At 43.7% G+C, this 512,579-nt stretch overlaps 6 protein-coding genes across 7 annotated transcripts; 4 read left to right on the top strand and 2 right to left on the bottom strand.

Moving 5' to 3' along the window:
• Positions 1-78,667: 78,667 nt before the first annotated feature.
• ECT2 (epithelial cell transforming 2) lies at positions 78,668-106,892 on the bottom strand. The gene is made up of 25 exons (XM_058030980.1): positions 106,819-106,892; positions 103,108-103,265; positions 102,044-102,123; positions 101,857-101,949; positions 100,766-100,948; positions 100,129-100,218; positions 99,100-99,207; positions 97,917-97,990; positions 97,662-97,792; positions 97,407-97,522; positions 96,760-96,822; positions 96,172-96,394; positions 94,535-94,671; positions 93,744-93,863; positions 92,653-92,721; positions 91,628-91,738; positions 90,613-90,709; positions 89,830-89,911; positions 88,819-88,897; positions 88,513-88,632; positions 87,123-87,261; positions 86,063-86,217; positions 84,053-84,160; positions 83,299-83,442; positions 78,668-80,104 (listed from the first exon to the last, which is right to left on the bottom strand). The coding sequence occupies exons 2-25, from the start codon at positions 103,235-103,237 to the stop codon at positions 80,015-80,017; spliced, it is 2,742 nt and encodes a 913-aa protein (XP_057886963.1). The 5' UTR covers positions 103,238-103,265; positions 106,819-106,892; the 3' UTR covers positions 78,668-80,014.
• Positions 106,893-110,298: 3,406 nt separating this feature from the next.
• Positions 110,299-129,498, top strand: NCEH1 (neutral cholesterol ester hydrolase 1). The gene is made up of 5 exons (XM_058031304.1): positions 110,299-110,464; positions 119,065-119,293; positions 121,189-121,258; positions 123,197-123,368; positions 124,747-129,498. The coding sequence occupies exons 1-5, from the start codon at positions 110,327-110,329 to the stop codon at positions 125,362-125,364; spliced, it is 1,227 nt and encodes a 408-aa protein (XP_057887287.1). The 5' UTR covers positions 110,299-110,326; the 3' UTR covers positions 125,365-129,498.
• Positions 129,499-152,088: 22,590 nt separating this feature from the next.
• On the top strand, positions 152,089-161,653 carry TNFSF10 (TNF superfamily member 10). Its single transcript, XM_058031105.1, has 5 exons — positions 152,089-152,211; positions 155,696-155,848; positions 157,335-157,377; positions 158,046-158,162; positions 158,882-161,653. Exons 1-5 carry the CDS (start codon positions 152,089-152,091, stop codon positions 159,328-159,330), a joined length of 885 nt encoding a protein of 294 aa, XP_057887088.1. The 3' UTR covers positions 159,331-161,653.
• Positions 161,654-165,807: 4,154 nt separating this feature from the next.
• Positions 165,808-170,085, top strand: GHSR (growth hormone secretagogue receptor). The gene is made up of 2 exons (XM_058031334.1): positions 165,808-166,561; positions 169,697-170,085. Exons 1-2 carry the CDS (start codon positions 165,808-165,810, stop codon positions 169,999-170,001), a joined length of 1,059 nt encoding a protein of 352 aa, XP_057887317.1. The 3' UTR covers positions 170,002-170,085.
• A 9,463-nt stretch (positions 170,086-179,548) lies between these two features.
• FNDC3B (fibronectin type III domain containing 3B) lies at positions 179,549-362,744 on the bottom strand. The gene is made up of 26 exons (XM_058031468.1): positions 362,671-362,744; positions 325,128-325,266; positions 317,383-317,458; positions 271,677-271,753; positions 264,099-264,342; positions 262,899-263,183; positions 244,145-244,203; positions 238,447-238,604; positions 236,241-236,300; positions 233,388-233,526; positions 233,011-233,064; positions 225,615-225,739; positions 222,630-222,804; positions 221,870-221,956; positions 220,099-220,237; positions 219,486-219,557; positions 218,900-219,018; positions 217,134-217,239; positions 216,159-216,331; positions 213,985-214,098; positions 213,063-213,212; positions 208,991-209,271; positions 202,188-202,400; positions 192,225-192,391; positions 189,302-189,429; positions 179,549-182,334 (listed from the first exon to the last, which is right to left on the bottom strand). Exons 2-26 carry the CDS (start codon positions 325,236-325,238, stop codon positions 182,029-182,031), a joined length of 3,618 nt encoding a protein of 1,205 aa, XP_057887451.1. The 5' UTR covers positions 325,239-325,266; positions 362,671-362,744; the 3' UTR covers positions 179,549-182,028.
• A 74,798-nt stretch (positions 362,745-437,542) lies between these two features.
• On the top strand, positions 437,543-498,475 carry PLD1 (phospholipase D1). Of its 2 annotated transcripts, XM_058030919.1 has the most exons (27): positions 437,543-437,681; positions 454,538-454,723; positions 455,046-455,173; positions 455,464-455,609; positions 456,340-456,448; positions 457,875-457,940; positions 463,479-463,537; positions 463,999-464,091; positions 466,464-466,616; positions 467,312-467,461; positions 468,246-468,329; positions 470,005-470,086; positions 472,067-472,177; positions 473,401-473,613; positions 475,066-475,282; positions 476,204-476,317; positions 478,288-478,416; positions 478,696-478,814; positions 478,980-479,093; positions 484,965-485,075; positions 485,736-485,824; positions 488,542-488,655; positions 490,091-490,140; positions 491,024-491,158; positions 493,382-493,535; positions 494,165-494,279; positions 494,847-498,475. In XM_058030919.1, exons 2-27 carry the CDS (start codon positions 454,570-454,572, stop codon positions 495,069-495,071), a joined length of 3,234 nt encoding a protein of 1,077 aa, XP_057886902.1. In that variant the 5' UTR covers positions 437,543-437,681; positions 454,538-454,569; the 3' UTR covers positions 495,072-498,475. The 2 variants fall into 2 exon arrangements, with proteins under 2 accessions (XP_057886902.1, XP_057886903.1); XM_058030920.1 differs by lacking the exon at positions 476,204-476,317.
• The last annotated feature ends 14,104 nt before the right edge of the window (positions 498,476-512,579 follow it).

Below are 512,579 nucleotides of genomic sequence, written 5' to 3'. Positions count from 1 at the left end.
TCAATTTCATGGCCTCCATAAACTTTAAGATTTTGGCAAGATTTCTGCAGACCAAAACTCCAAAGCAAGACATACCTGCAAATGTCCCAGTTTGGAATTAAAATAAATGTTGTAACATAGCTCTGGGGAAAGAAACCCTCAATGGCACAAAATCTCCAAGCCCACACCTAAATTGTGACAAGACCTTAAGGTGTTCAGAGGAGTGTGATGGAGATGATTTTACCTCCTGCTCAAAGCACTCCAAAACACCAACAGCACTTTTAAACCTCAAAGTTAGTGCTGCTGGACAGCAGACTACAGCAGGATAAAGAAAGGTTGGTTCTGCCAGGTGAAACGTGGAAATTGCAGCCAAATCTCATCCCTGCTCATTATGTCTGTGCATGGCACAGCCTTTCCTCCTCCCTTGCTCTCAGTCCAGTGAGGTTTCCCAGGGTTACAATCTGTAGCTACAGAAGATCCTTTGGATCCTTAGGAAATTTCCCTTTTTATCTACCCCTTTGAAATTCAGATTTGAGTCCTTCCACAGTTCTTCTCCACACCCCCCATGCTGCCAAACCCACCTTGCTCTCGCCTTCCTAATTCCTAATTCCTGCCCTGGGAACTTCCCCAGATGAGTTTCCTCAGGTGCTTTATGGCCTCACCCACCAGAAACACTCATGCAAACTCAATATTCAGTGTCACACTGGACAATGCCAGGGAAGAATTCTCCTTTCCCTGCTGCATAGCAAAGTCCTTTTATCAGAAAGGCCAGGGAAATGAAGTGTTGGGTGGTGAAACACAAACGCACAAAGCATCCCCTCCATCAGACCTTGGGAAATGGAGCTGTGCAGAGGTGGCTCACCCCACAGAAGCCTTTTCCAGTGCTGTCTGCATTGCTACCAAAAAAACTCCTTGCAGCAGTGAGCAGAATTGTGGATCTCACACCAGGCACCACGGCTACTTTGTATGTTCATGAATTTTCTGCTTACTGCAGAAAGAACCATTGCAACAAAACTAAGCTGAATTTTACTTTTGGTGCATATTGCTACTGTCTGTGTGGAACAAGTGTGGAGTGATATCTCTCAAATGCATTGGATTGCTGTGGAAATGCTACACAGAAACCAGGAGAGGGATTGGGATATGAGAAGTACAGAGCTGAGATGGTTGCAAACACGGGTGCATCCCTGTAAAAATATTACTCTGATTTTGGGAGATTAAAGATTGAGTTATTATTAGTTTCTTTGAACTCTTACTCTGAGATGTCTCAGAGAAGGCTTGACAGAGCCCAATCTCCACTGTATTTATACATATTTTCTGAAACCTTATCTGTCCAGATATGGTTCAGAGAGACTCATGTCTTGGTTTTTGTCAGAGATAACTGAAGGGTTACCCAGGTCTAAACATAACTCTTCATATCAGCACCAAGGCTTGAGGAAACTCTGAATTGCAGCGCTTTGTACTGAAGGGATCCCTAAATGATTCTTTTCTTCTCACAATCATTCAGGAACTTGAAAGTCCGGGGAGAAGCCTCAAATCTCTCATTCCCATAAATTTAACAGAGGTCACAGCATGGCCAATTCAGCTGAAAAGTGTTATTACAGAAAAACTTGATGATACTTTTATGTTCACTGATGTGAACATAATTCTCTGGGTCTTTTAGCTGCATATAGCCTGCCTTATCCACAGAGACACTTCAGCAGATATATATGGTACCATGAGCAGAGTTAAAAGTGATGAATATTCTGATTTATAACTTCTACTGATAACAAGATGATAGAAAATCTCAAAAATATGGGTGTTATTATATACACTGTGTAACTTCACTCAGCAGATAAGGGATGGGAAATCAAAAACATTTCTCACACCTGAGCTGAGGGGACACTTCCTCGAATGACCCTTGTTGCCTGTAAAGGATTGAGCTGACCAATGGACAAAAATCTTAAATACAGGGTTAGCTCTGTAGGTGCCAAGTGTGGGTATGAATCTCCCACCCTTCTCAGTTTATAAGGACCACACACAAGGAGGAAAATGCATATATTGAAGAGCTTTTTCTTCCTGACAGATTTAATCATCTAAAGAGATCTCAACCTGCTGAGCTGATATTGCACCCCCTAAAGATCAACCACTGGATTCCAGCTAGAGAGGCACAAGAAAGTAGTTATTATAAATAAATTTGTTGGGGATGAGGAGCTGGACAAACAGGCCAGATGCTCCTCCTCCCACTTTCAGCACTTCAAAGCTGTGGTGAGGAGCAAAGCAGACCCAAGAGAGACCCCTTGGCAATAATTCTAAAGGAGAGGCTGCCTTCACCCACCCCAGGCTCCAGGTCCTCAGCAGGATCCAGGAGTTTAAGCACACAGCCCAGATGAATATTACTTTGTTAATCTTCATTAGAAATCTACTTTTAAAGCTGATTTGCAGTGAAGTCACTTAGTCAGACGAAATCATTGCACACTAAACAATCCTGTTAGGGATGCTTACCCAAGCAAAGGGCCTTCAATTGCATTTCCATTAGCAGCACTGTATGGTTATTGTCCTTAAAGACAGGGCTCTTAGACTTAATCTATTTTCTTAGGGCTGAATTCTCTCAAGAACTAAAAGTTAATTTTTACTACTTTCTGGCAATACGAAATCAGGTCGCCTGCAGATCGATAAAACAGATTTGAGGACTGAAAGTGGCCCTGCCCACTCTGCCAGGGCTGAGAGCTCCCTGAAATTTTAAGAAGTTCTGGATTATCTAAGTCTAATGATGCACTTTATTAAATAGAACATTATTTAATGAGAAAGTCACCAGCTGTGGTGAACAGCAGGTGATTTATCTATCAGGAAAAGAGTATTTTTTTCAACAGAAAAAGAGTATTTTTTTCAACAGAAAATATGATGTTTCTCTCTGTTAAATTCTACAGCTTAAGAAGGAAGAAAGATGTTTGATCTCATCCTTTTTATTTCTGCAGCAGTTTGCTGGAAGGACAAGTCCTCCCATTAAATGAGGAGGAGATTTTCTGCTTTCCTTCCCTTGTTCCATTCTCTGCCTTCCCGCCTGTGGGACCAAGGCAGGGTTCACCAGTGCTTTACTGAAGTAAGGACACAGCTCTGACTTCCCCCTCAACCTTGACCTGGAGACAGACAGATTTGGGGAGCCTGAAGTTCAGCCTGAATTTTTGAAAATAGGAAAAAAAGTATTTCTTCCCCCAACAGTTCTTTGTAGGTTTTAGTTTATTCTCTTCTTTCTTGTCTGTCTCTCCTGGGAAGATCGCACCATGTTTTGTATTATGTTCCAATATATTTGCACTGATTTCTGTAGTTAACTTTAGTTAAAGCCAGGGTATATTTTACTTCAGTTTTCTCCATTTATCAGTTACAAAAAGTGCTTCTAGCTAAGAAATGGTGCCTTATAATATCAATTTATAGTGGCTTTGTTTCTTGTACAGCCTTGCTCTAAAGGCATTGCAGTAGATGATCCCTTGAAGACATCTCCAGATGATGTTTCTACTATTGCCCCTGATATTGAGGCAGAGCTTCTAATCTGCTTCTGGGAACCTGGGGAAGCCTGGTAGTGCTAGGAATCATTCACACAGGTGAAAATAAATATTGATTTGACACACTGTTAGGCTGAAAGCAAAAATTAAGCAAAGCCTATGAATAAATCTTGTGCAGGAGGAATCAGTCTAATAATGAGAAAAGAGGGATCAATAAAACACAACTTTCCCATGGCACTGGTGCTTAGTTTGGACTGATTCTCAGAATTTGAGACGCTCAGCCACAACAGCCATTTATACATCACTGCTCTGACAATGCAGAGGGGAAGGATATTGCAGGGAAGGCACATCCATAGTTCATGGCACACTTAAGACTGAAGTTAGGCACATACAAACATGCCCAGCCTCATATGACAGCAACGATATTATGAGCACTTGATCTCCTTCAAGCCAGATTAGGTCAGGGATGGCTTCAAATTATTTCCACTGCATAATCCCTCATGGGCTCACTCGTGCTCCACACCAAAGACCAGCACTACCAGCAGTGCATAGAGAAGCCAGAAACAAAACTTGCACATGGTGGAGATAAAAATCCCATTAGTTTCAGATGAGTTGGGATTTCGCTGGGTTTGTGCTGCCTTTAATTAGCAATCAGGCACAACAATCATTTCTGTGTGCATGTCGTGCCAGCAAACACTTCATTACTGAGGCCTCTGCTCGTTTTTTCCCCACGTTTGAGGTGGATTAAGGTGGACACTGCAGTTAGTGCAGGGTGAGGGTTCCTTCATGCAGACATCTCAGATGAGTGCAGCCACAGCAGAAGAGGGGGCACAGGAGGCTCTGGCAGAGGGGAGGGATAACGTGTGGGGTGGAAATGTAAACCATGCAGGTTCATTTACCTACACACGGCATGTCTGAGCATCCTGACAGGATGGCTGAGCATCCTGACTCAATGCCAAGGCCCTCAGCTCCCATCCCATCCCTTTCCCAACAGTTCTGCCTTGGAAAGCCATTCCTACCTGCACATGTTGTGGGTGAGCATCCTTCAGACCACTCCCGAGTACCATTCTGGGCTGGCAGCATCAATGCCCAGGAGAAGTTAGATAGCAACAAAAACTTTAAAAGAATTGCACGCCTTGTGCAAATTAAAAGCTAACCGTGCTTTTTCGTGGTTTCCAAAGAAAAGGGAAAAAAAAAACCATATAAAGTTTGAGTGGACTCCCAATTTTGGAGAAAATTGTTATTGCTTTCTTATTCTAATTGTGACTTCCAAGAACACTAAAATGCAAAAGACATTTGGACAGGTAAAATAGAACAGGAAACACCTTTTTAAACTCATTTAATTTATCTTGATTTCAAAATGGTAAGATAAGATGACCCAGTGCTACAGCAACTAAAGCCTATTCAGACCTGCTTTGGTTTCTATTGTCTTGAAACAGAAACCCCTGACACAGTGAGAAAATAAATGCAGTCAGATGGAGATCACTGGAAAACTGAAGGAGGGAAACATTTTTCACTCTTTTCTTTATCTGTAATTCTTAGATATAATCATAGCAATTTGTTCTTAACTCCTTTAGTTACACAGCACAAGGACAAATGGCAATCACTAATGCCTATTTTCAATAAAATTAATTTAAAAACTTGAAGAATGGGAAGAAATCTATTGATCATAGTAGGGAGCATTTTATAATGAAGGAACCGATACAATACTATACCAGCAAAAAATATTCTGAGACATAATTAGCATAGACAAAACCTGAAATACAATCAATTGCTATGCTTTTTTTAAAAAAAAGAAAATATTAAATTACTCTGAGCTGTCCTGCTAAAAATAGCTTCCTGCCATCAGTTAACTAGTGCATATAGAATTTTTATTCCCATTGAGTTTTTATGTCATCACCACATTGTAATGGTTTGCTGGTAATCCTTTGGCGTTAATCATGAATCCAAATTAAAATATTTGTTCCTGCATTTATTTGCATTTACTGAGCTATTCTTTCTTTAATTTCATGTAAATTTCACAGCTCCTGCATTCATTTTGGAGGCCCTATTAACAAAAAATCAGCTTTAATATGCTCCCCAACAGTTGTATCAAATACACAGTAGTGGGTTTTGTTAGAGAGAAATCTTGTGAAATATCACATCTACAGAAACAGAAAATAGAACAAAAATTTAAGGAACTCAGTTTTAAAGTGTTCATAAACAGGCATCTGTAGGGGAACAGCTTTCCTATTCTTAAGAGAGGGAGTCCAAACTATATCATCAGTTTTAGGTCCTAGATGGGAGGCCAAGCCTGGGTCCTCCTAAAAAGTGAAAATTGTCTTCTCTGATTTCTTAATATTCAAGGCTGCCTTTAGCATCACCGATACAATTGAGGACACTGGCTGATCATTTGTCAGGCTGATGCAAAAGATTTACCCTTTGTGATCAAAAACTATTGAAACCACTTCTCATCCATCACAGCCCTGAGCAAACCTGCCATGGATTGACCTCACCAAGCAACATTTGCTGCAGCCTACCTGACCGGCACTTTTTATCATAACACAGCCATCAAAATAATTCCTAACTCGCAGTCTGAAGGTATAAAATGAATCACACGATATTTACGCGCCCTGTGGTCCTTTTGGCCCAGGCATTATGGCATACCAGGGTTTAATGATCTTAATAACCCCATATGGCTTGCTGAGAAATTAGATTTTCCCTTTGGTTGCAGAAGGCAATTTTCAATTATAGCAGATGGCAAAACAGTGAAGGTCTGAGAAGTCAAGAACTGACTAAGAAACCTCAGATTAGTGCTCAGGCCTTATGTTGCTCAGCCTAATAATGTCAGTGGTTGAAACTTCTGCCCCAGATGAAAACAGCCTTGAAGCAGAGCAGCGCCCAGCTCCAGAGCAGTCCCTTGCAGCATTTCAGCAGAACAGTCCCCAGTTCCACCTGTGCTCTGCAGAGGCCAGGCACAGAGACACCCAGAGAGCCACAGGAAATGCAAAAACAGGCCTGGGTGCCTCACATGCACAGCTCAGCAATCATCAACACTCAATTTTACTGGAGATTGGAGAGAGCCATGATGAACTCTGGGACAAATGGAGATGGAGATTCTTCAAAACATATGAAAATTTTAAATGAGATTTTATATCTCCTTATAGTTTTGGGGTTTTTTTGGTTTTTTTTTTTCGTTTATCTCACTTTTTCACCCTCCAAGCAAGACTTCTGCCCCAGATGAAAACAGCCTTGAAGCAGAGCACAGCATTTCAGCAGAACAGTCCCCAGTTCCACCTGCTCTTCAGAGGCCAGGCACAGAGACACCCAGAGAGCCACAGGACAGCACATGGGAAAACAAAAACATTGGTTTTGGTGCCTCACGTGCACAGCTCAGCAATCACCAACACTCAATTTTACTGGAGATTGGAGAGAGCCACGCTGAACTCTGGGACAACTGGAGATGGAGATTCTTCAAAACATAAGAAATTTTTTCAACTTTCTTCAATCTCAAAAGTAGTATAAACAAAAAAAAAAAAAACCTATAAGGGAATATAAAATCCCCTGATAGGGGATATAATAAGGGTATATAAAATCCCCTGATAGGTTTGTTTTTTTTTTATCTCACTTTTTCACCCTCTAAGCAAGATAAAATAAATCTGCGTTGAGAGCCTTGCTGTCTGCACCTGGGAAAACCAAACAGAACCTTTCTATTGGAAAGATGCTTTTTCCCTCTGCACCTGATGCCCGTGGCACACTCGGGACTCCTCTGGGAATCAGCAGGAGAGAGAGGCTGCTCACCATGGGCTGGAAAGTGACACCTCCATCCCATGGGATTGCTCTCCTGCCATGGGAAGCCCAGAGCAGGTGGTGGAGGTGCACTGGGAAGTGCCACCTGCAAGGATGTTTGTGCCCTGCCTCCTACCCTGGACCTCACTCCCTGTCCTCCTTCCCTTGATCTGGAAATTGTGGATGTAAGGGTTGAGGGGAGGAAGAAGCAGATTTTATGACATGTTCCTTCGGTATTACCTCTGGAAAGTTTGCCTGGGAAATTTGTTCATGGTAATGAGGAGTGTTTTAAGGAGTTATTTAAGATCTTTGGGGGTTAGCAAAGATTTCCCTGCGTCCTTGCAGACTCTGCTCCACAGCACGCCAATTCCCTCCCTCCCTGTGCACAGAGAATGCCATAAATCTGCAAAGCTTTTTCCTGCTCTGCCTTTTCATGTGTTCGGTGGAAGGCAGGGCTCTCTAATGCCTCCTGCACAATTCATAGGGAGACACATGAAGTAGAAAATAGCACCTCTGTTAAGGAGTACACGATTGCTTTGGTGATGAGTTAACAGAGGGAATCTCTTATGGAGGCACAGTGGGGGGGAAAAGCCTAAAACAGCTGAAGGTTCACAGATTTACTTCTAAATCCTCTGCATTTTTCCCAGTGACTTTTCAAACACTTACAAAAGGTCTAAAATAATTAACAGTGATCAAGCTTTGTGCACAATCTGTCAGAACAAAAGACATCTCAAAAGACATCTGAGCTTGGTCAGTGTATTATAGACTGGATCAGCCAGGACCCTTTAACCCAGATTATTCAAAATTCCAGACTGAAAATTCAATAGTCAGCTACTTCTGCATTCCCTAGCTTCCTCATTTTGCACCTTTAAAATAGGACTATATTAAAGTAACTTGGGAATGGAATTCTAGTGAAATATTAAATAATCAAAAATAAATAATGCAATGATGTGATGATACAGTGCAGTCAGTGGGCATTAAAATGGAGGCAGAATAGAAGAGCTCTAGAAAAACAGAGATTTTTAGGCTGAAATATAAAAACAAGAAATGTAATGACTGATATTCCTAATCTGTGGGAAGTCTGTAGTGCAGTGTATACCTTGCTCTCAATGACTCTCCTCATCTTTTTACCCCTTCAGAAAAGGGAATAAAAGGAAAGAGAAGAATTAGCAGCACCAAATTACTTCAGCAATTGTATCAGGCATATTGCAATATACATAATAGATGAGATATTATTAATATAGAGCTATTCCATTGAGATGCTCTGGACAATATAAACTAGAAATGCTCTTAAAAAAATAATTTCTTCTCATGCAGCATTTCAAATATTTCTATGTACTTCAATTTTTTATTACTTTTTAAATGAGCATCATTGGATGCTCTGGATTCTGATTCTCAGCCCTGACTTGTGTTATTTCCAGGCTGACATACCACTGACATGGTTCTTATTTTATAGGCTGAGATTTTCCCCTTTGTGGTAAAATGCTACATTCCCCTTGACTTTGATGATGCTCCTCTGCAAAAACTTTTAAATGCACAATTTGTGGTGGGATCCTATTAAGAAAATGCACATTTTGGGGGGAAAAATACCCTGGAAGACATACAGCTCCTTGTAGAAAGAAAAGTCTGACAACACTGAACATGACAGCCGTGCTAATGGTGTCGGGAAGTTTGGTGGCACAGCAGGAAAACAAGAGGGCAACACATTATGAGAACAAGACAGGAAATGCAGTGTATCTCCACTTGTGCTAAGATGTTTTGGGAGCTTTGAAGCAAGATATTTCTAAATATCTTTTTGTTCTGGACCAGAGAACATTCTCCTTTTTACCACCTTCACAGCTCAGGAATCGAGACCTGTATGGCACATTTATCTTATGCTTGCAATTCAAAGCAAATTGCTGCTGCAAAACCTTTTAGCATGGCAGTTATATTTCACTTTACTGACAGAGAAAAGGCGTTGTGAGAAACCTTTTTTGGGAGCCCACACTTCCTCCCTTCCTGTCTGTTTAAATATGAAAACATCATGAGATGGTTTTTTTCTGTGCACTGACAGTCCTTGCCCATAGATGTCATAACTGCATTCATTTCTGATGGCTTGTGCAAAAAGAAAAAAAAAAAAATTCCAACTGCACAAAGACAATTCAAGCATCCTTCTTCAGTGTGAGAGGATTTGGTCCTCTTCCTTCATCCACCCAGGTCTGGTAGAAGCTTTTCTGTTTTGTTCAGTGATGATGATTATATTAAAAGGGATTCCTAGTGATTTATCAGGTTACCAGACTCTCCATTCAGGACTCTGCCAAATTTGCCTGGATAAGCAGTGTTCCATGCAGCTCCTCTTGTAGATACATCTGCCAACCAATTCTGGCCTCTTTGTCCTCCAGCTTTTCTCTCTATAATCCAGATGTTATCTGGTTTTTCATATCACTCCTTTAAAAGCAGTGGCCAGGGCAGGGAGGGAAGGGCACTCCCTCCTTCAGGGACCAGGGGAAAACATCCCTACAAGTACAGAGCAGGATGGGCACAGTCCCAGAGAGGCATTTGGGGGCAACAGAAAGAAAACTCCCCATGGACCAATGGTCCTGACATTGTCCAGGCACCAAGAGGCTGAAATCAAGCTTGGGAGAAAGGCCCTGCCTCCCTCATGGGGTTCTCCTCATCCACTTCTCCCTTTAGCTGCTAATCCTCACCAGCACCAAAACCACCTCACTCTTGCCCTCTGGCAGAGACAGTTTCTGCTCTCACAAGTCAACAAAATATTTCCAGCACTTTCCAGCACTTACAGTTTTAACAGGGAGGGTTTCCTCTCTTCAAGACACCATCTTTGGTAAACACCCGCACAGAGGAAGGATGCTGAGAAGTTTTGTGTCTCCAAAACACATCCCTCTTAATTCCCCACAAAAGCACTGGGAAGAGAAATGGTTTAGGACACAAAGCTGGCTATGAACAAGTGTACAGCCATGAGACCCTCAAATGAAATTTAAAGGAAATCTCAGCATTGCTGCACATGCAAATTGCAGAAGAATACGATGAGGTTGATTCCTGACTGCTGTCTGTGGGGTTCAGGAATTTGGCTGTCTCTGGTTTGAGAGCTGAACTCTCAAACCTGCCCTTGGGATCAGAGCAGACTCCAGCAGATGTAAGACTAGAACTACACAGCACACAGTAATCTGCCTGCCATAGAGATGAAACAAGGAAAAAGAAGAAAGTTGAAGTTCAGTGTAATTACACAGGATTTGTCAGGTTCATCCACGAGAATACTGGGGCTGGATCTGCAGCTGTACTGATTGACAGTGCTCACTGGAGATAAGAGCACTGTGTTGGTGTAGAGCAGCTGCAGACAGGGCCCTGCTGAATGCTCCTGACTCGTTTCTTGCACCGACATTGTCTTTGGGGTGGTGAGGAAGAGCTCAGTGCCTGCATTTGTGCAGTCCCTCGTGCCAGCAACACGTGGATGTGCATCCTGAAACGCACACCCACCCCTGCAGCAGCACAGGCTGTGCTAGAAATGCAGTTTTATTCTGATAAATCCCCTAATTCCTCTCTAACAGTCAATTAGCCTTGACTATTAAACACCACAGCATCTCAGGAAACTAGGATAACTAGGAAAAAGAAAAGGCTGCTACTCTTATAACGAAATAACAACCACAAACCTTTTATTCACAGTTCTAATAAGAAAAATGAGTTTATCTGATCGAGTAGTGAAGTGCATTTTTTCACTTGTTTCATCTATAAAATCATCATTGACTTTTTCTTGGCCTGCAAAGGCCAAACACAAATGATGTGGTGGATCATAGCAGAGACAATTCTTTAGGTCAGCCAGATTAAACCCCAGCTGCATTAGGGGAGGAACGAGACAGAGACTGTGCACCTTAGAAAAAAGGCAGTGTGATTTCCAGCACCCAGTTTTGATGCAGCAATCCAGGTTTCTTGACTCACCAGTTCTCCTTACACTGGGCAGCGAGATTGAGAGGAAAACTTGGCAAGAAAGCTGCAGAGTGATGTTTCTTTGATTTGCATACTCCAACTGCTGTGCTGGGGAGGGAGTTGAAGCTTTCTTCCCCTCTCCTCACAGTGTGAGAAAAGATAACAGGACAAACCCTGTATTATTTTTAAGAGAAGCTGTCAGGATGAAAAAATGAAAACCTCAAAAAAAGGCTGATCTACAGCATTACTTAAAGACGGTTTTGTTGAGAAAAACTGACCAAATGATTTACGAAAGGCTTTTAACAGGGCAGTCTTTGGATTACAGTGAAGATGAAAAATAAATGAAAATCTATTTCAAGTTTACTTTAGCCCAGTCATTTGACAGATGAGGGCGAAACCTGGCAAGAACACAAGTTTTAATCTTCAGATGCAGTGACTTTATTTGCAGTTTTGCCGATTAAAGTTTTCTCAGGGCAAAAGAAGAGCTTTTCAGAGCATTTCCAGATGTTTTCTGTAGAAAATATATATTTTATTTTTTTACATGAAGCTCCCGTGAAAGGCACATGAGTAAAAAGAACAAAGATGTTCCTGCTCATGGCACAAAGCTCCTATAGACATTGTCCTGACTGTGCTGCAAATGGTGCATCCACCACCTTCTTCCTTTTGAGCCTCACTCTTGACACTCAGCCCTCCTAATTAATTACTGGATTAACCAGCCCAGTATCAAGATGCTCATGGCTGGAGGTGGATCTTGGAGCATGGGCCCATTCTCAGTGTGCCCAGCCTGGCATATTTCTGCCTGGCCAGATGGGTCCACCATCTGCTCCTGTTTGAAGGAAAACTTTCTGGAATTGGGGCTTTCCTCTTAACCTTTGTTTGTACAATCCTTTGCTTCCTCTTTCCATTCTTTTTTGGTTTTTTCTTTTATTGTCTTTTTACCAAAATCACCTGAAGCACATCAGAGTAGGATTTAAGAGCCAGAGTGGCAGCTCCTCACGGTTTTGGTGCACACCTGGCATGAGAAGAGCCCTGCTCTGCACAAAGGCCACTGGTCTGGAGCAGCCTCAGCACAGCAAAGGGCACTTTGTGGGAAAGCAGGAGCACAGCAGAAATTGTTTCTAGTCCATAGGCTTCAGAGAGTGTAGCAAAATCAATCCTAACACCAGGAGTCAAAGGTAGCCTTCTGCTGTTTGCTCAAGATGTTAGGGCATGCTATATTATTTTTGAGTATAGAAGTTATAGATTGAGACAAGCAGTTGAACTCTTTGAGACAAGAAAAAAAAAAAAGATAGAAAAATGGAGAGCTGATATCTAATCCTATGAAAATCTGCCACAATTCTATATTTATGATAAGCCTATCCCAGCACATCCTGCTCAAAGTCTTACAGAAAATGTGTTGCTAACTACCAGGGAATCATTGATTTTTTCATTTGTCCCCTCATAGTGCTATTGCTTATCTGTGGTAGAAGCCATAACTTGGAGAGGAGGGGTAAAATTTAAAAAAATAATAATAAAAAAATCAATATTATCATTATCAAGTGGTGACTAGAGTTTACAGCAGCAATAATCTCCTTTGAAACAGCTTGCAGAAGTACCAGTTGCCATCTACATAAAGTATTACTGGTTTGGCCAAGTTATTAAATGCAGATATTATTTCATGTTTTGGTCATTTAGATTTGGTGACCATCAATATTGCCCAAACCTCACATCTAAACCATTCTTGGCCGAGAGCTGCAGTATTTGCTGTTGGCATTCTCTTTTCATTACTGCTGAGAGTGATTCATTCCCTCATTAAGAGCAACTAATTTTTAACATCCTGTGCTGTTCCTTGCATTGTGTATTAGTGGAGTGCTCAGATGTGCCCCCAGTCAGTGAGTTCTGTGCTTCCTCCAGTAATGCCTGAAGTTATGAGTTCATTTGTCACTGGTTCTCCACACACACACACACACACACACACACACACGCCTTCTCCCCAGCAGGGTGATGCTTTCTCTCCATGCAGTCTTCTGAGCATCTTTTTCACATGTTGAAAGCACAATTCTGAGATGCCGCACCAGGTCAGGGTGGTCTTCAGCAGGACTGAATCTCCAAGGCACAGAGCAGCTCTGCCCAGACCAAGTTTACTGTGCCAAAACAGAAGTATCCTTATTTTTCCAATTACTGGCAAATGCAAATGTAACCATTCAGAGCTTCAGGCCTTCTCCTGTGTGCCTTGGAGAAAACCTGCACAGTTAATGTGATTCACAGGTCTGTGGCATCTTGGAGGTACTTTCAGGTTTTAACCTATTTTAAAAGCTCCATATGAAGGCTACAGGCATGCAGGTCACAAGTGTTGAATACACAGAGAAGAGGCAGGTGATGGTCTTCTAAAATGCTCTGTGTATTCTCATAAATGAGAATTCATAACTGAATGTGTTTGCATCTATATTTATATCCGAATTTCAAGAGCATGAATGATGATTTGGTTAGGAAAAGGATTAGGTCTGTGATTATTAATATACTGAAATCATAAAGGCAGTAGTTTTTTATGTCACCACGATATTCAAAACTCTCACTGAGGAAACAAGAGCTGGTTGGCAGGCTTTCATTGTATCAGAAGTGCTAATCTCTTTGCTGAAGTCCTAATCTATCATTAAGTACTTTTTAAAGCATATATGAAATGATAAACATTAAGCTTTGCATGTTAGAACACCATCTGTTTATCTTTTTTCCAGGGACCAGAAGTGCTGCTGACCTGAGAATGCAGTCCCTTCCTGGAGATCCCACAGGTGGAACTAATTGGATGTAGAAGGAGCTGTCACTCCTGCCCTCCCCTTGCTCCCATCAAAAGGCCACCCTGCCTGCCAATCTAACTGCTCAGCTTCTATTTTTACCCTTTCATCTTTCCTGATATTGACTTAAAGCCTGTAATTTGTTACACCTGGAGCTGCATCTATTAAAGTTAAGGTCTAAGAAACATGCCAAGGTCCACCCACGTAGAGCCTATCACTTGTGCAGAAAGTGCTTCAGAGTCTTCCAAGTTAACATTAAATACATTCCAGATGCACAGTTTCTCCAGGTAGATGGGTCAGGCACCTGCCACTCATGTTTGCAGAGGCAGGGCTCAACATCAAGTTGTGCTGCAGCAGTTTTGATTACTACAAGCTAAAAGCAATATAAAATATTACCACAGGATTTTTTTTCCCCTAGAGCAATACACAAAACCCTAATGAAATTGCATTTATAATATAACCTCAATAAAAATCTGAATAATGCTTGTTCCTATGTCACGGCTGTCAAGAGAAAGAGCACATATTGCATTTGAGACAGGAGGGAGCTGTATAGAATCAATACATACAGTATGTGTCTTGAACTGTGACTATCAGGAGCTTTTAATCATTTAAGAGTTGTATAGAATAAGTACATACAGTATGTCTTAAATAAGTACATACAGGATTTGTCTTGAACTGTGACAATTGGGAGATTTTAATGATTTAAGAAATAAAAATATGAACTTATTTGTTTCTTGCCCTTAAAAGGAGCATTATTCTGAACCCAGCCTCTCTCCAGAATCACCTACATCAAGCTGCTTGCTCTTGGTGCTTATAGAGAGATTCTGAAGCTGCAAATCACACTGCTGGTGGCTCCTGAATGGATTCTCTCCATCCCTTTCATTCCAGCTCTCAGTATGGAGGCTGTCATCCTAGATCCAGGCATTTCCAGAATCAGTGGGGGTTTTGGGCTGGCTTTGTGCACATGATCAAATCCTCCTGGTTGTCATAACATGAATAATCCTAATTACATCCCTAGTTGTGATCAGGCAAATGCTTGTAGGAGCATTCACTCGTTCTTGGGCACTGGTGTGAGTCCTGATCAGGTCCCAGAGCTGTGCTGCATAAAAGTTACACCCACACAAGCACCTTCCACTCCCTGGTTTCCCTGAAACCCTGGGCAGATGCTCAGATGTGCTCCAAATGGAGGGAGAGGGAAAAAAAAAAAAAGAAAGAGAGAAAGAAAAAAAATAATCAAGATCTCAGGGTACACTGTGTTATGCTGCAAAATTTAGCTGTGTGCAGCTGAAGAGATTGCTGGTGTGAATGGGAACTGCTGGCAGGAGGAAAGCCTGCAAGAGGAAGCTCTGCTTGTGTGCTTCCACTGCTGCTGCCAAAAAACCCTCAAAGTTTCGCCATGCAACAGAAGTTTTTAACCACCTCAGATGCTTAAATGAAAGAGGAATGCATGAGGAAAAGCAGCAGTGGCTTGCTATGAATCACCATTACTGCTAACGTTAGACACTTACAAGGGACTTTCAGCTGAAGACCACAAGGTATATCACAAAATGTTTCACAAATCATTAGGTAACTAATGGCAGAGCAGCCAGTGTGAATTGGACAGAGACTGAAGGGGTCACTTTGCTCATCCTCTAAGATGGATGCTGGTGGTGCAGCTCTGGAGCCACTAAAACAGCAGCAGAACAGCACAGGGAGGGGAAGGAGACTTGATCCAGGCAGACAAGCAGATTTGCAGAGAGGATTTGGTAAGATGAACTTCAATTTTCCACGTGGGACTTCAGCCAAAGACTCCAGGACAAGCACTTTTCCTTCAGCAGGACACACATGGAGATTATGTCAAAGCAATCTCCCCTGGCTCTCACTCCATAGTACAGGCAGAAGAAATCACCTCCCAAGCAAGAAACACAAAACACTTCTTCTAAATTTCTTAAGAAACGCAATTTCAGATACATCTGGAATATTTCCCCTGACCACAAACCCACCCAACCCTTGTTCTTTAATCTCAAATCACAGCTCACGATTCAGACAAAGCTGTTTCCAAGCCAAGGAAGAGAAACACTCTGTTGAAAGAGAATAAAGTGTTGTGACAGTGCTCACAGGGGTCTTAGGATGAGGGAACAGATGAGGATCTGACTCCATGTTTCAGAAGGCTTGATTTATTATTTTATGATATATATTACATTTAAACTATACTAAAAGAATAGAAGAAAGGATTTCATCAGAAGGCTGGCTAAGAATAGAATAGCAAAGAATGATAACAAAGGTTTGTGGCTCAGGCTGTCTGTCTGAGCCTGCTGACTGTGATTGGCCATTAATTAGAAACAACCAACATGGGTTAATCAAAGATTTAATTGTTGCATTCCACAGCAGCAGATAATCATTGTTTACCTTTTGTTCCTGAGGCCTCTCAGCTTCTCAGGTGGAAAAATCCTAAGGAAAGGATTTTTTATAAAAGATGTCTGTGACAAAGTGCTGTGATTTTTATCAGTGAGATGTAAAAGGAGATCTGGGAAGTGTCCCTTCTTCCTGAAATCTTGTTGGTGTGCTGATTCAGAGAGAAATTGTCATCTACTGAATTATCAACAGGTGAGGCTCACTGCCCAGCCAGGTGTTTGAGAGCTCTGTTAGGACCATGTGTTGCTTTGTGACAGGTGGGGAATCCTGCCTGGGATACTTCCAAACCCCCAAATTCACCTGTGTCCCAACAGATGAAGTGAAAAAGGGGATTTGTTTGGGGTGCTGGGAAGGAAAGCAGGGTTTTCCCTTTAAGTCAGGTTGATGATGTTTAAAAATAGTCACAATAATAAATGGGGTTTTTTTTCAAAATATGCTTTCAAAGACTGAGCTTTCTTGAGAAGTAATACAAATACATAGGCATATTTGAGAAGATGATAAGAACAGAGAAGCTGTTCATAAATATGATTTCAAAAATGAATAAAAATTTGTGGTTGGTGTCACTGCAGATAAGGAATCAGTAAATTTACTACATCAGCAGGCAGGAGGGAACACTGTCAGCCTTTTTTCCCCACATTGAGTAGCTTTCAGGAAACTAGATGATTTTCAAGGAGATGATGTATTTTGTGAAGGAGAGGAACACTCTGACAGACTGACTCCAGCGTGGTTCCAAAAGCAGTGACTGTAGCAGTACTCAGAGTTTAGCCTAGTTTAACATAGTGTTATAGCAACTGTGCAGAGCTGCTTCTGCAGATTGTGTTAAACTAAGCTTAGCACCACTTCTGTCATCTCTCTGGAGTCTCTGGGCTCAGTCAAACCCTGCTCATGGTGCAGAGTGTGCTCTGCTCATCACAGACAGCCCTTGCCATGGGGACACTGTCACACTGCCGGAAATACCAACCTGGGCATTGGTAGCATCAGCCATTATTTACAGAATTCACAGAATCACCAGGTTGGAAGAGATCTTCAAGATCATCAAGTCCAAACCATGCCCCAACACTTCAACTAAACCCTGACACCCAGTGTCACATCCAGGCTGTTTTAAACCCATCCAGGGATGGTGACTCCACCATCTCCCTGGGCAGCCATTCCAGAACTTTATCACTCTTTCTATAAAAATCTTTTTCCTAGTACCCAGCCTGTATTTCCCTTGATGCAGCTATTTCTGCCTGCCTTTTTTTCAATGACCAACTGGTCACTCTGTTCCTTTTCCTGCTGTTGGGCATCCCTTACCTTCTCACCCCCCATGTGGATTTTGAGTTCCTACAGGAGCACCCCAGGGCAGTGCAAGGGTGTCACAGACATCTTTTATGGAAAATCCTTTCCTTAGGATTTTTCCTCCTGAGAAGCTGGGAGGCCTCAGGAACAAAAGGTAAACATTGATTATCTGCTGCTGTGGAATGCAACAGGTGCATCTTTGATTAGCCCATGTTGGATGTTTGTAATTAATGGCCAATCACAGTCAGCTGGATCGGAGAGAGAGCCCGAGCCACAAACCTTTGTTATCATTCTTTGCTATTCTATTCTTAGCCAGCCTTCTGATGAAATCCTTTCTTCTATTCTTTTAGTATAGTTTTAATGTAATATATATCATAAAATAATAAATCAAGCCTTCTGAAACATGGAGTCAGATCCTCATCTCTTCCCTCATCCAAGAACCCCTGTGAACACCCTCACACAAAGGGGGTGAGCAGCAGTGGCTGGCTGGGGGCAGCTCAGCTTGGCACAAACACCACAGATAATCACATTTGACTCAGCCTACCCATCAAGCTGAGATCCCCTGAGATTTTGTCTCTGAAGACATGCCAGGCTGAAGTCTCTGGTTCAGAGAAAGTCAGAGGTTAGAGAGGGATCAGCTGTAATTTAAGCCTCTCTCAAAGCCCTCTGAGTGCAGTTTTCACTCACACAGCCCAGGACCAGGAGAACAAGCACAGGAAGGAGCCTAAACGCAAGGAGCCCTGAATTAATGCAAAGACTGATATCTGCATGTATTCTGAATTTTGTCAGCTGCTCAGGGATCCCTCTGGGATAGCACAGGGATGGGATGCCCCATGCAGAGTGTAGCCTAACACACTTTGGCACTGCAAGGCAGTCCCAAAACACAACTGTGGGCTCACAACATCTGCAAACAATTCCAAGGAGCTGCAACCACCTTACCCTAAGATGCCACTTGGTAAATATTTTTCCCCTCTTTTGGTATCTCTCATGTTGGAAGACTGCTCTGGACAAACACAGTGAAGATTTAAATCTCAGCAGGGAGAAAACCCATTTCAGTGGAAAGACCACCTTGGTCCTTGAACAAGTGGGCATAAATGTGTTGTGCATAAATTTGGACTGGAATTACCAGGAAATTTGAGGCATTAGGAGGCATTTAGCCATAGGATCAGCCTCCAACAGCAGCAACTGGGAGTGTCCTGCCAAGGGACATTCTCACAGCTGATCAAAAACCCCTCAGACACCAGAATGGAAGGTTCTGGAAAGGGTCCTGTACTCACTTCTGTCTTAAAACCAAGAAAATGCTCTTGGAGAAGGCCAAGGAGAAGCTGGCCTTCCTGGCAATGTAAGGACACCGTTCCTGGAGGTGTTCAATGGCTGGATGTGGCACTCGGTGCCATGGTCTGTGTGACAAGGTGGGAATCAGTCAAAGGCTGGTCTCAGTGATCTCAGAGGTTCCTTCCAACCTGAATGACTCTGTGACAGCTGCCCAGGGAAAGATGAGCTGAGGGACACGTCTGTGCCAGGGGATGTGCCTCAGAAGAGCCTCAGAGGTCCCTGCTGTCTCCAAGGACAGAACAGACACCACCCAACCCGACTTGCAAGGATGAGAGTCCTGGAAAAGAGCATGCACCACAAGGTGAGCCCCAAAGCTGCTGGAGGAGGAGTCAGCAGAGCCTGTGTGTCCTTCAGGTCCCCAAGCCCACGGGCTGTGCTCTCACAGCTGCTTGCTACACATCCACAAGGAAAGGTCTAACCAGATGAGCAGCAAGACATGGGAGCAATTTTTCTTCCTTACTCAAACAGTGCAGGCTATTGCTGACACTGAATAGCCCTGGATCAGCAGCAAGGTGAAAATGTGCAACTTACAGAAAAATACAGGCACCTATTTCCTTTAAAACTAGAGGTCTAAACCCCCAAGTACCAAAGGTATTTTGCCCCTTTTTCTCATTAAGCTGTATAGCTCTCATCTCTCTGCTAATCAAAATGCTGTGCTGATTTAACAGTGTCACTGTGTTCTGTGAAAAGCTTAAGATAGCTCTTTTATCACCAGTTGGAACACCAGTGACTTGAAATTAGTTGTATACATGTAGGGGAAAACAGACTGTCTGTCCCTCTGCCAGAACAAACAACTCATCTTCATCTGACTGCACAGAGTAGGGGTAAGCAATCCGTAAGGAGGAAGAAGTTTTAGGATCTTAATAGCTGTGGGATGGCTGATTCAGCTTTTTGACATTCTGGTTAGGAAAAAAAAGTTAAAAATCACGTAATCTATACAATTCCATCAGCTGAAAAGCAAACCAGCTCTGGAAGCAGTACACCTCATCCCTCTGTAAGAGCTCAGGCCTGTGTCCCCTTTTAGTCAGGCTTGAAAAAGGCAGTGTGAGGAAGCAAGGTGAATTATTTGGGCTGGTTTTCATGCCTGGGTTTGTTTTATGAGGCACACAGTTGTGCTAAGGGAAGATGTGTAAATCCTTGGGGTTGGGGATAGCAGCTGCCTGCCTCCTGCCCACACCTGCCACCCTGCTCCCTGCCTGTGCATCCTGCCTCCTCTTGGGAAAACAGCAAAGTTTATCTTCTGTCTCTGTCCTAACTGTTTCACTTTTTCTAAACTGAAAAAATAAAATTAAAAAAAAAAAATCCAGTTCTAGTTAGAAAACCAAACACATCTGTTGTCATAGCAACAGAACCCCCCTGTGATCCCAGAGAATCCCTCAGGGCTCACCCACAAGGACAGGCATGGGCAGGGGGTGCTCCCACAGCTGGGGAGGGCTCGTTTACACCATTATTCCAGGAGCTGCTGGCTCACAGAGAGCCCTGATCCCAAAACCCAGTGCCACGTGGACACAGGACCCAGGACTAGGAATGAAATGGGAAAATGAATGAAATTGGATCTGGTTTTTCTCATATGGAAAGGGTCCAAGAGCTTCTGATGGTTTGTGACTTCCATCCTCAGAAGGGCAGCACTTCTGAGAGCCCTTCATAAGCTGGGCCCAGGGAAGCAGCTCTGGGATCAGTCAAAGCAGAAAGGAAGCCCACATGGCCTATTATTTTTTGTGATACCAACATACAATGTTAGTCCACGTCTAAAATTTACCAAACATCATCTCTGTGCCACACATATTCTTCTTTACCACCTGAAACTGTCAAACAGCAGCTTGATCAGACAGGATCCCATCAGGGGCAAGAGGAAAATTTCAATTCTAGTGTTTCCACAATAAACCAGAACAAACCCAAGCTTTGGCAGGTCAAGGTCTGTCCCTAACTCAGGGGGCAGAGCAAGTCCAGAACAGGCATGGACCATGTATGGATGTTTCATGGACCCCTCTGGATGTTTCACTGCATCTCTGGCACCAGCAGCTCATGCCAGCAGCTCTCCCATGAGATGTTTTCCTGATCATTCCCTGTCATTTTAAAAGGCTCCTGATTTCCCTGTGCCTCTCCCAGCTCACGTTTGGAAAGCAGCTTCTGTGTCCTTAAGTGGCACTTGCCATTAAATGAGAAACGTTTTTTATCATTGCAGAGCAATCTCAATACCATGCAGAAAGTTGGGACGGAGAATAAAAAATACAATAAATCTATTCTAGATACAGGGGTCATTTTCCTCATATGAAACATTTCTGCTTTCTAGCAATGGGCTAACAACTCAAACTCCAGCACAGACAGCAAGGGTACCCATCACCAGCCTGGGAGGGCTTGGCAGGACAGAAGTGTTTTATAGCAGTTTCCCAATGCATTTAAGGCTCATAAGTGAAATGTTCGAAAGAAACTTCTAGTCAGTCCTCTGCAGGAATTAGCAACATCCAAATATTGAACACATATAATACCATTTTTGCCCATTTTGGGGCTAGTCTACACACAAGCCAAACCAGACAGTTGCAATTTCATACCTGCTCAGTATTCTATCTTTTCTCATGTAATGGTTTCCAAATGTCTCCATGCCATCAAAGTAATGAAGTTATATGTAATTAGAATATAAGAAGGTATTTTAAAATTAAGTGTTATTATTTTGTACACTTTTCAAACAGCATAATTGCATTAAAATTACTACTTTCTGCTTATCTCAGTAATAAACATCACTTTCTCTTTCTAATCTTAGAAGAAAATAAGCAAGGTCATCCAGAAGAGAGCTATAGCTTATTTTGCATCTTATATCTCAGGCTCAGTGCAGTTGTATTAGAGATCTCCAAATGCCCAGGTGTCTGCATCAAAGCTGAATATTAAAGTTGCTGTTAAACTGAAAAAACAGAGCTATACTCACCCTTTCCAAAGAGGAGGTCTGCACAGGACTAACCCCACAGTGCAGTGGCTGTGGCCCTCTGTTAGCACCACTGCCTGCAGGTCCAGGTGAGCTCACTTGAAGGAGGTGCTCAGGTAATTCTCAGCCATTTATCAGCCCCTTGGTTTTAGCAGCAATTAGGGCTGGGCAGCACAGGAGAGTGAAAGTTACTCTAATGTGCATAGGCTGTGATTATTCCTGAGGCTCTGCCATCTGCAGAGAAATCCTCCTCTCCCCTTCTGGGCTCCTCTCCTTTCTCTGCAGCTCGAGGGGAGCCGCCAAGGATTGAAGAGCTGACCTTGAGTGCTGCCCCCGTGAATTTCCCAGTGTTTACCACGGGAAATGAGCACACAAACATTTAGCAACAACAGCACTAACTCCTTGTCTTCTTTGGAAGGGGAACACTTTGGTGCATTCCAGAAAATTCTGCCTATTCCTACAGCCCCACCATCCATTTTCCTGTCACAGACCTGCGTGGCAAGGCTTTGGCTGGGCAGGGGCTGTGGGTGTCAGCAGCTGTCACGCACCAAGAGCTGCCTTGGACTCTGCTCTGGTCCTGTGCCTGCCTGGAGATGGGTGAGGGATGGTTCAGGATCCCTGCTCTGCTCCTCTCCAGCACTCGGAGAAATATCTCTTATTATTCTGCACCACCAAGTGGCCACATGGAGCAGAGATTGCAGAGCACCTTTGCATCCGGGCTTGCCACATCTACCTCCTTGGGTCTGGTGATGGTGTGGAAGATCACATTGCCCTGAACCAGCAAATAGTGGAAAAACCACAGAATATCAAGCCTCATATCTTGAAAGAAGAAAGTTCCCCTTTATTTTCTGACATCTCCTAAGGTGTTCCTAAAGTTGTGTTGTCAAAACTGCTTCGGTTCTTATTCAGTCACATTTTACGGATTTCAAATTTAGTGGTGGATGGCTCTGTAAATACGAGGCAAATATTTCTGAATATCAATGAAGTGCTTGGTCGGAAGTAGGAAGAAAGCTCATACCTTTGTTCTTTAGAGATTAATCCCTCTATCTTTAAAAGCTGGGGGAAAAAAGAAAAGAAATATGGCATTTAATGCAGAAAGATGCATTACATGGTCTAAATAGGAGCTATTTTCCCATTCTTTTGTACCTTATGCTCCTTGTGCTCCGTTGAGCTCTCATTTAGTCACTTTCGAGGTACAAAGAGTGAGGTCTGTTGCTGATCAACATTATTTGTCCAAAATCCCCACATGACAGAGCAGCTGATCCCACTGTATAACATAACACATCACATTTAATATATGATATTGATTTTTGACAAGGCAGGGTATGGTCCCTCATTCTGGTCTGGGAATATCATTCCATGTATTGGGAGATTTCTTTTTTCAAAATGTTCATGAGTTGGGTCACTGTTTGAGGATCTTAAATAATAATTTCATAAATAGTATTTCCTTAAGTAAAATCTGATTTCAGAGTGTCTCACAGGCTCATCAGTCTCTCAGTGGAAATCTTTGCTGCCTGGATTTCCATGCGCCATATGGAGAGGTGTTCAATTCGCCAGGAATCAGGACCCCAGCTCGGGGCTTTAAGCCTTTATGTATTTCAGTGGGAGACAGGCTTTTAACTTTCCTAAACATCTCAACTGGTCCTTTGGGTTTTGAGTGTTTAGGCCCCTAAGTATTTCTCAGTGCCCAGCCCTGTAATCATATTCAGACAGTGTAATTCCACCTGTGTCCCTGCCTCTGGAAATTCATAGTTCCCTGCCTCACAGTTCACTTTGGTTCTGTGCGCTGAGCCTTGGAGATCTTCAACAAAATTCTCTTACTCGGGTGCATTTGGGGATGGACACAGGCCATACACACAGAGCCTTAATCATTATGTTTCTTTTTTCAAAAGAAATTGAAATTTCTTTTTCTAAGAATTTAGAGTGGAATTTTTCTACATAGTGGAATTTTCCTTTACAAGCCCTGAAGTCATAGTAAGAAGCATTGGTCCTGACCTGTGTGTTGTGCTCCCTGTGACCAAGGAACTGAGAAGCAAGAGTGGGATGGGGGCACCGGGAGGCTCAGAGGGGTTTTGTGTGTGTGCCTCACCTCTCCTGATGCCAGGCAGGGCAGTACAGGGGGAACCTGCCAGGGACAACAGCAGGTGTTGGAAAACTAAACACGAACGCCAGGAATGTGAGCGTGCTTCTGATTGTTTAAATAAGGACAAATTAAGAAGGAAGAATAAAGAGAAAAGGCATTTGTCTGGAGTGCAGCAATGCCTGGAGACTTCTGCCATGATGAGTGACTTTGCGCTGTGCAGGCTGAGAAGGATTAGCAAACGATGGAGCCAAGGGGACTCACACACCAAATCAGTAAATCAGTCAAATATGAGCGTCTGCATTTCACAGCTGATGCTGAGAAACAGCAAAAGATGAAGCAACTTGTCCATGAATTGATGCCAGGTTTGTCCAGAGCTCTGTGCACCTCTGGAAGCAGTACCAGGCTCAGGGCAAAGGACCTGACAGTTTTAACCTTTGGAATGACAGCAGTCAAGGGGGCAACACAACTGTGGGATCCCAGATTGTGAATAACCACTTGCAAATGGCCTCTGACTGCAAAAAACCACAAGGTTTCAGTGCTGCAGACTGGCTTATATTCTGATTGGAACCCCCTTATTGCTGAGATTTATAAAGTTAGAGGGTTTTGAGAAAATGGTTAAAAAGGACAGGCTCCATCTCCGTTCGTTTGTAAATATCAGCCAACAGCACCTTATTTCTGTTGAGGTGACTGCAGGAGCATCCAACACTCATGTACAGAGCTGTGGATCAGCCACTGGCACAGCCATGGGAGCTGGAAGCTTTGCAGTGGATCAAAGGCACGGAATTACAGCACACATCCATTCAGTCTTCCCTCACACTGTGCTGCAGGGTTATTTCTTGTTTGCAGCTCAGGACACACTGAAGGTCTTTCCTCAAAACCATCACCAGCTCAAGCAGGCAACGCCGGGTGCTTTGCTCACCTCCTCTGCTTCATCCACAGGGTCCATATGTCATTCCTGAGATTAAACCCCTTGGAGCCCATGAGCAGTTTGCCAATTATTTCCAAGGCAATGAGGATTTTCTCCTTTGTTCACCCTGTGCCGGCTGGGCTGACGATGTTCAATTAGAAGCTGCTCTTTGTTCTAGCACAGTCAGGAGGATTCCTGCCAATGATTTGAATGAGCATTGGATAAAGCTTATGGCTAAATCCAGTCCTTATGCAAAAATCCATGGATTTCTACTGAATTGCTTTTCTCCCAGTGAAATTAGTGGGAGCTGTATGAGAACATCTAAGGGAAGATTTAGTTCCTGTTTGTAACAATATGTTACCCCCTGATACTGGGCCTGTTTTGAAATGTTTATTGTTAAATCCGTGTATTTTTGGTTATATCTCATTAAGAACATAATACAGCCTTGGAAAGTACATTCTGAAAGGGTATTACAACCGGATTGGGATTACTGTTTGTGAGAGACTTTTAACTAGGGGGAAATTTCAAATTCAATTTACAGTAATGTCAAACCACAATTAATATATAGGCAATGATAAGGGGAACATGCAGAAGTACACATTGATAGCACTACATCAACAAATAAACTTTTGGAGCTAGTAATTAGGTACACAAGATTATTATATGTTTAATTGACTAAAGCGACAATTTGGAATTACATCTAGTCACATTTAATTGGATTTGGAATCTCTAGAGGAAAGGAAAGAGAGGAGAAGAGAAAAGAGAGAGCAGTGTAGAGAGGCAGCCATAAAAGCAAACTGATTTTCTAAAGTCTGTTAAGACTCTGCATTAATATCCTTTGCACAATACTTTTTTAATATCCTTCAGCCTAGAAAGAGAAATGCAATGATTGTCACAGACAGTGGGAGTACTAAAGCACACTCAATTAGGTTATTACTTTTAGTTTGGGGTGGGTTTTAAGCTATAGTTTAATCAAAGGTGAGCTATGTCTGAGTTTGCCATAGACAAGTGGTATTCCAATGCTGCCAAGATACAGAGTACTGCACACATTAATGCTGTCCTAGAAAGAATGTACTTAAATATAAGATTTTTCATCCCAAAATACTTTAAAGAAAAAAAAAAAGAAAAGCCAGACTAAGATATTGTATAGTACTCATTAAATATTTCCTCAGAGCAAAATACTGAAAAGTTATTAAAATAAACTGTCGCTTTTTGGCAGACGGTTTAAAAAATTTACCAGCGTTTGTCTTAAGGCCGGACAAAGACTGAGAGTTATGTGTAATCTTTTGGTAAAAAAACTCATGTTGCACTCTTCTAACATCACCTGCATTAAATATTGCTATAAGCATCCTTCCCTCCCTGCACACTCGTTTATTCTGCTTTTGTCACGAGGAGGGCCCTGATTGCTGACTATACATTCATCACAACGGGAGGCACCGTGTGTGCAACAAGCCACCCCATCCATCTGTATTGGCAGCTAAAAATTGATAGCCCAATGAGGAAGGAGGTGCTTATCTCACTATTAAGATCAAAATGAAGGATTGCTGCTTAAAAGACTGCCGACAAAGGTAGCTCTTGGGCATATCAATCAACAGGACACGATACAGCACCGCCGTATCTATAACGAAGTAGATTTTCTTGGACTAATTTTAAGGGCAAAACTCAAGGTTGTTAACCCTTGACTCATACTTCAATTTTATGGAGTGCCATAAAATTTAATTCCAGATACTGTATAGCCCCCTAAGCTATTTTTTTGTGAAGTCTTCCTACCTTAGTGACACTTTCCTCTCACAATTTGCATGGTACTAATCCTCTGACACCTTTCCAAACTTCTCAACTGGAAGGGGAGCAAAAAAATGGCTGTAACAAATGGTCTCAGAGGAAACCTGCAGTGCTCTGTGAAGGATGAGTAGGCAAGACCCCACTCTACCAAGATTACTGATGTGAGGAGTAGACCATTGACTTTAATGCGACTCGTGTCTTGAGTGATACTTACTTAAAATGGCTGTTCAGCCCCATCAGCACAAACTCAAGTTGAAGGGTACTTCCTTCTACTTGAGTTTCCACTCCTCCTGAGGAAAAATTTTTTTGGTAATATTTTTTATTTGGAAAGGCTTATTTCTACAGGAGTTTGGCACCACCAGTGAAGACCCAGCCTCCATCCCCAGAGGGAATGCAGCATTTGGGCCTCAGGTGGTGGAAAACCCTCCTGCCTCCCAAAATGGACCTGGTCCTCAGGCTCTCCTTTTCCATACAAAGAATTTAAGGATTCTAGGAACAAAATTGCAGGGTTTGATTCTGATCCCATTTATTTTGGCTTATTCTGTGAGAACACCTGTTACATATCTACTTCATGTGAAGTGGTGCAAAATATGTCTGACATAAGCCAGAGTAATAAAGATCAGAATGTGATTTTTTTAAATCTTCCCTCACATGGCAACTTTTTCCTTTTTTAAACTATTATTAGTTACATTCTTATTGGTAAAAATGGAATAAATCTGAGTCTCAGGAGCTGCTGAATTTCAGTACTGCTGTGAGTGCAAAGTGCATCTCATTCAGAGAATTACCCACTGGGCTAGTGTTTGCAGTGCCTGTGAACTTTTGTATATACTTTCCAGCAGAGAATTTCTTCTGTACAGAACAGTTTGATTTTTTTTTCCCACTGGGTCAGACTCATTTAAAATCCTGAGTTCACAAACACATTTCGTGAAGGGGTCATTTCTTCAAATGGAATGTCTTTTTTTGTCTCTTTACAGCGGTATCCATTGACTTCCCTTCTTGATGTCATGGATATGAAGCTTCAAAGAATAACCCTTTAAAGGAGAAGCTGTCATAGCTGTCCTCTCCCCCAGGGGTTCAGGCCATCCTGCTATGCAGCAGGGCTGGAAAAGTGGTGTGAAGGACAAGATTCACCCCAGTGCCTCCGTGCAGAGTCTAAACCAGAAGCTGTGGTTGGGCTAAGGTGGGATTTAACCAGAAGTAAAGGGGGAGCTGAACTTCTTCCAGCCATTACCACACTCTGCTAAACAGCAAGGGCCAAAGGGCAGTGGTGGGACTCTGGCTCATGAACACTTTCCTCCAGAGTCACTGCTCATTTCTCCTCCTGGCAGAAAGCTCCTGTGTGGGCCTGGCCAGGCCCCTGAGGCACCAGAGGCACCACCTTGGTGTTCGTGCCCCGCTCCCACTCCTTGCCTTCCTCCCAAGCCGCTGCCATCGCCGACTGCAGAAGCTTTGAAATGTCAGCAGAGATCAAACCATTTGTTTGATCCCCTGCTGCACTGGGTTTTTTGCTCTGAGATTTTTGTGCCTTTTGTGCGCGTGGGCTCCGTGAGGGATTCACCGGGATGCTGACACACGCAGGAGAGGCAGCTGGGGGCCCAGTGCTGCTCCCACTCAGCAAACAGCTCCTGCAGACACATCCCCAGCACCTGCAGCAGCATTTCCCCTCCCAGCAGCAACCTTTCCCCTCTCAGTGCACTGAGCTCTGTGCACTCAGCACTGGGGCTGACTCCAATGTCATCAGAGCACACAGCAGCAATTATCAGGATGATGCAGCATGTGACACCACACTGGGACTTTCCACCACAGAGAGGCTGAGCAGAGGTAGCATAATCTTTTTTCTTTTTTTTTTTATTAATATTCTCTCTATTTCATGGTGTAAAAGCTGAAAATAACTTGTCACAACTATACATGCTCATGTGCCTTTGTAACCAAAGCAACAGCTATTGATGCACACGCTTCGTGCTAACTACTCCTCTGCCCCAGCACTGGCTCACAACCATGAGCAACATTTTCCAAGGAAAAGGGAATAGATGGGGGACAGAATGGTTTATTTTTTCCTTCTGTGAAGAAAGATTTGTAGATTAAATACGTCACTCTTTGCTTTGATCAGTGGGTCAGGTATAAAACCTTCTGGCATGGCATTGACTACTTTTGTTTCTTCATATCATGATTCTTTTAACTGCTGGAAAAGTCTTCTACTTCTGTCATGGCTTCAAAATATTGTACAGACCATTTGAATCCTTCAGTTGACAACTTTACTGCAAAAAATTCGAGACCTTAATTCTCAACTGCAAAGCTCTTTAATATTTATCCCACTTCTAAATCACTGTGTTTTCTCTCCTGATCTATTCCTCATGCTCAGAGCAGTCTTTATCTTGTATCTCCTCTGGTTTTCCTCTCCTGATACGGGGTTTATCCTTTCCTTTGAACTTCTATCCCTGCCATCAACTGCCAGGAGTCCTCTTTCTTTAAACCATTCCTAAAACATTCAAATTTCTCCTTTCATTATCAACTTTTATATATTTCTTCTTCTTTGGCACTAACCTGTTCTATGTGACTGCATAGCTCCTCTTAGGCACATTGCAAGGTTTGTTCTGCTAAATTTTTAAGGCCACATGGACTCATACTAATGAATTATCTGACTTTTTGCATAAAAACCCCACAGAATTGCACCCCTGCTTTCCTGCATTGGTGCCACAAAAGGAAAGCAGAGCCTGGTTTCGAGAAAGTCACCCAATGCCCATTTTAACAGTTTAGGAACAGAATATTTACCATTGACCACCTAATAGATTATTTGTTTCAGGTCTTTTACCCTGTGTTGCCCCAATTTATGAACTGGGACCTTACTCATTCCATTCAAATTTCCATCAACTTATATTATGCATTAATTTCTGAAAGCTTAAAGATCCTTTAGCACATCCTACCTTCTCCCTGTATATGTACCTATGGATCATGATCAAGGCAACTTTAAATATTCTTTCTGATTAGCTTTTTTATTAGCTTTCTTTGATTGTCCCCTTTAAAGTAAATCATCTATTTCTGGATCTTCTGTACAGTGATATGTAATACCCAATGCCCTGTGTTGGGTTTGAATATTAATACCCAACTTCCATTCTACTCTAAGACAAAGGTATAATGCCAATGAGTGGTGGAAAAGTAATTTGAAATGGATAATATTATTCAGTAAGTTGGGCCTTTTTCTCTGTTCAAATATTTTATTCTGTGGATTGAAAAATATACTTTCCAAGTTGACATATCATCAAATGAATGGGTTTCTTTTCATAACCCACTAGAGATATGCACTGGATGATTTGTCTATTGGCTGTTAGATTAAAAATAGATTAATTAAATAGAGTTCACAGCAATAAATAATAATGGAAAAACTAAATGTATTATAGCAAATATCCTCAGAGAGGTAGCAGCAAGACAAAGTTTAAACTTACTTATTACTATAGTCATGTAAGCGCCCCAGCAATTCCTGTCTGCAATGCAATTTCTCAGCTGGTAACAACAAAACAAACAGTAGGCTTGTGATGTTTCATCCCACAGAAAGAATCCCTCTCCAGACTGTCCAGTTTTACTCACACCTTGGCAAACAATCCCACTGGCTAAAAACTGTGCAATATAAGCTGGATGCTTCATTCTGTGGATGAAAATATACCACACCCATACGTTCTGACAATGTCAAAAAAGCCCAGTGTTGTCAAACAGGGCTGAAACCTTGAAAGTCACAGCCTGACCAACATCTGGCACTCCCATTTTAGTGTAAATTATTACCTCATTTATAAATATCTCAGTCTTAACTCATTAGCACATTACAAATCTAATTGTTTTCATTATTCCATTGTGAGAACCATGTGGCCTATTTTATGCTAAAAGCTGAGCTCTAGCATCCACTGTGCACTTATATCCAAAGTCAATCCCACCTAGCCAAAGCCTTACACTAAATGCCATTACACCAGCCAGGCATATGCTGCACAAACTAACAGAACCCCAGGAAAGCATTTCAAAGCTTGTGTGCTGATATCTGCATGCTTCCATAGCCATCTGTACTCAAAAAACTTAATTCCAGGATGTAGCCAGCAAGTATTTGCTGTAGCTCAAGTGGAGGCCTTTAACTTGCATTGGAGTAAACTGGGCTTTTAGCTTTAATTCCCGTTCAGCCCCAGTGTTCTGGGCAAGACTGCAACCACCACAGAGCTGCTCTTAGCACGCAGAAAGTGCAAGTTGAATATTTCTGTCAGCTAAAATCAGCACCACAGAGAAAGCTTCCAGCAGCACATGGAGGTCTGGGTACCTTCAGAGCTTTGCTTTGCACTCTGGTCACTGTTGTGAACACCAGGTGCTTCCACCTCAAAATCCTGGGCTGCTGCAAGCAGCCAAAAAAGCACCCAAAAAAGCAAAAAAAGCAAATAAAAAAGCAAAAAAGCACCCAAAAAAAACCAAACAAATAAAGCCCAGCCCTGAAGGCAGCCAAGCACCTGTCAGCTCCTGTAGAGCTCAGCCTCATTCACACCTTCAGGGTGAACATCCCAGGCAAGGAAGTGCAGAGGGAAAAGCTCCGGGTAGCCAGAGCCTCCTGTGCAGCCCCAGCTGGTGCCCAGGCCTGCCAGCAGCGCTGGGTGCTCACACCTGACCCTGCCCTGCCGTGCAGCAGGAGCTTTCCAAGCTGGCAGCAGCAGCAGCAGGGATGTTTTGGATGTTTTTGCAATCCTCCTGATGGAATGACTGATAGGAGCTGACAGGCAGCTTCTCTGGGCAGCCTGGCCATCATATCACTGAGAAAACCTATTTCTCATTAGTTCTTGAAGCTATTTTAGCAGCTCATGCTGTGCCACTCTTCACTGCAGCAAAGTCCCTTCTTTAATCAAATCAGGGGGAAAATCTGTGTAAGGTCAGTGGCTCTTGGGGGCACTGGCAGAGTTTGGTGTCTCTCTGGTGTGCCTGAGTCTGTATTGTCCCAGGGGTCTGTGGAGCTTGTTGCTGCTTTAAGAATTCATTTTGAATCTTCTCATACCAGAAAAGAGAGAACATTTCCCTTATAGCTCATCACAAACACCAACAGGTAAACCTCCCCCTTCAGTATCCAGGGTCATATTGAAGGCCAACTCTTGCCTTGAAGCACTGAGCTTTCAATTTCCTGGTGGAAAATTTGGACATAATTATATTCCTTTTCCTGGTCATTGGAACAAAAAGATTTGTTTTCCCTTAAGCAGGAAGATCAGTTTGTTCTTAAGAACATCTCACTGGCATCCAGATGATCTCAGTGCAGCTTCTGACCAGTTTGTGGATTCCCATTGCATCATGACTGAAGCAACTTGTTAAAATTAAAATTAATAACATTTTGTCAGGACAGAATGGGCCCCTTCCCATGTGTGGGAATTGCCATTTCAGGGATTCAGACGAGGCTGCCTTTGGAATTTACAGATTGTAAGACATAACTCTCAGCTGCAGGAAATCAGCATCATTCTGCTCTCAGGTACGGTAGTAAAAATATGGAGTAATTGAAAACTGGATTGAGAAGGCAAATAAAATAACATAACAGAGTTTCTATCATATTGATACTGATTTGGGAGCTTTTCACTGCTGCTGTTACTGCTGATATTTCCATTTCAGAAACAATTCTATATGTACAAAACCAAGGAATTTAACAGTTTCCTTGCATCCTTTCTTCTTTAATAACATCTACTTCCACATATTTTTCTCCCTACTTCCACTTTTCTGGTACTAAATCATTAATGATAGAATAAATACTGCTTGAATCATAATGCTAAGAGAAGGTATGAGTTTAAATGTCATAACTATTAGAGCAGATGGATTAATTGTCTCTGATTTGAGGAGAGATGGATTTATTTAACACTAGCTAAATGAAATAGGCAACACATATCTTGCTGTAGTTGCTAGCTGTTGAAATCCCAATATTAAACAAATTATCAACCCAATTAGGATTGTAATTGTTAACAGGGACCTATAAATCATGTCTTAAGGATGCTCAACAGGAACAACCTGGTCAGCAAAACTCTAGACCATTAAAAAAACCCACAGGGCAGCTCAAAAGTAATGCACATATTTCAAAAGCAGAATTTTCCATTAATTCTAGTTTTTACTGGCTGCAAAGCAGAGCTTTAAGATTTACAAAGGAAAGCTGAAAACCAGTGCAAAACCCCACCCATTTTGTGCTGTTCTCAGGCCCTCGTTGTTCCCTTGAATTGCAAAGGTCCTTCAGAAGTTGCACATCCATTATCCCCTTCCCTTTCTTTGTGTACCTGCCCCTTTCTCTGGGAAATGAAGCTTCTCTGGGAATGTGTGCTGCTCCTGGGATCATTACTGGTGCTGTGGCTCTGCCTGCACACCTGCTCTGAAGAACTGCAGAGCACACCGTGCAAAAACAGACAGAGCCACTTTTCAGAAACATCTCTATACAACTCGGCCTCTACTAAATTACCAGCCATTCAGGCACACCAAGTAGTTTGCTATTGCAATGACTCAGGCATGATTTCCCACTGACCCTCTGAGCAGTGCTGTCCATTTGACAGGCTAACCACATCAGTCACCATCTCAGGCTGCCTGATTCATCTCCTCACATTTAAGTTCCCAAAAGACATTGAGCTCTGTGCTGGGAAGCACTGACATCTCCTTCAGTTAGTTTCTGTATTCTAGCTTCCTTTTCTTCTTTTCTCTCTTTTTTTTCTCCTCCTCAGGCGAAAAGCCCTGAAAACCCCTTGCAGCAAATATCCCATCTTTCTCCCAGGAATATTCCCTCGCCAGGCTCACTCCTGTCTCTCCCTGAACCTCCAGATGGATGCAGCATCCAGATGTTGGCCAGGGGATGCTGACTGCATCTCCCTAAATCACTCAGTGGTGCTCAACCTTTGGCTCTGCCTGTCTGAGTTCAGATATCTGAGCCCAGGCTGCCAAAGCTGTTCAGCTGAGCACAGTTTATAATTTATTTCTTTTTCACAAAAACAGTGTGCTGTTTGAGCTGTGACCTCCCTAGCAGGAGCCCTGCAGAGCTGTCCCAACACCTGCTGAGGACTTGGGATGGCAAAAGGCTTCTTCCAGAGCAGCCACAGGGAATTACCTCACTGGAATTGGGGTATTCCTCACTACAAAAATATCTTTTAAAAGGGGACATTGTTAACAAAACTCTGGTTTTGGACACTGGCTTCATGTAGAGGATAATTGGCCTGCTCACAGACACCACAGGCAAGGAGTTTCCAGAGCAGCCTCCAGCCTTCCCATACGCTGCACATTCCAGGATTATTCTTTAATGGCTCTTTGAAAGGATATAAAACATGGATTTCCTTTCTTCCCAAACATAAAGAGATCCTTTATTAGAGCATCAAGCAGGCCTTGAAGCCTTAGGTAACCCATCTGCAGCACCTCTGCCTTTGGGAAGACACGGATCTGCTCCTCAAATCCCCTTTCAAAACACGCTGCATCCAAACTAACTCGCAGAGACTTAAATACCTTAATAACTTAAAACCCCAAATAAGCTGATATTTGATGTGACCTACATTAATGGGGAGGCATTACAAGGCAGATAAGCAGAAAGTTCTCTTCTATTGTGCAATACATGATTTATTAATACCATAAACATATTGAGAAAGGGATGTGCTCTGGCATTCTGTCTGCTTATTTTTTCCACACAGGAAAAAATAAAAAATAAAAATTATGTAAGAGGATCATGCTGTTGAGAAGATATTCGTATCACAACAGCCCCAGACTTAGTGGCAGGACTGCCAGAGACTTTTTTATGGTTGGAAAGATATAAAGAAAAGCACATAGGTTGCACTGCAGTGCACCCATAATTCTAACCACCAGCCTAGGAGTGGAAGCAGTTCATAGAAGAGGCTAATGGCTTTACCCTGTCTGATACCATTGCATTAATAAAAATCATCAATAAAAGCATCAGTTCCTGCTGTACTGTAAATGAGACAGGGACTGAGTGTGCACTGCAGCTGCAAGATAAGGCACTAGAAAGATATCTAAATTTTTGGCTAATTCTAGATGTCAAGATAATTGGATTTTCCAAATTAAACCTTTCTGTAGTTAAAGAGTATTAAGGTTAGGAACTGTGGCAGGGAAAGCTACTCTCACTGTTATGAAGATTTTTCACTACAGTGCCATTTTTCTTCTATGTCTGCTCTAATGCAAAATGGCAAGAGCTTCATAAAAATATTGAAGCAGTTACATCATTTGCCATCAGAAGCTGGCACAGGGAAGGTTCCTTTCTCGTGCATCCACCTATTCATTTTATGAGTTCTTAACAGAATTTTAGTGAGCGTTGAGTCACAGAATTATAGACTGGTTTGGGTTGGAAAGGAACTTAAATCCAATTTCATTCCACCCCCTTCCACTATCCCAGGCTGCTCCAAGCCCTGTCCAACCTGGCCTTGGACAATTCCAGGGATGGGGCAGCCACAGCTTCTCCGAGCAACCTGTGCCAGGACCTCACAACCCTCACAGGGAAGAAAACCTTGGATATTGTACAGCCAAGAGGCTCGGAGAAGAATATGAGAGAGTTCTGGGCCAAATATGGGTTTAAAACCTCGATGAAAACGAAGTTTGCTGTTTAAGAATATCTTATGGCTTTTTATTTTTCACTATAGCAAAGTACGTGCCTCAAACCTGTAACTGAGGCATCCCTCAAGCTTGTGCTTCGTGAAGGAATTAATTGGTATTTTAATAGAAGTGCTGACAATATAAATACCCCTTGAGACACTTTGTCTCCATATGGCTTCTCTGCAGAACTTCTCTGATTCCCCACACTTCCAAAACAGGGATATAAACCTCCTGACACAGGAGAGCATGAGTCAGTCCCATAACTACAAAAAGAAATCTTCCACATCACCAGGTTACTCTGCAGTTACTCTTTTAAAGCAACTTTTTGCATCTTTGCTGGAGAAATAGATTCTGTCCACTGCTGAAGTAAAGCACATTCAGTGACCTCGTGTCAGTCACAGCCCTTACATTCATTATTGTACCTTGCTAGAGGAGCTCTTCCTTATATTTTAAGATCACCTCAAGGATTTCACATTTTCTATTTCTTCTGGAATTAAGGGCTGGAGTGTAGCTCCATGTGATGAAACTTGCTGCAGAGCTCAGTTGCAAGATACGCAAAAAAATAAAAAAAAAAAATCATCTTTCTTTATCATTTTGTCAGCTTAGCAGCTGCCCCCACACTCACAAGAGCCTCACACTCCTTCACTCTGAGGCCAGAAAAGCAACATCCTCCTTCTTGCACCTGACAGGACATTGTAGAAAGGCCTGTTCTGATGCAAGGACACCAAAACACGTGAAAACAGGGAAAAACCAGCTGCCCAACCCTCTCTGTAAGGAATTCCTGGAAGTCCATTGAGCCCTTCCAATCCTCTCCTTGGCGTGTCTGTATCTTGAGTGACATGTGCACAGCACAGCAAATGTTCTGGAGGCATCTCTGCTTCCTGGACATGCTGCCAGATACTCATCCACAGTGACAGATTTCAGTACATAAAGGCGTGAGCAGAAAAATCCTCTGGGATTTCCTCATATAAAGTTTTCTCCTCCAAAGTTTTTAATGGGCTGAAGTTTTTTATATCTTTAAAGGCTTTACCCCCATAAAAATCCAAGAAGGTAGTAAAACAAATAGTGTCTATGTCCAGAGTCAGTAGCCTGGGGGGAAAATGCTCTTGGGTAATAATAATAAGAATGCCTTCAGTAACAGTATTGACCAGAAATGATCAATCCGTTCTTTTCTTCATTGGCTGACATTTCACCATTATTGCCCTCAGAGCTACTCACTATTTGCTGTGCAGAGCAGCCACAGGTACCAGGCAATGCAGAGGTCCCAAAGTGTGACCTTGAAGTGTTCTTGAGGATGGTAAACCCAAAAGTGAACTTTGCAGACTGCAGAGCTTGCCTGGTCCAGCCTCACTTCTCCACCTCACTCCCTCACTCCACCTATTTTAAACCTGAAATGTGTGCATACACCCAAACCCACACTCACATGCTCACATCAATCTGGATTAGGAGAGGGCTGCCAACCTACAGAGAATAAGCAGAATACCCAGCATCTCACACAAAATTAGGCTGACCTAATTCCATGTCTGTATTTACACGTGAAATTCAGAAAAACTTGGAAAAGTTCTTTTTAATATGTGTATTAGAAAGTTAGATTGGTAGCATTGTTTGCTGCATGATCCTCTAAAGGCCCTGAACAACAAGATAAATAAAACCCACAGAAATAAGAAAACTAAAATCACTTTCCTGTCAATCAGTGCAGACTGGTAAGTTAACTACAGGCAGGAAAGGAACAGATCCCCAAGCTCTTGGCAAGAGGACACACTTGTTATTTTCTGGTCTGATACCTCCAGATCTGTGGCATTAGCCATGGATAACATGGTTCTGCCCATGGAAAGCTGGATGTTCTCCTCACCTGGGTGGAATGTTATTATTGCCCCAGGTGGCCATGATACTATTACACACATTTGAGGCTTGTTAATTCTCCAGGGCTAAACTGGCCACTCTAGACTGCTGCCATTCCAATAAACGCAGGATAATGTGCTGGCTAAATATAGAAATCCAAAATATAAACAAATCCCCAGTGGTGCCCTCGAGATCCAGGCAGAGTAATCAGTGTAAGAGCACTCAGGGTGCACGTGTGGCAGCCTATCCTAAAATCTACTCAAACCAACTGTAACAGCACTTCTGCACGCCCCATACCAATCAACAGGATGGGAATAAACTGGCATCAATCCTTATCAGAGCCCTGTTGTCTAAAGCCATTAGAGAGAAGGACATGGAAACTTAACTAATTGGCACTCCCAGCCTCCCATCCTGGGGTGGTGGGAGCAGTCATCAGCTGAAGGGATGACTCATGGAGCCACACTGTGCCTTGGAAAATTTTACCCAGGTTGGGGATAGACTGGAGAGCAAAAACGAGGGCTTGTCAATAACACACAGAGCTGGTCCCACAGGGACACCCTCTGTGAATCACCCCAGGGGACATGGGAGAGCCATACCTCCCGTTGAAATGCAGATATTTGTTCCTCCCATGCCTGCCTGACCATCCCTCTTAACTCTGTGATGGTGCTGAGATATGGGAGCAGGAATAACAGTTCCTTACAAGGAAAATTAAAAACACAAATGCAATAGTACAGACAAGAAAAGAAACCACTGTCAGAACAGTCCCTGATCCCTGTGGGTCATGGTGGTGGCACAGTCCCATTCCCACTCCTGCAGTGCCAGCTGTGGCTCTGCTGCAGCAGGGATCCTGCACAAGGGGGGAGTTTTCCTCTGCAGCTCCAGGGCTGCTGCAGATGGGCCTGGGCTCCTCTGGCCATGCAGGGCAGCACAAAGCTGCTCCTCTGGGAGTGCAGGGCAGCACAAAGCTGCTCCTCTGGCAGTGCAGGGCAGCACAAAGCTGCTCCTCTGGGAGTGCAGGGGGCACAAAGCTGCTCCCCTGGGAGTGCAGGGCAGCACAAAGCTGCTCCTCTGGGAGTGCAGGGCAGCACAAAGCTGCTCCCCTGGGAGTGCAGGGCAGCACAAAGCTGCTCCTCTGGCAGTGCAGGGCAGCACAAAGCTGCTCCTCTGGGAATGCAGAGCAGCACAAAGCTGCTCCTCTGGGAATGCAGGGCAGCACAAAGCTGCTCCTCTGGGAGTGCACGGGGCAAAGGCTGCTGTGGTGTCCCAAAGCCCAGATTGTATCCAGGCAGGAATGCTTGGCTCCTCCCCTGGGCGGAGCATCTCCCCATGGGATGGTGGGATTTGGTCAGCCATGCAGGGACACTCACTGGCCATGGACAGAAGGTAATTAATAATTAATGGCCCATGAACAGAAGAGATCTCCTGGAGGGAGGGTTGGCTGTGGAAGAGATAAAGAAACTGCCCAATGAACAGCAGAGAACTGTCCCACCTCTGACAGATGGGAATTGAATACACACAATTTCCAACCTAAGACAGCAGGAGATGCAGCCAAGGCAGGGCTGGACGTGCTCTGACCCAAACCCCGGCCCAGGAGGAGCTGCCGCTCAGCCTCCCTTGCTCTGGTGGATAAAAATGCCAAGCAAGGCTGTTCCCAGGCTGGCAGCTCCTCCTGGCAGCTCCAGCACCACTGGGGCCCACCGAGTGTGAAATCCACCTCTCTGCACCAGCCCAGCACAATGCATCATCTGAGTCATTTCTCAGGGATGAGAAGGTTCATAAGCTCCGTGTTGCCCTCTGCACAGGAGTGAATTTTACTCTTAATGCAAACGGTGCTTAAATGCAATATTTTAAGACTAATATTCCGTATAGGCACAGTGTCTGATTCGTGCCAACCCAAGGGGTAATATGAATGCTTAGTGTTTTTTAACCAGCTCCCAAGGACTGAATAAAGCCCTCAGATGAAAGCTGTGACCTTCAAAGAGCATGGAATCACTCTTTCTTTTCATCTAGGAGATAATTTAGCTAATACTTTTCTCCTCATTGAAGACAGAGGCTCGCTGCACTGAAAACTGTTTACAAATGTTCTTTCCCCATTAAATTGATTTTCTGAGTATAGATAGACAGTGTTTTCTGGAACTAATTTAAATTCCTCTCTAATTAATATTCAGGACCAAAATATGTTATCTTTGCATGACTGTGCAATTATTAAAGGGAAAATATCATCAGAGAATGTAGGGGTTTTTTTGGTGTTTTTTTTTTTAACTAGCCATTACCCAATGAGAAATATATCATTTCTTTGCCTTTTTTAGGCTGCAGCTCAAGAAGCCTTCAAGAGAGAAGCATCTTTTTTGGTTCTGTACACACCATTTGAGAAAGGAGACAAGGCTGACAAAATAAAGGAGGCAAATAAAAACTTTGCTAAAGAGCACCCTGATTACATGCAGCACCTATTCACAGGTAACAGCAGATGTCTTGAGCACTGTGTGCTCTTTGTTTGTGATTGTGTCTTAAAAGGAGGCTGAGAGAGTCTGAAGCTTGAGCTTCAGACATTTCTACACTTCTGGGGGGAAAACTGTCATCTGAGATTTGCTCTGTGATTGTCCATGATTTTAGGTAATCAAATGAATTCTGAGGCAGAGCACAGACTTCACACTGCAAGTCCCCATAAACACATTTTTTACCCATGAGGCGCCACATTTGTGTTGCTTAATCTCATTATTGCGACCAGTCTTTTGCTCAAAGGCAGGTTTGCAGTGTGCTGTGGTGGCAGGGAGAGCCAAGCTCACTCCCCATGGATTACTGTGACCACTGATGGTCACCCTGCAGCAGGGCCTTCACCTTTCCCTTCTGAGAGCTCTGCTGGGCTGACCAGCACCTCTGAGACACCTCAGCTGCAGGGATGGGAGCAGAGAGCCAGGCTTCCTTCAGCCTGGAGAAGACAAGCAGGACCCAGATTGAGCTTTATCTTGCTGTCACCTCCCATCCCAGTGAACTCCAGCAGCCTCTCCTGGGCTAAAGAGATGCCCAGGTTCTGGTGACCGTGGCCTTGTTTCAAGAGGAATGGGCATGACATTTTGGCAGGGGGATAAAAGAGATTCCTCCTTGTCATTAACCTGCTGACCTGGAACAGAGCTGTCCCTGATAACGCTTGGCTCTGAGTTGGTGATTGAGAAACATGAAGGGAAAAGTACATTTTCCAGTTCAGATTGTGGAAAGCCTCTACAAAGTTTGCCAGACAAACTGAGTGTAGCTGACCCCTCACTGCCACCTCCAACACAATCATCCAAAAGGCTGAGGGGCTGCCCAATTCCTGCAAACCCCAGGTCAGATGGCCCTAACCCTGCCCAGCTTCCAAAAGGAGACAAGCTGCACCTTTGGAAAAAAGAAGAAAATAAAATCTCCTTCTAAAACACAAATAGGAATTAGGAAACCTAGTGTTCACCATTAAACTGTGCAAGTAGGTAACACAAGCATACCTGTTTTGGTCATTCTTGCTTAGCTTTAGAAAACCAGTCCAACTCTAAATCATGTTTTGCAAGTTGCAGGCCACCCATGTATTTCTGGCAGGAGCTTTGGGCTTGTTCAAAGAGAGAAAATGAGGACTTACCTACCATGAAAGTTGTAAAATCCCTGTCTTCCATTTACTTGCTGATGGGACTGTGGAGAATTTCCTGGGACAAAAGTACTGGCATTAAAAGGAGCATAAAATAAAACTCCCTCAATTTACAGCAAGGGTGAGACTTTCAGGAGAACATAAGCAGCAAAAGTGTGCAAAGTGTTGCACTGAAACTCAGTTTGTGTTCATAAATCACTGAATGATTCTGAAAGTGTCAACAGCTCCTTTCTTACTCCTCCTTTTCTAATAACAAAAAGGAAGAAGGTAAAAAAGAGGGGGGATAAAAGATCTGAGTCCTATAGATGTTTAGTCAATTCTAAAGCAGACGTTCTGCTTTCAGAAAAAATCTATCTGTTAAAAGAATTGCTTCAATTTTTTTCAGAGTGCAGGTTCTGGGATCACTGAAATTTCTGGGATTCAAATGGTACCAAAGGCAAATAAAAAAACATGTATATCAGGGCTGTCCTGAGAGCCCTCTCAGGCAGAGCAGATACAGCTCCTTGTCCTTCACTTGATGCTGAGGTAACTCAGAACAGCTTTAGGTGAATTCAGCCAAGTCTGTAGTGTTTACTCAACTTATCTATTCAGATCTAATAAAAATCTAAAATCTAAAATCAATGTGCCCACCAAAAAAAAAAAAAATCACAAGCCACACATTTAGTTCTTTGTCTGTGTGGTACTGAGAGCATTCAAACTGCAGGTCTGAATCTCTCATAGGTGAAATTAAAAATAGGAGTTAAATCCTATTCTATCAGTGGGTGTGAAATACCAGGCATCTCACGAACATGTTCTTTTAAATACCCTTCCTATTCTGCAACAAATATCTGTCCAATTTTAGTCCAAGTTCTGCTGGAGTGTAAGGTCTGAATTGGCTTCAAAGTTTTCGTATTGCCAAGGAGAAGGAGCAGATACACATCGAAATCCAAGTGTGCAATGCAGTTTGTCACGAAATTGGGAATCCATCAGCAGCAGAATATGCTGCAAGGGAAATATCAGGTCCACTTGCTTTGATTTATGTCAGGGTAAGTCTGGAGAGCGCTGAGTGGGGTTCTCCATTTGTCACTGTGACCACACAGCCTGGCATCTTAAAAGCAGAGCTCCCTGCAAACAGAGCACTCCTTTGTGAGAAGTGACACTGACATTCAATCTAGGTTTATTTTCTGCAGGGGAAGGGAAGGGAGGGCAGAGCTGGTCCAGCTCCCTACACAAAGGTGCTCTCTCTGTGCAAGTGCTCTGAGCATCTGTCCTTGCTGGGGTGGGGGCAGACCCAGCCAGGGACACACAGGGGTGACAGCAGCACTCACAGCTGGACACAGCTGGACACAGCTGGCACGTGCAGATCAGGCAGGACGTGCAGGAAACCTGGGGTTGTGCTGGTGCTGCTGATGGCAGAAGCACAAATCTGTAGGAAATTAAACCTCAGGAATCCAGGGAACAACACACCAGCTCCTTTTGCAGCTAAAAGATCTGGATGATGTGTTCTGAAGGGTGGAGTTCCTAATGCTTTGGATGATCAGCACTGAAAAGTGCATGGATGGGAAGAACATGCTTTATCCTATGCATCAGCAGAACTTAAGCTGTTGATGCAAAAGGTTGCAAAGTCTGGATTTTCAAAACTCTGTTAGAGCTGGGTGGGTTGGTTTGGTCTCTTTAGTTCTGGAACCCATTTCAGTCCCTTTTTTATCTCCCCCAAAACCAAGTAGCTTCTCTTCCAGCTGAAATGTGACACTGGAAATTATCTTCATTTTGCTATTCCAGATCCTCATGGAATCTACACATGGCCAGAGATGGTTGAATCTCTGCCTGCTGGCCCAGCAGTGCTCACTGACTGTGGGCTTCAGAAACAAAAACACTGGAAAGGTCTGTAACTAGAAAACTGCCAATATTTTCAGGTGCACCAACTTGCTTAGAGGCTGGGATGGCTCAAGGGTGATCTCCAGAATCCCTTCTGACTGAGGAGGGTTGGGGAGTTTCTCAGGGCCCTTCTCTCTTTGGCCAGAGATGTCTCCCCATCCTCCTCACTCCTCCAGTTTATCCTCACCTGACCTTCCTCTACAGAAAATGAATATGAAAAAAACCACAGTCTATGGTATTTTTATTTCATTTCCTAGACCAGAAGGCACCTTTCAGTCCTACCAAGGAAGAAGAAACAAAACAATCTGGGGGAAGAACTGGGGAATATTGTCATGGATTTTATAAGAAGCACCATTATAAAAATCTCTTTTTGGTGTGTGATATGTGGTGGCAGAATCCTCTATGTGGGAATGATGCTGTGCTTTTAGGTACTTCATACTGCTCCTCCCATGTCCAGAAACACCCCATGAACTGCACCAGGAGCTGAGATCAAATGGGGTTTAGATATCTTTTAAAAGTAGTCCTAATTATTTAACAGTACCCAGTTTATTTTAAATCATTTAACATGCAATTTTCTCAAATATTTATGGCCTAATGTATCATATCCCTTGTCCACATAACCACCAAAACTATCCACTATATTTAATACCCATAGTATACTACACATTCCACCAGGATCTCCATCAAGAGCTAATAATTCCTGCTTGAAGCATTTCTGATGATTCAGATCTTGATCCCTGTGTAGGGAAGTATGTGAAATAACCTTCAATTCTGCTACAGCCACATGCAATGTATATTAGTTAATTCCACTCCATACTTTCTGCAATAATGTACACAGCTTTTTAGCAGCATGGCTGTTGATTAGCACAAAAGGTCAAAAATCAAATTTGCATGTAGACTAGACTGTTTTAATGCAATTCCTAAATTATTCTCCTGAAAATATGAGGAAGAAGCCTCTCCTCCTGCCCAGATTGTGCATGCTAATGTTAATGCTTTCTCCCCAGCAATAACCGGGTTGGAGTTCTCCGTGCTCAGGGGATCGGAGCCATTTCCTCGTCAGGAGTGTCTTAGCAAATCACAGGATTTATATTCTTAGATTGGAGGTTGACAAAAACTGCTACTTAGCAACCCCTAGCAAGGAGGAAACATTAGCTGGGTATTTGAGGAAGCTCTTGTCTCCTTCAGCTCCAGAGAGCAGCTGCTGGAGCGGCGCTGAGCGCCCGAACCCACAGGGCTGTGGGAGGGGAAGGTGCTCAGTGCTTCCCCAAAATGGGAGCTCACCGAGTGTCTGCGTGGCTGGGAGGCAGGAGAAGGGTCAGACATCCCCAGGGAAGCACAGCTGCTTCTCTGCAGCTCTCTCCTGAGGCCCCGTGCTGTTGGCTTTGGATGACCAAGAGCCTGGGTTATTGATGTGTGGGCTGATAGAAGTGGCGTCTTTGGGAGGGTGAAATATCTGTTACTGCTGTGGGCACTGCACTTCAGGGCACTTCAGGGAGCTACAAGTGCAAACAGACAGTGGGTTGGGTGCTGGCTGCAGAATAAACCCCTGGCCTTTCTAAAAGCCCCAGTGAAACTGCAATTTGAAAAGAATAATGGAGTCCACAATTCTCTCTTTGGGTACGACACAGAGCTTTTAGAGGTAAGGTTCTTCTGTCACAGCTGTACATCTCTGAAGAGTATCAGGAAGAGAAGAAACTTTGAAATATGGTATCTTTTGTATTTTCCAAAACTGTCCTACTCTGTAAGTGAATTTGGAGGAGCAGGGCCACATGGTTGAAGCAGAACCAAAGAGCAAAAGACAAAGGGAATTACACAGAGCCAGAGCTGCTCTGCTGCTGAGGATAGCATCTCTATGGTGCTGACAGACTTGGCCAATTCTGCTTCTTTAAAAGTATTCCAAAATTTTCTTTAAACTAGAAATATGACTCCATCTTACTTCTGTCACATGCAAACTAAATTAAAAACTTCATCAAGAGAAACTTCAGCTACAGACTTAAGCTTTACAACTTTAAAAAGATAGAAGAATATGTTTGGGTTTTTTTTAATAGAACAACCTTCCTTTCTGTCTTCTTTTTCATTTGAAGATGCAAATGTGCAATCCAAATTCTTGTCCTGATCAGATTTTATTTGACAAAAACATTTCAGGGCTAAAGAAGATCTTACTAAGCCATGCAGCACTTAATATTCAAGGCAACTCTGCCACCTCAGTAGTGCAGCCACACAACCTGGAGTTAATTATGTGCTTTATACACACACACACCAGTGTTGGTATGATGTGAAGTCAGAGGTTTAAAAAGCAGAGAATTTTCTCTTGCCCCCCCCCCCTTTCTCAAAAAGAACAGCCAGTTCCATTTAAATCAAGGGGACATTTGGGTATTTTAAAGCAATTTGAGAAAGAATGTTGCAGTCTGCCCCTCATCTGGGAAATGCCAGAAACGTCATCCACCCTGGCACAAGGCTTATCTCATTTGCCATAAAAGATGTTTGCTGGTCAGACCTGCAGCTACTCATGCCCCAGCCAAGGCTGACAGCACTGACAAGCAGTTATTCTATTAAGTGATTTCACTGGGGTAATTTCTGCTGCTTTACACAAACCAAGTTTGCCTTTCTCTTGCTGTAGCCCCATGCTGATGGCACATGATGCTACTTAAGAGGAGAAAGTGTGGCCAGAGGGGTTTATTAGACTCCTCATACTATAAAGGTGAGCAAAACCCACCACATGATTCACAGCATGATGCTTGCATTTACAGATCTCACTCTTTTGTTGTCTACTTTTTAAGTGGAGGGAAAGCATTTACTACAGACAGGTTTCAGCACAAACTCTTCCTGAAGGATACCAGGGGCATTAAAGAAACATTTTGATGGGTTTTTCCTGCTTGTTACTGCAATGCACTACAGAGCTGCTTGCAAGGCATAACTTCATTGAGATTTTTGAGCTGAAAAACAGTTGAGGGGACTTTATAATAGACAAGAACTCCTGGGGGGCATTCCAGAGTTTTGCAAAGTGGTGCTCTTTAAGCTGATACTCAAATAATGCCCTGAGTGTTGGGTATGACACATCCTGCTTAAAATCCAGGCTGACCAAACTTTGCTTTCCTTTTAATTTTTTTATGTTTTTTTAGCACTCAGCAATTTAACTTTATTTATAAATAGAAGTGGCAGAAGGGATGACTCCTTTCCTGCATGCAGAGAAAAGGAAAAGGTGGGGGTATCACTCCGAAGTTCTCAATAGATGAAAGGACACATGATTCACTCCCTCACATGCTCTGCAGCTCCTTTCTGCAGGGAAAGCTTTGTTCTGGCTGTTAGTGCTGGGTGTTCAGCAGGAGCCAAGGCAAGCTCCATCCAGCAGAGCCTGATCTGCTTTGTGTGGGGGCTTTTCCATTCCCAAGGTCAGAGCAAGGAGGATGTCACAGGGCTGATCCTCGGCCAGCAGGACCTTATCCTCTCCTTTCTTCCCAGAGAGGAAGGTCTTCAAAGATGCCTCCAGGAATAAACACCTTTTTTAGGTTTTAGTTTAAAGGGAATTTGAGCAGCAAAAAGTTTTCCAGGGAATTCTCCCTCTTGTGAGGCTGCCCATCATGAGTTAAGTCCTCAACAGAAAATCCATCAATTGCTTATTTTTACTTTCTCTTTTCAATTCTCCTTGAAATACTAGTCAATAGGGATGAGATACATCCATAAAGTAACAGCATCATTATTCACCTGTTTCTTATCTGAATATGTTCCTGAATTCTGTTACTGAAGTCTGTATTCTAACCAGAACACAGCTCTTACTCTATGTACTGCATTTTGGGCTCCTTGGCTATATTCTAAACAGAATATAGCTACATTCTAAACAGAATACAGCTCTTACTCTAGGTACTGAATTTTGGGTTCCTTTGCTACCTAATTCCTCTGAGTTACTGCCTCTGAATTTTCCCCTGAGTCTCCATTTAAGTTTGCTGCTTGCTTGACCTTCACTGTGGCTACCTGGGCTGGTTTCACTTTCATCTGATTGCCAGGTCACTTTGTTATGTTTTTTACTGCAGCTTAGTAGCCCCTTGAATTCTGCTACAGTTCATGTAATTCTCATCATGCGGATCAGCTCCCTGTGGAAATTTTCTTCCTGCCAGCAGCAGTTATTTACTTTCTCTTTCTGCATTTCTCATTGTCACTGAAACACCACCTCTGACAATGTTCAACCTCCTCTAATCCCTTTAAAAAAACGAAAAAAAGCTCCACTTGTCAGTCATTTATTTATTTATTTCCAACCTACTCTAAATTTAAACAGCATTGCTGTGTCCACAGAGTGAGCGCTGGCTCAGATGCCAAATTTGTTTCCTGGAGCTACGTGACCTGCCCTTATATTTTTCTGAAGAGTCAAGCAGAGAAAAAATTGTTTTCTTTTAGCCTTTACTTTCTTAATCACCGGAGAAGCCCCCAACAGACTCAGCATGATGAGAGAAGATTGTTACCTGCTTTCTGAGCTGATGACTCAACACTCTCATTTCTTAGTGCTCGCACAAAAAGGGTTTGGGCGGATTTCAAGAATAGCAGGGAAAAACCATTTGCTGCATCTCAAATGTCGTGAGACTCTTTGGTGTTGATAAGAGCTCTCATTCTCCCTCATTAACTGATTGCTTCTCCTTCCTTTAATGCACACAGCTCTGCCTGGGGCTTCCAGAGACCCAGGATTGGGTGGAGACCGAGCTCCATTCTCTTCCTTGCTTCAGCACCATGTTAACTAGATAGGCTCAGAGTTATAATTTCACATATCAGAGAGCACAGAAAACTTTTTCCTTGCTGGGTATCTCTTAGTAATGCTAGGTCAGGTCCTGAGAAAAGGACTCTTCGAGTGATAAATGTAGTTTGTAAGGAGGTTGTGCCAGTCTCCCCTCCTAGAGTTGGGTTAACAGTTCAGGAGAAGATGAGTTAGGAAGGACTCCCCAGCATCCTCAAGTCATGTGCTGTTGTACACCTTTGTTTCACCAAATACCTCACTCACACATCCAGTAAAATCCATCTTAGAACTAGTCAGGCTTTCTGTCCTTTCTGCTCTGAGTGAAACACATTGCAGACCTTCCACCTGAATTATCACAAGCTTAACTATCTTGTTTGTACCTATTTTTACATAATGGTCCTTCTGCTATCATTGTCTTTTATCTCTCCTTTCCTTTTCAGTTGTTTGCTCACTCTGGAATTCAGCCCTGCATTATGTTTATTGAGAAGAATAATAAGCTCTTGGCATTTTCATTAATAGACTAATCAAAGCACACTTCTTTCAAAAGAGGTATCTCCTACCGTGCTGGCTTCTCTGCTCTGTGATGCTTGGGTTTCAATTAACCTCTCCAAACACAGCTGATGGAGCTATCAGCAATCCTCCAGAGAACTGCTGACCAGAGCTCCTTTTCCCTGTGCACTGCCTGATTCTCTCCTTCAGCTAATGGAAATACCAGTCCACTGCCTCAGCTCTTTCTTTTCCAGTTGCTCTCACATCTGGAGCTCCCAGATTACAGCTCCATTACTCTGCTGGTCTCCAGCACATGGTCTTTTACTTCACACTGTTTCACAATTATCTTAGGTGTTAGATTAAAAGGTGTAAAATTAACTGTACCAGGATTATTTGTGGGTTTTTTTAAGTTAAAGAAAATGGAGGGGGTTTTTTCCATTACTGTTCCTGTAAGAGGTATAGAAAGCAAGATCAGAGTTGTTATTAAATTCTTAGCCTTGATAAAAGAACCATGTTCACACTTGATAGTTGCCCAGTGCAAATTTCTGCAAAACCAAGATCAAGACTAAATCAAATGATGAAGATTCTTTGTGAAGAGAGGTTCAATTTAAAAACAGGACAGGAGTTTGTTGAAAAAATAAATGTCATTCCAAACTTTCCTTTCAGTGTGTTCAATTCTTGATTGGACCTAGAATCACCTACCTGAAGTGCATGGAAATGGCAGCATCAGGGTGCCACCATACGGAGCTGCCAGAACAAAGGTCTGCTAAAAATACTGGAAGTGGTTGTGAAAATGAATGCCAATTCTTGGAATTTCAGGCACTTAAGTGCATTCAAAACCCTGATTAGATGAATGGAAATTTCACTCTGAAGGGCTGAGCATTCAGATATGCAATGGCTCCATCTCGTCGGGAATCTAGGCCAAATTGCTTTTGAAAATCTCAGTAGGGTGCTTATTTGCATTTTTGGCACCAGAACACTTCTGAAAATATGGCGGCAAGGCTGCCATCCATCAAACACTTCAGCAGGTGCTGAGATTTTATGCAAGCACTTGGCTGAGTTTCTGTATTCACACACTTAAAATTTACCATGTGCCTGGCTGCCTGGAGGATCAGAGACCACCTCTGCAGGTTTTGGGCCCTCAAGGTTATATATTTGAAAACTCTGGATTTGCCTAGTCTGCAAACAAACCATAAGCTGACACACTGCACGCTTTCCTCCACCTCTTCACTGAAACTTTCAAAGCAATCCATAGAAGTTAGGTAATATTTAATAGAGGGGATTATGGAAAAGCCATTTCCAAATGAGAAAATTGCACTCAAGTTTGTTATCTGCTGTCCCCCCTTCACATATGTTATGACTGCATATTTATTTTTCTTCTACTACTACTACTAGAGAGAGTGTGGCAAGAAAATCCATCTTTTTTTGTCCCCCCCTTCAGTGATTGTCAGCAGCACTATCCTTAAGGTGCTGGATATAATATTGCTTGTAAAACAGCACAAATATTGGGGTTGATAAGCCTCCAGGTGCAGGACTTAAAGGACAAAAATTTTTTTCCTGTGAGTGTCCTCTAACCTTTCCCAGCTTTTGCTGGGATAACAGGGCCAGTACAGCTCGTGTCCAGTGTGATGGAGAGGTTCCATTTCACCAACCTCCTTGGCCTCTGGCAGAGGGAGGAGGAGCAGCCCCAGGTGATGAATCAAGCCATGGCTGAGCTTCCCTGCCTGCAGGAAGCCTCTTGGGGAGGGTGCAGAACTGCTCAGGTTTTATTTCTAACACCTATTTTGGCCTTTAGAAGAAGGGCTGGGCCAGAGCTCTGCACTGCAATGTGCTCTGTAACTCATTTTCCCAATGTGCAGCCCTGAAGTAGTTTTTAAATCGTCCTCCAGTGCTTTATCAGAGGAGGTGCTGATCACCTGCAAGGATGACTTTTATAGAACCAGCATGACTCATCTGTGGGCATATTTTTAAAACCTCTTCTTTTCCCCCAAACCTCCCCAAATCAGTCTGGGAAAATGATTGCAATTATTCAGATTGTGCTACTTTAAAGTTATCTAACCTCAGAAGCCACCTGCTGCAAAACAGGCCCAATCCAGCTACAGCTGGGCAGAGGAGGGAAGGAAAGGTTTCCTCTCCTGCTTCCATCCATGGCTTGCTCCTTGTCTCTGAATAACCCTGTGTGCCTGCCATGCTTTGCTTTCCCTTTGTGAGAGGAGGGCAGTGATGCCAGCAGGGCTGGGACTGCAGTCATTAAAGGCCTGATAGCACATCAATAAGCTGCAATCAGAAAGCACCATATGATTATTCTTCCTCGAGGCTCTCAGGTTTTGTGAAGGGGGGAAAGAGGGAGCTCAGGTACATGTAAATTTTAAGCATTTCATTCTAGGGGGGGAAAAAAAAAAAAAGTCCCTCCACAGCTCTTGCATTTAAATACAGTCTAATTCTGATGATCCAACTAAAAACTCTTGGTTTTCCCAAAGCCAGTCCCTTGCCATTTGTTTGCAGTCCTGCAAAGCTCCTAAGCTGTGCAGAATTAAAGCTTCACAGCAGCTTGCTTTAGGGAAGAGGAGCAGCAGCCTGCAACTGCAGGAGGTGGCTGCCAGGCTTTGAAGTCTGGGCTGGAGATAAGGGGAAACGACACTGCAAAGAAACTGTGTTATTAAAAGACATTCTCCTTTTGATTCAAGTTCTCTGGTATTAAACTTCAGCTGGCCCACATTTCAAGGCTGACTAAAGGGTCTTGAGTTATTGGTACATATTTCAGTGATGGGTTTTTCTCCAGGGCACAATATTTTCAGTACATCGCACGTCGGGCTCAGGCTCTCACTCTCTTGTCTGTATCTTGTCGTGTAGTAATCATAAACCTGACCTCCCTGGAAAGCTTTTTGGAGAGGCTTCAGGCCACCCAAGACAGGTTTTCAGTCTCTTAAGGGTAGAGCTGGGCAGAACAAAGGTCCGTGCTGGGGCATTTAAGTGACAAGCTTTAAATCTTTCAATGAAATACGGATTTTTTTGTTTACTGAGCGCAAGGTAAAAATGCTTTTTTACAAGCATAAAGACAGAAGATCTCTACGAGCTACACTGCATTAATTCAGAATTCATCTATTATTCTTTGTTCTGCCACCCAGCTGTAAATATATCTTTATTCCCTGTGTGCAAATGGAGGCTCGTTTGCCTTAAAACTGGAATACTTCAGTAAAGTTAAGGCACCACAGTGTGAAGGCACAAGACTGCAGGCAAGAACTTGCAGAATAACTTCACCAGGGAGTGATTAATGGGCTTTATCTTCCCTGGTGACACCAGCCCACATGGCACAGGCTTCTCCTATGCCAGTAGGGGCTGGTTCCTCTCACATCCCAGCTGCAGCGAGCACAGAGCATCGCTGCCCATGGCGGGGGCTGCACTCCTGAGTCATCCAGGGAAAGGGGCAGAGAGAGATCCTCCCCTCCTCATCCTCCTGTTCCCATCCTCACCTCACTGGGGTCCACAGAGGATGAACCCTCTGCAGGACTGGGCTGCCCTGGTGTGGTCCAGCATCTCTCAGGGGCCACTCCAGAGGCAGCCCTGTCACAAGTATGTTTTATGGAAAATCCTTTCTTTAAGATTTTTCCTCTTGAGAAGCTGAGAGGCCTCAGGAACAAAACGTAAACATTGATTATCCGCTGCTGTGCAATGCAACAAGCAAATCTTTGATTGGCCCATGTTGGATGTTTCTAATTAATGGCCAAACACAGTCAGCTGGCTCAGACAGACAGCTGAGCCACAAACCTTTGTTATCATTCCTTCCTATTCCATTCTTAGCTAACCATCTGAAGAAATCCTTTCTTCTATTCTTTTAGTATAGTTTTAATGTAATATATATCATAAAATAATAAATCAGCCTTCTGAAACATGGAGTCAGATCCTCATCTCTTCCCTCATCCTGAGACCCCTGTGAACACCCTCACACAGCCCCGTGTCCCTGGGGTCAGAGCACAGCACCCACGCTGGCCCCATGGGATTCTCACCCCTCACCAACATTTCTGAGAGAGATCTCGTTTCTTTTCCTTGAAGGAAACTGAGCTGGCCAAGCTCTAATCGAGCATTGGACTAATAAAAATTTAAAATAATTCCTCTGAGGTCATTCCGACTTTACACTGGAAAAACTGAGATAAGACTTTATGGGCAAGGGAGGCAGTTAAGTTGTGTGAGTTAGAAAGGGCTAAAGATGCCAAATGTTTATTATCACACACTGAATAAGTTGTATAAAGTTTAAAAGACACTGAATTTATAATAGTACAACTCACAAGGATCCCAAAGGCATTTCAGTTATAAACTCTTCTGTGTAAATGTCTTCCTGTAACTAAATAAATAAAGTCCTAAGATATGGCACAGGGAACCTCAACTGAGGTCTTTTTAAGTCAGTATTTTTTCACAGACCCTGGGAAAGCAAAGATGCTGTGATTTCACTTAGCCTGAACAATTAATATAAGTGGAGAAAAAACCCTGAAGAAAATCTTTCCAAGGTTTATGATTTCAGTGTCACCATATTTGTACATCATAAATCAAGATGAAAGGCTGTAAAAAAGAAAAAAATCTATTTTCATTTAAAATCAAATTAGAACCCTTTTTTTAAAGCCACATTTCTCTTTGGGGGGGAATTTCCACAAAAGATCAGTTTTGGGAGAATTACTATGGTTTGCCAACTGCCCTCTTTTGTAGCCGCACATTTTATCTGCCAGTAGAGCTGGGGAAACACTTTGGGTGATAAAAATTAAACCCACAGCACACACTGGGCACTTTTCACTGGCATGTACCAATATCAGTGAAACTAATTGGAAAGACTTCTTGTTTTAACTTGTAAAAACAGTGAAATTGGCAGGCTGGTTGGGCTGTCAGAGCAGCCCCTTGGGGTGACAGCCCAATGTCCTGGTCCCTGTCCCTGTGGGTGCTGCCCAGCCAGTTCTCCAGGGGAATTACTCCATGGAAGCACTGGGAACATCCTCCCCTTCCTGACCAGTCCCTCTGCTGCCTGGTGTGATGCAGGATCTCTGCTTTGCCCATTCTGCCCTTAATGCCCTTAATCTCTGGGCTCTGTCTATTTTGTATTCATAGAAGGATATTATATGTCATAAAACTATGGTGATTGAAAATTTCTGACAGGTTAACTCTTGAAGTCAGAGGCAGAAATTTATAGGATTCTTTTTCCATCAGTGCTGATGCACAACTTAAAAATACGCAAAAGATTTCATAAAAAGTTTGGACCAACAATATTCAACTTAATGGCGGCACAAGGACAGGGGAAACAGGCTGGGATTGAGCAGAACAAATTTCTTTAGAGATTCAAAAGAAGATTCCTGTATCCTTTATCTAGTGCTGGGATACAGATAAATAATTTTAACTTCAATTACCTGAATGTGTAGGGTTACTTGAGGAAATGCAGATCTGCTTCTTGAATCTCAAAGCAGCATTTAAGATGAGCTTAAATGCTGATGTTTTAAATTTTACCACCTATGTTCTCATATTAGACTGCTGCCTGTCTAGGTACAGATGGAAGAGACAATTTCTTGAGGTAAAAGACAACTGCTCCATAAATTCTAATGCTTATATTGTCCAATTCCTTGTAATGAGCAATGGATTTGGGAAAATATTCCAAAAACTGCGGTTTGCATTCTCTTTAAGCAACTAAACATTTTGGAATAGACACACTAGAGCACCACAGCAATGTGACAGGAATTAAACACCAGTTTCTCCCAGTTTGTCCCTAAATAGTGATGCTGATGGCTGCTCACAGGAGTCTGCTCAAGGATCTGAGCCTTGTGTGTCTCTTTCACAGAACTAAGAGTGCTGGAACATTTCCAGGTGTTTGGGGAAGGTGCAGGGTGAGGCAATGCTGTGACTAAGCTGGAAGGGTATTGGAGTGAAGCAGGGCTGCAGCTACCTGGAATTTTAGCATTTTAGCCTCCCTTCCAACACTAAGGAGAGATTACCAAGTATTTCCCCTCAGCTTCTTTTTATAGTTTACACTAGAAATTGTCAGCCTTGGTTTTATGCTCTGTTATGCTGAATGATGGGGGAAGGAAGGGTTTGCCAAAGGAAAAGGATAGTAAAAGCAGGGAAAATGAGCTAGATACTTCCAGCTACAGTAAAAGCATCTCAGCTTTATTGTTGTCCTCTTGTAAGGTTTTACATGCTGCTTTAAATGATGATACATTAGCCTTGGGAGAAAATACTAAAAAGCATTCATGTATGACACAGAATATCTCAGACAGCTAAAGAATAAAATATGGAGCCTTTATTCTTTACAACCCAAGCCTTCCTTTACTAAATATAAACATTTACTGCATTAAAATGTATAGGCTTAAGAACAAATTTTCCAGAGGATTTTTTCCCATTGTGAAGTATTTTATATCCACAGTAATACAGTGTAATGGCTGAAGCAAAGATGAGGTGGCAGTGCTCATTGTGTGAAAGATGAGTAATAAAATCATCAGCGTACAAATGATTTTTTAATTAGGTTTTAATCTGTGTATTTAGAGAAGTTATTTCTGTGTGAATTCCACACTGATAATTTTTATCTCGGTACCACAGCTGCAGTCACTAATGGCTGATGCCATGGACATCCTTGAAGGAAGAAGTGAAGAACATGTGTGGACTAAAATTGAGAGGGTAAAAAGCAGCAGCAAAGGGCAGGAGAGTATACTGCTCCTTGGGGAGTAAAATTCCACCTGAGTCAGATCTATTTGAAAGGTTAAAAAAAATCTGAGTGCTATTTGAAACCTGGCTGCACCCCCTGAACCCTGCTGGTGCTCAGGCACTGGCCACAAATACATGTTTATTGCTTGATTTAGCCCCTATGGTTGAACTTTGCCCATGCTAATAGTCTCATGGGATTGTCTAACTCATGAAAACAAAAAAGACAAAAAACCCAACCTGAATAGCTTCTTTTTGACTGATAATTAGAATTCCCTTCTATCTTTGTCACAAGTGGTACTGTGCTAATTGGATGTGGGGGGGAAGTTGTTAGGGAATGAAATTCAGCCCAACAAATTAGGTCTCTTAGTGGAGCTCAGATGAGGCTTTGGTGATGTGAGAGGTAAAAGACATGTAAATGCTTTTCTGGAGTCCCTGCACAGCCACTGGTCAATTTAATTCTGAAAGGATTTGTGAAATGCAGGGAGCCTTGTGCTGCCTCTCAGCACAGATGAGTCTGACCCAGCAGAATGAACAATAGGTCGGGCTGGGGTGTGAGAGGAGTGTTTTACATTTTCACAAAGTCTCTCAAGGCAGAGCAAATCACAGCTCTGGGCATTCAGCACCACAGACATCCAGCCCCTTGTGAGGAAAAGGACAGCAACGTGTCACCAGAGAGGGAAAATGTTATTAATGGTTCTTGCAGCTCCCCCAGGTCCCAAAGGGGTGCACTCTCAATGTGCAGTGTGGATGCAGAGAATGGAGGGTTTGGATTTCTGGACTTGGAATTGTCCTTCCTTGGGGCTTGGGGTTTGCAGGCAGAGCTCAGGTAAGGCACTGAAACCCCAAACCCTGCCAGGACAGACACTGAAACCCCAAACCCTGCCTGCACAGACATTGAAAACCCCAAACCCTGCCTGCACAGGCTGTACCCAGGTAAGGCACTGAAACCCCAAGCCCTGCCAGGACAGTCTGTACCCAGGACAGACACAGAAAACCCCAAACCCTGCCAGGACAGACACTGAAAACCCCAAACCCTGCCTGCACAGGCTGTACCCAGGACAAACAAGACAGAGATGTCTGAAAGACACCACAGGATGGAGCGTCAAGGTGTTTTCAATGTGATTATATTCCTTCTATCCCTAATTCATCTGAATTGCAATTTCAGAAGGCATCTATCTCTCCTTAGAGAAAGCCTGAGTAGGTGTGTATTGCCTCAGTCAGCTGTCAGATCAGTGGCTTTTAATAAAGTTTTACAGGAACAGAATGTTTTCAGAAACTAGTCAAATCTTAAATGCCCCAAATTATAGACAGACTGGGTTCCATCTCTTCCAAAAGCTTGTGAGGCAAAACAAAGGACAAACATTCCTATTTTTTATTTGACATTGCACCAGGATAGTCTCTAAATTTCTCCCACCTGCCCACAGATCATGAGAACATTTTGCAACACGAATGCGGCTTGACATAAATTATGGATACTTATACAATTACATATATTTTCCTGCCTTACATAATAAACATTGTTAGCTAGATAAGTGTAAATTACATAGCTACAAATAGCCTATTCCCTGTACTTCTCCAATACCTAACCTTCCCATTTTACACAGTAGACTTAAATATCAAAGATAGATTTCCAAAGTTTTCCCCAAAGTCAGCATTTTAACCCACAGCCAGGTGTTTAAATGACCAGCCTGATTTTCACAACTCTGAATGACCACAGGTTGTTGGGAATGGATTGAACAGAAATAGCTAAATATTTATTAAAGGTTCCTCAAAATTTTGTTTATTCCTATATTTTTTTAAGAGAGTGACTAATATCTCATTGCTAATTCAGTAAAACAAAGTATTTTCTTTGGTGTATTTGTCTGTAGGTACGTACATCCTTTATATATCTCTGGATACGTTTGCTTTCTGTACAATTTTAACAAAAATCAAGCTAACATCTACAAACGGACTGCTATCCCATATTATGCCACATAAATCTGTGCATAACTCAATATTTGGGACTAAAATTTACTGAATGCATTAAAACTTGCTCCCTGCCATTACAAAATTTTGTGCTTCAAAATTCGTTTGCATTCTGAGCATATGTTTGCATTTAATTTCTGACAACTCACATAACTATTTGACTTGAGGCATCTTGTTCCAGGCAGAACTCACTGTTTGTTTCATGACACTAAAATATTTTTCTGCATTATGTCAGAACAAAGAAATGAAAAGCATCATCAACTTTACTTTTTTCAAAAAAAATATGCATTTCAGCACATTCAGCATGTTCTTAGGAAAAAATTCTGTTTAAATAGAAGAGACAGGAGAACACAGAGAGCTCAGGGGAGAGGGGTTTGTTGGATTTTTTGGTGGTTTGTGGTTGTTGTTTTTTAAATCAGCTCTAATTAAGAATTTTACATGAGGTTAAAGGTCTCCAACACATTACCAAGGAGGAGGATTAAATCTGATTAAAATTTTCTTTGGTGTGGATTGCCACATCACTTGAGCTAGAACCATTTCCAAAAGTTCAGACTTTCTCAGCTCCCTCATCCCATGGCACTGATTGTAGGAGCCTACAAAGAACCTTCACACACATCTAGTTTCAAGGTAGTTATTTGTAATTTTTGCTATTGAATTAATTTACATATATTGGAAAGCAAAAAACAGAACATAAAGGAGTTTGTACAATCAGCTATAAATGCAAAGCTCTGGAAAGCTGACAGCTCTGCTCCCACCAGTGAAGTTTGGCTTTTGCAATAGAAACAGCTGTTGCACCTAATGAAAGCACTCAACAGTTTTCTCTAATGCAGCAGGGTTATAGCAGTGCCTATTTTCCAAATGGTTAAAGGGTCTGTCAGAATTGCCATCACAAACCATTGTTTTCAGGGTTTTATATTCCAGAGTCAGCCATAAAAAATTCATTCAGGCTGAAATCTGACATCAAAGGGCACAAAGCCTGACACCCAAACACTTTTCCCCTTGTCATAGTGGAGGGTTTATGAAATTAGTTAGGAATTAATCTGAACAATCTTGAATTTACAGGACTGACAGAGCAGCAATAGATCTGTAGCTTCAAGTGCTTTGGGTGCTGCACTGCTCATCCAGTTCACTGACAGATTTACGTTTTTAAGCCAACTAATTTATCAAATGGGCTAATTATTTTGTGAGCTTAAACACCAAGAAATGAAAAATCACTTCATAATTAGCTGGGAAAATACAGAACATCAGAGCACGGAAGGTGCTGGTCTCAGTCTCAGCAGGCTGTACTTGCAGCCGCGAGGGGAGCTGGCCCAGGAGAGCCCAGATTGCCCTGGCAGAGTGAGAAACATCCTCCACAGAGCCTTTACCACGTCCTGGGTGTCCCTGAGGGGCGCCTCAGAGGCAGGGAAGGTGGGTCTGGTCATTCTCCCAGCATCCCCATTCTGCAGGATTTTACCGACACTTTCGCTCACAGTCCCCTGGATAAAATTTCACCAGCAGCTGGGGGGGAAACACCCTCAAAACCTTTCCAGCAATTAATAGAGGGTCTAAGGCACTGTCTACTTCAGGAATATGGGCATTCCTAAGAAAAAATGTACCCACTTCCTTCTTTTTACAGTTGTCAGAAATTCCCAAACTCAACTTGCTTATGGCCAGACCACTGGGCTCACAGAGGATTTGAGGCAATACGCTAAAACTTAGAACTATTCTTTTGGCTACTGGTTCTGTCCAAAATGTGTTATAAATTGAGCCTTGAAGGTATTTAAATATCACAATTTCAGCACTGCATGAGAATGAACCTCTCTGAAGCCCTCCTTATGGATGAGAATCCCACCTAAAGTTGTCAATAGGAAACATTAAGGAAAAGAGAATCAAACCCCGTTCCTAAAAAGGGCTTAAGTCTTCACCAGTAGACAGGTAGAAATGTATTTTTGCTTACTGGATTTTAAAGTGTAAATTCTCTTTTTAATTCAAATGATATTTAAATTTATCGTTTTAGCAAGACTTATTTAGCCCAGTGGTTTAAGCAATGATCTCTGATGCACGGGGCTCAGCAGTAATGAACAGGAAACTCCAAGAGATTTTGAGGGAAATTAGGATGTTAACTGAGCTCTGTCCCACGAAACTCCAGAGAGAATTAAGCAGAGGGGGACACTCTGAAATAGCCAAATCTGGCTGTTCTTGGTGAATTTTTTGGTGACATCTGATGTGCACAACAGTGCTGCGACTGGCAGTAAAGCTTGGCCCTGAATAACTCAAGGAATCAGGACTCTGCATGGTCAATAAAGGACTTTACAGCAGCCACAGGCAGGCAGAGGGGGTTAGAGTATCTCAGATAAATAAAACAGCTCCCCTTTCCTCTACAAAGCCTTTGCCCCTCTGTATGAGAAAAAAAAAAAAAAAGAGAAAGAAAAAAGACATTGCTTTCCTATCTCGTAACCATAAATTCATTAATAAACCCTCACAATATTGTTACAGTGAGAGGCATTTCATTAAATAAATAGATGCTTCAGAGCCTGCCAAGCAGAAAGTTTTGACATCCAAAGAGGGAAGAGCTGTGTGAGTGGAAGTGCCAGGAAGGCTCTGCTTCCTCTACCAGGATAATAATGCAGCTCTACTTCTCCCCTCCATTTAGCCCCTAGGCTTTTGTAGCAGTTTCACAGGATCCTCTTAACATCATTTGAGCAGCCAAAGGAGAGACAGGAGTTGGCAAATAAACACTTTCCTCCACTTCCACATGTGAGACACTTCATAAAACCTTCACAACTGAGTTTACCTCAAGGGCATCACATACTTTGCAATTTAGATAAGTTATTATGCCCATCATTTGCTGAGCTCAGTGGAATGCCTGTTTCATAAATCTGAAAGCAGAGCAAACATGGGTGAGTGAATAAAAGAACAGATGTAACTTACATAAGGATAAGAATATAACAAAAGCTGCACTAATATATGTGAATATAAAATGAAGTAAAATTAGCCTAACATATCATACAATATTTTAGCCAGATTTTGAGCAGTTGACCTCTGCTCACCACATCTCTGCCTTCTGCCACAACAATGCCTGATGAACTGTGCTCTTCCACTGACATTATCTCTTAATTGAAAATCAAGCCACGGGAAAGGGCCCCAGCCTTGCTGGGCTCTCAGTCAGCCCAAGGAGCAAGGAGGGAGATTCAGGGGATGCTGAGGGCAGGTGGACATGCTGCTGAATAGGATTTGCTGCCTCCTCCAGCAGCTCTTGATGGATATGGCATTGCAACACCTGATGAAGACACCCAAGCCCACGCCACGGCCACTGGGAGCTGCACACAGGCTGCAAATTCACTGAGTTCTGGTGAAATCCCTGGGCTCAAGCTTGGCTGTTGTGTTGCACTAAATAGTTTACTTAGTTGTTGTTTTGCACTCAAACTTGGCTATTCCCAAATTCAGAGCCGGAAACCAGTTCCTGGTTTATTCCCTTTTCTGGGGCTGTGTGTTTTATGAATGTCTGAATTCGCGGTGAAAAGGGAAAGCAAAGGGTGGGAAAGGGTAGGAAAAGGGTATTTTATGAAACAGGAGTCTAATGTGCAATGAAGTCAGAAAAGTGCAAATGCAAAAGAAAAACAATGTTAGAGGCACCAGTTCAAGTAGATTAGGAGTGAAGGAAACCAAGAGCAAAGAAACCAGGTAAAAACTGCAAGAATTTTCCTTGGAGTTGACTGAAGAGTGGCTTCATATCAAGATTACAGGAAACATTGAGGCATTCTGGAAAGGATTAACTCTGAATCAGCAACAGCCTCAAGAGAGAAAAAAAAATAACAGTGGCAGAGGTTCCAACCTCATCGTGAGTGAAGTTTTTAGATCAAGCAGAGGGAGTGGGGAATTTGTTCTCATGAGTAGAAAATGAGATTTGCCCCACACAATCTCAGGTGATATAAAAGAATTGTAGGCAACCAATGAGTCCCATTAATAAATTCAGCCCCAGCACAGCACAGGACAATTAAAACACAAGAGCATTCACAGAACTTTTTGAGTAAGAGGGAGGTGACAGTGAGATTTCAGCTGCTACCCATACTCCTGTTCCCAAAATCAATTTCTGCCCCAGTGAGTCTCTGGTTCTTTATGCCTTGCATGCAAGAGAAGAAAAGAGGCCCCAGCAAGATGCCCACATGGCCCTTGGCTACTCTGGAAATAGCATCCTGCCCATTTCCCTCCTCCTGACACCAGCGTCCCATAAAGCTGAGCTAGACACCAAACATCTCTGCCTCATGACAGACCAGCACTGCCATGTAAGAACATCAGCTACTAACTTTGGAGCACACAAAGTTTTATCCAGGTCTGAAGGAGACATGGGAAGTTTTATGTTTTCTGCACCACACCAGAAAGAAATGAAATTTCTGTAGATAAAAGCATAGTTTTTTCCAGCTAAATCAATCAGTCTAATTACATATATCATCTGTATCCATAACAGGGCCATGACAGCTCATACAGAACACTGCTAATGCTGTCAGGAAGGAGTTTTGTGCTGAGAAGGCCTTTGGTCCATTCCACCAAGCCATCAGGTGTCATAAGTCACCAGAATAATTTTAAATAGCAGCAAATCTGGCAACAAAGCAGTAAGTGTCCTAAAATTGGAATAATGTAGGTGCTTGTGTCTGCCTGGCAGTTAAATCACAGGCAGTTCTGGGCATTGCCAGCCCCAACACGAGGATTTAGGTAAACATTTCCCCAGCCCTTGCTCATGGTGCTGTCAGATATAAACAGCAGCGTGCTCACCTGCTGCCCTCGACCGCAGAAGGTCTCAGCCCTATAAACCCTTGTTAGCAGGAATTGCTACTGCTCTGAAAAATGGTGTGAGTCAACAAGGCTGCTGATAGCAAACACTGTGCTGGACAGGGCGTTCAGAGAGCTTGAGAAGTACTAAAGGATTGTCGTTAGTTATTAAGCATAATTCATTAGCAGCATCAATGTTACTTTTTTCCCCTTTCCTCATCAACAAAGACTTTTCCACCATCTGCTTTCAGCACTGGGGCTTTGTGCTGTGCTGAGGAGCTCCAGGCAAACTCTGGTTTCCATGTTTGACTGCGCTCATCCCTGCTCAGAGGGAAGGGACACAGGAGCTGTCTGTCAGAATTCCCCCTTTACAGCAAGGCTGTGCATGCCAACGAGCAGTGGGGAAGGACAGGAAAGGAGCACCAGCAATGGAGGGATGTCACTTTGATTTTTTAAAGATTTTTCTAAGCTTTCTGATGTTTACATTCTTGTAGCAAACTTTCTCATACACTTTCTGTAAATAACGCATTGCTTTGCATTCTTTTATAGAGGAGGAGAAATTTGATAGACTGTTGGTTTGTCCAGTGTCATTGGAGAGGTGGCACTGTCACCCTCCAATCCAGTGCCACTTTTGGAAAACTATAAATGTTAGAGTCAGAAAATAAAGTTTCCTTTTTTCTCCACCTTGAGAGCAGCAGTGAGTGCTTGTGTTGTTTCATCTCCTACAGTGTCAGAGGGACAGCAGATGGATCCTTGGGATCTGCATCTGAGTGTCACAGACATCTTTTCATGTAAAATCCTTTCCTTAGGATTTTTTCCTCCTGAGAAGCTGAGAGGCCTCAGGAACAAAATGTAAACAATGGTTATCTGCTGCTGTGGAATGCAACAGGTGCATCTGGGATTGGCCATGTTGGTTTGTTTCTAATTAATAGCCAAGCACACTCAGCTGGCTCGGACTCTCTGTTCGAGACAGAAGCTTTTCTTATCATTCCTTTCTATTCTATTCTTAGCCAGCCTTCTGATGAAACCTTTTCTTCTATTCTTTTAGTACAGTTTTAATGTAATATATATATCATAAAATAATAAATCAAGCCTTCTGAAATATGGAGTCAGATCTCCATCTCTTCCCTGTGAACATGGTCGCACATCTGAGCTATGAACACTTCCAGCAGCAGCCCAAGGTGAGAGCTGGGTGCTCAAACAAAGGCAGGGAAGAGGCTTTGCCCTGCCCAGACCTCCTCCCTTGCAAAACAGACCAAATGTGCTTCACTTAGCACACAAACAGTAAAATCAGGAGTTTATTTCCCCCCCAACACCTAGCAACCTCTGTTCTAATTGACTTTAATGGAAGGTATAGAGTGGGATTTAATCTTTATTAAAAGATCAGTAGCTTTTCTCAAGCAGTCCCTCCACACCCTGTGCAGCCACCCCTGCTTACTCACAGACCCTTCAAGCACTGCTCCTTTGGTTAGAGCCACCCCAAGGAGTGCTCTGGCAAGTTCCTATGGGAGACAAAGGAAAACACTGAGGGGTGTTCCACATTTGGAGGCAGCTCATTTGCCTTCTATTACTTAAAGCTCCCAAGCAATAACACCAGAGTCTGTATGCCAGCAGATCCTTTTTGCCATTATCTGTTATTTATAGCTCCTGCAGACATCTCCAAAAACACCTGTCTCTTCCTTGAGCACGACTCCTCAGAGCTGCTGTGGGATTTGGGAAGTTTGTATGTGCAGGCCCCACACCACAGAGGAAGCATTCACACGCAGCCATGCGAGACACGCTTTAATGATATAACAATTTACAGGGTCTGCTTGCTGCTTATCCAAGTAAATTTTGCTCTAAATGAAGTTATTTCCCTAGAGGAGGTTTTCCTTATTGGATTCTGCCTCTTTCTCATTTTATTCCAAACTCTTTAGCAGACTCTATAACTGATATTATGCATTTGTACTCAAATAAACTCACGTTGCTCTGTTAAAAGTTGTATGTGCTTTCAAGCCAGCTTGTGAAGAGAGCAGCTTCCCCATTTTCGGATGAAAGCTTCCTTTGGACAGTCAGTAACACAGACATCTGTTCCTTGGAAGGGCCCCTCACAGCAAAGGTGGACGAGTTCTGAGACATCTGTGGCCCATCAGGACTTGGACAAAGGCAGTGGGATGATGGATGGTCTCGCAGCATTGCCCTGCTCAAGTCAGTGCCTGCCACGGGGTTAGGAACCATCTGTGGGATGATGCCTTATCCCAAGGAGTGCCCAGGAAGAGAGAAGGATGTTCTGGCACTGGGGTGTTTCAGGGCACAACCACGTGCACCCAGGAAATGTCAGATAGAGGCATCACCAGAAATGCAGTGAGTTTTTCAGAAATGGAGAATGAAGCCCTGCTTTGAAGAGGAGGCTGCTCCAGGTGACCTCCAGAGTCCCTTACAGGGAAACCTTGCCACGATTGTAATTCAGCTGCAGCCAGCAAGTGCAGCTCCCACCTCCCTGCACGGCACAAGCAAATCAATCAGGATGGCATCCAGAGAGCAGGGCTCAGCACTCACAGCAGCCAGGCACTCCCCTTTATCCATCACTGGCCAGCAGCTGCAAAAGGGCAGCATCAGAAAGATTTTCATGTGCTCCAAACAAGGCCTGTGTGATCCCTGTCTGGGTGTGAATCTATAGGATGTAGTTTTCAAGAACTCCTGCAGGTTTGAATCAAACCCCAAGCCAAAGGACACCACATTTTGTCTCACCTGATAAGACCCTCTGCAGTTCATCCCTCCAGCTAATCCTGTTGCAGGGCCTGTGTTTCCACTGCAGACAGAAACTGCATTAGACATCTACCAAAACCAGAAGTATTTAGAGATTGTGCCCAGCCTTAGAGACCAATGGAAAAGCATTTCAGCAAAGAATGAGCTGATCAGCTCAGTATTCATACAGATAATTTTCTCCTCTCAGCAAACTCAGAACTGAGATTCAGAGCAGATAATTGACTTATAGTCCATCCAGCTACTCCTGGTGCACTAATTATGCTTTTCACCTTCTCACTCCGTGTCAGAACAGAAACGCCTTGATGCGTGGCACTGAGGAGAGGCAGACACAACCTTGCTCATTCAGCTGATTTTCCCCAAGAATAAAAGAGCAGAAACACCTTTGAGACACGAATTGTCAGTGCTGCAGCTCTGTGCTGATGGCTATGCCAATGCTGGCATGTGTATGCCAAGGGCACACACTTGTCTTGTCCTTCCCATGCTTTCCCCTGGCATAAAAATGTTGTGTAATTTCCTTCAGGTGGGCCAGACAGGTTGGCTTTTCTTGTCCTGTTTCACATTTTCACTCAGCCACCAGCCTGGAGATCTGTCTCTCCTAATTCCCTAAGCCTTGGTGCCCTGGATTACTCATAGTTGTAAACTGAAGGCAGAGAGTTGAAAACACCAACACCACCTATCTGTGCTCTTGCAGAGGCCCAGGTGCTTTAATTTTTAATTCCCTTCCTTTTTGTTCTGCCTCTCCCCAAATCAACAATTTCCAATGTGGACATCTTCCATGCCACATGATTGGTGCAAGAATTTGAAACACAAATAATTTGGGGGTAAAGTAAAATAAAAACAATGTTAACATAAAGAGCATAAAATAAATTCTGAGGACCTGGTTCATTTTCAGATTTCTGTCCCCAAAACCCTACATTTCTCTGCTTGCCTTGATCCCAAAGCACCTACAGGATGTGCTGTGGACCAAGCATGTAATTAGCTTAAAAGACATCTTTTCTTTTTATTTCTTTATTCCCTTTTTCCATTTGATCATTCTGTTCATTTCCTTTTCCTGCTCCCTCCAGGTGATCACAGAGGCCAGACTAAAGACAGAGAGAAAAATCAAGTGAGACAAACAGGGTCAGGAGCAGCCTGAAATCAGGAGCTGGTGAGGAAGAAATGTGAGGAACTTGAGTGGATGGAGCAGTTGTGCACTGAGGAGCCTCCAGGCGGACCCCAGCTGCAGACACTGATCCAGAGCAGAAATACTCAGAGGGAATACTCAGAATGTCTTGAAATAAAGATGTTAACCCTCTGTAGCAGCAGAGGATTAAAAATGGCTGAAGCCCGGTTTGTTTTCAGAAGCTCTCAGGTCACCAGGCACTCGAGGGAAAGACCATAAAGCCATGGAAGAGCAGATTGGAAAAGTGTGGTTTTGTACATTCAGGAGAGGATTGAAGGGACTCCACTCTGAGGAAGTCAGGCAGCAAGTTCAGCTGCAGGGATCTGAGCACAGCTCTGCAATGGGCTCTGAAACCTCTGCCCACTGCCCAGCACTGCCTTGGCACACCTGGGCACTCCTGGGGATCGAGGCATGACAGGTGAGCACCAGAACCCAAACCCTGCAAAGGACTGACCTGGTGAGCACCAGAACCCAAACCCTGCAAAGGACTGACCTGGTGAGCACCAGAACCCAAACCCTGCAAAGGACTGACCTGGTGAGCACCATAACCCAAACCCTGCAAAGGGCTGACCTGGTGAGCACCATAACCCAAACCCAAACCCTGCAAAGGGCTGACCTGGTGCCATTGATCTCCCTATGGGCTGTGTAGCAGTGATTGCCATGAGCCCACAATGAGCCTCACGTGCATCACTGCTCACACCAGCAGTGAGGGCTGTGCTGTGAGCCAGGCCCAGCAGAGCTCCTCACCCGGGGTTCAGTGCTGCTTTGGCCCAAAGGCAGCTGCAGGATTCATCCAGAGATCCCTGGGATTCTGTCTCAGCACCAGCCTGTAGCCAGTTATTGCTCTGCTTGGGAATAAATCTTCTCCAAAATCCATTTTCCTTCAGCTGTTGTTCTAACACTCATCATGTTTGGGCTGGCTACAAACCGTGTCCTACCTACTCCCACCCACGTGTATTCTTATTTAAACTTCTACTGGGAGGGGGGAAGAAAAGAAAAAGAAAAAGAAAAAGAAAAAGAAAAAGAAAAAGAAAAAGAAAAAGAAAAAGAAAAAGAAAAAGAAAAAGAAAAAGAAAAAGAAAAAGAAAAAGAAAAAGAAAAAGAAAAAGAAAAAGAAAAAGAAAAAGAAAAAGAAAAAGAAAAAGAAAAAGAAAAAGAGTGAAGCTATTGATTGAAGAAATTTGCATTTCCCAGGGAGAGCCCCAAAGGTGCCTCACCACAGCCAGGCAGCAGAGGAGCAGGCACGGGCAGGTTTTAAATCAAGGCAAAAAGGCAGAACATAATGCTTCCAATTTACTTGCTTAAAATGAAATGTGCAAGGTAAAAAGCCATGAATTAGCACTAGCGAACGCCACAGCCACCAAAAAGAGATTTTTAAGCCATTCTCCACCGCTGCCCCCCCCTTTATCTTGTCAAGAGACTGTATTTTCATTGTGTTCCCCTGGTAATTTAAATCCTGCTCGGGCTCAGCACACACCGGGTAATTGTGAGTCGGCAAGGGTTTGAATGTCATCACTGCTGTGCAAATAACATCATCAGCTCATCAGCTGTGCCAGTAACATTGCAATTATGTAAGCCACTATTATTTCCACCCCTGATATGCCATAGTAGAACTTATTTTGGGGGCTGGAGCTGACAGGTATTCTATCACTATGAAAAGCACACAGCAGCAGCCGAGCTACAGCTCCAGGTTGGAGCATCATTCCCCTGGGACCTTCTGGTGACAGCACCAGCAGTGCCAGAGCTCATGGACGGTCCTAAACCTGTAAAGCCTGTTGCTGTTCTGGGGTACCATTGCCCTCACCCCATGCCCTGCCCATCACTAAGGCCCTGTTTTGTTTCCTCTCACTCTTTGTGTTCACCCAAACGCAGAAACTACCCCAAAACAGAAGCAGTGACTTTTAGCTGGAGAAGAAAGTTAGGTAGATATTTTCATTTGGTCTGTTGGAGAGGAGTCTTGGGGGCTTAGTGCTTGTTTATAATATGGCTGAGCCCCTGGACTGCAGCCCAGCACTAAGTGGTCAGTCTGTCTGAGCCTTCCCATGTGTTTTGGCCAGAGCAGTGATTTCCTAAGCTTTGATTTCCAGCTTCTTAAAAACGAGGCTGGCATAATGATGCCTTCCTCTAATCCTCCACATGATAATACAGTGAGCACACCCCATCAGAGCCAGACCTGAGGCTCCTCAGAGAGCCCCAACCTCCCTGTGCTCCAATGGATCTTGGATTGGCAACAAGGGAGCAGAAGCCCAGGCAGAAATGCCCAGCAAGGCTCACCAGCACAACAGAAGCTCTTTTCTTTGGCATCATGCTTGGTGCTGAGCACAGCTGGTGCCCTGCTCCATGGAGCAGGCAGAGCTCCTCTCCCAGAGCATTCCTTGTGCCCTCAGCAGCCCAGGGGGCAGGAGCAATGGTTCATGAACATTCCTGCTGGCCTTGACCTCTCTGTCACACACCCACAGCCCTCAGCAGCACCAAGCACGGCCAGAGCACTGGCACAGCCCCAAGGCCAGGCTGAGGAGCCCTTTGGTCACTGCTCAGTGTGAACAACCACAATGGGAATAACTCAACACATGGGCAACCACCATGGGAATAACTCAACACATGGGCAACCACCATGGGAATAACTCAACACATGGGCAACCACCATGGGAATAACTCAACATATGAAAAACCAGAATGGGAATAACTCAACATATGAAAAACCAGAATGGGAATGACTCAACACATGAACAACCACAATGGGAATAACTCAACACATGAACAACCACCATGGGAATAACTCAACACGTGAACAACCACAATGGGAACAACTCAACACATGAACAACCACCATGGGAATAACTCAACACATGGGCAACCACCATGGGAATAACTCAACATATGAAAAACCAGAATGGGAATGACTCAACACATGAACACAATGGGAATAACTCATCACATGAACACAATGGGAATAACTCAACACATGAACAACCACCATGGGGAGCCACACTTGGATTCATTCCCAGTCAGCTGCTCTGGGTTGTGCCTACAGAAACAATGCTCCACTGGTCCTCTGTCAGGATGATGGATTCAGACTTTTTTTCTTGTTTTTTAAGATTATTTCAGCTTAAAACGCAATTGGAAGATTGATTCTTTAGATCCTCATGTTATATAGGGTCTGGGTCTAGAGGATAACTCAGTGTGAAGGGAGATGATTCTCATCTTTGTCTTCCAGAAATACTGCATGTTGCCAAAGCTGGAAAAGGGAATGTATAAAGGTAGGGGAGGGGGAGAGACAGACAGAAAACTATGAATGCTTGCTATTTACAGAATATCTGTACACAGTACTATTATTCTTCTTTTTTCTGTTTGGAAGTCACCCCTGCAAGGAAGATGAATACCTGAATATGCTCTTTATTAGGTTAATTACTGTTTTATTTGGGGGGGATACTGAGGTCATTATTCTTTTACTGTATTCTCCAGTGAATTACATTCATGGGAAAACATATTTATTCAGAACTTCATTTTGATTTAATAGAAAAATGGTTCTTGCCACAGCAATGTGGAATACTCATTTTTCTCCATGTGTTGATTTTTGGCATATAAATGCCAGAAGCTTCTGTTCTCTTTCCTTATCAAGTAAAACTTGCCTGAGATTAATTCCCTCATCATCCTTTCCTTTTAAAGTGGCTGTTTTTCAATGCCATTTAAAGGCGGAGTTGTGATAAATTTCTGGTTTCAATGAACAGATTTCAATGAAAGAGTCTATTCCACAGCAGTAAAGTCATTGAATCCAAATAGAAAGAGAGAAAAAAAATAAAATATAAAATTTTGAAGTTGGGTACTGCTACAGCAGCCAAGTGTATGAGAGGTACCCTAATGTGTTTTGCTTTCTAATAACAATTAGTTTTGAAATAAACTCATCACAAAAGTTTTTAAGATTTTTTTATAGAGGGAAAGGGACATTCTTCTTTGTAATTATATATTGGACTAATGGAAAACTACTTAAACACAGCAGAAGATAATTTCTTCAGGAACAAAAGCAAGAGAACAGCTGAGATGGAAAACATGAATTTGACACCAAACCTGTCCATTTCTGACCCTAACATTTAGCCACAGATCCAAAGAGAAGATTTATAGATTTTATAAGTATTGAGTAGATAGGCCAGCAAAAGTCATCTTTCTACTTAATGATCCTTCCCCTTTCTATAGATTATCTTTAGCAAGACTTTATCCTGTACTTCATTAGTCTGAGCTGTCTGTGAAAGGCTTATTTTAAATTGAATTAACTTTAAGTTGTATTAATTAAAATTTAAATTGCATTAATTTTTATTAAATTTCAATTGTATTGCATTTTAAACTGTAAGTAACACCCAGGCACAAAAATTTCCTGCTGTCAGAATATTCTGCATCCAAACAATAAACCCCTGCTGGCTTCTCACCCAAGCAGCATGGAAAACAGAGATCCTCAACCAGCAACAGACCAGAGGTCACCTGAGCAGGTGATGCTTGCCCAGGTGAAGCTGACAGGCTCTGCTAAGGCTGGCAGTGCACTGTGTTTACTCTGTAGGAAAATAACCTCACCTTCATAAAACCAGCATTCAGTTCACTGCTTTTCCTTATTCAAGGGTGATTTTAAAACAAAAGCATAGAAAGAAGGGAAAAATCCAGCCCCCAGCCCTAAGATTTAATTAAAAATCCAGGACGTCAAAAGGTATTTAGCCATTTAATTCCCATTATATTTATCACAGACAGCAGTCTAAGGTCTACGAGTTTTTAGCTGCTAGAGACTGCCTTCCCAGGCTCTCAAAAAAGATTTCTGAAAAATAAGAAACACTGGCAAAAGCTTTGATGGTCCTTTGTTCATTGTTAACAGAATAAAGAAATCTTTTTGAGAAAAATCAGAGCTCCTTAAATATGTAGGACAGAGAAAGGAAGAGTTATTGCCCTTTGGAGATGGCATTATTTCGCCATGGAGTTGGTTTTGTCAGATGAAGTTTTATGACACACAGTGGCAATCATCCATCTTTGATGAGCAGACATGCACTAAATCAGAGAGACTGCTCTCCACGGATCACCGAGTCACAGCACACACTTTGCTAAATCATGACGCTCTTAAATAAATACTCTTAATGTGTTTCAAGCTGAATTCTGCAATATTTAATGAAAATCGGGTATTTTTACCTGGAATGTTGAAAAAAAAAAACAAAGTGCAAGGAAAGCAGGTGATCTTTGGGAAGAAAAAAGCAGCATTGGCAAGAAAAAACAGTTGTGTGATGGTGTTCACAGGGGTCTTAGGATGAGGGAAGAGACAAGCATCTGACTCTACATTTCAGAAGGCTTGATTTATTATTTTATGATATATATTACATTAAAACTATACCAAAAAGAATAGAAGAAAATGTTTCACTAGAAGGCTAGCTAAGCTAAGAACAGAAAGGAATGATAACAAAGGCTTGTGGCTCCGGCTGTGATTGGGATTAATTACAAACAACTCTATGAGACCAATCACAGATGCACCTGTTGCATTCCACAGCAGCAGATAACCAATGTTTACATTTTGTTCCAGAGGCCTCTCAGCTTCTCAGGAGGAAAAATCCTAAGAAAAGGATTTTTCATGGAAAGATGTCTGCGACACAGCTGTGTGTGCAACGTGACCAAGGGGACCCGAGCACAGCGAGAGAAACGCTCCGGTCTCGTGGCACAGCTCTGTGAGAGACCCAGATCCCAGGCAAGAGGTGACATTTCACTTTTCAGATATCAAGTAGGGCGGAAAACCTGTCCTACACAGCAGATCAATACATCACTTAGAGAGGGAGAGGGAGGCCATAGCCCAAATCAATCTGCAAGGTGTCACAAACATCTCGCCGACACCTGGCTGCTGTGCCCTTTAGCCCCCAGAGAGCCTCGGACAAAAGCAGCTGTCAGGAGACGAGGTCAGCCAGGAAACAACACCAAGCAAACATGAAAGAAGCCTCTTGACATGGAGAAGGGCAATGCTGTTTTCCAAAAACACCCATCTGTAATGCACAGATCATCCCCAGGCCCCAATGTGCATAGGATTTTACTCAGGACTATTCAAGTTGTTAAAAAAAAGAAAGGCAATTATTTATTCCATGGACATACTACATTTTGGTTGGACTATGAGGAAGTTGAAGGAGGGGGAAGTAGATAAACTTCCTTTTTAATAAACTGCAGACTGGGTTGTAACACTGCTCTGACCACTTAGGTGGCAATTTCTATGGGGTGAAGACATAAACCACAGTTTCTCTCATTCAGGAAATACTATTACAAGCTGGATTTGATTCCTCATCCTCATTTTTTTGCTAAGGGCACTTTAAAAAGCCTGGCCCATGGTTCCTGTGTCTATTTTAGTCCCATGCACAAGGACACATCTGAGACCACTCCCCACGAGCTCCACTTTCAGGTCACTTCTCTTTCAAAGACCTGTTCCCACATGAATGATGGGGGCTTGTTTCCCTCCATCACAGAAATTTTTTTGTCACAGAAATGATTTATCTGTTGACAGGCAGGTTCACTGCCCCCAGGCAACTGACGGCAGTTGAAACCACTCAATGAAAAGCAAAGAACACTATTACCAGTTTTAAGAAAGGGAAGGAAAAGAAAAGGAATAAGGTATATATCCTTTCCTCTAAGACTGCTTTGAAAGTCTTCCCTGCAAGAGACACAAGGAAAGTCAACTCCTCCAGGTGCTAAGTATGGTATAATCTTGGGTTACACACTAATTACAACTTGGAGAAGGTAGAGCAGGCAGTGGCTGCTCTTAAAAAAGATATTCTACTATTTGTGACATCTTTCCTGTCAAAGGGGTGTGGTAAAAACGCTTGAAAAATACAAGGTTATGGTTCAAAATGGGTCTACACCTAAAGTATTGCACGAAACACATCACCAGAGGAACAAGATGAGGTGAACTCATGATATCCAATTTTAGGGACTAAACAAGAACATGCAGTAAAGAGACCCACTGGCAGGGATTAAAGCAGTGCTCTGCTCGTGTCTGAGCTCTGGGGGGTCACTGAGAGGGACTGCACCCAATTTGAAGCACCTCAGGCACTCAATTTGAAGCACCTCAAGCACATCTCCTTCTGTTTCACATCCAAGATGAAGGAAAATATAATGGTTACACAAAGTTATGCTTCAAATTTGACTCTAGAGATGGCAAATTCTTGAGAATAAGGACTGGCCCACTCCTGAGGGCCTCTTGGGAGTTAGCATATCAATACTTCAAAACAAAATACTACATAACAGAAAAAGAGTCTGATATTAAGATATCTATAAGCTAGTCATGAGTTCATAGACACAGAAGATATAGGAGGGATATTAGGTGCCACACAGTATTTCTACAACAAAGTCCATGGCTGAAATGGGAAGAATCAGGATAGATGGTATTAAACTTACAACCCATCTGAGAGGCCATACAAATGTAACCTGCTGCTCACTCAGTGGCTAGATGGGATCACATCCCCTCAATCTCAAAAACCAGAACAGCAGCAGGCCACAGTTTTACATTTCTCCATTTGAACTACAATTACTGTCACAAGAGCCAATTTCACGTTGGGCCGTTTCTTGTTCTCCTTGTAATTCATCATGAGAAGACGTGAGATCTGAGATACCTCAGCAAGGCAGAGTCCATGAATAATACAGCACATGGCTTTGACCTTTTCAGTTTGCTTTGTGGTGCGATTGGCCAGCTGCTCCTGTCCTCCCCTGTTAACCACCCCATTAACCTGGGACGGAAAGGTGCAGCAGGCAGACAATTAGCCAGCAGAATGCTAAAAAGGTTAATGCAGGAGCTCACAGCCTTGGCTCTCTTGAGCTTCAATGGGAATTAGGATTCTGCAACTCTTTCCTCTTTCAAAGTCTGCAGGGAAGAAACAGGAATTCGCACAGGATGGACTTCATTCTCGTTTCAGATCATAATCATGCAGCTCCTCTCAGATACCACACTCGGATGATTCCAGTGTATGTGTGGATAAACCCAGAAGAATGTTTATTTTTACTCCTCTCAATATGGAGAGTATTCAATTATAGTGGTGAACCTTTTCTCTGCAGCTGGCCATTCCTGAGTAAAGGAAAGCTGGGGAGAGTAGTGGCAGAGCAGCTCCATATGACAGCCTTCTTCCAAAGGTCACTCTTGCTACGCTAACTACTCGAGCTGAGTCATTCCAGTGATTTCCTACTCAAAGAGAGCAAATGCTGGAATTTTTACATCCTGTGGGCTGTCAGCTGCAGAAAACTTCAGCTCAGTACTCACCAAGACTACGAGGACAGGCAGAGCTCACATGTCCAGGCACACGGAGAACGTGAGGCACAGAAGGTCTCAGTGAAAATGCCTGGTGAAAGCAACTGCCCCATTTCTCTGGATATCTACACGTTTTAAAATCTCCCAATATCTTTTTTTCTTTTGAAAGATAAAACCATTATGAACAACACAGAGTTACAGGTAAGTATCAGAAATTGTTTTCTGAAGCCTTGTAGTCAAAAGCCCTAATTTCACAATTTCACATGAGTTTCTTTTGCTCAAAAAGGTTTTCTAACCAGCACTCCAGTGGTTTGTTTATGATGACCTGGGATAGTTTGTTTTTCAGACGCTGCCATATTCTTGTCTTTGTAGCAATGCGTTGCTCTGAGTTACTATGGCTAGCAATGCTATGAAATACTTTAGATAGAAACAAAGAGAAAAGGACCTTCTTTGACACCCTTTGGAACAAAAAATTTTACATTTATTACGGGTAGTGACCGCAATAACACTGAGTCCTTTTTATTACCTTCCACTAATAATATATTCTCTATTTTGCTTAAGGTGAACAATGATATTCAGACAGGAAGAATTACTAACAAGGAAAAGATAAAGCTTTAAATTATAAAAATGACTTGATAGTTTCTCTCTGTAATACATTTTAAGTCCAGAAGGGACCATTAAGATCACCTATATGCCAAGGATTTTTACACTGTGCTTTTTGATATATGGAATCTCAAGTATCATACCATTTCTTTTGACCCTTGCTCTTGAGCACTATCTCTGATGGATTTTTATAAACTGCATATTGAAATATTCACATGCTTAGGGGCCTGCTCACAAACTGAAAGATATTAGAGAAGCATAATATCTTTTCAGAAGAGCAGTCATTTTTTTTTTATTTTTAGGATGAAAGTTTTGCTGTGTTTCTGTAAAAGGTGAAAGCAGCATAAAGAAAAGTTTATCTGGCTGCCATGTCTTTGATTTGAAAAGATTGGTGGCAATTTTGAAAAGACTGGTGGCAATTTTAATGAGTTCTAATTCTCTGGGATAAAATTGAATATTTCTACAGGTTCAATATTCTCTGCATTCAATGAGGGTTATAGCAATTATGCCTTTTACAGGCTCTACATTACCCTACCCACTGCCATTCAGCAGCAGACAGACATCATCATGAGAAGAACTGCCAACCTCAACAGCTGATCTCTACAGATCACTATCACAAATTAATCACAAATTAGGAGAGTACTGATCTTGTCAGGAATCAGATTAAATTCTGGGTATGTTGGATAGAAAAGGCAAATAAAGAGAAAGGAAGTCAATCCATTTGTTCTACTCTCTGGGTGACTGGGGGAGTCCCTGTGGCAGGGAATGAATTGTCTCCTCCTGTAGCTAAAGGATTAAAACTCGGTTCTGTGGGCTCATTTGAGGAGGGCTGAGGTGACCCATAAGGGATGGGAGAGGCAGGAACCACGGAGTCCTGGTGCTGCTGTCGTGGTTGAACTCAGCCCCACGCAGCCACTCGCTCTCCCAGGTGGGAGGGAGAGAGAATCAGGAGAGCAAAAGTGAGAAAACTTGTGGGCTGAGATGAAGACACTTTAATGAGGGAAGGAAAAGCCATGCACACAAGCAAAGCCAAACAAGGAATTCAATCCCCACTTCCCATGGGCGGGCAGGTGTTCAAAGCCATAACAGTGACCTCCCATCACACACACAGGGACTTGGGAAGACAAAAGCCGTTGCTCTGAACATTCCCACTTCCTTCTTCTTCCCCAGTTTTATGCTGAGCACATCATCACACAGTCTGGAATATCCCTTGGGTCACTGGGGTCAGCTAGCCTGGCTCTGTCTCCTCCCAAATCCTTGTGCATCCCCCTCACTGGTGGGGTTGAGGTGAGGAGCAGAAAAGGTCTCAGCTCTGTGGGCTCTGTGTAAGCCCTGCTCAGCCATACCCAAAACCTCCCTTAGTTATCCACAGTGCTCCCAGCACAAATCCACAGCCACACATCAGCTACAGTAAAAAGAATTACCTCTGCCCCAGCCAAAAACAGCACAGCCTTGAACACTTTTCCCCCAAAGCCTCGCTCATAGCAGTGTAGCAGCAACTTTACTTTTGAAATGTATTTATCAACTGCTATTGTTAAATGTGCCCAAAGAACTTTGCTTTTCCAAAGGGACAATAACATCAGCTTTTACACATCAACAAACAAGCAGAGGAAAAGCTTTTTTTGTTAGGATGCGGAATGTCACTTTTTGTGGGGGAAATAGCTGGAGGTGCATAAAACCAAATTCTGCCATTTAATTAGTAATCAGCAGTGATCTGTTAGTCAGAGTTACTGTAATTCATGAACTGTAAAGTCAAAGCAAAAATGGCAAGTAATTAGACTGTATCCATTAGAGCTTCCCTAGCACACACTCATACAGCCAGGGTTTCAATTGGAGGCAGAAGTGGAAGTGTGAAATTCCTTTAATATATTCCACTTTTTAATTAGCAATCAGTGCTGATTTGTCAGCCATACCAACTCTAATGCATGAGCCATTGAAACACAGAAAAAAGGCACACTTTCAAAAGCATTTATGCTTATATTTACATTCCCTCCAGGCTGAAACATTGGAGAAACCACTGAAAAGTGTGTAGGAGTTCACAATCCAACACAACCACCGCATCACTGATGGTTTGGGTGAAGACACAAGTTGAGTATTTACAAGAGGCAGTTGGCACATCCAGACACTGACAAATAAACATTAATAATCATTACCTTTGTCAACTGTACACAACTCAAAATCTCCAAGGGCTCAGGCAGTACTGTCTATATTCCACTCAACTCCATTTAAAAAAATCCATTAAAAATTGATAGTGTACTTACCAGGTTGTTGCATTTTGGATGAAGAACGAGGTGAGAGAAGTGTAAAAATCCTATTTTACTTGATCTTCAGAGCTGCCAGAGAAACCTGAGCAGGAGCAGCAGAACACGACCTGCTCCTGGGCTTCGGTAGGTGTAAGATTTTACTTTCCCTAAGCCAGGATGGGCTCTACAGCACTGCTGAGACTGGGCAGCAAAATTGGGCACTCCAGCATTATGCCAAGAGCCACTTCTTCTTCAGCCCTTAAAGAAATTGAGGAGCTGGGGGAAGAGGGGGAATGAGGTGTAGAGGTTCTCCTCTTTTTATCCATGTTAGTATAAATACCAGAACATTAATTCCTTAATTTCACTCATATAAAGTACGTGCACTAGGCCTCCCTACAGGGGGTAAAAATAAAAGGCTACTTCATAAATCTGTGTAAGAACATTTTATCTAAATACACAAACACATATATATTTTTTTTTATATATACTAACTTCCTAAACAGAGGGTAGCTCCCACAACAGTCAGGCTCTGCCTCGAAGCCAGTGTCAGTGTATGGATCAGCTGATAAAGGCATCAACACCAACACAGCTTAAACTAATTACAGTTTGCAGGTAGGGTGGTAATTGCACTTCTAACTGCCTAAATTAAGTAGACAAAGGCCTGGTTGCACTTGTATAGAGGCTGACAGGATACTCCGTGCCAGCTGAAAATTCTGCCCTAAGTAGCAGTAATGTTTTTAACAAAACATTGCTGTTGTTTGCCTAACATCTGACAGAGTGACATCTATTTCGCTGCATGTTTAATTAGTTTGTTTTCATGGTGTTCCCGTTTCCATTTCGGCTCTTCTCGCTGCTGGGAGCGGGCGGGTTTCTGGCTCTGCGCTTAAAACCGGTCCCAAGGCAAAGAACGTGGCACCAGCTTGCCTTCACCCCCAGCCAGCGTTTTCCGCTTTCAAAAGCTTTTGTGTTTTAAAGTACATTCTAGCTGCCCCTCTTTGTCTCTGAGGGCTGGCTTTCAGAGCTGTAAACATCCATCTCGCAGAGGAGTTTGCAGCTCTGCGTTTGAAACAGCAACTACGCCTCTGCAAAGCACAGGTCAAGCTGTCCTGTTGAATCTACAGCAAATCTGCAAACAGATGCTCTCGAGCAGCTGTGAGATCTCCACCTTTTGTCTCTGAACAAGAGCCTATAAAAAGATTAACCATTAATGCTTTAATAGTTTGTGAGTGTACATTTATGAATTCTAGGCTCCAGACTTCCTCCAGTCTCTTCTTGGGGCTCTTCTAATTTTTTTTAAGCAAGCAAACAAGCTCTTGCTTCCTTAAACACCACGCCACCAAACACCCACCCAAAAATGACCTTTTCCTTTGGCAGCTGTCCTTCAATTACCAATTTAGAGCAATGGTTAAGAGGATTCTTGTAGCATTGAGAGCAGCTCGTTAAACTGTTTTTGTACAGCCCACAAAAAATGTGCTTTAAACAAAAGCCATCTTTTGACCTTCTCTTCAGAATTCCAGTTTTTCTGAATGACAAAATTCTGTATGTTGAACATGTGTTGGCTGACGCTGTAGCACAGAGATATTAGAAAGAAATGTCCTTTTTATCCCAGTTTTTTTTTCCTTAAAAGAGTTGCAGAACAGATCTTATAGTCTTACAATTCAGAAATCTCAACAAAAAGACTTAGGAAATTGTACTGAATTCTATAAAACTGTCTGAATATGAAGTTTAAAAAATTATTCAGGAGATGTGAAGTGTCTGTATCATGACTGAAGCTAGGTGTTTTACAAATCCAGATGCTTACTGCTACCCAATAAGTCACATCCCATGGGGTGAGATGGTAAAAGTAATATTGTTTAAAATTCTGGTTTGGGGAAGCAGTCTCACTTCAGATTTCAAAGTATACCAGCCAAAATACCCTCCAAAATTATATACTTATTCCAATGCTACAAGTATCTCTAACATTGAAAATGGAAAAGGTGGAGCAAACTTCTCATTTGTAAAAGTTTCTTTTTTTGGCTTGTTTCTATTACTCTGGATCACCTTTTTAACTCAGCAAGGTTATTTCCACCTCCCAGCCTATTCTGTCATCTTACTCAAGATTTTGCTGCTGTTTCAGCTGCAAAACACTCTCCATCAAGAGAAATACTGAGCAGACCCCAACATTTGTTAACAGTGCACTTATTTTTTCATAAAAGTAGAAGCAGCTCTTGCTGAAACTTGACATAACAGGTTAAGATAATGCAGCCAGAATGTAGGAGTGGATAAAGTCACACCAAAAGCTGGTATAGCCCTCCTCCTTCTCCAGGAGTTAGCAAGTCTGGGCAGAGCTGGTCCCTCCATTATAAACTGTAACAACTGAAGAGCAGGACTAAACACTAAGTGAGAGGCTGAGAGTGCTGTGAGTTTGTACAGAAGTTACCAGGCTGAAGATGGCCTTCCAAAAATAACAAAAGAAACAGAAACCAAGAACTGTTGTTGGATTTTTAGCATAGTATTTATTGAATAGTTTATTTTCTAGAGCCACTTCATGATAGAAGTGTCTGTGCACAGTCAGCTCAGGTGCTTATTCTGAATGGACAAGGACCAAAAAAAAAAAAAAACCCAAACCATGGACTGGACACATAGATCCAGGGGAGATTCAAGAATATATTAAGATAAAACAAAAAAATATTCAGGCCTATCAAGTGGTATACTTTATTAGGAATAACTACATAGATAATCAGAGTACAGTTGTAGGTTGGAGCCCAAAAATGCCTTTTTTTTCCCATATAAAAAAGTAAACTTTCATAAAAGCTTGTTTAGCAAAGCCAGAAGCAGTGTTATTTTAAACAGTTTATTTACATTGCTCAGATTGACAAAGAGATATAAAAAACAGTGCAGTCTGACACATTCAAAAGCATCACTAGTTACATATAGATACAAGACAAAACACAGGTGGTTAAAAAGAAACCAGAAGTTGTGAACTCCTGCTAATACCAACAGTTGAACTGTTAATGAAATGCAGAAATTTACATATTCAGATAGTTTGTGAGAGTGCATAGCAGGGTACAAACTGTTCAGAGATGACAGAAGTGAACATAGTTTTAAAGGAAGACATAAATACATGAGGAAGCCTAAAAGCCTTTGGAGTTGTACACTGAAATTTGACATGCCAAAATTGGACCCTGAAGTTCCAATGTCACATCAAGAATCCTATGCATTAAATAATGATTTGTTAACCAAGTATGGGGAATGTGTGGGGGTTTGGTTTTTTAACAACCCTACTAAAGAGGAGTGTAATTCTTTTCCTCAGACTTCCACTTCAAAGCAAGACAAAGAATTCAATTGATCATTTCTGATGGTCAAAGCTCCTCATACCACTGTGTTTACAGTGAGGCTGCAGGAGATCATAATCACAAAACTCAATTCTATTTAATTATAAACAACTACACTTATAAAATATCTGGAATAAGCAGCTGTACAACAGGTTAACTGTCGTACTTGAAAGGTCAGGTACTTCATAATGTATCTCCATTTAAGAAATCCACAATTCAAACATTAGAGTGCTCTGCCAGTAGATGAAGTTAGGCAAGCATAAGAGTCATCCAAACTAGCAGTAAATTATGTGATCATCATCTTCATTTCAAGATCTGACAAACTAGTTTATTGCCTGGAGGGGACAATTTCCATAGAAGAAAACGTTTCAGTTATGCTGGTAAGGAAATAAATCTGTACAAGGGAATACTGTGTTGAAATGAAGGCCAAGTCACTTATTCCACTGATTGGCTGGTCTGCTTCACCACAACTAAACCCCCCTTGTGATTAACTTAGTGTCATCTAACATTTTGCTAATCATGGCTAAGTGCTAATGACTAAGGTACCAGAAATGTCAGTCACAGTCACTGCCACAGAGCAGAGCCTGCCCCAGCTGCCTCACACCAGGTGGGTTGTGGATCGGCTTAATGTGTGACTCCTCTTTTCAAAGATCGAGGGAAGGCTGACCAAGGATGGAGAATGAACACCCTGTTGGACAAAAAAAAATGTTATTGATCATATATGAGCCAATCTCAATAGTGCAGCAGTCATTTCTCAACCTTCACATCTCATACAAGGAATGTGTGAGTGCAGATCTCAAAGATTGGCAGCTTTTGAAATTACTGATTCAGCATTTCTAGAGTTTGAACTTAACACATTTTAAAAACTACAGAAGAGATTTTTTTCCTTGTTACCAGCCTTGAGAGATTTGGAATGCAAGAACATGTTTTTGAAGAGTGGCTGTTAACAAGTATTAGTATACATCTTGCATCACTTTTTGCAGTAATCTCCCTCCAAAATGAAGGCAAGATACACTATGATAATCTCTTAGAGAAACAGAGCTCCCACTCCAATCCTGCAACTTTCTGTATAATCATCAGCTCTGAGCCCCAAATGAGATGCTGAACACATGTCTCCTTGGCTGCAGGAGGCAACAGACATCCCAGTGATTTGTCAGAGCTTGCTTCATCTGTGCCTGGATGGGCACACACTAGGCAAGAAGCTGACTTTTCTGATGCTTGGGAGAATAAGCTGCTTCTGAGACTTAATTACTGTGAAACCAACACATCAATATGTAGCACTAAAAGTAAACCTCTTTGGATTAGCTGAGATTTTATATTCTTTTCACATTAGACCTCAAGATACTTGCACAAGCAATCCTCTGTTGCTCTTAAACAGCCAGCCAAGCTTCTCAGCACATCAACAGGTCACGGTAGCTGGGCAGCTTGTGCACCTGCATGCTCCAAGAATCTTTTAAACAGGGATATTTTGGGCAGGTAAGGGAATACACACTTCACTGTGAACAAGCCCTATGCCTGTTTATGGCATATCCTCCATTTGCAGTCATTGGCAATATCTGAACATTTAACCTTAAATTCCTCTTTACAGAGCAGCTCTTATTAGGCTTCAGTATTTTATACCCAATTTTTTTTTTATTTACAGATAGAGAATAAAAAACTAAAACCACAGGTAAAATGAGCTGCTCAAGACTTCCTTGCAACCAAGTTATTAAAGTTCTCAGAGCTCTGGCCAGTGAGTTACATGGCCTGAAACAGTGAGGAATTCAACTGTATATCAACTAAAAGAAAAACACATTTAAAAGTTTGTGAAAAAATGAGTTTGCACCCAGAACCACATGTGAGTGCTGTGCATTAGAGGATGTTAAAGAACAACCTTGTGCATTAGAGGATGTTAAGAAGAACCCAACACCACTTGAAGCCCTTTGTGCATTAGAGCTGTGCCATGCTCTCTTAGCTTACAGCACTCAGGATTCCTTGCTCACTTCAGTCAGGATCTGATGCACAGAATTTCCCAGCACCACACCGGTTATCACCTCCAGCATCAGCACAGGTGGCAGTAACCACAGGGAAAGCACATGGTCTGTCCAAGGCATGACCATTTAAGCTTTCCAAGTTGGAAGAGGCTTTTGCTTCTAGAGCATTTGGAAGATGAGTATTTGGAGAGCCAGGACACAGCACAGGTCGAGGCTTGGAGCTTTGAGAGCTCCAGTCAACAGAACTGGAGCGATGGACATTAACAGCACACTTGGCAGATCCACTTAGGCTGCACGTGGAAGAGGAACAAGCAATCTACAATTAGGAGGGATTTAAGAGTTAGTTCAAACAAGAAAAAAAACCCTCAAGTATCCAAGCTTTATTGATATTTTTACTCTATGTTTTCTTTCTGCACCAGAAAATTCCTACATAAGTGTAGGCTAAGATTTAATTTCAATAAAACCATATGTCTGAATAACAGCTTTGACTCTTAATGGACTCAGACAGGTTTCCTGCAGTTTTAGTTTCCTATCAACAACTGCACTGGTATTCCAACTTGAGGGGCTGGAATCCAAACCTCTTTTCCCCTCAACCTTATAATTGAACCAAAAAGGCTTTATGCAAGTTCAGTGGTGTGTGGCATTGGTTAAAAAATCACAACACATCATCTGCTGCCAAGCTGGAGCTTATTACCACAGGTGCAAGAGGTCTGGGAAGAATCTGAAACAGGAACATGGTTTTGCAAGTTTCTAAGATTTTGTGGAAAACAAGTATTTTTGTCTGGGGTAGATATGCACAAAATGAAAAGTACATAACTTGTAAGTTCATGAGAAATGAGATACAGTGCTGTATCAAAATGAAGACAATTAGAATGCAAAAACAATTGTTGCCATAATCATAAGAGAAGGAAGAAAGTCTCTCTGCAGGAAACTAGGCTATAGCCCCATTGGTAGATGATTTTTTTTATTTCCTCTAAATCAAGGGAGTCTGCTGTGATACTTCCTCCCTTACTGCTTCATATTTTCTCATGTGGGAGAGCAGGGCTATATCTTTATGTTGTACAATTTAATGGCCACTCAAACATACTGAATTACCTCAATATTGAAGTACTGACACATCAGGCAGTAATAGAAAGACGAAAAGGATTCCCTTTTTTTGGCCTTCTGTCCCACATACTACAGACTAGACAGTAGGTGTTTACTCATCAAATTTACTCAAACACTATAATAAAAAGCAAAGATGATAAAAATATTCCTCCAAATCTAGTCTGCTTTACTAGACTGTATTAGGAAATTGAGTTTGGCCTAATGTAGCAGGAGAAAGTGGTAACAGGCAGCCAAGGCATAGCAGAGGAGTTGCAATATGTAGAACAATATTTTATTTTACCAAGTTTTCTTAAACATTTACGAGGAGATAATTCCCTTGCAGTTTACAAACTTGCAGGCTGCAGCATCTATGTTTCTCTACCCTTCCTTCCCAGTTTGTTTCACAGGATGTCTGTCATCTCACTACTCTTACTGAAATATTCACCATACTATTCAGGGTTGTACACCAAGTTTCTACTTAGTGTTCAAAATCAAAAGCATGAACCAATATAAGACTTGTGTTGAAACTTTCTCACTCTCTCAGAAGAGGAAACATTCCATTCTGAGCAAAAAAGACTGGTGAGGTTTTTCAACTTAAATGTGTAAGGCAACCCCCAGTTTGTAGTGCATCAAGGTTTTTCTGCATTTTCAGGAAGCAAGGCTTCTCATTAAACAGCTCTTGAAAAGAATATCCCTATGAAAGCAGTTAAAAATATTTTTTTCCCCACTGTGGATGTTGGAATCGCTAAAGTGAGAGCGGCAGCAGCCACCAAAGGAGTGTGATGCCGAGAAGGTGCCTTCCCCCGGGGCACAGCTCACTCACCGCCAGGGAGGAGGTGCTGGTCAGGCGGCTGCCGATGTAACTCTCGCTGGAGCTGGGGCTCCGCCCTTCCGTGGCGCTGTGGGACATCAGAGCCCTGCGCAGCGCTCGCTTGGGCGTTTTGGAGAACGAAAAGGCTCTTGTGACCTGAGGAGGTTGGCAAGTGGTTAAACACTGACTAAAACCGGGCTGTAATCACTGCTATTATACAGGCTGCCATTCTGGAAATCTCTGGGATGTGTATCAAGTGTTGGTGGTTGGATCACAACCAGCCAAACACCCACACCTAAAGTGATCTGACTTTTAAAGGCTTCCCATCATCCTTGCTCTTCTCATGCTGTCCAAATAGGAGGACAACACAGGAGGGAGAGAGCAGGGCAGAGATTGACAGAGAAGTCAAAGCAAGGTTTGGTCACCAAGGCTCCCTTACATCCCTCAGCCCTGCAGAGTCAGGCCTCCCCTCCTTTTTTAAGTTGAGTCTTTTAAATATAATGCAAATTTGAGAAGCAAAGTATTAAACAGCCTTAAGTTCCATAGCAGACTGAAAAATGACTACATAATACTTATGACTGTAATACTTAAGACTATATATACAGATATTTCAAAACCTTAAACACCCCTCACCTTCTTTCTTTAAGGAGATTATATTTAAGAGTTTTAGTTCAGATTAAGTTTTTCCTGTCACTACTGTAAGTACTACAAACCACCTGAAAGAGAAATCCCAGCACAATTCTCTGGATAAAAAGTACCATCTTACCTTTTTTGATGTTTTCTTTATTGCTCTGGATGCTCTGCTTAAAGTACTGTCCATATCTTTAGTATTTACTTCAACTGAATCAGGATCAGCAACATAAATGAGATTTTCCTGTAGACAAAAATAGTCTTAATAATGGTCAAATATCAGCATTGGCAAAAATATAGTTTTCTAGTGCATTAGGTCAGATTTGGAGGGTTTAATAGGCATATTCCATATTTAACTCTTTATACAGTCCAGCAGCTATTTGTTTTCAAGCCATTCTGTCAGATCAACAGCTGGTGCAATCAGTTTGTGAAACCACTTCATCAGTAGTTTCACATTCAGTTTGTCTGATTCAGTTTCAAGTCCAGGGCTGACCAAATTAAAGGCAGTAGTTCTGAGGCATCCCCTGAGAGTTTCCAAGATAAACATTGCTTTATTCCACTGACACATCTAGCACATTTCTGAAGTGAAATCTTGAGAGCTCCAGCTGTCAAACATGAAAACTAAAGCCTTTCAGCTTCAGTGCAGTACATGTTGCAGAATAGCCACGAGTTTTTGGGGTTTTTTTCATGCCTCATTCTTAAACTTCAGCATTGCAAAGCAATCTCTGCCTACCTACTTACAAAACGTGGGGGGCAGAGGGGGCACACATGGGAGTGGGAAGCTGCTGGGATGATTCTTGCTGTTTGCTGTCTGCATTTTGAGAAAATACATTTTACACTTAAAAAAAAAAAATAGAAGGACCCCAGTCAGCAGCTTTATTGCCATTCCTAGGGCCTAAGGAAGAGTAGCTAAAGCCTTTGCTGCCACCAGGTGGCGAAGTCAATGTTATCTCCATTCACATGATGCTGTGGAAGTATAAAACCAGGCAAAAGTGCTTAAATTGAAGCTCAATTTGACATTTAAATAAGCAAGAAAGAAGTATTATATAGTAGGTACAGAAATTATAACTAATGGGATTCAGCAAAGTAGGTTACAATTTGTCAGTATGTGATTGAGTGTCTTGGGGCAAGAGGGAACTATACATTTATTACACAAAGGTGTAATTCCTGTTAAAAATCCAAGTTATATGTTACACAAAATACTGAAGATAGGCAATACACAGACTAAAGAAAATTAACACTTCCACATCAGCACTTTTCATACTCAGTACCTGGAAGGGAAACCACAAAGCCCAAGTCTCTTATCCCTAAGTCCCTAGACCCCAAGACACACAAAATAAAACTAAGATGCTGTTTTTATGACTTAATTACCTCTCCTGTAACAAGCATGCCTTTAAAAATCACAACAAATATTGTACTGTAAGAATACACTGCAGAACATAAAGCATTTCCAGTTTACACCAAGGAGCTTCAGCTGTATGTATTGCACATATTTTCAGCAAATTGAGATGACTGATATGCATAGACTTTTACATAATTAAAACATCAGCTGAAAGCCTCTTGCTGTAATTGGAGAGGATCTACTCCTCAGATTAGTGGTTTTCTGCCTATAGAAAGCCCACATGCTGAATTTCTACAAGTGTGACAAGGCCAGTGCCTCCTTCATTTCACTGGTTTTTCATTTCCTTGTTTTAAGGTTGTAGATTTCTGTCTCTGGGAGGAAGATGCTTCATGTCTCTTGCATTATAGTGGAGATAAGGTGTAGAGCAAAGAACTCTAACAGAGTTAATCCAACACAAATGATCAACAACACTGGGATTGTAAAATCAAAGATAGCTGTGAAAGAAGCAAGCTAAATACAATTCTTGTTAGAACTGCAGTGCAGAGTTGAACATACCCTTTTCACTATCACAAATTAATTATAAATAATTTTTGATTTTTAAGCACTGCTTAGCTTCTACACAAACAAAACTTCCAGCCTGTTTCCTTTTCTACCTTTTAACACTCACTTGCAGGCATGTTAGCACAAATGTTTTCTGCTCTACTTTACCTCAGGCATGTCCACTATTAACTTCTTTCACTTCAGATGCTTAAAGCCATAAAGAGGGAGAAGTCTCAGTCAGCAGCCTGGTTCCAGAGTACTTACTGCATCTGCTTTGCAAATCGTGTTGGCCACGTGCCGACACAGCATCTTCAGCCAGTCCTCCTTGCAAGGGTCTTCAGTTGTCATCTGGAAACTGAGCAGCTTGTTGTTGAGTTCTGTAGGTGGCCTCACCACTAAGGCAAAAGCTTTCTGGCAATCTACATTTTGTTAAAAGAAAAAAAAAAAAAAAGCAAGGAGTTAACAAAAAGAATAATAATTTTTTCATGTAAATCAGAGGGAACTAGAGACAACATGATTTGGTGTGATGGTTTTGTCTTTCTTTACACACTAGCTCTTGTGTCACTTGCAAGAGCAGAGTTGTGTCCACAGCCATCATCAAGAGGCTGCAATCAGCTGTTCAGGCAACAGCTGAACAACCAAATAATCTGCAGAGCAGTCAGCCTCACCCACCCTCTTTGCCATTTCTCTTCTTAATTGGGTTTCTATGTTCAGGTGCTTCAGAGTACATAAAGAAGAACACATGATGTGCATATCATCACTTACAGTGAAACACCAGATCTTGCCAGGATAGAAATCTGGAAACTGGTGTGACTAGATTCATTATAAGTCACTATCAATGCTGGAGCAGTATGGCAAAGCAGACAGAAATTAAGTCATCTTTTAAGATGCCAAGCACAGCTTCTCCTGAGCATTATCACCATCACCAGTTAGAAAAAAATTTGGTTTCACACCAACAGCACTTTTCTCTGGCCAGCCTAATGCTCTGGGCTGAAGTTTGAGGTTTGGTTTTTATTTTGTAAATCCAGAGCTGTCAAGTGTTAAACTGTTTATTTCACACTGCCAATTGGTTGGCTTATGCTAATGCCATCAGTTCTGCCAAATTCAGCATCCTGCAGCAATTCTCAAAAAGCCAAAAGGGCATCAGTACAAGGAATTCTTAAGCTCCTACAGAGATTCAAACAGAAGCTTTTACTAAAATCACATATCTAACATACCATACAATGAATACACCTTAGCATTCCATCCCACAAGAGCAGAGCTTCCTCCTTCACACCCTGAAACACAGTTTAATTAGCTACCAGAGCATTCAAAACACACACACCTTCTGTCTCCCTGATGTCCAAGACTTTCTTGATCTGGGAGAGAGGCATGAGAACAACATGCTTGAGAGATGCAGGAGGCCTTGTGTGGCCATGGGGACTCTTGAAAGCTCCAATAACTTTATGTCGTTTCCTCGCAATCTGTGGTTAAATAAAATAGAAAGGGTCAGTTGGAAGAGCTCTTGCCATTGTTTCCTTTCTTTTCTATATTTACCTTTTTTCCTTTTACACCAGGCACAGAAAATCTTGCTACTCTACCACATAAATCTTAATGGAATTCACTTATCTCTCTATTCACTGCCTACAGCCCAAGTGGCCCAACAATATTTGTTACTTGGCATCAAAACACTCAGCTGAAAAATACAATAATTTTTTTTTAAAATACCTAGAGAGGAAGTAATTTTGCATTATAGACCTCAATTCTACCCTGCATAACAAACAAGGGTCCTTTGAAATCTACCACAAGGTAGTCTAGATTTAAACAGAAAAGACAACATCTATATGCATGAACCAACATAAGGTGTGGTGTGTTATGTCCTAGAAATATCACTTGCTGTTGCTTATGCATGCAGCCATGGAGCAGACTCTGCATAAAAACATGTGAGGTACTTGTGTGCCAAAGTAATGCATCTTATTTGTCTCTTGTCCAAGAGACAAGCCAAGAAGCTTTATTAAAAGTGGTTTTATATGCCTTTCCTTCCTTTATGAGAAGTGATGAAACTGAGTCAACTCAAATCTCTAGTCACAAGAACAGGATTTTGTCTCTACATGCTGCTTAGGACAGCACTAATTTTGAATTATTTTAGAGTTGGTCTTCTATGAAGACAGTGTTCTTCACTGCTGGAGACAGCAACAATTACTGTATGAAAGTGTCCTTTATACATTCAGTTCTTCCATATTTGTCTCCCAGTCAGATTATTCTTCCCCTCTAGTTCTTCCTAACATATTTTTAGTTTAAGGCATATATTACAACTTTGTTTTTTGGTAGCCTAAGAACAGACAGATCTACCAAGGCCCACTATTCCCTCCCATTAAATACAACTGAACTTTAAGAGGAAAACAACCTGATGAGCCAAAGACTCCAGCACTTTTTCATCCATTGGTGCTACTCAAAGTGCTATTCAGATAAACATTTTTTAACATATTAATCTGCTTTTATGTTTTTACTCTGGCTGCAAGGCATAAAAGGCTACATTAACACCTCTCAGCCATGAGAGGCTTATACAGTAGTTAATGGAAAAGAAATATCAGCATGTGTTGACCTATCAGCAATCTGTGACTTAGAATTCTGCCTCAAAAGGTCTTAAATTCCACTTATTTATATTCATGTGCAGTGTAAAAGTGTAAAGCCTTTTACAATTCAGTTCATGAGATGTGCTGGTATCACCTTACCTCTAGGCAATCATTGAACAGAAAGAGTGTGACCTGCTCTCCCCTGTCACAGATGTCATCCCCAAGTGCCACAGTTTCCAGACGCTGCACCAAGCTGCGGTGGGAGGACAGGAGATTGGCCTAAATGACAACAGCAAAAAGCTCATTAAGCATTTAGTTCAAGGGCTGGATTACTGCTTGCTTACAGCTTAACACTGGCAATCTGTTTAAACCAGCACTGTTGCATTGTAGCCTCACACATTTTTGCAAAGGGAACAAAGTACTGCAGGCATTTAAGAGATCTGCAGCTTTGGAGAAATTACTTACTGGACATCCATCCACTTCATAGACAACATCAAAGAACTGCCTTTGTGCCTCTGTTTTTCTTTTGTCTTCATTAATGTGTCTAAGGAAAGCATATTATATTAACCTTCAATAGCAAGCAACAGTAAATGGATGCACTGCATTTTAGACATACAAAAACAATAAAGCTAAACATTCAGGGATAGAATTTCCACAGCAGCACTTGACACATTGGCCTGAAGAAGTAACCAAATACCACACAAAATCACATAGGAAACTTTAGCTCTAGAACACTATTCTTGTCATGTTACCAGCACTTGACACACCAATCAATTAAAAATAGAATTCCCCTCCTCTGCCTGCAACATTTTGAACCAGAGACTGACACAACTCAGTTCTTTACAGCCTGCATTTTGTCTCCCCCAAATCAGGACTGCAGCTCACCAAGGCACAGATCCAAGAATAATTACAATTTAAAAGTTGTTGTTAAAACTGGACAAACATTTACCCAATTAATGCAGGAGTTCTTGTTGCTGGAGACATACGCTACACTTCAAAAGAGGTGAGACTTACAATCTAAACAACTTCAGCTTTCAGCTAATTAACTCATGGAACAGTGCCAAGAAGAGCTAATACAGCACCAGAAGAAAAACTAGTCTCCCACCAAAAGTCTGTCCTTTCAGTAGATATAATGCATAGAAGTAAGATTTAAAGACAAAAACCTATCTCTTTCATTCCAGAGGGAAAATATAGAAATGAGAGTTGGAACAGAAGAGAGGACTGGGGACGGTCCCTGCTGAGGCAGGGGGTCAGCAGAAGTTCAGGTACAAGTGCTGGGGAATGTCACAGACTCCTTCAGAGCTCTGGCACAGAACACCAAAGTGACAAGAGCAGCCAAAAGGAGGCTGGAGAACACCTACAGTTATGTTTACTTACTGTTCCTTGTGGCAACATAACACTGACAATTTAGGAGGAACAGAGGGATGTAACTGCAGTATGTTTAACAGTATGTTCCATAGAACCAACATGACTTACGTCATCACCTCCTTTAATGATTCAATAGCTCTCTCCAGAGTTATTTTATCTGGGTTCTCTTCTGCTGTATGTTTCTTAATATCTGCAATTAAAAAAAAAATAAAGAAATAAAAACTCCATACATATTACAAGTGCCTGAAAAGAAACATGAAAAACTCAAACTTAAACTAAGTTAAGATAAGCTGACTGAAGACATCAGATCTACTCTGGGGTCCAAGTAGCACTGATTAAGTGGGGAACTAGGCTGAACAGAAGCTGTTCAGACATGTCATTAAGAAATAAAAACCACATACAATACAGAAACCAAACCCTTAAACTATTAAAAAAAATTAAATTGAGGTGCAGAGACAAGCACAGAAGTCTTTTTCCACCTGGAGCAAAGGGTGATGTGGATTTTTTATTATCTTTATTAACAAAAGCATTAAGTGGTTGATACCAGGTGGAACACATGAAATTGTGAGCCTTGTCAATATGAATTGCTCTCTAGTTTATGTTAGTTTCATTTGAATGTCAATTATATTCTTGTTTGAAGAGAGAATTATCAGTGCAAACTGTTCCTCTATCTGTATCCTGCATACAAATGTATGAACAAGAGGAATTTAGACAGAATTTATGCTTTCTTCAGTAGTGGGTCTCACTGACTGCAGGAGTCATGGTTAACTCACATAATCAGGCTTGTTTTAGCTGAGAAAAGCTGTTTCTAATGATGACAAAAGGTAGACATGATCTTGGGGTTTTAAGATTTTCACAGACAAACTAATAAAAATTATATCTCTGGGTTACCATTCAGTAGTAGGGCAACACTGGGCAGCCTTTGCACAGGACGGATAAGGAGCTCAGCGAGGCTTTGGCGGCCACATTCAGGTTTGGCTTGATTTATCTGGGGAAAAGAAAATAATGCTTACTTTTTTTTTTTTTTTTTTACACACATACACAAGATCAGAGAAAAATTCCCTTCCTTGAAATTATCATTGCTATACAAGTGTGAGAATTGTTTACCGCAGTCATTAACAGAGCATGTTAAAAACCACACTATTCAAAAGAGCACAGTGATTTATATTCTCAGAATGTCTACTTTTAAAGGGTCCATATCAACCCTTCAGCTCTTGTTCCAGCTGCTAATGTGGAGTGGGACTGAGGATGACCTGTTCTCTTATTTGTTCCCCATCTTTTAGATATCAATACTTGGATGTAATTCCTAGTTCCTCAGAAAACACAAGAAACTGTCAGTGTTTGACACATGACTGTTTTGATATAGGAGTTAAAGCAACACTGCACTATTAACAGTACACACATATCTGAAGAGATCAAGAGTCTTAAGGCTCATCTTCAGATAACTTTCTTTGAAGTTCATCTTCCTGTTAGATCTCCACTGTTGGGCTCCTATTCATTAGTCACAAGAATGCTGAGAAATCCTACCTCCCTGGAGCTTCACAGCTGCCCAAGCAAAGTTAAAAGCTGTTTCAGAAATACAAGTCTCACAGGGAGGGGACCAGCCAAAGCAGCAGCTCCAGGTGTCTTTACAGAAAAGAGAAGAGATGTATTTGGGAGGAACTTTTTTCCAGCAACAAATGCATATAATCAAACCACCTTGAAAGCTGTTTAACAGAGAAGGAACTCAGACTTTTTCTGAGAGGGCTTGAGGGATTGAAGTTCAAATCCTTCCTTTGTGTCTCACCAAGAGGTGTTTGCATTTCTTCAAGCTTTCAAAATTTCACATTCTTCCATCTACTGCATTCAGTAGAACATGGTAACAGTCCCCATGTTCTACTATAGAGTTAGTTCTGCAGACACTTACCTTTAGGAAGGCATGAAACCTTGGTTTCTGCTTTTCACATCTTGTAATCGTCTCCTTGCTCATTTCAAAGAAATTCACAAACGGAGGGTATGTTTTCAACAAGTCTTTTGACTGAAAGAAACAACTGTTAGGGCTCTGCTTTACATGTTATGTATCCTTGTACATATGTTCATATGCCCTGAGCCATACAAAGCTGCTCAAAGGCACATTGCAATAAAGAATAACAAAAAATGTGTTGTAAACCCATACGTGTTCTCAGAGCAAGTTAAGACATTTTTGCATGCCAGACGCCCCAGATTGATGCTGCTGATTAAACTCAGGCTGCTCTCACCAGCATCAAGCAGACAATCTTAAAAGCTGCTGAGCAGCTCGAGTGAGAGGCAGGTTGACACCTGGCAAGAAGCTTTTGGTGAGAATTTTGGAAATTTCAGACAAGTACTTTTGCCAGTGACTGCAATCACCTTTTAAACCACCAGAAGCAACACCTTAGACTGAAAACTTTTGAATGACAAGGACTATTTGTCTCAAAATCATCAGATCAGCAAAATAATCACAAGATACCTAGCACCTATTTATGTTAAAATTCTTTGCAGTCTCAGGCTTAGCCTTCCTGCTCTACACAGGACTCCTTATTCACTTACATGTTTCAAGTCTTGAAGAAAGAACATAAGTTTGTGAAAAGTTGTTTTCTTAGCTCTTTACTATTGATCAGAGGCAGCAGATGGCTAAGGGCCTGGGAAGTGGCTTTTAATGTCCGAGTAAAAAGTGTGTCTGTAGCATTGTAAATTAGTTCTCAAACTGTAGATATTTGTAGTTTTAATCCTTCATACCTGTGAATAGACATACACACTAAAACTTGACATGGATTGTATCATTTAACTCAACTAAAAAGTTTAAATAAAAAAGACAATGATACAAGTTGGAGCTCTCTCTCAGCAGTGCTTGGCTTGTGTTTGCTAGATCTTAGAAGTGGATTGTTCATAAGGCAAGATAATAGTTGTAAGCATAAAGAAAGAGGAACTTACATATTTGAGAATGATGTCACCAATACTTTTGCTTTCAGTCCAGTTTATCATAAGATCTTCCAGGTCTTCCTAGAATACATGCAGGGATGGTGGGAGAAAACAAGCTGAGCATAAAGTGCATAAAGCCATTAAATGGGATCACTATTTTCCTAAACACATCATTAGGTGTGGTTTTGTGCTGACAAAACAGGCAATCCTAAAAGCTGTACAATTTCACATTCAGCCTACTGAGGGCTGAAAATAAGAGATGTCTGGCTTCCTGAATATGTATATATAGCTGTAAATCAGTGCAAGTACAACTTGGCAGCATGTCAGGACTAGCCAGCTCTGCAGCAAGATGACACTGCTGCATCCAGCACAATACACAACACACCCCAAAGGAATACTGAGAAAGGATACACAGAAGACAGTTGAACCAATTCTAATTAAGACTGCACAACTTATCTAGGACTTAAGTCTATAAGACAGGATTGAAATAGAACTAGGATAGATTCCACTTACTTGCTACACCAGGGTGTCAAGGAAAGTGAGACCAAGCCTGTTAAGCCTTTATGAGCTTGATAAGGATCAAGCTCAATCACCATCAGATAATAAGAGGGAAAGGAGGGCACAGCTGAAGGTTCAGGATTCACCTTCAGTGAAAGGATTTATCACTAATATTGGTTTGTTGCTGCCACTGCTCATATCTTTATAACACCAAAGATGAAGGAAAACACAACAAGTACATCAAAGCAACTCTCTGCTGCAAATGACTTCAATTTGCCACATGGACACACAGCTCTACTTTCATCTCTGTCTCAGTGGGCACACATCAATAGCTGGTGTGATTAAACAGACTGGACCCCACTGGTTGGGAAAAAAAAACCAACAAAACCTGTACAAACAAATCACCAAGTTGCAGGTAGCCTGCAAGTCTCTCTACTTTAAAAGCCTACAGAGAAATGCTGCAGGAATAGGCAGATGCCACTATTTGAAAGAGTGTATCAGCACCAGGAAGAGTTTATACCTATACAACAGACAACTGAACACACACAGAAAAGATTCAAAGTGTCTATGGAAGCTTCCCCTGCAGGGGAGAAGGTGCAGCTTGCCTTGATTTTAGTGTGCACATCAAGAATATCTGGAATGCTGCCAAATATGGTCTTGATCTCTTCCTGTGCAAGGATTGGTCCCCCAAGTTGTCCTTCCTTCTCCAAAGGAACTTGAAACAACTGATGAATTAATAAAAAAATGTTAATGTCCTCCCAACTGCCAACATTGTGTTAGAAATAGCTATGAAAGCAACAGTATTTTCCTTTTGGATCATAATTTCCTGCAGTCACAATCTTGAGATGTCTCCATTCAGCAAGAGTGGGTTTTGGAGAATGGTTTGAAGATACAAACACTTAGTTTGATACATCTCTACAGCATAACTCCCTCTCAGCTCTTTCTACTCACACACATCTTGGCTCATTCTTTAAGTAGATAATCAGCTGCAATAGAAATAAACTTTCAAGAAATTAAGCTCTTTCTGTAAGTCGTTTGCTATTCTGCTCCTCTTGGGATAACTTAAAAAGATTTTTTTCCCTCTGCCATCTCTCTTTATTCACTAATATCTAAAATATTACTCAAGAAGATCTTATTTTCCTGACACTTCCAATTTCCATATATATTGCAATACCACTGCAGATCCCAGATTAGAAATTGTGTTTTCGAACCTGAACCTGAGTATTTTTATATGTCAGTAAAATTACATGAGACTGTTTATATTGTCATTTTCCTATGAAGCTCTGATGCACCCAAGCCCTCAAAAGCCTGCAGATCACAGATTGAAAATATTAATCAATATAAACATTGGCTATTTTATTACATTTGACCTGGACTGGCTTTAAAGCCATCTTACCTGAATAATTGTTGTCAGAATATCAACATAGTTACTTTCTGTCTGATACAATTCTTTTGCAACCTGCCATCTTGCAGACTGCTTGAGAGGAAGAGGAGTGGAGTTTTTGGAAGGTCTTGCACAGGACTTCGGTGTTTCTGATGAAGAGATATCCCCAAAAGAAAAGAGAGCTTTATTACAATAGAGTCCCTAAAAAAAGATCAGCCTCAAAGACAAAAACTTCAGAATTTTTAAGTGAAGGTAAGTTTGAGGTTTTTTTAAAGGTTATATTCTAGAGTTAGCAGGGCTCTTCCAAGAAAATGGCTCTCTTTATTGTAGCCTACTTATGGAACAACAGTAATACATTTTTCCTCAAAAATTAGACTGAAACTAATAAGCCATTTATGGACAGGTCAATGACTTGACCCTATTATTAGTTCCTTATTTTAGCAGGAAGCAAGGATTAGGTACTGAACATTACTTATTTATACACTAGTACAAAAGTGCTTTTCTACTTCCACTTTGCCATGCAAACAACTATCTCTCAGCTGCCTGCCATCCTTGCATTAAGTGTGTAGCTCAAAACCATTTACTAAAATCAGCCCTTGCACATACCACTTACATTTCTTCCCATTGAGGGAAGGAGAAAGGCTCAAGAAAGTAATTTCTCTTAAAGCTAAAGCCAAGGTGGATCTGGAACAATTCACGAGTTTTAAATATTTGCTCATGTCTTGGATGTCAGAGACCTATGTCTTTTTTTTATATCAAAGCTCACTACTGCCATAGCTAACAATGAAATAAGTACCTTAGCTGTTGTTTCCAAGCAGCAAGTTTTGAGACTGACTGCTGCTGTTGGATTAGAAGAAAATTCCCTACCATGGGTAACAAGAGCACTAGCATTACCTAAGAAGGCTGATCTTCCCTGAATTCCTTCTGAATTATCACTTACAGGCTGTGCCTCTTTGGAAGCTCTTATGTGATTTGAGTTTGCCTCTTTGAAGCAGTAGCAGCTCCAGATACCTCCTCTATGACCTGTTAAAAATCACTTGTGGTATCAGCTTTTAACTAACCCAAAATTTTGCAGTTCCTCTCTTCACAAGCACCACGTGCAGATATTTAAAACTCTGTCCATTCACTCAAAACCAATTGCTGATTTATATTCTTGTGAAGTTTTAGACATGACAGTTTGCTGGCACAAATAGTGTAGCCTCAACAGAACATTTCAAAGACCTTGGAGTGGGCCCTGCAGGAATTTTCCCTTTAACTCCTCTAGAAAAGAATCTTCATCCTCTTTCTTCCAAGTATCCTATGGAGAGTATTTTAGATGATTTACTGTTGACTATGCTGCTAATTTGCTACAGACTTCCAGCAGAGCATTTCAAGCATTGTGGATTAACACTCAATTGTATCCCTATTTATCACCTCCACATCTATTCCTTCAGATATGAACACGCTTACTGTGATGACAAGAGGCAGCTTGGGCTGTGTCTGAACTCTTCACTCCAACTTTTTCCTCCCCACTTTGAAAAGGGAAAAGCCTGGAGTTACATTGCAAATCTGTAGCAGAACCTGTAAGATTTCCCTACTACCACCATTTCCACTTGCATGCAGGAGCTGCTAACCACTAAGTGTGGCTGAATGGAAGGTTTCAGCTCTACCTCCATTGGCAGTGCTTGACTCTGGAGTGTTGGAAATATCCAGCAAGGAGCCAATGGAGAGGGAATGTTCAGCTGAGGGGCGTTTCCGAGGAGGGAAGGGGGACAGGTCTGTTTCCCTGGTCAGCTGGGCCAGAGTCTCTTTCAAGCGGCGCCGTTTGCGGTTGCTGTTGGGCGTGCTCAGGGACAGCAGCGACACCGACTTCTTGAAATCAGGACTCTCTGACTGCAGGGAAAGAAAACTTCATTTAGGGCTTTATCCTCTGTGTCCACTTCAACTCAGTGAATCACAGAAACCACACACAACACAGCAGGAAACTTCCTAGGGAAGCCGAGGCAAAACAGATGAAGTTTTTTGTTTCCCTTTCTAAAATAAAAACCACCAAGTTTTGTTTGACTAAAAGTAAAACTTTGGGAAGCAGAAAAAAAAGTTTCCATTCCAAATTAGTACTCTATGTATAAAATTTATAATGGATTACCTGGAACTTAAGTGCTGCTTTAAAACATCTGATCTCTAGCCCCACATACATTATGTTGCATGCTGATTTTACCACCAAAACATGCTGTGCATTGTGTGAGTGTTCAACATACCTTCTCAAATAAATACATGGACTCCCCAGCTCTGGCATCCATTTGAATGCTTCCCCAAAACCACTAGGAAAAGAAAAAAAACCCCACACATTATAAACACATTACAGAGATTCACCCAAAGTAAAAATGTTCAAAATAACCTATAATAGTTACACAGTTGGCAAGTGTGGTGGTGTTTTCAGGGGTTTTGGGATGAGGGAAGAGACAAGAATGTTGATTTTATGTTTCAGAAGGTCTGACTTATTATTTTATTATATATATTATATTAAAACTTGATATATATTTTATGATATATATATTATATTAAAAGAATAGAAGAAATTATTTTATTAGAAGGTTAGCTAAGAATAGAAAAGGAATGATAACAAAGGTTTGTGACTGAGACAGTCTGGGCAGCTGGACTGTGATTGGCCATTAATTAGAAACAACTACATGAGACCAATCACAGATCTACTTGTTGCATTCTACAGCAGCAGATAAACCATGATTACATTTTGTTCTTGAGGCTTCTCAGCTTCTCAGGAGAAAAAATCTTAAGGAAATGATTTTTCAGAAAATATCACTGCTACAGGCAAGGAAGATATTTTTGTCAGAATAAGAACACAGTTCTACATGGCAGCATTCTCTAAAGAATTTTCAGCACTAACCTCTTGCTTCACAACATAGAGTTTTTTTAAAGGTTCAAATGGAAGATCTTTTACTGTACTTTCTTCAACCACCAAGTGTGTACACCTTTCATCGCCAACTGGTAAATAATGTCCTCCTAGATAAAAAAAAAAAAAAAGGCAAATAAGCAGGAAAGAAGATTCTTGTTAGAAATTAGTATCTCACTTAACAGTTCTGTGGCACCCATCATCATAAACTCCATCCCATTCTTCCCAGAGGTTTTCATAAACAATCACCTTGCATTTCTGTCATTTCTTCCATGTTAGCTTTATCATCATCAGAGAATCCCAGGAAACTTAGCATGCAGTCCTGAAAGGGAGGAACCTTGAACTGGTTTCTAAAATCATCATCAGCTGCACAGAAATCACTGAAAGAAAGAAAATGCACAAAAAAGTCACTTAAGTGAATCAAGTCAATATTTAAGCAGAAGCTCACAACAATTTCAGGCAAACAGGATGCAAAGTGAAGGCTGAAGGAAAATGAACACCTACATTTCATTCCTCTTCTCCCATGCCTTATAAATCCACTCAGCTTTCACAATAGGAATACCAAGGCTTACAGCAATCTACAAAACAGGAAAAAGCATAAGTTGCACCAAATAGTTCCATTGAAATCTTTCTCACATCAAGAAAAATTTGTAACCTTCCTTTTACTTTTCAAGACAGATACTGCAAAAAGTGCATATATTCCTTCAAAAGCCATATTCAACTGCAGCTCCCCAGAGTCAGAACATATGAATTCAGTGACTAGGAAATCAGATCAATAGCTATTTTGACATTTCCTCAAAAGTGCACCATTTTGTTAGTCTGATATCCTTCATCACTCACAAAAACACAAAATCAAATCTCTGTTCCAGCAGAATATGGGATCTTTTTTCTGCTTTTGATACTTTGTATGAAGAAAAATACCCCATCCTGCTTTTATCAAAGAGAAAGTGACTATTTGAAAGGTAACTGCCATGACTGCTTGAGAGATTGTACAGTTTTCCTACATTTTCTCCTTTGATTTGGCAGAAAGGAGTGTTTGAACAGAAAGTAGGACTTCTCTTCCAACTGCAAGATTATAAAGACAAACAAGGAAAAAAAAAAAGCAACATCCTACCAACAATTCAAACCAGGGAGAGTCAAGAGGCATAGACATTGCTACATCATATTAAATAGTACAAAATTCTATAATCTGTTTACTTCTAAACTGAAGATAAGTGTCCCAAGTGATTCCCTTTTAGAATCAGAAAAGAAAAAGCACACTCATGTCTATTTATGCATAAAGGTATATTTGAATCCTCACCCATAACAAGTTTTAAATAATTTTTAGAAGATAGGCACCAACTAAGGAATGAAGTTTTCTACAAGTTACCTCAGAGTTTATTGTTTGGATAGACAGAAGCAGGCATTTTTTCATCATTGTCTTTACTACTGGTAGCATCACTACTTAACCATTTTGGATCTTGTTATTTACTATACTTGTCTGTTTCAAATTTATGTTATTTAGATCTCCCACAGAGACACAAACATGCCAAAGCTGAACACCAGACTGAGATGAATTCACTATTACAAGTTATTGCTTTTAGTACAGGAAAAAGCAGCAGCTTCTGAGCTGAAGTATAAAGAACAAACAGTCTACAAAAGCCAAAGTGCAAAGATTTCTATGAAACATCAACTCAAGCTTACATACTCTGAATTTGTCTCCATGTGTTGAATTTGCCACCAGATGAGTAACTTTTGAGCTGAAGTCCCTTCTAATAATTCCACCCATGTGATGAACCAAGGTCACAAGCTTAACCTGAAAAAGGAAAATGAAAAGTTTTCAGTACCTTTTGAAGAGCAAGTTCAGTACAAAGGTGGTTTACAAAGTTACAGAAGGTTACATTAAAGGTCTAGAAAGAGAAATACTCTGATCTGTTCTTAAAACAACTTGTTCACAATGACAGAAGATTCAGCTTATACATCAAAAGAGCTATTAAGATTTATTTTTATTTCAACATTTAATACAGCCTTGCTGTGTAGCCTGAAGACTATCCAAGCCACCAGTACTCTCATGATCATCACACATAATGCCTTCACCTTTTCCCACATGTTAGATTTGACATTTTCCTTGCTGATTTAGTCAATTTAGATCAAACCTAACTAACCCCAACACCAGGTAAAGGCTTTTGGCTTGGGTTTGGTTTTTTTCAGATGAAGATGTGGAGCCATATTGTTGATTCCCAGGTGTCCAGTAGGGAAATTAGATGGCAACTGCCTACTGAAATGGAAAAGCCATGTGCTAGAGTATCAAACACAGAGTAAGTCCTGATAGCACAATATCATGACAAGATCACATGCCAGCAAATGCTCTGAACAGAGCTACAAAGATTGTCTTGTTTATTCTACTACATGTACCAAAAAAAAAAGACACTGCTGGGTAAACATCTTATCTGAAGCCTCAACCTACAGACCCTTAAGCTCTATTGAATTAGAGCAGCTTAATGTCACTCAACAAAAAAGTGACCAAAAATGACAGACAAAATGACTTGAACACAGTTTTGTTCCCATCTTCAAATATCACTGCCTCTGGACTTGCAAAAAACCAAAAGAACAAACAATTCCCATACAAGCCTGAGTCATGGTTAAACCCTATCACCCTGGGTGATAGAACAGAAGAGTATCTTGAAAATATACTTAACATGGTTTTTACCAATCCAAAGAAGAATATGTTACTTACTAATTCATCTTTCTTTCTGAATCCTGTAAAGCACAGTACCAAGTTCAACATACTTGCACAGTACAGTGGACGGCAGGAGAAAGGTAAAGGCTGAAAACAAGAGGAAAGCTCATGAGTCAACAGCATGCTGCAGCCATTAAAGTTTTCACATCACCTTTAATACACTGCTGTTATTTCTAGTATTAAAAATGTGTCAGACATTAGTCCAGGTCTGTGTACTCAGTTATACCTTAGCTCCAGGCCTGCTGATAAAGTAACTAGAGCATCCTGAAGTTCTACAGGTAGCACTCCATCCTTTTTATTTCCTCCCCAGTCCATCTGCTCAACGTTACAACTTTGGACATATAAAGTGATTACTGGAGAATCATTTGTATGCTGCCTTTCCCAATGGCACAATCCCAAGTGATGCTCAACAACTCCCACAACTATAGCAGCAGTTGTAGCCTTACCCCTCTCTACCTGCACTCTCTCACTACATGGGATATTCTAACACAGCACCAGAAACTTGCTTGTCTCAAAATTCTCTTGCTAGGAATGTTTATAACTGATTGGAATAGCAAGAAATATTTTACTGTGAACTCTTAGAACTCAGTGCAGTGGGGAGCTAACTCATGTGATTTCAGCAGGAAGCACCCACCTCTCCTTTCTGTGCACAGTGCAGCACCACCGGCGGCCCGATGACTCTGCAGTCTGCCTTGCAGAGGTTGCTGAAGATGGGAGCTTGGAAGTCTGACACAACGAAGACCGTCTCAAATTCAGGGGAATCAGAATCTCCAAGCTCTTCTATTGTGTCTGTCTTTATGTAGGGCATTTTAATTTCCTTGATGCACAGGGGTGAAAGGGAAAGCATTACTCAGGTAACATACTTGCACAAGTGTAAAATTCAACTGATGTTTATTTTGGAGCATTAGGAAAATGTGTGAGTCATATTTCAGAGTTAGGATTTGTGAAAGCTGAATGCAATGCACTGTTCTCTAGCATAAGAATAGCTATGAACTGCTGCATGCTTTAAGACTGAATGTCAAATAATTCCTGCTTTTGAAGAATCAGAATTCTGGTTGCTTAAGCAGTTTATGTATCAGTTCACACTGATAATGTAGCACTGGAAGGAGCTAGATAGAAAAAGTACCCTAAGCTCAAAAGCTAAATGAAATTTCAGACTGTCAGAACAGCTTAGGGTACTGTGGGATGCTACTAAAAAGTAGCATCCAGTTTGCAACAGCAAGCTCCATGCTGCAAAATGCCTACAGAACAGAAATAGGTTTTGTTCATTGCTTGATATTTGTAAGTGGTCAAAAAAATTTGTCCATTCTATTTTCAAATACTAGTTCCAAACTTTATCTCTTATGCCTTTCACATCAAGAAATGGAAAAGCATTTCTTGCACTTCAGTTTGAATGCAGCTTTCAATTGAAAGAGAAGTCCATTGACAATTACAAAGCCAGTTCATAGCACAAACTTATGTGTGACTGAACACAAGCATGCAGTTGGATTATCCCCATGGATATTCTGATGCCCCTGTTAGAAAACACCACCAGAAAAGAGCTACAAGTGTTACTCCATATTTTAAAAGAAGTGCTAATTTGATGAGCTGTGACACCATCAGAACCATTAGCATATATTATGACCATTATGCCCAATTAATCCAAATTAAAGTGTGTGCACATTTCAGTCCCAGTGAAGTGTAACATGCTCCATGCAATTACACGTGCTGAATTGCATGACATACCATATGAATAATACTTTTTATTAGTTTTTCTTCTGATTTATCAGGGCTACTTTCCTTTATCTTTATAACAGGTACTTCCATTATCTTAATGGTCTGTGGAAGAGGAGAACTTTAGTACAGAAGCAAATTGGTTGCTGCAAGTCTGAAGGCATAACCTTCAGTGCTGTTTTATCTCAGGCCCACATACCTCCAAGGCTTTCTGAAGCTCCTCACGTTTCCCTGCTTCCTGAACCAAAACCACTCTTGTTTCTATTTGAGGCATTTCTTCTGCTCAGAGAGAAGCAAGGATAATATTTGTATTTTAGCAGAAAGATCTATGTTATGTCTAAATCAAGCAATAATATACACAAGAATACAGGCAGAGTAACCTTTCAAGATTCCTTATCAGGAGCAATCCTGAAAATAAATGTTACTTTAAGAAGAGTGTCCTTTAATTAAGGCATACCAAATTGACTTTGAGCCCAAACTTTCAAGTATGAAGTGAAACTAGAATCTGCAATTCATGACCAGTCAAAACAAAAACATAAATCAAGGAGGAGGAAAGACAACAAGCAAATGAAAACCCCCAAAAAGTACAGGCTTAATGCTTCTGGCAGAATTAGATACCAAGATCTGCTAGAAAATAGTCAGCTGCTATCTTTTCTAGTTTCTGTGTTCCTGCTAACAAGGTTCATTACTTTCTTGGTGACTGTGCAGTTCCCAGGAATATCAGAACTGAAACTAGATGCCTTGTTTTTTTCCTTGCATTAATAAGCCTTCAAAATATTAGGAGGAAAACCAAGTGTTGCCTCCATGTCATTTACATAACAGACCACGAGCAGATTTTGGCTACTACCTTGGAGGAAAACATTGGTGGTTGTTTTTTAATTTCAAGATTTGTTATTGAATTAATTTTGGTCTTAAGACTATTAATCTCTCCACGTCTCTACCTTATTCATCTGTCCACCTGTACATAACAGAGCAGCTGCAGTTTCCAAACACTGATGTCAAAATGTCACCTGCAGTGACATTCCACAGAAGAGACATCAAATGGAACTGACAGCTTTCTGTACAACAGCCACAAAATTCATTCAATTTGGGCTGTAACTCCAAATGTTCTTAATGAAAGGATTCCAGATCAACACCCTTTTCCCTACTCTTTGTACATTCTGGAGCTCAAAGTACTTCTGGTTTTTCAAAACTACTAAATACCAACAAAGTAATCAGTCATTGCACAAACCAAGCAGTCTTAAAATAAACTTCCCCCCTTACCTTCAACATCCAGAACAGCTGCACGGAATACATTCTCTTTGGAGGTTTCTATCATTTTTGACTCAAGAACAGAAGAATCAGCCAAGAGGCTCCTCCCAGTTTCAGACACCAGAGTACTGCTGTCAGCCATGATTATGCTTTGTTTCTTTCTTCAACAGCTGCAAGGTGCAGGGGGGAGATTCAGTTACAGGTGCAAAAAGCTCATTCATGAGTCCTATGACCAAGACTGTCAGAAGTGACTTCAGAAACAAAACATTTGGGCTCCTACTGAACTCCCACTCACACTGATAGAGCATCAAGAGTAACACAACTGATAGAAAAGACTGACAACAAAGCTGTTACAGAAATGGTTCTGTAATTCATCTGCACAGAGGGAACTGCAGCTCTGAGCACAGGCAAACATGAACTCAAGTGCTCATTTAAAAAAGCTTAACCACAAAGCAGGAAACTAAAAGCATTTTTTCTTTCAGTGACAAGCTATTTACAAGCTACAGCTGAGACTAAAATTAGCATTGTTGATTTGAAACATCAGCAGAAGAATTAGGGTAAGCATAGCATCTTGCTAAAATGTGATTTCTCAGGTGAACTGGCTAGAGATACTGTGGTTAGAAACGAGCACCCAGAGAGCAGAGCCAGGACTATTTATTTACTCTTAGAAAAATTAAAAAAGCTTGAGAGTCTCTGCAAAGCTGATGTGCACATACATGTCCAGCTGTAAGGTCCTGAATTAACTATGACAGAGTAGAAGCAGCCTTTCATCCTCAGACACAGAGGCCTTTTCTCCTCTCCTCTCCAACACCCTGGATCTGTGCTCTCTCTGCCCATCAGCCTTGTCACCTACTGCAAAGGCAGAACCTCAACCCTCTCATTTCCTGGGAGCCACCTCCCCAAATCCTGCAGCCCAAAGATTGCTCTCAGGCACGTGCCCAACACACAGGAGGCAGGCAGGGTGAGTTCCTGTGACTCATCACACACCCAGGTCCCAGTGTTTGCACAGTGAGATCAGGAGTTACCCACAGCAGCAGCTACAGCTGAGCTGCTGTTGGACAATAACCCTTTGTAGCACTTGAACTGGGATTGTTCTGTGACTGCATGTGCCCTTTGAAAACAGCAGCTACACAAATACTGCACTGGAGCATTGTCTGAAAGAGGACTCTTGAGGCAGTAAACCCCTAGAGAACAGCACATGCTATTTTCCAAATTGGGTAATGACCATCCCATTACACAGCAAAGTCAGAAGACAAAAAGCAATGGGCACTTGGTCATACCAGCAATACAGAAAGGACTGGGACTCGTGGAAGGGATTCACATCTTCATAATACACAAGTTCCTAATGCAGTGAGGAGCAATAATCAACACCACAAATCTATCATTATTCTAGACATATTCAACTCCCAGATTTACCAGCTGAGTTTCCAGGTCACGCACAGCTGTGCAGGTCCATGGAGCTGAGTTTCCTACACCTATGCCCCAGTCACCCTCCGCGTTTTTCTCAGAGTAAGAGGAGAGAGTGACCTCAATCATGAAGAGTCTTTGGGGAATCCCCTGACCAGAGAGTTACAATGTCACCACCAGGAGCTGTAACACAGTTACCAATTCCTTTGGCAGCGGTGGAGGGAAGTATAATCTTGGCAGATTCAAACCAGATCGCTAATAGTAATTACCACAAGAACAATTACAATGTAAATTCAGAGGAAAACAAGCCCTCCGGTTAGAGGCATAACTAAACTTAAATCCTAGAGATTATTTCCTAGAAGTCTGAGACATCAGTACAGTTATTATTACACCAAGTAAAATGTACATGAACTCACAAACAACTTCCTTGCATATTTGAAGAAGCCTAGACTTTGGTCTGGGCATTGATTTTCTTTATGGATTTTTATAATTTATTTATTTCTGAGGTTCCATCCTGGGTGTGTCTAAAAATATTCCTTGTTTCAATAACCTTATAATAATAATAACAATATTTGTCACTACACCTACAGACTGCAAGTGACAGGATGCAGAGGAGAACAAACAGCACGCACAGACAGTTTTCCCTCACATAAAGAGCAAAAAATCAGAACACCATCACTACAGGCTTCAGGCAGAGCCAATACCCCACAGCATCACACTCAAAAATGACCTCCCAATGATTTGTGGGAAGCCTGAAGGACACAAACCAGCCACAAACCAAAATAAGTTTGGTAAAGCACGGAAAGGACAGTAAACACCTCCCACGCTTCCATGTCCCTCCCGAGGAAGCACCCAGGAGGGTTCCCGAGCTCCGCAGGGAGGTGGCCCAGGCCAGGCCGAGGGGCCGCCGCCTCTCGAGGCAGCAGGTGCCGCCGGGCCCGGGGCTCCGCCCTGCCCAAGGAGCACGGCCGGCGGCCTGAGGAGCCCCGGGGCAGCGCCGGACCCGGAGCCCCCACAGGAGCCCGACACACTGGCCCCGCTCCGGGCGAGCCGCCCGCACCCCCAGCCCCGGTGCCCCCTCACCGCCGGCGCGACCCGCCGCCATCCGCGGCCGCCGCCAATTCAAAAAGCGAGCCGCCGCACTCACACCGCCGCCCATTGGCTGGCGGCCCCACCGCCCCGCTGTAAGCCGCCCCCTCATTCGCCACGGCCGCGAGATGCCCCGCCCACTTGCCCTTCCTTTTCGGCAGCACTGCGCCCATGTCCCTTTTGGATTGGTCGTTGCATCTGCCACTCAGGCGGAGCGCTCTGCCATTGGCTGTGAGATATTTCCTGGGCAGACGCACAGCGCTTGTTGCGGTAGAGCGCAGGTTGTTGAGTGGGCGGGGGGGACGAACTCTGCGCTGATTGGCTGCCGCGGGGTTTGAACGCTAGCAACGGCGGCGGCCGGAGACCCGGATGGAGCGGGCGGGGCGGGCGGGGCGCTGCCCTCACGGTCCCCTCACGGCCCCCTCACGGACTCCTCACGGACCAGGGTCCAGCCGCCCTCCATACCAACCCAGCGGACCTGGAGAAAGTCGCTGTGGTCACCGCAAAAATATTAATGCTGCTTATAAACATAAAAATAAAAATTAAAACGGTGTGCATCTCTTGTAGTGAGTTTCAGAATAATCCGTTCGTAGGAAACAGGAGCTACTGGGTAAATACGACTGGTCAAGGTGAAAATCAACCAGCTGACTCCACGGCAGCAGCCCCGAAATAAATTATGCCAAATGTTTAAATTGTCCTTTTGTTTTTAATTTTCCCTGATACTAAAGCTTACTGGTATGGAAAGGGATTCTTAGGGGCTCAGTATCCTGGAACCTAATTTAGCACAATGTTTCACTGCAAATGTCAACTAACTCCCAATGTAAATACAATGAAAGATACATTTTGTATTTCTAGAATGTTCTGTTATCTGCCAAACTGAGTTCTTAGATCATCCAAATTTTTTTCAGTTCAGGCTTTTTCATTATTGATCCAGCAGCTGCAAAAGCCCATTGACTTTTTATGGTTTGGAAGAAAAACAAACTAGGAAAAGCATAGGAAAATTATAATGGGTGTTATTTATATGGATATAGATTTGCTGATGAGGTACACAGAAATTAGGACTATTTTCCTGAGGAAAAGATTTCAGAATAACCGCCTGGAAAGCAAGGAGGTCACTTCAATGTTGACACTTGTGTCCAATTATTACACAATTGCACAAGCCCTACAATTACTTTATTTCACATTGGCTAATTTCAATGATAACTTACCATCAAAATCCACCCTTACATGAGGTCCTTTTGTCACCTTTGAGTACCCACTTGGGCCATCATTTTGCAGTTCCAGGCCAACTTTCATTGGATTTTCCACTGCACACTTTTATTTAAAAGTCCTTTTCAGCCAGGTTTCCCCCACCTGGAACCAGGGTTCTCCTAGGTTTGCAACAAGTTCTGCACTACAGGAGTCAATAGTACTTGTTTCTGGAAAAGATACTGGTGTTTGCACATTAATTTTCATTTAACATCAACATCTTAAAAAACATAAATAAAGTGTGTATAAAATGTTGTGCTTGCAAAGACAGGAGAACCATATTTACTTGGACAAGGGATTAAGAGGTAATAAGATGCATCACTTCTCAGATAAAGGTTTAAAAAATAATATAATCAATACCCAAATATTCTGTACATAAATAGAGGGTTCCCTGTGCATTTGGGAGTGACTTGTATTAGCCATTTTTACAATACACTTGAAAATCCAGAATTACAAACTGATAAAGCAGTTTGGTTATTCTGGTGAACCTGGATTCCCAGGAACAGAATGTAGACAAATTTTAGGTATAAATCACTTAAAAAACATGGCTAAGTTGTGGGATTTTTTAAAGAAGTGCTCTTATCCTCTCTAAAGATTAATACAGGACTGATGACAAAATAATTACTATTCTTCAACTGTCTGACATTTAAACATCGAAGTGCTTTTCTTATAAAAGGCTCTGAAATAGAAACACCCATTATTTTGTGTTCTGTAAAATGTAACATGCAGCTGAAACCTGCCCTTCCTTCCAGTTAAGTAGGCATCAGTAACCCAGGAGCATAACATTTATTTTATAGTTAAATACCTTCTTCAAGCAGTGACACCCACGGGGAGAAGGTTTCAGGAGATTAAATCATTAAATAAATCCTGACACGCTGCTTGGGTGAGAGCAGGGATCTCACAGCTGTGGCAGAGGACAAGGAGGCCACACTGGAAAAGCTGATGGGACCCCAGGAGGCACAAGGAGACCTCGGTACCCCCTTGGTGCTCTGTGTTTTCCCAGGAATTTGGGGTCCAGCTCCTCTTCCTTGGCTTCAGGGTGTGAGTTTACATAGGTAAACTGCTGGCCCTGAGATGTCCTGCGAGCATCCTGGGGTTTTATTTATCTCTTTTACATTTTTTAAACAAAGGGATCTTTCTCAAACCACAGTGGTTTATTGTTGGTTTATTGGTTTTTTTTTTCCAATCAACTGAAATTTTTTTTTCAATCAACTGAGCCATTGATTCAGTTTAGCCAGAGCAGCAGTTTTCAAAACATGAGGAAGGAGAGAGATCAAGCACCAGATGTATGTGGGGGGGCAGTGGGGGCATGAGAAGCCTCAGAAAAATCCCATCCAACCTTTTTTATCCCTACTTTGAGGAGATAAGTAGCTGAGAGAGGAGTGGGGCTCAGTTTTGATGGAGGTTTGTGAACAGTTAGTTTTGTTGTAGAGATGGGTACCAAGTATTACACTCAGGATGCTGGGTGTGGGATTTAGGGGCAGGGGCAAGGAAAGCAAAGGAACCAGGGTATGCAGAGCAAGGGAGGCAGGGGAGCAGGGCACAAGGTGAAGGAGAAGGTGTGAGCACAAAACAATACAGAAAGGCACAACTTTGTATAAAAACCTGGAGACCTCGGGGACTTACCCTGGTCTGCTTTCTTGGCAAGGCTTGTTTCTCCCCTTCTGTAGTCTACCCAAATGGACTGTGAAAACCACAGAAAATCCATCTGCTGCTGTTATTAGAAAAGGTTAAAGATGCTTGAGGGGCTCACTTTCTCGCTCATTCCAGAAACATTCTTCTGCAACCTTTAGAATCTGCAAGGTGGTACTTCAGTTCCAGGAAAGCTCCACTAAAAGCTGACCTTTTCATTTGTAGAAACATATTTTTCTTATATTACGTTTTCATGTCAACTTTTAAAGGAAAGCTGTGCTTTCCAGGACTCTATTTATATTTCTATGTGACTTTTTAGTATTATGAATTCATTTTTAATTATAGTCAGTGTTAAGTTTGGTGCTCATTCTTTTTTTTTTCTGCACTGGATTCATAATGTACGTGAATTTGGCTATTTAAATAAATATTTTAATTTGCTGACGACAGGACTGTGACTAAGTAATCGCTTCTGTAAAGGCTGAACTCTTTAGAGTCTGATTAAAAATATATTTAACTTTTTTTCCTGTCTTAGGTACAAGAAATATTTCTGTGTTGAACCAAAATCTGTTACTGACCCATGGTAAAAAAATGAAAACCCCAACAAACTCCCAGTCCAATACAAAATTACAAAACAAACATACCTTAAACAAATAATCTTTCTGGAATCTGTTGTGTGTTAAATGGGAAACAGGTTTCTCCAGGTAAAATAAGGGTGTCCCTGAGTTTCTGGAAACAGCTTGAACCTGAGATCCTGTCAAACTGATTTGAATTGTTCCATGTTGCAGCCTACATCTCACCTCCTCAGCCTCTGGGCTCAGTGGAGAAGGGCCAACCCTACCTGAACATTGCTATTCTTGTTCTCTGCTGGCAAAGAGCTGACACCGCACACATCCGCTGCTGCTGCAACCCTAAATAATGAAAATGTGAAAATCAAGGCCAGCTCTGACAGGGCCTGGAGCAGCTTGGTCTAGGGGAAGGTGTCCCTGTCCATGACAGGGACTTTGGAGTGAGATGGTCTTTAAGTCCTTGCAACCCAAACCATTCGGTGATTCTGTGAACTGGTGGGGTTTGCTTGTGGGTCGGGCTGGCTGCTGCCAGGTCAGCCCCACAGAACCACTCAGCCTGAGTGGGCAAAGCGTTTGGGTGTGGGTACAGGGGTCAGGTGTAGGCATGGGGTGCCAGCAGAGGGTACGGGGTGCCAGCAGCGGGTACGGGGTGCCAGCAGTGGGTACAGGGTGTCAGCAGTGGGTACAGTGTGCCAGCAGTGGGTACGGGATGCCAGCAGTGGGTACAGGGTGTCAGCAGTGAGTACAGCGTGTCAGCAGCGGGTACGGGGTGCCAGCAGCGGGTACAGGGTGTCAGCAGTGGGTATGGGGTGTCAGCAGCAGGTACAGGGTGCCAGCAGTGGGTACGGGGTGCCAGCAGTGGGTACGGGGTGTCAGCAGTGGGTACAGGGTGCCAGGAGGCAGCACCTGGCACCTAGAAAGTCTGAAGGTGCTTTCCAAGATGTGGATGCCTTTGTTGGCCGAGAGCGCGATGGAGGAGCTCCGTCCTCCCACGCCTCGTGTGTCCGCACAGCCCCTTCCCCCGCGGCCCCGCGGGCAGCCCCGGGCGGGTGCGATGCTCCGGGCCGGCGGTCCCCGAGCACGCCCGGCCGTGGGGCGCGGCGGCTCCGCGGGGCGGGCGGGCGCGGGCGGGGCGGCGCCGGGCGGGCCCGGGGCTCGGCTCGGGCCGGGCACACGGCCGGCGGCCCGGGAGGAAGCGCCGGGACTTCCTCCGGGGGAGGCCGGCCCGGGGGCGGTGCGCGCCCCGCGGGGAGCGCGGCGAGGCGGCCGCACACGGCGCGGAGGAGGCGATGCGGGCCGCCTGGCTGCTGCTGCCGGCGCTGGCCGCCCTGTCCGCCTACTATGTGTACCTGCCGCTGCCCGGCGCCGTGTCCGACCCCTGGAAGCTGATGCTGCTGGATGCCACCTTCCGGGCGGTGCAGCAGACGGTAAGGCAGCCCCGGCCCCGCGGCGCTGGGGAGGCGGGCGGCAGCCCCCGCTCCGGTACCGGAGGCGGTCGGAAGCGCGGTAGCGGTGCGGGTCCGGGGCATCCGCGCAGCGGGAGCGGCCCCCGCACAGCCCTCCCGGCCCGGCCCCGGGGCTGCCTTGTGGCTGGGGAGCGCCCGGGTCTGTGACATCGCGTGTGGCGGGCCGGAGCTGGGCCGGTCCCCCATGCAGGAGGAGAACGGGCTCGTGTCCCTCTGTGACTGCGACAGCGGCAGCGCCGCGCAGGACAGCCCCGGTGTCGCCCTTGTCCGTCCGTCCGTCCGGCGAGCGCCGCTCGGAACCGCCGGCTGCCAGCGCTGCCCGGGGCTCCTGGCACAGCCTCACCGCCTGCGGCTCGCTCTGGTGTGTGAATTGCCGGCGCTTGGTCAGGGAAAAAGAATTAGTTGCTTTAATCTGATCCCTGTGCCTTAGGGAAAGAGGACATACGAAGCTCTTTCAAATGTTAAACCGTCGTGATTTGGAATCCTGTTACTAAAGAAAACTCTCTGGATGCTTGCTTTTTGTCACAGAGCAGTTGTCACTTGATTTCTCCCTTATTTTCTGCCAGCGTTTTTATGCTGACATGAAACAGAAAAGAGATGGCAAATTTTCTGATAATGACTTCATCTCTGAAGTTTGTTTTCTTCTAATATTACCCAGTCTTTCACAAGGACTGATCAGTCATGGACAGGACTGATGTAAGGCAGAGTGTATGTGAAAATTGAAAGTTGTTTTGATTTAAATTTCAGTTTACTGGATTGTTTTGAAATGTGCAGAAGCTTGTATTTTGAGCAGATGATGATCCCTTCTGCAGATTAAGGGATTAAATGAGTTAGTGGACAGAGGGCTCATAAATGGACTAGGTGGGAATGTACCTGCTACATTCTTAATACAGTAATGGTGAGTAGTGGGAAGCATGAGGACAGTGAGCCCCATGCAGTGTCCAAACTTGTATATTCTGCCTGAATAGCTTCTCTAGTTGTCACCTTTGGAGACATAGGCTGGGACTAAATGGATCATTCATCTGATTCCCTGGGACATCTTATGGTCCAATTGTATAGCTGAATCAAAGTATGCCTCCTGATTGAACTGATAAAACCTGTTTGCTGTACAGATAACACCTGTTCACTTGTATGTCCTCCTGTATGAGAGGAAAATTATGCAATAGTTTAAATTCTGCAGGGAAATCTATGGCTTGACATTCACTTGCTCCATGTTTTAGCTCAAATGACTGAACTGCAGGTGGTCAGCTTGCCCAAATTCATTGCTAGGTAGGAACAGAAGGGCCATGGTGCCTGCACAGCATGCTGCCTGCAGAACACAGAGTCGTGGTTTGTCCAGGAACACCTGAATCAAGGCCAGAACCTCTGCCTCAGGGAGACCTGACTTTAGAAAATGGTATGACTGTGGCTGTGTATATGTATATTGCTGCTGCCTCAGCTGCACATTCAGTTTGTTTATGTGGTGTGTTGTGTTGTAGATGCATTCTGGTGCCTCTAGCTTGGAGGCTGAGGAGTCTCTTTTGAGATATTCTAGAGGTCATAATCCCAGGAGGAGCTGGCAGGACAAAGCCTGGCGGGTGCCAGCTGGAGCAGGCTGGTGGCAGGACTGAGGTTCCCACATCTGCCCACTCTCTTTGTTAGGCGAAGGTGGTAATTTCTTAGTTATTTACATCTCTTGCCTTAGAAATAAAAACTTCAATAGTGAGAAAAACTACTAAGCAAGTAACAGTTCTGTAACATCACTTGAAAAAGAAAGGGACAAGTGAGTTTAACCCAGAAGCATGAAGGAGGAGAGTTGTTAGAGGTGCCCCAGTCACACAACAGGGGAGCCTTGGGGCATTGGTTTCTGGAGAGAAAAAGAAGGTGCTTTCCAAGGGTTCAGAAGTCTTTCTAACACTGAGGCAGCAGAGTCGGGAATAAATGACTGTCATTAGGAAGGAACCCTTGTGAACCAAAGGTAGGATTGTAAAAGTTAAGCTTGTGTATTTACTTTGTTAGGCAGCTTGTGTGTATATATATATATATATATATATATATATATAAATAAATAAATAAATATATATATATATATATATATATATATAAAATAAAGTGTATGTCCTTTTCCAGAGGTCAGCTTCCTCTTTCTTTCTCTATCAGCTATTTCAAGGCCAAATGGTTTAACATTTCTTTCAGTGGGACTGCTGAACTTTCACCCACTTCTGAATGTATTTCAGCTTGCTGTTTATTACTTTGCTTTATAGATCTGATAGCTGACAGAAATACCTTTCTAATTTTAAAATCTCTGAAGTGTGTTTTTTCCCTACAAACTTCAAGTGCTTCAAATAAATTAATTGTCTTTTGCTTATTTTGAAATGGATTTGTCAATACTCTGATGATTAAGTGTGACCATCTTTTATTAGGGACAATGTGTTTATTTGCTCAGTGCATTAATAATCACTGTGAATAAAACACAATAGGGCTGTCACTGGCTTTCAGTGTACTAATGATAAGGTTTTTACATTTGCATGTAGAGTTTTGCCCCAGGCTGCTATAAATTTCTTTACAAGCTTGGGACTGAGTCAGTGTCCTGGCTCAGTGTGAGACTCCAACAAACTTTCAAGTATAATCAGGTGGTTTAAAACGGTGTAGTGTTTATAGGGCAGTTTCTTTAAGCAGGTTTCAAAACGTACTACAGAAGGGAACTGATACCTGCTGAAGTATCAGTTTAAGTCTTAAATTGCGGGGAACAGAGGTAGAAAGAGCTGGAGTGTTTATCTGAGGTCACAAAAATCCCAGTGAAGGAGCTGAAAACTGAGATGACTTTCCAGAGCCTTGTTCCTGTGCCCTCTCTAATACCCTGTGCTGCTCTGGAAAAAAAACAGAGAAACTGAAGCTTTAATGATAGTAATGAATTGATGTGAAAACACTTACCTAAGAAAGGGTAATTTGCTCATCACCAGTCTCAAAATGGGGCATGGTAACATTTGTACATATTTGTACATGAAACTGATATAACACAATTTGAGATTAGAAATTAAAAACTTGTATACATACATATATATATACAGGTACATCAGAACTCAGCTTCACTGAAATTTGGGAAGCCACAGAAAGTTAATTACAGGATTGAGCCAGAGATTTAGCGTCATTTTTTCAATGGGTGTCTGTTAACAAGTGTCTAGAGCAGCAATTTGAAATTCTGCTGTAACAGCAGTATTGATAACAGGCATTTTGACTTCTTCCTCTAACCACTCTCCCTTAGAAGAGGAAAGAGAGCAGCACATGTTTATTGCAGTCCTTTGAAATAAGTTATTTCTGAACACCACTGTCAAGACACTTGCTATTCTGGTGCATGCCAAGGAAAGAGGAATTTTTTTGGAATTGGGACAGCTGTTAGCAAAGGTTTGGAAGGATAAATAGGTTGGCATAGGGGCCATCAGATAGATGTATATGGAAGAAGGCAGGCAGCTGTACAGAGCAGAAAACTTCTCATCAGCCAAGTGTTTCCTTTGTGCTTCTTCTCCACTCTTGGAATAAAATCAGCCATGGGATATCAACATTCAGGAGTAAAGAAAACAGTTGTATTTCTTTCTAACATTTTAATTTCTCTCTACCCACATATTTCAGAGTGTGTAACTTCTGGACAGATGTAAGTCATAGTTGTAGGCAGTGCAGTAAAGTTGTTGATGGTTCTGGATGCAAGAACAGTCTTAGAATTGATTTACAGTAAAGCAGGATTTTAGTTATGGAAGGTAGGTCTCCCAGCACTGGCACCTTGGCAGAAACTGAACCACACTGTAAGTCCTGCTTGCAGGAACAGGTAACTTAGGTTGCTATAAAAGCAGATCATCATGATTGAATAGGTACATGAGCAAAATCTTACATCAAAACATAATTAGATTTTGTTTCTAATTAATAAACTGAAAAAACAGTCTTCCTGGTCTCTTTTTATTTCTAATGGAAATTCATAAAACTAAGAGCACTTGTCTTTGAAAATTGTCTTATCTAATAGTATTAAGAAGACAGGTTCTTTACTGGGCAACAAGACACTTGCATTGAGAAATCTTTTGGTAAAATCACCCTTAAACAGGGTAAATTGCCCAAGATGCACCCAAAATAATCTGTTCCACACACAGCTAAATGTGGAAATGATCATGTTTATTTTTCACTCATCTGTTACTGACTACAGACATTGTCGTTGGCATTTTGGCCTATAATGTTTATAGAAGTGTCCTTTTCAAAGCAATGCCAGAACTGACTGTAGTGTCTGTGTCTTTTAAGGTAGGAAGTTGAGTTTTAGACAGTTCAGCCTTGCAGTTCCAGCATCATTACTCAGTTGAGTCATGAGTGAGATTTGGCTGGCTCCCAAGCAGTGCTGGATGTGAAAACAGCCTTAGCTGTTTGCCCAGGTCCTGATTGCCCCCAGAGTCTGAAAGGTCGGTGCAGGACCTTGGCTCTGCCCTCTGGGAGGGCGCTGGGGGCAGCAGCTGATGCCTCTGGAGGGTGGTGCCACGGTGCCTTTGTGCCTTTGTGCCTCCTGACCTGTCGCAATCATTCCGTGCTAAAGGGCAGGGCCAGGGTTAGCCCAGGAAGTCGTCTGAGGACAGAGAGTCCCAGTGTGCTGAGTGGAGTTAGAGGGTACTGGACATTTGCAACAAAAACTTTTGGGTTACTTTTTTGCAATAGAGAACATATGATGAGAATGGAATTCAAGTCCTTGGGGGATGTGAGTTTCTTCATTAAATTATCAGCTGAGGAGCCAGTAGGAGAATCCATATAATTTAGGGACAGATATTGGTGGTTAAAGGTGAAGTAATGGTGCCTCACTGGTGCAGGACTTTGTTCACTCTGCCCTGACTCCTTTCTTCATTTGCTGAAAAACTTCTCCTACATCAGTTAAATCTTTCAGTACCTGGCACCCCATATCAAAGAGTTTGCCAGAATGAAAGTGTCAGTCTTGAACAGTTCAGTCCCTTGGGAGTGCCTGCCTAGTCCTTACCTTAAAATCTCAGTCATGGGAACGTCCTGGCAAAATAAAAGGAGATTTTGCTGTAGTGGAAAAAGAAAAAACTTGCAGCTGTGACCCAGAGCGAGCAACGTGCTATGCCTGTAGCTGGCATGGCAGTTCTGGGCCAGTTGCCCACAGGCTTTTTATTTTTATACTACCTCCTCTTTCTTTCCTGTAGTCTCTTTACTTCCCCCTTTTCCTTATGCTTTCTCTTCCTTTCCACTAGCTTTTAGTATTGCAGCACTGTCTGCTCTCCCTTTTAACCAGAGAATATTTCTCTTCTCTTCTCTTCTCTTCTCTTCTCTTCTCTTCTCTTCTCTTCTCTTCTCTTCTCTTCTCTTCTCTTCTCTTCTCTTCTCTTCTCTTCTCTTCTCTTCTCTTCTCTTCTCTTCTCTTCTCTTCTCTTCTCTTCTCTTCTCTTCTCTTCTCTTCTCTTCTCTTCTCTTCCTCATCCACACATACACATAATCCCCAAATATTTTGAAGTGTTACATTTGGTAACCTGCAGCAGCCCTGCAGGTTGTAACTGGGAGTGTGGTAAAAACCACAGCTACCAGCAAAGATCAAACTCAGTATTGCTCACATGAGACAAGCAGTTCCAGGTTTATCCAGATTCAAGGTGATCCAGCTGCTGCCAAAAGGGCTGGCATCCTTTCTCCTGCTCCTCTTTCCTGCCTTGGGCTATCTGTAAGGTGGTGACATGACTGAAGTTTGGTGTTCCTCTGGCTCTGCTGGGTTTGTATGTAACTGGTGCAGCAAGATCCTGCTCTGGAGGCTTCCAGGGGCACCACAAAAGAGGTGCCAGGGAAGAACAGGCATTAGGATGGGCAGGGCTGTCCTTTGAGTGGCAAGGTACTCCTGGAGGAGAGTTGGCCAACCAGCCACATGTTCTGCCAGGAGTATTAGTACAGATTGCTAAGATATGATAGGTATTTATTTTTAATATTTAGAGAGAAGATAAGAAGAAATTTATTTGTGAGAACTTTGGACAAGACTGGCTTTTTGCCAGCAAAAGTGCAATCCTGATGCCTTGTAAATTACAAGCCAATAGGCTGGTTAGGCAGATTGACTAACAAAGAATCTATCTGATAAATGCTTGGCAGAAAAACTGCCTTTGCCTGATAAATAATTAGGACTGTTGCCTTTGTGTGCTGATGTGGAAAGCATCTCTTCCAGGTTTCTGGATTCTCGGAAAGTATGGTCTATTCTAGGAGCAATAGGCATGAAAGGGCATGGTAGGCTGCAGATGGCCAGGGTGCTCTGTGGTTTGAAGAACAGGGCAAAACACTTCTTGGTAAATATCCCTAACTAGCCTTGAAAACAAAACATTCCTGACTCCAGAGAACATGTGGTAATTTTGTCCACAGAGAATGCAAACTAAAGTGGGAGAAAACAAAACCGAGATGTCTGTTGCAGCACAGTCAGGCTAAATAAAATCTACAAAAACATTCTTTTCTTGAGCAGTATTTCTAAGACTGCTTCACTGTGGTTACCTCCCCTGGGAGCTTCCATAGGGCACAGAGAGGATCAGACCTTCATGTGGTTACATCAGTGGCAGCCAAACAAGTTGTGTGCCAGATTATTAATAGATGTATTGCTCTTCAGATTTCAAACTAGTCCTGGGGTTTCCTGTGGGAATTTTAAGTAATGGTGAGAGAAAAACATGGGCTGAAACTCGGAGATGCAAATAGCCTTGAGAATTCAGCATTCTTCCTGCCAGGTGGATATTTTGTGTTTCTTCTCCCAGAGAAAAGACTTGCAGTATGAAGAAATTATGTCCCATCCAAAAAGCAGCAAACAGTTTAAAATTTGGATTCCTACCAAACAATCTCAGCAGGGTGATATTAGCATAAGTTATAGCAAGAAAAAAATGTAATTTTTTTTTTAATTCTTGTTTTGGGAATGGATTCCTCTCCCAAGTCACATAACAGCCCATTGTATTTGGTGTAAATTTTGGGGAGGTTTTTAAATATCAAACTTTTCTTTTTTTCTACAGCAGTCTGCAGTGAGAGCTGTGCAGGGCCTTTCCTGTACAGAACCTAGATGAAAGCAAATACTTCAATTTTTTTAACATTCAAACTAATTAGGACAGAGAAAAAAATTACATGTAAGAGATCGTGGCTGTAAGATCTTCTTTGGAAGAGAGAATGCTGAGTGCTTCAAAGCTTGCTTTTATTCTGCAGGGGGGTGTGAGCAGATTTTCTACAGATTAAACTGGCAGCTATCTGTTCTTCAGCAGGTGAATGTGCTTAGACCAGTACCTGGGTGATCCTGCTCACTCTGGGTCAGCATCTTGAATCCTTTGTAGCAGGTTACATTGCACTGCTGGGACTGGCAGAATTCACACTGCAAAGTGGGCATGTGTAGAAAAGCTCTATACAACAGGACACCTCTTCTTGTTCCAAGTATTTGGTACCTGGACATAAAATAAAAGGTCCCAGCTGACAGTTTTCCTGGTGGTAGTGTTCCTACAGGCATATGTTAAATATATGTGTTAATTTTATCTCCCAACACCACTGCCTTGCCTGAGAAAGTTGTACAAAAGGCCTTGCTGGTTATCCAGTTTCTGAGCTCCAAGGGGAAAGACCTCCACTACTTTTCCTTTTAAATGGTCACTCTGGACACTGTAGTCCCTGTGGTCCTTTGGCTGCCCTTTTGCCACCCCTGTGCACCATCCAGGGCATGGTGACAGGTATGCACTACAAATAGTGAGCAGGTCATGTGTGGGGAGCAGGTCATGACCATTTCAAAGGGGAGGAGTGCCTTGAATCCCAGTAGTGTTTGCTGAGAGAAACAGGTTTCTAATCGAGTCAGAGCAAAATTTTAAAAATAAACATTAAAAAAAAAAGTCCTTGATAGCTGAAGAGGATAAAATCTGCCTCCTTTTACCATAAGGAGACAGAAAGATCAGATCATTCTTCAATTTCACAGTGTTTTTATCACATAAAAAATAACACACTTGAGTCTCTGGGGTTGGAAAAAGGTGTCATTAACCTACTGTTGTTCTTGACTGGTGTTTCAGATCCTTCTCAGTTCTGCAGGAAAACACAATACAAGCCAAAAATCACCACTATATTCCTTTAAGACTACTCCTGGTTGCAAATTCCTTTACAGTCCTTGGGAACTTTTCTTAATTTGGAAGTAGAAAGACTTATGCTTTGCAGTGGACCAAGAGAAATAATCTGCATTTTTGATACTTTTCCACCAAAAAACATCGCCTGTGTAGTATTGCCCTCTGGTGGCACCAGTCTGAGGAGCTTCATGGGTCCCCTGGTGGAACGTGAGGGTTGTTCCCTTCCAAGGTATCTTTCAGAGGATCTGAGTGCTTGTTCATGGTTGTGATCCAGTTTAATTTTATTTTTCCACAGAAAATCTTCTATGGGCAGCGTTTTGTTTTAACCCAGCTTTAAAAACATTAGAGCTTCTTGATTAAATTTCATTTTCCCAGTGAATATTGTAAGAATCGTGTAGGACCTGCCCTTTGAATGCAGTTGTATTACACATCAGTGTGGGTAGAATATGATATGCTCTGAAGTAACAGAAATTTCCTTTCTTCTTTTCCCCCTACTAGTGTCACCTGATTCACTACCTGAGACTCAGCCATCACCTGATAGTTCTGAATTATTTGATTTGCACCTTTGACAAGCTGAAGTCTGTCTCCTCTGAAGACGTTAAAATCACGGATGCAGTTTTTGATGGCGTGGAAGTGAGAGTGTTTGAACCTCCTGCCAAGGGAGATGAAAGCCTCAAGCGCAGCGTTGTTTACATCCACGGAGGGGGCTGGGCCTTGGCAAGTGCAAGTAGGTGTCTGACAGTAATTAAATAGCATTTCAGTCTGCTTTTCTCCTAGCAGGAAAAGCCACAAGCTCGTTTTCCTGCCAGGAATGGCAGTTTTGCTAAGATGCACCTGAATTCAGTAGTGATCCACTCTGGTGGATCAAGCCTAAGGAGAGAGACAGAAAAATATCACGAACACACAGCAGAAGTGCATATCTTACCTGCATGAGAGCTGTAAAAGGACTAAAAGGTTAATTTTTTTACATCCTAAGAGGGAAAAATAGCTTATTGATTAAATCTCTGTGATGCCTGGGTGGGCTGCTTAGGCCAGTCCCTCACTTTCTGAGGTAATGTGCAAAAATCAGTTCTTGGTGATCAGGTTCCAGTGGCTGCATATAACGAAATTACGTGGGTTTGGCCCATTTTCAGAGAATAATTAGCAGAAGACTGAGCTGATCTACACTGCATGCAACAGCCTTGCTAATGTTTGGTTCTTAAATAACCCCTACCTGGGAATACACACTGCTGAGCACAGGCAGGAGGAGTGTGAGGGAAGCAGGTAGAGGTTGGTTCCTCTTTGGGTGGTTCCATAGGGACTACAACCACCAGTAGCATAATTACCTTGAAATGTAATGATGTTTACTCCATTAGCTTGGAAACCACAAACATGATCAGGGGAAGTGAGGTACAGCTATAGGCAGTGATAAGGTAACCACTGATTGCTTCCACATTGTACAGGAGGAAAACAGCCTTGGGAGACAAAGGGCTTGTGGCTCCTGTGGCTGCTCTGGGATCCAGATCTGAGAAAGTCTTCTCCCTTTTCCTTCCCCATTGTTCCCATGACATCCTGTAGTCCATAAAGCCCTGATTCTGCAGCTTCCTCCACAGACAAAGAACATGAGTGGATTTTTACAAAATGATACAAAACACAGACTGTGCTGATTGCATTTGGACTCTGGATGTACAAGTCATTTAGACCAGGATTTGAGTGAGATTTAAGTTCCTAAATAACTTTAAAATGTGGCCTTCACATGCCTTTGGAAATTCCAGTCTCTTTGTCCTGTAGCAGTTAAACATTTTTCTCCTCTTCCTACAGGGGAATTCTGCTTTGAGATGGATTTTCTTAGACCTGCCTAAAGGATATTTGTTAACCTCCTGCCTGCATCATTTGTTCTATAATAGTTTACATATGATTCTTGTTGTGCAAAAGTTTATATTAAACTGCTGCACTTTGTCAGGATGATTATAGCTTGGCTTGGTCAGATGTGTTCCTGAGTCCAAGGTGCAGAAGTAAATGACACAATTGCTACACCTAAATATTAATTTCTAAGATTGGATACTTAGAGAACATTTAATAGTCCTAGTATATTTTATAGTACTAGGAACCAACAATTAAGTAACTGGAAAGGAACAAAATTAAAGATAATCAGTCCTCTGATAAATAGGATAGCTGTGATTAATCCTCCCTTAAATGAGAAGCTCAGCTGACATTAATAGGGCAACTCATTTGAATTAAAGCCATGAATGCTATAATAAAATGAACCACAGGCAGTGACTCATACAGCAGTAACCCTCTCTGGATGTAAATGCCCCCAGACCACTGTGTGCCTTAGATTTTGGCCAACTGAGAAAACTGTGATAGGTGGGTGAAATGACATGTCTGAAGTCACCAACAAACAGATGAGGAAAGGCATTAGACTGCAGGATTCTGAAATTGTGATGAATTACCTTCCTTCTGCTGGAAGGAGTATGGATTTGGCACTTGAGCAGTTGTGGGCTGATCTCATTTATCATTTACTTTGGTGATAAAATCTGCTGGATTCTGTGTGTGTGATAGCTGTTTGTTTTCTGAGAAAGCTTAATGACACCTTTGTGACTATTGACTCACTGTCCCTACCACCATGTCCTTCTCTTCCAGGAACAAGCCTTTACAACAACCTCTGCAGAATCATGGCTGAATCTCTGAACGCTGTTGTTGTCTCTGTTGAGTGAGTAATCTAAAACTGATCAAGTGGTTTTAAGGTATTAGAAATCTGTATCATAGTTCTTTTACCTTCTCCTTCCATACTGGCTTCTCTATAAGGCTGTAACTTGGACAGTAATTTTCTATACTAGCCTGATACCTTTATCCTTTTAAAATTAAAACAAATTGGAGTGGTATCAGAAATTCATTTGGTTTTCTAATTATTTTAGAATACACTGTGAGGTCTGGCAGTTTCCTGCTGCTCTTGCAATCTCCCACTGTTCCAGTCCTCTCTTTTAAGCCTTGTGCTTCCTTCAAGAGCAGAAGACAGCCAGACAACAGAGAAGCAGGGCTGCTTTTTTAACATGTTGAACAATTCCAAGGCAAACAAACCTCTTGATTAGCTAAATACATTACCTAGATGACTCCAGCTTGATTGATACTGTTCCCATCTTTATTGTCAACTTCAATATTTTCTTTTTTAAACCCAACCACTTGATAAAATTACTCAAGTTTCCCACCTGCAGTTCATTACATACCAAGCTTTGGGATCTAATTGCAACTTAATTATATGGAGTTGATGTTACTCATTTAATGCTTATTATAGTGTATTTTAAAGGATTGGGGGGGTGGCTTTATTTTTTCTTACTGTTTTGGTTTTTTATTATTAGAAACAAGGAAAACTACAAAAGCAGCTGTTGGTTATTCCAGACAAGCAGCAATCACAATATTGAAAAGTTCCTTATTATTCCTTTTCTGATTTATGCTGGTGTCATTCTGTCTATTGCTCTGAGTCACTATTACCTCTTTTCCTTAATCATTACATCCTTCAATCAAGGGGTGTGTATTCAATTAGCCAAGTCTAATTGGATTCCTTGTTGATCTAATTGCATATCTCACTTTCACAATCTATGCACAGTTTACTGTTTTGCAAGGAGCTCCCAAAGGACACCCTCAGATTCCTGTATATACAAGATAGAGAATGCTTTCTCACAGCAGGTCACAATTGGAGTTTGAAAATTGGAATCTTAAATTTAAAATTTATTCTGCATATGAAACTTCTTTAGCTTACAATCTAAAGATGTTTTGAGTCAGAGAATTGAATTTTGGTTGGCTAGGCTCTGCTGAGAAAGGGTAAAATCTGTAGTTTGAAAAGCTGAAAACTTTGCTGTGTACCATGAGGCCCAGTAACAGCTCTTGGATATCAGATTATTCAGGAAATACAAACAGATTTCTCCTGCACTGTAGTTTAGAAGCTGAGGAAGCATCATGTGTGGGATTCAGCTGCTGCCTCTTCCTGGCAGCTGTTTGCTCTCTGTGCCTCCATCCCCCACCTGCCCAATGGGTGTATTTCTGCTCCTCTCCTTGCTACAGGAAAGGAATTATTGCATCTATGGCACTGGAGAAAATTGGCATTGCTTAATTTCTTGGCTATTGTTCATTTCATGGCACAGAGGGATAGCAAGGTTTATTCTCTCCTGACATCAGTAAAAATTTGGGAAGCAGAAGTGCTTAGGCATTTGGCTCAGCCAAACCAGGAGCATGTTGGGTGTGTGTGATTTACTCACCCTCATCCTTGTTAAGGCGGGAATTTGGATCAAAACCAGGCAGGGTGGAATGGCTCCCCTGCCAAGGGTGTCTTAACTATTGATTTTTATAATGCATTATGAAATCCTCCATTGTAAATTCTAGGAAAGTGCTGCACAATTTTATACTATCTTGGTATTATTCATGTTTAGTAGGTTCATTTTAATTATTCCAAATTAGAACATTAATTATAAGATTAAGTCTTACATACGTATTACACACCTCCTACTTCTTCTGTACTATTTGTCCTAATGAAGTACTTATTTCCAGCAAGGGTTATCTGATTTCACCTGTAAATCCTAGAGGAGAGGTACAATAACACCAGTACAATATATGACAGAGGTAAGAATTGTTTCTCATCCCTTACCTGTTGCAGATACAGGCTGGTGCCCGAGGTGTGCTTCCCTGAGCAGTACCACGATGCTCTTCGTGCAACAAAGCATTTCCTGCAGCCTGATGTCCTGGCTGAGTACTCAGTGGACCACAGTCGAATTGCAATCTCTGGGGACAGTGCAGGAGGGAATTTGGCAGCTGCTGTGTGCCAGCAGGTAACACCCACTGAGTGTTCTGTGTTGCACTACTGCAGTCCAGCCCAGGGACGCTGGCAGGGTCTCTGTGCTGCTCCATCACAAGGTGATGTGCCACGCCTGAAAACAGAATGGTAGAAAGCCAGAATCTGTTAATTTTCCTTCTGTAAAGTGGCTCAGTCACTATATGAATCACATAGGTTGTGATGTGTTGTTACAGTCACAAGTTTTTGTGGACCTGAGTTTAAGAGCAAGTAGCTAAATTACTTTTTTAAACCTATTTTGCTGGTGAAATCCTTGTTTTTCCAAGTGGGCATAATTTCCTAATATGATTGCCTATTTTTAGATAATTATCTCTGGAAATATACTTTTATTTCTTTCAAATACAAATGAAGGACAAAATATACAGTATGCGGAGCTTAATTCTTCTGTTAAATTGTTTTCCTGTAGCATTTTGCACTTTTAAGGAAATTTCTTTTGTGTATCTGCAGTTTAAATGTAATCTGAATTTGATCTAGTAAAGAGTTTAAAGGAGACCCGAGGCAAGTAATATTTTTCATGGTTGAATGAAATATTATTATTAACTTATTTCCATAACCATTAGTGATAAGAAAGCAGATACCATGTCCAGACAACTAATTATCATGACAACCTTCCAATATTGAATTAGGGTGGAAAAATTAATAAGAGACAATTACAATAAAAACTTCAATATTGAGGACTGATAAACATGATAGTGCCACATTTTGGAAGGAGCATTCCTAATTCAATTTTCTGATGCAAAATTCTTTTTAAACCAGATGAGACATGATGGGGCACTGGGTATCTTGTGTAGGAGATGAAACAAAGAGTTTGCTGACTATTCCAGTGAGGCAGTCAGAGGGCACAAAATTCGTAATTGGTAGACTTAAATGCAGGTCAAGTCAGACACCGGGAGGTGCTTCTGCACCAGGTAAGTCTTTGCTAGAAGAAATTGTGGATGCCAGCAATCTACATTGGCTGAAAAAAACCCAATTAGATCAATTCATGGAAGAAAAATCCATTAAAAGCTCTTAAAAGCAAAAGTAGCTCCTTTGAGTCAAGAAATCCTGCTGTTCAGCTGGGCACTGTGTTAGAGAAATGCCACTTTACACTTTTTTTTTTTTGTTCTTACTCCCTTCAATAAACTGATGTTACTGGTTTCTGTTGGGAATGGGATGCTGGATCTGCTTGAATGGCCGCCTTATGAGAGGAGAAAAAGATCAGGCTGCTAATAATTCAGACAAAACAGCCACATTACCTGTATGAGAGCAGAATTTACTCTGAAACTGTCAAACGAATGTCTGCTTTCCTAAAGTTCCACATTGATACATGTTTATCTTCTTCATAACCTTCATTCCATCCTGTGTTTTTTGCACAGCTTAGCAAAGATGAGGATTTGCCTGTCAGACCGAAACTGCAGGCCTTGATTTACCCAGTCCTCCAGGCCTTTGACTTCAACACCCCCTCCTACCAGCAGAACATGAACATGCCCGTGCTCCCTCGCTACGTCATGATCAACTACTGGATCGATTACATCAACGGCAACTACGACCTGGCTCACGAGCTGCTCGTCAACAACCACACCGCGCTCAACGTGGGCCGGGCCCTGTCCTTCCGCGCGCGCCTCAACTGGACCTCCCTGCTGCCCCCCTCCTTCAAGAAGAACTACGAGCCCGTGGTGCAGAGCACGGGCAGCGAGGCCATCGTGGAGCGGCTGCCGGCGCTGCTGGACGTGCGGGCGGTGCCGCTGCTGGCGGACGACGCCACGCTGGCGCGGCAGCCGCGCACCTACGTGCTGACCTGCGAGAACGACGTGCTGCGCGACGACGGCGCCATGTACGCCGCGCGCCTGGAGCGCGCCGGGGTGCCCGTCACCCTCGACCACTTCCACGACTGCTTCCACGGCTGCATGATCTTCACCGTGTGGCCCACGGATTTCTCGGCCGGCGTGAAGACCAGGAACAGCTACATCAAGTGGCTGGATGAGAACCTGTGAAGGGTGGGCTGCGGTGGCTGTTCTGGAGGAAGAGCAAACAATCAAAAAGTGCACTTTTTCTGAATTTTGACTTCACTGTTCGGCTGCAGACCACTAACTGCAGCATTTTCTAGCTCCATTGGCCTTGCCCAGTAAAGAATTTCGAGAAGTAATTTTTTTCCAAACCAATCTTTTTCCACTTTCTCCCAGATGACTACTGCCAAACGTAAACATGTGTTGAGCAGGGAGATCAGGATTCCTGCAGGATTCTTGCCTGGCTGCAACTTTCAAGCTTTGACTCATAATTAGGTACAAAGGCCCTGGCTTTGAAGTGCTGTGAGATAAATCCTAAGATCTACATCTACTTCTGAATATGTAAAAAACGTGAGCTAGTTTACAGCAGTGTTAAGCATCTGATGTCACAGTGAGAGCCCTGGGCAGCAGGGCCATGAATTTCAATGACAAGCACGGATTTAGGTGTTGGCTTTTTGCCATTGACAAACAGCTCATTTAAATTTTTAAAAATATGTTTTGAAAAAGCTCTTCTAGGCAGTTAAAACGATGCTAGATGAGTCTCTTAGCCAAACCTGTAATTCAGCTTTGGAATTTGGTTTTTACTACCTTTTAATAAATATATTTTTAAAAGGTACAGGACTAAATATATTTTCAATAAAAAGTATGATAGCATACACACAAATAGATAAGATAAAATATGACATGTAGCAGTAGAATCCAGGTTTCCTGTGTGAGTGACCTTCAAAGCTGACTACTTATTTGGCTAAAGAATGTGACTTCACCTGTGTTTAATGCCTCAGTTGTATGATCTACTTACAGAAAATACTGACCTTACTACAAATAGTCTGCTGTGTGGTTTGCACTAATGTTTGTAATTAATAGTAGAAGTTTTTATTCATTGACTTTTCTTTTGTGTTTATAGTTTTTATTGTATTTCCTGCTTCGTGAAAGGAGGAAGGCAAGCAAATACAAGTGGGCTCCAGTCTATACAGAAGATTTAATTCTGAGCTTTGCAGCTGAGCTTTGTCTGTCTTGTAGACTGCTCTAGGTAAGATGATCTCACTACTGGGCAGCAAATCTGTGCAGTTTGAGCCAGTCTGTAAAGTTCAAACAGGCAGGACAGGGGAGAGAAACTACTTTGTGACTGTCTCTTGTCCAGGCTGCTCACAGCTTGTGGAAATGAAGGTGGTGTCAAAAGCCCATAGGAACAGAGGAGACAGTGGGAGATTTAAATTCATCGTCATCTTTACCACAGACTTCCTGTGGGTCCCCAGGAGAACAAGGTCATCTCCTTAACACCCCACTTCTGCAAGGGAGGCAGTAATTTCCTACCTCACAACAGAGCTGTGAAGCTGAATTCTCAGGCGTGGGTGTAGCACACGGATGGGAATGTGACTGCAGGCACTCAGCAGCTCCCATGGCTTTTGACTTTCCATCCTTCTCCAAGAGCTGGCCCACAGCAGCCTGTCCCACATCAGGGATGCTGCTGGGCTTGAGTCCTGCTGAGCAGTTTGCTCCCCTCTGTCCTGGTTCAGGAACCCTAAGGTGAGGCCTCTTAGCCCTTGGAGATCATGGCAAAGGCTATTTCATTAAAGCATTCCTTCCAGCAGGATTCTGAAATGTTCTTCAAAAAACCCCATCAGGTTCTGGTAGATCAAACTGCCTTCTGACATTTAAAATACATACAGAGCAGTCCCCTTTCACTGGGATTTAAATTAAATAGGAGAATGGCTTTGCTGAATCACTGCTTCCTGGAAACACCAGGTTGTTAACATGGTTGTGTGTATTAAGAAAAACCATTAACGAGGCAAGGCCTGGATGTCAGCTCAGTCAGGCAGGCCAAAACTCATTCCCAGCATAGTTCACACGGAGATCACAAGGCAAAGCTTTTTCAGCAGTGGCCCAGATTCTTCTTCCATTTAGCATTTACAAAGACTTGGTGGAATTAGAGCAACCAAGTGACAATCTGAATCAGAATAAATTTGGATCAAGAAACCAAATTAACACTGCAGAGGAATTAAAACTTTTTATCTGGATTTAAACCCTTTCCTCCTTTTCCCCATAAATACAAATTCATACATTGTATTCTTTGAATCGACAGCAACCAAAATTATATCCATTCAAAAGACAAGTTACTAATCTGCTCCAGAGTCCTTTGCCTTTTTATGGAGACAGCAACATTTACCTGACTTTAAACTATAACTAAAATAGTAAAAAAAAAAAAAAAAAAAAAAAAAAATCACTGTACTGAGTTATAACAGGCTTCTTCCTGAATTTCCTGCTTCAAGAGTAAACCCATGTCAGAAGAGATAAAATTTATATCTACTCACTGTCATTAGTATAATATGTAGATATACTATGATTATATATCATAGTATAACTGTGGTACTGGAATAAAATGGTTAATATTCCTAAAAATCTTATAATATTTAGTTTTCCTGAGAGCTTTCTGCAAAGCTTTAGCTTAGCATTTGTTTATAGCTAAGTTATACATATCTGTTACGAATCTAAAATATAATTGCTGCTGGTTTGTTTTTTTTCACTGAATTGAAAGGGAGAGCTGGAATATATATACACATATATATATATATATATATATATATATATATATTCCTGGAGTGGGTTGTAAATTTCCTTCATGCACTGAAGCACATTGAAGTCTTGGCACAAGAAATAAGTAAGTTTATAACTGGAGTGAGCGTGTTTACGAAGCCGTCAGCAGCCTGGTGCGATGGCCGGGATCGCAGCACCACGTGGATGTGGTGCACACTGGTAACTGCTTCTGACAAAGCATCTGGACTACTTTGATCTTGCAGCCATGTGGTTTAATACCTGAGAGCTGCAGAGGTACCTGAGGGATCCTACAGCATGCAAAAAGGAGATGTCTGAGTTTCAGCTCTAAAAAGACAGAGCTGTCTTTTTAAATTCAGTGTGACCCTTGAACTGAGTTGGTCCCAGCCCAGCTTTCCTCCTCCTGTGCTTTGGTCTCCTTTGCAGTCCCCATGTCCCACATTGGAAGTTTAGGGTTGTTCCCAGCTGTGTTGCTACAAACTCCTAGGAACTGACTCAGGGTTACAGAAAGCAGATGCCTGGTAGCAAGGGATTAAGATTAATCCGTGTTACAACACCTGGATTTGTTCCTGTGTTTTTGTACATCCCCAGGTGTTTCCTTGGGTTCATCTTGCACCTTCATCCCTTGGTTATTTCACAAAGCAGTTTAGGACATGATGTAGGATCAGAGCAAGTGTTTGTAGCAATATTTCACCTGTGCATGGTAGAGTCTTTTCAGAGAAGATGTTCAATAAATTTGTTTCCTTATCATGATCTTGGTTTTTGTAGGTAGCTTTTCTTTCCCTTCTACAATTAGACTTTATCCCTCTATTGCAAAAATATCTTGTTCCTGATGGCTATCAAAGCATTCAGAAGACAGCTTTAAAAAAAAAAAAAGCAAAATCAACTTGCATAACAGAATCTATACTCATTCTTATCCTGCTTTCATAGACCTGAGAACTATATTGGTGAGTGCCCTGTATTTTGGCTAGTATTTGCAGGAATAGATGGAGATTCTGTCTCCTTGGCTGAGGACCTCTTAAAGGATGGGTGTTCAACATTTCTGGAAGCCCAAACCTCTTTCAAGAGGTTTCATGATGCATAAAACTGACAAATAAGTTGAATTTCATAACTTCATCTAAATAATTTCAGAACTGCATTCCCAGTCAAAGCAGAAAGGCCATTGTGAGTTTTAACACTTACAAACTAAATAGAAATACTTCATCTTTAAAAGATTATTTTGTAGTATTTGGGCCTCTATATTTTTTAATCTCTTACGAAATTGTAGTAGAAACTTTTAAAATAAAAATATTGGAAGCAGTTAAACTTGAGTTAAACCTTTTAAGCTGCTATGATCTGTAACAATGATATTGTTAAAAATTCCAATACCAGTTGGTTTAATGTTCTCATATTTATGATGCTCAAAAGCCCAACATACAACATACTTGATGTGAATGCATTCAATACCTTATGCATGAGTAGTTTTTGCTTTTTGTCCCAGAGCAGGGGAAAGATTTGTAAGATCTCATTACCAAGTGTAATTTGAGATGTGCTATCAAAATGAAGAACAAATAAATAAAGTGAAATATACCTGTGATTTATTTTATTTTTCCCGGGACCACTGGTTTTGTATTTCTGAGCATTTCCAGTCTGATTTTTGATTGTTTTCAAGGCAGGAGACTTCTGTGGTCTGTGAGGGTCACCTCCTTGTACTTCATTTCTGCCAAATGATTAAGGGTGACCACATCTGCTGGTGCTGAAGAGTGAGCAAAGCTGCACTGATGCTGTTGTTCTTCTTCAAGACAAACAGCAGAACTCACATTCTCCATTCTGATGTATAAACACATTTTTATGTGTATGCAGGTTATGTGTATGTTTGAAATTTGGTTTAGCCAGCAAAATTCCAGGTTCCATTTCTATTCCTGTTTGCCTTCCTTCACGTTCTTTTTTTTCTGACCTGCAATCCATTTTCTGCTCCTGTTCTCTCATTTATTGATCATTGCAGCATTGCTTTTGAAATATCCTAATGTGAGGAGTTTTCCATTTTGTCTAGCAGGCTCCTGTGCCTTTCACAGAATACAAAGCCTTTCTCCTGATGAAAAAAAAAAAAAAAAAAAGTGGTGGGGGAAAAAGCTTCAAAGGACTTACAACCCTATTTTTTAAGCTAGCAAGAGTCATACTCCTGCTTGCATGAAATTGAATGCATTAAAAACAGTCTGGGCCACATAAAACATTTTTTTTTTTTACAGCAATGTTTTCTCAGATGTCATAAAACATCTGGCTGTGCAAGGCAGGGCAAGGCAGTTCCTGTCTCAGCTGAGTGAGGCTGTGACCACATCCCCTGCTTGTCCCTCTGCCCTGTTTCCCACCTCCCACCCTCAGCTGGAGCAGCAGCGAGTGCCTCATGGGGCTGTGCCTGATCCAGGTGTGCCTGACACAGCTGGATCCCAAAATCCTTCTGCATCCTCCCTGCCTGGGTTCTGCTCCTTGCCTCACACTTAGAAAACTCTTTGGAGCTGGGCCATGTTTTATTTTGTTACTCCTCAGGGGAGACACAGGTTCCAGTTTTTCTGGCATTTACTTCTTTTATAAATGTCATCTGAATAGCTGGGAGCACATCATTAATATGAGACTAAATTCACACCTAATCTAATACTTTTTCCAAATTATTTTCTACATAATTCTAAAGTGTTTATCACCTATTCATCAGGAACACAGGCAAAATAAAACCAAGAAAAGGAACGCTGCAATGGCTACTTTGAAGCTGCTTTTACAGAAACAATATTTTAAATTACTTTTTCTGATTTTATAAAATGTAGAGAACAGTGAATACTTACAACAGCTGTTCATTTCTGAAGCAGAATCTCAAACCCCAACATTTCCCATCATAAGACAGTCTAGGGGTATAGGAGAGGCAAAATTTGTTAAAGGAGAGAATAAATTTTATATTAAGAGACCTAAATCAGCAATAATAATCAGTGTTAGAGAAAAATCCCTCTCCAACAGATGCTGGGCCAGTGTCAGGACACGTGTAGTACACTCAGTGTCATTGAGAGCTGGGATTTGGGGTGTGGTGAAGTAATAAAGGGAATTCTTCCTGTTGACATAGTAATTTCACCACAATCTAATTCCACTCTGAAGTTTTTAGTTCAAAGACAATCATTTGCAGTACAGCCAGCAGAGGGAGCGTTTAAGGCAAAGTCTGGTGCAGAAATTTCTAAAACCACACTGACAAAGGGGAAGTGTTATTGTGGGAACTGCCCCTGAACGTTTGGGGCAGCCCAGCCGTGACTTGTGAATTCATGCACAGATAAGGCAGGAGAGTCATGCCAAGGGTGAATTACTCAGAGTTCTTGCCAAAAAGAAAAAAAAACAATCTAATCAAAACACAAAATAAAAACAAAACACAAACAAGCACCTCATAACCATTCCATCCCAGGGACACCCCATCCCTGGAAGTGTCCCAGGCCAGGTTGGACATGGCTTTGAGAAACCTGATGCAGTGGAGGGTGGGAATGGCAGGGGGTGGAACGAGATGAGCTTTAACCCAAACACTCTGTGGTTCCTCAGCATGGCTCACTGAGCCCTTGGCAGGCTCTGAGGGTGTTTTTCAGGTGATCTGGCCGTTATTTCAGACCCTGGGACCCGCTGGGGTGTGTGCAGTGACCCGGGCTCGCAGCTGCCTGAGCATGTCTGCAGGGCCACAAGGTGAGGGAGTGCCCCCAGGGGAAAGCTCGGCTCTGTGCCCAGGGCCATGCCCATGGAGAGCTGGATTTTCAGGGCTGTCTCTAGGCTATGCCTGCTCAGCCATCTGTCTGTGCCAGTGAGGGTTGCACGGAGGCATAGACAGCATCTCCAAAAACCTACAGAGAGCTCTGAGTCCCCCTGGAAATGGTGCAGAGTAATACCTGAAGAAGTGGGGCTATTTCTGCCCTTGTGCTGTGGCATCTCTGCTCTTTTAACAGTGCAAAAGGCAACTCACTGTAAGAAAAAAGGCAATTGTTACAGCCCTGCTCCTGATGCTGGGAGGAGATGACCTTTCCAAGAGCCCCACTGGCAGCACTCTGCTCTGGGGCCTGTGGGAGGCAGGGTTCCATGGCACAGCCAGCAGCTGGGTGTGGGTTATTGGAGTTATTTGGGATTATTGGGCTATCAGGTGAGTTCCCTTTGGTGTTTCTCACACCCAGCCCGTGCACGTGCCCCATGCTGCCTCAGCAGCCATGGCCTCCTGTGCTACAAACGCGCTGTGGGTGAGGGAGCACTGCAGGGCCAGAACAGCTCAGCAAAGCAGCTGGGCACATTCAGTGTGGCTCTATCTATTTGTGAGGGGTTTTTCCCTCCCCAAAAAACCCTATGCTGAGGAGCATGCAGAGGCAGGAGTCAGACGTGCCTCCTCATCTCCCTGTGCAGCTGGAGAGGCTCAGCCTGAGGGGTCAGGGCCTGCACCCAGCTCTAGGGCTCCAAAAACCCCTGAAAAATAAAAACCTGCAAAAAACTCCTCCAAAACTCCCAATTTCCTTTTGCATTCCTATTTTTCATCACCAGTTCCCCTGCACAAGTGCAACAGAACTTCCCAGCCTTTCCAAATACCATACCATGGCAAATCCTGGTTCTGGTGGTCTGTGTGAGCAGTCAAGGGAGGGAAGATGCCCCTTGTTATTTCACAGTCTCAGCCTGGATTTGAGCACAAAGAACCAACTTAGTTTTAGTTGTTTAGTTCAGGACCTGTATGATCTGCTGAAATACCAGGTGATTAATCAGAGATCAGATGTTGTACATTTGTATTTCATGTTCAACCCCAGAGTGGTGGCCTACAGACAGGACATCTGTAATGTAAGGAGCCTCTTTGGACACAGATTTAACTGGGTGTTGGCCAACTCTACAGTAGAATAATGAAAAATCAAAGAGAGGGGTACCAATGTGAGAAAGAATTACATGTCTGTGGAATTACATGTCTCACCAGGAGTTAAGATGGTGAAACAGAGCTTTCAGCCTGAGCCAAGGTATATTTTTCAGCACATTCTCAGAAACTACTTGCTATAAATTATACTTGTGCATATATATACATACACACATATATGTTTAAATTGCCAGAGTACAAACCTAGAACCACTTCATTAAGGATTATAGGCTGGCTCTAGATTTACAATGGTCATTTTAGTCAGGGTAAAATGATGATATTGGCATTAATTTGGGTTCAGGCCTTTTATTTTTTTAAGTGTCATCATCCTGGCCTCTTGGGCTGGTGATTTTCTCGCTTGAGTTTCCAAGGGAGTATCCGAGTTTAAGCAAGATCTAAACAAGTTTGCTGAGCTGTCACCTTCAGATTCAAACATTTACTTCATCAGCCACTCATGCAATCTCTTTGGGCCTTCACTCCAAAATGCAAATCCCAATTCTAACTTACTCTTTAGAGTCGCTTTGAAATGCAACTTTAGCTTGAATAGCCTATCATGTCACCTCTCCTGCTCACACCAGTATCTCCTGAGCCAAAAGCCATTTGCTGTTTGCATGTTAATGCAACCCAGCTGGGTGCTCTGCCCCTTAAAACTTCCTCAACAGGCTTGTTTGCTAAGCTGCAGTGGGTTAAGGGCAGCAGGGTTAACTCAGCACCTCTTTGTCCCAGCTGACAGCAGTCACCACACTGTTCTTGTAAACATCCAATTCCCCTTGACCCAGACTCAGTTCCCAAAGCTGGAGCTGGGAGCAAAACCAAGTATCTTTCCCCTTCCAAATCAATCAGGGCACAGGAATCGTTAAAAGCTAATCTTTGCCAGGACCCATAATGAAATGCTGAAGTCATTTATTTTCCAGATGAATAACAAGTTAAAGCAGAAGGTAAATTTCCTGTTAATACTTCATCCTTGCCCAAAGGGCTCTCTCAAGAACCAGGGGATCTTCACTGGGTGGGAAGGAGGGCATCAAGCCTGAGGAGAGGAGAGTTTAAAAAGCAACCAAGCCAGCAAGGGCTGAAGATCAGCTGGGTTAAACTTCTGTGCCCCACCAGGCCTGGGAGCAGGAACTCCCATGGGCAGGGGTGGCTGTTGGATTCAGGTGGGGCAGGGAAATTCCACCCCTTGTGTCACTGTCACTTCCCCAATGCCTGGACATGGGCCAGCTCTAAAGAAACCATCCAGGCCAAACAACGGAGGCGTTTCCTAGTTAAGGCTTGCAGGAAGAGATTGTGAGTTTAGCAGAAATGGTTTGGCAGCCCAGGGAGCCCCTTTGGTGCTGGGATTCACTAGCCCAGCACTCAACCACAGGGGCTGCACACAATCCATAGGATCTCTGTCTCCTGTGCAAGGCATTGCAGAACACAGCAGTTCACCTCGGTGTCAGCAGTGTTTATTCAGGCCAGGATTTCAGGACACAAACACAGCAGCAGCCAGGGGGCTGGCACTTGCTCTAACTGAGCAGGTTTGCTCCTTTCTTCCCTGACAAGGCTCCTACAGCACCAAGCTGCTGAAGGCCTGGGAGCATGGAGACTCCTCTGAAAATATTACATTCCTCACAGCTGAGGAGACTTAGCTATTCATTAAGGAAGAAATTAAATGACTGACATATTGCCATTTTAGGACCTTAACAACAGTCTGCTGAGCCCAACACAGAGACTGACACTGTCCTGAGGAGCTCTGGGACCACAGCTGGCAGAGAGGGAACCCCAAGAGCCCAACAGCAGGAGCTGCTGCCCCAGCCAGAGGGGTCTGTGAGCATCTCTCAGGCTGTGTCTGTGAGGTTTGAATAGGGATACACCTAACTCAGATTAGAAACCTTTTGCCCACTTTATTTGCAGCAGCTTCATCTAATGTGCTGGTGAAGGAACCCCAGACACCAGAGCAAGGAGAGCAGTGACTGGCACAAACAAATGGGGTATAAGTGGGAATTTGCCTTATTTTCTGAACAGGCAAACTGCAACACACGAGATAAGGTCAAAACTTTTAGAGCCGGTGCTTTCCACATTATCAGTAAAATACTTAGCTAAGGAGGGAAAAACACTGCTGCTTATCTGCTCCACCCCTCCACTCAGATTGTTTCCCTTTCCCTGAAATGTTTGAAAATAAATGAGCCAGTGTGGTTCCAGTAGAGTGCTTCAGATATTAAACAATCTGCTGCTCACAGCTAATAAGGAAGAAGCCTGGCCAAAAACCCCTGTTTACTGACTGAGCCCTGCCCTCCTGGAGCCAGGAGGGAGCAGCACTGAACAGAAATCTTGAGAAATGTTGGGAAATGTTGGGAACTGTGCAAACCAGGACAGTTCTGCCCTTTAGCAAAACCCTGTTGCCCTTATAATTGAGGAAAAGCGTGCTTTGAAGTATCCCATGAATCTGAAGTTTTGTTTGCCCTGGGTGTAGAGAGTTTCAGTTCTGTTTTCTCTCTGGTCTACCTTGAGCAGTAATCATTAAATGAAACAAGTCCAGCTGGGCAAGGTTGCCTGGTTTATGCAGTCTTTTACAGCCTTTATCAGGACTAACAAGAAATGATAAAACCTTGCAAACAGCACACAGCCAGAGGTATCTTGCTCCTGGCACTATTATTCTTTAAAAAGCTGTTCTTCCACTAAATACCTGTAATTTCAGCTCTTTTTTTTTGTAGCTGGGACATAATGTCTCAGGTATTTAGCATGCTTGCATGCAGCACAGCATTCAGGGCTGGAAATGCAGACTCTGGGTAAAAGAAAATGTCTCCTTTCTCCAGCCTGGTCTGTTTTAACTCTGCAGAGGTGCCAGCCTGTCTGTGTTCCATCACCTCACTGGAGAGATGTCATGCAGACATGTCACCACTCAGTTGGACTTGTCCAGATTTGTCTTTCTTTCTTTCTTACTTTCTCACCCTGTTATTTTTCCTGCCCTTGTTTTTGAGAGGCACAAGTATTAGGCATTTGTGAATTCTCAATTTCACTGATAAAGCAAATAGCCTAGGTTTGCACTGTTAATACCATTTTGGGTCTTCTTATCAGAAACTTTTTTCCCCCAAAATATTTTCACAGGGACAGAACTACAGAAATTTCAGTGCTGTGCTCAGCAGCAGTGCTTTCCAACTTGCTCTAGCTACTTTCTGTGTAAGAATTTTGCTTTCCTTTGGTCATGTATTTTAATTTGGGAATGAAGAGTGAGGGACATTCATGCTCTCAGTACTTAGGTTTGCTCCTTGTAAGATGTCACCAGTGTGGCTCTCAAGCCCATGCTCCCTGCTGAGGTGTGTAGGGAGGAAGGATTCATATACCCAGATCCCATCTGAGCTGCCTCTCTGCTTTTCACCACAGACCAACCTTGTTTATGTGAAAGTTTATGTTTACATAACAATTTGAGTTTAAACACAAATATTTTCCATGGTGCAGCAAGCCAAATACATTACCTAACAATATTGTACAGCTATCTGCAAACATTTTGAAGCCTGAATAATATTTGCTCAGTTCAAGTTTAGACCATACTCACCAAGAAAAGTCAGGTGAGGCTTTCCAGCATGGTGACATCTTCCTTCTCTTCCCTTATAAAAACAGGAATGCTCATTCCAATTAAGGTAGTCTTCAGAGAAAAATAAAATCTGTATATGAAATCTAATAGCACAGGTAGATCTGCAGGGATTAACAGTATGAAGGAGAACACTGTCAAGCATGTAATGATATTTTTTTGTATGTCTGCTACAGCTAATGCTTTTAATTGTATTTTCCAGTTTAATTCTAGTAGCCAAAGGCACGATGCACAAGGCAAATAAATGACAGGATCATTGGCATGTCCAAGTGCCTCTTCTCCACATAAATAAGGCAGACAGCAAATATGAGTTGAGAAAGGACATTGCTGTGTTGCAGTTTAATTCACTCAAGATTTCATCAAAATTAATTTTACACTGCAGGATGGAAAAACAGGCCTAGGAAACGCATTGAAAATGTCAGGAGGGACAGGAGCCAGGGAATCCCCCTCCCATAGCACCATTTCACACAAGTGTGGGAAGGCTTTGTCAGCAGAGGGACTATGGAGAAACAGGGTCAGACAGAGCATCCTGCTGCGTGCACTTCTCCATTCCCTGCATGCCTGAGGTGCTTTACTGAGAGATTCTTCTGTGATTACAGGTGCAATTGGTGAAAGGCTTTTGAAACAGAAAGGCATTCCTACCAACCTGACAGCAGCAACAGATTTAATCATCCATGCCCAACTGGGTTTTTTAAGACATCAGCCCTGCAAATACAGTGAACTATCTCAGCACTTCCATCAGTGCTGCTCAGCTTGTTCTAATGTACCCAAGGAGCTGCAAAGAAATGATTTTGACTGTAAGCCCTTGAGGGCTGAGATTATCTTTATGGGCTTAGACAAATACACAAATACATTACCAGAGCTTTGTTTTTAAGTCCGTCAGAGCTGAAAGGTGAAATACGTCAAAAAACAAGTACTTATCCTTGACTTTTAAGTCAAGAAAGGTTTTCTCCTGTTTCATCTACAAATCTAGCCAGAGTAAATAACTTCTAAACTGCAAGTAGTCATTAAACTTAAAACTCAAGGAACCCTTGGCAACTCTTCACCTGTTTTTTTTAAAGCATTTTTTACTAACTACAAAGGAAAGCACGTCTGTATTTGGCTTCTTCACAGATTATTTGGCCATCTACCCTACCAAAACCCTGCAGTGATACCGTTGATCACATCCAGTTTTGGAAAGCCACGCTGTGTTGAGAAGAGTATTTCCAGGCTGTGAGCCATCAAATGAGCCTGTTCCTGCTGCAGTTCATGAGGCTTTTGCTGTGAATTGGAACCAGGGCAGGCCCACATCCAATGCAAGGTCCCAAAGACACTCACACACATTTCAAACCAAAAACCGTCAGCTGTGAAAACAAAACATTTGGGGGAACTCCAGTCAGGGAGCAAGCTGCCAAAAGAATAATTCTCTGTTTACGTGGAGCTGTTTGCATTTCTTGTTTTGCTCTGGGGCTGGCCAGGTGAATGCAGCTTCCTGGGAGGCAGTGGCAGCAAGCAGTGAGCAACAGAGCAGACCCCTGGCAGCATCCATGAGCCACCTCCTGGGCTTTGCTGCAGGGTAAGGCTGCACCCTAACATTGCACAGCTTGTTCCTATAGACCCCTCACTGTATTCCTGAAGGGCACTTTTCTCCCAATAATCCCATTAGCTGGGTGAGTCCCCAGAAAAAAATTGTGCCTCTGGGATTCCTGCAGGGATCACTCCTCTCCCTGATATCTCAGTGCAGAGCTCTGCGTGTGTCTCTGTCTGTCTTCATCACTTGCACACTTACAGTTTTCAGTTCAGGTCAGTGCCACATCAAGCACTTATTCACAGTCAAAAAGGAGGTGTTAGAAGGGAGGGAAGGCAAATGTGTTTATCCAGTACCAGTGATTTCATAACAAGAAAGTCACAGCAAGTCATGACTGGATTATCTCAGCTGCCAGCAGCACAGCCCAAGCTGAGTTCACTCAGCACACTCACAGCATTGAAGTGAGCCACAGCAGGGTTAAACTGCCATGACCAGGAATAAATGCTTCAGAAACATATATATATGTGTGTGTGTGTGTGTGTGTGTGTGTATGTGGGGGGTCTTTGTATTATTATATTTTTATATATATATATATGTTGGGGGTCTTTTGCCTTTGGAAAACTGGATTTCAAAAGTAGACACCACACCACATACTTTATAAACCTTTGTGCTCCTTGGGGCACAAAGTTTCAGTCTGTGAAAGCACTCAGCTCCATGATATGACCACTGGCTGACCTTTCTGCTGGAGCTGCCTGTGTCAGGATGAAGCACAAATCCTCCTGTTGCTACACAGCTCCGTCAGCATTGATACTGCTGGGTGAAGAAATAGTGTCTTAATCTGAGCACAGCCTAAAGCCTTTCTATTTACTTCAGCTAAAGCTTCCTGCACATGAACATTTCTGCTCAAAAGATGAATGTCTTGTTAGATAAATATCTAGGATTCCCCAACTCTTACACACTGCTCACTTTCTCTTACCCTTACAAGTCTTTTGCACTCAGCTGTAACAGCTGAGACTCCACCAAAATGCAGAAATTAGGTGAGAAACTTTGGAAGCCAGATTGGATATTACACCTTCTACTGACACAAAGCTGAGAAAAAGAAAGAGGTGAATACAAGATGTTTTACAAGAACTGCCAATTCTCCAGGTCAGTGTAAATACACATTAAACATATACCACACCTCTGCTCCAGGCTGTCAGAAACAGGAAAGTAACCTGACAAGAATTTTGGAGAGCTACATGAAAAGTATTTGCCTGAAAAATGAACATTCTCCACATTAAGAAAGTGTAATAGCAGGTGTCCTACAGGCAAAACACATATTTGTCTCAACTACAGCATGTGGGGATGAATGTCATCCAGAGTATTCAAAGCACAATAAATCAAAGTTTTGCTAAGTGCACCAAACCAGGATTACCATACACTGGGAGGAATTAGATCTGTAATATACACATATATTTAAATGTCTGTGTGCAGGTTTAGGTAGGAGTGTGCATTCATTCATGGAATAGTATAGACCTCTATGTCCATACAGACAGGGAGACTGCAGGTCTGGAGCAGCACCAAGTTCAAGGATTATCTGATTAGCAGTGTTTTTAAGCCGTCTGCTTCTCTTTACATTCCTTCCCTGTGAAAAGAAAGCAGAGGTTTGTCAATGCCTCAATAATTCAGTCTTAAAAGACAATTCCCACAAAATGCTCTTCAGGCATGAATTCTCCACAATCCTTCTGTGGGGGACTGGGTTATGGGATTTCTTCCACCTGGTGGTCTCCTTGAAGACAGGGACACAGCATGGAAGAAAAGCTGAATAATGTGGCTAAAGTCAGAGGAGAAACCTGACAAAGAGCCCAGCCTAGCTCCCAGGAGCTCTGAGCTGGCAGATCTCCCCTTGGTTCACATCTCCCCCTGATTGATGCAGTCCTCAGAAACACCTCCTCAGAAACAGGTGAATAATCAAGCACAGATTCACACACGTTTGCTCCTTAAAAAAACAAAGGTAAGTTTTCAACCCCAACAACTCCAATAAGAAGTTCAGAGCTCAGAAAAACCCAAAACCAAGGGCAAGGAACACAAGATGTTTTCTCTTCAGACCTGTGGGGACCTGTCAGCCTATTGCTCTGGGGAGGGTGCAGCCATCAGCCAGATTTACCAAGAAATCATGAGGTCACAGGGAATTTTCTTCTCTCTCCATGCACTCCATCATGAGCACTGACAAGAGAAGAGCTCTGGGCCCATGGAGGCTGTTACAGCAGGCCTGGCTCTAAGGAGGGCCATGAGTAGAGCAAATAACTCACAAATTTCTATCTAGTGGGAGGCAGGAGAGCAGCAGCAGCTGCAGGGTCACACTGCAGACACATTCCCCAGTTGTTGTGTGCTGGCAAGTCATGCCTAAACACAGAGCATCACTGAACTGCTTTGTTCACATGAAAATCTGCAGTTAAAACCACTATGTGACCTCAAGGATCAAACACAGCCTAAGTCAGACACACTGCAAGTCAGGATTGCAAGCAAGGAATGCAGCCTACCCTTCAGGCCCCTCCTTTGGTTTGCTAAGTGCAAATGAAGCAGAAGTTATTGGGTTTTTCCTACAAATCTTGCCTCTGGAACATTTTTTAAATTTGGGGAACTTCCTGTGTTGCATTTTAAGAACCATACTCTGGAGACCCTGGCAGTCAGCTGGCTGGCAATTCTGCCTCTCTCTGATTGAAGGGGAGACTTCAACAGGAGGAAAGATTTTATTAAACCTATTTTGATGTGCATCAGCTTCTTTTCTGAGTAAGGCAATGATGGCTCTGTGAATCACTGTCTCTAACCTTCAAAAAGATGCAGTGCTGAAGAAAACTGATTCACTTTTAACACAGGGAAACTTAAAATCTAAAGCAACTTGGTGAGTGGTTGCACCCAGCTTCTCCCAGCTGTTTTTCCTTGTGGCAGACTCAGCATTAAAATTCCCAAAGGCAACAGAATCAACCTGACTCCTGCAACTCTGGTGTTGCTCTTGTTCTTCCTGCAATGTTGTTTTTGATGCTGGGAATTAGAGACCAGCCCCAGGCACATATGAGCATATCCTATGTCATATCATGACATAGGATATGCTCATATCAGCCTCAGGGACATATGGTATGTCAGCAACACTCAGAGATGAGCATTGCTGATCCATACTCAGACTTGAATTTGGGTGGCATCAGCGCTGGTCCTGTTTGGGTGGGAGCCTGTTCCTGCACAGCACTCAGTGGGGCAGGAAAGCTGGCACTGGTTTGTGGAGAGAAGGGGACTCCTCTGCCAGCTTAGGCAGATGCAGCATCAAAACCCACCTCAGGAGCTTCAGTTCTGCAGTACTGGGGCTTGGCTCAGCTCTTTCAAAACAAAAACGTGCCTCCTCAGCAGGCTGGAAGCAGTGCTTGGAAAGGGAGTTTGGACAAACCTTGTGTTCACATCTGCTTTTCTTTGTGGACTATGAAAGAGAAAAACAGAACTGTGAAAGACACATTGTAGTAGGACCCACAAGAGGTAATTTTAGATTATTAGCTTTAAAGCATTTATAACATAGTGTAGCTAAAGCTGGTAGATTAAAAACACTTATAGTGTATTGTAATTAAGAAATAGCTTCTGATTGTGATAGTGTGAATTATAACATCTGTATTGTCTCACCCTTCTCATAAGACTAAAAATAGAATAAAAGTTTTTAAAATGCTTCTCAATTATCCATCTCTAAGTAAAAAAAAAATAAATATACATAAACCAACATTTCTGCATAGCAAAAAATCTCCTTTTGCCAGCTTCCATCTTCTGTTGCTGTAGCCCTCCCCCAGACCCTGCCCCCAGCCCTTCCCCTGCTTAACTCAGACATGCTGGATTCTTTGTGGGAATCTTCAAACGGCCTTAGTGCTTTGTCCTGCTAATGATTTGCAAGCATATTATCACAGCAATCTCTGCTATCCCCGTGCAGCTATTGTGCTCCGTGGAGAATAAAAGCCTGTGTAGCCATGCAGGCAAGCACAAGAAAACAAACAGATTACTACTGTAAATATTCAGGACATATCTGATTTGCCGTACCTGCACACAACCATTTCCAGGACTGTGTGTAATTATTTCTGAAAGAATTTGATTCACTCTCAATGTGGCCACAGGTGGCAAATCTGAGCCTGCAGGAGGCATGGCAGCCTGGGGAGAGCTGCTGTGCATCCCCAGTTACAGCCTGGAGTGTCCCTGAGACAATTTCCGAGCAAGGAAATAGGAAGTGAACAAAATAAATAGGCTATGTATAGGGTATTTTAAAAATATTTCTAGCTTCCTCCCTGTCAGTAACTTGCAAAGGCACTGAAGTTGCTGTTTCACAACCAGATGCTAAAAAAGAGTTCTCTAAAGAACCATCCCTTGCTTGTGGACACTTTAGAAGTTTTAAGTGATAGAAACTAAAGAGCACCTCTTCCACTGGTGGTAAATGTTTCTTAAGAATGCACATTGTAAAAAAGAAAATAAAGTTATGTACACAGCTGAGCACTCTTTGGGTATTCACTGCCAACAGCTCTTGGGCAATCCTAACAACCCTTCTGTCTGCACATCACCTCACTGTCTTCCCTACCCTGAATTTAAATAAAATCTGCATATCTATCAGCAATCAGCAGAACAGAAGCACTGGCAAACACGATGAGCTCTACAGCAGCCTCACTGCTCAAATAAAGATGGCAATTTCACTCTCCATTCTCCTGTTTCAGCTGATGACAGTGAGTTCAAAGGTCTGATGTTAAAAATGCACATCTACCTCATGGCGCTCACAGCCAAGCCAGAGGTGCTTCCCCAGGCCCCCTCTGAACCTCTGTGAAAGGTTTCACATGGGACAAGGATCTGTGCTCCCTGCAGATGTCCTTTGCACAGCTGGCTGCTGGCAGGGGTAACAGCAGCACATTTTTACACCTGTTTTTGGTGTGGGAAGCTGAGGTGGAAGGAAGTGTGTGAGGGGCTGACCCACGGTCCCAGCCTGTTCACCAAAGGGCAGCTCAGGCCACAGCTTTGGATGGGATTTCTCACCCTGCCCTGCACCCCCTCAGCTCTGGAGGAGGCCAGCAAAACCCTCTCTGTGACCACACTACAAACCTGTCTGCGAAACTGAATTTTTCTTTCAAACACAGTGAAAAGAAGTGGGAGCTGTAAATGGATATTGCCAGTGGGATGGTCAAACCACCAGTTCAGGGAAGCTGCTGGTGATTTCTCTCCCTGGCTCCAGGTGAGACCTCCCAGAGGCACAGGCTCTCCTGGTGCTTGGAAAACACTTCAAGACGTAGCAGAAACTGAAAGCAGGTTCAACTGAGGTTCTGGGGGCAACTCCCTTCAGAGAACCTTGAATCTAAACATTGGGCTTCTAGTAACAAAGAAAATGAAAACAAAAACAGTGAGAATCTCACAATAAGCATTGTGTTTCTCATCAAGAGTATTTTCCTCCCCAAAATGAGTGTTACACAACAGGTAGGATTTTCACCACTAATCTCTTTGACAGGAAAGTTTCAGCAGCCTGAAAAACACTCATTAAAAATTTATGGCAGGGGTCATGAGAAAGCCATTCATCGACTCTTTCCCTGCAAACTATCAACTTAAAAGAAGCCAGTGCCTGAAGATGAGCCAGATCCAACCTCTGCACTGACAAAAACACTATGGATGGGCAGCTGAGCCCTCCTCATGGAAGGGTCATCCTCACCCTGGCAATGGCTCCTACCCCTCCTTGCACTGCCCTGGGCTCTCTACTGAGCCAGTCCTTGCTGCCAGCCCAGAAGAGAACTTTCAGGTGTTTTGTGGGAATAATGAGCTGTACTGGCTCTGATGAGCACCAGAGCTGATCCAAGGTAAGCAGCAAGAGTTCCATGGAGTCAGGAACAACTTGGGAAGGAGGCAGAAGTGGAGCTTTTTTCCTTTGAGAAGGGGTGAGCACACCTAACACCTCACTGCATCTCCCAGTCATCTCTACCCATCTGTGCTTTGCCTGGACAGATGGGCATCAGATCCTACCCAATTATCACATCCTGCTTCTGCCACTGACACCAACAACACCAGCAGAGGGGGGAAAGTTATTTTTGTGAAGCCATATCATCATCTCCTGGTGTTCTCCTTTCACAAGTCTGCATCTGCATCATTAAGGTCCATTTTTTAAAATGAAGCCCTTGAGTCACACACCAGAACAACCTCTGTGCTGGGAATGGCTCTCTGCTGCCAGTGTGATATTTCTTCTTTAGGTGATTAAGGACCTAATTGTCCCAAATATGTTACTGGACAGGTGCCTCAGAGAAGACAAGGAGATAAAGTTCACCTGCCTCCACAAGTCATAAAAAAGGGCATATTATTTTAAGACAAGGCAAGTCCCATGGTAATTATTTTAATTAAGTCAGTTATGGAGGTATTTTTACAATCTAACTGTGCTGAAGAACTATTTTAGTGGCTGATTGCAGTCATCAATTATTTTTCAAGTGCCCTTTGGTGATAATTCTTCCTAGTTATACAGAAATTACTTTTGCATTAATTATTTTAATGTAAACATTCTGTTGCAATAGTTCCAATTTTTTCTTATCCCAAACCCCACAAATCCTTAACCAGTATATACCCAAATTCCAGATTTATCCAGGATATTACAGAAGTGCAAAATCTTACCCAGTCAGGTAATATTGGGATGAAACATAGACCACAAGTTGTACTCCTGCATATCTATTTATGTCCATGCAGCTTTAATAAGGGCCCAAACATCTTCCCCAGCCTTTTCCAAGGCAATCTCATGCGCTGATTCTGCCAAAACAAGTTTCCATCACTCATCATTTAAAAGTTTTGAAATTATTTTGCTATTGCAAAATACTTTACAGGCAAGTCTGGATTACTTTAATATCTGGGCTTATGTTTTGAACCCCCAGCACATACTTTTGATCTATTTCCAGTCTTTCCTCCTTCACCATAAAATCTGATATTTTTTTTTCTCTTTTTCTTATTACATCTACAAATCTTTATAAAATGAAAAAAGGTCACCTATATCAAGACGATGTCATCACATGGACATTTTCTTTGGCAGAAAAACTGGTCCAAGTGTTTCCTTCCATTCTTCTCTGCCCTTATGCAGTTTGTTGTGATTTTACCTGTGTCCCTGTGTTAGGTTTGCTGTTGCTGCTGTGAAAAAACTCCTAGAAAAGTCAGAATGAATACAAACCTTTTAAAAAGTGGGGTTGGGGGTTTTACCCTTCCTCTGTGACCTATCTGCACAACGGCCCCACTGATCACTGTCCTGATCCAGCACGGCACAGGAAGAGCAGGCCATGCTCTGCAAAGGACACCTTGGGACATGTGGCTGCAGGAGGCTCTGGGGGGCTCAAGGCTTGCCTGAATTTGGGGATTTGCAAAGCCTCAGACCCACTGCAGGAGCCTTGAGCTCACCCTTGGTGCCTCCTCTCCCTCCCTGCAAGGACCCGGTGTCTCCTTTCCCCAGTTCAGAAACTGCAGCTCCAACAAGGAGAGTGCACAATTTGAGGGGCTTGTGTTTCCAGCTGTAGGAGGATCCACCTGGAATCCCCATCCAAAGTGAAAGGGATTCCTGAATCCTGTGCACTCTGCTCTGAGGGGCCACCTGGAACAAAGAAGGATGATACTTTGCTAAGTTTCAAAGCACCCCTGTGCAATCTCATTCCTTCCAAGTGTTGACATCTTTTATTTTCAGATGGCCTTTGTTTGCATTGCCTGATTCCCCTTTCTGGTTAATGGATTACTTAAAAACTCTGTGACCAGAGCACCACCACCATTGTGACAGACAAACAAGAGTAATGACTGAACAAAGCTGGAAACAAATTGGGAATGTTTTGACTGCTAAGATATGAAAAAGTCTCCAGGGTTTGTTTGGTGGAGTACTCCTGGATTAAGTTACATCTCAGGGCTAGCTAAAAATTAATGGAAAAAGACAAGTGGTTACCCAGAATAAGCAAATTGATTGCTGTGTAGCAATCACTAACTCTTAAACCAGTGGGGTTTTTTTTAAAAAAATTGTTATGTTCTCTTCTTCAAGATTTTTTGCATTAGATATTTATTGTCAGGAGCTTTTTTCAACTTCCTTCCCAAGTAAATAAGGAAATCCTGCTTCAAAGAGCCCAGGGAAGTGTTTGTTATATGAGTTTTATTCCCAGACATTCAAGTTCTTGTTTTGCCAATCAATGTTAGCTTAAGTTGAAAATCACTGAGAAAAGGCAAAAAAATCTTGGTCCAAGAGTAAATATACTGCAGCTCGATGAAGTACACTGCCGTTTGCTTTTAGTTAAAGATTGTTATAGTTATAAATGTCTTTTTTCAGTTAAATATTACACAACTTTGGAGTAGGAATGATGAAACTGAAATGCTTACAGACCCAGGAGACTGCTTTGCTTTCAATTCTTCCTTGAGTTCTTTCTGTTTACTGAGTTTCAGTGCTGTAGAAGCACAAGAAAACATCTTGCATCTGGCAAAATTTGCCATCTGTTGTCAGCTCCAGATCAATTCAGTCTCTGTTCCTGTGGCAAATGGACCCAGAGCTGTTTCAATGCTCTCTCTGGCAGTAGCTATGGGGAATTTCTGCTCCCTGGCCTATAAGCACCCATTTTCAGGACAGAAGGCAAATGCCTTCACAGTTAGGTGTCACTGAAAATACCAGCTGCTCACCAAAGATGCACATACACAAAATTCTAATATAATGCCTGCAATTGACATTTATACAGTACTTTTTTAACATAAAGCTCATGGATTGTTTATCACCACCCTGGTGTGATTGGTATATTCACCACAGCCAAGGCTTCCTTCCAGCTTTGCTCCAACTGACTGATAACCCAGCAATCCACCAGTAATTCAAGTTTCCCCTGTCTTGCAGGGGCTCCACTGACTTGTGTTTCCCACTCACAAGCCTCTGGAGAGTCCAGCCTTGTAGCCTAGATGAAGATGTGTGACAGTTGTGTGACTAATGTTTTGCTGAGAAGAAGCCTCAAAAGAAGGCAATTTCTCTTCATACACTGAGATCTGGCACCCTAAAGAGAAATATTTGTCTTCCATTTTCAGTGGAGTTTAAAAGCACCTACCTATGGTAAAGAAAATCAAATTTCATGCTTCAAGGCTTAAGTTGATTGCATAGCAAGGCTTTGCTGCGTGCCAGGGACAATTCTTCCTCTCTGAAATGATGTGGAAGCAGATGGATGTGCTATGGATCTCCTCCCAGCTCCCTCCAGAGCTCAGACTGCATGCAATGAACCTATTTCAACATTATTACTTTGTTAGTGTAACACAGAAAAACACTTAAGAGCATCCATAAACATCCCCTTTGCTGCCCTGGCCAGGGAGCATCCTCTAGTGCTTCACACACGACTGGCTGTGTGAATAGGGAGCAGCCACAAGGCCAGGTCCAGCTTTGGAATCTGCAGTTGAAAGGAGTTGCTGCTACTTCAGGGATCTCTGGGGAATACAGGAAAGCAGAGCCATGTATCCCTTACAGTGAGCACATATATTACTGCAATTATAAAGTTGTTTCAATTATTCCAAAATGACGTATTTAGAAACTTTTCTTTAACCGAAATCTTTCACTCTAAGACAAACAGAAACGTTGAAATGTCAGACCTTTCTGTCAAACAGAAACTCTCTGTTGTGGCATTCCATATCATGGTTAAAGCAATGACACAGAAATGATTTGTGTTAAAAAATCCCCACTGTGAGAAGGAATCTTGAGTCAGGGCACCTTAATGAAACCAACTGTGTTCATTCAGTGAGTAACACATGGGTGATTTCCTGGCATGTGCCCTGTGACAATCCTGGTGCTTGAGAGCTAAAATACTAGTTTTAGGACAAGGGGGAATGGCTTTAAACTCAAAGAGGACAGAATTAGATGGGATATTGGGAAGAAATTATTCTCTGTGAGGGTGGAGAGGCCCTGGCACAGGGTGCCCAGAGAAGCTGAGCCTGCCCCATCCCTGGAAGTGTCCAAGGCCAGGTTGGATGGGGCTTGGAGTAACCTGGGCTAGTGGAAGGTGTCCCTGTCCATGGCAGGGGTTGGAATTGGATGAGGTTTATGGTCCTTTCCAACCCAAATCATTCAGTGATTTTATGATACAAAATCTCTCAAAGAGCAATTTCATAATGAGCACACTGAAAGGACAATGTATTTTGGAAGTGCCCCTATATAACTGACAAAAGTTAAGAACAAGCTTAAAATATATACAGTATATTAAGAGGCAAAAGGTATTTATTTCTAGTCAAGTATTTTCTTATCCAAATGGAGAGATCCAAAGCTAGATCTGGAGTGCTGTTTCTACAGCACTTTTGGACATGACTGTGGCATGTCCATGCAAGATATTGCCTGTTCTTTTAATCAAATCCACTGCTTGGGGCATTAAAAGAGAGATGTCAGGTCTGACTAATTTAATTCATAGGTGTGTTTTGGGCCAGCCAAACCACTGCAGTTGTTTGTGTAACACCACAGGCCAAAAGGGTATTGCAGTGATAAATAGATCCTGATCCCATGGCAGTACAAATCACAATGAACTCATGGATTTGAGATGGCTTACAACTGACAGTAAAAGATGAGGTTGGAATCTGGCACAGGGACCACAAAAGAATGAACAAACTACAGGAGCCAGATGTGATCTGTCTAGCACATGTGCAGGGCTCAGGAGCACACTGCAAGGTTAACCCTGTGCTGCCTGCTTGACTGGGGGGCTCGGCAGGCTGAGGATTTTCATGACCTGAAGCTGAGCTTTGCAGTGTCCCAGAGATGAACTGGGAGGCTGCAGAGGTGGGCAGGGACTTCCCCTTCCCTTCAGGAAGGAGAGGAGACAGGAATTTCCCACTGTGCTCTCAGAGCCAAACATTCAGCGGGAGCTGATAGCTGAAGTAACAAAGCCCATAACAAGAGCAGCATTCAGGTGGCTGCTGGGGAGGAACAGCTTAATTCCCCCTCTGCAGCTACAGCACTGTAATTACATGCTGTGGTGAAAAACACAGCCCCTTTGCTGCTCAGCAGAGAAATCAAAGTCCAGAACTGCTACGTACCAGAAAGTCAGCTCTGCTTTGTCTGCCTTGGAAAACATCCTCTCTGAAAACATCTTCATCACCCCCATCCCTGCAGTCACTGAGGAATGAGAACTGAAGGACTTTTCCAAGTCACTCTTCCTTCATTTTTGCACATTTCCAGAGGCATTTTACATTGCCACTGGTCACACTGCTGGGGACACGTGTGGCGGGTCCCCTGCCAGGCGTTTCCTTGGCATGCCAAGTGACACATCCTAAGTCCACAGAACAGATTAAGGTTTATCTCTAATTAAATGGCTCACCAAGTAAGCTTTAACAGGATGAAGGAGCCAGGAAATATCAGAGGTTTTGTTGGGGAGATGCCCTGGTCTAGCACTACACAAATACACATGACTTGGTTCTGTTGAAAAGCATGATAACATCCTTCCTTCCCACTGGAGTCAATGCCCCAGCTATACTGTGGCAAAATTTCATCAAAACACTCATTTTCAGCTCTTGGAGCCTTTAAAACAAATTATTTTCAGTATAAATTTAAAATTATTAGAGACAAAAATTAATTTTGGAAGTGAGCATTGAAAGTAGCAAAGATTTTCCAGTGCATTCAATGCTGGAAGTGGTTGGAGTTTCACTTTTGGAATGTCCTTTGTCAGTGTGGAAAAAAACCTGTTTGACATTGCATAATGAAATTTTCAGATCTTAAATCTTCAGAAAGATAGTGAACTCATAATTTTTTGAAGAGATGGATTTGAATGTGCTCTTCCCATTGCTCTTTTCAAATCATACTTCATTTATTTTGCCTTGCAAGATTGGCACTAATTAAATAAGTATTAAATCAGAAATACCCATGGAGGATTTAAAATGATAGGTCAGAGGGACACACACTATGCCTGATAGAGGGCAACAAAAGGAATATATGGGTCTTGAAAAAATCTTTCCTCAGTTGGTATGTTAACCTATAAAATATTTCTGTTAAAAAGAGAAAGCCATGAAGAGGCTGGAAAAATACAGAATTCAAACCAGCTCCTGATTGTGAACAAGAATGCCCTGTAGTGCCCTGGCTCTCTTTCACTTTTGTTTCTATTCTTTTTGAAAGGAAACTCCTTCAAATCAGATAGGACCTCCCTAAACAACTAGAATAAATAGGCACAAAAACTCCCTTCAGCAGGCAGGGGTCATCATCCAAGTTAGTTTGCCACTTTTAAACTGATTGTACTTACCTTGCCACTTTTGAACTGGTTCTAGTTAGCTTGACACTTTTGAACTGGTTCTTCACTCACGACTCTCAGGTGAAATTTCATTCTTAGGAATTTATGAACCCTGATAAAGCAGAAGGAGTCCAAAGTGTCACAATGACTTTCCTGAGAAGTCATAGGAGGGGACCATGAGCTCACTTTTGAAGGATGTTAATCTTCTCCATCTGACATGTGTGTTGGAATTACCCAGATCTGAACTGTTTTGGCACACAGTTTGAATGTCTCAAAGAGCCAGACAAATAAACTGTTTGCTGCCATGTCGAACAGGGATTGGAGGGTTATTTTGCTACATTATGATGGAAGAAAAAACAATTTTCCTCTAAATGCTTGAATACAATGCAGTTACACTCTCTAAAGATGATCTCAATAGTCAGGGGAGATTAGGAGATCTTTTAATTTTCCCCTGTAATTAATTATACTGGGATCTCCCACCTGCATCCTGGCATTCAGGTGTTGAACAGGAGCCAAAATTTCATCACATCCTGCAGCCAACAGCCTAGAAATTACTGACTCAAATATCTGCACTTGAATTTGAAATCCCAGTTTTCCATGGCTGCACAGCCAGCAGATTTATTTTTTAAATCTGCTGATTTTAAAGTGTCAGCAGATAATGATGGATTTGCTTACAACCCAGTCTGTGTGAGGTGAAGGTGTCAGAACTGCAGGGAAAGTTAATGGACACACTCTAAAGCAAGGACATGCCTTTGGAAAACATCTATCTGGGCACAACAGTTTGGAGAAAAGCCTGCTAAAAGGAGCCTCAGAGGTTTGAAAACCAACCATCCAAACCCCAAAGTACCATTAGGTAAAGAAAGCTCAGAATGTACCTGATGTCCATGTACTATGGCAATAATCATGCCATGACCAGGGTGTAGAAGCACTGGCAGCACTGGGAAGGAGTTCCTGGCACCAGTTATTGGTCACAAGCACCTTTCTGTGAGGTTCCAGCTCCACAGGATAGGAAACAAGGCAGCTCAGGAAGGACATGGAGCTATTGGAGTGAATCCAGATGATGCTCAGAGGGCTGGATCACCTCTTCCTGTAAAGAAAGGCTGAGAAAATTTGATTTGTTCAGCTAAAGAAGACTCCAGGGTGTCCTCAATGCAGCCTTTCAGTACTTGAAGGGGGCCTTATAAAAAAATATGAGGACAGACTTTTTATCAGGACTTTCTTCAATAGAACAAGGGGTAATGGTTTAAAACTGAATGAGCATTAATCCAGATTAGGTGTAAGAAAGAAGTTATTTTCAATGAAAAGAGTTTTACACTTAGGGTGGAGAAAAACTGGCACAGGTTGCCCAGAGAAGCTGTGGACGCTCCATCCCTGGAAGTGCCCAAAGCCAGGCTGGACAGGGTTTGGAGCAGCCTGGGACAGTGGAAGGTGTCCCTGCCCATGGTGAGGGGTTGGACGAGCTGAACTTTAAGGTCCCTTCCAATCCAAACCAATGTAAGACTCTATAACACAACGTGGACTCAGAAAACTCCGTGCCTCCCTGCGCACATAACCAGAGCCTTAATTTTAGAAAAAAACAGCTTCCACCGTTCTCAGGTGGCAAACTCTCAGAGAGTTTGCTCGGAGATGCTCCAGCAGTGCTGAGAGCGGTGACCGCCCATCCTCGCAGCGATCCCTTCGCACTGCGGGGAGGCGGCACCTGGGAGGACAGCCCGGGAATTCAGGGCGGGAAAGCAGGGAGAGCACGGAGCCAAGGAGGGCAGGGCTGGAATAGAGAGGAGGGAGGGCACGGAGGGAGCCGAGGAGGCGGAACGGAGCGGAGGAGGGCACGGCCGGGGAGGATCCCTCACGGTCCTTCCCGCCGCCCCGCCCGCTCCATGCCCCGGCGGGCGGGTTGAGTGCGGGGCTGCATTCGCCGCGGGACAGCGGCCCTGAGCCCCCGCAGCCCCGGAGCCCCCAGCCCGGCCCAGCCCGGCCCGGCCCTGCCAGCCCCAGGATGCTGCCGGCGGGCGGCCCCAGCCCCGCGCAGACCTGCGGGGCCGTGCTGGTGGCCGCCGTGCTGCTGCAGTCCTTGTGCGTGGCCGTCACCTTCCTGTACTTCACCAGCGAGCTGCGACAGGTCTGTGGGGGCTCGGCGGCGGGGGGAGCCCCGGGACAGGCCGGCTCGCTGGGCGGGGGGATCCCGCAGCACCCCCGGGCCCGGCCGGGCTGAGGCCCCGCGGACAAAGAGCTCCGCTCGCTGCTGCCCTTTGTCTGCAGCGGGGTGTGCGCGGGGAGAGAGCTCAGAGCCGGGGCTGATACGGAGTGCCAGAGTCGAGAAAACAAAGCTCGGCGCTTTGGTAGGAAATGTGTTTCCCATTAGAGCGCGAATTCGCCGCCTCATCACTTTTGCGGTGCGGGCGGGCTGAGTGGGACAGGCGCTGTCTGTCAGCTGCACCGCCGAGGAGGACTCGAGTGCCCCGTGGATGCTTCCCGTAGGATAATACAGGGTTTCAAGGTTGTGACTAATCCTAAAGGAACTGCACCAGACGGCGAACACCGCTGCATTCGCCAGAATAACTTCAAAGAATCCATTGTGTAGTCTAGATTCTTTGGTCTCCTTGCAGCCCCCCTTGAGGCCTGGCAGCTGCTGCTTAACTCTTCCCACTTCTTGGGAAAGATCATTTACACTCCAAGAATGTTGAATTTAGATGATAGTCCAGTGTGTGTGGTCCTGCTTTCAAGGACCCTTTTTACTCAGGGTTTCCTTGAGTGTCTTACCCAAAATTGACTGTCCTGCTGTGCCTGGATGTTGTTACTCCTGGCACACAGGTAAACCTTCCTGCAGGTAAGTGTTCTGTACATCTACAGCTTCAGAAAATATTGCATAAATGTAAGTTACTGTTGTTATAAGCACTCAGGAGTGCATAATTAATTACATTATTAATAATAATGTAGATATGTATATTATGCAATATATGTGTTTATTCCACATTAGCTTAAATAGGTGGAGTCTTCTGAGATGTCAGAATTCTCTGTGAGGCAAAGGGAGTGTTCTGCAATAGGAGCCAATGCTCATACTTTCAAAATGTATAAAACAGATTTTCCTGCTGAATTTGTAGCTGTGGCTGTCCAATGGGGGAGTCACAGAAATGTGCTCATTTTGTGAAATCAGGTTACATGATTGCTAATGAAGAAAAATATATAAAGGCATCCTTCTTTCCTTATGCACACAGTACAGAGTCCCTTGCTAATACACGTGCCGATGTAAGTAATTAGTAACCACACTTATCTTTTCCTTCCTTCTATTCAAACATGTACACCTGGGACACAACCACATCCCAGAGACTTGCCCAAAATACAGCTCACAGTTCCTGAAGAATGGCAAGCCTGCATTTGTTGTGAAGGAATAAACCAGAGATATGCTGGACTGCAAAAAAGGTTGTTGGCTCTGGAGGGGGTACCTTAACAACATATTTCTGCATCTGCTATCTGGTACACAATAAACAGGAAAAAACTCGTCTAGGCACAGCCTGCTACTCCACATCCACGTGGTACATGTGGAATAAATCTCTGTAGATAAACTGCGATTTTTATCTGCACATTTTTCTTCCCTTTTTTTTTTTTTTGTTCACAATACCTGCATTTCTACACCTTCACCAAATCGCTGTGGCTGCACAGACTGCAGGTGTTTCTATCTTTACAAAAAGCATGCTGGTAACTAGCAGGGTTTGTCCACTACAGCTGTAGTAACCTGATTAGGACTAGGAGTATGACATTTGTGTAACTGCTTTGCTTTAAGAGGAAGTACTAGGACAATAAAGTTCTTATGCTTCAGGATGCAGGGCTGCAAGGAAAACAACCTTAGGCTTCCTCCTATTTCAAGTCCAGTAACCACTCCTAACATAGGAGAGAGGCTCTACAAGATAAGATTCCTGCAGGAGTTGTGTCCTCAAAGGGTTCAGTGCTGCAGGTAAACCTCATTTGAGTAAATCTTACAAGAGAAATATCAGTCTCTCGGTTCCATCATGTGTTGCTGCAAGGTTGCATTCCCTGAGGTTTCAAACTGCACACAAAGAAAGGTTCCAGTGCCAGGAGAGTGAAGCTGTTTTGAGGAAAAGTGAGCAGGTGAGGTGGAGGCAGAGGCACAGGGCTGTTTGCTCCCAGATGGGAGGGCAGAGCTGGGAGCTGAGCTGTGTCAAGCCTGCAAGAGAATAAACAGTAACCTCACAACTTGCTTTTTATCTTAAACTCGTCAAACTACTTTTTTATAGAAGCTCATTGTGTAGTTAAATGGGTCAGAGCCAGTAGTTTTACCTTAATGAGCACGTATTATTAATGACTCGGAGTTCTTGAAACCTGATTTAGAAATACCACTGCACTCCTTGGCAAGGACACAGAAACCCTCACAAACACTTTTCCTTCTGCTGCCTCCAAAATACATCACTTCAAGTACTAGCTGAAGCTCAGTGGAATCTGCTGCTGCAAACTGAAGGTGGGACTTGAAGGGGGTGAAATCTCCTGCCCCTGTAGCAGGAAATCTGTCCTAAACACCTTTGTTTTCTAACAGCCAGGAAAGGCATGGAGAGTGAAGGAGAAAATTCACCTGTTGCTTTCAATGCCCCAGTCTCAAGGACAGCTAAAAACTGGTGCTTGTAGGAAAAAATGCATCTGTTTAGCAAAGCAAACCAAGCTTCTTTAGCACAACAAAAGAGTGAAATTTAAATGCTGCTGCCAGGATTCCATCTGAATGCTTTGCATGTTTCTTGCTGTTCCCTCCGGAGTGCTTTGCTGGCTGCACAAAGCTGCCCAGTGTGTGGCTGCTGCAGCAGGAGCCCAGGTCAGAGCAAACAAGGGCTGCTCTCAGGTCCTGTGCTCCCACACTAACCAACAGCGCCAGCTGGAGTCGCATCTGCACGGAGCTCTGAGAGATTTCCACCAGGAAAACCCTCCCAGTCACATTCCCTTGGAGCCAAAAGGAGTTTTGCCAGTCTCTTCAGTCTTGCAGAAAACAAAAATGTTTTCTCCATGACTAGAGGATACAGAAATTTGATATTTTCATGTCAAAAACATCTAGCATTATAATTTTATTTGGACTCAAATGTCATCTCAATTGTCTGGATTATCAGGATAAATGGTGTTAGGAGAGAGCCTAATCTGGATATGGGGAGGATAAGGTACAGATAAATATAACAGCAAAGGTCTGTATTATAAATGCAGTTGCCAGAAAATACTGGTTTAAGTTCTAGTATTTGATTTGATCATCAATAATCTGTCTAATATTGAATTTCATCCTCAATAATCTGTCTAAAGAAATGTTTCTAATGCAGAACTAGAGAATCTAAAGACTTTCCAACATCAAGGATTTGGGTGTTGAATTTTCACAAAACCTATTAAGTTGAATATTGGCTACTGCATTTATGTCCATGCAGATAATGCAGGCATATTTTTGCATGTGAGGTATGCTCTCATATTTAAATATGTCAGATCAGGATGAATTAAATCCTCTTGTTCATATACTTCAGAGAAAAGATAAGTGTGTTTCTTAGCAGTTAGTGAATGTAGTGACATACCAGAGCTGCAAACAGCTGGATGAACAGTGCTGGCTTTTCCCTGTGCTGCAGCTGCAGGACTCGTACTCGAGGAGCGGCATCGCCTGTCTCACCGAGGAGGAGATCAGCAACTCCCTCCAAAACCTGGAGCTCATCGAGGGGGAGGACAGAGAAGCTGATCCCTGCTGGAAAGTCAAGTGGCACCTGGGAAAGTTAATTAAAAAGGTATTTGGGAGCAGTGTGCTTGGTGTTGTTACAGCTGAAGGAACCCTAATAGCAGAATAAAGGAAGCTCAGATTGTTTTATTGCAAAGCAATGGTCAGGCCACAGCTCCAGCTGCAGTGCTTGCACTGAAGCAAAGGGAAAAACAACCCATAAAAACAACCCATAGCATTCAGGAAATACTAAAGCAAAGACTATCAGCTTTTACTAAGCAAATTCCAGTGATGGGTTGGCTTATCTGAAATACCTCAGGGTAAAGGGTTTCTGCCTGACCATACAGTCATGGTGCTATTAGAGCTGTCACTGCCTCTTTGAAAAAACAAGGAGGCTGGGGAGAGCAAATGAGGTTAAATGTAACACAGGGAGAGGTACAAAGGTGCCTAAGGAGTGTCCAGTCACAAGCTGTGTGATGCAGTGCTGGAGGAAAGAGCAAGTGGGCACACAGCATCAGGCACAGCACCTTCCCAAAGAGCACCTCCTGAGTGACTTACACACCATACACATCATTTTGGCTACAGAGGACAAAGTCAGTCTGGCTGAAAAATCACAGGGGCTAAAATCCTCTGGAATGGCTTTCAAAATCCCATCTCCAGCACATAAACAAGGCCATCCACAGAAATTATCTCCTGGCTGAAATTTCCTGGCAAAAACAGATCTTGCAGTCCAAACCAGATTGTCTATTTGTATGCAGAGATCTCAGCTCCTTTGGTGGAAGCTCTGCCAGTGAAGTCCCTAAACTCCTGCACAGAGAAAGCATTGTTTTAGTTGGTGGATGTTTACATATCTAGTATACCTACTAGCTCCCTGATTGCTTAGAAAAAAGTAGGCTGGGTGCCAGAAATAAGTTACAGAAATAAGTTACAGAAATAATTATGCTAATACTACTATTACTATCAGGATAGATGGATAAATAAAAATGTGGCAGGACAAAAGCCACCAACTATTGGCAATACAGGCTTTATTAGCCACCCAGGTAAGGCATCACCACACTTGCTGCTGCTCCATCACTGTCCATACCAAACTGGTTTGTTTCAGCAGTCAGCAAACAGTTATGAAGAAGGGGAATGCACAAAGTAAAATATGCTGGATTAAGATCTTAGATAGGTAGAAGTATAAAAATAAATTAAATTTAATTGCTGAGATCTAAGACCATATAGTTCACAGTGCCAAGTATTCTGCAAATGGAAACTGGTGCTTGGACACTTCTCTTATTTGAGAGAAGCATGAAATTCAGATTTTTCAATAGACTTATGCCTGAGCTCTTGAAAATGTTTTCCTACGCCTTTCATCACCTATTACAGCATTAATTATTATTAATATTATTATTATTAATTATTATTATTATTAATAGGTGTTTTTTCCCCCCCTGTTTTCTTGTTGATCAAATTCAGAATCCCCTTTATTCATGAGTAAAAAATGGTGTGTCTTTTTCCTGCCCCTGTCAGCCCCAGCTGACAAGCTAATTCATTTTTATTGTGTTTGTTGGCAGATGATGTCAAGAAGCTACGAGGAAAACATATCTGCAATCAACGGTATTGTAATAATTTTATTATCTGTGGTAAAAAGGAGCTGCTAGGGGCACTTGATGTGTAATGACTTGATGTTTTTAAAGTGCAGAAAACTGGCATCAAATCTTTGTATGATCTAAGATCTTGCACTGGCATCAAGTCATCAAAAAATGATTACTTATTACTAGAAGGTAAATTTTTTCAGGAGCCAGAATTACTGTCAAGTGGTTAGAGCAAGGTAACCAAGGTGAATGCAGAGGACTCAGCCTCTGGATCTCAGTCCCATGTGTATGGGGGATGTTTAAAAAGCCCTCCCCAGGAACATGCAGCACAGAACTGCAGAGATCAGTTAAGGGATGGCTCTGCTGAAGCTCACACTAAAGATGCTGAGTGAAAGCATTACAGCGTCCAAATGGAAATTCACAGGGAGATTGGGAATATTTAACCATAAAATTGAGTACTGTGGGTTATTTTGTCAGTAACTTGAAGGCAGAGGGAGGAGAAAAAGAATAAAGAGGCACGTGAAGACATTTTTATGAGCAAGTGTAAAAGTGTGACCCTTATTAGCCAACAATCAGATACGATTCAGTCAATTAAAAAGTGACATAGCTATTCCTAAAAATCAACTCAGGTGGAACAGATGTGCCTTGTAAAGTCATTGCTTCTGAGGTAGGGTTTCTTTTTCCCTTCAGTTGAGAAGACTCTGACCCTGCCCCACTCGGAGGGGCAGCAGCCGCGCGGTCCCGTCCGCCGCATCGCGGCGCACCTGACGGCCAGCAGCAGCAGGAGGAGCTCCCTGTCCCCACGCAGTAAGGAGAAGCCTTTAACCACAGTTAAAGACCACAAAATTAATTAAATTACTCTCCCATTGCTAGCCTCAAACCACCTTTTAATACTTGTATTGGGTTAGTAGTAGGAAAAAAATTGTCTTGTCCCAAACATTGGGTTTTTCCTGCTAATTCCCACCAAAGAGAGAGAAAGCCCATTTCCTCTGGGTACCTCCCTAGCTCTTCTTTTGGAACCCTCATTAGGAGGAAAAAGAACTTTAGATGTCCTTCCTAGTGTTATTTAGATGTCCTTCCTAGTGTTAAGTTTCCCTGTTTTCTTTCATTTCCTTCTGTTGGTTGTGCGAGTCCCAGCTGCTATGGTGACAGACCTATTAGAAATGTGAGACAGACAGGAGAGACTTGACATTCAGGCCATGCTAATTGAGGGGCTTGCTCAGCTTTCTGCAGCTTCAGAGGGTATCAGACACTAATGGATATTTTAACTTTGTTACTAAGTAAAAACATAATTTCCCCCCCTTATTTGGGAGCACAAATATTAAAAATAAAGGCAGTTCTTGTTAATTCCCACATTAAGCTTACTTATGGACCATCAGATTATTGTGAGAATGGACCTATGAACTGCTGGGAAGAGCAGGTTTCCTTATTTTGTTATTAAAAACCAGGCTCCTCAGCAGCAGACACTTGGCTTCACTACCCGTTTTTAAAGTTAACATTTCTTTCTCTCTTTTTTTTTTCCCAAGTAAATCCCTTGCCCAGAAGAGGAATTGGACACAAAATAAACAACTGGGAACCATCAAGAAAAGGCCACTCCTTCCTTTACAACGTGGAGCTGAGAAATGGGGAGTTAGTGATACCCCAGACAGGCTTTTACTACATCTACTCACAAATTTACTTTCGCTTCCGTGAAGACGAGAACGAGGACTCAGAATTGTTGGGACAAATCAGAAACCCCAAACAGCTTGTCCAGTATGTTTACAAACTGACTAATTACCCTGAGCCCATTTTGCTCATGAAGAGTGCAAGGACAAGCTGCTGGTCTAAAAAGGCAGAATATGGACTTTATTCCATCTATCAAGGTGGTGTGTTCCAGCTGAAGAGAGAGGACAGGATTTTTGTCTCTGTCAGCAACAGTGACATAGTTGACATGGACAAAGAAGCAAGTTTTTTTGGAGCCTTTATGATCAGTTAGAACATGAAAGTCATGATCCCAAATGGCCCAGTGTTTTCTAGTCAGGACAGCTTAAATTCCTATAAAATAAGGGATCACAAGCAAAAGCTGCATCAATACCACAAAGAGCAGACTGCCCTTTCTCAGCTCACTCACCGCGTGCCGAGTTCTGTCCCAGCAGCCCGGAAGAGCAGCAGCAGCTGGCTGTGAGTGGCAATGCTCTGTGCAGGCACAGGCAGCCAGGCTGGGAATGTGGCAGGGATTCACAGCCCTCAGGTGATTCCTTGGCCAGAGCCCTGGGCAGGTAAGGGCTCACCAGCAGCAGGGATGCTCCAGGCTGGCTCGGCTGTGGCACCAGGGATGGTGGATGCTCCACGTCTGGTTCCTCAAGGCTGAGACTGCACATCAAATTCTATTTGTGCTCTCCTTTGGACCCTGTCTTGAATATATCAGGAACCTTTGTACATACTGTACCCAAGTGCCTGTGGAATTTCTCCTGATTTTTTTTGAACAGGAGTTTTGCAGAAGCTGCACATCTTCATCTCTTCTAACAAAGCACTTAAGCACCTAATTAATTTTAAGCACACAAACAGTCTGACTACACCAGGGTATCCACATGCTTGAAATTAAGTATGTGCTTAAGCATTCTCCAGGATCATGTCTTGAGTAAACACATTTGTCTTGTGCAGGATATTGTACATAAGAACAGCTGCTGGAATGGCACTGAAGAGCTTTTGAAATCAATCTGTGTTTTGATCAACATTTTGTAACAGTGCCTATTTACTTAATTACTCTGCTGCAGACATCTCACCAGGCTCCCAATAAGTTCAGTAATGCAGTTGCTGTTACAGTTGTTGACAGCAAGAACTGGATCTAGAAAAAAAAAAAAGGTGGGTTTCTGTAAATACTGAATTCTGTGAGAAATTTGCAGCAATTTAGGCATGACAAGATTCTTCCATGTTTATTTGTACTGGTCTGTATTTGGTAGGATGTAATGTAGAATAACACGCCTCAATGACTAACATTTGGAGGAGAACGGGCACAACTATCTGTACTTACAAATATGCTGCTTCTTTAGATAATGCTGTAATTATTTGATTTTTTTTTTTTTAGGAATGGGAGGAAAATTCTCACAACGTTTTTTATAAAATACTTTTTTTTAAAAAAAATGAACAGTATATTTTTTAACTCAGTGAAAATGACTATTTTGTATTAAAAGGATTTGAAAGTTTAGACTGTTTGGGCTCAATGCACAGTAAAAGTCAGGTAGTGTAAATCAGCACATCTGTAGCATTGTCAGTGGAGGAATAGCAAATTGCACCATGAATGCATTTTGCCCAGATTTGCAGGAAACAGTGGGAAAGGTGGAAAAATAAAATTGGAGGGAAAGGAAGACAGTTCTGTCTGGCTGTCTTTTTTTTTTTTTGATACACTGGGGTTGCCGTGGGAACCCTCCCATTCACCTGCATGCTGTAATTAAAGCACAGCAGCCCCTGCACACGGGCCTCAGCAGTAAACAGGCATGGTTCATCCTCCTGCCCATCAGCAGCAGGGGATTAACAGACACAGCCCATCTTTATCTGGCCGTTCAGACAAGCACCTTGGCTCACTCAAACACTGTGTTGGAGCAGCAAGAGAGGAATTTCAGGAATACCTTTCTTTTGGCGGGTTAGAGCCAAGAAACACACCAGAGTAAGCTGAAAATGATGAGGTTTAACTTCTGCCTGCTGTTTGACAGTGTCACACGTGCTGGGTTCAGTGGCAATCAAATATGTGAAACTCTTCACCGTTTACTGGAACACTTTGGTTTTCTTCCTTCTCAAATCATCTGTTTTGACAGAGAACAGAAAACATTTCTACAGTTTTCTCTCTGATTTCAGTATTGAAATCAGAAATTCTCTCCCAGCCAGAAGGGCTGGAGAACAGAGCCATTCCCTGCATACCTGTATGTCTGTTACCTTGCAGAAATGACTTTTGTAGGTTCTCCTTGCAGATGGACTGGGCTTGGTGCTTTCAGCACAGGACTGACCCCTGCTATCAGATTTCATCACTGCATGCAGAGCACATTGCAACAGGAATCACACCAAATTGTAATTTTCTGAGTGATCTGAAGGCATGTTTGCCAGATGTTACCTTGGGGGAAGATTATCAAGGGACATCAGACAGGACACCTTTAAAGAAGAATGGAAAAATATAGCAAGTTCTGTTTGTGCTGTGTCCTGACTCACACTTTTCATCTCACTTTATGCTGAATGACATATGTAGCAAATTTTTATAGATTGCATTAATATGTGAATATTGTAATTTTTTCTACACGACTTTTATATAAAACGTTTTTACTAAATAGTTATTTAGTCTCACAGTGATTATTGGTGTCATCCTATGGCTTCCATGACAACCCTGTCTTAGATCATTTCCCTGACATTGATTGGTACCAGATATGATCCAGTAAGTGCCAGAGATGGTTGCAATGCAAAGAACAAAATGCAAACCATTGAGCAATGCCATGTTGTGCAATTCCATATGACTGGCTCCCAGGTCCCAGCTGGTGAGCAGCATCTGGAAGCAGTAAGCTGAAAAAATCCCTGAAAATGATCTTGTGACCAGAGGACAAAATTCTGAGTGTTTCCCTTGAGGTACTTCTCATGTTTCTGGACTTTAGCAATTATTTAAGCACTGGGAATTCTTATTTAGTAGCAAAACATCTGATCTTTACCCATTACCAAGCTACAGTAGAAGATGTTTGTTCAGCCTGAAGAAGAGAAGGCTCTGGGAGACCTTACAGCATCTTCCAGAGCCTCCAAGGGAGCTGGAAAGGGACTTTTCACCAGGGCAAAGGGCAATGGCTCCCACTGCCAGAGGGCAGGGCTGGATGGGATATTGGGAAGGAATTCCTCCCTGTGAGGGTGGGCAGGCCCTGGCACAGGGTGCCCAGAGCAGCTGTGGAGCCCCTGGATCCCTGGCAGTGCCCAAGCCATTCCAGGGCGGTGGAAGGTGGAACCACTGCACCCAGGTTCTCTCTGGAGCTGGGAGTGAGGCTGAGGAAAAAGAACACAATGCCCAGGTGGGATCCAGTGAGCTGAGTCTAAACCTCAGAATTAGTGACTGCAGAGCACAGCCTTGCTGATTAATAAACTAGCAGTGTTTTGAAGTCTGCTTGCAGATACTACTGCTATATAAACATCTGTAAAGTAATTTGAGCTCATTCTGTGTTTGACTTTATTAAGCTGGATTAGTGCTATTCCAACTGCACTCTTCAGTGATGAGAGTTGCTAAACCATAACCTTTGAAAGCATACACCAGGTGCTACCTCCTGATCTAAACCACATTTATAACAGCAGTCAAAACACCTTCTGTCCCTGGATATAATACAAAAAACCTGAATTTGCTTTTTTCTGTTTTGGAGATGCATCATTTTAAAATGAATCTCTACCTTACAATCTGTTTTCCAGTTTCTTCTTCTCTCTACAATAAACACATAATGATTGTAGGTTCAAAGCCTTCAGATATTTCCATGACAACAAAGACTGATATAAACAAGAATTAGAACTTTACTGGACAAGAAGAAAATGGAAAGAATGGAACATCGGAGAGAAATCTCAAAGAGCCACAAATAGAAACTCTTCTATTTCATCTCCAGTGCTCAATGCAGTTTTGAAGCTACTGAAGAGAAACACAAATAATTTAAGATTTCCATGAAAAGTAAATGTCTATTATAATGCATTTTCTAAATTATCTTTTTAATATCTGGTTTGCTCATACATGCAGCTAGTGGATAAATAGAATAAAAAGTCCTTAACTTCAGCCCCTTTCCCTCATTGCAGTAAGACCAATGCCTTCACTCTTGTCTTGTTGGCAACATGAAACTAATGTTCTTGCAGCTGGGGGCTGCTAGATAACTTTTGTGAGCCTAAAGCCATCCTCTCTCACAGTTCTTGCCTCTTCTGTCACCACTCTCTGCACCACTGTCTTTAAGCAAATGCAAAGCCCAAGCAGGAATCCATTATCATGCAGTGTTTGTGGATGACAAATCTATAAATTCCATCCAAATTTGGCCTGCAATCACCAAAGAAATTAAAAAGAAAACTAAAGCTGCCCTTCTTCTCTCTCAGCTGGCATTTTTTTCTGGCCCTGATCCAACCCCATGCAGGAAAAGCAGCCAGAGGAGCCCTTGACTCATGATACCCTTTCAAAAAGGAGATCAAGGAGATCAATGTTGCTGCATTTGAAGTGCAACTGCCAGTTCTGATCCAATTGGCTCAAAACACATCAAACTCCCAAGAAATTCAGGGTTAAATCATTACATTGCAAGCTCAGGCTGTCTGGAGCGTACAGATCTGGTGCTCACTCACTGCTGGTACTTGATTTTGGTATAGACACCACAATAAGTTATTATTCCAGAAAATAATTAATTATTTTCTTGGGGAAAAAAACCACCAAATAAACCAAACAAAAAAATCAAACAAACAAAAAAAACAAAAACAAAACCACAAAACTAAAAACCTCAACATTTTTCTCTCCCTGGAGAAAGATAAATTGTCGTTTTTGACAAGACACAGTTGAGCAAAACCAAAAATAATTTACATGAAGTATCCCCTCTACATAGAAAGTCACATTTATAGCTTTGGGGCATTTTCTCTGGTAAATATCAACATCCTGGAGCTAATATCACTGGCCTGGGAATGTATCAGGGAAAAGAAATTTTAAAAAGGAGTGAGATAATTCCTTGTAATAATGCAAAGTATTTGGCAGCCTAATCACATAAGCAGTTGCCATCTCCTCCATAATATAAAGCAATGTCATGTAAATTAGACTGGGGACACAGTTCTAATATGAAATAACTGTCTTTTAGTGGCACAAAGCCCATGATTTTTATTCAGAAACATATAACACAACTATATAGGCAGCTGGGTAGACAAAGTGAGAAGTACATTAGACTCTTTCTCCTTTTCAACTGCAATAATGTGCAGCCATCCCTCATAAAATTTAAACTGTTGAGTAACTTGCTGCAAAACTGTCTCACAGTTCATGAGCAGGAATGAGAATACTGATTCCAGTGAAACTGCAGAAATATATAATCCAAATTAGGATATGGACAAGGCACAAAGGCTAATGCTTGCACGATTACAGAAGGCACAAATTACAGAAAACTGGCACAGGCAGAGTAACTCAGCATTGTGTCACATCACACTCGTGCTGTCTACCCTCCAGCAAAGCCCTGCAGCCGTGGAAGGGGAATGGCATAAACCTGATGGGCTAATGGAGCTCAGAGCAGCCTGGGCTGGTGGAATGGGATCAGCTTTAAGATCCCTTCCTACCCAAACCATTCCATGATTCTATGGTTAAGGCAGATGCCAACACGGATTCAGAGCCCTGGCTGCCCCCCGAGAGATGGGACACAAGAGATCCAGCCCCTCTAGAACAGACAGGAGTGAAAAAGGAACTGTGCTGCAGCACACATACCCGTAGAGTTTGTGGGGACAAGCTGGAAAGCCGGAGAGATACACCCTATACAGATGTGTGGGAACTTACTTTACTGCCTCTGATCTCACCTTGTTCTGCTCAGATCTTATTTCTTGGGTCCAACATTCTCCTTCAGCAGTCTGCAGCTGGGGAAGCACGGTTCTGTCCGTGCCTGCAAAGGGCAGAGCAGAGGACAGCAGTAACACGCTGAATTGAAATTTAATTGCGGGTAAATCATGTAGAAGCGGGTGGCTGCTGCAGCTTCACCGAGCAGGAGCCTGAGCGGGCTCCTGCCAAGATCCAAGGGCACAGCAAAGATACGGAGCGACAAGGCGGCGATCGCACCCACGGCTGCGGGACCGGCCGCGAGTGCCGGGAGTGCGGGGCGAGGAGTGCGGGGACAGAGCGCTGAGAGCGCCCGCGGGAAGGGACCCGGGCTCGGGGGCACGGACGGGCGGCACCGGGGCACGGACAGGCAGCATCACACCGGGGCACGGCACCGGGGCACGGACAGGCGGCACCGCACCCGGGGACCTGGGCACGGCTCCAGGGGCACGGACGGGCAGCATCACACCTGGGCACGGCTCGGGGCTCCGGGAGCACCGACAGGCGGCACCGCACCGGGGCACAGTTCCGCGGGCACGGACAGACGGCACCGCACCTGGGCACGGCACCGGGGCATCGGGAGCACGGAGCAGCGATACCCGCACCTGCCCAAGCGGGCGGGCGGCGGGGCAGGCAGCGGGGGCGGACCCGAGCCGTGCCGCTCCCCTCGGGGCTCGGCAGCAAAGTTTGGCGGCTCGGGAGAGCAGCGGGGGTCGCAGCGGGGCCGCTCCGTGCCCACGTCTCCTGTGACGCGCGGCAGCGCCCGCCCGCCCCGGGCCGGGGGGAGCGGCGGAGCGCGGAGAGGCGGAGCGGGGCCGCCCGTCCGTCCCTGCCCGCCCCCGGCCCCGCACCTGCCCGGGCGCGCAGCGGGCACCGCGCGGGGCCGGGCCGCGCCGCGCCGGGCGGGGATGCGCAGCCCGCGGCGCCAGGATGCGGGAGGGGAGCGCGGGCGGCCGCGGCGCGGAGAACCGGACGGGCGCCGAGCCCCCGCTGCACCTGTTCCCCGTGCCCGTGCTCACCGGCATCACCGTCGCCTGCGTCCTGCTCTTCGTCATCGGGATCGTCGGCAACCTCATGACCATGCTGGTGGTGTCGCGGTTCCGGGACATGAGGACCACCACCAACTTCTACCTGTCCAGCATGGCCTTCTCCGACCTGCTCATCTTCCTCTGCATGCCCCTGGACCTCTTCCGCCTCTGGCAGTACCGGCCCTGGAACTTCGGGAACCTCCTGTGCAAGCTCTTCCAGTTCATCAGCGAGAGCTGCACCTACTCCACCATCCTCAACATCACGGCGCTCAGCGTGGAGCGGTACGTCGCCATCTGCTTCCCCCTGCGAGCTAAAGTCATCATCACCAAGGGGAAGGTCAAGCTGGTCATCCTCTTCCTCTGGGCCATCTCCTTCATCAGCGCCGGCCCCATCTTCATCCTGGTGGGGGTCGAGCACGAGAACGGCACGAACCCCCTGAGCACCAACGAGTGCCGAGCCACTGAGTACGCCATCCGCTCGGGGCTGCTCACCATCATGGTCTGGACCTCCAGCATCTTCTTCTTCCTGCCCGTGTTCTGCCTGACCGTGCTCTACAGCCTCATCGGGAGGAAGCTCTGGAGGAGGAAGAGGAAGAACATCGGTCCAAACACTGCCATCAGGGATAAGAACAACAAGCAAACTGTGAAAATGTTAGGTACGAGTCCTCTTGCTCTGTTTTTCCAAAAGGATGTGTGTGCTTGTGTGTGTGTGTGAGAGAGAGAAAAAGACAGGGAGCTCTCTGGTAGTTTGCTGTAGTTCCTTCCAAAGGAAAGAAAATGTTTCATACAAAAGGCTAAACCTCAGCTGTAGGATAACTCTCCTCCTCCCTTAGATTTATTTCTAACTGGTTTGAGCTGGGGACTCCCAAACAGTTAAACAAACATTAGTAAAAATCCCTGATAAGGAAAAATACTACAGTTATAATTAGCTTGTGCCCTCGAGATTTTTGAGCTTATTTGCTCTTTGGTTGTGGATACCAATGTTATTTACAGAGAACAGTTTATTTCATTTTTAAACAAAACTAAACCCTTCTCAAGCCATGAAGTTGAGCTGCAGACTAGAGCCAGGCAGGCAGGGCATGATGTGCACTAAGATTCATAGGAAAAGAGTAGCAAGGTTTTAGCAAACTGGGGTTATTTCCTACCATGGCTGTGTAAGCTTATGAAAATGTATCTGCATTTTCACATTGGCAAAACCAAAATGATATGCTGAACCAGGAGCACCGAGTCTCCTTTGTGGTCTGTGATGCTGTAAAATCTCACAGACTGTAAGAAAACAGGATCAGGACAACAGACACTGTCATTCCTAACTTTGTGTATCGACACTGCTGAATGCTTTAAACAGCACTTGTGGTTGGCACATGGAAACACAAGTTGTAACATACTAAGTCAGTGCACGTAGTTTGAAACACAAACCCAAAAAGTTGTCCTGCAGTTTAGTGTCTGAAAACTGCAGAATCCTGCTGCTGCTGCGTGCTTTTACCCAAGCCAAAAGTCCTCTGCAGTGCAAGTCATCCCGTGGATTTTGGGGGGACAAGATGCTCTGCAGGAAGGAGCTTTCACAGGCTCCTTTCAGCAAGGTTGAAGTGGTGGGCTAATGAGGCAGACAAGAGGTGGCAGTGAGTCCTAAGTACCTTAATTATCAGAGAGGAGCCTATCTGATCTTTTTGTTCATGTCCTAATTTATTACTATGCAACAGCAGGAGGAATAATAAAACCAGCAGCATTCTTTATGCCCTTTCAGCTACGTTTTATGATCAATAGAATTACTTCAGTCTGGTAAGCGTGACCTTGAAAGTAATTAATTGCTCACACTTCTAGAGGTCCAGGATTATGAACTTCCACTGACTATGAGTAAATTACTTATATTACTACCATGCTTATATTTCCATATACTTAACTGTAAAGAATTTTGAAATAAAAAATGCTTATTTCTGCTCTGAAGTGTTGCCACAAGCAGTGCTATATTTCAGGCACTCTTTCCTTTCCTTTTACAAGGTCTGAGAACAGGCAGGCAGTGGCAAGACTCTCCTCTGACAGAGAGCCAATATTCCCTAAATGATAACAGTCTGATGCCTGATAGAAGGATGGGAAGAAGTTAGTGAGGGCTCAGTGGCAGCAGATGCTCAATGCAGTCAGCTCTCACTGGTGTTAATGTTCTGCTCAAAATTTAAAAGGTGCTTTCTGAGGCTTTATCATGTCATGGAACATCAAGTAAATGGGATTAGCATCAGAAGTTCTTTTAACTGTAAAGACAGGTTATGCTTCTGGGACTGAAATTAAACACCTAAATGTACAGCCTGACTTGCAAAGGAGCTACCACATCCCATTCCTATTGAAATCCATGGGTTTCTGCATGCATGAAGATCAAACTGTCAAAAGCCTGACTTGGGATATTGCCTACGTGTGCTTAAAATTCTAGTCCTAATAGGCTGTGCTTTAAACTCTGCTCATTCATAATGGCCATCATGGTAATATTCATTACATGGATTCAAATCCCCATGTGAGCTAGGGAATCAAATTAATTTTGTAGCGGAGATAGTGAGGGAAAACTGGAAGTGATTGGCTCAAGAAGATGCAGAGCTGGAAAACCTAACCTGAACCTCAGGCTCTGGTGCTTTCCACTCCACCACAAATCCTGTGTAAGCATCCTTTTAAACCTGGGAATGCTGGTGCAGAATTTCTGGGGAAAGATACCTATAGCCATTCCTCTCGGTAATTTGAATTTTATTATCTTCTAAGACATGATATGAGCATAGCTAACACAAGCAGGTTGCTAACACAACCTGCCCACCAGCGCCAGGTTGGGCTGGACTTTGAACAACCTGGTCTCATGTAAGGTGTCTCTGCTTAAAGCAGAGGGCTTGGAAAAAGATTTTCTTTAAGTTCCTTTCCAACCCAAACAATTCTGTGATTCCATGAACAGGTTAACTGTAAAAATTGCTTAAGAATGTCAGAAACCCTTGCTCGAGTTTTCTGTTTTTTCTCCCTGTATTGCTCTCACTCAGAGCAATATGAAAAATTATAAAGGTCAAAGGCACACAGGAAATGAACAGAAACTGTTTCCCTTTCTCTCAGATGAAAATTCCAATGGGCCAGTGTTCAGGGATACACACATTCCCATTATTCTACAGACATGATATTTACATGCAAATGCCACCACTCTAGTAATATAGTATTACAGATATACTGCATAACTATAATTATGTAGTTATATACCACACATTTAGTTTTACTCTTCTTGGGAGTAACTCATCTTCCAAAAAATGGACAAAGTGGAGGGATGAACTACTTTCCTTATCTTGGCATATGTGCTCAACAAGTTCCCATTCTGTGTTTTATTCTGGGGCCTTTGCCTTTAACAATTTTGCTTTTTGTCTTAAATAATTTAGCTTCCCAGTGATTACATTCTTCATTATAAACCACAGTGTTGAGTCTATCACGTATAATTTGTTTTTCTTAAACACTGTAGATGATAGATAGTTATATTTTGTCACCATTTGGAATTCTTTAACAGTCTGTTGATGCAAACATAGGTTTTATAGGTCAGAAGTTTGCTACATCAGATTAGTTGGGCAATATTCAGGCAGGCTGTTTAGATATGATCCAAGTGTATCAAGTATCACCAATTTATATTTTCAGTGTACTGAGACACAAGTGAAAGCTTAGGGGAGGCATTTTCACACTTTGTAATTAATTGTTTAAAGGAACAGAGCTGCAGCACAGAATGTTAATCACCTGTATGTTGATACTCACACTTAACACGCTTTCTCCTGCTGTTTCTGTTTTAGTCGTGGTGGTATTTGCGTTCATACTCTGCTGGTTGCCTTTTCACGTAGGACGCTACTTATTTTCCAAATCCTTCGAAGCCGGCTCCCTGGAGATAGCAGTGATCAGCCAGTACTGCAACCTGGTGTCCTTTGTGCTCTTCTACCTTAGCGCAGCCATCAACCCCATCCTGTACAACATCATGTCGCGCAAGTACCGCGCGGCCGCCTGCCGCCTGCTGGGGCTGCGCGCCCTGCCCCAGCACAGCCTCTCCGGCAGCAAGCAGGGCAGCTCCCGCGGCTGGACAGAGCCCGCTGGCACCACATGACACGCGGGGCACCCCGCGCCACCCAGCCAGCCACGGCGGCAGGGGACAGGGCAAGGAACGGGAGCGCCAACGCTGGAAGCGCCACTTGGGTCATTGCGCGGATGGGATGAGAGGCGCGGTGCAAGCAGTTAAAGAGCTGAGGGGAAAAACCTGAAGTTTGGGACTCGGAGAGGAGAGAGGCGGTCACAGAACATGGCAGTGCTCCAGGTGTTATTTTTGTGCTGCTTTTGCCCGTTTGATTTTTTAATGCTGACTTTAGCCCAGACCCGTCCTGAGCAGGCAAACGTGGCCCACTTGATTTGAGAGTTTGTACGACTTCAGCAGCGCCAATTCCAGCTGAATTTTTCCAGAGTTAGCTTTAGTTTTGCTAAGAATTTTGCTAGCATCTAATCTGGATCTAGAGAGAGGATACTGAATTGCCTTTTTGGAGTAGTAAACAGGAAATTTGATACACTTTTCATAATATCAATTTTTAAGTAAGCTCATGTTTTTCTTGGAATGAGGAAAATTATTTCTAAAAAAAAAAAAAAAGAGATATAAAATGGATAATTTTTAAACATGCTAAAAAAGAATAACCTCCATGTCACATCCAAGTAGAAAGGAAACAAAACAAAAAGCTTTCACAGAAGTGGCTTAGAATGTGACTGTACTGAAATATTTTTTTAAAATATATATCAGCGGGACAAGGACAGTGCTGGCTTCAGGCCTGCAGTGATGCTATAAAAATGTGGAATGCAATCACCCACCAAAGTCTCTCTTTTTTTTTTTTTTTTTTACTAGCTAAATCATCTGTACTTGTTCTGTTCTGACTGTGAATGACTTGACGTGTTTGAATTTGGAAGCTTTTAATTGTTTCAATATTTGTAAAGAGTTTGTGGCTACCTGTCCCTAACTGCACCCCAAAGCTTGCTGAGGACAGGTATCCTGCCTGTAAACCCCCCATGTTTCTGTTTAAAGGCTGTCCCAGTGCCACATCCCCTGTAAAGCCTGGTGTGCATTTGTGCTCGTTTGCTGCAGTGTTGAATTGAGAACATTTTGCATTTTTTAACCACCGTGACCTGAGAAAATAATAGAAAAATCTGCATTAAAGGACACAGGCAGACACATTCTCATACTTGATTCATAAACCCCTTAAATTAGATTTTCATACCTCAAGAGTGCCATTTCAAGGCAAACCGGAAAACGTTCCATCTACTGTGCTAATGAATGTGGCTTATATTGTCTCACCAACATGTGGGTTTTGTGCCCCACAGAGCTGACAGAGCTTTGGAGCATGCATGTGTGATAGCAGCTTCCTTTGGTTCTAGTGTTCATCCCCAGCTGGCCCACAGCCCCCTGTCCCTGCTGATGAATTTTAATTGTCCCTGGTGAATTTTGTGTCAGCAGAACTCTCCTGCCTCCAACCCCCCGCTCACACCGATGGGCCACTTCCCCTGTTACACCTTCAGCTGCTCAGGTTGAACTCACCAGAGAAATTGGCCTCTTCTGTACATTCAGTGTCTTTTCTCTCACCTTGCTGGGGCCAGGGGCTGGTTGCTGCTCCTTGGTGGCACCTGAGCCTGTCCCCTCCCCACTCCAGGAGTGCAAACACCCACACCGAGGCACTGCAGCACTGCAGCATCACCTCCTGCTCCACCTCTGCCCACAGGCACCTGGCTGTCCCCGCTGCTCTCCCACTCACTGGCTGGCAAAGCAGCTCTGGTGGCAGAATTCATGCAACTCAGGGAAACAAGACATTTGGGAACCAAGGAAAGAGGGTGCAGATGTGAGCTCAGAATGTCTGTACAAACAAACCACACACACACACACCCGGCGTCACATCGGTGTTTCAAATCTCAGCTGTGTCTGTGCTGTTAAATGTGAACTGAAAAAGAAATAAAGTGATCAGACCCTTTATAACCCTGTGGCTCTGTCTTGGGGGAAGACCCAGTGTGATTCACACAACTAGATTTAATTTTTTTTTTTCATATTTTAATTTTAGCTTTGTTCCCCAAATCTGTGTAACTAACTTGATTAGGCTGTTTTGTTTAATCAGAGTATCTGCAACATTAAAGCTGTGTAGACACATTTGTGCATACAAACCACAAACATACTAATAATTTCATTTAGCCAAAACATTTCACCAGAAGAAAATATAAATTTTAGCTCTACCAACACTGTAAAATTTCCACAGTTTTGTGTACAGAATGAAATTTAAAACATTTGATTGGAGGTCATAAAAGTCAGAAAGGCATTGGTTGCTCCTTGGGAAGGAGGACAGGACTTCCTTCCTTCTAGCTGAGGAGATGGACCCATTTCTCCCAGTCTTTGGACAAATCTAGCAAAATACACACCTTATTATTAAAGAAATTAGCCAGTTTTTAGGACTCTTGCACAAGCAGGAAAAAACTTCATATCTAGCAGGGAACACAAACATTTAACACACTGAGGCTGTCACTACACCAGCCATTAGTGCTGCTGCCCTCAGTACCAAAACTTTTCTATATGGCTTCTCTAAAGCCACTGGGGTCACACCAGCATGTGCTGAGGAACTGCTGCTTCAAACTGGTACACAATTAACTGCTTTTATAGGGAAAGCAGGAAAAAAAAAAAACAACACCTCAAAACCTGGATAACTCTCACTTTGGCATCATAAATCAACTTTTGTCTGATGCCTTCAAAAAGATCTACCTGCACTGATGGATGAATCCAGCATTGCTTGTCTTGAGTGTTATCCAGAGAATCACAGAACATAAAAGGGACCTTAAAGACTCTCTAATAAAAGGGAACTTAAAGACTCTCTAGTGCCAACCCTCTGCCATGGGCAGGATGCCACACACTAGATCAGATTGCTCAGGGCTCCATCCAACCTGACCCTGCCCAAGGTGTAAGAAATAACTTCAAGGGGGAAAACAAAATGTGAGCAAGATTTGCAGGGTGTTTTTTACCTAAGAGCAGTGAGGTCAGTCCAAGGTTGGCATCATCAATCTGTGCCAGGTACCAACAAGGGGCAAGGCTCCTCCTGCCTCGTCTCTGCAGGATGAACAGGGGCAGAGGGCATGCTGCAGGTGCACAGGGCAGTGACCAAACAACCTGTGCTGGCACAGAGATGCTGGGCTGTCCTGGCAAACATTCCCAGCACACACAAAGCCTTTCTCCTTTGCTTCCCAGGGCATTCTGCAGCACCTCGTGTTCCTGGCAGCTTCTCCCCAAGGCCTTCCCCACAGCAAAGGGCAAAGCTGTGCCTCCCATCCAGTTTTGGGCCTGGATATGGTTTTTGAGATCCATTTTTCACGGGGGGCAGACAAGAGTGCCTTGCAGTTCATTGGTGTGGGAGACAGGGCAGCTCTGCAGGGAGGAGTTTTTTCAGTCTTGGACCTTTCCATTTCTGGAAACTCTTCTCTGAGGGAACAAACCTTGCCAGTTCCGACTGGAAAAAAAAGCATAGAGACTGTAAGAGTCAAAATTTTGCTGTATTCTTACTGACTTGAATGCAAGCAGCCCACAGGGAAAATAACTGAAAGTTCATTCATTAAACAGTCCCAGTTTTAAAAGCTTTTCCACCTCTACATTTTGTATCACAGCTCCACAAATAAACAAGAACAATTTGGCTGCATTTTCTTTCTTGGCAATGAGTTAAATTGGTGATGAAATAGGTCAAAAGGACTTTACCATTCATTTTACAAAAGTACCTTTGATGGAGGCACGCACAAGCAGAAAATCATGTCCCATTGTATTTCTTGCCAAAAATAAAATACACTGGAAAACCAGCACTTTCTGTCAAAATTTGAATTGATAGGTAGTCAGCAGTTATGTAAGCTTGTATCAAATTACATTTGCATAAGCCCATTAAAATCAGCAGTTTTTAGATATCTAAACACCCAAGGGAAACCCCTCTCTGTCATGGATCTGCTGGTTTTAGGGTGCTGCTACTCTGGGCCCAGTGGGTGTTTCTGGATGGGCTTCCATAGAGCTTGGATCTTTTGCATAAATCCCATGGTCTTGAAGAGGTAAATTACATCTTGAGAAGTAAATTCAAATTTGGAACAAAAAACAATCTAACTCATCTCCCAGGGATGGCCCTGCTGTAACATCCTGAACCACCCTCACTACAGGACATGAAACAACACAAGTGCACACACTGCTGCTCTCAGGGTGAAGGAAAAAGGGAAATTAATTATCTGACTCTAACATCTATAGATTTTTAAAAGTGGCAGTGGATTGGAGGGTGACAGTGCCACCTCTCCAATGACACTGAACAAACCAACAGTCTATCAAATTTTTCTTCTTCTATAAAAGAATGCAGAACAATGAGTTATTTACAGAAAGTGTGTGAGAAAGCTCGTTACAAGAATATAAGCATAAAAAAATCTTAAAAAAATCTTAAAAAATCAAACCAATAACCCCCCTCACCCCCAGCTGAAAGCACCATAACTACATTTTACCCCCACAACTCCTAATAAAAAGCACCAGCCCTATTTTACAGAAATTAAATCAAAGCCCTTGGCATTTTAAACCCTTGCTCAAACCCTACCACCCCAGAGTGATGGGATGTGGATCCGCTTGCACCCTCTGGATGTCATTCCTGGGTTTGGGCTGCGTCTGGCAGCTCCCAGCATCAGTTTTCTGTTTTCAATGCCCAGCTGCCAATCCCAGCTCTCATTTCTGTGTACAAATACATCCTGAGAGCCACAGGTTGCTCCTCCCGTTGTACCTGCAGATAAACCACTTTGTGTTTCTCCAAATAAAGGCATTTTACGGCTTCCCACACCTGCTCTGATTCTGCCACGGGCAGCAAAATAATGGTTTTGTGATGTGTGTGAGTCCATAAGGCAGAATTGCTCTCAGGAGTAAAGTACCCCACTCTCCCCTTCAAAGGCTGCTCTGAGGGCTCAGGAGATGCTCTCCCAGCACTTGCCCCCAATTTTGATGCTACTGGATCAAAAGGTCCTTTGCTTTTTTCTCATGTTCTGATTGATTTTCACATGATTGCAGCCCTGTCTGTGAGAAAGAAAAAGCATGGCTATTTCCAAACCCCTATCCACATTGCTCTCCCTGCACAGCCTCCTTTCACTAATGACCTGGGGCTGCAGATCATGGCAATTAATGTGGGCAGGCAGGGAACCTGACACCACGAGCCTGCTCTGCAGTGAGACAGCACCATGGGCTCTGAGGAGCAGGATTTCAACAGCTTTAACACAGCAGTCTGGCAGAAGACAGCAACAATGCATGCCACAAATTCTCACAAAATAAAGCCAAGATTCATGGTCACATCCTGCCCAGTCAACAGCACTTTGGTGTTTTTATCAAGCAGTGACAATGAGATTGATTTTTCTAAAATCTGCTGTGCCACACTGGTGGGGCTGTGAAAGGTGCAATCACCTGAGTTAGTTTTGATTGAATGGGGAGTTTTGAACCCACTGAACTATTGTTAGTTTGTGAGGAGGGAGGGGAGTGGGTGGCAGCACAAGGGTTTCTGTGTGCCCTGGCTCCAGGAGAGCAGTGCTGGTGCGGGGCTCGTCCCTCAGATGCCTGAGGATCCCTGGTCCCATGCTGGGGTGTGGGATCATGGGATGGTTTGGGTTGGAAGAGACCTTAAAGGCCATCCAGTCCCAACACCCTGACACGGGCAGGGACACCTTCCACTATCCCAGGCTGCTCAGAACCAACCCAACCTGGCCACGAGCACTTCCAGGGATGGGGCAGCCTCAGCTTCTGTGGGCAGCCTGTGCCAGGGGCACACAGGGAATCACCTCAGACCAGCTGTGCTGTCTAACCCCATCAGAGGTTTGTATTTACCTGCTTCCTCTCAGCCCTTGCTGTGGGCTCTGCCTGATTTCCCACACTGCAGTGGAACCTGCACTCAGCCAGGCAGGCAGAGCAGTGCCAGTGCCACAGGCTGTGCCAGAGCTGTGCCAGTGCCACAGGCTGTGCCAGAGCTGTGTCCAACATCCCCTCCCGTGAGCCTGCCTGAGGTGAGCCAGGGGAACCAGGAACCATCCCTGCCCAGACAAGGCTCATCCAGAGCATCACCAGGGGTTTGTGCAGCTGGGATGCTTCTGGTTTCAGAACACTGAAGTCAATCACCTGACACTTCAAGCAAGACCAGGACAGAGCCATAGAGAGCACAAGAACAAGGCACAGAGAACCCTAATCCAGAGCTCCATCCAGCCATACAAACTGCACACAGCAGCATCCCAGGGATATCTGGCCCTGCTGAGTGCCAAGACCTGATTTTCTCAGCAGACCCTGATGAGCTGCAGCCAGTGCATCCTGCCCAGTGCAGCCAGGGAACACCAACATCACCAGTGCTGCACACCCCCGAGCCCAGGACAGCACCACCAGCTCACAATTTAAGGAAAAGAAGGGCATTTGCACTAGAAATTAAAGAAGAAAATATTTGCATTGGATTAGGGTAAATTTCTCGACTCTATTCACAAGTTAATCCTCACAAGACTTCTGCATCCCTACTGTTTGCTCCATTTTATTTGTAGAGAGTAATAGCTTTCATATGACAGCAAGTGAGAGAGATGAGCTAATAAAATTACTAAGAAATGACATCCACTGAGCACACTGACCCAAGCAGTTATTTATTAACCATGTCAGGAGACCTAAAAATAGCTTTGATTGCATGCAAGACCATCTATGCCACCAATTAGTGCAGAAAATGTAACTACTCAAACCAATAACAGCACATTCACTTAGATAACAGCAGATCCCAGGCTAGTCCACTGTGTGAAGCTTCTTTTTATTTCACTGAGCCAAGAAACTGGGCATTGTAAAAGCAATTGTCAAGAGCAAAAATAGATGTAATTGTTCAGAAAGTACTACCAATAAAATAGCCCTTTCAGGGGATCTCAGCTGGCTTTTCTGCTCAGCCATAAAAACAGTGAAACAAAATGTCCATATTCATCTCTACTTACTTCTGAGAAAAATAAAGATAACATTTGCATCTTTACTCCAGGCCAGGTTAAGGACAGAGAATGTAATTCTACATCACATCAATAAATGACAATACATCATGAACTCTGCAATAATTCTAGAAAAGGATTTGCAGAGGAAATATAATTTATACTTCATACTACCACACAAATTTCTTCTTGTCTCTGACACCTTTGGCTGCCAGACAGGTCTAACAGAACCATCCTGTTGATGTAAATGTCATTAATGTGGAGAAGAACCACTCCATGTCCACAGGCCATAAATTCATAGCATGGAATCACAGAATGGTTTGGGTTGGAAGGGGCTTTAATGATCATCTGCTTCCAGCCCAAGTATTTAACTTTCAGGGGGATTTTAAATTCCTCATCTGTGCTTCAGGATGGGAGGGACAGGCAGGAGAGCCTTGATCCTCCGGCACAGCACTGGCACTATGACCCACCCCCTTCAGCTTTTTTTTAATATCACACTGGATTTGAGCATCTCCCAAAATTCAAAGACACAGTGAGTCTGTGGAGAAGCTCCACAGGAGGTGCACAGCAGGGGCTGGTGTCACTCCAGGTCCTGTTTGTCCCAACTCCTCTGGGGAGCGCGTGGCTCAGCTCGTGCCACACGTGGCTGCGACCCCCTGGTTCCTCAGAGGAACCCCCCCTTCCAACGGGGCCCAGCTCCCCTGCCCCACACCAAACGTGCTCTGAGCCGGCAGGAGAGCCTGAAGTGAGGAGCAAAACAAATTCCAGGCGTTGGTTTTTGAGCAGCTCTGTGATTACTGCGAGGAGAGAATCGCCGCTGCCATAGAAACGGCAGCGCCAGCCCGGGGACCGCGAGGTGCCGGGCACACCTGGCACTGCTCACACTGTGCCCCAGCCCGCTGCTGTGGGCCACCACTGAAACACCCAAAACACACAAATACCAGCCTCTGCTCTCTCACAGAACTTCTCAAAGTTGATACTTCTCCTGCCAGCAGCAAAGAGCTGCTGGTAAATACAGCATCAGCCAAGCCCGCGTATAACCCGCTCTGTGCTTCCTCACCAAACAAAATCCGTGGTAAATTCAGTGCTACTTACCCAGCTCTGCACAGCCCGGGTGTGGGAAAGGCACCCAGCACCTCTGCAAACACCTGTGGGTGATAACAGCACAAGGTAACATCCAGAACTCCAACAGCAAATGTTTAAATCCTGCTTCTCTCCCATGGGCTCCCACTGCCCTCCAGCATCTCTGCAGACACCCCTGGCAATCAACCAGGGAGCACTGAAAATAAAAGATCTCCTCAGATGTCAAAGTGCTGATTACTATTTTGTAGACATATTTAAAAGATTTTGTTAAAGAGACTGTCTTGGCAAGCACTGCTTAAATAAAAAAGCTGAGCAATCAAGTGAAGAAAGTATTCCCCTAGGAAAACCCCACTCTTGTTGTAAACTGCAGTAATTAAAAAAGCAAACAAATCAATTGTATTTATGCAGTGACTTGAAAAAAAATTAACAAATTAACATTAATGTGTTTGACAAGAAACATGTATGCATACTAGATTATCTCATCGTGACGAGGAATTGAATTCATTGCATGTAATTAGTAAGTTAAAAGTTCTAGTATTTCAAGAGTTTAATTACTCAGCAAGTACAAACCTAGGTATGATTCTATAAATATAAATCCTTACTTTTCCATGCAAGCTATTTAAAAGAAGTCATTAGAACACCTGACTTTCAGATTATTACTACCAACTTACCCTTCAAAAACCACAAAAATCACTCCAATTACAGATCAGAAACATGCTGAGGTAAATTCAGGGCTCCCACCCTTGATCCAGGATGCACAACAGCACTGACCTGCCAGAAGGGGCCACATCGACCCAAAGGGCTGTGTTCAATTAAAATAAACAATTAAAACAGAAAGAATTAAAACATTTATTGGGCATAAATATATTACATATACACTACAGATACAGTTAAGTCTTACATACATAGTGTAGTATTTGCAAAATCTATACATTAAAATTGATATGGCAGTTTTAATATAATGCATATGAAATAGTCTAAAATTTACAATACAAGAAAAACTTCTGATTATTTTTCTTTTTAAAGTTGAAAAGCTTGGAATGTATGTTCCCATAGTGAGGTAAAAACATTTTATTTTTCTTTTTCAATTTAAAGAACTGTGCAAGGATAAGGTTCATACACATTCAATTAGGGCACTTCTCAATCGTGACACTGAATACTGAGCTACTGGAGCCAACAAACAGGATTAGAAAACACTTCAAGTTCATAAAGAAAAAGGCAGAACGATATAAAAAGATCTCTCTCCTTCCTTAAGGGTATTAAATACTTAGTGTTCCATTCTACCTTTGTTGGTGGTGGTGATTTCTGTGAGAGCAGAGTGCCCTGGGGCTGGATCCAACCCCTGCCACTGCTGCACCAGGGGCACGAGGGGGTTTGGGAAGGGCCAAGGCATCATCAGCAGTGCTGGGTCAGGGACAACATCCCTCAGAGCAGGAGGGTGAGACACCAGTGACCTCTGTCACTGACACACAGGTGACATCAGATCACTAAGGCAGGAGATAGAGGCTGAAAATGCCAAATTCACCGGGCCTGTCCCAGCTGCTCCAGCAGCATCTCCCAAAAGCTCAGGCTTGGAGAGATCACAGGGGACCCAACAGATCAGCAGTGACAGAGATGCACTGAAAAGTGTGACTGACTGCTCTCCCCTCCGCTCTGCTCACTGCTTCTAGTAGCACTCGCATTTCAAACTCTCCAAATGGCTAATCTAGAGCACGTTGGGGTTTTGTTCCTTTTCTTTATTAAAGCAGTTTTTGTCTTTTTCTTAAAAAAAAGGTGTCAAGCTTGGATTTCATAGCAGCACTGCTCAAACAATATACCAAAAATAAAAAGAGGCAATCTATTCAAATTTCTGGGTTTTTCCAAACTAGCGGTCTTTTCATCTTTTTAAAAAATACACTCTTCTCCCCTCCAATGAAAACAGCTGTATACTTTTTGCTCACAAAATACAGATGCAAGGTCACAGAGTTTCATATCACAAATAAATTTAAATAAGATGTAAATAAATTTGACAAGCCATGACTTTGGCAAAAAACAAAAAAATATATATATTTAGCTCAATGCCATTAGTTTGCAAGGCTAAATCAAACTAATTATAGTCAATAACAAAATACAGAACATTTCTAATATTTGCTACATCTAGAGAGGCACACAGAATAATTCATTGATCTTAGCACTTTCTTTCCAGAGATGATTTTGTTTTTGGATACATGTAAACGTTTGAATCACTGATAATGGGGTTTTTTTGGCATTTAATGTACTAGATGCTCCCATCTTCAAAAACACAAGAAAATGCAAGAAGATTAATAATACTAGGAATGCTGCCAGGTAAAAAGTTGACCTAAAGTACAACAGTATAAAACAGACAAAATGTAACATGCTATGGGGAGGGTGGAGAGGGGGATTAGATTAGTACATAAGTACACTTTTTATTTTTTATTTTTTTACAATAAATAAAAAGATTGCACTGTAATTGGTATTTAAAGTACTGTATGCAGTATATAGTATAAATAAACCTAAAAACAAAAATAATGTTGTTTTTTTCCCCATTACTTTGGTTAAGGGAATATTATGCTAGTACAGGACACTGAATCTTAGACGATGGAGACAGAGCACAAAAAAAGATAGGACAAAAGCAAAATCAAGTAGCAAAAATATACAAAAACAAGAGGCAGGGAAATACACTGTGTCTGTTGCACCCTTTTGGAATCTATTTGCACCTCCAGCTCATTTATGTCCCTGAGGTACTTGCACAATGTTGTCTTAATATAAATAACCCCATGACTCAAGAGTTAAAAAACCTAGTGTCTCGATGGATTAAAATGTGTCTGGGAAGGGGCAGGCAGGAGGGGGACACTGCCACCAGAGCAGGGACCATTCCTCTGCAGGACTCTCATCTCACTTTTGCCAGGTACCAAGTTATTTCAGTCAGCCCCGTGGTAAGAACAGCATAGACACCCTTCCAAGGCATTTAAAACAAACAGATGTGATTTCTGATACCTCCAAAAAGTTCCATAAAATAGACACCCCTCCAAAAAATAACAATAATATTAATAATAAAAAAAAAGATCAACTGACAGTAAAGTTTGCTTCCATTGAGTGTAAATCTCACCTAATTCAGTAGAGGCAATAAGCTGTCACCAGCTTGAATCATATAAATCAGGCTGAACGTAATAGAATAATATCTAGTATTAGATTAGGAATAGTTATATACAGTGACAAACAGACAAGTTAAAGCAGCTTTTAAATAGCTGAACATGGGAATAACTAACTATTGCACAATGCCCTCTTACTTAAAATTACTGCTAGGAATCAGAATGGTAAAAAAAAAGATCTATAATGCTTCATAATTTATACGTAGTTTGGTTATTTGATTTCTTATACAGGCAGTTTATAGTGTTTGTAACTGTAAAAAAAACAGGCAACTAAAAACCTTTTTCAACTGCAGGATGTTGTTCCAATTTAAATGCACTAAACAGTTAAAATAAAAACTTAGGTTTTACCTTGAAAAACTGGGGCAAATGTAGTGAATAATTTGTAGGCAACATTGCTAATACTGTTCAAGGAAAAACTGGTACTTGACTAACACTGTATTCTAGTCTTACCACTATACATACTTGTGACTAAGGTTTAGAAGGAAAAAGAAGAGACAAAAAAAGTGACTCATTATTAAAATTTCCTAAATAGTAAGATAAAATAAGAGACTGCATGAACTTCAGTGAAAAAAGCCAAACCAACGTCGAAAAGGCAAATTGTTGACAATTTTGAAATCGCGAAGGAAAAACAAAAAGAAATCTTGCTTTTGGTATCTGGTTTGCTTGTTTCTCCAGTTTGACCACTTCCTAGTTCTGAATTTCAAAAAGGTGCATCAAAACACTGATTTATCTTTAACTGTATAAAACAAGAGCGGTATATAAAACGCATGGTAGAACGAAGGATTTCGAAACAAAAACAAAAAAGGAGGGAGAAAAAAAAAAAGGAGGAATATCTGAATAAATGTGTGGATTATAATGCGTAGCATTAGTTAAACCTGTACTTTAAACTCCGGTTGGATTGCCTACTTCATAAAGAAGTACTGTAATATACAGGCGAAGATGACGGAGAGGCTGGCGAAGCCGAGCACGATGAGGGCGGCGAACTGCTCGTCCGTGGGCACGGCGGCCTTGGCCTTGGCCTCGGCGCCCGGCCCGCCCGGCAGCTCCAGGGCCCCGCGCTGCAGCGCGAACGCCGCCGACGGGCTGAAGGGGCCGCTCAGCTCCTGCCACGGCTCCAGGCAGCGGCGGCAGGCGCACACGCGGAAACGATAGTCTGTGTTCACCTGAAGGCCTGAGATGTGGAATGTGGTTTCTTCTCCCTTGTACACCTGAAAAACAAAGCAGGCAGCGCCGTCAGACACAACGCCAGCCCACAGCAAACGGCGCGGCGACGCGCAGGCGTGCGAGGAGCTTGCCATGAAGGCCTCAGTGTGAGGCCTCAGTCTGAGGCCTTACAACTTCAGCTTTTACATTTTCCAGATCCTGTACTAGTGAATTGATTCCTGCATTAGTGAATAACTCTGAACTTCATATAGAGTATTAGTAAGCTCTCCCCACAGTTTGAGAAAACAAAACAATCCTTCCAGGCCTCAGAACCAAGGTTGTCATTGCAGCCTCAGGCCCCGAAAAATGAATATAATATATAATATAAACAAATATAACATAAATACAATATAAACTAATATAATATAAACTACTATAGATAATATAATAATATAATATAAATTTAATAATATAAACAAACACCAAATATAAAAACATATAATATATAATATAAACTAATATAAACTAATATAATATTAATATAATAGCATATCAATATAATAATATAACATAAACAAATGTAATATAAACAAATATAAACTAATATAATATAATCTAATAATAATAGAATATGAAATAATATAATAGGAAAATATAAATGTAGATTTAACAATATAAATAACCCCCCAAATATATACAATAGAATATAAACAAAAATGAATTCTGGGGGAGTAAACTGGGGAAATGTGACTTCATTACCTGAAGGACAATTAGCCTCTGATATGCAAAGAGATCAAACTTAGATCTGTCTGAGAAACTCATGACCATTGTCCATCTTGGGTGAGGCCTCCATGAGGCTTTTGCACTGCCCAAGGTCCATCTGCTGAAGGCCTTTAATAAATACCTCTTTAATTCTCTAACTCTGCCCGGCCTCCGTTCTAGGTAGCCTCTCCAGGCATCAAGTCTCTAAAGGAAACAATTCTCAAAGGAAGGAACTCACTGGGTCAACACAGACTTCAGAAAAATAGAGGCAGGTGGAGGACTTCTCAACAAGTCTCAACACAGGACAGACAACAAACACATCACTCAGCAGCAATGATAGCACACACTCATCTTCTGTGGGCGTGATAAAAGCTACAAACGTACTTCTGCACTCTGAAAGTGTGACTGGATGCCTAAAACATGTCTGGGACATAATCACCCTGTCTGGCCTCAAAAGGAAGAAAATCTGCAAACGAGGTTATTGGAAATCATTCAATGTGTAGTTGTAAAATTGCTTACAAATGTAATTTTTATGTATTTTCCCCTCACATTTCTCTCAAGGAACAGCAGTCTTACCAGAAATTGCACTTTCAGGACTGTGGAAATAATAAAATATTATTAAGGTGTGAAAAATTTCTTTTGATTGCATTCTATTTGGTTGTTTACTAATCCAAACCCATCACCTATTTATATTAATCAAATGTAGATACCACATGACTCAGAGCACAAGTCACAGTATCAGAAAGGAGAGAAAAAACTGAGTATCTGAGACAATTTTGTGACTTAAATGGAAAAAAACCCACTGGAAATATTCACAAACTCTGAAAACAAATAATTTATATAATGGAGGGTTGTTGAGACTGGTATTTTATGAAATGAGTGTCTCAGAGTGCCTGTGTCTGCTGGGAAAACATCCTGAACTTCAAATACTTCTTCCTCTGCTCATTTAGCATTTCCCTTCTCTTGGCTGTGGGAAGAGAAGGCTGAGAGCATCTCTGCTCTCCCAGAGGCAAGAATTCATCTTAGACAAGGGGAGCAAGTGGGAAACTAGTCCCAAGCCCTTAGAGGATTTCCTGTGTGTTACTGTGGAGTTAGAAATATGGAAGAAAGAGAAGAAACCTGCTCAGCTAAAGACCACTTAAAGAGCTCCCAAGCTTCCCAGCTTTCCTGCCCTGCTGGCCCCTGAGACTCATCCCCTGGTTAAACAGTCAGTTGCTGATTTTTTTGAGGTCTGTGACAAAAAGATTAAGGTGCTTCTTTTCTTTGTCTTCTCCTTCTCTTTTCAGCTTTCACAGCTTTTCCAAATGCAGTTTGAATGATGGCAAGTCTGGGTTTCCAGACTAAGTCCTCTAACTGGCTCATGTTTCTTGAACCTGAGGCACAGATCAAGAAATAACATTTAAATAAACGTTGCCTTGCTCAAGTATTGCTCAGCATTTGCAGGAAGTTCCCTCCAGGTCAAGTGACAGGACTACAGCAAATTCATCCCACAAACCCTGTGAATGGCCACCACAGCCATGCACAGCTGCCCTTCCTCCAGTGTTTGTCTTCCCAATGCCAATGAGGAGTGAGTCACTGGGTTACAGTAATTTCAGGGAAAACAAAACTGAAAGTGCTGTGGCAGGCCACAGAAGTGATGTGAGGGTTGAAACATCTGTTTGCAAAGCAGTCCCCATCCCAAGAACACCTCTGCCACCCTGCTCTCCAATGGCAATTCCATTTCTAATACCCACCTCGTGTGGGCAAATCTGTCGTCCCACAAGACTGTCCCACAAGGATTCTTCCACCTAGCTCCCATTTCTTTAGATTCTGAGTCAGGGCAACTCCAAGCCCTCACAAAATAACTGTCAGCAAGATTTGCTTTCTGGTGCTGCTGTGATTAATAATTTCATTTAAAACATATAGCCAGAAAAGCTCTACCTGCCTTTGCCACAAACCAACTTTTGCAACCAATATGACCACTTCTGAACCAAAATTAAAAATCCAAATAATGACATTTAATTTAAAAAATTTACAATCTAAACTTCATAAATTAAAATTAAGAGATACTAGCAATTCCATATATACAACCTGTCTTTGCACTGAAAAAAATCCTGTCCAGTTTAAAAAAACCCTGGGATTTTTACTTGTTTTGTTCTGTCAGGGTGGTGAATACCAGTGTAACTGGAGGCCAGGCTTGGCTAAATAAAGACCTCTATCTTCATTACAGTCTAACAAGTACAGATGGCCAAGTTCACTCAAGCCAGCTATTCAACAGCACTTCTCATAAAAAGCCAGACAGCCAAGTGAGAGAAGAGTGTATCTGTAAAGGAAGTTTGAAAAATTGTTGAAAGTAGATAAGAGTACATGCATTAATATTCACCAATGATAAAGACAAAACATCTCCTGTAGTAGCACTAGGATGGCTATGGAAATTGTTCTGCTTTCAGTGGTCTGGTATTTACCTGAGTGGACCTACCTATCAGTAACAGGTAAACAATTGTTAAATTGTCACCCACTCCTGAGAGCAGCCTCTGTACCCTCTGCAGCAGCACCTCAGAGCTGTGGCAGGATACCCCCAGCACAAACACATTTGGTTGTGAACACTGATATATGTGAGTGGATCTCACATACACAACAGAAAAAACCCTTGACAACTATGAATAAAGTCTTTAAATCCGCCAAACAAATGTGAAATCAAATATAACTCTATGAAGCAGCAATATTATTTTATATGTAGCACATTATGCTCTGGTGGCCAACAAGCCAAAGTGAAGTGCCCATCCAATTTATCCCTTTCAGTTCCTAGAACAGCTTTTTGGTTTGGACACTTCAGAATACAATAAAAATGTGATGAGCTTTTTGCTTGGCTCTCTCAATGGAAATATCATCACAAGTAATAAACTGCTGCTGAAGACTCTTATGGTATTTGATCCTACTGATGGAGCTAGAGAGACAGAGAATTCCTGCAGGCAAGGATTTCTCAATTTCACTGATCTCATTAAATAATTCCAACCCTATCTCCCTGTTTTCCAAACAATAACACTGACAGCCATAATTGCCCTATAAGAAAGACACTGGAAAGTGCAAGGTAACCTCACCTGGCTGCTGCACCCTGATGCAATGGCCAACGTCTTTAATAGTTAATAAAAGGCTATTTTGTATACTGATAAAAAGACAGAATCAGAGAATGGTTTGGGTTATAAAGCTAAATGCCAACAGGTCCTGTGTAATTCTGTCATATTCTGACACACAACCAGCATAAGTGCCTTTGACTTATTGGAAATAGAGAAGGAAACCAAATCTTTGGCTGACTAAGCTTTACAGAAATTATCAGTTCACTAAAGTGTTTCAGAATGTCTCTGTGTTTGTCTACACAATCGAATCAAAACAAAAAACCAATAATTAAAGTGAGAGCTTGATGAGGCCCCAGGCACCCACCTCTCAGTGCAGACCTGAGAATTGCTAGGGGATTTTCACACACCCAGTGTATCCTACCAACACTGTTTTTTCTTTTGGAAAGCATTTGGAGACAGCTTTTTTTTTCTCAGAGGAGACGTGGCAGAAGCTGATGAAACACTGCTGCCTGCAAATTCTTGGAAATTTCAAAGGTAGAACATTTTGCTTCAGCAACAAACAATTTAAGGATAAAGAAGCTTTAAAAAGTTCAGTTCTCCCTTCCCATCGTCAGCTCTTAAGAGGATTTGGTTCCTGGGTGATTCCATCCTCAGAGCAGCTCAACTGGGAACCAAACCTTAGGATGCTGGGCATTCCAGCTGTTATCCCAAACTGCAGCTCCTGCTCCAGCCCACTCCCCTAAATCCACATTAAAGCTATGCAAACACAGAGACAATTTAATACACTTTGGATATAAATTCTGCCTGAGTGAGCTGTGCTGGACAGAAGTGCAAGAAATAGAAAAACAAATCCAGGCCACTGATTCCTGGAATCTCCTGTGGCTTACATCCTGATTCATAAACAAGGAAGATTTAATTTCCTAAAAAGAACTGTCCCATGGCATTGCTTTTTAAAAATTATCTGTAAAGATAAAGCACACAAAGACACAAAAAGGAACACACTGTGTGAGAAACAAGGAAAGGAGTATGTAGCATTTTTTAAAATACATTCTCCAGGGAGCTAAAATGTTCTCTGTTTAGCTCCAGCAAATCCAGTTCTTCAGGCAATTCTCAGCAGAGAAATATTTACAAAATATTCTCCCAGAGGAGGGCAGGGATGGCTATACTCCCAGTCTGGAAAAAAGAGGTTTTGAGTACTTTCATATCACCTCTGCTAGATCAAATGGTGGAAAATCATCAGCTTTTGGGCTGTGGAGGGCTGCAAACACTGGGGTGCAGGGCAGGGAGACAGCTCAGTGTGACAGTCTAGAGAGAAAGGACAGATTTACCCAAAAGCATATCAGTGGCTGATGCTGCATTCCATGAATGCCTGAAAATCTAGAGTATATTTCATTGGTGCCACCCTTCAAAACAATTTGCAAAATGTTTCTAGATAATATACCCCTTTAGATGCACATGCAAAATATATTTGTCACTTGCAGGGAACTAAACATATTTAAAAATAAATTTAGGACTTGCACTTCAAAGGTAATAACATATCACTAACATTAATGAACATATTGGTGCCAGTACTTCGCAGTTAATTAATAACTGTAATGAAGGTGATCACAGGCACGTCAAAGCAGAGGTGAAATGTATTACCCAGAAAATCACTGAAACGTGTTTCTGTATTTTATCTTCTGTGCACATTACAGGAGCTCAGAGAATGCAGCCACTGCAGCTCAGGGACACCCAGTGCTGAGACACCACCCACAGTCCTGATGGAGGAAAAACACCTTGATGGGCAAAGGTGAAACGGTGGAAGTCTCCCTCTGTCCCATGGCTGGTTATCAGCCAAAAAGTCCCAGTGTCACCTGGAGCATCCTAGCCAGGAACCTCCTCCAGCAGTTACTGCTGACAACTCACACAAAAACCCCTCCTCAGGCTGTGCCTCATGAGAAATGAAGACCTTCAACATAAGAAGACTCTGAAAGTATTTTTTATTTCCTTCACAGATGTTTTTTTCACACCACAAGTTCTGAACTGTGCAGATGAAGCCATCACTTATGTGCCAGGAACATGAAGCTGTGCCCAGCTCTTCCCAAGGACTCCAGAACATTTTAAACACTGGGGATACATTCACTGAAGCTGTACCTGGAGGTGACACCAAAGCCTCTCTGTACATCAGGGAACAGCAAAATGGTTCCACTTTTCCACTTGCCACTGACATTGTGAGGCCAACACAACACAGTGCACAAGGGTTTCATTACCTACACCAGCACCAGAAATGTTTCCTGACAAAAACAATCATTAGTCTTCTCTTTACTGTCCTCATGAATTGTCCTGCATGCTTTGTGTTGTTTTTGATAATTCATTAGCTCACAGCAGCACCCAAGAACAGCCTGAAGAGGAACAGAGACACACCTGAAAAGAAAGCACTAACTTACACATATTTTTAAGAGTTTAATTAGCACAGCAAAAGAGTCTAATTAGCATAGTATATCTCATTTCCCTAATTTGGATTTATTTGGAATCTGCATGACAACGAAAGGAAACACAGGAAAAAGAGAGCACACAGATGAAGTGCACTGCAAATCACACAGCCAGAGGTGTGATAGATGAAATAAAAGATCCAACTGTGAATGAGCTGTCTGTTTCAGGGGCTCTGGGGAAGTATCCACTTGTGATGTCTAATCCAGACAGACAAAGGAAAGAAGGATCAGCTGTACTTCACTGCCTATATTTCCACAGTGACAGAAAGGATACACAGCAGTTACATGTGCATCAAAACCTCAGAGGGGAATGAGATAGATGAACAAATCACTTAAGGTGTACTTGACTGAAAACCTTGATGGACAGTCTTGGAACTGGCTTAGAAAGAGTCATCTTCTGACTTCATCTCATCTCCAGATAATGGTTAAGAGCAGCCAGCTCAGAAGCAAGCATGGGTGGACAGAATTGTAACTTTTTAAAGGTTAGTATGGTTAAAAATAGTGATTAACCACAGAAAGAACACAAATCACTCCAATAAAATAATGATGTTCTATATACTCCCTTAGGGGAGAAAACAGCCCATTACAGCTCTTAATTTTGACTCAGCCTTTACCAAAGTGCACCTGACACATCACCATAGGGTGTAATTCAATACACTACAAAGAAGCAGCACAGTGGATTTTCAAAACCATTTCCATTATGCCATCAATTTAACAATATTAAATCCAGACCATTTCCCTACCTGCTTGTATTCAGATTCTCTTCCAACCAGTACCTGCAGAACATAACCAACAGGATCTCCCTTCATGGGTGGGACCATTTCCCAGGTAACCTCACAGGAGTTTCCTCCCAGCTGTGTCACTCGAGGGGCTACAATAAAATGAAATGTGTTAATGTTTAATATAAAGACTGCACCAAAATCTTATTTTATGAGCACTGTAATATATACCAGAACATTTTAAAAAGGCTGGAGCACCTCTTACCAGTCAGCTCCGTGAGCTGCTACAAAGGAGGAGTGGATTTAGAGAAAACTTTAAAAACTTAATTGCAGTGCTGTGCACTGATCTTTTCAAAGCAGAAGCCAAGGCACAAACTGCACAGGTATTCATAAAAGCAGCAATTCTGTGAAGTTTTGAGCAAACACCTGTGCCAGTGGAGATGCCTGTGCATCCCTCCCTTGCTACATGCCATTGAAAGAGAGAAATAATATCAAATATTTCATTCAGGAAAAACAGGAGAAGGAATGTGAGAAGAGAAGCTAAAGAATCTTCTGTATTATGTATATGAAGTCCAGCCTGGGAAGCAAAAGGACAGGCATACTTTTCAAGACTTGGACTTGAATATAAATCTGAGCCTGACACCCACTTGATCAGAGCTGCTATTTCTAGCCAGACTTAAGACTAGTGCTCTCACTAGAACTCCAGAGAAATTCAATTTGTCAGCTGTTCCAAGGCTGCTGTCCTTGGCAGGGGCGCTCTCAGCAGCTGAAAGCCAAGGGATGCTGTGCCTTGACCCAGGGCAAGCTCACAGCTCAGTCTAGCAGAGCACAGACAGGGGCAGCACATTTTTATGTACAACAAAGCATCTGCCACTGGGAGGCACGAAGAAAACTGCAACAGCATCCAGGGTTCACCAACCTCTTGATCAGGCAGAGCCAGCAAGCACAATGCCAAAAAAAAAAAAAAAAAAAAAAAGAATAAAGCTGGGAGAAGCAAGTGCTGAGCACTTGTATGAGGTGGTTAACACGTGCACGTGCAAGGACATGAGCTTGTTAAAGGCAATCCAGATCCCCAACCCCACAAAAACAGACAACAGGAGGGTCTACCAAAGAAACAAATGCTGCTGCATACATTACACAAATTTTAGACTGATCTGTTACTTCCCAAGAGGAACACTTGAATCATGAAGGCCCAAATGTAATCAATATCCATTTACTTCTCTCTGCACATCTGCTAGTGTTGAGAGACTGATAATAAACGCCTTTATCTTAGCTGACAACAATCTCAATTATTTTTCCTTCTCCTTCCATCTCTCACTTCAATACATGAAGATTTTTGTCTGACACTTACAAAACACTGCCATTAACAACAAAGCTATTCTAGGGTTGGCATCACTAAGAGAGTAATTAGGAGACCTTACAGGAGAACACACACTTTCTTCTGCTAGATAAAAAGCCAAATTAAGTTTATCACATAAATTCCTTTGTATTTCTCTGAGCACAGAAGGGAATCAACACTGTCATGTGGCATCAGACCAGTCCTCCCCATGGCATCACCTCCCCTCAGCAGTGCTCACCAGCACAGCTTTGTCATGTCCTTTTCTCTGTCACAGCCAGTGCTCTGTCAGGTACCCGAGGTCCCAGCCCACACACGACCCTGGTATTTGCACCATTGATTCTCAGCTTGAAACTCAGCCCAGGGGATGAGTCACACTTAACAGGAACTCAACAGGCAGACTGGGAGGTCAAAACAAACACCTGGGTGAGGTGAACTGAATAAAATGGATTTATAGCCAACAAAATGCAAGTGTTGACTACAGTGACATCCTGGGTCATGCCACAGGAGCTCCCTTCCCTTGGCTGGGCAGCACAGCTCACACCTGTGTGAAGGTGTGCATCAGGATAAATCACCCCTGGCTAAGCATCCTCACCTCAATCACACAGGACTTTTTTGCTGGAGAGTGTTTTCTGCCTGGGGGGGACTGACTTAGCAGGGAAAGGCACCCCCAACAGTGTTCTCCCCTCTACAAATATTTGTTTACAAAAGGTGTCAAAATCACCAAAGCTGGATTTTAAATACAGAGAACAAAACAAAACCTCTCTGACAAACTGACAGCTGTCGTTTCTCTCCAAAAATCACAGGGCTTGACAGGGAAGCCTTCAGCACCCAGGAGAAAAGGTGCATTTGATTCCAGCTCAGCTGATCTGACAGCCCATAGAGCAAACCCACTGCCCTTGTAACACGCCAAAGAAGGACTAATTAGGCCTAGAACAAAAGGCCTAATTACGTGAAGTTTTATAATGAAACATCTTTCACTGTGGGCTTTACTTTTGCTCCTTCCCTCCTTCCTTCCTTCCTCCTCTTCCTCAGGAGCATAATTACTTAGGACAAAATTTACACACAGTAAGACATTTCATTATGAAACTTCATTTAATTAGGCCTTTAGCTCTCCTAGTGGAACACATGCTGAGTTCGAAGTCTAATGTTCTATATGTGAAATATCATAATTAATTTTATACATTAAAGGAAAAATAAACCCTGAAGGTCTACACTGGATATCAGATACATAACAAAAAAAATTGAACTTTACTAAAGCTTAAGTTGGTGGGTACACACACACACTACAGCTGTTAGATCCCTTGTATAAATGCTGTGGTAATCCAGGGCAATCCCCTGGTAAACATTATTGATAGCAGCAGCATTTGAACAGTTTTTTATTACAACAGGGACATAACCTTTATGTTGCTTGTGTGATTTTTTTGGGTGGTAATTTAGCTTCCCACCATTAAGTAACTTCACAACTCAAGAGAAACCTATAGTCAGCACAAACTGGTTCCTCACAAGTGTTATTACACACTTATGGTAACCCTTACAACCTCCCCTCATACTTACCAACTACATAAATAGTTACAAGTTACTTACACATTAAAAAACCATACTACATACCTTTGATTGCAGGTGGGAGTGACTTAGTTGTGCAGAAGGTACAGATTTCTGAGAAAGGTCCCTCCCCAGCATCATTGACTGCCTGTATTCTGAACGAGTAACAGGTGGACTCTGTCAGCCTCTGTATCTTGTACGTGTGACTTGGTCCCCTATAAATTGGGATAAACCTGAAACAATAAAAATGAGAGCATGTAATTACACTGGAGTGGCACTGACATCTCTGTTTATTGCACTTACCAGCTTGAAGTACCCACCTTGTGAAAACTGGCACCATGCGCCCTGCAGGGCTGTTAAACACACATATAAAAATGTCCCATTAATAACACACTGATGATGATGATGATGAGGAGGAGGAGGTCAGGGAAAGCAGAAGTTCATTGTCCCTTTTGAAACTACTACCACCTTGCAAAATGATTGCATGAATTATCAGGAAGAACATCTGTCAGTGGGCTCCCTACCACCATGGAATCCAAATGGATTCAGCCTGTGTCCTGCTACAATACACCATGTGTGCTGCTGGTTTACATGCATGGTGAAAACACAATTAATTTGTTGACTCTCTAATGGATTTTGCACATTAAGACACAAAGGCCGTGTCTTGCAGTCATCTGTCATCTTCCAAAATATTTCCATTGACAAGACTAAACAAGAGCACACACAAACTTGTCCAACAATGTAATACTGAACAAAATCAATGTCATTTAAGAATAAAGTATACAGCTGCTAAAAGAATCTGACTTCTATTTTCTATTGCTCTGCTCAGATAAATGCTTTTCACTAACAGTTTTATGCCAGCCAGCAATTTCTAGCTAAGCCCCTGACCCCCAGGAGCTGAGCACAGTGGGGATGAAAGCAAATAAAGAGGAAGCACCCAGACTGTGCATCCATCCATTCTGCCTCCACCAGGGAACATCCTGCATGAAATAGTCCTGGCCTTGGAGAACAGAAAATTTGCTGCGTAGGATCACATACCATTTTTTTATTATTTAGTACCTTAATTCAAGTATCTTAGCCATTTCAGAAGGTTTTAAATCACCAGGAAGCCGAGAGATATTTTCCTTTGACCTCCCTATCTAGGTGCTAGCTTTATCCTTTGGCTTTGCATGAGACACAGAGTACAACCAATTTGAGCATTTCAAAGAAACTGGGTCTGTCATTAGCTCCCAGGGACAGAAATCAATTTGCATTAAGTTATGATTGCAATCCACATAAGTACAAACAGAGATCAAGAACCATTTGTAATAAAAGGGAATATTCAGGTAATTCAAATTGCTGGAAATGCACTCTGAGGACTAATGTGACTTACTGAGTTTTAGTGAGACCCACACCTTGATAGGAAACTAAAGATCTGTCCACACACGTTTTTCAGAGGAGAATTTAGAGCCAATTTCCAAAGAATTGTTTTCCTAACCTTATGCTTACCCAGTTTAAGAGCTCCCTGCTATCTCATATTTCTGAGGCTTATGTAAGCAGCCACAGCACATTTCAAAGGACTGACACAAACCTGTGCTCAGGGAATAACGTTTGAGATTCACTGGGTGATGAGCAATGAACACATACTCAGGACAGCATTAAGACTCAAGAGACAAGATACTCTCCTTCTGCACTTCTTGCAGCTCAATCAGGCAGTTTCTGGCTCAAAAACCACTGCACTACTCACAGGAGTGTAGAGATTTGGCTCTGACCCTGATCCAAGGGCAGCAGAGAGCAAAAAAGATCCAATGCCTATTTTAGACTAATGATCTCTTTGCAATCATTTGTGGAGTAAGGTGAGCAAGAGAGGATAAATGTATCTTCCCAGCTAATAGACAAGCACACCCTCACCCCAGGCTGGGCCTAAGGTATATTTACACATTTACAGTCATTCATATGACCAATACCAATGACTCAAATGACATTTGAACCTTTTGGATATGACTAAGGTCACTAACACTTCCTAACACTGAGGAACTGATCTGGAAAAACATTTGAGCTCTTTCTGTCATTTGGGAACTGGACTAATACTCCCAGTTCAGTTAATACCAGTACTCCCATCCAGTTCCCATCTCCACTCATTTCTACTTCTCTGTCTCTAAAAACATCTGCCAGGAAAGCAAGAACTGTCACAGAGAAGTTTGCACCACAGGACTGGATTGGAATCACATTTAAAACTTCTGAGATTTGATCATCTCTGAAGAAAGAGGGCTTCAATTTTCCAAGAAGAAACACTGATGGCTAAGCCAAATTCAGTTGCTGTTGGGCTTTATTGTGACACTAATGCTTTGTAATTGTGTTTGAAGATGCAGATCATGATGTAAGTCATGTAATGAAGATGAAAGCCTAACTTCAAAATGCTTGTGATTTTTTGATATGGTAGTATATTTTCCTCATGTGTAAAGCAGGCATTTCATAATCCTCCAGGATTTTTTCTGTTATTTACAAAAATATTGTAGCTAATCAATGTAGGTGGCTAAAGGTATGGAGCAGTCTTTTTTCACTCTCCTGGACTTTCCTCTGGAGGACCACAATGAACTCAGAATTCAGTCAATCAGTGTAACTGCCCATTGCTACTGTGAGGCAGCAAGCATTAAAATTATCTTAACTAAGGTAACATTTTCATATGATTGCAATTTCATTTTTAAAATCTACATCTACTTATAAAAGCACATTTGAACATGAGCTCTATGTACCTTTGCCTCCTTGGCAAACCTGTTATTGCTCACTGTGCTTCATCCAGGCCTCATTCCATATATTGCCTCAAGAACAAGTCAGCTCTGAGCCTGTTTGCAAGGACTTAATCTCTTATGCATTGAAATGTTGACTTAATCTGTGTATGGAAACCTTCCCTGCGCTCCATCTCCTTCTCACCTTCTTCAAAACAAGACATTTTCAAATCTCAGTTGAATTCAAAAACAATAGCCTACATACTCAACAGGCACCCTGCCTTTGAAAACATTCAGCCTCTCTGGTTACTGGCATTCCCAGTACAGCTGAATTTTCTTTTTTAAAGTTTGCACATTCCACAATTAAACCTGATTTATTCTAATTTTCCAGGCTGTAGTGTTGCCTCTCCTCTCCACTAAATTAACAGCAGAGACCAAAAAGAAAGCAACTTTCTCCAGGGATGGGAGCAGTCCCCAGAGGTTACTTCTCCCTCATCTCACAGAGAGATTGTGTACTCCCTTCCCAGACATTCTCACTTTATTATTCATTTACCTGCACACAGCAGTGGAGAGAGAACATTGTGTCCTACAGCAATTGTTAGGGAGACACCACTGCTGTTAGTTTTTCATCAATACCCTTTTATTCCCAGTGAAGATCTTCTTGGAAGTATTTTGCATCTCGCAGCTATTTTGTTTCCTCCACTTCAGTCACTTCCAGTCAAGCAGAAGAATATCAGTGTACTTGCTCTACCTCTGCTCATTAATTCCCAGCACATTTTGAGCAGCAGGTTCCCTTTCAAACTCTTGGGTTTTGTTGATATTTTGGTAACCTGTTGGTTCTTGCAAAATTTAATTTGGAAGAAATTCTACTGTACAGCACTAAGGAAGATGGCAATCTTGGGGGAAGGCACAAAGGCTGAAAGAGCCTTGAATGATTCTGATATTGCCTCTCAAAATACGTGGTCAGATGTCAGGATTTTGGCTGGAGAGAAATCATTAACACAGCATCATTAACACACAGTCCAACCTGGTGACCTGAGGCTTCACAGCAGCACACAAAGGCAACTGCCTAATTAGAAACTAAATGACAAGAATTTCACAAACCAACAGCTCTTTTAATATTATTAATGCTGCATCACATTATCTACACATTTACTGCCCCCACCTACTTTCTTAGACTGTTCCTCTAATTTGGTTGCACAACATTATCAGACACTCACTGATTTATGTGATTTTCTCTCTCCACCAGCAGCTCTCTGTACTGTGGCAACAAGGAAAGCAAAGCTTCAAACCAAAAAACCACCTAATTCAGAGATGCAGAAGTAAAATTAACACAATTTTTTTTTTCATTTCTGCTGTATTTTAAAACATTCTGCTCAAAGGGAAAAGTTTCCTATCTGCAGCATCTCTCATCCCCACATCCATCACTGCTCCTACAACCAGTTCCAGGGTGACCCAACCTTTTCAGCTTTGGGACACTTTTCCAAGCCATTCTTTGGGATCTCCTTTTGCAGGCAGGTGCTGAGGGAAATTAAACATAAAACAAGAGCTCTCCAAAAGAGATTTGTGCTCCCACAGCCTCTCACAACTCTGTCTTCCAGTCCTAAAATGAGGTGTGGACCAAACAGGTGGGATGCATTGGCCCCTTCGTCCTGAAGATCTGTTTTCTGGAAGATTCCTTTTAGGAAAGTTTTATTTATAATACATATTATATATTTTAATTGTATTATAATGTATGCTCACTACTGATATGATTTTTGGTGTTTTTAATAATAATAGTAACATCAGGGCCCAGTGAAGGAAACATTTCCTTCCTTATACTTAGAAAAGCAAAACTAAGTGAAGAACAGATAAAGGCAGGAAGAGAAGTGATAACAGATGGGAAGAGTTTGGTTTTCTTCCCTGAGTTATCTACCACATCTGCAGGCTAGACAAAGAGTACTTGCTGCCAAAAATCGATTTTTAGCCTGTTTCTACTAGATTATCTTTCATCTGCTGCTGAATTTGAGTTTGTAACGCATATTCACAACAGACAGTCACTTGTGAGACGTCTGGAATTACTGAGAGTTGAAGTATTTCAGCCTACAGGAGCTCCTCCACAACAAGAAAAATTGATTTTTTTGCAAGAAGCATCTGGGCACATTCAACAGGAATGGAAGACAGAGCAGCCAAGTGCCTGACTGAAGATTGCTGTGTGCAGCCACATCTGGGGGGCAAGGAACAGGCAGGGAGGGCAATACTGAGCACAGCTCAAATGGGAATGAACAGCACTTGAATGGAAGATGTGGGAGAAATCACAGAGAGCACCCAATGGCCTCTTGAAATTACACAAGAAGAAGTAGATGATTTGACAACACCCTGTCAATAACCAACAATAATAAATAAGAGTGAACTTAAAGCTGAAACCAAAAGAGAGCAAAGTTCAGAGCAGCAAACCAATATTCTTACAGCCCTGCATGTGTTTATCTTCCCTGTGCAGCATCAGAGCCCCTTTCCCAGAGTTTTAACAGAGTTTATGGCCCTCAAATGATGCTCACTGAGCACATGGGGTCCAGGCTGCTGCTGTGACAGCCCCAGGAACCTGGGCAGAGCTGGAGAAGGGAGCCAAGCTCAGCCTCTGCTTCACCAACATCAGCAAAGCGAAGCTGGAACCTCAAAATGTGCCCTTGGAAAACTGGCCAATGTGATCCTGCTGCACTAAGCTGAGCCTCCACTGCACTTTAGAGATTAAATATGAGAGTCATGACTCCAATCAAGGTGTTGTTTTTCTTATAGGGTTGTTACAGATGTGCAGAAAATGGTTTTTATTACAGTGACAATCTTGGGTCTAGATGCTGCTCTTATTTATGATTTGCTGTCTGGAATATTGAGTTACCCATCAAGTCTGAAGGACCTGCAGATGTGCACAGATCAAAATAAAGGAGAAAATTTTACTTCTTACCAAAGCAGGGATTTTTTTAATATACTTATGGAGTAGCATCTTACTCTGTGTCTTGCCAGCTTCCTCACAGCTGAAGCACCTCATCTCACACATTTAACGTGGTTTTTTGAGGCTTCACTTTGTTCCAAATAATAACACACATACATTTAACTCACACCTATTACAAATGTTGGTTCACTCCTGCTTCCAGGAAGAAAGATGAAATGCATTAACAAGTTAACTCTCTCACGCTTGGGAACAGTTCTCCCTCTTCTTTTTCATTTGCAAAGCCCCAGGTATCTGATCAGAATGCTGCTAATATAAATATCACTATTTTTAATAGCAATAGTCACCTACAAAATGCAGCAATATGAACACAGGCTAGCTTGAAAACTTTCCTGAACATTAACTTTCTATCTAGCCAGGCCTGCAGTGCAAACTGTAGCATGCCATCTGTCTTGGAGCTCATGCCTAATTTCCTTTTATCACTGTTTTACCCAATATGAAAATGATTTTTTCCTGCAGGTTTTTGCAAGGATACGTTAACTTATCTGATTTTGTATTTTAATAGAATTTCGCAAGCCAGTAGGACTGATACATAGCAGTAATTGCTGTTAAAATGGGTGTAAATTGTCTGGATCAAATCAGGAGTGTAAACAATTTTTTAATTAGACTGCTTGAAACTTGCAGTAACCAGGGGATGATTATGCAAAAGTCATCAGGCAAGGGCAGCACATTCAGCAACTCATCCCTCTGTGCTTCTATTCTGCCTTCAAGTTACAGCAGAGCAAACACCCAGGTTGAGGCTCATATATTAAACCACTCCCTGCTCCCACCAACTAAGGCAACAGAAGTGTGGGACAATTGTAAATGATCTTTACATTATGGTTGTAAAGAATATGTTGAGGATGTTTCTTAGTCAGTCTTACCAATGGTCCTCCCTAAAAATGTAATTACATGTGTATATATTGATTGTGATTCTCTACACACACAAAAATCACACAATTTACCTCAGCTGCAACGTACAGTCATCTAAAATGAACACAAGCAACTGATAAATGACCCACTCCTAATTTACTTGTTAATTCTCCCTTTCAGACTGGATATTGTGAGCATTTTAAGACACTAAGAGGTGCAATTAGTTGTGGGAACAACTAAAGATTAATTACAGTACAGCAGGAAGAAAATAAAAAACATTAATTAAGTTCACTTGTTCCACAGAGGAAAAAATCCATAGTATTCTGGAAAGTAGTGCAATTTGATTAACATAAATTTCTTGACATTACCACAATTAGAAAATGAAGTCACCACTGCTAGTTTATTTTAAAAAGAAAGGAATTTCATAGTCCTCCTTACATAAAGGTCACTTACTCTCAACTAACGTTTCTATGTACTGAGCTTTCCAGAAACAGATTTTTCTTCATTTCCACTCAGTGCTACCCATAATTGAAAGGACAAGTGATGCTAATTTCATCTTCCTAAATGTCACACCCCGAAGAGCTAATGGGAGCTAACGCAGGTACATCTCTGATGTGCACACCTCCTCAAGCCCTTACACTAATCAGTGCCACAAGATTTCCAAGTATTTTGCTTCACAGGTCTTGCAATCAATGAAACATTTGGTCTCCAACAACTGGCCTGTTACACCTCATTACAGAAAGGGAAAGTTGAAAACACTCCTTAATGACCAGGACACACCGGAGAGCACTGGCTGTCATTACATAAAGCCAGAGCTGAGTCTTTACAAAAGGCCATTAAAGCTATTGGGTCAGGATGGGACTTACTGATTATTTTCTCATCTTAAAAGAACTCACTCATCTTTATATTTCTGCTTGTGAGAATGCTTCAACAGCATTTTAAAGGTAACTTCCATTTTAAACCAAAGAAGGGACAATCATAGTACTGAACGGAGGGATTTCAATATAAAGCTGTTATCAGTAATTTCAGGTGTCTCAGGGAATACAGTAACAATGTTCTCTGAAAGACCAGGGATACGACTGAGGTCACTTCTTAGTTACCCATATTTTAAACCACAGCCTCTTTCCCTGAATCAAGTACTATCTCTTCTCCCAACAGAGGGGACACCATGGCACCTTCCTACAACTCTTTCAAACCATAAAATACTCCAAAACATCCTTCCAGATCATTTATTCTGTGTCATTTTTTCACCAGAGGGCTGGTCAGTCCCAGGCCTGTCAGTGATTCAGAGGCATTTGGACAATGCCCTTTAACTTGGCCAGCACTGAACTGGCCAGGCACTCATACTGCAGGACTGCAGGTCCCTTCCAGCTAAAATATCCCATTTAATTGCTCCCTCACATGTGCACAGCTTACTGTGCCATTGGAGATGTGATGCTCAAAGAGCTGTATTCCAGCATTTTCCACAATCACACAGAGGGGTGAGCAACCCCTCAGTCCCAGCAGGGTTTGTTTAATGGGAATGATCTCAGAGAGGACTCCTACCTCTGTAAGCACCTGCTGCCCCTACCAGCTCCTGCTTGGGCTGTCCTTCCCTTCCCTGCCCAGCAGGGATGACAGCTCTCCTGGATGTACAGAACTGCACCTTGCAGGGCCATCTCTCACTGTGATCCATGCACACAATGGAAAGCAAAAAGAGACTGCCAGACAGGGATTAAATGCACAGATCTTATGGCCAGGACCTGCCAGCTCCAGCTGCTCTCTAACACAACAGTGCACCCATCCCACTCCTCTGCCATGCCCACGGCCCAGCCCTGGCTCATTTCAGGAATTATCTGGGCTAACTGCTCCAAACCCAACCACCAAAGGGAGCCTTTTCATGGAATGGCTCGGTTCAGGCAGGAGGAGACAGCACAATGTAGAGGAGTAGCTTCTCTGCATCTCTGGGAGCTCATGCGGACTCTAAGTCAAATTCACAGCTAGGAAGATCCAGCAGAGTATCAAGTCCAAATGGCTCCCAATTAAAAGCTCATAAGAGACCATTTGCAGTGGGAAAAGCTTGTGCAAAAGCAAAGGATCATGCTAAAGTTGTGTGCCAAAGCAAGGGAGAAAAATCCCTCCCTTGCCTGCTGCGAGGTAACACTTTATTCTTACAAGGCAACTTCCTATTTTCCTGGGTATAAAGACAGGTTAAAAACAATTTACAGCTCTTCACCCTCCTACCTGCAGTGCTACATGAAAGCAAAGCAAAGCAGCCTGCTGGATGTGTCTTCAGAGCTGCCTGAATCCCAGGGTGCTGCAGGTGATGGGCTCCTGCCAAGCATCACTGCACTCTGAGGGAGCTGCTTGCAGCAGGCAGACTTTCAAATGGGGATTTATATTCATTGGACACCTCTCAGGATTAATACAGTGTACCCTCTCTGCAGCAGTACAGTGGAGATACTGGGAGGTATTAAGGCATTATTCATGGTGGGTTTATTACTTAAAATTAGAGCTTTTGGGCCAGATCTTCAGCTGGCATAAACTCAGCACAGCTCCATTTAAATGAAAGGAATTGTGCTAATTTACAGCAAATTATGATCTGTGCTGGAGGTCTCTAGGGATTATCTACTCGATAAGTCACTTATTTTAGCTAATTGAAGTAGTTGAGAGTGTTTCTTAGTAAATTATGAACCATCTATGATATTTATTCATTGAAGAGCTCAGACTGTTAGGCATAACTTGCATATTGTCTTTCTTCCCTTCCCTTTTTTAAATGAATATATCTCATCACAACTTTGGATCTACATTAGCAAATCTTCCCATACAAAGCTCACATGGGAAGATAACTTTTTGCTTAGCACTGACTCTTTCATTTAAACACAGATATTTGTTTCTTGCACACCTTATTTCAAAATTATTGTGGAGCTACCAAGCTGATGCCAAGCTTGTATTTTCTAATGCTGTAAAACATTATAGCTATAAAATGAAGACCACCAGCTTGCCCAAAAAACATTGTTCTGCTCAGCTTTACCTTACCTAGACATCTGATTTGTAACTCTTGGCTTTATGAATACACACAGCAAGCTGGGTGTATCTTTACAGTAGTAAAGCAGTATCTTTATTTCATATACCCCAAAAGGTAAAGCACTGTGGCCCTGAAACTCGATTTTAAATTTACTGGCAGAGAGGCAAGGGTTTTGCTGAAATGTCACCAGCACAGGATTGATTTCTGTTAGACCTGCCAGTGTTAGGTTAATGGTTGGACCCAACAATTTAGAGGTTTTTTCCAACCTTAATGATTCCATGATTCTTTATCACTCTCAGCTTTACTGCATAACTTGCTCAGACTACAGGCACAGGAAGCCTATTAAAACAGTATTTTGTACAAACTGGTAGGCACAAAGCAATCAGGAAAACAGAGTTTTTCTTTCACTCACGACAGTGTTATGATGAACCAGAATTTTTTTTCATTGGCACAAGGCAAAGATTCATCTCTCTTACCTTTTATTTCTGTCCTCTATCTGCAAGATGTAGACCATGTCATCAGCAGAGTGGAGCTTGGAGCTGCTGTCTCCCCACTTCAGCTTCAGGCTCTGAGGCCCTGCTGCAGCACACTCCAGCCGTGGAGGTAAGGGTGGCAACGGCCTGGTTTTTGCTTTAATAAAGTGGCTAAAAGGTCCAGCTCCAATCTCATTGACAGCCTGGATCCTGATCCTAAAAACAAAGCAAGAAGATGAATGTTAAATGAAGTGTTTTCACGAGGCTCTTGATATGAACACAACCCAAGGAGCAAGAGAGCTTTTGGGGCTGCCTGCCCCATCCCTGCCCACCCAGCTGCCAGGGTTGTTTGTGGCACACTGGAAGGTTCTGCCAGCACAACAAAGATCACCATGTTTAGACTGTAAGAGTTGCAGATGTCAGAATTGCAGAGGGCAAGGTTTGGGTCTCAGGACCTGGTGACAGCTCCTTCAGCCACAGGGACAAGGGGCAGCAGCACAGGACAAGCACAGCCTGGAAAATGTGAAGTGCTCAACCATGAGTAAATAAAATGCAAAAGTGTGTTCTGGTTGTCTAACAGAGATCATGGACTAATTTAGGTGAAATCATTCAGGGAAAGCACTGGTGCCACTGTCATGAAACCCATCCCCATGCTGGCAAACACCCTGAAGCCCAGAGCAGTGCTCTCTCAGTCTCACAAAGCACACTACTTAAGCACAGGAAACTCTGCTGGGAGGAACTAATGAAGGAGGTTAAATCCACAAACCTCCTACACTCTGCCACAAAGTGCAGAAATGTTAACTGCCACTGAACCATCCATTAGATCAAATAAATGCTGGACCCAAGTCACCCTCCCAAGATGCACAAAGGCCCTCGAGCCATTTGAGGACATCAAGAAGAAAAGCAGAGCACTTGCCTGGTCACAGCAGCTTGAATTTGGAAATGTTCTTAAGACTGAACCAGTTATTATTTCTTATTTCTTTCTTAAGATAATGACTCCTGCTTTCTGCTTTGCTAATTTTCTCTTACCTGTCTGCACCTCAGTCTAACACTGAGATGAGTGAGGAGTAGCAGTCTCTGACTATGGTAACATCAACAGCACCGTAACAAAAGAGGAAATTTGTATTTCCAAACAGTTTTGAGGATTTGTAAATAGAAATATTGGTACAGATGAGCCTGAAAGGTTTCAGAAGTTTGTTAATCAAAGACTAAATATGAGAAATCAGGATGGAGAAAACTAATTAAGTTTGAGATAGTTCACCCTAATTTAGTTAGCTGGAGAGATGCCATTTACTTTGGAAATCCTGTGCACAGCAGCCTTGTATTTTCTCATGGGTACAGACTTTACAAGAACTGTCTTTTCTTGGCAAACATACTTATTTTGAATGAAGAACACAAAATTATGCAAGTTCACACAAACATATGAAAAATTACTTTGCTTTTAAGAGCAATTTTTCAGCTCTACCATCAGGAAAAGAGTATGTTAAAGGGATAGGGGAAAAACACTCTCCAGAGAGTATTCCTCATTCAAAAAAACCCCAAAACTAGTATTTTCTGCCTTTCAAGAACATAAAAGGTTACACTGTTAATAAACATATTGTAAAATAATGAAGTCTGATCTATTGGTTAGTCAGCTAAAGCCACTGCACACTGAGAATGCAGTGTGTATGCAGTCATATGCAAATGTATGCTTAAAACTCTGCTTATTGACCCAGCCACTAACAGGGGTAACACTGCTTGGTGTGGAGCTGCATTTTCCCTTTAACCTTCCTTCTGGCTTCAGGAAATGCATCCTGACCACCTTAAATCACCACATTGCTCCTCTTCCTCCCTAAAGGTGGATGGCACAGAGATCTACTGGGAGCCTCTCCTTCAACTGCTGCTTGCAAGCACAGGAAGAACAACAGGCTTTTCTAGTATCTGAAGAAGTGTAATTAATATAAGCATTGATCTTACTTCACATTATGCTACCATTTTGCTTTACATTTAAGAGTCACTACATCAATATCTAATGGTATTTCCAATAAAAAAAACAGAGCCTGCCTGTATTTTCACTGGATTCTAGCAAGCTCACATTAGCATGTGCATATAAACAGTAACAGCTATATCACACAAAATGGTAGTACTGCTTTTGTAGATTGATTACAGCAGCATGCTCTAGAGTATATATCCTTTTGTTTTGTTTGGTATTACTTAAAGTCCCAGTAACAACAAAGCTTCTCCTCTCCTCAAGCACTGTAATCTCAGCTGGTTTCCAACTGGCAGCTACCACACCTGAAAACACTCAGTGAGATGAATCTCTCTCTAATATCACACTTTTTAGATATATGCATGCACAGAAACCTGCACTTCCTTGTCTTGCTTTTGCCAGGTATTTGCACAAGGCAAAATTGTGTCTCCTCATTCATTTCTTTCCTTGCCTTCCTCTGCTGCACAGAGTTCTTGCTCCCCCCTTCTGACACACACAAATATGGACACACACACCCTCCCCTCCTGACTCTCATCACTGTAACACTGATGGAAACTCTTAAGCCTCAAAATAGAGACAGGCATCTTTAAAAATGAGTGATGACACTGGGAAAGCAGGAATTGATTTATTTGACTATCATGGCTGATGTGGCCACTCTTTGCTGCTGATTGCACCACCATAAAGCTCTGTAAATTGCCACTATCATTCCCAGGGCCTGAGCTTCATCAGACACACACAAACAACTCATTTTGTGTTTCCTGTGCACATGGCAGTGCAAACCCAAACCCTGGTGCCACCTCCCTCTGAACCCCAGCAGCGTCTGCTCCACGGTGATCAGAAAGTCCAAAGGGAAGGGGAGGAGGAAGAAGGGAAGCAGAAAAGGAGAAAGGACCACGTGGAGAAGGGGGAAGAGTAGATGTTGGTGGGAGAGCACCTGGTAATGCACCGTCTCTGCTCCTGCTCAGGTGCTTTTCAGTGTCCTGCCCCAGCCTGTGACAGTGAGCTTTGCCAGCTGGGTGGCACAGCCAGGGTGGGCAAGAGAACATCCAGAGTTAACTGGAAACCAATTCCTGTTTACAGAAGCCGTACTGGGAAAAATCAACTCTGTTTTCATGTAAAAGTATAGCATAGACAAGTAGAAATATTTGCAGCAAAAGCACTTCCTGAATTCCTTTCAACTCTTCCACTAATGGTTTCTAAGTGAAAATACCCCAAACATCCTCTTGGAAAGAAAGATTGTTAAACCATCTGACAATCACAATTTGACAACAGGTTTTTTGAAAATGTAAAGACTGTATTTAAGAATATGTCTAATTCTGCAGACCCTAGACCAATAATATTTGTATTCATTCTCACATTTTCCCACTACAACTTTGAAACGTTTAGAAAGAAAAATCATAAATCAGACTAGGCAAATTTAGAAACCATGAAATGATATTTAACAGACCATTCTCTCTTAAGAGATTCTTGACCCAGGAAAATAAACACACTAAACAGGATGCTATTTTCAGATTGGTCACAAAATCCTTTGTATAGTATTCCAACAAACTGGAAAATCAACTTTTGAATTAATTTTACAGTCTGACATGAGAAGACTTTGATTCCCTGGTTCCCATAAGAGGAATGCCACCAGTTGCAATACACTGGAAACCTGTGGGAGTTAAAAGGCCATGGACTTCCAAAGGGGAGGGGAAGCAGCATCCTCCACCACCAGCAGCAGCCTCGACATGATGAAGAGCAATCACACACTGCCCCACGAATCCCCACTCAAACTCCTGGAAGAAGACTTAGCTTGACACTCTGAAATATATTTTGTTTTACAGCCTGCTTAAACTTTGCTAATTTGAGCATCCACATGAATTTTTCCCTCCATCTTGGATGATCTTTCAGAATTCACAGAATGACTAAGTTGGAAGAGACCTTCAAGACTGAGTCCAACACAACTTTCACTTGATGCAGTTTAAAAATCTAAAATATTTACAGAATTTTTATTCCTAAACCAAATTAAGTGTTGCTATTGAAATTTAATAATGCTACTATATATTTCTGTACACTGTGTAACTTCACAGGAGAAACATTCTTAAAAATTGGAAGTTGTTTTGCAGTGAAGTATCTCAACAGCAGAACACAATTATCTATGGAATGTGTTAAGCGAAGCTTGGGAACAGACTGTAATAGAAAATTGGTGTTTCTGTGACTGTTGAATACTTATTTATTGTGGAATATTTATTAACTCACTCCTAGTTACATCAGCTCGCAGAAAACCAGGCCAAGTATATTACCCTATAATCTGAGTTTCCAGAGCTTTGTGGCTGTGTCAATAAAGCAGAGGGACTGCAGAACTCAGACATATTTCTGCAGCTGCTCCCCAGCCAGGATGTTTACACAGCGCTCTGGGGAGGCATCTGCTCTGTGCAGCAGCAGAGCTGGGCTGGGTCTGAGCAGGGATTCTCTGACTCAGCCCTACCATGGCCACTCGCAGCGTGGCAGAGGCATCTTCCACCTCCTCCTGCCTTAAATGCATTTTGGGATGGAAATCCTTCTCATGGGGTGCTGGCTGGATTTGCTGCTAGGACACAAAGCACCCAGCCTGCGAGCTTGGAGCCCAGCTCTGCCTGGAGCTCCCCTGTGTGCTCTTGGGCTGCTCCTGTTGTGGCCATCCCCACAGAGAACCTGGAGGCAAAGCAGTGCCAGACCCAAGCTAACAGGGTGGGCCCACATGGCCAGGCTTTCACAACCACCCCCTATCCAAAACAATTTAAATTCCCAATTTTGGACTTGCTGGATTCCTAATAACCAAGATTTGCTTTCAATTTTGGTTTCCCACAACCAAAAAACATTGATACTGGAATTCTAACTCAACTGAAACATATAAACCCTTTGCTGATTTACTTAAAATTCTGCTGAAATTTTGGCAAGGGAGTTCAGAGCCTCCAACCCAGTAGTACTTGGCTTGTTTAGTCTAGGAAAAATATGTTCACTGTGTTTTTAAACACAGCAGGGAATAAACACTTGAGAGGGAGAAGAGTAAGTTGTGTGACACAAAAAGAAGACTCATCAGTGGAGAAATGTAGAGAATGAGATCAGTGATGTTCTGAAACATTCTTCTGATTCAGCCAGGGAGGGTAGAAAATGCACCAACATTTAGCACAGAGCCTGATAATCCTTAAGGATTTATCAGGGCAGACAGTGCCTGATCAAAGACAGGTGTCAAGATATGCTTGAAGAAGAAATATCAGTGAACAAGTTAATGATCAAAACACTTTGACAAATCTATTTTTGATTAGCAAAATAATACTTCAAACTATTGATGAGGTGCATTTGCAATCCAACTGCAGTCACTTGTCTTCCCTTACAGGAATGAGATGTAAGATCTGGGGTTTTTTTCTCTGATCTTGTTCAACAAAAGAGCTTTCCTACATTCTTACTTCTGATCAGCCACCCACCGGTCTGTGTTCTTTAAGTGGGTTTTTTTTTTTAGTAGGAGCTTAGTCTTACAACAATATTTAGAACAGTTAATGCTTGTGGTTTTGGCTGTTTCATTTGGACCAGAGACAGGACAAATCCTTGACTAAAACTATGTGATTTAATATGGTGCTTTTTACAAAATAATGAAACAAGAATGCAAAAAGTATCATTCCAATCTTTGTTTCCAAGTCTAGAAGAAGACATTTCCCTTAAGGAAGCTGTAGACAATCAGAGAACCAGCTAAAAAAGAGACTGAAATAAGACTTTGGTGAAGAATTTAAATGCCACATTCTGTCTTGAGTGAGTTGCTCAAAGTTCCCTTTTCAGCTTTTTTGGGTCTTGGTTGAACAAACATTTCAGGAGAAGCCAGGGAATATGAGACTGCCCAAAGGTGATGCATTTCCACAGCTGGGTGACCAATCCATAAACAAACTCTTCAACTTTATATGAATGATCTGTGAGCAAGCAATGTGTGCTCCTCACTTTAAGTAACTTCTAGTGTATGTATTTGTATCCTTGGTATAACAAGTTCTTTCTTTGGTACAGGATAAAATGTGAATTATGAACTTATAATTTACAAGATCTGTAGAACTGTGACCTTGAATACAAAGTTAAAAGAAAGAAAAATGTTACAGGAAGTCTGTGACATCTAATTTTACAACTCTGTGATCAAATTTTGGTCTTTATTAGAACAGTACTTAGAATAGAATTTCTTTTGTCACATATTCTGTTGTATTGCTGTTCATTGCCTGCATGGAACCATTTTTCTTTCTTAATTAGCAATTAGGGAGAAAACATATAAGCCTGAACATTAAACTAATAAAATTTTGGCAATGCCACAGCAATTTAGACTCTGAAGCAATATAAATTGGTTTTAAATTCAGATCATGTTTTCATTAATCTCCATATAGCAGAGACAAAAAATAGCTGTAGCTCTACAAATAAAAGTTCATTGTGTGAAAATTGCTAACCCTGCTCAGGGATCAATAACTTAATAATTTAATCCCTTGGAACAGTACTTCAAAGGAGCTGAAAAAACATGAGATGTAACACTGTCATTTTAATTATTTCTTATTTTTAAAATGTATTCATTTTAATATTTATTATTACCAGTGTAAACTTACCTTAGCAGAGCAACTCAAAAAGGAGGAGAGGTTAGAGATAATATGAGGAAAGGAGAAAAGAGGAAAAATGGCGGGAGAAAACAGTATTTGAACATGAACTTGCAGTTCCACCAAGGAATGACTGCAGATTCCTGTGCTCCTAGGCTGTTTGTTTGGGTTGCTGGTTGGCATTTTCAGCCCCCCTCCACGGCAGGAGCATCTCCTGAGTGAAGCAGAGCTGTGCGATGCCCGTGCCCAGCACTCACCGGTACGAGGTCTCGGGCAGCAAGCCCTCGATGACGTGGCTGGTCACGTTGCCCACGGGGATGCTGACATCTCCCAGGTCGATGTTGTAGGATGTGATCTCAGCCCCATTGTTGCTGGGCTCCTCCCAGCCCAGCACAAGGCACACGGAGGGTGAGGGCTGGCAGGCAGCCCCGTGCTCGTCCTCCAGCACGGACAGCGCGGAGACGGCGCCGGGCACGGCCGCGGGGGTTCTGCAGGTCACCAGCTCGCTGCAGGGCCCAGCTCCAGCCTGGTTAATGGCCTGGGGGGAAACAAAGGACATTTACCAGTGCTCTCCTCCACATCTGGATCAGCTTCATCGTGATGAATGTGCTGGAAGAGCTGCATGAGTTCTTCAGAGGATGTGCGCTGCTGGCTTCCTCTGAAGCTGACTCATACCTCTGCTATCCTAGGGAATTAGTATCTTCCTTAGTCACTCAGGAATGTCTCAGAAAAACTGGAGAATACATCTCTTTTCCCTAACAGAATATTTCTCTTTCCCTTTTTATCAGTGGCAAACTTTGGTTGGTAAGGGAAAAAGTCACAGTCATGCTGCCAGTGACAGGTGACATCGAAACTACTGGCTATCCAAAATTACTGAGCCACCCAGTACAAAGTCCCCAGTATACTGCAGGATATCCCAAAAGATGTTTTATGCAAGCAAAATATCCCTAAAGACAGGGGATATTTGGCTTGTTAAAAACTACCCTGGTTCCTAATTTGGTTCCTAATTTTCCTTGGAAAATGTCACAGTCATGCTGCCAGTGACAGGTGACATCAGCAAACTGGCTACACAAAATTACTGAGACACCCAGCACAAAGTCCCCAGTATACTGCAGGGTGGCCCAACAGATGCTTTGTGCAAGCAAAGTATCTCTAAAGATAGGGGATATTTGGCTTGTTAAAAACTACCCTTGTTCCTGATTTGGAAAATGGATTACTAATTTAATGCCAAAAAGCTTCTGAAATAAGAATATAGGACCTCAGCACAGCATTAAGCCTATGACTCAACATTTCCCCAGAATCACAAAATCATTACAGTTGGAAAAGTCATAATTCACCACCAAACCACAACCAAAGCACACAGCTCAGTATCTCTCACCAAAGAGGAGAGCAGTAATTTATCAAGCTTCTCATCCTAAGCCATAGATCCTGAATCCCAGAGGAAACCAAGTTTCAAAACCTGGTCCCTTTCTGCTCATTAATTAGAGGCTGCCGTCCTAGCAAGCCCAAGAGTGCACAGCTGTACAGGCCTGGGGTTTTATCAGCCAGCTGATGCTCAGCCAGTGGCAAGAGCTGTACCCACTGCACTGGAATTGCCCAGGGAATGACTGATGTTACGTCCTCAGGGTTATCATAAACTCAATCACAGAACCACACAGGCTGGAAGGGACTGTGGGACTCATCTTGTCCAACCTGCCACTCCAGCCAGGGTCAGACAATGCAGACCAGGTTGCTCAGGCTTTTTTTCCAGTTGGGTGTTGAAAAATTCCAGGTATGTAGATTGCACAGCCCCTCTGGACCACTTAGATCCTTAATAGCCTGCACAGTGATTTTTTTTTTTTTTTTTTTATCTCATCTGAACATCCCTATTTCGACCTATTTCAGCTGGATGCACACTTCAGGTTATCAGGAATGGCATGAAATGGGCAACACCACCTACCCTGGATCTGCCTGCTGGGCTCCTTCTGACACAGCCCAGCATCCTGCCAGCACACAAGGTATGGGGAGAGCTTACAGAACATGCTACAGGAGAAACTACACGAGTCCACAAGGCACAGACCTCATAAAAAAGCTTCAGTGCTGCCCAGCACCCTCCACATTTCCTTTACATTTGGAAAAGTTCACCCAGACTCTCCCATCAGGTTACAATTAATTGAAAAAGCCTTACCATGTTACCAGCAGGACTCTGAGGGCAATGACAGGACACATCAAACAACTGTTTGATTTCCAATCTATGCTTAACTGCAGTGAATAACTTATTTCTGCTCTGCATAATACGAACACAAAGCCATGTTCTGTTTTTCCAGGAGACATTTTGTTCAATTGAAGAAAGAGATAATAAAGTTACATTTGTCAGCCTTTAAAAAGCCCTTCAAAACAAATCCTGCTCCAGGGAAATCTTCTATTTAATGCAGCACTCCTGGAGCTGTTAGAAGTGAGCCCTGTTTTGTGCTCTGCCAATGACATGATTTGTCTTGCCTCTAAATCAGTGTTTGGCCATTTGTTTCTTGCTCCAAGCAATTTATTGTCAGTGGTGTTTTTTAACTGTTTTATTGGACAATCTCATCACCATAACTGATGGGGCTTTGCAGCCTAGCTGCTCTCCCCTGCCACCTCCGAGTGACACAATATTTCCCTCTGCAGAAGCCACTATTGTTTTCAGGAATATTCATTACAGGAAAAAAGTTGAGCAACAGTTAAGACAATTGTCTGCCCTGCAGTTAGATATGCCTGATTCCTCAATTCTCCCCTTTATTGAATTACTGTAGATTGAGATAGCAATACTGTGTGTTTATTAGAAGGCTGAATAAATGTGGTTAGGGGAGCTTTTTATTTTTAAAAAGGAAATTTTTCTGTTAAATCTGGTAACAGATAAAATAAACATTTCTAACACTATTTAACTTTCTTTGCCTGTTACATCTACTTTGTGGGGAGATTTTTGTGCAATTGTTTGAAGATTACAGTGTATCTTGTAAGAAATTCTTCTTCACATAATACAAAGGATCAGATCCAGAGGATGAAGCTCTCTAGAAAGTAATACCTGAGTCACTGATGGACTTCAGTAAAATATCTTCTTGCTGTCGAGCCTTTCCTGTAACTTCTGCCTATGGATTAAATTATACTGGCTGTACTAAAAATTGAGTAGATCTGTGCAACATTTTTGTGGCAGGTAGTTTGAAATAAGCACCCACTGGAAATCAAAGATGTCATACAGCTGGCTGTTTCCATTTTTAACACAAAATTTTCCTTGGGCTTCCCACAGCAGTGGTCTCAGAGCCCCCTCCCTGCCCAGCAGATGCTGAATGCTCTCCCTCTTGCAGAAACAAGAGGCACTTTCTGGCTCACACCTCCCAGCCTCTCACACATTCCCTCATTCTCCTTCCCCAGAGTGCCAGAGCAAGGCACAGACCAGCTCTGGCCAAGACACAAAATACATTTGAGTTGTGGGGCCTGAGCTCTTGGGCTGCTGGCCAGCTCCTTCAAACCTTCTTCTCTAAAAAATGAAAAAAATTCAATATCCTGGTTAAAAAAACCCCAAAACTATAAGAGAACACTCAACAGAAGCATGTTGTCCTTGATCAAAGAAATTACCCTGGGTGGTCCACATGCTACCAGCTGGGTGGGTGTTTGGGTTGGATTAGTGGGGGTGTTCTGCCTTCACATACAAATATATCTTGTGGAAGACTATCTTAGGTAAAATATTTTTACTTCACTCCCAGTTGCTTTACCTTCCATTTATTTATCGGTAGACATAAAGGATGAAAAGTCCTGGTTTTTTAATTTCATACAGATACACAAAATGTTTTTTAACTGCTACTTTTTACTGAAAATACAGGAGATAAAGAGATCAAGCAAAAGAAATAATGTAAAGACTGAGATCCTGTCTCACAAATCTAAGAGACAAAATGGCAAAGATGGGAACTCCTCTACAAACAGGAATTTACTCAGGTGCTTTGCCTTACTGGATAAATTAAACAGATGCTGGAATTCATTATTTAAGCCAGGGAAATCATCAATATCCAGTTGGGAGGTGGATAATATTTACCTCTCCTTACCATGAAGAAAATTATTATTTTTTAAATTTTCTAAACCATTACCATTTTGTTTTGGTATCAGAGGGCAAGGTGGTCCTTACAAACATTAGTCACCAAAAATAACAAAACACAATTTTTAAGTAGCACATCAGTCTGTATTGCTTAAAATAAATGCGCATTCCTCCTGCCTTACAGAGTACATAACTTCAGAGGGGAGTAATGATAAAAATGAGAACAGCAGTGGAAGGAAACTCTGTTTGGCTTTCAGAGGGCAATGCATGCAGCCCTGCCTTACCTGTAGCCTGCAGCAGTAATGCGTTGCTGCTGACAAGTCACTGATTTCAAAGCAGGTTTCTGTGCCACTATATGCAAGCTGTAGAGATTCCTCCTCTTCTCCCCACTCTAATCTGTATTCAGAGATGTCAGTACCAGAACATTCAGGACTCTGCAACACAAATATTTATGTGGCTCAGTTCAGAAATGAGCACTTTGGATCGCTGTGTTTCACTGGGGAAGGAATGAAGTACATGGAAAAAAAGCCCAACAACCACCCTTATTTTTAAATTAATACACCATTACTGCTGCAAATAGAAATGTACTGAGTTAATGTTCCCTAAGAGGTTACTGAAACAGGACAATTCTGCAGAAAAATTACCTGATTGAAATTCACAGAAATGAGTGTACACAGCTACTTTGCCTTCCATCAGGACACTCAGGAATAAATTGTCTCTCCACTGGCTTGGCAGAAGCTCAGCCGTGGAGAACATAAAAAAAGCATCAATCTAGTACAGCCTAGCTGAGAGATCAAAACACAGATCTGGAAGCAGTGGCCTCAGAGCCTGGAGCAGTCACTCATGTGCTGAGGAAAGACCCACCTCAGCAAGGGAGGAGCTGGCCTGAAGTTCCTGTGGAGGTCACCCATCAGTGCCAGAAGGGGACCTGGGAGTGTGATCCTGGCATGTTCACACCAACAGTGGGACCTGGGAGTGTGATCCTGGCATGTTCACAACCACAATGGGACCTGGGAGTGTGATCCTGGCATAGAGTAGTTACATAGAGTAGTAGTTCTACAATAGAGTAGTTTCTACCTAGGGTTTCCCTGCATAACAAGATAGCTCCAGCCCAGTGCACAGCTCTCAAGCTCACTTTTGAGTTCTGTGCTGAGCATACTGGTCTGGGTAAGCAAGGTGGAATGAACAGGCAGGGACCTGACTCACCTCCCAGCTGACCAGGACTCGTGTGTTGGACAGGAAGGAGAGGGAAGGGGCTCTGCACTGGCCTGGTGGTCCTGCTGCTGTGGTGACCTCTGTCACCTCCGAATACGGCCCGTACTGCAGGGGAACAAGGTATCACCATCATCATTATTATTATTATTATTATTGTTGTTGTTGTTCCTACTACTATTAATATGCAGGTGTACACCCATCTCAAAGCCCTCAAGAGCTTTCCAAAAACAGCACACGAACTTTTTCACCACACTAAACTTTCTCAAAGGCAGGCTGGGTTTCCAACACCCGGCACCAACCACCAGAGCTCAGGATGAGCCCACACAAATGACTCAGAGCTGAAGTGTGAGGTGAGCTCAGGAACAAGCAGAGAGCAGGTACATCCTTTGTGCATCCTCCTGTGTGGCAGCAAGTGCTCATGAAAGCAGAAACCACCTCCAATTTTCCCAGAAGTGAGAATGAGCACACAGTAACCGAGGAACAGTTTGTGTCCCTCTGCCTTACCTTAGCACAGGGTGTTCACGTATCCAAACCAGCATCCCATGGATACAAAGAGGAGCACAAAGACCAAGGCACACACTGGAGTCCATTTCCAGTTTCTCTTACACAGAATGCCTGCCCCAAGTTACTGTATCAGGACAGGACGTGCTGGACCCCAGCCCGGCACAAAGTGCGGGGACACGCTGCGCACACGCTCGGCTCCATGGGCAGCTCAGCTCAGACACAGCCTCTGAGCCCGTGGCAGCAGAATAATTTAAATGCAGATTAGCAAAAGAGAAAAAAAGCCAATTTTCAGCAGTCTGGGAACCTGGTTTCATCCAGCAGTGCGAGGACGGCAGATAGCACTGAAGCAGCCTTTCTGAGGCCTCCTGAGTGGAAGAGCGAGGTTTGCTCAGTACATCCCCGAGTTAATTAGAAATCGTTCTCCAGAACAAAGCAGCTTCACTTGGAAGCAATTAGAGGAAAAACACTGGTATTTACTTATTTTGTAATGCAGTATTAGTGAGCATGAAAAAAAAGAGCCACTACAAAAAGGCCAAACGACGCAGAAATTATGAATCCCCAGAAAACTTCTCAGCAGGCGTGTGAGTATCTGCCATCAAAGAAAGGCCAACACTGATTGCTTTGTCCTACAAAGAATGTACATGTCAAAAAATATAATTTTTTGACTTCTGCTCTTTTTGAGGAAGAATCCGGTAAAGGACATCCTCCCCTATTTTGCACCTGGTAGAAAAACAGAGCCAAACCAGAATCAACTCCATCATTTAACAAAGGGTGGAATCAGAAATGCTTTGCAACTGTTCTGCTGAAAAAATAATGGAAAAAAAGAAAAAAAAGGCAAAGCATCACATACTCAAAGCTACCAGGTAGGCAATGGCTCTCACTCCAACAAGCAAATCTTATCCTTCCATGTGCATTTAATTAATTTTTCACAAAAACAAAACAGTGGGTGCTTTTAAACCAAAACAGTCTTGCAGATATTTCTAAAACTCAAGTTTTAACAGAACTTCTCCCTGCAAGTGAGTAACTTCAAACCTTTGTGTTATGTATGTTTGTCAACAAGCTTTCCTGGGGAGAAGCACATCAATGCATGTAGTTTAGTTGGGACTTTTATATAAAACACCACTGGAATGACACAAAGGAAAGCATAATCAACCCAAACCTCAATGAAAAAGAAAAAGATCTTTCTACAGATCTCTGTGGACATCAGACAGAATTTCTGATGTATTTGGGAAGGCACTTCTTCCAAGGAAATAATTTAATAGAAAAGTCTCACTGAATCTATAAAGCACACATTTTTTTTGGAATTAAATCAAAAAAGTCACCAGGAGTGTGCGTTTCCCTCAAAACACACCACCTGAGTGAAACTGCAGTTCTTGTTTTTAGACACTTTAGATTTAAAACAAAAAAGAAGGAAACGCAACAGAATGAGGATGAAGAGAATCCTCCCTGCGAGCAGCTGTGACTTTCAGCAGGGATTTGGCACACTTGGGAGCAGCCGATTCTGGCCAAACCCTACCAGTACTCAAAATCTCCTTTTAAAAGAGACCCAGGTCTAAAACCGCAGCTCCTCCTCCCACGTTGCTTGTGAGCATTTATCACATGTTTTTTTCCTTTGCCCAGCTGAGGAGCAGCCCTGGCAGCACCCAGAGGTGCCCACGTACCCCGCCGTCGTTCAGGGCCCGCACGCGGAACCCGTAGGTGGCCCCGGGCAGGAGGCTGCCCACGGTGCACTCCAGCTCAGCCCCGTGGTACACCTCAGAGACCACCTCCTCAGGGGCCGTCATCTCCACGCTGTACTCAGAGACAGGGCAGCCGCTTTCCGACTCAGGGACATCTAAAAGAAATCATGGAATTCGTTAGTAGCGTTAGGGCGTGCGCCAGAACAGCCGTTTTTTACTGCACACGCCACAGAAGTGTGTATTTCTGCTTTTGTGTATAGATAGAAGATATCTCACAGATACAGTCTATCTATATAGATAGAGACACAAATTTTGTGTCTCCCTTTTGTTGTGGGCATCTTTGTTTTTACCCATGAAAACAATGTATTTGATGATACCTGCACGTTATGTTACAAGTCAGTAGCACAGAATCAAATTGCCTGGGGATCAGAAAAACAGCAGCCACCAAAATGCTTCCAGCAATCATTTGGTTGGATTTTTACACTGGTGTTGAAATATATTTGACAGTTAGAAATTTTACTTATCCAGAATTTGGCTTAACAAGTGATGCCACAAAAATACTTGGATGCTGCAAGATTATCACTGTAAAGAAAACACTCTGTTGGAAACTGGCATCTCTCTTGCACTCTGAAAAATGTTCATTTTTTGACAACTTAGTGCCATGAGTGTAGTCCAACATCTTTGCACAATAACAGGGGTCATATTGATTATGTGTTATACTGTGGATCAAGATTTAAATGTCACCCAAACTCTCAATATGTCCTAACATAAATTTTTGAAAAAAAGTTATACATTAGAAGTACCAGAACACTTCTGCCAAGCCAATATTTCAAAGGAATAAAAAAAAAAAGATTTTGAGTCACACAGTGTTTTTGAAATAAAAGGAGAGACATTCTAATGAAGCTGATCCTTAACAGCCCTGATAGGGACAGGGCTAAAAAACAAAAAATGGCTTACCCCACTGCAGCTGCACCTCCCTGTGCCTCGGCTTGCCCAGCAGCCGGGGCGGGCGGCAGGGCCCCGGCGCCACGCTCAGCGTGCGGACAGGTAAACTCTCGGAGCACTGGGGGAAAACAGAGCCCAGTCACACCCTGGAATGAGCATGGCTCAGTGTCACCCTGCCAGGAGCACAGCCCAGTCACACCTGACAGGAGCACAGCTCAGGTACACCCTGGAATGAGCACGGCTCAGTGTCACCCTGCCAGGAGCACAGCCCAGTCACACCTGACAGGAGCACAGCTCGGTCACACCTGACAGGAGCACAGCTCGGTCACACCTGACAGGAGCACAGCTCGGTCACACCTGACAGGAGCACAGCTCGGTCACACCTGACAGGAGCACAGCTCAGGTACACCCTGGAATGAGCACAGCCCAGTTACACCTGACAGGAGCACAGCTCAGTCACACCTGCCAGGAGCACAGCTCAGTCACACCTGTCAGAAGCACAGCCCAGTTACACCTGACAGGAGCACAGCCCAGTTACACTGACAGGAGCACAGCTCAGTCACACCTGCCAGGAGCACAGCTCAGTCACACCTGTCAGAAGCACAGCCCAGTTACACCTGACAGGAGCACAGCTCAGGTACACCTGCCAGGAGCACAGCCCAGTTACACTGACAGGAACACAGCTCAGTTACACCTGACAGGAGCACAGCTCAGTTACACTGACAGGAGCACAGCTCAGTTACACACTCTGGAATGAGCACAGCTCAGTGTCACCCTGCCAGGAGCACAGCTCAGTCACACCTGACAGGAGCACAGCTCAGGTACACTGACAGGAGCACAGCCCAGTTACACCTGACAGGAACACACCTCAGGTACACCCTGGAATGAGCACAGCCCAGATACACTGACACGAGCACAGCTCAGTTACACTGACACGAGCACAGCCCAGTCACACTGACAGGAACACAGCCAAGTCACACCTGACAGGAGCACAGCCCAGTTACACCTGACAGGAGCACAGCTCAGGCACCTCTGCCATGGCCACCACCTTCAAGGTGAGCCACAGATATGGAACCGCACAAAAAATTGTCTTCTACCCCCACCACTTCATGGAAATTTATATAAACAGTAAAGCAGAGGAGATGCTATCAAGCATGTCAGTACAAATACAATTAATGGAGTTCCTTCATTAGCATTCTCAATACTGGGCTCTCTGTTTTAATTTTCCTCGGTCTGAAAATAATGTCAAGGCCTAAAGTACTCAATCTTAAATGAGAAAAAAACTTATCAAAGCAGGAGGAATAAGTGTATAGGTACTGAATTAAAATCAAAGAGGGGAATTACAGGAATTGGGGTCTGAAATAAGGAACCCAAAAACTTAAAGTATTCAGCCCTATGAAAGGTAATTGTTACAACAAACCATCTCTTTCTGCATCCTCCAGTCAATACAGGGTCAAGCACATGAGAGTCTGTGGCCTTTTTCAAGCAAGTGGCCACATCATATAAACAGATGGTCTTTTTTTCTAATGTAAACATAAACAACTACAGATTGCTTCTGAGGAAACCAAATCTCAGCTTGCTGAAAAGAAAATTATGTACACACAGAAATCTAAATTTCAGCAACATGCAGCATGACATTAACTGCAATCAGTGTAGTTTTACTGTGCTACAGTGGTAATATTTCTCTTCTTTTGAAAGCAGAAGTATTTTACCAAAATTAGCAGATAAATTTCTGAAAAATATAAACCCAATAGCCCTAATTGTTAGATAACACCCACCTGACTGTGTCCACCAGTGCTGATACAGCACGCCCGGAGTTTATACAAAGTGCCTGGTTTCAAGTGAGTACAGGTGTATTCTGTGGCTGAGCCACTATAGGCCACTTCCCACTGGTTTGCTAAAAATAAGATATATCCAAGTTTAAAGAAGTGGAAAGCAACACATTTAGGAGTGTCCAGGAGAAAGGAAAATCTTCCCCAAATGACATAGTTCAGGAAAATCATTATTATCACTATGAATGTTATTTTCCACTTGAAGACATAACACATAGACATACATGCAAATACATATACTTAAAAATAAATATGAGTATTATATATAATGTATAAATGCGCAAATATATGCACACAAATATAAATAAAAATATTTCTAGATTTAGCCATATAACAAAGTTCTCTCATTACTAGTAAAAAACCCACTACAAAACCTTCCCAAAATCCAATCCCAGCTCACCCAGGAATCTTGCAAAGTACATAATTGTTTTAATCACATCATTAGGGCATTAATTATAAAAACCTAAAGAATCAGTACTTCCATATAGTAGCCACAGTGTTTTTAAATTGAGACAACTTGTCTCAAGTTTACCTTCTGGACTTCCTTGAGAAATCTCCAGCAGATACTTTAGGATTTCTGAACCACCATTATCCTGTGGAGGATCTGGAAAAATCAGACAAGAAAATGAGTGAAAGGTGACAAAACAATTATCAAACCTGCTCCTGATCCACCCCCTTCTCCACAAACTCCTCCACAGTAACCACACCAGGTTATGGGCAGCAGAAGGGGGTGACAGACATTTGTTTTCAGCATAAATCAGACTAGAGGTGCTGGATAATGATGATCCAAACAAAATGTATGGAAAAAGCACTGAAAGGGAGGCTGTGCAGAAGTTTGCCCCATTAATAAGGGAAGCAGCTGGAATGAAGCTGCACTGGGACATGAAATGGAGAGCGAAAAGCCTGAAGATTTACTTGAGTGAGAATTAATCAAAACCAAAACATTTTTGCTTCTGAACACACAAGAGCCTCTACAGACCTTTTAGAATATTAAAAAAAAAAAAGCTGTCAAGTTCTCCAAACACATTCAAATTTGGGCTGAGAAGGAGCATGAAAAATCTAAGTTCTAACACACATTTATGCCATTTTATTTGCATTTCTTACGACCCCAAAAAGCTCTGCTGCATCAGTCTGAGCTGGCTTACCCCACTTCACACTAAAGCCATGAGAGGTTATTGGCCCCTTGATCACAGGTCTGGTGGGAGGTCCTGGCCTGTCTGGGCTGGTTGTGCAGACCAACACCTCGCTGGGAGAACTCTTCCCTTCCACGTTGGAAGCAAACAGCTGAAACAAAACCACAGTGAGTTTACCCCTGTTCACACTGCAACTGCTCTCCTGGCAGTTCTGCAGCAGACTTCTGTCGATAATTGCACAAATGTCACATCCCAAAGTGTGTGGGATTGTAGTAACAGATATTAGATTGTCATGATGTTTCTTTACAAGCCACAGTGATTTCTTCCACTCCCACCATCAGCAATAGATCATGACATGTTTAGGACAAAAGCAGTGCTGGTTTTCCCTTTAAAAAAAGTCACTTTTAAAAAATAACTGGGTCAACGCGCAACAAGTAGTTTTCTCATAAAAGAAAAATAAAAGAACTATAACAATAACAAAATAAGAAAACTATAACAATAACTTCAGTATTTTTGTTTTGGAGGTATTTCTAACTGCTATTTATAAAGTAATTCAGACTATCAGTAATCACACAATTAAAAGTCAGATCAAAGTTGTGCCTGTAGCCAGTGACACCAGGCTAGAGATTTGTTCTGATACCAATGCAGTTTTGTAAAATCCATGTTTAATTTGAAAGCAGGTCTGCAAAGAAGCACTAAGGGATCTCTCCTCTCACCTGCCACAGCAGCCTTTACAACACTAAGCTGAAAGGCATCATCTCAGAGTGACAGCACAAAAACTTCCCAATCCTTTGGGTAGTTCAGGCAACTTCACAAGGTTTTGTGTCCCAGAGAGCAGGACAAGAGCATTCCCTGTGAGGGTGGTGAGGCCCTGGCACAGGCTGCTCAGAGATGCTGTGAGTGCCCCATGGACAGAAGTGTTCAAGGCCAGGTTGGAGCACCCTGGTCTAGAGGGACGTGTCCCTGTCCACAGCAGGAATCCGGTGATTTTCCAACCCAAACCATTCTATGACTTTATGATTTTTCTTTCTGTTGCTCCTGAATATACTAAGACCTAGAGAATCCAGGTGTTGGCCTCACACACAGCTTCTGGCCATCTCCAGAGGGACACCACGCATGGGTGGCTCCTCCTGTGGACAGGGATGGATGGAGAGCAGCACCACAGCTGATCCTGGATAACCCCACTGCCTTCTCCTCAACAACAGCACCCCGCACTGTGCTCTGATCACAGGCCGCAGCACAGAGAAGAAAACGCTGAACTTGGTGTTTGCAGGAAGACTCAGAGCATCTCTCAGGGGCTCTGAGCATCCACAGAGGAGAAGACACCAACACCTGCTAAAATCCAGCTCCAGAACCAGCCACACATTGATATATGAGACAGAAAAGCTTCGTTCTGTGGCTGCCAGGGGAACACAGGCCCCTGTGCTGGCAGGGCACCTGACAGTGTTTGCTGCATTCTGTAGAAGTGAGATAGGATTTGTCACCAGGTTTTTGGGAGCAACGCAGCCAACTGTGACCACCTCACACCCTGAGCTACACTTTTACAACATCCTCCCACATGGTACTGAGAACTGTGATTGTTCCCCAAAGTCTGAGCAACAGGATCTCCTGTGTGATAAAGGCAGAAATACAACTAACAGTTTCATATATTAGGTCACAGTATAAAGCAAATTTGTATTTGATGACTCAGTTTTGGAGGGAGCACTAAAGGATCCCTGTAGTGCCTGGAAAAAGCCCAAACCAGAAAACACTACACACAATGACAAGAGGAAAAAGGCTTTACCCTGAATTTATACTGTGTGCTTCTTCTGAGATTCTTCACAGTACAGGCTTGCTCCTCTCCAGTGTACTTTGGGTGAAACACGCTGTCCTAAAAAAATAAAAATCCAACAAATTCCTATAACTGAGAAGTGTGTGAAAGTGTTCCCTGTGTTAGTCTGTGCCTACAACGTTACAGCAAAAGGGCATTAGAGCTGAGTGCTTTAAAAAAGAAAACAAACAAGAAAAAACAAACATATAATACATATAACAGTATTACTACTACTACTATCATTACTATTATTATTATTATTATTATTACTACTACTACTATTATTTTTAACTGCAAGGCCACAATACTTTTTTTTTAGAAGAGACATTTTGCAGCTGCCCTGAATAATGTTATTTTGCTGCAAAATCAGCACAAAACCAATTGTGGCAGTTTAACCTGCTACAGAACTGGAAGTGACAGATGACAGAACGCCGGCCCACCAAGGAGCAGCCAGGAGGACATGGCAGACTGACCTGGCCAGGGACAAGCTGCCCTGTACCTCACAGAATCCTGTGTGGCTTCATGAATAATCACAGATGACAGCAGAGATTTTCAGCTGAGGATTCCCAATTCTGCTGTGCAGCAGAGCAAATCACAGAGCTGCACCCTGCCAAGTACCCAGGACTCCTGGAAGGCCCTCCAAAGGAACAGTCCATGCTGTTCTCAGTCATCTCCAATTAATACATCAAAACTCAGTTTTAAGTCGTGCACTTCGTGGCAACACAGCACTCACATTATCCTCTTCCTGGATTTCCAGGGTGTAGGAAATCACTTCCTCTGGTGTGCATCCCTCTACTTTGTTCCACTGCAGGGAGATCCACGTCACGCCAGCGCGAAAGAGCCGCGGTGCAGAAGGGGTCTGAGGAATATTGCCTGCAGTGTAGCAAACCACCTCCTGGCTGTACCCACTGCTCAGAGACAGAGCACACAGAGAAATATTAAATACAAGCAAACAAACCTCCAAATCGCCCCCGAGACAAAGAACCAAGCAAAAAAAAAAACCAAAAACAAAACAACAGCAACAGCCAAAAAAATCCAAAAATTAACCCAAATAAACCCACCCCACCACCACAAAAACACAAAGCTAAAGAAACCTAAACCTCAATGTATTTAGAGAAATATTTCACATTTTCAAAAAATTTGGACGAAGTTCAAATTTCTCAGGTGGAAAAGATGAACATCCAGTTAGGAAATGCCAGAACTAAGAATAGAAAAAAATGCAGGATAATGTGTCCTCACAGTCATTTTTACAGATCTTACCACAATAACACTGGAAAAAAATATCTGAATGCCTAAAAATTAACTTGGTATTAACTGTGGAGGAAAATCTCATTTAACAAAGGGGATCCAAAGTATAGGAAAGAAAGTCTCAAGTGTTCAACTTTTGGATGTTGAACCTGAGACGTGCAGAATACCAGTTCTATAAACTCTGATCAAGCTCTCAAAGGAAGGTGACATTCTTGCAATTTTCAAATCTGTTTGCAAAGTACAAAACATATCTTGTACCTTGAAGTCACACCATGAACTTAACACACAGAAAAAGCCAAATCTCCCTATTCCAAATTTTCTTTCTCAAAAATAACCTATTTATTGAAATACACTTACATTTAAATAAAGCACCTATAACGAAAACCCAAACAAGACAAAAATTATACTACATGGTAAGTCCATAAAAGCATTACAACAAACCAAAGCCATCTCATGACATGAAGTGTTAGATGACATTATCATGCCTTAATTTTGAGTGCTATATATAAAAATAAGGCATGTGTTGCTGGTGCTTATCTCACAGATTAGCACAGAACAGCTGACCATAAATAGTTTTTAGCTCACTCCTTCCTCAATAGCCTGAGGGGAGAGAAAAAAGGGAGAAAGAGAAGAAACAAAAAAAAAAAAAAACAAACGGGGGTAGGAGTGTTGAAAGATGCACTAAGATATTTTAAAAATCTGGAATCTGGCAAAGAAAAGAGATGCCAGAACTGGGAACTCTGCACAAACCCAATTCCCTTCCAGTTACACTTAGCAGCTCAGCCCCCCTCTCTCTCCACATTATTTCAATGGAGAGGGAATTAATCTTGCAAGAAGCTGGAAAAGGGACTCTGTGCACATGTGAGTGGTCTCAGTCCATGTCAGGGAAAACACAGGAACCTGAATAAAGCAGCTTTCTAAAGCTATAAATTACTGAGAGGCTTGTGCTAGAGAAGACAGAACAATGCAGGATTCTCTCTCCACAAAACACATTGTTATAAACCAGTGCTGTTTCTTTTGTGTCCTTGCAATAATGATTAGATCCTGTTTAGCTAAGGAGGACAATAAAGGAGTGCACAAGGGCACTGGATGTTTGGCTTCTTCACAGCTGAACCTTTCCTGGCCTGCCCTGCTTGCCTGAGCCCAGGAGCACAGTGTCCCTTCTCTGGGCACACTCTGCCCCTCAGCTGCAGAACATTTCACCCCAGCGCTCCCCAGCAGCTCCCAGAGGGCTGAACTAAGTCTGATTTCTCACCCATCCTCATGTGAGTTCATCAGTGTGTGTGCAAGGAAAAGCAGTGGCTAAACCACATCTTTCAGAGCTTTGGATGTCCTCTCCCAGTCCTGCCTGTCTCTCCCTTCCTTCCCACCCCATCAGCCAGCCCTGCCAGTCCTGAAGAAGGAAGGGACTGTACTGCTGAAAAGAGACAGAAGGGCTTTGCTTTAAACCAGAAAAATAAATATATCAAGATTCCTTTCAAAATCTGTAACTCAACTTCCCCTTGCTTGTTTTTCTTGGTTCGCAGAGGTCCCTAGTGGGAATTTTACATAACAGATGTATTCTTTTCGCATTAGGACCAGACCACAAAACACCATTTAACACCTCAAAAGGAGCCTATCTGCTCAGGCTGATCTCATCAGCTGAAGGCACACAGCAATTCCCTGGGAGGTGAAGGATATCATCAAGGAAAGCCTGACTTACCTTGAAGCATTAACAACAGAGCAAATGTCAGATACTCAAAACCATTGTGAAAAATGCATGTATTTTACGATTGGCTTTTAGCAAATATTAAAATGAATATTATATGTGTTGTGTTAGAAAGTAATGCTGTATTAATTCTCTTAAGTACTGTGTTAAATATAGTTTTAGGTAATAAAAATTGTTAAAATAGAAACTATGCTGTGTAAGATACATTTTTTAAAGACAGGACTCCAGTGAGATAGCAGCCACAGGACACCTGAATCTTTCAGAGAAAAAGAATTTATTGCTCCATTATCAGAAGAAATGAACTTCTTCCTGCCTCGAAGGCACTGTAATTAGGATTGGGAGGAAGAAGCTGATGATGACCAGACAGAATCCTGTGTTTGAATGGAATTTATGCATCATGGATGAAGTGTATGACTATGCAACAGGCTATTGCTTTTAAGGGTTAATCCTTTGTTAACAGGTGTCCTTTTTCAGGCTTGTGCTGCCCAGAAAAAGGTACCCAGACATCCATAACTCTTTGTATTTGTTGTCTCATATTGTCCTAATTCAAATTGCCCAAAGTATTATCACTCTAATCGTATGACTATTTTTATAACCATTTCATTACCATTAAACTTTTAAAATTTTAAAAACAAGTGGCGTTTTTCACACCACAAAGAGAAAAGAAACAAAAACCCCCCCAGAAATTCCTCTTTACTGATGGGTGAACTCTTCAAGCAGCACTTTTTGTCAGGGAAGCTCTCGGTTCTCTGAGGAGCTCACCTGGTACCGATGTCGTTCTGGGCCGCCAGGCGGAAGGTGTAGCCCAGAGCCGGGCACAGCTTGGTCAGCTTGCAATGCTTCTGGCTCCCAAAGTAACACTCTCTGAAACCACTGTTCCTCTTTCCCTGCAAAGAGAGAAATCTGTGATTGGATTGCTATGAAACAAAACCACGCCATGCTGGTTTCAGGAGCGCTATCAGAATGAGATGTTTCCATAAAGGAAGCTGTGTGAGCGCTGACAGCACTGCTGTGCTCTGAAAATCACACAGCTCAGCAGAGTCTGCTGTCACATCCCTTCTCCTCTCACCTTCTGGGAGTTGTGAGATGTGTCTACAGCACACTGAAATACAATTTATCCCACTCACAATAAAAAAAAAGTGGGAAAATTATGAATGAAATGAATCTCTGCATCTCCTCGGAGCAGGGATAAAGGCGCAGCCAACACTTTGCAAGCACTGTTCTCCCCGGAGCATCCCTCGCTGGGATTGTCTCAGCAATTCCCTATCCCACCAGAGGGCTCTCGCTCCCCACGCTCCAGCACAGCCAGCAGGACAAGCTGCTGGGACCTTCCCCTGCTCTCCGGGGCAAAATTCCTCATCCCAGAGGAATATCCAGCGTGCCAGGCTCTGCACCCACCCACTGCCCCGAGCACACCGCGTGCGAGGAGCGAACAGGGATTTCTGGGGAAGTCTGGAACTCTGTAAAGGAACTTGTTTGCCAGAGGGATGGTGTTTGGGAGCTTCACATCACCGTGACCTGGAGCAATGATCCATCCTGGGAAAGGCAGCATGAGGCAGCATCCCAGAGGGAATGGAGACACTTCTCCAGCTCCCAAACTCGAGGCAGAATCCCAGAGGATGTGGAGACACTTCTCCAGCTCCCAAACACTTCTTCAGGTGCTGGTTTGTATATCAGCATTGCCGAGCACAAGGACACCCAGAAGTTCTCTCCCTGACCCCACCATATTTAAAACAAAACCAAACCCTTACCAATGCAGCCCAGCTTGGCACACCCTGGGGCAGGAATAAAGCCCAGCTGCTTGCAGGACAGAGTAAACTGAAGGAATAATTATTCCCTAAAGTCACAGGGAATATCTGGACTCATTCTAGGCCACACTGGAAAATGGGCAGTTTGAAATCTTTCAGGAGAAAAGGTATGGACTGCTCAGCTCCTCAAAAATAATATCTACCAGTACTGGAACAGCCGAAAGGAGTTTTAATTTCAGTACTCAAATACAGAATTATTGGACATTATGTCATTATTTATTATTATTTATTTATATATGAAAATATTTAAAATATATGTTATTTATGAAAATAATTTAAAATTGGGTACATTGTGAAGTACCCAAAAGCCCACCAGAATGGAGGTCTGACAAAGCACACCCATGGGCTCCAGCATGTGCAGAAGACAGGGTTATGCCCATCTCTGCAACTTCCTCTGAGTGAAAAGTTCTCCTGAGCCATTTACTAGTTTTGGCACACACCATTTTTAATTTTTATGTACCATTTTTAATTTTTACTATACTATTCACATGGGAATCCCGCCGAGGCCAGCAGCCCCACCTGCTGTGCCTCCTTGGCCTCACTGTGCCCTCCCACACGCTGTTCCTCCTCCATGCTCAGAACATCTCCACTAAAGAGCTCCAAAATGCCTGAGTGGGACACGCATTTTTCACTGGCCCACTCTCCAGCCCCTGCCAATTTCCACCTCTTCTCCCTAGAGAAGGGAAAAACTCCCTGAAAGGTTTGTAGTGAATCTCCAGGATGTGTTTATCAGGCTAGAAAGAGCCACAGAGATGATTTCCAGCACAGCACAGCAGTGTGGAGGCACTGAAGGGACGTTCAGCACGCTGGCAAACAGCCAGAGCTTTTATTTATACAGTGGGAGCCTACACTTGTTCTAGAACTCCTTTACACACAACCTCCTTCAGCTTCACCCACCTGCTCCAGCACTGCTGCACAGCTCAGGTAAATTCAGAAGGGGAATTGGAAAAGAATCATGAAACCCAAAGCAAAAACAGTTTGTAAATGAGGAAAATATTTACAGATCTAAAATCCCTAGCCATAGAGTGCTATGGTAGAATTCCTAGTTACAGAGTTCTATGGTAGAATTTCTTTAGCACAAAAATAACAGGTGAGCATACTTCTCAGCTCACCAGCAACAGATTTAAAATGCAGACTATACAAAACCTAATTAGAAATCTTATGTTTCAGTAAAATATCCATTCATCAGTTCAGCACTACTAAAAATAGATTTTTTCCCCTATGCAAACTCTCTTTTACAGGTTGAGCTGTCTTTAAATTAATTTTTCCTCAACTCTTTAATGACTTCACTGCTTATAAATAATTGAAAACATTTAATTTATTTTGGATTTCTCTTTAAGAATGCCTTTTTAAAAAATAATTTTCCTATGCTTTTTTTCCAACAGAACAAAGTGACCAATTGCTAAGCATATGGTCAATAAAACAATGCTGGCAAAAAAAGGGAAATCATGGAAAATCTCACCTATAGCACAATGCCTGAACTGAGAGCAATGGGCCAAACTCTCATTTGTCAGCCTGGCTGGTTAAAATTTTGCCAAGACTGCCAAACATTTAAGGTATCCTTAACTTTATAACAGCACAAACCCTGATATTGTATATATTTCTCTTCCAGAACTGGTATTGTACATTCCCCAGACTCACTCAGAGACCAACTGGTATTCAGATTACTCAGACTGGCTGGTATTTTGGATTCTATTGGCACTAATTGGAGAGGCTGGCCGATATTTCTAATTATCCTGGCATTAATAGCCTGGAAATAGCCTCTCTGCTCCTTCTCTCCCAAGATTTATGAAAGCACTAATGCTGGCATAATTATAGACAGGAACAACTGGCAGGCTGGTACTGGCTGCCACCCAAGAGCCTTACAGCTTTCCCAGAATCCTCCTCCTAGTCTTTGTACACTCGGCATCCAAGTTTTTAATCCCTCAAATAATGTTTCGTAAGTTGCTTAAAATACACTGTATCGTTTCTGCGAGGATTTGCAGTCCCCACATTGCAGAGGGAGAGCGCTGTCCCCTTGCCCAGCCTGGGGGAGGCTTCTCCTGCCTTTTGTCCTCCAGGACAGCCCACCCTGTGCTGGACCATCCTTGTCTGAGGGAACAAGGACAACTCAGCCCCACAAACCCATCCTGCATTGCACAGTGCTCCAGCAGTGTTTAAACACCATCACGGCTCTGCTGCTCTTTCAGCAATACTGCAAGCTGCATGCTCACCCAGCGCAGGGTGCACGGCTTTCTTTGGGGTGTGTTTACTGAAGAAGGGATCTGAGGTTTGAAATGGGTTTTGTTGGCCGACTCGAGGTTTGAAATGGGTTTTGCTGGCTGAGGTCCCAGCAGACGCAGTACATAAACACGGGAGGAGGAAGGGGCGGCTGCAGGTACAGCAGGGCAGGGATGGAGCAGCACAGCCCTGCACAGGGCTGAAGCAAAGCCCAGCACACATCTGTGAGCAGCACGCAGCACTGGCATCTGCTGCGGCCACACCAGCACCGGCTGCTGCGCTCGGGTCGTGCTGGCAATAAAAAGGAACAGACTGAAACTCAATCTGACACAGAGCTGAGGAGCAAACTGTCAACAATTAGTGCAACACACCCTCAGAGCTCTGCAGAGGATTTACTGTGCCAGTTATGCAAGTAACTGAGTTTTCTCTACACACAAACACTCAGGAGGCAGAAAAGGACCTACAAAACATCCCTGAATTATACACACGCCCCAGTTTTATGCAAGGCTCTCCTCTTGTATGTCTCACAAGAGTGGCACAGCCACAGAACAAACTCAAGGAGGGCAGGTAAGTGAACAAACACAAACATGGAGCTCCCTGTACCCAGCCCTGGTAAATCACCACTGGGGTGCTGGGCTCACATTATCAGCTGGTATAAACAAGCACATCTCTGCTACCTCGAGGAATTTAAAACTTTGCGGCAGAACAAAATCATCCCCATTTATCTCTATGTAAACTTCACTATGAACTATCCATCATCAAATCATTAAGTAGTGTGGTATTGTATCAGTCTCTCTCTGGAGTAAATTAAAGTGAGCTGCTTACTGGGTAAGAATTAAAGCTGCTTTGAGCTCTGCACAGAACAGGGACACACACTGTGTGAGAGGGATGTCCTTGTCTCTGGCTCAGAACATTCCTGCCCTTTCCCATCGAGAATGAATAGGATACTCTGGCTATCCATATACACAAGAGAAACATTTATTTACTACCACTTAATCACACAACAAGCATTTCACATCTAATTAGCAACAAAGGCCTGGTTCTTACAGCAGTGCCAGCAGCATTTTTCAGTGCAGCTACAGTTTAGTGATTTTGATGAATGCTGGCATCAGGGAAAGCATCACCTCCTTTACAGTCATGTTTTCTGTTTGGTATATTTTTAATGCTATTTTTTTCCCTGATTAGCTTTTTGCTTACCCTGAATAATCAATCCTGGCACCAAGTCAGCAATTCAGTTCAGGTTTTTGAGTTCAAAGTTCATAGCAAAAGAGCCAGAAGGTGAAGTTTTCCTTAATTACCAATTTTAACTGATTTTATTGCCAGAGAACTAATGCACCTGTGGTGCAAGCATGTTCCAAAATCCCAACGAAATCCAGAATACCTGAGACAGGATCTGATCCTTACTTCTTCAGAGTCAGTGGAAATTTTCCTGGGATACTTCCAGTGTATCTGAGTGACAATTTGCTGAACTGATCTTTTACCCTCCTATTTAAAAATTTTCACACCATTCTTCCCTAGGAAGGGACTCTACTTCCTAGGCAGGCTGCCACTTTAGGGTATTTCTCCACCTTTATCATCTGACAGACTTCTTGCTCTCTGCTCTTGCAAAGCCCTCTCTGCTTTGCAGCCACGATTTCATTTCCTTGTGATGGCTGGTTATTTTACCCCGTGCCTCACAGCTCATGAATGCTGCTCCAGCTGAGCTCTGGCAGTGTGCTCCCCGCTGCCTGGCATCCCTCTCCTGTGCCCTGATGTGTGTATTCCTTGATTTCAGCAGGACACAGGGTGGCCTTGTGGAGAAGGCAGTGCTTGTGCTCGTGTGGAGCGCACAGAACCAAGCTCGGGGCTGCAGGGCACTGCAAGTGAACTCTCTTTTGTACCTGGGTGCCAGATTTCCAGCAGCTGAGTGCACCTCACTGTCCCTCTGTTTTTTAAGATTTTCTAAGCTTTCTAATGTTGACATTCTTGCAGTGAACTTTCTCACACACTCTCTGTAAATAACTCATTGTTTTGCATTCCTTTATGGAAGAAGAAAGAGTTGACAGATTGTTAGTTTGACCAGCGTCATTGGAGAGGTGGCACTGTCACCCTACAATCTGCTGTCACTTCTGAAAAACTGTGAATGTTAGGGTCAGAAAATAAACTTCCTTTTTTTCCTTCACCTTGAGAACAGAGGTGTGTGCTTGTGCTCTTCCTCAGAGGCACAGCCTGCCATGGCCCATGGAAAAGTGACTGCAGCATCCTGCCAGCCACCACTGGGATGGGGCTGCTGCAAACTCAGCCTGCATCTCCAGACTTTTCCTTTCACAAGCATTAATAGCAGGCTTCAATTTCAGTGGCTTAACATTGCATTTCTGTCTCTCATCAGAGAAATAAGAGACAGAAATCTCTTATCTCTTATTTTTCTAAAAAATTTTTAGAGAAGCTACACCTGTGGCATTAACTGTGTCAGAAGCTGCCAGCTACATTTCAGCCAGGAGTCCTGTCAAACCATTGGAGATGCACCAAATTAATTTGTGCAGGGCCATTATTCTTTCATCTGTGCTGGCCAGCTATCCATTATAATCTCAGATTTCAGGGCTGTTACTGAGAAAACAAGGTAATTAATAAGGGAATCTGGATGCCTTCATTTTTTCCCATTGGTAGCTGAACTACCCTAAACCAAACTGCTTTTGCTCTGTGAAAAATGGGTGCCATAAGTATTTTTTCTGAAGACAAAATTCTTATTAAAGAATTATAAGGACTTTAGAATTGCCCTATATATATCCAAAAGTATGCCTATGCTCCATGTAGTCAAAATGAGCATTACAGTATTTGCACTGTATAATTATCTGCTGATGGTCCTTCTGACAGGACTTCTGTAGCTTCTCTTTCCTTTGCAGGCTGGAATCATCCATGTTTCCACTGCTCTGTGCTGCTCTGCTCCTTCAGCTCCAAGTTACTGGAAGCTTTGGAAGAAATCACAAGTGCACAATCCAAGTGTCATGGGTCTAACAGGACCATCCTGGCCCAAGCTTATGGAGAAATCTCTCCTTATATCCTTTCCCAGACTTCACACTCCCCTTTTTCCCCTTCTTCAGTGACCACCTTTGGTTTTCCACTATGAGCGGAGGGACAGCAAGTAATTCTGAAGTTGTTGCTCAGCTTTAGTTCAGCTTCTGAGGGTTTCTCACCACGCAGACCCCAGTAGCTGAGACAGCGCACACAGCAGTGTTTGCACAGTGAGTGGTTCCAAACACCCAACATGCAGCAGAACGAGCAGGGAATGTGTCACTAATGCCATGGTGGAAAACTATCCATAACAGAAAACTCCCTTTAGAGTATTTTTAGACTACAAAAGACCTCAAGAGACATTTCTCAGACTTTACAACCAAACACCCTTTCACACCCTTCATTTCCCCGCTCATGACTTTTATTTACATGTTGTCCAAGCCCTTTCTGTCATCCAATTTATTCTTTTCCTTTAGAGATAAAACTCCCTGACTCATGCTTTCTGCAGAAATATGACTTGCAGAAAGGAAAGGGGGCAGAAATTAGGGGACAGAGGGAGGACTGACCAGAATACACTCCCAACAAATGCTGCACATCATCTCTCAGGGCACTCTCCCAACAGCCCAGTGCTCACTAACCATGGAAGATAATTAGGAGAAAACTTATTTCCTTTTATGTCTGGAGGGAGGGTAATTGCCAGTACACAAAGGACACTTATTTTGACCCTGAGTACATTTCTGTGGACAGGTCTGCAAGATCATGGTTCTATTTCTCTAAGACAGGAACAAGTGTTTGTTCTGCACTCAGCAGCAGAAGAACGAGATCATGAACAGAACTGTAAGATACATCACAAGTAATTAAATAGCAAGTAATGCTAATTAAATAAAGTACACCAAATGAGCGATAAAAGATTTCAAGGGCACAGAAACAGAACATTGTCTCTATACAAAATAAATTGAATGGAAAGTTTTCCCCCCATTGCCTCTTTCACCTTTCCAACTCTTTACCTAATGCCATCAGGATTTCATTTTCCCATTTCTACTTTCTCCTGTATTTAATTACTTTTCTTTACTCAGCAAATCCTTGTAAAGTCTGAGTGCCATTTATTTGTGTATTTATTTCAACCAGTTACTACTTACCTCATCCCACTCCAGAAGGTAGCTGGTGATTTTTGAACCATTATCAATGGGTGCCTACGAACAAAAATAAACAAAAGGTGATTTGGGGAGTAAGAGAAAACAGCTTCACCTCCCCCAGGCAAATGAGCACAGCTTCAAGTGAAACCAAAGCTTTGCACATGTCTTGGCAACCTCTTAACCAATGCTGGGAAGGAGCTGGACATAATGAAACACACACATTTTAAAAGTCAGGTCGGTGCACAGGAAGGGATTTGTCAGAGCAGAGCAAGTTCAAGTCCCTTACTGCAAAATGACTGTCTCAGCTTTCAATTATTTCCAACATTTATGCTCACTGTCAGAACTTTTCCCCTGCTCTGCCCGAACCAAGCGTTACCCACCTTCCACTGCAAGGTTAAGGAGCTTTTGGTCCTGTGTGAGGCTTTGGGAGGGAAGGGGCTCTCTGGTGCTGAGCTGTGAGTGGTGAAGCTGACTGGCTCTGAGCAGGATCCTTTGACTGAGTTGTACGTTGCATATACCCTGGAACAGAATTGAAATGGGTCATAAATGTGCTGACACACAAAGTGGCACTGCCTGGGCCTCAGTGACCACCAAAGCACCCACAGCACCATCCACTGATGGCAGAATTTTCACAGCCCAATGGCTATCCCAGCTTTGCTTCACTTATACAAGAATGCAAAAAACACTACAGCAGAAGAGGAACAGTGTTTTGTGCAAATATTCTCATGGACCACTGAGTTATCTTCATAATCTTTTCTTTCCACCAATATTTTCTTGCCTGTTGCCAGGCTTCTACATACTGTGGCACAATCCTCCTTGAAACACAACAGGGAAAAAAGGTATCAACTTTAATGCCTGGTTTACACTTGATCCACGTGTACCATGTTGAGTGCTGGTTTCCTCCCATGGCTACAATTTTTTCCTACATAACTCAGGAATCAACATTTACTGCACCTCCATGGCCTAGAACTAACACAGGCCAGCAACACTGCTGTGATAAACTAAAAATCTTCAAAGCAAATTCCATTTCAGGCAAATCCTCTATATGTCAGCAGAGAACATGCAGTGACAAATAATATGGGAAAGCAAATGGGATGTAGTTGAGCACTTCCTCATGAGGTGCTTTTCTCTGAAAAAGTAATGATGTTATTTTTCCCCTTCATTTTTCCCCTTCACATTTTCCATGCAGCAAAAGAAAGTGCAAACTGGGAGTCTTCTACTCAAAGCAAAGTTCAGGCCATGACCAGACAATGACCTCTGAGTTGGCTGTAGCTATTGTGTGCTTGAATGCAGAGCTTAAGAAAGGGCAATTTCTAAATTTGTTTTCAGTAGATAAGAGTAATTTATGCACAATGGCCACCTACATAGAATCAAACCCTCTGGGGGAGGTAGACAAGATCTGGTGCTGCTTTACACATCACCTGTTAGCAAGCAGGAGCAACAAGAAGTGCAATTAATTAACTGAGCCTGCATCTGGCAAGTGGTACATGTGTGCGCTGGAAATGAGCGTGGCCTGGCATCCAACACACCCCACGAGGGAAATAAAACCATGTGAAAATGAGCTCAAGGGGCATCTCCTGCAAGCCACTGAAACCCTGAGAACTGAGGGCACCACAGCAATACACCTGGAGGGAAGCAGGTGGTGGTTCAGAGCAAACCAGGCTGTTCCAGGCTGGAGCACAAGCATCTTGTCCAGCAGAGACAAAGCCCTGAGGGATGCTGCCAAGGTCAAGGAGACCCAAGGCCATCTGCCCAGTAACTGCTGGCCCCATAAATTTCTTTCCTCAACAGATTTATTTCTTCACAGTCATTAATACATAATGCAGTTTCAGTTGAAGGAAATAAAAACCAAAAAACTATATAGTGGAAAGCGAACAGCCGCTGCTTCAGTGACAGCTCGCTCCACTACAAACACTGATGCTGCTTTGCAAGGCTGACTGTTGTATTTAGTCACTCCTTTTTAAACAGAAGTTATTGTTAACTACTCACAAACAACCTGTAGTTGGCAAACCTGCAAGAAGGTGGAGGGCACTGTAGGCAGGGAGGAAGAAGTCAGCCAGGACCTGGGGCAAATACCCACAACACCCCTAAAAATGACTGAGACCTCAGCTGTGCATGGTGACCTCTCTGGTGTTTGAATTTGGCTTCAAAAGAGATGTTCAATGCTCAAAAGGAAGCTCAGTAGTGTTTTACAACCTTCTCCTTGTAACCATCGCTTTGCTGCTAAGGACAAGGCTCCTGCCCCATTCAGGAGCTGCATCTTTTCCTCATTTATGACGAGTTCCTTCTGGTCTTGTGCTTCTACTTGAAAAGTTCATTTTAGGGCTCCACTAGAAACAATCCTTAAAAATAAAAATAATCTACAGTAGCAGAGCTAGATGGACACATTTTGGTGTTGGATTGGTTTCTTTTAACCCTCAGAAGCAATGTGTTGGTTCTTTAGTTTTACAAACAGGAGCAACCTTGATGTGAAACAGTGTGCCTAGCCCTTATCTGGAAAAACAGAAGGGAACAATAGACAAGAGTGAATGGATTTTTTTTTTAAAGGATATTGAAGGTAAGTGAACAGGATGTAAATTCAAAGGCTTGGTTCATAAAGTCTTTGAAAAAAAAGCAACATGAGCAGGTAACACAGTGTTCAAACCATCAGAGAACAAAACTACAATGTGTTAATAGTTAATGAATGTGTAAAACACATCTTCAGAATCAAAGAGAAATATGTTATGAAAACATCAACACAGTTCAGTGTGGATCCATTTTTTTCTTGGAATAAATGCTGAAGTGACTATGGTCAGATGGATCTGTATGCAGCAGCTTTACTTCCCAAAGTGTGGCCTCCTTATCAAAAAAGTGTGGAGTACTTCCAGTGTTCATCTTACAGGAACTGAAGAAACACCAGGTGCTTGAGCCAAATTTTTAAATTACCTCAGATATCCTACTTTCATACACAAGCACTTCCAAGCCTGTTATCCATACAGAAATACAGATCATAAACTTATTTTTATCTCTCACTAAAGTAATGACAACACAATGAAAGATACTGTTCAAAAACACTCTCATAGTCCAAGATAAAATCTATGATAAAATGTTTAGAAACCAATGAAAAACCCAACTACAGAAGTGACTAAGAAATTCTTGAACTACACTGTATATTTACTTCAAAGTCTTTCACTTTTATTCTCATATCATTGAAGAGTTTATATTTAAGTGACATTCAAATCATGCTGACTCACCTGACATGATAATCTGTTGCTGGCCTAAGGTCCTTCAGGTGATATTCTAATTCTTCTCCACTACAGGAAAGAAATCCAAATAAATCAATAAAACCAAATAAATCAATAAATTATGAAAAGCAATATCCCACATAGCACAGCTAGTGATTTTCTAGTGATAGAATTTGAAAGAAGAAAAATAATCCCTCCAAAGAGAAACAGTAGAAACCATATACCAACAATTTGTCAACACACTTCACATTTCCTGAAAACTTCATAAAGCTCCATATGCACAGAAGAAAAGAATTTATCACACCAAGTTATTCAGTAAACTAAATATATGGGTTCATTTCAATGCTACCTCATATTTTGTTGATATTTGTATAAAGCTCATTGTGGTTTTCAACCCTCCCAGAGCCAAAAAGAGCGAAACCCAAACATTTCTTGTTGTAGTTTCTGCATATTTCCTATTGAAAATACTTCATACACAGTGACCCACTGAACTTCAGAGGAAGAAGCATAACCATTTCACTTATTGCTCTCTCCTCCAGAACCACACTCCCTGTGAGGACCACAGCAAGGAGACATTTAATTAACACCCAAACAGCTGGACCCAGCTCTCTTTCAATACCAAGACAACTCAAAGCAAAGTGGTTTGGACATTTTAAGAAATAACCAGCATACAATCCATTAATTTCAAAAGCAGCCAGCATAGTTAGGGCTATTCTTTTTCCTTCTGGCTTGTTTGCTCAGTCATGTGTTGCCAAATCTGTGAAGATTAAGGTACGGGTCAGTGCTTAATAAGTAATAGCCATCTCATGTAAGAGCTTGGCTTATTCATGATTTTATTAAAATATGGGAAACAAGAAAGCTCTCAATTTAGCATAAAGAAATATTTCATAGCTACCCAGACAAATACAGGGAGATGTCTCAAAATCAACAGAACAAAATCCACCAGAAAGCACACGCCTGCTGGGTCGCCAGAAATCCACCAGCAAGCCTTCTATTTTTTATTTCATACAATACAATGCTTGAAAATCCAGTTTTTCCCCTCTGAAACGAGTGCACCTCCTTCCAAAGACAATGTATTCAGCATATTGCAGACTCTCTTGTGCCTATAGTAATAACAATCACTGCTGCTCCTGATGGAACATACCACATCAAGCTAAGGGCTGCACTCTGGCCAGCAGCAGGAGACACATCACCACCAGCAGCTTTAAAACAGATGCACAACATTTCATAACCAGGAGAAAATGTGCAGCCATCAAGCACAAGAAGTACTAGAAAGTGTCCTTCCCACTTTAAAAGCTCAGCAGCACACACTTGACTATGGAGATGCTCACACTGGCTCACAAACAGCTGCTGTAAATGCCAGAAAAACAGAGTAAAATCAGGCAGCCTTTCCCTGGTTAATACCCCCTTTTTGTATGATCCAAGAGCTGCCTTCAGCATACCAAGAGGAATACCCTAATTCACAGGACATCTTAAGAAAGGAGATGGCTTGGTCTCAAGAGGTAATTCCTTAAATGCTCTATCACCTGGACTTTATTTAATGAGACTTGGGAAGGATTAGCTATTTCACAATAGCCAAGGTCACATCTCCAAATTCTCTTTCCTAGACGTCATTAGTGGGGGAAAAAGAAAGGCACAACACCATATGTGCTTGATCACAGAGTGAGCTCAGAGGATCACTGCAAGGAGACACAGAGAAATCCCTCAGAATTTTTACTGAAGCCTGCTGAGAGCCAAGTATTTGGGTTTTTCTGGGGAGCCTCTGTAACCTACTGACTGCTCCACTCCCTCCTCTGCTCATCTAAGACACCACAAGGCAACAAAGCCCTCACATTTTTCTTGTTAGCTGAAATAACAAGATTTTACTCTTCTAAATTCTGCAAGTCCACGCAAAATTAGCCCATTAGGAAGGCAGCTCTCCTGCCTGCATGGTGTACAGGAAAGGTTTTGACATTTAGCATAAAAGAAAAGGTAACCTTTTCACTGGCAATGGGAGTGATGGCACGGCAGGCAGGATGTGCCATGTGCCAGGGAGGTGGGATGGGGTGGCAATTAGGGACCTTGTGACATGCACTCCACCAGATCCCTGCAAGCTCCTCTGGTGAGGAAACGTGCCTTTCCTCTGTGACTGATGGCCATGCCAGAATACATCCTGAAAAGCTCAGAGGATTCACTCCTAATGAAACAAAGAAAGCGTAAAAATGCTGGTTTTTACCTGTAAATGATCTTGTATTTTCCATCCCTCCCTTTATCTGATAAGGCAACCTCGTAGGTACAGGTGTAAGGCAAACCGTTGTTGTGTCTATCTGCATTGAGAAGGCCAGAGGGAGGTGACCAGGACAGCAAAACTGTTCTTGCTTGAATATTTGTAACCTATAAAAAAAAACCCATCAGTTAATCTGAAATCTGAGGAAAAAACACTATTCTGTAAGCATTTGCTTTTTGTTTGCATCTTCACAATTTCTTGCAAAATGGAAATTTCCGAGCTATAGTGGAAAAGTAAAGGGTCAGAAATGATCAACAACACAAACAAAAACACAGATTCATGGCAAAAAATGATCTGTAACAGATGAGGAATACAGAGAGAGGTTCCCCTGCAGGGAACTGGCTCATCACTGTCTGAGCATCCAGCAAAGGATGCCTCTGGAGGTACCTGCTGCTGTGGCCATTCCCAAAAGGTGTCTAAAACTAAATGGAACAAAGATTTCAACCTACAGATTGTTTTATGCACAATTATTTTTCTAAAGTTTTTGTTGGGGAGCTTTTTCAATGAAACTCTGATGGCTTTTTCAGTCATCCTGTTCCTTCTTGCCACTTGAAACCACAATAACTCAACAGCAAGTAAGTAGAAAAACCCAATTCAACCTGAAAATTTATGTTGGCTCAAAAGCACAAGGGAAAATCATAATAGAAGTCCAGACTGTCAATTAAAAACTACGTTGCAAATCAACCACTTTGTGCCTTGATAGAAGTATTGTGTGTGATCTGCAGTCACCACTGCAGGCAACAGCCCCATGGCAGAGGGGTAAGGAATTGTTTTTAATAAAACATGGGAAAAGTACCTCAAACTCCTGCACCAAACCAATTTTATCACCCCACCAGTGCCACTGTATTGTGCTGGAGAGCCAGGTTGACACAGCTGGCAGAACCAGCATCACCCTGCTCACCAGGAGAGCCACTGGCACAGCCAGCAGCAGCTTCCAGAGAGCAGCCTTGTTATCAGGCCAGGAAAGAAGAATAAAAAATCCCCCTGCCACTGTCTCAAAAGAAAACGAAATAAAAAGCAATAGCTGCACTTGTTATCTGGGAAAGGCAGCACGTTCTCACACTAGTCTGCTGAAATATCCCAGGGAAGCCTCAAGGTCTCCAAAAACTCAAATGCCCTGCCACCAACTCTCCACTTTTCATCATGAAAATCACGGTGTTTTTCCTTCTTAACTGTAGTGAATATATACAGAATATTTTTTTAGTTAGCCTCCATATGGAGGAATCAAAGACTGAGGGTTTATATTCTTTGTTTTTCCTATGCAACAAATTTCACTGCATGTGTAATTTTGACAGATTTTTGCAACACAAAGAGCAAGATGTTGTTATTTCAGAAGGTGTAACATGAATGCTGCAGGTGCTCAGTTACACATTTTCCAGCTTTTGTTGAGACAAGTGAAACCCCTTACCCACAAATTACTTGGGGAATGGAGTATCAGCAACCAGCTTTCAGGGACTGCTTGTTTACAAATCCAGCTTCTGGATATCTTTTATATAATGGAGAATATTTACCTTCTTGTGTGGAAACGCATTGCTTCCAGCTGATGAGCACTGCAACTGTTGTGTCTGATACCCATATATCAACCAGATTCTTTCTGAGCAAGTCATAAATCCATTTTTAACAGCCTGACAAGTAGGTGACACCATGAAACGTCTCATCATAAACACCATGATCTCAAAACTTAGAAATTTTAATTTATAGCAGCACATTTAAATCTTGCCAAAATAAGAAAACCCTTATTCAAGCTAATGTGAAAAATAAGTTATAAGGCAAAAAGGTTGAAACAGCATCAAGCTTTCTTCGTAAAAAACGTGGACGTGCAAATTGTTTTATGAATTTTCATGGCATTTCTTGCTTTCATGGCATTTTCTTATCATATTTTTCAAATGCTATGAAATCAATGTTTATCTTAAAATCCTGGAGCAGTCAACCCTGATACTGAATAAGATACCTTATAAGAATCTTGAATGATTCAAGTAAGACAAATAAATTAAATTTTTTGAGATGTACACATATATGTATATACACACACATATGTAAATGAAATTGGAGCAGAGATATGCAAGAGCTAAAAATCTGCATTTAAAATAATATTTTGATCAAAAAGCTGATTAACAAGATTCAAATAAATTTTAGGGTTTTTTAACAGACTATGCCAGCTCAGCCCATCAACATGCAGTTTCTTTTATTATGGAAATATGCTTGCATAATTGTTTTTCATAAATTCAGACAGACTTGGAGCTGGAGGCAGGCTACGCTGCCAATGTTCTATTGAAATGTTTTTCTCTATGACTACTCCCAAGGACACACGTATATATTCCACATTCAGCCAAACTCTGGCCCTCCACGAACCTCAGCAATCTGTAAAAAGTTAGGGCTTGGGTTTCTTAAAATAAGAGAAAGTATCTTGTGGGCTAACTGCTAGGAACTGTCAGACTGTTACTCTGAAGCCAGCAGAGGATAGAAGTCCAAGCCCAGTTGCTAAGCTGCTGCTGCAGCATTAATTTCAGAGGGAAGGAGCACCCAGAGTGGCTGCTGGCTGCCTTGGAGCTCGTAGGTACACAGCAACTGCAGTTGCAGGTTTAGAAAAAAACACCAGAAATGGTTAAACACCAGCCCTGGCTGCACTGAGCACACACAGCAAGTGCGGGAAAGCAAGTGAGGGGTCACTGTCTGCAAGATAAGTCAGAAAGGGCAAATCTGTTCCCTCCCTGGGCTGTGCACGTCAGCTGGGAATGGATTTATTTGTGTGGCTGGAGATAAAGCTATCTGCTGCTCCCTGACCAACAGGCTGATACCATATCACAGTCACCTGCCAGAATCTCCTTCCATGGCCAAAGCCAGCACTTAGTTTACCAAGGAACTCCTACCTGGAGCAGAAAGCACTAAGCTTTGCTGTGAAAAAAGCTTAGTTAAATAAATGGGGTTATGATATGTTGAGAATAACGAGCAGGCACTTGTAAAGCAGTTCAGTATCTTTGCCTCCAATTTTTCTAACTTACACAAATACCTTTCCAAAGGTGCAGACCTGCACCAGCCCTCTCCAGGCTGTAAGGATGTAAGCCGTACCATCACAATGGTGGGCTTAATGGGCCCTTCTGAACTTGCAGACAGAAATACTTCACCACCACTTAAAACCAGCTCAGTGTTCATTAACAGTGCACTAATTTCATCTGATAAAATATAAGCAGGCAGAGCATCTCCTCCCAGGCTGGGCAGGTTCCTCTGAGTTCCCCCAGCCTGTCTCATCTGTCCCCAAAATCACTGTGCCTGCTTTGAAGAGGGCTGGCTTGGCCTTTTAGCTGAGACCTAACAAAAGCTTCTCCCACAAGGAGTTCTGTAGGTCTGCTGAAAAGCAGAGTTAATTAGTTTCTGAAAACTTCTCCGTTTACACAGTAAATGCCTCCTTTCTGCTCTATCAAAACTCGGCGGTGTAAATAATTATTCCATAAAAGCCCCTGGGAAAGAATCCAACTCCTGCACCACTTCAATAAGGTTACAAGACTGATGAGTATCGGCCCTTCCCGTCTTTCAGGTAATGAAAAATGTTTCTGTACAACTTTCATTATCTTTCAAATTCCGGGTTAGCATTCACAGGCATCGTGTGGTCGGGGGCTCATTGTGTGTGTGAGAACTACACTGCAAGCAGCATTCATTTACTCCCTCCAGGGCACGGCTTGAAAGGCTTGGGGGTCAAATGAATTCACACTTATTACTGGGTTGAGATTCTGCTTTTAAATTATGGCTCTAATCCTGCAATTTTAGGCAAAAACCCCAGTGATTAAATATGAGTTCTGCTGCAGAGCGAGTCAGCAGGAGCAGGCTGCCTTTGGAAAGCCAGGCTGATGTTTGAGCTGGGCTTTGACAGAGCCCTGGTGATTCCCCATGGGGGGGTGTCCCCCCAAGCCCCTTGGCTGTCAGATGCAGCCATTTCACAAACCCAGAGTCAAGTTTCCCTCCCCTCACCGAGGAATTTGTTTCGGAGAATGATTACTTTGTCTGTGATAATGTGAATTAAAAACATATTTCAGTTGACACAAAACCGTGGGGGATTAAAACCAAAAGGTGCTTTTTAAAATTCTGGCTGTTAGAGGGACAAAGCCCTGATTAAATTTACAGCTTGGCTGCACACTTCTCAAACAGGTAACAATGCCTATTATTGAAAAAAGACCTTTCATGAAGTACTAATTTTAAAATTGTGTATATTGCGTACTCAGAGAGGTACCTGTATAATCCAGACACCTCCCAGTGATACTTCTCATGCAGGATCTGCTCACAAGGCTAAACCTTTGGATGGCTTCATCCCCCATGGATGGAGAGAGCTGCCCACTTGGACAAATCAAACCCATCTGCTGCAGAAACAGCATCACTCACTTGTCACTGACTCACCACTGTGCTCTTTTCCTTTACATTGTTTTATTTTTCACTTGAATAAGATTTGCCAAGCAACATGACCAAGATGACTATTTATGCATAATATGATAGATTTCTATCAGATGTAATATTGACTGTACACACACAGAACCATTCACAGCAATTCATGATTTGTGAGAGTCCCGTGAGTTTAATTACTCACAAATGTCAAAGTTACAGAGAGAGAATAATAGATAATCTCCAACTTCACCTCAGCAAATGTCATTATTATTGAACCAGCATTTGCCATGGTTTGGATTTTTTTTTAATCCCAATTTTGGTGTGATTAAAGGAAAAATATTTTTGTCTGTATTTCATTTCTTTGTTTCCTTCTGCTTTAAGGGCTCTAGTTATCATAAATTTAATTGTCCAGATCTCAGAATCCTGCAAATTGCTCTAAGAGCTTCTGTTCCTACCTCTAAGGATAAAAGTATGAACAACACATTTTTCTTGTCAGCTCTCTGGATTTTTGTAAATCACCTGGCTGTGGCTATTGACCAAATGAGTAACACTCAGGTGGGTCCTTGGTACAAAAATACTGACTCTATACAATAATTCTGTGCTGAGTGCTCTGGAGAGCACAGGAGATGGGCTGGGGGTTCTTTGGGATTTCTGCCTCCTCTGCCCCGTGGCTGCTTCTCCCAGTGCTGGCTTGGACCATTCATTCAGACCCACAGTGCTCCTCTGGCTCTCATCTGACACACCAGACTGGAAAAGGGCTTACAAGCAGGTTTATTAATAACCTCACCTGAGTGTAGTCACACTCAGCATTAGGGTTATTTACAGGGTGATTCAATTCCATCATCATTTACAGGCTTTTATGCCTCAGACAAACACAGACTATAGTAATTTGCCATTGAATAATAGAATTAGCTTAATTTAATCATGATTAAAGACATAAATTGTTCATGACAAAATTAAACCCAGTGGAGAGGGGGGTGAGAGCTATGCAAGTCAGCCCAGTTCAGTGAGCTCCCCATTACAGTATGAATACTGGGAATTGTCCTCTGGAAACAGACAACTGGTGCAATTCCTGGAGTGGGCAGAGCCCTCAAACACCCATGAGCACAAAAGACCCTTCAGATTTATATCCCAGCAAAATGAGTTAGTGGCAGCAATCTGCTAAGGGAAAAAATCAGAGGTGCTCCCCTGTGAAATCACCAGTGTGTTGTGACACAACCCACTTTTCACATTGGCTATTGTTACGTTTGTGTGGCAATTTGGGGTCACATACCTGTGGTTTCTCCATTCCAGAAAGAATGTCTTGAACCCTTTTTGTTTCTGAATCAAATTCTGTAAAAGAGAGAATGTGGAAAGAGGATGAGAAATAAATTACCAAAATTAAACAAAAATTTCAGTCACATAAATAAAAACAGGGGAGGGGGACAAACAGACATCACAACACGAGTAGCTGCAGACTGGGCTGTCCTCAGGCTGGCCACCAGGGCTCTGGAGAGGACAAATGTCCTTGTCCCATGCAGGGAAAACCCAGGGGAGCCACACAGGAGTCTGCCCTGAGCCCCAGCACCACCCTGCAGCCTCCTGTACCTAAACTGGGTAATGCCCAAGGTTCTTCTGCAGCCACCTTGTCCTAAAAACTGGGTAATGCCCAAAGTTCTTCTGCAGTCACCTTGTCCGTTCTTCTGCAGCCACCTGCCCTTAAAATGGGTAATGCCCCCAGGGTTCTTCTGCAGCCACCTGTCCTTGAACTGGGTAATGCCCAAGGTTCTCTGCAGCCACCTGTACCTAAACTGGGTAATGCCCAAGGTTCTTCTGCAGTCACCTTGTCCGTTCTTCTGCAGCCACCTGCCCTTGAAATGGGTAATGCCCAAGGTTCTCTGCAGCCACCTGCCCTTAACCTGGGTAATGCCAAAGATTCTTCTGCAGCCCCCTGTCCTTAACCTGGGTAATGCCCAAGGTTCTTCTGGAGCCACCTGCCCTTGACCTGAGTAATGCCCAAGGTTCTTGTCCAGCCACCTGTCCTTAACCTGGGTAATGCCCAAGGTTCTCTGCAGCCCCCTTGCAGCTGGAGGCCCTGAAGTGAGGCCAGTAAATTCCAGAGTCTGAGCAGCAGCAATCCATACTGCCTGGCACAGCAGCTCCTGCAGGGGCTGCACAGAGGCACCCGCAGAAAAGCTCCTCCTAAATTAGAGGGATAACTGTGCACAAGAGGCCATCCTCTGAGCAGTGGAACAATCAGCCTTTCCCTCATCTTCCCCCCTCAAAGCAATCTTGAGGTGAAACATCAGCTCAGAGTAATGAGGTGACACAAAGCAGCTTTATTCCTTTTGGACCACAGCACACAGAGGCCTCACTTTCCACTACAGTATTCTCTAATGGAAAACCAGGAACATATTTTCCTGTTTTTTTTTTTTTTTTCTTATTTTTCTTCTTTAAAATGTTAATGCAAAAAGTTTGCTCACCAAAGCAGAAGAACATATCTCACCTAAAGCAAAATGAGCCAGACGTCCTTGGCACAGGAAGCAAAAAACATTAATAAACAGGTGGGATCAGATCAACAGCTCTCACTAATGATTCCCCCAAAACCTGACCTACTTCTCCTAGCCCAAGAATGTGTCTTTATTTTTGTCTGTGACCTGCTTTAAAAAAGTAGATCTTCTTTTTACAAATTCCATGTGCTCGACTGCCAAAAAATAGAATTGGCTGAATGCTGATGGCAGAATTCCAGTGTAAATGCCCATCTCTCCCTACAAGAATGCACCTTGGTGTGGACTGGGAATGACAGATCTCCTGCTGCACACATTCCTGGATTCCTTTTAGTCTCAGCCACTTGGAAAAGAAAGGAGTAGTAATATTTGAGGAGAAGTTGAGGATAGCAAGATTGTTGTTTTTCCATAGCAGATAACCCTCAGAGTGTATTATAAAGAGCATACACTGGCAGGATTGAGCCAGAATATGATAATATTGATTTCAAAATTTCACAGATGGACTAAAATGGCTGAGGAAAAGGATGAGATGCTGATCCAAGTGAAAATGTCAAAATTTGGGGCATTTGAGAATGCAGGGTTCCCTTCAGCATCAGTAAAGAAGTTGAACTGTGCCACAAAAGCCTGGAGGCAGATCTGCACAGTGTGGAGATCCTGCAGGCTTATCTCGAAGGGATGCTAATCAGAAGCAGCTTCTGCAGCTCTGAGTGTAACAAAAAAGCTGCTACTATTTTATCAAAAGTCTCTGGTTATTATGTCACCCCTAATTACAACCCCCAGAAGCTGAGCGTGAATCACGCTCAACCCTAAATCCCAAACATGTGGACTGAATTTTCTTCCCTCTCTCTGCTTTCTAGCAAGGATGCTCTGTCACACTGAGCAGGAGAGGAAAACAGACGCTGGAGCCCAAAGAAATCTCATTTCCCTCTGCCATGAGAGGTGATTGCTTTGTACAGCAACTCCCACCCTCTGCAGGTCAGGGCTGAGGGTTCAAACTGCTCCAGGCACAGGAACTGACTCTCCAAGGCTTAAGGGAGGTGGGTATACCCAGCAAATAAATAAAAATTTCATTACTTCAATCAAACTTCTCAATGAAGTGTCCCCACTCAGGGAATTTCTTACATTGGTGTCCCAGTTATGCATCTTGTTCACACAGAGAGGGCTCTGGGTACCAGACACAGAGGCCTTGGGTTATTATAGATATGTGGACATTTTTGAGGGCAATATGGACATTCATGAGGTCAGGATGGATATTTATGTCACCAAGTGTTTATACAGATAAGCTGGAAGTGGAAGAAGACAATTCTTCTTCAAAGACTTTGGGGAGAGGGAATGGGATACATGTAGCAAATAATGCCCCGTGAAAATAAAACAAATACCAAAGGCAGAAAGCAATAAACATCCACAAGTGAATCAGAGAACAGCCCAGGTTGAAAGGGGACCTCAGGACTGGTTATCAACAGTTACAGTATTTACAGTATTTCAAACCCTTAGCTTCCCATTTCAAGAGGAATTAAAAAAAAATCTCAGGCTTCTCTGGATGGCTGAGTTCCTTTCTGTAATAAACATGATTATTCACAGTCTCCTGAGCTAGACTAAGCTAAGGAGAAGAGAGACCTGTCCCAAATCCCTCCCTCAGTAGGGAAGTTGCTCTGACCTGCCAATCTCTGACTATCAAGCTCAACATTCTCCTTCCAAGCCAGCAAAGAGCAGAAAGCCTTCTGAAACAGAAGACAATAGAGAAGGAAAGAAACCATCTGATATGCTGATATGCTCTATCTGATAAACAGAGCTGCTGGAAAAGCCTTTCCTCCTGGCTCTGTTGTCACTCAGCAGCCACCAAGGACTATATTCTGAATTACCAAGGACTATATTCTAAATTAGCTCACTGGAGCATTGGGGGACAAGGAGCATCTGTTGGACATCCCAGATGCAGTGGTGGAAAAGTGGGCAAGAACAGCAGCAAGAAATGGGCAAATCTTGATGTAAACCAGGCAAGTCAGGTTCAAAACAATTACCTAGAAGTGCTCAGGAGAGGTGGTGGGTGGCTGAGCATGACACCTACCAGGGACTCATTGTCCCTGAATAACAGACAGTGGATTTGCATTTCAGCCTTTGTCCCTTCCTCTTCCTCAGCTGATTGAGCACTGAGTATCTGACAGGCAGACACAAAATCTGTATGTCACCCCCCAAAGGCTGGGGCTGGCAGGAGCAGGAGCTGCTTTCCTCCTTTTTCACAGGGAACAGGAGCTCAGCCACGTCAAGAAGAGCCCAACCAACACTTCAGGCCATTGTCCCATTTTAACTTTTCCCATCAACATCTGTTCCCCACATCTGCCATGGCAAAACTCTTCCTCCTAGGAGGAAGCTGGGGGTGGGGATGAATTCCTTGTGAATGCTCCATGGGGTCCTCTGAGGGACAGTACAAAAAATCTGAGTTACCCTGCTAATCCCAATGTCTGAGAGACATTATAGCACTCCCAGCATTAGGTTCTAATTCCCAGGCAGTGTTTCAGGCTAATCTTTTATTGCAGAAAAGCCAGCTGAAAGACCTGGACCACATCAAGTCCTCTTTTTTTTTTTCAGAGTTTTGAATCATAAACAAAACTCTATAGATACAACCAGGAGTAAATACCCCTAAAATCTAAACACTTTCTCAGCAGCTGTTTGGTGCCAACAGGGTTTCAGTGTCAAGCCCTGCTGAACTAAAGCCTTTTATTCTATGCTTCTGTTAGCCTGTGTCTATGTTCCTTTCTGCACGTACAGCACAAATATAATTTTCAGACCTTTCCAACCATACTTTTAAACACCAAGCCCAGCTTTAAAAAACAGGGGGAAAAAATGTCAGTTCAAGGTAAGTTTGAAGTTTCCATCAATAGTTTACATGTTTGCATGAACAGCAGCTGTGTATGTAACTGGTTTGAAAGAGCTAAAAGCTCTAAACTAATTAAGATTTTCCCATTGCAAATACACATTTTAGGTTTGTTCTGCATTCTTTCCTTCGAAGAGAGGAAAAGGTCCAGCTCAAGACTTAGCTTCTGGCCACAGAAAGTATTTACTGTTTCAACAGCCCTTCCATTCCAAGGGAATGACATCAGCACCAGCACTTTGCAAACTCTGAGCCTAATTCTCAAGCAGAGCTCCATGCTCACAGATATGCCAGTCACAACATGACATGCTTTCTCAGAATTTGTTCCAGATTTATCGGGGCTGTGACCGGCTTCGGCGCTGGGAAGGATCTTTCATCAGTCACGTACAGCACAACCCACAGCCCCCGAGAAAATGAGCTCTTCAGACACAGCCCAGCTCCTCTGTGAGCTGCCTGCCCGTGTCAAAGCTTAAGGCACCAAGAAGAACGCATCCAGCCTTTCAGGGAACGGCAGAAATGTGAGTTAATAAGCTCCTTTGCACAAGAACAACCCCAACGCCGCAGATGTCACGCAGCAGCTGAGTCACAGCACCAGAGGGGATGTGACACAGCCACAGAGCCCATCCTCCCACTCTGAGACACGATCATCTGCACCCAAACCACTTCTCTGAGACGAGAATTAAATAAATCAAATAAATGACCTCCTGCCCCATGATCGTGGTCATCTCCAAACTTCTCAGCTAGGAGAACTAGCACAGCATCCAACTCTTCATCTCAGGGAAAATCGTCTCAGCTCTCCCTGCTGCATCTGAAATTTATTCCTTCTTTCCTGCACATTTGCCTCAGGAGAGTTCATCACCCCTTCCTTTGCTGCCACCTTTCACATACTTGCAGGGATTTCTTCCTTTAACAAAAACAAGCTCATTTCTCCATACCTGTCTGTAAGAGACCCCACCTGCTGCTGTCCCCTGTTTTTTAAATTAGTTTCCATCCTTCTGAGGATGTGGCACATCCCTGCCCAGCTGAGGTCCTGGCAGCACCAGAACTAAGGACCCATTTACAGAGCTTGCTTAGAAGTTTACTCTTGTCTTTGTCTACAGAATAACTAGATTCTTGAGGTTTGTAATCTCCTATTCCTCCCAGAACTAAAAAAAAAAATAAAAAATTAAAAATTAAAATAACTAAAACACCTAATTAAAAAAACAGCAGGTCTGAGAACAACAATCTGCAGTGGAGTAGATGGCTCTTGCCTTGATCAAACTTTTTCTTTGAAGGCTTTTACAGAGCTCTCCTCCTGTCTGGTCATAATTCCCTGACCCATCAAGCACTCTCAACCCCATCAGAGCCTGATATGGACTATAATTTAATAAGCCTCAATCCTTATTCCATCCTTCGAGCCCTTAATGAAAATATTGAATAAAATCAGAGCTAGGGCAAATTCCTGCCTAATCCAGTTTGGTGCAGCTCTCCAGTCTGTCAGGGACAGGGCAGGGTCATGGACAAACTGCCAGGCTACAGATGTGACACTGGCAAGGGCAAAGCCAGTGTCACACTGAACACACAGGGCTTCAAAAAACTCTTCCCAGCTGGACACAACAGGAGCCATTCAGAATAAAAAACCTGCGAAAAAAATATTTCTATTCAAAGCAGTCAATCAAATCCTGTGGACCTACAATACACCAAGGAAGATTATTAATTAAGCCTGGATGAGATTTCTAAATGTTAAATATTTCAAATTTCTGTTCATTACACGAAAGCTAATAAAAAACATCAATGATAAAACACAACTATGGCTCCCCAGACAAAGGCAGAGAGATTGATGTTATCTACTTTAGATACAATTGTTAAAACGTGTTCTAATTCTTTAAAAACTGGCATGCATGAGTGTATCACAATTTTTCCATTTCTAAGTGACTTCCTACTGTGGCTATCTGATTTCTCCTGTGAACATACATTTATTAATATCTAGGGGCTTATCCTTCTTTATTTATCCTTAAAGACCAAACTATATATAGATAGCAAAAAAAAAAAAAAAAAAAAAAAAAAAAAAACAAACGAACAAAAAAACCAACCCAAAAAAAGGGCAAAAAACCCCACAACAACAACAAGGCATATTTCCAGATGTAAAATCAGAAAAATCAAATCTCTAGTCATCCTGATTCACTGATTCAATAAAGCAAAGGATGACTGAAGTGCTTTGCCTCTGTGATTTAGGCAGGAATTTAATACCACGCTTGAGAGATGTCCTGGCCTCAGTCCATATCTATTGACCTGCTGGTTTCACCTGGACTGCTTCAGTATCCTATTGTCCATGGGACAGGATATTCCAAAATACCTGGAGTGCAAATTTACAGCTCATCCTTCTCTAACCAAAGGCACTTCCTATCACATGGATCGGGATCAGATGTGGGAGCATTCAGATGTACATAGTGAAGTCACCTGGGCTAAAAAGCGTTTTAAAAATAAATGTAAGGGCATCCAGTCCTCCCTGTAGCCCCTTATTGTTTGGATCTGTTTTCCATTGGGATGGAGGAAGGAAAATAAGATCAGTAGCAACCAGCAAGGGAAATAAAAGGCTGGATGCAAGGGACAAATGGAGGGTAAGTGACACATTGAGTTTGTTTTTCTCTGCTTCTTCGCTGCTACTGCTGGAAGACAGCAAAAACAACTCCTACTTTACTGGCTGGAGATCTGAGCGAATTCCCACTGTGAGCAGGCAGTTGGTCCATTAGAAGGCAGAAAAGGCTTTCTTAGTAAAACACAGCAGCCCCCCATCTCCAGCACATCCCTGTGCCACGGTGAGCGAGCGCTTTGTGCGTCTCCCAAAGCAGATAACAGAGGCAGGGCACTGGGATGGCTGCAGCTGGCCGGGCTTGAAGGAACACCAAACCAAACAATGACATAACCCACAGCAACAGAGGAAGCCCAAGCTGGATCTGCTGCAACAACAAACCACTTACACACAGGGCCTCCTCTTGGAGCGCTCTCTTTTCATCATTTCGACCTGCTTTAGCTTCTTTTCTCTGTCAAAATATTTTTTCTTTTTATTTTCGGCAGCTTCCCTCTTGCTATGCTGCTACAGCAGCGGGCACGCTATGTGGGGTTGGGAAGACAACAAAAGCTTTGCAGATAAACCAAGCAGTGCCCACCCCTCCATCTTTTGGTCAAGTATTTGACAGAGAGACTGAAAGTCCCTCCGAAAACTTTCCTGGAGCTCCTGACTCCCAGTTTCCAGGGAGAAGGCTGATGCTTTTTTCTCACTACAAACTTGGCCAACAAACATTAAACCTTTTCTGAGGAACAATGATGCTCTTCACACTCCTCAGAGTTTTGTACAACAGTTGGGATGCATGGAATTTCCTTATGCTTAATGCCTTCCATTTATTTCTGTGCTGCTTCATGCTTTGTCCCTCTCGTTTCTCCTCATTCCCTGAGACAGCCTGTCCAGCTTTTGCCACACTCAAGGGTTGTTCTCCAGGCTGAGGAACCCCGTGGTCACTCAGGAAGGGATGTGACTTGTGCAGAGCTGCACCTCGCTGTCAGCAGCACCCCAGGCTGCCCCAGGTGACATGGCCAGAAAATCTCCAGAGGCTTCCCCAGCTCAAACAGGAGCAGGGGATGGTCAGAGCATGGCTGAGATACCCATGCTTCTTAAAATGTGAAACTGGCTCAAAAGGATGTCTGAGACCAGCCATGAAATTACACCACCTGGCATTTACATTTACAGAGATTTCCCCTCCAAAGGAAAAGGCTCCCTTCAGTCCTGACTGCCAGAGCCAGGCAAAGCAGGAGCCTGAGCACCATGAACACACAGCAAAGGAGGCTCACCACTCCTCCTTGCACTGACAAAAGCACAAGTCTGACAGCACCAAGGATTGGTCCTCTCCTCCCAGCTGGGTCACTGACAGCTCCTCTGCATCCCAGCACAGGTGTGGCTTTGTCACCCCTGAGTGTCCCACGCTGGGACAGTCACACCACGTCCTGCACCCTCCAATAACTGAGGTGGAAAGCACAGTCCCTAAAGAACAGAGGGACAACTCTCCAGAGTGCCATTTTAAAGCGCCTTTTAAATCCTGCCCCACGCCAGTGAGGAAATATTTTTCTCCGAAATACCATCCCCAGTGTAAGGGGACAATGGCACCAGTATTGAACACAAAAACAAAACTTACTTCTTCTTGATGTTCAAAAATATGACCACAGGCAATTCTGGCCATAAAACCCTCTGCTAATCTGCCTATTACACAATAAGAGCATTTTCCTGATCAAACACAAAACTAGCAAAATAACCTGCAGAACTGCATATTTGCACAGAAAAACAATCACACAGCACAGCCAAAACAGACTCCATAGGAGTTCCAAACTTGCTAGGGATTAAACAGAGCTCCTCAGCCAAAATTAACAACTTCCTTGGCAGTGAACCTCACAAAGCCACCGAGTTTGCTGCAACAATTGGGAGGCAGCAGAGCACTTCCCCACTGCAGAGGCACAGCAGAACCCATCATGAACTAAAAAAAAAAAAAATTCAAGAAAATAACTGCAGGCTAAATTTTGCCCTCAGTCACAACTCCTCAACCTTGCTGGAATCAAAGAAGAAATGCCTTTAGATTTCATGGTGGGCAATGCAAAGTGTTGTGGGATGCTGGGTTTGAGCAATAATCACTATTTCAGTCTCAGGAACAGAGTCACAGCAAAGCAAGCTATTAATCCTCTGAGAAAGTAAGCAGGGAAAACTTGCCCAAAAACTGGATAAAAGTAAAAAGTGTGTCACCTTTTCACTGTTCTTGATTTTTGTCCAAGCATTTACATTAAAGCAGAAATTTTATTTCTATGCACTACTTACACATCTTTAAAAGATGTTAGGTTCCACAGGAAAAAAGTTTGGGCTTTTAAATTTTTTTTGTAATACAACCATTCCAAATAATGGTGCTAGAAAGGCAAAGATTTTTCATGAAACCTGCACTGGGATTTTTCAGTGGCAACCTAGTGAGATGCTGCAGTTACAACATTCTTCAAATGAACCCCAATCTAAGCTCTTCTGTCACCAATGTAAATTACTGACCTATTTTTCCAGGTGAAAAGTATGGTACAATGAAATTGCAATGAGCGGTGGAGGAGATCACAGTAATCCCAGAAACCAAATAACATCTTTCTCTTTCCACAGCTCAGAGATGGGGGAAGGCAAAGAGCTTCCCCTCCCTTCTTTAAATCAACCCAAACACCTCCAGACTGACAGCAGAACAGAAATAAATTATCTTCCTCATGACAGATGACAATCAACTGACTCAAGCAATCCCAGCCTAAATTGTTTTGCAGTCATGTCTGAAGGATGAACTATGACTATATGAGCTAGAAGGATATTAAACAGAACGTTTAATAAAGACTTGGGGGCTAAATTTATAAAATGCAAAAGTCAAAAAGGCTGATGTAATCTTATCTGTGCCCTCTCATGCCTGAGATGGGAGGAATGAGTTCAAGAATGTTTAAAAAACCTGATCTACAATGTCTGTACCAACTTCATACTAGTGAGCTGAAGGAAGTGCATGGGCAATTAGCAGTCCTGTATGGGACAAGGCCAAAATGTGATTTTGGACATTGGCACAATCAGTTTGACCACTAAGAAGCCTTCCAAATATTTAAAACATTTCACAGAAATAGCCACCTGATTACTGCTTGCTGGGGAGGATTCAACAAAGCTACAGGAATTTCAGCTCATTCTGGATTTCACTGCTGAGATGAAATTCAGGGACAAGTCACATGAACTGCAGTAAATCAAAGCAGCTGCTTCTAAGCACAGCTCCTTAGAGGGGAAAAGAAAAACAAGAAAAAAAAAAAAACAACACAAAAACCAAACTCAAGCTTCAGGACAACATCTTTTATAATAAACCTTGGAGAAAATTGAAATGGCTGCTTCATTTTAGAACAGTTTAACCTTTCTGTTAACTGCAGCACTCAAAGCATCACCCTGCATTAAGATTCCTCCTCCCCTTAAAAGCAAATATACTGAAGGTCACAAAAACTTCAGAAATGAAATTCCACCCTTCCTCAGAAAAGGAGGAGTAACCGATGGGGTTTGAAGCGCAGCCTAAGAGAGTTGAGCAAACAAATCCCATTAACTTCAGGAGGACATGAAATTTCATTTCACCACCTTTGCAAACCCAGCTGGAAACACAGACGGACATTGTTCAGAACATCTGGCTCTACAAATAAGTGTTGTTCATTAAATCATTAGACTTAAACACGTTTTGTTTTTTATAGTCTGGAGGGAGGAAATGTTCTACCTCTTCCCTATAAATACCCTGTCCCTTTTGGCTCCATGTCCCAGATATTGCCAAATAAGGGAATCACAGTTCCCTTCCTTTGTCGGTGGTCCATGTTATCTCCTCCTAACTGGTGAGGATACACTGCTTATCTTGCTCTGAGGCTCTCAGATCTTGGTGTAACTCTTCTCCCCGTCACAGGCATTTAATCAGGATGAAAATGTACTTTGTACGGCTTTTCTAAAATTTTTTTTTTTGCTGTTGGGTGGGTATCCATAAATTATGTAAACTCCTAGGAAAAAGGTTCGGATTTCAGTCTTTTGGATATGACTGTCAGCTGCAGCAGAAGCTGCAAATTCCTGAGATAATATGAAGATCCTCTGGGGGAAGAGGTTGTGCCTTACATCATTCAGCACTGACTTCCTGATAAATGATGGAGCAGACAGTTTAGCCAGCTCGCCCTGCCAAGGAGATCCTGCTGGCAAAACGAGGCAAGGGAGGGATAAAGCAGATGGGAATAAAAATATGAGAGCCTACAGAAACTGATCAGATTGGGAAAAACGGCTTTGAGGTAAAGCACCAGCCACTGCCAAAAGGGTTTATGAGCCCTAATAAGGTCAAACACGAGCCCTGGAGCCAGATTCCCTCACTCTTTACTAGATGTGCCCTACATGTGGACCCAGAGCTGTGTTTCCTGTAGCTGGCACACTTAGGAAGATTAGGGAGCTTCTAATGAGATTTATTTTGCCACAGCTGCTGTGATGAGACTGAAAAGTGTAGCCAGAGCTGTGGTGACCCACTGTGCCCCATGGATGGCTCAGAGCCATGGATGCCCAGACCACCGGCTCTCAGAGCACCTCAAAACCATGCTGAATCATTTGTATCCACACTGCCCTGGTGTTCTCTTTGCATTTTCAGGTACAAAAAGCCTGAACAAAACCAAGTTTGAGGCATTTCCATTCGCCTTTAAAAACAGCTGACATGGGAGAATATTGCGCAATTACATTAGGAGATGCTCCCACTCAGCTGATGAAGAGAATCCCTTATCTACAACTTCTGGTGCCAAAGTTGTGAAGCTGGTTCTTCAGTCTTTCAAGGTAAGTGCATAAAAATAGAGTGCATCTCCTCCCTCCCTCCCTGTGTCAGCCCTTCCCAGCTTGCAGAGCTCTGGGCTGGGGAAGAAGGCAGGACTGCCATGGCACTCAGGCTTCCCATGAACTCTGGGTTTGTTTCCTGCAGTGTGTATACAGCAGGAGAAGAGAGAATAGAGAATACCTCCCTGTTTGTGACTGGTCACATGCAGACAAGATTTCGCAGGCCGGCAAATTCCTGGAAATTATCTGCACGCAGGCAACTTCTGGGAAAGAGTTGGTCAAGATGCCTGGGAAGGAAGAACCCCCAGGCAGCTCAGAGCAGAACACTGCTGGGTTTGGAACTGGGCAAAGCTGAGGCAGGGAGGGCACTGGGCATGGATTTGCTTTCCAGCACCATCTGTGATATTTAGCTTTTACCCTTCTCCATCAAAGCCCCCGTGATTTAAGTTAAGCTTCAAGACAGCAGAGGAAACAGATTTGTTTCTCTCCCCCAACAGAGTGTATTTCAGCCATGCTGGATAAACATTTCAGCCATTCTTTCTGCTGAAGAAAAGTCACAAATTAGGCCTGATCTGGATAAACTCTTGCAGGCACACAGAACTTGGGAATGTACTGCACCTGAACCCTGCAATGTGTTTCTAATACAGCCATCAGTCTATATAAAGCTCACTTAAGTGGTTATTTCATGTGACTATTAGGCAAAAATATTATTTGGTGAGAATCTGTGTGGCCCAGCTAATGGAGCTCAAGCTGGTACACAACGCATATCTGACACTCATAATCACTTTGTTTACTGCCTGAACAGGCACTTCACAGCCCATTATTTTAGAGAAAATACCAAAGATAAAGACTGTTGAAGAAGCAGGCATATTTCCAAATAGAAACAAACAAAAGGCACAAGCTCAGTCATGATGTGGGAGAGAAGGTCAAGGCACGAGAATATCACACTGGAAATTCTGGGTGTCACAAATGAACATTGGTTTCTCAAGTTCAGACTGTGCCCTAATTAATGCATCCTATTTCCTCTCATGCATTAAAACTTACAGGAAAACAGAACAAAAAATCTATTTCTAATGAGATATAAGTCTGAAGAATTCAGACAAGTAGTATTAATGGCTAAAACTTAAAAAAATGCAGTAGGAACAGTAACACCATTTAGAGTTCATGTTTGATGCTGATCTATCCTCTCAAGATTTCACACGTCTCTGGTTCCACTAAATATTATGTTTCATGTTGCATTATTTGGTATAATACTAAAACTCACTCAACCTGACAGATGTATTTTACTCTTCTGTGTGTTTTTTTCAGTGCTATTAATAAAATCACTGTGTCAGTTTTGACAGATTGTTTTCAGGAGACAATCTTATTGAAACTCCTTATTTTATACAAGCAGGTACATTTAGGGACACCAGAGAAGCTGCATTTAACATAGGGGTATTTTGTATATCAGCAGAAAAAACACTTATGACCAATTTTGTCTGCAGAACATTTCTACAATGAAATAACAAATGTCTATTAGCATGTACCAAATCATCAGTTCCCAGCTAAAAGAACATTAAATTTACATGTATTGCCAGTGTTTCTCAGCCTCTTAGTTTACATGGATCAAAAGTGATGAAACTACTCTTCTAAGCTTTTAAATCTAGAGGATATACAGGCACAGATAAATGTATGACTCAATAAGCAAAATGGATTCAGGACCAAAATAGAAAAGAATTGACAGGATCTAGAATGAGTAAGAAGAGGAACTTCGCCTTGTTCCTGTCTGCACTGAATCACAGCTCCTACAATTCACCTTTAATTCACAGGCTCTGGATTAAAACAACAACCTGATACAGTTAAAAAAATAGGAAAAAAACACACTTTTTCCTAAGTATACTTAAATGTTACACGGGAGATTGAGAGACAACAGGATGGGGCTGTACCAAGAACGCCTCAGCTCCGGTTTTTCATCCCTCACCCACTCTTGCAGAGCACATCCCTCCCCATTCAGGGATATCTCAGGGTACTTCTTCACCTCACAACTTCTGCTTTGCCAAGTTAAGTACTTACTTTAAAATGTTTTCAAATTAAAACCACCACTGTCAGGAGGTGCTCTTGCCAAGCCCATTTTCTGTGTATTCCCAATGCATTGCCCTCAAAGAAATGAGCACACAGAGCTATCACCCACATCTCCTGAGAAACTTCAAGCAGCAGCAATTTGAAGCTGTGGTTTTCATCTTTCAGAGTAGCTGGAGACTGCTACAAAATCAGATTTACAAAACCTCCACGACAGGAAAGCAGCACCTCTGAGGCTTGTACACAGTGGAAGTTTGTGATCTGTCAATAGTCTGCAGCAGCTCTTTGAACTGTCAATTGATTCCCATGCTTTCTCCTCCCTTCTCCACGTGAAAAAAGCACATCAACGCCACAGAGCAGGGAAGTGCACACCAAACTCAGTGTTCTCACTGGGAAAGCAGATGTGCTTTTCAAAACTGAGTGAATTCACAGACACCAGGTCAGTGAATTCTGGGTGCTGCGGCAGGAGCCAGGAGCAGCGTGTGGGATGTGTTCAACCTTGCAGGCTCCTCCTCAGCATCATCTTCCTCACACTCTGGGCTAGAAGGGCTGATCTGAAGCCAGATCTTCTCAAATGAGGATAAAACCTCGTTTAGGAACACTTTCTCAATGGCACACAGCAGCCTGGAGGCTGGGTCTGTTTGTCCTGGCACCCAGCTCCCGCACAGGATGCACACAACAATCCATTGCCCACTTCCCACTTTTACCCACTTCAAGTGGTTTACTTTTGGCTGTCTTAAGCTCTTCAAACTTCAAAAAGGATTAAAAAAAAAAAAAAGATTTTATCTCATTTGAAGAGAGAAAAAAAAAAAAAAGATGCTTTATAAGGAAATAGTCAAAAAGCATTGTCAGAATGCTCAAAACTGCTTATGTTCCCACAGCACTTGCAGCCACACACAGAACTTCTTGAACTACCAGATCACTGCATGGCCAAGAAGGAGCCACTGAGTGCATGAGAAGGAAGTGACTCAGACTGAAATTCATAAAGGACAGCATGAATGGGACAGGATTTCCTCTTACAGCTCTTTTTACATGGCAAGGCTCCTTTACAAAAAAAAACAAAACCCAACCCACAAAAAACCCAACCCTGCTCTCCCTCCTGTCCCATTCAGTTTTTGAAACAGCTCGGTGGAAAAGCTCCAATATGGATTTTAAATCAGAATCCTAGTATCATACCTCCAAGCATCCTACCTGTACAAAACATCATCCATCATCCTACCAGAAACACTCAGAGAAATTGGTAAATTTTCAGTCAATTATAAGCAATCAGTTTCCCTTTTTTTGCCTTAAACCAGCCTATTTTCAACATAACTAGAAATCTTTATTTACAAGTGCACCACCCAACACAGCATGATGCAGTCAATGGAAAAGGTCAGAATTGCACTTATATCCCCAATCTGAAGCCATGAATTTCCTAGTAAAAATAGGATGCTGCTGTTAGAGAACCACCCTGGGATAAGGGGGCATTATAGAAGCAAAACCTTATTTTTAATGTACCATCATGTTGTACAGAGTACAGAGGTGCACAGGCTGGAACCACAACTGGAGGTGTGACTGAACAATAATTTAACAATAATCCAGAGTAATTTACTTAATTTCAGTACTGATCACATTCAGAATTGATGATCTATAACCTCATTTCTTCTACGAGTGGTGAAGCAGATTTTTGGGAACCCTTCCTTCTTTTAATACTGGAAGGAAGCTGAAAGTTATTGATATATGGCAGAATTTTCCATCGGAGAATAGATTTGCATGGAAAAAAGTTTTTTTTTAAATTTTTAAGTTAACTATCACACATACTGTGATTTTTCAGGGAAAATGGTTGAGTTGTCCTTACATTGTATGCAGGACATTTTTTTCAATATAATTCACATGATCCCAGATTGGTTAGGGATGGAGCTTGAAGATGCTCTTGTTCCAGCTCCTGCCATGGACAGGGACACCTTCCACTATCCCAGCCCCATCCAACCTGGCCTTGGCCACTCCCAGGGATGGGACAGGCACAGCTTCTCTGGGCACCCTGTGCCAGGGCTTCCCCACCCTCACAGGGAAGAATTCCTTCCCAATATCCCATCTAACCCTGCTCTCTTTCAGTTTAAAGCCATTTGCCTTGTCCTGTCACTCCACGCCGCTGTCAAAAGCCCCTCTCCAGTTCTCTTGTAACCTCTTTATGGGGTCTAAGGTCTCCCCCTTCCCCAGGCTCAACCCTCTCATTCTGTGTTGATAAGGAAGGTATTCCATCCCCTTCACTGTTCCTGCAGCCCTGCAACAAGCCCAGCCCCAGCAGAGTGGGTGTGCTGAGGAAGGAGGAACACAGCCCTCAGAGAAATCACTACCAAAAAGCAAGGAGCAGGACAAGCATCACCTTAAGCACAGGGGCAGCAGATCCAAGAACAGAAACTCCCGTTTCCCTGTCACAAATCCCCTGTGTGGGATCATCTCTCCCTGCTGATTAAAGCAGACACTCCAACTGCCTCTCTGAGCATCAGCCCAGGAGCAGCTGGGACTGCAGGGAGAGGTGCTCCTGCAGAGAGCTCCCACCCACACTTCCAGCACTCAGGCAGCTCCCAAATTTCGTTTCATCCAGCCCAATCCCTAAGGACAGCAATCACTGCCAGGCTGCAGCACTGTGTACTGACACAGGCTGTCCTCTGCAGCGAGCAGAGCCGAGCCTGAGCGAGCGCCTGCTCCAGCTGTGTCTGGGGCTCCTAAAGCCCCCTGCCCTGCCAGCAGCTGGATCCCAGCACTGCTCCATCATCCAAACACCCCAAAGAAGCCAGCCCCACTGCAGGAGCACACACACCCCACAGCCAGACAGCAAATGACAGGCCATCAAGCACATCACAATCCCAACTCAAAAATCCACGCAAACAAAGCCCTCAGCTCCAGCTCTCCCTCACCTTATTCCAAGTTTTACTGCAAATTCATACATTCCTACTCCTCTCCTATAGAGTTTTTTGGTTAAGTGGTTTTCTAAATAAAGATTTATCCACAAGTTTTATACATGTATATACACATTTTTATATATTTATGTAGCTAAAAATAGGTTTTCCAGGCTATTCTGCAATTTTGGAAGCAGCCACACAGCACCATCAAGTTTTAACTATTAGCAGGCTGAACAGATACACATACACAAAACCTGCAAGTTTAAACTCCTTTGCTACTTGTTGCTTCTGACACATTCATTTTTTCCTGGCTATTCTAAAAACTGTCACTTAGCAGCATATATTCAATTAGCAACTGTGCCCAGACTGCTGTTAACTCTCACCCTAATTACCTGTGTGGCCAGGTTAGTCAGGTATTAATCAACAAATCCCCAAATAAGTAAAGAAGAAACAGAGAAGAGAAATATAAAGCAACAGATATGATTAGAAGCTTGTAAATATCAAGTGGGAACTGATTTTATTTTAGGGAGCTGCCTCATGGGAGCCTTTAAGAAACCCCTGTGACCTTTCTGCAGAAATCTAAGTTTGCATGGATGACTATAATAATCCACCAATGTCAAAAACCTCACATGTGAGCCCACTGTATCTTTTTTTTTCCTTTTAATATGAAAACAATTCTCCCATTCCTGCCCTGGCCACGTACTTGCTGCAGAGCAGCTGAATCAATTCCAGGGCTGCCATTTCTGGGTGCAGATGGAGAACCTAATTTTAAAAGGCAGGAGGGTGGGACAAGGGCTGCTTATTTGCAGAACCTCTTGTTAGGGCCTTTTCCAGAGCTGGGGGAGGACTCCATCCCTTGCTGTCCCCAGTCTGAAGGCACTCTCTGCCTGACAGGACTGGATGTGCTGTAGCCTTGACTCCACTGATTTTCTTGGCATTTTAAAAGCCCTCGTGCTCTTCAGCTGCAGCACAGCAGACCAGTCCAAAGCAATGAATAAGACAAACACAGGGGTTGCAGGAAACACTCAGATAAGATGCTTTTAAATGATTTCTGGATTATTTCAGAAGTGATCAGCCAGGCTGACTCAGTACCAACTGAACTGAAATTGAAAGACTATACTTTTTCCAGGTCTTTTACATCCAAGCTTCAAACACCCCATGTATTCTACCTCAAAGAAACACCTAAACATAAATAAGAACACTAAAGTTTGCATAAGCTGATTGGCAAGAAATAAACTAGAAAGTCAAATGCAGTGATTCATTTTGTTGGATTACAGCACTCCCAAATACAGCTCCTTGCTAATTCTAAAGACCCTGAAGCACGTCTGCAAATCCTCATTCCTTATCATGCCAGCAGCATTCTTTCCCCTTCTTTGGCTATTGATACAGTTAATTTTTGTAACTATTTCTTTTAGTTATGTCTCACAGGTAAAAGTACAGAGGCGTATAAATATACACTAGAGATAGGTAATGGAAAACCTGTGTTTTATGCATCAATTAACTCAGGATATTTCAGAGTGTGCTACATATGAATATCCTGGACATGCTGCTTTGGTTACTGCATCAAAGTTTGTTCAGGCAGCTGCTGCAGCAGTCAGCAAAGAGAAAAGCAGAGAGGAGAATGACAGGTAGGAATAAGGGATCATAACAAGTTACTAAACTGAATTTAGGTAGAACTTGCTGTGGGCAGAGTGGCTTGTGATAAATGAGATTTGATTACAGTAAAGCATTGGGTTGTTATCCAAAGTTTTAAATTTTTAAATGGCAAGTCTCTGAAAATGCTGAAGAAAATTATTTCAAAAGTAGCCAGATTTACTTGACCACTATTTCCAATGGCTAACATTAAGAAATTTCTTCTCAGTTCTGTTTTCAACTAATCTTACTTTCACTGAATTTTCACATTAAAAAAACCCTTGGTTTTTCAGTCATCACCTCTAAACTTTCTAGTAACTTTACCAGGTTAACCTAGGATATGCAAAATAGTGGTTCCTAGTAGTCAAATTTTGGTTATAGCTCAATTGTCCATGATGAAGTTTTTTGTGAAGTGCCAAGATGCCTCTCCGAAAAGCAAAATTTAACCGAGACCTCACCCATAAAACACATTTCTGCTTCCAGCAGATAAAAAGAGAATGATGCTCTTCTATACAGCATCTACCAAGGGAGCAGTCACAAAAGATGGGGAGGCACTGGGCTCACCTTACAAAACAAACACAGCCCAGCAAGCCCAACGCTGGGATTTAAGTTCACACCGTATTAACGCGTGGGTGGGAGTGTTTCTTGGCACGGCCACTGGATCCACACAGAGGAGGTCACAAGCCGGAAAGGTGCAATAAAAAAGGAATTAAAAATAAATAAATAAAGCCCTCTTTTTTTTTTACCATGTGGGTCTTGTTCATTTGACTTTGGGCTGCTCCTTGCTCTGCGCTCCGGTTTCTTCAGGGCCGGGGCTGCCCCGCCGCCGCTGCTGGCCCCGTTGTGGCTCTTGGCATAGCCATTGTACACCGTGGTGCAGCTGCCTATATGGCTCTTGTAGATGGAGGAGGGAGGGCTGTTCAGGCGGTTCTGGCGGTCAATCTGCCTGTCTTTGAGTTTTTTGTGCTGTGGTTTGCTGTACTGGTCTTCCCTGGTGATGTAGCTGGACATCCCGTATAGTGGTATGATTTCTGAAACGGAACGGTTCACCCGCGTTAACTCAGAACAACAAAACAACTGAGGGGCTTTCCTCCCAGAAAAACAAATTGCTGGTTATCTCCAAATGAAATTACCCCAGATGTTCCCGGAGGTTTTTAAAAGAAAACCTTTTTTTTTGTATTAACTATGCTCCTTTGATGACAGAATTTTACTTTGGATGCATGTGTAAAATACTGCTATTAGGCTGATGCTTTTCCCTTCCTTTTCAGTTTTTGTGTTTCAGGGACAGATTACAAGCAAAAATCCAGACAGAACTGATCTTTTGGAAAAAGCCTTCATAAGCTCAGAGCAATTTAGCATTTTCTTCCTCAGGGCCTGACTGGACAGAACAAGCTGAGATGTGCTGGTTCCAAGCTGCCAACCCTGGATTACATGCAATTTAACTTCCCAGTATAAACAGACTTAACAATCGTGTCAGTTGTGCTGCATAAGGAGAGGAGTGCAACATGAAGTAGAAGCTTTGGGAATTAAAACAATCTCAAAAAAAAGTTTCAGAATTATTACAAATATCATGTACATTCTTTGGATACACTTCGTTAAATACAATCCCCACTTCCCCCTCCAAGGATGAGTCTGTCTTAAACTAAGGCAGGTCAGCTTGCAGGGATCACAGTATTTCCTGATTTTTTTCTATAATTCAGTCTTCCTTTTTGTGCTTCACCTTGAGTGTGAACCTTGAAAAATATCATGCCCAAAACATTTTTGTCTTTAAAAACGGATACTCACAGCTAAAGCATCCCACTCAGGATATTAAAGGAGGCTCCATCCATGTAAGAAAGCCACTCTCAAAGTTCTCCACCCCACTCCTACTCTTGGCTCCCCCAGCCCTTACACCTTGCTGAACACAGGTGTGAAAGGCCAGTCCCAGCCCCTTCCTCCCAGCTCACCTTGCTCTCCATATATTGTTGGGGGAAGATGGTGCTGCGGGAAAAACTGCGGTGGCATGTCCCCAGGTCCAGTGACAGGAGGGTAGAAGGCCGTGTGGGAGTTGTGGATGAAGTGGGGATGGTGTGCCAGGTAGGGGGGCAGGTGATGGGTGGGCGAGATGGCCGAGGGGTAGCTGGGAGGGAAACACTCCGGGGACTGCGGCGTCACCACCACCCTGCGGACGCCCGAGCTGTCCTCTATCACCTGCAGAGAAAGGAGCACGTTAGCAGCGTCTGGAACAGGCACACCTCCGAAACAGCACTGTTTACAGCTCGTCCTCCCGCTGCAAAACAGCTGGGCATGGGCTTTAGCTTCAGGAATAAACACAATTCTAAAATTAATATCAGCAGAAATGACCGTGGTGGTGATGTGGCTTTTCCTGGAGACTCAGATATCCACAGTAATCACTGGGAGCTGTAGTGCTGCTAGTGATAACTATGTGGGTTAGGGGACAGAATAAATAACCTGCATTTAGGGAGGAAAACAATTGGAAAAGGAACACAAAGCACCAAAATAAGCATTCTCTTTGGGACTGACCTTACATTCTGCCCATAACACTTCTACCACGGATTTTGACAGCGCCCTGAGAATGGAGTTAGCAACACTTTGGAAAGCAGCTGGCACTGCTGCTGTGGAGAGGCTGTGTGTGTGCACACAGACATGTACTCTGCAGGAACCTGCTGTGCTGGCCTACATTTGCAAAGGAGCTGCTCTGTTCATAGCAGGTAGCTGCTCAGGACAAATCACAGGGCAGGGGGTTTGTTTCTGTTACAGAGCTGCTCTATACATCCACACAAATCAGCTCTGGGATATGCATAACTTGGCCCCTAACACCACAGGCAAAGCATGTAAAAACAGATGTAGGAAGGTGGAAATGTGCTTAGGCTGAAAAATGTTTTTCAGGTTATAATTTTTCCAGAGTTGTATTTCTGGAGAACAGTCAACCAGCCAAATTTCAATCCAGACCTAGGAACCAAGCTTTTCTTGAAGCTCATCCAAAAAACTTCTGCCATTTCTTAAATTAAAAAATACAACCACGTAAGAGCCATTTGACTGTGGATGCTGGCATGGACGAGGTGGAAAAAAGCATGAAGGAAGCATGATTTAATTTCATACAACAAACAGGTTGCTGAGAGCCTCATTTTCTCTAAACCGACTGATGGCACGCAGATGGAGCAGTACCTGTGATGAATATGCTGTGTGAGGTAAGTGAACGTGCACCAGAGGCACCTGCTGCAGGATGCTGCCACTCTCAGCTGATTCCCACATTTGTACAGCACCAGCAGAAGAGACTCTGCTGCCGATTGCCCACACTCCAGAGGCTCCCATCACATCCCAGTGTCTTTAAACCATAAGGAGAAATCTGTACCCTGGAGCAGAGGAATGGCACAGGCAGGTTGCTATTTGTGCCACACAGCACCAGCCCTGCCCTGGGGCAATGCCCACAGCCCTAAGCAGAAAAACTGCTCCAGCAAACAGCAGCTCCTGCCCCAGGCACCAGCTGAGCAAGGAATCACAGGGGAAAATCCACCCAGGAGTGGCTGACCCAACTCCTGCCCCAGGCCATGTGTGCCCTCAGGGTCTGTGCGTTTATGCCTGTTAGCTATGGGATGTGGTGACCATGCACACACAATTCCTGTGGCTTGGCTGGCCTCTACACAAGACAATTTTCTATAGAAAGTTAATTCAGTCACTAGTAACATTTCACATTAAAAATGTGTTGCTTGCTGAGTAACCAAAATAGTAATTGTTTGGCTTAACATACTTGATTCTACCCTCAGAATTTACGACTTCCACAAGCAATTTGTCAGCTGCCAGCTTTAAATTTCAAAGACTTTGCAGAGTCCTCAGAAGACAGCTGAATCTCAGAGATTTAGACTATCACATCCTTTCAACTGCTCCATTTTCATGCTTCCTATCTCTGCTACTGGTTCTGCTCCACAGCATCTCTTGTCCTGCTGCCAGGTCTCAAACCTGCACTCTAAAACCTGGAAAAGAGGAAAATCCTTTACGTTTAGCACATATTTGAAAAAACAGAACTATTTATCAAGGACTGTGCACAGAAATGCTGGATTTAACTCCAGACTCAGATTATGATGTAACTTAATTGAGAGAGCAAGTTCCTACACCATGATGTGAGAGGTTTACATCGTGGCTTTAACTAGTCCAAGTCTCAAAGCCAACTCCAAGCTCTTATCTCTGCATCTAGACCAGCTACATGTGCCTTTTGTGCTCTGCTGAAAGATGAATATATTAAGGAACAGATTTAGACAGAAAGCTTGTACACTGAGCAGCACATAATGTAAACCATATTTTAAATTATTAGGATTCAGCTTCCTGAACTATCATCTATAAAGCAGGGAGGAAAGCTCAGAGTCCTGTCAAAGACCTTTTTGATGAAATTGCCCTGCTAGATGAAGCTATAAAATATCAACAGGACTGAGAGAAGCCAGAGATGAGGGGATAGAATGGAAAATTTCTGCTGGGAGGAACCTACAACCACCAACTACTCCAACTCAAAGGATCAGCCAACCTTCCAAATTACTTCAGTTGAAAAGCCAAGGCACTAATATCTTTTATTTGTTTCCTCCCAGGCCTTGAATGCTGACAGCATTCTTGTTATTCCACGTGAATACATTACAAATGAGCACAAAAACACAGGGGACCTTGCAAAACCCACTTTATTTCCCAATCCTACAGGGCATTTTCTCTCTAAACTAGGAATTATTGATATACACGTACATTTCTGAAGCTGCACACACAATCTTTAAATACACTACTCTGTCCTTAACAAATCAAAGTTGGTAATTTGATTTACGTGTTATATGCATCAGGTAGCTATAAAAGAGTGGAGATACCCCTGGATCTGTAAAACCTGCAGTGAGTAGATTGTAGTAGTCCCATTCTGAGAGACAACACTCAGTTCATCAAAGATAGATAAAATCAGTTTTGATCCATTAATGAGAAAAACATAACTTAGCAGAGAGGTTCAACTTTGCTATTTTAAGAAGAAATCTGCAATTTTTGTATCTGCGTAAAACCATTTGTCACAAAGATCATAAATTCATCTCGAAAATGCTAAACTGTCTCTATTTCAGTGCCAAGCATCATCAAAATCCTAATCCCTGTTGAGGTCTCTAGATCCAATGGGAATATTAAAAGTAATTGCTACTACTAATCTTAGCACTTTGTATTTAGAGAAAACAAACATCTCTGGTCATTTTGTACCTAGAGATTAACTTCCATTATTTTGTGGGGTTTTTTTCAGACAGTTAGTAGGTAAATTGTTTTTTGTTGGTATTTTTTGTGCTTGCTGGTGTAAGTGGCATGCCACCTCAATAACAATACTATTATAGCATAGTTCTGTGTGGGTTTTTTTCCCATATTTTAGGGAGCTTAATTGCTACATGAGGTAGGTGATGATCTTTCAGGGCTGTCTGGGCTAACATTACTCATACACAATAAAACTGCCTCCCCCATTGGTTGCCACATTTGGGGAATGCCATTTTAAATGTTATTTGTTTTCCAGCGCAGATATCACTGTAGTAACTAGAGATAATTCATGTATTCAAAGCACATCACACTGCTCCATGTTGCCTCATTTTTCTCCACTGAATTTTAATATTACACTGTAAGGAAAAAGGCATGTTAATTGTGCACAAGTAAATTGCATCTGTATTTTGTGAGATCCAGTTAAAGAAACAACCACCCTCATTCTGTAACACACCTTTACTGTATGAGTTTATATGGTAATATGCAAGTAATTTCCACTTTCAAAAAAAACCCCAAACAACCCTTATTTTAGTTTAAATTTAATAGGTTAGATTCAGCAAAGACATCTGGAGCATGGCCACTGGGTGGACTACAACCAATACTTCAGAAATTTCATAAACTAATTTGAAACTTCATTCATAAATCAATCTGTACCCAAAACCAGTACAGAATGAGCTCATCCACGAGGCACTCGGATGTCAACATTTTATTTATTCATTTAATTTCTTAAAGATGCCAATCCGAGTTCACGCCAGTCGTGGCAAGTTTGCATCACTATCTTCAGAATCCATCACTATTAAATCAAAAACCAAATTACATCTATACCTTCCGTGTGGAAAATAGACAGATAAACATCTAGAATGCTGGCAAAGCACTTTGGGGTAATTCAAATCTAGAATGATACAGTTCTTCAGGACCAGAGCCCATGAACTCAAAAGGAGCATCACTTCATGCCTTGCTCCACATGAGATCTGCACAACCTTCCTCCTGTTCAGAGCTTTACTGAGGATCACCCTGTTAAAGGACTGGCTGCAGCCTACAGAACCCCAGAGCAGCTCTGTGAGCAGCAAGCCACACAAAACCAAGGAGATTATCACTCAAACCTGATGCTAGCCAAACATGCTTCTGGAGAAGAACACCTCTCCTAGGGGACAGGATCTACCCACGACCAAAATCCTGATTTTCAAGGATGGGATAACTTTTCTGCCATTTTAAATGTCATTTAAAGACATTCCTCTTTCCAGAAGTTATGCTTTAGTTCTGTGAAATGCCTTGTGCTCGGTGCAGGAATACTGAACTGCAGGACCATGGCTCAAATGGAAAACTTCAGACCATAGAAACCCTGTGGAGGCTCTTCAACACATGTGCACCTCATGGTCCAACCAGTAAATTTGTCCTTTAGCCTTAAAATTTCTGTGGCAGAGAGCTCATATTAACAAACATGTAAATAAAATAAAAAGTGGAGTTTCATGCCAAATTTTTTGTCCAACTACAGACAAGCAGCTTCTCAAATTCAAGAGGAATTGCTCCAGATTTAGTTCAGAGAGAGCAGTCCTCAGCCAGCAGCACTAAACAGACACATTAATGATCCTGCTTTTTGGTATTTTAATTTTTCTAGTTCTCCTGGTTAGAGCACTTCAAACCCTCCTCCTCTCCTCCCAGATAAACACTGAAAAGTAGGAACAACAACCCATGAGGATGTCCCCCAATTTAACACCTTAGCCTTCAAATCCTTAATCTCACTTAACAGTTGAAGCCAAAAAAGTTGACATCCCACACATTTAATGCAGATTTCTCTGCCATGTCACCCTCCAGAACCAACTTTTACAGCAGAGATATTGTCCACCAGGAGCACAGCAAGGAACTTCTCCTCTGGTCCATATTTAACTAACCCTTAGCCCATAAAGAATTGCAGGGACATGAACCCTGATCTGACAGCTCCTATCTGCCAGGGGTGCACAGAGGTTTGTCTGCTGAAAAGATAATCCAAAATTCTGGCTCTTTCAAGAGCTGGTCTTTTGAGAGCAAAACCATAACATCAAAGATTTGAACAGGACTTTGTTTTCTATTATTTTCCTGGATCATTTCCTGCCCTGGCTAAGCCTCATCATTGGGAACATCTCCTCAACATCAACAAACCCAGCTTCTAGTCACAATTATTAACGTGGTCCTTGAAGTCTAGAGAGAGAGTTTGTGTTTGTGCTGCTTCCAGTGGGGCTGACCTTGCAGGGCTCACATCCTGCTGCCAATTTTTCCAAAGAGGTGATGAAGCACCACATTAATCCAGGGTTGCAATCATTCGATAACTCATGTAATATTCAGGGCTAACACAGCTCACACAGGCTTGGCATAACAAAATGGAAATAAGATTTCATGCCTTTTTTTAATAGGCACTGTTGCTTCTCTGCAGGGGCATTGCAGTCTGCCTGACTCTTAGATGTACACTTTGGGGACAAATCAAACCAAAAAATCAAATATATTTTGATTCATATCCTAGAGTGCATTAATTTGCTTTATGGCCTTTCCCTTGATGTGTTAAATTTAGGTTGTGTTCTAATTGTTTATCATAAAAGACTGGGTTTAACTCTGAAGCAATAGAAAAAAGCAAGAGCAAATAAGGCAGAGACATTTATTACAACAAAGAGCTAGTTTCATTACTGCAGACTTTCAACTCCTAGTTAATATGAAGCAGTCTAAAAAGGCAAGAGACTCACCACAGAGCAGAACACACATTCCACTGCAGAAAAGTGCAGAATACAGAGTTTCCCCCTATAACTTTACAACGTATTTCCAGCTCCCTGGAAAAACTGCTTCAGAAGAGGGTTTTTGGTTGGATTTTTTTCTGGTTAAGAAACTACTTAAAGGCTTCTTTAGTGGAATTATTATGGTGCCCCACAAAAAGCTTTACAGAAGAACTGAGCTCAGACAGAGATACAGCTGGAAGACTTTCACCCCTTTGGTTTGGAAAGCATTCCAATTATACCCAACCATTTATCTCAGCACAGAGGTGGAGAGGTATAAACATTTTAATATTAAAAAGGTGTTAAAAGTTATTGCAAAGGAAGAACAAATCTTCAGATAAACCTCTGCGTGACATGGGCCAGTCTATTAAATTAGGTGAGCCCCTGAGGAGCATTAAGCAGCAAATGCTGTCTCAGAACTCCAACCACTCCCCCTGGGAGGGCTGAGGAGCAGGAGGACCACCCTGACATCCTGCCCTCTCTCCTGGGCTAACAAATTCCCTCTCACTTGAAGCATGTTTTCACTCTGTTCAGAAGTCAAAATACCACAGAGTGATTGCAGTATTTTGTGGGATTTAAGCATGACGCCATCCACAATTTTTCAGAATTACACAAGCTCACATGTTTCCTGGGGAGGGGAAGAGACTGCAGGACATCATCTATTTTCTGCTTAACAAGATGCCAAACTATATCTATCAAGAGTTCTTAAGCTATTCATCAAGGATATCTGAAATACTTTGTGTACTTTTAAGGAAGCTTTTGGTCCAGGTCTCAAGAAAATGGTGACATTATTTGATTTATTGTATTGATCACAGCTGTTACGCCTTATATCAATCTTTTGTTTTGTTTTTTTTAGGTTTTTTTCCTTACCTCAGAAAGAGTCCAAGCTTTGCAGAAGATGGAAGGAACAGACTGGTAATCTGGGGTTATTTACACAGAAGAGCAGTAGCTGCTCAAGAGCTCCAAAACCTAAACAGTTTGTGAAACCTTTTCCATTTTTTTTTTCCATAAATAGGTAGTTAAATCCCATTTATTCTTGAAAACACACCAAAACCCCCAGTTCTTGGTATGCTGCAGGATTTCTGCTGGGAAGCTACTGAAGATCAACTGCATATTTTACAGCTACAGTGGCTCCTTCTCTCACTTCCATGGTCTCCTGCCCCTTTCTGACTGCCACACAAGAATTTGAGGCATTCGCCAACACCAAGGACTTCTTCCCCTCTCACAAACAATCCAAGCTGCATTTATAGGCTCAGTCTGTGTGCAGAGCTTTTGCAGGTGCCCAAACCCAAATCTACCCCAAACACCAGGGTGTGAAGGTGCACATCCCTGGTCACTTGTGTAAATGTGGGTGACTATCAGTCAAGTGCATGAGGCCTGAAGATGTGTATTACCATTTTCATTAAAATTTCTAAATAAACTTCAACCAAGTAGATTTCTCCATGTGGACCAATGATTTTGCTTTTACATTTAAAAATTCTTATTATTTTGTTAATAAAAGTATTAATTCTTCAAGAAGCATACCTGTGAGATATAACCAGGAGGCACATGAATAGGGGGAATGGATCCATTGGGTGACATCATGGGAACCTCTGCTGGTCCTAACAGAAAGAGAGTAACAAGATATCAGTTTTTTCAGTTAAAAAAATAGCATGATGGCTTAGAAAAGGTTAAAAATAGCTTTACTTTTGAAGCCTGCAATAACAAAATGAGCAGCTCCACTAATTTCTGGTATATGGAAAATGCCTTGTGCCATCATTCTGAGAATAAGATCATTGTTCAATGACTTTACCATATATTCTGCTGAAATAATATTTTCATCATAAAACAGCTAGAACATAGACTTTATATTACCCACTGATCAACTTATACAGCATTAAGCAGTAACACAATATGTTCTTTAGCAGCCCACAATTCCTATATTGAACTCTGTTTAAGTTATTCTTGTCAAAGACATAGGAGCAGGGAACAAAGCAGAAACTGTGTAGCCTGGAATTAGGCAGCTCCCAAGGAAAGCGTCCAATTGTAGCAAAAAAAGAGAAAAGTCACATATGTGAAAAACTATCTATCTATTTAAGAATGCACAAAGACCAAATTCATTATCTCAGCTATTCAGACTAACCTTGGAATGTGGTTATACAAGCAAGAAGCTTATGGTTTCCACTCTGAAATCCAGCCCTGAACATGCAAGTTCCATTTTGAGGCACTGAGTACAAGTACAACAAAGCAAGTGCCATAACCACTGTGCTTCTGGAAATGGAGCCTCACAGCTAAAAGAAAGTGTCTAGATAAAATGGAAATAGTTCTCTCAACTGCTGACTGATCCACCCATTAACTCTGGGAACATCACATGCAGCAGTCAGTAAAGCAAACCCCCTAAACATCAGACAGATGTTTGCAATCAGAGTTTACTGCTTGGAAAAGAAAAATTAATTTCATTCCTTCCTTATTACATATTAAAATCTGACACTGAACTGTTAATTAGCCCATTTGCCCCCATGGTCCAGCTCTTGAGAGGAGCTCAGCAGGACCCTGCTCTTTGTCACTGCAAGCTGCATTTCAGCTTTGACTGACAACACAAAAGGAAACTCCATCACCTTCTCTGATGGAGAAGCCATCCAACATCTCCCAACCATATCACATTCTAGGGAAGGAAGCTGAACACTAAAACATATGAAGCACTTCAGGCACAGATGGGATGCAATGGCCCGTAGGAGTGACTGCTCCTAAATTTTAGACTCATCTAATGAAACCTCCAACAACAAACTGAGTCACAGTCTGTTGTCTGATATCAGCAAAACCAGTCCACATTAAATTAGCAGTCATTCCCTCTCCATCTGCATTTTTATACTCCTGCTGCTTCTGGTACAATCAGCAGAACTTCCCTCCTCCCAAAATCCAAGTTACACACAGGAATCCATCTGAGTTATTTTTACCCCCTCTTATCTTGGTTTGTTTTCTCTATCCAGTTATTTACAGTCTAACCAGCCCCTACAGCTTTTACTAATCACATCTAGATTTGAAATATGGCAAACCATCATAGAGTGTATAAGGCAAATGGGAACTCTGAAGCTTAAACTTAAATATTTTGGATCTGGTTTTGCTGGACTTCATACTTTCCTACACTTAACTATGTGGGGAAATTTACCTACACTACAGGCCCAGTAAGGAGAAAAAAGTTATTACTTATTATTCAGCTCATATGGATTTCTCTCTTAGCCTATGACCCTCACAACAGTATTTGTCTCCACAGACAGCCAACAATTTTAGTGTCAATGGAAAAAATTCAGCCTGAGCAGTATATGATTATTGGGAAGGAGCTGCCATCTAAATGGCTTTATTTAAATCCATCAAAAATATGAAGTGACAATTGGTTCAGAACAGAAATACTGTTTGAATAAATGTGTTTTCCCAATAAAAAAAAAAATCTCGTCAAACTTATTTGGAGTTTTTTATTTCTCTCTGAATCCGCTTTGCTCTGTACACGCTGCCAAGTTTTACTCCACAGTAAGCTGGACAGTAAGTTCATAAAAGGTAAAGGCTGATATTGTGAACATGCAATGATGCTTTTTTCAGGATTTAATCCACACTGGATTATCTCAAGAGCTGTTCAGTTTTTCAGAACAGAACATGCTTGAAAATATGCAAAATGAATAGTTAACAGTTATGCGACACATTCCTTGTCAGTTATTTCTCAAACTCAAAAAACTGCAAAAAAACAGTTGATATAAATTTTTAAATCCTGAGTTCACCATTTAAATAGACAATTATTTAAATATTACATGTAAATGTTGCTCAGTAAAATTAATCGTTATGCATAACCTGTTTCAGCCCCTCACCAAAACTTCTTATAGATGTATTGGCTAGCTGTTCTCAAAAATAGCTACTCTGACTTGGAAATCAACTTAAAATGGAACAGTTTTGGAGTTTCTACACAGAGAGCAGAAATATACAACAAATAAGCAGCACGGCATGCCTCATATCTGTCCTTCCAAACCTTGTGCCAACTGCTCATATGGAGTAGTGATCTACTTGCAGGAAGAAATCAAACTCCCACACTGATACTGTTGACTGTAACACTTCCACTCCAATAAAAAAAAAGCAATATTGTGTTTTATCATCAAAACGTGCACCGTGCAAGAGGAGTCTTAACCTTGCATATGACCCACAAACTGTTAAAGTCATTTGGATAACAGGTTTTTCAAAGACTGACAGCCTGGTGATTTGCAGCTAGATTTTGTTTCCACTGCTTTGATTTCAGGGTTAGCCAAATGACTTTAGCACACATTATTGCATTCCTCTCATCAATGGTATCAAAACAACTTCAAGTGGTAGTAAAATAAAGACCCCCATCTCCACAGCTCAGTGAGTCTCAGCAATTATTAAAGATTCTTCTTGTTGTCCAACCACTCCCTAATTAATAGTAAAATAAAGCCATATCTTGTTTGGCTTGAGTTTTGGTTGGTTGGTTTGGGGTTTTGGGGTTTTTTTTGGTATTTTTTATTATTTCAAATAGCTTTGACCTATTAAAAAGCAGAACTTTAGAGGTGGATGTTTCTCAGCTGCTTGTAATCACGGGTTGAATATAAGTACCTTATACTCTTGGGAATCACAACTTTGCAAGTTTTAATTGAAGCTTGTGGCTCAATACAAAGTTTACTTTAAAGGAAAGCAAAGGAGAAAAGGTCCTTGCACGCTATCAGAGATGCTGCACACTGAAGTGAGCTGGCTGGAGTACTTTTCAAACCTGTTAACAGATGCAGATTGTCTGCTGAGCTCCTCATGAAACCCAGCCAGCAGAGCTTGGCCACCTCTGCTGACAGAGCCAGTGGCCAAATTCCACCCCGAGCTCCCTTCCCAGGAACACAGCACATCTCTGGCTCCTGCAGGGCTGCCCTGCCCAAAATGCAGGTGCAAGGAGATTATTCCCCCTCCTGTGAAAGAAGAGAAAAGCAGAAGCCACCAATGTGCACCTCAGCAGGCAGGGACAGACCCCACTTGTTCCCAGCTGGCAGAGCACGGTTTCCTATTTCCAACACGTTAATACTTAACAGAATAAAACTTGGAATAAGCAAAAGAAGCAACTCAGCCTTATACAGTGGCAGAACTCATTAACACCCTGACACCCCAGTCTGAGCCTCTCCTCCTCTTCCCAAACACCTGTTCCCTTGTGCTGCTCTGTCACCCCTCTGATGGCATAAAAGCTGATTGTTTTAACCATTTCAAATAACCAGCAAGGTTTTGTGAATCTATTGCCTTTCAAAAAAAAAAACACCTGCACACTCAGTCTCACGTAACAACAACCATTTTCTTGCACCATGTTTTATTGGGTGGTTTTATTGCACATCAAAACAGGGCTCCCTTCCACCTCTGTCTCCCACTTGCCCTGGAGAGGATGTTCCTGTCAGGCACAGACTGACAGTTCCTCTGGTCATTTTACTCCTTCTGGAATAATGTCACAATGTACTTGAGAAACTTCTGTCCCAAGATTTTCAAGGCTAATTATAGCCTGGGTTGCAACCCGTGACACTTTCAAAATTCTTGTACAAAACCAGTTTTGGACTAAGTAAGCTTTTTTCCTTGTTCACCCCAGTGACCTTTAATGCATGCATTAAAGATCACTTTAATCAGTTTTCTTTCCTTAAATTACAGAAGCCAGAATCTGGCATTTCAGTTCCTCCAGCTTCTTTCCTCCAACACTTCTTTCCTATTTCTCTCCTTCCACATAACATTATAGGGCAAGAAGTCATTTTACTACACCATTATCATCATGCTTAAAGAGCATTGCTCTTCTTTATGATGTCCCTTGTAGAATATATTTCACATCCAGCTCCAGCACATGGGCATATGTTTTATACAGAATTTCTAGTGACTGTTTTGCAATTACCAAACTCTACCAGGCTTTGTTATCAAGTTCCCATTCTGAGAGCAATTACTGGAAGTTTCCTGAAGTTCAGGAATTTCTCAGCACTGTTCCCAGCAAACACATGGCAATTTACCATTTCACACCACAATACCTGCACTAGCAGAGAAACAATATCAAATTTAGGGATTTTGCAATTTGAGTTTGCAAGTTAAGAATCTTGTACATTTTAATGACAAGAACCTACTGAACTAGCTAAGTGAAAAATTAAATCCAGGGAGGTAAATGCCTTAAATTTTATAAAGCTTAACAGTTAAAATTAACCCAAGAAAAATTATTCTGCCTCTCCCTTATCCTCAACAAAACTAGTATCCCATCTTTCACATGTGGCCCTTCTCAGGAAGTAAATCTATGGAGCAAAAGGTGTGACAGAATGAAAAGGAGAGATAATTAAGGGCAAATCGGTCTGCTTTGCTAAAACAAATGACCCAGGGCTTGCTGACCTTGGCTGGGACCCAAGGGTTTGCATTTTCACATGGATGAGCAGCTGTTCCGGAACAATTTCCTCAATGAAACAAGCACAAACAGGCTCCCTGTCAGGCACACGTGTCTTCTCCCTCCACTTGGTTATTCTCAAAGCAGCTTACGGACTAAACAAGGTGATGACAAGGAAAAGAAAAAAAAAAAAAAACAAAAACACAAAACAACCCCAGATCCTTCCATTCATCTTCTTTCCTCCACAGCAGAGCTGTGGTGAGCATTCTCCCAGCCTTTTGGCCGCAGCCTAGAACTCTTAGTTAGCACAAGCACACATGAGCTTATCAGAGCATTTGGGGGAAACCTTTAAAACAGGATGTAAAGAGCTTTCACATACCAGCATCAGCACAATTCCGAACTGCACTCTTTCCTGGACAAGAGCTAATTTGGCCACTAACTTAACTCTGCTCACTTACAGTACAAGGCAGAGCCAACTCCCAGGTGTCTATTCAAGTCCCTAGGACAGAGTCTTAAATCTGCTGCTGATCAAGATCTAAATACTTAGTCCTTAGATCAATGTGAATTTGTAGATTCAAGCAGCTCAGCATTAGAGAGAAAAGGAGCAGCTTTAGCAATATGAAGTGCTTGAAGGGTTGACAGCTTTAAAAAATACCTTTGGAGAAGTCTGAAATGGCAGAAAAAAGTCCCATTCACGCTGCATTCAACCTGCCAATGGCAGGGTAGTGAAAGGTGCTAAAATAATGTTACCTGTGCTTTGATAAATGCTAAGAAACAACGTGTCCAGCACTTGGGCATCCCCATGGCACCAGCTCATGCCTGAGATAGGCAGCAGGCAGTTTTATCCTGCTTCTCCCTATAGATTTGTCAATAATTTTAAGATTACCTCATCTACACATAAAGATGTGAATAAAAGGATGCCTACCACATGCCCATTCACATTGTGGCACCTCAACTATTGTTTTCTATTCAGATCACAGTTTAGTAGGGAAGTGATTTCTTCACCTTTGAAGAGTTCGGAAACATCACCAAAACCCTCAAGTTTAACAGAAATGGCTCCATGAATTTCAAATTATCTTGGATCCCACAACAAATGCAAATGGAACAGCTAAAGGGAAAAAGAAAAATCAGCCTGAGAAATCCTGCAGGTGCATGGCTTAATCACTGAGCACAATCACCTCCCTATGTGCACACACAGGGTTTGACAGTGGAGACTGAAGCAAGTAACACACACTTCTTGAACTCCTTGTGACTTCTGTGACCACTTAATGTTTTTTTCTAAATCCCAGGACTACAAATCCAACAGCTCTTTACTCACTCTCACAGTCTGTCAAGTTGATTTGCCATAAATATAATTAAAAATAAGATGCCAAACCAAAGCATGTTATAAAAAACACATTGGTGTCTCGGAGTCCCAGTGCACAATTGTTCTGAAGCCCAAACTGCAAACCCCAAACGCTGGAATGACACGTTCAGCCCTTGGACTCTGCAGCCACAGACCCGACAGCCCCAGCCACGCTCCAGTCTGGGTCTGACCGATGCTTTCAACATCAAACGCTGTGCAGACAGACTCACTCAACCCAACTCCAATCAAACTGCTCAGAAATCTGTGCCAAATGCATCCAGCAGGCAGCTCCTGGAGCATTTTCTGCCTTATTTACACAACAGCACCTTTGCTGTTTCCTCTGGAGCCTCCTGGAAGCCCCTGGCCGGTGTTTGCTGCTTGACCTGCTGCATGCTCCAGCACCTCCAACCTGGAGTTAAACAACAGCATCCCACCCTTTCATGTCAGAACCACAAGATTCCTCCTCAGCAGCGTGCTGGTTTGCAATGTGTGTCTCCCAGATGTTGTATTCTGGTTTGGGGCATGTTGTTGAAATAATGCAGTAACCTGTAAAAACAGGAAATTAACTAAAAGCTATCAGTTGCCCCAAACATGCCCTGTCCAAAGCTACCACAGCACTACAGCAGTCACACAGCAGCACCATTCCAAATTCTGAAAGGAACTCAGGTAAAATGCTCACTTCTGTCCACCACAGAACTATGAATTAATAACTTTTCAAGCATCAAACGTTTGTTTTTGAAGTGGTTTGAATTTGGAGATACTCATCCTGAGAGCTGTTCCGCTCCTCACCTGCCATCCTGCAGGTTTTGGGGCGCACCACACTTCACTAATTTAACAAGCAGAGAAGAGTCCAGACAAGGCCAGCAGGCTGTTTAGCAGCCTGGCACATCCTCTCCTGGTGCATCCACAACTACTCCTCCTGCCATGGGGCTGGAAGGAAAGGAGAAAGCACCTGGGGACAAGGACCCAGTCCCAGAGCATATGGCAACCCCACACCAGCGACCATATTCTGCAGTGATGACATTTAAATTTACACACTATGAGAAATGCTGACAACCTAAAGCTCATTGAAGTCCATCAAAAAGTTTAGACAAGAAAACTTGTTCAGCCACAGAGAATGGAGCTGGACAAGGGGGATTCTTCAGGTCTCCTGCTGTTCTTCAGGTGGGGTTTGTTTCTTTTTTAAACTAGACCCATATATCTGTCACTCCAAAGTTTCAACTTACAGGCAGCATTTTGGAGAGGAACATTTTTTGTTGTTGTTTTTTTTGAACAGAAATGGAGTATTTTCCTGCCCTAATGTGAACAAACAAGTCAGAGTCTTTTGCTAAAATAAACCCTTTCTGATGGTTGGCTCACCAGTCGCTACTGCAAAAACACTTGCAAAGAGTATGTTGCAATACTTCAAGCATTGAAAATAAGCATATTCCCATGGCAATTCACCAGATGGGCTACAGATTGTAAATCATAAATGTCTAGACTGAAACACAAGAGACAAACATCTGTCTAAAATCAGTTGACTTGAATGGCAAATACTGTTAAATAAATTAGGACTACTTTGGAAACAAAGAGAACAACCAACTGCTTGAAAACATCTGAAACGAATCCATTAGCACACAAGCCACAGCACAACAACCTGAAACTGGGGAGACACTCGTTTGGTGAGGAACACTAGCCCGAGATGACACCCTGACATGGGAGGCAGGAGCACAAAGGCGTTTCTGTGACCCAGCACCGCGTTACCCCGCGAGCACTCACGAATCCATCCCCAGAACATCTGGCCGGAGCAGGGCTGCGTCTCCCCTCGCTGCACAAGCGAAACTGTGTGACACACTAATGAAATGCCCGATGCAGGGTCACGCAGGAAGTCTGTGGGAAAACGCAACTGGACACAAACCCAGAATAGGATTTAGGTCATAAAGCAATACTTTAGCCCAACTAAAACTTCAGACTGTAAAAAAAAAATTGTAGGGTATCGCAGAAAAAAATAATCTGTTTTGGAAAAAAAGTCTTCCTCATATCTACTAACTTCTTTTTCCTTTGCATAACGCTTTGTTTTATGACAGGAATATGCCAGAATGTCCATGGATGAACAGAGAGAACAGCACTCCCAAGAAATGTGGGAGAGAAGCGACTTTGCACAGAAAACTGCAAGCCTAGCCCCTGCATGAGGCTCCAAGAGAGAAAAAGAGACCACAGAGCTGAACTCAGAAATGGGGAAAACCCATCAAGCAACTACTGCCAAGCCACACAAATGATGGGAGATCTCTGTCAGCATCAGGCTTCGCTTTGGCATTAAAAAAAATCTCATTTATGAAGTTTTTACACTGCTAAAGTGATGAACAGCTAAAGGAGGATTGGGACCCTCCAGATCAGCTTCCCACCAGACCTATATAACCAGTGGGCTAACTTTTAACCAGAACTCAGTTTCAAGGGAAACAGATGTCCTGAAATGAGAATTATTTTACTTCTTCACCACTTATCAACAGCATTTCCATTTGCATACAATATGACACTATTTGCCTGAAAGACAAACAACAAACCATGAGAACATCACACAAAATGTTATTTTTTCCTTTTCAACCTTGAGACAGCTCTTCAACACATTCTAGTGATATAAATGCTTTTTGGGGAGTGTGTGTGTGTGTGCATGTGTCAGCCTTCAGCCATATTCACAAAAGGGCATTCACTTGCAGAAAGTTTTGTTCTCTGCAACAGGTTTATACAAATACTGAACACTCAGCTCTGAGCACAACCTCCATCAAAGGCAGCAATAATTATACACGACCACTTTCCTGCAACAGTAGAAGAAAATGCTCCAATTATTCACAATATAATTATTTCATTCCCATGGCAACACCAGAAGGACTGTACAATCAGCAACAGACCCAAACCTGGCCAACAATGAAGTGACACAGAACGTTCCCTTCCACCTGCCCCAAACAAGGCAGCCATTGGGTGGTGGCATTCTTCACCTGTCCACCCACAGGGACAAACATCAGCCAGCCAGGGGAAACTGAGCTAAACCAAACCTGCAGCCCTCCCTCCCCACCCAGCACTGCCAGCCATCACCATCACAGAGCTGACGAGTTCTGTTTGTGACATGTTTGGATCCTGAACTTCAGTGAATCATCTGAGAGACTCTGTTTGAATGTGCTCATCAAAAACACAGCAATTAATATCCACCTGTCACAAACAAGCACTCTCTATCTTGTGAGGGTGGGGAGGGAATGAGAATCATCAGCACTGGTGGCTCTCAGGTACGTGGGGGCTATTTTGTGAGGCTGTGGTGACCTGCCATGCCCCTGGAGTAAAGGCACATTTCATATATACATAACATATTAATAGTTTTCGTTAATGCATATATATTCACTACATATTAATATTCTGTGTCCCTCTGTTGGGTGTCTTATTACAGCACTGCACTTACACCAGAATTGAGGTAGAAAAAAACCAACAAGCTAAAATGTAAAATATGATATTCAGCACAGGGCTTGGAGATGTTGCTGGTGAGCCCAGGGCTTTCCCAGCTGAGGTTTGTGTATGAGAGGCAGAGCCATCTCCTCCTTCCTTCACAGCGGTTTCAGACTTTAATTCCCATTAAGAACTAAAAAATTAGATGCTGCATCTGAAATGGAGACATCTCAACCAGAGCATTGTTCTCCTGGATCAAAGAGTGCAGCAGCCAAGAATTTCCCTGAAACAGGGAGCTGCCAGAGCCCCAGCTCCACCTGAGCCTCCCCTGACTGATGCTGCCTCTTCAGCATCTCCAGAGACTGAAGCTCCATGAAATCCCCACCTGTGTCTCCCATTGCCTTTGCATTGAAACAAACTTGCACTTCTTTCCTTTAACACTTTTGCTTCTTCTCTCTTCTCATAACAGAGGAGCTTTCTGTAATTTCCCTTCCAACAGCCTTTCCTGAAACCCCTCCCTGCCCCATCTCCTTCAAGCCTGCCCTTCCCTAGCCCCAGCAAAACCCATTTCCCAAGCTTTTCTCCCAGCTCGTGTCACAGAGCCCCCATTCTCCTGGCTGCTGGTCCCTGCACATCCTGCCAGTAACGAAGGTGCTCAAACCCCACCTGAGAGGCACCTGAACCCCAGCGAGGCTCAGGGGGCTGCTTATGCTGACTCCGGCTGCTCCTCACAGCTCTGACCCCAGCAGACTCCTCCTCAGCTCTCCCAGAAAGGCACTAACTCACTTTTCCACATCCTGCTCTCATTTATAAACACTCAAGGTGAGGAGGAGGGCTGTGAGTCACCAGGTTATGCTTGAAGGGCCCTGTCATCCTCCCCTCGTTTTCACTTCATCTCTCATAGTTCTAAGCTGAGCCCCTGCACGGAGCACATGAGTTGAGTTGTGTTTAAAACATGCCTCTGGGCTACTGACAGCATTGCATCCTTCAGAAAATAAGCCATAAATTCTTATTTTCCCATGTCCCCAGATAAAAAAATCCAAGCACACAGCATGATGTAGTGGGAGAGTGAGACTCTGCCCTTTCTAAATAAATTAATTGTCAATGGGAGCCAAATATCATGTCATTAACTAAATTATTCTAATTATTCAAATAACACTTCTAACCAGAACAGTTCTAAGACAGCTTTTCCACAGCACATTTGAAACACTCTGAATTTCCAGGTGCAACAAAGGGAGCTTCTCGTTGGCCACAGCAACTGCGAAACTAATTTACAACCCAAAACATCCATCGTGCAGCTTGATAGAGATTAAAAGCCCCCTGTCCTCCAGGGAGCGAGCATTTCAACTGGCCATCACTCTTCAGAGCTTATTAAAAAGTTTTCAAACACTGCTAGTGAAAGGTTTTCCTTTCAGCATTCCCAGGTCTCCGTCCCGGCAGAGGAAGAGCAGCCGCGACTTGCCGGGGGCTCAGGAGGCTCCATTGGCTCGGTTCTGCTGGAATAATCCCTTTTCTGGGGCCCTTCCCAGGCTGAGGGGGCTGGCAGAGGGGTTACCCAACAGCAGAGGAGCCCCCCGTGACAACTGCACCCGCGGGGCCTGGAATTTGCAGAGAGGAGAGGGGCTGGGCAGAAGGGATTCTGCCGCTTCGCAGCTATTCAAGGAATGCTCTTGATTTCCTCTTAACAACCTCAGGTTGGGAAACTGTCCTCGGAATTATTTGAATTTCTGCTTCAGCTCTGTTGTTGGGATCTAACATCTCAGTTAGTAAAGGAAGTGAAGAGTCCAATGGGAAGGGAAGTGGCAGCTAAAAAAACATAGGCAGTGTGTTGTTTTAAAAAAAGCTGTAATTTTCAAAAGGTGGAATTCTAAAACGTATCTTTGGTCATTGTGGTTTGCACGTGCAAGCGTGTGCCCTGACAGAAACGGGGATCACAGCAGCCTTAATTTAATCTTAGAATCACAGAATGGATTGGGATGGAAGGGACCTTTAAAGCTCATCCAGTTGCACCCCCGGGCATGGGCAGGGACAGTTTCCATTAGACCAGGTTGCTCCAGGTCCCATCCAGCCTGGCCTTGAACACTTCCAGATTAAAACACAAATCTCACCCACCTTGTTTCATTTCATTTACTTTTTAAGCAATTTTTAAAAATTAAAGAAAATCCTTCTTCATAGCATTTCTGCACCTAAACAACTATCTACTTTTGATGTAGGTAGAAACCGTAAATTCTGTTCAAAACCTCTCAAGTTTGAATGGTGCTTCTAAGTCCCCATAACTGCAACCTGAGCATTGCACCTACAACCAAAGTGCTTCACTCTCAAAAGAGGGAAGATCCCACAGGTGTGCTCTTCCTTTTCTTTCTCCTCACTTCCACACAAGCAGTGAACAGCATTTATTTGTTTCTACACCATTTCAGTGACCAGGCAGCACTGCAGTGATGATGAAGGGACAGGAACACCTGGAGTCAGAGGTGCTGCACATCCAACAGAATCCAACAGGCAGCAAAACAACTCACTGGGTCATACGAGTTTGAGCATTAGCCCTCCCAGCACACAATTAAAAAAAAAATAAAATAACAAAAACAATTTGTCCTGGTGACTCAGAGTCTCCACGGCTCGAAGAAAGCCCTGTTTCTGTAACACTGCATCATGCTGGCTTCTGATCTATTCTCATGGGGCTCAGGCTCGTGACTCAACTGTTTTCCCCTGAATTTGCTCATGCAGTTGCCCATCAAGAAGTTACTGAAATCTGCAAGCATCAGAAGGTTTGGCTAAGAAGAAAATCATCTAGAGAAATTAGTATGGAAAACATAAAAAAGCCAATATAATTTCTTTGGAAATGATATTTCATATCTTTTCTTTGGAAGCTTAGAAATTAACACTGACCAAACTTTCTGGTTAAAGACTGCCTTGTTTACCACAAGCCTTTGTGATGTTAAGATTGCAATGATCTTCAGCAACTGATTTGGAAAATATCAGAAAAAAGCATTTTGGAGAAACACGCCACTGGCTGCTTTATTTGCTTAACAGGTTCATTTCATTGTGTTAAACTCAGAGCAGTTTTACTCAACTTCTGTCTGATTTCTAAGTCTGCTGTGCTTTTATTTCAGACCTAGAAATGGGGTGCTGGCCAAGGAAGATGATGCATTCAGAAAAAACTACTTCATGCCACAGAGATGTATTTCTCCAAAAAAGCTTCTTGTCTTTATTTGCAGCATCCTTGAAGATCTAATACGGGGATTTTTTCCAAATTAAGCTTTGACCAGGAGCTTCTCATCTCCTTTTCTTTCTGCTTCTTTCTGTGCACACTCTCTCTGTCACACTCTTGATGCTGCATTTTCTGTCCAGGTTACCCCAGCCTTGGAAGGCAAACGAGCCTTTGGTTTGTAGGCAACTACACTGTCCATCAGAGAACTTAACATAAGATATTCAGTATTTTCCACTGAACTCCAGGCATGAGCTGGCAGAACAGCCTGGCACAACACAATCAGTTATATTTATTTCCCAAGAGAAAGCTGAACATCAAAAATTCCCCCTGGCACAAAACAGCATTAAAGCACCTGCAAACCCCATCACACATCACCTTGTAAGCTCTAATGCTCCCCTTCATAGGAGAGCACAGCAAAGAAGAGAAACTATCAGACAGCAAGAGAAAAAATTAGGAAAATAAATAAATTGTAGTGATGTTCAGATCTCTGATTACTAAATCACCCTCCCTCAATACCTAAGATTCAATAAGTCATAACAACCCAGAGCCACGGTGAAAATAAAGAACAAAATATTCTCTGAAAAATGTGGTTTGTCACTTCACATTTTGCCCTGCATCTGAGTTACATTAAATCAATATAGTTTGCATTAGGGAAAATATCTTTTCTAAAAACTTTGCTGTGTCAGTGCAATAGAAATATTGTTCCACACCACCTGTTTTAAATATTCCCCTCCTTTCTTTCTCTAATTTCTGTATGTCTGTGCACAGTTAGACACATACTCGTAATACATGAACTAATTTTGAAAATTACAGCCAAATTTATAGTAAACATTTATGCTGTCATACAGGTTAAAATTCTGAAAAATTAAGAACAGTGAAATTTAACCCATAAATTTGTGGTCATAGGTAATTTTCATCTATCCCATTCCTAAGTGAAATCCCAGAGAATGTAAAATGCCCCACAATGATCTACTTAGAAAAATGTTTACAGTGACTGGAAGCACAGCAAAATGTTCACTTTTCCAACATTCCTCCAAACCCAAGGATATCACTATGCCAAATCAGTACACAGCAACTTCCAAGCAAGCTGAAATCATTCTCCAAGAGGGCTTTTCTTATAGAAAAAACAAATTTACCAAAATTAAACTATATTTCATGGACAACTTCAGTGCCACTCTGATGAGAGCTGGGCAGGCTTTTCAAGGGGCAGCCATGGAGTCCAAATGAGATTCCAGCGGGATGTGGCCATAACTAAACACTTCCTTATAGCTTGCTCCGCTTTAGAATTTGGCTCCTGCCTATCAAGACATATATGATAAAAGATAAGGGAACATCTGGTAAAAATTGCTGTTGCAGTGTAGCTTTGCCTGCTTTAAGATAAGTTTCTTACCATCACACACAGATATTTTACAACGCAATGCACCATACTGAACCCATTAGCCAGAGCCATTTACAGGTATTTCATAAAAATGTGCACCACATCCGGATACCTTATCAGCATCTCATAGTACAGCAAACTACACAAACCTCAGAGAGTGAATAACTTCCACATGCAATTTATAATATACTGTGAAGAGCTTATAAACACTCCTAAGTGGTTGGGGTTTTTTTGCCCTTTACGTTTTCTCACTATAAATGATTGACTATAGTTTGTGTCAATACTGCCTGGAGAATGAGCTGTCACTATAGAAACAGTGACAGCAGTGAAGTCCTTCCTCCCTCTCCTGCACACAAAAGTCCCAGAACAAACACATTCTTGTTATTTCTTAGATAATGTGTGCACGCTGTCAAGTCCCGAGCAAAACTCGGGATTTTTCACTTGGTTTTAAAGCGCATTTTTATTTCCAGGCTTCACAACAGCTTTTCCTTCCATGTAAAACATTCCCCCACTTTGGAATTGCAAAATTGCTTGTGAAGCATTCTGAAAACAAAAATAGATGAGCACTGCACTTAAAGGAATTATAATCCATGTTTATTTAAGTTAGATACAAATATAGTTCAGGAATGGGAGAATGCTGCTTGGGGGAGGGAAGGGAGCAAGGGAGAAATTTTGCTTATGCTGCAAAGAGCCTCAAGTTACTTCACTATGTATTACAATTTTCAGATCAATTCACCAAAAATCATATCAAGCTATCTACAACCAAATATCACAAGCATGGAATAAAGCCTGTATAAAATCCTTTGAGTCCAAATAAGCTCACACAGGTAATGGATCAATAAATGCACATGCTGCTGTGGAATCAGCCCTTACTATGGTAATTTTCCAAAACACAAGTATGTTTACAAACTACAGCTGAAGGCTTAGAAGATGACAAGAATTATTTTACAAGCTCTATATCAGTCTCCTAGAAAAGAGCTGGGATGAACTTGCTAGTGACAGCAAACATTTTTTCAAAATAAACAGAGTGGTATGTTAAAAATGTGCATTTACAATTTTTTTTTCCCTCCAAGAAACAGCAGACACAGCAACATTTTTAATGCGAAGAAAAGTTTAAATCTAAAAATATAGCGACAAACGGTAAAAAACCCCATCCCTTCTCGTTAACTTCCTTCCCTCTCTGAACCCCTGCATTAAGGCGATGCTCTCATACGGTCAACTAAAGGGTTTTTTTTTGACATCGCAGAAGGCTGAAAGGAATATTTCTCTCTCTCTTTTGCATTCAGAGCGCCCGAGCACAAGAGGAGCTATTCAAGCCGCGGTGGAGTGCCTCACAGAGGCTGCAATATGTTCCCAGTTGGCAGGCAGGGATCTGTTTGGACAGCGAGCCCAGCCATCCCCTGGGCAAACAGCGGCATTCCTGGGACGCGGCGCGCGGAGCACTGCGGGCCCTTGTCAGGGCTCCCGCGGCCCAGCAGCGCCCGGCCAGAACAAACACCCCTTTGTGCCCTGCTCGCAGCTCCACTAGGAAAAAAAAGCTGTCTCCCTCCACTCAGAGTTGGGTCGGGATCCAAAGAATTATTCCAAAGCTGGAAAATGGGGAGGAAGCGCGCTTAAATGGAATTCCGCGGTATCTTCGGGAGCTCAAGCTTCTGGGCAATGTTAAAAATCTGCCTTTGGATATTTATCAGGTTCCTAATGCTATGGCTGTCTGAGTGTTTCTAAAGGAGCTAATCACAACCACCAAGTGACAAACAGGCTGCAGTCAGCAGTGGGTATTAAAACTGAAATATACCCTCGGCCTAGGAACAGCAAACTGCAGCTTTTATCCAGTGTCAGCAGTGGGAGCCTTCCACAGAAATGCACAGAGAGATTCTGCCTCTCCTGAGCACATCTGCCTCTCAGGTGGGCACAGAGATGCTCACACACCCTCACCAGCTTTCTGCCACCCATTCTGGCAGCGGTGAGGGCAGGGAATCGCAGGTTCATGTCTGCACTCCCTCCCACATCACTGCATCCCTGCAGGAACCAGCCAGGGCTTCATCCCCATCTGTGGTTGTAACACCAGCTCCTGCTGCAGGAAGCTGAGAAGTCTCTGTAAAACAGAGAGACTCTGACACACAGCACCAGGCCTCCAAGCAATCAATGGAAGTAATTAGCTTTTCTCTGCCCGACGTGTGCTCCATCTTAACCATCGCTGTTTTGAACTTGTGGAATTCATTAACTCAGCCCTAACAGAGAGATCTGCAACTTCTACATCCTTAATCAAATGTGCTGCCTCAAATAGATTCATGGAGTGGCAGATTCTGAGAAAAAACTACGAAAATCCACGAGAACAGCCCTGCTTGAACACACTGATGCTACAAAGGGGCAAAGTCAGCACAATCCCACCTTCTCTTCTGAACTTGATGCTTGACCCCGTTTCAGTCAGCAGTTGGGCTGGAGGTGGGTTTTTTGGTTTGCGTGTTGTTGGGATTTCAGGAGGGGAGAAGCACAGAGTGAAGGCAGGAACAGTTTCCTACTCTGATACACCCCAGTTGGAGAACACCCTCTCCATGAGCTCCCTGCCACGCTCAGTGAAGAGAGGTGAATCCACCCCAGTTGGAGAACAACCTCTCCATGAGCTCCTTGCCATGCTCAGTGAAGAGAGGTGAATCCCTCCTCTGGAGCTTCAAAAGGCGTTGTGCAAAGGAGGAGCAGGAGGAAAAGGGTGAGTGGGAGCCCTGAAACTCATGGGGTTATTTTTCCATTTGCCTGCCAGCTTCCAAGGCTGCCTGCTGGCAGCAGCACTCAGGTCTCTCAGGTACTGCCCTGCAGAGCTCCATAAACGTTAGGAGAGCTTGTAGGGATGGAAAAAGTCTGTATTTACACAGCAATAATACACCACTCACCATAAGCCTAAACATGAATCCCTACCAAAGGGCTTTCCCTAAATGAAGGGGATGGGGGTCTCTTTAAACATTAAGTGCAACAAAATTATACCATGGAAACTCTGGGACATTATTCAAATCATCCACATGAATAAAACATCCCACTTTTGCCAAGTTTTGTTCAAGCTGACTTCAGCTTTCTGCTTAAACAAACCTCAGGCAATACTGACATCATTTGTAGCAAAGGCAGCATTTTATTTAAGCTTGAAATCTGAGGGTGTTGGGTAGATTACCAAATAAAGAGTTGATTTTTCATCTAAAGAATCTCAAATGACCTGACTTCAAAGGCTGGATTTAGACTTACTAAGCCAATGGAAAACAAACATCTTTAATCTCCACACTGACATTAAACTCAAACAGAAAATAACTCTGGGAAAAGCCCTTTATCATCAGGCTACTACACAGAAATAGGGGAAAGGTAGGGGGAAAAAAATTGAGATTATTCTACATTAATAGTCTGCCTCACAGGCAAGGTTACCTAGTTCCTTCTCTTTCTGTTATATTTTTCCCAGCCCATTTTACTCCCCTCTTCATCAAATGTTAAATTAGGCCAGACACTGAGCCTCTATTAACACACCTGAACACTGAGAATTTACTCCAGGGCAAATCCAGGCATTCAGACACATATGCAAACACCCAAATTATCCATTCCCTGCATTCAGATGCTACTGCACTTTAGCTAAGAAATAAGTTGCACATGAAAGAAGACAGGTTTGAGCACCAAGTGATCATTTTTTCACCATAGAGATTTTAAGTTACCAGACCTTGAAGCCTTATTTCAGTACAAGACTCAACTCTGCATGTTCCTCATCTTTGAGGACAAGAAACCATGTGCCTGGCTAAAAAAAAGACTAAATACTAAAATCTTCTTTCCCATCTCAAAAACAACTGTTTCCAAACACTGCTCAGAAACCCAAAATACACGATACTCCCCAAAAGAAGAGAGAGGGTAGGGAAGGAAACCATCTCTCCTTTGCCACAGGATCACAGCCACCAAATGATGCGTGGCCCAGGCACCCAGAGGTGACAATCTGCCACTGAGATGAAACAGGCCCTGGGTTTGAAGGCAGGTTTAACAATGAACAATGGAAAACAAAATTCAAAGAAGACACCACAACTTGTTTGAAATGAGGAGATGAAATCTGTTTGGGGGAATTCCAACACAGAACCCATCCATGCTTTATTCAGGCACGAGAAGGTACGTGATCTGCTGGGAGCTGCTGCAAGCCTCACCACTCAGACTTACAACAGCACATCCACAAGTAATAACATGCCATCACATTGCTTCTTTAAACAACAGCATTGCCTTTCTTTTGAAAAGGAATATCAAGTTTCCTGCTGAATAAATTGAGGGAGCCTCATTATTTTTAGCACGCTAAGTGAGCCTGTCAATCACTTACATAAATACATACAATTAGTTTGATCCAGCAAGATCCTGAACACATGTAATTTCTCAGACTTTAGAAACCTGACCGACCCACAAAGGCACACACAGTGTCTCACAAGTATGGAATTACATGGACTGTGTGTAGCTTAAAAATACAGAGTGGTAGAAACACTGCACTAGATGGAGAAGTCCATGTGCTCCCTTTGCACAGAGGCACTGAAGCATCCACCCAAGTTTTTTTGGATTAATTTTATCATTCCAGTGTTGTCAGGTGGCACATGGGGCTGAACCCCATCTTTGAGGTGTAAATGATAAATTAACTTCATCTGGTTAGAAGAACAGCACAGTCTTGAAAAGCACATGATCTTTGGTGAAGTTTTGGAAACTTCTCCAATTCACTTTCCAGTTTTAACAGCACAGAATCCCAGTCTCCATGGGGCAGAACAACACAGAGAACCCATCAGTTCCCAAATGCAGCTGGCCCTGGGCAGATGCCCCAGCAGAAGCAGGAGCTTCTGCCAGGTCATTACACCTTAATTTAATCTGCAGCCTCGTCGACTATTCTGGGGAGGTGTCTGAATCAGACCTGCCAAATTAAAAGTCTGAGAACACAAAATGCATAATGCTGCTAAGTGGAAAGCATTTTTAAAACATTCTTGAATGGAATTGTTGAATATTTATGGACAGAAGCAGATCAGCTGTAACTGGAATGGAAAACCACCCACATTCCAACTCCCACCTTCAAAACATCAAGCTGGGAATTTGTGATGTGTAACTTCAGAAAGGTCTTCAAGGAAATACAGCCTGGGGTTTAACTACCAATTCTGCTTTTGTCCAGATGGAGAAAATAGCTTTTGTAACTAAAGGAAAACCCATTACTACTGAAGATACAGAGTAGATGGAGCCAGACTCTTTTCCAAAGTGCACAGCACTATGATGAGAGGTAACAGACAAACACATGAAATTCCAATCACACATCATGAGGACTTTTTTTTTTTAAATCACTGTCCTTGAGTGTGATGAAATGATGGGTTTCCCAAAGAGGCTGTGGAATCCCCATCCTTGGAGATGTTCAAACTCAGCTGGAGAAGTCCCTGAGCACCTGCTCTGTTTGGCTTTGGGGATGGCCTTTGGAGATCCACCTAACCTAAATAATTCTGTGATTCAATTCTGAGGGAAAAAGCTTTAATGCTGCACATAAGCCTGGAGAGTTCTACCTACAAAGGCTTCTTAAAAAATACAAGAATTAAAAAACAAAGACATGCAAACAGCACGAAATATACCATAATAATGAGGAACATTTAGGCAGTACAAGGTTCCTACTCATGTCTGTTAAGTGAGTTACGGTCTGTTAATTACTCCATGGCAGCCAGTTTCTTATGAACCCACCAGGCATGAAAAGAATGTGAGGAATATCAGGTAGAAAACACCTGGAAATTTCTTCTGCCGCAATTTGTTTCAACACTTGCTAATACTGTGTGAATTATTTATTAAAAAAAAAAAATAAATACAGGAATGCACCAGAGTACCAAGGAAAGTCTACGAATCTTTGAGATATTTCATTTTTGTAGCTTTAATCCTGCTGCCTTCTCAGTTTTCTTCTGATGTAAGTTAAACAGTGTGGGCAAAGCAACTTTTCTATTGAAAGCATTGCCTCTAAATATTCCTGTCATTAGCAAGAGCTCCTAAACCTGGCAGGTCACTTTTGATATGATCAAACAGCACACAGTTATTTAATGAAGTCCACTGGATAAAAATTACCCAGCCTGCATTTGTCTTTGAACATTGAAATTGTTTTGCCTTTTTTTTTTTTTTTTTTTTTTAATTTTAAGGCTGCCAGTAAGAAAGCCTCTTAAGAAAGATCTTTTTAAGCCCTCAAAAGTATAGCTGGATACTTTGTACCAGTGCTACTCATGATCAGCATTAAAACCACTATAATCAGATAATTTCAGGGCTTTAGGGAACCATGCTCTACCATCTGGGGACTGACCACGCTGCAGTAAATCAGGCACAACTCTATAAATGTTGAAGGAATTTGTACTATAAAATCATCAAAACTAATCTTAGAGGCCATGTACCAATTTTAGTAACAAATAAGGTCCAAATGCTAAAAAAGCTCTTAATAAATAACAGCTGATAGCCCCGCAGTTTGCAGGTGGCAGGAGAACACCACCAGGAGTGGGATCCATGTGGCACAGGCTGAAAACCTCCATGCAGGAGCCCTGTCACACAAATATTTCCCATCCTACAGAAATACTTCACTGGTTATTGAGGTCCTCAACAACTGGATCAACCAAAATAGTCTGAACTACAACATTAATGTTGTACATAAATGTAATGTACTACAATATAAATGAGATTTCACATGATGGGGTAGAGACCAGACTAAGAAGACTCAGAGGGTTTAAGAACTTGGCATTAAATATGTGAAAAACCAACCACCTTGAGACTGATCCCAGTAACATTTGTTCAATTACTCCTTGTATATAAAGATGCATTTTTTCTATACCCAAGTTTCTTAATTCTTGGAAACGTTTCCAACACAAGCAGCGCAAGCTCATCCTGGTGGACTAACGCATAAACAACCCTCAACCTAAACTTCTCAAAATTTACTTCCATAATAATTCTGTGAGGACTCAACTTCAGGAGAAGAGGTGCTCTAAGGATTTAAATCCTGCTCCTGATTGCAGGATTTAAAAAATAAAAACCCTCTTCCTGGCTTGGAAAGTGTTCTGCCTGCACTGAGGCATCTTCCTCTCCAGAGACAATGTTCCCACCCCAGAGGTACAAGGTTCCCTACACACACAGGCTGCACCACAAGAGTCATCCTCTCCATCTGACACGTTTACTGGGTCAGTGGTTACTAAATAAACCAGGCATTCAGACTTCCAGTCACCCCAACAAACCAACCCCCTTCTCAAGTGTCACAGGACAAGCGCAGCTCAAATAAATTTGGAAATGAGTCTTTGATCAGCAGTCTCTCCAAGTTCAAGGTTCTCTTCCTTTGTGCCTCCAACCAGGCACAAGATGATGATTTTTGGCTTTGTTAAGCACAAGTTCCACCAGAGTGCTGTTTTAAAAGGTCACAATATTTCTTTTAATCATAAAATGTATGAAACTAGCAATAGTTGTCTGTCCTGGGTTAGCACTAACCCAATATCCATGTGCAACCCTACTCCAGCTGGGAGAGCCCCATAAAGGAGGGTTATTTTGCTCAGCAAGAGTACTTAACACATTGCAAAAACATTGAGTTTTTAAGTACAAAATCCTTCTGTTAGGTTTCCTTTTTTCTGAGATGTGGGACAGAGCGAGTGATTTGCAAAAATCCTGCACTTGCAGCAGCAGGGAGACATCTGGTAAAAGCATGACATGGGAGGACAGGCAAATCCCAGAGATGTCAGAGTCACCTCTGTGACAAAGGGCCAAAAATCCCCCAGGTGCTGTTTTATGGCATCTTTGTGGGATGTCTCCATCCTGCCACAAGCCCTTTGGAGGGGGAGAAATGCAAACAAAATCATCCAAGGAGCTGCCTACAAAAAGTAGTTAGAACAGAATATGCTTTTTTTCAACCAATAAAAAATACCCCCCCAAAAAATTCAAACAAAACCCAAAAAAACCAAAAGCCCACACCAAAAACAACCACACTAAAAAACCAAACCAAACCAAAGAACCCCTACACCAGCTGAATTTTCAGCACTCTCCTCCTCAGCAGTACTCTTCCTGCAAGTGGAACCAAAGACTACGTGTCTTTTCATATAGGAAAGTAATTTAAAGCTAAATTATTCTCCATAAATTCTATTTATATTAAATCACTTTTACTTCATAAAAATGGAAATAAGTATGCAAACACCTTTTGAAGGCGCCCGCTTGCTTCTGCATATACCCACCAAGGAGATAATTGTCTACCTATTTTTTAAAAGAACAAAAGGCTTTTCCTCTGGTAAATAAATAATTTATTTAAAAATTAATCTTGTTTATTAATTGTTGCCTTTTGAATGAGCAAAGCTTTTAGTTGTGTCAAAGCTATTAACAGTGGCAGTTGTACATTAAGCAAATTAAATATTCAGCAGCCTCACTTCAGTGCTCTTTTGTAATTGCAGATTGGTTACCAAACACCTCATCTCTTTGGTAAATAAAAAGGTATTTCTGCATTTATTTTAAAAGCTGATTTTAGAATTCAGCAGAGATTTTGTGCCAACTATTATGACCATTATGTAAATATCCAAGGAATTTTTGCTTTTACAGAAAATCCTGGCAAGAGTGCTATTCCTTGGACTGTCCCCACTCCATGGTTAGAATTCCTTGGATGCTTGAGCACTATCATTTCAGCATCAGGGCAAAAGTAACTGCAGGAATAATGATACACGTGGCTGTGTAGATAAAACACTGTGAAATCAGGATGGTCTGAAAGGTTTTGAAATCAAGAGATTCCATATAGCAAAATAACAAGAGCACGTGAAGTGGAAAGCTCTGCTCTATTAATAAAAGCTTGAACGTGCACTAATTCTCACAATTGCTATTAAATGGGGGGAAAGACTCCATGTATTGTGGTTTCCACTGTGACCAGTGACCCAACTGGAAAGAGATCCAGGAACAATTTTGTGCCATTGACTTCCTTGCTGTGACAGAGCATTCCCTCTGCTCAGCACCAGCTGCACCAATTTCACCTGTATTCTTGAATAAATTTGGCTCAGTCAGTACAGAACTGCTCCCAGGCAGAAGGAAGGGGTGCCAACACCTTTTTCCAAAGTTATTTGGTTGTACACTCAGGAAGGGACCAAGAGCTCCATCACCCCTTGCCCTGTGCTGCACACAACATTCTCTCACCTGGAGATTAGTGCTCAAATATCACACCAGGCAAAACTATTTCTGTCTCTAAATTATATTCAAAAGGTCTGTGAGATACAGAGAAAGTTATAATAAGAAATCAAGGGAGGGGCTGCTCTGGGCACAAGTGGGCACAGTCTTGTGGAGAACCAGAAATTGATCAATTCTCTCATCACAACCAGCCCACTGCGCTCTGCATTCCCAGCCAGTGAAGAAATCAACTGCATGTGATGTCTAACTGGAGAGCAATGGAAATAGACTGGTCCCAGTTTGGATTTGGCATGAACTGTCTGCAAGTGTGGTTTACCAAAATAATCCATATATTCAAGCTGTTCTAAGGCAAAATACATTACATTTTGCACATTATTACTTACATGGTGTTTCATGGAAAAGAAAAACCCAAAGTCTTAGAAACCTGAGTTCAATAGGTATTCAAGCTCCTTTTTGTTTTAATTAACATGACATTATTTTCATAGCCGTCTATATATTCCATACTATGTGCAACTAAAGAAAATTAAAAGCACTGTCCCAAAATCAAAACCGTGATGAGAGAAATGAAAGCCAAACAGACAATGCTACATGCAGCATTACAAAGACAACATGGAAAAGCATCAAGAGGGTGAGATTTTAGAAAGTCTTTCTGGGTCACTCACTGTTAGAGCAGCAGCTAAAATTATACTTTAACCTGGCTTGTAATGCAGTATCTAATAATCAGCTCGGGTTTCAGGTAACCTGAACCCGCCTGCTAAGATACCTTTGCAATATGTCATCCCACATAACACACCCAGTGAAACAGGTGCAGTTAAGGCACAGTTTTGTGTTTGATTTCATAGGCTCACAAAAGAGGAGCTACAACACCAACTTGAAGCAGTCTGCAGCATCTCCTGCACTGCCAGGGCACAGACAGGCCAGTGGGTCCGCTGGCACACAGGCAGGATGGGCTGGTTTTGGACTCACCCTAAGCAGGCATAAAATGTTTCTAAGAATTTTATAAACTATCTCTCCCCACAGAGATCAACCGATATCCTTAATTTTCACTACTCACCGAAAGAGACTGCAAAGTGAGAACACAATTCTACACAGGGCTGTCACAAAACTCAACTAACAGCCTGAGGTTGGAAGCAGATTAGAAGACTGAAAATTAATAGCATTAACACACAAATGAAGTGGAGAAGAAGCCTTAACACTTTTAGTACTATTTCTAAAACTTTATTATAGGAGGATGAATATTATTACTGATTATCAAAGAGCTTGCACATGAATCAACTTCTCATTCAACTGAACTGATTGCTGAAGACAGAATGGTTTCATACACAACTGTTTGTAAATTTTTACTTCCACAAATACAGGATACAAACAATTAGTCTTCTAATTTTATATATTTATATATATTGTGTGTAACCAACCTTGTGGCACACACTGCATGTAAAACATTACAAATGTGGATACATTCTCTCTTTTCAGCCTTCCCTCACGAAACACAAGAAATGAACCAAGAGAAGCTCCGCCAACAAGTTCATTTTCTACTCCTTTGGTCTAATGATTTAGGTCAGTCTCTAACAAAGTATTGGTTGGGACACAGTTATAAAAATGTTCCTTTTATTACGGTTATAACAAGGAAAAGGAAAATCAAAGGTGTAAACAAGCCCACAAATGTTAAGTGAATGTCTGGTATTCTGATGTTGGATTTAACAGATGCATTTTTCCTTCAATGCAAACCACAATCCTTGATTTTTAATACTTGCATGAATCTATAAGTGTGCATTTCAATCTTCTACTTTGAATTTTGAACCAGAGATACAGATCATGATCCATTAGCAGCCTATAGACTCAAGATGATGTGAAGGAGTTGAAGAAACCAATCTCACTTTGAGAGAAGAAAGTACTTTCATAGGTTTATTTAAAGAACCCCACGTCCTTAACACAAGAAAACACTAGAGAAGTAATAAAAGGAGTTAATTGATGCAGTCTAACTTCCTTACTTTTAATATCATTGTGTCATTAACAATCTCATTAGCAGCTTCTGCTCCAAATCAAGGAACTTTTACTGTTTGAATTCTTATACTTTAAAAGGAAAGGCACATAAGCTTTGGCAGAATAATAAAGGAAAATATGGATTTTCTGGTTCGCGTATGTTTATGTTAAACTTGTTAGGGTTTGTTCTAAAAACCTTGTCCTAGAACAGTTAGGATGTCAAATTTAAATAATCTTATTAGAAGGCTGAAACAAAACACAGACAGTAGACAAAACCCTAAACAAAGTTTAAAAAAGCAAATGCAAGAAACAGCTATGCTTTTAAAGAAGAACAAAGCCTTCAACTCCCAAGGGCTCATGTGGATAATAAGCCAGCAGTAAGACAACCATAGCTATGCATTTATTTGCATCAGCTGGACATCAGAGGAAAGCACTTGAGCATCACAGATGTTGCTCTCCAGCTGCACACACTCTCCCTTTAAAACTCTGTACGCATTCAAAATGTTGACAAGGCTGTGAAGGAGGGAGCTCTAACAGAAATGTTGAAATTCCAGCACCTTGGAGGACACAGGGCATCTCCTGCAGCGTGGATTTGCCATCATGGCTGGCCCAGCTGGCTCATATTCCTTTTTGAAATCAGGTCCCTAAACCAAAACATGAAAGACCACCTGCAGGCACTCCCTACTTTCTCCAGCTAACTTGAAAATGAATGGGTTGTTTGATATTGTCTTGTTTCAAAACAACATACTTTTGTCTCCCCAGTGGTGTTTATGAAGCCTAGGGCTGGTTAACAAGTTTGAAGGACACATTTTTGCCACATTACTGAAGGAATGTGGTGAGCTATCCTGGCAACCTGAAACACTGAAAAATAATTTACATTATAAAACCTGCAAGCAGGAATAACCAGAAAAATATTTTCACATAATTTTGCTTCCAAGTATCAAGCTAGGGAATTTTAAATCAACAAATATTTGCTTTATTAGAGCTTTATTAACATCTGCTGAAAAAGCTCAAGGTGAGGGGAAAACGACCACGCTGAAAGACAGTTTCTTTCAGCCTCTTTGTGACAAGGGCTTTTGCATTCCTGTGCCAAGAGCACGTCTGGCTAAGGATAGTGATCTGTGATGAAAGCAGGCACATATTTAGTATGTTTGATCTGCCAGGGGCTCTGCCTGGGTATTGTCCTGCTCATCTCCCAGAGCCACAGGAGCACTTACTCCTGGCATTGCCCAGCACAATCCCCATGTGCTGTGATTGCTTAAAAATGCTCTTTGTACACAAAATATGTGTGTTTCAGCAAGAGCTGAGCTGCCCAAAAACTCCACGTTGCAAAGCTCTTTGCACTCTCAAGATTTTTTTTACAAGTAACTAAGAAAGGACTTTTTTTGTAAAAAGGCCCCCAAAATTATCAGCATATGAAAGAAACTTGCTTTACACCTTAACTGTATTTTGTTTAATTGATGGAGTATGACAAGCACATCCTTAGCTCTCTAGAAAATGAAGTGCCTGCACCTCTTTCTGGCTGTGCTCCCCAGTTTGTGCCAAAAGAGCAAGGACTGAGTATGCCCACCAGCTTCACACAAATCAATTCTCTGTAAAGGTCTTAATCCAGATCCATTTCACCAAATTTTCAGATTCTGAGGTGCCCATGAACACCCTTGTCCCTGCCTGTGATTGTCCAATGCACCCTTTGGGATGCTTTTCCTCTTTTGGAGGGAACCGAGGTGCTGGATCCACCCCCAGTGACTGCCTGGAGTCACATGAAACACTGCAAGTCTTGGATCACACTCATCAGACTAACAAGTGTACCTGAAATAAAGCTGTCTCACAGTTATTTCATTCTCAGCTTCCATGGGATTTCTCAGATTCTTCAGATTTCTCACCTTCTGTGCTCTTCACTTCTTTCCAGTGAAATACTTCCTGACAACTATTGGTAGGCTAATTCAAAAACAGGGGTTTGAAATTATTTGCTTCTACAACATGGAAACCAAATATCTGAGAAATCTCTCCAAAACAAAAAAAATCTCAGAAACTGAGTAACTGTCAGCGTGTTAGGTGAAAAAAAAAAAACAACTTACTGCAGGGACATGGGAAGTGGAATTGTCCTCTCTGTGCTTTGATGCACAGAGAAAACTATCCTGTCTGCTAAAAAAAATAACTGTGATCACATTCTGCTATTCAATACTTTGCATTTCAACAAGGAGGACTGTTTGATATTTTTAACCAATAACAGAAATAAATCAAAGCTCTTTTTCTGAGCTGTCTGAAGCCACGTGTCTTCCCCAGCTCCCCACACAGTCCCTGCTGCTCTCCCTCCTCCTTTCCTCTTACTCCACAGGCCAATGACCTCCCAAAGGCAATAAAAGCTTTCTGATTCTATTCAGTATGTTTAGGTGGCTCCTATAATGTAGTAGGTTAATTGTAAACAAGTTACTGTAATCACAGGTGCTGCTACTGAGAACTTAAACATGGAATAAACAAATTGACTTACGTAGGCGGGGAGGGAAGGGAAATGGATTCTCACTGTCCACGACCTCACATTATTTGGCTGCAATATGTATTTTCCCATCTGCAAGCTAAGCAACAGCTCCACTCTTCTCAGGGGGAACCTGAGAGGTGCAGAGTGGACTACAAATCCTTTATGCCTGCTTCGCAGCTGACAGCAAGAAAAAAAAGGAGGAAGCTCAGATGCGCTTGGCTTGCGTTGGGAAGCTACAATACATTTGCATCCACAAAACGCTATTATTAAGTAATAAGCAATAACAAGGCAGAAAAGCTTTCCTTCCAAGCCGTTAAAATTTTCCAGCCGATGGGTCCCGATTAGTCACAACAAAACTATTTCATCAGAGGGTGAAACAAACGCATCCACTCCGGCAGCGCCGCGGCCACGCCGCACCTCGGAGCACGACATGACGCACAGATGCTGGCAATCTGGGGAGGGGGTGGCAGCCTGCTGCACACATCTGTTATTGTGGGAAAAAGCCATGTTGGTGTTTTGTCAAATTGCTCTATTAGTAATGAATACAGCTGTTCCACATCGGATAATCTGTGTTGCAACACTCCGCTAAGTGACTCTGCGCACAACTATGCCCTGCTGTTCACGCTCAGCTGTAGTTCTGATTATCCAGGGAGATGCCACTGTGCTTTTAAAATAAAAAAAAGGTTGAACACAGCTGTTTGTGCTTCAAGGAATGTCAAAATAAATCGTTTCTCCCTGCCATGTATGTGTTTTTCACTGGAAATCACAATGTATTCTGAAATTAGGGCAACTGCCCACTGGTAACACAGAGCTGAGCCAAGTGTCTCTTCAGCTTTGCTGAGAGCAAACGTAGTGCTGACCAAGGTTTTAGCACAAACGCATGAGAGCCTGAGAAGTTATCACCACCTCAGGCTTCAACTTATGGCTTAAGTAAAGGAAAATATCATCATCCTCCTCCCCTTGATAAATCCCTGAATAGAAATAAGTAAAGGATTATCACTGCTCACAGACTAACTGAAAGTCAAAGGAACAGCCCAGTGCTCAAGGCTACAGTATTTCCTTACTACCCTCTTGTCACATCTGAGGCTGATGTTAGACCAAACACATTCCCTGTTACAAAGTCATTTCCAACACAAAATACTAAGTCTACTGAGACAGTCACTATTACAATAATGCCTTAAAACCAGGCTACAGGTGCAGCACCTTTGAAACTGCCATCCTGCAATAAGAATGTGGAATTTGTGTCAGTTCTCCCCCCGGAGCTCAGCTTTCAGACTGTGAGCAGCCACAGACAGACCCTGAGGACAGTGGCCCTTTGTGTGCACGGCCAGGTGGGGAGCTGGGTCCTGCTGCTGGCAGACACCTCCAAGGAGCCTCTCTTTGTCCACAGGTAACAAAACCCTCTGCTTCCAGCAGATACAGCACAATGGCTAACAGGATAGGAGAGCATGAGCAACGGTGAAATGAAGTTGATGGTGATATTTTACACTAAGGAAAAAAACCCATAAAAAATCCCACCCCGGTTTCAAGAAGACACTTAGAGGCCAACAAGACTTACAGTTTTCAGGCTGCAACAAAAACTTGAAAAGGGGAAACAGCCAGGTGGGAAAAAAAGATAATTCCCAGATATGCAAACCTATTTGGATGTGTATTTTTGAGATGCTCTCATTTAAGTACAAATAGAAACATCCAGTGGATGAAATTCCCACTTGGTTTCCTGAATTGGAAATTCCCAAATTTCCACTTTATTATAAAGTGCTAGGGTAAAACCCACTACCTGCATAGATAGTACATGTATTTATACTTAAGCACCAATTTAGTTCTTCTATGCTTCCTCTCTGCCTCATGCACAGACCAAGAAAAAGGCATTTTTATGGTGACCAGACCCTCAGCTGTGGTCAGCCTGTGAAGCTTCAGGGCTGGGGGTGCAGGATGCCCATGACAGCATCCACCCCAAGGCTTTAGCCCAAGATGTGCCCTCTCAGTCACAGCTACCAAGGTGCCAAAGCTGACTTGTAGTGTGGAAAAATGCTGCAGGTACAGAAGCCACAGGTGTTTCCTGCAGAATGGATGCACTGACATGGGAAAGTACAAAACATGCAGGTCAAGCTGCAAGCAAGGCAGGAAGATGCAGAGCAGGGCAAACTAGCATTCCTCATGTGAATTAGAAATAAGATGTGCCAAGCTCTATGAAGGCCAAAAGACACTGTGATTCTTCTGGTATTTGGACAGAAGAATGAGACAACAGAAGGAGAGGCCACTGTTTCTGAACTGAAGAATTTATATTGCTCTGAAATCAGGGAGCGATTTCCTCTCCACACAGCATCCTTTAGTGAATGAGCTCCTGAGCTGAGGCCAGGGAGGAGCAGGGACTCCAAGGATAACCCCCCTTTGTGCGCCCCTCACAATTTACTGATCCCCAACAAGCATCTGCAATTTTCCCCGAAAATAAATTAAATGGTTCCCAGACGAAGAAAAGGCACAGCCCTGCCAGAAGATCTCCACAGGACTGAAGTGACATCTGACTGCCCAGCACCTCCTCAGCCATCTGCATTTCCCATTTCTTTCGGGGCAGCTCAGCAGATGATCACTTCTAGTTCACAGCAGAAAGAAGCCTCAGGTGACACAAGTATAATGAATATTTTCGTTATGGGCTGGGTTTCAAAAGCCCCCCAGCAAGACCATATGCAGGAGAAACAATAAAAAGGGTCTCACACACAAGAGGGTCCCAGGCTCTCCTCTGGAGTGCCCATGTGATGATGCCTCTCGGCCACCCAAAGCCTGTGGCGCACACACACCCAACAAGCAGTGAAAAGCAGGCACTTAAAACTGAACAAAATCATTTAACAAGTGATTTTCTTGTATTGTAACCCCATAACACACAGCTCATGTTCCTAACTCACATTAGTTCATCATTTTCCTACCACAGTGCATAATTAGTGACTGGATAAATAGGTTTGTGAGCTAATGCCACTAAAGTGGAAGTATCACTCTCATTTCTTCCTCCTCCTCCTCTTTTTTGCTCCTGAACTGTGGGAGCTGAGACTAAATGGCAGAAGATCAGTTTTTCCTTCCTGACCTGGCTAATGGGTCAGGCAAATGCCAGCACCAGGCAAAGGAAACAGTGGGAAATGATGCAGAGGGTGGAGAGGACATCATGAGGTCATGTCTTTCAGCAGCAGCAGCTCTCCATCAGATCAGGTCATTTGTATCAAACCAAAGTCAAAAACAACCCCTGTTTTTACCAGTAAAAACTGTCTTCTACTAATATAAAAATCACAAGGGAGAGAAGCACTTTAGAGCAGTGCAGGACAGCAAAGTCACTCTACTGAACTGAAAGCTCTATGAGTAGCAACACATCCACAGCAAGGCTGAAGAACCATTATCCAGCTTCTGAGACAAAATAAAGGTTTGAATGTAGGTTAGGCATACTGGAAGATGTAGTAATTCACAGGTAAAATACAGAAGAGAAAGAGAGCAGAAAGAGGCAGAAAAGAGTTCTTTGTGTACAAAGAAACAGCACTGGTGGATGCCAGCAAACCAAATAAAATGACACTTGGGAATAAAATACTATTTTCACTTTATATCTGTCCAGAAAAATACAATTAAAATTTTGAGCATGATTTTCCACAGCCCCTCGTGTCTGGAGGATGTTACTTTGGCCAACACCCTCCCAGACTTGCAGCATGCAGTTTCCCTCTTTTAATCAAAAATACTCTTCAAAAAGACAGTGAATCAGAGCATGCGGGTCACTTATGTGCTCTGAAACTCCTTCTGAAGGGGGAAAATTCGCTGCACTGGCTGCTGAGGAATTTGGAGGGTGCGTGGTACTCTGGAATCAGGCAGAGCTCTCACCCCACTGAGCACACAACTCCTGGGGCCACATTTCCCAGGCACATCAGCTGTCTCCAAAGGGAGGCAAAGTCATCTCCACACATGTACAAGAATCACTTTTTACTGAGGGAGGGTGGGAAATCTGTGCAGAGAGCAGCAAAACCCACGTGGAAGCATGCAGGCTTAGAAAGAGCTCCGTGTTCCTTATCAGCAGTGCTGCATGCTGCCAGCTTTTAAGGGCTATCTGGTTTGAAAGGCAATTTTTCAGCCTCTAACTGCATTTGTACTTAGAACAGAATCACTGCTGCTTTAATGAGTCTCATTACATTTTTAATTATAAAAAGTTCAATTTAAAATTGCCCAGACATTTCCACAAACTGCTTTCAGCAGCTCACTAAACGCAGGCAGATAAGACTAACCACTATGCCTGCCTGGCACATCTATCTTAACAGTAAAAATAAAGCAAGAAAAACAATGCTCCAAAATTGGATATTTAAAATGGTCCTTGGCATACAGCTCCTAAAATGATGAAACAAGGGGTTTAAGAAGTTGCAAGCAGAGGAGAGATAGTAGTATTGAAGTAATATTGCAACTGTAGAGTCTGAGCTTAGAAAATAGCTACAGTTCTATTTCTGACATAGCAGTTGGCTCAAATAGCTGCCTAATTCCCTTAACCCATCTTGTGCATGAGCTTTTCTGGCTACATATAGAAAGGAAATAACTGGGAATGAGCGGCAGGTGATAAATCAGCTTGTAGGCCTCATTTTCTTTTGTGGCTATATTGTACTTAGGGCAGAGCACTCAAATTTGATGCTCAGGTATCTGTGCTGGCCCTAAAACTGAAATTCATTCAATTTGCTGTGTTTGTCAACAACACAATTTCAGTCTTAGATTCACCCTGAGGAAAACTAGCCTTCTGTTATTTGAACATATAAAAGGCTCTAGTTCAAATAAAGCCAAGGCATCAATAAATAAATTGAAAAGCCTTTGAACATACCCCTACCTTTCTGTAGAGTTACGCCTCACTTGAAGAGAAGCTGTTAGAGAGGAGCAGAAAAACTCTTTTGTAAACCAAGGCTCCTTGGCTGAGACATTTACCAGTAAAACATTCAATTCCTGTACTAAATAAAGTTTTTACAAATTTAAAAACATTTTTAAAAATTAAAATTTGTCACTGTTGAACCAGCTCACCAAAGAGCCTGCTAGCCAGGCTGCACACTGCTCTGGCCTTTTGTAAGGAGCAAATTCCAATAATACTCAAAGTGAGCTGTAGGAGCTGAAATGACTGAGCAGACAGGATCTAGAAATGCAGGTAATATAAAAAGATACTGAATATCTCTTGTAAGTATTCTGGGGCAGGTAATCTTTTTACAAGAGATGAAGACTTTTATACAGTACAATGAAGAGTCAGGTAAAGTTTTCTGCAGTCGCCAGGCAGTTCCAATGGACATGTGATATATGTGGCATGCAGTGCAATAAAGTGTCTTTAAAAAGACAAATGTACAGAATGAAAATGAGTAGGAAAAAAGGATCAAAGCAATTAGACAGTTTCTTATTTAGCCTAGTGAAATCTCTAGGGACATCCCACATCTGCTCAGGTTTCACACCAGTTGGTACCCAGAGGCTCACTTTCCTTAGGGACAGTCCTCAGCCATCCTCTGCAGCCACCACAGCCCCTTGAAACTGTTAAAGCATTTCACAAAGCACAGAAAAATGCACACAGGCACTTGTGTCCACAAAGGATGGGCACACAGATGACTCTGGAATAATAGCATTAATATGCACATTCATTTTCCCACTGACTCATTACCTCTCTTATCCAGCCTATTCTGACACATTCATTATCAGAGCAGCTCGTAAGAACACAGAATATCCCAAAAGAGAACTTCAGGAGAAGCTTAATTGAATAACCGATTATTCTTTATGTTTAAAAAATAAAGACATGCACGTACACTTCCATGTGACAAGCTCCCCGGGGAAAAATTTGTAAAATAAGCATAAAGTGTTTATTTAACTCAGAGAAGCAATTAAACCATTAAGAAGAGCTCAAAGTAGGCATTATGCTGATTATCCCTTAATTACGTGCATTCACAGCAGTGACAGACAAACTGCAATAACAACTATGTTACCATACTCATTTTTTCCTGACCTGGGCGCGTTCTACAACAAATCCATCAGCGGCGTGTATTCAAGCTGATTTAAGAGTGACGGTCCACATTGTTACCAGCATGAAGATACCTATGATTGCTGCTCCTAAAACCAAGTTAAACGTGCCTAAGTTTATTTCAATACAAACAGAGAAAGCTATTTATTTATGTCCTTGTGATAGAGCAGGCAATGCTAATGAGAGCCTAATTGCAATTCTCATCTCTCTGTTTACTCTGCCCTAATTGCAGCCTCTCACTCCTGCACTGCACCCTCCTGCCCAGGGCTCGGGAGCCCCAGAGTGGCAAGGAGGGTGGCACAGGAGGGTGGCAGAGCTTGATCTGTGCTGTCAGGGCAGAGCTGGCAGCAAGCACATCCCAAGGAGTGCCTTGGGTGAAATCCCAGCCGGAGGAACCGCAGCGAGGATCCCAAACCTTGCGCTTCCCTTGGAGCCAAGGTGGGGATGCAGCTGCAGCCAGCACAGACAGAGCCTGCAAAATGCCACCGTGCCCACAGCTCAGCCACCCCAAAGGCAGAAACTGGAGCAGTTTCCCACCCAGCAGCAGCATCCCACCACAGGGTGAGCAAAGTCACTGCAGAGCTGTCCTGGCAGAAGGAGCCGCGACAGGAACGCGCTCCGCTCCAGCCCGGCAGGGCAAAGCGGCTGCCAAGGCACAGAGTCGCCAAGAAAATTACAATATGATAGTCTTAATTACACTAATTGCGTTTCCTGGTATTGAGGCAGGATTAATACAGTGTTTCTTATGCTAGATTTCATAAACACAATTGGTTTCAGCTTAACTCTTCGTAATTGTATTGCACAGTTCTTGCAAACAATTAGCCACCAATTATGTTCATTTCGTTTTGCAGATGACTGATAAACATTCCAAGTATCAGAATTTTCCCTCAAGGGAGGCAAATTACTTCTAACTTAAGCAACCTTAATGAAGCCTCAGTGAAAAAACCCTGTGGGCAAATCACCCAAGGCACTTGCTTGCCATTTCCATGCTTGCACCAAGGATTAGAAAAACTTCCACTCCGAGAAGAGTCATGGCTGGAATGGCTTTGGAGAGATGAGTGACCATCTTAAGGTGATAAAATGACCATATATAAATACAAACAAATAAATAAATACTAAAAATTTTTGAATATTTATGGATATTTTTATGATGCCTCTTTTATGTAAAAGTAGATTAACATATACAGAGACACACACATACACACTTGTACACAAATATTTGGTTTAGAAATCAAACACATTTGAGCCAGTGTACATCTCAAGGCTACAGGTGCTGGGAACTGGACTGGAGGGGCCTAATTAATGCCCCACTCCCACCCTGCTCAGCACAGCCCCATCATCAAACCCAAGTGCTCACACAATTGAGAATGGCAGGCATTGTGTTTCAGGCCCCTCTGCAGGCACAGCTCCAACATTCAGAACAATCCAGCCAGAAATGTTCGAAAATGTTATGGTGAGATAATATCGTCTGCTGAGACAAAAATAGTCTTTTATTACGTTACCCAGAGGTCATCTGGAGCGACCTCGCCGGGATGGCATGTGGAGAGCCTCACCCTCTGCAGCAGGCAGGGTAACCCAAACTCACAGAGCTTCTAGGAAATATTAGGCTGGATTTTTATAAATAACACAGTATAGCTTTGCTTAACATGTATACCACTAAAAAGGTGAAGCTTGCACAAACAGCGTACAGATGGTTATAGACCAAATGGTCACTTCTAAAAACTCTCCTTGAAGGCTGTATGGTCAAAAAAATCCCAAATTATTTTGAGAAAAAAAATAAATAAATTGCAAGCTCTTGCTTGTCGGTGCTGGCAATACCAAAGCCTACCCATAACATAACAATTACAACATACTTTGCTGCTAAAGCCTTACACCACTTCTGCTCAGGTTCTTTTTTCCATACCTGCAGGGCCACAAGCCCTTCACTTGTCAGAAGAATCAAAAATAAACCTTGCTGGTGAGTAATTTGCAATCCTTCCCAGACACACTGAGTTAACATGGCTCTGTGCTAACAAGTTCTTTTTAACATCTCCTATATGGGGCGCATTGAGAGGAAATGAACAGCAGCCCAGAGAGCAAGGCACTGCTTGTGACAACCCAACCACACTCAAATGTTCCCCCATCTCATCCCCAACGGAAGCAAGAGGAATAAACTTTGAAAAAAAGCAGAGCAAGGAAAAAAACCCCAAACCAAATCACAAAACACACCATCAAAACTGTTGTTAACAATATAATCAGGAAGGCAAAAGTCATAAGCAGTAATCAAACCCAGCTTATAAACAAAGCGTGTGCAGAACCCTGCAGCTTTACATTATAACACATGGGGTACATTAATAAAAAACTAAATTGCACCAATTATGACAACTTGGGATTTTGTTGAACATTGAAAAGAGAAACCCCAACAAAACTCCCACTCATCTTGATTTTTAAGTAGTGTTTGAAGCTCTCTGACCCAGAAAGGAAAAATCAAAATTAATTCTTGTGGTGCTTAAATGAGTAAATCACAGTGTAGGTTTATTTGTTTCTAGGATATTTGTCCTAAATAATTTGGAATATTAAAGTCAGATTCTAGATTTACTGTTAAACAACTATTACTGATACAACTGGATGGCAGTCTACACACTTTGAGGCTGTCCACAGTTATGCAATTTCACACAGGTTAATGTGGTTGAGTGGGGTTTTTCCTTTCCTTTTTGTTTTGAGGCCAGTGATGCTTACATCACTTTGATTACAAAGCTGACTCAGCAGTTTATTTCTGCAATATCATCTCTTCCTCAAACCCCTAATAATGAAAATATTCACGACACACAAAATGAGCTGTTGATGTCACAGGCACAGAATCCCCCCTATGGCAGTGAGCATGGGGAAACATTGGTGCAGGAGGAACAAACAAGACTCTAAGATATGATGACACAAATTGTATCTAAATATAGAAGGGATTTGACTGTCAGAGTGAAAGCTACCCAGCCCCAGAAACGTGATAACAGCAGAATCAACAGCTGATTCCATACAGCTTTCAACAACCACTACACTAGTTTTTTTTATGGTGGGAATAAGTACAATTTGAAATTGAGCAAAACCAACAATCCAATTTACATTCTTTACCATTTAAAGTCAATTCATTATTATCACTTATCCTAGTTGAGATCTGTTTCAAAATTAAAAATGAGAAGCATAATACTAAAAGCCCTGCAAAGACTCTAAATTACAATGTGCTTCATCCCCATCCCTAATCCACATCTCCATGAACAACAAACATGAACCAGAATCACAGACATCAAAGAATAAAAAGCATGGGAAACTAAATATTTGCTTGTGATGAGGAGAAACGGAATTTAATAAGGATAATGGAATAATTTCATGATTCTTCTGGCCAATAAATACAATTACTTCAGATTAGGAAAACTGACTACAACTGCCTTACTAATTCAGAACTATAGCTGCACTAATACACTGTAAAAAGACTAAAAGCATTGACTAATGGGTTTGCAATGTCTGTAGCCTGTGGATCTTGGACTTGAAAACCCTGCCACCACTGACTGGAATGCACTGGGTCCATACTAGGGGGATCAGCTGCATTCGGCAGGGCTGACACAACTTCATCATTCCTGCAGATACCTACACACTCACACAGATCCCCTGTGTTTTGGGCAGAGATCCAGAGATATTGGGAAACTTAAAAATTGACAGGATGCTGGTACAAGACAGGCTTCCCAAGGGCCCTTGGATGTACCACGATTCCGGAGTCTGTCAGATATATACATATATATATAAACATACACAAGGAAAATAAGGACAGACACAAACCCCAAACACAAGTCCTGCATATTTACAAATCCAAAAAAAGTCTGAAATTACAGCCCAGACCGTATGCTCTAGCAGTTGTCTTTAAAGTCTGCTGTCCTAATTCTAGAGATCAACGCATTTCCCAGCAGCAGATCCTTAGCCATTCCAAAAAAGTACACAAAAATATCTCCATTTCAGCAAAGGACTCGCTTCAAGAACTGCACCTCTGCTCATCTGGGCGCTGTTGTGCTGGGAAGCAGGATGATTGGTTTTTACATATGTACAAATCAGAACGGTTCAAACCTTCATTTATTTTTCCTGCCCTTCTCCTCCTGCAGGGCTCCAGTGCCCTGAGGCCACGTCAGCAGGATGCAGCACAGGCTGCCAGCTCCATCCCTGCCTGGCCAGGGCAGTGGCTTCCCCAGGGACCAGCCTGCAGGGCTGGGAGACCCTCTGGCCACCTTCTCCAGCATAGGTGGCCACAGACCATCAGCAAAGGTCTCAAGAAATCCTTGGTTTCCACATTTCACAGAATTCCCAAAATATCTCCACCTTAGCTGTATCACTCTCCCTTTCTCTCAGTGTACTACAAAACGGTCACAATTTAGCATTTGGAAAGACTAAGCCAAATTAAAATTTAACGACATGCCAAGATTCTTTTTCCTTTTGTCTTGTATCAGGGGAGCTATAACAAATAACAGCTACCAACTGTAAAGAACCAGATATTCCACCCAGCAAAGCTACAAGTGCAGGTGCATCTGGTTCAAGATTTAATCACACACATGCAAAATAAATTTCCATAATTATTCTTAGCATTATCGGATTTAAAATGGAGAAGCTAAGATTATTCACACAGTAAACAAAGCATCCCATTGTTTACTCTTGGCTTCTTGCATGGCTTCCTATACTTGATTGTGGTGTGCTAAAAAAATAAAACCATGAGATGAGTGGGGAATGGTGGGGTGATCTCACTGACAATAACATGGGAAAAACCTACTCCAGGTTAGCAGCTCTTTGCTCTCTCTTAGATTTCAACATTTCATCTTTTCACAAAGATGTGAAAGCCTTAAAGTTGTTTATTGCACATGAAAGGGATAAAGGACACATCACACCACAGTTTTCTAAGGTGACCAAACACTAAAAGGGCAAAGAGCCTTTCTCTGACAGGCACCAAAAACATCAGAAATAACACAGAGGATGAAAGGTTCCTCTGCAAATTTGGGTATTTTCTAGCTGAGCAACAATGTGAAAATAAATTAACAGTGCCTGTTATGATTATATGATTAACAGCTAGTGGTTTACAGCTATGGAGTGCACCATGGGTAACATCCCAACAGGAAAGGCACAGCTGACCCCAGGCCTGGGGACATGCCTGTGCTCAGAGCTCAGTTTGCTGAAACACTCAAGTGACCAAACCCAGAAGATGGTGACAATGCCTCTAAAGAATAATACTGACTCTGTTGTAGATATTAAAAAATATTTTGGTCAATACAGAGGCTGATTAGACACTGACATGAGATTCTTCTCAGTTATTCTCAATCATAGCTTTGCTCTGGAAGATGTTTATGCAGATATTTCCTCATTTGTCCATTAACAGAAAGAACTTTAATAAATCAAAAACTTGTTTGTGCTACAGGAGAGCAGTGGGTACTGCAGGCCTGGCTTTTCCATCAAACACTAAATCTAGACACCAAGTACCAGGAGTCAAAGTAAAGTGATGCAAATGAGGAGTAAGAAAGAGTTATGCTTTAAAACTTAATAGGGTGAAAAGGGCCTTTGCTGGTAAACAGAAAGAAACTGAGCCAAAGCTTAATAAACAAAGTGTAAACAGAAGCTATTTAATACCAAGAGCTATGCTGTAAAACACCACCACACAGACTGCTCTGCTGCAAGCCCTAATGACCAAAACAGTCTGAACCGAGGCTGCATTTCCTACAGGGAGTTTTCCATCCCCTGGAACCAGCACGTAGGTGGAAAGAGCTGAAACATTTGCAGAAACAAGGAGAGACAGAACCAGAGCTCACCCAGCACTTCACCCCTCCCTCCCCTGCCACAGCCAGGCACGTCCCTCCTGTCCTGCTGCCATCAACCCTGGCAGATGTCCCCAGAGCCTTTCCCCAGCCTGACCACAAGCAGCTCCCAACCACCAGGAGACACAGGTGAGAAAGGACAATGAATTCGTCAGAGCAAAAGAAACATTGTTCTGATCAATGCAGTGCTTTGCAGCATACTAAGAACAAGGTCACAAACGTATTTCTTAAACTGTAACCAAATTCTGATAATCCAGGTGATGCTCTGGATAGAAGCAGGTACTGAACCAAAGGGACTCCAACTCCAGCCTCTGGATCTCCCCAGCACACAGGCAGTGCCTGCCCCGGAGGGCCCAAAGAACCTTCCACCTGCCGATTTCACCAGCTGCTCCTTATTAAAGTATCTCCAGCTTTCTCAAGCCTCTACAAAGCAGCAGGACTTCAGGTGCTGCTGCTCTTTCATCTCAGAGTGAAACCAGGCCAGGTCCACTGACGAACAGCCCAGCATCTGCCTCTGCCCCTGCAGAGTGATGGAGCAGGTGCCCCCAGCTCCTGATGGACTGGTAGCACTGGGAACACAGCCAGCTACCTGAGCCTGGACCTCTCTCTTCTGTCTCCTCAGGCTGCTCTCCTCCCCAGCCTCTGCTGTGACATCCAGAAGTGGGATCAGCACACCAAGGGAGGTGATGCTCCCCCTCTACTCTGCTCTCCTGAGACCTCACCTGGAGTGCTGCACGCAGCTCTGGGTCCCCAGTGTGAAAAGAAGATGGAACTGTTGGACAGAGTCCAGAGCAGGGTCAGGAAGACGATGGCAAGGCTGCTGTGGAGACAGGCTGAGAGTGGAACTCTTCAGCCTTGGAGAAGGCCATGAGGAGACCTCAGAACCCCTTCCAGCGCCTAAAGGGGCTCAAAAAGAGCTGGAGAGGGACTTTGGACACAGTTATGGAGTGACAGGACAAGGCTCTAATCATAAAGAAGGCAGGTTTACATTACATAAGAGGAAGACATTCTTTATGTGAAGGTATTAATAGACAAACAGGTTGTTCAGAGAAGGTGTGGCCGCACCATCCCTGCAAGTGTCCAAGGCCAGGCTGGACAGGGCTTGCAAGAACCTGGGATAGTGGAAGGTGTGGTTGGAATGAGATGATCTTTAAGGCCCCTTCCAACCCAAACCATTTTGGGATTCTGTGATCCATCTGTTCCCTTTTATGTGCCCATCACCACTCTGTCCCCACCCAGTAACACCCCACAGGTACCACTCACTTGCTCACACTGAGTCCCATCTATTTTCAACTCTTTCCTCCCCTGCAAGAAACTGACTCACTTCCTCATTTCCAACCTCATACCGTAGAGGAAAAAGAAAATACACACTTTGTTTGGTTTGCTTGGACTGCACTAGCAGCCTTATTTCACTGACACACACACTCTCTTCCTACACAAATATACAGCTGTTAAGCCTTTAATATTATCCATTCCTTTGCACTACCACACCAAACCACACCCACCCACCAAATTAAGGGAATAATAATTCCAGGAAATCTTTCATTTAAGAAACCACTGCTAAAGTTTTTGCATACTTCTGGTCTTTTTCTTGAGCTGCTCACTTTTAGAGACACAGAAAAAGCAGCAGTGAAATTGAATTCTTGCATTCTTTGTTTTACAAGATAAGAAGCAGCAAAGACTTCAAGTTCAAAACACTTGAAAACATCCCTTGAAACAAATATCAGTATTAGTAAACTGTCTATGTTTTTATCCTGTTTTCATTTCAAAATGCAACCATCCAAAAGCAATTCAGGTCCTTGCCTGCAACCCAGATATTTATGCTACAACATGACTACACCCCCTCCATGCCATTGCACATCTGAGCCTTGTCCTTGAATAAATCACAAAAGCCAGTTTAATGCAGAGCCTTGCTCACCCTATGCAAGGGTGAATTCCCCCTGCTCCAGGCCAGAACTAAGCAGAACTTTTAACCCTTTTGCATATTTGCTTTCTTTTCAGGCAAATTTTGTTCTTCACTATTCCAAACCTTGTGCTGACATACAAGGACAAAGAAGTAAGTTTCAAGAGATCGTTTCCAGGAGCATGGGTTTGGCAGAATTTACCAGGAATTCAATTTTTTATTCCAAAAGCTGCTTTCCTGCTACCTGCTCCCCTACCTTCTTACAGGCTTTTTGCAGCTTTACATGCACACAGAAAATTCAGTTTGGTTTGTGGCAGAAAATGAGATCCAGCTTGAGGACCATTTACATGGATGGCAATAAAAAGGACATTTAGCAGTAATTGGGCAATTCTGTGTGATCAATGGATAGAAGCTTTATGCAGCCTGCATACTCTGTACACATATTTTCAACATGTGGGTGACAAGCAAGGTCAGGTGGCACCAGAACAATCACTCTGCCCATGTTATTCCTACCACAGGGGGTGTGACAGCTTGGCACGATTGCCTTCCAGGAGGGAAAGGCTCTGAACAGATTCTCAAGAACAGCTTCACTGCCCCAAACTATGCACAAACACTGAATTTTTCAAGTGTGAATGACAAAACTCTCAGGCGGCAACAAACGTTCCTACCAAAGATCTTAAGATATTGACTAAAAAACTCATATTTAATCAGCCACTAGGGAAATGTGAGTTTCCTGAACATGTCAGTTTCACATGAGATCTATTTATTTTGAAATTTAAAAAGCAGAATTTTTTTTTTTTTTTTAATTCAGGGGTCTGTTTCAATTCCTACCAGATCCCGGCTCTCACTCTGCTCCATATTTCATTTATTGTGGTTACCACAAAGCACTAGCTAGAAGCAATCTTTCATACAAAGGAAATACAAGGTCCACAGTTAACAGCTGAGTAAAGAAATGGCTGAGGATATGCCCTGCCCTTGTCCTTTTCTTGCAGAGCTAGCAACAGCCAAGCCCTGATTTTTTGACAAATAAAATGGGAATATGCGAAAAGGAAATGAAGCATTTAAAGTATCGACGCATTTATGAAGTATTTAATACCTGTCAAACTTTCTGCAAAGGGCAGCTTTTAAAATACTGATGACAGAGCACACACACACGTGTTCCATCTTGCAAAGGCACAGAACGGAGATCCTGAACCTCCCCAGAGGAGCAGCTTTGCAGGCAGAGCCCCCAGCTCATTCTGGGTGTCTGCAGCACAGGGTGAGCAGGGAAATCCCAAAGGAAGCACACCAGAGATTTGCCATCAACACCCACACGGACTGAAAGGAACAAAGGCTGGAATCACACGTGAATAAAGGATGTGCTTTATGCTTCCACCCCGTCCCACAGGCCAGGTGGGCAGCCCCAGCATGCAGCAAGGCCTGGGGCACTGCACAGCCCAGCACCTTGTGCCTCCCATCCACACGGGCAGCCCCAGGCCTTGGGTCAGCTTCTAGCAACTACTAAAAAAATTAATCTCAGTTAATCCCCGACATTCCTTTTCTTTATTCTTTTATTCGGCTGTTGTTATAAAGGCTACAAAAGTCACACAGCACAGCATCTCTGCTACCACGTGGGATGGAGAAGGCAAATCCTGAGGAAGTCAGACAACAACACAACTCCTGCTGAGAGCACCTGGAACTGCTCAGATGCTTCCCTAAACAAATCACCACACGGGCTGTGCGCTCAAGGGCTGGATTTCTCCAGAAGACCAGATTTATTGTGGGGTTTTTTATTTATTTTCTCTTTAAATCGGTCTTCCCAAGGAAATCACAGACCCTCTCCATGCCCACTGACCAGCTGAACTTCTCCCAGCCACCATCATCTCCAAGAGCTGCCTAATCCAGGTCCACACCAGGATCTACTGGGCTTATAAATCATTGTCTTTTAAAAGTCACCTTCAATTATATGCAAACAAAATAAGTACGTAATGAAGAGAGCACTTGCTGCAACACCTTGCATCCTCAGCTAAAAATGTACATTTTTTTCTGTTTTTTATTATTTAGGGGTTATATTTTTTTTTAAGTTTTCACTGATTATCTTACTGCTGCAACCTCGAGGAACTGGAAGAAGTTTTTTGTATTTGAGATTTCTCCACCACTCCAAAACGTCAGAAACATTCAAATGTGCATCTGTTCTTTCTGGCTTAAAACAGTGATTACTCAATTAGTGCCTAATTACACTTCAGGGTGTTTAAAACAGAGGATATTCCACAGAGGTTTTACTCATGCAAGTGTCTTTTTTCCAACCTTGGTAAGACAAATGAAGATTCACTAAGTCATCACCTCCTGTGTTGTTTTTGCCTCAGACCCTAAAGCACATACAGATACACCACAGCTGTGGAGCCAAACAGGGTTCTGGACACAAAGCGGGGCTCACAGGGCTTCCAGAGCTGGCTCCAGGAGCACAACCTGAAGATTTCATACTGCTCAAAAAGTCATACGCGAAAAAGTAAAAAAAAAAAAATTATTCTACATAAGCAAAGTTAGCTGTCCCTGCAGAAGAGTCACATGGGAAGAGCTTTCGTATATCCTGAAGAATTCAGTGTTACCAAGCCTGACATCTCCATTTTTTATTAACAGTGTTCACTCCCTGCACTCAGGAGAATCACCCAATTTGTAATAAAGCCATCCTTCACACTCTGAATATTCAGCAGCACATCTGATGTCATAACCCTGAGTACGTGGCAGTAAGGAAAAAGCAAGTATCATCTATTCCACAGGGAGCTACCAGCTGAGAGGCACTGCCCAAAAAGAGACTTTCATGCTGCCTTAACTCAGTGCTAAAATTATTCCTTATCCTGCTAATCATAGAGCAGTGTGGGAGCATTGGAAAATGCAACATTATTGTCTGGGTGCTGCCCTATGTACAGGGAATACATTCACCTTTAAACATACCAAACATCTATAACCTTTAAACACACCAAACACTCCATAACCTTTAAACACACCAAAAACTCTATCACAGGGAAAAAAAGAAAAAAAAAGACACTGTTTTGTGCAGCAAGGGGGTGTGTAATTTCCAAAAACACTGCGCACAAAATAAGCCTGTCTTCTATAACAACCTCAGAGCACAAAACCAGAACTGTCACAAATCCAAGTCTTGGTATATTTGCAGGCTGATTACAACAGATCTTCTGCAATAGATCATTATCAAGTACCACAACTGCATGGTAAGAGCTGCTTTACCAAAAGAAAAAAAAAAAACCACACCAACAGCACAGTCAGGTGTTTTCCTGTGTTTGAAGCATGTCCTTAGTTCAGCAATAAAATTATTTTACAATAAAGCAGGATCAGAATCTTTAGCTTGAAAATAATATCAAGAATTTTCAGGCCAAACTGAAAGGGTGTACACAAATAAACATGAGCTTTGGCAGTCAATTCTGCAGCTATAGCAAATAAAAGGAGACAATCTTATGCTAGAAATTCTAAATCAATTTTATGAAAGACTGCTGATGAGTACCAAACAAGTCCCACTGGCACAAACATGTTAAATTACTGGGAATACAGAACCATGAGGCTTCAAGTTGCCTTCATTTAAATACACTGCCTGAACACCACTTTGAGTATGGACAAAATTATAAATAAATGGGGTCATAATTATATTTGTAATGGAAATCTTTCATGTACTAAGCCAGAATAAAGCATTCTTCTCAAATAAAAGGAGTAGCCAGCTTTATTCCTCTGTTAATTGCCACATGGACCAATTTCTTACCACACAGCATGTTGGCTATAAATCTCAACAAGCAGCTTTAAATTGCTGTTATTACTGCTCATCAAGACCAAATAACCCTGGATGGTGTTCAGGGAAGCTTCTGTAACGTCTATCTCAAACAACTATTAATTCATCATTTCCATGGGGATGGAACTTCAGGCAAGAACCACCCACTCCTCCGGTGCTTAAATGGAGGGGGTGTCACAGAGAAGATGCAAAGAGGCTGCAAGATGGGCCTGATAAATTACAGAAGGGAGAAATCCTCCTGGACTTCCAAGAAACGCATGACTCATTCTGAGATGCTGAGCTCCTAGAACACAGAGAGCAGCCACGTCTGCAAGCTCTCACTCCCCAGTGCTTCAGTGCATTCTCAGAGCTGCAAACCACATTTCTGGAGATGGAGCAGAACAGGTATTCCATAAAGCAAAGCAATGATATCCACGTGTTTGTGAATCCCCTTACCTTGGATGCACTGGAGGGTTCCATCCTCAGCCCTTATTGTAAAGGTTTCACCTGGATTAACTTGAACCAAAAAGACCTGCAGAAAGAAAAACAAACATTTGTTTCACTGTGATGTCCAAATATTGAAATCTCCCAGAAACAGTGACTGTGCTATCCCTTTTCTGAAATGGGTGGTGAAGCAGGGAGGGCACAGCCCAGCATAATCACACCCCAGACTGCAGGAGCAGGCAGAGATCTGAAACACACCTGCATTTTTGGAGCTGAAATGAAGATGTATACAGGTGAGAATTATGCCTTTGAGTCCCACACCAAAATCTTGGTGTGCATCTAACTTGGCCAAATGCTGGTAGCTAAGGACACAAACCTTCAGACCACTGGCACACGAGAACAGCGAGCTCACAGACACCAATATGCAGCGCCGACCCATAAAGGGCTTTCAAGTTCAGGAATAAAAGTTTTTTGCTCTGGAGATTTGATCCATTATGTTTTCAACAATTTATATTTCAGTCTTGCATGTAACAGATCTCAGTTAAGCAAAACCCATAAACACACACAGAGTTCAACAGCTGCACACACAACCAGTAATAAACTATTAACAAATATAATCTTTTTAAAAATAATAAAACTATCCTCCCACTCTCCCATTGCTGAATCCTGCAGATGATGGGATAATACAAGGACCAGGAAGCACCAAAATAGTCCAGTTCATAGTATGCTCTATCATCTTTATAAATTTGCAGGTGTCTGGAACAATGGGTTTAAAACGTGTGATTTAGAATCCCTTCGTAAATGGACAGTGTCACTGAGGACTAGAGACCATTTATTCCACCTTGCTGCTGGTGAAACTGTCACTAAAATACTTTAAACACGCTTCTGCTAACTGCTTTGTCAGAAGTTCAATCAAGATATAAATTAAATTTTCAATTTGTACCAAAATTAATCTACATTTTTTTGTGAAAGCTCTGTCTAAATTTAGGTCTGGTCTTTATATTCTGGGACATCTGCATGCAGAATTCAATAATTCAATCTGCAAAGAGAGAATTTGAATTCATGTTGTGTTTCTGAATTTTTTAAGCCAAATGCATAAGATAATTATTACCTAGATGACCTTTTGAATTACAGTAATCCTACAGAAACCCATTATTTCGCCAACATTTTTAAAGCTCAAGCTGGAAATCAGAAAATGACATATGAAAGCCATTATGTTGTCTGGAACAATCATTTCTCAGGGAGCACTGATCAGGATGGATCTGGTCCAGCACACAGCACAATAAATGGTTCAGAAAAGATAAAAGGCACAAAGCCATTCCATCCCTAATCTCCAAACAATCAACATTTAAGTGACAGCATTTAAGTGCTCTTCTGCTATGAATAGGCGTGAATTATCCACCACAGGACATGGGCAGCAGGTCAAAAGATGTGCAGAGCAAAGCAATGTCATCCAGCTTAATAAAAAAACCCCAAAACAACCAATCAACAAGAAACCAGAACTCTAAGAGGCCAAGAATCAGAAATATTTCATCAGCTCATTTGCATTAAACCAACATTTGTCTAAACCAACAGCCCTAAAGCTGGTTATTTACTAGCAAATTGGATTAACATAAATCAGAAGACCTTTACAACTTGGAAGAACTTGGTCCAGCTCCTCAAAACACAGACTCTACTCAAGACTGATGCCCTATGCATGTAAAGCTGCATCCTTTCCCTAAAGCAGGACAGACAGATTCCTCTCCCTACTTAAGGTATGTGCCTACCCCAGAGTTATCAGAAAATTTACAGATTCCTGTCCCTGACACCAGCACAAGTGTCCACATCAGCACACCTGCAGTTGTCCCTTTACAATAATTCCTTGTGGTTCTGCATTAAAAAAGGTGATATTCCCATTCACAACTGTTGCTTTTGATGGTCAAAATGAAGCAGCATCATCCTTAAGGAGCTTTAAAGGCAAACAAATTGTTCCAGTAACAAATTTGTTTCCTGTAGAGCAGCAGCCACACAGCTTTGTCCCTCCATCAGAGTCTGTGGGCAGAGCCTGGCACTTATCTACAATAGCTTCTATTAAAATGTTATAGGTATGGAAATAACTCCTTACTGACAGATGCTCAAATCAGCCACCTTTGGAGGCCAAGCAAACATTTACAGGCTGTTGCTGGGGGAAGGCAGCAATATCAAGAGCAAACAGGAATAGCCAAGGTGTGACTGATGTGGGTCAACAGCGGAGCAAGGGCTGGGCACAGAGGGAGGACATGAAACCAAAGTGGCTCAGAACCAGGAGCAGCACCCATGCTCCTCAGGCACGATCATTCCAGAGGCTGCAACCCCTCCCCAGCTCCTCTCTTCCCAAAATTGGAATACTGGAGTGCTCCCCACAACCCATCCCACCACCCAGTCCCCCCATGCTGCACACAACCCCCAGAGCTCACAGCCTCACAGCACTGACCAAAGAGATGCAGGAATGAGGCCAAACCATTGAAGCCAGCACATGTTGAGTATTTTATATATAGGGCACCTTCCAGCCAACACCCCTGACTTGTCCCAGTTGCCTGGGACAAATAATGTCAAGGCACACTGCAACTTCTTTTGTTTATACACACTACGTATATAAAACTAATTCCCTGATTTATTTTTCCCCAACTCCTCATAAACAACAAAACCATATTCTGCAGCCTGGAACACAGCTTCCCCCCCCTTTCCTTTCACACAAAAGATCTTCAGGAGAAGCCTCGTTTCTAAAGCTTTTAATTAAAAAATCTGAGGAAAGCAATAAAAAAAAAGTGTAAAGATAACATCTCTATTTTAATGAAAACAAACCCAGATGATCTTTAATTGTGCTATGCCTCTTCCAATATTCATCATCCCAAGTATGCACAATTATGAGATGGCAACAGAGGAGAAGAATTTGAAGGGTCACTTGGAGCCCTCACTGGTGGCTGGCAGCATCTCAGGGTGTGGTCTCATGTCCAAGGTCACCCCAGCCCACTTCCAGTCCCTGGCCTCCTCCCATCCAAAAAGCTGGAGCACAGGACAGCTGGGAGCAGGGCGTCGGCAGCACAACCCCAAAGGATTTGTCTTTCTCCTAAAAAGTACTCTGATGTTTAACTCAGCAGTTTAATCCAGGTGGGGCTGAAGCCCAGCTATACCTGCTGCATCCTCAGAGAACGCTTGTTATCTCCATAAAGCTCTTTTTGCACTTATTTTGCATTTAAGAATGTCATTCTATTTTGCTGAAAGTCATGTTTGTTGAGTGATGTTACTGAGTTGCATAGCTACTATAAATATTTGTAATCCCACAGAGTATGTCCAGACTAAGTTTGCACGACAAGCCAAGCACGTGTCACTTGTGCCTCCCTTGCTCCCAATATCCATCTCTCATGGCCAGAGGAAGCAGGGGAAGAGGCTAAAGAAGCACCCACAAAGCCAATGCAGGCATAAGCTCAGGTTCACAAATAAATAAACTGACTCTGGGAAGTTCTGGATTGGATATCAGGAAGAAATTTCTTTACTAAGAGGGTGGGGAGGCCCTGGAACAGAGAAGCTGGGGATGCCCCTGGATCCCTGGAAGTGTCCATGGACAAGATGGACAGGGCTTGGATCAGCCTGGGATAGTGGAAGGTGTCCCTGCCATGGCAGGGGATGGAAAGAGATGGGCTTTAATGTCCCTTCCATCCAAACCACCCCATGATATAAAACTACAAATACTGTGGGGAAACACTTGTGCAAAGGCAAAATGCAACCTGATAAGGACCAAGGGCATACACTATTATCTCTTTTGTACACTATTTGTTTATTTTTGCAAGATTTTGAGCCCACAGCAGAAAACTGACACTCAAGGTAGGCCATCATCCCCCACCTGCTCCGTGGCCTCTCACAGCAGTGAGAAGGATGATGTTCACCTGAATCCATGTGATGCTATCCAGCCCCAGAGCTCACCTAAAGTATTTCCCCCTTATGAGAACATTTTCCTCGCTGAAGACAAAGAGCAGCTTGCAGGGCTTATTCAAACTCCAAATTAAACATTTTCCCGTGTGGAGAATCTTCCCTTCCATGAGATATAGCATGCTTCATACAGCTCCCCATCACAACATCACAGGCAACACCTGGGATCCAGCCACAGGTTCCTCACAAATGCTTGAAACCATTAACATTTATTGTAACTGCAGTTTCTACAGCACATAACTTATGGAATGCATTGCATCTTTTGGGAAGAGAAAATAAACAACAAAGCAATCACTTGTATCCATTCCATTATCTACTTTAAAAGACTGTGCCCCAATAAATTTCCAGGTGCATCCCACAGGAAGGACCAGAGAAGTCACAGCATTCTGTGTGCAATACTCTTCTCAGGAACACATCCCTCAGTCACACAGAGCAGGTAGGCTAAACACTTCCAGCATCTCTTCAGTAAGAAAAATCAGGGAACATGCTACATCTTAAACAATAAAGCTGATTTTTAAAAATGAATACTTCAATTGCATCTGAAAAAAACCTTTTTTTTTTGACTGGACAAAAAAAGGTATTAATAGAGGCATGAAGCAATTCAGTCATTTTACCATGAGTGCTCTTTACAGCAAAACCCACAAGTGGCAGATCCTGAACCTCCTGATTTATCCAACCTTAAAAGACACACACCAAAGAAGCAGTAAAAATAAATTAATAAACGGAGAAACCACAAAGAAGTAACTAAATTTTGGCAGCAAGTTCATTCACTCAGCTCAGATGCTGTGGCTCAGTGCAAAACCCAGGTAAAGTGCCCTCAGTTGTTTGCAAGGTGCACAGGAAAGCACCAAATCTTGTTCCTCATTCAGCTGTACTCTTGTCTCCCTCATTTGAAGCCTGCGACCCTAAAAGACAAGAACAAGCACACACAGCACTGTGCACAGTGCCTAAGCTCAAGCCAAGTGGTAAAACCACAGGGCAGGTAAACACAGCTTCACAAAGAGCAGGCAAGCAGAAAACCTGCTGTACCTCTGCAGGTGCAATGAGTGAACCAAGCTGAAATAAAACTTCCCCATTAATTAGCCCAACATTCTGTACAGATGTGCTGTAGCACAGCTAGCTGCCCCTTCACTTTATACTCCAAGCTTTTTAGAGCTTGTAGTGGAGTACTACCTACAGGAAACCATTGAAATTCTTGGACCAAAAGGTTAATTATTGCTCCCTGAATCCCCTAAGGAGTTACAAGTGGATTAGAAGCAGAAACAGCTCTGGAAGCAACATGAAAGCATTAAACACAGTCAGCAGTAGTGGAAATAAAGTGTGGGAAACTAAAAAGAAAAAGAAAGTCAGTGCTAGAAATGCCATTTTGGGTAGTCTAGAGAAGAGGGATTACTGTCAAGCAGGCAGAGACATTCCTTGCCCTGCCTTGTGCAGCTCTGCAGCCCTCACTCTCAGGAAGATAAAGAAAGGGAATGTTCCCATGCAATTGCCTTACACTGCAGGCCTGTTCACTGGCAGATTTGCCTTTTGCATCACTCTCCAGCTGGCTGCTGGCAAGGCCAAGGTGTTTCACCAGCTCCAGTCTGCTTTATTCTGTGTGTAAGAACGGGTCCTTTGAGGAAAGGCTTTTCCCTGGAGCTCAGCATTTCCAGGCACAGCTCCTGATGCAGCTCTGTGATGCTGGCACAGCTGAGGCTCCACAAATCCAGTAACACACGAGGGTGAGCAACATTCAGGGTGCCCAGAGCCTCCATTCTCCGTCAGAACCTCCATTCTGTCAGCCCCAAAGCACGGGGCACTGACCTACCGGCAGCCTGCAAAACCCCACACTCCTCATCCTTCCCCAGCTCTGCTAGGATGCCTTCTCACCACCAGCTTCTAATGGAGACTGTAATTACACCCTGTAAATGGGTGTCCTCCTAAAGCTAGAACCTATTTATGGAGTCTACAAACCATCTTTCTTAAGGAAGTTGTCCCTGTGTGAATCTATCCTGAAGCCTCTTCCCACCTTACAAGTACCTAAAATAAATCTCTTTCAACAATCACTTGTTTCCACATTACAACCACGTTAAGAGCAATTAACATAGTTCATTTGCAAAGATCAAACAAAGCATTTATTCCAACTTCATTCCATCTCTAGAACTGTACTTTTAAAAAGCAAAGACATCACCTAAAGCTTCAGGAGTAGGATGAAAATGACAAAGCATAGAGGTAGTTAAGCTTTGCAACAGAGAAGGGCACATCCAGACTAGAATCTAAAAAAGTCTGATGGAAAACTGGCATTTCAGCTACAGGTACTTCAAGAGATAAGGAGATGAGATCTAAAAGCATCATCCAGCAAACACACAGAAGAGGGACCCAGCCCAGAACTGTTCTACTGAGTGGTGCTTGCATAACACAGCAAAAGCAAGAAGCAATCTGCTTCCAGTGCACCTGCAACTCTTTTTAATGCAAAACATTAGCTGAGAAACTGCTTTAAAAGCAACAGAGGCATCTGCCCAGCCAGGCTGCTGAGTCACCAAAGATGGGGCAATGGAAAGATTGGGCTTAGAGCACCATCTCAAAGGAGAGCTCAAAAGATTTCACTTTTTCTTTCTGGAACACAGAAGGACACACTGACAGGACAGTCTGACCTGGCAAGTGGATTCCAGCAAGGAGGAAAGTGTGTACTTAAAGAACAATTATCCTTTCTAGTACGAATTAGATTGTTCCTTCATCTAAATGTACTAATATTGGATTTGGTAAATACAGCCACTGAAAGCATTCTTTTCTGGTTTTTTTCAAATCAAAGCACACTTTGCAAAAATGACTTAAAAACCAAACTAATCACAATATGAAAGTCTACATCATAATGAGATTTCAGATAACTAAAAATACTTAGAAGCTCAGCAGGAAAGCAGAAATTATTCTTCCTCTTGAGGTTGGTCTAACTCAAAACACAGCTTGGCAGGAGGAACAAATGATCCAGGGAACAAGAAGTAACAAAATGACCTCTTATATTGATTCAAGAAGGACAGCTTGCTTCTACCTTTGTTACAATACTTGGCTGAAATTTCTTATGTTAAGGGGAGAACCAAATTAAGCAGCACAAAAATATTGCCAGGGTAGATAGATGTTCTCCAAAGAGACTCCTTGACCCCAGATGACACATTTGGGGATGTTCCACCCAGCCAGCTTGAACCTCCAGGCTGTATGGTGACATGAAGGCATTGCTGTGGTCTCAGGATCATTCCACCAAGTTCTGATCAAGCTTATTAGAGAGCATCTCCCAGGAAAAAAAATAAAAGCAAACTGTAAAGTTGCCTTTGTTCAAAAACCCACTCAAAATTCACACCTGTTTCTTTCAATGAAGCACAGGGTAGCACACAGGCCTGCTGGGAAAGGTATAGTCAGGTAAGCAAAGAATATCACACATCACTGCTATTCTCTACTTCTTTTCTTACTTCCATTTTTTTTCTCAGATCAGCATTTTTAAAATCTTAAAATCTCACCACAAATGCTAGTAAGATGTCTGGACAAGAGTGAGCACATCTAAATGATAAGACTAACTTCCTGCAAAGCCCTCAAATATGCAGCATTTATAGCCATTTCCCACTATTTTTACTTCAATGAACACACATGCAAACAAAACCACTCAATTTAATGGTACACCTTAATCATTGTTTTTTAAGTCTTTTCAGCGGAAAAGCAGATTTCTACATCCCAGGAAACACTCTGCACTCCCTAGTGCTATGGAAAACCATCTTCCCTATACTGAACATGTCTTGTTGACCCAGAAATAAGTTAATTTAAGGCAGGCAGTTTCTGACCTGCTGAGATCCATCGCCATTCACGATGTGGGGCATCATGGCCACCTCCCCGTTGAGCAGCGGCGGCAGCTCCAGCGGGATTTGGTCGGTCATCATCATTGTGACGTACATTCATGGAGAATTTTCCTCAACGGACTTCCTGCAAGAGAAAACAGCATTTAAAACCCCTGCAGAAACCCTGCTGCACCTTCACAAGGTCGTTCCTACATTCAGGAACTTCAGCAGGAGCCCTGGTTTTGTAACAGGAGCTCAAGGCTCTGAATGCAGGTTTTAACTGTTAGAACAAGAGCATGGAAAGCCAGGTTTCCATGCAAGAATTCCAAAAACCAAGTAGCCAGATTTCCACTCTTTCCCACAGTTATAAACCTCAGCCTTCATGGCTGAAATAGGCAGGTTCTAAGACGCAGAGTTTTGTTCTTAAATCACCATCCTGCTTGCTGCCACAGCTCTTGGAATTACCCAGACGGGTTAAGATGCTACAGCAATTTCACTCAACAGCCACGCTTCAAAGCCAAACATCTTTATTTTCTTTCTAGGGCCCTGTAAACAGTGGGAACTGCCACTACAAAACACAGACTAGACACCTGACTTGCACTTAATCACGACCCAAAAGGATTAAGGCTTCTGCTGGAGCAGGAGGGACAGCACATCCCAATGTTCTGAACACCCCGTTCCAGGAAGGGCAACAGAAAATGAAGACATCACGTAAGGATTTGTGAAAAATCACACATCACTTCCAGCACACCCTCCCCCTCTCACAGCTAACTGATGTGATGCACGAGCATCAGTAAAGCCATGAGAAGCTGCCCTGTAAAAACAAGTCTTAATTCAGTGTTAAGGGTATCATCATGCTGGTTTATGGGGCAATAACACAGCTCTAGTGAATAACATGGATGATCTCATCACACAGCTTATCTCGACTTCTGCACAACAGCTCCTAAAGCAAAGCAACCTCACATGTCCAGGGGTGAGCAGCCTCCTTCGTACACCTCCTGCCAGAGAACCCCAATGTCATCCTGAACCATTTCACATACATCCCAAACTCAGGTTAGAAAAAAAAATGCTGTGGCTTAGGTGGCAGCATAGGTGATCAGCTGGCACAAGATCATCAGAGTACTCCAGAGTACAGAAAGAGGAATTTTTGGCAAAGAGCATGGGACACAACTAGAGGGCCATAAACCAGGAGTTTAACTCAGCTGCTTCAGAGGGGATGAAGGACTGAGCCAGCCTCACCAGGGCTGGAGCATCCCATTCCATGGATGCTGGATGTTGCATATCTTATATCCCCTTGGCCCCAAATACTGTTGGACTTTTTTTAAATTTTTTTTTTTTTTTTAGTTTAACAACTAAATTATTACTTTAGTTGAAATACACTGTCTTCATTTTCATCAACCTCTTCCAGAGCTCTTCAATCCCATCACCTGCACAGCCTCATGACCAGAAACACCAGCCTGACCAAGAGCAGCTCCTCCAGCTCCTGAGGAAAAGCACTTGTGTGATTTACAAGTGATGGCAGTGCCCACACAGACTGAATCACGTGTCTTATACTTTCACTGTCATCAAATGGGCCCCTTCACATCAAAGGGAAACCAGAAGATTGAAAGTACATTTATTTTCCAGAAGGTGTGCAAACCCAGCAATGTGACCTCCAGCCACACAGCTCAAGACCAGGATTTTAATTGAACTCAGCACCAAATTTAGCACAACTCTCACAGCTCTTTCCACTGTTCTCATCTGTGAGAAAACACCACTGTTCTAATCATCACTTCACCAAGACATAAACAGAGGCAATGTATTTTCATCCACCTTTAAATTAAATCCCTCCTTTTATCCAAGACTCAATTACAGAACAGAAGCTCTCCAGAAGCCTGAGACACAGCTGTTGTTAGAATGGTACATCCTAAAGCCTTTGCTTCTCATTACTCCACAGTTTCAGGTTTTGATTTTGAGAAACATCCGAGTCCAACAACAATATTCACAGGTGTTGGAATTTGGGGATAGAAGAGGGGGAGCGGGGCAGTGTGACTTCACTTTTTGGGGTTTCTGTTTGTTTACCAAGGAAAAAGAGAGTATGTGAGATTTTGAGCCATTTCTTAACTGCTTGAGATTAAGAAAAGGACTGAAAGAGCCCAGTAATGAACACCAGAGAGCACATGAATGAACAGCTTTCAGGAAACAGACTGATTTAGTCAATAGCCAGCTGTACCTCCAACTATTCTGGCTATACATGCAGTTATTTATGCATCTATAGTTGTCCTGTGTGCAAATGTATATATTCACATTCAAAGTTCATTTGTAAAGAACAAAACATTCATAGAAACCATTTTAAACCCATATAAAACAAAACCCCAACCCCCAAACAAATGACACGTTCATTTAGTCTGAATCCAAAAGCCAAGCTTTAACAGTTTAAACATCACACTGATACTATTTTCTTGAGGAAAAAAAACCCATACTGTAGCTTGAAGCAACATATTTTCCAAGTAATATTTCCATTCCAGGCACAACAACGGATATGTTGACATTTATTTGCTACGTGTCATTATTTAAAGTGTTGCAGCTACATTCCTTTTGCTTTATTAATGGTTTGTCACTACAGCCGTGTCTACACTTGCTTCACTTGAAAGGAGAAAACAAAAAGAAAAAGAAAACACAAATAAAAAGGGCTTCCTCTATTTGTCAGGTCCGGTACCACCCCACCAGAGACGATACCAGCAGCAGTGCTGGCTACAAGGCACAGCCACTGGCAGGAATTCTGGCAGAATTTCACAAAGATGTGCTCCAGGCAGAGTGAGGACATCTACCATGAGGCTGGCAGGCATCACTGCAAAGCCAAACCCTTTGGAAACACGGGCCTCACACACTTCTTGAGCTTACTTGTTCACCCATCCTACTTAAAACAGATTTATTAGCTGTGCTTTCACACCCCTCCTGAAGTCCACTGCTCCTCCTCCCTCCAGGGATGCAAAGCTGATTAATACAAAGAAAGTGAGGTCTGAATGAATTTCTTTTTCTCCCTGCAAATTGGGAACATCGATAGAAGAAAACACCAGACACGGCTCAAAGAGCCAGGTCACATTCCAGGATATGAGAATTCTTCCTTAGCTAAAATATGAACTGCCAAATACTAACCCACAGCCCTTTTTTTCAGGTACTAACTCAAATTTGGGGTTTTGTCTAGAAAGATGACTATATTTAAATTTTAAAAAGATATTTCCTGTGCGTCTACATTCCCTAGGTTTGGCTGGGACAGGTCACAACAACGCCAACAAGGAGTGAGAGGCTGCATCTCCCTGTCTAGCTTCCTCCAGGAATATGGAAATCACAGCTTTCCACTTTGCTGTGGAGCAAGGAAGAAACAACCATCCAAGTCTGATGTCTCTGCCCCCAAACAAAACTTCCAAATCTTTTGATGTCTGCAAGTTACTGTTGCAAACTTGATTTTCAATTCAGTCCCGCAGCCTTCTACTGATCCCTGAGATGACTCCATTTCCTTGAATTAATTCAATATGTGAATTAGCAATACATAAATTAGTTGCACATGACACCAGAGAGAAAATTAAAACACACAGAAGAATGAAGTGTAACTATCTAAAACCCAATGTCCATGTATGGTCAAACAACGTGACCCAACAGGTTACGTCAGTTTTCCTGAAATTCCTAAAGCAGTGTGAGCCACATCAAGATACCCACTTCTACTTTTCCTAGAAGGTTTCTTCACCCATGCTTATTTATAGGGCTGGAAGCCAAGAACATTTTTCTTTCTGTGATTTTCTTCCTACCTTCTGTATTCTACAAAGCCAAAGAACCTCTTCCAGCTATGGCAGACGAATGCAGAGAACCTGGCAGAGGCAAGAGGAGTTGTGAATATTGAGTCCTGTGACTGTTCTTTGCAAAGACTGGATTTTTATTTCCCTGCAGCAGACCATTAAAAGTTCCTGAACAAAGTGTTCTGCTTTTTTATCACAATCATCTGGAATTACAGAAGTTGTACTTCGGCAAGGACAGAGAGTTTTCAATACTAAGTAGAGCCACATACCCAGGTTTATTTAATATACAACTAAAATTCAGTGCTAAACACACATTTTACTCCTGCAGTGCATATTTAGGGGTATTCTGCCTGAATAGAAGAGAACACACCGCAAAAAGAGTAAAAAGCTACACCACCTTCAATCCTAGCCTTGATTTAAAAAAATACTTGAAACGTACACAAGTATAAACTTAAAATGGAAGAATTTTCTCTTTCCAGCCTGAAAAAAAAAAAACCAAAAAAACCCTTACCACTTCCCCATGACAAAGTTCACACACAGATGGCACACACAGGGTTACACAGTCCAATATACTCCTTTCTACCTCTGCTTTAATACACGTACTGTAGGAACCCACTTAGCCCTTTACAGCCGTGGGCCAGGCCAGTTCTGGTGTTATCAAAAGCCAAAGTCTGTTGATAAGTGCCCTGCTGACCAGCAGCCACAAGGCAACTGTTCCTCCCCCCAGCCAGACATTGGCAGAGCAGGTTCTGCAGTGAGGATGCCCAGAAATTGGCAGTTCTCTGACCCAAAAGGAAAAGGATTTGTGACATCTGATCTGCATCCTCCAAACCACATCCTGACATGGCATGGCCAGCCCAAAACCTCCAGCATGGCCAGCACAGCTGATGTGAACACAGGAGGGGTCCCCATCCACTGCACCAACCCTCAAACACTTGTGTTGTTATAACCAGGACAAGAGGAAGGAGGAATTGCTAAAAAGGGCTTTGCCATGGTGAAAAGAAAGATGTGTATGGAATCATTGGTTCGTGTCAGAGGGAGTCCCACCTGGCACACTGAGAAGTTAAATACATCTTCAGAAACACATGCCCTGAAAATAGGGAAGACTCAAATATTTCTAGACAAAAACTCACTTTGGAAAAGATAGACAGTAAAACATAATGAGTTTTTTTTTAAAAAGTCATTGAGTATTCACAGAAGCCATTACCTGCAGCATATCTTATTCTTCTTCCATAAAGAGAAACAGTCCTGAAATTATTTGCTATTTTCCAGGACATTATATGTGCAATTGAAGAATCCTATCAAAGTCTGGCATGTCAAATCATGTTACTGCTGGTTATTATATAGCTAAAGAAATGGCTGGTTGTCCAGAGTAATTTTGAATAACCTTTTGAATAAGAAAGAAAAATAACTAGGAAAAAAATTGCTAGTACAAGGAGAATATGTATACACAGTCTTATTTGTACACACATATTCCCAGACACTAAGAATTTAATATGGATCTACAACCCACTAGGAAGGCTCTGAATGAGGAGTGCTCCTTCTGCACATTCCTGCTGATGCTGGAATTCATGTGCAAGAGATGCCAAAACTCACACACTGCCCCATTTTCCTACTGTATTTTGTACAGCACACGTTGAAACTCAGGATTAATTAAAACATACACATCACAATTCTATTTTTCACTGAAAAGCAGAGTGGTAAATATAGCTGCTTTCAGGAGACTCCTGCCATGGCTTGCCACTCCAATTCAAAGAGGAGTGGTAATAATTGTTCATGTAGAAAAGCCTCTTGAGACATGAGCAGTACCTGGAGGTATGTGCACAGATGGTTGGTCAAGGCACAAACAGTCTGGAATTTGTCTTGTCTGATGTGCCTTCATTAGTTTAGTTAAATCACATCCGTCTGCAGCGCCACTGAAACCTGAACACATTCCTTCTCTGTTTAATTACAAACACGGTAGATTAATTTGGAAGCATCCAAACAGCCGGGCTTCTTCATAACAATTTTGAAGAAATACATGCAATTCTAAAAATCTGTTATGGCAAAAGAAAACAGATTAGAGGGAATACATACACACAGTCCACTGGCATTTTATGAAGAGGTAGTGAAATGCCTGCTGCTTGCTCTCTGTGCCATTTCACAGAAAAAGGCCACAGTAGCTGGAGCCTATCTCCAGCAAGCTGAAAAGCATAAACATCCTCTCAAAACTTAACCACTGTCATTAATCAGTGGGTTTATTCCCCTCTAGTTTACTTAAACAACAACAGATTTCAATGTGCGTGGTAAATTCCATCTCTGAAGATGGAATTATCAGCAGCGTTCAATTCCGTGCAGGATCAAGGAAAGTTAACGTTGTTTTTTCCCCCACACTGGTTAGATTCCCAAGGCAGCAATCCAGAGGGTAACGATAAGAAGATTTTCAGTAGTTTGCATTTATTTAGACCTAAAATTTGACCTCAAATTTTCCAGGCTTGAAACTCCGTTATCTTAAAGAACAACAAATTTGTGCTGTAACCAGCTGCACACCCCTCATAGGAAATGTTTGTCATTCAGGAACAGAAAAACTACTAAGAATTTGTTCCTAGCTTAACCCTAGGAAGAAATGGAATAACCAAATAACTTCAAATACGTACCAGAAATGAGCATCAGGAATATGGATATCAGGTCAAACTACATCATGCAGCAGTGTCTTATTTCACAAGGCAAGTACAACTAATCAGCAGATAATAGCTCTGATGAAACAACTGGAATAAAGCAACCTGGCACACAAAGGAGTCTTTTACCAAAGGAAAACCTCACCCCACTAGGGGTTTTCCCCCTTGGTTTTCCAGGGGGAAACCTTGTGAAAACTCATGTAGGAAAAGCAAGATTGCCTTCCTCCCAGCACCACCCACGCCTGGGGTGTGCAGTGCCAGAGGGCCATCACATTCATGTGCAAACCTGGTGTCACTACATTTAAGGGAATAAAATACACCACGGGTGAAACAGACCTTCAAAATTTTTATTAGGCTTATATTAGATATGGCTGAGCAGAAAGCCACAGGCAGACAAGCTAATCCAATGGTTCCACAGCATTCTCACTTCTGCAAATAATATTAGAGCAGCAAATTCATCTGCTGCTCAAAAATCAATTCCAAAACATGCAAACACACCATGGCTACAGCAAGCTGCAGAGACAACTTGTGTACAACTCACTCTCACCATGAGGGTTTTTCTGTGCTGCTTCTTCAATCTGAAAATTAAGTCAGTCGTATTTGCTATTTATATTCCTTTCCTTCTTTGTTCTCACACCTTTCTTTCCTCACCTTCCTCCGTATTAATCACAACGGATAAAGGGACTCATGAGGGATGTAGCCGCAAAAATAGAGAAGTTTTCAAGCACACAATTCTCACACCATTTCACACTAATTCTTCTAAGCAGCCATAGGCTGTATTTAACTCCTCTTGCACAATAGCGGCCAATTCCTTTTTTCCCCCCAATATTTTTGGTAGTGTTGTTTTTGGCACAACTCGGCTTTAAAATAGCAACTACTTCAAACTTTTTTCTCTTTTCAAGGGAAATTATCTTATGCACTTCCAAAAATACAAGCAGCAATTAACATTTCGAGCTAATTTGTTGCTGCTTGTCCACCCTCAGAGACAGTTAAGAGAGTTCTGGGAGCTGTTTAATTGCCAACTGCACAACACACTCTCCCAACCACACTCAGCATATCTCTGCTTTTCCAGATCACAAATGAGGAGAAGACCTAGATTATATAATTAGGAAGAAATTCTTCCATCTGAGTGTGGTGAGGCCCTGGCACAGACTGTCCCTGGATCCCTGGAAATGTCCAAGGCCAGGCTGGAGAGGGCTTGGAGCAACCTGGGATAGTGGAAGGCATCCCTGCCCATGGCAAGGGGTGGAATGAGAAGATTTAAGATTCCTCCCAACCCAAACCACTCTTGTGACTCTCTGATGACATCTGCCCTTCCACAGGTCAGGAAAGCACAGAGCTCTTCCAGCTGTGGTGCCCCATTGCCAGGGCAAGGAGAGGAGGATGACAGTGGCCCAGCAGCCCTCCCTCCACAAACTGGGACACCCAGCACACAAACTGGTCCCCTAAGTGCAGAGGGCCAATCTACGCAGCAGAGACAAATTGCACACTTCCCAACTAAATGATCACCCCTTCCAGGTTCTCTGTACTCTGCACTGCTTCTGACAAAAGCAATTTGCAAGTAAAATTCACACGCTCTAGCAAGATCTTCAGTAAGTTTAAACACATTTGGAATAACCTTCTATTTGCTTGAAGCAATTTGTGTGAGGAGGAGAAACTCCCTTCAACCCAGACCTACACCTGTCTACAAATTGGGCCCTGATCCTGCAAACATTTGCACTAGAGCACATCTTTACACTCATAATACTTTTATTAAATCCTGAATTCCCCCAGATCAGGGCTGCAAGCCCAGGAACGTGCCCAGGGACACAGGCAGAACCTCTATGCAAAGAGACATTTTTGCACAAAGGTGAAAGTCAGATAAGGCACAGGTATGCTTCATCTATTTGCTTTCTTCCTCCACTTAATAGCCAAAGTATTAATCATGGTTACAGGTTGATAAGCACAGCATTTGTCGATAAATACCCTCCCCTTCCACTCTGCTCTCTCAAATAATGATCTCTCTGCAATAATACCACAAAGACCTTGGTTATCTCTCCTGGAGTTCCTGTGCAATGGGGAATCTAGTGGAATCAATGGGGTGGGGATTATTTTTTTTTTTACCCCTAATTAAACTACGAGGCAGGAGAAAAAAAAAAAAAAAAAAAAAAAAGGCTATCTACCATATCAATCTGCAGCTCTTGAAAAGCCTGCATACCAAATCCCATTTCCAACAAGGTCTCAGCACACCTTTGTGCAACACAAACTGGGCTGCTGTCGCCATTCCCCGCTAACCTGACTCCGGGCTGACAAAGTGGCTCATTGTGTTATTGTGGGAAAGAGCTCCACAGAGATCTCCCATTCCTCCCTGGGAGTCAGGAGCAGCATTCACACGGGGCAGCACCTCTGCAAGGCTGCCCCAGAGCTTTCTCATGGAGGAGGAAAGCTGAGCCCCTCATTGTCATCCTGCTCACAGAACCCAAGTGCTCAAACCACACCAGTAACAAGGAAACCAACCTGAGACCCACCATCCAAACTCCAACATGCCATAACTTTCCAGCATCAAAAGTTTTATTACACCATCCCTCACTTTCACACAGCATTAAGCACATTTTTCAGGATTTATCTACTTTTCTGAACTGTGTCATGAAAATGAAGACATTATGCTACCTATGAAGGCTTCTCCTAATTGGAGAGAGACAGGAATTTACATTAAACAAAGACCTGAAAAATCCAAGCGCTTAAACAACACCAGTAACAAGGAAACCAACCCAAGACCCACCACGCCATAACTTTCCAGCATCAAGAGAAAAAATGTATTAATACACCATCACTTTCACACAGCATTAAGTACATTTATCAGGATTTATCTACTTTTCTGAACTGCTTCATGAAAATGAAGACAGTATGCCACCTATGAAGGCTTCTTCTAACTGGAGATAGACAGGAATTCACATTAAAGACCTGAAACTCACCAGCAAAAGAGAAACCACACTCACAAAGTCAAGTCATTGTTCCATTTTTGACTGAGTAATTTTGGTATCCAGGACCTTACAGGAAAGAAGTCTCTCCCACTCCAGGCATCAGATTTTTATCTCCAATGATAATAAACCATCAATGAATGAAAAAACCCTAAATCTCTAAATGCACAATACCAGGCAGGTTGCTTTCTTTAGGGTGGGGAGACAATGAGTCTCTATTTAGACAGAAAATGCTGTGCTGAATGCGTCACCTGCTGCAGCCAGAAAGCTCAGGTTATTGATTAAATGGTTTAAAAGGGAAAACCTCTGGGGTCTGCCACCTGTCTGAAGTGGGGCACAGTTTGTAACACAGACTGGATGAGAAACAAAGTTCTGTTTATACAGAAAGGAGAATCCAGTGGGGTGTCCCAGCACTCAGGGGGTCCATATCCACTTTCACTGTTAATCCTCACCCTCCTAAATGCATCCCCATACTCAGCCAAATCATTCAGGCAATGGAAAAATGAAAATTATTCTCCATAAATTGTACTGGTCTTTGATAACAATAAATACACTTAAGTATTGAACAGCTTGTCTTATGAATTGGGAAACCTACAGCACTTAAACCTACACCAAACCCAGAGGTGCTGGTTGAAAGGCAGGCTCAAGGCATGGTGCCAGCAGGACAGATGCTCTTCCCACCCTGGGTGAAGTCAAAAGAGAGCAGCCCCAATCCCACCACTTACAGGAGTTGCTCATTAATAAGTTACAAGTCTTTGTTAATTAAAGTTTCCTAATATTTCACCTACTGACTTTGGTACTACAGCTTTCAGGTATGAGCAGTAATACTAAGGGGCTTCAAAGAAAGCTGTGGAAAGTCAAGATATATATATATATATATATATATATATATATATATATATATATTTCCAATAATAAGAACCAAGGTGAGCTAAATAAAGGAACGTAAATGCCTGCAGACTGAATTTTTTTAATGCCAAGTTTGTATTTAATCAAAAAGGGGACAGTCATGCTTTTTTATATTTCCCTATTGATACAAGCACACACAGCTCCAATGAAGCTAATTAAACCCTTGAAGCTCAAGTGAACTTTGCAAATCCTTTAGATGACAAAATTCCAGTCAAGTAAAAAAACCTAAATAGACAAGCAGCAGAAAGCAAACCAACTTTCAAGCTTCATGTCACACGTACCTGAGGTTTCATTTGCCCTTGTTACACTTAGAGAAATTAATTTCTGTAACCAGTTACAAAATTTTAGAGGTGCAGGAGTCGAGAGTCTATTCGAATACAGAAAAGAAAACCACAGAAAGGAAAAATACGAATTGTTCAGGTTGGAAAAGACCATTAAGACCACTGGGTCCAACTGCTAACTGAGCAGTTCCACTTCCACCATTAAACCATGTCCTTACGTGCCATATTTACACATCTTTTCAGTGCCTGCAGGGCTGGTGTCTCCACCACTTCCCTGGGCAGCCTGCTCCAAGCTGTTCTCTGTAGAGGTTGGTCTTACTAAGGTTTGTCACGAGGAAAAAAACATTTGTGACTTTTTAAGACAGATGCACTTTTATCACTGCTCTGTGAGACACCAGAGTTTGTCCTTCCCTCTCCCTGGCTCTGTAACAGCATCCCCAGTCCCACGGATGCACCACACCATTCCAACTTCACCTGTTTCCCAGGCTGGCATGAACAACCTCTTTGCCACTTTATAACATGGGGTAGGATCCATTGTACAAGCTCAGGGCAGACTAGCAGCAATGAATTCATCATTAATAAAGCAGAGCTTATCTTTGAGTCTTGTTACACAAAAGCTTTAGCAATAACCATTCACAGGATTTCAGCTTTCTGGGAAGACAATTTTAAAAAGCCCCTACCATGTTCTCCGATGAATTTTTCATTTATAATTCTAGCTTGAATTCAAAAATTAAAGTATTTCAGAAAGGCACAGAAAAACATAAGCCTTGCATCCCAGAATATGTAAAGCTGAATTTCAAGAAATGAGTTTGGTTAGCATACAGGAGTGGGGAAAACTACCTTAACAGCAAGCAGTTTTGGGGGGTCGGGGAAAAGATACAAATATATACTTCACCCACAGAATTTCAATAAACAGGTGAGAACAAAACACCCAAGTCTTTCAAATATAAGAAAACCCATCTCATAACTCAACTGGAAGAAAGCCAAGTGATAAAAAACACTGAAACTACAAGAAAGGCTAATTCTCTGGAGGTTTTTCCCTACAGTATCTTTCATAAATATAAAGCATTTTACCACCACATGCCCTGACAGCCTTTGCATTTCATTGGACATGCATCTCACTTTGCCTACTGCAAGAAAAATTCATAGAAATCCTGATGGAGCAAAGACTTACACTGAGTCGAGGTCAAATATAGTATATATGTATATAAATAAATCTGAAAAATTCAATGTGGCTTGACAGCAGCTCTTTTTTGACAGTGGGGGCAGAAAGATCAGAATATCAGCAAATGCAGGAGTTTGCCTGTAGGGTTTTGACCACATTAGCAAGGAAAAAAGCTTTCCCAGTCAAATTTAGTTGTGCTCAATTTTACCTGAATGATCTAACTGACACATGACCCAACAAGGTTTTACTCCCAGGGAGCTCTATGGAGGCAAATTCAGTTTGTGTGAATAAGCTGGAACACCCAGGTGTTATCACCGAAAGTACGGCACAATCTCAGCTCTTTAATATTTACATTCTGACCCAGTTCAGTCACATTTTGGCAGCACAGGGCCCACACAGATACCCACCTTAACAATGCAGTACACAGTTAATCAGTGGCAAACACCTACCCATTAACACCAGTTGTTCTCCCAGCTGAAGGCTTCACAGATCCAGAGATTCAAGCAGATTACATTTGTTCCCCATTTCCACGGGGAGGACACTTTGTCATCATTTAACATGCCAATATCGGGTTTAAAAAAATAAGTAAAGCTGATATTATTCTCTACCTACACCATGGCATATTACACTCGGGGCAGGGGAGGAAGATGACATGTCCATGCAACAATTTTTATAAATGTTCCCAAAAGTAATAGACCCATGTTGAAAAAAAAAAAAAATGCACTCCCACACTCTCTCTCATGTGAACATATTCCTCCTCCCATTTCTCTCTCTGGTCCCTAATCATACCTCCAGGTTGGTACAGAAGAACAGCCTGGGTGTTCAGGGGAGGTTCAACCTGCTGGTGAGAACATGAGCAGAGGTGCATGCTGCAGAGAAACCCACAAAACCAAACACTTGTTCAGTGCCTCATCCTCCTCCCAGTGCTCACTAAGGAAATTCCCTCATCCTTAATAAATTTGGACTATTTTTTTCCCATCACCCCAGATGCAACTTCAACAGTTTGATTTTCCTCTAATCTTGCTCTGCGTTCCCAGGTGCTGCTGCATCAAGCCCTGCTATGAACAATCTAAATCACAGATTGCCCCTCACCATCCCACAGGTGCCAGAGGTACCTCACAGCTCACAGAGCCTGATAGAGCACAGCACACCTAAATCAGTGCTACAGCTCTGCACAGTCATCACTGTGCACCACAGTTTTAAATACTCACAAGTTAGTGCTGCGAAATTCAGCACAACTACCAGCTGCTTTACCCTTAGCATATTCTCTATTCAAGGAAGTGCAGAACAAGATTTATTACTAATTCCATCAGAACCTCAGCTTGTTGCAACTTTTGTCTTTAAATCTGAAGCTGAAGAGATGCTGTGATTTCCCCCTCTTCTCATGGACATACATTAGTAGTATAGAAATCTCGAAAGAATACTTGGTCTGAACTAACAGATGAGCTACCCATATTAATCTAAATTGAGCAGATTGTAACATGTTTATTATTAAGAACATGTCAAGGTACATTAGTCTTCAAGGCTTTTTTTGAACACTTCTTGAACTGATCAAATTAAGGAAAGTCAGTCTGTTACTAGTAATTTACTTCTTATGACAAACAGTAGTGGGTTGAGCCTCCTATCTGTAGACAGAGTACTTAGGCTAATAATAAACAAAGAAAAGGCAGTTGTACAATCCCTGACTGCATTCTGCTTACAGCATTAATACTGAAGCATCACTGAGGATTAAGAATTCCTGAAGATTAACAGAAAGCTGATTTCAAAAAATGCAGAAATGTGGAGGTATCTAACATCACAGATACTCAGCTGATGAGCCAGTAGGATTTTTAGACCAGCTAACAGACTGGAATTTCACTCTCAGAAGTCACCATTCCCTCAAGGAAGAATCAGCACAGGAAAAGAAATGTAGTGCTGTAAAACATTATACACCAGCTGTCAGACCTGAAACTGATACTGTAACAGGGATCTACATTTGTCATCAAGTTACTCAGTCACTGGCAAACTGGTAATGCAGAACTACAGCAAGCGAGCTCCCCATCCCAAACAGAAATAGCTATGCCAGACAAAGGATAAAGTCTTTATTTTAGGCACTTACTTGAAAATCAGTATAGCACATAGTCAAACGCAAGGTAGAGGTCACAAAGGTTTTTTTAAAGCGTGAATTCAAGAAACCTAATCAGTGGCAAGAAGATATGAACACGCAGAACAGGTGCACAGAAATCACAGCTGGTTCCAAACTCAGTATCTGCAGTGGAACCAAAACCAAATCAAGGTGGGCTCTGCTCAGTACAAAGGTGTCAGGCCACTCTCCATCAATGTAATAAATCTGGTAACTACTTTTGCAGCTTCCCTTGGCAATTTTATCTCCTGTGGGTATCATTCAGGGTGCTGCTCTTCCCATACCTAATCACAGCAGTTTGCTATCACCTCACAAGTCACAAGGCACATACATATACACACATATATACACCTTCACCTACATAATGGTACAAATACCTCATTTATCCTAAGACCCTTGGAATGCTTTAAGCCGCGCTCAGAAATCAGCAAGTTCAAAGAACCACTAAAGCAGCCGAGAAAAATCTCAAATTCTCCCTCCCTTTTTCCCTGGATTTAACCCGGTACCAAATCCCGTGGGGCTGCCAGGGTGTCCTTGAGCCCTGACTCCCAGCACGCCCGCATGCCAGAGCCTCACAGGCGTTCCAGGGAGCACAGCTCCTGCCACTGGCACATACCAAGGATTCCAGATCATTTTTGCATCACGACTAAAACGCTCTCATCAACTTGGATTTCTGTTATAACACGTTGCTCCGGCCTCAAAAAGTGCAACCTCGGCATGGTATAAATTCAGTTTTCTTTAAACCTTCTCTTGGGTGCTAGGAGTGCAGGGAGAATGGGTCAAATTTAACACACGCCATAATCCTCATGTTTCCAAAACCAAATTCCAGCTATAAACCTTAAGAATGCCACACACAAAATTCTTTTCTCTTTTTATTAGCACGGGGAAGATAGGAACAGGGTACTTCACTAATGCCTCACCTCTTCATTACACTGCCTTCCTCCCACAAATTTTACTGAATTGCCAAATACACGTTGCTAAGTTTGAGAAACTTACAGGAAAATGAATCCTTTATGAAAATACTCGTTGCTAGAAACACAAACAGGAAAACAGACGGTAAACAATAAATTCGCATTGTACTTAATAGCTGAAGGTCTTTGTTCACAACAGCTACCCCAGAACACACAGCCACATTCATGGGATCGAGTGAATTCTATCTGAAGTTTACAGAAGGAAGCATATACAAACAGCCTCACAAAGGTATTTTCCTAGCAGGAAGCCACAAGCACTTCTCTGCTGCTCCGGCCCCGCCGTCAATGGGGGAGCCGTGGCAGCAGTGCTAAACACACTTTACTTTCACAGTGGGATTAACCATATCACAAATCACCAATTAAATCCTGCTTCATGATTTAGGCTTTAATTCATTAACCAACGCAAAGGTAAAACATGCAACAGAGCCTGGTGGAAGTCAGTGGGGAGAGCTTTGCTCTGGCTGTCCCTGTCCCGAGGCTCAGCCCTCTTTGGGATTAAATACCATTTTCATCAGTGTTCAAAAGTCCCCTTTTTATAAGGAATTAGTGGTTAATTGCTGTACATTGTTGACAGCAATAAACAGAATTCACTGAATATTCCATGTGCAACTGGGCATGCTGGTGGTTTACCACTACATAAGGGGTGTGTGTTTTTCTGTTATCCAAAGCTTATCTCTTCACTTAAGATGGGAAAATTAGGAGCTCATCTTCTGCAGCATACAAGTTTCCCTCCCCCACTTCCATTTTGTGGATTTTCTGGCAATAATATTGTTGAAAAATAAATTCTTGAGGACAGGAAATATCCTGAGCAAAGGATATCCAGCTTTATGACACTTGAAATGTTGCGCATTCCTCCCGCTCTGTCACTGCCCAGGCCAGCTGCCGGCATGCAAGAGCCTGTGCAACGCCCTGGGGTGGCCAGGAAGGGCCTCCCCCTGCATTTCCCCCCAGGATTCCAGCATCACAGCTTTGGACAGACCAGCTCCTTCAGAATTCTTCAAGACTTCCCTTCTCTGTGTACTCAGCCCCAAAGAGACGTGATGTAATGCAGCTTTCCAAGCACCGCTGGCTGTCAGGAAGGAGCACATCCTCCCCAAAAGTCTCCTGATAAGGTGCTTTAAAGTATGCCCACAACCCTCATCTTAATGGCCTAATCTGATGTAGGTGGCTTGCCCTTTCAGAGATCCCCTCGTTCAATTTCCTCAACAACTGCACTCCACAAAAGCAAACATCCTGTCCCACTTCCAGAGCCAGATCCCGGTTGTGGCAGGCAGCTGCCAGCAGCACAGGCACCAGGAGAGCTGGGACAGGCAGCAAGGATCCAGTTCATGCTGGGGAGCTCCACCACTGTCATGTTACAGAGCCAGTTCACCCATTGGAATGGGTCAGGTTGTTGTAAAAGAAAGTTTGACAGCTTTTCAAGCATTCCCCCCCCTAAACTGGCATCCCCATGAGACTAGTTAGGGATTGAACACATTAACTGGGCTTCTGTGGGCAACAGCAACTGTACAGAAATCTCAAGCTTTTAATGAAGTCACCTAAATTACACAACATAGATACTGAGGGTAGTCACAACACGACCTGCTGAGCAACTCTTCCCTGCCTGACCACCTGTAAGCTCCATGAAACAATATCAAAGTTGACAATTCACGTCTAACATCTTCGCAGTAGTCAGTAGCTCACATCTCATAACCAAAGGCAGAAAAATCCTTACAAACACCCACTAAATCAGGATTCAATCTCTTTAAGGGACTCTGACACTTCAGCAGCTTTCTGTCCCTTCCTATGAAGGGAACAGGCAACATCCAAAGCTAAATGCAAAGGAGCAGTTGAGGTAGAGCCAAGGCTGCCAACTCGGGAATAAGGGCATCTGTTCCACAGGGAAAAAAAGAGAAAGCATTTCAAGAAATAAAAGCACTAATTCTGACAGCACAAAACTGCAGCCATGACATTTGGACCTTTCTAAAATACATTTCTCTGAAAGTTTTTAAGTGTCACTTATTCTTTTAATAGGCATCCAAATCTAGCCTCAGTAATAAAACATGCTTACTCTTTACGTCTACCCTAGTCTCTACTCAAATATCTTTTCTTTACAAGAACAGCAAATAACTGTGGTTTTACTGGAGACAACAAGAGGCTAGCGCTCCTGGAGAAGACCTCAAAGCCAGCTACCATTTTTATAATGCCAAAAAATTATGAACTTCTTGGAATGTCCTAATACAGCCTTAGCCAAAGGATATTCTCATTCCAATTAATTACACTTGCAACATCTGACAAGTTCATGGGTGGAGGAGATCCATTCCAAGGGAAGGTCCCTGCACACTGGCCCTGGTGTCAGCACATGGACACGGAGGTGCTGACTCTCCTAACTCTGCCTTAGGGCAATGCTCAACTCCACACCCAATGACCACCACAACATCCAGCAACACTGCCCACTATACACCTGGACACCAATCTTGACACAGGTGTAAGTATATTCAAGGGAGTTTGACTAATTGAGACCAAATATAAACATACAGCAAAGTTTTAAACTGCAATATGGGATAGAAGAGAGAAATCATGACTTTCACAAGAGATACCACCTGCACCTCTTCTTGTGGCAGAGCACACCTAAAGATACTTACTAGACTATGGCCAGAGTTTTCATAAGAGCAAGCATTTCCTTTGAAAAGCAGTTCCACAGAGAGAAATATGTATGTTGTCTGAACACCACATGCTTGGACACACTCAGGCTTCAGTCAGCACTGCAGCAACAAAAGTTTAATTGTAATGTTTCTCATTTCTGTTGGCTTCCCCTTGTTAGCTGGCACAGGTTAGAGCCTACTCGGTGCCTCACATCAATAACTGATGTTCAAAGTAAAATGCAAAAAAAGGACGTCTTGATCTGCTCACAAGCACAGAGCAAGCACTTTTTATAATAAAGTCATGTTTATTCTGGAACACTCGGTGCCTGGGGGAAACTTGCTTCTAGAAATATTGTGCTCAAATGTTTTGTAGTCCCAGCAATGCCCACAATCAAAATTTACTCCCAGCCAGCATAAAGCCTCACAACTGCCCTTCCACCTCATGGCAGGTGAAGCTTGCTGGTTTCTCCAGGCACAACTCACTGTGTTGGGTTCACACCACCTTTGGGTCTGTGCTCTGAGATCACCTTTCCATCCCACCACCAACCCTCCAAACTCCACCAAACTAGTGGGTCTGAACATTTAAAAGTTGAAATCAAGACATTTCCAAGGGCAAGTAGCTGCATTAGACACTGCCAACAAGCTCTGACTAGACTGCAGGAGCAAGGAAGGGATTTTGGAGAGCACAGTGTCTGCTCTGACACATCTGCCCACGGGGCACAAAAAGAACAGAGCCAACTATGTGAGCAGAGAAATCTTTGTCCTTAGGTGACACTGAGGCAATCTACACATGCCAAAATCGTTGTGCAATTAGTATGTTCTTAATTCTGTACCCTCAGAGAAGTGTACTTAATCAAATCAAAACAACGTAATGCAAAATAAAGCAACCCAAGTAGCTAATTAGCTAAAAGATGTAGAATGGAAGCAAAATGAAGTATCTAATTATATAACTTCAGTTCAAGTGTACAACACACTACAAACCTATAAAAAAACCATACCACTTGCTAATTTAATCTAAACAATCCAACTAAGCACCACTGCTGAGTAAAACTGAAGAGAAAAAGTTAGGAAAGTAACAAAATGGTTAAAGTCTTCCCAGTGAATTTCACTGAAATCTTTTTAGTCCACTGAAGTTAAATGACAAACTTGAACGAAATTCACAAGATTCAAAGCCTCCTTCAAGACAATTTCATGCAACACAATTCATTTGAAGACATTATACCAAAAAACAGAGGCTTTTTGAGGTTTTCTCCAATATCCACAGAAATTCTATACTCTCCTGTATACGCAGCATTTACTCTCACAGCAGCGTCTCAATCTGCAAAGTCATTAAGCCTCTTGAGAAATTGGACAGGTAATAATTCATCAGGGGATAATTCCTTTCAAAACCTTCATCCCCATTACTGCATTTCTTTGCCACTCAAACACACTCCAGCACTGACATCCTCAGTCATGATTGTACAATCTGAACACGAGCCATCCAAGCTGATCAGATCACTGACAACTTCAACAGCTTAGAAACATTAAGTGTTTTAGGGATAAATATCTTGGAAACAATGAGGCTCTGCTGATATGCATCAGAGAAAAAGGCCACCTACATGCCTGTCAAATTCCCATTTTTGTTCTAACCTGAGCAACCACTACAGAAAACAAGCATCTGTAGGAAAGTGCGGGAAACAAAACAGGTAATGGAGCATTTCAGAGGATATAAAGTCCCCTCAGACATTTGTCCAAATTCCGTTTCAACACTAAGTGCCAAATACAATGAACATGTCTGAAGTTTGTTTATGATAGGATGGCTTTAGTTGTTTTCTTTTTAATTATATGTCACCATCACTGCTTCAGCAGCAACACTTAGCATCCCAAATCCTCCCAGGTGTCCTGGAAGCAGCACCAGCACATTCTGCAGAGAAATGCTGTAGCATTTGAAAATACAATGGAAAGGCCTTTCCTTATAAAATCAAAGCAATTGTTATTAAAAATAAGGCATTTTCAGTACAGTATACTGAGTTCAGTAAAATTCAGTTATTGAGTAGGAATGCATGAATTTAATTGAATCAGATGGACTCAGGGGTCTCTCTCATTAGGAGAAAAATAGATTAAATGTCAGATTATTTGCCAAGGTATTATCAATAATTTCATGAAAATTAATAAGGGTTAAAAGATTGGGCTTTTTTGAGTTGTCTTAAGTACAATAATAGTCAATTTAAAGAAATTTTAAGTGAGACTTCAGAAAACCATTTTTAGAAATACTCAAGAAGCCCTAAGCTGCACTCAACATGCAAGTTCCCATCAAGCCACATTAGCAGTCCTCTAAAAAACAGAATTAACCAAAAAGATGCTTGGAATTCCTTCTGCATTACACAGACCTTCCCATCTGCAGTCTGGCATCCCAGCCCTCTCTCGTGCCTACACTGCACTCCTCCTTCAGGCAGCCTTGGGCAGGCAAAGCCCCGTCCCAGGATGTGACAGGGGACAGGGAGGGCACAGCAGCCCCGGTGCAGGAGACCCGGGCACCCCAGCTGAGCTGCAAGGGCAAAACTCCACTCACACACACAGAGAGGGAAACACAACCCAGAGCCACATTCTCGGGTGGGAAAACCAAACAGGTCTCATTAATTGCTGCCCCAGATCTCAGCACTCTTTTTTTTTGTTTGTTTGTTTTTGGATGTGTCCCAGTAGCTGAGATTTCCAACCAGCACATTAAAGGATATGTCAATAACCCAGTATTTCTTTCCACTACCTGGAATCCAAGACACACCTCTAAGGTACCTGTTACCTTTCTGTTATCCATTCATACTTTGGAATTCCAGCGTTAGAGCTGTGCCTGCATTTCAAAGCTTGCTATCCCTTCCCCCATAAGGACAGGGGTAAAAGATCCCTGGACAAGCACTTCAAGTCAAACACACCCTTTGCTATTTCAGGCTCTAACATAAGCAGATTACAGCTCAACTGTGTCCTGTCTGAACTTTTGTTTCTCTCTTGCCAATGCTGCACTAATTATCCCTGAGAAAAGACAGACTTTAATTAACAAGCAATGACCAACTTTTATCTATAAACTCTTTCTTCCCATCCAAGTTCTGCCTCTAAGTAGCTATTAAACACCAAGTTTTAGCGGTGAGTAATTAGTAGATATTCTTACTACACAGAGTTAATGCAGAATTCAAACAAAGCAGGAGATGCAGGTCATGGGGGCTGCCAGGGATGCCCTGTCCATGGGGGAAGCCAAGATGAAGCCCTGTCCCTTTTCACAGGCTCAATGTGCTCTTGCTGCACACACTGTCACAGCCAGGCTGCTACCCAGTGCAACCTGCTTTGCAGTGAGTAAATATGAAAAAGCACAGACCTCTGCCTCAAGCTGTTGAGAGGAGAAAGGGAAGATCTTTGTTGATGCCTTTTCATACAGGGAATGTGCAAGCCCGCCTCTTCAAACATGAGAAACAGGAGCAGAGACAGCTTCAAAGGAGGGAAAATTAGTTCTTGGGACAGGTAGCTAAAAGGAGAACATGTAATTTAAATGAAAACCAGGTAGTTGAGCTGGTTCTTTTGAGTGGCACATCACCTGCTAAGGATGTGCACAGCTCAGAGCAAGCTGCCCCACACACACAGCAGAGCACTGAGGAGCACCTGCAGCACTTCTGCACTTCCCTTCTCCTTCAGCATGGGAGGTGGTGCTCAGGGACAACAACCACTGACACTGATTTCAAACAGCATCAGTACCAAAAGACTAAAGGCAAAGCCCAATGCACTTTCTGTCCATTTAACAAGGGTGCAGTCCACCCCAGCAGGAACATCCCTGGGGCAGCAGGCGCAGGAGATGCCCCAGGACACACTGTGCACAACTCAGGTACAGCAGGAGCCTCACTGGACCCTCACTGCCTGGACCAGGATGTCCTCACCCAGTAACAAAGAGAGGCAGATTCAAGGCTGACTTCCAGAGCAGCCCAGGGAGTTTGACTCACTGAGCCAAAACAAGAATAAAGGCAGTTAGAGGCAGGACTGACCTTTCAGCAGCAGCACCAACTCAGGTCTGTGTCATCAGGGCACAAACTCACACTCTGCTTCTACTGATAGGCACATGGAGTTGGATCCCAGCAACTCCTTAATATCATTTTGTTTAACTACTTGAACTATTCCGCAAAGTTCTGCACAGCAAACACTTGTGAAACCATTTCCTTCCCCCACTGACGACAGCACTTAGAGAATTATTTGATTTACACCACAAAGGGAATTCAAACATAGCTCAAGAGCAAACAAAACTTCCTGCACCATACACACTCAACCTATATGAGATGTGTGACAAAAAACCTCAGTGTTTCATTGTCCTTGTGACTTGTGTGCACTCAATACCCAACAGCTGCAAGTTTCATCTTCACAGAGCCAGTCAGAATCATCCCATGAGAACTTCTGAGTCGCCACAGCAATCAAATGTTATTAGAGGGAGATTAATTGGAGTCAGTACATGCAGTTTAGGTTTAGAACAACAACTGCTAATTTCCCAAAACTGAGGGGGAAAACAGACTTGAAAAACTTTATCTATAACTGTAAGCTCTTTTATGTTTTTCCACAAAAGACAACTTGAAAAATTTTGATTCCCTTGTTTGAGAAAGAGGGACACTTCAACTAAAATCCTATCCTGATACCATGGTAAGAAGACAAAAATGTAATGCAGCATAAAAAAGGGTAAAAGAGAGAAGCTAAGAATAGCCACTGAAAGTAGTACAAAAATTTGGTAAGTGAAACCAAGGCTGAAGTCAAGACAAGTCAGACAAAGAAAAATAACCATGACTTGCAAGAAAACAGAAAACGAGCTGCATTCTAAAATAAACTAAGGAGGACTGAACTCCAACAGCAGCATAACCCCACTGCAAAACAGAAGTGAAAATAGGGCTAATGATGCAGGGGAAAAGAATTTAATGAATTCTTCTGTTTAGTATTTGGAAGAACTACAAAATGCACTTGTTGACTTACCCCAGTGGGCAAGCCAGCCCCAAAATGTTTCAATTAAGTTTTGATTCGAGCCTTTAAAGAAATGCCTGACCTACTGCCAACAACAGGACACACTGATGCAGAGGGATGGAGCAGAGAGAGACTGTCTTAGCCCTGCACCAGCAGCTGAGAGGGAAGCAGGTTGCCCAGCGCAATTACATCCCATTAGTAAGACACAGCTTTCAGATAAAACAATCAAAAGTCAATGAAGGATTCCAGTGATAAGGAATGCAAAGATAGGAACATAATCAGAAATGTCATTCTCTATAAAACAGGCCCTGTCAAACAAATCCAAGGGCGCTCTCGGCCGAGATTACACCTCTGGTTGGAGAGATAGCTGTGTTAGCACATGTGTGTTCTTGAGCCAGCCTCTGACTTGGTACCACACAACACTGATAAAAGAGCTCACTCTGCACAATCAACATGAAATATCTTCAGTGTATCAAGAGCTGGCCAGCCAAGTGACCACAGATTAATCTGTGAGCTGATAACACCGAGTGCCCAACACATGGCACCGCAGCCCTCTCAAAGGGTTGGTATTTTTATGTGGTCCCAGGCCAACAAGGACTGGACACTAAAGAACAGGAGCAGATGCAGGAGTCAGGAAAATCAGAATTGGGCACAACATTAGAAATGAAAATCCAAAGATTAGCTACTGAAGTAGATGGAATCAGCAGGGGAAGTGAGTAGTAGTCCCTCCTCTTATGGAAGTAAGACTTCATGCACCCACCAGAAATACAAATTACAAGTCAGCCAAGATAACTTTATCCTTTCTAAAAAAGAACTATAACCTTACTAAACCAGGTGTAGGCTGTACTGCCTGCTGACAATTGTGTTAGTTTGCAAAGTTGGCATTTGTAAGGGAACTGTCCTTGCCCCCCCATCCATGGCAAGTCACCCTTGTACAAAGGCTTCCTACAGATACAATAGAATTTGCTGAGCAGAAGGCAAGTAGTCATTGCCCTCTTGCCAAGGAAACCTGCTCTGGGAGAGGCTTTCAGAGGTAGGAACTGCACACAGGCACTCCCCAAGAGCTGCCTTGGGGAGGGAAACCCCCACACATCTACAGAGCACTAAAAAGATTTCTAGTCCAGCCTCAACTGAAACAAGCCCCAGACAAAGTATCTCCAGTATTTTCACCTCTGTGTCTTGTTTTCTCAGCTGCAAAATGGGGATAATGAAACACATCACTTCTGTTAGTGCCCTGGTCTCTTCCAAGGGAAGAAGAACCAGCATACTGGTTATTCACCAGTGTTTATTTAATGATTTCCTACTAAAATTGACAGCCTGCCCTGGCCAGTAACACTAATTATCACTTCATGGGATCTGTTTGACTGTCCACATAAAAAAAACCTACAGCTTTACACTGCAAGTTTTTTCATATTGACCTTCCTAAATCAGGAAATGCTTAGCAGTTTGTGGGTGAGACTCAAACTAAACCATACTACCCAGCCAGCATTAAATAAAGCCCCACTGATCACTTCTGCTGTGCTCCTGGCCCTGCCAACCTGCCCGGGGATGCTCCCTCTGCCCCATTCCCAGCCAGGCTCTTCCAGTCAGCTCCTGGCCTCCCACCAGCACTTTCCCCTCTGGAAGCTAGTTCCTGTTGCCCACGTTAACTTTTCCCTTGCCACAGCAGGCTGAAATCCCACTGGAACAATAAAAACCAGCTCCAACATACTTCGCACCAAGGCAAGCGGCCACGATGCGAGATGCTGTTCCCAGTTACCTCATTAACTCCCCAGTCAGAGCAGTTTTAAATTAAAAAAAAAAAAACAAAAAAAAACAAAACAAACCAACAAAAGCCACTTTTAAGTGCCCTGCCTTATTGTGATTTTTAATTAGCACCAGGATTTCAGATAGTGCACACCCATGGCCCCAGAAGGGGGTGAGGGGAGTACGTGTGTGCGCCTGTGAAACCATTGTTCCCCCGTCAAACACAGCTCATCCTCCAGCCCATCCGAGCTCCCAGCTGCCCAGTCACACAACTCCTGAAAGTTCAACAGCTGGGTGTTTTATAACCCTGGAGAACTCCCAAGGCAATCCTTACGTGGCTGGCAGGGAGCCCTGGCCAAAGGCTGGGGACCCCACGGGGAACCTTCAGCGCTTCACCTTCCTGACAAAAGGCAAAGTCCACGCTCGCAGCACAGGCAAGGCAAAGCCCACACTCCCACACCCAGCACAGTGTTTTGTAAGCAGCAAATGACAGAGCCATTGGGCAGTGGCTGGGATCCAGGACCTGCAACCATCTGCAAGTTTGCTTGGCTTTTGTTTCACTTTCCAGCGCTGATGGATGGAAACAAGGCTCCCAGTTCTTCTGAATTCGCATAAAGATAATTAAAACAACTTGTACCCCCCAAGCAGCTCAGGAAAAAGCACGTCACAAGCTTACATAAGAGTGTTGATAATATATTTAAGTAAAACCTGCCTCTAAAACAAAAAAAAAAAAAGTTCCACCCCAAACCAAAATCTCAGTTATATCACAGAAGACACCTTTGCCAACAAGGTCCGTGACTCCTGTTGCAGAGGAAAAGGCACAGATGAAGGCGTGCAGAACTCACTGCATCCTCCTCTCTCCAAAGAAACATTAACTTCTGACACAAAAGCATTTCTGCTGGGAAAGGGGAACAGCATAGGTCAGTATTCAAGAAATTTCAGCGTAGCTACCAAGCAATTAGCTGGATAATACCTTCTCTACATGCTTTTTCCTTTACCAGAGTTCTGGTGCAAGCAGACCTAGCAATTTGCTGCTTTTACAGCCACTTGTGAAGTTGCAGATGACCAAATTTAAATTTTCCTTTCCTTATCACTGAAAGTATTTCTACTTTGGCATTGCACATTTGTTCACTGATTTCACTTATATAAAAAGCTTTTACCTTGTAATTCAGTATAGCTTCCATCTTCTACCAGCACACAAATTCAGGCATTTTAAAATATTTAAATTCACATTTGTATAAGCCTGACCTTGTTACATTCTTTTCCCCCTAGGATAAAGTGTAAACAAAAGTTTATCTTGCATTCTGATTTTGCTTTGAAGCCTGTGATTATCTGAAGAATTAACATACTCTTTCCTAGAGATTATCCTTGGTAAAGTTTTGGATACAAACCCTCCACTTTGATAAGCGATCCACCACTTCTGGAAAGCACCTTTGTTGTTTGACCTGATGTTCAAAGCTCTTTGAAAGCCGCCCATCTCCTTTCCTGGAACCATGTTACATCAGGACCTTCTACCAGTAAAAGTAGCAGGACATGAAAGCGAAATTCCACCAGGACTGCACCCATACTGGAGCTGCACCACCAGCATTGCACAGCTCTGCACAACTTCAGGGGCAAGCAGAATTGAAAAGAAGATGCCAGTTGAAGCTGAATGCCAGTTCATTAAGAAATAAGGATTAGATTATAAATTTTGCAGCTGCACTGAATGCCCACAGTACTTTCATCAGACTGTATTCCAGGTTCTCTGTTCTCCCACTCCCTTGAAATCCATCTGCCACTGGTAAACTCCTTATTCATATATGGGAATATCACAGGCATATACTCTTTAGCAGCCTTGCATTAAGCCCTGTACATTAAAAGTACTGAGGTATTATTGCATGCCCTGAGTTGGCTCCTGTTTAGATAGCTGGGCTGGGTTTGGACTAAGCTGCTCAATCAAATTCTGAATAAGTTTTTATTTATTGACATCTTGTGTCTACACATTCATCTGCCAGCACCAGCTTTTCGCTTAAACAGTCCTGTATGCACTCCATGTTTACCTCTCTGATGGATTTAGAGATAGTAAAGTTCATTGGAACTTCTTTCCTGTTAAACATTTCTCCATCTCATCTTACGAGAAAGGCTTTCCACACTTCCAGTCATGCCTGTAACCCTCGCCTGTAACTCTACCACTTCCAATTTACCCATCTTTCACTAACACAGGTGATCAGAAAGCATACACTTTCCAAAACAAATCCCAGAGGGACTTGCAAAATACTGTTAATCTCCTTTCCCATCTCTATTAAAGGCAAAGTAAGATTCCCCTCTTGGGTGGATACCTTTCTTCATGGCTGTATAACCATTATCAGACCACATTCACACTCTGGTTGAGCAGTTGCACAACAAAGTCTCCACATCTGCTCAAAGAAACTTCACTGCTAATATTGATCACAAAGGTCAGGAAGAGCTGCTGTTGGCAGAAAAACAAAGAAAACCTTTGTCTAATATACTAGAATAGATAAAAAAGGTATTTATCTGTTTCTTCTTTCCAACTGTGTATTCTGTGTATGATGAGAGAAGAGTTGTTGCTTCCCCTTCCCATCTGCCAAATCCTTTCATAAAATGCACAAGTCGAATATTGCAAAACATTTTCTGAGAAAAGTAGGGATATGAAAAAATAGTAAATCAGTGATACTTTATACAATATGCAGCCAACATAAAATACTCACTGAAGAACCAGTCAAATCTTCTTCAAAAATTTTAAGGAAGTTTTCTTCATGTAAATCACCTACACTTTGCGTACAGCTCCTCAAATTGTCTTGCACTTGCCAGGCAATAGGAGCAGGAGGAGGAACAGTCTAGGGAGCACAGGCAGGACCTCAGCAGAGAGAAGCCTCCTGCCCAGCCAGCCATGCCAGGGAACCCTTCAGGGAGCCAGCAGACCACAGTTACATCTCACATGCTCCACAGAGCCAGGACACTTAAAAAAAATAAAAATCGACGTATCCATAATAATGGAAAATAACTCTTCGAAGGACAGAAGAGGAGGGAAGCTGACAGATCCAATCTGCCATCCCCATACACTTCCTAACCCGAACCCAAGTCCTCTGCCTGCCATGTGAGGTTAGTCCAGGCAGCAGGCCAAGGCTTTGCTTTTCCCTCCCGAGTGCAAGGACAGATCTGCCGCTGCCACGTGGCCCAGCAGAGCCAGGGAGCTGCACCTCATCCCAGCCAGCGCTGCCCTCAGCAGAGCCAGGGAGCTGCCCCTCATCCCAGCCAGCGCTGCCCACAGCAGAGCCAGAGAGCTGCCAGGGAGCTGCCCCTCATCCCAGCCAGCGCTGCCCACAGCCCTGCAAGGGAGCTGCCCCTCATCCCAGCCAGCGCTGCCCACAGCAGAGCCAGGGAGCTGCCAGGGAGCTGCCCCTCATCCCAGCCAGCGCTGCCCTCAGCAGAGCCAGGGAGCTGCCCCTCATCCCAGCCAGCGCTGCCCACAGCCCTGCCAGGGAGCTGCACCTCAGCCCAGTCAGTGCTGCCCACACCAGAGCCAGGGAGCTGCACCTCAGCCCAGTCAGTGCTGCCCACACCAGAGCCAGGGGAGCTGCCCCTCATCCCAGCCAGCACTGCCCACAGCCCTGCAGCTGCCCCTCATCCCAGCCAGCCCTGCCAGGGAGCTGCCCCTCATCCCAGCCAGCGCTGCCCACAGCCCTGCAGCTGCACCTCAGCCCAGCCAGCGCTGCCCACAGCAGAGCCAGGGAGCTGCACCTCATCGCAGCCAGCGCTGCCCACAGCCCTGCAGCTGCACCACTGCACTGCTGCCAGCCAGGCTGGCCAGGTCTGCCCAGAGGGGCTCTTATCACTGTCCAAGTCAACTCAATCACATACGAGTGTGTTCCTGTATTTCCTTGTGCTTCATCGAGAGAGAACGTCATGGAACCTCAGATTATAGCAGGGCCAATAATAATAATACACTTGGTCTACTTGCAAGCTGATCCAGTCAATACTATTTTCCATGTCTTCACATATCCCTATTTCCTCTGTCCCAATTCTCACATTTCACTCGCCTTCCTCCCCTTGCACCAACCCATACACTGAAATCAATACACTGTAGTCTAGAAAACCCTAACAAAGGAAAACAGAAAGACAAATAAGGAATTAGTAGGACAGACAAGAAGGGACTCAGATGTGCTAGCAAGAGCGGGACTGGAATAGTCTAGAAGCTCTGAGAAACTGAGAAAACTTCACAGCAGCATTTTCGGGCATAATATCATCCTGTTGGACTGACTGATCGCAAAATGCCAAAAGGAAGTGAAACCGTTGATGTCCAACTTCAGAGTTTTAGATCCACAAATATTGCCTTTACAGTAACATAGCAGCTCTCACACATCCACTGAAGCAACCCATTCAGAGGCACATAAAAATTCAAGTGTAGCCACCTCATTCCTTACACAGATTGTGGTTACAGAAGTATCTGAATGATTTGACTCTTTCGTTTTACCCAGAAGCCAGAAGTGGAAGAGATCAGAGATCCCTTTGGTTGCACTCGGCAGAATTGCCTAATTTCCACCACATCACCATTTCCTGCCCACTGAACGAGGCAGCTGGAACAGCTGGACGAGCACGTCCAGCCCTGCTAACCCAGAGGGGAAAGGGTAAAGATAAAACACCACACACACACGAGAGCTTGCAGGGAGAAGACACTTAAATTGGGTAACAAGACAATTCCTCTCTGTTCCTCATCTCCTCGCAGCCGTGGGCGTACAGTGCCCTGACTGCTGCTCACAGCGCTCGCTGACCCGAGGAACAGCCTTCAAGGCCACAAAGAGTTTGCACTGTATGCCTAACGAAGTCACAGAGGATGTTTATGTTTTGTGCAGTCACTAAAAGCACCGCTGAACTTAACAAGCAATAATAAAGATCTGTTAGGGCAGCATATGGAGCTGCAAAAATAAACATGTGCGGAGCAGAATGAAACAAGTTAATTTCACCACCAGCTGACACACAAGGAACAAGGATTAAGGCTCAGATCACAGACTCATGAATGGTTTGGGTTGAAAGGCACCATAAAGACCATGTAGCTTCAACCCCTTGCCACAGGCAGGGATGCCTTCCACTATCCCAGGGTGTTCCAAGCCCTGTCCTACCTGGCCTTGGATACGTCCAGGGACGGAGCAGCCACAGCTCCTCTGGGCAACTTGTGCCAGTCTCACCACCCTCATATTAAAAGATTTCTTCCTAAGAAATCTTATTAAGAAATTTATTCCTAAGCTGAATCTATCCTTTCAATCACTTCTCTCCACTTTTATATCAAACTCTACAGAACTTTTGCTTTGTGGAAAAATCTCAGAATTCCTCTTTAACCATAAGATTTCTTGCGCATTGGTTATGGCCAGCTAAGAATAATGCAACCTGCATGTTCAATACCAGGTAAGAGTGTGACCCCAGACCACTGGTGCCTATGATCTAGCACTAAAATTCTCAATGAACTTTATTTAACTTCCTAGCATGGTGAAAACAGCTGAGTGCTGCCCAGCAGTCCACAACAGACATCCAACAAAACATTAACTGGGTCTCTGCTGTAATCCATAGGATATTTCTTTCTCCTGAACATGACATTATTACCTCACCAACATCGAAGTTAACCACAATGGGAAGTACAAAGTCATTTTGCTTTGGTCCTTTAAGGTTTCTCTTTGTTGACTTCTGTTGTTGTTTTGAGGTCCTGCTGAACTCTAATGTAATTTAGTTTTATAACAAATAAACCAAAAGGACAACATACAAATAGGAAGTTACACAAGGAAACACTGTGGGAATGAACCACCTACCTGCTTAAGTGCAAGCAAAACACAGAAGTATCAGAAAACCAGGCTTCACTTCTGCTTATTCTGGGTGTTTTGTCAGTATAGTCCAGGAAGGTACCTACAGCAGCCTAAATAACAAACTTCTGATTATAGAACAGGAAGAAATTGACAGTCAAACAAACTGACTTATAAACATACAAACTGACACCCTGAAATGCCATAAAATTAACCCTTTATCCTCAGAACATCCAACATACATTTCCTACCAGTACAAAAGGAGGTTGAACTGTTCAGAGCAGAGCTGACAGCCTGCAGGGTCACAGTGCACACAGAGAGCAGGGGGTCAGTCTTTTGGCTATAGAATCATTTTCAATTGATCCAGAAGTGTAAGTGTTGTTTCACTCCACAATTTCTACAGGGGATTATTTGTGACACTGACATTTTCTGCACTCCTCCAAGCCACTAAGGTCATTCATTTAAAAGGAGACCACATATGTACATGTTCAGACATCAACACAGACATACTGAAGCACCATTTAACTATGATTTATACTGAATTTAGCTTTTTTTTTTTCCACCATCCCTTTCTCTTTTCCATAGCACCACCAACTTTCTGCAGCTCATCCTGCTTCTGGGTTATTCTCCAAGCCTGAGCTCTCCAAAGACCATGTGCAGTTTCAGAGGTGGAAGTGGTGGAAGGAGTTAAACACAACAGCCAAAGCACAAGGCCACCTCACTACACCAATCCCTCATTTCCTTCCTTATAATAACACCCTTGCCAACCAAGCCAGGAAACTTCTGACCCACTCCTCAGAACCAGCCTTTGAAGATGGATTTTCCCTCCTAGTATGCCTGGCTGGGACCTGTACCATCAGCAATGCCTCAGAAGGAGCAGCACGTGTGGCCCTGTCACACCAGGCCACTTCAGCTCCATGAAGCACACGAGGACCACACAGCACAGCCCTCCCGGGTCACCTGCAGCCACCTTGGGGCCAGGACACTGCCACCTGGGCCGCAGTGCTGGGCACAGCCCAGTGCACGTGTGGATGGACACATTCCCCACGTCCACAGGCCACGCAGAGGCCGCACGCCACGGGCAGCGCATGAACCCAAAGGGAAGAGCACAGAAGGGAATGCAGCGTTCCACCACAAACACAGATCCGCTGCCCCTCCCTCACCCACATCTGAAGCGCCCAAGAAAAGCCGGCTGAGAGCAAACGCTGTGCCAAATTCAGGATTGTGCCTCTGGCTGCCCAGCTCCCCAGACTCGGGGGTTGTCAGATGGGTTGCTCAAGAGGAACGCTGCTGCTCCTGTGACCAAATGCTGCACCCCAAACCTCCAGCCTGGAGCACAGGAGCATAAAAAGCCTCACTGCATGCTAAGGATCACCTTTAACAGCCTTGCAACCAACAGAATATAAATCACACTGAGAGATAATAGAAGGAAAACCCTTCTGTGGTATCAAGAATCACAGGTGGGTAATGAATATGTATGTAAAAGAAAGGATGGGCAAGTGGGACACTGAGAAAAGCAGACCTTGGAATAAAAAAAACCTCACTAAAGCAGAAGCCAGTTCCATAAAAATCCAGAGTAAGAAACGTTGTTTTCTTTCATTTGCTTTTCTTTGAGCTGCCACAGCTTCTAACACTTTCCAGCATTCGAAAATAAAGACTTGTTGCTCTCTCCTCCCCAAGGCAGGCTTTGAGAACAAATTTCCTAGTTAACCTGCCAAAGCAGAAGATGTGATAGCAGCTGAACATCCCTCTGCCCTGCTCAGGGGATGACTCAGTGGAAATCAGCCCTCAAGAAACATGTTGCCACCCTTCAGACAATGCAACCAAATAGGAACAAATTCTTCACCTTAAAAGTCATGCCTCCCAAGGTAGCCACAGTTCAATACAGGACTGTATAATAGAGGATCACTAACAGGTTTTGGGGGAAATCTACAGCCTTTTTTCAAGCCCTTTTTACAATTTTTTAATACAGTTAATAAAAAATATATCTCCTAACAAGCCTATAAAATCATTTCCTCAGAGCTTTAGAGTAGTACAAAAGAACAGGACGTGAGTGTGCTCTAAGCAAAATGAAGTAAGAACTGGTGAAAACAAGACCAACATTACAACTGTTCAAGCCAAACACACCCCTCAAAGTCAAACACCAGTTACCATCTGCTACAAGAACAGAACACACAAACATGTATGCAACTAGGTCCCAAACTTCCATCCAGTTCAAATATACCTAGAAGAATCAGATACATGGTATATTCCAACTTGACTTGTCTTGTCACAAAAGGAGGAACTTCTCCCACTTCAACATAAGGCATTATTCCTGATACTTTAGCATCATATGAAAGACAAAATACTGAGTCCTCCAGTAAAGCAACACCCTTGATGGAGTCAGTCAAGCCAAAGCTGTGCCTTTGCTTTTCAGACTCACCATTTCCATCAGTACTTATAGACAAAGGAAAAAAAAAAACAAAAAAACACACTATTCAGGCATTACAGACCCCAAAATATTCCACAAGCTCTGCAGTTCTCACTGGATGTCTTCTGCTCTGTTAACTCATTGTAATGAAGTGATGCTTCTGGTTGCCACACATTTGCTAGTAACAAGACACTGAAGGCAATTTTTTCCATTCTGCAAGTTGACATCACATGAGTCCACAAAAAACACAGGCTGCCCAGAAGAAACCTACCCAGTGCTCTCATTATCCACAAATGCTTTCATCCTTTTTTCTCTGCTGCATTATTCCACATCAATAAATAAATGAGGAGCAGAGCAATACCCAGCACTGAGTAATATACCCAGATCAGTTCAAGAGTCTGCAAGCATAAGGTCACTTATGTTACCTGAATTGTCATTGAATAGGGACATACTTCTACAGCAAAGGCAAGTTATAAAGTGGAATTAATTCTCTCAGCTAACTAACCATACACTAAAGGAAAATGGTAAGGTCATCCTGAAACAATCAGGACAACTCTCTACTCCCACGCTGCTTCTTCCATCAAGGTCCAAAATAATCACTCCATCTTCACTACAGTTCTGGGTTTGACTATAGAATTGTGCAGAAATATTTGGGGTAAAAGGTAACATGGAGATATAGGTTATAAACACTGGCTTTTTAGTAGTGGGTGATGGAAAATGGGGAGCAACCATGTAAAACTGACACAGCTGCACAGAGGCCCAGAGAACCTACAAACTAAGAGCAGACTGGCTTTGCTAGTTCAGATTAAAAGCATGGGGAAATCTGTCCACAACATCCCAAGCATCTTTGAGGGTGGCAGGGGTCATCTAAAATTGTTGTTTATTGACATTTTTATTAGCCTCTTGAAAGGAATTTCTTTCTCTCTTTCCAAGGCATTCCATATGAAGCATTCCTGGAAGCATGAAGTAGAGGTTTAAATACATGTATACACACATTCTATTATTAGAGTCCTCTGCAAGGACCTAATAATAGAGAAGTCCATAATTTGTATAAGGCAATGATAAGTGACCAGGATGTAAAGCATGTTTTAAGGTATTTGCATTGCTGCCACAGAATTGCAATACACTAAATCCACACAGAAAAATCAGACAGGCTTATCACCTTCATCTCCAGAGAATTCAAGTGTTTGCTCTCAGTTATTCTAAATCTAAAAAATAACAAGATAAACAAAAACACAGGAGCAGAAACCCCTCTCCTGAATCCATCTTGTCATTGCACTGAGTATCTTATAGCATGAGGAGCAGATGCCAGAACAAGCAAATGCCACATATTAGTATTAGCTGTAGTTTCATCCTCTCGAAAAAATAAATTATAAAATATGTATTTCATTACTTAGGAATTGTGTATTGCTTCATATTACAAAACTAACACTATACATAGCTGCAGTTTACTAAACAGAGCATCCACACAGCAATTTTCAGTATATCACCATTATAAACTGTCACCATTAGAAAAACAAATAGAGAGTGTTTAGTATGCTGTTGGCTTTTGTCTGTTATCTGCTAACAAACACCACAATTTACTTGTAAACAAAGAATTCCTCAGATGAAAGGCAGAAAGCATGTCACTGGAGAAGCCCTGCATTTTAACCTCTAAGCTCAAGGAAACCCATCCTTTTCCCAATTAAAAGCACCACAAAGATTTGCTCCAAGCTGCACTACCTGGGACCTCCAGGGAATATTCCTGCTCGAGAACAGACTTTAACACAGACGACGTTTTCCTTGAGAACTTGCTCAACAGCACCGTCATTTTTCATCCAGAGCAAAGCACAGATTTAACATCCACAGCAGCATTTCTGAAAGGCAACTCATCTCTCCAACACTGTTGCAAATTCCGCAATAAATCACATTTAATTACTTTGTGCTTTTTTTTCCCTTTTTTTTTTTTTTTTCCCCTGGCTGTCTGGAACCCAACAGCGAGCAGGCTTCCAACTTTAATTTTGCCAAAGAGGCACTCAGAATAAACTGATAAAAACGCCAAGCACCACGTCCCCACTGGAGGCTGCTTGGAGTTATCTGCTCGCCGGCACACCAGCATTCCTGCCTGTAGATGGCTTTTCACCGCCGCGCATCCAGCGGCTCCTATTTCCACCGCCTCGTTTGAAGAACTTCCCTCTTCCCACATACCTTCCATCTCCAGGGACGGATCACACAGGGACACCAAACCTTGGCCGTAAACAACACGGGTTTTGATCCTGCTGTTTCCAGAGGATCCTCCACCGCTCAGCAGCGCGGAGACAATCGCTGGGGCACAAATCCTCGGGGCAACGCTTGGGAAACTTTGTCTCGCCAGTTATTTTGCACAGCTGAGATTTACACAGGGCTCTGCTGGCTTCTTCTGCTATTTATTTTATTTGCTGCGCACCAAAGGCTGCCGCAAACAAATGGAATTTCGATAACTTGCGGCATGTTGCTCAAAACAACTCCAGTGACAATATTTCCAGACTTTAAACCAAACAGCCTTGGTGGAGTGACAGGATGCTGTCCCAGTGTGTCCCAAAGTGCCACCCCACTCCATCTCCCCCCAGGTCTTTTCTTTGGGTGGAAGTGGCAGACTACAGTGAAGAAAAAAGCACTGTGGAGAGTAATTTGTTTGATTCAGATGTTTTCAGGCTCTGGGCCTTGTATTTAATTACATGTGCTTAGCAGGCATTTATCCTCATGCTACAAACATTTATTCTCACTGTAAAGGTTGGTTCTGACAGCCTACCTTTTTGAGGGAAAAAGTCAATTATACTTATTAGAAAGTTCATGAATACAACCACACACATGCACAAGTTTGCTGCATGGTCTGTACATATTTTCTTGAACAGCTTTATGAACTGCAGAAGTTTGACTGCTCTTAACTGCTTCTCTTTCTCAGAGGACATAAAGAAAACTATAAAGTGAGGAGAAGAAAAACCCAAATTCTCTGCTAAGACACAGGTATGATGGAGAAAACTTCTTTTAGTTCCCTGAATACTACACGTAGGAAAAAAGTGCCAGGATAAACACATTTCAGATTGAAAGTTACAAACTTCTCTGAGACTAAAGATAAAATACTTACAGTATGGAGTTACAGCTCTGAGCTTCTTGGCTATAGCAGAATATCAGCTTATTTTGGCTGCTAGCTACCTTCATTTCTTATCCTTTGGCCAACTATAGGCTAACAGTATGAAAAAACCCTCTCATTGCTGTCCCAGCAGAGACCTCAAACCCAAACCAGATGAGTCCCAAAGGCACAAAATTTTAAAAAAGAAAAAAAAATAAGTAAAATATATCACCTTCCACACAGACTCATCTCCAAGCTACATTATAAGCATAAAGTAGCTGAAAGATACCGAACTGGGAGGAACAATACACAATACTTCTGGGGCAGCAGACGTTTCTGCCACAGCAGGGTCCCAATACAACCACAAATCACAACAGCTTTGAAATTAACGAGAGGGAACCGCAGAAGTGCTGAAGATTAAGAGAAAAGCACTAACAGGCCGCTTCTGTGCGAGACCCGAAATGACCCCGGGAATTCGGCCAAGAATCATTTTCTTACTGGTAGCACCGGCAGCGACTGCTGAGAAAGACACACGGGCCGCAGGTGAACGGGGCAAGGGGAGCAAGATGCTTCCACTCAGGAGGAGCCCTCGGCCATTCCTGAGGTCCATGGAAGCCATGCCTTTATCTGGATTCCCAGCCAAGCACACATTGTGTCACCCGTGTCCAGGCCGGCCGCTCCCCATCGGAACAAAGCGCAGACCCGGACCAGGACAGGCACTGCCAGGCCTGGCACTCCCAAACTCTTTTAAAGCAAGCTCTGCTGCTACAATAAAAAAAAAAAAAAAAAAAAAAAAAAAAAAAAAAAAAGTTGAGAAATAGTGGTCTACGCTTAAAAAAAAATCTGTGGAAGTTTGAAATGCCATTACCCAGCACATTGTTAAACTCGAGTTAGACTGGTTTGGCACCTTTCAGGAACGTACTGTGTTCTGCAGGGTAAGCGGTTAAGGGATACAGCAGCTGTGGTTAGGGCACAGGTAACTGGGATATGTGAATCCTGTTCTCACAGACCCAGCACGGAGTCCGAATAGAAAACAAGAAAATCCACAATAAAAAACACCAACAAGGAACTCTAATCTCCACATATCTCAGTTCCCCCCCCTCCGCCCACTCTGTGATGGGGTAACTACCCCTTTAAGGCCAGTACTTTTATACACTCAAAGGACACAAAGAAATGCAAATGAAATACAAAATTACTAATATGGAGAGAAGCAGGCTTGCCCGCGCCTTCTATTCTACAAATATAGATGGGATAAATGGTTCGTTACATTTAACTCCAAGCCGCACTACCTCCGCCAAAACCTTATTTAAATAGAACATTTCTGAGAACCGGGAAGGGGGGGATGCAGCTGTGGTCTTAACCTAAGAGAGGTTAAGCTTTTAAAAAGGGTTGTTCTTTTTTACTCCGTCTGCTGGTCGCATGCCATTTTAAAAAGGTGTCTGGCAAGCAAAAATAAAAAGTTTCCAGGGCTTTCCTTCCCCAAGCCGCCTCTGCCAGGAGCCCGGCGGGGAGGACGGGGCCAAGAGAAGACGGTCGCGCCTTTCTCCAGCTTTTTCTCCAACATGCCCTCTGGATCCCGACGTTCTGGAGGCGGAGGAGCCCCCGGTTCCTCCACCTGCCCGCAGCCCCGGCCGGGCAGGGGGCTGCGGAGCGGGGCGCGGCTCGGGGGTGCCGCGGGCGGGCGCCCCGCACACACCGCGGTGCCCGCGGCCCCCGCCGGCACCGACCGCTCCCGCACTTCTCCTCCGGGAGCCGCAGCGGGCGGGGAGGGCGGTGGCGATGACAGCGGCCGGGCCGGCCGCCCCCAGGGACAGCCGGGCGGTGCTGGAGCGCCCGTCCCGCCGCCAGCCCCGAGCGCGGCCGCTCCCGCCCGCCCGCCGGGCGCTCCCCGCGGCGGACGGAGCCGGCGGGGCGGGCAGAGAAACTTTCCACCGAGTGCGGCCGCGTCCCGCCGCCGAACAAAAGAGCCGGGACCCGGAGAGGCGCCGCGGGGCGGGGGACGCAGCTGCCCGGCGCTCGGAGCGCGGCGGAGCCGCGGGTCTCCCCGCCCGGCACCCGTTCGCCCGCAGCGCCGCCGCGTCCTTACCTGCGGGAGGGCGGTGCGGGGCGGCGAGTCCCGGTTAGCTGGAGCGAGTGCCGGGAGGGCTCGGCGGGGATTCCGCCATGTCAGTGATGTCGGCACCACATGGGGCCCCGGCCGGCCCACGCTACCGCGCACTCTGGAGTAGCGGCTCCCGCCGAAAAGGCGGCCGAGGCGGGCGTGGGACGCCGGCCAGCCCCGCTGCCGCCCCGCCCCGCGCCGCCGGGGCGGGCGCTCCGTGAGGGGCGGGCACGGGCTGGGCACGGCGCCCGGCCCCTTCGGCCCCAGCCGCTCCGGTTCCCGTTCCGCCTCGTCCGCCCGCAGCGATCCGCTCGTCGTTCCTTGGAACCGCGGAATAGTAGAGTTAGAGAATCGTCAGGGTTGAAGATGAGCCGGTCCAGCCGCCCGGCCAGCAGCACCGCTATAACCCCTGAACAGCATCGCCCAGCGGCCGGTCCGAACGCCTCTTTAACACCTCCAGCGGTAGTGACTCCACCTCCATCCGTTTCAGTGTGTGACCACCCTAAAAGTAAAACATTTGTTTCTAATGTCTAATCTGAATCTCCCCTATCTCAGTTTAAGGCTGTTTTCCTCTCACTGCAGATGAGGGAGAAAAGAGCATCCCTCGGCTAGCTACAATCGCCTTTCAGGGACTTGTAGAGACGGATGAGCTCTCACCCGACCCTCTTCTTCTCCATATCAAACAAGCCCTCCCTCAGCTGTTCCTCATAAGATATGTTTTGTAAACCCTTCACTTACTGCCAGATATCATCCTTAGATCACACATCACCCATGGAGCCTCCTGTCCACCCAGCCCTAGCAGGGGTGTGTGGTTATGATGGATGTTGGAAACTTGTCACCAAAATGCCATTTCTGACAGGGTAGCCCTTTGCCCAAGCAGCTCAAGGATGAGATCAGTGCACGTCCCCATCCATGTCTGTGTCCTCCCCTTGGTGCCTTCTGCAGGTTGCTGCAATGCCAAGGCCTGTGCTCCCATCAGTGTGGTCATTCCTACATTTCCATCAGCTGGGAGCCAGGAGGAAAAGCTCTAGGCAATGTTTTCAGGGCTAAAGAAATGCTCTGACTTATTAAATTGTGCAGCCCTAAGGAAGAGTTTATGCCCTGGCTCTAGAAGAGAGCCCCAAGGAGGGACCGTGGTGGTCATTCACCTCCCAGCACTGCATCCAGGCCATGGGGGAATCATGACTGGAGCTGTAATCTGGTTACAGGAAAAGCTTAAAATAGGACTTGGCCTTTCCCCCACCACAGATCACAGCCGTGCTATGAAGGGTCTTTTGATTTAACCGTGGTCCTTGGGGAAGCCAACCTTCCTCTGCAGGAGCTCATTGCCCACACGTCCTGTGCTCTGCCTTCTCTCCATCACTCTATTCTTCACTGTTACTTTTCCCAACAATTTTTATCAATGATTGATCCGCTTTATCCACCAGAGCAAGGTTTCCTTTCAAAAACTGAAAAACCCTCTGTTGCATTCATATTGTTGTATAATTATATTTCCTGAGTCTCATACCTTCTGGGTGGTTTTCTCACGGCAGATCTTCACAGCAGTGGTGTTGTTGCTTCTTAGTCAGGGCTCCTCTCCAAGGCTCTCCCTGACCACCCCGCCCCCTTTTATCTCAGTTACCTCCATGGGCTACAGCTGCTGCCCAATCAAGGACATCACAGCTGCAGCCCATTTACAATAACTAGAATCAGGGCAGGGTCACTAATACAATACAAAGATCTTTTACTGCCATACATATATTTACAATACATACATTTACTCAAGCCCCCAGACACACATTCACTCAGGCCCCTACAACCCTCAGGAGTCTGAGGCAGCCCAGGTGTATTTTCTTCAGCTTCCATTAAAATATCAACACAAACATTTTTCCCATAGGACTCCTTGATGTTCTGCTTCTTGCTGAAACACACACTAAAGAAAAATCAGTTTGGCATCAAGGCTGAGTAAAAGCATCATGGCCACATAGGCTGGGTTTTGGGCTTTTTTGTACATGACTAAAACCCAGAAAAATGAAAATAAAGTTATCTGAAATAGATAATTCCTACGAAAATAACAAATAGGCAATTTTCCCATGGGAAAGATTTTTCATTATGGAATGGTCAGCCAGCACTAAGTATTGTTCGTTGTTAATTGCAAAAACTTTTGTAATGCATAAAATCTAAAAGTAGAAAAATGTTTTGTTTTATTATTGACCCAAAACATGCAAAGTTTTTGATGGTCCTGGATAGAGTTACAGACCAGATGAGATTAATTATTTACTGGGGTGGTAAAGACTTTACTTGGTCTCATAGACAGTTTTGGGGGGAAAAAAAAGAGAGAGAAGGGACAGTGAAGGCATTGGTTTGGAAGGGAAAAAAATCACTGACACAACTTGGAAAAGGATGAAAAAAAGATAAAATTTAAATTGAAGAGTAAATAAACCTGGAGAAAGCAAAATTAAGAGAAATAAAGAAGAGGAAAGAAATGGAACCATAGGGCTGATTTATAGCTTTTCTATCTATCTAAAAGTCTGGTCCATATCTGGAAACTCAGAACAGGGTCCTCAGGAATGGGGACATTTCCAGTCTCACCTGAAACTGCAGAAGGGCAGACTCACAAAAACTAGAGCAAGGTCAGCCTGGACCTGGAGCAAATGTTGCCTTCTCCTTGGAGCTCCTTCTGTTCATCCCCACAGCCCTGATGAACTGAAGAGCAGATGGATAACAGCAACAATAAAGTGATTCAATGGAGCCAGGGCATGGCTCAGGAACCAAGGGCAGGGGAGAGTGAAGCAAAGATTGCTTTCCATCAGAGAGTTCCTACATAAATAACAGATAAAACTATTTCTTTAACAGCTTACTCCCTGAGCCAGCTCATCTAGGAAGAGCATTAATCAGACCAAGAGGAAATGTCTCTTGCCACTGAAAAAGGAAAAGGATTAGGTTAAGTGATGACACAGCAGGGACAGACAAGCCACACTGGAGAAAATGACTGACATCAACGATCATCCAAATAAATACAGACCAAAGTTATGAACTAATTTTTCTGTTTTGATGAGTCTGGGTTTTTTTTGTTTTTTTTTTTTTTTTTTCAATAGCACACATATTTATCTTTTATCACAATGAGATCTTTCTGTTTACTCAGGAAGCAAGTGGCAATGGTACATCTTTTCCATCTCTCTTCCCTCATGTGCTGTTGCAGAGGAGCAGGGTGCAGGGGCTGAGCTCTGTCCTTTGGTCTTTCTGTTGGATCCTTGTCCCCATGACAGTCACACAGATGCAGCAGGAGCAGACAGAACCCCCAGCTCCTTTCAGGCTGGAATTGTTTAGCCATCACACAGTTACAATTTTGGCTGGCACTGTTGACTGAGGCTGGATCCAAACCAGTTCCAAATCCTGTATCCTGCCATCATCTCCATCAGCCATTCCCTCCTATTCTGTGGCAAAACCCAGAGAGGGGCCCATGTCTCTGTACAATTGAGATGTGGCCTTGGAGGTCAGACATCATTGCCAAGGCTGTGAAGACAGTCTTTATTCTCTCAGGATACTTCCCCTCACATTTCTGATGGGATTTGAGTTTAACTGTGATTATTCCCACAGGCAGCATCTTCTGAATTCTGGAGGGCAGGCAGGCAGAGATATTGGCATTGGTGCTGTTTGACAGCACACAGAGCATGCTTTGATTGATTTATTTGCAGAATACTGTGTTGGTTTTCACCTGGGATATACTGCCCTCAGTCAGTTTTAACCCTGCATAGCACCAGCACAGAGTGTGGATGGTTCCACCCAAACCCTGGATGGACTGTGGCCCCAGGAGTTTTCTCTCCATGTGCATTACCACACCTCTGAGCAGCTGTGGGGTGAGCACTCAGGACTCAGTGTCCTAACAGTTCACATTCATCCATAGCAACAGCTCCAGGTTCACACTTCTTTTTTTTTTCTTTTTTTCTTTTTTTTTTTTTTTTCCCAGCAGCAACTTCTTGGATGAAGAAAGACAGAAGAACTCAGCAAAATTGTCTTTGGTGACCCCTCAGGCTGAGAACGTGGCCCTGAAGCATCCTTTACTTGGACCTGCACACGTGGAAGATCCCCTCACAAAAACATCCAGAACAAAATGATGTCTCACCTTTCCTCCCTCCCCCCGCTCCTTGTGGTGACATAATTTACTCCTCTCACAGAATAAAGAGAAGGCCATATAATCTGTTCTTGTTTTAAAATGCTTTTCTGTCAGTATGCCTCACAAAGGGATAAAGTTAGTGCAGCTTAAACAATTGAGTACTCAAAATCACACAGTACTCAAAATCACACTGTACAATCTGGTCGTGGTAGTTTTTTCTCACTCTTTTATGTGACCCAATAAAAAAGGAAAGCTGAAGGCAAATTAGATTGTACAGATTAAACCAGGATAATTTCCTTCAATCCTTACAAGGCTTTATTTTCAATATAGAGCCTGTGGAGACTGGCACATGCAAGAAAAAATCTGGGTAAGTGTGTGTAGTTTATAATGGTCACTTTTACTGCAGGGAATCCAAAATTCTGCAGGACAGTCTTTCTAAATAAGTAGGGCATGTAAACATTAGAATGAAGCAGGATTTCTGTCTGTACCTCTCTATTTGGAGGAAATGAATGCCAGTTATTCACTCAGCATATATTCACAGGTTTGCATTCATGAATTGACTGAGTTTGTACTCATGCTATTAATTAGCAGATTTTTTCCTTTTTAGGATAACACAGGTCAGGATTTCTCATGCTCAATAATATGTGAAGAAATTAAGCCCCAAAAATCTTATTGTTAAGAAAAGATCAAAGAAGTAACCTCTGTATGATTCTGAAATAAAATTCCTCTGCCTCTTCTGTTCGTGCAGTGCATGGTAACTTTGCACTGCATATCGGTGTGATAAAATCAATTACTCATTGGACGTCATTTTATTACATTTAATGGACAAGTCTTTAATTTGGCCTTTGAATCTCACAAAGACTTTACCAAGCAATAAATATAGATACTACTAAGCAACAAATATGTCCAGTCAAACTCTACTAGAAATCACAGAGATCAGTGAACTTCACCAGCAGCTAGAAGAAGCTCTCCAAAGACCCATGCCATTACTGTAAAGACATGATTTCTGACACCCTAGACGTTATTGTTAGTCAGGGATATTATTCTCTAAGCTGTTTCTTAATCTTTACAAAGGCATTATGGAAAGAAAAGGTTCCTGCTGCCCTCTCTTCCATGAGAAGCACCATTGTCTTGACAATTTGTCTGTTTGCAAGCTGAGGCCTTACACAGGGCATTTTTTACATTTTTTCGTCTACGTTGGTTTTATAAGTTTAAATAAGTTCCTGTCTGCTAAGAGCTTCCAAAGAGGGTTGGCACTACACCAATTCAAGAAGCTTGCCGTGAAGATTACACACCAGTGGTGCTTATTCAAAACAATAACTTCTGACCACTGCACCAGAAGAAAATACTCTCATTTATTGTCTCGTAATCATGCATCTCTGCAGTGCTAGTTCCATTTTTGCCAACAAGAAGGATGTTCCTTTTGATATTTTGCAAATATTTCAGCTAAATCTCCTTAACACTGTGCAGCTCTTTGGCTCGTTAGGTTTGCTTGGGGTTTGTTTTGTTGAAAGCTCTTGTTTCAGTTCAGGCTCTAAAGAAAACAAAGCAGTATTGCTGGCATTGTTAAATCCAAAAGTAGGGCCATGGAAAAAAAAAATAAATGTTCTTCTTGGAAGAGTTCGGAGATTGGCATTCATGAAACAGCTGGAGATGAAACATAGAGCACTAATCCTGTCCAGTTGCTCCTGGTCATGTTGCACATTCAGGAAATTCATAATTAGGTGGTTGTACCCCCAGTGTTTCCCCTGCAGCAGTCTTTACAACCAGCAGTTTATCTTCTTGTCACTGGAAAAAAAAAACCCAACAACAAAACCCACAACTACAAAGAAAGAAGAGGGGGAGAAAATACAAGAAGGAATGACTTGAAATATGCTTAATAGCTTCTTCTCCCTGTAAAAAAAGAATAAATCAGATGTTGTCATTTCTGCACATACCAGCAAACTTCTGCTGATCCACTGCCCTTTTCTATCACAGTAGTTTTCCTCTGTGCTATATATCCTTCCTTTTCACAGTATTTATTTTTCCAGTTAATTTTTTCTTTTCCCTTGCCAGTCATGCACCCTTGTAAAGGGCAGCCACACCTGAACAATTTAGAAATAAATGCTTTAATAAGCAAACATTTATTTTTCTTGCTGAGTGGAAGCACCAGACGTGGGGGCTTTTTTCCTAGCTCCCACCAAGGTTTCTAGTGAATTCCTAAGTAGTTTCTGCTCTTTAGTTTGATTTCTCTAGTGGTATCATGAAAGCATTTTGCCACACACTGGGAATCTTCATACTGCATGCTACAAATGGCATTTTGTCCAAAATTCATCTTCATTTTAAATCAGTCAAGGTACTACCTGAAGGATTTTTCTTCTTTTCATAGCTTAAGATGTTTTTGCTAGGCCATACCAAAACACTTATATTCTAGACATAATAATGTATCTTTTAAGTCCAACAGCCTTATTTACTGTTAACTACACACATGTGCAGTACAGAGATTTTTGTGTACAGGGCAATCCATGAGAAATGTTGCCAACTTTGGAATTAAACTGTTAACAGTGACTCAGCAGGTTTTGCTCTGCAATGGCGAAGCGTTCAATATAAGCTTTTTAAACAATCAGAATTACTGATTTTTTCCCCAAAGTAACTCAAAAGTAGGCTGCCCAGATAACACTTCCAGCTAAAGTTCAGGAGTTTCTGTGCCTGTGATTAGGAAGCTACGCCGGTGGCTCACAAGTCTGGCTCTTCAGAGATAAAAAAGCCCACAGCAATTTCATAATGCCTGCAGTGAATGCACAAATAACTTTAAAACAACAGGAATCATAAGCCCCTCTGGTGCTGGCAGTTCCAGCCCCTGGATCACGGGATGACCATAAAAATCCCAGGGAGAGGAGAGGGAAGAGCCAGCCCAGCCTTGCTCCCAACACTTCTTATGCAGGGGAGCCTCGGCCACATTGCGTGCACTTGTGGTTTCCTCCTTTCAGAATTCTGCTAAGTGTGTTTTTAGTCATAAAAGCAGCAAAAATAAACTTAACAATGCCTTTTTTTTCCTGTCTAGCCATCGGGGAGCATCTCCAAGTGCCTGGCTGGCAGTGTGGAAGCAGAAGGCTCAGTGCTTTTGGGTGGAGATGCCCAGTCATGCCCATGTGCAAGTCCTCTTCCAAAACAGAATGGAAGTAAGACAGATTCTTCAAAAGCTCTATATATCTTCAATAAACCAAGAATCTTTATACCAGGTGTAAGGTCCCTATGAAAAAAATATCACCAACTTCAAGTGCATTATCTGAAAAAAGAAAAACAAGCCCACTGAACGATTTAAGAGTTTCACATCAGATTCCTTTTCATCAATGACTTTTCCAAGAACTTCCCCAGAGCTGCATGGAAATACATCAAGTGTTACTTTGAAAAGCAGTCACGTTTTGAAAATTATTTACCAAGCTTCTAACTTTTCCAGACTTCAAAGGTGATGCCTGAGATTGTTTATCATCATGAAATAGATACATTACTGAGTCTGGAATATAAACGTTTTGGTACGGCCTTGGAAAAACCTCCTCAGCTAACCCTGCCTCAGGCTAGAATGATTTAAAAAATAATACATATTTTACAATTCTATTACTTTTTTATCTGCAATAAATAGCCAGGCTTACCCTCTCCATCATGCCCTGTCACATGCATTATCACACCTAAATTCTATACAATTTAAACTTTTTTTTTTTTTTAATAGCAAAGTTAAGATCTAGCAACATGCCCTAAAAATCAACAAAACCTGGAATCATTTTTTTATTAAGGGAGGAGCAACTGCAACAAGGGAAGTAATACAGGCTGTGTGCTGTGTCAGCTCCTGCTTTCCTGTGTGCACACCAGCAGATCACAGCTGTGGTACACAGGGATGTGAAGTGGTGTCTGCATCAGTCCCGAGTCATTCCACAGCTGAGAAGTCAAACATGAACTTAAATCTCACTTGAAAGCTGACCACAGAGCTGATACAGGGATGGAGGAATGATTGTAGCCTATTAAAATAAGGAGAGAAAAAAAAAAAAAAAAAAAAAAAAAAGGAAGAGAAGAAAAACCCAAACAGTGGATTCTTGACATGTTTCTGCTGCTGTTTTTCTTAAGTCTCAAAGATTCATGTGATTTAAACAAATCTAGAAGGGATGGGAAAACAAAAATAATAATTTCCATTACCCACACAATGATTATGTGAGGCTTAATTAATGGGCATTTGTAAATATGCTTTGTGATTTCTGAAAGAAAGTTGTTACGAAGGAAAGGTGGCATAAAAATGCCAGTTATAATATAAATCTTATTCCATATACAATAAAGAGAAATATAATAGACATTTTAGAAGGATTGACAAAGTTCACATACACATATTTCGGATGTTTCTTACTCCTCTCCCCCCCACACTACTTCAGCTTTAAAAATGAGTCACAAAATAAGGAGCAAGGTCACACTCTTCACCAGCTCCTCACCACAGAGCCTGCAGCTCTGTTTCCCTGAGATTTGCAGGGCTGATTCCCAGTGCCCAGAGCCAGTCTCCACTGGGGCAGGGCACATCAGCCCCCCTCTCATCCCTGACCCCAGCCCAGCCCTGCTCCTCGGTGCAGCCAGCAGCACTGCAGCACCTGGGCTGCAGACCCTTGGGATGCCTTCAGCAATCCATTTGCTGCTCACTGGGTCCATTTTTACTACCAACGCTGTTTTACTGTCCCAAATTCACAAATATCCTCAGGGCCTCACAGCCTGCCCGTGGTTTTTGTAATTTCTCTGGTCTCTCTCAGCTCTGCTTGCCGGGATGAGGATGGCAAAGGGCGCAGATGCCCAAGGAGCCCTGGTCTCCCTCAGCTCTTCTCAGTCCCAGTTGCAAGGCCATGGTTACATGAGCAAACAAACTGCATCTGTGTAGCTCCAAATTTGTTCTCAGCACATTTCTCCTGGAGCAGGCACGTCTGTTGAACTTGTCAGAGTGCATGGTGCAGTTCGTGTCGCCTCTGTGCTCACCCCACATCTGCCCTGAGCTTCACCCTACAGCTGGGGTGGCAGTGAGGCACTGGTCCGGCATACAGCTTGGCTGTTCAGGGTTAATCCATCAGAATTTTTAACATAAACTGGAACTGGCAGAGAGTTTAGGCCATGTAAATACTTGATCTCATATGGCAGCCCTTTTTAATCCTGGTCTGTCCAAAAAATAAATGTATTCTGTTGTCACACCACTCCCTTCATCCTTTGGTGTTTTGGTTCTTCTGTAACTATAAAATAGGGTTCCCAGCATATCTATAATGGGATTCATATAAATTCATTATGAAAGCGTGCACCTACTTGGGAGCAATGCTGAATTGATATTGAACATTTCTTCTGAATGGCACTAAAATCCTCAGAGATTAAACTGAAAATGCATCAATCCTTCAGAGTGCTGGGGGCATGTATTTATATTTAACTTAATCCTGAGATTAACATATTCAAAACAGACTTGGCAGTTCATTATGAGAGAGCTATAAAAGTACTCTGAAGTATTCAGAATAATCGAGTGAGCACATGCAGTATCAGGGGCCAGGATGGAGTTATTTGGAAAAAGCAGAGTCCTGTCTGGCACAAAGAACATCCAGCAATGACCAGAATGCTAAATTCAACAAATGCTCAAGAGATGCCCCTATCTTACTCTGCATTTCTTGCATAATGCTGCATATGGAAAGAGAGAAAAAGAGCTATGATTCTATTCTTGTTAGGGAAAGACTGGAGCTTCAGAGAATTTTTAAGTTTTAGTAACTCATCTTTTACAAGCTTGAACTTGACCCTGGAAACTGCTCAGTTCCGTTCATCAGTTGACTTTGTGACTCCATCTTAGTAACAAAAAAATGACACCTGAGTACTTTAAATACCATTTACTGAATCTAAAAAGAGTAAACTCTTGCAATCTGTAAATTATGCAACCAACACTTAAACTTAGATGTGTTAATCAGGGAAAGGAGGAAACACAGTTAAAGTGAGCTGAGAGAAGTGCTACATATTCAATAGCCAAAAGATAATGCTAAAGAAGGTGAAAACAAGACCCTTTTTTTGGTTTTGTGATAGGTCAATCCAGTGAGCAGGTGTCTTTTCACTTGGGACGCAGGTTCTGAGAATGAAAGCTAAGCAAGTGAGCAGAAAAAAATTTAGGTAAACTTTTGTATAAGCCTCTTAACACCTGATTGCTTTTGAATACTAACAGACAGTATAAGTGGGATGTCTTTGAAGGGGCTGTATTGCAATCACCTACAGCTAAAAACAAGAGACCATATGATGTCCAGAACACACAGCATGTGGGAAAACCTTGACAGGCCAGGGGACAGTAGACAAATGGGGTTTGAAATCTTGGATGAAACAAAGTGATCTTTTGCCATCTCCTGATTAATTACCTGGGCAGAAACAAGCTGCTCAATAAGATTTATTTGGGTGTAAGATGCAAACCTAAATTCATGCTGCTTAATTCAAAGGCAAAGGTGAAATCTGGGTTAAACCTGTGCTATCCCTGCATTGTTCAGAACAGAGACTGGATTAGGCTGAGCTTTGCTCCCCAGACTGTGGCTCCAGCTCCAAGGTTGTGATGCAGAGCCTTGGGCAGGGATTTAGGCTTGAGCTATTGCTGCCCCTCACTGCTGGCTGGCACCTCTGTGCTCTGCCCTCTGCGTCCTGCTGGCCCTCCTGGGGTTGCATCAGTGCTGCCACTCAGGTCAGGATATTGATCTGGCTGTGAGCCAGCATTCCTAAATGGTTTGGGTTTATATTTGCTGTTCAAACCAGGTATCTCCATGGCTGGTTTCCAGCAGCACCAAAGGCAGGGGTGTGGGCTGCAGCACAGAGGCAGGCATGGCTGTAAGAGGAGGACAGATACTTATTAAGCCAGCATTACTGCCAGGCACATGCAGCAACACGACTTGGAAGCAGATCTCGTCCAGGCACGTCTCATACCAAATTCCACCAACAGGAGACAATTCCCCTTCAGTTCATGTGGAAGGGGCTTGTGGTTTAGCATAGGAAAAGCTCCATTATTTCCTCTCTTGCCAAATATTTCTGAGCAGCTACAGTGTTCACCCCATTGACAGGTGTGAAACTCTACCTGGTCACTAATCCCTTACCTGCTCCCACAGATAATTAACTGCTCAGCCTAAGTGTAGCCTGCAGCATTTTCTGTTGGGAGGAAGCCCAGGTGCTGCAGAGTGAGGATCCACACTTGCTGCAGTGCCAGGGTTACATTACATTACCAATCTCCACACACCCTGAGTCATGTGTCTGCTGCCTCAGTTCCTCCTTTTTGCTTCCCCGGTGAGCACATGCCTGCACTCACATGCACAAGTGCACAAACCACACTCTGCATTCAGAGTCATGCAGCCCAAACTACACCTAAAGGAGCTTTCTAGGGCTTAAGCACTTCTGGATGCTTAATAAAACACTGAGCTGAGGATCTCGGTGAAGTCTGAGTGAATCCCAGTTCATTGCTGTCAGCCAGCCAGTTCTCATCTCCTGCTCTGGAAGTTTAGCACTGCTGTCTCTTGCTACTGGGCTCTTGCTATCATGATCCTTATAACAAGGTCTTTTTAGGCTGTGTAAAAAAATATTTTCTTTCCACTGCTGTTTCAGGAACATTCATTTGCATTTGCTTGCTTTTTCTGCACGCTGGCATGCAAATGCCCAGAACACCTGAACAGATCTCCATTCAGAATTGCTCATGTTAGTGTCTAAGAAGGAGCTGAGCACCCTTCATTTTGTGAACAGCTCTCTTTCTTCAAGTAAAGCTGTAATTAATGCCTTATCAGGATAAATCCTCTGCAGGTGAAGATTTTCAGAACTCAAAACATCTGAAAAAAATTAATTCAGCAGCTTCTCTGAATATCCCAAAATTTTCAGAAAGAGTGAAGTGAAGAAAACCCACTGAGAACAGACAACATCATTGAAAGGAAGACTGTGTGGAACAGTGGAAGCGTTTGGAAGGGAGAGTTCCCCAGGGTGAAATGTTACTTAGCTGCAGGACAGTCTGAAATGATCTGCCTGTGCTTAAACTCCAGATTCAGCTCACCCAGACATGTTTGCAGCCAGCATCAGCCAGAGCCAGCATACTGGCTTCTCAGGAACCATTATTCTTTTCTTGCCTTTTGTTTTTGGAACTACTTCAGAATTAGCTGTGTACTCAGACCTAAAGTCATAAATGATGCCAGGAAAAAGGGACAAACCTTATTTCTCCAATGCACACACCTGTGGGTGCTATTTCCCTCTGGGAATTGCCCTAATACAAGTTTTCCCTAACGTCCAGTCCCAGGTTATTGTTTATGTGTTTCAGTAGTTTCAGGAGGGTAGAATCTGGCTACATAAAATTTCTGTACATTGGAAGAAAGCACAGAAAGAAAAAGGTTTTCATTTTCCTCAGATGGTATTGGTGCTAGTAGCAGACTGATTCATATTTTATTTCTTCTTTGGGACCTGTGGATTTTCTTTAACTTCTTCCTTGCACACCTAAACTCCTTCCTGGTGCACATGGGTTTTCTGAGGACATTCATCCCAGCTGGAGGATGAATTGTGTCAGGTCAGTGTTTTGGAAGGGCCATTCAAGGCATCCCTTGGGGCTGCCAGACAGACACAGTGTGCAGGCTCAGCTCACCACCTCTCCTGGTGTTTGGAGCAGGAGTGAAGCCAGGACAGTGACAGTGATGAAGAGGAGGATGTGATCCCTCTGAGTTCTCAAACAATGGATGTGTTTATCAACCTGACAGGACCTCCTTTGGTGGGCAGGAGTCAGTAAGGTTAGTTTTGAAGGTAGAGAGATGGGGTGAAACTGAGTCTCTCTTTTGGTTTTATTGTATGGAATGAGAGGCAGAAACATTGCTGGAAATGAGTTTTTGTCACTGCTCCAGAGGGTGCTTTGACAGAGATTTCCTAGAGAACAGAGACATCCTCCATACACCTCCCTCCTCCTCTCATTTGCAGCTTTTCGGACCCCTGAGGGTTTCTCACAATTCAAGAACCAAAGAGAAAAAAAAAAAAAAAAAAAAAAAGAGGGACATAAAGCCTGGATTTTAACACTTCCTTCCAAACTCTTCTGGCTGGGTTAATTTTGCTGCTGTTCAGTTTACTGTGGTATTTTCTTTCAAGTTTCATGGACCCTAAAGGCCTCTTCACCTGTGATATTACTGAGAGTCTTTCTTCTCAGGAGTGTGTCTATCCAGTGCAATCATCTTTGATTGTATTTCACCTACTACAAGAAGCAACACACCCAAATCATTGGTGGTGTTTAGACTCCCACTGACTTGTTTGGGTGTCCCAATTCAAGAAAAATGTGCAAAAAGCAAAGACAGCTTTAGATTAGTTCCTCTTGACCTTCCCTTATCTGTAGACAGAGACATGGGTCCATAAACTCAGTGTTTAGTTAAACCATAACTGCTGGTACTGTTAAGTTGGTAATGAGGAAAATGAAGCAGAGATCAAAAGATTCCCTTTCTTGGGGATTTAATTTTCTTCCTCATCTTTGCACTTTGGTCGTAAACACTGCCATTCCCCCTCTGCCCTCCTGCTCCACACACTGAAGATTAAGTTGGGAAATATTTTCAGAAAAGACATGAGTATACAGAAGGGAGTATTAGACTGTGACCTTATAGCTGCTTTTGAAGTTTTTGAAAGTTACATGGCAAAAGATCCCAGCATTTCCAAATTCTCAGAAATAAAAAAGATTCACAGATTGCTCTTCATTAATTTAAGTGTACTAACTAACTGGGCACATGTATGCTCATTCCCTTTCTCTCATGCATGCACACACAGAGCAAAGCCAACACATATATTCCAAGATGCCTGAAACAAATAATGGAGCCACAGTACTGCCTCAATCGCTACTGGCATGGGAAGAAAAGTAAACAGCAAAACAGGAAAAGGAAGGCTAAAACCAGATTAAACAGATTGCTGCATTCAAGAGTGTGCAGTCAGCTGGGAACTTCATGAAAAAAAAAAATCTAGTTGAAAGGAAAAGTAAAATAACATACAGTCCTCTCTTGTATTTGTGAAAATCCCTCACCAGCTGTGCGGTGAAATGCCCTTAAACTAGCATGCAGTATAAATCTGGGATGTACAGAATTAACCTTTCATTCACGAAGGTAAGCAAAATATCAGGTTATTCCTCATCACTGGAATTCAAATTAGGCCCAGATTGTTCAACAGGAGCTGGAAGATGACAGGGGTAGAGAAAAGGAGGTTCTTTGTCTCAGTTACAGGAGAATAAAGAAGTAATGTCTCAAGATAAAGACATGTTACCAATGGAAATTCATGCTGCATACATGTAACACAATGTGGTTTCAATTATCTGGAAGAGGAGGTGTGCAAAAATCAAGGTAATTTAAAAACCTGACCTATCACCAAAGCCAGCAAGATCCCTCACTGTTTCTATCATTTGAAGCCAAAATCTCCTGCTGAATACTCTAGTCTTTTTTAATCCTGGTTTGGATTTGAACTTGAACCCTAGGTCCTAGAATAAATCAAAGCCACATCTTAACGTGCTCTTTCCAGACTGTTTCTGATGATAACAAATAACCTGGCTTTGCTTCTGCAACGATTTCCAAGAGCTGCAACCAGGAATTTTTGCTACTTTCCTGACCGACTGCACAGATATACCTTTCCAGGTTAGCTGGCTGAGCCAAAAAAGAAACCCTAGCCTCCTTCACCACTGTTTTAGATTTTTATATTTGGAAAGATGAAACTATTTTAGAATAAAGCCTCTGTTGGGACAGCCTATCATGTCAGTTAGGGAATACTTTTCCCTCCTGTCTGATCTTCAAGAGCAGTTAACTTGTCTGCAGTATTTCTGAGTTCTGCCGCAGCCTCATAAATGGAAAGAATTTTTTGGAGTGAAATGTGCTGCTGCCCACTGGTCAGAAGGCACAGAAAGAGACTTTTCAAGAAGTTAAGGAGAAATGCATCTGTTGTTGCTCTGGGATGAACATCTCTCAGTAACCCTAGAGACTCTTCTCACCACAGTCTAAACCCAAGATGTTCGCCTATATGCTGCCAGGGGTATTATGTTTGGGCAAGTGCTGTCTTTCTGATGGAATGTGTAGCACAGGACACTTCCTCCTTAATCACCAAGTCTTCTCCAGGTCAGGAAAGACCTTGCCATTGGATTAGCCCAGTCTGGGCTAGTGAATCCCACAGGTTCACCTTCATGCATTTATGACTGGAGTTTTTCAAGAGCCAGATGCCTCCCATGAACTCAGACTTGGGCAGCTGAACTTCCATTTCCAATGTTATTTCACACAGGACATTACTTTTTGTTTATCTTAACCAATGTCCTGCAGCAGCACTTGGCTAACTTGTTTCTAAAATAAGCTGCCTTTCAATTTCCAAGTGATGGAGATACAGATAAAACTGTGTGGTCTGCAGTGCTTCTGGACTCCTATGGCCAACTTATAGTGACTTATATCAGCCCAGATTCCATGGGACTGGATCATGGTTGGTTGCTGAGGTCAATGCTAGGGTGATTTGAACTGTAAATATATAAATATATAGGTCAGATCTATATCTGACCTATAACAAACAGGAGATCTGAAGTTCTAGGACAGCCAATATCTGAACCTTCATCTGTAAAGTAGTGCTTTACTTTGTCCAGTGAAGTAGAATATTTATTTCAGAAACTAAATTACAAATGTTCATGTTGTTTTTCCACCTGTATGAGCCACAGACAGCAAAAAACATTTCATGGAACTGGAAATACCCTTATCAGATTTGAAATCATGATATTACAGCAGAGGGCTTCTATATGTAGAAGTAGGGCAGTGACTCTCTGGCTGTTATCATTAAATTTTATTTTATTTTTCTGAAGATTCCAGGTACTGGTACCATAGAAACAACATTAAACCACTAAAACCTCAAGATGTAATGCCCATCAGTGTCTCTCTAATATTAGATTTTAGGCTTTGTGCTCTGCTGGCAGTGCAGGGAATGGAGCCTATCTCAGCAGCTGCACCAGAGGGGGAGTTTGCAGCCTTGCCCCTTTCCCCAGCTGTTCCCTCCAGCACCTGATGGGTTTTCAGCCCCTGGTCCATGAATCCCCACCTCACTCCCGGTCCCTGAACTGCCTAAAGATCTGAGGGTTTCCAAGGAGGGCTTTCCCCTTGTGCTGGGCCTTCAGCAGCAATCCCAGTGCCTGGTGGAATGCAGGTGGCAGACAGCAGTCTGTGATTGCTTCAAGGACTGCAAACAGAGGGAGGAAAACGCACCCAAAGAGATGAAACCCTGGTACAAATGAAATCAGAAGGAATTTAGCTGTTTACATGAATGGAGCCAGGATTACCCTTGTAGCCAAGATGATAAGAGCCTCAAGTTTATCTATACATTTACTCTTGTGTTCTGCCAGCAATAAACACAGTAAAGGGTGAGATAAAAGCTGTATCAAAGAAGCTCACTGAGCTCCAAGGGAGGTTTCTCCAGGCTTCAGGCCACAGGATTATCTTGCACATAGCAGTACCTCAGAGCCCTTGTGCAAACTCTACACACCATTGTTTATTTTGTCCTATCCCAGCTCATCAGAACCCCTTAAAACACTGAGCACATCTTCTAGGGAGTCAGAACTGCAGAGGGTAGAAGCTGCCCAACGGGAGAGCTCACTCCAGATTCAGCTGTGTTGTACAGGACACTGCAGCTCATCTCATCTTCAGGATGAAGGTTAAGGGCTAAGGCTGTGCCCTGATTAAGGGCACAAACTATTCTGAACATGGACCTTGACAGACTGAAAGATCTGACTCATTTATTATGCCACAAGTAACACTGCCATACTCTGATGTGCTGTTCCTCCATCCTTTGGCAAGGGAGAAAGGTTCCATCACAGCTTTCCTCAACATCCTTAACACCGTGCTGCTGTAACAGAGGGATATGATTTTGAGACATTACTGGTCACAGCTGTCTGCTCAAGAAGTGTTTGGACAATGATCTGGGGCACATGGTGTGACCCTTGGGGATGGTGATGTGCAGGGCCAGGACTTGGACTTGACGATCCTTGTGTGTCCCTTCCAACTCAGCATATTCTCTGATTCTGTGAACTCCCTGCACATGAGATAACATAAAGATGAAGCATCCATTTGCTTAAAGCTATTTCCCTTGGGATCAGCCCAACTTTAATTGCCTCCTAAAAATCATAAAGAAGTGACCATGTGACCTGGAACAAACATAGGTGATTTACACTGTGATGATTATCCAAGAGAATCCTCACAAGGAGAAAGAAGACAGAGCTGAGGAAACACAAGAACATGTGCACCTTGCTGCTGTGGCCACTCAGCTCACCTGCCTGCACTGCCACAGTCTCATAATGCTCTTTTCCAGCCTAAACGGTTCTAAGATCACTGAGTCCACCTCTAAACCTAACCCAGCCAAACCCAAGAAGCTAAAAGGATGCCAGTTTTCCTGGTTCTCATGGATCTGACACATTGCAGGGTTCTGTCTTCCTAACACAAGGGGAAGAGACATTCACAGAGCTCTCCTACCCCACATCCTCTCTCCATGGACACCGAGCCCTGGACTTGGCCCATGTGCCAGCAGGAGCCAGCCCCATTTCCCTTCTCCTCCTCCTTGTGCTGAATAACCCCCAGCTCATACCGGGCAGCAGCAGACAAATGGAAAACTTTACCTCTCGGTTTATCCACCACCAGTAATGTAAGGTTTAATCATTGGTGTCCCGAGGTTGGCACCTGAATCTGCGCCGCAAGTTCAAGGCAGCTGCGATCAGCATCCATTCCCTGCGGTGGGCTCAGGAGCAGGAGGAGCCCAGCTGTGGAAGCAGGGTCATTTTTCAGCTCTTGCACTGTTCTTGGAGGCAGTGACTGCCCTCCCTTTTACGGCTACAAAGCCAGGCATCGGCGTGTAAATCAGCCGGCTCCTGTCTCACAGTCTGCTAGACAAACTCCCAGCAGAGGTGTGAACTTCCCCAATTAATCTTAATGAAGTGTTAACTTCAAAGCAGGGCTGAAGCCATTTCTAGGTTAACAGAACCTTACAGAAAAAAAAAAAAACCTCCCAGCTTGACTCGTTAAAAACAGCTCCAAGGTGAGAGGATTGGTCAAATTTGGGAGTTATTCTGGGAGCTGGAAAAAATCCCACTTCAGTGGCAGCCTTTGCTCATGCACCACTTCCATCGCAGTTGCATTGTTAGGAAACCAAAGGGTCAGGCAGCCAGACTGGAAAAACTGTACAGTGAATGCATGCTAAAAATATCACTGGAATGGAGCAGATGGAGCAAGATAAGGAGGCCTGGATGATAAAGGCTCTAAGGAACCGTGTAAGCTCTTTGAGCCAAGTGATGAACTTGATCACACTGTCTTTTACCTTATTCAGGTCAGTGAAGCGCAGAGCAAGATTCAAATCTTGAGCCCTGATTTAATCCGTGTATTTCCATAACTCTTTACCCAGGGTTGGAGATCTTTTACCCCCTAAACAATAAAGTGGAGTCCTCAAATTAGTCTCAGACACCTGCAGTATTGCCATTAGCTGTGCCAGCACTATGAGTTATTGTGATATTAGTGCATTTGGAAGTGTGAATCCACATCATGAACCCCAAACACAGGTCTCTTGGAATAAAATCCTCATTTGAAAAGTCTTGTACCCTTATTTTCCTGATAAAATGCCACAGAAGCGGAGCATTTGCAACAAAACCTTCCCTTTCATGTTTCTATCTGGTCTGCAGCCAAGGAGCCTACCTAAAAACTTGGAAAGGAGGATGCAGTTTTGGGAATTAGGCTATGACCCATGAGTGCTTATTCACTTCCTATTCCCAGCATGAACTCGTTGATCTTTGTGCTCATTTGTTACTCAAAACCAGCACACAAATGTATTGAGCAGCTCTAGCTGTAGGGACCATATCAACAGACAGGAAACTCCCTCCCTGGGGAAAATGCCACCAGATCAGCCTTCAGTGACTTCCACACTCAGGTACTCCAGCAAATGAACACTCCAGTGCCTCATTTTTAACCGTCAAAGGCAATAGGAAAAGCATTTCCTTAGAAACAATGGTATGGATCTGTTTGATACAGCCCCCTAAAGCCAAAGCTGCTGTGCTGAGCAATCCAGGTTGCACTCTGGACACAGGAACTTAAATGTAAAAGAGGTAGGTCCTCTACAAGCTCCCTTGAAGAACTCTGACTCAGCTGATTACTAATTGCCAGAACACACCCACATCTGTCTGTGCAAGCTTTTATCATATAAAAAAGCCAAAAAAAAAACCAAAACCAAAAAGCCTAAAACGAAACCAAAAAAGGTTAAATTAATTATTCTTGTTTTGAAAGGTTCAAGAGTGAATGGCTGTGTTGCCATGGATGCTGGTTTGTTTACAGTATTGTTTTTCCCTCATTATTAGCTCCCATGAAATACCATGAAACAAGAGTTCACCTCCAGCATTGTCCCATGGCTCTGACCTCCAGGTACTGCCAGCAGCTGTGGTGGGGCACAACCCAGAGAATTTTACTTTTGCTGAAAGATGGATGCAGGTCAGATGATGCAGAAGCAGTAGTTCTCCCAGATCCAAAAACCCAGCTCTGCTCACCAGGGTCAGGAAGCAGCTATTGCAAAGTTATTTCATGCTAGCAGCTACTTTGTGTTCTTCTCCTTCCTCTGAAGTGTCTCATTAGAGGAGACAGACTAATAGTCTGAGCTTGGCAGCAGCAGACACAGCCAGGAGTGGAGCAGAGCAAGAGATCCCCCTCGTTTTAGGAGCCTTGGGTCACCCCTGACAGGAATAGGAAGTTATTTTAACTCGCACAGTTATAAGGTAACTGGGAAAAGGGGGGCTTTGATCAGCCTCAGGGTGCATGATCCGTTGAGCTGCTGTGACACAGCTCAGTCATGAAACCAAATTTACAGCTGCCAACAAGTTCTCTCCTCAGTCAGGGAGGCTTCATTTTTCCATTGGAATGGGAATGTTGGATATTTACTGTGGCACACAGGCTGCAGAGGCTGACAGGGCTCTGTGCTGCTTTTCCTTGTCCTGCGCCAGCAGGAAAAGAGCAGTGGTGTTTTCCCCAGCAGGAGCACAGTGCTGATGCTGACCCACTGCCCATCACCTCCTTCCCAAGGTGTGGGTTCACATGGAACAGTTTGGGCAGCACAGATTCCACTCTTCTCATTAATCCTCTAGAACTGAGCATACAGCAGTTCCCAATGCAGTATTTGTTCCAACCAATTCAGTATCCAACCTCAAAGTCTGGTCTGTGTTGCATTTGCCAAAACCTGATCTATATCTATCCATCTACACATATTAAAAAAAATATATATATAGATACACAATCGAATAGCTGTACTTGAGCTTGATTTGTCAGATACTCTATGCCCTTTTTAGATTTGATTTCATACCCAGTGTGTTCCTCACTTAGAGAAGACTTTATAGAGCCCAGAAACCAATTATTAACAAAAATAATGACTCTACATTTTATGCATTAATTATTAATGTTTAAAGACTTTGCATTATTCCTCCTCCAAATTTTCACTTACACAGTAACAGCAGGAGGGAGCACACATCCCACAGGAGAGATGGAATTCCCTGCTGCCTCCCTGCTGGCTGGGGAGAAGCTGGTGCTTCCCCAAATGCTGCTCCCAGGGCTGCCAAGGCAGATGTAAATAAGGCTTTTTTCAGTCTGCTTTGCACAAGAGAGCTTGCAGGAGCTTAAACCCACACCAATGAACTGATAATTTTGGATATCAAATCCCCACAGCCACAGAGGGACAAGTTCTCCAGCATCCCTCAACTCCTAATTAATTACAATACTAATAAGCAGAAGAGTGTGTGCACATATGCTTGTGCCTGCATCCATTTGTGATGTAAATATTATAATAATTAATGATATTAATTAAGTAAACTGTGACTCTTTGGCCCCAAGAGAGATGACTAAGGCGTACAGTAGAGGTTTACAGTGTAAAGTGACACACAGGAGGAAAATAAAACCCAATTGTTCACATTATATCACCTTAAGAAGCAATGGGTGTCACACAGAGGGAGCAGATATGAGGTTTAAACCAAATAAGATGTTCTTCACATCAAATATGAAACTCCTTGCTGCAGGATACTGTGGATGCTAAAGGTTAATGTGTGCTGTATGAATTGTTTTCAGCCTTCCACAATGTGGATTTTAACAGGCTGTGGAAAGCCAGTCTCAATGGAAATCATGGACAATCACGTGAATCCCTTCCCCTTGCATCTCTGATCACACAACATTTGTCTGGCAGGGACAATAGCAACATTTATGGAAAAATAATGGCAGCTGTATCATTGGAGAATTAAGCTGCTGAAAATAAGGCCACCAGCACCAAACTATCCATTCTCTCTCTGTGGACCACTAATGATATATTTACTAAGGTTGCTGAGCCATGGGAACATACAGTACTGTACTTAATAACATGAGTCATTCAAATGGAAATTTTCTACTCTGAAATTTTCTGGCTCTAATTAAGAGCATTAACAAAAATCCATACTTGCTTCATGCCTTTTTTTGGTAACATCTTTGTTTTGAATATTACCTGTATGATATTTCCATTTAGGAGAATCATAGAGAGTAAGTGTTGCAAGTTCTGCTTGAAAAAAAGGAGAGCTCATTGGCCTTAATTCATGTCAAAATCCCTCATACATATACAATTAAGAAAAGTAAGTATTTTTCTTCTTTTTTTCCTGCTGATGCAGAACTGAATTCCTCTCTTAATTAAAAGTGCCATTTCCATAATGGCAGTTGAGGGTGTTGAGACTTTTTTTGTGTTATTGACTGGGATAAACAAAGTGCATAGAAAGGTCTGAGGACTGAGAATTTAAAGAAATGCCTGGGTTTCTATAAAACTCAGCGGAAATGGATGACAGTCATGACATTGGTGTCTGTAAGAAAATGGATTTGGCTTATCAAATCCAGCACTTCATCTCCGTTAGGAAAAGTCTCAGAATGGGGAAGGGAGAAATGGGAGCGATGGACTGCAAGTGACACACTGCAGGGGCAGCAGTGACAGCAAGCCCAAAATAATGCTAAAATAAAGGAAACATTGCTGTCCCAGCAACTCTCCGTGGAAATGGCAAGGCCAACCACTGGCTGGAGATGGAAGACTCACCCAGACAGAAAGAGAAATGACCTGAAGTACTACTTGCAATTTGATCTGCAATCAAAGAAAAAAATGTGGTTTGTGTTGGGAGCAGTCAGTGCTGTCACCCCAGTGTTTGCAGCTCTCTGGGCTCTCTGTTCCAGGCTGATGTGTTCTTCCCATAGAAAAATCACTGTACCTCCATAGAAAAGAAAAGCTATGAAACTAGAGTTATAAATGAGCATGGCCATGGATCAGCTCTCATTCAACAGCTTCTTGTTAGCTTGCACTTGATCGCTGCAGCTTTCCCCCAGCCTGCCTTGGCTCCTGGAAGAGTACAGGGAAATGCAGTTTATATTTTTAACCAAGGCAGTTTTCATCCCTCATCACATTACTACCAGCTCACCCTGGCAGAGTCAAACACAGTGTCATAGAACAGCTTGGGTTGGAAGGGGCCTTAAATATCATCTAGAACATCTCAACTTACTTTCTTAATTCTAGAACATCTCAACTTACTTTCCTAATTCTGGGCCAGACTGTCTGCACATTAAAAAAAAAAATATATTATGCAGATAATTCCCATACACACCATGTTGTACCTTGCATCACATCCAATCTTACTCTTTCTGTCCACCAATAGTTCAAAATTCTTCTGTCAATACTGTCAATATATTTTCTGACAATAGTTTTTTACACTTGTGGCAAAAAAAAAGTGGTACCACTTGTTTTCCATTCTTCCTCCACCACTTCCAGCCATCAACTCAGTGTTTTCTTTAGGACTCAGCAGTTTCATAGACATTCAAAACTCTGCAGCCATACTGTGGTCAAATAACATAAAACCAGGGCATCTCCATTCTGGCTTTTCAAAACCTGACCCTTTTCTGGCTTTACTAATAGAACTTGTCTTAATTGCATGAGTGTCTCAGCTAGATAATTCATCAAGGAGGTGACTTCTGGTACGTGTGTGATTTAATCTGGGTCTTGGAATGAGCCTCAGGGGCTCCTCAGGTTTATGGCTAAGAAAAGGAGTTTTGTGGGGATTCATGTAGGGTTTTGTGGGGACTAAAGAGGTCAAATGGGAAGAGATCTGGTGCAAAGTGGCAGAGCATTGGATACTGGGTTTTATCAGTTTGGTAAGTTGCAAACATAAAAAAATAAAATTTCATTGTTTTTACCATTTTTTCCCATATTAGAATTTGTGTAAATTACACATATAATATCTGGTATGCATAAATATAAAATACTGTAATCTTGATTTGTATCTATATTTACCATTAAATATAGATACATCCAATGACTCAAGCCCTGAAAGGGACCTCTTATTTTCCTGCTGGGAGCTGAGTCTTTCATCCAATTTAAAGTCTTTTTATAGGTTAGCTGCTCTGGAAGGCAGTCTCCAGGATGGCTCATCAGCTCAGCAGCAGTGTTCACATGGTGCATCCATCAATCTCTGCATTTTGCTGAACATCACACAATGTAAAAAATCTTTGGTTTTGCCCATTGTTATGTGATCTCAGTCTCCCACAGCATCACCCTTGTTTCACCACAGCCCTGGTCAAGTTAGGAGTAAAAGCTATCCTTTACAGGAACATTCTTCAAGGAAAATGAAATTTGTGTCTTGAAGCCTCATTTAAAGAGATTAAATAAACTGTGAAATTTGTCACCTGCAGATGCCGCTGCTTCTGTGTCCTTACTGTTTGTCAAAATCATCTTTAGAGATAATCCTTGATTTCAAGAGACCATGGTCTTGAATCGAGTACTCAAATCTGGGGCAAGACTATTGAAAACTCCACAGCCCCAGCCCTGAGATATGAGCAGCAGGGCTGTCTGCAGTGGGAATAACTGGAATTTATATCAGCGTGATGGTGATGTAATTTGGGACAGCTCAGATATCACATGAAAGACAAAGAAAAACAAGAGACAACACATCCACAAACACAAACACAGACACACAGATTAGCAGGGAGTTCCACATCAGGAAATCATTGTGGCTCCCTGTTCCTGACAGGAACGTGTGTGCAAATGTCACCCAGCAGCAAGGCACCAGCCCACGGGAGCCACAGGACACAGAGGCAACCCAGAGGGTGATGAGGAAGGGATTGCCAAATGCTTTTGAAACAAGTCAGGGACTGGGCCTGTTGGGAGAGAAATTACGCAATCTAACAAACAGCTTTTGCCAAGAAAACCAAGACTGAGGGAGGAAGTTGCCTGTGCCAGTCCTGGCCACAGAGGAGGAGGCTGTTTCTCTGGGAAGGACAGTGAAGTCAGATTAAATATTTACTTCTCCTGCTCGTCATCTTTCTTCTCTACTTAATGTCCCTGACAATGAAGCTGGTCTCAGACAGCAAATTTGGTTCACCTGGTCCTCAGGCCAAAGCTGCCTTGTGAATGGTGTGTGGCTCACTGAACTGAATTTTAGCAGGTATACATGGCATGCGAGAATAATTCCTCCAGAGAAGCTCAATTTTCTTCTTCCCTCTACAGCAGAGCTCTTTTGTCTGCCATTGGAAGAAAGACCTCTTTTATCTTTATTATAGACAAACAATTAGAGACAAAAAGGAAAAACCACAGTCCCAGGAAAGGCTAATTCCACTCTCTGCTCTCTGTGAGCACATCTACTCTGCTGACTGGAACGAGAGCAGGGTTGGTCACCGTGGCACCTTCAGGTGCACGTGAAGAAGCCACAGAGGTGCACTGGAGTCTCTCCCAGGACTCAGTGCTGGGAAAAATCCCCAGAGTTTCATCTGCTGGTGCCCTGTGTTGGTGATCTGACCTGGGGCCCACAGGCTGGAGAGCCACTGTCCCTGCTGGGGACACTGTGCCAGCATTGCCACTGGTAATCTCCAGTCTGCCAGGACATGAAGTCACAACAGTCACTGGAACAACTTCAGGAAAGCTTTCCATGAGGCAGCAAGGACAGAAAACCATCACTGACAAGGGGTGAATGGGAAACAGCAGAAAACTCTGAATCTCATTAGCAGTTGCCCCAATGTATGGATTAGGGGGATTAATCTGGCCATTGGTGCCCTGTGCTGCTCCAGGTGGGCTGAGGGAGCACTTGGCTCCACCGAGCACCCAGAGTTTCAACAGGTTAACACTGGCAAGTTTATTTAATGCACTGAGCTCAGTTCCTGTTGGCTGATGTTGATGTTGGCACAATGAGGCTGATGAAAACACTGTGCAGATGTCCCCTGGTGATCCAGTTCCTCCCCAGCTCTTGCAGCTATCAGATAATAAACTCTTTCCAAGGTGGCTCCGGCTGGTGATTCACTGCAGATTCCTTACACTGGTTCTCCACTTCCTTGTGGAATGTGTCTGGACTCCTCACCCAACTCACTTCTTTCTTCTCCACCACTCCTGTCATTGGCCAGTCACAATTTCCCTGGGATTTCCTGCTGCTGGCAGAGAGTGGAGCTGAGCTGGGAGCAGGGGGGAGGCTCCAGGACTGCCCTGCTGATCACATCTCACTGCTTTGTTTTAAACTGCTACAAATACTGCCGCTGGCTGGATTTTTTTCTTCTTTTTCTCTTATTTTTGTCTTCTTTTTTGCTTCTTTTTTCTTATTTTCCCCCCTCTGTTTTCTTCCTTCTTTTTCTTCTTTAGGAGCTTTTTCTCCTAATTAAACTTGTCTTCTATACAGCTAATTCCCTGCTAATGTTTACTATATTGTTATCTGTTATAATAAAATCATATTAATTAAATCTATATTCATTATATTGTTATAACTATTATAATTATTTATTATTAATAGAAATGTAATTTATATGACTATTGGCACTGAAACACAATGGCAAATTTAAGCCTTTTTGAAGCCTCCATTAAGAATATCCAGAGCAAATACCAGTTTTCCTTTGGGAGTTTTAATTATTCTTGTCCATCATTTTTCCTTTTTGCACATCAGCTTTGCTATCCTACTCCTGCTTTTCAAGAGGATCACATTTCCTACAATCAGTGGTAATGAGCAATAGCAAAAAATTAGGGGAGGATGTTGAAAAAACAGTGGTTCCTTACAGGTACCTGTTGTTCAATATTCAAGTGGAGCTATGGAAAAAGCAATCCATAGGGCAATTGCTGGCTGTAAGATCTTGGGAGGAAAAATGCCAATCCTTTATTCTCTGAAGAGTGGTGGCATCACATGCTGGGACCACTCTTCCAGCTCTCTTGGCAGCAACCTCTATCAATGTGAAATCCAGGACAGATGCTGGCTGCTCTGCTTGACCCCATATATACTCTTTTCCAGCTCAGGAAAATAAATTCTGAGATTCTGAAGCATTTCAGCTTTTTTTTGCCATTGTTCTGCAGAGGCCTGTATCAGTGGGGTGGAAGGCAGGCTGCAAAAGGACACTTTGGGAGCAGTTTCATGCCTGGAAGGAGGAATAAGTGTTCAGACAGCTCCTCAGCCTGGGTGTGTTGTCAGCTCCGTGCCCAAATTCCAGGCTTTTCTCTGTATTTTCCTTTCCATGGGAAGGAAATTTGTATGTCTGGGCCAGATTAAGGTCACTGAGTGGTGCAATCAGATTCTGGGGCAGAACAATCAAGGTCCAAGCCCAGGGGACACACAGAGTGTATCCCCACACACAGCTCAGCTGAATCGTCACCTGGTAGCTCTTGCCTGTGGGGGACAGAGCCCTTGATGTGATCTGCACAAGGCAGGCTGCTCCCGTGGTGCTGACTCCTCTCTGATTTTCAGCTGCTGGAGCATATTAAACAAGCCTTTTCCCAGTGTTTCTCTGCTTCAGTTGCCATAGGGATGCCTTGTGCCTGCGACTGGCAGGGATCTCAAGGCCATCTCTCTGGTGATGTGATGTCTGCTGTCAGGGACTGAAAGCCCTGACTCATTTGCATTTCACAGCTACAGGGATGTTTATTGCCAGCATCAGAGCAGAAGAAAAGAATGATTTGTTTTACTTAATTTATTTTTTTTTTCTCCTATCAGGCCAGTTACAATTCTATTTTATATTACCTTTTAATAGAAGTCAACATGGATCAAGCCTAGAAACTCATCATCTGAGGCAAGAAATGCAGTGGTGACCTTCTGTGCAATCTAAAGATGTCACACAGATTTCCAGGAAACATAAAGCCCAAGGATTGATCTGTGCATGGAGGGAACCAGAGCTGAGCTGTGCATGGTGGGTGGCACTGGTCAGCTGTGTGCTCAAAAGGCACCCTCAGCATTAGCCATTAGGGGATATTTATCTGCAAGGGAAAAGCAGCCTTCCTGCCACTGTGTCATGTTGTAGCCATGATATTTTATGGAAAATCCTTTCCTTAGGATTTTTTCTCCTGAGAAGCTGAGAACAAAATGTAAACAATGGTTATCTGCTGCTGTGGAATGCAACAGGTGCATCTGGGATTGGTCTCATGTGGTTGTTTCTAATTAATGGCCAATCACAATCCATCTGTCCAGACTCTCAGTCAGTTAAAAACCTTTGTTATCATTCCTTTTCTATTTTTAGCCAGCCTTCTGATGAAATCCTTTCTTCTATTCTTTTAGTATAGTTTTAATATAATATATATCATAAAATAATAAATCAAGCCTTCTGAAACATGGAGTCAGATCCTCGTCTCTTCCCTCATCCTAAGACCCCTGTGAACACGGTCACATCGTGTCAATCTGCAAAAGGACATGGTGACAGCATTGTTCCTTAATTCAATATATTTTGAGAGTGAGATGTGATAAATATGAACCTCTAAGGAGAGAAATAAAGTGAATATTTCAATAATCATCCAAGCTAAGTGTGAGCTGTTATTCAACCAACAGTTCTGAGGAATTTATCCTTATTTTTAAAAAAATGTCAATCTAGATAGAAATAGAGATGAAATCTGTAACACTTTTCCTTGTCACAACTGGCCACGCTGCACCTGGCACTACAAGAGCCATGGACTTGCACTGTCCTCATCTGCAACAGGGTGAGAAATGAGGGATTCTTTTAGCAGTTTGAGGAAGGGAATTAATTTCTCCTTGATGCCTCTTCCCCAAAAGTAAACAGTTAAGGTGAATTTTCTTTGCAGGACCACAGCACACAGGAAGGGCAGGGACCAGGGAAGAAATTGTGAGGCTGAAAAAGAAAAATCAGGGGAAAAAAAATCCAAGGACAATGGACAAATGCCTATATGCCCTGTGGCATCCTCTGACACTGATTGTGTAGTGATGGTGACTCTGAATGTAGAAAGTAATGAATCTTAATAATGCCTGGTCCATGGGAGGCTGAATGAGTTTTGTAGCTGAGTGGTTTTAGCTGAGCTTTTCCTGGAGGAGCAGAAGTGGAAATTGCGCTGTACATTCATCAGGGGTTTGTCTTGCTCATGAGCCTCTGAGATGGTGGAGAGGACCAAGTGTAACTGGAAGAATGGATACTATTAGTGACCTCTGAAAGCATCCTTAAACCAGCTTTCAGATTAAGTCTCCAAATTAGCTTGGCAGAAGATAGGGCTGCCTTGCATTCCTTGTCCATGTGAGAGGATTTGAGACAGACTATGCCCAAACTACAGGGCCAATGCTGCTTTCCAATTATGGGTTACATCCAGCAGCTTTCTACTCTCTTCCTCTGTGTTCCAATCTCCGTGGAAAGGAAAGGCAGGGAAGTACTCCCCATGCAGGTTTCCAGCTGAACAAGACCCCAGAAGAAATCTTTAAATAGTATTTCACACACAGTCTACACATTACCAGAATGAGCACCACCCCATCCCTCTGGTGACAACAGACATCATCATCTCTCTGTCACTCCCTCCCTAATCATTGCCTTCTCCCCTTGGACCTTTCCATTGCTTTCCTACTCCATCATTATCTCTGCTTTTTCCCCTTATCCATCTTATTTTCCCTCCTGCTCCACCCTGCTCCTTCACTTTCTTCTCTCAGTCTTTACTCCACTCCTCACATGGGTGAAAAGTCCTGACGGAATAGGCAGGATGCTGCCAAAGAGGCAGGAGGAACTGGCAGAGGATAACTGGATGTACAGACAACTTCAGGCTGTCACAGTGCTGCCTGTCAGCAAGTGGCAGGGAAGCAGGGGCTGCATCTCATGGCAGGGCAGGAAAATGATGCTGTACCCATGAATCCCAGCCAAGGCTGCCAAGGCTGAACTGAAGAGCTTCAGAACACCCACGCTATCAAAGGGGTCCCACTGAATGATTCAGAAAGGCAAAAAGCTCTCAGGCTTGACAAATAAAACTGCACAGAGACATCCGTGAGAATTGACAAGGCTGAGTGCAGCGTCTGGAACTTCCCAAGGCTTTGCTTGCCCTGCTCCTGGGGCTCTGTGTGTGTCACCTCCCTGAAAACAGCGAGGCCCGTGTGAAGCAGGAGGCACAGGGCAGAATAAACATTTGTATAGAGAGTGACTCACACAGAAACAAAACCGTTCTTGCAATTGAAGCCCAGGAAAGCATCCTAAATCCCTTTGACTTAAGCATCTCAGGATACCCAGTGCAGGCTCAATGAGTGATCCATGCTGCTGACTGCAGGCACTGGGCTGCTCTGTGCATCCAGCCTGCTCAGTGCTCCAATAGAAAACTTGGGAAAAGCATCACAGCTTTCCATTGAGAGACTTCACATCTCGCTGAGAAGCACATTTACATTTTTAACCCCACTGACTGTTGACGTATTTGCTCTAATAGTGCTCTCAGACAGACCTGGGAAGCTCGGGGGCGCAGAGTGCTCCTGATTTCATGTGGATTGCTGAGGCTTTGAGCAGACATTTACCAGCAGCTGGGAGCTCGGAGATACAGCATCCATTCTTTCCTTTCACATTTGCCTACAGAGCTGTAAATGTCAAAGCCTTTCAAGTGCCCCTCAAACAAAACGAGTTAGTAAATCAGCAAATGTGGCACAGCACACACTCATGTGGTGCATGTTAAGCTACTGTACTTCATTCACTGCTTTATCCCATGGCTCCGTGAGAAACGGAGCTCGCCCAGGCGCCGAGATGCCTTAGTCATTTTGTTTGTTTTTTCACATGGCTACTGTTCTTGTTTTGTTTTTCTCCCAAAAGCTGCGTCAGATGTGCTTAGCATTCAACTCAACTCGATACATTGGATGAAAAGGCCATTTTCTCTTCACTGATGAAATATAATTGAGCCCACTTATAATGAACTCACATACCAAATAATGAAACTCCATTTGTGTGACCGGGGCTCTTTTCCGAACCCCACAATTCCCAGTCCCCTAAGGGAATGTTTTATGTGCTTTTCCACCAGTTTCACTGAGATCACAGTTTGGCACATCGGCTTTTTGCTTTGTTCTTTATTGTCTCTATACCAGAGAGAGGCAAGTTTGTAAAAAGAAAAGACAAAGAGTAGGAGCGGTTTAATTAGCAATCAGTGTTGTTTGAAAACCATCTCTTTAGCACGCAGTTTTTCCCAGTCCTGTGTTTTAGCATTCCACTCCGCTGCAGCTCGTGGTTTCCTGGGTGTCTTCTTCACCTTCAACCAGTTTTAAGCTATCTCCTGCAAATTCTGCAGGAAGCTGCCAGTTTTGGCACAGCCCTGCAATCTATTCCCTTGAAAGCTGTAAGGACCTTGTTGTAAAGGCTGTAAGGAGCAGGGCAGCACAAGGCAAACACTTGTATTGTGTCTCTGGGGCTCCCGCAGAGATAAAACTCTGCCTTTGGTTCAAATATGGGAAGATGTCCCCAACCTCCTTTACGTGCAAACATCATGGATAAGGAGGGTACTTAGCCAAAAAGTCTCTGTCTGACCTCATGAGTGTATCTGGAGAATGTCAGAGCTGCTGGCTGAAGATAAGGAAGAGGGCTCAGCCCCAGACAGGGAAGATGTGGAAGGAAGGGTGGGCTACACTGTCTATACATGCTGGGTTTTAGGAAAAATTAATTTATTGTGCCTTTTTTAAAATCTGACTGCCTAAAGCCAGGCATTTCTTTTCCTCTGATATCTGCCCCAGGGGAACTGGTATGTGAGGAAACCAAACCAACTGAAACAGTCTTGGGTTTTAAAAGAAGTGATGTGAGTTTTCTAAGGCAACATTAACCTGGAAAATTTGGGAATTTTTTAAAAAAATCACTAAGTTTGACCACACTGCTACTGTCTGTTGCCAGCTGAGCATTTCCATCAACAGAGTGGCTGATAATCCTGGGTAATCTGGGAGGGAGTTGCCACCAGAGCCCAGTGGTACAGCAGAGCCATGGGACTTTATCATGGGATCATTTTGGGAGAGGTCCTGATATGTGGCTGTTGTCTGCCTTTGGTCTCACACAGGAATCAATCGGTTTGGTTTCATGCATGCTGTTTAAAATCAGCATCATCACCAGGTTTATTTGTCAGAACCTCATGTGAACATGATGTCCTGAGCAGCCTCACCTGGCACCTCAGCCACACCTTGGGCCCTATTTAAGCTCAGCCCAAGGCCTTTTCCTGTGTCTGAGCTGTGCTGCAGTTTGGGTGTTGCCTGTGATTCTTGGGCTCTTGCTGTAAGTAGCTCTGAAAGGGGCATAATTTTTTTAACTGTGAGCCAAAACTAGTAGATAATGATTTCTGGATTATGTGGCCCGTCATTCTGGCACAGGCAGGGTCTCTGAACACTTTTGTGACTTGTCACCCTGCTTTCACCGATGAATGACATTTCTAACCATCTAATTGGGTTTTTTTCCTGTTATAAAATTTACTGTTGGCAAACAATGCTTTTGTAGACATTGACTTTAAATTCTGGAGTGAACAAATAATTCTAGTTCACAGGAAAGTCCTCATCTTCCCAACTGAAGCACACGCCTCTATGAGTGACTCCTAGCTGTGGGTCTGGCTGGTGACAAACCACATCTGTCAGGCCAAAGGAGTGTCTGTTCCCCTGCTAAAGCACCATGCAGGCTGGGGAGAGCTGTTGTGAGTGTGTGCCAGCCTGAGAGTGGAATGGGAGACAGACAGAGGATGGATGGGAGGTGTTTGGGAAGTCCTCCCTCTTCCTGGCTGTAGTCTGGGGAAGTGGGTGGCTGCTGGATGCTGTTTTTCCAACACCTGGGACTCCAGCACTAGACAAGACTCTTCTGATTTGTTTTTCATGGGCTCCTTGGCTTTTCTGAAGTCTCATTTGATTCGTTCAGTGTCTAGCTGACCCCTCAATGTGCCGAGTTTCAGATAATGCTGAGGCAGCTCATGTCCCTTATTTATCACTCTCATCCTCCTTTGGGAGCTGCTGAGAGGCTGAACTAGGTGAATTAACACCCAGCTGAATTTGCTCTGCTGAGTGAATTATTCCTAATATCCATAGAAAGAACTTCTTGGAGGTGCTGCAGAGATGATGCAAATGGTGTACAAAACAGAGATGAGGACAGAGGCAAAGCCTGGCAGAGAGCGGTTACCTGGGAGCAATAATCCAGCAAGGTCTGTGCCTGGAGCTTCCTGGTTTCAGCTTCTTCCTACAGTTAAATAGAATTTCAGCGGAAATCCTGATGGCAGCTGGTCTGGATTTGGTGAAGGCTGGCCTTTTTAAAATCAGTGCTGAGCAGGATATCAGCTGCTACTGCAATCAGCAAAGAACTAAAGTGTGAGAGCGGATAAATATTGCTCATTCCTTAAAATGAATAAACTGGTGCTCTGGAGCCCCTGGGGCTGCAGACGGGTTCCCCTGCTGATGTGCAACCCCCTCGCTCTTCAGCAGGAGCTGCAGTGGCAACTCTCACTTGAGTTTGAAAGAAAATTGCCCAGCACTTCAAACAGGGAGCTGAGAGTGAGGATGGAGGCTCTTGGTTGTGGCTGTGATGAAATTAACCCAGTCCTGAGGAGGATAAAGGGTTGCTTAGCAATACTTTAGCAGTGACTAACAATGCTCTACGAGGCTTTTACTGTTGACTAAGTCTTTAATAGTGGCTCAGTGGGTTTTTTAGTGGAATGTCTTTGCTATTTTTGTCATGGTCTCTCCTCTTGAGAAACTGTCAAACTCATCACGTATAATGAACAGCCAGCAGTCAGCAAGCATTTGATTGCTGCTCATGTGTTGATTTTTGGCCTGGCCTCATTAAGATTCCTTATCTCTACCTTCTCTTTCCCTGGGAGTTCTTAAATTAGCTACAGAGATTAGATTATTTAAGTGCTTTTCATACAAATGCCTCCTACTCTGTTTGTTTTTCCTATGACACCCCCATGTCCATGTGGAAGCTCATTTTGGGTCCTAAAGCTGAGATGTAAAATTGTCTGAACTAGTCCAGAGTCACACCTTGTAGAAAACTTTATCATTGTGCTCTGTAAAGCTTGTTAGCAGGGAAAGATGTATATTGTTCCACTTAATATTCAATGACTTTTAAGAAAAGTTGCCTTCTTGATGGCAAGAGGCTGCTGCATGCCATATCAGTATATTAAAATAATTCTCATTAAAAGGTGAACTGAGGGCTAAGTGTTCTACTCATGGTTTTGGGGTTCAGTTGCAAGCACACACCACATAAATGCCTTTTCCTCTTTGCTGCTGAGGTATCTGAGTCATGGCTGTCACTGTAGCAAAAGTGTAGCAGCGCTTTGAGGAAAGGAAAATGCATTAAGGCTGAGGGCTGCGTCTGGATCCTTTAAGCATTCCCCATGGCCATATCCATGCTTTGGAGTTGATGTTATCAGGGGAAGCAGTTAACAGCACAGTAATCCCCAGCAAAACACAGCTCCCATTTCAGCTGTGCTCAGAGACTACTGTGCAACAAGTGCTGCTGTGGGATGAGCCCCCAGCACCAGAGCCAGAGCTCTTGGCTCCAGCTGGGAGCAGGGATCCCCCTCAGTCAGTGCTGAGGGCAGGGAAGGGCTCGTGGTTTCCAAATATTGGTGGCCAGTGTTGATCCAACAGCCAAATTGGAATTCTCACCTCAGGAGCTCTGCAGAGAGCAGCATCAGGGCTTTAGCAAACCCACCAGGTGGGACACAACAGCCCTGCAGAGGGTGTGAAATTCTGAATAACTGTGTCTCTGCAGCCTTGTGAACATTCCACTGTTATAACATTGATTGCTGTGAGATGGGGTGAGTCTCTGCTCTTGTGAACACCAGAACAATTCCCAGGATTCTGGAGGATGCTGCCCCTCAGTCCTTTGGCTGCAGTCTGTGCAAATTGGGAATGAAGAAGAGAGAAGCTCAGCACAATAATGGCAGCTTCTGGTGCTTGCTGTGTTCTGAGATTCGCTTTTTAAATTATCACAGGAATTTATGTATCTGTCACTATTCAGCTGGGAACACTGCCATGGAGAGGGAGAAGGGCAATGGCCTTTGAAGTCAGATTTCATGTTTTGGTTGTTCCCAGCCCTAACATGGATATTACCCCAAATTCCAAAGCTTTCAGATTTGTCAGAAGTTGCTTGAAATCTGAATATTGACCGCTAAACCCACGAGTTAACCACAGGAGTGCCCTGGATAAATGTCATCTTTGATCCTTTAACAATATTGTCAGAGCCTTGAGCACAGCAAAGAATTAGCAGTGACATTTCTGGTATCTGAGTCTCCTCAAGAGTCCTTCAGGCTTTTTAAAATTGGAAAGACATCTTCCAGGTTAGATTTAAACAAGACAATCACTTTACCACTAACCTCGTAGCACTGTTACTTAATGATGTGTGCTTTGTGTATCAACACAGACATTTCACTTGTATTTTATTGCTGGTATTTTTATAAGGTATTTGTCTAGCTATCTGTGGGAATCCTTCAGCTCAGAGCTATTCCTGCATGTCTGTTTTTACACAGTCTCATGAAATCAGTGTTTTGGTGCTTTCTTGGTGTGTGTAGTCTAATAAAATCCAGCATATTCATCTTTTCTGCTCACTTTTTCCAAGCCTGTCTTTCTCTGTGGCCTTCAGTGAGTACAGATGTCTGACACTGGAGGTTTATCTGAGGCTTTTCTAATACCCTGCTGTAGCTGACTGCAGTCATTCCACAATATTTATTACCTGAATGTAAGGCTTAGCAGCTGTGAGAGGAAGGGAAAGCCGCACAATAACAACAGCATGTGTGAGACTTAGCACATTCCCACCAAGTGCAAACTTCCACTTTGGAAGAAGGATGAGGATTCCTCATAAAAGCAGATTTGGGCTCGGTTTCCCAGTATGAGCCTCCTGTGATAATCTGGGAAGCCTCACTTGGCAGGGCTCACTAACAGGGGTGTGTGCAGGCATGTCAAGTTCAAACTCCTTTTGGGTTCTGGGGCTTGTTTTTCTGTTTTCTGTGCCCTCCCTGGAAGTGTAAAGAGAAGAGAAAAGGCTGCACCTGGCACAGGGTAACAAAAGCATCCCTAACCTTTGGGGATTTCCTTGGGTGGGGTCACCAAACTGCTGGAAGGTGCTGAGGTTTGGCTAAGGGTGCCAGGCTTGCCTGAAGCTCTTTATTGCCCCCCGCATGAAAGGGTTGAGAGGCTGATTTTTAAATTAAAAGGGCTTTTCTCTGAAGTATTTGTAGGAAAGGCAAGAAAAGGCTCACAATCTTTCCAAGAGAAGCAGGCAGGTGAGGGAGGAAGAGTCAGGAATTCCCTCATAATCGAGCATTCATTTTTTTTATGGGGATCTCCTAAGCGCATAGAGGAACACTCTTCAGAGCAGGGGACTGGACACACAGGGAGGCATTTTAATCCCCCAAAGGTAGGAAAATGTGCCTGAGGTCTGTATTATTTGTCTAGGTTTTTATATTCCAGGTCCTGGCCAAGCTGTGCTTGTTTTGGAGCTGGCCCACGGGCTGTGCACGTCACACACCTCTGTGCTGTGGCTCAGAGCATGGGCAGGAGCCTCCAAAAGCACAGGGATGAATACTTTGGATGGTTTTGTGAGCTGAATCATCTCACCCAGGGGTCAGACAGGCAAGGTGAAAGCAAAGTGGTAGGAACAGTTGAGTTGGACCAGCATGAGCTGTGTGGGTGACACTGAGATGTTGAAGTGACTCAGGTACACCGTGACACCCTTAGAGACAAGTGCTGGAGCCAGAACAGAGGGAAAGGCTCAGACACCAAAAATGCAGGTTCTGATTCAGACCAGGAGTCTGTGTGGGGCTCAGCTACTGAGAAGAAAACAACTCTACTGTGGCTGAAACCAGGAGAATATCCTCCTGCTCCTGTGGCTCAGCATTTGGGGCTTTGGGCTTTCTATGAGCTAAATGACTTCTGCTGCACATGGGGACTCCAGCAACTTGGCGTTACTGGTGTAAGTGGGGATTTGCCCTGGGAAGCAGACACCCCTCAGCCAGGCATCACTCATGTTGGCATCTTGGTCTTCTGACGGGTCTGACCCTCCATAACTGGGCCAATCATCAGCTCAGGGAAGGCAAGTGGAAGACTTCAGCAGGATTGAGCTCAATCTCTCAGCTGGCAACTTTCAGGAAATAGAAATTGCTAAGCCAGCTTTGCCATCATATTGTTGTGTCCGTAGCCTTTGAGGAGAGGGACACACACCTACTCCACAAACAGGGAAGTTACTGTAACAGTTTATAAAAGATCTATATAATAATGCCATTGTTTTGAAATTATTTTCTGAGTGTGCCCGAGTATCTTGTTTCAAAGGAACTTTATAAGAATTGGCTCATTGGATTCTTATTCATCAGCTATTGCCTTCAAAGACAGGGCTCCTCTTTTTAAAAGAAAATATGGCCATTAACTAATGCCTTTACTTTTCTTTGATCTTTGCCAGCAATTTTTTTTTCTTGAATTTCTTGTGTAGTCGTTCTCCCATGTACAGCTTGTGGCATGCACACTTATTTGTTCTTCAATTGGTTCCCAATTCATTATCAGAGGCAGTTATAAAAATTTCCATCCAATATTATAAAAAGGCATTTTTTTTAAAGAGCTGTAAAATCAGCCACACTGTTTCCTTTCATGTGGTTTGACTTTAACCTGCACTGCCCTGAAGGTAAGAGATGAGGAGATGAACTGCTGCCGAGTTCTGACGGGCATTTGCAGTCGGATGTTAGCACAGAGCAGGAAGCACTTTGTCAATAATAAATCAGCTGTCCCAAGGAGGAAAAGCCTGACAGGGGCTTCAGTGGTGTTTTGTCTCCTTATTAGTACCTGCACAGTAGGACTGATGCCTGGTGTGGTGTTTTCTGAGGTGAGTCCAGTGTAAAAGCTCAGAGTGGATGGAAGCATTGGGGTGTGCTCAGCAGGCAGAGGGGTTGGTGGTGGAACATCCCCACATCCCCAGCACAACCATAGGGGAATGTGAGCTCCTATAACCTCCCTGCACACAAGGGAACACAACTGCACTTCACACACTTGAAAACATGGCCAATATTTCCAAGTCTTCAGTAAAATATCTTGTTTGCTGACAACAGCTTTCTTAGTGCTTTTCCTGTGTAAGGATTATTTGGCTTTTTTTATATACATGCTGTATCATCAGAATTAAACCTCTCCATCTGTGTAAGGAGCTAGTAGTCTCAGGTCACTGCTCTGCTCTGGACATGTGTCATGGCAATTGGATCCAGCCCTTCCATTCATAAACAATTGTTACCCTTCCTGCTCTGCCATTTGCATTCATACAGTCGCTGGGATGTTTCAGAAGCCTCTTCCATTTCTCTTGCTCTGACCAGAGCAGGAGCTGCCAGCACTTCATTTTTACTGTCCTGCTACCAACGCAGGTGACCATGGTTGATGAGGCATTCATGAAAACATGAGTTTTCATTAAATTCATGAAAACACCACCCAGAGACACTCGAGCATCCAGTGGAAAGCTGGAGTGCTAATGATTTCCTCCAGACGTGACAAACAGGATTTTATTGTCAAGAATTACACCTTTAGTGCCAAAGGTATTTTTTAAGCAAGCAAAATAACCTGTGTCTCAGTGCTGTAGCACTATTTAGATTCTGATTTGTCCTACTAAGCAGGAATCAGGTTTTTGAAGAGCAGGAAAAGGGTGGCAGGCTGGTCATGTCACCTGGAGCTGCTGTGGCATCTTCATTAGAGCCCTGGTGGTATTAATTACCCAGAAACCCCATTTGTGGGCACTGAAAGCTCAATCAGGAGGCATGCTGAACTGAGATGGACATTATAACACTTGCAGAGAAAATGGCTTCTGTGAGCTTGCTGCCCCAGGAGCAGAACTGCTGACTTGGAGCCCCAGGGACAGCAGAGGTTATGGGGCAGGGTGTGCTGATTACCTGCCATAAACCCTCCCCTCAGCTCTGCACACCATCACCTGCTGCAATCTTGCCTGACTAATGATTATGGGTTTAGGCTTTAACTGTGCCATCTGCTCTGTGTGCAGATGGACACCTGCACTGGCTGCTGCTGGAGCAGGACCCACACTCAGGGATGGTTTCTGTTTCCTAAAATGCCTCACAAATTCCTCCTTTCTGTTTTGGTAGAAATGTCTCTCAGCAGATCTAAGATTTATCCAGTGACTATGACAGCTCAAGACTGTGGTTAACCAAGACCACTGAAAAGAGCATTGCTGTTTCCAAAATCTAAGTAACGTTAATGTTTCCATAAACACCACACAGCATTTCCTCACAGTTTAGAAACTGCAGCTGAATTATGGAGAGTGAAATTGTAACACAGGCTTACGTAGGTCATTAGCTATCAGGGCTTCCAGACTTCCCTTGTCTGGCTGAGATAGTATCTTGGCTTGAGCTGTAGTTATTGTCCCTCTGGGCAAAAAGACCTTGGGAGGTGAGGCTGGCTGAAGCTGCAAGGAACTTTCCTTTGCATTTCTCGTTAGGAGCTGGTGGATGGAAAATCTAAGTAGTGGGATAAAGGATTCCAGGGTGATGCTGACCCTGAGCCACAGGCTGAAGAGTCAGGGAGGGCAGATTTGGGGAGAGGATGGTGATGTTTGTGTGGGAAACAGGATGAATGAAGGTGATGGGCTGTTTCACAGAAAATGAGTCAGAGCTGGGAGGAACCCATGGTCAGGAATGATGTTTGGAGCTGCAGGAGTCAGGGACACAAGTCTGTGATCTCATGCCTGGAAGGTGGTGCTCATATCTGATGGTGTAGAAGCATCAAAATGTGAGGCTGTAACCTGGGACTTGAGTCCAAGTGCCAACCTTACACCCAGAGATAAAGGTTTTCTTCCTGAAAGTAATGCAACAACCCAGATCTCTCTACTTTGCTGCTGTAACTTAAGGTGTTTTCTGGTGTATAAAAAAGCCAGTGTCTGGGCAGGCAATGGGAAGACTGTAACTTCATTACTGAAGTGATGTTCTGACATTCCCAGATGAAACCCACAGTTTTACAGCACAGTTGCATTTTAAATCCCATCCACCTTGCATCCTGATTGTCACCATTTTTGTTACAGCGCTTGTGTCATGCTGAGCCCAGCAGCATCACCTCTGTGTCTGCTACAGGTCTGTGCTGAAGAGTTTTGTGGAGTCAGGGCATTTACACCCTTATTTTTAGGCCAAGCATCTAATTTTAGGTGTTTTACCACTTAAATGTATTTAAGTGTCTTCTACCTCTGCATATCTGCATAATGTAAGTTTGATAACTCAGTAAAATGGACACCACCTACAGTCAATTTTAACAGCATTGAAATCAAATAGTAAAATAAGTTTTTCTGCTGAGAACCCTTAGCATCAGGGTGAGATAAAACTGTGTGCAGCATCTTACCTCCAAGTGGTGGGAGTGGATTAATCCATCCATTTTTGCATTGAATTCAACTGGAAGAACCTGTAGGATCTAGGCCTTGCTGTGGAGGACATGCTCTGTCTCTAGAGTCTGTATCAGCTACAATCACAGATTTGAAGATGTTCTCCCTGTCAAGGGCAGGGTATTTCAATTTCTGCCCTGTACAGAGCTGCCACAGTCAGTGCTGCCCTGTGCAGGTGTCAATAGTGACATTAGGCTGTGAGGTTTCCCTCGTTGCTGTATCTTCCTGAGGCAACCATTAAATTAACAGCTTCCTCTGAGGGAGCTGGAGGTTAAGAGGATGTCAATCCACAGAAAACATTTTCTTAATGTCAGCACAGAGCCTTTGTTGTCCGTTTTAGTCACAGTGCCAGGACAGAAAGGTGTTTCTGCTCACAGGGGATCCCATCCCCAAACTGGTATAACTGGTCAACACCCTTCCACTGATTCCTGTGGCTTTTGGGGTCAGCCTTTGAGCATGGAACAGTTTGACCCTCGTGACTAATGCAGAAATCATGTTTGGGAAAGCTCTGTGTAGAGCTGATTCCATGCTGGTGTTTTTTGCCTGTGTTTATAGCTATTGAGCATTTTAATACTGGTAATTATTAAATAGGGTCACCTGGAAAGGCACAAGCACTCCAGCTCTTGCCAACAAACCACTTAAGCGCCTGCTTAGAGATAAGCACACACATTAAGGTAAATGAAGTTGCTTCTGGGCTTAGTGTTCAGCAGATGTTTACAGTTTCTGGATTAGGTAAAACTTGCTTGAAATCATCATCTTTTACTTTTAATGAGTGGAAATTAGTTTCTAGTAGGAGTATTAATTTTTATTAACAAAATATAAAACTCTTCCTGTGCTGAAAAACTAGATGGAATAAGGTAAAATTAGGTTAAAGCTTTTCCATGCAGATCCTTAGAACAATGCCATTCGTTAGGAGGGAATGATGTAGGGAGAAGTTATTGCATGTGCACTTCAAAATACCTTGTTGGAACTTAAAATATCCAGGTTTAAAATTACAGAGCTGCTTTGGATGTTGCAAAACAATGTATAGAGAGACAATATCTCACTCTGAATCCTACCTGACCTTATCCTGCTGGGAATACTGCAGGAGTGTGCAAAAGCTGAGATGGAGGGAGCTCCTGGGTTAGTGGATGTCCTGAAGAGAAAGTTAAATGGCAGAAAACATTCTGAATCCTGCTTCTCCCTTGGAACACCACTGCTGTGCTGAAATGTGTCAGCATCAAAACAGAGGAAAGATCCTTCCAGTGAAATCCAGCACAAATGAGCATTCCCACTGCCCCCAATGGGAAACTTTATAACCTAGCCCTTCTCTTGATGGCTGTTTGATGTTTTCATAGGGGGGGTGTCCCCAGTTGAGGCATGGACACTGTGTGCTGCCATGTCCCCTTGAGCAAAACTGAAAGAAAAAAAAAGTGGGAAAACAAATTATCATCAGATCTTGTGTGGGAATTATTTTGAACACTGAAGATGATAACCTGTCTTTTTGGGAGGCAGGCAGAGAAGGGGAGGGAGGGCAGTGAGTTGAGCAGCACTTGTGTTACAGGGTTCTGTAGGCTTTAAACCAGCTCATTAAAATCTTGGTTTGAGCTGTGCCCACAGTGATGGAGGAAAGGGCCTGCCCTGCTCACACAGGCAGATGAGGATTTTCAGGACTAGAGCTGAAACATTTGGCAAGTGAGTGCACAGAGCTGAAGGTTACCTGTAGGCAGCTGCTGCTCAGCCTGGGGTGTTTTTATGGCTATTTAATTGCAGGTTGCTCAGTGCTAAATGAGTGAGACTTTCATGAACAACCACAGCAACCCAACTGCTGCTGCCTCTGAGATAAAGGATCTTATTTGAGAAACAAATGCTTAACTAATGGTACCCCAGGCCCTGTGCACTTTTAAAAGTCTGTACTTATCTCTGATAGGAAAGAAATGGTCTAGTTCTTAAAAATAAACCTAAAAGCATTTGAAGGATGTTTTTTCCCCCCTTCCATTTTTCTATTCTTTTCCCAGGTTGCAAAAATAACATCCAATAATGAAATGAAAACAAGCTGAGAGGTTACATTCAGTGGAGGAGGGAAGAGGTAGTCACAGACAGCTGGAGCATGTCTGGGCCAGTGTCTCAGCTCCTTTCTTTCTGCTCCTTCAATGCCCCTCCAAGAATGCAGACAATGCTGGCCATGACTGTTTCACATTTGATTTCCACACTTCAATCTGTGCTTGTTAAGTGAAACCCCATTGTCAGGCTGGCACCATCCACCCTCTGCCTCCTTGGGTGCCACTGCAGGGCCTGCTGGCCAGGCAAGGCTCCTGCTCAAATCCTGGTGAGGATCAGGGATGCAGAGAGCACTTTGCTGCTTTTGTGCTGCCTGTGGCATTGCAGCAAAAGCTTTTTGGGCTCCTCTTGCAGCCACATCCATGGATTGGCCTCATAAATCTTGGTCTGAGGGCAGACAGAGTGCTGCAGGGAAGGCATGAGGGTTTGGAGCTGCCTCAGGAGGGGTGGATCAATGGGGCTGGAGGCAGTCTCTGGGGAAGGGGCTGGGATAAACACTTGGCTAAGCAGGGCCTGGTCCTGCAAAGGGCTGATCCCCAGCCCTGCTCAGGGAGAAAGCAGGGATGGGGATGCTCTGGGCCTTGGTGAGGTCCCAGGGTATGACAGTGTTCACAGGGGTTCTTGGATGATGGAAGAGATGAGAATGTTGACTCCATGTTTCAGAAGGCTTGATTTATTATTTTATGATATATATTAAAACTATACTAGAAAAATAGAAGAAAAAGTCTCATCAGAAAACTAGCTAAACTAAAAATTAAAAAATAAATAAATAACAAAAGCTTCTGTTTTGGACAGAGAGTCCAAGCCAGCTCACTGTGATGGGCCATTAATTAGAAACAACTCCATGAGACCAATCACAGATGCACCTGCTGCATTCCACAGCAGCAGATAACCATTGTTTACATTTTGTTCCTGAGGCATCTCAGCTTCTCAGGAGGAAAAATCCTAAAAAAAGGATTTTCCATAAAAGATGTCTGCGACACCAGGGTGCTCTGCTGGGCCAGGACCATCGGGTCCAGAGCTTTGCTCAGTGTAGGCAAGAGAAATGTTGTGTGTTGGGAGCAAAGCAGGGCCTGAGTGACAAAGAATCCCTTCATATCCCCTGTAAAACACCAAGGAGGGCATGAAAATGATTAATATGATTAATAAGCTTAGGGGATTATAAAATGCAACAGCTGCCCAGGCCTTTGGGCTGCAGGCCCTTGTGGCCTTTCTGTGGTGCCATACCTGCCCCTGTGCAGTGTCACTTGTCACATCCTCACTGTGCCAGGGCTGCCACAGCAGGCAGAGCTCTGCCCCAAGCCCTTTGCAGCACCAGAGGGGAGAGGATGTGGCTGTGGTGCCACGGGCGTGATGCTGGAGCAGAGAAAGCCCTGGCAGTGTTTTGATTCCTCAGGTGTCCCACAGGAGGCCACTGCTGGGCTGCTGCCATGGAAACACAGTTATTTTTGGGGTTTTCCAGACCGGCTCCAAACAAAGGTTAAAAGGAAGAAAAGCCCTGAGTGGTGGCATGCACAGAAGGTGAGATTTCCCTCAGCACAGCAAAACTTGTCGTTATCTGACCCACCACAAGCCCTCCAAGGTGAGTGGGCTGCAGGAATGACAGGGCTGGGGATCATTGCCATGCCTCATCCATTCCTCCTCCTGCACTGTCAGGGTGCTCCTGCCCAAGGCTCTGCCTGGAGCAGAGGTGCCACAGGTTGAATTGTGGTTATTCTTCACACCTCTCCTGCTGTTGGTGTCTGTGTGGCTGTGTTTACCTCAGAGCCAGCTCTGTGCAGGTTTGGATGGCTCGGGGTGTTACTGGCAGAGCAATGTTGACCGTCACAAGGAAGAGCAGAAAGGAAAATGTTCAGGTTCTGCTTTCTGTAATGCCAATAGCAAACTGTGTCATTTCCATAAAATTTTGCCAAGCCTTTAAATTCAGAAGCCCAGGCTATGCATGCAAAAGGTGAAATGGGGCTGAAGGGCCAAATTAAAGGTTCATAAGATGATCTGAGGGAATGAACCACACGCTTCAGGGGTACTTCTGATCCCAATGTGAATTCATTCAGGACCTGTCCTGGCCCAGCCATGCCACTCTCCTGGCAATCCACCTTCCCAACCTGATTCTTATCTTTAAATGTGCAACTTGGAGCAGCTTCACAAACCCCAGAATTGCACAGAACACAGCCAAATTCAAGCTGGGTCCAGTGTTTGCAGGGTGAGGTGGCACCACTCACAACGTGAAGATGTTTGCAGAGATTTGGGAAACCAGTGCAGGAAAAAGGAAACAGGACTCTAACCTAAGGGGCCGATCCCAACCAGGGAGCAGTAGCAGGATGGGCCAAGGAAGGGAAGTAACAGCAGGAGCAAACTGCACTGGGGCTCCCATGATGCTCAGGATATTAAAGGCAAAGCTGGCTTCCCACTGAAATGGAGACAAAAGCATTTTATCACTTTTATGACCTGCTGAGTGATTATTTATTTTTAAAAAAACCCAAAAAACAACAACCTCTTTAAAGAGTATTTTTGTGTTTCTTCATTTCCAACTTGGATGAACCCTCTTTTAAAAAATATATTTAATCTTCTTTATTCCATGTCCAAAAAAAGGATTTGAGGGTAAGGAAAATTAGTAGCTTGAATGTCATGAATTTATTTTAAAAAAAAAAGGAGATTTAAACATTTTTTTTACAGGGAAGACCAAATCATTGAAACTATATTTTACTAAGAATACCAGAAGAATAAGTTAGAACAGGTATGCAGCTTGTCATATAGTGTTTAAGGACAATGGGTGGCCTTTAAAATTTAAATTGCATACTTGAATGGAAAAAAAATTTCTTGTTATAAAACAGAAGATGTGGTAGGAAGTGGGAGACTATGCTGGTGGGACATTTAATGTGCAGCCTCAGTGAGCCCTGCAGAGAGCATGTGACCCACAATATTAACAAAAAAAAGTTGTTTTCTTTTCAAATGCATCATCCAGGTTGCTGCTCCCTTCCTGCCTCCTGCATGTGACACTCCTGGACTTGTCCCCCTGCCTGGTGGCACCCCTCCCCTGCCCTCAGCAGGATTTTGGGGGTGGCTGAGCCCAGCTCTGGGCTGGGTGGGTGAGTGAAAAGCTTTGCTGGGTGCTCCGCTTGCCTGGCTCTTGTGCCTCCTCCTTGTCCCAGCACATCCCTGCCCCGGAGGGGTTTGCTATGGAGCCAGTTCCACCCTTTGTGCCAGGTGAGAGGCCTCTCCATGCTGGGGGAAGCCTCAGAAGAGCTTTTAGGAATAATTTGAATGTGCTTTGATCCAGCAGGTAGAACATTAGTGCTGCTGGAGCAGGCAATAGCTGGCTGCTGTGCTGGAGCCTTGGGGAGCAGAAGGGGCTCTTCTCTGCCAGGCTGGAATGGCTGTCCCTTGTTCCTCCCCTGTCCAGGGCTCAGGGAGGCCTTTAAAGGCATTGGATGGAGCACAGAAAAGGCAGGACCATGGTTCTGCTGGGGAGCATTCAAAGCCTTGGAGGAAAGGCTGAAATTCACCTTTTGTGGACTCTGACATGGCACTGTGTCCTTGCTGTGGTCACAGAGAGGGTGTTTACTCCTGGCTGCCAAAAGGCCACTGAGAACTGTCCTGTGCTTCTCCTGCCTTTGCTATTCCATGCTCCTGAGTGTCCTGACCCTGAGGAACCTCAGGGGACTTGGAAAGACACAGCCATCCCCTACAGGACACCTCCAGCACCACCACACTGGCACTGACCATCACCACACACCAACCTTAGTTCTCATGCTGACAAATGGGGAGCAGGAAAGAAATTCAGGATGCCACAAACTGAAGGAAACCCCGGGCAGTGCAGAAGGAAGGTTATTAGGTTATTTCAATTTCTGCTTTATGCTGCCTTTTTCACTCTGGGCAAGGAGTGAGTTTGGGGTTGGTTATTTTTCCTGAATGCTGCCAAAGGCCCAGCAGACACACTGTGTTATTTACTAGGTCCCCATCAGGGCAGGGTATGTTTCATCCCTGTCCTTACTTCAGAGCCAGTTTTGTCTGGGGAGAGTATCTGTAACTCAGGGAATTGTTCATTTAAATACAGCAGCACTGGCTCTGCCTGGTGGGGTGGAATCTTTTTCCCAGTGAAAGCATCTTGGACCCATGTGTGTCTGTGCTCCTGACTTCAGGCTGTGCAGGGGAAGAAGAGCTGAATTTTTTTGTTTTTTGAGAACAGCACAGTCTGGGCTGTGATTTCTGGTTCAGTGTAGGAGACTCTACCAACAGAGAGCATTGACAGCATTGTCCTGTGGTTGTTTTCCATTCTGGCATGCTAAAATGCAGCAAGACCCAGGGGGGTTTTTGTGGCACTTTCCATTTTTGATTTAGGGAATTTGAAAAATACTTGTCTTGAGGCTGAGCCTGAAGTTATGATCTTGGCATGTCCATACCATTAAATTCCCGTGGATAAAAGCAGAAACATCTGGATTCATGAGTGGATGTTGGCTAAATCCACCAGAAAAAGAAAAAAAACAAAACCCTTCAGGGGATCCTAGAGGGTTCTAGCCAGGATAAATAATACAACAAAACAAGAGTGCTATTAAGAGTAATTGTAATACTGAAGCTGAATTATAAGATGAGGGCCAAGCCCTTTACACAATCTGCTTTTCCAGCAAAGAGCCCTTCAATTTACACCTAACACACATGTGGCTGATGGAACAAAGGAAAAGTTGAAGGAAGATGAAAGGGGTGCAGAGATTATTCAGTCTTGCTGGTTTAGCTCCAGGCACATCGTTTAAATGAGTAGATGATCAGTTTCCAGTTTGTTTTAAATTTTTCTGGCAAGAAATTTTACGCTCTATCCCAAAGTTGGATGTGCTTAAAACTCTTGTGTTTTTATTTTAGGAGTCTACCATTTTTTTATTTCTGAAGGCAAGACTCTGGAAGTGCTCTGCAGGACGCACCTGAGTGCTGGGGCTGGAGGGGCAGCCCAGTTGTGTCACCAAGGGGGCCTTGGCCCTGTTCCCATCTCCATGGGAACCCTATGGGGGAACAGTTTCTCCCCTTCTCCCTCACCTCTGAGAGTCTGAGCCCTGCCATCCTGAACCATGTGCTGTACCTGAGTGTCACAGCACCCAGAGTCCGGGGAAGCGGCCAAAACTGTTGCGTCCCACACACTTGCAGCCTCTTTGGCTGCACCCTGCTGAACCAGCACTGCTGGCCTGGTTTAAAGCTAGTGGATGCAGAAAAGTTTGGACTCGTCTCCCCTTACATCTCCTTTTCAAGTTTTCAGGATTAGAACCTGCTGAACAGCACAGCCTCTGCCACTCAGCCCCTCCTTTGTGGGTCTCCTCCTTGCAGCAGGTCTCCAAAGCTGCCACCAGCCCCAGGCCGTGCAGGAAGTCTCCCTGTGATGGGGTGAGTGACACTCATGGCAGGGGAATGAAAAGTAAATTGCATGTTCCTGAAAATGCCCCTGGAATGTGAACCCTTCCCAAACATGACAGCCAGAGCTTCTCGTGACCTGGACTTTGCCCATGCAGATCTTTCCCATCACCCTTGCCCATTCCTGGAAAACCTTGGATCTTTGCCTGCTCTATCTTCAACCAGTGCATCTCAGGGTGAGTTACTTGATTATGGAATAAAACGCCCATTGGCCACTCCTTGTCCCATCCTCCTCCTCTGCTGTCCTGTTCTTCCTGTTGCCCATACCACAGCTGACCTGGGGGAGCTGATCTCTTGGTTCTGTCAGGAAATATTACAAGGGGCCATGTAATATTGCACCATATCACATGGCCCCATGTAATATTACATGGCCCCATGTAATATTATGCCATATCACATGGGACCATGCTATATTATATGGGGCATGTAATATTATGCCATATCACATGGGGCCACAATATATTACATGGCCCCTTGTAATATTACGCCATAACACATGGCCCCATGTAATATTACACCATATCATATGGGGCCATGTAATATTACATGGGCCTATGTAATATTACGCCACATCACATGGCCCCATGTAATATTACATGGCCCCATGTAATATTACACCATATCACATGGGACCATGCTATATTACATGGGCCCATGTAATATTACGCCATATTACATGGCCCCATGTAATATTACATAGCCCTATGTAATATTACGCCATATCTCATGGCCCTATGGAATATTACATGGCCCCATGCTATATTACATTGCCCCATATAATATTACACCATATCACATGGGGCCATGCTATATTATATGGGGCATGTAATATTACGCCATATCACATGGGGCCACAATATATTACATGGCCCCTTGTAATATTACGCCATTACACATGGCCCCATGTAATATTACATGGCCCCATGTAATATTACGCCATATCACATGGGACCATGCTATATTACATGGGCCCATGTAATATTACACCATATCACATGGCCCCATGTAATATTACATAGCCCTATATAATATTACGCCATATCTCATGGCCCTATGGAATATTACATGGCCCCATGTAATATTACGCCACATCACATGGCCCCATGCTATATTACATTGCCCCATGTAATATTACACCATATCACATGGGGCCATGCTATATTATATGGGGCATGTAATATTACGCCATATCACATGGGGCCACAATATATTACATGGCCCCTTGTAATATTACGCCATAACACATGGCCCCATGTAATATTACATGGCCCCATGTAATATTACGCCATATCACATGGGACCATGCTATATTACATGGGCCCATGTAATATTACACCATATCACATGGCCCCATGTAATATTACATAGCCCTATATAATATTACGCCATATCTCATGGCCCTATGGAATATTACATGGCCCCATGTAATATTACGCCACATCACATGGCCCCATGCTATATTACATTGCCCCATGTAATATTACACCATATCACATGGGGCCATGCTATATTATATGGGGCATGTAATATTACGCCATATCACATGGGGCCACAATATATTACATGGCCCCTTGTAATATTACGCCATAACACATGGCCCCATGTAATATTACATGGCCCCATGTAATATTACACCATATCATATGGGGCCATGTAATATTACATGGGCCTATGTAATATTACGCCACATCACATGGCCCCATGCTATATTACATGGCCCCATGTAATATTACGCCATAACACATGGCCCCATGTAATATTACATGGCCCCATGTAATATTACACCATATCACATGGGACCATGCTATATTACATGGGGCCATGTAATATTACACCATAGCACAAGGGGCCATGTAATATTACATGGGGCCATGTAATATTACACCATATTACATGGCCCCATGTAATATTACATAGCCCTATGTAATATTACGCCATGTCTCATGGCCCTATGGAATATTACATGGCCCCATGTAATATTACGCCACATCACATGGCCCCATGCTATATTACATGGCCCCATGTAATATTACGCCATAACACATGGCCCCATGTAATATTACATGGCCCCATGTAATATTACACCATATCACATGGGGCCATGTAATATTACATGGGCCCATGTAATATTACGCCATATTACATGGCCCCATGTAATATTACATAGCCCTATGTAATATTACGCCATATCTCATGGCCCCATGCTATATTACATTGCCCCATATAATATTACACCATATCACAAGGGGCCATGTAATATTACATGGGGCCATGTAATATTACACCATATTACATGGCCCCATGTAATATTACATAGCCCTATGTAATATTACGCCATGTCTCATGGCCCTATGGAATATTACATGGCCCCATGTAATATTACGCCACATCACATGGCCCCATGCTATATTACATGGCCCCATGTAATATTACGCCATAACACATGGCCCCATGTAATATTACATGGCCCCATGTAATATTACACCATATCACATGGGGCCATGTAATATTACATGGGCCCATGTAATATTACGCCATATTACATGGCCCCATGTAATATTACATAGCCCTATGTAATATTACGCCATATCTCATGGCCCCATGCTATATTACATTGCCCCATATAATATTACACCATATCACATGGGGCCATGCTATATTATATGGGGCATGTAATATTACACCATATCACATGGGGCCACAATATATTACATGGCCCCTTGTAATATTACGCCATTACACATGGCCCCATGTAATATTACATGGCCCCATGTAATATTACGCCATATCACATGGGACCATGCTATATTACATGGGCCCATGTAATATTACACCATATCACATGGCCCCATGTAATATTACATAGCCCTATGTAATATTACGCCATATCTCATGGCCCTATGGAATATTACATGGCCCCATGTAATATTACGCCACATCACATGACCCCATGCTATATTACATTGCCCCATGTAATATTACACCATATCACATGGGGCCATGCTATATTATATGGGGCATGTAATATTACGCCATATCACATGGGGCCACAATATATTACATGGCCCCTTGTAATATTACGCCATAACACATGGCCCCATGTAATATTACATGGCCCCATGTAATATTACACCATATCATATGGGGCCATGTAATATTACATGGGCCTATGTAATATTACGCCACATCACATGGCCCCATGCTATATTACATGGCCCCATGTAATATTACGCCATATCATATGGGGCCATGTAATATTACATGGGCCTATGTAATATTACGCCACATCACATGGCCCCATGCTATATTACATGGCCCCATGTAATATTACGCCATAACACATGGCCCCATGTAATATTACATGGCCCCATGTAATATTACACCATATCACATGGGACCATGCTATATTACATGGGGCCATGTAATATTACACTATAGCACAAGGGGCCATGTAATATTACATGGGGCCATGTAATATTACACCATAGCACAAGGGGCCATGTAATATTACATGGGGCCATGTAATATTACACCATATTACATGGCCCCATGTAATATTACATAGCCCTATGTAATATTACGCCATATCTCATGGCCCTATGGAATATTACATGGCCCCATGTAATATTACGCCACATCACATGGCCCCATGCTATATTACATGGCCCCATGTAATATTACGCCATAACACATGGCCCCATGTAATATTACATGGCCCCATGTAATATTACACCATATCACATGGGGCCATGCTATATTACATGGGCCCATGTAATATTACGCCATATTACATGGCCCCATGTAATATTACATAGCCCTATGTAATATTACGCCATATCTCATGGCCCCATGCTATATTACATTGCCCCATATAATATTACGCCATATCACATGGGGCCATGCTATATTATATGGGGCATGTAATATTACGCCATATCACATGGGGCCACAATATATTACATGGCCCCATGTAATATTACGCCATAACACATGGCCCCATGTAATATTACATGGCCCCATGTAATATTACACCATATCACATGGGACCATGCTATATTACATGGGGCAATGTAATATTACGCCATATCACATGGGGCCATGCTATATTCCATGCGGCCATGTAATATTACATAGGGCCATGTAATATTGCGCCATATCACATGGGGCCATGCTATATTCCATGGGGCCATATAATATGACGCCATATCACATGGGGCCGTGCTATAGTACATGGGGCCATGTAATATTATGCCATATTACATGGGGCCTCGCTATATTACATGGGGCCATGTAATATTACTCCATGTCACATGGCCCCATGTAATATTACATGGGTCCAGGCTCAGGCTTTAGGTTGTCCTGCATGGAGATGTTTTTAAGCACTGCTTAACGCTCCCTGAAGGCTGCTGGGAGGCTCTGAATGGAGGCACACACATTTAGGGTGAGCAGAACTTGAAACATGACTGGGAATGCCAGTGATGCACAAATGATGACGTTTGGGCTGCCATATGTCCCACAGAGGGAATAATCCTGTTTACACTGCAAGGAGTGGGAGTTCAATCTGCCTTAAAATAGCCTCAATGTATCTAGGAAATCCATAAAAAGGATACACCAGCATTTCTTAGGGCTTTATTTTCAGCAGCTCTTGTTATTTGTTTTGCTGCCAACATCTGTCATTTCCTGCACTATTTCCCAGCACCCACAGGCTGTGTCTGAACTGAAAGCTGACAGGACCTAACACTAAATAATGGAGTGCTGCTTCCCCTCAGCATCTCGGCCATCAAAGTGAAACAGGGTAATGCTTCTGCTCATGGCTGTTGCGAAATATTTGCTTTAGATTAGCTGCTGTCCCTGCCACAGTCCACGTTGGCAGCTGTGTCCCTCCACTCAACTGGAAGGTCTGCTGGAACTGCAGGGCTCTGGGAAAACAGTTTGAGGGATGAGGGATGAAGCAGAGCTAAATTTAGAAGCTGAGATAAGAAAATACCTGTATCTTCACAGTGCACTGTGGTTTTATTTTGGAGGCACAAAGCACACCTCGGTGTTGCACGGCTGTTTGCAGATCGTACCAGCTCAAAGGAGGCTCGTGGGAAAAAAGGCTTTGATGTCTTCAGTAAACAAATAGCGGTGTTAAAAGATCTTCAGTTCTTGTTAGCATGCTGCAAACAGCTATGTTTGAAGAAAAATAAACATCCCAAGGTTGATGGAAGGGTAGGGAAGCCATAAAGTACTGCAGTGATCTCCTTGGTAAGAAGGCAGCAGCAATGACAATTAATTCTTTGTGCTTTTGGGTTAAAAAGAAAAGAATTAACTGTGTCAAGGCTCACCAGTTAGCTGGTGGGCGTACATGCGTATAAAACCCTCTGGCTCAATCACTGCATTGAAACCACAAGAATAACTTCAAGTGTCCTGGAAAACCAAGAGTAGGATTCCCCTGGAGATCCTTTTCCAGCTGTTGGGGTGAGGTGGAGAAGATGAACCTTTCCTTCAACCCCACTTTGATTCTGCCTCCTCAGGGCTTTTCCTGTTGCCACAGGGCCACCAGCCCCTCTGAGCTCCTGCAGTTGTGGGGCCTCATCCCACAAACCTCACCAGTTTCATGTTGGGCAAAGAGGCAGTGTCCAGGAGGAGGCACCAGGTGTGTGTTGTAGCCTCAGTGAGGAGGATGAGGATCCCCCAGCCAGGTGCCCACCTGAGCTTTTACTGCTTTAAACTTGTTGTGCTTGTCCCACTGCATCACTTAAAGCATCCCTTTGGAAATGCAAAAAAATTAGGCAAAGGACCAAAGAAAAGCACTAAATAATTATCACATTAACAACTAGCACAGCCTGAGGGATCCTAATTTACCTTTATACCTTTTTAACAATCCAAATCAGGGTAAGAAAGGGAAAGTTTGGAGGTTCTCTGAGAAGGGAAGTCAAAAATCAGCAGGTCATGATAATAATCAATATGCCAATATTTACTGAAAATTGAAATCTTATCAACAGTCCCAAGGGAGCCCATTGCTCTAGTTTCATGTAATTCTGAGCATTTCTCTGTTTAAATATATTTCACAGAAAGTAGAAAATAGATAATTCAGACAGTTGACTTTTTAATGCCTCTGTAGGATCACTAACATCTTTGATAACACTTTTGTTCTGCCTAGCAAAGGTCCATTCTAAATGGGTCTGCTGAGACTGCATCCAAAGAACCAGAGCTTGCATGAAAAAACACAGGAGAAAAGGCAAAAATCCAGGGGGAAAAAAAAAAGCCTTATAATCCCAAAGGTAATGAAAATCCCTCTGGCAACTCCATGCAAGCTCTTCCTTTCCTTGTGAGCCTCTCCCTGCTGGGTTTGCAGGGAGGGTTTGTCACTAAGGCCGAGGCAGGGATGGCTCACAATAAACAGCAGCTCCTTAGAGACCGTAGCCATGGCATGCAGGAGCTGTTTACCTGGCACCACCAGCACTATTCTGTTTGTCCTCAGATGTTCCTACAGAAACAGGAGGTTTTACACTCTGGTAAATAATATTCCTTCACACCCAGAAATGTGTGGTTTTTTGGTTTTGTTTTTTTTTTTTTTCCCCAATGTGCTGTTCTTCCCTGTCAGCTACAGAAAGCCCATCCTGTGATTTCTGGATTGCTCTTTAACCAAGAGCAGAGACTGCTTCTCAGTGCAGAGGACTTGCTGATTAGGACTTGCAGGATTAGAGCAGGGCCCCTCCCATTGCTGGAACACTGTTTCTCCCTACCTGCCACAGCAAATATTTTGATTGCAGGATCCAATGCAATTGTGTTCTTTATCACCTGCAATCCTATCCTCAAACTCATTCCAGACCCGTCAGCTGCAGCTGGGTGCTGCCATCAGCCAGGGTGACACTGGGCACAGCCACGTGCCCCAGAGCAGATCCTGTTTCTCTTAAAGCAGACTGGAATGGGATAATTGTGCTCCAGGCCAAGCCTGTGTGCACAGTGGTGGCACCTCAGGCTGCTGAGATGACAATGTCCCCCTCTGCATGCTGGGGAAGGCAGGGTGACAGATTTAGTACGAATTTTGTAATTAAACTCACACTTCTGAAGATCCCTTTATACCAAATTGACCCCGTCAGGAGGAATCCAGCACTGAGCTGATTTATGGTGGAGTGTGTTTGTTCAAATAATACCAGCCCCTTTTACCAAGCACTGTTTTATTTCTAGTTGAATTAAACACACAATCAGCAGGGCTTGCAGTTCTTAAATGTGCCTGTTCCTCAATGAAATTAATATTAATGTGTGTTCAGGGTGCAAGTCAGTAAAGTGACACGTGGAAAATTGCACATTCTTGACTCAGCAATGCAGCTTGGAGGATGACTTCATGGCCCTGAATGAGAGGATCAGCATGCCAGATGTGCTTGGTGCCTGACCCCTTTAGAGGCTCTGAAAGATCACACATCACTTTAAAATGTCATTTCATGCATGCAGCAGGAAGAAAGAGAGTCTGATCTTGCTTCGTGTTACTGAGCTGCCCGTTTAATTTTGTTAGGGTGCTGTGAATGTCTTAATTACATGAAGCAGAGCTCTGATTTCTGGTCTGGCTGTGTGTTTCCAATAGGCACCCTGATGCCTTTTTCAGGGCCAGAGTGGGTAACAATCTGTGTTTTCTTGCTATTAATTATAAGCTGTATTTCATACTGACTTTGCCTTACAGTGTAGCTGAAAAGATTGAAGTCTTCCCTTCCAGTCAGGCACTGAATTCTGCTGAATTGTTTTTTTCTTGAGACAAAAGCAGAAAATAAGAGCATAGAATTAATACCTTTTAAAATTGTGATTGTATTTCTAAGCCACAAAAGTCAGGTGGTAGCCAGACTCTCCTGCTATTGGCCCCATTCTCTGTGATAGACTTGAATGTCCTTTCTTTTTCCTTGCCTAACTGCTTGCTCTCAAAATCCTCCCCAAAAGAATCCAGAGGATGATCCAGGTCTCTGTAATAATCACGTTCCCATAGCAAATTATATAATGGAATTTTGTACACTTGTATTTTTTCCTCTCCTCCAGTGCATTCCACGCACCTACGCAGTCACGCTAATTAGATCATGTAATAAACTTAAATGTGGCAAAAAATCTGTTCACAGGGGGTTGCAAGACAGCTGGACTTGGAAAGCAGCCAGTGATTAATTTTGTTTTGTTTGAGAAAACCTAAAGGACGTTATCTTACTGAAGATGAAGCAAACTTCATGTAGTAGGAGCTGTAGACAAATTATTTCATTTAAATAGTCCACAGTGAGTGAATCCTGATGTAAAGGTTTGCTTATACAAAAAAAAAAATCTATGAGAGTTTAACAAAGTCATTAAAAATTAAACTAAAAAACTAAACTAATGTTAAGTTAGACTTGATTAGCTTAGTCAATTTTAAGTAATCAAAACTAAATGAATGCTCATCCATTATGTATACCTACAGAGGAGCTAAGTAGCAAGAACTTAACATTGAGCCTCAAGTGTCTTTTAAATAAAAAGAGGTGTCTGCATGAGAGATGCACCTCAATAATTATATTTTTTTATAGACTGTCTTAAACTGTGCATAATAGATTAATCCCTGCATTTGTGAGAAATACAGGAGGGTGAAAGCAGGACCTGCTCTAAGACATCACTTTACACTTGCACACTCATTTCTAGGGCAAGGAATAACTTTGAGTGCTTTGCCAGTTTGACAGCAGCATTTACTGGTAAAGGGATCAGCTCGGAGGTAGGAGTCACTTTCCTTATTTCAGTTCAGATGTCCAAAGTCTTGGCCACGGTAGTGCTGAATTGCGTTTAAGTCTGTAGCTTTATTTAACTGGTGCTTAAGTAGAAGCCCAGTGATTCTCCTGATGATCCAGGCAGACTGGGAGCATTCCAGGTGTCTGCACTTCTGCAGAGCTAACCCAGGCAGTGACAAGGAGCTGACACAGTAGGGAACACAGGGGAGAAGGAGCTGAGGCTGGCCAGTGGTGTCATGGTCCAGGAAACAATTAATTTCTTCGAAATACCATTAACAAAGCATGCGATAACTTCCAGCTATATTCCTGATCAACACTAGATGTTGCTGTGCTGCTGCTCATATAAACTATACATTAGCAAGGTTTTAAATGGTATTTACTGCAATTTCCTCTTTCCTGTTTCTGTTAGTCCCTATATCCTGACACTATATGCTGCGGAAGCAGCAACTTTAATTTACTTTGCCTTCAAAGTTTCAACTTTATTTGGATAATATCAAGTTTATGATTCCCCCTCGAATGCACATGTAAAACTTTACAAGATAAAGAGACTCTTCAAGTGACAACATGAAGCAACTCCTGTATGAATGTCAAATATTTACTTAACTCTGCTTCTGGATTTTTTGCAATCCAAGGGGAATGACATTGTTAACCGGACGATTCCGGGAACAGACTGACAGCTGCAAGGCCACGGAGGGAAGTTTGTTTATAAGGGGACAAAAAAAATATTAAAAATAATTGAAAAAAAAAGTTTAGTCCTGCTGGGTTTCAGGCTTTCTACTCCCACGTGTTTGAGTGGGAGAAAGGACAAATCTTGGGACGTTGATTTCCCCATGGCAACAGAAAACGGAAATTACTTTAACCCCATCTAGTGACAGATGACTCATTGCTCAGCCTGCTGCTATGTTCCAAGCACTAAAACAATACAGCTGCAAAGAAAAGGCCAGCCTGAATTATCTCATAGGCTGAGCACCAGGCTCGTGGGAGAGGGCAGTTCTCTGGCTGCCTTTCTGTCGAAGAAAGGCAGAGCTGGAGCCTTTTGGTTGTTGTTTTATTGTGTAAAGCAAACGTGCCCGTGTGCTCTCCAGCCCTGTGCTGCTGGAAGGCAAACCCAGGGTGTTCCCAGGATGAAGCGATGCAGCCTGGGATGAGCTGCTGATGGGTGTCCTATTGCTCAGTCCTGCTCACTCTGGATATCATGGAATGGTTTGGGTTGAAAGGGATCCTAAAAATCCTTCCATTCCAAGCACAACTGGACCAGGCTGCTCCAAGCTCCATCCAACCTGTCTCTGGCCACTTCCAGGAATGGGACAGCCACAGCTCCCCTGGACAGCCTGGGCCTCACAAAGAACTTTTTTCTAATACACAGTCTAAATCTCTGCTCTTTTGATTTAAAACTGTTCCCCTTTGTCCCATCTTGCACCCAGGGATCTCACAGGACATGGCCATGCTTTCAGTTTAAATACAGCAATGACTTGTTCCCAAATGCGGCCTGGTGAGGGGACAGCAGGGATGAGCAGGGTTTCCAGGTCAGAAAGGTATCTGATGGCACAAGTGCATCCTGTGTTGCTGGGGAAATCATAACAAACTCCCCCAGAGTGTGCTGTAATAGTAATATTCATCTTTGAAAGCTTATTATGGGTGAAAGGTTGGTACCCTCTCCTCCTGCTGGTTTTCCCAAATCCTAGTAAGGATTCTGCAAGGCTCAGAAGTGAGGCTGGTAAGGCTTACTGAGCCTAAGGTTCATTTTGTGCACAAGATATTGCACAGGGAAGGTGTAATGCTACCCCTGAGATGATAGACTGAATAATTGGTCAGTTAATATCACTTCATTCACCACAAACTGGGATCAGACGTCACAGTGTTAGGAAATTCAGGATCCCAGGCAAACTGCAAGGTGGGATGGTGCCATGGGATAAGTGAATCATTTTCTTTCTGGGAAGGACAGGCCAAACTGCTGGTACAATAGCTGAGACTTTACTCAATCTTATCATTTGTGTGCTGGTATGATTACCTTTCTCTTTCTAATGGCAGAAAATCAGGTCCACAAGGTTCTGTTTGGACAGCATAACTAACAAAAAGAACATCTCCATTACCAGGTTGGTCTGGAAACCAAAATCTGCCTTAGTGGCACAAAAACTATCTTCCTGCAGGAACCAACACATACCAACGTGAGCTGCTGGCTAAACCCAGCCCTTGACTGAGGGCTCCAGCAGCACATGCTATCTGTTTGTTATCTGGGAACACCCTGGGGCTGGCTACAGCTGTCCCAAAGCCCTCGTGGCAACAGCAGCTGGACAAGGCTGCTCAGGCCAGCACTGATTACTGGAGAATGAACCAGCCCAGTTCTGCTGGGGAGGTGCTGCTGGGCTCCGAGGTGCTATCTCATTCTGATAAGATTTTCTTACAGTTCTGCTCAGTGCTCTCCTACAATGCAAAATATGCCCTCCCAAAACTGTAAGAGCCCTGTGAAAGTGCCAGCTGTGGGGAAGGAGAACCAGAGATCACTGAGTCCTACTCTTGAAACAGAAATTATGACTATTCCTATCTAAACTTACAGCAGCCTAGTAGAGCCAGAGAAAGATGTGGGAAATCAGATTAAATTGCACCTTTTGAGACTCCATCCATCAGCATTCTGGTTTAGAAGACCATGAGTTAGGACACTGAAGAAAAAGACTGTTCCTTTCAGAGAAGAAATGATTGCCAAAATGTCCATGTAGAAAATGAGAATAACAGTTCTAATATTGGGGGTTTTTTTCTGCTTTGCTGTTCCCTGAGCTTCTTTACCTAGAAAATTGCTATATTACCTGGAAAAAAAAATTTTTGTATTTTGCTGCTTGAGGGGGAGGGAGCTAATTAAATTTGTAAAAGTGGAAAATAATGTTAAGAGGTCTTTGTAGGCCTGTGGTTCTGACTGCTGGTGTCAGCTTTACTGCCAATATGTGCAGATGGTAATGAATGAGCTACCATCAAGCTTCCTTTATTGTCCTAGGGCCTCACTCAGCTCATAAATGTCTTCACTGGTTATTATTTCCAGTTATTTAGTGTTCAGCTGGTGAGAGCAGCACTCCCATTGATGCTGCACCCCAAAGCACCAGAACAGGATAAGTTATGGCAGTTTTTCAAGCAAGCCCTTTAACCCAGCTCAGAGGATGCGCTGCAGCAGGCACACTGAGCCAAGGTCAGTATTGAAACCAAGCCCTCCCCAGCTGAGCTGTTTGTACAGAATATCACTTTCTAGCAACAGCCTGGGCCCCTGGGACATGTGGGGCACCAGGCCAAGGCCAGGACAGCCCCAAGGGAGGGGGACAGAGTGCAGGGCTGCAGCTGTGCAAGAGGGATGGAAGGTGGTGGATGTCCCTGTGGGCTCCAGGACTTTTGGATAATGCATTTAGGCTTTCCACAGAACATGCTGTGCAGAATTTTGCATAGCCAGAGGACGGCATTTCTTCTCACAAACAAGGACGTAATAGCCTTTTCTAGAATAAGAATATAAATGACTTTCCCTATAAGAGCATTTGGAGCTGTGGGCAAGAGCGGTGTTGTCTCTCTGATTTACCAGCCTGACAGCCGTGCTGGGTTCAGCTCTTGTTTCTCTGTCCATAGAAACACTTCCTCTGCCTCTTTGAGCCTGCAAACACTGCGGTGGCTTCTGGAAACCACAAACAACCGCTGTGCACTTTCTGTCAGTAATTCTTCGTTCCTACCAAGGGCTTCATCTTCCAGCTGTATGCGTATTCATGCTCTGCCTCACACCTCATCCCCAGGCAAAAGCAGCAGGATGAGCAGATCTCCTCTGCCAGGCTGGTGTAGACTGGGGTTCAAAGTCTCCATCTCCATTTTGCAAACTTTCTTCAACCCTGGCAGAATATTTTCATGCCTGTTAAGCCATAAGGCTCAGCTGTGCCTGGCTCTCTGGCCAGCCAATGCTCTCTCCTCAAGCAGCCTTCAAACCTCCCGTGGAACCCCAAGGCTAGTTTCCCTATGACTGGGGACTCCAAGAAATACCACCCTTTTCCAATCCTCATCAGGGCAGAAAGAGTTTCTTTCTTGGTATCTAATTCTCCTAAACATGTTCAAGTTTTCCTGCTAGAGGAAATTTCTGCTAATTTCCAAGCAGAGTTGCCTGTAAAAATTTCCCTCAATTTCAACACATTTTCCCTTGCACTGGGGCTATGGAAACAGCTGCAGGCTGCCAGCTTTCCTGGCTCACCTTCCCAGGAAGGCTGCAAATATGTGTTTCCTGGGACTACAATTCCCAGAAGACAATTTATCTTCCCCCAAACCAGGAGCCAAGGCTTGCTGGGTCTGTTGCATGTTTTGAAAGCCTTCCTCCTCCCATGAGTAAGGAAGGGATGAGCCTTCCTGCAGCAAACTGGGAGCAGGAGGGGAATGCAGGAGGGGGCAAAGCATCCTTCTCAGCACAGCTCCTACCATGTCACAGCTCTGTGCAGCTAGGGGAGAGCACCTGAGGTCAATGCCTGAGGGCACTGCTTCCACTTTCATAGAACTACAACACCCCAAGCAAAAGTGATTAAAGGGCTGGCTGGTGTTAATTTAAGTGTTTTTGGGACTGCCTGAGAATGTTGGAAATGCCCTCCTCAGATGTGTGTCTCCACTGAAGTAATATTTCAGCATGTCTGCTCTTAAGAGACCACAAAATCCTGCCTTGTAGCCTCTGATCAGGCACGTTTGTGGTTCCTCTGCAACGGTGATGCCAAACACACCAGTGGCTTCTTCCTCCCAGGGCAACAGGCTTAGGAAAAATGTTTAAAGGAAGGACTGAACTCCATGGCCCCAAGCAATCTCAGTGCTGTTCCTTGTGATGTGACTCAGAACCGTACTTGGTCATTTAACGACTCTGAGTGTTGCTAATTAAAACCAGCCTTTGCCCAGGCTATCATTGCAGTGAGTGCTGTCTCCATCAGCTAAGTCATTAATAGTGACCCTAAACAACCCCGGCTGAATGGGGGGCTGTAATCTCCTGAAGGAATCCCTGGGTCTTTTGCAATCAGAAGGCAAAGGTGCTCCTTTTACAACATTCTTCTAAAGATTGCAAGCTCCTAACTTTGGAGTCACAAGCAGCCTCCCAAAAATCAGCAGGGTGTGTCTCTGGCAGGTTAAAAGGTCCAGGCTGGTGTTTGCAGTGCAGAAAGGCCAGGATGGGTTTTCAGCAAGCCAGAGGGGCTGGGTAAAGAGCAGCATCATGTGTTCAGTGCTTTAAAAATGCAGCAGGATTTGGGGTGAAAACATGAAAAAATCAGCCATGGTGTTTCACAAGGACACTTCTCCCCCTGCACAAGGCAGGATGACTCAGCTGCTCACTGATAGCAAGTTTGCTGAAACAAATACTGACCTTCAAACAGTCACTGTATATTATCACTGATACAAATACCAGCCTGAATACAATAAACCTAACCCTCGCCTTCTTTTTTCCTCCACTATTCTGTTTCCAGGTGGTTTTTCATTTAGATCTGTCCCAGGGGATCTCAGCATCCCTTTTCATCCTTACTGGAGCTTAAGGAGAGCTCTGTGAGTTCAGCCCATCAAAAGAAAAAGGAAATGGAAAAGAAAAGCCATTCAGAATAAAGATGAGACAACCTTCCCAACATTTAGATTGAAGCAATTCTGAAGAGTTTATAAGACATATCCCCGCTTGCCACCTGTTTGCACAAAAATCACTATTTGGACACCTAAATATGCCACAACTGTCTTGCTCAGTGATTGTGGAGTGTGCTCCCTCCTCAGTTTGTTCCTAGGAAGAGCCTGGCACTGGCTGTCCCGTGGGAGAAGATGCTGTGAGCACCTGGCTCCCCTGGGACCAGACAGGCACCAGCGACAGCGGAAGAAAAGCAGAGCCATCCTGCCAAGATATTTTAGCAAATTTGAAACACCCCAGTGGTTCCATACCACAGGAGCACACTGTACTGGGTGTTCTGAGCCAGCACTTACAATCCTGAATCACCTTTTCCTCAGCCTTCACTGTGCAGTCCCTCACTTGCCTGCTCTGTTCACCCACTTTTAAAGCAGTGTGAGTGTCCTAACAGCACAGATATGCCACAAATGATGAAGAATGGCTGGCCAGGGTCCTAGCCTTGCCTAGTTTTCTGAAAACTGCAGAAGATTTTTTTCCTTTCCATTTAGCAAGCTTAGATGCAGGAATATTATACATTTTTTTTCTCTGAGATAAAAAGTCACTCTTCCCACATTTAAAACAATAAGAATTGGACTACTTATTATAGAAAAAGAAGAAGAAGAAGGAGAAGAAGAAGGGCCATGAAGCACTTGCTGTTGGTCCTTCCGTGTAGCAGCAGTGACGTTGGAAGGAGGAAGCGCCTCGGAGCTGGAGCGATCCCGCGCTGCACCGCCGTGTCCTCGCCCGCTTATCTCCCCACTTCACCCACTCTGGGCCATCTGTGGCCCAGAGCAGAGCTGCTGCCTCACAGGTCCTCTCTGGAGGGCCCCACAGACAGCTGTGTGCACAGCTGGCATCTCAGGTTTCCCGTGGATTAATGCCCAAGCAGGGCATTCGCATCATTCCTGGAGGCTTCGCAGGGAGTTCAGCTCAGATCCAGGTAAGTGCTGGCTGCTAGGAGCAGGAGTTTGCAGGGGCTGCCTCAGTGGGGTACTCCTTGATGGCATGGTTGGTTTTGGGAATCCCACAGACAGCAGGAGAAAGTGCTGTGAAGTTGTCCTCTGCCTCGTTGGCTTGATTTCATGCCTGGCTCCGAAGCGTAGTTTTGCTTTAAATGGGGGAGGAACAGCACTGCCAGAGATAAGAGTGTTTGGATCTGGGATGGGCAGTTTGTTCACGGCAGCCCTTGGGTTATTGAGTCAATACCAACACTGACATGCAGCTGTGAATCACACCCAGCAGCAGCCTCTGCTCCCCTCAACCAACCTGGAGATGTTTGGTTATGGGGAGAACCCAAACATTTGGAAATATCTGGCATCCTTTGAAGCAGCTTTTCAGTTTCATTAATGCAAATTTCAAGTAAATGCTGGTCATTTGCATAAGGACCTGCCTGGAGAGATGCCAGGAATGTGACTTGACTCATTTATTTGAGTGTGACCCTCAAATAAATGCCAACCCCTTCAGGAGCACAGAAACCTCCAGTGTCCTCAGCTGGAGACCAAGGGATGTGGAGCAAATGCCAACCAAACCCCTCGAGTTCATGGCATCTACCTACATGCAGAAGAGCCAGAAAATTCCAGCAGTGATCTTCCTCTGGCCTCTCTGAAATAACTGGGTGTCCAGCTATGCATTAGGGACTGATAGAAAGTTACCCACAGACTGTTTAAAAAATAAAGTAAAAGCTAAGTGTCCCCGTTCTGGGTGTGCTGCTGTTTGTGATCCTTACAATTAAATTTCTGAAGAACCGGTTCTGGGTCAGGTTCATGTTCCCTCAGTAAGCGTGGCAGAGGGTAAAATGGGAATCTGGCACTTCAGGGCCACTTTCATTTGAAGGTTTAATAAAGATTAACACCTCTGAGGCTGTGTGCCCCTGGCTGCTCAGTTTGTTACTGTTGTTCATGTTTTTGTTCATAATTGTCAGAAATCTACAGTGGAACACCGATTGGCAGCTAAGGGGGTGCAAAAACTGGGTGAAATGCAAAAATTGTCAAAGTTTTTTCTTTAACTTTTCTCTCTGCTTAAAGAGGACCTGATGGGTTAGCTGTGCCAATGGGTGATTCACTCTTATTGGAAATTACCCTTCTTAATTACTCCACAAGCTGATCCCAGCCCCACCTGTGTCCAGTTATTGCCTTCAGAAAGGTTCCATGTGAAGGCAGCTCATCCTGTGCTGTACACTTGGGTGTTTTAATCTGTTGAGCATGCTGAGATTGGGAATGCTCTGCTCTTCCCAGATTTATGGATGGAGTTAGAGGAGGGTGAGAATATATCTCCAGCTGAGGTGTATTGTGAGGGCTGTGCAGCCCTGTGCTGGTGAGTACAAACAAGAGAGAATGAGAAATGAATGACTGGACTCTGCTGGGGCTTTGTTTGTCAGGTTCTGTCTTTCTTTCTTTGTTTTGTGGAATTTATTTTTCACTTGTTCTTCCTTTTTCAGTTTTCACCCCATGGCAAAGCCTGGTTTTACATTTCTTATTTGAACTGTGCAAAACAGCTGGAAGCTGGGGAAAAGAGAGAGGAATAGAGAATTATGCTACTGGTTTTAGTGGAGGGCCTGAGCAAAGTGGGAGCAGAGGGCAATGAACTGGGGCTGATGGCAGCTTTGAGCTTGGTCTAAACCCTGGAAAGGCAGTGCTCAGTGTTTCTGATTGCCTTTTTTGCGTGTGTGCTTGGCAAATAGGAAAATTACTTTTCTGAGACTAGCTTTATGCTTCCTGATGGATTTTCAGCAGGAAAAATAAAACCTTTCCTCATGGGCCTTGTGTTGGGGGTGGGATCTGCTCCATCCCATGTTCCCCTTCCCTGTGTGGTTTGGTGCCATGGTGTGTCCAGTGGGTTTTTCCAGCTCATGGTGTGTTAAAAGTCTCATGACTCATTCAAACTCATTTTTTTTCCCTATTGCAATCCATCCAATGGGCCACCACGTAAAAATCCTCTTTCCTGTGGCCTCCCTGCCCCTGGGCTCCCTGTGTGCAGCCTTGTGGGGGTCAGGGGGGTGGCTGGAGGGGACAGAGCTGTCCTGGCTGCCAAAACCCAAAAACCCATGGCCCCAGCATGGGGACTTCAGCAGAAACCCTCACTGCTGAGTGTGTGAAGGAGCAAGGGCTGGGGGATGCCTCTGCCTCCCCAAACTCCTCTGAGAGAGCCAACTTCTGATTTACAGGAGTCACAAGCTGGGAGGACACTAAAGCAGCAATAATCATTGATAAAACACTCCTTTTCCATCACTAGCAGGATTGAGTGCAGTTTTCTAACAAAATTTTGAACAGGAGGGTTTTGAAAGTTATAAGACAGCTCAGATACAAAAGAAAGCAAGTGAAAGCAGCTGCATTATTGACCTGTGGGTGAGAAGTGGCTGTCTCAGCAGGACTGTAGGAGAACTTTGAGCATTTAAGAGCAGAAGCAGCAACTCCCTTATCTTGTTTGACCATCTCTCTACCAGATGCAGTTGCAGTTTGCCCGGATATTTGTAAGTTTTTCAGCATGAATACCAGAATAAACTCTTCTGATAATCTAGTCTGACCTGCAGTGTCAGGCAAACCACAGGATTTATGGTTTTCTTGAACCAGTGCAGCCTTTGGAAGGAAATAACCTCCTGTCTTTATTGAAAGTATTTTTAATGATGATGATTTTACTTTAACTGATGAAGGACTGGTTCAGTGTTTGGATTTGTGTCAAATTCAACATAGCCTGGATCAGATTCTGACATGCAGGTGACATTCAAGAAAGCATTTTCATTTCACAAGAGTAATTTTCCAACAGTATGAACCAGGATGTGAGGAACCTGGAAAGTGGAATATTGCAAAAGCATGCAAATAAGCTCATTCCTGTGATAATGAAATATTTAAGTGATGAGCTAATTCTGAGCATTTTAACAATGTGAGGGAACAAAGCTAGAGTTTAAATGAAAATATTCAAAACTAATACTCCCACTGCTTATAGGCACATGTAAGCTGACAGATTGTTTTAGGTGCAGAGCATAACTGGAATACACAGGGCTAACACCAAGCAAAAATAAGAATATAGGGAAAAATGCAGCTATGGAAACATATGTGTGTTACAGAAAGAGATTTTGTCGTGCCTTCTCTGTATGGGATCAAATACAGTCAGAGCAGCAATGAAGAATAAAAGAGGTGTTTACTAAAGCAAATAAGGAAATAAATTCACAGGAGAAAGAACATGGAATATTGTGAAATAAGCAAACAGTAGCTCTGAGGATGATATATTTGCATATTTTTAACTAAAACAGAGGGGGAAGGAATAAAGGGGGAAGGTTGGAGCAGTGCTGGATCCAGACACATGAGAGCAATGCAGAGTTGGTGTCATGCTGGGAAGCATGGGATAGCTCAGAAGCAAGGGAGATTTACACCAGATAAAACCAAAATTATGCAATGACTAGCACAATTCCTAACCCCCCTCCCCCTGCTAAAAACCTGATTTAAAAATAAAACATTAGGAGAAACTTCAATTCAGAAACTGTTGCTTTTAATGTAAACAAGGGAACGTGGGAACACAGAGATATCAGATCAGGGGAAAATGATTCAGAGAACAGGCACATAAGTAGAGCAGTATTAGATCCTTGATATTCAGGGGGCTGGAGCACCTCTGCTCTGGAGCCAGGCTGAAACACTTGGGGTGCTCTGCCTGGAGAGGAGAAGGCTTCAGTGAGACCATGGAGCCCTGTCCAGTGGCTAAAGAGGCTCCAAGAGAGATGGAGAGGGATGGTGGACAAGGGCATGGAGTCACAGGACAAGGGAGATTAGATTCAAACTGACAGAGGGCATGTTCAGATTGGGTATTAGGAAAAAAAAAATCTCCCCTACGAGGGTGGGGAGAACCTGGAACAGGGTGCCCAGGGAAGCTGAGGCTGCCCTGTCCATGGAAGTGTCCAAGGCCAGGTAGGATGGGGCTGGAGCAACCTGGGATAGTGGAATTTGTCCCTGCCCATGGCAGGGGTTGGAACTGGATGATCTTTATGGTCCCTTCCTACCCAAACCATTCTATTATTCCATGTCCGGACCAGATTATGAACTTTTACTAAAACAGGAAAAAATGCAGCTGATTAATTTCAGCCAGCCCAGCCCTACAAACAGTAAAACATTTGTTACAGAGGCATCAAGCAGCCTCACCTGTGGCTGATGTAGCCTCAGCTGGGCTGAGTCATGGGTGTAAATGCCAGGAAAGGGGGGTGGTGGTGGTTGTCTGCCTGAGGAGGTGATGGGGGCAGCAGGAAGCCTGGAGGCTGAAGAATGAACTCAGGGGATGAATGACCAGAGAGGCTGTGTGAAAGCAAAAGCTTGTTGAGGAGGAAGGACTGGCTGAAACCTGGAAATAGTTTCTGGTGAAGAAATGGGCTGGTGAGTGGCAAAAGGGGAAGGAGGTGCCAGCTGAATGGTGATGGGGGTGACAGCAGCATGCCATGTCCTGTGGCTCCCAAGGATTCCCCAAAGCTGAGCTGGGGAATTGCTTTTGGGGAGTGTTGGAGCATTCCTGGGGCTTGAGCAGTGAGGGTGCCAGCTCTGGGGATCTGGGCTCTGCAGAGGAGCCCTGGTGCTGCAGTGCTGACTGCCAGTCCTGAAAGGCAAAAAAACCAGAGCTGAGGAGGCATCAGAGGAGTCTGTGGCAGGCTGTGATGCTGCACTTTTGAGGATAGAAAGGTCACTCTGGGCACTGTTAGCAGGCAGCTTCTTTACCTCATGATATCCCATTAAACACGGGAAATTCTGAGATGTCAGCTGATGTGGCAACACCCACACTGCTGGTGGGCACAGCCCCGACCTCAGCAGGGCAGGAAGTGCCCAAAGTGCTCACACTACAGGAAGCTAAAAATCTTTCAGCCTTGCGCCTAAGATCATTTATTTCCTCAAGAAAAATCCTGCATCCCAAAGTAATCCGCGAGGGGGTGTCTCAAGGATTTTGTGAAAGAGGAGCTGTTCCCTCGCAATAACACAAGGAAAAGCCCGTGATGAGCATCACCCAGCACAGTGGGCAGGGTATGTCTGGTGCAGGCTGATTCACAAGAACAGAGAGTTTTGACATTGCTGAAAGACACAAAAAAAAAGTGGTGCATACTGATGGCTGTCACAGGAAAGACTCGCTCCTTTCAGCGCCTTGCTGCTGCAAAATACACTTTTTGTAAGACAAAGGTCTCTTCTCAGGAGTTTGAATGGCTGTTCCTTAGCTATTGACAAGCCTGGAGTTAGCAAAATAGGCTCTTCTTTCTTTTATGTAAGGTGATAAATATAAATGTCCTATGATAAATAGTCAATGGAATATAATAAGTTCTTACACAAGTAAATGTGTTTAATTTTGTTCCCAGACAACAGCGACAAAGGGATGTTGCACTGAATGCCTCGAAGTGATAGAGTTTCAGTAGTGAGAGGAAATGAGATCTTGTTTCTGAAAAGGAAGAGAGAGAGAGGCTTTGTGAATGAAGAACAAATCTGAAAGGTGCTGCTTCTTCCCTCTGTTTATGGTCTAATATCAATACAGGGAATAACAGTGGAAGCTGCAGCTGGAGAGGGCACTAGGGGTCACCCCTGTCTTATCTATGTCATCTGGATTTAATTCTGAAGTAAGATAAATAACGTGACAGAAAACAAAGCCAAGCTATTCTGATTTCTTTTTCTTTCTTTTTTTTTTTTTTTTTTTTTTAATTGTGTGGGCCAGACAGCTTGCATTTAATTTCTTCATTTTCCCCTCCTGCCTGCCTTCTGTCTGTCTCTCCTTTAAAACAAAGCCCCAGGAAGCCAGTGGGTTGCAGCCCAGGGAGGATGCTATGGATGCAGGGGACTTGCATCAAAATTCCCTCTGTGTGGGGGATTTATTTAGAGCAAAGGTCGGGCAATCACAAACACAAAGTCATTTGGGCAGAATCACAGAGCAGCCTTGGCATGTTCCTGCAAGCACGGCACAGCAAACTGATTGCAGCCATGAATGGCTCCCTTGTAGTCCAGAGAGCAACTCCTGACACGTTTTCCTCTGCCTGCCCCAAAATCCTGTGCCTGAAGATCTTTCTCTCCCCTTTTCTTCCCCCTCCACCAGACAAGTGTCCCTGACTTCTCATGCAACTGCGCTTGATACCTGTATTTGGAGGATTTGGTGTCTGGGCTATGAAGAGAATTGCAAATTATCTTCTCTAAGATTTTTTTTAACCTTGTGTCTAGGAAGCAACCACTTCTGTCAGTTGAATCTGCTGTCTGAGTGTTGGAATTGTGCATTTTAAGGTGTGATGCAAGATGTCTAGGGAGGAAAAGTATTTCTTTATGGAGACAGATGATTTTTCTCAAGACAGACAGGCTTTCAGGCACACAAGATGTGATGAAGAGGCTGCACCCCCTACAAGCCTGCTTTTTTTAGCTCTAGTAATTGATGTTGCAAGGTGTAGATCCCCTTTTCTCTTCAGATGAATTATGGTAAATTGTGGTGGGTTTTGTCATATGATGTGGCAGAAGTAGAAAGTTCATGAGAATTTAAGAACTGACCTGTCAACTTATTGAAAGAATCAGCTGCCAGGAGCTGGGAAACTACAAAACAGAACTCGTGTCTTGGAAAGCCCCTTTCCTGCGGATCCCTGGAGTCAGGAAGAGCTGCAGAGAGGCTTCCCCATGACCATGCCCTGCTTGTATGCTCCTTTCCCAGCACCAGTTATAATTCCCTGGGCATGGCACCCTGGGTTGGGCGGTGTTTACCCTGCCCTGCCACACGAGAACAGAGGCACGTTCTTGGATGATCACAGGGATGATAAATCTGCTAGGAGTGCGCTACTGTAGGGGCTGTGCGAGGGCAGAACCAGACTCGCCACCCGAGCTGGGCTGGTGGCAGCACTCACAGGACACCTCTGTCCCTGTCCCTGTCCCTGCCAGCTCCAGGCCTGGCCATCAGCTCCCTCCTAGCTCAGAGCTGGTTCAGGGTCAGTTCAGGTATCCGTGGGCTGCAGCAAAGCTATCGCCCAAAGGTGGGGGAGAGCTCCTGCTCCCTATTTTAGGGTTTTATGTAACATCCAGCTTATGTAAGCCTTTGTCTGTTAACAAAATGGGTGGAGCGTGTCTCGCTCGGATTCCTGCTAAAGAAACGCTCATTGCTTAACGCTTACTCAAGTGCTCATTACATACTTTAAGAATAATTTACTCAGTTCCTTTCCTGTTGCTAATAATAACACGGCGACTTGACAACCTGCTATGGACAAATGATAAAATGTGTAATTCTCCATTCAGTGCACTGCACCTTGGAATAAATGAGAAGCAGTGCTGTTCAGGTAGAGGAGGGGAAACTGAGGCATACCCCAGAGGTACTCAATGGGAGAATAAGGCATTCCCCAGAGGCAGAGAGTGGAACAATGAGGCAGACCCAAACCCTGACCCGTGTATTGCTTTCTTCTTGCTGCCCCCTGGCAGGAGACAGTTTTAGGGTGCTGGTAGAGGAGGAAGGATGTTCTGGCCTTGCCAGGATGGTTTGGCGGGCAGGATGTGCCTGGGGACACAGCACAATCCTTGTTGGTATCACAATCCTCCTCTTCAGGGTTCCACCCAGCATTGTTTCCCACGTGGAGGGAAAAGGGAGGGCTGGGCAGGCAGCGGCACTAAACTCTGCAGCCCATGTCCTCATCCCAAAGTTGATTTGCACCCCAGGGAAGTCCCACTGGTCTCTGTCATTAATTAAATACCTTTTCAATCCTGAGTTCTGTCCTCCAGTAGGAAAAGGTGGGCTGTACCCTGCTGTGTGGGAATGGTAAGGCATTAGAAGCTGTCAGATAATCAGACCCCATGATAGAGAGGACCACGTAAATTGTTTTCAGAAGGACTTGTCGAGCTCACTCAAACCTGGCATTCACGTTCCTGCTGGGCTTTAAATAGAAAGAGAGAGTGTGTCTGAGCTCACACCATACGGAGCTGGTTTGCACTCTCTCCTTCCTCCAGATCCTGCGCTTCATCTACTGACGTGCTTGGCATTCCTTGAAGTTTTGTGAATTGCTGCAAAAAAACCCAACCCTCCTTATTTTATTTTGTTTTATTTTATTTTCCCCCTTCTTCTTCCCCCGTAAAGCCTTGCCTTTCCCCGCAGCCCTGTCCCTGTCCCTGCACCGCAGCTCGGGGCAGCTGCCACACGGTGGCATCCAGGTATCTGCGGAACGATGCACCAGCGAGGAGAAGGGCGGGACAGCTTGGATTCGGGCATTTCCTGCGAAAAGCAAGTTTGTGATACCAGAAATACGTATTGTTTTAGTTCTGAGGCACGTTCCTGTCCCCTGAGGCTCTGAAGGGGTGATACAGAGGGGAGATGCGCTGCTGCAGGGAAAATCAAGCTGGAAGTGGTATCTCATGTATTATTCAATACATTTTTTTCTTCTCCTTTTTTTAAATTTTTTTTTTAAGAGTTAAGTTTTTAATTAACCACTTTGATCCACACCCCCCCCCCCTCGCCGAGAGAAGGATAAAAGCCCCAACCAAACCCAAACAGCAAGAGCATTGTTTGTGTTTCCATGGGAATTCTATGAGAGGAGAAGGGTGTGAAAGAAACCTGAAATATTCTGGCCAAATCTGATAAGGTTTGGATCCTGAGCAGTCCCCGGGGTTGTCTTGTAGCAAGCAAAGCCCAGGGGTCCCAGAGTCCCCTGACTGTGCAGGGAGATTGCTGCTGTGTCATGGGAGGTATTACACTGCTGAGGAATTTTGCCAGAAAAAACAGTTTTTATGGGAGAAGACAAGACTACAGCTCCCAGGAGGCACCGTGACCCAGTCAGGCACTTGATGCTGAAGCGCCTTTAAACAAAACTTCCTCCCGTGCCTGTTCCCTCAGCGTTAGGAGGACAATAGTGGTCCTTGAAGGGAAGAGGAGGAAAAAAGTACTTGACAATGTGATTTCTACAAGCAACCCTGCCTTTTCGTTCTGGAATACTGGTCTTATGGGACAAAACAATAAAAATCTTTTTTTTTTTGTCTTAAGGAGCTTCAGAGTCAGTGTGCTGTGGGGCACAATAAACCTTTGCTCTGTATTCAGGACATCCTCAGCAGAGGCTGGGGACAGGGTGCAGGAGCAGGAGGCACGGTGGTGTCCCAAGCTGGAGCTTGGCTTTACACACAGCCAAAGTAAATCCTCATCTCACCAAGGGTGATACAGCTGATTCCTCCCTCCCCTGGGGCTCTGCAGGCTCCTTCCCAAATGTGATCCAGCTAGGGAAAAAAACCAACTCTTTATTTTTCCCCTGGTTGCCCTCTGGTCCCCACGGCTTTGCAGAGGCACCAACGTGACCCACACTTGGTGTCAGGGAGCCCCTGCATGGCTAAAGGGGAACCATAAGGAGGAAAAAGGACTTTTCAATGCCTGCAGGTATGAAAGGCACTCCAGGCTCCACCCTGGCATTTGATGGTTGGTTTTTTATTTTTCCATCTTTGATGTGTGGGTTGCTGTGAACAGTGTCAAGAGCACAGGGCTGGGGAATAGCCCATTATTGGTGGCACTGTGAATAGTGCAGGGCTGGGGTTTGTGCTGGTGTAGCTGGGCTCATTTAACAAAGGAAAAAGCAAATGGATGATAAAAATCTCTATGGGTAAAACCCTCTATTTGGGTGACACCTGTGTTCAACATGTCAGACAGATTCCTGATGTGGCTCTGCTGAGATCCTTGTTGCACTCCAACCCATTGGCAAAACTGCCTTTTGCCACAGAGGAAGGGGAGAGAGTTTTTCAGGTTGTGAAAAAATGGTTTGAGAGGTTTGGAGAAGGTGATGCTTCTTTGTGCTGTCACATGTTCACTGCAGCCTGCTCTTAATTTGGCATTTATTTTCCCTCGCTTAAAGCCTTATCTTGTTTGGCATTTCTCTAATGTCCTGCAGATCTCTGCTCCTTCCCCTTCTCCATGTCTTGTGACGTCAAGTGGTGACCGAGATTGAAAACAATGTCCTTATTTTAAAAGAATGCTTTTTCTTTTCCTGCATTATCTTTCAGCTGGTGTATTGGGCTTGGTGTGCAGCAGCAAAAGCTTTTAGTTCACCAACAGCCCTTCTGCAGATGTCTCTTACACTTTTGGCCACCTTATTGGGCATGGAAGTGAAAAGTTTTAGGCAGAAGGAAAAAATATGAAGTACAAGTAAATAATAATAATAATAATAATAATAAAAGATTGCTAATATGAGCACCTTGGTTTTACAGACTGCAGCAGCCTCAATCCCTGACTGTCAGCCTCATCTTAAATAAGAACACTTCACACCCCTGTGACGACACCAGGCATCCTCTAAGGGATGTGGGGAAGTTCCTGAAGAATGAAAAGCAGGTGGGAGAGAACCAAAGAAACTCCTGACAGATAATACTGTGCCTCTCAGAGCTCAAGACATTTTTGAGGGTATGTGCCAAGTATCCATTTATTGAATTGCCTCTGGGACAGGGAAGGTTCTGGGAAGTGTAGAAAACCACTAATGGGACATGGGCACAGACGGTGGTGCTTCTGCTCTGTTGTGGTGCTGCAGAGGGGGGAATTGTGAAAAGTAGAGGCCAAAATGCTAACCTACACTGGCTGCTCTCTTCTGCTCCTGGTCTAGCCCTGCTCCCTGCCAACATAAACCTATAGCAGGGAGATTAAATACACATTAAGTGAGCTAAGGTTTATGGATTTGGAAAGATTTGCCAGAAATCAGCCAGTCATGTAAAGGACGAACACTGAAATGAGCTCTGGGCAGGAGGGAAGGGGTTGTCTGCAGAGAAAGTTGTGTTTCTCTGTGTCTGCTATGTCTCTGCTCTGCATCAACACACATGGAGATGTATGTGTGCAGAGATGGGAGATGGCAGAGGTCCCTGCAGCCCGCTGTCCTCCTGCCCTGGGGAGCTGGGAGGTTTACAGAGGTGTGTCCAGAGAGATGGCAGAGATTGGGCATCCCGGGCAGGTGGGTGCCCTGAGGGATGCTCCCCTTGCTGTATCTCCACTCATTCCTATTCCATACATTTAGCATGAAACCTCTCTGCAGTGTGGGGCTAATGTGCCTGTCTGGAACATGGCTCTGCCCTCTCTTTGGGGTGGAAATGGCAGTGATATAGGGCAACTTCGAATATTTCCCATTGCCTTGAAGTGTTCCACACCATCCTCCTCTCTTGCTTTGTTCTCTCCTGACACTGAATGCCACAAATATTTGTGCTTTTTCCTTGCTCAGTGCAGCCAGCACTGCTGAGCCACCTTGACTCACAGCTGTCCACAGATGCCCAATGGGGCAGTGTGTGAGCCCAGCCCCATGAGCTGAAGGAAGCTGTGTTGCAACACCATTGGGAACCCACCTTAGATTTCTAAGTTTGATTTTAGGTGTGAAGCACGTCACTCACTCTGTTGTGTTAAGGTGTTGGCAAGCCAAGTCACAGTAAACCCAGAGTAAACGAGCTGAGCCACTGTGTTACAGGTGTGCCCATAAACAAGGCAGGGGCTGCTCTGGTGGAGAATGTGATGCCTCAATATTATTCCCCCAGAGTAGGAGACAGAGGCTGCTTCTGAACCAGCAGTTCTCAAAGTTGGGTTATTTATCTCATCTACATTTAAGGTCTGTGGTTCAGTTCTTTGTGATTTAAAGAAATAGAAACTAAAATAATTTAAGGAAAAAAAATATCCTAATAACCATGCCGAAGTCTTGCTGTAGATATAGAAGTGGGATCACTGAGTTTGCTGGAAGAAATCACCAAGATCTCCCTGTGCAGCCACAGCAGTGAGAGCTGCAGTGCTGAAGACAGATTTTGGGCGTTTCACCAGCACTCAGGGCTGGCTTAGAGCTGGAACCTGCTGGGAATTTCGCTTATCCGCATGTCAGTTCAATGCTTCTGCGAGCACAAAAATTTTCTCTCTCGCTAAAAAATCTCCTCCTTGCATATTAAAAAGGGCATAATGGAAGTAACATGGTAAATGCAGCGTGTGTAGGGGAGGACAGCTCGGATCCAAACACCACCGGACTGTAATTACTGGGCTGTCTTACGCTAAAAAAAAAAAAAAAAAAAAAAAAAAAAATTAAAAATCGCATGTGCAATTAATAATTGTTAATTTGTACAGGCTTTTTCAATCTGTTTCCCTGGCCAAACGCAGTTTCTCGGTGACGGTGGGGAACCTTGGCTTCTCCTTCTCCCTCCTGGAGTGTCCGGCCACGAAGGGGAGAACCGCGCTCCCTGTGGAAGCAGCACTCAGAGCGCGCAGCAATCTCAAATCTCCTCCACTAGCGGCAAAGTTGGGCTGAAATAACCGAGTTACTCCCTTTAGCTCACTCGGCGCCTCCCTGGGCTCTTCACAGCCAGCCGGGGCGGAGCGGGGGTGCCCGTCCCTCCCTCTGAGCCGTGTCCCGGTCCGGGAGGGGCCGCGGTGCCCTCAGAGGAGGCGGGCGCGGGGCGGGCCCGGGGGCCGGGCTTGGGCAGCGCGCCCAGGAGCCCAGCGGGCGGGGCCGGTGTGAGGAGGTTCCTTGGGCTGTTCGGAGCGGCTTCTCTGGCTGCTGGTGCCCCGCGAGAGGGACGGCGCCCGGCAGGCTCTGACGGCACCCGGCTGGCTCTGACGGCACCATGGGGCACCCGCGGCCGCGGGGGCCGGAGGTGGGTGCGGGCGGGCGCGGCCGCGGGGCTGCCCCGGAGCGGGCGCCTGGTCCGGGGCACTGCGGTGATTTCAGCGTCTGTTTTCAAGTGAATGCTTTGCCCGGGCTCTTTGCTGGGCAGAGTTTGTTGCGGGAAGGTGTTTGTCGTCTGTCGGACGCACTCGGGATGGTTTACGCGTTTTTCGTGCAGTGGAATGGGTGGGTTTGGGTCGCTGCGGTCTGCGCTGTGTCAGGGCAGGACCGCGGGTTTGGGAAGCTCGGCGATGTGGTGAACTCCAGTGTCCCCGGCACTGGAGGAACCGTGACCCTGCCACGTCCCTTCCGCACCCGCGGTTCTTGGGTCATGGGAAAGCCCTGAGTTACTGAAGGTGCTGACACAACCCGTTCTGCCGAGCTGCTGGGTGGGTTTCTTGCAGTGAAAGCCTTTTCTGCCTGTTGCTGGTTTTCTTTCTTTGGCGTGATGCTCTCTAGAAATCTTCAGCCCCAAGGTGCCTCTGGACCGAGCTGGACCGTGGTTCAAGTCAGTGCAGCTCCGTTGGCTTTGGAAGCGGTCCCCGGGCTGAGCAGGCTCTCTGCACACAGAAGGACAATGCCCATTTTGTGCCCTGGTCTGGTGCTCCCCACATCCCTCCTTTCAGTAAATCTGCACGGTGCCGCTCCGGTGAGGCTGTCTGGGGTCAGGCACCCGCAGTTGGACTGGGTGGATGAAGCTCTGCTGCTTTAGCGCTGGTGGAAGATGCTAAGTGTGGATGTCACGGCGAGGCCGGTGTGGCTGCTGGGACAAAAGCTCCCTGTTTGCCTACGGTGTTGTGTTTCGGGCTGCGAGGGGTGGGAGCTCTCTTTCGAGTGTCTTTAATCGCTCAAGAATTCGTGTTTTCCCTCCCGTGCTGTCTCTACCATTTGATAAGCGTGAGCTCATGCCAGAGGCTCGCAGGTAACCAGGGAACTTAATTTCCACCCACCTCATGATGCTCACAGGAGTGTTAGCCCTGTGACTTGGGTCTCATGGCCAAATCCTGCCCAGCTTAGCCCGAAGTTGGAAAGCTGTGAGTTTGAGTCTGTGGGTTCCCCTTCCTCAGGGTCACTGTTCCCCTGTGATGCTGAGCACTTCCCAGCGATGCTGGGATCCCCGATCCTGGCTCAGGGCGTTGCTGCAGAGTTCCCCCCAAAGTCCCCCCTGTGCACCTGCCCTTGCCTGCAGCTGAAAGAGGCCCTTCCTCCTGTCCTTCTGCCATGAGGTAGCACCAAGCCTGTAAAATGCGATTTTCTGCAGTGGGAAGGTGTGTCTGGCCTCTCCCAGGCCTGGGGTGCAGCCCGTGGGTGACATCCCACGGTGTCCCCATTGCCCATCATGGTGCCAGCCTTACTTGGTGGGATTCTGGGCCCTGGATCTGCCCTCCCCTCTGACTTGGTCAGAGCTCCCTGTGGGACAGGGCCAAGGTCAGATTCCCTCTGAAAAGACCTGTTAAAATTTACAGAGATTGCTGTGGACTCTGCTTCAGCTGATTGAATTAAAGTTTATTGAGAGGTACAGCGATAGAATTTGGTTCTGCCAAGATTTAACTTTCCTAAGTAAAGAAGATTGAAGGGGTTCACTTACATACTCACTTGCATTTTTAGTTTTATCTTGATATATATCACATCATCCTTTTCAGGATTATTGAAAATTAGTGTTGAGGCTCTGGTCTTCCTAGAAAAGATTCAATAACTTCAATTTTCCTGGAGGCCATGATGCTCTTCTTATTTTGAGAGGCTTGAACTCCCCCCCCAGAAAATGCTGTTGTTGACAGGTGTCTCCTGAGCTCTCACAGCTGATACCAGTGTGCTGGAATGAGAATTGCATGTTCTTTGAACTGCTGAAGATGCTGTTTCACGTGTGTGAATGAAATTACAAGTACTAGGTAGGTGATTGTTGCTGGTGAAATTAATCTTTCACAAAGCAGGCTATAATCTCATGGCTCTCCTAGACATTTTTATTACTCTTTATAGTAACAAAGTGTAAAGGGTTGTGCCATTGTGACATTGTTATTCCTGTAAATTGGGAAGTGCTCTTTAGACTGCAGGTGTGTCTGTGGTGGAGGAGAGATGTTTTAAGGGAGTGGGTTCTATCTCCAGCAGTGATTTGAGAAATCTCTTACGTGATTAAGTGAAATTTCAGCCAGCTGAACCTGGGTTTTACAGTTATTCCTTCTCTGAAAATGGATTTAAATCAGGTTATCAAACCTTCAGGGAAAGAAATTTCAGGGGAATGCACTTAAATGCTGGCACTACCACAAGTGTTATTCCTTTAAATGGCATAATAAGGAATATATCAGCTGCTAATGTTTATAGAGGCTTGCAGTTTTATCTTCTCTCTGTCTGTACCCTGTGAATATACCAAAGGGGAATCTCAGGGACTGAAATTGCTGGAGTTTTGCATCATGGTCTGTGAGGAGCAGCACCTTTCTGATGCCTTTGCTGCAAACAGGTGTTTCCTTAATTTCATTTTGGAACAGCTATTTTGCAGCAAATTATTTAAAATAATAAATAATAATAATAATAGTAGTGCTTTAGTGAGAATTAGTGTTGGCTGGTGGCCCTAAATCAGTGTATAGCAGAGCTGAAAAAGCAATTTGATTTTCTTCTTGAGTGTTGGCACCTGGTCTTGGCTAAGGGTGAGGAAGGAGGAGGGTGAGAGCAAACCTCTACATGCCTTTTCCTCCTATTGTCTGACTGGCAATTATTTGATGATGTGTTTTCAACTTGCTCTCACATGCCCTGTACCCTGGGAGCTCCTGCAGGGACTGAGATTTGGTCATGATCATTTGCCTGACAGGAGTTGTGGCTTTGTCTTTTTTTATTTCCCTTCACAAAATCTTGGCCAGCCTTTTTTTTTTTTTCTTTTTTTCTTTTTTTTTTTTTTTTGCCAAAAAAGTGCTTTTTCAGTCCATATTTAGGTACTGCTTGCTGTGCTTCTTCTGCCCTCTGAGAGGTGGGATGTGTGTGCAGCCTGGCTTCTCTGCACCCACCTATGCAGGGCCAGACTTCAGCTCTGCTGAGCTGCAGGATAGAGATAGACATGTAGTGTCAATTCAATTTATTGTTTGTTTTAGATACATAAATAAGTTTCTAACTGATATTTAGACAGGTGCACCTGCCCTGTCCCTCACTTCCATGGACTTGTGATCATCTGATACATGTTCATACATACCAGCTCTGTGTGTGCAGACACCCTGGAAGGCAGAAAGTTGTGGAGAGATGGATAGAAAAAGCTCAGTTTTCCCGGTTTTATTTACAAAATATTTGCCATGTTGCTCCCTCACTTGCTTGACACAGGGTGACCAGGGTGACATCATGTGAGGGATGCTCCCCCTTACCCTGGCTTCTTTGGAGGGGGGGAACAAACAGGAGTGAAGTGTGGTTTTGAAGATCATTAATTTTATATTTATATATATTTTTTACTTTGGAATCCAGAGTTTTCTCTGTTTCCAAGCAGCAGTGGGAGCATCGTGTGCCATCACCACTGCCCCGAGCACTTTGCACATCCCTCGCTCCCCGTGCCCACACGCTGTGGTGGCATTTGGTGATTTCTGGATCCTTCAAGCAGATCTACACCGAAACCTGGGGGTTTACATAACAAAGTGGGAGTGGGGCTTGTGTCTGTCAGACAGCTCCAGCCCCCAGGCACCCATCTGCTGCTGTGGGGAGAGGGGGAGAAGCCGTCTGGTGGCTGCTGCTCCCACACTGGGGAGCTGGATCCCAAAGGAGCTGGGGTGGCACCAGGCACAGAGGAAGGCACACACCCCAGAAGGGAGGCCAGTTTTGTCTCAGAGAATAAAACCTTCTATTTAAAAACACTTGTGGCTTGCACAGATCTAAATAGATGCAGATCAGGGCAATCTTGCTGAAAATGGGTCAGGGAAAGGGGATGGGGCAAGTGCCAGGGGATCTGCTGCTGCTGCAGTGAGGATGGTATCAGGTCAGCAAGGGTGACAGCCTGCCCAGGGCTTGTTGCCAAAACAAAATGTGGGGTTTTAATATCAGGGTAATTACCTGACGTAGTCTTACTGGGCTCCTGTGCTTGCTTGGATGCCAGTAAAAGTGTCTGAGCATAGGGCTGGGTGGGAATAAACCCTGGCACTCAGGGTGTGCCCATCTGTGCCAAGTCTGCACTGAAACTGGTGTTGGCTGTTTGTGGTGTTCATACTCTTTGGTTTTCTGTGATTTGTTTGCCCTTAAATCTTCCCTTTTGCTCCCTGGGGACACAGAGTGAACCATGTTGAGCTCCATCAAATCAAATGGTGTTGCATGGCCAGTAGGATTTGACAGCAAAATAGCCAATTTGCATTAGTTACCTTAGTGTATAGCATTGTCCCTTCCTCCTCTATCCTGTTTTCTGTGGCAGAGGAGGAATAGATAAAATAAATGATCTTCTGTCCTAAGGAACTCAGTATTTAGGGAGAAATGCTGTAATAAAAAGGCAGGTGTAATAAAAAGGTGAATAGTGGTGGGGTGCACGTTTTTCAGTGGAGAAAGAGCAGTCCTCCACTGTTCACCCATGGAAAGTCTTTGGGAGAGGAGCTGCAGGGCTGAGGATGAGAAACCTGATCAGTATTGGCAGATTGACTTGGCAGAAGGAGACTTTTCTGTCTGGGTGGGGGAGTCCTGTGCACACTTCACTGACAGCAGCAAGTATTCAGAATATTCATGGTGTTGAGATCTGTTTTCCTGGCTTGCACCTGCTGGTGAAGAAAGAATTCAAGTGCATTTCCTGGATTGCGTTTTCCAGGTCAGGCTGTGAGTGGGCCTGATTCCTGTTTTATGTTTTTCTTTCTGCTGGTGCAGTGAGCCCTCGTGTGCAGCCTTCACATGAGGGCTCTTTTTTGGTAGAGATAAGATGAACCTACTGATAAACACCCAGTGAGCTGGGGGCACTTTGCATCTTCTTCCCCAGGGCTGGGGAGGTGGTCCTGGCACAGAGGGTCCTCTCTTCTCTGGGCAAGTGTTGCAGAGCACAGAGACAAAAGGCAGTGCCAGGCAGACAATGTCCCACAGAGCAGGGCTCTGACAGCCTCTGTCCCAGCCTGTGCAAGTGGCTGATTCAGAGCCAGTTGCAGTTTCTGGTTGCCTGGCCATGCAAGAACCTGCTTCTTTTTCCCCTCCAGGATCTGCCAGTGCCGTGTCCTGGGGCTCTTCCTCGTCACTGGCGCTCACTCATCGCTGAACCATTTCCTAGAAACTTCTCCCATTCTACCAGCCAGACTTCTGGCAGGATTTTATTAATCAGAAATACTCATTTCTTGTTCTTCCTGCCTGTCTCTGTCCCACCCAGAAAACACCCACTGGTGAGCACAGAGCTCACTGCACTGCCTGGAGTCAGATGAACCTTCTCTCACCACCAGCGGGGCTGACTCCTGCTTGGAGCCCTCAGGCGGGGGAAAATAAACCAGCAAGAGTAATTAATTGCACCTTTCAACACTTTCAGTAGCTGAGGTGTTGTGGCCATGGCAGGACCTCATAACTGTACCTCAGTATCCGGTTCAAGCCAACCCTTGCTGCTGGGGCTTTTATTTATTTAAAAAGTGTTCTGACTCCCAACCAGCTTTGAATGTGGCACGCAAGAGGTGGAATGATTGGGTGGTTTGCATGTATATTTTCTCTTTCAGTTCAAGTAAGATGCAGTTGACTTCACATGAAGAACACAAATTTGCCTTACTTGTGGTTCTCTTGGGTGCACTGGGAAGCACTGGTGGCTGCTGGGGTCTTCTGGGAAGCTCAGCTGTCCTTTCTCTGTCACAGTGAAAGGCTGCTGAAACCATTTAGAGAGCAGGCAGTGCATCACAGTCTTTTCAGAAAGAAGTACTTTGTTTTCTCATTTCTCTTTTGCTATTTATGTAGTCCCTGTGAGATGTTCTGAAGTATATTTTTCCATGACTGAGGTTTCCTGCAAATTGATTTTTTTTTGTGTGTGTGTCCCACCCAGTGTTAAGTCTTACCAAGAAAGAATAGTAGATGACTCATGGTGGCTTTGAAATCTCTGTGGTTAGGCCTGATCCTGCAGAGTTTTGGCAGCAGTTGTGGCAAGTGAGCCATTTTGTTCACCAGGAGAAAGATCTGGCAAGATGGGAACTGCTGTCTGAGCCTGTTTAGCCTTTTTTTACTTCTCTCCCAAAACTATTGCGTTTCTTCCTGCCAAACAGATTTTTTTTTTTTTTTGTACATGCAGAAAACTCTCTGCAAACACTTTTCTGGGCAGTGCTGCTCCAGAAGGTCATGGCAGCTGAAAGAAAAATAGCCTTTAATTTTTGCCTCATTGTGTGCTGAGGTCTGGAGGGTTAAGCTTGTAAGTCATAATATTAATGCTCTGATTTCCTCTAGGAATTTGTGGGGAAAATACTGTAAAGGAGTTTAAACAAAAAGAGAATGAACTGCAGGGTGTCTGCCTTGGCCAGACACCTGTGTTACTTGTAAGATACTGGAGGTCTGGGTGGGGGAGAGGGGGCAGCTGAGGCTTGATTTGAGCTCTGATATGAGCCTCATCTTGCCCTGCCTGCCATCACTGTTCTCCTGTGCAGGCTTGATAAAGGCATTGTTTCTCCCCTCTCTAGGAAAGTGGTTAAAAAATTTGTCCACGGCATCTATTTTGTTCTAAGCAAGCTGTCAGTATTGTCAATGTATGTAAACGAGATATTTTGCATATATTTGCAGGTGTTTAGTTGTATTTAAGAAAGAAACATAAGGGAGCTATTCTGTTCCTGCAAGTTACTGCTTCATAACAGGCAATTTCTTATTAAATTTGCCTGGATTTGATTTCAGTTTGAAACCTCAGCCAGCATTCCAGAATTGTTTGTGAAATCAGAACCCAATTACTGTAATTACTCATCCTTGATTCTGATGATGAATCAAACACTTCAAGGTATAGAAAAATTAACTTTTCACTGGCTTGAGTCCTGTTTCCTTGGTGCTGTTATGTTACCATGTAGGGTGTCCATGGCTAGTTTGCAAAGCCACCTGGAGCTCTCTGTGAAGTCCTGGGGACAGCATCACCTCTGCCCTCTGTGCTTGGCTTCTCTTAAAATTACCTCTGGGACTTCCCCAAGGCAACTGCTTTCTTCTTGTAAACAACATTCACAAATATTTTTCTTAGCTGGCCACAGAGAAGGAAAATGCAGTTCTTGTGAGACCTTACTTGGTGTTACTCTAAATCCACTGAAGAAGCTGTTTGGGGGTTTCTGGGTGTGAAAGGGAGGCTGAGGGCTGATGTCTGCTCGTGTTGGTGCTGGCTGAGCTGAGGAAAAGCAGCTGTTCTTGGAAACAGGGATCAGGAGCACACATGCATCCTCCTGTTGTCACCTCTGTCACCTGCTGTTGCTGATTTTTTGGGAATGATGCCTGATTGTACAACAGCCTTTTAGTGCTGGGTGTCCCAGCTCGATGGTGGGAGCCACTGAGCACTGCAGCTTTAAGAGTAGACTGGAAAATAACTGAAGTCAAATGAGGACAGAGACATCAGATTTTTGTGGAGCTTATCAGCCAGAATGCATCAAACACGTTCAAAAGCGTTGCTAAATAAAACATTAAAAATCACTAGGGAGCTTCAGTTTGGAAAGGTGCAGAACCCAGGGTTGCAGGCAGGAGTACAGGAGCATTTTGGGGGTCTGCACCACATCATGGGACTTTGCCCTTGTGGCTCCAGCCTGACAGTGGCAGTGCTTTCAGGGTGGTGCAGGGTCCTGTTTGGGCTGGGGAAGCAGCAGGATTCTGGCTGAGGAGCAGAGAGGAGCTGGGACAGCCTGGCGACCCCGAGGTGCTGCAGTTGCTCTCACGCCCATTTACCAGAGGTGATCCTGTGCTTTGGTTTCTGGCAGTGTGTGCACAGTCAGCAAAAGCTTGGCACAGCTTCATGTTCATCCTGAGCAGTCACAGGGTTCATTAATGCTGCCAGGAAGGATCAGCGTGGGATGGCACCTGTGTGGACCTGCATGTGGGTCCCAGCCCTGCACCCTGCACTTGGAGCTGCCTGCAGGAGGGGCAGAAGCATCAGTGAAACTGTGGTGGTCACCCTGCAGTGGTTGTCCTCGAAGCTGGTGGTGTTTTGGGGAATCACTGGGAGATGAGCCTGTGCTTGCACTCCCCAGGCAGAGGAGGGAGTTGGAGTTGGACTTGGCTGCTCACATGGGAATATTTGAGTTCTGTGCTCTAGTGGGGACCACACTAACAGCAGGACTGTTTAGTGGGAGGGTTGCCTTCCTCCTCCATCATGGCCCTCTGCTCCTGCCAACTGTTTGGTTCATCTTAAATGGAAATGGTTTTAAAATTTCCATTAGGGCAAACAGACTCCCAAAAGGCAGGACAATGGAAACAACATTTTATTAAAGTGCTAAACTTTTAACTAAACTATTAGTAAAAATGTATGGTCTAAATCTGCTACTCTTTGTTGCTGTGATACCCACAGGAATCCCTCGTTTCTTTGAGCAGGTCACAAAAAAGGTCAGCAGAATCACGTGTCTGTGGTTTCACATGGAAAAAAGCAGAAGGAAAAGGAAAAGTCATGTTTCCCCTTAACGAGAACAGTTCAATCAGCAGCAGGGTGGCAGCAGGAGCAGGGACATTGACCTCCTGACACGTACCTGTGCTCTTTGCTGTGATCCAGAGCTGCTGCCTGGAGCCAGTGCCCGTGCAGGGCTGAGATCCTGTTGCAGTCACTGAATCCCTCCCGAGCACAGGCTGCAGTGCTTCCCCTGGAATTGGCTTGGCTGGTAGGAGATATGTGAAGGTCTGTGTTTGCATTTATCAGCTGCCACCTAACCCACTGTGGGAGGGAGGGAGGGAAGGATGGATGGAGGTGTTGGGCTGCCTGCCAGCACACCCGCTTGTCTCCGAGCTGCCGGAATTCCCTGCGGAAATGTGGCTTGGCAGGTGGCACTTGCTGGAGCACACGTGGCACTGGGAGATACCACAGCAGTGTTGGGTGATGTACAGGACACCAGCCTGTAGCTATCTATACATTTAGGTAGCAGAAATACCTGCTGTATTTGTGTGGTGTGTTCAGCTGTAGGTAAGAGCTGCAGCCATGTGTATCATCCTGTGAGCACTGTGGTGGTCCCTGTTATCCCTGATTTTATGGAGATGGCCACTCTAATAGTCCTGTGCATTGCACCATCACTTTGGCTAGCTCCTTGCTTTTGGGATTTTGCATAAAGCTTTTGTGAGCTCTGTCCTGTGCCAAACTCTGTGTGTCTATCAGCACCCAGAAGTGCTTTGGCCTTCCTGCTGTTGGCTTTTTGCAGCAGGCAGTTTTCCAATCCCCTCTTTTCCATCAGCCCAGGACTCTGTTGAGCACTCTGTTGCATCTTGGATGTGGGGTTTGGGGATGCTGAGACGGAGCCAATCCCCAGGGTGCTGTCACCTGGCTCCCTTTGCCTGCCTGCAGCAATAGTGCTGGTTTGTCTCTGGGGGTGTGTAAGCAGGTTCCAGGGGATCTGGGCATCCCCTGTCCTGGTTTTCAGGGCTGTTATGTGCACTGCTCCTGGGTTTAGGCCTGCAGGGTGTTTCCCATGGGCCACATCAGGGAGTGCAGGGCTGGTGGTGATCCCTGAAGGATGCACAGCCACACAGGGGTGTGAGTGCTGTGCTTAAACACTCTTGTCCATGCCTGAGGAATCCAAAACAAGGTGATGAATTAGTATGTGCAGGGCCAGCCTTAATTACCAATAAATACCTAATGATTGGCTTCCTGGGGAGGCTGCACTTCCTGTGGCAGCCCAGGGAGCAGGGATGGTTTGGATGGGCAGGGGGACATGGAGCCAGAGCAATCAGTACATCAGCATGAGATCAGGTGCTGCCCATCCGAGGATGTTTGTGTTTTCCCTCTACTGTTCTGTAAAGCAAATGAAATGAGCCCTTGGGAGGTGCCTGACACTTGGGCTGGGCCTGGGTGTGGGGACAAACCAGCATGGAGGGGCTTTCTGGCTGAAGCTGTGGGTTAGTCTCCAGTGCCTTACCTCATCCTTTCCCTTAACCTGCCTGGCTTTTCTGTGTCCTTTCCTCCTACAAGTGGGAAAAATGTGGGATGGATGCTGCAGAGCCCTGTCCAGGGGCAGAACAGGCTCTGCCCAGTGTGGATAGTGCAGCAGGCACTTCCAAAGATGAACCTGTTGTTTCCAGCCTTGAAGCATCTCATGCCCTGTTACAAACAGGCTGTGTGGATTCCTGTGACTCTGCTGCTCCTGTGGGCAGGCTGGTGGCTTGGCAATAAACCTCACGTGGCAAGGACTGTGGAAATCAATAATGCAGAGCCAGGGAACTGTGCTGCAGGAAGCACTGATTGGTTCCTGCTTTTAGAGGTGTTGCTATTAAATTGGGCACTTTGTGGGAATAATTGTTTTGGAAACAGTATTTTAAAATGTTTTGGTTTTATCAGGATTGGGCTAAAGATAAGCAAATTAGGTCTGGATGAGGTTTCAATGTGTCTATTGTTCATCTGGGTTTTTATTTAAGTTCTCTAGCTCCAGATCTTTCCAGGGTAGGAGCAATGCTTTGGTTCTTATGCAAGGGCTGTTTTGTGTGTTTTAAAAACAAACCCTAATCCTTTTGCACTGCCCCTGCAGTATGAGCATCCAGAAGGGCAGATTTTCTGGAGGTGTCTGCATTTGCTGTTGCTGGCTGTTGGCTCCTCTGGCTGTGTGTTTTCCGTGTACTGAACTGAAGAACAGGATTAAGGCATTGCTGAGCATTTTTCAACCCCATTGTCTTTTAGTTTCGTGGTTAGGGAATGTAACATTCTACCTACAAGAGCCCTGTTGTTTTGATTAAATATTGAGGGGAAGATAAAATCAGTGTGTCTAGTTTTCTTGGTGTGAGTATGGGGTTTTTTTCTGGGCTGGAAAAGCAGGATGCTCCTTGCAGGTGCTTGCAGGGATCCTGAGCACAGGGACACTTCCTAACTGTGGAAGTGGAGGGCTGACCCCTGCTCAGGGCTGTGGAAGGAAGGTGTGCCAGGGCGTAAATCTGGGGTGCTGACAAGCCCAGCTTCTCCTGGGGGAGGCAAATAACTCCTCAGAAATGGCTTTTATCAGGTGAGAGTGTTTCTCCAACACACAGTGGTCCAAAGATAATTTTAGGTTTAAAATAGGAAGAATTAGGAAGTATTTACATGCAAGAGAGTCACCACCACTAAACAGAGCAAAAAGCTGTTGAGGGCATCGTGCATGGGAATTCCTTGGAATTTCATTTGGGCTCTTGGTGCCCCTCTTGCACCCAGGCTCCTGGCAGCAGCAGGAGGAGAGAGAGAGAATTCATGCTTCGATTCTTTGGTTTTTTGTTTGTTTGTTTGTTTGTTTTCTGTTTACTGACCCCATTTCACTGCCCTGCTTTGGCCTGAGCCTGTCTGTTCTGCTCCAGGCAGCCTGGGAGGTTTTTGTGTGTTCCACCGTGGGCGCTGCCTGCGGGACAGAACCAAGGATGGGAACAGAGGTCACTTGTCACAGCCCTTGCCAGAAGGTCACTGTACTGGGAGAGATGTCATGAGAACAGGAATGAGATCATTTTCAGGGATTGTAGTGTTTCTCACCGTAGGGATCAGAGTTGATACAGAGCATCAAACCCTGGGAGGCATTAGCAGGAAATGTCTGTTTTTCCTGGACATATTTTCTCTTCTCTGCTTACCATTTTTTCCAAATTAAATTTTTCTGGGTTTCATAGCTCTTTGAGGTACTTTTCAGCATCAGAACATATTAAGGAGCTGTGATTGTCCGAGCTTGTTTCTGATCTGCCATGATAGAGAATAAACTTAGGCTGACCAAGTTTTAGGTAGTCTGTGCTATTACCAGCTGCATACATTTTCACATCAGGACGTCAGTGTCTTCAAACACAGAACTGTTCATGAATATTTACAAAAATATGTATTTTCTGCCTTCCAGTTTCCATGCCTTTAAAGCTGTGCTTTTGTTATCCTGTGCAACAAGTAGAAAAAAATTTTCTTTAGTGAAGACTGAAATGGTCATATGATCCCTGAAGTAATAACTTGGGGTTAAAGCATAACCAAAATGGCAAAGAGCAAGTAGATGTTGGGCTTGCAAAGTTGCAGGATGGAGCTACAGGTTTGCAATATATTCACAAGGGCTCAGGGATTAATATAGTTAATTTCTGTTTTTTTAGCCGTTGTCACTGCAGTTGAAATCTTGGCTGATTCTTGGTGAAGTCACTATTTCCAGTGTATATATTTTATTAGTTCAAGAGGTTTGGGGCCTGTGTGCTGTGGGGACAGTCTGGGACAGAAGGCAGAGAATTTCAGTGGTGCTTCAAGAGGAAGTAATTGATATGAGATTGGGCTGGACAAAAGGCAGTGCCAGCTGTCTTTATAGGGTTTGTAGTATGTAAAAATATTCCAGTTTTTAATCATCTCCTTTTTTTTTTTCCTTTTCTGTTCCAAGGTTTTCCTTTACTGCTGAGTCTTTTCATTGTGTTTTCCCTCTGGCTGCCTTTGCCCAGGCAGACTTTGAGCCGGAGGAAGCTGGAGCAGCACCTTCCCTCTGTTCAAACACAGGCTGCCACTCCAGCTCCCGCCTGCCCCGGCAGCAGGTTTGGGGTGCAACTGTTCCCCTGCCTCCTGCAAGCCCTGGGGGCTCTGCAAATCCCTCCTCAGGCAGTGCCCTGCCTTTGCCATTAGGGCTTTATCCCTAATCTCTGCTTTAAACCAGCAGTTAAACTGAAAGAGAGTAGGTTTAGATTAGGTATTAGGAACAAATTCCTGCCTTTGAGGGTGCTGAGTCACAGGTTGCCCAGAGGAGCTGTGGATGCCCCATCCCTGGAAATGTTCAAGGCCAGGTTGGAAGGGGCTAGGAGGGACCTGGGATAATGGAAGATGTCCCTTCCTGTGGCTGGGGGTTAGAACTGGATGACCTTTAAGGTCCTTTCCAACCTAAACTGTTCTGTGATTCTAATTCAGAGCACTTCTCCCTTGTCCACCCTACTCACAGCAACCTTCTGCAGGGTTGCAGTCTGCTGTGACATTTCTCTGCCTTCTCTCAGTATTGACACTGTTCTCACAGGTCAAATGCTTTAGGCCTGAGTTCTCCTGTGTTCTGCATCATCTCTTCCTTCCTGGCTCACAGGCAATAGTCCTGTTTGTTCATCTTGGCACAGGTTTTGCGTTTGTTCGGATTGCCGGTTCTTGACTCAGTCAGATCCTGGTTTTTCTCTTTTGGTTGTTTGGGTTTATTTTCCTTTAAAAAACATGCTGCTTATTTTCTATCTTGAATGGCAACAGCTGAATGCTGAAATGCAGCACTTATTTCTCAGAAGTTTCATCCTGTTATTTGCAGTCTGCTGCGATTTGCTGGTATCACTTGATACCAGTGTCAGAGGTTCATAATTCCCTTCTCTAGTCTGTCAGCAGTGTGAGCAGTGAGTGGCACTGGACAGACAGGGCCTTCTTGGTGCAGCCTGCCTGGTTTGTGGTAAAATCCTGGATATCCATGTCTGGTGCCTGTTTGCACCCAGCCTGTTGCAGATTAGCCCAGGCATTCCTCAGCTTGCCCGTGGGAATGCAGAGAGTGACCACATGGAAACTGCCCAAGAGGTTAAATAGCTCTTGTGGAGCAGGGCCCTGTGAGCAATTTGGCAAAGCTTTCAGAGGGGTGTGTGTGTCCTGTCTTTCCAGCTGAGCCCAGTGCCATGTGGCCTGCCCAGCGTTGGGTTTGCCCTGTGTCCTGTGGCTCTGCAGCAGCCAGCTGTGACAGGGAGCCTGGCCCCTGCCCAGGTTTGTGGGGCAAGTCACATTTTCCTTCTCAACCCCAAAATTTGGCTCTGATCTTAATGGGGATAATCCTGCTGCTGAGACTGACTCAGGCCCACCTGAGTTTGGACCCTGCTTTATCGCAGGATGTGTCTGTGCCAGCTGTGAGAACAGCTTTTGCTTTAAAAAAAAATAAATAATAAAATCCTGAGTTAATGGAGCCCTGCTGCGGTCCCTTGGAAATAATCATTGCATACACTGGTTAATTGTTTATCCATTAACCAACTGTGTCAATTAATGTGACAAAGAACCCAGCTGTACCTGGCACAGTGGGGAGGAGAGGAGGAGGAGGAGGGAGGATGAGCATCTCCTCTCTCTGTTGGCTCCTCTCTGTTGCTCTTCCTGCAGCCCTGCTGCTGTGGTATTTGTCTGCTGGTTTCCTTCAAGTGTAATTGCTGGCATGGCACGTCCAGAGTGTGTTTGGGCTGGTGTTCTTTTTGACCATGGAAAACTTCTTTTGGAAAGGACATTAAATTTCCATGAAGTAAAAGCATCTTCTCATGGAGGAAAAAAAATTTGTTTTGTTTCTAAATACGAATGTACACAGAAATACAAAGCAAGATGCTACTTTATTTCCAGCTAGAAATATACAAAAAAATTCTTTGCATGAAGTACTGAGTGGGAAATAGGATTTTAATGTAGGTATGAGGGTAAAGTGAGGCTCTGGGCTCCCTCCTGCCATCCCCAGGGTTATTGGGAAAGCCTGGCAGCATGGCCTCCCTTGGGAATGCTGTTTATGTGTGCCTGCTTTCCAGGGAGAAAATCAAACATCCAAAGCCAGTCTATATCAGGTGGAATGACTTCACTCCAAACAAATGAAAATGTACCTTCTGCTCACTGAATAATTGAAGTCCCTTGCAGTACATTGTTAGAATGGGAAAAGTGTAAAGCTTCCAAGGGGGAGAGCTGGCTTTCCATGAGTGGTGACAGGGGAGGTGTGGGACAGTGCCAGTGCCAAATTCCTGCTGCACAGAGAGTGCACGGGCTGGGTAGGGTAACACCAGTGGGGTGAGAACAGTTTGATGATTGAAACAAAATAAAATATAGTAATAATTGTAACGAAAGGGGAATAACTGATGGAAATAAATGATGCATAATACAGCAATTTCTCAGCACCCCCTGGCCAGTGCCCAGCCCCCAGCAGCAGTTGGCACTCCCCAGCCAATTCCCCAGCTGATATCCTGGGAATGGTGTCCTGTGGAATGGAATGGGATTTCCCTTCGGCCAGTTTGGGTCAGCTTTCCTGGCCGTGCTGCCCCACAGCTTTTTGTGCACCTCCTCATCGTCAGAGCCTTGAAAACTGGGAAGTCCTTGAATTAAGGGAAGCAGAACATAGCAACAACTCAAACATCAGTGTGTTATCAACATTCTTCTGGTCCTAAATCCAAAACACAGCACTGTACCAGCTTATAATAAAATTAACTCTGTCCCAGCTGAAACCAGGATGTGGCCCCGAAGTTCAGTGTATCACTGGGAAAGGAGGTATCCACATGTGTGTTTATATTTGAATTGTTCATGCAGGTCTCTTGAAGTGGCCTGGGGGCCCAGTGATCCCCTAGTCTGGTCCTAAAACCTTCTGTGCTCTGGTGGCTGTCCCTGCCACTGGTGGAAGGTGACAGAGCTACCCAGGCCCTTGGAGCCCTCACTCCCAAGATGAAACTGTTGCTTCTACATTTACTTTGGTATGAGAGAAGGGACTGACCCAGTTTTTCTTGATTCAAGGTCGTGTGCAAATGGATTTTTTTTTCTGAAGGCAGCTGCTTCTAGCATGTTTTTAGGCATACATGGTATCAGCCTTGTGTAGTAATGAAATAATGGACTTGTTTCAAGAGGAAACAATAATAAAGAATGCTCTTTCAAAAGCAGCTAAACACATGATTTATTAAAATGTGAAATTATTTCCAAGTTACAGCATACCCAGCTCTTGTTGTGGAGCTCACACAAGAATAATTGCACAGTGTTCTTTGCAGAACTTAACATCAGAAATGTCACACTTTTTGGAAAAATCATTCTTTAACACAATGTAAGAGCTTCCAGAAGGATAAATGGGCATCCTTGTATTGGCTTCTGTAAAATGTTGCCAGTTTGTCCCATCCATATTTTTTCAGGGTAGCTGTGACATTTATTGCAGAGCAGGACAAAGATTGAAGGGACTTTTTATCATCATTAGGGCAATGCCCAGGAAGAGCTGGAGCCTGGCTGTGTGCAAGGACCAGCAGCCAGCTCCACAGCCCCATGGTGAGATGCAGAGCCTAGAGGAGGAAGAGGAAGAGGGTTTGCAAATATTCACAAGCAGGAAAGGCTTGTGCTAGTGTCAGTGGCCATGCCTCATATATCGATTTACTTCTGTTTCCTTATTATTTTTGGCTTCTTCCTTCCCTATTTTTCTTGTGACTCAGGCTCCTGGAATGGATGGGTGGGAATAAAGATGGGAAGTGCTGTAGCCACCAGTGCCCAAACACCTCTAAGTGCCACTGCCTGAGTGCCCTGAGTGGGCTGCAGCCTTTTCCCTGGCTGTGTCCCCATCCCTAAGGGACAGTGGGCTGGTCCCCTGCAGCCACCCGGGATGTTGGAGGGGTGAGCACAGAAGATGTGGGATCCACCTTGTTGATCTCAAGCTTTCTGTGGGGATCAGGATGCTCCTGACCCTGGAGAGGAACCTTTAGAGCTGTAACTTTGGAGCCTGCTGAGAGGATGGAGCCGTGGGAGAGCACGAGGCACGCAGACACCACAGGCGGTTGTGTAAGGAGCATAGAAATAGAGGAAATCTTAATAATGCTGGGAGTTTTTAGCACTGCTTCACTCAAAGGAAGAACATGTAGCAAAAACTCCTACTGGTTTTCTGAGTGAGCTTTTCCTTGGTGTAGCCTGACCTGGGAAACGCTGCACCAGGTGAATTAAATCTGGGATTTGGCCAGCCAGTGCTATAGCTGAATATTTGCTATTGGGTGTGTAGGGTAGGATAGTTGGGAAGAATGTGGGTAAGGGGATGGAAGGAAGATGTGTCCGTGCATTTCCAGTGGTTTCCTTCAGCCCTGTGCTGCAGAGAAGGTGCTGACAGCTCTGCTCTCTCTCCGCAGCGCCCCGCGGCTCCTGAGTGCAGGCCCCTGAGATGTCTCTGAGAGCAGAAGGCCATGCAGCCACATCCACGCTGAAGAAGCTCGCTGCAGACATGAGCAACATCATCGAGAGCCTGGACACCAGGGAGCTCCATGTGGAGGGGGAGGAGGTGGACTCGGAGGTGCTCACTGACCCCAAAGGCACCGGTGAGTCGACTCCCCTGTGTCCTCATCCCATGTCCTGCCTGGCTTTTATCAACCTGTTGGCAGGGAGGCTACAGCCGCAGGGGTTTTACCAAGCCCAGCATTGACCCTGATTTAGAACCTGGAGGCTCTTAATACTTGAGCTTCTCAAGTCAAGTCCCTTCTGTGTAACCTTGTCTTTGAGCTTTCTTTAATAAAAATTGCTCTTTTGCTGGAAGTAATGCTGTATAAATCCTCCCATGTTAAAGCATTGCTGTTGGCTGCCTTTCATGCCCTGTTACCAGGCTGCTGAGCTAACAGATTTGTGGGTTTGTGCTCCTTGCAGTTTGCATCCCCTTCTCTGCCATCTACCACACCCATGGGTTCAAGGAGCCGGGCACGCAGACGTACCTCTCGGGATGTCCTGTCCGAGTGCGTGTGCTGGAAGTTGAACGCTTTACTTCCACCAAGAAGGTCAGAACTTCACAGATTTTGTTTGATTCCTGTAGAACTCTATTTAAAATGCTGCCTTAATTTTGTGCTTGCTTGTTCATGGGCTGAGGAAGCAGCAATGCCTGTGTCTCAGAAAATGCTTAGGAGAGAAGGTTGTCTGTCTATTTATAAAACCTAATAAAGCAGAACAAGAAATTGTGAGAGACAATAATCCTTAAGTAAAGCTGAATAAAGGCTCTTTAGATGACCAGCTGCAGGAAAATGGCTTATTTCAAAACTTGCATGCCATGTGGTGATGCTCTCCCCTGCAGGTACCAAGCCCCAATGTTTATACCATCGAGCTGACCCATGGAGAGTTTGTCTGGCACGTGAAAAGAAAGTTCAAGCACTTCCAAGAGTTTCACAGGGAGCTGCTGAGGTACAAAGCCTTCGTGCGCATCCCTATCCCCACCAGGAGGTGAGTGTGGACACAGCTTTGGGGGGTGTGATCTGTTAATTTAATGTCTTATCTATTTAACTTCATTGGTCCTATTTGCTTTGCTGCAAGGAGGAGAGGGAAGAAGAATTCAGTCTCCATTAATATTTAGCAGCTATGATAAAAATATTTAATCTATGTGTTCAGCAGCCATAATCTAAGTGATGCAAATATCTCTCTGCTGACGCAGAACACGTTGTCTCCTGGGTCATCAGCTTTTGAGCTGGATTTGCCTTGAACTTGGGGAAGGGGTATGATAATGCTAATGGAAATTGCTGGAGCTTTGTGGCTTTCTGACAGTGTGGGCAGGACGTGGGAGGCATGGGGGTCCCTGGCCAGGCTGGCCTTGGTGCTTGGGATGGCTGGAAATATAAGAGGAACAGGAGTATAAATGTGAAAAGAAGTGGTGAAGGAGAGTGAGAGCCTTCTGATGTAGAGAATTCTTGGGAACATTATAGGAAAGGTAAAATTATGAGAGGTTAAGAGCTGGAAGAACGTAATGCCCTTAAAACAGGATGTGGACTCCTTTTCCTTATGATACCAAAAGCTCACAAATCAAACTGATACTTCTGTGTTGTGTTTTAAGACACATGGAGCACGCTGGCTTCTCGGATAGAAAAAATAAAGGCATTGCAGCAGAAGGGTTATTTATTGAGGCATACAGACACTTGCAGCACTGAGACTTGATGTTGGGGTGTGTTTTTCCTTGCAGTCACACGGTGAGAAGACAATCCATCAAAAGGGGAGAGCCGAGGCAGATGCCGAGTCTGCCGCACACCGCAGAGAGCACGGTGCGGGAGGAGCACTTCTCCAGCAGGAGGGTAAGAGCCACCTCCCTGTGGGGGCCAGAGGGATGCTCTGAGGTGCAGAGAAGCCTGGCAGGTTGCTTGCAAAGCCACACACCATCAAAACCCTTGTTTGGTATCATTACAGTATTTTTCTTGACAAAGTTTGGCTGTGACAAGTCCGGCTTTATTGCCAAATTCTCTGCTGCACAATGATGAGGGTGCTGCTCCTGGGGTTCATGTGGGCAGAGCTTTCCTCTGCAGTTGAGGAACACTGTGATGCTGGGAGTGGTGGTTCCCCTCCTCCCACCTGCTCTGATTTAAAGATAGACAAGGCAGTTTTCAGAGTCAAGTTGCGTGATGGAGGCAGCCCCGTGGCCATCAAAATCTGAGAGATTTCAGTGCCATCCCCCTCTGAAAGAGGAGATGACAGCCAGGCTATTGATGCTGAAGTGGGTAATTTTAGCCCAGGCACACGTGTTCTGTGTAACTTCATCAGATGTTAACAGATGGGCCCTTCCATGGAGAGGGTGGATGTCTTCCTACCTCTTCATTGCAGCTTTGCTGCTCACAAGTTAAAAACTCCATGTTTGTTCAGGCTGTGCTTATCGTTCTCTTTCTGCTGCTCCCTCCCTCCTTCCCTCCCTGGGCTTTGTGCCACTGGAACTTCAAGGCCCAGAGGATTAAAGGATTGTGTCTTGTGGCTGTGCCATGCAGAAACCCTGCTGTTCACAGCTTCTCTGATGTGTGGGAAGTTTGAGGAGAGAGATGTGGGTTTAAAAGAAGAAGAAAACTGTTGTATAGATGCTTTTTATTTTTTAGCCAATGTTTCCTTTCAGTTTGCTTCGTGTCCTGTAGGACTGTGCCCGGTTTCCCATGCCCAGACAGTCCAATTTTTTCTTTTCCCTTTTATCATGAGGATGGTAAGAGATTACTTCTCCCATAATGGTTTCTTCTCTTCTCCCTCCCTGGCTGGGAGGACAGGCCCAGCCACTGCTCTCTCTGTGCCCTTGGGACAGGACAGCATGGTCCCTGTGCCACTCACCCTGTGAACCTTTTGTTTTGGTTAAACAGGCTCTCTCAGTGCCTCTGAGCCTGTTTTCTCAGAAAGCTGATTCCTGTGGGCCAGAAACAATGGGGACTGATTTGGTATTTAAAATTGTTCTGAAACTTTAGCTCAGTCACAAAAGTTTACCTCCAAGGTGACCCTGCCACGGAGCAGATCTGCTGGTGGAAGGTGCAAGCACAGGACTATGAACAGTAAACAACCTGTTTATGGCCAACTGTTTATGGTGCTGAGCTATGATATCCTGTGAGCTCATAATAATGGATTTATTTATCCATTCAAACTGAAAAGTGGGTCTGATTTCTTGATTGCTTCCTAATTCCAGACAGTTGGGTTACAGGAATTTTCAAGAAAAACCTGCACATCCTATCTAAAGTTTCAACATTTTAATTGTAGAAACAGCTGGAGGACTACTTGACAAATATCCTGAAAATGCCAATGTACAGGAACTACCATGGAACAGTAAGTAAAAATTACTTTGCTTAATTATCTAAAGAATATTCCCTTTACAAATGCTGAATTCATTGGAAGCAAACATGCAGCTTCTGCAAGAAACATTTTGCAGCTGTTTTGTGAGCATTTTGGCTTAGCTGATTTCTCCAACACAGATGTAATATGATTAAAACCAAAGGAATGACTCAGTGGTTGCTGGTATAGCACAGTGATAACCTCCTCAAGCTGGTTCAGTCCAGACAGCTGGCTGTACATGTATGATACAGTGAGATTCTGTTTAATTCTGCAGACTGTGTAAGATGATAAGTTACAGTTCTAAATACTTAAAAAATTGGAATACAAACCATATTTGTATTTGCTCCTTCAGTCTGGGCTTTGTGTGTGGTTCTGGGTGCAGATTTGTCTTGGGTTTCTATTCTGGGCAGTTTCCCTGGACATTAGTGATGTTGAGTTTGTGTGTGTGGGATACCCAGAGAGGTGAGTGTTTTGTCAGTTCCAAAGGCTTATTTAAAGTTGGCTTATTTCCCAAAGTCAACACTGTTTGAAATGAGGAGAGATGTCAAATCCAGCTTCAGGCTTATTTTAAGCAAAAATATTTCTTTCGAAATTCATCCTCGAATGTTTCTTCAGAAGTCCTCACCTGTCAGCTGCAGCTGTGACATCTCTTGGGGATGGTAATTTATTTCCCCTTTTTTTGGCTGCATAATGACTGTGTTACTTCATCTTTTGTGTTACCAGCAAAATCTGATGCACGCACTGAGTAGCTGCCAAGTTTGGTGACATTTCTGAGCACAGAGTGATAGCTGGGAACACCTGGTTTTCAAACAAGCCAAAAATACAGACTGAACTTTGGGTTTCTGCAGCAGCCACTTCTTTTCCACTTTGGCTGTTAGAAATTCTTCTATTTTGCAGGATTTCCGTTGTGTAGAGATGTTGGGCAGCTCATAGCTGGATGTTGCGTATAAAAACTTGAAAACTGTGCGTGCTCTATTGCAGAGCTCAGTGTTGAGCGCTGCTTATTCCATGGGACAAAGGGCCCATTGGGGTTGGCCATTGCTCTCTGGATGGCAAGAAATCTTCAGGCTGAGGCTGAGGAAGCTGCATTCCTTAGAGTGCTTCTTTAGGGGACAGGCTGTGGAGCTTAATTCCAAAGCAGTGAAGAGCTGCATGTGGAAAAGAGTCATCTTTTGTTCTAGAAGCAGGATTGGGATAACTTGGCAATTTTGATCAGTAGCATATGCAGAGCGGGGGAGAGTTATTTTACAGTGTGGATCCATCTTGTCACTTTTAGGCAGGCGTTGCCTTTTTGAAATATTTTGGAACATTTCTGCTCCTCTGAGAACGTGGGTGATGCTTTGGCCAGGCTGTGGTTTGAGACAAGGCTGCACATTGGGGGCTGGGAGAGGAGATGGGCCAGCCCTGCCTTCCCAGCAGCTGTGGGGTGCTCCCTCCTGGGCTGAATCGCCCTTCTGTCCCCAGCCCCTGGAGCCAGATGTCCCTTTTGCACATAAATTCTCAGTTCATTGTTGGCTTTCACTGCATTTGGCCGCAGAGGAGTGTTCAGGGAGGATTTGCTGCCCGTGGTGGCGGCGCGGGTCCTGCAGGCGATGCTGGAAGAAAGCACAGGGAAGGAAGTGCTTCCTTTAAAACAGCACCCAAACCACCCCCACCATTCTCAGAGGAGACTGAAGTGGAAATTTCTGGCACTTTCCCTGCAACTGTATTTGTCCTCCTGAGAACAAAATGAGGGCTTTGCTCTTCCTGTGGTTGAGAAGCCTTTTGCCCCGATGCTGACAAATGCTGTAACTGTCTTAATCTTGGAGCACATTTGGACTTCTTTGTGTTCCTCTCATCAAATCCATGCACTGAGGACTTTTTTAAAATCAGGAACTCAGTTAAATCAGGCATGGAGTTGCAAAGGCAAGCTGAGACCTGCCTGGAGTGTAACCCTTGGTCATTGTGAAGAGCCTGCTTGGGTCAGTAGCATCTCTGAGGAGATGTTTTTTACATCTGAGCTGCACAATTTAATGAATTTGCTTTTTTACTTGTTTTATTTTGCTTCTGTGGTTAATTTATTATTTGCCAGTGAGAGCAAAGTGCTTTATACACTATCTGGAGGATGTGCCATGCACTAAGACAGTCAAGCCTGCCAGTCAGGCTTGTGGTTTTGCCCGAAGACCTGAAGTCACTGGTTGGGTTAAGGATCAGGTCCACAGTGACTACATGGCATTGGAGAGGTTGTACATCATCTAGCTTTTTATATTTAATATTTTTTAAATGATTTGATTTTTGTGGTTAAATCTCATGTCTTCTTCTTCTTTCCAAAACCTTTTTTATAGTACTTTTGGGCTGAGGTGCTTTAAGACAATTACTGTTGTGGGAATCTCAGTGTGTTAACTGTTCACACTTCTTTTTCTGAAAATTGGAAATTAGAGGAATATAGCCTCAAAATGTTGAGGCTTAATTGGATTCTGTTTAAAAAATTTTAGTAATTGGATCTTTGCATTATTTTTGTGCAAGCTCCCATACTTGCAAAAGGAAAAGTAAGATTTGATTGGATTGTATGTGTGTAATGTTTTGCATGAACTTTAGAGAGAGTAAAAACCTCATCTTAATTAGGAACAGCTGAGAAGTGAGAGAGGCTACTACTTTGCCTCTGATACAGTTGCAGATCCTTTGCTTGGATCTTTGTGGAGGTCCCCAGCCAACCCATCAATATTTCAAGCTATTACACTTGAAATGCAGCACGTTTAGGGCTTTTTTTTAATGTGTATTTTATATAAGCAATTTTTTCTTTGTGTAAGAAATTGTGCTGAACAATATAATTCTGGAGAGTATGTAATTCCATGTTATTGCTAGTGACCAGTGCTAATCAGCTTTTGATGCATGTCTGAACCCACTAAATAAAGAACAAGGGTCAAAATGAAAAAAATACAGCATGGAGAGGCTGAATCCTTTCTGAAATGAAGATGCTCTGTGAAACTTTGACTTACATAAATCATGCATGCTCCACATTGCTGGCAGGACAGGATGGTTTGAACACCTTGCAGCTGGTTCTCCACCTTCCACAGCCTGTCCTCCTGCAGCCCATCACTGCTGCCTGCCACAACAGTGTCACTGAGGCTGCATTCTCCTGGCCATACCTCATAGCACAACCATCCTGCTGCGGGTCTCTCTGAAACCAGAGTGGGATGCCAGATCCCAGGGAGGCAGCTGGGCAGCACAGGAATGCTGATGTGACCGAGATGAAAGCTCCTGCCTGCCTCTCCCAGCCTCTCTGTGAATGATGAGCACCTCAGATGAGACACTGTGACAGTAAAAATAGCTAATTGGAACAATTAATCATTCCATCAGATGTTTTGCTCTACACTCGGGAATTTTCCTTCTAACTGCAGGAATTTATTTAAGTTTTTTTTTTTTTACAAACCAACGCTTGATCAGTGTGTTGGATGGGCTCCTGTCACTGCTGTTCAAGAGACTGCTTGGCTGAAGATGAGGTGGCTGTGCTGCCAGACAATCTTTCTTTCTCTTTTATGTAGTGGTAGTTCTGTTTCTGCAAGAGGAGAAACCTCTTGGTTTTTCTTTTTGCTTCTTTGAGTACAATTATTTCTCTGCATGCAGTGCTCCTCAAATTCCTACCGGCTTTCTGGTTCCAGCCAGCATTTTCAAAGGGTTTTGACATTTCTGTGCTTTTTTTGTGTGTGTGTCCACTGTGAGAGACATGTCTGGGTTTCTGATTTGTCTGATATGAAATGCCATGAAGTTAAAATGGGATCCAAAGAACTGGCCTGAAATTTTGCTTGGGACCTCTGATAAGGGCTTGGAGGATACACTGGATTTTTTTCAGGCACTTCCCACCCTGCTCTGAGTGTTGATGCAGAAACAGCTGAAACATTCATTGGTCACACCTGGTGCTTTTCCAGAATGCTTTGGGAGAACAGAGAGAGCAAGATGGTTGGTAAAATAACATGGAATGACTTGTTCTAACCACTTGCTGAAAACAGGCTGAAATCACCCTAAAATCAAAGCATTAGGATTGACTCAGCTGATAGAGGTTACTTTATGTCCTTGAGATACTCAGAGGAAAGCAGTTGTGTATTTTGTTCTTCATGGCCTTGGCTGATATGAGAAGTTTGGGAGATCCCAGGAGCATCTGAGCATGAGGAGATGGAAGGATCTTCAGTTCTGCTGCTGTTTTCTGGGGAAAAAAATGATGGTATTGGGAAGGGAGCCTGTGCTAACCTCATTGTAATGGCAAGACAGACTTTGACCCCAAATTTACTGATGCTTTTTGTTATACTTAGTGTCTGAAAATGTCTTTGAGACTTAGGGCTCCACCCTTGTAATTCCTGTGCAAAACTGGATTTTGCTGATGGGGGCCCTGAGGCTGGTTTGCCAAAGAGAGATGGCAGTGGCCCTTTCCTTGAGAAGAGAAAGCCTTTTCTTGGAGTGTCTGTGGGTACAGGTGGGCATGTCCTGAAGCTGGTACTGAGGCTGCCTCCTGTCCCCACTCCAATCTGCAGCCCTAGCAGGGTTCATTGCCAAAATGTGCTGTTAGAGGTTCCCTCTGCCTGGCCAAGGGGACAGTGACACCTGCCCTGAGCACCCTTCTGCACTTGGCCACCTTGCTGTGCCAGTAAATTAGAAGTGCCTGGGTGCAGACAGGGTTCTGCTGTGTGACCCCTTTGCAGGGCTGTGCCTGCCCCAGCCCTGGCCTGCACAGGACACCCTGGGAGAATGTTTCTCCCTGCTGAAGGGGCCCAGGGCTAATAACCAGCAGACTGCCAGGAATGTCCTGCTGTGCCAAGAAAAGCCTGCTCAGTTGAAATTGCCCAGTGTCCTATTTTTAGAGGTGAACGTAATCATGCTGAGCTTTCTCACCAGCTTTGCTCACTCTTATGTTTCCTGCAATCCTGCTGAAGCAAGAGGAGCCATGAGGAGGCAGGTTCCTGGACTTTGGGACTTGAACTTGCTCTCTTCCTGCCCCACTGTGGTTTTCCTGTGGAATTTTGGTTTTGGTGCCAGTTGGCAGTGATGTGTGTCCAGCACTGCCCTGCTGCAGTGGCCTTGGAGGATGCTCATGGGCTGTGGGGCTGAACCCTCCTGTGGTGTCTCCATGGGGTTGGGGACTTCAAGGGTGCTCCCAGCTCTGGGCATGTGTCCTCATTTCCTTTGCAGTCTTGCTTTGAGGGTCCCTGGAGGGAGGAGAGGATTCAGGTAGACAGCCAGGATCACACAGACTCCTGAATAGTGTCAAACTTGAGTCTTTTTTCAGCCAAAAATCCAGGAGGGAGAATACCAGGGAGTCCCTGTGATGCATTTAAGTGTAATTGTCCTGAAATGTGTTCTTCAAAGTACATCTAAAATAAACAAACAGAAAACTCAACCAAAATACTTTCCTTGGTCTTCTTGGAGATGCTTAAGTGATGGTGGATAACATCTGCTCTGGATGTTCTGTAGGTCTTTATGGCTGGTCACTTTGATGAAGCAATAATTTTTGTGGATTTCAGGGTTATAAAGATGGGGGAATCTCTTTTTCTTTCCCAGATGGAGTTTGTTGGAGTAAGCCAGCTGTCATTCATCCACGACCTGGGACCGAAGGGCATGTGAGTTGTGAGCTGTCTTTGTGAGTTATGATTCACTAAGAGCATGGCTTTATACATAAATGCTGTTAAAATTAATAGCTTTCCTTTCTCAGCACTAACTGACTGGGGAATATTTTGCCATCTAGATATGAAAAATTATTACTGTTCAGACAGAAATGCTACAATTTGGAGAAAGGTTTTTAAGAATGAGCTGCTTTACAAGACAGTGCTTACAGGGCTTCCATTCTTCCCTCCCTGTTGGGCCACTTAATTTTCTGCTTCCAGTGCTGTAAAACGGGACCCTGTGCTTCTTAAAACTCCATTATTTTCTTCTGGGGTAGGGTTATTTTTGCCCTTCATCCAGCTTTTAGGGGCACAGTTGCAGAGCCAGCCCTAGGCACGAGGGCTGGGGGTTGCAAAGCCCCCAGCAGCTGCAGGTGATGAGCCCCAAGCCTCACCCTGCCCCTGTTGTGTCCTTGCAGAGAAGGGTTCATCATGAAGCGCTCCGGGGGCCACCGCATTCCTGGCCTCAACTGCTGTGGCCAAGGGAGGATGTGCTACCGCTGGTCCAAAAGGTACTGCTGGGCTGCCACGGGGGGGATGTGCTCCCTGGCACACAGAAATCCCTGCTTGTCTCCTTCTCCCAGAAATCTGTGGGAGAGAGTCTTGCTGTTTTTACGAAAGGCGCAGATTTTCAGGTTGGAAGGGCCCGTGGGCTATTCCCCGCCTCACCCTTCCATCTGGTGGGGTTTTTTTTCTCCTTGGTGAGTTCACAGAAGGGACATGTTACTCCAGAGAAAACCTGGGGTTTCCTAGAGTTGACAGAAAGGACTGTGCCCAGCTTTCCCTGCTGTGGGAGCACAGGTGGCTCTGTGCCTCTGGGAGGGAATGTGGCTGGTGACCTGCCCCAGGCAGATTTCAGCCTGGCCTTCGGAGCTTCCCTTCCTCAATTCACAAAATGAAAATCAATTAATTGAAACACACTTTGGACTGCTTCAGGGCAGGATCAAATCAGGTGTGACCTGCAATGCTAAGGAGCTGTTTGGTGCAATTAACCATGGCATTAAATACATTTATGTATTGCCTCTTGCTGATTACTGCAGGTATTGAACCCCAATGTTTTCTCCTGTTCCCTTCCTGCTGCAGACAGACATAATTTGCTGTTCCCATCCCTTTACCCTCTGTGTTGCCTGGGGCTGCAGCACAGGGAGATGTGTGCTCTGGGGGAGTATCTGTGTTACCAGCCAGCCTCCAAACAATGCAGGCTGTACTTCCTGGAGCATACCCTTCCCAGGCATATCTCTCCATTTCAAAATCCAAACAGCCCATATCTGCCTTACAGCGACAATGGTCAATGGAGCTTACCCCAGGCATTATGCACCTTTGGATTTTAGCATCACCCATGGGCTGTCATTAGTTTTATCTTTAATAATGCTGTTTTCCAACAAAACCTTTCTGCATTCTTGTGAAGAAAAGGTTCTGTTTCTGCACACTCTTTCCAACATTTCCTAATTTAGGTTCACAGAAGATCTCTATAATGAGGGCACAAGGATACAAAGATGTGACCTTCCTTCAGGTCAAATCATTAAATTGTCACCAATTCTTTTTCTTTTTTATGGAAATATGCCTTTTCCTCTTGATACTCCTCAGTTAACTCTTTCTTGAGCTGTCCAGAGCTCAAGCTGTAGTGGGGCCAGCAGCACACCCAGCTCTGATGGATCTCCATTTTTCTTTAGAGCCTGGAAAGGGAGTAGGAGAAGTGTTTGAGTGGGATTGTGTACAGAATATCACAAGTGAGACACTAAATTCCCATCTTGGCCCACTGGGACTGATAGTTTATGCATCAATAAATAAGCAAATAATATTTCCCAGAGAGGGTTATTTAAAGGAAGGATTTTAGGAGATGGAGGAGGATAGTTGGGTGAAGCTGTGAGCAGGCACAGGCAGGGCTCCTCATGCCTGTGAAAACAGAAGGGAGAGTATTTAGAAATACATCTTGTGGGATGTTTAAGAGTGAAATTATGGGCCAAACAGAGAGGAGAGATATTTTGGCACCAAATGAGAGGTGATTCCAGGTTACTCTTTCAGGGCCCTGAAAGCAAGAAAAAAAATTACGGGATCTAATTAAAAAATATGGGAAATAGATGAGGAGCTGAGGCTGTTACTAAAGATACAGGAATGAACAGATTTTTGCAGTGTTTTGTGCTGCTTTGTGTGTTTCTGAGTGTGCAGAAGAATGAAGAGAAGGTCTGGTGATGGAGACCTGTGTGGGACAGAGGGGGCTGGTTACCCCAGCTACGCTGCAGGGGGAGAAAAAATTAGAAATGCCATTCACAGTAAAAAATGTGTTTTTTCCCAGAGTTGCCTTCAGGCTACAATATTTACGTAAAACCTGCCGGTCATCCCTCCTCGTGTGTTTCTAACAGGGTGCCTGTTGCTTGGCAATAAAAGCTTTCCAAAATGCCTTGTTCATATATTTTGATAGGAGTGAAAGTGATCCTAGCATCAGAATTAATGTAAGAAATGTCAAATAACTCCCATATAGCATACAAGCTGAATAAAAATCAGGGATGGAGGAAGGCTTGTTGCAGCATGCTTCATGCTCAGAGGTTTATGACCAGGGAGGTTCTCGTGGGTTTTGTTTAACAAGGGAACCTGTATTTTTAAAGACTCCTGTAAAAAGGAGTTATGTAATTAACTCTGAAAGTCCTACATTGAATTAAAACTCATTACCCAAGTTCATAAAATAGACACTTTTCTGCTTAGGAAAACCACCCCCAGTCTAGCTCCTGAGAATAATTTTTACCATTTAGTAGATTTCCCAGATAAATGATTTGCACGTGTTTTGAAGAAGTATTTTCCATTTTATTAGCTCTTTTCATGGCTCATGTTTTAAGGCCTGGCATGGGTGTGAAATCCAGGTGACATGGTTGCTGTGTCTGTACAGGTGGCTGGTGGTGAAGGACTCCTTCCTGATGTACATGAAGCCTGATTCAGGGGCCATTTCCTTTGTCCTGCTGGTTGATAAGGAATTCAACATCAAGATAGGCCAGAAAGAAACAGAAACTAAATACGGGTTGCAGATTGACAATCTCTCCAGGTAAGAAAACAACTTTGTTTATCCCTTTTAGTTTGCTCTTGCTTTTTAAGGAGAAATCGATGCTGCTCTGCAGGAGAGGTTAACAAGCCTGGGTGGCTGCTGCTGGTGTGCTCAGACCTGCTGGGAATTTGGCCCTAATGCTGATTATTTCCATGCCTTAATGAGGCATTTGCAGCTTCTGTTTGTCCATCCCTGTGGTTATTACTGGAGCCTGGGGGCATAGTGCATGCTGAGTTGCACAGTCTGGTTCAACAGCAATTGCTTAGGTAATTTTTTAGACTCTGTTCTCTTTAAGCTGCAAGAAGGGATGTTTTCTTCTGCATCCCAATGGAGTATTGCTCACAAGACATGCTAGTGGGGATAAAGAGATATTTAATGTTTTTATGTTAGTGCACAGTATAAATTCATCTCTTAAAAAATACAACATTGGCTGGCTCCAGCTCCAAGTTAAGCTGGTGCTAATAATTTAAACATGGGTGGGTTTTTCATGCTTGGCACTGCAATGCTGTTAGTCACTCAGAGCAGCTCAGTGCTGTGCATTCTTTTGCAAACAAAGCAGCGACATCCCTGCTTTTTGCGTAAATAAAACATGACTGGCACAGATGCATTTACCAACATGGACAGGCGGCGAGGAGCAGCCCAATTAAATGGAAATGGCTTCAGCCTGCTGCCCTGTGCTTCGTGTGTTCTCACAGGTCACTGATTCTGAAGTGTAACAGCTACAGACATGCCCAGTGGTGGAGGCAGGGCATAGACGAGTTCATCCGCAAGCACGGCAAGGACTTCCTGACGGAGCATCGCTTCGGCTCCTACGCGGCCGTGCAGGAGAACACCCTGGCCAAGTGGTGAGCACCTGCTGCCTGCTGCCCTCAGCACCTCTCAGCAACACAGCTGGTAGCCTTTGGGAACTTGGGGACTGGTGATAATTAAAGAAGTTGCAAAAAAAAACATGAGGCTTTCTGCAGCAGGGACGGAGTAGCAGTGCTGGTGGCAGGAGCTCTCAGTGTCACAGCTCATTGTGTTTTGCAAGTCAAGTTATGTTTAATTTCAAAGGTGTCGGGTATTTATCGCTGTAAGGATAAAGAGAAGAAGAGGGAATCAACAAATGCGGATCTGGGTATAGTCAGGAGGGTGGGCTGGTCTTTATGCACACAGCAGCCCCTGAGAAATCATTCTGTCCCCAGTGTAACCTGACTGCACTAATCCATTCCCAGAAGTGCCTCAAAAACTGGATTCTAGCTGGAAGCAGACCAGTACTTTCCCTGCACCATCTGCCTTGCAACAACCTCTGCCTGAGTACTTCCCATAAATCAAAGGAAACACCATTCCATCATCCTTTCCTGAGAGACAAACTTGGCTTGCATGTCAAGCAGAGCCCAGGAATATTGTGTGAAGTTGCCAGAAGTGCCAAGAGGCACTTAATATTCCCTTATTGTGCTATTTCATCAAGCTACTGATAGCAGCATAGAATTCTCCCTGCATATTGTCCTGATTCTGGAAATTGAATTGTGTTTGCTTTCGAGATGAGAACATAAATGTCATTAACACAGAAGCCCATCTCTCTTCAGCTGTGTACTTTGCTTAATGAAGGGGACGAGGCATAACTCTGCACTCTGTTTGCTTTTGCAGGTATGTCAATGCCAAGTGGTACTTTGAAGACGTTGCAAATGCCATGGAAGCTGCTAAGGAAGAAATTTTCATCACAGATTGGTGGTGAGCACTGCCACGTTTGGGTGTTGCCCAGCTGTCTCTCTGGGGACACTCCTGACAATGCAGCACTGTTCAGAGCCCTACAGTATGGCAGCTAGCCCTGCAGCCAGATGGTTTGGCAGCACACCCAAACCTCTCCTTGTGTTGTATTCAAAGGCCTTTTCAGGAGGGCTGGCAGCAAAAGCACACGCTTCAGATCAACAGCTTGGTTGTCTCCCTCCACGGAAATGCCTGAAATCACACGGAGGCAGCACCTGAACTGCACATGGCGTGGCTTGAGGGGCTCCTCAGGAGTGTAAATAGCTGCAAGTCTGAGAGGCATGGGTGTCTTTCAGTGTATCAGGGAAGAAGGATGCTCAGCAGTGCTATGGGATCCCCTTTCAGCTCCTCCTCACCGCCTTGGGAGGCCTCATGCCAAGTGTGAGAGCATCTTGTGGTGTGTCCTTTTGGTCTGCTCTTAAATGGGCCAGATAAGAGAGGAGGGGAGGTTGGTCACCTTTTCTAGGCTGTGTGTCTGCCAAAGGACCTGCTCTGCCCACTTGTTCCCTAGTTTGTGTTTATGCAGTGCTCTGGTTCCTGTTTGTGTCAGGACAAGGGTGCCCTCACAGACTGGGCAGAGTCTCCTGGCTGGGTGCTGGTTGTGGCTGCCCATGTCTTGCCTTTTCTGGAGGTTAATCTGCCTGAGCCAGCCTGGACCTTGGGCATGGGAGGCTTCCAAGACATGACTCAGATTTCCTGTTCACCTTAGGCACATCTCTGTGCTTCTCTTTCTCTGCCTCTGAAATGAACCTCTGGCTGCTTATCTGCTGCCTCTGGGAACTGAGAGACTTAGTTTCTAGGAGGAAATTATGAGAAAACTACATACCATGTTAGCTTTTGGTGGGGTAAATCTGTTTCCTGCCATGGCCACAGTTAAGCCTAATGTTAATGGATTCCCCCTGTGCAACATAAGGTGGCAGTTCAAGAACATCTCATTTCAGACCCATTGTCTCTTACTTAGTATTTTATTCAGACAATTGTTAAAGTATCATGGAATTCCAAAACTCACCTAAAAATTGATGTATAAGATAAAAATAGGATGTAGCAATATGCTTTATCCAAGCCCAAGTTGCAACGCTTGGTACAAAAGTAAAGGAATGAAATTCTGTCATCTTGCTGTGCACGAATTAGATGAGATTCCTTAACTATTTCTTGTAATCCTTAAAGCAATAACATGTCCTGTTGAGAGATCCAATTTCTTTGTCTATGGGCAGCAAGGAAAATTCAGCACAAATCTGTTCGGTTCAGATAGCTGAGGTACCAGGAGAACTGAAATCCCAACCTTATTTATTTTTTGTGCCTGCATATTTCTTTCAGAAAATCCTTAGGGTTTTCTTTTGTTGCATCTTTCTTTCACAGATAGAGTCACAATTTCCTTATTTATACATCACTGTTCAACCTGGTCTCATGGGTTATTGAATGAAGATGAATGTGCTGGACATGTCCCCTGCCCTCTGTAATGCTCAGTTATTAAAGAACAAAGAGCAGGATATTGGAGAATGCATCACTCTGGGACATGAGCTTTCACATCCACTTTATTTAAACTTCAATTCCTTTGCTTCCCAAGTTGGTTATTTAGGCCAGTGCTTTGTTTGCAGGCTACATGTGCTGTAGTTTTTATTCTCCTTTACTTTCTTAGGCTGAGCCCGGAAATCTTCATGAAGCGACCGGTGGTGGAAGGGAACCGCTGGCGGCTGGACTGCATCCTCAAGAGGAAAGCAGTAAGTGAGCTCCAGCTGCACCCTGCACCTCCCATCCAGGGGGTCATACTGGGGCTGGAGCACTTCCTCCATTCATTTTGGTAGAGATGAGAGTTAAAGCCTCACATCAGATGGCCTTGGAAAACCACGTGTTTTGATTTGTTCCCCTCGTTTGGGTTTGGAAGAGCTCAGAGGCAGAAGGTTTGATCCTCTGATTGCCCCAGGTTTGGGTCACAGCCTTGCTTTACAACTGTCTCAGTTCCTGGTGGGGTCAAAGACCTGCTGCTATCCATGTGAGTTATGTAATTTAGAGGTTACAGGGAAGGCTGAGCACTTTGTTGTGTTTATGAGTGTGGGCTGTGCTCCAGCTGTTCACACACCCTGTGATAACACCGATAACACCGCTGCTAAAAAGAGCTTGCCCATATCAGCAGAGTCACAAGGTTTGTTCCCATTCCAAGGAACTTGGACCCTTGCTGTAGTAGAAGGGCAGAATTCCATGCATTCCATAGACACGGACTTTAAACTAAAAAGGGGCAGGTTTAGATTAGCTATTAGGAAGAAATTCTTCCCTGTGAGGGTGGTGAGGCCCTGGCACAGGTTGCCTAGGAAATCGTGGCTGCCCCATCCCTAGAATTGTTCAAGGCTAGGTTGACTGGTACTTTGAGCAGCCTGGTCTAGTAAAAAGTGTCCCTGCTTATGGCTGGGGGGGAACAAGATGATCTTGAAGTTCCCTTCCAGCCCAAACCATTCTGTGATTCTGTGACGTGCTGAAATAGTCTTTGACTCTCCCTTTTCAAGCCAGTTGTCATCACAGTCCTCACCCCTCCACATACCTAGATAAAAAATGAGAGCTTTGTGTCTGACTGCTGTTGGTTTGGAATTACTCTTGTTTTCTGGCAAAAAATGAACTGGCCACAAGGCATCACTCACTCAAAGGAGGAATTTGGCTTCTTTTTGTCACATTGACATGGATTTTCTTATGACCATAAAAACATTGTGGTAAGGTGAGTGAGGTCAGTCACTGGAAATTCTAGCTCTGTCACTTGTGGTGTTCCTTTGACTCAGCAGGGCAGTCAGCAAGCTGATCTTGTGGTGTAGGGGTGAGGCTATCCTGGCTATGTGGTGCAGCATTGCCTTGGACTCCCCTGGGTGCAGTGGAGAGCAGAATATCATCCACAATTTGGAGATTGCCTTAGCTCTTAGTAGCAGCTTTAAGGGAATAGAAATTCAACAGGTTGTGGAAAGTTTAGGTTCCAAGTTTAAGCTGGCAAACTCTAGTACAGGCTTTTAATCCATGCTAATTTATGGGAAGTGGAGGTGTCCCAGTGTGTGACCAGTATTTGCCAAGGTTTGGGAAGCACTTGGCACATTTGAAAGTGCTTTAACAAAAGGTTTTAGAAACCCTGCCATGGATACAATGCTGGTCACAAAAAGCACCATGTTTTTAGCACTGCTCAGTGTGTTCCAGGAGCTTGTTCAGCTCTACCAGCAGAAAGAACCTCTTTACTGGTGTTGAGTTGGTGACATCCCCTTCAGGAGGGGGATGTCTGTGTCACCTCACTGGTCATGTCATCCTGCAGGGACATTGAACTGAGGGCAGCCCTCAGGGCAACACGAAAGAGCAGAACACTGAACTTTAGTGGATGAACATGATTGTAGTGAATCGTGCTTGCAAAATCTATCTCACAGGGTGTGTAAAAGGAGCTGCTGTAGGGATGACCTGTGGATGGGCCTTGGCATAGCTCAGACAAAACAGCAAAACCCACACAAACCCAGGTACTGAGCCCTTCTCAGAAAGCTGGAGAGCTTTCCCAGGGTTATTCCAGGCTGTGGGGGTCCCCATGGAGCATCTGGAAGAACATAAGAACAAAGAACCTCAATCAGCATTTCAGCATTTCCATCAGCAAACACAACACATTGCCTCTAGCTTTTCCTCCCTTTGGAAACAGACACTATTGATGTGCCTGTATTCAATGTGTTCTTTTTTATTTCTGACAGCAACAAGGAGTGAGAATTTTTGTTATGCTGTACAAAGAGGTGGAGCTTGCCCTGGGGATCAACAGTGAGTACAGCAAGCGGACGCTCATGCACCTCCATCCAAACATCAAGGTAATTGCACAGGGCTGTGTGGATGGTGTTGCATTCTGTTGTTCTTGATGGCTGGTGCTGACCCCGGTGGATTTGGGTGGGAACTGCAAGTTCAGGAGTGTTTCCTACCATTGCAGTGTGTCTGACAAGGTACACCCATATGGTGATGCCACATCTGGCAATTTCATTTCTTGAGGTTCTAATGGAACATAAAATTGTTTCGTTTAGATTTCCAAAGCAACTGTTTGCCTTAATTCACAAGAAGTGTTCTTCATGTGACAAGTTAATGGGGTTACATCAAATGGAAAATTACAAATTGAGAGTGTTGTCTCATTTCAGCATTTCTGCTCAAATGTGAATGATCAGAGTCAACACTGGGCATTAATGTTCCCATCACAGAAGAACAGCATTGCACTGTACTGTGCTGTTACACTGCTCTTATGGCACCAAGCAGAAAATCAGTTGTGGCAGACAAACCAGTAGATAAGGCTAGATCCAGTCTCTTAGAGACACATACACCTTAATGAGCAGTAAGGTACTTGTTATGCCAGAATAATTGATTTATTTTCACTTGATCAATTGTCACAGGGAAGGGAAGCATCTCTTCATCATCTTTGTAGCAAAACTGGACAATACACATGAGCTGTGTCACAAGTTTTGGGAGCAGCCAGGTGAAACTTGGTAGCTTTTTCTCCAGGAGACTGATCTAGTGGCTCTAACATCATAAATAAAACCCTGAGCTTAGATGCAGAAATTAGGGTTCCATAGATACTTGTCAAAAAGAAATTCCTAAACAAATGCCAAACAACTTGATTTTAAGTGGGGGGAAAAAACCACCCAACTTCTCATTTCTCTTATGTGATGGCAACAACCAAAGAAGTGACTCAGATCCCCAATATGTTGTTTTCTTTCAGAGCAGGCTCTGTGTTTGAAAGCTCAGCTATTACAGCTCAACTGAAGCAGTTTCTTTGACTATGGTCCTCTTATGGAGCTGTTGTAAGAGTGACCTATCCCAGCATCAGTAATCATTGCTGCTTGGGATTCCTGCATCCTGGGGAAACACCTGCCTGCCATATGCTATGGGGAAAATGAGTAGCTTCTGCTAATTAAGCAGTGAATCCATCCAGTAACAACTCCAGCATTTCCCCATCACCCCAAACAGCCCAAAAACTCTGCCCAGCTCTCTGCCTGGAAGGATTTAAATTTGACAGCGACGCTGAGCTCAAGTTCTGATTTCCTCACAGGTGATGAGGCACCCAGACCACGTATCCTCCTCCGTGTACCTGTGGGCCCACCACGAGAAGCTGGTGATCGTGGACCAGTCTGTGGCATTCGTGGGTGGCATTGACCTGGCCTACGGGCGCTGGGACGACGACGAGCACCGCCTGACCGACGTGGGCAGCGTCAAACGCGCCTCCACCGCCGCCACCAAGTCACTGTCCACCGCCAACCTGGCTGTAAGTGGGTGCTGTGCTGGTGGGGAATGCAAACTGCCTCAGGGGGCAGGGGGTAGGAACCATGACAGCACCAGCACACGCATGCAGCAGTTCAGCAGTGAAGACACGGGAGGGTGCAGGCATGGAGTTCCAACGTGCTTTAATGTAGGGCTATGCTGAAGGAGTCCAGCGGCCAAAGACAAAGGAGGGTCCAGGGTATAAAGAGACAAAGACAAAGGAGGGTCCAGGGTATAAAGAGACAAAGACAAAGGAGGGTCCAGGAAAAGAAGGGATGGACAAGAGCATCATGGATGCAATGGTCTGAGGGCTCAGGATTGGTACACAGGGAAGGGACCCATAGAAAATGCCAGGGTGAATTCGCGGGGTTACGCAAACCAATGGGAAAACAGGGAAGGAAGAACTTACCAAATATTAACATACAAGGGTAAAAGGGTTAGGGAAGGCCAATGGGCCAGTGGGGAAGACAGAACTGGGATAAATTAACACTGAGATAAATTAACATAGTGCTGCATAGCATCATGGGAGAAGCCTCTTTCCTCACCCTATCCTATGGGGAATGCCTGGAGCCTATGTGCATCTCTCCAGGGTATTGTTGTTGTCTTCTCCCCAGTAAATTCCTGGGCCTGCACAAGCAGCGTCCAGCTTGTGGCCACGGTCAGCCATGGCAGGTCTGGGGAGGGGTGAATGGGCTGTGTCCTCTTCTGAGCATGGAGTTGGGTTTTGGAGCTTTAATGACAAGTAAGTGGTGAGAGGAAGGATCTAAGCATCAAATGATTCTTTTGGTCTAGCTGCTGAGAAGCCCTTGCTAAGGCACAGATATGAGAGCTGGGTTTCCAATGGAGCTTGGAACAATAGCCACAATTTGAAGTCTGTGTTCTTAAAATCATAGAATCTTAGAATGGTTTGGGTTGGAAGGGACCTTAAAGATCATTTTGTTCCTACCTCCATCATGGGCAGGGACACCTTCCACTAGACCAGGTTGCTCCATGTCCTCTCCAATCTGGCCTTGAACACGTCCAGGGATGGAGCATGCACAACCTCTCTTTTCTTACTCTTAGAAATGCAGAGTAAGGACTTAGAGAGTGCTCTGAAATGTTTGTTGTTTGAGCCCTCAGCAGCTGCCTTGTTTGCTGAGCTTTCTGCTAACCTGGATCTGTATGCAACCACATGTCTCTAAAAATTTGAGAGGTCTAGGTTGATGAGAATTTCAAGGGGAGTAATAATCCAGAGTAAATTTATGGATCCAAATGCTGATAATATTACTAGGCTTTCCTGGTAAGTGCCTCCTCATTACAGACTCTCCCCAGAAAGCAAGCCTAGTTCCCACTGAAGTGTGTCTGTCAAGAGCAAAACTTGGCTCTCGTGGTTGTTTCTGAGCTCAGATCTGCACGAGAATCTGTAAAGGGGAACCTCTCCATACCTGACCTGCAGCCATGTCTGGTGTCTTTTCAGGCTGCAGCAGAGTCGACTGAACGTGTCCCACTGCAGCCTCAATGTCTGGCCCCAGAGAGCCACTTGTTTGAGAGAAATGCTGATGATGCCCCAGACACATCAAAGATGAAAGGAATAGGAAAACCCAGAAAGTTTTCAAGGTTCAGCATTTACAAGCACCTGCACAAGCACGGCATGCACCACTCTGACAGCGTCAGCAGCATCGACAGTGAGTCAAGTGAGTGATGCTCAGCTAAATAATGTATATAAAGGATGTGTGGAGGTGGTGGTGGGTGTTTGTGCACGTGCACATGATTTCTAGGGCAATGTGTTCTTTGTATGGAAGGAGAGTTGACAAGTTACCTAACTATCGGAATAATAGCTGTGTGTAGCCAACATGTAAATTTGTGTCACTGCAAAATAGAGAAGAAAGGTTTTATGTGTTTTTTTTTTTATTTAGCTAATTAGCAATTTTCATGAGCCATCAGATGATGTGATACAATGTATGTGATTCTTAATGTTTGTATTGTTGAGAAAAGTGTTTGTTCCTGCAAGAGAGAATTGAATCTTTCATTTCTCAACTTGGATTTATTATAACAAGCAAATAATTTCTGAATGGGATTATCCCCTCTCACAGACTAGTGTTAAAAGCTAGGTTTTAAATAAGTTCACATAAATGGAAATATTCCAAATTTACCCACTTACTAGAGAGGAAAGTCTGTTCAACAGTTGAATATTTAAATGCAGCTTTTAATTCCCAACATTAAAGATAACTTCAGTGCAAAATTACAGGGATCAGCTTGGCAATTGTTCCAGAATGAAATCCTTCCTGAAAGTCCTTGGCTCCTGAAGATGGGGGAACTTACTGGAATTTCCATCCCTCCCTGCTGGTCTTTCTCTTGCCTCTGGTTCCTCATGGGGGTCTTGGTTGCAGTCAGCTCAGGACACAGCCGTGCCTTTGTACTTCGTGACATCTGTTTGGGTTAAAACCAGCTGGGTCCTGAATTAGGTCCTTTGCCTGGCAGCCACTTGCAGTTGCAGCAAACTGATGTCTGGTTTGAGTTCCTGTCAGCCAGGTGTCTTCAGACAGGAGCAGGCACCATGGTGCAGAGGTGGACGTGTGTTTGTGCCATGAATAGAGCATCTTGACTCTCTGCAGGTTACTCTGCCCCCGCTAGGAGCCAGCCGAATCTAATCCAGAGTTTAAGGCCCCATCTGAAAATGTTCCATCACCACAGTGAATCCAAACAGGGGCTCGCTGAGCCTCGCGAGGGTAAGTGGAGGAAGGCAGAGCTGTGGACTCCTTCAGGCTTTAGCTGCTGATGTTTTTGCATTGTAACTATGGTAAGAGTGAGGCTGGGTGCCAGGATCAGCCTTTGCTGCTTGTTGTTCTCCCAGCATCCTTACCCCGCCTCTGTGGGCATCCTGGCAGAAGAGCCTTCTCCAGAATCTACAAATAAATAAGAATTAAAAACCCCAAAACAACAAAACAATCCAAAATCAAACAAATGAGCAAACAAAAGATTTGCAATAAAGACAGCAGGGAACAGTTGCAGAAATAGTTCTGATTCTGGTATGTGATGATTTCAGCAGCTCTCATCCTGTAAAGGAAAGAGCTGTTACTGGAACTGGGAAGTTCTGTATTGGATATTTTTAAAGTAAGCCTCATGCAGGAAGACATGCAAACAGAGAGAGGAAGCAGCAGAGTGGCTGCTGCCAGTCCCGTGTTTGGACAAAGACTTGGGTCCCCTCTTTGTCTCCTAATTAAAAGCAAGGAAAGCACACTCAGTTGAGACAGGACTTGGGTGGTTGTGAGCGCTGAGCTGTTCCCATCTCTGGACTGGTATTGGAAGGGCCTATCCCAGTGTGGTACCCTTCCAAGATGCCTTTGGGTGCAGGAATGGAGTGAGGAGCAGTTCTTCAGCAACATCCTCTTACAAACACCTTCCTCTAAGGCATTAACTGCCAATTAGAGAATATTGGTTACAAAGTAGAGGCAGGCAACAAAGCATTTCCATGTCTGTGTGGAGACAATGTGCAGTCTCCCCCGTGGCCATTCATGCTCACTCATGAGTCACTGTGCAGTCATCAGAGCTTGTGTTGGCCTGCATCCCACACATTGCCATTCCACCATGTGGAGTCAGTGATTCCCCAGCTCCACCTGGACTCTCACTAGAGGCTGGAGCTTCCCAAGGCAGCTGTGGTGCAGACCTGCTGCATGGCATTTCTGGCATGGCTTGGCTCAGCTCGGCTTGGCAGGGTCACAGCAGTGCTGGCAGGGCTTGCTTTGTGTCCCCTGGTCTTGTGCTGCTGCCAGTGTGTGTTTTGTTGACTGTTTAAAGTTGGTTTTTCTGTGTACTGAGGGGTTTTGTGGTTACCTGGTGGTGTGGTTGGGTTAGGAGGAAGTTTCTGCTCATGGCATTGATGTATAATTATTGCATTAATATTTGGTGTCATGGATGAAGGCTGCTCTCACAGTCAGGAAATAACACCAGGTAACTGTTTATGGTCTAGGCCAACATTTTTGGATTTTTTAAGAGCCTGGAAGAAGAGTTCACTGCACTTAAATATGTGCTCTGGAAAAGGGATCCTGTTAGGAGGGAATATCCCTGCATACAATATTTCAGACTGTTCTCAGCCAACACTAATTTGGAATTCAGGATCTATTTGTTCAACATGTGAAATTGTATCACAAATGACACTGCTATTTGGAAAAACCAAAATGATACTAAGAAAACCCACAATACTTCATGAGGGAACATGAACATCTCATTCTAGATAATAAATACTACTTCTATTGGAGGAGATGCACCCTGCTAGAGAGGCAAAATAATAAACTCTCTAGCAGAGAAGATAGAATTAGTTCACTATTAATGTAAAATATATGAAGTAGATGATATACATGATTTGCCGTATGGGAATGTTTAGATGTTATTGAACTGGGAAAGGCAAATGGTTATAGGATGATGTCGTCCAAGATAAAATTCAGCATCTGCTTTTCATTTCCATAACAGACTCCTATTTATAACCTCTTCTGATTATACAAGAAATACTAAAATAGGGAAGAAAAAATGCTGACATATATCCCTTGAGAGTAACAGGAGGACTAGGGAGAAACCAGCTTCAGCTGCTTGGGACTGGCAGGTCCCAGCAGTGCTGTTCCGTGGCTGTGGGTCTCTCACTGCTGTGTGCAATGGATGGCCATGACTTTGGAGCATGCTTTTGTTTTGTTTGCCTGCACAGATAAAGGATCCATCCGTAGCCTGAAGACAGGTGTTGGAGAGCTGCTTGGGGAAACCAGGTTCTGGCATGGAAAAGACTATTGCAACTTTGTCTTTAAAGACTGGGTTCAACTCGACAAGCCTTTTGCTGGTGAGTGGGAGTCTTTGCATTCCCCAAAGTTCCTTCTGTACCTTTTTGGTCTTAGATCTTATTTTTTCCTGCCTCCAAGCCAGAGGTAACAAGGCTGGTTTGGTTTGGTTGCTAAGAAAAAGCAGCAAAACTCCCTTTGAGGGAGTTCCCTTTGAGGGAAGTCATCCGCCCTGGGGGTGCTTGGTGCCAGAAACCTCAGTGTGAGGAGGGGGATGCTGTGCTTTTCCACACTCATGTCCTTTGTCTGAGGAAGCTGAGCCATGCTCCCCTGTCCCCCAGACTTCATTGACAGGTACACCACGCCCAGGATGCCCTGGCACGACATCTCCTCCGTGGTGCACGGCCGAGCCGCGCGCGACGTCGCCCGGCACTTCATCCAGCGCTGGAACTTCACCAAGGTGGGTGTCCCCTCACTGCTGGGGGCACGGAGGTAAGCACAGCCTTGCCTCATCCCCCTGCAGGCATCTCTTTTATTTCCTTGTGTTGTTTGGTATGTTGCAAGCATTTTTTCTTTATCTGTTGCAAGCATTTTTTCTTTATCTGTTTCTTTCCCCCCTGTGCAGATTATGAAACCCAAATACCGGTCCCTGTCCTACCCATTCCTGTTGCCAAAATCTCAGCAAACTGCTCATGAGTTGAAGTATCAGGTGCCTGAGGCTGTTCCTGCCACAGTCCAGGTGGGTGTTGGTCTCCTGCTCACATACTCCTCAGAGGGCTTGTTCTGCATGCTCCCATGAAGTTTGAATGCCTGACAGACCCTCTGCAGAACTTGAATTATAAGATGCAAAACTCTTGTCTAATTCAACACACAGATTAGGTGATCAGATCCTCAAATGTAGTAAAATAAGGCAACACTTTTAGTAGAGAGGCATTAATTTATATCTCCACCTTTGAGGTAAGGGGACTAAAGTGTCTGCAAGTGGTGGGAACACTGTGACTTTGCACAGCTGTGTGGTTTAATGGTTTGTTTTCTGCTGCTCTTCCTCTGACACCTAACATTTGAGCTTTATGATTCAGGAAGGCCTTATGGGTTGAGGTTACCCAGTGAGTATTTATCTCAGATCTCAGAGCAGTCTGCCAGGCCCTGGCGCCTCGCTCAGACGGGTGGTGGTCAGTGAGAGCCCAGCATTAAGTGGAGCCTTGGGGCTGGAGTCTTGCTTTCTGCCTTGAGCTTCATCTGCACTTTATTATGCAGCCCTACACCCCTGTGGGTCCTCTGCAGTTCCACAAATCAGCCCAGAGTCTGATTTGTGACAATCAGTCTCACAGTCAGAATTGCCAAGATACCTCTGTTTAAAAGCCCAGTTTGCTCTGTCAAGTGCACGTACTTGAATACTTGAATATTGCTGTTACCCAGCAGAAATAGGAACTTGTTGAAGAGTACAAAGTCAAAATAGTTATGCTGAAGCAGCAAAACCATTGTGTGTCTCTGTGGATGAAAGATGTATGAAGTAAGAGCAGTTAGACCAAAACCAGGAAAAATGCATGACTTTGCTCTTTGTAAGGAGTGGTCCGCCCAGATGACAGCGCTGCTTGGGGAAGCTTAGTGAAATAAGATGCTTTTTTCTGGCTTTGTGGGTTGCCAGGGCATTGTCTGCTCCTCTCTGCGTGGTGTGAGGGATGGGCAGCACAGGGATCTTGTGTCGGGGTTCTGGGGTGTTTTACATCAGCCTCCAAAGCAAGGCTCCCAGCTTGCTGGGAAGTAGCCCCTTCAGGCATCATCCTGTTCCCTGTGGCTGTAAATGCCTCCCTGTCTGTGTCTGACTCGAGCTTTTTGGGAAATCTTGTTCTCATGGAATTGATGGGGCTTGTGTCCCCTGAGCACACTTCAACCGCAAGATAAGCCGCAACTTCTAAATCACAGGGTTTGCTGTAGCAAAAAGTTAAGCTCTGCTGATTACAGAACTGGAAGCAGTTCCCAAAGGGGAAATTAAACTGAGAAGAACCTGGATGCAGCTTCTCTCCAGCCCAGCTGCAGAGCTGCTGGCTCAGGGCACCCGGCCGTGGGAGAGGAGGATGGAGCTCAGGCGGTGAGTGCGGAATCCGCAGGCTCCGGTGATGGGTGAGCACTTGGAAAACCAGCCTGGCCACCACATTGCTGAGGCATTGCAAAGAACTGATACATCCAGGAAATCAGGGGCTGCTCTCAGTGATGCCATAAACAGCAAAAAGAGAGCAGGTTTGTCTTGTGAATTATTCATTTGAAACCACCTTGCTCATTTCTTATTTATGCATCTGTCAAAACAGCCCTGCATGTAGACAGATAAATAAACCTAGGTTATATTAGGCTGCAGATGGGTTGTTCTGAAATGTACCAACCTTCCCAGTATGAGGGAAAACTGGTGGGGAAGAGCATTTGTAGTGCCAAGAGTGGTGGAAGCAGTGAGGGAGGCTCCTCTGCCCAGGCTGGGGCACCCTGTCTGGGTGCAGGTCTCCAGGCTGCTTCAGCTGGGTTATGATTTCTGGGTGACCTCGTCAAACTCCAAGGCAGGGATTTGCAGGCACATAGTAAAATTTGGATGGTCTCCTCTCTAATACCCACACTGGCCTGGTTTCCCTTGGTCCCACACAAGTGCCCTGAGCATCCCTGAAGTCCCACAGTGAATCCAAAAGTGACTCAGTCTCTCCTCCTGATGGAGGTTTCAGATTTGGCTGCTGTAGGAAGTGGAGATATGGGAGGACACCTGCAGACTGGATCTGAGCTCCCTCTCCTGGTTGCCTTTTTCTGGAGCTCCCAGGGGAGCATACCTGTGTGACTTCTCCTTTTATGCAGGGACAGAAATATTAACCTCTTGCCTGTCCAGTTTATTCATTTTGGAGAAGAGGGCTCAGGTGTTTGCATCTCCTCTCAGTGGTACAATTCTGCACAGAAATAAGCAGATATCCTAAAATCTTTTACCAACTTTTTATCCAGAAAAACTACAGCAATATTCTTGTTCTCCTCAGTATTGAATCCTTTGGCTGGCCAGCAGCCAATCCCCTGTTGTCTCCATTTGAGTACTGTGTAGGGATTTTATAGGCAGCAGTTACTGCCCCAAGGTAAAATCCAGCATCCCAGGACTGTCCTTGGCTGTGGGGTGATTGAGGAAAGCCTGGCTGTTGGATTTCTTGTTTCTGACCTTGTTTGCAAATCTGTCTTCAACTGTGGGCAGATCAGAGGAAGGGAAAACACAAAGGATCCTTGGGGATTGCAACGTTGCTGCAAGCCCAAACCATTGACCTGTCAGCAACAGATTCCAGCCTCATTGTACCATCTGGTTTTGCTCTCCTCTGTGAGAGGAGAGGAGTAGGACAGCATTTCTGGGAGGATAGAGCACTGACAAGGGCTTTCCCCTGGGCAGGGAGGATGAATGCAGTGTGTGTGGGAAACACTGTGGAGGTACAGGCTGGGAAGGAGAAAAGGAGTCAGGCGTGCTCTCCCATCCTCTTTCATTTGAACTTGCAATAAGCAACATGATTTTTGCAAGAGCACATTGATTTTTGCAAGAGTCAAATAGAGATCTGCCAAAGGCACTGCCCGATTTTTTTTTCCACTATTCCATCTCTCAATTTCCACTCCAGAGTTTGCAGTTATCTGCCAAAGCCAGCATTGCAAAAGATGTGATGTGGTGAGGCAACATCCCGTTCCTGATGGAAATGCAATGAAAGTTTAATGCTCTGGCAGCAGCTGACGCCCTCACCTCTTTGAAGTCTGCGTGAGAGCCCTGCTTTGCTCAGGGTTTATGCACCAGCCCTCAGCAAACATCACATTTATTACCCTTGTATCAGTTAGAGAAGTTAAAGAGATGACAAGCTATTGAGAGGCTCAGGGGAGGGGAAGGGAGAGGCTGGAACATGGAGACTCCAGCTCTGGAAGGGAGGGGCTCTGCTGGGCAGCCTGTGGCCTTTTGTCCCCATGAAATAGGTTGGGTTTGAACCAGCTAACTTTAAATACCTTGGCAGGAAAGAGAGGTGTCCAGAAGTGTGAGGTGAAACATCAGTGATAAGGGAAGGGCTGTGTGTCACACTTCCAGGTGTGGGTATGTGTGAGTGCCACAGCTTTGTCTCCATGGGATGTTGCCTTGGTGGCATTGCTGTCACAGACATCTTGTATGAAAAATCCTTTCCTTAGGAATTTTCCTCCTGAGAAGCTGAGAGGCCTCAGGAACAAAATGTAAACAATGGTTATCTGCTGCTGTGGAATGCAACAGGTGCATCTGGGATTGGCCTCATGTGGTTGTTTCTAATTAATGGCCCATCACAGTCAGCTGGCTTGGACTCTGAGACACAAGCCTTTGTTATCATTCTTTGCTATTCTATTCTTAGCCAGCCTTCTGATTAAATCCTTTCTTCTATTCTTTTAATATAGTTCTAATATAATATACATCATAAAATAATAAATCAAGCCTTCTGAAACATGGAGTCAGATTTTCATCTCCTCCCTCATCCTCAGACCCCTGTGACACTGTCACGCATTGCCCTGTGGCTGCAGACCTGTTAAAAACAACTTTATTTTGAGGAAGTCCTAGATGAAACACCTTATACTCATTCTGTCTCATCCAACATTTTCTGACACCTCCTCTTCCCTTTGCAGGGGGATTTGAGGTTGTACCTGATGGGAGCTTTTTGGGTGGTGCTGTGCCAGCTTTTTGTGATTAGCCATGACACATTGTTGTGGGGTGAGGCAGAGGGATGGTGGCACTGGAATAGGGCAAGCCTGGGGTGTGGAGTGAGTTTGGGTGCCAGTTATGTGGAGGGGTGAGGAGGAATGCAGGGAAGGGCAGGTGGATGATGGGGTGATGCACTGGGAAGTCATGGTGCTGCAAAGGGATGGTCCTGAGTGATGGTTCTGTTGTGTTAACTAGCAAAATGAAAAATTTAAAAAAATCAGATTTTGTGCACTAGAAAGCTGCAATCTGCCACTTTCTGAAGTGCAGTTCCAGATTGCTCTGCTGCTGAGCTGCATATGGAATAATTAGCCTGCTTTCAACCCTGAAACACTGTTTTTTCTGTTCTTATTAATGCCAGTAACAGCTTATTAATGCCAGTGGTGGAATTTTGTTCAAGATCTCAGTCTGTTGTGGTGCTCAGTGTTGTTTCAGCAGCGCCCAGCTTGGGATGAGTGGGAACTCTCAGCCTTGGCTTTGTAAACAAAATGAGTGATTAAACCCCTTTGGGAATGATCAGCATGGGTTGCAGAGGTTTGTTCAGGCAAAGGGCAGCTGTTTGGCACTGCTGAAGGCTGTGACAGCCCTTGTATTCAGGTTCAACTCACTCCAACATTGGTGACCCCAACACTCAGCCGAGGACACTGCAGAGTGCACCCTCCTGTTGGCCAAGAGAGCAGCCAAATATGAGAGTTTCAGGGCCTGTTTATTACTGGGAAAAAGAGATGTGGGAGAATTCCTGTCCAGGTGAAGGAATTCGCTCAGGAGCCATCTGCTGTTTAACAGCCATGGCAGCACCAGAGACCTTCTGGAGATGAGAGGATTGGTCTGGTGGATCCCTAAGAGATCAGGATTTTGCTGGAACTGACACACACATTTCACAGATCCCCAGCCCCTGGGTCTTGTGCTGTGTGGGACTGTCCCTGAGTTGCAGTGTAATGGTTATATTGAGATATTTTAAGGCTATTGTTTCAATGTTTTTGTCTTGACAATGTTTAAAGAGAGAGGCTAATGGTGAGTAACTATTCTCCCAAGCACGTACTCTGCCAACACTTAATTAAAAACTACATTTCCATCTAGGAAAGCCTCCCTTGGGGTGGAGTGTGGCTGCCTCTTGACTCAAAGGGCAGGAGCAGGAGGTGCCACAGCACCTCTGGGTGGGGGGGACAGGATGCTGACTGCTGTGGGGCTTGCTCAGCCTGGCCCAGACCACAAAGGTTGTTTCTGATATTGGTTGGGCTCTCTGGCACAAAAACTGCAGGGTGGAGGGGCAGGGCATGCCCTGGCAATCCTGCAGGAATCTGCTTTAAAAGTGGATTTCCAGTAAAAACTAAGAAATAAATGTGGGCAGCTGAACAAAAAAAATATTAAAAGTTGTATCATCACAAATAGGATGGCTTGTGCAAGAATTTGGCAGAAGAAACAAATGACCTCAAGTGCTGAGGACAAAGGCATGGCTGCATTATCAGACTGACTGTATGATTCTGTACAGGCTCCTTGGGGGAAAACACCCTGCCCCAGCTGGAGACCAGCTTTGGAGTGCTGGGCAGATCACTGATGGGGATGTGCACCCCTAAAGCTTGGAAATTTAGGTTGTTTTAAAAGCAGTTTATGATAAGACTTTAAGCAAGAGCAAGCATCTGGAGCTGCTCAGGTGGGAGAGCCCAGTAGTACAGCAGTGGAACAGGGCTCTTATGTTTTTAATCAAAACATTGCCAAGCATTAATAACATTTCTGCTGCCCTCTCTTACAATTACAAATGCTCTATAAATGTTGAACTTACTACCTAATTTAGTGACAGCCTGGCTGTGCCAGGGAAGAGCCTTGTCCCTGGGATGATTCAGGTGCCATGGTGCTGTCCTGGAGGGACAGAGCTGAAGGTGTCTCTCTGCTGCTCTCCAGGTGATCCGCTCTGCTGCTGACTGGTCTGCTGGCATCAAATACCACGAGGAGTCCATCCACAAAGCCTACATCAGCGTGATAGAGAACAGCAAGCACTACATCTACATAGAGGTCAGTGCCAGGGAGGGCAGGCAGGAGGGTCCTGATGCTCTCAGCATGGCTTGCAGCCACCAGCAGGGTGATTACTTCTTGAGGTTTGATCCTTAGTTTTTAGGCATTTAGACAGATCCTGTGCCTTCAGTGGTTTTCAGGCCTGACTGATGGCTGTGTACCCTGACAGCCATCTGACCATGAGGTGGGAAAAAGTGGACCTCTCCTTTATAAGGCTCTTTGGAAAATTGCCAGCAGCTTTCATGGCCTGTGCAATAGTCTCCCTGTCCCCTCTGTGTCCCTTGTGCATGCCCACGCCTCCCACTCACAGGGCAGCTCTTCATCCACACAGCCTTCAGCTGCAGCAATCTCTTGTGTCAGAGTGACACTCAGTGCTGGCTGAATGGAGATGCTTTTTCTCCTCTTTTTTTTTTTCCCTTAGGCTTTTGTTAGGTTGCTCTTTACATGAACTTTCTAAGGAGTGTGATTAATAAGGACTAATTCATTCCTTGAGCAAGCATAGACACACACATCATTTAATAATAATTTTAAAAAGCCTACAATCCAACGGCACACAAACCCAGCTATCTTTGGTTGCTCTTGGTCTGAAATAAAGCATGCAAATACTTTGGGTTGGTTGCTGGCAGTGTCTGACAGTAGCTTCTCTTGCTTTTCCTGCAGAACCAGTTTTTCATTAGCTGTGCTGATGACAAAGTTGTCTGGAACAAGATTGGTGATGCGATTGCTCAGAGGATTCTTAAAGCTCACAGGTAACCTGTTCTTGATGAGGCACTGGAACTCTTCAGGTGCCTTTCCATGCTGTGGTGCAAAAAAATAACCCCTCAGTGGCCACAGCTGGACAGTAGCTGTGCCAACACAGAACTGACAGGGTCGAGCATCTGCATTTGCAGCAGTGAGACTCCCAAGTGGTTTCTTTGCATCTATAAAGTGATTTTCTGGACTTACCCCAATATAAATGTATTTTTAACTACAGAATTTGTTTAAAGACAAGTCTTTTGTGCACTGGTTCAGTGACACCTTTGCTCCATTGCCAATTTGCCTTGAGCTGGGTGGTCAGGCATTTTCATGGGTGGGAAGTGTGAACTGGGATTTGTGGTTTATTTAAATAATCTAGAGAGGAGCGGCTTCAAGCTAGGGAAGCAAACACATTTTGAGGATTTGACTGCAGGGTTCTGCTATTGTTTGAACAACTTTTTCTAGTACATGCTGCAGGGTGTTCACCACCTCCAGTCTTTGCAAGGGGACCGCTGTTTGTTCCTGGATGGATTGAATCCAACCATGCTTTAGACACTCCTTCAGCACACCTAACCCTGTGCTAACATTAATGCCACAGGTTGTGGCTTGTCTTCACTTTGATCCTGGGCACCCTTGCTCAGGGTTGCTCCCCAGGAGTCTCTTTGAGACATACATTTCATAGTATTAAACTGTACCCTGCTCCTGCTGGGCTGAAATGCAGGAAACTTTCTGAACTTTTCCCTTTCATCTCTCATGGGCTGTTTCACCACACACGGAGATGTTTTCATGCATGGATTATTTTTTCCATATTGTAGTTGTCCAGAACTCTGCAGGGCCTGCTTTTCCAGAGGTTCTTTCTCCAAGGTTGCAGGAATTCTGCTCTTTTTTGCACTTGAGCTTGGAAATTCCCACTTGGATAAAGGCATCCAACCTGAGACAGCCACCAGAGTGCAGGACATGTCTGCAAGGCCACAGGAGCTGCCCTGGGCCAGGCTGTGTTCAGAGCACTGTGGAACTATTGCAACAGGGATGGCCAGGGTGTTATCTGCTGGGCCATTAACAACAGGGTGGAGTTGCCTGTAAGCTGCAGTGAGTAGCCCAAAAAAATTGAAATTAGCTAAGGATGAAAAGGTGGGATGGATTTTCTCACCTATGGTAAATGAGGAGCAGTGCCAGTGCTGCTGGAAATGCTCTTGCTGTGTTTGTAGTGCAGCTTTGAAGCTCAGAGGCAGCTGGACAAAGCATCTTAGGGCACCTTCCAGTGCCTAAGGGGGCTGGAGGAGAGCTGGAGAGGGACCAGACCTAAATGGTTTGTATCATAATGCTAATTTTCCAAACTGCCCCAGGAGAACAGCATTTAATTATAAATTAAGGTCTGTAGTGAGCTTGTATACTTCTCACTCTTCTAGACTAAATATTTTCTACTGATGTTATTAATAATGTTCTTTTCTTGGTTTCCTCTTTTTTTCATGGGTGGCTCTCTAGGCAGTTTAGTAAACACTGTCCTTATACAAACAAGCTGCTTTTTGGGGAATGCTTTTGTTGGTAGACCTTTCTCATGATACAAACAGACTTGGTTTCACAGTCTCTTGTGTTTGGGTAAGGCCTCATTAACTATTTCTGAGCTCTGCTGGTGAGCCAGAGCCAGTCTGCAGTGCCCAGCACAGCTGGAAGGAAGCTCTGGTTGAAATGAGGCACACAGGTCCTCATTGTCTCCCTCCCAGCTCAGATGGGACCCCAGTGCTTCACAATTCCCACCCCCCTAAATTCACAGGCATGGCTTGCTGAGGAAGGAGTGCTGCTAGCAAAAACTGCAGACTGGTTCTTCCTCAGAGTGCTGCTGGAATGGTTTTGTGCTGATCAAACTGTGTTTGCCATCTAGTGGCAGCATCCTTCCATGGAGCATCATCCTCCTCATCCTCCTCCTTCTCCTGCAGGGCACAGAGCGAATTCCCAGCGCCCAGGGGCACCTGGAAAGGGCTCTCAGAGCAGATGCACCTGGCCTTTGTCAGCAGAGGAAACCCAAAGGGAGCTTTGAGAAAAGCCCCAAGCAGTGCCATAATAGTAGCTTTTGTTCTGAATGGGGTCAGGATTAGGGTATTAGGATTAGTTTGGAGAACTCTGGAACGGAGATTTTTGGGTGCTGTGATGTATCAAGGATATATTTGCCTTCCCCTAGTGATCAATGTTTTGCTTGTGCTCTGAACTTTTTTCACCTTTTGTGGAAACCTTTGTCCCGTTTGCACTCTCTCAGTCTTGGGTTTCTGACTTCTGAAAAGCGGGAAGCAGTGGGAATGCTGGGTTAGCTTTTGGGTTTCTGTAAGCTTTGCTGTGCTCAGCCAGGCAGCTGTCCCCACCAGTCTGCACTAGGATCCCTGTGACTGGCCTATTGGGGTGCTCAAACAAACTTCTATAGTGACAGATACAATCTGAAAAATCCTTAGCCTGCCCCTGAATTTCAGTAAAAATGTGTTTCTTTTCCTTTAGCTTCTTTTGTTGTTAGCTGTGAGTAAATGATTCCTTCTGCTCCTGAAGGAGCTCTCAGAGCAGCACTGATGGCAGGTGATGATTTCCTGGAAATGCACTTCACACTTTGCTCCCTTAAAATCTGTGTGGTGGCCTTGGATGGGAACCAGCTCAGTCATCTCAGGGGAAATGAGGCTGAGGGTAGTTCACCTGGTGTGAAGCTGTGCCTTGCCCAGGCTGACATTCCCCACTCTCTCTGTTCCAGGGAGAACCGGCGCTTCCGAGTGTACGTGGTGATCCCGCTGCTGCCCGGCTTCGAAGGGGACATCTCCACAGGAGGGGGCAACGCCCTGCAGGCCATCATGCACTTCAACTACAGGTACCTCACCAGCTGTCAGAGCCCCCTGCACACCCCCACTGCTGCAGGGGGTCCCCAAGCTCCCCCTGCCATCCGTGGGACCAGCAGGGACAGAGCTTTGGGCAGCCCGGTCTTGGGGAAGGTGTCCCTGCCCATGGCAGGGGCATGGAGCTAGATGAGCTTTAGGGCTCAACCAACTCAAACCATTCTATGATTTGTTTTCTGTAGCTATGATATTTTCTGAAAAATCCTTTCCTTAGGATTTTTGTCTCCTGAGAAGCTGAGAGGCATCAGGAACAAAATGCAAACAATGGTTATCTGCTGCTGTGGAATGCAACAGGTGCATCTGGGATTGGTCTCATGTGGTTGTTTCTAATTAATGGCCAATCACAGTCAGCTGGGTCAGACTCTCTGTCCGAGCCACAAACCTTTGTTATCATTCTTTCCTTTTCTATTCTTAGCCAGCCTTCTGATGAAATCCTTTTTTCTATTCTTTTAGTATAGTTTTAATATAATATATATCATAAAATAATAAATCAAGCCTTCTGAAACATGGAGTCAAATCCTCATCTCTTCCCTCATCCTAAGACCCCTGTGAACACCGTCACATTTTCCACTTTGCTGATTAATCAGACTTGCTGACCAAGATTTATCTCCAAATCTGCCTTTTTGGTCAGTACTTGGCCTGGCTCTGCCTGTTGGCCCCATGCAGGCAATGGCATCTTCCCCAGTGTGAGTCCCCTGCTGCAGGATGGATGTTTTGGGGGGGCACTTGCAGCCCAGTAGATCTCACAGGAAGGACTGAGATGCAGTAGGGTGAGAAATGTAGAAGGCAAAATGGCCCAAGATGGTTTTACTGGAAAGCTGCTATGTTATGGTATGGCCAGGGCACAGTCAGTGTGCAGAGACTGCTGCAACCCTCAGAATGAAATCCCCCTTGTCTGCTGGCCTGCAGGGCTCCTGCTGCACCTCCAGGAGGATGAGGGGCAGGGGACACAAGCAGGTGGAAAGTAGAACATGCCCCTGACCCTTCTGCCTGAGCTTCCTCCTGCAAGGGCAGCCAGAGGAGATTGCCCATGGGTTGATTTGTGCTCAGTGGAATTCCAGCTGTGGCTTTTCCAGCCCAGCCATAATCACACCAACTCCCTGACCTGGTGTTCTGCACGTTTTCTTAACATGATTTCACACCCAGGCCTGGCACAGGGGGTAGCAGCCCTGCTTGTCACACATTTACAATCATTGCCACGTGCTCTGGAAGACAGAAGTGCTCCCCAGCTCCTCTGGAGGTTGGAATAAGCACCTTTTGGAACATGAGCAGTAGTAACTGTCCTTTGGGAAAAGAAGCACCCTGTTTGAGAGGCAGCTGTGTTTGTGATTCACCCCAGCCAGTTCTGCTCCAGCACAAGCTGCTGTCTGCAGCCACGGGGGTGCTCATGGCTGCCTACCTTCTTTCCAGGACCATGTGCCGAGGGGAAAACTCCATCCTGGGCCAGCTGAAGGCAGAGGGTAAGAACTTTATTCCTCTCCTCTGTGTTGTTTACTTTGGATGCTGCTGTTTGGAGGATGCATCTGTAACACATCATGCAGCACGTGCTGCGGGCTCGTGGGGCTGAGAGCGACCTCCTCCTTGTCCGTCCTCCCATGGGGAGCTCTGCTGGGTCACACAGGCCATGGCCACTTGTCAGAATTCAGACCTGGCTGCAGCCCTGATGCAGAGGAGGGGAGCACCCCAGGGAGGAGCCCAGCACAGTTGCAGCTGCTCAGGATTGTGTTATTTGGAAAATGTCCTGAGCGGGGTCACGCTTCTGGAGCCACGGATCCCACACAGGGTTTGTTTCTGGCACTTGTCAGATGTGGAGAGGAAGAACCTGCCCAAGCAGGAGGCTGTTTCCTTGCCATGAGGAATCCTGCTGGAATTTGCTCTGCTGGGAATTGGAGCACTGTGAAAACCCACATAATCACAAACACTGGGACCATGCATAATGCCTCATTTGTTCTAGGTCCTGGTGTAAATGGGAACTGCACACAAGTGCATTAGGACACATTTGCCATACTGAGCATGGACAAAACACCTGCTTCCAGCCTCCTTTCTGCAGCATCTGCAGAAAAACAGTCTCATAGTCCACTTATTGTGCCGTGCCCAGGAGACTGGAGTAATTTCTCACCAAAGTGGGAGTCTCTGAGCAGGCAGCAGATCGGAGCAGCACAATGAGCTCACAAGCAAATTTTCAAATCTATTTTTTTAAAAAACTCTTTCTTTTATCTGTTCATTTATAAGTTTTAAAAGTCAAAAGTGAACTGTTATTCATAGGGGTCTTCATGTAAACAAGGTCTTTTTTTTTCTTCCACCTCCCTCATGCCATCAATTTTCTTATCTTTTAATTTTCAGTTGGAGATAAGTGGATAAACTACATATCCTTCTGTGGCCTTCGGACATATGCAGAGCTGGAAGGAAAGCTGGTCACAGAGCTCATCTATGTGCACAGCAAACTGCTCATTGCTGATGACAACACAGTTATAATCGGTGAGCAGGGGCTCCTAGGAGGGGTTTGGGGCCCTGGGTTCTACCTGGATCAATCCCTTCCCATCCCCATGCACAGTGCAGGCTGCAGTGCCTTGGACTTTGCTGTATTGTCATTTCTTTCTTGAGAAATATTTTGCTGTTTAAAAAAAAAAAAAAAAAAACACCCAAAAACCAAACTCATAAATTCATCAAGAGGGAAGAAAGGATTCAGAGGGCTGTCATTTCATTTGTTTTTCTAAAATCTTTTAAATCTGTGTGTAACCGTGAAGAGAATCCCAGTGCAGGGAATATTGTCCATCTGTCTTGTATCAAACTCTGCTCTAGCAGGAAGACTTGTGAGACTTGTCATCTGTTCCTGAAAGAACAGAATGTGCTGTAAAATTTGGAAAGTTTGGACAACATGTGTCATGTGTCAGCTCCATTTCCTAAGAATGGGACAATATGCTATAGGGAGTAATAGATATCATTTCATCCTCTTCTCTTACCGTATTTATTATGAGAACATGAAGCAAAGACAAGAGAGTTCAGGCTCAGAGCTCTGCACTGCAGCAGAATTTCAGCCTGTTTCTTTAAAGAAGCCCTTTTTGAGCTGTTACATCAGCAATAAAAGCTTTGCCAAGGAATACCTTAATACCAGATTTTACAAGACTCAAAATACTCCCTCCCTTCAAAGCAGATGCCCTGTGGTGAGGTTTGCTCCTCTGTCACCTTCTCAGATCCTGTCCCCAGTGCACAGAGTGGCTCTGAGGTGCTTTGATACCACAGCAGGAGCTGTGTTGTTCCAGCTGGGATGGTCTGGGGGGCCTGAGGCAGATCTTAGTTTTTATTTTCTGTACCTATAAGCTTGAGGGTAGATTTTTATACAGCCTGTGCATCTCTGCTGCCTGGTGAGGGGATGGGAAGTCATACCTTTTCCACATAAGAGTGCATGGAAATTAAGTGCTCATGGAGCTTCTGGGCTGGAGGAGGGGGTGAAAGGACAGAGAGGCACTTAGCTGGATTTTCCTCTGGAGGTGTTGGCCCCCCTGGAGTTAATCCAGTTCCTGGGGAGGCTCAATGGCTAACTGCAGCCTGGGGGTCTCTTACAGCTGTGTCTGGAGGTTTTTTATTGTTGTTTTGGTCCTTTCTGTGGGTTAATGACCTCATTATGCCTATCCCTCCCTAAGTCTTGCAGTTCCCTTGGAGCCAAAGCTGCAAGCAAACAGTGTTCCCCCATGCCCTGCTTTCTGATGTCTGTGTTGGACAGAGAAACCTGTCTGGGGGACAAAGCCTCAGCTGGTCTTGAGCAGATCCCTCTGAATGGCACAGCAACCTGGTCTAGTGGAAAGTTTCCCTGACCATGGCAGGGAGGTTAAAAGGAGAGGAGCTTGAAAGTCTTTTCCAAGCCAAAGCATTCTGTGATTTACCCAGAGAGCTCATCCTGCCTCAGGTCACTGGGTATCCAAACCAAATGCAGTTCAGACCTTTGAAAGATGTGTGGCTCCTTCAGCAGAAGCATCTGAGAAGTTGCAGAAAAAACAAATTTGGAAAATGTTGGCCTGGGCTTGGCTGTGATTTAATTTTCTTCCATTGAAGCCTACAAAAATTAGTTGGGTTTTTTTTCTCTCTCCCCCAGCTCCTCTCAGGGTCTGTGTTTCCATAAGGAAGCCCCTGGTTGGTGCCTGGGCTTACCTAGAAGCAGAGGCCAGACAAAGTTAAAAAGATAAAAGTGGATATATTTATTGAAGGGCCTTCAGGTACAGTAAGGGCAGACAAAGCCTCCCCAGGGGGCTACACCCAAAATGGACAATGGTCATGAGTTTCTCAGACAGATATAAATTTGGTCTATGGTATATAACTTCATTACCTGAATCTAATTATAGATTATAGATCTAATTATATGCCAATTTGCTCCCCACCCTGATTCACTTTGGTTTGTACTTTTTGGGGCCTGGGGCAGACGGTGTCCTTGGTTCTCAGGCTTAGAAGGATCTGACCAAAATGTGAAGAGAGCTTACCAACACTCTGATTGGAGTTCAGAATTACACATTAATGCAGTCCAGGATCTGAAAAACACAACAGCTAAAACCTTAAATACAACAGCTAAAGCCTTCATGCGTCAGGTTTGGGTTTCACCTGTGGGAGCCGTGGTTGTTCCCCACGGGGCCGGGTGGTGATGGAGGCTGTGCAGGAGCACCTGGAGCAGCAGTGCTTCATTGCCCGTGCCTGTCGTGCCCTGCCCAGGCTCTGCCAACATCAACGACCGCAGCATGCTGGGCAAGAGGGACAGCGAGATGGCCATCATCGTGCAGGACAGCGACACCGTGCCCTCGCTCATGGACGGCCAGGAGTTCCGCGCCGGCCGCTTCGCGCAGTCCCTGCGCCTGCGCTGCTTCAGGTGCGGCCGGGGGACACAGCAGGGACGGGGGACAGGGGACACAGCAGGGACAGGGGACAGGGGAGGGCTTGCTCAGGCCTCACGTGCCCCACAGCCCTTCTAACCAATGGGCTAACACTGCCTGCCCAAGCTCTGCCCGGCCTGCCCTTAGCCCAGGGTTTTGCTGCTGTTTCCTCACGCTGCTCCCCAGCTTAGCAGCTTGATTTTACAAATTATTTTTGCTCTGGGATTTCACTAGCAGAGCTCATAAACAAGTGGTATTTCCCCTCCAGATCCCGTTTGTGCACACTCTCAATCCTGGGTGGCAGTGTCACTTTTTAAAGGAAGCTTCTTTGCTGGGAGCAGCCATCTGGCCCACAACACAGCCATTTTTAGTTTAAGGCCTTTTTCTTTTTTTTCTTTTTTTTTCCCACCCTGTTTCCCATCTGGACAGTTACTGCACAGAAGAAAAGGAGAAAATGAGGCAGCTTTAGAGCTGAGAGATTATCACAGAGCATGGAAGTGGGAGGGTGCTGGGAGCACACAGGGTTTGGCAAGTCCCAAGGAAACTCCTTGTCTCCTGGCATTTATCAGGAGGGGAGTGCCCAGTGCCTCAGCCTGTGTGAGCATCCATCCCTTTGTCTTCTCAGGGTTGTCCTTGGCGGCTCTGACCTCAGCCCTGAACACCAGGATCCCGTCTGTGACAAATTCTTCAAGGAGGTGTGGATTGCCACAGCAGCTCGGAATGCCACCATCTTTGATAAAGTGAGGAGCACAGCAGCTTCCCCCTCCCTCCATCCCTCACAGGGGCAGCAGATGCCAATGGGAGCAGCAGCACAGGGAGGGCAAAGAGAGCAGGTCCAGTTCCTGGGGCAGGACTTTCAGAGATGTTTTGAAGGAATGAGTAGTGTCAGATGCAAGAGCTGTGAACAGGAAACTGGAGCTGGTGAATTCTCAGTGTGACAGCACCCATGAAGGCAGCAGATCAGATTTCTCTGTGTTTGCATCAGCTGTAGCTCCAGTGAATGACCATGGTGTAGTTACTACTTGTAATTAGCCACAGTGTAACTGGAGTAGAAGCAAATTTTACTTCTGTCTTTTAATGAGCTTTTGCAGTGATTAGAAAAGGCCCTGGAGCTTCCTCTCTGCCTGCTCCAGCCTCATCCAGGGCAGGCACTTACCTCTTCCCTCCCTGTTCTCTGGGCTGTTCATTCAGCCACTCCCACCCTGGGGAATTTTCCAAGCACTGGAAGCTTGGTTCTTTTTCAGGAGCTCTGCATTGCTGCATTTCCCCTGCACTGACAGGTGACTTCTGCTTTCTGTTCTGCTCAGGTGTTTCGATGCCTTCCCAGTGACCAGGTGAATAATTTAGCCCAACTGCGTGATTTCATCAGCAAGCCCAAATTAGCAACTGATGATCCTGTGAAAGCAGCAGAAGAATTGAAAAAGATTCGTGGGTTTTTAGTACAATTCCCCTTTCGTTTTCTGGAGGAAGAGTACTTGCTTCCCTCTGTTGGAACAAAGGAGTCCATGGTACCCATGGAGGTTTGGACTTAAGAAGATAAAGCAGACTGCTTTACCTTTTAAAGTCTTGTTCTCAGGAGAGAAGTTAATGAAAAATACGGGATTTTGGAATGTGAAAGAAGACTAAAAGCTTCTCCACCAAGGTAATGAGCCTTCAGAAGGATTTTGGTGGAGGAACTTGAAGCAAATCAACACTAGCAGACAAGAGGAGCAGAAAAACTTGGAAATGGTGGCAGACAGAAGTTTAACTTCTGGAGGACTTACTTCTTCAGGCATGTTCTGAGCATCTAAAGGATGCAGGCTGCTTCCTAGGACAGGAACTGACTCCCAGTCGATGTTGTCACCACTGCCAGCTGTATCCTGTGCTTGTGATCGTGCTGTGGCTGCACAGGAGGCCTGGGCTGCCTGTGCTGCTTCTCAGGCTTTGGGTGTCTGCGCCTTGGCTCGCTGGAGCTCCCCATCTCACCCCTCCACATGCCATCAGAGCACACTGTGCAGCCCTGCCACTGCTGGGAAGTGCCATTTGCTGCTGCCTTGGGCTGTCCTGCAGCTTTCTGAGTGTGTTTCACTTCTTAAAGGGAAACAGACTAACAATCCTGTATCAGAATCAGCATTTTGGTCTCTTCATCCCTTCAGGGGAAAAAATCCTCTTCCTATTGCAGCTGGAGCAATCAGCAGCCCTCAGGCTTGGCAGAAGGCAGTCTCTGGAGGTGCTGGAGATCACTGGAGCTTGCTGGCCTTTGCACACACAGCACATCAGCTTGGTCCCACTGAGTGTGACTGATTTCCTCAGGAAAGGATCAAGGTTCCAACTCAAGCCTGAGGTGTGCAGAGCTGGGGGAAGCCAAGGCCCTGCATGTGACAGGACTGAGACTGGAGAGGCTGCGTGATCTGGACCAAGCTCTGCACTCTGTGCATTCATCTTGCAGCCTGTGGGGAGATTTTCATTTCCATCCCTTTCCCCTTACTCAAAAGAAGGGAAGGGCCAGTAAGCTGACACCATGCTCAGACCAAGCTGATGTGTGGGTTTGTAGATGGGGTGAAGGCAAGGGGGAAGGGGAGCAGATGACAAAGCCTTGTCTCTGCTCTGCTTTGTTACTGATCCAGCCACAGCCTTGAGTGCAGTCATGCAGGATGTGTCTTCCCAAGCAGAGTAAAGCTCAGCATGCACATTCCTGTTCCACATTGCTGTTAGAAGCTTTCCAAAGCTCTTTTGCACCTCCCTGTACAGAGCAGTTCAATCCAGCATCCTGGGAAAAACACTACAGTTCCTGGGTTAGGACCTGGTGTGGTGGGCACCAGCCTGGGTCTCAGCCCATGCTCCATCCTGCAGTGAGGCCCAATTGTCTCCCAATTCCATGTCCAGCTCCAGCCTGAGGTGTTCCTGGCAGCCTGCAGTGCTGTGTCAGCCACTGGGATAGTGGAGCATTATGGAATGGAAACACTTCAGGAGAGTTGGATCTGGAGGAGTGGGAGGCTGAGCTCTTCTGCTGCCCCCATTCAGGCATCCATCCCTTCCCTTCCCAGGGTTATACTGTGCCCAACACTCCTTGGTCCAAAGGCCCAGTAAACTGGTATTTATTTTGTTTCACAGAAGAATTTATATTTTTTCTTTTCTACGTCTTCCAGCGGTTTTTTAACTGGAAAATAATCCCACTGGTCACCTACCTATGCCCAAAAGGTAGCTGGCATGACATTTCAGCTGATTGCCTTGTGTGTTCAGACCTGTAAATAGGCACCAGCTTATTCTGTCCCTGCTGCATCACCCAAATAGGGAACAAACCCCAGATGTTCTTCCAAATCTCAGCCCATTCCTGCAGCTTCCACTGTTTTACACTTGTGTTTTGTAGATGCAGTTGCCTCCTCTGCTCCTTTCTGGCATCTGTGGTCTGGTTCACCTTTGGGAAGTGCATGTGCAGCATTTTATGTGCTTGAGTCCAGGGGGTTGATGGTTTTACCTGGCATGCTGTAAGCACAGAAATATCTTCCCTTGACATTTTTCCTCTTCAAAAACCCGACCTGGGGTCACCCCCTGCAGAGCCAAAGCAATGTGTGCCCTGACCATTTCCAATCACAAAGATCAAAGGTGTCCTGTGGTTTCACATCAGTGCAGGGTCAGAGCTTTCCTCTCCTGATGTTTTTAGCTGTTTTAGTTGGACTGAAGCTGCTGACTTTAAACAATTACAGCCTGCCAGAGAATCCTTGTCAGTCACACAGGTCCATGTTCAGAGTCAGAAATTGTTCAACCCCACCACCTGCGCACTGAACCTTGAAGTGCAACACTCCTGTCACCTTCTAAGTGCTCTTATTCTCCTCCTCCTGATATTAGCAAAGGTTTTTATAATTGTTAAATTACCCTTACATTGTCTTTTAAAATGGTAGGTTGCTAATTGTTGGGGCTTTTAACTGCAGAGGTGTTAACTCCCCCTCTGCCAGGCTGCCTTGGGGAACAACCACTCCGGCTCTGCAATGCTCAGTAGCTGCTGGTCCCCAGTGACACAGCAGAGCCATGGAGGGACATGTAATTGAGTTATTTGGTGTGAGAAGGTGCTAATTAAGGAGCTCTTTCATAACTGAGGTAGCAGACAGGCCTGATGTTGGCTCTCTGTCTGGCAGGAGGTTCACCTCTGTGGAAGCAGAGGCACTGTGCTGACCATCCCTGCCCTGTGTTGGTGCTAAATTCCTGATACCAGGAGTTTAGAGACATTCCAGTGCAAGGAGGGTGTGCAGCCTCAGCACAGTGAGGAGAGCCCAGCATCCCCAGGGGCTTGTGAGGCCATCAGGTTCCCTGTGGAAGCAGCTCTGCTCACCCCAGACAGACAGACAGGAGGGCTGGAGCCACTCCAGTGATGACCCTGCTCACTCACAGCCCAGGCTGTGCTGTCTGGAGCTGCCTCCTTGGGTCCTGTGTGCTGCAGGTTTGTTTCTTACATTAAGAAGCCTGTGAGGTTGAACACTTTGAGAGAGTTGGTTTGTGCACCTGAACAATCACAGCTTCTTAGTCTGTCCAACCAGCTTGGGCCTCAAAGTGGAGAAAGTCACCCATGGTACCCAGAGCTGGAACAGGAGATGAGGATCCAAGCACTGGCAACCCCAGAAACATCTGCTGTTTCTTGTGGCATTTATTTGTTACAACTATAGGGAATGAGAAATTCTCCCAGACTCAGACTTTATTTTGTGATTCAACCCGAGTAGAACACTTCTTTTCCCTTTAAATTATTCTTTAACGGGTATCATTTTGAGAACTCATACTCCTTTCCTTAAATTTTAATGGTCTAATATTTTAAAATATGTGTTTTGTTGTATAGATATTGGACTGAATAAATGTTTCACTGTAAAGATAATGCATGATTTAAAAATGAGGGATAAAATGTCATTGTCTGCAAGAACTGAACTAAAAACAGTTTATAAGAGAACCACTCCATGGAAGAGGCAAAGTGCTCAGCTCAGTGTCTGTCTCTTGCTCTCAGTTTGTCCCCTGACTTGGTGAGCTGTGCTGCATTAAACCCCAAACACTCCATTTGCCTTTCTTTTGATCACAACGTGATTTTGCAATGCTGGTGCTGTCCCTGGGAGAAGCTCAGTGCAGGTGTTGCCTGGCTGGGACTCTCCCATGAATTATTTCCAATGAATATTTCCTTCCGGAGGGAGCATCCCTGTACAATCAAGTGCAGATGTGCTGTTGTTATTTCAGTGTAAGGAGCCTTGAACACTTGTGGCAAGGACGCTCTGGGGGCTGTGTCTGGTCACAGAGCTGCATTTTGGGGACACTCCCACACAAGTGTGAGAGAGCTGTAGGACAATGCCATTTCCCTCTCCTGGGCCAGGCTGACCCCTCTCACCAGAGCCTTTCATGGTGTGGTGGCCAAGGGGAAGAAGAGCAGAGCAGGATATGAGCAGGGTGCCCCAGAGATGTGAACACACTGTCACAGCTCCTGGCACTCATTCTGCAAATGGATTCAGCCAAGCAGTGGCTGCTGCCCTGTGGAGCCAGGAGCTCTGCAGGATCCTGAGTGGAACTGCGTGGCCGTGGATCAAGGCCAGCCTGTGAATCTCAGTGTATCCAAGTGGGGCTGCCCCAGTCACCACACATCGACCACTGAATGCAATGATCCTCTTGGGGTGTCACTTTTTTTTCCCCTTGTTTTCCTTTCCCTGCCTGCTTTCTTGTTAGATTTTCCAGTACTTGTGGTTATTCTATTTTTAACCTTCCAGTGTCTTCATAAAATCTCCTCTGTGTCAATAATTCCAACTTTCCCTAGTCCTGACTCTAGGTAAATGAGAAAAAGTGTCCAAAAGTCACCATTTTTGGAATGTTTTGTTGTGTTTTGCAGGGTTGTTTTTTTTTTTAATTATGTCTCTAGCTAACCTAATCCACAAAAGGAGAGCTTCCACTTGGGGTGTGAGCGCAGGTCTCCGTGCATCCCTCCCTTGACTGTGCTGCTGTGATACAGAATATCCCTTCTGTGAAGGCCGCTGGAATTGAGTTTTGTATCCTTGTTCCTGCTAACCATGGCTTTCCTTTCCACTCTGTTTGTATCTGGTAAATGAATGTGTATTAATGGACTGAAAATACAACAGATCATCACGTCAGAACGTTTGGCTTTGGTGTCTTTCTCCTTGTTTTGGGGGCCTCATCCTGCCTTGAGTTCTGTCCTTGTTCTGTATCAGCAGCCAAGACGTGAGGGGGAAAGGCCCAGAACAGCAATAAAAAAGGCTAGATTTGAGTCATTTGGGTTTTCCTGGGAGAGGGAAATTGCTGGGGTGAAACAGCATAGAAAGAAAATTGGACTTCTTAAATGGATTAAAAAGTCGTGGTTTAAAGGAGTTTTAATAATCCAGAAGCATTATGAAAGGCACAGACAAAAATGCTCTGTCTCCAAAATAAAATTAACTTGCCCCTGTCTATTTTAACTTCCAGTAAAGGAAATTCAGCAGAGAGAGAGAGAGAGGAAGAAGCAGCTGCCTGTTGTCCTCCAGGGGCAGAAGAGATTAATAAAGCATCAGTGGCATTTCCAAGCTCTCTTGCAAACTGAAAACATATTAACTTCTCCATTTCTTAGGTTTCATCTCCTTCCTCAGATGCCAGAGGGCTCTCTGCATCTTCAGAACTTCCAAACCCACTCTGTGTCCTCGACAGACACAATAAACCAAGGCAGCAGAGCCAGAGGGTGAGGCAGGGTTGGTAGGGGACTGGCGAGTGCCACTCCTGAGTGACACTGTCGGCTTGGCTTCTGCTGCCACTGCAGCATCCCCCTGCTGATCTGTGCCTGCTGAATCCCACTCGGGGGCTCCTGAGGAGGAGGCAGCAGCAGGCAGAGCAGTGTGGGAGCTGACACTCACTGCTGGGTGCACAGAGCTGAGCCCAGGGGTGCTGTGGGGTCACACAGGGCAGCCACAGCTGAGGCTGCTGTGTCCTGCTGGCATTGCTTGGGTTCCCTGTTGGCTTTGCTTGGGTTCCCTGCCAGCAGCAGGAGAGCCCTGGGGTCACAGCTGAGACTATCTTGGTGTGAAATTAATGTGAGACTGGAAGTTTCAGGAGTTCAAGTATGGTTTTGTAGGAATATCCTTTCCCTCCTCTCCGTGGTTGTCCTGGTTTTGGGGGGGATAGAGTTCATTTCCCTCAGTAGCTGGTGGGTTCTGTTTTGGATTCAAGCAGGGGCCCAACCTGAGGGCACTGTTGCTGCTTTTGCTGTTTTCCTCTCCTACAGGACCTGCCTTCACTCACATCCATCCCTAAGAGCAGGAGTGAGTGCAGCCATGGCTGTGGCTGGCACTGGCCGGGGGGAGGCAGGGACGCGATGGCAAAACTCGCCCTGCCCTTGCCCTGCCCAGCCTGTTCTGTTTGCTGCTGCAGGATTTGCAGCCTCGCTGATGGCTCCTTGTCCTGCACACACACAGAGTGCCCTTGCCAGGGTGTTCAACAGCCTGTTCTTCCCAGGGTGGATTCCTCCAGCCATGTTCTGTGCCGAGGCTGTTCCTGCCTCCTCCCACGGGTCAGATGTGGCCACAGGAGTCCCATGCCAGGGGCAGGATTCTCTCCCTCTCTCTCTTTCTCTCTCACGCACCCCCAGCACCCACACATCTGCTCTCTGGCCCTTCAATGGCATTTGTGCACCAAGCTCTCAATAACGCATCAACTTTAATGAGTGCCAGCCCTCTGCATGCATGGAATCACTAATATGCTGTAGTTATTTTTGTTCTGAGGAGGAAAGCAGGGAAGAAAGGAAAAAAGAAAAGGTTTTGTGAGCCAGGTCTAAGGGTACATGAAGAAACAGGTTTCTTCTCACTGCTAAAAATCAATTTATTTTAGTTTCTCTGCAATTGTGCCGGCTCTTCACATTTTCAAGTATGGCTCTGAAGCGCTGATGCAGTGGAGCAAAGCTTTGGAGAGCTTGAATCACAACAGCACTGTGAGTGAAATGCTGGATTTTGTTCTTATTGGAAAAATTAAAAGTGACAGCTTCAAAATTGGTTCCACTGCTTTGATTGATTAGACAGAATATTTAGCTCAAAATGATTATGGCACAATTTTCTACAGAGGCTCATGGCTGGGATGGAAATTAATTTGGAGAAAAGGGGAGGGGGAGTTGTTAAAAATAAATTATTCTGCAAAGGAAACTGTTTATCCCTGGAATCTGAGATGAGTAATCTCTCCATATTCAGCCTGATCTCAATAATTAGATATTCTGTGAGTTCCTATTTGAGGACAAGGGGGGGACAGGGAGATGGTGTTAGTGAGGCTTTGCAGGTGTGTATCCCCTGGAGGTGCTGCCAGGGCTGCTCAGTGCCCAGCAGATGCAGATGGCCTGTCTGTGGGAATGTCCTGGCTGGGAAACCTGCCCTGGGCAGGGTTGGTGTTCAGGGGAGCTGCAGGGCACCCACTGGGGAGCTGAGGGCCACTGCAGGTGCTGTGGGCACAAGGCAAGGTCAGGCAAGAGCTGGAGCCACCTCTCCAGCTGGAGAACCAGGGCCAAGCACAGCTTAAAGCAGACTCACACAAGGCTGCTCCAGTGTCTCCAGCTGCTCTCTTGCTCTGGATCCATCCTGGAATGGGAGGGGACACCTGGGAGGGAGGGGACGGGCAGGCTGGGCTGTCACCCAGGGAGACACCAATAGCAGAATCACAGAATGGTTTGGGTTGGAATGGACCTTAAAGCTCATCTTGTTCCACCCCCTGCCATGGGCAGGGACAGCTTCCACTATCCCAGGCCACTCCAAGCCCATCCAGCCTGGCCTGGGGCACTTCCAGGGCTGGGGCAGCCACAGCTTCTCTGGCTGCTGCACAGGGAAGAATTTTTCCCTGATATCCAGTCTAAACCTACTCTCAGTTAGAACAGAATCCCCCTTGTCCTGTAACTCCAGACCCTTTTAAAACGTTCCTCTCCATCTTTCTTGCAGGCTCCCTTGTCAGGTACTGAAATGCCATAATTAGGTGACTCCAAAGCCTTCTCCTCTCCAGGCTGAACATCCCCAATTCTCTCAGCCTTATAGCAGTGGTGGTCCAAACCTCTGTCCCATCTCATGGCTCTGTCCTGCTGCTGGTGTCCTGCCTTTGGCATTTATCTGATTCATCCTTGTTCCTTGCACTGAACAGGCAGAAAAGTGTTTCTACTCTCTTCATTGGGTTATCTTCCTTACTCCATTCTTTATCAGACAAAGTCACATTAAAGGGCCCAGCCAAGCCCAGCAGACTCACAGGCTGGGCATTGTGCACATTGTGCATCCAAGACAGAAACAGAAAATGGGTCCTTCAGGAGAGGCTACTTGCCCAGCAATTTTAAATTTCGACTTGAAAAATAGGTTTGAGACTTTGGGTGGTGCTTTTTCATTTTTGGGTTTTTTTACATTTTAGGTTTTCACATTCAGACATGCTTCCTCTTGAAACTGGTACATGATTTATGAAATAAAATATAAAAGAACTGTAACTGCAGAAATATGAAGTGGGTACTGTATATGGAAGTAATTTAAAGTAGAGTTAATGTTTTCCTTTATACAGAAAAGCTCCATTTTGACCAGTATCAGATATGAAACAAGGAAACTCCAGAAGCAAAGACAGCTGTAGCCACAAGCCACAGCTGTAGCCACAGACCAGCACAGCACTTAGAGGATGTTTTTCCATGGGTGTCTCCTGTCTCATGCACAGTGAATCCTGGATAATCCCCACATATCTTTTAGGACTATGTGTTGGCCAGCACATCCTGGCTGGAAAGAGTAACGCAGATGTAACCTGGGCATTTAATCCCATGTAGGAATTTAGGCTGTGCTGGGGCCACGTTACAGCAGCCCCAAGGTCACTTTTAGGTAACAATCCACAATTTTCACAGATGGGTCACTCTTAGGCAACAATCCATGCGACTCTTCTTGGCCTGGCAGCCGTTCTGCCCAGGTGTGTGGGGCACAGAGCCCATGGCTGAGGGATGCAGTGCCCACAGCTCCTGGGCTGAACCGATCTGCATCTTACAGGCACCGCACGTTGTGAGTGACACGCTCATCTCCTCACCTGCACCTCCAGTTTGGGTCAAACCTGCCACCAAAACAATGCCGATTGCAGCTGGCGACACACCTGGAGCCCTGCAAGGAGGATTTCCCGTGGTGCTGCTCCCCGGGCTGCTGGGGAGCCTCTGCTCCGCCTCGCCCTGTCCTGCAGCGCTGCTCGCCTCCATCCCCTGCAGCACCAGGCAGGACCACCGGGAATCCTGCTGCTGCTCGGGCTCAGCGCTGCTGGGGCCCGGCATTGCTCTGCTGCACAGCGATGGGTTAAACACGCCTAAGGAAAAAGAAAAATAATCCCTTTTGGAGGGATTCCTTCCAGCGGCTCCAGCCCTCCCTGCAGCCGCGGGCCGGGTTCCTCTAGAGGGTGCTGCGGGCTCAGCCTGCGCTGCCCCGCAGGGATGCGGGCTTTGCGGGGAGCCTGCGAGCCCCGTCCCGCTCTGCCCGCTCCCTGCAGCTCCCTACAGCTTCCTGCAGATCCCTGCAGATCCCTACAGATCCCCGCAGGTCCCCGCGGCCACAGCCCAGCTGCAGATAACCCACACAGCCCCGCCGGGCTCCCTGCTCCAGCCTGCTCCTGCGGGCTGTCCCCGCCTCTGGCCCTGCTGCAGGCCAGCATCCCCCCCTTCCTCTGAGCACGGCCACGCTGAGACACCTTTACATGAAGCACTGCGTGTACCGTGACTGTTGGGGCTTAAATGCATTCCCTGCCTGCCCTGTCCTTCCCAGAAGGCTGCCCTGGCTCTCCAGTGACTCGCTGCAATGTGTATCTCCCCTTGGTTTCCTTGCAGACCATATCTGTACGACATCGATTGTACCGGCTAAGAATGCTTACAAACCTATTTCCTGCTGCAGGATGATCACATTATACACAATTACACACTCTAGGAATTTCTCCTGAGATCCAGCTGGGTACAGGCTGGAGTGGCGGAGGAGCCGGAGCGTGTGTGGAATAATGAATCACTCATTCAAGCTGACTCCAAGCTCTCGGGTTGTGCTGCACTAGCTGCTAACTGCCCCAAAAAAAGCCTGAATCACCTAAATCATCCCAAATTTGGTTTCCACTGGGTGTACACTTTCTGAGTCTTGCCACTTCATTATTATTATTTTTACCATACCAGAAAGGTTTGAGCAGAATTTATTCTGAATGTCTCAGCAGGAGAAAACTCCATGAGCTGAGACATGCTGTTCCAAACAGAGACTTTCTCAGCAGGAGCCAAATCCACGTCCACAAGGTTCCCACCCTCAGGAGAGACACAGGATTGCTTGTCTTGTTACTGGTGGTGATGGCAGCAGCAGCAGCACTGTGATGATGCATTTCCATTGCAGCTCCATGGGGCACCTTCCCAGGGTCCTGGGATACCAAGGGATCCAAAACCTCAGCATTTCCCTGGCCTGGAAATCTCACAGCCTAAGATGGGACAGAGCTGCCTGGAAATCATGGAGATGCCCTTGGGAAGGGCAGGGATGTCTCACGCAGAGTTTTTCTATAAACAAGGAAGCTGATGCTTTTCTTTGACCCACTGTTGGATCTGTCTGGGAAAGCCACGTGCTGTAGTGCCACAGGAGGGACGTGGAGATGACCATGATGAAGCCCCAGTGAGGAGCACAAAGCCCATCGAGCTGGGCTGGCTGTCCCTGAGAGTCCCACAGTGCCAGGGCTGCAGTGTGGCACACTGCAACACCCAAAAACCTGACCCTCACCTTCCTCTTCCTCCTCCTGGCCAAGCTGCCCCAGGAGCAGCTCTCCTGCTCCACATGGTGAAACAGCTCCCTGCACAGCACCACCTCCCTGGTATCCAGCTATGTTTTATCCACTGTTCCATCCTTATCTGCCAGCTCAAAAGGCTGCAGCATGTTTGTTAGCTAAAGATTTCCTTTTAGGGAGCTGGAGGCAGATTATCCTGGCTGTTCCCAACGATGTGTAATCTAAGCTGTCACCCACATTTCCAATATTTTACTCCTGGCAAGGCTACAGCAAGGCTGGAGTGGAGCTGAGGGGTTGGAGAGCCTTCCTCACGCTGGATGGATGGTGTCTTTGACCTGGGACCTCACCAATCCCATCACCTCCACCCTCAGGTCACCTAAACTTCAGTTTCTTTAACCCTCTCAGGGATCATACTCTATTGCTTTCCTAAGGTTACGACTTCCAGTTGTTTATTTTAAAATAAGAGCTAAAATTCATATATGGAGGTTCCCATCCCTGCAAAAGTACTGAATCTTGTGAGAGCTGGGAGAAAAATCAAGCAAAATGTCTCCACAGAAACACTTCAGACACACTGTTTGGAAGACCCACCCTTGCCAAGCAGGCTTGTGTACTCCCCTTTTGTTCATCATAACTTTTGTTTATGTCAACCTCTGCAAAGAGAATTTAGCAGAGGATTTATTGGCACACTGAATTTTTTTTACAGTTTTCCAATGTGGCACATCCACCCACCTGAGTGTGTTTTAGAAAGTGCCCAGCCTCCTGTGATAATCTGAAGGGACATTTCCCTTCAGTGCCACGTGAGATAATGTCACCTTGACCCCATATGTTTCTTTCTTCCTGACTAAATGGCTGCTGCACTGGTGGTTTTGCTGTGCTTAATCTGAACTCAGTATAAGGCTGATGTACTTGTTATGTTCTCACATTCCTTTATCTACAAAGCTGAAACAAAACCCAGGCAATTCTGTAAGGGCAAACACAACTGTTTTGCATGCCTGGAAGAAATTGTTGTCTTGCAGTTGTCTTACAGGTTTTTTCATTATTTTAATGTGTAATCCCAGGCCAGCTGCATCTCAGCTCTGACACTGGATCAAGTTAGAGACTGAAAAGTAATGAAAAACCAGGCTGAAAGAGGGCCTGCGTGTTTCAGGAGCTCAAGTCCTATTTTTCACAAGCAACCTGGGCTTTTAGCAGCCTAATTGCCATTTACTAGCAGCTGGACTAGCTCTTAATGCTCAGTTTTGCAGAGGAAAAGGCTAATTCTCCTTCAGTGAACAGCGTGTGTCAGCCACAGCAAATGCAGAACTCAGCCTTGCTGTGTGTGTCATCTGGTGCTCCTGAGAGCTCACAAAGGGCTGAACCCACCACCTGCCTGTGCGGAGGATGGAGGATTTTCTGTCAGAATATGGCCAGCTTGCTTCTTAAGATGTTGTGTAAAGCACTGAAAGCTTCTGTAACAACTAAATAATTCAGAGAAATTTCGCAGAGAGGTCCCTTGTGGGGCTGCCAGCACCTCCCCTCTGTATTTTGGTGGGATGATTTGGTACAGAATGGCTTTATCCCCTCTGCCCAAGCACGTGGTGGAAGGGAACCAACAGGACACAGCTCACCACAACCACCTTTGGTCAAGTAGGATTTGAAAGTGGGCTGGACCACTGGTTCATTTTTACATCTCCCTTGGCAGGGACCAGGGGGGGAGGATTCTTACTGTCAGGACAGGCTGGAGCTCTTCAGTATCCAAGGGCACAAAAGCACCTCCTGCCTTTGCCACTGCCCCAAGGCTTCCAGCTGACTCCTGGGCAAAGGCTGGCTTAGAGAAGCACCAGAAACAAAGCAGCAGTAACAGAGCAGAGCATGGAACAAACAATGTGCTTGGTATGTGCAGATGACTCAGCTTTCCAGAGCCCTCACTGAACGGGGCTGGAGCACCACTCTGACAGCAGTGATGGACAAAGAAGTCAGTCTTCAACCTCTGTCATCTGTGCTGTGCCCCTTCCCAGTCATCTCCATGTGCTTTTGAGAGGCTTGTAACTCTTGGGGTGACAAAGGTCTTGGCAACCTCTGTGCAGGCTGCAGTACTGCATGTGCTAGGAGCCACAAACTGACAAACACAAATTGCTGAGTTAATTAAATATATAATGACATTTTTTTAAAGTCTCTGTAATACTGTGGTTGCTTTGAGCCTGTAGGGGACAGAATTTCAAAGGAAATTTTCCGGCTTATCCCTCCCACTCAGAACTGGTGCACAGAGGAACTGGGTCTCAGTCATGTCTTTGTCGTTTGGGGTTGATGTGATTTTCTCACCAAGGTTCTCCTGAGTGTCCTGCCCATTCCCAGCTGATGGTTCCCTTGTAGTAACCTACTCATGAGAGCCCAGACTGCAGCTCAGATGTGGGCAGGGTTTCCCCCTGCTCTGAGGATCAGCCCACTCTTTTCTGCTTTCTGAACTGAAGATGGAGTCACTCCAGTGAACATGCAGAACGCCTTCATCAGATATTTTCAAAACCACACAGTTTCCTGCCTGGTGTTTTGGTAGTTATTCAGAAATCACATGTTAACACCAAAGTCATCAGCTTGTTTAAATGTACCCGTTTTATTTTGATCTATATATCCTTGTGCTGACAGGGTATATAGATCACACAAGTGTGACAGTGCTTTTCCCATCTTGGATGCTCCTTCATTCCCAGGTTCCTGCTGACCAGGAGAAGGTCCCCTTGTCCCTTCCTGCTGGGTAGGGAGGGTACAGAGGTGTCAATCAGTGTATATAAAGTCTACAGCACCTCCTGGGCCCAGAGCCAGCCTCCATCCACATCCCTGCAGCAGAAGCCTTCCATATATAAATCCAGACTCGAGTGCCTCCTCTCTGAGATGGTGAAGTGGTATTTTTGGGTGCTCTGGTTATGATTTTCTCTTTCAGCAAGTCTGAAAGCCCATGCCTTGATATTCTCCACCCATTTCCAAAGCGTACAGCATGTCTTACCTTTGGTGAATATTTGGGTGAGCTTTTTAAAGCTTTTCCTTGTTATGACATGACCTAGAACATACCCCTCCTTCTTTTATTTTTTTTTTTAAAACCATTTTCATCTAATTCCAGGAGAAGTGCTTTCATAGACTGCCACATCTCCATGAAGGCATGAGGAAGTAAACACCTCTGAGCAAAGCCTCCCCAGAAAGGCAACAGCAGTTGGCTCAAACCCCGTCTTCCTACTCAAACCTCACACTTTACTCAGACGATTTCTTTGAGTTCCTTTAAGTACCTCCAGTTGTTTTCTGACTCGCTTCTGCTTTGGGCATTGATGATGAGTGGGAAGCCTGAAACACAAAGTCTATTCTGTAGTTTAACTCTTTTAAAATTAAATTTTATTTTATTTTATTTTATTTTATTTTATTTTATTTTATTTTATTTTATTTTATTTTATTTTATTTTATTTTATTTTATTTTATTTTATTTTATTTTATTTTATTTTATATGTGTGTGTGTAAAAGACTTACACCTTTTGCAGGGAAAAGTGGCAAGTACTCAACGTGCTCCCAACAAGGCAGAAGCATCACGTGTTTGTGGCCCTATCTTTGCAGAACAACAAATTTCACAAGCCATGGTGAAGACACTGATAATTTTTTTTTTTTAAAAAGGGAAATCTGGAAAAATATATGTGCCCAGGAGGTTTAGGACTGTATTGCCTCCAGTCTCAGTGGTCTGAGAGAGCCCTGCATGCCTGGCTGCCACCAAAGCCCTGTGGGACCTTTGTTGTCAGCACGTTTGCCAACTGCAGTTCGAGTCTTGTAACCCCTTCCCGAGGACAGATGTTGAACCCTACCCACACCTCAGGATAGATTATAATTTAAAAAAAAACCCCAAACCTCACTGTTCCTGAAATGTGTCTTAATTAACTCTCAGCAATTTGCATTTGACAAAAGATAGAAGCCAGTTTCTCTTGTTCTACTGATCTGTGCTTCATGCCAGATGGGGGTGGCTTCGGGTCAGGTGTTTCCCAGACCTGGGGCTGTCTTTGGGATGCAAGGCAGCCCAGGAGAGAAAAGGGAAAAAGAGAAAATAAATACTGGCTGGCTTAGGGTAGCTCAGCTCCAGACCGAGCCGCATTAAAAAAACCATATTGGGATGATAAATAATTTTGATAAAAGGCCCTTGACAAATGGAGCAGCTGTTCCACCCTGTGGATGGGGCTGTAAATCCAGTATTTATGGGCAGGGGCTCCCAAAGGACTTCCCTGCTGTGGCAGGTGGGTCCTGGGGAACGTCCCTATTCTGGCAGCTCATGCATTGTGGATCTTACACATACTAATATCATCCCTGAGATGCAGGCAAAGAAAGGAGAGATTAGTATTCCTCAGCAGGACTGTGGGGACATGGTTTGCTGGGGGCAAGGCCACGTTAAGGTTTTTGCAAGCAGTGCAAAAATGGGGTTTTGATTGGTTTCTAACCAGTCACAATTGGCACATTTTAAATGACTTTAAAAGACCTGACACCCTCCTGAAGAATAGGGTCGCCCTTTAATGTATTTTTTTTCTTTGTAGAGGAGGCACAAAGGAAAGAGGTTAATTGACCAACCAAAGTCCTGCATCTCTAGTGTGCTGTGTTCCCAAATAGCAACATAAAAACATATTGCCAAAAGGACATGTTAAAGCCCTGATCCTACAGCCAGGCTGAGGGGAGAGACCTCAGCTCCTGCTGCATCTGCTGGTGAGGCACACACATCATCACATACAGCTCTGCTTCAGCCAAAACCTGAAATTTCACATTTAAATTTTAGCATTCTGGTAAATGCTACAGAGGTGCCTCAAAGGATGTGGGTGCTTGCTACCCTGGGGAAGCCTCCTTCAGCCCAGGCCAGACCCAGAGTGAGTCTGAGCTGCATAAACCAGGCACGGGCACAGCGAGCACTCCTGCCGGGGGTGCCTTCTAGGCTGGAGTGTCCACGGTGCCTTTGGCCCACAGTGGCAGCTCTCAAGAGAAGACAAATGCAATGGCAACAGAAGGAGCATAAAGAAAACCCTGTGCTGGTTCTCAGGGTCAGATATTTCGGGGAAGAACAGCACTCCTGGAGGATGGCTGTGGGTGAGTTAAGCTCCTGGAAGTGAACCATCCCCTGTCTCTCTCGCCGTGGTGCCCCAGGAATTTGCTGGTTTTTCAGTGTACCACTCTGTTCCCTGGTATGAATCTGTAGAGGAAGGGCTTCCCAAAGAGCTCTTGCTGATTTTCCATTTACTCCCCCATCACAGTGATTACAGAGGTTTGTACTTCACAATGCTTAAATAAGGGAGTGATGAACTATTTACAGGGGGTTTTTCTTTTGTATACAGCTATAGGAAAAATCCTGACAGCAGGGTTCACTCACATAGCCCTGCTCTGCTCCAAGGATGCAATGGAAAAACACTTCTCTCCCTGGAGAGGAACCCACATCAGCAGGAGGACGAGCAATCAGTAAGTGATAATGAATCAGTTAAAGTGCATTTGAGATCAATAGATGTAGGTTAGGACACATGTAGCCAGTCATTTCTGAGTCTCTTTTAACACAGCTGCATGTTAGCCTAAACCCCAATTATTATGCATTTTACAGAGTATAAATTTTTCAGCATCTCTGTTCAGTTTGTTCAGTACTGTCTCACATGGGCTAACAGTGGGGTAAACCAGCCTGGATTTGGAAAAATTGGGTCCACATGGTCACAGAATTATTGTGGGATAAATAATATGTTGGGGCCCAAATGTGCTTCCTTGTTTGCTTCATTCCTCTTCTTGATGATCTTTTGAAGAATGATCCAAAGCCCAAAGCACCTGAAGCTGTTGCTAACTGGGCAATGGCTTATGTGTCACTTAGATTTACTCATTCTACATACACCCCCTCACAATATAATTAACAGTGATGGCACTGTTAGATAATTAAATTTAGTTTTAGGCAGAGGTCAAATGACCTGGATAGTTTATATGAGAGCTGATGCCCTTCAATGAGTAAATCAAAAATTGTGATTTCAGGGTCCCCCCCTCACTGCTGACAGCTGAGCTTTGGGTCATTAAGGTGCTCATTGCTCACCAAGGCCTGTGGGAAATATGGAATTTTCACATTTCCCCACTTCCCAAATGGAAATTAAATAGGAACAACAATGACCTGTCAGAGAATGATCCCAGTGTGTGGCAGAAGAACTGGCAATGGAGCTGATGAGGGATGTGGGGACTGAGCTGGGAGGGCTGTGTGCTCTTTCCATGGTTGCTGTTTAATGAAGGATGGGATGTGGTAACCTTATTTGTTTTATTATTTATTATTTATTTTATTAAATTCCTTTATTTGGCCTGGCGGTGCCCTGCCCGTGCTGCACCTCAGCCGTAGCTGTGCCAGGGCTGGCTGGAGCTGCTGTGGCACAGCAGGGTCTGGCTGCCATGCCCAGCGGGCACCTGCCAGGCGGGAACTCAATCTTGTGCTGAAATGACTCACGGCAAAATATTTTGAGCCAGTTCAACCGAGTACTTTGTTTTGAGTCATGGTGACTGTAACTGCAAGGTTTGTTTAGATGCAGAAAAAAAACCAGTGTACATAGAGACACAGATAGATTGGTAAAATGTATAACTAAAAGAATAACATATTGGAAACAATTTTTTAATGGAAAAAGCTTCCTGCAAAAAATGACTGCTCAGTTTAAGCTTTTCCTGTAGCCTGGCTGGGTACAGCCCACATAGCACCCCTGGCATCTCCAGAGGTCACCGGGTGCTCATCTCCCCTCCAAGGCTCTGAATTTGCTCCAAGCAGCCTGGAAACAGCAGCCCTCTCTGGGATTTTCCTGTCACTTCCCTCCATCACTTTATGCATTTCTTATTTCAGCGATAACAGGAGGGTCCTCTACATTTTCCCCATCTCTATAGGCAGTGGATAAATCATAATTAAATCACAGCTTAGCTTGGGACTTGGCACTCGTGCTGAGGATCAGGGCAATCTGTCTATTTGCAGGATTAGACATACATAGATATATATATGCATATATTAATCCTTATGTTTTTCACAAATAATCCTGTGTATTCTTGGATGGAAAGTACATTAGAGCAAGCCAGCATCCTCTCTCATCCTGTTTGTTCCTCCCTTCTCTGCCTGAGAACAAAGACAGCAGGAGGAAGTCTCGCATTGGTTTGTTACCAGTTTCCAGGCAGTTTTGCTTCCAGCTCCCCAACTACAAGCGCAACATTGCAAACCCTGGGCTGGAACAGACACAGACAACATCTGGTCTAGAAAAACATCACCAAAGCTTGGGGACCTTGTTGAATTTAGCATTTTGATAAAATTTATTTCTTTATATGTGAGTGAGGGCTATTGACTGTGCACGATATTAAGGAGGGAT

The sequence above is a fragment of the Melospiza georgiana genome, chromosome 10 (assembly GCF_028018845.1).
Source record: "Melospiza georgiana isolate bMelGeo1 chromosome 10, bMelGeo1.pri, whole genome shotgun sequence".
NCBI lineage: Eukaryota > Metazoa > Chordata > Aves > Passeriformes > Passerellidae > Melospiza > Melospiza georgiana.
The sequence above is the reverse complement of the archived record's forward strand: the minus strand, read 5'-3'. Positions and strand labels throughout refer to the sequence as shown.

What these genes read in the sequence shown, in the direction of transcription:
- GHSR (XM_058031334.1), top strand. Translation starts at nt 165,808, where the DNA reads ATGCGGGAGGGGAGCGCGGGCGGCCGCGGCGCGGAGAACCGGACGGGC. An exon ending in GCAAACTGTGAAAATGTTAG is followed by an intron (nt 166,562 to 169,696) that starts GTACGAGTCCTC and finishes TTTCTGTTTTAG; the next exon opens with TCGTGGTGGTATTTGCGTTC.
- PLD1 (XM_058030919.1), top strand. Translation starts at nt 454,570, where the DNA reads ATGTCTCTGAGAGCAGAAGGCCATGCAGCCACATCCACGCTGAAGAAG. An exon ending in ATTTTCATCACAGATTGGTG is followed by an intron (nt 468,330 to 470,004) that starts GTGAGCACTGCC and finishes TTACTTTCTTAG; the next exon opens with GCTGAGCCCGGAAATCTTCA. An exon ending in ATGCCACCATCTTTGATAAA is followed by an intron (nt 494,280 to 494,846) that starts GTGAGGAGCACA and finishes TGTTCTGCTCAG; the next exon opens with GTGTTTCGATGCCTTCCCAG.
- ECT2 (XM_058030980.1), bottom strand. Translation starts at nt 103,237, where the DNA reads ATGGCTGACAGCAGTACTCTGGTGTCTGAAACTGGGAGGAGCCTCTTG. An exon ending in AGCTGTTCTGGATGTTGAAG is followed by an intron (nt 102,124 to 103,107) that starts GTAAGGGGGGAA and finishes CTCTCTGAGCAG; the next exon opens with AAGAAATGCCTCAAATAGAA. An exon ending in CCATGTATTTATTTGAGAAG is followed by an intron (nt 96,395 to 96,759) that starts GTATGTTGAACA and finishes CTTTCCCTGCAG; the next exon opens with TCAGAGAGTCCTGATTTCAA.
- NCEH1 (XM_058031304.1), top strand. Translation starts at nt 110,327, where the DNA reads ATGCGGGCCGCCTGGCTGCTGCTGCCGGCGCTGGCCGCCCTGTCCGCC. An exon ending in CTGGGCCTTGGCAAGTGCAA is followed by an intron (nt 119,294 to 121,188) that starts GTAGGTGTCTGA and finishes CTTCTCTTCCAG; the next exon opens with GAACAAGCCTTTACAACAAC. An exon ending in CAGCTGCTGTGTGCCAGCAG is followed by an intron (nt 123,369 to 124,746) that starts GTAACACCCACT and finishes TTTTTTGCACAG; the next exon opens with CTTAGCAAAGATGAGGATTT.
- TNFSF10 (XM_058031105.1), top strand. Translation starts at nt 152,089, where the DNA reads ATGCTGCCGGCGGGCGGCCCCAGCCCCGCGCAGACCTGCGGGGCCGTG. An exon ending in TGGGAAAGTTAATTAAAAAG is followed by an intron (nt 155,849 to 157,334) that starts GTATTTGGGAGC and finishes GTTTGTTGGCAG; the next exon opens with ATGATGTCAAGAAGCTACGA. An exon ending in GAGCTCCCTGTCCCCACGCA is followed by an intron (nt 158,163 to 158,881) that starts GTAAGGAGAAGC and finishes TTTTTTCCCAAG; the next exon opens with TAAATCCCTTGCCCAGAAGA.
- FNDC3B (XM_058031468.1), bottom strand. Translation starts at nt 325,238, where the DNA reads ATGTACGTCACAATGATGATGACCGACCAAATCCCGCTGGAGCTGCCG. An exon ending in AACCCTCCAGTGCATCCAAG is followed by an intron (nt 271,754 to 317,382) that starts GTAAGGGGATTC and finishes TCTTTCTGTTAG; the next exon opens with GACCAGCAGAGGTTCCCATG. An exon ending in CTCCTGGTTATATCTCACAG is followed by an intron (nt 264,343 to 271,676) that starts GTATGCTTCTTG and finishes CTTTCTCTGCAG; the next exon opens with GTGATAGAGGACAGCTCGGG.